General features: G+C 45.3%; 2 protein-coding genes across 2 annotated transcripts; both read right to left on the bottom strand.

Annotated features, from left to right (window-relative positions):
* Positions 1 to 53,788: 53,788 nt before the first annotated feature.
* On the bottom strand, positions 53,789 to 297,373 carry ACOX2 (acyl-CoA oxidase 2). The gene is made up of 14 exons (XM_085624741.1): positions 296,790 to 297,373; positions 244,274 to 244,436; positions 237,420 to 237,571; positions 232,063 to 232,170; positions 228,172 to 228,291; positions 219,546 to 219,661; positions 158,969 to 159,141; positions 155,231 to 155,393; positions 148,831 to 149,021; positions 122,533 to 122,694; positions 106,969 to 107,074; positions 99,326 to 99,543; positions 96,765 to 96,897; positions 53,789 to 54,265 (listed from the first exon to the last, which is right to left on the bottom strand). The coding sequence occupies exons 1-14, from the start codon at positions 296,947 to 296,949 to the stop codon at positions 54,203 to 54,205; spliced, it is 2,028 nt and encodes a 675-aa protein (XP_085480867.1). The 5' UTR covers positions 296,950 to 297,373; the 3' UTR covers positions 53,789 to 54,202.
* Positions 297,374 to 373,252: 75,879 nt separating this feature from the next.
* Positions 373,253 to 473,701, bottom strand: LOC146797629 (uncharacterized). Its single transcript, XM_085627578.1, has 5 exons — positions 473,606 to 473,701; positions 440,136 to 440,266; positions 424,251 to 424,319; positions 409,417 to 409,470; positions 373,253 to 373,485 (listed from the first exon to the last, which is right to left on the bottom strand). Exons 1-5 carry the CDS (start codon positions 473,670 to 473,672, stop codon positions 373,441 to 373,443), a joined length of 366 nt encoding a protein of 121 aa, XP_085483704.1. The 5' UTR covers positions 473,673 to 473,701; the 3' UTR covers positions 373,253 to 373,440.
* Positions 473,702 to 473,994: the final 293 nt, after the last annotated feature.

The raw sequence follows: 473,994 nt of genomic DNA, 5'->3' as shown, positions 1-473,994 counted from the left end.
ATAAATTTCGATATAGAATATGCTAAAAAAAAATACAATGTCAGCATGGTGCGAGCAAAAGTATCAACATGACTACAAATCACATTTCAGCATTACAAAATGTCTTATATTCCCAATATCCTAACACTATCCCACTACATGAATATCGTTTCACCTCCTTAAGGGCTAGTGTTATCTGAGGTTACAGAACAACATACATAACGAAAATGCAATATTGTGCGCGAGCAGGAAGAGCCTTGAACAGTGGCGTAGCTGGGGGGGGGGGGGGGGGGGGCGCTGGGGGCGGTCCGCCCCAGGCGGCACTATTTTGGGGGCGGACAAAGGAATTCAGATCAGGCTCGGCTTGCTTTCGTGGACGCTTGGGGACGGGCAGAGAAGGAATAGGACTCGGGCAATGTCCTCTTCTTTTTTGTGCTGTCAGCTGTCCCCCCCTCTCTTCCTATTATTCCCTCTCTTTCTGTCTTGCTCCTCATTTACTGAAAACCTTAACTTGAAGAAACGGTTCACAACCTCTTTCCTTCTTTCATTTAGTTGCTTCCCTGTGAAATGGATCCAAAAAAGAAAAACACTCTTGCGGGAAATGCCCTTTTTCTGACCTTTTTCTATTCCAAAGTGCAGCAGGATGGAGTGAAATAGAAGGTTTTAAATATTAAAAATAAATACATAACTAAATAAAGCAAGACAGAGTGGTTGCAAAGTGGCCAGATTGGTTTTATTCATATCCAAGCACATCAGCCTCACTTCACAGACTTTTCAGTGAAGCCTACTTTTGTTTTCTCATCTTTCTTTGAACAGCATTGTTGTCCCCAGGTGGGGCAAGTGCACCATTCCTGGAGGTACTGCAATACCTGGTTGATGGGTGGATTGGAAAACAAAATGCGTACCATGGCTTTGTTTATGGATGTGGTCTTTTTAAACCATACTGCTTACGTTTATTAAGGATATAAGCAATGGACATTGAAACGGTTCCCTTCAGGGCCCTGTAGTCATGTCCTTAACTTTTCAGGTAAAACCACTCGCTGATTTCTGAATAGTGAGTGAGAGATCGTTAAGGTAACCATGTTGTTTCTGCTTGCATTTCACATGCTTTACTTATTCTTGCATTCCCTATGAGTGTTTGCATTTACTTTTATTTTTAGGCAGCATATTACTCTTATCAAGTGCATAATTTGAATTGAGCCACATCCAAGTGTTTATAGCGGGCACAATTAGGTTGTAGCTGAAGGCAGTGAGAGTTTCCCTCTGTGGGGCAGTATGGTGTGGATCACTGACAAAATATCGAAACACAAATTATCGTCCTACAATTATATCGATACAAAATTATCGATTAACAACATTACTACATTAAGGGGCCGATTCCGATCCTGTAAAACCCGGGTACGAATGGGTTGTAAGGAGCGTTTTCTCCGTACCACTCGTACCCAGGAATTCCACCTTATAAACCAGCAAGTACGATTCGTACAGTAATACCAGTTCCGTACGAATCGTAAAAAACACCGTACGGGTAAAAAAATACATACAATTCTGATCCTGGACAGCGCGTACGTGACGTCCGGCAGCGTTTTATGGACCAGCAAGTACGATTCGTACCTACAGCACTCCGCACGGCTATATTTTTATGGGAGCCAAAAAGTGCCGGAAAAGGTAAGTACGCTGCGATGCACGACGAAAAGGGGGACCGGTACGCGACGTACACGCCATCACCCTCATCGTACGTGTCATCATGTACGGTGCGTACCCCAACATTGCACATGTACGGACCGTAACCCCCCGTACGTCCGCACCGTACCCCAGGCGTACCCCAATCCTCGCGTATGTACGGTCCGTACATAGGCGAGGATTGGGGTACGCCTGGGGTACGGTGCGGACATACGCGGTTGGGGGGGTACGCCTGGGGTACGGTCCGTACATACGGAGGGGGTGGGGGCTACGGTGCGGAGGGGTGGGAGGCTGGGGGGGCACAAGTGTACTCGGGGTAGGGGTCGTATAAAGTTCGCTCAGTACGGGGCCTTTTCCATGCGCTTGTGTTTTCGGACGGGCGGTACGGATCGTACATGCGCGCTCGGACTTCAGTTTTACGATTTGTATGTAAAACTGTCCGGGGACGTCTCGTAGACTTTTCCCGAGGCGATTAGTATGTGTTTTTCACGTACGAATCATACTTCGCCGTTTGTACGGGACTTGTACGATTCGTACGTAAAAAAATACGGATACGAGTCGTACGGGATAGAAAAACCAGGATCGGAATCGACCCCTAAACATTAATAATACTAAATATTACTTGAATAATTCAATTATATAATAGAAGCTATTTTATTATATATACACAATTATACACAACATACTACTAATTAGCGTTTTCCTTATTTGGAAACTAACTACCAAAACATTTTTTTTTCAAATACAAATTGACCAATAGAAACACTCCAAATTCAAACTAACCAATTAAACAGACATTACAACATCCAAAACACTATATAAACAGTTAAACTTCATTCCTATTCCACACCCAAAATATAGAGAAATAATGAAGGACAAACTCTACAGGAATTTAACTACAGATCTAAGAAGATCAGCATACACCCAATATTTTACTCTATCAAACGGAAGTAAACTAAATTAAACTCATTAATACTAAAAGCAAATTACTTGAAACAATAATATACATAAACCATAAATTAATCAATGTCTTCTTTCTATTTTATATTTCCACTACAGGAAACTCAAGAACAAACTAAGAAAATACAGAAAAGCACCAAAAAACATACAACTAACAAAGTATTTATCAACCCAACTTAAACTAATTAATTAAACATCCATCCTAAATCAAAACCAATGCCAAACCCCCTATCCACCTCCCATAAAAATATAGAAACAAATATTCAAAAAAATTTACTTTTTTTTTCCAGACAAAGAAAATACAGAAAGAACATTCCACAACTAAAGAGTTAAAGTCATTGGATTCAAATACATAAAGACCCACTTAGGTGCCGATTCCGATCCGTTAAAAATAATTTGCGTACGACCCGTATCCGTATTTGTCTTGCGTATGAGTCGTACAAGTACCGTGCAAACGGGCAAGTACGATTCGTACGTGAAAAATAACTATGAATAGCGTTGGGAAAAGTCTACGAGAGTGCGTCGGAAAGTTTTTACGTCCGAATATCGTCGGGAAAAGTGTACGAGAGTGAGCCGGACATTTTTACGTGCAAATCGTAATCACAAGTCCGAGCGCGCAAGTACGATCCCGACCGTCCGTCCGAATACACAATCGCACGTAAAATGGCCCGTACGGAGCCAACGCAGTAGCACACATGTACACGGGTAAACTTATGCCCGTGTACGAGCCGTACAGCCCCCTAACCCCAAATATGTCAGCACCGTACACCACCCTGTCCGCACTGTACCCCAGCCCCGCAACTGTACGCGCCGTACCCCCCATGTACGTGCCGTACCCCCATGTATGTGCCTTACCCCCCCTGTCCGCACTGTACCCCAGCCCCGCACCTGTACGTGCCATACCCCCCCATGTACGCGCCATACCCCCCCCATGTACGCGCCTCCCCCCCATGTACGCGCCTTAACCCGCATGTACGCGCCGTACCCCAGGGCCGCATGTGTACGCACCGTACCCCCACTGCATGTACGCGCCTTACTCCAGGCCCGCATGTGTACGCACCGTACCCCCACCGCATGTGCGCGCCTTACCCCTCCCCCCATGTACGTGCCGTACCTCTGCATGTACGCGCCGTACCCCAGGTCCGCACGTGTACGCACCGTACCCCCACCGCATGTACGCGCCGCACCAACACCGTACCCCAGCACCCTCACCCAGCATCGCGTATGTACGGATCGTACCTACGCGAAAAAGACTCTTACAGAACCAGGACACTGTAAAACAGCACAAGGAGGGTCAATTTGACTCGCACAACACCACAAAACATGTCTACATGACAAAATACATCTCAATGACTGACCTGGCACATCCAAACAGGCAAACAGAGGCCCCAAATCACAACCACCTCTTATAACACACCCACCAAAATTCAAACACAGCCACACCCAAAAATGGACCAATAAAAAGGGCCCACACACACAACCCATGAGCCTTTGCAACAGACCCACTGCTGCCAGACCCCACAGAGAAACAACTCCACATTACTCATACCTTCACTACACCTTCACTCACACACCTTCACACAACCTCCTCCACAAACATCCCCCTCTTCACATTCACACCGTCACATTCACACCCACAACCATCCACACCCACACCCACACCATGCCCACAGACAAGAATCCAAAGTTCACAACGGCGGAGCTGGACTTCCTTGTCAACGAAGTCATCAGAGTCGAGCCACAGCTGTTTGGAACATTGGTCAGACAGACCAGCATAGCTGAAAAATCTGCCATGTGGCAGAGGATTGTCGATAAGGTGAAAGCTGTTGCGCCCATCCGAAGGACCTGGCATGAATGCCAAGCCAGGTGGTACGATCTGCGCAGGGCGGTCAAGAGGAAAATGAACGAAGAATATGCCCAGAGTAACATCACTGGAGGTGGGCCGCCCCGCAGACCCGTACACTACCATCCCTGGGAGGAGAAGGTGATGGCCCTGCTACCGCCGGTGGGAGTACACGGAGTCGAAGGAGTCGCAGAGCCTGGTGAGTACACAAACAACTTGCGTAACATGGGGGCAATGGGGTCCACACCACATATACACCAAATGCACGTAACTTCCCCCAAGCACTCACCGCACACAACCACACTCAAAAACCACGCTCATGCCACTAACGTCTCCATGCACCCTTCACAAATCAAGGCAAGGCCATGTCCAAGGTTACAACAACCACAAACACAAGACTGGATGTCCGGGAGGCTGGGAGGGTGGGCCCCACACAACACATTGTGAAAATGAGACGCAGACACCAATGCCCTCAGCCCATATGGCATAGGTACATACCCATGCACAATGCACAGGGACTGGCAAAGTACTGACAAGGTAGCTGACACTTGGCCCTGCTGTATGCAGCACAAGGCCCTCCTGGGACCACTGTACACTCAAACACCAACTCCTCTAGCACAGGAACTCACACTCACTGTCATGCCAGCATGCACCATGAGGGGACAGACACATCACCTGGGAGACCCAATGACAACTCCCACTACACACAACAGCAGGCCCGGTCACAACCCCCACCCCCCTAACACAAGCACACACCCACGGGGCAGGCAACGGATTAACACACTCCCACAATGGACATGTGACACAACAAGACCAATCCATAGCCAAATAAGCATCATAGCCAACAATCTACAGGTCAAACACTCAGGAGAACATCCCAATCTGTCCCCCGCAACAGTGGACATTGAGAGGAATGCTAGGCACATCCAACTACCTGGAGGAACTGTGTCAACTTGAATATGTATGAAACATAGATGTCGCATGAAACACCATTAACATTGTCTCTCTCTCACACACAGGGCAACGTCGACGATCTCCCCACAACACTGGGGGGGAAGAATCACAGTCCCAGGCTCCGCGTGAAGATGATCCCACCGGCACCGATGACTCTCACCTCTCCTTGGATGACCCCGACCAACCTGGACCCTCTGGTGCCCAAGCCCATGCAGCACCTGCGTCAGGTACATCTGTGCCAACCACCCCCCCCATTCCTGCCACATCCCAGGACACACCTAGGAGCCCTGCTCGCTCTGAACAACAGAGCCAGTCTGACCAGGAGGGACAAGGTTCTCCGGGCACCCAGGAGGAGGCAGGCAACCCTGCAAATGCCATCCCTCAGGGGTCCCGTAGACCCGATGTGCCCACAAGGGCAGGCCAGGCTCAAGTGGGCAGGGGTGGTGGGAGTGGAGCCAGGCGGAGGCGCGAACCTGACCAGCCAGCTCAAGACACCGGTATGTCACACATACGCAACATCCTGGACTCATACCGGCGTGACACCAGAGGCATCAATCAGGTCGTATCGAGACTCTCAGAGATGCAGGGGACCCTCGATGAGATAAAGAACCTGCAGGTCGAGCATCGTGCCAGTCATCAACAACACCAAGGACGGATGGAGGCAAGACTGGCTGAGCTCCTGGCGGTGCACAGGGACATGAGCCAATCACTCTATCAGATCGCCCAAAGCATGGGCAACCCTCCCTGTGCCACCAGGCGTAGACCAGCACCAGACACAGGGAGGGAGGAGGAGGAGGAGGAGGATTCGTCTGACGGAGCGTCCCAAGCATCGTTAAGGCCTGCATCTGAGGGTCCCCGGAGGAAGGTGGGCCGTCCACGGAAAAGACCGTGAGTGTCAGCGGACCATCCACATCTCCCAGGTCACCTGGCCTGGCACCTGGCCCACTGGCGCAACAGCAGCACCTCATCCAATGACATTCTCTGCCACATGGACTTGCTGGTCACAGTCTGACCAACACTGTGCCCTGGACTCTGATGACTTCCAATGCCAAGGATACCATCTCCCCCTGTGAACTTTGGATTCTATTCCCCCGGTAGAGCACCTATTTTCATCTACCAATACACGTACCCCACCGCAAATAAATATATTACTTTGGTCATGAGACGTTCCTGTCATTTTGCATTATTCAACAACATATGTGTGTGGAAATGTCAAACTATGCCTGAGTGTTGAACTAACTCCAGCCATCCATACCCTGGGATCCGAGTCTGGTACAGGACACACATGGGTCTCAAGGTATCATTCAATGTAGGCATGGAGCACAACACTCACCTGTGATGGCCTCCGGCTGCTGAGGGGGGGCTTGCTAAACTGTGCGGCCAGACCTATTTGGGAGATTATCATCAAGGCGTAGAGGACATGGCTCATGTGGAGGTTCCCGGGGAGGGAGTCCCAGGTATGTGTGGCCAGGTGGGAGAACAATGTCCTGCATGCTGGAGTACGGTGGATGTGAAGAACGGTGGCCAGGGCAAGGTTGGATGCACGGAGATGGCCCAACGGGATCTAGGATGACAGACGTACAAGGTTGGTTTGGGGTCGGTGTTGTGGACTGCCTCCTGAGTGTGGGTGGGGAGTGTGGAGGTCATCCTGCAGCAGACAGTGATCCATTGCAGCTATCTATGGTGGACGGTGAGGTGGCTGGGGCGCAGGGTGTTGAAGCTGAGGTGTGCAGATGCACCCTGGATGTGGACAAGTTTCCTGGGAGTTTGGATGTACTTGCTCCATAGAGGGCAGGGCAGTATTTGACACGGATGTTGTCCTGGACCTGGGGGATGGTCTGTCTTTTCTTGGAGTGGATCATGTGAATAATGCAGAGGGCGTTGCAGCATGAGGAACAGATGCTGTGGACTAGCATGGCAAATGTGAGCGAGCCAAACATGATGCACACCATCTTGTGTGTGTGGGGCCACTGGGTGCTTGTGCAGGGCTCTTGAGGGTGGGACACAAGCACTTGACCCAGCTGGAAGGGGACAATCCTCAGATGATCACCTCAGTTTTGTACAAGTCCAGCCTCAGGTGGCTCGTGTTCAGCCATTCATCAATGGATCTCATGCATACTTGAATGATGGAACTGCCACTGTCTGTGTCTTTGTTGAGGGTGAGGAGCACCTGGCTGTCGATGGCATACGAGCTGATGATGAGGTGCTGTGCGCATGTGATGGTGGAGAGGGGGGTCCTGGACACTCTGTAGATTGACATGCTGAGAGATGATACCTGTGCCATGTCCCAGACGATGACACCATACTACATGCTGAAGCCTTGAGTCCCACTCCCATGCCCTTGCTGGGCTACGGAGCCGGTGGGAAGTATTATGAAGGTGACCTGGTTGGTGTGACAGGGCCTGGAAGGCGGGGCAGCGCAGTGTAGGCAGTTGGAGTTGCACACTCAGCATGCAAAGGTGTCGTGTGTGTGCCCAGGGTATGTCTGACAGCAGGCGTTAGATGTGCGGATGGACATAGCTCGGAGTGTGGCTGCTACATCAGACTGTAGTGTGATGTGGGTTATGCAAGGACAGGATGGTGGTGCAATGTGCACCTTGCATGTGCTGATGGTCCAGCCTTTGGCACTGCGTGGCGGCAACAGTGGCATAGACAAGCTGAGGACAGCCAAATGAATGGGTGGAGGGAGGAAGTGAGGAGCATCTTGTAGGCGTGTGTGTAGCCAAATATGGATACTCTGTGGGCCCTTGCTGCAGGGGCCACAGCAGCAGGCGGCATCTCCTTGCAAAATGCCAGAATTGGCACACAAAGACTAGGATGTCAGAAGGACAACTGCAACAGGCGCGTGTGTAAATTAAGGAGTGTCCAGTGTCACATGGCACACCCAGAGACAATGCATGCCAATCACCAGAGAAGCATGACACCGGATCAGGAAACTGAAGGCCGACCTGCGCACAGGAGACACACCCTCAGCAGCTGTTGATGGCCCATTGTATGGACCAATATGCCCAAAAATATACACGACCATGTACTTCATGCCCAACAGGGAGCCTAATCCATGAGCAACTGCATGCATGTTGCTAAACGACACATGGACTCCTATGCATAATCTTCTACAACTATGCCAGATATGCCGCATGCAAAGTGGCAAGAGACCTGCATTCACAGAGATGAGGCACCTTGGAGTGTGACGAACACCTTTTTTACTCAGCCTCACACTAAGGGAAATGCATCAATTGGAACAGACTCACAGGTCATTTGGCACAGATGTGGTAAATCCTATTGAGCTGGCACACAAGTGAAGGGGTTTAGCCTAACACCCCTTGCTGCACACGGAGAGTCTACAATTCCCCATTGAGCCTCATATGGGGATGTCCCACGCTATGTCCACCATTAGCATCCCGTATGTTCCTGAGGGACGTTATACACACACATTGATGCCTTCATCAGAATCCACAAACCATTACAGATGACGGTCAGGAAGGGTGACTATCAATTCATGGGAGTCATGCAACACGTCATGTGGCCTATGGTGAGTCGACATGTATGCATGGTAACACAACATGCACAGGAGCAGTCCCCACATACCACTAACACGTACCACCCACAAAATGCCTTGCTGCACTCCTTACCCCAAATGACTTTTCACCCTGTCTGTGCATGTGACTCTGATCCAGCACATGTTGCAATACTCATGAGGATTAGCAGGAGGGCAATGATGACATGAGCAGACGACAGCCGCAAGAACCTGGGGAGGACAGACACACAACAAGTCAGCGAAGAGCTAGTAATCCACAGACATGTACATGTACTCTACAGGAATGATGTTTTCTCCATGCCCTTAATAAATTTAGTGTCCCAGCTAAAATGTGTGGAATGACATCATCACTTGAATGACACACCTCCAAGTCACTTAGCACACAGTCAGCTTGACACACACATTGCAACACATGCCACACAAGGCTCAAAGCGTGCACACTCGGACACAGGGACTCGCCATCATGAGAAGAAGTTGCGGATAAGCTGACTCCGGATGTCCTCATCCTCACTTGCCCCGTGCCCGAGCCCTTCATCCTCCACGGGTGGATGATCCTGCTCATCCGGATCAAGGATGAGTGGCACGGCCTTCTCCACTGCCATGTTGTGCAGCATGCAGCACACAATGAAGATTTTGCAGACCTTCACCGGGGCATATGGGAGGGCGCCGCCGGTCTTGTGGAGGCACCGGAATCTGCTCTTCAGGAGTCCAAACGTCCTCTCAATCACGCGCCTCGTCTTTCCATGGGTGTCGTTGTACCGGTGTTCTGCGGCTGTTCTGGGGTTGCGGAGAGGCGTCATCAGCCATGGCATGTTGGGATAGCCAGAGTCCCCTACATGGAAACATCATGTGAAGAAGTGGGTCAGGAGATGTCGTAAGATACAAAGATAGCGCAAAACACAGGACTAACAGAGTATACCCACCAACAAGACATGCTCGTTCCGCGTGCAGCTGCAGCATCATTTCTGGCACCCTGCTATGCCTCATGATGTATGCATCGTGTGCGGACCCTGGAAAACAGGAACAGACATGGGAAATCAGCATGTTAGCAAGACACACCACAAGGGCATTAATGGAGTGGTAATGTTTTCTATTTCTATAGGCTACCTCCTGTTCCTGTGGTGGTACCAAAGCCACATGTGTCCCATCAATGGCCCCAATTACATGAGGCATAGAACTCACCCTTGACACCTGTCAACTGCTCACGAGTGGGAAAATGGATGAATAAATCCAGGTGCACCAACATGGCTTTTAAAACATCATGCAGGACACGGCTGAACATTGTCTGGGACAAGCCACCGACATCAGCTATGGTCAATTGAAACGTGCCGGTGGCAAAATAATGTAGGGCTGCCATCACCTTCATCTTGGGGGTCAGAGCTGTAGGATACCTGTGTTGTGGTTGGAGGTGTGGTGCAAGCCGGCGGGTCAAGTCCTCTATCAACTCTTGCGAGAAGCGGTATCTGCGTATGCAGTCATGTTCACGCATGGCATCCAGGTCTGGCATTCGTCTGGGGAGAGGCGGTGCCCTGCAGAGATTTGGAAGGAATAACGAAGAGTGAGTACATTACCACACCAATGTCACTGAGGTGAGCACATGTTCAACAGCTAATACACATCTGCTTAATACAGAGTCTGTGCTGTGCAATACATCCAGGACACGTAGGCCAGTCAGGTGATACTCCTACGAAGAGCCAGCCACAATAGTTGCATGGCAATGTTGACGTGACATGCCATTAAAATAGCTGTGGGCCAGTGTAAGTGACAAGCCAGACACATTACATGAGTGACAGACATCCACATATCAGCATTTGAAGGATGTCATCTCGTACAGACAGCTGGCGGGAGTCTAGACGCACAGGTCACATGTCATCTGAAAAAGGACAGATAACACACATTTCCATGAAGGGGTACATGTCAAAACTGATGACACAGACATTGAGAGAACACAGATATTGCCTCATGTCAGGAAGTCATCTTCGAACCATCATGACACATGTAACGTGTGAGTCCACATGTTGCATGGTGTGCGTATATGTGTGTCATGCACATATGCACACAGACACATGTTGGATGCTGCAACAGCAGATGGAGTTGACGGAACACCAACGGAAAGCTCATGGGAACACATGACACACACATGACAGTCACATCGTGGCACGCTGGTAGTCACATGTCAGGTATAATTATCCGTGTACCTGGCATCAGGGGACAGTTGCGGGTGTTGCTGACTGTGCCATACCAGTGATGCAGTGCTTGACACGTGTGTCGTACAAGCACACATGTGCAAAGTGTGAAGGGGAAGTGTGCCACGTAGTGCCCCATCACACATGACATGTGTAAACAGCTCATCACACATCTATTGTGCCACAACATGAGGAGACATGTGCCACATCACTGCCTGACACACCTAGGCCCTGCACATGAAGGACTGCACTGACAATGACTTGATGTACAGCCTTGTGCGAGTCTGACACCTCCATTCCTTTCGTGTGCGCCTCCTATCACCAGTGTAAGCTGTGAAACGCAGTGCACACGCTCTGAGGGCGTGTGTAGGGCCCGTACTCGCGCGTGTACGGCCCGTACACGCGTGAGTACGTGCCGATCACTATAGTTGTGTTACTGTAGGTCCGAGTGATACGGCACGTACTCACGCGTGTACGGCACGTACTTACGCGTGAGTACGAGACGTACACGCGTGATTACGTGCCGTATCACTAGGCCCTACGGTACCCCCAACTATAGTGATCGGCACGTACTCACGCGTGTACGGCCCGTACATGTGTGAGTACGTGCCATATCACTAGGCCCTACGGTACCCCCAACTATAGTGATAGGCACGTACTCACGCATGTACGGGCCGTACACGCGTGAGTACGTGCCGTATCACTAGGCCCTACGGTACCCCCAACTATAGTGATAGGCACGTACTCACGCGTGTACGGGCCGTATCACTAGGCCCTACGGTACCCCCAACTATAGTGATCGGCACGTACTCACGCGTGAGTACGGCCCGTATCACTATAGTGATGGTGCCCTAGAGGTATGTGTGAAACGCGCCGTACCTGTGTGGGGATTTAAGAATTACAATGGGGACACATGAGGGACAAGTATTAGGGCCTAAATGCATGCTGGTTGTCATGGATACCGAGTTTCAAGTTCAAAATTTAACATCATGTGGTCTGGAAAAAGCAGTTGGCCACATTATACATTGTTGCAAAGTGGTTGTTGACTTGACATGATGCTGCAAAATCGAAAGATGCGAAGGCTGTCACTGGTGTATGTTTAAAGGGATTGGAGGAAACGTAGGATGCAAATGAGTCTAACCAATCACTCTGTACTCCTGTAAATGAAATAGGCCAGCAAGGCAGATATAAGGCCGGCAGAACCCATGAGAGGGCACTTGCCTGCACAACATGTCAGTCGATACCACTGCTGCTGTATTGTCTCCCTCTGGCACCATGTCAAGGACTGTGGAGAGGGCCCAGCCTTTCACCCAGGAGGAGAACGAGGCCCTGCTGGATGTGATCCTCCCACGGTACCCCATGCTGTATGGTCGACCAGGGGAGCAGGTGAGTGCTGACTCCATTACCTTTGCCTGTGCACCTTTATTGTGTCTGTCACTTCTGGCATTGTGTCCAGGTGTGACAGACATGCAATGTTGGTTGGAGTGGGTCCCGGAGGCTTATGTCTCTCATGCAGGGCTTGATGTAGTTCATGGAGTGCACTCCTCACTTGCATTGTGCTTACTGTGACATTCACTGCATAGTGCATGGCACATTCAGCCTGCCTAATCCTCTTGGGCATTCTTGTTCTATTGTCCTGCGGTGATTCAGTGGTCACCCCGGTGTGACAGGTGACTGCACCCACAGATGTGTGTGAGAGTTGAGTGGAGCTGTGGTGAGAGTGTCCAAATGATGTGTACGCCCCCTGGACATTGATGTGTGTGAATGTTTCTTGTCATGTGGGTGAGTGTCTATGTGGAGTGTTGCACCACAGCTGCATGGAGGAGGCAACTGCTCAATCCATCTGATGTGTGAAGTAAGCCGTGCTGTGTGTCTGACTTGCTCAGCTAGCCCCACACCTGTGCACCTGTGACCCCCCCCCCCCCTGGCAAGTGGCACATGTGCAGAGTGAGGTTTGCATCCGCTGTTGCCAATGGCAGGTGATTGATGTGTTCCTGTGTGTGTCTGTGTACTCTGCTGAGGTTTTGTCAGTGGCCTGGGGCATGTGACTGCTTTGCGGTGCTGTCCATCAGCCTTGTGTTGCTTGGGATGCACAGTGTGTGCCATGATCAGGGATTGTTTCGCACCCCTCATGCCACCTGTGTACTTACTATGCCATGTAGTGCATTGTTGCGTCCCCAGTGGAAAAAGTCCCTATGACTAAGGTGCTCTTACTTGCCAGCATACTATGCCCTGTTCAACAAATCAAAGATGATCAAATGTGTGTCTCTGTGACATGGTGCAGGTGTAGTGATGTTGTCCCACTTTGTCATCCACACAGGTAACCGCCTACCACAAGGGGAAGATCTGGAAGGATGCCGTCAAGGCCGTGCAATCGGTGGTGGGTCGCAGTCGGCTCCTGCCACAAGTGAGGAAGAGATGGCAGGACATCCGGTGCTGGACCCGGAGGATCGCCCGGGTCATGCTGAAGGAGGAGGCTCCTCACAAGCATGGCGGGCGCCGGCGTCTGACCCACCAGATGAAGCGTGTCCTGGCGGTGGTCTTCCCTGACCTGGATAGGCGGATACAGGAGTTACAGCAGCAGGAAGGGGGTAGGTACATGTGTGTTTGTTGTGTGTCGCCAGCTTTTGTAGCTGCTCAGTCGCCTGGATACACTGCCAGGCTATATATGTGCAGTGCATAACCTGTTCCCCCAAGTCAACCTGTGCTGTTCTTCCTCCCTTCCCCTTCTTGACATGTGTTACCTGGTCTGTGTGTTATCACTATTGCACATGGTCATCTAGGCTGCCAGTTTATCAAGGTGCACACTGTTTTCAGCATCATGTGTGGGGGTGGTCTGCCTGTGCCCTATCCTGTTCAGTCATTTGGGGGTGCATAATTGTTGGCACTGATGCTGAGTCTCAACATAGGAGTGTGAGGGTTCAAATGAACAGACTTGCAGCATGCATTACCAATGTTGTGGCCTCAGACATGATGTGCATGAGTGGGATATATGCATAGTGCCGGGACGGTTGCTCCTGTAACAGTCAGCTCATTCCAGGACCATGGAGCAGTGTGCCCACTACAGTCCCCTGACACAGCCTGCCCTCCTACTCATGTGTGTCATCCAACACTGTGCACATTCACTGTGGGTTCAGCATGGCTCTGCCTCTGTGGCATTGTTCCCTGGCCTAGGTAGTATTTTTCACATGTGTGATACATTTGCCCACTGGACAGGGATACACCCGTTTGCTTGTGCATACTCACACTGGGCAGTGCCTGTGTGGCTATTCACAACAATCTGTTGATGTTTGTTTGTGACCAATATGTTTTGGCAGCCCTACAAGGTGATGTTGTGTTAATGAAGCTAGTTTTCAAGCACAGTTATTGTAACCCTGAATAAGAGGTGTCACTTCTTGATCGGTATCAGTCACATTGACTCAGGTATGGGTGGGTGTGTGCGGGAGGGGCGTACATGTTCAACCCTGATGTTTCATTGCCAGTTCTGACTTGTGTGTGATGATTCGCAGTACAGAAAGTCATCGTGCAGTGCCCCCGTGATGTTGGCCAGTGCTTAATGTTTGTGCTTCATTGCCTGTGTCAGTTTTTGACAATCATGTATCCTGCTTGTACATTTTTGGCACCTGTGTGTGGTTCAGATGCTACACAGTTGTGACTTTGTGTGCTGACATCTGTGGGTACATTCTGGCTTGCCATGAGGGGGAACCCACAGTACAGCTAGGCTTTTTTGCTAAACAATTGCCGGCCCATTAGCTTATGCATTGTCCTGGGTGTGGACATGTGTGCCACTCCAGATGACAGTCAGTAGGTCATATGTGTAGCCAACTGTGTGATGAGGTGACGGATAGCCATGTGACAAATGACATTATTCAAGTTGTTACTCAGAGAAAATGTCCATTGGCACTCACTACACCTGTCAACATGTCTCAATGTTTCATATGCTTGACCTTGTTGCTTTGTTGTGAAGGACAATGATGTGCCTGCATGACAGATGTCTCCCAAGGAAGTGCACAAGACACCACATTTACACTTTCCAGGGACACACAGGCACATTTTAAAGTAAGGCACAGTTTGAACAAAACTTGTTTGGAGCTCATACATATACATGTTCCCACAGTGTGGTAGCATTTGGGTTAGTCCTTGGTTGTTGCCGATACCAACTTAAGAGTGTCAAGTCATCCAGACCACCGTGGTGCCATGTATATGTACTTACTGATACGCAATTTCTGCCTAACAGTGGCTGATTTGAATGAGTCTGGCAGCTCAAACAATGACTGTGTGCATGTAGTTTGGTGTGCTCATCCTTGTGTGACTTATGCTATACAGACACATGTGTGTTATGTTCACAGAGTGCCACATTCACACATGCTAGACATGTCCATTGTGTAAAGGGTTGTGATTCTCCAGGAGTCACAATGTATTTCTTTGGGGTGTCAAAAGTACTCGCACGTCTCTGAGTGTGGGGACACCTTCTGCATTGGCATGTGGTATTTGGCCTTGGGTGCGACAATACTGTTTGGTTCACAGTGAACAAGAGGTGGCATGCCTTCATAGTCTTGCTGTGCTCAACTGATCCCAGACACTAGCTTCTCATGATCTTGTGATTTCAAGTTATTTGCTGTTGTGTCCTAATTTTCATTGTTTCCAAGTGGCATGGTGGGTCAACCAACTGGGGAGTGCAGGGCTTACATATGTGGGGAGTATCCTAGATGTTACTCATGATGCCTTTCCTGATATGCACTGTTGCCTATTTTGTTTGGACTCATGTGTCAGATGTATACAGGTGACTGATTTTTTCCTGTCTCTTCACCTTGCCCACAGCATCATCGGAGGACACCGAGGGAGACACCGGCACGGACGTGGAGGAGGGATCGAGCAGTGGTGCCACCACTGCTGAGGAGTCGGTGGAATCTAGTGGTACGGAGGGCAAGGGGAGTGAGGCGGAGGACCTGCCCAGTACCAACACTGACTACGAGGCAGACGGGTCCGAGGCTGAGCTCCCAGAGGGGGCGGAGGCTGCTCCCACAGCTGAAAGCAGCAGTACATCTCTTGCCGCCCCCTCCATTCCCATCACCGCCCTCCCACTTGCTCGGGTCCCTTCTGTCCGTGCTAGGCCACACCGTGTCTCCTTCGTGCCAGGCACCGCACCCCCTGCCCCTGTCCCCCCTGCTGCCCTCACTGCCGAGTCTGTGGACATTCAGCGGCAGTTGCAAGTTGGGCAGACATCGATCCTGACTGTCCTTCATGGCCACACCAGACTGCTGACCCAGATGGTGTTGTACATGGAGGGCATGTCATCAGCGATGTCTGACCAACGGATGTTGCTGAGGTCCCTGGACTCATCACTGACGGCAGTAGTGAGTCACCTGCAGCGCTGCCTCCCCCCCTACCCCTGCCCCATCCACAAGTCCCACACCCATGCCTGTCCCAAGCACACCAAGACATCCACACACACGCACCCCACCAGACACAAACAGCACACCACCTTGTAAGGGCAAGCGCACACCTCCTGACACGCACACTCAGGGGGAAGCAGCCACACCTACTGGGTCTGGGGCACACAGGCAGGCACGCAGACACAGTCCTCGTCCACATGACTCACTCCCCAGTCCCTCCGATGTCACTCCCCTTGGCTCCCCTGCCCCAGATTCAGAGAAGGAGGCCTACTTGGCTGGGCTGGGCCTCAGCCCCACTAGTTCACCTGGCCGGAAACGGTCAAGGCACTCCATGGTTAGGGGAGTTAAGTCACCCAGCCTGTCCACCACCTCCCCCAGTAGTGCTGCAACCCATCCCTCCGACCCCCCCCCCCCCCTCCTTGGTGCCTGTTGTTTCTCCGGGTGCAGGGGAGACGCTTGAAGAACTGGCAGAAGTGTGCAGCGCCGAGCTCACCTCCACCTTTGGCGCTGCCCCACCCCCTGTGGTGTAGTCGTCCGTCCCTGCACCCACCACACCTACCCTTCCCCCTCCTGTCCCTGCGGTGCCTGGTCCTTCCCCACATGATGCCCCCCCCCCCAGTCGCTGAACCAGAGGTTTAGTATGTGCAGGCAAGCTAGGGGAGACACGTGGCCATGTGTCCCCCCCAAGGACTTCATATCTGGACTGGCCATTGGCCTTTGTACATAGTGTTCTTTACTACATCTTATTTTTTCATGCTGAATAAAGCATTTTGTTTTCCGTTTTGAAAGTCTTGCATTTCATGTATTGATGTTGATGCTGAGGCTCCAGGAGTTGGGGTTGTGGGAATGTGTTATGTTTCATGGACATGTTGTAGTCTGCATCTCATGGGGTGGAACCTGGTATCTGCGTGCCCTCACAAGGTCTCTGCAAAGAATCTTTGGTCGTGTCTGCTCTTTGTGTTTGGAGACATTGTCTCTAGGAGTTTTCCTTCCTCTGTGGCACCTGACATCTCCCCTGCAGAGGGTTGCACAATTGTTGTGTTGCCCTGTGTCTACATTTCCTTTGTTGGTGATGGATCCCTTCAACTCTGGCCATGCCTGCTCAGCAATGTCTCCGGCTGCATCGTCTGTGCCATCCTTGGTACTCACTGTACTTGTGTATAGAGTATTTTGCCATGCCTTCATGGATAAATTGTCCCTTTTCCGCACAATGCATGTGTGTAATCCCAGCCTAGTACACATATGGTACTTGTTCTGCTGGGTATTTGAACACCTGACTCACAATTGTGGGCATTGTATCTGTGGGAACTCCACCCTATTCCTTCCATGACAGACAACATCTTGGTGGCTGGCCCAGCACCTGAACATTCCTATCAGTCCTGGGATGTGCGTGGCAGTGTGTGTTCTCTTTGGCTCTCTTAGTTTATTAGGCAGTGACATGACTATACAGTCTTGTGGCATGATCTCAGTGTGTGTATTGTGCTGCATCTGCCAGGGGTGGGTATGCATGTGTTATTTGTCCTCACACCCACATGTGGTATGTCATGCAGTGGGGGAAAGACATCCATCCTCCTGGGAGTGGGACACTGCTGTCAGTGATGTGTTGTTATGGCACTATCATCATTGTCCAAAGTTAGGGATACATACATACACCCATGGAGTTGTGGTCATCTGATAATGATGTACACCCCCCCCATGTCTCTGTCCACTGCTGGGAGTCCTCTGCACCCACTCATATATGTCTGTCCACTGCTGGGAGTCCTCTACACCCACCCCCATGTCTCTGTCCACTGCTGGGAGTCCTCTGCACCCACCCCCATGTCTCTGTCCACTACTGGAGTTGATATGCACCCACCCCCATGTCTCTGTTCGCTGCTGGGAGTCCTCTGCACCCACCCCCATGTCTCTGTCCACTGCTGGAGTTGATATGCACCCACCCCCATGTCTCTGTCCACTGCTGGGAGTCCTCTGCACCCACCCCCATGTCTCTGTCCACTGCTGGGAGTCCTCTGCACCCACCCCCATGTCTCTGTCCACTGCTGGAGTTGATATGCACCCACCCCCATGTCTCTGTCCACTGCTGGGAGTCCTCTGCACCCACCCCCATGTCTCTGTCCACTGCTGGAGTTTATATGCACCCACCTCCATGTCGCTCTCCACTGCTGGAGTTGATATGCACCCACCCCCATGTCTCTGTCCACTGCTGGGAGTCCTCTGCACCCACCCCTATGTCTCTGTCCACTGCTGGAGTTGATATGCACCCACCCCCATGTCTCGGTCCACTGCTGGGAGTCCTCTGCACCCACCCCCATGTCTCTGTCCACTGCTGGTATTCCTCTGCACCCACCCCCATGTATCTGTCCACTGCTGGGAGTCCTCTGCACCCACCCCCATGTCTCTGTCCACTGTTGGAGTTGATATGCACCCACCCCCATGTCTCTGTCCACTGCTGGGAGTCCTCTGCACCCACCCCCATGTCTCTGTCCACTGCTGGTATTCCTCTGCACCCACCCCCATGTCTCTGTCCACTGCTGGGAGTCCTCTGCACCAACCCCCATGTCTCTGTCCACTGTTGGGAGTGATGGGCACCCACCCCTCACATGTCCCTGTCCGCTGCTGGTATTCCTCTGCACCCACCCCCATGTCTCTGTCCACTGCTGGAGTTGATATGCACCCACCCCCATGTCTCTGTCCACTGCTGGGAGTCCTCTGCACCCACCCCCATGTCTCTGTCCACTGCTGGGAGTCCTCTGCACCCACCCCCATGCCTCTGTCCACTGCTGGGAGTGATGGGCACCCACCCCTCACATGTCCCTGTACACTGCTGGTATTCCTCTGCACCCACCCCCATGTCTCTGTCCACTGCTGGGAGTACTCTGCACCCACCCCCATGTCTCTGTCCACTGCTGGGAGTCCTCTGCACCCACCCCCATGTCTCTGTCCACTGCTGGGAATGATGGGCACCCACCCCTCACATGTCCCTGTCCACTGCTGGTATTCCTTTGCACCCACCCCCATGTCTCTGTCCACTGCTGGGAGTCCTCTGCACCCACCCCCATGTCTCTGTCCACTGCTGGGAGTCCTTTGCACCCACCCCCATGTCTCTGTCCACTGCTGGGAGTCCTCTGCACCCACCCCCATGTCTCTGTCCACTGCTGGGAGTCCTCTGCACCCACCCCCATGTCTCTGTCCACTGCTGGGAGTGATGGGCACCCACCCCTCACATGTCCCTGTCCACTGCTGGTATTCCTCTGCACCCACCCCCATGTCTCTGTCCACTGCTAGGAGTCCTCTGCACCCACCCCCATGTCTCTGTCCACTGCTGGGAGTCCTCTGCACCCACCCCCATGTCTCTGTCCACTGCTGGGAGTCCTCTGCACCCACCCCCATGTCTCTGTCCACCGCTGGGAGTCCTCTGCACCCACTCCCATGTCTCTGTCCACTGCTGGGAGTAATGGGCACCCACCCCTCACATGTCCCTGTCCACTGCTGGTATTCCTCTGCACCCACCCCCATGTCTCTGTCCACTGCTGGAGTTGATATGCACCCACCCCCATGTCTCTGTCCACTGCTGGGAGTCCTCTGCACCCACCCCCATGTCTCTGTCCACTGCTGGGAGTCCTCTGCACCCACCCCCATGCCTCTGTCCACTGCTGGGAGTGATGGGCACCCACCCCTCACATGTCCCTGTACACTGCTGGTATTCCTCTGCACCCACCCCCATGTCTCTGTCCACTGCTGGGAGTACTCTGCACCCACCCCCATGTCTCTGTCCACTGCTGGGAGTCCTCTGCACCCACCCCCATGCCTCTGTCCACTGCTGGGAATGATGGGCACCCACCCCTCACATGTCCCTGTCCACTGCTGGTATTCCTTTGCACCCACCCCCATGTCTCTGTCCACTGCTGGGAGTCCTCTGCACCCACCCCCATGTCTCTGTCCACTGCTGGGAGTCCTTTGCACCCACCCCCATGTCTCTGTCCACTGCTGGGAGTCCTCTGCACCCACCCCCATGTCTCTGTCCACTGCTGGGAGTGATGGGCACCCACCCCTCACATGTCCCTGTCCACTGCTGGTATTCCTCTGCACCCACCCCCATGTCTCTGTCCACTGCTAGGAGTCCTCTGCACCCACCCCCATGTCTCTGTCCACTGCTGGGAGTCCTCTGCACCCACCCCCATGTCTCTGTCCACTGCTGGGAGTCCTCTGCACCCACCCCCATGTCTCTGTCCACCGCTGGGAGTCCTCTGCACCCACTCCCATGTCTCTGTCCACTGCTGGGAGTAATGGGCACCCACCCCTCACATGTCCCTGTCCACTGCTGGTATTCCTCTGCACCCACCCATCCACTTGCGCTCTTGCTGTGGTACACTGCTATCCTGGGCATACACCACCCCCAATATACAGCTGATGTGCTGCACCAAGCCGTACACCTACATCCGTGGCGTGTGTACGCCTTGTATCCATCATGTAATTGGGCTGTAGGGGTACGCGTGGTACAGCCCGTACCCATGCTCTGGGGGCGTGGGTACGGGCCGTACCCCCATAGTGGCGGTGACATAGGGGTACGCGTGGTACGGCCCATAGCCACGCCCCCCAGAGTGTGGGTACGGGCCGTACCACCATTGCAGTGGTGATGTAGGGGTACGCGTGTACGGACCGTACCCACGCCTCCAGAGCGTGGGTACGGTCCATACACGCGTACCCCTACATCACCACTGCAATGGTGGTACGGCCTGTACCCACGCCCCCCAGATCGTGGGTACAGGCCGTACCACCATTGTGGTGGTGACGTAGGGGTACGCGTGGTACGGCCCATACCCACACTCTGGGGGGTGTGGGTACAGTCCGTACCACCATTGTAGTGGTGATGTAGGGATACGCGTGTACGGACCGTACCCACGCTCTGGGGACGTGGGTATGGTCCGTACACGCGTACCCCTACATCACCACTACAATGGTGGTACGGACCGTACCCATGCTCTGAGGGGCGTGGGTATGTCCCGTACCACCATTGTGGTGGTGACGGGTACGCATCCACGTCCACTTCCGTTGTGGCGGGACGTGGGATTGGTGGACACGCCCCCCGAAGTGACCAGACCATGGAGGTAATTAATGTGCAGGATATATTTGTTTTTTGTGGGGTGTGGGTTATGTTTCATGCCCCTTGCACCCCCCCCCCCTTTGCCCCTGGGGGTTGTTCTGACCTTCTGCAGCGTCTGCGGCGGTTTCTGAACATGCGGTTGTAGGCTATGAGGACCGGGATGACGCGTAGGTTGGGGTCCATCGCTGTCCGTCGCGTACCGGTGCTCCTTCTACGCGTCGTCCTCAATTTCCCAGCAGTTTTTGGCTCCCGTAAAAAAATGCTATGTGCGGAGTGACGTAGGCACGAATCGTACTTGCTGGTCCGTAAAACGCTGCCTGACTACGTCCGGACGTCGCGTATACGCCGTCCAGAATCAGATTTGTATGTATTTTTTTGCCGGTCGGTCTTTTGTACGACTCGTACGGAAATGGTATTTCTGTGCGAATCGTACTTGCGAGTTTGTAAGGTGTTTTTCCCGGGTACGAGTCGGACGGAGAAAACGCTCCGTACGACCATTTGTACCCGGGTTTTACAGATCGGAATCGGCACCTTAGTAAGTATATTGTAACTAAATATTTGTGTGTTTAAATTAAAATTCATAGAACAACATATTTAATAACTATAATATATATTTTTCATAGATTAACCTACATCAAAATGACTGAAGAAGCAGAATTTATAACAAGCCAGAAAGGAAAAATGTTACTCTGCTATATGGGATACACTTACACACAGGAAAAAATATTTGGAATAAAAGTTAACTGGAAATGCTGCAAATACTACTCTAATAAATGCTACGGGCGTGCTACAACAAGGGAAGCAACAGTACTGTATACTAGAGAACATAACCACCCGCCAAACATTACTGAAATAGAAGTCAGATCTGCATTGGAAACAATAAAAGAAGCTAGCACAAGTTCTCAAAAACCTACAAGTGTAATATTAAAAGAGCAGCTACCCAAAATTCTTAAAACAGCTACTACACAAATGCCATCTGTAGCTTCACTAAAGAGAACTATAGCACGTACATAAAAACAACAACTTCCACACCAATTCCTCAAACATATTGCGAAGTTGTTATAAGTCCTGAACATAGTATCACTTTAAACAAAGAACCATTTGTCATTTTTGATAATAAAAGCAATGGCAAAAGATTAATTATATTTGGAACTGCAACTAATCTCTTAAAACTACAAGAATGTCAAAACTGGATGATGGATGGGACTTTAACTACATGTCCCAAACCCTTTTTCCAACTCTACACAATACATGGCCTACATCACAATTGCAATATACCATTAATTTACACACTATTACCAAACAAACAAAACTCCACATACATGGAACTATTAAATACAATAAAACAAAAAACTAATAACTTTTCCCCACAAAAAATAATCCTAGATTTTGAACAGTCAATGATTAATACTATATTAAAAGCACACCCCCATACTTGCATCCAAGGCTGTTATTATCATTTTAATCAGTGCTTATGGAGACACATGCAAAAATCAGCACTAAGCATTGAATATGCAACTAATTCTTCTTTCGCATATCAAATTAAAAAATTAACAGCACTAGCTTATGTGCCTGACACAGACGTGGCAGAACATTACAACATTTTAATAGACAGCATCTTCTACAAAGAAAATGAATTAAAACTAAGTCCACTATTGGACTATTTTGAAAAAAGACTCCTTCCGAACGAATAACTTCTGAAAATAAAAACTGTCAAAACTAAAGAACATGCATTCCCACCCACATAAAACAACACAAACACCTACTAACAAAACTACTAGCTTTAAATTTCATACAAATATACACTAAACACCGTAATCCTAACTCTCGAAACAGGCCTACACAACGTTAACAATACGTAAAATCACCATACGTAACTATAACATGTAACATTTCCGAATATAACTAATAAATATCTAACTACACTACACAGTATGTAACTAGTTTCAAAATTAATTTAAAAATGATCTAAAACAAAGGAAACAAACCTTACCTTTAGCGACGTGAAGTTTCTCCCAACCGCGAGCTTCCCTTCAACCCAAATAACACAAAACAACATTACCTGGTTACAAAATAGAGAGCCCAAAACCTAATACAAAGTTTAACCATACTAAATTTAAGTCATTTTATACTGTAAAATGTTACTTCACATCGAAAAAATAACATATTTTGCTCAACTAATAGATTTTTTTCATGTAATAAAAAATTGTTACAAAATGTACCTTGTTAGACGGACCGGGAGGGTCGGCCGAGGACAAGGGGAGAGGTCTCCGGGGAGAGCCGTCTCCAGCGATCGTACAGATGAATAACTTCCCCCCCACAGATATACACCACACAAGGATAAGATTTAGCGTTCTTTATAGGTGATTTCTTAAGGTACGATGAAATGGTACAAGGAGGTCTGGACTCAGGGGTCCCCTCGATTCGAGTCTCTTGGTTTGGGGAAAGGGGGTAGCGGGACAGTCTGGTTACCAGTCTGGTAGCTGAGATGGTATGGTGGATAGCTCACAATCCTCGAGCTCGGTGTTCTAGCTTGGACGGGCCGCGGCAGCGCCAGCAGGTCCCGGTGAAGATGGTCGTTACACGGTCCGCGGCAGCGCCAGCAGGTCCCGGTGAAGATGGTCGTTACACGGTCCGCGGCAGCGCCAGCAGGTCCCGATGAAGGTGGTCGTTACAACGGTCCGCGGCAGCGCCAGCAGTTCCCGACGAGGATGGATGTTGCAGAAGGCCGCGGCAGCGCCAGCAGGCAGGACGATAGTTCACAAGGCAGGGCTACGGCAGCGCCAGTAGTCCGTCAAGGATGAGTTCTCTCGGTGTCTCTCGACTCCAGGATACAACTGCCTTCCTGCTCTGGAGCTGCCCTAGTTATAGGTCTGGCGCCCTTTGATGTCCGGACCCTCGCACTTGGAGGTCGGGGGGTCCGGGATGAGGGAGTCCAGACACCCAGCAGGGGGTGGAGCCAGCGCCTGGGGGAGCTGGAGGGTGATCGGCACCTGGCGGGGGAGAGCCCTCGACGCTTCTTTCTCCCATTGACCTGCCAAGTGGTCCGTTCACCTCCTGGGTGGATGGTGGTGCCGGGATGTCGGGGCCGGCCAGGCCCAGGGTTAGGGTCGGGCTGAGGCCGCGCGGCCTCGTGGCGCAGTGTCCAAGATGGCGGCTGATCCGGCCGGGGGAGCCGGTAGTGGTTCGGCCCCATGATACATGGATGTCCGGGGGCAGGAGTTCCGTTGGGAGACGGGGTGCGGGTTGCCCTTGGGGGTAACACCTGGGAGTCCAGGGTTTGGGCCCTGTCGTGCGGGGAGGGAGCAAGCCCTTCATGTGGCCTGTCCAACATGCGTCCCCCCCAGCTGAAGGCGGGGAGAGTCACCCATCCTCTTGGGGACTCTCCTCGTCGAGGCGGAAAAAGCGTGACAGGCCATCTGCGTTGGCGTGGTCTTGGCCCGGTCGATGTTCCACAGTGAAGTCCATTCCCTGCAGGGAGATGGACCAGCGCAATAGTTTTGGGTTTTCCCCCCGCATCTGCATTAGCCACTGCAGGGGTCGATGATCGGTTTGCACCCGGAAGTGGGTACCGAAGAGATAGGGCCGGAGCTTTTTGAGGGCCCACACCACTGCGAAGGCCTCCCTCTCGATTGTGCTCCAGCGCTGTTCTCGGGCCAGGAGGCGTCTGCTGATGAAGGCCACCGGCTGGTCAAGACCCTCGGGGTTCAGCTGGGAAAGAACCGCCCCGATGCCGTGGTCGGCGGCGTCCGTCTGTACAATGAATTCCCGACTGTAATCGGGGGCCTGGAGCACAGGGGCGGTGCACAGGGCGGCCTTCAGCTTCTCGAAGGCCGCTTGACAGTCGGGGGTCCAGTTAATCTTCTTCGGGTGGTTTTTGGACGTGAGACCCGTGAGGGGCCCCACAATGCTGCCATAGTCCCTCACGAACCGCCGGTAGTAGCCGGTGAGTCCCAAGAAGGCTCGGACCTCGGTCTGCGTGACGGGGGGTTGCCAGGACTGGATGGCAGCAATTTTGAGTTGCAGAGGGGCCACCAGACCTCTTCCCACCTGGTGTCCGAGGTAGGTCACGGACCCTTGACCAATTTGGCACTTGCCGGCCTTAATCGTGAGGCCGGCCCGCTGGAGGGCCTGCAGGACCTCTTGGAGGTGGTGGAGGTGGTCGGACCAGTGGCGGCTGTACACAGCGATATCGTCCAGGTAGGCGGCGCTGAACTCTTCGAGCCCCGCCAAGACCTGGTTCACTAGACGTTGAAAAGTAGCTGGGGCATTCTTCATGCCGAAGGGCATGACCTTGAAGTGGTAGTGGCCATCGGGGGTAGAAAAGGCGGACCGTTCCTGGGCCCGGGGTGTGAGACCGATCTGCCAGTAGCCCGCTGTCAGGTCGAAGATGCTGAGGTAGCGGGCGGCCCCCAGGCGGTCGATCAATTCATCCGCTCGGGGGATAGGATGAGCGTCGGTCCGGGTGACAGCGTTCAAGCCCCGATAGTCGACGCAGAATCGGAGTTCAGGAGTGGTGCCGGGGGCAGCGGCTTTGGGGACCAGCACGACCGGGCTGGCCCAGGAGCTGTCCGAGGGTTCGATGACCCCGAGCGTGAGCATCTTGGATACTTCCTCTTGGATGCAGGCCCGCACCCGATCTGGTACGCGGTAGGCCCGGTGCCGGATAGGGGGACTGTCCCCGGTGTCCACGTCGTGCAAGCACCAAGGGGTGATCCCTGGGGTGAGGGAAAACAGTGTAGCAAACTGCAGCAGGAGGTCCCGGCAGCCCTGGCGTTGCTCTGGGGTGAGGGCATCGGAGAGCCGGACCCCGTCCACGGAACCGTCGTTCTCCTGGGTCTTCAGGAGATCAGGGAGGGGCTCGGACTCTTCTTCCGCCCCACTGTCTGTAGCCATCAGGAGGCTGAGTTCCGAGCGCACAAAGTGGGGTTTGAGTCTGTTGGTGTGGAGGACCCGGAGGGGGTTCCGGGGGGACTCCATGTCGATGAGGTAGGTGACGGGGCTCTTGCGTTCGACCACTTTGAAGGGCCCCGTCCACTTATCTTGCAAGGCACATGGTTCGGTGGGGGACATCACCCACACTTGTTGACCAGGTTCGAATTCGACGGAGGAGGCATTCTGATCGTACCATTTTTTCATGTCCTCCTGACTGGCCTCGAGGTTCGCTTTTGCCATTTCCCTGAAGCGCCGGGTCTGATTGCGTAGTGCCAGGAGGTACTTGAAGACGTCTGGGGGGGTCTTTAGGGGGGCCATCTCCCAACCTTCTTTGACTAGGCTGAGGGGCCCTCGCACAGGGTGCCCGTACAGGAGTTCGAAAGGGCTAAAGCCGAGGGACTTCTGGGGAACTTCTCGATAGGCAAAGAGGAGGCACGGGAGTAGTACATCCCACTGGCGACGGAGGGGCTCTTCCAATCCCCCAATCATTCCCTTGAGTGTGCGGTTGAATCGCTCAACTAGTCCGTTCCCTTGAGGGTGATAGGGGGTCGTGAATCGGTAGGTGACCCCGCACTGTTGCCAGAGGGACTTCATATATTTCGAGATAAAGTTTGTGCCTCGGTCGCTGACGACTTCTCGGGGGAAGCCCACCCGGGAGAAGATCCCCATTAGGGCCCGGCCGACCACCGGAGCTGTTACAGTTCGCAGGGGCACCGCCTCGGGGTAGCGGGTGGCGTGGTCCACCAGTACCAGGATGAACCGATGTCCTTGTGCTGTGCGGGGGTCCAGGGGCCCCACAATGTCTATTCCTACCCTCTCGAACGGGGTGGTGACCACTGGGAAGGGTTGCAGAGGGGCTTTGAGCTTACGGCCGCTCTTCCCGCTGGCCTGGCACGTGGGGCAGGACCGGCAGTGGTTGAGGACGTCGTTCCGCATCTTCGGCCAGAAAAAGTGGGTCACCAGGCGACTGTAGGTTTTGTCCTGGCCCAGGTGTCCAGCCAGGGGAACATCGTGGGCCAAAGTTAGTAGGAAGTCTCTGAAACGGAGGGGCACCACCAGCACTCGACTGGCCCCTAACTCCGCGATTCTTTGTTCACTGTATAGCAGGTCGTTATCCCAATAGACCCAATGGGTTCCGGTGGAGTCCCCTGCGCTCTGGGCGCTGGCTTGCTGGCGGAGTCCCTCGAGGGAGGGGCAGGTCTTCTGTTCCTGGCGGAACTGTTCCTGGGTGGGCCCCCCTTCTTGACGCCACTGAGCCAGGCCGGGAAGGTCCTGGGGCTGGGCGACCCCTTCGGGCGTTGGCTCTGGGGGGTCGGTATAGCCGATGTCCTCTACTGGAGCGACCGGGGGAGGAGGTGCTGGCCATTCTGGTTCTTCTGGTCGGGGGACGGCACGGGCGGCCATGGACCGGGTGGTTACGCAGGCCCAGTCCGGGAGGCCCAGCATCCCCAGGTGCTCTCTTCTTTCGACGGCAGCCCACGGGGAACTCTCAAGGTCATTCCCCAGGAGACAGTCCACGGGGGCATCATCCCGGACCGTCACCTTCAACATGCCGGAGACCCCTCCCCATTCGAAGGGGACGCAGGCCATCCGACACAGACTTTCGGAATTGTCGGCTGAGCGGACGGGGCAGAGAATGTTCGGCAGGATCTGCTCTGGTTTCACCAGGTGACAGCGGACGGCCGTCACACTGGCCCCTGTGTCACGTAGGGCTTTGGCCCGGCGCCCATTAATGTTCACCCACTGGCCATATTTCCGGGTGTTGGCGGGTAGGGGAGCCCGCGGGACCATGTCTTTTCCCCCTAGGCACGCTAGAACCATGGCGGCCGGTTCCCACTCCTGTTGTGCCTGCTCATATTCTTCCTGTTCCTCGGAGATTTGTTCTCCCCCCAGGGCGGCGGCAGCTACCTGGCGGGGCTTTGGCGTTTGGTTCTGCGGGCAGCTCGGGTCATTGGCGTAGTGGCCGACTCGCTGGCATCGGTGACACGTGACGTTGGCTCGGAACCCCGGGCGCATCGGGGGGTTGCCCGGCCGGCCGGGGGCGGGGTGCTGGCCGCGGGAGTTGCCGGGATGGTGTCTCTCCCTCGCCCCTGGCCTCCTCCTCCTCCTCGGGGACGGTGCTGACCTTGGTGGTTTCGGTTTTGCTCGTGTGGCCCTCTCCGGCCCACTCGGGTGCTTTCCCACCGGTCAGCTTCGGCGGCGAGTTGCCGTGGGTCAGTCAATTTACTGTCGAGGAGGTGCTGCCTGAGCTCGACGAAGCAGTTGTTAGACAGGTGCTCCCACACCATAAGATTAAAGAGTTGCTCGTAGGTCGTTACGTGGCTTCCCTTGATCCAACCCTCGAAGGCTCGGCTGAAATAGTTGACGTATTCCACCCAAGTTGTACCCGGGATCCGGGTGCAGTCTCGGGACCTCTGGCGGTACATTTCGGGTGTGAGCCCATATCGGGTGAGGAGGGCAGCCTTCATGTGGTCATAGGATGACATCTGATGATCTGGGAGCTGTAGTAGGGCATCGCGGCCTTCGTTGACGAACCTCCCCCATAGGCCGGCTCCCCAGTCACTCCGATCGATCCGGTGGGAGGTCATGGCGATCTCGTAGGCTTTGAACCACTGTTGTATGTCGTCCTCTCGGACATACTCTCGGACAACATCCTTGGGGATGTGGACTTTCTTCTCGGTTGCTCCCGGGGTGTGCGGTCGCTCAGGCACCCCCGGTTCTTTATTCTGTTTCCGAAGTTCTATTTCCGCCAGTTTGCGCTCGTGTTCGAATGTTAGTCTTTTTTCTTCGAGCTCTCTCTGCCTCTGTTTTTCTTCCCGTTCTTCTCGGAGCCGCAGATGTTCTAGATTTAGTTTTTGCTCGGCTAACTTTAGTTCACCGTCCATCTTGAGTCGTGCCATTTCCAACTCATGTAATCTGGTTCTTTCTCTTTCTTGGATCTCTCCCTGCGAGAGGCCCGTTCCTCGCTCCTCGGGAGCTGTGGCGTTCCCCTCTGGTGCTACACCGTTTTGGTCGGGGGATCCGGCGACCCCGGTTTCCGCCCACGACTCAAGGGCGTGCTTCAAATCGTCTTTGGTACTCAGGCCGGTGGTAGCAATGCCTAGTTCCATGCAGAATTGTTTAAGTTCGCGATGGCTATACTCTTCCAATTTATCCATCTGGAATTTCTCGGTGGAACCGCTCTCTTTGGTTGACATCGTGGTTTTGTCGTGGGGTGAGCTACTCTCTGTACGATTACGCGTTGATTCGGATCGCGCCGCTGGCCACCAATGTTAGACGGACCGGGAGGGTCGGCCGAGGACAAGGGGAGAGGTCTCCGGGGAGAGCCGTCTCCAGCGATCGTACAGATGAATAACTTCCCCCCCACAGATATACACCACACAAGGATAAGATTTAGCGTTCTTTATAGGTGATTTCTTAAGGTACGATGAAATGGTACAAGGAGGTCTGGACTCAGGGGTCCCCTCGATTCGAGTCTCTTAGTTTGGGGAAAGGGGGTAGCGGGACAGTCTGGTTACCAGTCTGGTAGCTGAGATGGTATGGTGGATAGCTCACAATCCTCGAGCTCGGTGTTCTAGCTTGGACGGGCCGCGGCAGCGCCAGCAGGTCCCGGTGAAGATGGTCGTTACACGGTCCGCGGCAGCGCCAGCAGGTCCCGGTGAAGATGGTCGTTACACGGTCCGCGGCAGCGCCAGCAGGTCCCGATGAAGGTGGTCGTTACAACGGTCCGCGGCAGCGCCAGCAGGTCCCGACGAGGATGGATGTTGCAGAAGGCCGCGGCAGCGCCAGCAGGCAGGACGATAGTTCACAAGGCAGGGCTACGGCAGCGCCAGTAGTCCGTCAAGGATGAGTTCTCTCGGTGTCTCTCGACTCCAGGATACAACTGCCTTCCTGCTCTGGAGCTGCCCTAGTTATAGGTCTGGCGCCCTTTGATGTCCGGACCCTCGCACTTGGAGGTCGGGGGGTCCGGGATGAGGGAGTCCAGACACCCAGCAGGGGGTGGAGCCAGCGCCTGGGGGAGCTGGAGGGTGATCGGCACCTGGCGGGGGAGAGCCCTCGACGCTTCTTTCTCCCATTGACCTGCCAAGTGGTCCGTTCACCTCCTGGGTGGATGGTGGTGCCGGGATGTCGGGGCCGGCCAGGCCCAGGGTTAGGGTCGGGCTGAGGCCGCGCGGCCTCGTGGCGCAGTGTCCAAGATGGCGGCTGATCCGGCCGGGGGAGCCGGTAGTGGTTCGGCCCCATGATACATGGATGTCCGGGGGCAGGAGTTCCGTTGGGAGACGGGGTGCGGGTTGCCCTTGGGGGTAACACCTGGGAGTCCGGGGTTTGGGCCCTGTCGTGCAGGGAGGGAGCAAGCCCTTCATGTGGCCTGTCCAACATACCTAATTTGTAAAATTATACAAATAAATATTATAAAAAATATAATTTATTATAATTACAGATAAATAAATACAATAAAACAATGTATGAAAAATTGTTACAAATATATTTCATTGATTATACAAATATATTTCTGTTATTGTTTTAATTTGAAAAGATTGTAAAAACTATTAATATAAATATTTGTAATATTAATATTATTTAAATTTGTAACATGTTTGTAACAAAAATATAAAAATGTAAAAAATGTATATGATGTGAAAACAGTTGACACTTTCTTTGTATTAACATTTACAATACCTATTACTATATTGAATATTATTTGAAACACAAAATTCTACAATGTTGTAATTAATATGTACTAAGGTACATAATATATTTTCTTAACTATATGCAGTACTATGTTTCAATTGAATTATAATCTAATTAAATAATTTACTGTATAACCCTACTCAAATTAATAAACAATAAAAAATTACAACAACTACAATAAAATTGGTGTGCTTTTCTTATTATTTCTGGTTTTCTTATTATTTGTATTTAGCTTATATTATCAATATTTTACATATATTAAATATTTTTTTAAAAAACATTTAAATAAATAGTCAATTTATTAACTGTCATTACCCATTATTTAAATGCAAAATGATCTTATATTTTTTTCAACTAATAAAATGTAATATATTAATAAACATATTACATTAAAACTGTAATATTTTGTATTATCCTATACTATACAAAATTAACAAACTAGTACAATTCCAAGATATAATAATTAAATACAGTTGCTATACACTTACATATTTTTATTTACTATTCCTACAACAATATAATTTAATTTGAGCAAATAGTAGACAGTGAACACAATTAATTTACTATAACCACTCCATTCTAAAATAAATTGAAGTAGCTGCTGGACATTAAACAAATAATTTACTATTCCCACTCCAATATATACCAAATTGGGGTAGTTGCCAGACACTCACCATAAACAATTCACTATTCCCACTCCAATATACAATAAATTGAGGTAGGTGCTGGACAGTAAACATAAAAAATGTACTATTCCAACTCCAGTCTATAAAAACTTAGGCTAGATGCTGAACAGTAAACATAAATAATGTACTAATCCCACTCCACTCTATAATAAATTGGAGTAGGTGCTGGACAGTAAACATAAATACATTACTATTCCCACTCAAATCTATAAGAAATTAGGGTAGGTGCTGGACACTAAACATAAATAATTTACTATTCCCACTCCAATATATAACAAATTGAGGTAGTTGCTGGGCACTAAACATAAATAATTCACTATTCCCACTCCACTCTATAATAAATTGGAGTAGGTGCTGAACAGTAAACCTAAATAATTTACTATTCCCACTCCAGTCTATAATAAATTGAGGAAGGTGCTGGACACTAAACATAAATAAATTCAAATTCCCACTCCAGACTATAACAAATTGGGGTAGCTGCTGGACATTAAACATAATTAATATACTATTCCCACTCCATTCTATAATAAATTGAAGTATCTGCTGGACATTAAACATAAGTAATTTACTATTCCCACTCCAATCTATAATAAATTGGGGTAGGTGCTGGACACTAAACATTAATAATTTACTATTCCCACTCCAAGATATAACAAATTGGGGTAGTAGCCAGACACTAAACATAAAAAAATCACTATTCCCACTCCAATATACAATAAATTGAGGTAGGTGCTGGACAGTAAACATAAACAATTTACTATTCCAACTCCAGTCTATAAAAACTTAGGCTAGATGCTGGACAGTAAACATAAATAATGTACTAATCCCACTCCACTCTATAATAAGTTGGAGTGGGTGCTGGACAGTAAACATAAATACATTACTATTCCCACTCAAATCTATAAAAAATTAGGGTAGGTGCTGGACACTAAACATAAATAATATACTATTCCCACTCCAATATATTATAAATAGGGGTAATTGCTAAACACTAAACATAAATAATTTGCTATTTCCACTCCAATATAAATTTACATTAATTATGTACTAATCACTAAACATTATCAGTAACATCCCCCATTTATTTATAATAACTCCCCCAACCTTATCCCATATAAACCCAAAAACACACTCCTAATATTTTTATATAAATTCATTTACATTTTTTTGTTTATTTCTATTTATATATCACTTTTAAAATTAACATATTTGATAAGATTTGATAAGATATATATAAAAAATAAATAAAACTCCGCACCCTTATCCCCTCTAAACGCCAAATCACACTGCAAAAAATATTTTACAAATTTTAAATACCAAAATAATATATTCTAATTATAAATATATTCTTGTTTTTTCAACAGTTTGTATAATTTTTTTTAAAAAACATTATCATCATTCAAGCTTTATTGTGGTTTGGTTTACCATAAAAGCACATAAAAAAAGAATAAAACAATTCTATACAGCAAGTTAATCAGTCAATACGATTCATGCATATAATCACAGTGGTTATTAAACATATCCTTTAAGACTTAAAAAATGTAAATAATGTCTAGGACTCTAAAATTGTTAAAACAATGGTTATTGTGCTAAAAAAATACAATCTGTTCTCTCATTATCCAATAAACTTAGTGCAGATGTGTAGCAATGTTAGTTATCAAATTCCTTCGAATTGACCACATAGAAAGCAAATATTTGGCTACTGCAGACACAATCACTGCATTGGTATCAGTTTTTAGAATCCTAAAAAAACCAAATATTGCTTTACACCCAGATTTTTACACAACTGAATTATCCATTTCCTCCTGATGTTAACATATGCTGGACAGAAAAGGATAACGTGTACAGTGGTTTCTTCCTCAGTTCGGCAACCTGGGCAAGGGCGTGCCGGACCCCCTGTCCACCAATCAGTGTTAGAGTAGAAAGGCAAGGTGCCATATCTAAATTGCAAGTAGAGCTTCGTCGCCAAAGTGGGTTGTATTACGTCAATCTCCGGCTCAAAGCGATAAAAAGACTTAACATCCAAAAAGATGTCGGTTAGGCTTGAAGTTTTTACTGAGCGGAAGAGATTCCTTAGATTAAAGTCTTTTACAACACATGTCATGGTTTTCTTAGAAATGGCTGGGCAGGATACCTCGGGGTTTAACCAGAGATCCTCGAGCCCAGTCAATGTAAGTGATTGTCTTACAAATGTTAGCCAAGGGATCCTACCAGAACCTAATGAAGCCATGACTACTTTGAGCTCCTCCTTGTAATTCACCAGCTCAGGGGTTCTCCACAGCCGCCTCCAATAAAGTAGGGGCCGAGCAGCAATAGCGTCTGCGATTGGGCGAATATTCAAGTCCAATCTGAGCGGGCCCAAGAGAATACTTTTTGGCAAATCCAGTAGTTGCCTTATAAAATTATTTTCTGTTATAGATAGGTCACTTGCTGATATATGTCCCCAGAGTTCCGCCCCATAAAGGGATGATGCCCTGGCTTGAACTCTAAAGATTTCAAGGGGGGCGCTTATTATTTTGTGGGTACAATTCTGCTGCACTTTTAGGATACCCTCAGCTGCCTGGGTTAATCTTAAATTGGCCTTGGCCAATTGAGGACCCCACCCCATTTTGTCGTTCAAGGTTAAACCTAGGTAATCAAAAGTTGGAACCCTTTCGAGGGGTCTGCCTTCCATCATTGGATGGGGGCAATTAACGGTACTAGCATTAAAAACCATGTACTTGGTCTTATTTATGTTGACCACCAGGTTCCTTTTATTACAGAATTTGGCAAACTGATTCAACACCCGCTGCATCCCCATTGGGGATTTAGAAAGCAGCAGCATGTCATCCGCAAACATTAATGCGGGAAATCTTTGGGCGGCCAATTTGGGGGAGTCCATGTCGTTTATGGCAAGGAGATCTTCAATAAGCCCGTTGAGGAAGAGGGAAAACAGGGACGGGGCAAGCACACAGCCCTGTCTAACGCCTTTCTCAATCGGAAATGGTCCGGTTAACTGACCTTGCCTGCCAAAACGAACTCTGGCAAAAGTGCCTTCATGTAGGATCTTAAACTGATGACATAAATATGGCGGAACCCCCATTGATAATAAAATGGTCCATAACTGGTTCCGGTCCACCATGTCGAATGCGGACTTTAAGTCCACAAACGTAAGATATAGACTACCCCCTTCCAAGACCACATGCTTCCAGTGAAGGACCTGCAACCGGAATAATTGGTCTATTGTTGATGTTTTAGCCCTAAATCCCGCCTGAAGCGGGGTCAAGATGTTGTTATCGTTAGACCAAGCCTGTAAACGTTGTAACAGGAGCCTGGCATAAATTTTTTGGGTCACATCGATAAGGCTAATAGGCCTATAATTAGAGGGTTGGAGCGGAGAACCCTTCTTATGAATGGGACTTATCTCCGCCCCAGCCAAGTACTTGGAAGTGGTAACCCCTGCAATATCGCATTAAATAATACTTGAAGGTATGGGGCCCAAACTGTCGGTTCTTCTCTATATAAATCACCTGGGATCCTATCCAGTCCCGGTGCTTTGTTCGGCTGGATGCTTAAAATGGCCGACTGGACTTCGACCAACGTGAATGGCTGTATGACCACATGGGGTTCGGAGCCAATAGGCTCGGTGGGGGCTCATTTATAAGTGTAGAGGAAAGAGAATAAAGATCTTTAAAATAAGAGGACCATGCTTCTTCAGGGATGTTTGGAGCAATTGTAGTCCTGCCCTCTGATTTTCCAGTATGGACAAGATTCCAGAATGACCTTGGGTTCTTTGCCACGAGTGCAGATGTAATAGCAGACCAACGATCAGCCTCCCATTCTAATTTTGCGTTACTTATCATTTTCTTGAATGCCTGCCTGGCTTCTGTAACACAAAGTCTATTGCCTTGACTTAGGGCCAACAGTAGTGCCGCTTTCTTATCCCTACAGCGCCTATTAAACCATGGGTTCCCATCATTGCGAAGTTTAGGCTTAGCAAGACCTGTCTTATAGAAGGTGTCCTTTAATATTGAGACCATTTCCCTATGGATACCCGTAAGTACACCCATATCAATAACCAAGAAATTGGTAAGGGTAGGGTTTACCCTTTCAAGCAGGGGGATTACATCTCGATATATTTTTGCCATAGATTCAGTGGACAATTTCACGGCTGCCCATCGGATTCTTCTCCCACCTTGCACTATTCTTAAGTCACTACTTGGGGTAATCATCATAACACTATCCTCCCTGGTTAGTTGAAAGTCCATCTCAATTATCACGGCATTATGATCACTTTCAGTGCGAAAGGGAACACTAAGGTATATGATTTTAGGCCACAAAGCCAAGCTGGCCAAAAAATAATCTATTACAGATGCATGCCCCATGCCACTGTAAGTTTGCTGAGCTGGAGTGTCACTCTGGAATCGACAGTTACAGGCTCTAATAGAAAACGTATAGGTGAGGGAAGTCAGCTGAAGGACAAGAGCTGTCCAATTTTTTACAGGATAGGCGTTAGGGGGCGAAACTGACCAGATTTCGTCGTCTTCCATTGTGATCGAAGGGACCCCTTGTAATGGTTCAAAGTGACAGTTGAAGTCTCCTCCGATCAACAAGGCAACGTCACCCCCAAGCAAATGCAATAGGGTGGTTAATTTATCTAAAGTGTTGGATGTTCCCCCCGATCGCACTGGCCGTGAGTATATATTAATGAGTGCCAATTTTGGTGTTTCTTTGTGAGACATCAGGATACACGTGAGATCAGGACTATTTGTTTCTAGCCCTTTCAACGTGAATCCAAGATGGACACCCAACCACATAAAATCTTTGATTACAGTTTTTGTGACATGTTTAATAGAAAGCGATATTAATTGGGGTCGCAATTGATGAATCGTTGGTTTGGTGATTTTCCTCTGTGAATAGGACTACTCTGTCCTTTTTTATTGTGTCCCTAATTTCATGTTTTATGGTGTTCATTGAATTGCTATTGTAGATGTTTTCTATTATGTATTGATGTGTCCATATTGTTATCGCTTCCTAATTAGCCATATGACAATATATAGTAGTGTATTTTCAGATTTTTTAATGAAATTGTGAATAAATTTTCATGACATATTTTTTCTCTCAATTATTGTGATCACATTTGCGCTGTCCATCCTCACCCCGTTAGTATGAAAGGTATGTGGATTGTTATGTATTGATGACAAGGAGGCTCTGTTCTTTTGACTAAGGACACCCACCCATATACACAGCCCCCCTGACGGTCTGCCTCCGGGCCTTTTATTGCAGGTTCCGCAAAGGTTACATAACCCATTCTATGGGTAGGACCTACCGACCACGTTTGCTGGAATAAGCAGATCCAGTGTAAATCCACGAATGTACACCAATCCGGGATACCTAAGTTGGATGCGAGGCCCACTATATTCCAGGATAAAATTTTTAAGGTCCCCTTTGTCAATACCTGCCTGTTTCCCGGACTTCCCTCTTGGCCAAGCTTGGCAAGACCACGCACCCCAGGACCGACTAAATGCTGATCCAAGTGCGTGCGGACAATCTGATGTTGCGGCAAAGGGATAAGGTTACCAATCACAGGGGGAGGTGGACCATCCCCTAGCTCCCCTGAGGTTACATAAGATTTTCCCTTGGGGATCATTCTTGCTTCAGTAGAGGGTAAAGGGTTGATTACGGTGTTCGCCACCCCCAAATAATCCCTCCTGATAATCTTCAAACCTTCCTCCCTTTTAGTAACATCCATTTGATGGACCGATAGGGGGCTGGGGGGCATATGAAGTCAATCCACTTGATCCAGCAAACTATATCTATTGTTTACTGGAAAGCCCAACACTTCACCCCTAACCTGACCACCCCTACTTCTGTCTACATAGTGCCAGGAGTCCTCTTGCTGGGGCCATAGGTCGTAAATCCTATAGTTGGTGGCACGATGAGCATAATCTGTTTGATAAAAATGGTCTAGCCTCAGTTATTTAATAATTGTGTCAGGGCTTGTCTGGTACCTGCTACATACATAATCAACTGCCCTATAATCCTCAAAATTAATAATTACGCAGTCCCCATCCACATTTTTTGGATTGCAATCCAACCCACCCCACCCTTCTAACAAACAAGATTTTACTTTGGATGGATCTAGGCAAGGGTCTATGGGTGTTCAACCAATGCATCGTCTTATTCTTAAGTTCCTCGTACGATTCATGTCTAGCATTCGTCAATTTTGGAACCCCAGTAAGGACAACCACGTACGGAGCATAATCCGGAGGTAAGTTGATGCATGGTAGATCTAGAGGAACGTCTTTTCCCCAGGGTTGGTTTGAGGACTCTTTTCGTGGGGTTTCAATATTTACGGGGTTTACCGGTTGCAGGGGCTGTGCCTTTTTCACAGCTATGGGGCCATTTTTAAGGCCAGTTATGCTGGAACTCATGTTTGGTCCCTGTATGATGGTCGATATGGGTCGATCATTTAAAGTAATAGGTGTTGGCTTGTGTTGAGTCTGCGGGACATTCACTGAAGTGGCCAGAGCTTTGACTTGGGCTTGGATAGCTGATAAATCATTTTGAAGACCCATGTTTTCCAGAAGCAGTGCCTCCATTTTTCCCAGCCTTTCATCTAAAGAATTCAGTCTTTGCTCTACGGGCTGAATAACAGAAGATAAAACCATACTTAGTTTTCCCACCAATAAATCTAAGTCGAAGGAGCATGTAGATAAAGAGTCGGTGCCATTCCTAACAGGGCTATCTATAGAAACCACAGGAGCGCTAAACTCAGGTTGATCTACGATAAAGGGTTCCGGTTGGGTGTTGTGTTTAGACTGTTTAGGTTTTCTACCTCGAAGTGAGGCACCAGCCCTCTTCCTTTTCGGGAAAGCACCCTCTTTACATCTTATCTTGTCCAGAGTGTTTATACTCACTTCTGTTTGAGCAGGTATTGCGTTTATGGTCTGCCCACATAGTAGTTGGGTTAGCCCATCCGCCTGGTCTGGTAGATTGTTTCCGGTGGAGTATAAGTTAATAGGAATCTCTTCAATAGCTGGGAAGATCTCCTTAAGAAGACCGGGTCCTGGGACAGACGGCGTTCCGTCATTACAATTTCACGTTCCAATACCGATGATGCTCTCGTGATAAATTGATCTAGGGTCCCAGCTACAAGCCCTATTGGTGTCTGTTTCATACCCCTTCTGGCTGCCATAATAGTCAAATGTTAGAATTAGGAACGAATTATAGATGGTACTCACGGTTCCCACTGGATGTCAGGGGGTTGGCCCGGTCCGGTCTCCTTCGGTCTTTGAGGGGCAAGGACGGGCCCGCCCTTGGCCCGGGCTTTGCCCGGGCGCGTCCCACGCTGCGGGGCTGTAGCGGCGCTTATATGCGTCCCAGGCGCTGCCAGATGACTTCTGCGGCAGGCGCCTGTGGCAGAGGCTGCTGGGAGTTGTGGCTTTGCCCGGTGGCCGTTCCCTTCACAGCGGCGCTATAGGAGATAGGCAAGCTGCAAGTTGGTTTATGCCCCAAACGCTGGCCGTTTCCCTCACGGCAGGCTCACTAGAAAATAAAGAGTCACAGGACTGTGTGGCGCGTCCCGCGCTGCTTGGCTGTAGCGGCGCTTATATGCGTCCCAGGCGCTGCCAGATGACTTCTGCGTCAGGCGCCTGTGGCAGAGGCTGCTGGGAGTTGTGGTTTTGCCCGGTGGCCGTTCCCTTCACGGCGGCGCTATCAGAGATAGGCAAGCTGCAAGTTGGTTTATGCCCCAAACGCTGGCCGTTTCCCTCACGGCAGGCTCACTTCCCTCGTAAGCCTCACACTGTAGGCAGTGTTCCTAAACCTGCCTCCACGATGTCCCAAAAAACCAAGGCCAGCAGCATGTGAAAGGCTGTCATGCCAACGTGAGGATCGCAAAAGTCTCCACAACATTATATATTTTAAATACTCCCTAACCTAAGCCCTATAAACCCAATATCCCACTCCTAAATTTTATTTTTTAATTCGATTTCAATATAGAAATTTATTTTTGGCGATCAATTCAAATTTTTTTTAAAAAATTCTTTATATTTAATTTAACACATACATTTTTAAAACACTCCCCACCCTTACAAACCCACCATCCCACTCCTAAATTTAAATATCAAATTTAAATTTAAATAATATTTATTTAGTTTTTATTAAATTTTAATATAATAAAAAGGTGATTAATATTTAATAAAATATTTATATTTTCTAGACACTACCCACCCTTACCCCTATAAACACACCATCCCACCCCTACATTTCAATATCAAAATATACATTTTGAATGATTTTTTTAATTTTTAATAAATTTAAAAAATAATTGAAATTTGTTTAATATTTAATTTAAAATATATATTTTCTAAACACTACCCACCCTTATCACCTATAAACCCAACCTCCCACAACTCAAAATATTTCTCAAACTTAAAAATTTATTTTTTAATTTGTTTTAGAAATTTATTTGAATTTTTTTACAAATATATCTAAATATTTTAATTTAAAAATGTATTTTTCAAACACTCCCCAACCTTATCCCTTAGAAACCCAACATCCCGCTTCTAGAATTATTTTTCTATTTCTATTTTAAATATCACATTTTTTTAATAAAAATAAATTCTACATTAACAAATATTTCATATATGTCATTTAAAATATATATTTTTAAAACACTCCCCACCCTTGTCCCCTATATACCCAACATCCCGCTCCTAACATATATGGAATTAAAAACAAATAATATTTTATCAAATACTCCAAAAACATAACTTTATACACTCAAAATTACATTTTCAAACACTTATATACAATAAATTCTAATATATAAAAAATACACAGAATGCTATCCTTTTATCATTACGATATTATCACTTTCGATATTTTATACTTCGATATTTTACTACACATACCAATATCGATATTTTTAACTTCGATATACAAAACATAGATATTTTGGATCATCGATATTTCACATTCGATATTTTTGTATGTCGTTATTTTATTTTCGTTATTTTGTCTACTCACCGTATGGTGTTCAGTGGGGGAGAAATTGGTGGCACTATGGCCAGAATTTAGAACTGGGTTCAGCCTTCATGACCAGTCCACCAGACCACTCTACTGAGGGAGCATATTCCCATGCTAGACCTTACAAGGCCCCACTAGACCTTAGAAGGCTTGATGTCTTAGCACAAGCAGGTGTACCCTAGTGGGGTCAATTGTGAGTTAACCTTGAAGGCCTGTCCACCACACTCCATACTGAAGTTCATCTCCAGTCTTGCGGGCAGGCCCACGAAGCAGCACACCCTAGAGCAACAGCGATCCAGTCACTGTGACTCTGTCACTGAGGTCACATGAACCTTGAGCAGGTTAGGGTGGTGCGAACGGTGTGACCACACTGGGTACCTATTTCTGGTGGGTGCGTAGTGTTTGCAAGTATATTATGGTTTAAAAAAACTTGCTGCCTCCTTCCTGGCCTCCAGCAATTTTCAGAAACAATAAAAATGTCATGATAACTTCGGTGATTAATGTTCTTCCTAGAGAGAGATCCGAGTTTTGTCTAGTGGAAGGGTTGACTCCTGGAAAGGTAGCACAGAGGGTTAATGTGCCTGCTGCAAAGAACATGTACCATGCAGATAACAAAGTGCACTGCTTTAATGGGGGAACCATGATGAATGGTCATTTAATATCAGAAGTAAATGATGGATCCCTGAACAGTGTCATCTATGTGCATGTTTACATTGCGCTGAGGGGATTACCAGGTAATTGTTCACGCAGCTCTCTGATGGATGTCACATGCGGTTTTTCTGAGTCCCCAGATAGATCATGCAGTCTGTGTGTTCTCTTTTGTACTGCCAGTCACTGGTGTATTCAACTGTGTTGCCTTGGACCGTGTCATGTATGTGCATGTAACTTGCATGATCGAGGTAACTATTAGCGGCGATACTACACGTCTCTCGGTCCTCTTTCAAGTGCTTGCCGTCCTTTTTCCCCAGCAACCACCCCCTCCCCCCCTCCCCCAGGGGCGGCAATCTGAGGGATAGCCCCGGGCGCCACAAGCTCTAGCTACGCCTCTGGCCTTGAAAGTATCTAAAGGTCGCCTCCGGATAGCTTTGAGAAGGCCATGCGAAGTAAACAGTGCACATTATGCGGTGTCAATAAGAAATACAAACACCCGATGAATATTAAGGAGCCGCAACGTTTCAAAATTGAGTCGAGGGCTAGGTAGTCTAAGCCACGAAAACAACGTTCTAAACATCAAAGCTTTTTCATTTTAATTGCAAATGAGTATTGTTAATAGACACACATGATCCTAATCAGAAAAAAACTCCCACAATAGTTTGTTCCCAGTTGATGCTGCCACGTTTGAGAGGACACTACCACCCACTACTTTGCCTAACAGAAAAAAATAATAACGAACAAGATCCAGAGGATCAAATAAGGGAGCAGGTGTGTACTTCTGTTATCCAAGGCCAAAAATACGTGACGACACAGACATAGAAGCTTATAGTCCAACCAGAGTGATTTATTCATAATTCTTTCAGATATTGGAAAACAGCAAAGACACAGCTGGTGTTATGTAGTAATGTGTAATACTAGCAATTCTTTGTGCAGTACATTCTTTTAAATCCTTCCACTGTTTACTGGTGATATGTCACTCATGAATGCCCTCCAATAGACAATGCAGTTACTGTATATTTAACCTGCTCCAGTCTGTATAGGCACAAGTAGGCTAATGTTGGGTGGTAGGAATTTTGTAGATTCCTGCGGATTCTGGAAGCTTCTATCACAGGAAATGTAGGGAAAAGCATTGTTGTAGGCAAAGTTTGAGGTTTGCAGAGCATTGTGGGTGAGAAAACCTTGTGGGGTCCATGCAAGGCACACTACCCTGGACTCCCCTGGTTGTCTATGTTTAAAAAACATGTCTGTGCTTCGTAGGTTTGCATTGGTGGCGCCACAGCAAGGCCCCAAATACAGCAGCTACCTGTATTAAAGAACAAAACACACAAAGAGGGTTGAGGCAATAATCCCGCACCTGTCACTTCAAGAGGCTTAACAGTATGGTGATGGTGCTAGAAAACCAGGAAGTGCACCCCTCTCCACTTCCTACTGGGGTGATGCCCCAAAAACAATCCCAGAAAGGAATGGAATCAGCACACATCAATTATAAGTCTTATTTAAAGTTCATAGAACATCAAATGTCTACGATGATTTGAAGAAAATGCCAGGTCCAGATTTTTCTTATAATCTCAAAATCTTTCTTTATTGATAAATATGTGCAGTTGTTAAAATCCAATATTCAAAGATTTCATTTAGCCAACGCGTTTCGTCTCAAGAGAGACTTCCTCAGGGCTCAAAATTGTATAAAGGTTATATGTCCGTATTCCAATAACAAAGAAAAATTCAAAGACACAAATAAGTCTAGTGCCAAGGCAATCAACTTAGAACGATGATGATGGTGCAGACGTAAACATTGAGAGGCAAGGTGGCCAACAGCAATATTCTCAGCGTCCGTACGCGAAGTTTGCAAAAGCTACCTGTATTACTTATTTCTCAATATAACACTTTAAGGCCTTTTGTGTCCTGGCATCTTGGCCCACCCACACAAGTGGGATATCGTTTTATCGGAAGAGTTGTGGGAACTTAGGGTGGTTGGAAATCTGTGGCTCCCCAAAGATTCCAGAACTTCCTGTCACATAAATGTGAGGAAAATGTATTTCTTTCCAAAGTTTGATGTTTGCAAGGGCTTCTGGGTAATTAACTGACGAGAGCCACGTAAGTCACACACCCCTGCACTCCACTCCCCTGCTTGTCTAGTTTTAAAAAATGTTCAAATTTGCTGGGTTCCACGTGTTGCCGCCTGAGCTAGGGTCCAAAATCCACAGCTACCAACTTAGCAAAAAAAAAAAAGGGTCAGTTTGCAGTGGAAAAATGTGGCAAGTCCATGTTGTGTTTTGGGCCATTTCCTGTTGCAGGCACTAGGCCCACCCACACAAGTGAGGTATCATTTATATCGTAAAACATGTGGGATCATAGACTAATAGAACATTTATTTTTATTACCAATTAGATCTCATTGCATTTGTGCCTTTTAAATCATACCCTAGTACAGGTACCCACAAATTCAGATATGTACAAATAACCACTAAACTTCATATCTTGTGCCCATTTCAGAAATAGAAAGGTTTCTTTGATACCCATTTTTCACTCTACATAATTCACCATATGTCTTGGTATATACTCTGTATACAAAGAAAATCCATTGTATGGTGCAGCTCTGTTGTTCCTCTGGGTAGCTTTGGTTCTTGGAGAACCTACAAACCCTTCATATCCCCGCAACCAGAAGGGTCTACCGCATGTAATGGTATATTGCTTTTGTAAAACGGCCATCGTGACAAAAAGTACAGATAAAAATGTCACATATGACGTGCTTTTCCTACTCATTTTCAACGTTTCTTTATTTCAACAGTTGGTTTCTTTGGGAAAACCTTGAGGGATCTACACAAATGACCCCTTGCTGAATTCAGAATTTTGTCTACTGTTCAGAAATATGTAGCTTTCCTGACATGGGTTTCACACTGGTCTCCACCTCTAACTGGAAGTAGGTTGAAAGCACAGAAAATAGGAAAAATGAGGTTCAAGAGATATTTGATCGTCTCCCTCAAATTAGTCCTTTATATGGTGTTCAATGACAAGACTATGATGTTTTCACTGAAGCGATTGAGTGATAAATGAACAATGCATGCATGATCACGTGATAATGCACTGCTACTGCAAAACGATAGAAGAGCAGCTCCACAGACACAAAAATCCGACTTGGTCTGAAGTTAATGAAGTAACCAAAAGAATAGAAAGATCTACAAGATTCAGGAAATGTATGACAGAGGCCAAGAGTGAAGATATGTCTGATTCTAAGCCCTGTGAGCCACCTTATTGTGAAGTTTGTATTGATGGTTGTTGGGAAGAAAGTTTCCTTTCATGTTAACAGACGTGCACCATAGCCCACAGTGCCCCAGCTGCAATCAGATCTGGAACCCTGATTACAAAATAGGTCATGCAAGAATCATGCCTGCATGCTGTGACCTAGGCCTACCGTGATGGACTGCAGTCTACCATAGACTGGGAGGGGCAGCAAAAGCGATTCCCTTAGAATGGGTTGGGCTACTGCCCTCACCCACAGTTCCAGAATTCGAGCACGGTGGTGGCAGCATACCAGTTTAGTGAGCAGTGGAATAGCCAGGCTGTATCCTGTGTCATAAGAGTGAAGCCTTCACAGGGGGGATTGACAGCGGCTGCGAAACTGGGAGGAGGTGGGGGTCACCACTATTGGAGACCTCTATGAGGATGGTGTGCTTTTGCCTTACCAGGACCTCCTGGGGCGGTACGACCTGCCCCGACAGGACTTTCTCTTACATGCTGCCGTGACGGCAGCTATCCGGAAGCACTGGAGGAGGGGGATGGAGGAGCCTCCGACCTCTCTCCCCTGTCAATATGTAGTGTATGCAGCGGGGACGATTAAAGCGGTAACCTGCCTTTACAGGCGCCTTACTCAGGAGCTTAGGTCCCCCTTGGAGAAGCTGCAAACCAAATGGGAGGGTGACCTTGGGATGCCCATTGAGGAGAGACCGTGGGAGGATCTAATGGAGAGGGCGTGGAAATGCTCTAGAAATGCGAGATTTCAGCTGATACAGTTTTATGTCTTCCATAAGGCATACCTCACCCCGCACAAAATTAACACATTTTTTGGATCCCGCACCGCCTGCCCCCGCTGCAAATCAGAAAATGCTGAGTTTTTGCATATGTTTTGGGAGTGTCCGTCATTGCACGAGTATTGGGGGGAGGGAACGACTACATTGGGTGACACGACAGATAGAAACGTTGAACAGACCCCGGGGTTTTGCTTACTTCACTGGTTTCCCCACACTGCCCGTAACAAGGTGACTAGTAAATGTATTGACTTGGGACTAGTTCTAGCTAAATGAGAAATCACCAGTCACTGGAAAGCGACCACGGCGCCTAACACTGCGCGTTGGTTGCGAGAATTTACAAAGTGGGCTGACTGCGAGGGGACTCTCAGGCTCCAAATGGCACAGAGAGCTGATAATGATAAAATGCTGATTGCAGCCAGAGCGTGGGTGGCGTTGGTGGACCTGCTTAAGGCATCGGTTGCTGACCCGGACTGATCTCCTTCACGATTCCACTAGGGCACATGCATGGTTGATCGGCCCTCCCCGAGCGGGCGGCGGGGTTGGGGGCTAGAGGGTTTTGAGTGGCTACTTCTGTTCATTCGCCCCCTGGCAGCACGTTACCAGTGGACCAATCAGATGGGCTCATCAGTGATACTGGAAAATAGCGGAGGGAGTGACATGTCTGGCAGTGGGGGGGGGGGGGGGGGGGGAGTTGGAGGGGCTGGGGGTGGGCAGTGGGGGTTTAGTTAATTTGTTATTTAATGAGGAGGCTTGCAGCGAGGCCTAATAAGACACTGGTGACCCGGATGCTCTGGCTGGGATTGTAGGCCGTGCCTAACCTGACGCTGTCGCCGTAGGGGAGGGCTGGTGGAGCAGCAGGGGGGTATTGGATTAGGGGGAGGGGTGCTCCTCCCGGGGGCCTTGATATCACAGGGGCCGGACGGGATAGCAACATGGAGAGTTATAGGAAAGACCCTGTCTTATGGTGGAGATGGTAGAGGGAGGTTGATATACCGGAATTTGATCAGGGGGACTTGACAGGGGCCCTGGAGAGAGCGGTTTGTTCAGGTACGACCCATCCTGCAGTAATCATTGTAATGTATATTGTCTTGTCGTAGTAAACTTGCAATAAAGTTTGTTTAAAAAAAAAAAAAAAATAAGAGTGAAGCCTTCTGGCCCACTCGGTGGAAGTTCTGTGGCAGTAATCACAATTCGCTTGGCCTACATGAGAAGAATGTAGTGCCGTGAAGCATGCACGGGTTTGTGTACTAGATATTGCATTATGTGTCCCTATGGGAGTATGTAACGTGGAGGCTTGTGATTTCATTTTGGGATGCTCACAGCCTACAACATTCTAAGATGGAGGTGTGGATTGCTGACATTCTTGGGGCTGGGGAGAGAGCATCTCCTGTGTGCATCAAAAGCATATTTTGATTCCTGAAGTGTGCTGGGCAGGGAGGCCAAAGCACAGTCTTTATGGTAGATGTTGAGACTTATAAGGTACACACTGCAGTAACGCAGAATCTTAAAAGCTGGAAGGCTTAATCGTTTTGGTCCTTGAGGGGCATAGGTTGTTGTAGGCTGACAACTAGGTGTAAACTTTTGTTGCAGCTATGACCTTAGTTGTGGGTCCACCAGGTCTGGTTCCATCACTGCTGTATGAACAGGCACTTAGACAAAGAACAGGACCAAGGAGTGGGCTCTTCAAAGAGCCAGACACTTACAGCATAAATAGGACAGGCCGTAAACCACATTTGTGTCTGGAGAGGCTGTGTAAAAGTGGGAGCTGAATGCCCACTTGTTAAAAACTGTGACAAGATCACTAGAACTTGAAATATTGCGATCATGGTCTTCCAGCTGGACAGGGGGACAATACCCACGATCCCAAGGACACTTGTCTCGAGTCTGGAGCACTAGCCTTTCTTTTAAGAGCAGTGTGCCCTTTGAGGAGAGGGGCCTGGAAAAAATGAGGCCCAGTGGGGATCCACAGGCTATCCTGGTAAGCAAAGTGTGAAGATACATCAGTACCGGCTTTTCTGTGGGACCCCCGGAGTGCACCGAGGGCTGTTTGCCAGAGCGTTGTGGGCCATTAGCACCGATAGGGGACTGTCACCGTTGGACAACTGGCTCACCACCCAAGAGCTTTGTCAGGGCAGTTGCCCAAGGAACCAAGAAAACTCACGGGCCCCTGGTTTGGAAGGAGAGGGGGGCCTGCGCAACTTCGAGGCCACAGTTTTCAACCTTGTTTGTGCGCTACCACTCCGAGGAGACCGGGAGTTACCTGCCTGCTGTATACCTCTGGACATTCTTGCCGAGGATCCTGCAAGAACCGGAGGCTCCCGCCTACTCTCGACAAAGTGATCCTCCACTGCTAGAGAAGGTTTTCGCATTGCTGAGTGTACTCTGCCCAACACCAAACCCGCAGCAGTGCCATCCCAGTGCTGAAATCAGCAGAACGTGTGCCAGAGCATAGAAGAGGACTGTTGCAATGTTGCTGCTGCCTCGGTATGACACATCGAGCATGGGGTTAGTAAGACTTGTGGACTACGGCATGCTACACTGCATGTAAGAATTGTGTAAGAGACTTGCAGGCACTTGCTATGAACCTCATCAACTGTAGCAGTGGGGATTGCACCTATGGGAGAGTCACCTCACATACCACCTAGACACTTCAGAATTGAGGAGTCACCCGAAACTGGAGGGACTCTGGTGAATTTGCCCCAAGCGCTAGAAGTAACTCTGCAAGGGATTGTGTTGGTTATTTCACTGTGATAGAATTGAACTGTTGTGTGTAATAAATACTTGTTTTTTTTCAGTAACACTCAGGACTCCTATCAATCTGGATTCCGAGCTAACCACAGCACCAAGACAGCCCTGATTACAGCCACCAACGACATCAGGGCCCTCCTGGATTGCGGCGAAACAGTAGCCTTCATTCTCCTGGTGCTGTCAGCCATCTTCAACATCATCTCCCACCAGATCTTGATCAACAGACTCCACCAAATCGGAATCCAAGGAGATTCCCTCAAATGGATCACCCCATACCTCACTGGAAAACCCCAGAGAATCCGCCTCCCACCATTCACCTACCTCAGAACCCAAGAAGATCATCTACGACATCCCACAAGGATCGTTCCTCAGCCCAACCCTTTTCAACACATACATGACCTCCCTGGCCACCACCGTCAGATCGCACGGACTGAACATCATCTCCTATGCTGACACCCAGCTCATTCTTTTTCTTTCAGAAGACCTTCCACTACCAGAGCCAATTTCCCCAGGTGTTTGATGAAGGTCACCAACTGGATGAAGGACTACTGTCTCAAGCTCAACACAGACGAGACAGTAGTCCTCATCTTTAGAAACAACGCTTGCTCTCCTGCTGAACTCGGCCCTTCCCAATAAGACCACGCCCACAACCTCGGCATCATCTTGGACAGCAAGTTATCTATGCAGCAACAAGTAAACAGTCTCATCTGCCTGCTTCCACACCCTACGCATGCTCCATAAGATTTTCAGGTGGCTCCCAGTCAATACCAGAAGGAACGTCACTCAGGCCCTCTTCACCAGCAGACTAAACTACGAGAACACACTCTACATAGGAATCACAGCACGCCTCCTGAAGAGACTTTAGACAATACAAAACTCAGCAACAAGACTCATCATCACCCTCCCCAGACCAACTCACATCACTCCACACCTCAAGAAGCTACACTGACTCCCAATCCAGAAGAGATGCCAGTTCAGGATGTTGACCCACACATATAAAGCCCTGCACAACGAAGAATCAGCATACATAAAAAAACAAATGACCTTCCACCAACTGACTTGAAACTTGCGATCTGCCTCCCTCTTCCTCTCAGACACCCCCGGATCTGCCGAGACAATAATGGAGGACACTTCTGCTCTCACCTGGTGGCCAAAGCATGGAACGACCTTCCCCTGCACCTTAGGACTGCTTCATTGCGCCAGGAATTTAAGAAAGACAGTGAATTGAGCACAGCGAAGCAGCTAGCAACTCCAGCACCTTGAGACCCTCATGGGTGATTTGCAGCCCTTTATAAATCCTGATTGAGTTTTGGGCTGGATCTGATTATTGAGGTTGCTGGATGGCGTGCTGATTTGTGTGTTTATGCCTACACTGACACTATGCCATTACTTCCCCTCGAAAGCCTTAGATAACTGAACCTGTACTACTACTAAGAGTCAAGTGCGTAAGGGCCCAGTTACACCATAGTTCATAGTAGGCTGGATCCTAACAACCATGTTGGGGACCAGTAACCCTGGCCTATCCTGTGGCCCTCTTAAAGGGATTTTGACAATGGTGTTAAAACTGCTGTGTTGGGTGACTCTGGATCATCTTTTAACGTTGTTTCAGAGTCATTTTAAGAAAGAATCCAAATTTAAAAAACCCTATCGGGGAGAACTCTATTAAAGAAATACAGTTATTCAGTCCAATGTGTTTAAAAAACACAGGGATGAAGCGTCTTGATGTTATAGATCTATCCTTTTTTATTTCCATCCCAAAGGAGCCAATCCAGCCGACTAGTTTCATTCAAGCGAACTTCTTCAGGGAGTGTTTTTTCCAAAAAAGCCAGATCCTAGGAAAGCTGGCCGCTTTTGATTGTTACAACAGTTTTGTTCACAATACATCAAAGTCCATGCAATCATTAATAATGTAGGCAGTAAACGATACTCTGGGAAGCAAGCAATGGAGATTTAGAAAGAGGATGGCGCATAGATGCTCATCAAACTATAGAAGAAATGCACAATGCCCTGTAACAATAAAGGCTACTTGTCCAAGCAAAAGTCCTTTTTCGACTAATGTGCCAATTCGTGCCTATCCTCATTGGAGAGGATGAAATGAGGATTTGTCAGTAATTGAGATCAGCTTCTGGTAAATCTTTAAATCCTCAACTGTTTGTCTCAAAAACTAAGCAGGATGGTCAGAGCGTGCACCTTGAGCTACAGAGGTCTTTGAAAAGGGGTCTTTATTTAAGGCTTCGAAAATTCCAGCTGGTGGTGGATGTACAGCTTTCCTGCGAGCTATGTGTTCCCCTGATGTCCGTGTTGGTTGCCCGGACACCAGGAGTCTTTCTTCCATCAGTAGCATCTGATTTACCGCCTCACAACCTGCTGTACTGTGTTTGTCCCTGCTGCTTTGTGAATTGTTTTATATATGGAAAGAAAGAATCCACCAGAACAATGATATAAAGGCCAATGGATCTGGCACATCTTAAATTTAAATTGTAGGGTATTATGTGGCATTCATCACTTTTCTTTCAAGCACTATTCTTAGAAAGATTTATGGTGCAAGAAACTGGCAAGATGTTTGAGGTTGGTGGCATCGGGAAACCTCTAAATGGTGTCCAAACCTTTCTCAGATTTACCGATATATTGCAAGACAGTTGAAAAAGTTATTGAACACATCATAATGCAGTGTAAAAATGTTTTCACTACAAAATTAGGCAGGGTTCAAGGATTATCACACAATATAACACTGAAGGGGAATGCAGCTCCAACAAAACACAAATTAAGGAACTTACCCCGAAGTGCTGGCAAAGACCTATCAGCATTACTTAATGAATTACAAGATGCGGGGGTAGCCAGTGGATTCATCCGAGTGGTGTCGCTTGTAGTTTTAGTGTGCAAAATAGCAGGCTTGTTAAGACAAGTGAGCATGTTTGAGATTACTTACCAAACAAATATTGGTCATTTTCATCTCCAGCTCAAAATTCACTTAGATGGAGATGCAGATATCTAACCACATTTATAACCTCGAATGGCGTTCTCAGCTACAGTTGCATCAGCAATATCTATGTTGCTGAAACTAGTGCATGCTCTTTTTGGAAGCTTGTAAGTTGTTGCCTTCGAAAATGACATCCTTACCTTTTGCAAAAACTGTTGTGCCACGTAATTTTAAGTTAACTCAAGTGATTGAAATTCTTCAAGAAAGAGTTATGAAACTCAAAAACAGAATAAGTAGAGTACTTGGGACATTCCATTACTGAGGAAGGTATTTGACCCAAAAAATCATATCAAGTCCATTGATTCTATGAGAGCTCCCGCAGAAAACGATCTACTAAGATCCTATCTAGGTTTGTGTATTTTATTTCAGGTCTGTAGATAAAGCTGAACCGACTACCACAGCTCTTCTTCAAAAGAAGAACTAATGTATTTGGGAGAAAGAACAACAAATTCTATTTGAAGGATAATAATAATAATAATTAAATAAATCCCTAGTCAGTGATTCTCCCTTTTCACCATTAGTCAAATGGGTTACAATAAGGTATATGTGGATGCCATTGGAGGATGGGGAGCAGTATTGTTTCACAGTATAGGTGACTGCAAAAAAAACCTGCAGCTTTTGCGCCACTTAATGATTCTGAAAGAAGGTATTCCACCGTTAATCAAGAAGGTTTTTACTTATTTGTGGGTCATTGAGCACTTTAAGACATACTTGTAGGGTAAGAACTTCACTTTTAAGACGGATCATAAACCATTGATTTTCAGCTCAATAGTATGGGGCTTAGAAAGTTTCCACACGTCTCATTAGAATACTATTGAAATTCTAGGAGTATAATTTCAACGTTAATTATATTCCCGGTTCTTGCAACGTGGTTCCTGGACTGCTTGTTTCGATTACATTAGGAGTTAGGCAAGGGGCAAACATCCAACCTTAAAGAAGAGTGTGCGATAGCTTCTGTTAATGATTCTGTGGAGTTGTGTGATTTTAACATTTCAAATGAAAAACGGGAGGAAGCTTTAGTATAAGCCATCACGTTTTCAGTGGAAGGGTGGTCACATGAAAAAAAGCTATTGACTGAGGTGCATGTATATCGGAAGGTGAAGGATTGCGCTTCTTTTGACGTTTAATGTTGTGCTAAAGGATTGATGTATTATTCCTCCCAAAGCCATTGACAAGTGTATACTCTCTCTGTCCCATTCAAGACATCTAGGGGAATGCCTTACCAAGAGAAGAATACAAGAAGACTTTTGATGGCCTTACCTGGACACTCACATTTTTACTTTTACAAACATGTGTGGCAATTAAAATAATTAATGTACAATCGGAATTTCCCAAAAGACCCTGTGAGAAAATTGCTTTAAATTCACATGGACTATAAGGGTTAGGGCAGAATGAAAACGTTTCTTTAGTTTTAATTGACGACTTTAAAATGGGCATCATTTCAATGCATCAGTCAGTCCACTACTGATACTGTAATTGATTTTCTGGAGCTTTGTTTAATGAGAGAAAGTGTTCCATTTACTCCTGTCAAATTGACATTTAAATAATAAAAAAAATGTAATTCATACTTGATCTGCAAACTAGAGAATTTGGTAACACACAGGCTCAGATTTTGGAAACTCTCACGGACCGCAGCGCAGCCTCCAACCAGGCTGTGCTGCATGACAGGGGGAGGGCATCATATTCATACAGATATGGCACTCTCCTCCCCTCTCCCTAGTGCCAGCGCTGATGTCAGCTGCCAAGCGCCAGGCACACACCTTTACGCCATAATGTTAGGGTGTGTGCCTGACTCTAGCATAGAGTTTGGACAGGAGGGGTACCCTTCCTAGACAAAATACTATGCCTAGACATACTTCAAAGATTTTCCTACTTTGTATGTTTGCTGCACTGTGCAGAACGCATGTAAATGTGAAAAATAAAGGAGAAATGAAAACATTTCTCCTTTTAACGCCTGCTTTACATTGGCGTTAATTTTGGACACTGTACCCAGTCTACTAATGTTAGTAGATAGTGTTTAGCGTCAAAAAGCATAGATGGTTGAATGGGAATGCCCATATAACTGCACTTTCACACAAAGTAGCGTTTTGTGTTGCTTTCTGTTACCTTTCTATACAAACCAACGCTAATACCATTTAGTGTTGGTTTGTTAATCCCCCACAAGGTGTAGCTTTGGGTTAGCGTTACCAAAGTAACGCTAACCCGAAGCTAAACATTTGTGTATCTGGACAACAGTGTTTCTTCCAATATGACTTAAAAGATGTAGTAATTACCCATCTGTTGCATCTTATTTTAAAGGACTGGCTTTGAAATGTAGATTGCAGAAACACAGTGAAGATATATTTTAATTAGAATTGTACGTATCCTAGGTTTAATACCATCTTTCCAACACAATCATTAATCACCATACGTCATTAGTGAAAAAATTAATCTTTATTATCTACAAATTGAAATCTTGAAGTAGCAATGAGAATCGTTTCAAAGCATAAATATTTATATGCCATGGTACTGGACGGTTTGGAACAAGTGAATCAAGCTGTTGTATCATCCATAGACAGACAGACAGACACACTCTCTCTCTCCCGCTCTATATTTTATTTTCATAGCAGACTATTTGTGATATTCCAAACCTAAATTGCTTAGTTTACAGATTAAAGTAGCATTTACACTTGATTCAGTTGGTAATTCATTATTTCAGTATTCATATACATACTTATTTATTATATTGAACTGTTGGTATTAAGTGTTGCTTTTCTGTCACCACCATAGTGATATGTGCTCTTTTTGCACTCCAAGTACAGATTTCTCCGAAATCAAAATTGGCAACGTCATAGCTTTGATAGAGTACTTTGTAAGAGAGGTTTAAGGTAATTTTCATAGGCAGAGTTCACCTGCAAAAAGAAATGAAAGCACAGATTAAAAGTTGCAATAAGAATTCAGTTCCCGCTCAGAACAAGCCAGTCAACAGTTTTGTTTACATTTTTTCTAAATAAACATTATGCTTCTCCAGCCTAAAATCCTTTATGGTCATGTGAGTAGCATGTCTAATGCAATCGAAACGTTTAACAGCCTTTTTTTTATGTTAAAGGGCATCTTTCATTCGAAAGCCCTTGAAAAGGGCATCATGTTTAAGTCTGACTGAAGACTGCTTTAATTATAAACAAGCATTGGTAAAGTCAACATGTCTGGCCTATTTATTATACACAATTGCACACATGCAAAACACTTAAAAAAAAAAAAAAGGACAAAATGTTCTGAACACACATGTCCTTATCGCCCCATCTCTTACATATAAAACACTCCTACATTTAAAGGCATGCGCAATGCCCATACAAGAAAGTGTAATATGGGCAGATTAAGCCGACAAGTCAGTTTAGGCTCTTGCTCATGAACGAGGCTACCATGAGCTGGGCAATAAATGTTTCATTGTGAAATAAGCAAAATGAAAGAAGGGTAAGTCAGACATGGGAGGCTGGATGTAAAGCTGGCACACATACTTCAGATTTAATACAGCTGTGAAGTTCACAAACAATAAATAAAGATAAAAGTAAATTGAAACCGTAACACTGCAACAAACGGAGAACCTGGTTAAAAAAACCAAGCATTGGCATAGCCAATAGGTCTCGCCTTTGGGACCTTATAAGTGTTTAGCCATGCAACACTTGAGGTTGTTGCAACAAGGAGATTGTGCTGGATAACGTCAGCACAATATCCTTGGTGAAACAACATCAACTGTTGCATGGCTAAACACTTATAAGGTACAAGGTTTAGCCATGCAACAGGGATGTTGTTGCACCACGGATATTGTGCTGCAAAACTAAATACTTATAAGGTCCCAAAAGCGAGACCTATTGACTATGCCAATGCTTGTTGCTATCGTGCAAGTCACTCAGTGATAACTGCAGCATCCTCCCAACCAGCCTTTCCGAAAATGGATTCCAACTTACTCAATTGTGGATGTGTCCATAACAGGATCTCTAGGGCATAGGCTTCTTTCATGTTGGTCTGGAGCAAGCACTGCTTCCACCAATACCAAGTAATCCTCAGGAATGTGAGGTCAACCCATCTGCCATCGATCAGATACATTAACTCAGTTAACAGTCCCTTTCCACCTACCCTTGCCCCATATATTTGATCTCGTCTGACGGTGGTTACTCACCCACTTCTTCACCCACTGCAGTTTGGTAGCAGTGTAATAGTTTTTATAATTCATGTTGTTTACCTATGGCAGAGGTCTTCAATCTGTGGGGGGGCGACCCCCAGGGGGGCCGTGGAGTCACAGGAAGGGGGGCGCGCATTCCCCAGCCAAGCCCTGTGCCAGAGAGAGCCTTGCATTGGGAGCTTCTCTAAAGAGCAATCTGATTGTGAACACTTCTCACCAGCTGATGAAGGAGGATGGGTCTTGGCGACAACGACCATTAGGAGGCAGTCAGGCTCTGCAGGAGGCCAGTACTAGCTTAATTGACCTCGTGCTGGGCCTGTTCATGCACTGCGTCTACAAAGGAAGGTGCGATGGGGGCTGGAGCAGGCCGTTCTCAGGGAGGGGAACATGGGATGAAAATCAGAGGCCAGAACCACCCAACTTCGAACTTTCCTTACCTTCTTTCTGCTATTTCGAAATTTGTAATTTTTCCTTTTTTTTTTTTACATAGTTTACACAAATACTTTCGATTTTCGATTGTTTTATTCTGGCGCATAAAAAACCTGTACTGGAAAGGCATTTGTAGAATATTTATATTTCAAATACATGTTTGAAGATTATTTGTAAGATTTATTTCTATTAACTTTTAATTTTTTATTCTTTGCTCTCATTGAGGCATAATTCTGTCAAATGTTATATTTATACAGTGCAATCGCACGACCTTTCATGTATGAAGATGGTTTCCGCAGTGAAAGCACTCGCAAATATATTTAAATAGACGTTCCCCTACTTTCTGGAAAAAAGACAACCCACCTGGGACGGTTAATTCTAATAGTTAATATGCTTCAGCTGGAGTGTCATTCAAGGAGTGTCATGTGCTGTGAAACGGAAGCAAGCAGATAGTTAACTCGCAGGGTGCAGCAGGTTGACTGAAAGAAATACAAACGTGTGCTAGGTGCAAAGGTAAATAAAGGGTGCTTGAAGGCAGGTATTGGTTTTAATTGATCGAATCATTCAAAGCTTTGTGTTGACACAGATGCATTCTTTTTGAGTGGTAGTGCAAAGAGAACAATTGAGCTGTGAAGTGTGTGCTTTCAATTGTAATTGAATTTGTATAACGCTTACTACCCCAGGAGGTGTTGAAGGGGCAGTTTTGTAAAAAATATGTACAATCTGGGTATTACTAAAATGCAAGTTTTAAATAATGACTTGCATATTCACAGTGCTTTCTGTAACAAGCTGTAACCTTCTAGCACAGAAAATGCACACATCACTATTCTCCACTGCACCATTAAAGAATTAATTATGTGGGTCCCTGGTTACACATAGACCTCTGAAGTGCATTAAACCAATAAAGGTGTCATAATGTACTATTGTGCATTTCCCACTGAGTAACACCTTTTTAAATGTATTTTTCACTTAAACTACCAGTTATTTTATACGTAGCTACCTGCCAGTGAAAAACCTAAACATTTTTACAGAATACACTGTTTAATAATATTTCCCCACCGTAAAAATGATTTGCCCCAGGAATTAAGGGTGTTTATGGTTATTGATGGAGAGTAACAGGTTCTAGAATATTTTGTCAGGAGGGGGTCCTTACACCTAAAAATGTTTGAGGAGGGGGTCTCGGCATCAAAAAGTTTGAAGACCTCTGACCTATGTTAAGGTTACCAGCAGTGAAGTTACTGGTACATAACACACAATCCCACTCCACATAATTCCAGTACACTCAATACCACATAATTACTATCTACATAATTCCACAGCACGCCGTGCCACATAATTCAGCTACACAAATCCACTCCACGCCACACAATTACACAAAGAACTAATCCAGTCCAACCCACATATTTCCACTAAACACCACATACATACACTCCATAACACATAGGTAAAAGACATTGCCATTTACAATGCTAATAGCTCTAACTCAAACAAATGCTTGTTTTTCCTACTGTGGAGAAAGCCCTTCCACTGGACTCAAAAGCAAATGTGGGGATGATGTATTCCCCTTAAAAGGAGTTACTCAAAGCTGTTGGCTGGAACAACCTTCTGACATTTTCTTGTTGGAAAAAGGTTGGATTTTTATGTGTGTATGCCCACAAACATGAGACCTGCCAGGGTGCTACCGTGCCACCATCACATGGTATCGGCATTCTTCACACAGTCACCCAGGGAAGAGCCGGCATCACATAGTGTGCACCGGGTGAGCTAGAAACTGTTGCACATAGTGTGGTGATAACTTGGAGTTGTGGTTTTGCAACCTCTCTCGCACATAGGCAGTAGCGTCTCAATCTTTTGTTTATATTTTTGGGAGAAAATAGGAGGGTATCTTCATGCTATGGCGCAATGTAAGCTCCATGTCATTTCCTTGGCCCATCCAAGTGGATTTCAGATACTGCACCACGACAGGAAGGGCAGCGATGAGTTCAAAGATCACCATCTCACATGGTAAAAATTGTTTGAGTTGGCAGGTCTGATCCTATATGTTTTATGGCGTTCACAAACTTGCAAGACAAACCCCTACTGGCAGTGCGCCTTTTCCACCCTCTGCATGAGATCTACTGCTGCAGGTTTCTCTGTACTTGTGGCAGAGAAATGTACAGCAATGAATGCATTTAAACCTGCTAAGCAGACAACTTTCGAAGTTCTGACAGGCTTAAATAAGACATTTCGTCCTTAGAACTAGCGACTGGAAATACCTTTGTGAATAAGGTCCAATATGTTTTTTAAACATAGAACACGTTGCGTAAAACGAGAAATGTAGCAATAATAGAGAGCAAAACATATCACATGCATATTTAAATAGGAAGGAAAAACTAAGCAAATATTTGCCCGTAGAAATATCTCGAGTTGTTTGTTATAATCCACCACAACCTTTGAAAATGCAGTGCGTCATGCACTACTGAAGTGATCAGTTAAACATGTCCCTGTATTACCTTTGAACTCGGCCTGTTAGTTGCATGAGATGAAAGGGGCCCAGACAAACCAGACACCATCATTTTGGACTGCCTGATACAAGACTGCATCTCTCGACGAGAAACAAAGGAAGGTTTCACCGTAGGGACTGGGAGGTGCGATTATGGAAGCGAACAAGAAGCCATTCACGAGCCAGCGTGATATAGAAACTGAGCTAAGAAAGAGAGAGGAGTCTTGTCTTTAATATACACTTGCAACAGAGAGCACCACACATCAGTGGCTGCATTGGCAAGGAAACAAAGAGCACCGAAAAGGAGCAGTGTACACCTTCGAGGGCTCAGCCGCTGATAAACGTCATGGAAGAGCAGGGGCAGCTCTGGAGCCATGTATCAGCCTTCCAGGTGACCAGTTACAAGTGGTTTCTGTTGAGTCTATTTGTTGGACTTCAATTTTCTGGGCCATTTAATGCTTTGAAGAAAATTCTCTGTGACCGATTTCTATCAGTGCCTCTTGCTTTTTGTCTGCTTGGCATATGTGGTGCCCCTAATAGCACACACAACAAGCATAGGCAAAGCAATTGATCTGTTCACAGCAAGCTGGTGGGATGGTCATTTTTATTACTTTTTTTTACTGCAAGACACTAAAATAAGCACATGCTCGCACGCAGCAGGGGGGAGAGAGGAGGGGGCCTGCCCGATTCATTTGCGGGAGCGAGTGGCTGGCGCCACGATAATTGATAACATATGGCACCAGCCGCTCGCTCCCGCAAGTGAATCGCCACACGTGCACGCGTTGACATTGAAGGCAATGGAACGCGTGCACTTTTTTGGCAGCAAAGCTGTGCTGATGACTAAAGGTCTCTCCTATGCAACGCATGAGCGCTGCGTAGGCGAGACCTAAACACAAGGAGCACAAAACGGGAAAGTATGTGAAGAAACCCAGAATACCAAAAGATTACCACAAGATGCTAATAAAAAAACTATACGAAAAAGTCCACAAGTGTCTGCTGTCACCATGAAACCCGCTAAGCCAATGGCACAGTGCTACACATTGCAATAAAAGCACTCTTAATCGTCTCCTTAGTAACGTTTTATAAAAGTTCCTTTTATTACGCTTTAACTGGTACCAATGTGCTCCTGGCTCACAGAACTGTAGGAGTTTCCACAATTGCTGCAATGGAGACATGAGCAGAAATACCGAACTGGGAAATTATTTCAGAGCATTCACACCTCAAGAAATTCTATTTCTTTTGTGCATTCAGTTAACTTTATTTCAGAAAAAGGGTGTTTGTTTTTGTGCCCCTTTTTCCGTCTATTTCGTACTTGAGTAATCCAGATTAGGAACTTCAGCAGGTAAGTATGTCTTTATTCAAGTATTTCCAAAAAAGGAAGGGCCAACACGTCCAACTCCACGATATCCAGGAAGCAACTGGCATCCAACAGAATTTGTCTGTGCTCACTGTATTTACTGTCTTTTTTACGTGAAAAACATTCTGCACTATGCTATTGACATTCCATACAACAGCTGAAGTATTGAAAATAAACACAACACATCTTCCTTCTTACACAAAAACAAAAGTACAATAAAACTATGATAGCATTTAAAATCTGTGGTAAACATAGGAAAATAAGCAAAAATAAAACTTCTAATACATTCAGGTGATCTAATCTTGTAAGTATGCAGGTCGTCTAGTTTCTCCTCCAGTCCTGCTATTCAACTGAGCTTCACCTCCCGCAACACTACCACCAACATCTTCATCGTGCAGTGCATTCTCACTCATCTCACCATCCCAATGGACATCCTCACAATGGTAACCATTTGTTTGTTCACCACCGCACTCTACTCCACCATAAGTCTTCCACAACTCATCAAACCAGTTATGCTCATCTTTGTTAACTTTTCCATCTCCTCTTCTTTCTTGCTTTCACAAACTCTACTGTCACTTAACCTCGCTGAATTAGTAAAAAGTTCCTTAACCTTTATGGGCTTGGTAACCTGCTATCACCTTTCCTGACACTAAATGGTATCTTCACTCTCACCATATCTCCGGTCTTAATCTGACACTTGCTTCTTTTACCCTTTGTGATTTTCAAAATGTTATGCTTTACCTCAACTGGAGACCAATGCAACAACCTGGAATTCACTAACCATCCTTGATTATCCTTCATGAAAGGAATTTTACCCCTCATAATAGTAAATGGGCTACACCTAGTAAATGTCAGAATCTTGCAATACATCCACACAGTTCTGTTGACTCTCACCTTCCATCTCAACTTCTTGCCCCTAGCCATTTGCAACAATCCCTTTATCCCTCTATTAACATTCTCGACTTCTCCATTTCTGTTAGGATGATCGAGCTATGTTCAATTTTATTATGCAAAAGGGGGATATTGCTTTCAGTATGGGATTTTGGCCTACATTTCTACATACTTGCTGTACAATGGATGATGTTATGTTATAGGTGATTGAGACGTTCCCTGCTACCACTTGACTGTATTTAAAACTTTGTTAGGGACAGAATTAAGAGGTCCCGTTGTGAAGTGCAAGCCACCTGCAGTAGGTCCATCGCTAGTAGCCACTGATGGCTGCAGAGGAGCCTCATCTTGTGCCCGAGATTCGTTCTTGAGAATCAGATAGGTTTGTTGTGCTGCTGAAGTGTTTTTCGAAATATTCAAGCTAGACTATTTGGGTTTAACATTGTATATGTTTTTGTTTAGCATTCTCAGTTTTTTCAATCAACGCTTGCAGAAGTAAGGTTCGAATTATTCTCATTCTTGACAGCTTGATATGGACACAGTTTTCATCATTGATTGATAAGGCATCTGTTACTGGCGGCATTCTAAGTTGGGCCGAGTCGGATTCGTCAGTCGGTCCTCGAGCTTCCACCTGGTTGAGTGCGTTTGATTCTTGATGATGCTTACAGGACAGTGTATTTAAACCAATTTGACTAAATTGACAGTTTTGCGGAAAAAGCATTGTAGTCTGTGCCACCCGTCTGGGCGTTGCTGCATAAAATGCCATTACATTTAACTTTCAGCTTATGCATATTTTCATTGGAAGGAGCTGCGATAGGTTGATTATGTTATTCAGTTGTGTTAGTCTGGATGTGTTTTCCATTAGTGTTGTGATTTTTTTTACTCCCATCCCTACCAGGGAATTGTTTAGAAGGATCCATGTGGCTAAGGGCCTGATTATGACTACAACGGTCCAATGAATCGCTGTAGCCATTGTGGCGGTGCCACGGGACCACTGCTACCGTCAGGGATCTGCGATCCCTGGCAGTCTTGCAGCAGCCTGAGTCCCGCAATATGCTGGCGGTGCCACTGCAGCACCACCAAGAATATTACGAGTTTCCTCACCGCCACCGTTTTCATGGCTGTAAACCCGCCATGAAAACTGTGAGGGTGAGGAAACTAAGGGGGGGGGCTTAAAGGGCTCCTGGTGCCTCAGGGCGACGGGGATGCATGCAGGGGGCACATGGTGTCTGCATGCACACCCATTTACTGCACGGCATGAACTTAACAGACACGCTATGCAAGAACTTGCTTTGGAGTTTCCATTGCGGTGCCTTTCTAAGGCTCACTGCCTGGGACTGCCAAAGCACCACGCGAGACCAGGAGAAATCTCCCAATCTGGCGGGCGTTGTCCGTACAGCTTTGGTGGTGTGGCACGGTGGCGCTGGCGTGGCCCTAAATCTGAATGTATTGATTTTGGTAAAGCACCTATTCACTAATGAGGGATAATTGAACTTCCAGAGTATCAGTATTTTTTGTAAGTGTGGAGCTGATTGCGCTCATTTCAGAAAGTACTGGATATACTGGTGGAGTATCTCTGTCCTTGATCTGCAGATGGCCTTGATTAATTAGATTGAGAGATGTGTCCCTTTTTCCTCTGAGGGAAAAAATAAATATTGAATGGAATTTGTAATAATGCCATTCATATCGATCAGTAGATCTGTGTTGTACAGGGACCTCAGTATAAATGTTTGATAAGCCCTAGACCAAAAGCAAACAGTTAATGCATGAACATGACTAACACAAAGCCACTCTAGACCTCAGGATCACTACCTTTAAAGTACATTGGAGTAGTGACTATTAGCTTCAAAGACCAATTAGACACTTATTGCTAACCAAACTCTGTTGTGAATGAGTAACACCATTGAGAGTTTCCACTTGATACTAAGCCCTCTTACTCTCACGTGAATACTCTTTTATCAACCTTGCAGGGATAAAAAGTTGAAAATATCTGCTAGGATTCAGTGCTCTGACCATCAGTCAGGGAAACAGCATTGACAATAACATGCCTTTACAAGGACGCCTGAACAACGAATATGCATCTTTACAAAAACTTTGTTTTACCACAAACGACTATACAACGAAAATGTAAGCATTTCACCGGTAAGAGTATTATATTGGGGGTGTGTGCGTGTGTGAGAGTGTGTATTATATATATATATATATATATATATATATATTCACTGTAAAAACCATAGGTTTCAGGCACGTTATAGTTAGAAATTATCATTTAAAAAAACCTTTAAAATTCACTGAAAAAACCATAGGTTTCAGGGATGTTATAGTTAGTTGGACATTTGACTCATAAAACCAGAGAAATTCCCCTGCTATAGTTAGTTGAGCTAACTATAACTCGCGCCCCCGCAATGCACTGCTGATGACGTCACATATTACATCATTCATGACATGGTCAGTGACCTCACTGATGACATCTCAAATGACATCACTGATGACATCATCCAGTGAATGTGTGTTTCTATAACATGTATATACGTTTTATATATATATGCCAAGGTGTATTGAAGAATGAATGGGTGTATAAGAGTCGGGATGGATGATTAAGTAGGTGTGTGACTGACTGTATAAGTGAGTGATTAATTGTGTCTTGCTTAATTCATGTGTTAGCGACTGATGCAGACATTCACACAGTTTAGGTTGTCAGTTGGTGTGTAAGCAGTTCAATGGTTTGGTTAGCAACCAAATGAGGATCTATATGAGCTATTGATTGCTTGTCTCAGTACCTGTATGGGCGCCTGAGTGTCTGTGTAGGTGGGTGGGGGGTGTGACTCTGTGCATAGATGTGTGAGTGGATAATTCACTGGGTATATGTGTTCAAGTCTGTATCTGTGAAGGGCTGTATGGCTTGGTGAGTGTGTGTATGAGTGTCTTGGTGAGTAAATGGATGCCTCGGTGGTACATGTGTGAGTAACTCCATATGTGAAAGGCAGTATATATGAGTGTTGGACTGTATAAATGACTATATGTGAGAGTGAGTGATTGTGAGAGTGCCTGTATGGATCAGTGTGTGCTTGTATTAGTTATTGTATTAGTGTGTAAGTATGTGTTAGTATATGTTTAAATAAGTGACGTGGTATGTGTATAACTGTACAGGTGAGTAAATGAAAGTGTGATTATTTCCATTACTGACTAGGTGTGTGAATAACTCTATGAATGACAGGCGGTGTGTGAGTGTCTGTATAGATATGTGACTGGATATGATAATGCTGTATTGATGGCTGACTGTATGTATGAGTGACTGTATGGGTGAATGAATGGATGTGTGTGCAACTGGTATTGGTGTGTTCATGGTTTCGAATATTATAGTCTGTATTTTACAGTGGGTGTATCAAGTGTTATATTAGGGTCTGATAAGGTGCATCAGATTTTGACTTGGATGATGTCATTTGAGATGTCATCAGTGATGTCACTGACCATGTCATGAATGATGCAATATGTGACATCAGCAGTGCATTGCAGGGGCTCGAGTTATAGTTAGCTCAAATAACTATAACAGGAATTTCTCTGGTTTTATATGAGTCAAATGTCCAACTAACTATAACATCCCTGAAACCTATGGTTTTTTCAGTGAATTTCAAAGGTTTTTCAAATGCTAATTTCTAACTTTAACGTGCCTGAAAACTATGGTTTTTACTGTGAATTTCTAAGGCTTTTTAAATGCTAAATTCTAACTATAACGTGCCTGAAACCTATGGTTTTTTCTGTGAATTTCAAAGGTTTTTTAAATGCTAGTTTCTAATTATAATGTTCATTAAACCTATCTTTTTTTCTGTGTTTTTTAATTATCAACCCATTCTTAACTTGGTGAAAACTGCAAATCTCACCACTCGTCCATCGATACCTTACGCCAACATAATCGCCACTAACGAGAGCCACAACTAACGTTAATGAAATGCAAAGTAGGCGTTCCCATGCAAAAAAACCACGAAAACACCACTTCCCCATATTTTCAACGACCAGCCAAATCTGCAATGCAATCCAAAAATCAGGCGATAAGCCAAGTTAGCAGTAACAAATTAACATCAACTTTTAACTGGTGTAAGGAGGTCGACTATCTACTCCGTGAATTGGACCCAACTCACAGACACATCTAAAGACCAACACGTGATAGAGCTACTGATCATGCAGGTCCGACACGCAACAAGACCACAACACCCAGCGCCACCACCAACAGAACCTCCCCCCCGCATCCCCCCCACCTACCACCAAGGCAGCGCAAAACAGGACAACTGACTTTCCCAAAACACCATGCCCCTCAGCCACACAATAGCTGAATGTTGGGAGATGTGGCAACCAACTATATATGAAGGAGGCAAGTCACCCTTCAACAATAAAGCACACAATGCCAAGTGTAACGCTGATGTGCTGCACAGACCTCACTATGCAAAGCACAAACCTCTCCATGTGGAGATATACTGTTGATACTTGTAGTGTAGTGCACAGTGGACGCAACCATGTTACCTCAGACAGTGGGGAAGATCTCGGTCATGTAGCTGTGTTGTCCCCCCCTAGAAGCGGAAGCGGAGTGGGCTGCTCCAGCGTACGCCACTCCAGCGTAGCAGTATGAATTAATAGGCCAGGCCCTAGGCGTGGTTCACTTGAGGGAAGACCAACGAGTCTGTCACAGTGGCAGCCCTCACCCTGGCACGTGGCTGCCACCATAACCGCGGGCCTCCTCGACACAGGTCCCCTGTGAACCCAGCGGCACAGTACCGCAGACTTATGTCTGTACCGACTACTGCCTTCGATCTACACTGCGGACAGCAGTGCTCACAATTCCGATGCAGTGGTGCTTGCAGATGTCGCAGTCCGGTTCGCAAGACAATTTGCTTCCAGACCACGCATCATCGCACGGTGCGCACATGCTGTGTGCTTCAGGTGCTACTAACTCACTGCACCATAAATCATCGCCACGTAGCTGTGCGCCCATCCTGACCGCTGCCTCCGCCCTACACTGGGGTTACATGGTTCACAATTCAAGATTAGTAGCGCCACAAATTGTGTAAGACACTATAATGGGTTAAGAAGACCACATGCTCACAATCTGTGCAGCTCAAGTCAACTTCACCTGCCTGTGGGCCTTTGCTGAACGCTGCCTCCGGCCTACACTGTGGAAGACCGACGACACTTGGTGCCAACTAACCCTGTTCAACACAAGCCGATCCCACATGTGTAAGTGTGTCCTGAGTCCTAAATTGCAGCGACCAGAGCACCAGACTCCCTTCGATCAGTGAGGGGTATTTCCATATGGAAGGCCGGCGACACGTGGTGCCACTGAACCTGCACTATGCAGGCCGGTGGGGCCACCAACATATGCACGTGGCTGTGGGCCCTGGCTCACCGCTACCTCTGGCCTACACTGTGGAAGACCGGCGACAAATGGTGCCACTAACCGTCTTCAACACAAGCCGATCCCACATGTGGAAAACTGTGTCCTGAGTCCTGAATGGCAGTGACCCCAAGTCCGTGGCACCAAACACAGCACCGTACTCCCTTTGATCAGTGACGCATATTTCGATATGCAAGGCCAGCGACATGTAGTCCCACTAACCCGCTTTAACACAAGCCGATCCCACATGTGTAACTGTGTCCTGAGTCCTGAATGGCAGTGACCCCAACTTCGTGGCAGCGACCACAGCAACAGACTCCCTTCAGTCTTATTTGTTGTTCTTTTCTTTACATAATTTTTTTTATATGTAAATCTATACATGACCAAGATTCTTCTTTGTCCATCCGCACAGGGACACTTCCAGGCCCAAGAAGGTTGTTGGGGGTATGATGGTAATGTGGGAAGAGGGTGCATTACCTGCTGATGTGGGGAGAGGCAGCGTCAAAGGGGTATCTATCACAGAAAGAACTCCGATTTGTTTTCACAAATGCCTCGGACAAATGCCAGCTGACGGACTGAATCACAAGATGTTTTTTCTATGCTTATGTAGTGCGAGTTATAAACAGTTTGCACCCAGGCTCGCAGAGGGCCAGCTGCGGCCCGTCCGCTCGACTCACAGACGCAGTACTACGAGCCGTCCGCGTTATTGTAGCTATTCCTGCCCTGTTCCGTCGTACGCCACGCCACGCCACGCCACTGCGATTACGTTCCAACATTGGCCCCACATAGCTATCTGTCACAGGCGTACTCGCTGTTGGTGTGACCAGGTCAGTGGTCTAGTTCTCAACATCTCACAGCCACTCCCTCAGGGCAGGTTTGCACACACACCACACCCATCCGGCACATGCATCACAGGCCATGTGACCACGCAAATATAATAGATCGACAACGTCACATCCTTTATTGCCGGTGCGGACTAGATGGCGGACGCTCCACGTGTCTCAACCATAAAGAGTCTTTGGAAAGTTGCGCAGAAGGTTAGTCGCACCCTGATCTGTATAGCCATCAGGGGCCTACCACCCCCTTGGCACGGACTTCAGATGCACAGGGTTAGTGCCACCTGAAGCTCATATGGCCATCAGGGGCCTACCACCATGTGGCACGAACTTAACTTCCACAGGCTTAGCGGCACCAAAAGCTGATGTGGTCTCCGCCATTGATGACTCAGGACTCAGCGACATGTGTGAGATCTGCTGGGCCGTGGAGAAGATGATGTGGTCTCCGCCATTCATGACTCAGGACTCAGCGACATCTGTGCGATCCGCCAAGCCCCTGATGTGGTCTCCGCCATTCATTACTCAGGACTCAGAGACATATCTGGGATGACTTTTGACGGGCACGTGGAGTGCCCACTGCTGCACACTCTGGTGGCACCAGGTAATTATTTGCCCACAGATTCGCAGAGGCGGCAGTGTCTCTCTCTCTCTCTTCCTTCTTTTCCTTCTATCTCTCTCTCTTCCTTCTCCCTTTCTCACTCCCTTTCTTTCCCTCTCTTTTTCTCTCTGGCTTTTTTTTCTTTCTCTGTTTCTCTGTGCCTCTTTCCTTTGATATGCCCATTACACACGTCCTTATTTTCTGCTTTATTTTCCAGGCTCTGTCGTCGACATCCATGGTCCCCACAGGAGTGTTCTGCCTTGTTGTTTTCTATTATTTTTGTTCCACTTTGTTTATTAGCTTATCATTTATATATATGTTAATTAAAAAATTAATTTTGCAAATAGTTTTTCATTTATCGTTTACATATATATTTATAAAAAAATAAAGTACAAAAAAAATTAACATTTTTGGTTGTTCTCTTCACTGCTGTGTGACTCTTTCTTGCTCTTATTACTGTTATTTGATGGAGTCCACCATGGTGTTAAATTTTGGGGCACTTATCGTGGGAATACTGGTGATGTCTGCAGTTTACACCAACTTCTGAATAGTGTGTTAGATTTATCTCAACTTTACTTCCAGTAAAGTGCTGATAATTAAATGCAGACTAGCCGTTCCCGTATAAAAAGACACAAGGTGCACCTTTGCAATTTATTCTAAATACTAAAATCCTGTATTGAATTGCACTGAGGAAGTGGCTGCACTTACAGTGTACACACAATCAATTAAGAACTGTCATTGTTTTTATATTGATTGGGAATAATGTGTCAAGTGCTGGATCTTGACGAGATACACTGCTCAGTTCGTATATTGTTCTGCACATGAAAAAAACAAATCACATCACAACTTTCACACCAACTGCAATGCGAAATAAATTCCGGCGATAAGCCACGTTAGCACCAGGTATTTTACACCTGCTTTCTGCTGGTGTTAAGCAGGATGACTACCTGCACCATGAAACGGAACACAGCCAAGAGCCACACCAGAACACCCACAGGTGCCATAGAATCAATGAGCATGATGCAGAGATACCCAGGAGGGCCACAAGACTCATCGCAACAACTCCAGGACCGCCAACTGAGGTTCCGTGAAATCTGAATCTGCGCTATAAATATCATGGTTCCGTTACGATTTTTGTAACAGCGAACCGTAACTAGTGAGTTCGGCTAGTACGTGTGTTTCCGTCACATTACACCAATGGATTCACTGCGTATTTAGGGTTTTCGTTCCGAACCCTGGGTTCCATTTTGCGCATGGTAGCCATTTTGTGGTTGCCCTCACATAGGCCGATGACTTTGGCCAAACAAGCCTTTTTTGGTCAGGCGCACCTCAGCTCGAGTTCGTGCTGATTCCTACTTGACTTGAGTGAACTGACCTCGTTGCCCGAGGCCGACCCTGCCAAACCCGTTCCCGCCCGCTAGCTGATCTTGATTAAGGGTCAGAGCACGGGATCTCGTAAAGTTTTATTGCACACAAACATGCCCCATCTTACTTCTATCCGTTTCTGTTTCTTCTTTTATGGTCCATTTACGATATGGGTTGTGGTCTCTTTATTATGGGTCTGTCCGGCTTGTCTAAAGAAGAATGTTGGGATTGTTCGATGATCGATCATGGGCCGGACAACTGAAAAGTGGGTTTTACCGTCATGCGATACTTTTGGTGTGGTTACATGCGATTGGACAATTTGTAAAATAATGGGTGTTTGTCTGGAATGTGATGTTTTTGGCATAAAAAGGGATGACTTGCTTTGTAAATTTGAGCAGTCTCTGAGAACTCATACCGTGATGACTTCTAGGACTTTTGTTACTGGCTGCAGCCAATAAAAACGATCTCCGACGCCATCCAGAAGTATCTTGTGTCTCTGTATTCTAAGACAGGTGAACCCGAAGACTTTGGGCGCCGCTGGGTTCTAAAAGCCCGGTTCTTCAATTGGCGCCCAATGTGGGGCGACATCAAGTGGTACCGGTCCAAGCCCGAGGATCGAGAGGAACTTTGTGAGGAAACTCTGGAGGAGGGCCCCCACTTCAGCGACCCCTGCATGTCGAAAACGTGGACCGAAGGTCTTTTCCACGAGATTTCCCCCTTCTGACGGCTACGTAAGGACCGCTGCCCTGACTGTCGCCCTGTCTTGGACAACCCCCCCTTTTTGTGAGACTTCGTAAGGCGAGACGATCAACGGATCTTCTGGGTGGCGTAGCAGACAACTTGGTTAAGTATAAGTGGGTCGCTCCCACTAACTTGTTTGGTTCTTAGTTTTACTTGGTTCTTAGTGTGAGCGGTTCTTGGTTTTGCTTGGTTCTTAGTTTGGTTCTTAGTTTGTTTGGTCCTTAGTTTTGATTTGAAAATTGCAATTTCCAAAGCCAAGGGTCTCGTATATTTACAAGTGTATCGGTAGAGATAGTCCCTTGAAGTTTGAAGCTCGATTAGTGAGCGAAGATGCCTAATCGTAGCAAATTTGGTACTTGGTTTTGTTGTGGTTATAACAGGAAGTTCCGATTGGAGGACTCGTGTCCGATACCTCTAGTTGGAACTCCGACTTATGAGCTCTACTCTAAACACGGCGTGGGCCCCATTACGTTCAACGAAGTATGGGTCCGCTGCACTAGGAAAGATGGTGTCTTACGATGGCCCCAACATGGTAGTTTTGAAACAGAGGTTTTAGACAATTTGGAAGCGAAATTATTTAGGAAGAAAGCCCGGCCGGCAATGTTCGACTCCTTCCGCCTTTGGCGCAAAGAAGCCAGACAACGAGAGATAAAACAAGCTAAAAGAGATAAGAGAGAAAAGGGTGTATCGATCATGCAAGCTGCTAGGCAGTTTAAAGAAGATGAAGAGGATAAGGCGATTGAGGTGTCAAATAGGCAACATCATATGGCTATTGACAAATGTTATCCAGTTTTGTCACCCCCTCTTGTGAGTCCTGTTAAGGATCCCGAAAAGGATCCATTAATGTCTTATTTGTTAAAGTCACCTCCCCCTTACGTGCAAGGTGCTACTGCACCGATATTACCGCTTGTTGTACAACAGGCTGCTGGTCAGCCTGTAGTCCCTCCGCAAACCCCTTTTCCTGTTACACAGTTGGTTCAGGTTCCTCCGGCACCCCCTCTTCCTGGGTTGCCTACTTTACCTTTGCCTGCCTTGACTCAGACTGCTGTGCCTCTTGCTCCTGTCCCTTTGACTTCCTCCACTCCTGCGCCTTTTCCTTTGCCATCGCACGGTACCTTTTCTCCTGTTCTTATGACTGCTTCCCCTTCTGTTCGTCGGCGAGTAGCTGACACTGTTGCTAATTTCTTAACTCCTCTATTTGGGTCGCTAGTCACGACCCCCGTTTCTGATGACAGACAGAGACGTAGTCAGCTCCCTGGTTCTGTGGAGCGTGGAGTGTTGGATTCGTTGGCTCGTAGGTGGGTTACGAATGTTTCTAGGTATGATCCGGGAGCGGTCCTGAAAACGTTCCTACAGTGGAAAGAGCCGACGCAGCGGTATGTTTTTGATACAATGTTTACTTTGCTTAGGGAACAATGGGAAGATGATGAATTGGAGTTGGCTCCTGTTGGATTGCTTGATATTCAGAGTGAGTTCGCCAAAGGGACGATAGTGGGAGCTGGTGTCGAGGATGCGGTAGTGACACTTCTTACATATAGGTCTGCACTTCCTCCCCAGCCATTGTTTGAGCCTGATGCCTCAGTTAGAAAGGAGGTATGACAATATCCAATGAGAGAGGTTCCTCCAGTTTGGAGAGAGGGAGACGCAAACGCTAATCCACCTATTTTGGCTCCTTTCCAACGAGTTTGGATACATGTCCCTTGGAAGAGAGCTGAGGTCTTGGCTCTTAAGCAAACCTTACCCGACCCCCGTAAGAATCCCGCGGGGTATTATAAGGAATTGTCCCAGACAGTCGACGCATGCATTATGAATCTAGCTGATGTGGATATGTTATTGGGTAACGTAGTGCCTCAACCATTGTGGGCGAAGATTCGCCACGAGGGTCATGCGGTAGAATTAGGTGATACATGGGTGAATATTGCGGCCACAGATGCCAGACAGATAGGAGGAGCTAAACCTGAGCCTCTCATTGCGGATTTACCCGGTAGAATTATTAATATGATGAAAACGATGATGCCAGCGTTACGAGTGAATTGGGACAAGTTGACAGCATGTAAGCAGAAGAAGGACGAAAGTGTGTCTGATTTCTTCACCAGGTTCGAAGAGGCTTTTATAGATCATAGCAGTCAAGATATGAGTACAGAAGGTGGCCAGAGACTGTATGTAGACAAGTTTGTCTTTAATTTACTTCCCGAACTGTTTAATAAGTTGAAAGATTCTGAGAGTTCTTGGGCTGTCTCTTCGTCGGCCCAGATATTGGTGACTGCACAGTACTATGAGAATAGGGATAAGGGTGAGAAAGATAGATTAGAGAAAAAGACAAAAGACTTAAAAACGAAGGTTCTTCTGCAGCAGGCGTATCCGCCTCGCTCGAATCAGCAAGAATCACAGCAACGTCTACAGTTTCAGCAACCTCCATCGTTTCAGAGACTGTCACAGAAACCTGAGTATTTTCCTCCAAGACCACCTTTGGGTCTAAATCAGTGCGCGTATTGTAGAGAGGAAGGTCATTACAAGAATGAGTGCCCATTTTTACTACAACGTGCGAGCAGTATGTTGGCTCCAAGAGGTCGTGGTAGATTCCAGCAGATTTCTAGGGGTAGAGGACGCGGCGCGTTCCCTCAGAGCGAACGTTCTTTTCCCCCACAGGCGTCTATGAATTATTTTGATCATCAGAACGTACAACACGGCAGATCTCCGCAATATTATGTTGACGATCGCTATGTTGAGAGTGAGAGTACTGGCTATAATGATTGCTAGGACAGCCAAGGACAAAGAGAGGGAGTAGTGTCAGTTCCAGTAGACCAGGATGGACCTTATGTTGCAGTGGTTACACCGGGTGTGGTAGAGCCTTTTCTTTTGGATACTGGTGCAGCGAAGAGTTCTATCATGCACTCTAAACTCCCTGGCGCACCTTTGTCTGGCTTAATGAATATTTCAGTGGGATTTTCTCGCGCCCCGGTTCGTAATCCAGTTTCTAGTCCCTTGTCTCTTTCTATTGGGCCTTGTGAATTGGAAGCACCCCTTATCTTAATGACAGGTTGTGGTGAGAATTTGTTGGGTCTGGATTTGTTAAAGAGACTGCACGCGACATTGTATTGTTCTCCTTTGGGAGTACACCTTACATTGGGTAAGAGAGTGACCTCTCCGATGTATCTGTCTAGAGATCAGCTTCCACTGGAATTGCGTTGTCTCCCTGATACTCTTTGGGCTACTGGTCCTAATGATGTGGGTCTTTTGGGGATTCCACCATATGTTGTGACGCTCAAATCGAATGTTAGATTGCCACGTATTCCCCAATATCGGATTTCGAGTGACGGTGAAAGAGCGCTTCTAGCGATTATCTATGATTTAATTGAGAAAGGTGTGATCGAAGAGACGAGAGGTAACGTGTGTAACAGTCCTGTTCTGCCTGTCTTGAAGCGTACCGATTCTTCTCAGCAGCCTGAGTATCGGTTTGTGATTGACCTTCGGGAGGTTAATAAGATTGTTGTGCCCCAGTTTCCTGTTGTTCCGGACATTACTGCTTTGTTGACTTTGATTCCAGCTTCAGCTGCCTGGTTCTCCGTCATAGACTTGAAGAACGCTTTCTTTAGTATTGCAATCGCCGAAGAAAGTAGAGATATTTTTGGCTTCTCTTTGGGAGGACGAAGCTTCCGGTTTAAGCACGCTCCTCAAGGCTATTGCGAAAGTCCGTCCATCTATAGTCAGGCTTTGAAAACTCAGCTTGATGCTTTTGTGTTACCTGCGGGTGCTGCTCTTATTCAGTATGTTGACGATCTGTTAGTAGCTGCTGATGATAAGGAAACTTGTAAAGAAACTACTCTTTCGTTGTTACAACATTTGTCTGATTTGAATCATAAAGTGTCACCTTCAAAGTTACAGTACTGTCGCCAAGAAGTGACCTACTTAGGTCATCTCTTGTCGAAGGAGGGAAGAAGGTTGACCCCAGAACGAATCCAAGCGATTGCTCAAATGACTGTGCCTAGTACGCAGAGAGAGGTACGCGCTTTCTTGGGTATCACGTCGTACTGTAGACAGTGGATCCCGAATTTTTCCTTGTTGACAAAACCTTTGTTGGCTTTGACTTGTAAGGATACACCGAGTCCTCTTCCCTGGTCTGACGATTGTTATAAAAAAATTTCTGAATTGCGTGACGCGTTGTGTTCTGCTCCGGTGTTGGGTACTCCTGACTACAGTAAGCCTTTTACACTCTACGTTCATGAGAGAGAGGGTTGCACATTGTCAGTTTTGACGCAGCAGTTTGGTGAGAAGCAGCGTCCATGTGCGTATTTCTCGTCGACTTTGGATCAAGTAGCCAGAGCGTTGTCGAGTTGCTTGAGAGCTACAGCAGCAGCAGCTGTTTCTATCCGACAGTCTGCTGGGTTGGTGATGGATAATACGTTGGTGGTGATGGTTCCACATGCAGTGGATACTTTATTGAACAGAACAAAGACTCAGTATCTTACTAGTGCAAGGTTGTCGGGTTATGAGTTGACGCTTTTGGCCAGTCACGTGCACATTAAACGGTGTAACGTATTAAATCCAGCGACATTGTTGCCGATTTCTGTGGATAGGAATGGTCAAGAACAGCATGATTGCTTCCTTAGGACAGAAGAGGAAATGAAGGGTAGAGTTGATCTAAAAGATACTCCTCTTTCAAATCCAGATGGTACGCTATGGGTTGATGGGTCATGCTACAAGCTCCCGAATGGTGATACGACTGCGGCATATGCCGTGACGACATTGTGTACGATTGTTGAAACTGCACGAGTGAGCTTTAATTCAGCACAAGCAGCGGAATTGATCGCATTAACAAGAGCGTGTGTCTTGTCTGAAGGAAAGAGAGTGAATGTATATACTGATAGTCAGTATGCGTTTGGTGTAGCACACAGTTTTGGACGTGTGTGGCGAGAGAGAGGATTCCTCACGTCGCATGGGACTAAAATCCAACATGGACAGTTGGTGAATGAGCTTCTTGAGTCACTTACACTGCCGAAGCAAGTTGCGATTGTGAAGTGTAGTGCTCACCGAAAGGTTACGGATGATGTTGGCCGTGGTGACGCATTTGCGGACGAAGTTGCGAAAGAAACAGCGAAAAATGTGATGAGTCGAATGTATGTTGCGGAGCCTGCGAGATGGATTGGTGCGGCTGGAATGTGTGAGGATACGAATGAGAGTGTGAAATCGATTCAGGCCGAAGCTACGGAGAGTGAGAAAAACGTGTGGAGAGTAACTACAGGTAGATTGGATTCGACTGGTTGTTGGGTTGAGTTGTCGGAACACCAAAGATGGATGTTACCCGATGCATATGTGCTTGCGGTGGTTACGATGGCACATGGGATGTCTCACATCAGTGCGAAAGGGATTTGTAAGCTGTTGGCTCCAGTGTGGGAGAAGGGAGGAATTCCCAAGTGTGCGGAGAATGTGGTCAAAAATTGTATGGTGTGTCTGATGTATAATCCTGGTAAGGGAACTCCAACTCCAGCTGGTCACTTCGCGCCTCCGACGTATCCCTTCGAGGTTTTGCAATTGGATTTTATCCACATGGAAAGATGCAACAATTTGAAATACGTCCTTGTAGTTGTTTGTGTCTTTTCTAGATGGGTAGAGGCATATCCCCTAAAAGATAATACTGCCTTGTCCACAGCTAAAGTTTTGCTCAAAGAATATTTCCCTAGGTTCGGGTTGCCAAGGATGGTGTGGAGTGATAACTGAAGTGAGTTTGTGGGCAGGATCATGAAGAGAGTATGTGAGGGTTTGGGCATAAAGGCGAGTTCTGGTCTCCAATGGCCCGATGCCTTGCCATTGGCACTTTTGTCAACTAGAACTACAGTGCATTCCCGAATTGGACTTAGTCCGTATGAAATTGTGTTTGGTTGACCGGCAAATGTGTGGGGAGTGCTGAGACCAACAAAATTTAGTGACATTGATTATCCTGTGTTGGTGGACTATTTGTATGACCTGACGGCTAAATTGCGTGTCTTGCATCAACAGGTTCATGATAGCTTGCCACCAGCATCTGTGGACCCAGGTCATACTATCAATCCTGGTGATTGGAGGGTACCTTTACCACTGCCGTGCGACCAGTGGATCCGCGAAGGCATCGCAGACACTGAAACTGAGAGATTACCGAAAATCACACCGTTTATCGATGCTGAATTGGTATGGACAAGGTCTGAGAAAGGAGATGACGATGTCTTGCAAGCAGCTATGCCTTCACCTTTAAGCTTGGACACCACTGAACCTGAACTGTTGTTTCAAAGCCAGACAGAGCCTGGTAAAAGTCATTATAACCTGCGGTCTAGAGACAATGGACTAATAAAGAACAAATAATTCCTTTCAATTCGAGAACAGCACTCTCTCAGCCAAGGAACCATTTTTGATCCTTTTTTTCTTTTTTTTCGAACCACCATCCGGGTTCAGCTGTAAGGTCGCGGTGTAAAGACTTGGGATTGCAGTCGTGTAGACACAAGGTTGATGGTTCTGGTTGGTCCTAGGGCGTTCCCTGGACTGACAGACGCACTCCTTAGCAGAAGAAAACCAACCGCCGCGAACAGCACGGTGAGAGGATGGAATTGGATGTATGTTGTTACAACGCACACTTTTACAACGCATGCACTTACAACGCATTTTTTACAACGCAACATCCACTACAACGCATTCCATTACATAGCATGACACTACAACGCATTTTTAAAAACTACCTTTACAACGCATTCCATTACATCGCATACTACCTTTACAACGCATACCATTACAACGCATAATATTAAATTGCATTTAAGGTAAGTATTGGATAGTATAGGGGTAAAAATTACTATTCTAACTCCAGGGGGTGCAACAGTAGGGTAAGTGTTGGATAGTATAGGGGTAAAAATTACTATTCTAACTCCAGAGGGTGCAACAGTAGGGTAAGTGTTGGATAGTATAGGGGTAAAAATTACTATTCTAACTCCAGGGGGTGCAACAGTAGGGTAAGTGTTGGATAGTATAGGGGTAAAAATGACTATTCTAACTCCAGGGGGTGCAACAGTAGGGTAAGTGTTGGATAGTATAGTGGTAAAAATTACTATTCTAACTCCAGGGGGTGCAACAGTAGGGTAAGTGTTGGATAGTATAGGGGTAAAAATTACTATTCTAACTCCAGGGGGTGCATCAGTAGGGTAAGTGTTGGATAGTATAGGGGTAAAAATTACTATTCTAACTCCAGGGGGTGCAACAGTAGGGTAAGTGTTGGATAGTGTAGTGTAATATTATGCGTTGTAATGGTAGTATGCGATGTAATGGAATGCGTTGTAAAGGTAGTTTTTAAAAATGCGTTGTAGTGTCATGCTATGTAATGGAATGCGTTGTAGTGGATGTTGCGTTGTAAAAAATGCGTTGTAAGTGTAGTGCTTTGTAAAAGTTGCGTTGTAAAGGTTGTTCCCCATGGAATTTTTTTAGGTCAAGAGAGCTGTTGAGAAAACGAACTTTAAGACAAAACTATGCAGGATAATGCATCTCAAATGTTTTCCGATTATATGTATTATGATGTTTCTTAGCATGACGTTAGCTTTGGTGGGTTGGATTGTTTTTTCTACCCAATTGACTTCTGCACCCACTTCCCAACCTACGTCTTTTCCTATTACTACTTCTTTGCATTCTTTTCACATCTTACCGGAACACGAGCAGATTAGAAGGTCAGAATTTGTAAACAACTCATTTGTACAGCTTCTGCAACATCGGTTGGTAGTGAACATCACTAATTGTTGGGTGTGTGGTCTTATGCCACATACTACGGATAGAGGTATTCCCTATCTGGTTCTGCCGTTTAGTCAGAATGGGTCTTTATGGGCTTTCCAGACGATGTTCATTTATGCTATCGAAGTCTATCCCCTGCGTTCCATAAGAGATAACTCGAGTAATAAAGCCTTGGTGAAGGGAATTGTGAATATGAGTAGAGATATCGACACGTATAGGAATATTCCCAAGGACGAGTTACTAGCTTATGTTGGCTGGAATGCGACTGGATACAGTGTTAGCCTGAGTGAAAAGCAGAGACGAAAGAGGTCACCTCCGATTTGGATCGTACCCCACCGAGGTCATTTTTGTCTGCAAGGTATTGGCAGGAATCCGAAAGCTCTTCCCCGCCGTTTTTGGCAGCCAAGGGTACGTATTTTGTTTGCTACGACAGAGCATATACATGGTTGCCCCCTGATTTTTCGGGAACGTGTTATGTTGGATATTTGGTGCCTCCTACGTATACTGCTGCCGCAGATTACCACAAGACGAGAGTTGTTAGGGGTGTCTTTGATCAGGAAGATACCGCTGGACAAGAAGTGGGAGACTTCTTTAAGGGTTTCCTACCGTTTTGGAGACCTATGGTTAACAGTAGGAGCCTGAGGCAATTGACGAGAGTGGTTGAATCCACCATAAACTAAACTGCCGGTGCCCTTAGTAATTTGACAGCTGAGCTTCAAGCGGATCGCCTTATGACATTGCAGAATCGTATGGTTTTAGATGTCATACTTGCAGATCGAGGTGGAGTATGTAAAGTGATCCAATCGAGTTGCTGCGTTTTCATTCCAGATAATGCTCCAACAGTATACAAGGCCATCTCCAGGCTACATAAGATCTCCGAGTCAATACATACGGACGGAGGAGATTGGTCGTTAACTGGATGGTTTTGGGGACTGTTATCCGCTTGGGGATGGAGGATTCTGACGATCATTGGCGTGGCTTTAGCGATTCTTTTCTTGTGTTGTCTCTGTGTACAGTGTGGTCCGGTCATATGTGGCCTTTGTGCTACTACATGTGTTAGGAGACCGCCTGTCTTGAGAAAGGTACAGAGAGATAAGATGATGCTTCAACAGCACCTTGATGATCTGATGAATATAGACATCAATTCAGATGCAGACTGAGATTGCCTATGTAAGGGCAAAAGGAGGGTCTGAGGTTCCGTGAAATCTGAATCTGCGCTATAAATATCATGGTTCCGTTACGATTTTGGTAACTGCGTATTTAGGGTTTTCGGTCCGAACCCTGGGTTCCATTTTGCGCATGGTAGCCATTTTGTGGTTGCCCTCACATAGGCCGATGACTATGGCCAAACGAGCCTTTTTTGGTCAGGCGCACCTTAGCTCGAGTTCGTGCTGACTCCTACTTGACTTGAGTGAACTGACCTCGTTGCCCGAGGCCGACCCTGCCAAACCCGTTCCCACCCGCTAGCTGATCTTGATTAAGGGTCAGAGCACGGGATCTCGTAAAGTTCGAGATTGTTCGATGATCGATCATGGGCCGGACAACTGAAAAGTGGGTTTTACCGTCATGCGATACTTTTGGTGTGCTCACATGCGATTGGACAATTTGTAAAATAATGGGTGTTTGTCTGGAATGTGATGTTTTCGGCATAAAAAGGGATGACTTGCTTTGTAAATTTGAGCAGTCTCCTGATAACTCATACCGTGATGACTTCTAGGACTTCTGTTACTGGCTGCAGCCAATAAAAACGATCTCCGACGCCATCCAGAAGTATCTTGTGTCTCTATATTCTAAGACAGGTGAACCCGAAGACATTGGGCGTGCCCCTGGCGCCGCTGGGTTCTAAAAGCCCGGTTCTTCACAACGCCCCCTCAAACCCGCATCTGAGCAAGTGTATCCCTGTGGTCATTGTCTTAGGATGATAGGCATGAGCCCTGCAACATCACAGTGTGCTGTCACCTCAGTATTGGCAGTGAGCCTGGACATGTAGCTACGCACGCATCCTCCTGCATGCACAACCGGCATGTTCTGGTCTGGAGTACACAGCTCAGCGCAGGGGTGTGCCTATCCTGCAAGGGGAACAGGGTGTCTGACACTACTTGACAGATGTGGCACAGCGGCCAGAGCAACTGACTTCACAGAATATGACACACAGTTTGGACTCACGCTTTCATCCCCGACTCCGGCAGCACCTCAGCTTAGCACCATGAGACTCTAGACAATACCTCACATATTTTCCGTATCCCAGGACTTTCAAACCAGTAGGAGTCAGTAGTTAGTCCTAGTAGGTATAAACACATGCGGACACTACTTCCACAGGTGTGCTGCAGTGGCCAGGGCACATGACTTCACACCATAAGACACACAGTTTAGGCTCACGCTTTCATCCCCGACTCCCGCAGCAGCTCCCCTTAGCAGCATCAGACTACGCAATACCTCACTTAATTTCTGTCCCCGCACTTTCAGACCGGTAGGTATGAGTAGTTCACTTCACACCCCCTCTATAGCACACCCTAAACACCCAACAGAGGTCACAGTGCTCCTACCCTCCTCTTTCCCACATTTTTAGCCCTTTTTCCCCCCTTACTTGCTTCAACGGAATCACAAAATGGCGGCCAACACTTCCTAGTTGCAAACGCTCGCAGCGCTCGCAGCCAATCAGCAGCAAGCTCGTGCTCGTAACGCCTCAGCCGATCAGATGGCAGAATTCCCAAATATCGATATCTGTAAATTTCGATATTTCTCAAAAAGTACTGAACGGATTTACACCAAATAAACAAAAGCGTGCTTTCTAGACCAAGACCCTTCTCCTTGCCAAATTTGGGGCAATTCTGTTCACCCATTCGACCTGTAGCCTTGTCTAAAGTTTCCTATGGAAATTAACATTGATAAAACACGTTTTGGGACCCCCCTTTTTTCTCGGCCCCCCTTTGATGAATCACCCCCAAACTTTCAACATAGGAGCTGATCTTAACCAAGAATCGTTTTGAAAATTTCACGAAGATTCATTAATTGGCGCCAAAGTTATTGTGAATAGAATGTTGCCATTTTCCTATAGTAACTAGGTCCTAACTATAACTACCTACTGGCGACCGCCAGTAGAATATATATATATATATATAATGGGTTACTTGTAAAACACATTTTCATGGTACAGCCATGAGTGGTAATAATATCATAGATAAGTATTAATCATATATATATATATATATATATATATATATATATATATATATATATATATATATATATTCACTTAAAAAACCATAGGTTTCACACGTTATAGTTAGCTGTACATTTCACTCGTAAAAAACCAATGAAATTCCACGTTATAGTTAGATCAGGTAACTATAACTTGCGCGCCCACAATAAACTGCTGATGACGTCACATAGTACATCACTCATGACATGGTCAGTGACATCACTCATGACATCAATGATGACATCTGAAATTACACATTGTGGATTGCGGTCACGCAAGTTATAGTTACCTGATCTAACTATGACGTGGAATTTCATTGGTTTTTTACGAGTGAAATGTACAGCTAACTATAACATGTGTGAAACCTATGGTTTTTTAAGTGAATTTGCAAGGTTTTGTAAATGATAATTCCTAACTATAACGTGTGTGAAACCTATGGTCTTTCCAGTGAATTTGTACGGTTTTCTAAATGCCAAGTTATGTATTTATTTTTTTTCTGGTTTTTCACTATGCACACACCCTGCGACCGCCAGTAGATTATATATATATATATATATATATATATATATATATATATATATATATATATATATATATATATATGTATATATATATAATCTACTGGCGGTCGCCAGTAGATAGTTATAGTTTGGATCGTGTTTCCATAGGAAATCCGCAACATTCTATTTGGAATAACTTTGGCGCCGATTGGCGAATCCTCGCGAAATTTTCAAAATAGGTGGGGCGCTCCGCTCCTTCCCTGAAAGTCTTGGGGGGATTCGTCAAGCGGGGGCTGAGAAAAAGGGGGGGTCCCAAAACGCATTTTCCCCATGCATTTTTCCATAGGACCTTTAGTCCAAGCTACAGCCCGAACGGCTGAACAGAATTACTTGAAATTTGGCAGAGAGGTAGTCCTCAGGTCAGGGATGTGCCTTTTGCAGGTCTGGTGTAAATCTGTTCAGTATTTCCTGAGAAAATAGCATTTAAAAGCATATATATATCTATAAGCGTGCACCGTGTGCGTACGGTAAAACTTACCGTACGCGCACGCTGCCGTGCACGAGCGCGATTCTGATTGGTTGTTAGATCTTAGTAAACATTCGAATCGGTCGAAACCAGGAAGTGTCGGGCCGCCATTTTGTGTCTCGCAGTCTGAGGGGGTGAAAAACAAAGGTGGAGAACGTGAAAAGGGGGCAGGGTGGACAGTTCCTGACCCCCTAGCTTTTGTCAGGGGGTCCCAGAAGGGCAAAAGGGCTGCCACCGCGAAGCGGGTCCATGGAGGTGCTTACGCACTTCCACAGGAAGCAAGTTGCAGAAGTGAAAGGCACAAACAAAGCAGCATGCCACATTATGGACTGAAACGTCAACCCACTGGGGTTTTAATTTGTTTTATTTGATTGCAACGAAGCGGACTCACTCGAGTTTTCATTACTGGCACCACATGATCCAGAATGCCTCTGGCAACGCCCACTGGGGCAGGAACAGTGAAAATCAAGGTGTGCCAGCATTTCCGTTTCTTTACAGTCAACAGTTTGCCACTGAGGAAGAGATCAAGTCTCGAAACGCGTCTGGCTGGCTGAATACCGTGATGTTCTTTCCACCGTGTCTGATTGCTGCCTTTCACATAATAAAGCGGATCATTTAACTTGCAGTGCGGCTCTTCAGGGTAACTTTGTTTGTTGTATTATATGCGGCCGACCCGGCTGCAAAAGGGCTGCCACCGCGAAGCGGGTCCATGGAGGTGCTTACGCACTTCCACAGGAAGCAAGTTGCAGAAGTGAAAGGCACAAACAAAGCAGCATGCCACGTTATGGACTGAAACGTCAACCCACTGGGGTTTTAATTTGTTTTATTTGATTGCAACGAAGCGGACTCACTCGAGTTTTCATTACTGGCACCACATGATCCAGAATGCCTCTGGCAACGCCCACTGGGGCAGGAACAGTGAAAATCAAGGTGTGCCAGCATTTCCGTTTCTTTACAGTCAACAGTTTGCCACTGAGGAAGAGATCAAGTCTCGAAACGCGTCTGGCTGGCTGAATACCGTGATGTTCTTTCCACCGTGTCTGATTGCTGCCTTTCACGTAATAAAGCGGATCATTTAACTTGCAGTGCGGCTCTTCAGGGTAACTTTGTTTGTTGTATTATATGCGGCCGACCCGGCTGCAAAAGGGCTGCCACCGCGAAGCGGGTCCATGGAGGTGCTTACGCACTTCCACAGGAAGCAAGTTGCAGAAGTGAAAGGCACAAACAAAGCAGCATGCCACGTTATGGACTGAAACGTCAACCCACTGGGGTTTTAATTTGTTTTATTTGATTGAAACGAAGCGGACTCACTCGAGTTTTCATTACTGGCACCACATGATCCAGAATGCCTCTGGCAACGCCCACTGGGGCAGGAACAGTGAAAATCAAGGTGTGCCAGCATTTCTGTTTCTTTACAGTCAACGGTTTGCCACTGAGGAAGAGATCAAGTCTCGAAACGCGTCTGGCTGGCTGAATACCGTGATGTTCTTTCCACCGTGTCTGATTGCTGCCTTTCACGTAATAAAGCGGATCATTTAACTTGCAGTGCGGCTCTTCAGGGTAACTTTGTTTGTTGTATTATATGCGGCCGACCCGGCTGCAAAAGGGCTGCCACCACGAAGCGGGTCCATGGAGGTGCTTACGCACTTCCACAGGAAGCAAGTTGCAGAAGTGAAAGGCACAAACAAAGCAGCATGCCACGTTATGGACTGAAACGTCAACCCACTGGGGTTTTAATTTGTTTTATTTGATTGCAACGAAGCGGACTCACTCGAGTTTTCATTACTGGCACCACATGATCCAGAATGCCTCTGGCAACGCCCACTGGGGCAGGAACAGTGAAAATCAAGGTGTGCCAGCATTTCCGTTTCTTTACAGTCAACAGTTTGCCACTGAGGAAGAGATCAAGTCTCGAAACGCGTCTGGCTGGCTGAATACCGTGATGTTCTTTCCACCGTGTCTGATTGCTGCCTTTCACGTAATAAAGCGGATCATTTAACTTGCAGTGCGGCTCTTCAGGGTAACTTTGTTTGTTGTATATATATATATATATATATATATATATATATATATATATATATATATATATATATTTTAAATTATCTTTTAATCACATTGGGTTTGTATGCACGCTGCACTTTTACAGAAATAATATTTATATATTTTATTACTTCTGCTTTTAAATTATGTACCATGAGTCACGTACCAGAATACAAAGAAATGTTTGCACAGGTATATCATATATATATACCCTCATGAGCATAGGCAAATGATTTAAACCATGAACAGATTGACGGTATTTTACAGAGATTTTTCAAACAATGTTTAACTGAAAAGAAAAACAAACAGATATTTTAATTATCGTTAACATAGAAACCAAGTCCAATGTCTTGTATTAGATTGTACTCTGGTTAAGCTTTTCTTTAGGATCATTGATAAAGTTGCGCGCCATGCTTGTCACGTGATCATGATTACTGCTGCACTGTCACTTTAAAAGGGGAGTAATCTCTAAATGCCATTGTCATGTGATCAAGGCTCGGGCGAGCCGAAACGCGTTATGGAATAAAGAAGGAATAATTTTGCACACAATTTTGGGTTTGTGTCCATCCTTTGGGATAGTCGTTGAACGAAGGACAGCGGAGGAGTATTCGAGATATATATATATATTCTTTTTTAAAACCCTCCATTTTAACTTATTTTCCTTTGGAAAACTACCTCACTCAGCTCCAGGCTTATCCTGACTACTATTGCTCCGTCACTTCAAAATGCTTAGAGTATGGATTGTGAGCCACAGCTATATCTAATGCTAATGGGCTAAAGAGGCTGCAAAAAACATAAGTATTGACAGGGACTTGGGTTTGCCAAGTGTGCATATTACTTGGTCTGGCCAGAGAGGGTTAAAGTTTAATCAGTTGCTGGCTTTGGTTAAATCCATTGTGAATTCCCAAGCTCCTCACCTCATGATTGTGCACTGTGGTGTCAACGACCTAGGCACATTGACTGGCGAAGGGCTGGAAATCTTATTGAAAGAAACCTTTGCAGAACTGATGTCGCTTTTCACTCACACTGTCTTGGTGCCAAAGACAGAAATGGAAGTGGTCAAATCAATTCTGTCCATAGACTGACAACGCCAGAAAACATGTTAATAAAATTGTTTCTGCATTCCTCAGACACCATTGTATGGGCTGCATCTATAGCAATAGTCTGCGTTTTGACAATGGAATTTGTAGAAATAATGGCGTGCACTTTACAGATGCAACAGGGTGTTTCTAAGTAACCTGAAACTTTGCATCCAGTCATATACACACAACCAACACAACGGCTCTTGTCAGAGCCACCCTAGTACCCAAAATATTGTGAATTTTTTTCTAAAGGTTTTTTTTCCCTTTAGTTTTTGGGGATCTTTGCGACAACTTCAAGATCCCCGCGTATACATGTCGAAAACGGAAAACAAAAACAGACATTCAATGGCCACCAACACATCCAAAAATATGTTAAAAAAAATCCATTCTGAACATTGCCCTAGACACATTACTATACACATACTTCTTTCAAAGCATGTTTAAACTCATATTTTTGTACTAAGTTTCTTTAAAAACCATCTTTCAGACCTAATTTCCGTTTTCGTAGTTATTCGCGGTATCGCAAAGACATTGTTAACCGCGTCGATTGCACCTTTCCCATAAAATGAAAACACATATTTGCACACAAATTACAGTATTCTACACTCTAGAGGTTTATTACTAAACACTTCAAACTCATGCTTTTCTATGGTATTTCTAGAAACAACCATCTCTAAAACCTATTTTCCGTTTTTGCGGCGAGGCCGGATATCCCGATGACGTCTGTCATTGCGATCCCCGCGGGTAAGCAGCGAAAGCGGAAATCAAAAGCAGGAATTCAATAGCCACCACCACATACAAGAATTATAGCTATATAATTAATTCTAACCATCACAGTAGATAACTCACTATATAAATAACTCTATAAAAACATTTCTCAATATCTCTATAACAACACATAGATTCATTTATATATATTTTTTTAATATCTGTGACTACGTTGATAGTCATGGTACATGGCGAATATTGCGCGTGATTAAAAAAATACATTTTGGACATATAACTTGTCACTAACACCTCACTTTCTCAACCTTGGGGTCAGAGTATCTCCACCCTGACCCCTTTTGTGGGCTTTCGCATAGATTTTCAGCCCTGGGAACCTTTTCTGAGCAGTGAAATGGCAGCCGCAACTTTGTGTTCAGGTTACGTCCAGCAAATCAGAGCATTCCCATTGGCGCGTGCATCCGTGCTTTATCGTGAAACCATCGCGGCCAGAGATATCACTATAATTTTAGACTTAAATTTCTCAAAAACTACTTAACGGATTTACACCAAATAAGCAAAAGGCACTTCCTTGGACCGACATCTACCTCCCTGCCAAATTTGGTCTAAGTCTGTTCAGCTGTTCAGGATGCAGAGGTGGCTAAAGGTTCCTATGGGAATTAACATTACAAACGCAACCTTATTTCACGTCCCAAAGTCTCGGTCCCCACTACACGGATCACCCCCAAGCTTTCCCAATCAATAGTACCCACCGTAACACTTTTTTGACAAACTTTCATGCAGATTTGTCAAAGTCAAGCAATGCTTTTCCTATGGAAACTAGGTACTAACTATAACTACCTAATATATATATATATATATATATATATATATATATATATAGCGGTCGTGGTGAATGGGCAAATAAACTGAAAAATTAATGCACAAAGACTGGGTTCGCCTCCGTTTGTTCCCAAGGAGAAGGGAAGTGGCAGAGAATGGTGGAGAGAAATTATATATATATATATATATATATATATATATATATATATATATATATATATATATATAATCTACTGGCGGTCGCCAGTAGATAGTTATAGTTAGGACCATGTTTCCATAGGAAATCTCAAAATTCTATTTTGAGTAACTTTGGCGCCGGTTGATGAATCCTCGCTAAATTTTCAAAACTAATGGGGTGCTCCGCTCAGCTCCTACCCTGAAAGTCTCGGGGGGATTCGTCAAGCGGGGGCCGAGAAAAAAGGGGGGTCCCAAAACACGTTTTCCCCATGCATTTTCCCATAGGACCTTTAGTCGAAGGTACAGCCCGAACGGCTGAACAGAATTACTTGAAATTTGGCAAAGAGGTAGTCCTCAGGTCAGGCATGTGCCTTTTGTATATATGGAGTCAATCTGTTCAGTAGTTCCTGAGAAAATCGCAGTTAAAAGCACATACATATCTATAGCCGCGCACCGTACGCGCACGGTGCGCACACCCCAACGTGCGCAAGCGTAATTCTGATTGGTGGATTCATGTCAGTCAACATTCGAATCGGTCGAAATCAGGAAGTGTCGGCCGCCATTTTGTTTGTTTTCAGTGCGAGAGTGGAAAAGGAAGGTAGCGACCGTGAAAAGGGGTCAGGGTAGAGAGTTCCTGACCCCCTAGCCTTTGTCAGGGGGTCCCTAAAGGACCCCGAAGGCAGAAAAAAACATTAACTTTTTTTTTTTTTTTTAAATCGCGGGGGTGCGCGCACCGTGAAAAACCATTAAAAAAAATAAATAATTTTTATACGTAGTTTATTGAAAATGAATATATAAAAAAATAATAATACATACATAACTTAACATTTAAAAAACCGTACAAATTCACTGAAAAAACCATAGGTTTCACACATGTTATAGTTAGGTGGATATTTCACTCGTAAAAAACCAATGAAATTCCACCGTTATAGTTAGTTCAGATAACTATAACTCGCGCGACCGCCACTCTATCACAAGGATGATGTCATCAGTAATGTCAAGAGTGATGCCACTGACCATGTCATGAGTGATGTAATATGTGACGTCATGAGCAGAGGATTGCGGGTGCGCGAGTTATAGTTATCTTAACTAACTATAACGGTGGAATTTCATTGGTTTTTTACGAGTGAAATATCCACTTAACTATAACATGTGTGAAACCTATGGTTTTTTAAGTGACTATATATATATATATGTATATATATATATATATATATACACACACACACACACACACACACACACATACACACACTCTCATCATGCACTGCCTATGCCCTCACAAATTAAGTAACTTATCAATCAATTGTTAAGCGCATTACTCACCCGGGAGGGTCTCAAGGCACTGGGGGAGGGAGGGTGATGGTGAGCAGCTCCGGTCAGTCGAAGAGCCAGGTCTTGAGGGTCTTCCTGAAGATGTGCAGAGAGGGGGCACATCTGATTTCCACCGGGAGCTCATTCCAGGTCTTGGCTGTGATGTAGGAGAAGGATCTTCCACCCGTTCTGGCTCTGCGGATGCGCAGGGGTTGGGCAAGGTCGGCGGATCAGAGGTTTCTCTTGGGTATGTGGAAGAATATTCTTTTGTTGAGGTATTGGGGTAAGGTGTTGTGGAGGCATTTGTAGGTATTGGTGAGCATCTTGAAGGTTACTCTCTTCTTGAAGGAGAAGGTGTTGGGTGATGTGTTCTTGTCGAGAGATGCCAAGGACGAGTCTGGCTGTGGTGCTCTGTATGGTCTGAAGTTTGTGGAGCAGGGACTTGTTGATTCATCCAAGATCGAAATCCTGCTGCCGCATAGATAACCTCCTTCTATTGTAGGGGTACTGCCAGCTGCTACATCGGGAACTTTTTACCATGAGCCACCGTATCTAGCTTGAGACACGGCAGCTCATCTCTCCTTATTTCGCCTGTTATCATACTTATACGGCTGCAGCCTCTGCCGTGTCTGCTCACCCGATACCTCCAGCTCACTGATTGTGCTCCAGTCTCTCGTTAAGGCACATCCCACTGTTTCTGTCTAGCTGACTTTTGAGCCCTGAGGAAGGTGAAACCCACATTGGGGCCTAACACCGAAACGCGCGTCGGCGCTGGATTCCATACGTGGAATAGCTTTGACAGGGAAAAAAAAACCATTTGTTTTTTAAGAATGTTTAATAATTTATGAAAATGTTTGCATGCTTATTACTTTATTGTGTAATTGATTCCTATGATCTGACATGTTTTTTCTCTTCGAGGCACACCTGTATTCTCTGTAAGGCCTCACATGTAACCTCATATCCATTGGGGGGTTTCTATCTATGTACATATTGATTGTATTTGGATTGAATGTCTGATATTGATAGGCGTGTGAGAATGAGAGTTTATGAGAAGGTATGTCTGAGTGAATGTATTGTGGGGTGTGTTTTGGATATTTATGTATAAAAAATGTTATGCATCACAGTATTTAATTACAATAAAAGGCTTTTTGATAATTACCATTTTTCCATTGTTGTGTCACTATTAGTCTGCGACATGCACTGGTTATGTTTTTATAATCCGTGACTTTTTGCACATATTTAATTAAACAGGCTAGAGAACCTCTTGTTTTTGACTAAACTCTGCGCGTTTCCAGTCATGGGGATAGATTCCAGTTTCGAAGGGGGTGTTGATGGTGCATCGTAGTTCCGGTGCAATGGCAGCAGCGGCTCTGTGGAAGATGTGGGAAGGGCAGGGGTCTGTGGGTGCTCCTGAGTGGATGCCTTTCATGGTTGATTCAGTGTCTTCTGTGGTGGCGGAGGTCCAGGCGGAGATGGTGGGTTGATTGTCGTTGGTGGGGGAAGTGCGTGGTTTGGTCGTCCTGTGTCAGTTAGTTCAAGTTGTCATAGAGGGACTTGATTTTTAGATGGAAGTAGGCGCTGAGCTTGTTGCGGCGGTCCTGGGAGACGGTGATGTCCGTGGCTTCGCTGGGGGGGTTTAGTGAATTCTTGGATGATGCTGAAGAGTTCCTTCAAGTTGCTGGGGTTGGCGGTAATCTTGTTCTGGATGAAGGTCCTTTTGGTTGATCTGATGAGTTGGTGGTGTTCTGTCATGGCGTTCTTGTATGTGGTGCGATCTTCCGAAGATTTACTGTTCCTCCAGTTCTTCTCGAGACGTCTGCAGGTGTGTCTGGATTCATGGAGGTTGGCGGTGAACCAGTTGACCTTTCTGGGGTGCTGTCTGTCAGGGTTGCGAGTTCGTCTGTGCAGTTGGTGATCCATCTGTGTAGTTCTTTTGCGGCGAGGTTGGCGTCAGTCTGGGTGGGGGGGCATCGAGGTTGAGGGTGGAGTTGAGGTGCTCCTCGGTGACCTTGCTGCAGTTCCTTCGAGATGGGCGGGGTGTAGGTTTGGGAGCGGTGAATTTATTGACGTGGAAGTGAGCGCAGTGGTGGTCAGTCCAGAGGGGCTGCGAGGTGTGGCTGAAGTGGACGTTGATGCCTCCTGCGAAGATGCCATGTGGGTGGGTGAGTTGACGAGCTGTTGCCGTCCGAGGTTGGTGAGGTTCTCCAGGAGGGTGGAGGAGTTGGGGTCGTTGAGGTTGTAGAGGTGAAATTTGAGGTCTCCGATGAGTATGGGGGCGATGGCGTGGAGGGCAACAAGGTTGGCGATGGTAGTGGTGAACACTGTTCAAGGTCCGGGGAGCCTGTAGGCAAGGGTGCTGCTTAGGGTTGTTCTAGGGCTGGTTGAGATCTGGAAGTGGAGGTGTTCGATGTTGGTGGATGAGTCGTTCGTGGTGGAGGTGGAGAGACGGATGGGAGCTCTTGTGTGTGATGGCAAGTCCTCCTCCTGGAGGTTGGGGCAGTCCTTCCTCTGGATGTTGTATCCGTTGGGGATGTCAGTGGCGATGTCGGGGGCAGAGGAGGTGTTGGTCCAGGTTCCTGTGAAGAAGGCGACATCTGACGAGAAGTTGTCAAGAATGTTCCAGATCTCTATGGCGTGTCTGTGCACAGAGCGTACATTGGGGAGGATGCACTTCAGGGCTTCGTGGTGTTGGCGTCGGGTGTGGGGGCAGCGACTGTGGTGGTGCGGAGGGTGGTGAAGGTTCAGCAGCAGGAGAACTGGCCCTGGGTGGTGTTTGGCGTGGACAGCTGGCAGTTGTTATTCCTTTGGGGTTGAGTGCGAGGACGGCAGCAGAGTCGTAGCGGTGGGTGGTTGGAGAACCAGGATCCCTGGCGCTGGTCTGGTCACGGATGGGCGTTGACAGGCTTGCCGTTAAATAGGGAAGTGAAAGGGAGGCGCAGCTGCGAGGCGGGAGCAGGAAACCGGCGGGGGAGGGGCTGCAGGGGCAGCAGCTGTGGGAAAGTAGGGCACAACAGGAAAAACGGGGAGAAGGAAAACAGGCTAAGAGGCACAAAAAACAGAAGGCACAATAACAAGCACAGAGGCACAGATCTAAGGCACAATAACAGACACACAGGATAACAGTAATTAGAGAAATAACAGACATCAAAAAGCGGCACAATAACAGGGCACAGAATAAGACAAATTACAGAGCTTAACAGACAGCAAAAGATGGCAAAATAACAGGACACAGAATAATAGACAGTAGAACGTGCACCAGCAGAGACGCAGACAGAGGCCTCGAACCTACTGACAGGGGTGATGCTGGGGCAGCGGTGGTGGCACTACAGCGGGGCTGCTGGCCGGGAGGTGAGGGGTCTTGCTCGTGCGCCCTCGCAGTGGCCGCCATTAAATAGGGAAGGGGGAGGGAGGGCGCAGCTGGAGGTGGGAGCGGGTAACCGGTAGGGGCCACGGGGGTAGCAGCGACGGGAAAGTCGGTAACAACAGGAAAAACGGGGAGAAGGAAAACAGGCAAAGAGGCACAAAAAAATAGAAGGCAAAATCACAAATCAGAGGTACAATAACAGAGGCATAGGATAACAGTAATTAGAGAAATAACAGAAAGCAAAAAGTGGGACAATAACAGGGCACAGAATAAGAGAAATTACACAGCATAACAGACGGCACAATATCAGGGCACAGAATAACACAGTAGAATGGGCAGAAGATGGTATTTCAAACTTCAATATGATGTTCTAAAAGTTAATTTGGAGCTGGTTGCTGTGCAGACAATTAAGATATCCAAACACACCATTGCCCTGTATCATTCTCATGCATGAAGTGGTGCATGTGAGTAGCTGGGATCAGCACATTTAAAATGAATGGGATTCCACCTCCTCCTCCTCAGACTATCGGGAATACCCTCATCTTTCACTGCAAAATGCAACCCTAGTCATTCAATCATCTAGCCATCATCTAAAAGTTCATATTACATTGTGCATATTAATATACAAACAAAGGAAAAGCAAAATGAAGACTCTAAATTCCTGGTATAAGCATTAAAATGCAACAATAGGCATTGATGCCTGTAGATTATGTGCAACAAAACGATAACATCAGTTTATATTGAATACCAGTGTAGTGCACCATCATTGTTTTGTTGCGGATAAGGATCAAATAGCAATAGCAAAGTATTTCAGGACTTGAAACTGACCTATATTGCTTTTAGTGATGTTCATAAGAGCACTAACAATTTTCAGGCTCAAAAAAATCTAAATTCAGCAGCTTCATGTAAACAAAGTTTTATTTTAATACATAGAGAAAAGGTTAATGTGCATGAAAAATATTTGGATAAACACAAGTTATAAAGCTTTTCCTTTCAAATGTCTAGCCTTCTGGCTGATAGTGGGTTTTTCTGGTGAGCAAAGTGTGTTTAAATGCAGTGTGTTTAAGACCGCAGTACTGCCTCCTGCCTACAGGGGCAGAGTTGAGCAGAAATATAAACACACTTGATGAAACACAGGTCCCCACAAGGTAATTTTTTTTAAAGTTGTAAACATTGGCACAGATGTTGTTTAAGTCATTTATTTTTATAATTTGGAAGACCTTGCCTTGTGGGGACCTGGGTTCAAGTCCCCACAAGGATAGTAACTATAGCACACACACACTAACACATACACTAACACACACACACACTCAAACACACACACACACACAAACACACACACTCAAACACACACACACACACACACACTCAAACACACACACACACACACACACACAAGCACACACACACACAAACACACACATTATACTTCATTGTAAAATATTAAAAGTTGTTTTCAGGCATCGTCGTTCCGACGGTACACAGAATGTGGTTTGGTAATATTTCCAGTCACTCTAGAAGACCAAGCCATATTGCACGGACAGCAAATCTCATAAGTTGATGTGGTTGCCTCAGTGTGATTTTTATGATCCAATTTACTTGGACAAGGGCAGGTTGCTTGCATCTACCTCATGAAACAGACTTCTGCACCCTTAAGTAAATGCTATTTTTTCCCACTGCTACCCATTGAAGATAACAATGGAGGCTTGGTTTCTGAAAATGTAGTTTATCACTATCTGAACAACCATCCAGGAGATAAACTACCAATTTTACTGGTAACGAGTATTAGAATGACAGATTGAACTCACCTCCGGACATTCTTTTTTTAACCTTTTACCAGCTGAGAACGGTATTCAAAAGGATGCAAGCAAAAGTAATTGGTTTGCACTGAGTCCCAAAAACATTCAACACAAGAGCCTTTTCTTTAATTTCAAGCCGTGCCTGGAATTGAGAGCCGTGTACATTTGTTTTCCAACCCTGATAGAAATGCATGTCCATATAGATCTGAAAATGGTCCTAATCAACTGGGGTAAGCAGCACTTTGTGTCTAGATCAAACAGTTTCAAACAACCAGTTACTTTTACTATAACTTTACTACCTAGAATAAGACGGGTATAATCAGTAATGGATTCAGAACTTTATAGCAAGTTTTTCACTCCAAAAGTACTTACACATTTCCATATCGACTTGGCATTTGATCTGTTTGTCTTCTTCCCTAAATTCCAAATCTGTGGCTTGGAGGAGACACTCCTTGGGCATCAGAGCAGCAATGAAGTTATGCTTAAAAATGGGTTACTAAAATTCACCTCCCTATTTTCAATGTAAAGACATTAAGACCAAAGAATACATAAATTACTACTGGCTATAACAGCACTTAAAGGGAAAGGATGGTAACTTAACTTAAATTCTTGTTTTCATGGGCAGAAAAGGACGCTGGCTCGGTCGAGGTGTAATGGCATCATATTTCCTACTCACCAGGACTTATATTTCTATGAATGGGCAATCTGATACTCGCAGCCTTGCTTATAGGGTATTAGTGCTGTCTAATTAGGCTCAAGGCACCTGTACTGTATCCTTATATACAGATTCGTAGGGTAGCGATGTAACTTAGATTCCTGTTCTGGACTGCACTTGAAAAGAGATTCCAACCTGAGTGACTTTTGCTGTTAACAAACTTCTACAAACTAACCTGCTTCGGTCTCCTGCCTCGACATCACTACAACATCCACCCTTACTTTATGTAGATATTAATTGATAAAGGGCAAGCTAATTTGTATTTATTTCTTAAAAGAAGGCTTCTGTCCCTTCCAGGATCTGGCCATTAAACGTAAGCTCAGCATCCTAGTTCTTGTCCAAAATATGAGCACTGTTATTGTAAACTTTCAAATAACCAGACGGTGCAGGCTAGCTAAGCACAGACCTGTTCGTTGATTAGAGCCTACCAACAGGACCTCACTTTTGGCAATGCTCAATTTTAGTTTACTCTGGTCCCCACCATTATGAGGACCTGTACCTGCAGGGAAGAAATAACTCACAGAGCTACATCTGAGCCTGTGTGATGTGAAATGATTGTCCTCGAAAGAAGAACTTGCTGTATTTACTGGGCCCAGATGACCCTCAATTGGGGTGCGAGTGTGTGAGCAGGCTCTCACAGCATGACATTACACAATATTGAATGGGTGTGATACATTAGTGCAGTGCCACAACTATACCGCAGGCAATTTTCCTAAATAAGATTGAGGGACTTTATATCCAGGTTTCTCAGTCTATAGGAGTATTGATATACAACACACATATTATATTACTGCTTTTCATCCAACCAGGGAATCTATGAACTATAGCTGGAGGCAAGTATTATGTTACTAATTCATTAGTGTATACAAAAGGTATAGACTTGCAGTGGATCTAACACCTCTCCTGATGAATGCCATGGGCTCTATTCAGCAGAAACATGTTGAAACCATGGTGGGGTTGTGGTACTTGTACCCCGATAGCCCACACCCAATTTTTAATACCAAGTGGTACCCTATGAATTAAAAAACACCTTGGGCTCCTACATTGGTTTTTAACTTATTGCACGGATCCTAGGTCAGTAGAGGTGCCTTCCTGATCTCAGGATGTAGACCCGCTCTCCATCAAAACGAAGTATTTTGAGAGCGCGACATATCCTATGAAGAATGACACCTGGTAGGTGTGTGAGGGCACCCTGTCAAACTTTTTGTGTGTGTTCAGGTGCAGACTAGTAATGCTGAAATAATAACTTGTTGTAATATAATTCATCTCACTCGGGGGGGGGGGGTGGGGGATCTTTTGTTTTGCGAAAGAGTCTCACCCTTGAGGCCCTAAACCTCTGGTTCCCCACGAAAAATTTGAGTTACAATCAAGTCAAAGTCAATTCCTTATAGTCTGTGTCCCATACCAGATTTGACTCCCACAGTTTGTTTACTGCTCTCTATTAACAGTAAGGTGACATATATAGGGCAAGGGCATAGGCCATGTTATGTGCCTCCTATGCACAGATCATTGCCTGCAACCGTATTTTGCGAATATTTCAGAACAAGCTGTACAGTCCAATACAATGACCATCTTAAGTTCAATTTTTGTCTCCCTAATTTATTGCTCAACTTTGCTATTTTAGGGTATGTTTCGTAAACTGCTTGATGATTTTTCATCATAGTGGACAAAGCACACAGATGGCAGTGGTTTCTCTGAACAAGTAGTAATGTTGACCCGTCGGGTGTTATTTTTAAGCCTCAAATAAATGTTTCCTATGTTAAAATGAAACTTTATGGGATGCACTCACACACACATTCAGAGAAAAACTTCCCAAGATCACACTTGCATGCATATTTTCTTTTCTTAAGATTTGTGTAAAAAAAAAAAAAAACAGTTATAAATAATACTAAAATACTTTCCTAATAAATCCAAACATAATTGCAAGGTCTATGAAATTTGTGGTGCCTACTGTGATATCATGTCTGAGGTCATGAACAATGCTTGGGAGAGTTAATTCCATAGTTCACTATAACTGATGAACATATTTGGTGTGAAGGCTTTAGATTGTAATCATACCATCCATTCAACTAAAGTATTATAATTATTTTAATGTTTTCAAGGTGTGAGACGCTGATGTTAGAAGAAAAGCCCAAATACCGTAATCAAATGTTTCATTAGTGACATTTTTGAGGTTTTGTTAAGATGTACTTGTACAAGTATCTGGAATTTTTCTGCAGTACTGCCCTCAGTTTCCATTGGGGATAATCTGTGCCTTCAGCCTTGCCCAGAAGCCTCTGAGCACAAGGTGTATCCATCAACAATGTTGTGTAATCCAGGGCTGGCGGGGCTTAAGGGGCTCAATCCTTGTCCGGCCCCATCAGAGAGTAGAGTTAAGCCAGAACATACACTGCACCCAGTCTGCCTGCACTTAGAGACTGCAGAGCATGCCTTTAGCCATATCCAGCAGGCGTTGGAATCATGGCAATCAGTGTGAGGTGCAATGTACTTCTAGCCCTAAGGGAATTTCCTTAAGCCAGTCTTCACAGACCCCTGTGCCCAGTATCCAGAGCCCGCTTGACAAGACTTTGGCCATGCCTAGGGGGTGCATGATATGTTTTCGGCTGTGCCTTTACCACAATATGCATCTCCCTAGAGCAACCTCAGTACAGCCCTCAAAAGTGGCCATCAGGCTCTGCGGGAAAGTTGTATCCTTCGGGCAGATCTTGCCCTAGAGTCCTCAAACCGTAGCCCTTGGTCATGCACAGTAGGTTCTGAGGATTTTACCTGGTCTTTGGCGTACCATGTCACGCCTTTTGGCCACATCCTGTACTCAGCTTCCCCTTCCACCAGAGTCCACTGACTCTGCCTGGGCTCTGGGCACAGGTCTTTGCTTCTGACTATTCCACGAGTCTGATTAGCATATGGACTCGGTGTAGGACAATCAAAACAGCCTGTGTTGCCAATCACAGTAATTCCAAAACCACAATGTGACCATCATCCACCCCGTGAGACCCTTTAGATCATGTTCAAAGGCCCTTGACACCCTCCTGGAATCACTAATACTCACAACCTCTTTCGGCATCCCTGGGGACCTAAGCCTAAAACTAAACAAACACAAACAGCCAAACACACCCCTAGCCATCCCAACTGCTCTTACCTGAGTGTTTGCTGGTGCTTTCTGAGCCCATTCAAATAGACGTTGGTATACCTGTCCATCATAGCTTCCAAGAGCTGAGTTTAACTGCTCATCGGTGTAATCAAAAGCATCTGTTAATAAGACTGCTGTTTTCCTACAGGAAGAAATAGATACATTTCTTATATTAAAAATAAATAATTGTAGCTTTAGTTACAATTTACAAAGCACACACCATAATGTATTTAGTAAAAATGTAGTTCAGGGCTTTGGAGAACTATAGATTAGAGTTTGGCAGTCTGCTGAGTCACCAGTGAAAGGCAGAGTACCTAACTAAATCTCTATATGCATGAATCTGAAACTCTAATCCTGCACCAGTATTAAGGAAATGGTTGGGGCATTACTTAGGTTCACTCACTGTGTGGTGAGTTAACACTGGAGTAAATATCATAAATTCAGCCCATGCAAGACACAGATTATGAACTTTACCTAAGGTAATGATCTCTCAAATTCAATTTCTTGTCCAAATCTGGGACAGATTGCCCCTTATTCAACAGTTAAAAAAAACTGTTCTTCTTGATGCACAATATTTTGGTTCCCCAAACAAACATGTTATTTTGTCAGTTTTTAGAAATTAGAGTTCTTATGCAAATTCATCAAAATATCTTTTTCCCTTATCGAAAGAGGAACCTAAATGTATTTACCCCATCTTGCTGAATTACCGAGATGTAGTGTATTCTGGCCTTGCAAAAACAGCTGTAGCCAACTTATAGACTTCAGAGGTGGAAACACGCATCTTGATAACACTGGAGTCATGTGTCCTGCTCTTACCAGCTCTAGGATATCTCTGTTGGGTCTCTGAGGCCCACTGGATGGAATGTAAAATGTTATGCACTGCCTACAAGGCTCGCATTCATAGCTGCTCAGGACCCGGCCCCTTTGCAGCAAAGAACTACCACCAAAACAGAAACCAGGGTTGAGGACTATAATTGTTCTCCTCTGGGAGAATGGCAGCTCCCTATTAATGCTCACTTACAAGATAGGGTGAAGCCCAATATGCCACTTTCAAGCTTGGATGAGAGGGTGCATGGTACCCTCTCCATTCAGGTTTACCTTTCTCATCACCCGTCAATCTACAAGGTAAAAGCACTCTTCACTTATCCTATCATGTCGTAAGTTACGTAGATGCTAAAGCGCTTAGCTAGCTTTCACCCTTTATTTGCACTATCGCCAGGTTTGTAGGCACCCACGAGTTGATCTTACTAATAATCATGACATTTTGTTTTTTCCCTAAGTTTGAACTTTGTTATCCTGCTAGGTCACTGTAAAACTCAATACAGGGAGATGCACATACCCTGTATTTTGACTTGTTCCGATTCACACTGTTGAGAATACATGCCGTCCATAGAAATGTAATCCCCTCCCCAGTTCAGACTTTCCTCGCTCCATCAGCAACTTAATCCACATCACCCATAACTGAATTTTCAGTCCCAGTTTACATATCCTTGTACAATACCTATTGCCTTTCTCACTTTAGTTTTTCTATCGCTTTGTGTTTTTCCTGAATTCCTCTATTCCTCCCTATAAATTTTCACCTGCCATATTGATCTATTGCATTCAAACATGCAATCCTACTTCTCTCTTTCATTCAACTAACTTGATTTGGTTTTAGATTCCCTCAACAAAATCCATTCTTTTATCACCATGTGTGTCCATAGTTCATACCTTGCTCCAAATCGAATTTCAGGTACTAGGGTATAGGTGGGGGTAGTTGTAAAAGGATATAGGTAGGGATAGAGATGGTAGAGATACACAGCTGTAAAACAGTATAGGCAGAGAAAGTATAGAAGTACTAGGGGTTTGCAGAGGGTGAGGAACTAGACCGGTTTAGAGGTGCTCACCATAGGTATGAACGTTTAGGCAGGGTAGACCTATTAGAGTACAGGCAGTGATAGCAAAGCAAGGGTACAAGCAGGATTGGAGGTTCTAGGGTAATGGCAGAGGTACAAAAAGATAGGGAGTGGGTAGTGGACCTAGAGTACAGGTTGGAGTAGTTGTACAAAGTTATAGATAGAAGCAGAGATATAATGCCATACAGGACTACAGGATGGAGGAAAAAACATCAATGATGGAAAAGTTGGAAGTACTGGCCAAGATATAGGAAGAGCAATAAATAGAGAAAGAAAAAAAAGAGTAGACAAGAAGCAAAAGAAGAAGGATACATGGGGGTTTAAAGGAAGAACAATAGATATGTGGTCCATAACAAAAGAAATACTACAGGGATTTGTTCGACAAGATAAACATTCACCAGGATAGATGTGAATTACTTGGAATGCTATTCATTTATAAAATGAAACAGAAACAGCTTAGTGCAGAAAAGGTTTTCTTGTTACACTTTTTATCCAGAATTGCATGCAATCTTAATAACAACTGTTTTAACAGAAACTTCTATGAACATAATACATGACCTTTTAGATACTGGTTTATACCTCATTGTGGAAGAAACCTACATCACCACTACTTATAGGTCCATGTAAGCTGTGGGTGTGATGGCTAACTGTGGCCCAAACAATTCTCCAACCTACCTCACCGCAGCCAATAAGTCCAAGTAAGCTGCGGTCGCCATGTCCATCTGTGGCCCAGACAAATATCCATCATGCAGGAAGCCTCCAGAATTTGTGAAGATGCCATTCAATGCAAAGAGGTCACAGAGGGGTTTCACTGCTTTCTGTATTGAAGGCTCATTTCCAAGTGTCTTCATTGTGTCTACAAACACTTTCACAATGATGTAGTGGCTGTGAGCCTGGAAAACAATGATATCTGTGTCTATATATATAATCCTTTTCACAAAATAGCCAAATAAAATCAAAGAACGTCCAAATCTAATCTCTTGTGACATCCTAATGAATTGTGCCAATATTTTAATGAGATACTGTCTGGACAATAGTGTTTCATCTGAATGTGGATCAATTGCTAATCCACCAAAGTAGGTCAGTATTCTAAGAATAAAGTGATTTATAGTGCTTGCAAAATAAGCTTTGTTGCTTTGGGGCATGTAAAGGCCAGGCTACTATTACCTAATGTATTAGTACTCATTTTATCAACAATGGAAGAAAGAAGGTCTGAGCCAGCCTTAATGTGATTAAAACCTGTGACTTGCAGGTTATGTAACTGCACTTTTTAGTCTCCTGGGTCTGTTAGGCAGATTTTAGTTGCTGTGCATGTGTATAAGCCCCATAGCAGTTACCACATCTCAGTGGGAGTTGGCTCTCGGGCACTCCATGTGGAGCCCACACACTGATCTTGTGCCATTTTATAGATATTGCTATTGTTGGTTTACAGCTGGTAAGTCTGCCTATCTTGGAACTGTTTAGCTTTCCGGAATGGAAAGGGTTACATCCACACAGGACCTCTTATCAGGCTGGCTTGCCACTTGTAGGATTGACTGGATTTATGAGTGGACTTCGCTCTCAGCTCGCTAGCCTTGGTTGGGCTTGCGCTGGACCATTGGACGGTCATGGCTGACAACACCCTCTTACGGGTCACGTCTGGGGCGAGTTACTGATTAACCTTCACTATACGTGATGTCAAATAGCTTGATGGCGCTCACTCTGAACTTGCTTTGACCCAAGGACCTCTGTCTCTGAAATATTCTCTACCTCACCTCAGATGTGATGCAATCCTAATGCTGGCAAAGATGGCATCACCCCCAACCAAGCTTCAATGCTGCCTGTTAAACCAAGCTTGCGGCCTCAGGTAAACCCATGAAAATGCATTAGACCTAGGAAGGAGGCATCTGAAAAATGACAATAACAGTTTGAAAAGCCCTCTTCTAACGGCAATAACTAAAATAGTAGATTCCCAGTTAAATCCGATGTCTGATAAGCCTTAATTCTCAGGGGTTACAGTTGGACAGAAATTGGGTTACTTAATAAGCTGTCTTGAAGGAGAACTCCGCATTTTCTCAACTGCAAGTTCATCTCGATCGCGATCCAACAAAGGCCAGAAAGTGGTGTTTACATCCTAAACTGTTGGGATTGCCACAAAATATATATTTACATACAATGAATCAAGAGTTATCTTGAAAATGTGGAAAGGATCTGGCCATTCTAGGTCTACTTTGGAAGTTTCTTGTCTATGTGCTACCAACATATTACGTTCAGTTCAGTCCAGTGACTGACTTGTCATGATTTCCTAGTCTATCAAGATGGTGGCAGTCAAAAAATTGTTGGTGCAATTTGATTTTCACCACAACCAAACAGGACTATTTTATAAAAAATCTGGAGATTCCTGGGAATAGTAATCTTAGCTTTGATGGCTAATATTACACCTCCTGGTCTCTCCTAAGTGACAACACTGCAGGTTTAACGGAGTCTTTTTAATGTATATTGACTTGTGCAGTGTGAAGCTACTCAGGATTTCCCCTCTTACATGTTCTCCTCATTGAGAGAATAGAAGTCTAGGTATTAATTAACATTCATGTACACATGATACTCAGATTTAACTCGGCTTCTCGGGACCCGCGGACCAGTTTTCTAGTCTCAATGCGTGTCCTAAAAGATGTAGAGCTGGATAGTATTGAGTTGGCTTAAACTGCTTGAGAGCAGAGATGATTATCTTCATTGCGCCACAGTTGTAATGCACTCTAGATATTTTCAAAATTTGACTTCCTTTAGCAGAAAATGAATAGCTCAGAGATATAGGACAGGACACTGGCCTCTCTTTGAAATGTCGAAAGTAGTGATCATTGCTTCACAGTTGGTGATCAAATCTGTGTGCCATGCATCACACTTATGTCTCTAGTACTGGAGAATCATGGATCTCTTGCCTGCTGCTGCCTTGTTGTATTTCACTATTATGTGGGAATTACTTACTTATTCCGACATGTTTTTTTTATTTATTATGATACAATATTATCTTTATTTTGACTTCCCTTAAATGAGCTACTAGTTTTAGGTCTGAAGAGAAACCCTGAACATTGAGTGGTTCCTTATTCAGAAAAACAAAAATATTTTTTCATAATTCACACATCTTATTTCAACACAAGCCAACTGTACCGATATAATAAACTCACAAACTGGAACCGGAGAAAGATAGTAAAACAGGGAGGGAGGGTGACTAGGTTGTTCCAGATGGGATTCAGTAAAAATCATTCATATATTATGCCTTATCCACACCTATCAACAAAGGGAGAAAATAAAACTAGGGTCCATGGGTTTTTGTTTAAATGCCACATATACAATCACACAGAGAAGCCTTGGGACCTCAACATAGAAGTATGGAGATTACTACAAAACAAACAAATTAAGGGGGCTTCAATCTGCCTACCCACAAATATTTGTATTTCCAATGTCTTCATTTTGGACCTCTATTGAAAGCTGAGAAACATATCTCCCCCGTCCTCAAACTCCTTGTTCATGGCAAATTACAGGAATTCTGTCTTAGTTGGGTTGTGCTTTAGGTAGGTGCTGGACATCCAGATCTGGATGATGTGCAGGCAGTTTAGGAGGCATTAGACGTCTGAAGCGGAGGAGCCTTAAGTAGAGTTGTTTAATACAATTTGGCTTCAGGCTCATGAGTTATGTAGTCAACACCCAGATTTTAATTCCTGTAAATGATAACTCAATTGAGTCTTCTTACAGCTTTCAAGTGTGTGTCAGCTAATTGTGATCAGGTGGTTGGCAGACATTGCTCTAAAATTCAAGACCTACGTCCTGTTAGTACCCTGTCAGAACACTCCTTTGATGCTTCCTGAGGGAATTTGGTCAAGACAATTGAACCATGGTCTTATTCCAGTAGCCTCTGATTGTAATCTAAGGTTTAAGTTTGACTCTGACCTTTCTCTAGAGAGTCATTCTTCCACCTGCTTTCTGTTCATGAGACTTCTTTTCAAAATTCTTCACTTTCTTCCTCCAAAAACAAATTGTGTGGGGATGCAGGCTATGATTCTCAACTGTTGGGATTATTGTAATTTTTTGATTGTGGGATCTTCTTTGGGACTGATTAAATGTTTGCAAGATATTGGCCTCATTGGCCTCATTGTTCCTCTGCCTGGTTAGTTTTGAATACTTTGCACTGGCTGCGAGTTTCTCAAAGTGTCCCCTTTAAGGCCCTTTGCTTAGTGTTTCATGCCTTTCATAACTTTAATACTTACAGCAATGGTTTCTGTTATACCATCCTTCTCGCCAGCTGAGATCCTTCGATGCACATCTTTTAATGGTGCCTTGGGTCTGCTGCACTAGAACAGACAGGTATGTCTTCTCGGTTGTTGCAACTAGATCTTGCAACTCCCTGCCTTTCCACCTGTGAATCTGTGATCAGTTACTGTTTTTAGGAACACCTTGAAAACCCTTTTTACAGTATTGCTTTATTGGTTTTTTTTCTCTTTTTTATGCTAACCAGTGGATTTATTTAGGTCCAGGATGCCTCTCTGGCTGCACAGCGCTTTATTAATCTATTTTTTATAACATTACATTACATACAGTTAGAAAATTAATTTATCATATGCAAGTAGACAGAGTGAAAAGGTACTTACTTACCTCCCTGTGCCCCATCCTACCATTGTGCGTTGTGCCCACAAGGGACATCCACACGCTCACATGTCCATGTGACTGTTAATGTCTGAACTGGATTAAACATTCATTTTAAATTCTCCTATGTGTTGATGTTTATATGCATCTAAATTGAAAGGTATATATATTTTTTAGAAATCAGATTGGTGAGAATGTGTTCCTAATTCTGGTTATATTAGAGGTTAAACATCTTCAATCATTATTCTGTCACTCCAATAAACATTAACCTGACAGAGGAGGTGGCTCTAGAGCTCTATTTAATTGCTTCCTAACTGATTGGGAAGCTCCTGTCTGTAGTGTCATTCACAGGAAGTTTCATCAAAGTACTAAGGGGTTGTGATAGCAGTTCTAAGAGGGACCGAGCCTGCTGGATACAAGCCCAATGGGTAATGCCTTCTCTTACCACTGAGAGACAGAAGACCAAGCCACTGATGCTGCAATGCTCAACAACTTGAGCCATCTTGTAAGGGTAGAGAGTAGGGAAGTGTTATATGTAAACTAGGCAGTCCAAATTCTCACAGGATATGGGACATAGATTACTACTTAAGAACGGGGTGTAGGATATCTAAGAGAAAGGATAGGCCTCTTGCCTATTTGGCCTGAATAAGGCTTTGACCATTGCTCGAGAAAAATGATAAGCTAGGATTTATCATTCATTGCTTTGCCTGTCTTTGGATGTATTGTTATGTACTTTTTGTAATGTGTTAAAAAGTACACAAAGGGGTCATCTGAATTTAACAATGTGTCACAGTGCTCTTTTCCTGACTACTAAGAAAGCCAGAGAAGTGCTGATTGTACTCTGAATACCATGATTCCCATAGCTCAGAAACTTCCCTATGTAGATTGTATGATAAACCAAACACTACCTTTTTGATACCAGCGTAAGCTGCTCTGCTTTGAAAACTTCTGAATTCCCTTCATTACCTCTCTCTTGAGCTTGTCCATAGACACAGTTGTTATTTCAAATCAGCATGTTTTACACCACATTTCTGACCTTGTTTCTATCATCATAGGTTCCATTATGTGTTCTTTTTAAGCCCTACTTTACCAGACAATGTATTGGATTGGTATATCCTGTGAAAAAATTAACTATTTCTGTAGGGCTCTGCATCCATTATAGCAGGAAAAACTAGGTCCTTCTCCTGTTGTCTGAAACAGACTGTCAGCCTGTTACCCATATTCCAAAAATTGTCTAAGGAATTGTCAGCATTGCTTGTTCAGGTGCTCTCCACTTTATAGTCCACTGGGGCCAATGATATGGGGGTGCATTCTCTCTGTGGATCTTATGTAAATAAAAATAAATCAGATGAAACAATTACCCCGAAAGCCACAGTATCCTCTCAAGTCTGAAATACAAGCCGGAATTGGACCGGTCATCGCTGATCAGACAAGCAAGGTGTTTTGGTGCCAATTGTTAGTGGGTGCAATACCCCTAAACTTCTAATCCAGAAGGCAGGAAAGACCTCTGTGTATAATGTGCTTTACTGCTATTTTGCATTAAATGTGTTCTACTTCTATGAGCTTTCCCGAGTGTCTAATTTTTGGTCACCATACTTTCTAGTCAGTAGTATTAGAGGAGAAAATGAATCTAACTCTCATTGTCACTGAAAGTAGCACAGCTGTCCTATAAAGTAACAATGTTACCTCTGGACTGAGCCTGCAGACGAAATGAGGACAAACTACCTTCCTAATTTAAACTCAGCCACAGTGGTTCTCTGGCTGCCAGCTAGTGAAACTTTGCAACCCTTCTGTTGGAGCCCTTTGTGTTTGGAGTTTGATAGTAATAAAAAGGATAACTTCTTTTTAGGTCTCACTGTCTGATGGCAGAAGACCTACTGTATCCAATATAAACTTGGGCTATGGGTCTCTCCCTTGCTCATGACTGGATGGCATTCCTGTCTATCTGAGTTCCCTGCTCCTCCTTTAATACCTTTAATACCTTTACTCCCTATTCTTGTGTTTGTCCTCCCACAGGAGTATTTCATTTTCACTGTGGTGTAATTGGATGAGTTATATCCTTCCTCTGCAGATGTCATGAGAAACTATTTTCTCTACTTCTCCCTTGTTCTATTTACTCCCCTCTCTTCCCACCCCTTTCACTTTTTATTTAAAAATTAGGTCCACCCCGGTCCTATCTCACTCTGTTTACTGCCAGCGACTAATTTAGCAGTGGTTGCTCATCTTTAAATGATTTTTCAACCATTCAAACATTGATGTCATGCAAGTGCATGTCCACAAGCATGACAGCCATCTAGGGTAAAATCAATGGCAAAGCCAGTAGGTCTCCTAATGGCTTTGCAAATGCTTGTTCATATTGCCATTCATCCTACACATTTATTGTTCATAACGATAGTAAAAATAGATATGTTATACCCAGATTAATTGTGTTGAATTTACAGAGCCAAGGAGGATAGAAGGCTCAGTAGGCCTTGTTGGGATTCAGACAGATTCAGACCTGCAGATGACAGATGTTGGTGGCCAGCACTGACTTACTGAGCAATCATAACCAACAAGTATCTGCGAGATAAGGAGAACTTTGTGTCAGAAGGACAGCAGAGGTTTAGCGTTGAAACTCAGAACTTGTCTGCTCAGAGCACATGTGTATCCTGGTGTAAAAGGAGCAAGAAATATTAGGGCACACACGCTTAGTGTAATGTTGGCCTTGCTCATGATCAAGACATTTAGTGTGGCTAACACTCTACACTTTTACCTAGTTTACTTGACTCAAACAATGCAAAAACATGAAGTGCAAAATTTCATCTAAACGGAACCTATGCCAAAGAACTGATCAGACCCGAAAGTTAATAGGACTTTGATATCCACTACTGGTCCTTTGGCTTTCTCTGAGAAAATTCAATTCTGCACAAACACTTTACCAGGAGCGCCTTCAAGCACCCCCTGCTGCTGTGAGCATCTGTTTGGCTCAGCCAGCCCCCATGACCTTCTGAAGACCTGAGCTCAGTAATTGCTGTAGTCAAAAGAACCAGCCAATTGAAGACACTGATTGCATCAGATGACCTGAAGCCCAGGTTTGACTACTGATGAGCACCTTTCACTACATGGAGAGGTTATGGGTCCTTTAACTCTTTTCCCCACAATTGCCAGGTGAACTTTTGATGTCTTTGATATTTTGTCAGATTCAGCTCAGACATTATCAATTCTGGAATGGTTTGAGGTTCTTGAAAAACCTTAGCTGGTTATTGCTAATTTAATCATATGCCACAAATGTCCTGTTTGTTTGTGGGATGCTTTACCCACAAAATGCTAGTTGTTTATGAAAGTCTTTTTCCCCTAGTAAAATATTTTGCAAATAATTTCAGTAAACAATTATTTGCCTTTAATTCCAAATATAGTCAGGCAGACCTTTTCTCTTCCAACAGAACACAATGAAAGAAATCACAATTTTCACTATATTTGAAGATTTTACAATACATTTTCACAAAAATGAAAATAAGCATTGTCCGCAATATCAAACACCTCAAGTGAACACGTTACCGCTTATCTCTGTTAACAATAACCGCCTGCTGAAAATCCTCTCCATGAGCTGAAAGAAGAAATATTAGCTTGCTAGCACTCTGCATGAGTCAAATATTCTAACAGATAACATAAGTAAGTAAAGCAAAATGCAACAAAGTAAATTCTAAGCGGGCACTAACCATGGAAGCCTGAACAAGTTGAACTGAAGTTCTGTTCCAGGCATCATAATGTTCAGCTCCAGAGTTCACTAAAGCCTGCAGCTGACTTGCTGCATTTTGTATGAGTCTAGAAGAGAAAACAAAACAGGATTTAAAACTCTTGCAGTTTTAAGAAGAATGCAGAACTGCAATGATTTATCTAATTGGCACTCCAGTACCTATAACCGTTGGTGAATTTTAACTTATCTGGAACAGAGCCTTTCTTTTTAGCTTTGGATTTGTTGTCACTTAACATCAATTATGCCAAATCTATTACCAGTGAAGGAATGAGAATGAAATAGAATTTTTCTTTGGTTCACTGCATCTTGCTTCAAAAGTCTGCTGTGAAATTAAAGGTGTGCATACAACGAATAAACCTCATTGAACCATATACATATTCTTGTTAAAGACAACTATGTTCCCTTTTAACTAAAGTGGACTTTGTTGTATACATTCACGTACCATTTTTAGGTCTAGCCATACTTGGTGTTAGCCGTTTCCCAGATTTCATGCCAGCACACATACAACATAACATACAGACAGGAGCCTAAGTCAGCCATTACCTTGTTTAGATGACCTACCTTCTGGCATTGGATTGCAGGGCTATTCTTTATAGTTTGGGACCATCCTACGTTATTTCACAGGTGTTTCAATTTTGCCCAGATGCACTAGTGGCTATCACACAGTTGTTCTGTTGCCTTGATTCTAGCTGCTGCCACTCCATAAGACACTACTAGCAGCAGTAATGAATGACAAGGTTTATGTTTTTTATTTTGGCAAACACTAAGTTGTTTCAAAACTAAATTAACTTTCTGCTTCTCTGAAAGTCGGAGCATTTCATTTCTGCTCATGCCTAGTGGCTTGTGTCTGCTGCCCCTAATGGGGACTCCTCTGTCTGCTGCCCCCAATGGGGACTCCTCTCCTTCTCACGTCCAGAAACTCTTCAGGTGTTGTTGCTCATACGAGCACTCAAACTTTAAAGTGCCCCTCAGCTGCATGCCCGTCCCCTCCCCGCCGCTCCCACTAAACTGCTCCTTACTAATTTAGAGTGCCGGCAACATGGCTATGCAATGTGATGAGGAGAGTTTACTTCATGAATAGCACTGGCGTGGTCGTTTTCCTTGGTTCTTCGACATATCCACTCAGTCCACCAAGACTGCTTGCTCAGATAAAGCCTTTGCTAATGGCGTTAGAGCTGACACAGACTTGAAACAACCGGGACTATCGTGCCCAGCTCCGTGAAGGTAGTTCAGCATTTCTTGTGTTTTGTATTTCAATTTTTTTGTACTTGATCAATTATGCACACACTAGGCTAACATAAGGGCAGCAATAGCTTATCAAAGAGACAAGCCTGTTTCTAAACAGCCCATCATTCACATTTTTGTAAATACCATCACAACTTGATGCCTGCCAATCTCCTGGCTGTCTGTCACCTGAAAAGAATATGCTTAGGCTTTTACTATTTTAGGTTTAAACCTATAATAACTGATAAAAACCTCAGCATAAGCAAAATAGTACTCATAAGTCTAAACATAAATGTACACTGTTAAAACACCTGCAAGACTACAAACTAAAATCTTAGTCAGTGAAAATAGAGTGAAATTTTGGGAGCAACTCTTGGGGAGAGAGATCACAGACGCGGAGTGGAGGGAATTGTGGCGGGACATACCCAGACATAACATATCGGTGAGCTTGAGGGAGGCCCACTACAAAACCATATTTGATTGATATCTGTACCCAACGAAATTGGCCAGGATTTTCCCGGGGACCTCTGCACTCTGTTGGCGAGGATGCGGCCTGCTGGGGGATTTTAGACATATCTGGTGGGACTGCCCCAGCATACGACCTTTTTGGGAGGAAATCCTAACGCAGATTAAAGACATCTTAGGCTTCACAACCCCCGGGGGGATCGAACACATGGTACTAGGACTGCGGGGTGAGGCTTGGGACGGAGTGTCCAGGGAAGACAAGGCAATATGGTGGCTCTGCGTGGGGGCGGCTAAGCTTACAGTGGCGGCGGCGTGGAAAAAACAAGGCGCTCCAGCACTATCTCTTTGGCACACCCGCCTGTGGCGCCTGCTTTCGGTGGAGCGCCTGGCATCGTTTTTCCGAGACGATCCCTCTGCCTTTGAAGAGTCTTGGGGAGCCCTACTGTCTTACCTGTCAAGGGGTCTACCTGCGGCAGTGTATCCGCCCACCTTGAGAGCTTTACGTCTCTTCCAGACCTGACAGGGGACGGGGGATGGGAGGGGAAGGGCTGCGCCGCAAAAATGATTGGGATTCTGGGGGGTCCCACTTCACTCCAGACTGGCATTTACCTGTTCGGACGCTTTGCAGATGCCACGGGGGGAGGGTGGGTTGGGGGTTTGGGGGGAAGGGTGGGATATCGGAGGGATTGGGGGTGATTCCCAGTGGCTGGACAAGGAGCTTCTGCACCACCTATGGAGCATCTTACGGACGCCTAAGGCCGGGGACACCCTGCAGTTAATAGTTCTTGTATGGTTGTAACTGTGAACTGATAATGATGATGTAAAAAAGTCAATAAAAAACTATTTACACAAAAATAGAGTGAAAAAGAATGTGCTCTTTTTTATATCACTCTGAAGGGGGCAACACAATGTGACTTTGTTACAGAATGCAGCAGCAAGAAAGATAGGCCTAAGATTAGTCTTCTTTCATTTTGCAGTTTAGGGATGTCACTAAAATGTTTTACCTTTTATTTCTTCCAGTTTTGTGGGCTTGAAGTAATGGTGCAGAATATAGAAGCATGTATTCAGTTCTGATCGAATTATTTAAAACTCTGCGGAGAATCGACGGAATATTAAAAAAAATATGGTCTTATGGCATTGTTTAGTACGGTCACTGATTAATGAAATGTCTGGCTCATAACAATCTTTATCAATATCTAATATTACATTTTCCCATAGACAAGAACAGGTAAAATCCTTTGATACTTTAGGCCCCTTTGCTCACAATTGAGTATTTACAGCAGGTCAACTGTCAAACACCCAGGCCGTAAGCATTCAAATCATAGATTAGTAACAGGTACCTGTGAGAAATTATAGAAGGGGATAGGAGCACACTGCCATCACGTCTCAGCGTCATTACCTCCAGGCATCTTGGTCGATGCTGCCGCTTAATTTTCCGAGGCATGATTCCACTCAGGGCAAGCTGGCGCTCCCAAGCTCGTCAGCTCAGGCGGCTCGAGGGAGCCTTTTTAAATGGTAGAAGGGGATAGGAGCACACTGCCATCACGTCTCAGCGTCATTACCTCCAGGCATCTTGGTCGATGCTGCCGCTTAATTTTCCGAGGCATGATTCCACTCAGGGCAAGCTGGCGCTCCCAAGCTCGTCAGCTCAGGCGGCTCGAGGGAGCCTTTTTAAATGGTAGAAGGGGATAGGAGCACACTGCCATCACGTCTCAGCGTCATTACCTCCAGGCATCTTGGTCGATGTAGTTCAAAGTTTTTCGCTCAGTACAAAGTTCAGATAATAATTGGCTAATGCCATGTTTTTTGTTGTGTTTTCCTAGACACGTGTTTCTGGATTTCTCCGTCATCAGTAGGGAAAGAGTTCGTAGGTTGCTGAACATGCTGCCGCTTAATTTTCTCAGGCATAATTCCACTCAGGGCAAGCAGGCGCTCCCAAGCTCGTCAGCTCAGGCGGCTCGAGGGAGCCTTTTTAAATGGTAGAAGGGGATAGGAGCACACTGCCATCATTGAGATCATTGGAGTCACTTCTGGTAGGGGGGGGGGATGAAGGGAGAAGGTCTAGTCTTCCTTCTCAGACAGCAGGGCAAGCCTTCTTCTGTAGTATTGACAGGTCCAGACTGAACTGAAGAGTTGGTCTGAGGGTCCAATATTGATACCTAGTGCCATCTCCGAAGTAGGAGAAACATCTAGACTGTCCCCTATATCCGGCGGGAGTGTGGGGGGAGAGAGAGAGAGCGAGTTATTTGAGGCAGCTCCTTTGAACTGCAAGTGTGGTAGGTGAGAGCCCCATACCTCCCATGCGATCAGGATGTCCCATCCCACCAACACCCATTCCTCCTTTGTAATACTGTCTGGGGGCGGAATACATAAAGGTCATCTGCCAACTACAACTAGTCATGTAACCGAGGATAGAGAAACAAAATGTTTAGGGCAAGAAAATGGCAACTTTCTAAAAGTGGCATTTTCAGAAATGTGACTTAAAATCTGACTCTACCACTGAAGAAGGTTTGAAATTACAATTCATTTAAGTGCAAACATGACATATCTACCTGTTACCAATTAAAAATAATCACTTACTAAATGTAATAAGGCAACTCAATGTTATCCTATGGGAGAGTAGATCCTTGCAGTAGTGAAAAATGAATTTAGCTGTTTTTCACAAGCTAGACATGTAAACCTTAAAAGTACATGTCCATTTTTAGGTCTCGCTGAGTCAGCGCGCATGCGATGCTTGGAGAGACATTTTGTATGTGAGTTTTTCAAAGTGCTGCTTGCTGGCCTAGCGCTTGCGTGCACGTGAGCGTGCACGCGCGCAGCCGCCATGCGCTAGGCCAGCCAGCAGCACTCAGGAACGCCTTTCTGCCTTACATACTGTTTCATCTTCACACCCAGACAGGGCCACAGGCGTGCTTGCGTGACATCTATTACAATTCATTATTTCAGCTTGGGCCGAGACGTCGAATGTGTTCATATCGACTGTTGATCTTCCTGTGGCAACTTGTACTGACACTGCCCCCTCAGATCGCACCCACCAACTACCGGCCCTCTGTCAACATGTGCTGGCACTACCTACTTATCTTCTTGCGGCAACTTGTACTGACACTGCCCCCTCAGGTCGCACCCACCAACTACTTGTGCTGACACTACCTACTTATCCTCTTGCGGCAACTTGTACTGACACTGCCCCCTCAGGTCGCACCCACCAACTACTTGTGCTGATACTACCTACTTATCCTCTTGCGGAAACTTGTACTGACACTGCCCCCACAGGTTGCATCCACCACATACATGCACAGTGTCTACTTGTGCTGACACTGCCTCGCACCAGACGTGCCTTCAAGGACACAGACTCATCTGTCTCTCTTCTAGCCATGTCAGGTTGTGGCGGATGTGACACTACCCACCCCTTTACCCCAGTGACATCACAAATCTAACCATTTTCACGCACATAAGCCGACCAGTTGCTTTCTGAAGGGCATGCACCGGAAACCTCAGAATGCAAACAGAGATTTTAAAGCCCTGTTCACTATTTTTCATACAGCTTACTTCTTGACTGCAGAGTCCAGTGGCGTGCCAGGAGAGCTAAATGGCATGACAGGCTAGCATTTGTTACCTCTGGCTACCCCCGATTGACGTGGATGCAGATAACGACTAAGGCTTTCGTGATAATGTTTTGTATTTTTCAAACAGAAAAAAACATTTAGCATGCATTAACATTGCTTGAACTGCGGTTGTTGAGCCTGCCCAGTGATGCGCATTGTACACACGGAGTGCAGAGCGCTTCATTAATTCACTGTGCGTGCTCCCAGCAGTCACCGCCAAGCAGAGAGGATACACAGCCTGCACAGGGGCCATAGCATGCATCTGTGGGCACAAGGACCGCTTCTTCAATGCTTCTGCACACCGCACAGCAGAGCACCGTTCCTTGCCATGCACGGGACGGGAAGCAATGCATGCAGAACTCACCACCGTAGATAGAGTGCACCGCACAGCAGAGCACCATACCTTGCCATGCACAGGACGGGAAGCACTACATGCATAACTCTCCCCAATAGACAGAATGAACCACACAGCAGAACACCACACCTTGCCATACACGGGACAGGAAACACTACATGCATTACCCAGCACAACAGATACAGAGTGCTTAAAATAGATTTTTATTATAACTTTTCAACATGTTGCACAGCACCCACGCTGCTCTACAACATAGCTTAAAGACACTGACAAAGCCAATAGCTCTGCCTAAACACTTACAAAACCCCAAAGGCGAGACCTATTGGCTATGCCAATGCTTGTTTTTTAATGCACTGCACCCTTCCCTATGGGTTGTTTAGGCCCTACACAAGGGGTGAGTTGGATGTATTTAATAGGAATGTTTAGGCCTGGTAAAAGATTTATTTTGCCAAGTTGAAGAGGCTGCAAAGGGAAGGCCTTAGACAAAGTGAAAACACAACATAAGAAAAATCCCACACCAATTTAGAAAAATAAGAGCAAACTAATAAATAAATCAAGACCAAAACATCAAAGAGCACCATAAAGCCCAAAGCACCACTCGGTCGGATACAGTATCCCTGTATACGACCGCGATAGCACAACCAGATAGTCAGAGCAGCGCAAAGAGTCCCGTTCACGGTGGGTGGCACGGATGGTAGTCATCATAACACGCAAATCCTGTTGTCATTGTGAACGGTTGGGCTGGAGCTTCGCGGAGGCACTCCACGCAAGCGGACAATGATGTAGAGCGAAGAGTTGGGTTTACGGAACTTTGCGTTCGCGGGCAGTGTGAGCGACAAGGTTTTGGCATCAACTGGCCCATTTGCGTTCAATGCAGCTCCACTGAGGCCAAACCAAGGGTCCAGGACCTGAGGGCCACCACTTGGGGGTCAGGGGCTTGCTCCAGCTGGATCTAGGTGCTATTTTAGGTGATTAGGAGCCTGTTATGCCCCTGTGGCTCTGAACAGGAGGCCAGCAGACTAGCCCTTGGAGTCACTCTGGGGGTTTGGGGTTCAACTGCAGGTCCAATTCCTCTGTCTCAGGCAGGAGGGTAGTATGGCAGCAGTCCAACAGGGCAACAGACCAGCAGAGTGGCAGTCCTTTCAGCAGCATAGCAGTCTTTCTTCCAGGCAGAGTCTCCAATATTCATACCTAGTGCCTCCTTTGAAGTGGGAGAAGCTTCTAGAGCTTTCACTGCGAAGTGCAGAGGTTTCCTGCCCCCAGTTTAACTACAGGGAATATACAGCCCTTTGTGTAAAGGCAGGACACAGCCTATTCTAGTTTTAATAGGGCTGCGCCCAGCTCCACCCTTTCCACGTGCCAGTGATGGCCCATCCAGGCACACCTAAGCCCTCTCTTGTGTGTGGCTGTCGAGGAGGGTTTCACAAAGCACAGCTGGACCCAGTGACAGGCTGCAGGCACTAAATGGCTAGGACAGGAAAATGCCAACTTTTTAAAAGGTGGCATTTTCAAATTTGGAATTAAAAATCCAACTTTACTATAAGAGAGGCGTTTTCATTATGATCCTGAGGTTGGGCTGGTTATTGAACTTCACATTGTTATTACGAGAGATGTACTTCTTATATTTTTCTGACTGGCAGTTTAACGAATTCTGTATGTCTATTGCTAGATATTGCCAAGCCTAACGTAAGATGATTGTTTTCATAAAATAACAATAAAATTAGTTTTAAAAAAATGAGGATTTTTTATTACAATTCCAAAGACATCAAACATGAACTGGTACCCTGTTCCCATTTGTACATAACTGCGTATTAAATATAATAAGGTAAGTACAATGTTATCCTTTGGAAGAAGTAGGCCTTGCAGTGGCGAAAGATGAATTTAAGGGTTTTTCACTACCAGGACATGTAAAACTAAAAAGTACAAGTCTAACTTTTTAAATACACTGCACCCTGCCTCCAGGGCTGTCCAGTGCCAACCCTAGGAGTATTAAAAAGTAAGTTTTGAGGGGGTGGCACCCATGGCGGCAGTGCTCTCGCCGCCGGAGCCCAACAATGCTGAACTTCTCCAAGCTATCCAGTCCTCAAGTGAGGACCTGGAGAGAGAGAGATGAGAGAGGTGCGCTCTGAGGTGTCCCTCTGGCGCCAGGACCTTGAAATGTGGCAGAGAGGTTCACTTCAACGGTGAATAGAATATCTGAACTGGAGCACTCAATGCAGACCCTGAAAAAAGATGTGGCAGTGGCCCGGGCCACGAATAAAGAAGAGGTGTGATGGCTCGAAGTTGCCGGAAACCGGGCCAGATGGAACAACCTCAGCTTGTTGGATTACCTGAGGGGGTAGAGGGCACAGACATGCAGCGGTTCCTGGATGCTTGGCTAAGGAACATTCTGCCAACAGACAAACTCTCTCCCTGCTTTGTAATCGAACGGGCCGAGCCCAGTAATAGCCCGCTTTTTGAACTTCCGGGACAGAGATACAATCCTTACGGAGTTGTGCAAACTAGGGGAGGTAGGCCATGATAATTTCAAAATTATGATTTTTCCAGACTACACAAGGGAAGTACAGCACCAGAGGCGCACATTTGATTCAGTGAAAGTGAAACTGAGATCCATGCAACTACAATATATGTTACTCTTCCTAGCCAAACTGAAGATCATCTACCAAGGAAAATCACTCTTTTACCAAAGTCCTGAGAAGGCATGGGAACTACTGGAAGAGACCCCAGCTGAAGCGGAGTGAACCCCAGAAGAATCCAGACAGGGAACTGGGGAGGTACTGCTCGCCTGTGTGCTGCGCCTCGGATCCGGCGGAGAGGATAACGCTTCCGGCAGCGAACTGACACTAACCCCCTGGAGGCAAAGAGACATGAGGTGAGAAGAGGAAGAGGGGGTCTCCTCCGACTCAGTTGGTGGGGATGCAGCGGCTTCCGAGAAAAGTAGATAGGTGGGACAAGAGGAGGGCTCTTTACCTAGGCTCACAGGGAACGAACACGAAACTGAATCTGAGGCCCTCTCCTCTGGTGGTCGCCTTAACAAATTTGGGGAAAGACCCTGATGCGTTCCCTTCAGATGCTATGGCTTCTGATTTAACAGCATTGGTTTAGTCAAGGGTGATACGATGAAACCAGGGCCCTGATTCACGCCCCGCGGAGGACGACACAGCAGCAACAGACAGATTCACTGTTCTGCTTTATTTTATTTCCTGGGCCACTGCTACCAGGGGTAGTTGGCCCTGACTGTGTGAGGGTTTGGGACTTTAACTGGTGGGTGGGTGGGGGCTACAGACCTCTCAGATCATCTGTAGAGTAGTAGTTGTTGTGTTAGGGGGATCTGCACTCTCAGGGGCCTTTGGGGGTAGGGTTTCTAGTTTGTAGGGTTCAGGGTAAGTTAGGTCACGACATGATAACACAGACACATCAGTTCACTAGACACCTCAACAAAGATGATATGTGCTTGCCGCCCACCAATGTACTGGGATAGGCACTGCCCCGTTTTCCTGGCCTGCTCCTGATGTAGACTCCATGGAACGTGAATGGGCAAGGTGATAAGATTAAGAGAGGTGTGGTAACTCAATACATCAAGCGTCAGAACCCAGATGTGATACTTTCACAGAAAACCCATCTCAAAGGCACAAGGTGTAAATTCCTGAGGAGAGGGGCATACATGACACTCGCACATGCAGGATACACCTCTGGATCAAGAGGAGTAGCCATCCTGATCAGGAAAAACCAACCATTCCGTATTTTAAAACAATGGACAGACCAACTGGGGAGATACGTGGGAGTGGGAGGGTTTTGAGGCAGGAGTGGCATTACACTTATGCACCCCTTGTCTGCAGCCCCCCCACCATGAAAAAGTTAGTCAAAATACTACTGGTAGCGAACTCTCACTCCATATTTTGGGAGGTGACTTTAACAATGTCATGCAGACCGAGTGCGATAGATCAGGTTCCTGTGGAACAAATAAACGTCCCACCCCGATTGCCCTTTTCGCTGCCACCTTGGACCTTTTGGACCTGTGGCAGCGTGCCAATTCTTCAGAACAGAAATACTCACACTTTTCGGGGGCCCATAGGGCTTTTTCTCGAATAGACTATATTTTTGCTCCCGCAGGTGAAGTGGATGTGGTCCGGCGGGCAGAATACCTGGCCAGGGGCCTGTTGGATCACTCCCCTCTCTTGGTGAATTTGAGTCGTACCCGCAAGAGGGGGGACGGGCTGGAAGCAAAATGCGTGTAATTTGAGAGACAGAGAGGTGGCAGTGGGGATGAGGGTGGACTCTGAGCTATATTTTCAAGAAAACGAGCACTCTGTAACGTCCAAAACAACCCTCTGAGAGGCTTATAAAATGTTCCTCCGGGATAGCGCCCAGAACTGCATTGCATGTAAGAAGATTATACAGGTAGGAGCCTTGGAGGAAGTGGAGCGTAGGTTGTTGGAGGCAGAGGATAAGCTTGGCCCAGACCCTGAACCCTTAGAAAACTAACACTTCTGAGAGAGGAATACAAGTCCTTAGCACAGGAGGGAGCCAAGACCCATATGATGGCCTCCCTGCATCGCCTTTACAAAATCGGAGATAAAGCGGGTAAAACTTCTTGCCTGGCCTGGTAGAAGAGAGAAAGAACCTAGGTGGGTGCACCAAATTAGACTCCTGGGGGGGGGGGGGTGTTTGTTTGAGGGAAGGCTCTTGTGGATTCTGATAAAGCGATAGCAGAAACCTTTGCGCAATATTACGAGAACTTTTATGAGCCTCTGTGGCTCCAGGTCCGGTCCCATATTGACCAATATCTGCAGTCAATAACAATGCTGACCATTGATGCAGAGGAGAGAGGTGCTAAAAGCGGAGATTACCCTGGCAGATGTCCAATCAGACATTACTAAGCTTAAAGCAAATAGGACCTCCGGGTCCCAATGGGATTCCAGCTGAATTCTACATACGATTTTTGAGCCTTTTGGGACCCCATCTCCTAAATATGTTTCATGAAGCGGGAGACCGGGGCATTTTTCCTCCAGACCTGCGTCGGGCGATTATTGTGGTTATACCAAAAGGATGGACAGCCCAGGGAGTGGACTTCCCGATCTCTTTACTTAACATTGAGGTCAAAATCCTGGCCACTATTTTAGCAGCCAGACTGCTGAAAGTCATAACACCTTTGATTCACAGAGACCAGTCGGGATTCATGCCCGGGAAATCTATCCACTACAATCTCCGTAGAACCCACAATTGGCTAAATGATGTCTGGTCATGCCAGATCCCCCATTTATCCCTTGCATTAGATGGCAAAAAGGTGTTCGGTGTAGTACATTGGCCCTTCCTAGATAGTACTCCGGTTTAATTTGGGTTTGGTCCTCGCTACAGGAGATGGGTACAGCTACTATACCAGACACCTGTGGCAACAGTTCGGGTAAATGGAGTGGTTTCTATGGAATTTCCAATAGGTAGAGGCACACAGCAAGGTTGCCCATTGTCCCCCTCCTGTTTGCCCTAACAATAGAATCTTTAGCCAGTGTGGTTATGTCCCACCCTGACATTCATGGTTTCCAGCTCCCAGACGAGGTAGAGGTAGAGGAAATAATTTTGCTTTATGCGGGCGATATCCTCATGTATTTGACTGAGCCTGCCCGGTCTCTTCCCCTGACGTTACAAGTGTTTGTGGAATAAGGGAGGCATTCCAAATACTGTATCAACTGGGATAAGTCAGTGCTTTTTCCCCCCACATTTGGAGACCCAACGCTGATTAACCTACACTTCCCTCAGATTCAAATATCTGGGTATATTTATTACTCTAGACTGGGAAACATGCTGGGCTCGCAACCTTGGGAGTGTGAGCTGATCCTGTCGAGGAACAATGGAGCAAGCTGCCCCTCACACTCATGGGGAGAGCGGCTATGTTCAAAATGATGTCTTTACCCAAATTGCTTTACGTTCTGCACACATATTCAAAGCACAGAATGGCAGCAAGGTTTATTAACACTGCACTACCCAGTCTAGTCACTAATGTATTCTGGGGCAAAATAAAAATACATTTAAAAGAGAAAGGAAGGTTTGAGCCTGAGAGAAGCTTTATTTGGCAAATAAAAATAGCAGTGTAAAAACTGCAAATACAGCTGCAAGGGCAGGCCTAAAACATGTTTAAAGGGCTACTTAAGTGGGAGGCACAATCACTAAAATTAACTATGCCAATTGGGTGCAAGCCAATTCTACCATGTTTTAAGTAGATAGCACAAGCACTTAAGCACTGGTCCTAAAAGCCAACAAAAACTGGTTCAGAATACAGGAAGGTGGAGGCAAAATGTCTGGGGATGACCTTGCAGAAAGGGCCAAGTCCAACACATGGCACAAGACTTTCCACACACGAAAGTAGCTAAACAACAACAATTTATAGCTGCAAGGTGCTCCATTGTAATGCATGGCATGGTTAGCTGATCCTGGCTTTTTGTACTATAGCACTTTACTGCTGGGCTTAGTTAGCTCATATGTACATCCTTAACAGCAATATTTCAAGTCCAATGGGATGTGGGTAACAAAATCATGACTGAAAGTCTGACACTTGACAAGGGAACAATTGAAGGCTATGAGTGTCCACAAAACTATAGCAGCGCCACACGCTGAAAGCATCAGGCTTGAAGTGTTTTAGAATGCAGGGCTACAAATGAACCTGGTTAGTAAACATTTTTGCAAGTTCGCCAAGGTACTATGCTGTTGACACAGTAAATTACCATTTCAATGTAATAGTACTTAATAAAGAGTAGGTGAACAACCCTTCATCCAGCACTGTCCAGAATGTGTTCATTATCTCCTATTTTTCAAGGTAGACTCTCAGTTGCTGGCTTTCTTCTATAATCAGGCCCATATTTTCAGCCTCTGCTGTGGTCCTGCTCTACTTCTCATTTGATGCGATTTTAGATGCTTGATTCCAGTTCAGGGAAGACATTGCTTGGCAGTTCGGGCTGGACTGTTCCCATGAGGCACAGGGTCAAGACTGATTTGCATATGGCCATGTCTGAACTGGGGTGGCGTAGTGGGCAAAAGAACGATGGATTTAACCCAGATCTCTTGACTGGGGGAGAATGTCTGCATTGTCAGCATTCCGTCCATCATTTGTTTGTTGTAACGCTTTTCGCCCTAAGTGGGATGGGTATGCCCAGACGTGGGTCCCGTGCTCACTACGCCACTGGAGTCAAGCTATCCTGGCTGATGACAGCTGATAGCCAGAAACCGGTCCTAGGATGCTTGATTCCGGTCCAGGGAAGACATGGCTTGGCAGTTCGGGCTGGACTGTTCCCATGAGGCACAGGGTCAAGACTGATTTGCATATGGCCATGTCTGAACTGGGGTGGCGTAGTGGGCAAAAGAACGATGGATTTAACCCAGATCTCTTGACTGGGGGAGAATGTCTGCATTGTCAGCATTCCGTCCATCATTTGTTTGTTGTAACGCTTTTCGCCCTAAGTGGGATGGGTATGCCCAGACGTGGGTCCCGTGCTCACTACGCCACGGGAGTCAAGCTATCCTGGCTGATGACGGCTGATAGCCAGAAACCGGTCCTAGGATGCTTGATTCCGGTCCAGGGAAGACATGGCTTGGCAGTTCGGGCTGGACTGTTCCCATGAGGCACAGGGTCAAGACTGATTTGCATATGGCCATGTCTGAACTGGGGTGGCGTAGTGGGCAAAAGAACGATGGATTTAACCCAGATCTCTTGACTGGGGGAGAATGTCTCCATTGTCAGCATTCCGTCCATCATTTGTTTGTTGTAACGCTTTTCGCCCTAAGTGGGATGGGTATGCCCAGACGTGGGTCCCGTGCTCACTACGCCACTGGAGTCAAGCTATCCTGGCTGATGACAGCTGATAGCCAGAAACCGGTCCTAGGATGCTTGATTCCGGTCCAGGGAAGACATGGCTTGGCAGTTCGGGCTGGACTGTTCCCATGAGGCACAGGGTCAAGACTGATTTGCATATGGCCATGTCTGAACTGGGGTGGCGTAGTGGGCAAAAGAACGATGGATTTAACCCAGATCTCTTGACTGGGGGAGAATGTCTGCATTGTCAGCATTCCGTCCATCATTTGTTTGTTGTAACGCTTTTCGCCCTAAGTGGGATGGGTATGCCCAGACGTGGGTCCCGTGCTCACTACGCCACGGGAGTCAAGCTATCCTGGCTGATGACGGCTGATAGCCAGAAACCGGTCCTAGGATGCTTGATTCCGGTCCAGGGAAGACATGGCTTGGCAGTTCGGGCTGGACTGTTCCCATGAGGCACAGGGTCAAGACTGATTTGCATATGGCCATGTCTGAACTGGGGTGGCGTAGTGGGCAAAAGAACGATGGATTTAACCCAGATCTCTTGACTGGGGGAGAATGTCTGCATTGTCAGCATTCCGTCCATCATTTGTTTGTTGTAACGCTTTTCGCCCTAAGTGGGATGGGTATGCCCAGACGTGGGTCCCGTGCTCACTACGCCACTGGAGTCAAGCTATCCTGGCTGATGACAGCTGATAGCCAGAAACCGGTCCTAGGATGCTTGATTCCGGTCCAGGGAAGACATGGCTTGGCAGTTCGGGCTGGACTGTTCCCATGAGGCACAGGGTCAAGACTGATTTGCATATGGCCATGTCTGAACTGGGGTGGCGTAGTGGGCAAAAGAACGATGGATTTAACCCAGATCTCTTGACTGGGGGAGAATGTCTGCATTGTCAGCATTCCGTCCATCATTTGTTTGTTGTAACGCTTTTCGCCCTAAGTGGGATGGGTATGCCCAGACGTGGGTCCCGTGCTCACTACGCCACGGGAGTCAAGCTATCCTGGCTGATGACGGCTGATAGCCAGAAACCGGTCCTAGGATGCTTGATTCCGGTCCAGGGAAGACATGGCTTGGCAGTTCGGGCTGGACTGTTCCCATGAGGCACAGGGTCAAGACTGATTTACATATGGCCATGTCTGAACTGGGGTGGCGTAGTGGGCAAAAGAACGATGGATTTAACCCAGATCTCTTGACTGGGGGAGAATGTCTGCATTGTCAGCATTCCGTCCATCATTTGTTTGTGGTAACGTGTAGTGATTTTAGATGGAGCATCATTGGCACCATGAAATCTCTTACATGAAACCTACAGTGTGTTTGTGTGTGTATATATATACACACATATCAGTGCTTCTTTATTTCGAGTGGCATGGAACAATACATTTTTCAAGAAACTACAGAGCCAGAGTGTGCAGCATTGTTTTTGGACTGCTGGTGTGACATATATACATATATATATATATACATATATCTGGATTTAAGGCACAATGGTCACTTTGCAGGTCATCTGTGGGCCGATTTTGATGGACATTTGGACTCCATCCCATCGGGGAATAATGCAGGCTACATGGACACTACATATCCCAGCGTGCACAGGGAACTCATTTGAGTAGCCCATTGGAGGGCGGATATCCAATCCCAGCAGGCATGGGGAACTCATTTGAGTAGCCCATTGGAGGGCGGTTATTTAAATAAAGATGTATGTAGCATTGCAAATGAAAGCCTATGATTAAGGAATTGTTTCCAAAACGCGTCAGGCTGGTTTGGATGTCTGAAGTGACCGCTGATACCTGTGGATGATTTTTTGCCTCCCGAGTGCGCCCTGAGCACCTGTTTTTTGATTTTTTATATATATTTATTTTTTACATATATCAGCATACACATCACCATACAAGGTATGTCAAATACATTTTTAAAATAATGGAAAAAGACAACTGTGATACTGCAGCCTATTTTCAAATCTACAAAACAGTTCCAAGAAGTTGAATGGTAAGACAGAAACTTGTATAATTCTCCTCAACTTCATATGGAAACCCGGAAAAAGAACTATTAACATCATTGGATATAGCACTCACCTATAAGCTCTGTGTTCATAGGCTTCAACGTAAATTTCAGGATTTAGAAAATCCAGTTTATTCTTGGCCCGGCATTTCTTGGCTCTAGGAGAAGTGAAGTAGATCACAGACTGAGGAAGCGCCTGACCAGCCTGAGCCGCTGCACAACATTTGATCAAAAACCTGGGAAAAGATCAAACATGTTTATGTTATGTGGTGGCTTGCAGTCTCAGGGAACCTTCAGCAACAATGGAGAATTGTGGATTGACAGTAAAACAAATCTTTAGGAAGATTTGTTTTCAGAAATTGGAAGTAAACATCAACTTCACAGTGATGCATAAAAAGGTAGCTGGAAGAAAATACACAGACAGTGCCAAAGTGGATTATCTATCCCTGCTGGAAAGCTACAGTGTATCTAGTAAATAGCCTACTGTACTGTAGTTGTGCTTTCCCCATAATTAATTGTATTTTTAATAGCTCTTTAATGAATTTTCATAATTATAAAGGTGATATTTACATGTTCGATGCAAAATCATGCGCAACATGTTAACATATCCATTGATGCACACAATATTCAGTAAGGAGATATGGAACATTAATAGAAAGAAATACAGAAATGAACCGAGAAACTAGACCACATCACAACGTTTCAGTTAATAACCGCCACCAAAGAGATCTGTGAATCGATGATTAATCAAACCTATTTATATCCGCACAGACACCGACCTCTGTAGTTGCATCCAGCTCTATACTCTTGGGAAAACCAAAATATTTAATTAAGGCGCCCAAACTGTGCAGTCATCTTTATCTAGTCATACAAAGTCAGTGATACATGTAACAAGTATAGTATAAGGGGAGCGCCACGTATCATAGGGGCATCTCATCTGACTTAGCCTATATTGCCAGGAGTTTGGCATACCATTCCGTTATCATCGAACCCTCCTATCTTTGCTGTCGTAAGAGGGCCAATACTCTGATTTCAGGAGCTATCCATTTAAGTAGATCCCATAGCCATTTTTGATTTGTAGGGGCTGTCGAAGCCTTCCACTGTATTGCAATAGTGTGTTTACCAACCCTTGACCCTGCTAGGTAGGTCGCTCCCCCTCCACAATTCACCGTCTGTGTGTCCTTGCCCCAGCTGCTGAGGAAGTTTCGAGGCCCTTCTCCACCCGCAGGTTACCACCTGCGCCTCATCCCTGGTGGCCAGTGGTAGGCAGTAGGTTTGTATCACCATGTGTATCTTATTGTATTGCCTATTGTTATTAGGTGTCTGTGACTGCTGTTGTCTGTCTTCCCCTGGTGCCTGTACTTGGTCTGTGCGCTCTTTTCCTTCTGTTCCCCTCACTGTCCCCGTGTTTCTCTGCCCGTTTTTGCATTCTGTCCCCTTCGTTGCCCCCGTAATTCTGTGCCCTCTTTTCCTTCTGTTCCCCTCGCTGTCCCAGTGTTTCTCTGCCCGTTTTTGCATTCTGTTCCCTTGCTGCCCCTATAATTTGGTGCCCTTCTGCCTTCTGCTCCCTTTGTCGCCCCTCACCGCTCCCGCCGCTGCGTCCCCGCCCCCCTGACCGCCCATTCGCTGCCCCTGCCCTCCCTCCCACCTCCCCATATATGGCGGCCGCTGGCGCGCCGAAGGCACGCCTAAGGCGCGCCTAAGGCAAGCCCGTCTGCACCCAACCGCGCCCAGCGCCAGAACCCCTGGTCCCCGCGCCCACCATGACGACCGCTGCCGCTACAATGCCAGCACACTCCACGCTCTCAACTCCGGATGGACCCACACCTGCTTCAAAGCCGCACCGAAACGCACACAGGGTCCCTTCACCTGCCGGAACTGCAGCTACACCAGCCTCAGAGCCGCCGAACCACCCGCCAAGAAAGGCCACAATCACCTCCGATGCATCCTACTGAACACTCCGCACGCAAACATGCCGTCGAGCTCTGGGACCTGCTTGACATTTCGTCTTCCTGACAGACCTGGATGAACAACTCCTCCGCACCCGACATCGCCATTGCCATCCCAGACGGCTACAAGGTCACCCGCAGATACCACCCCAACGAAGTCGGAGGAGGAATCACCATCGTCCAAAAGAACAGCATCAGGGTCTCGACCAGCACCGAAGACACTCTCAGCACTGCCGAACAAATGCATTTCCAGATCCACACAGACCCCAACTCCACCCTCAGAGGCACCCTCGTCTACAGACCCCCCGGACCCCGACCCCAGTTCAGCGACTCCATCAGCACGCACGCCCTGATCTCCACCGACTACATCCTCCTCTGAGACCTGAACTTTCACCTTGAGAACAACAACGACAGCAACTCCACCACCCTGATCGATAACCTCGCCAACCTCGGACTGAGGCAACTCGTCACGCCGCCTACCCACTCCGCCAGCCACACGCTCGACCCAGTCTTCTCCTCAAGCTCCCACATCTCCTTCAGCCACACCACCGAACTCCCCAAGACTGATCACCGCTGCATCCACTTCACCTTCCAGAAACCCACCACACACCAACGCACCCAACAGATCCCCCGCCGCTGCTGGAGCAAAATCACCGAAGACCAACTACACGCAAACCTTGCTCTCAGCCCACCCACCGAACCCTCCAACACCGACGACGCTGCCCACAGCCTCAGACGCTGGATCGACGACTGCGCCAACACCCTCGCCCCGCTGAAGAAACTCTCCTACAGAGACACCAGCAAGAGGGCCAGCTGGTTCACCCCAGAACTCCTAGCCTCCAAGCAAGCCTGCCGGAAACTAAAGAAGAAATGGCACCGTGAGCAGACTCCGGACAGACACGCAGCCCACATCCGCAACAACCATCACCTCATCCGGACTGCCAAGAGGACCTCCTTCAAAGATCGCCTCGACAACAACGCACACAATAGCAAGGAGCTCTTCAACATCGTGAAGGAACTTTCCAACCCCAGCTCCAACACCAACGACATCCCGCCGTCGCAAGCCCTGTGCGACTCCCTCGCCATTTTTTCCACCGCAAGATAGCAGACATCCACGACATCTTCAACACCCAGACAGCCCCAACAGACATCAACACAAAAGACTCTCCGCACACCATCGACCACGACCCCCTGCTAGCCTGGGCAAACGTGAGCCTCTATGACACCATCAAGACCATGAGCACAATCCACTCCGGCACCCCGTCAGACCCATTCTCGCACCACATCTTCAACAAAGCCAGCAGCTCCATCGCAACCCATCTGCGCAACGTCATCAATCTCTCCCTCGAGACGGCGACCTTCCCAGAGAGCTGGAAACACGCCGAGATCAACGCCCTACTGAAAAAACCCAAGGCGGACCCAAGAGACCTCAAGAACTTCCGGTCCATCTCTCTGCTTCTGTTACCGGCCAAGGTCATCGAGAAGATCGTCAACAGACAGCTAACCTGATACCTTGAAGAAAACAGAATCCTGGACCCTTCCCAGTCAGGGTTCTGCAGCAACCACAGCACCGAGACTGCCCTCATCGCCGCCACCGACGACATCAGGACCCTGCTGGACAACAGTGAGACTGCGGCCCTCATCCTCCTGGACCTCTCTGCCGCCTTCGACACCGTCTGCCACCGCACACTACGCGCACACCTTCACGCTGTAGGAACCCGAGACAAGGCTCTGGAATGGACCACCTCCTTCCTCTCCGGAAGAACCCAGAGCCTCCACCTCCCCCCATTCCGATCTGAAGCCTCCAAGATTATCTGCGGCATACCCCAGGGTTCTTCCCTCAGCCAGACACTTTTCAACATTACATGGCCCCGCTCACACACATCGCCCGACAGCACGACCTCAACATAATCTCCTACGCCGACGACACTCAACTGATCCTCTCCCTCACCAAGGACCCCATCACCGCTGTTGGACTTGGCCCTTCTGGCAGGTTCGCCCCTGAACTTTGGTCTTAAGCTCTGACATATTGGTAGTGATTTTTGGCCTCTGCGCTCTTTAGCACTGTAGCCCAGTGTAAAGTGCGTGAGCTCTCTGAGTGCGTGTGGTGAGATAGGCCTGCCCTCCCATAGGAATGCATGGGGGATATGTGTGTCCATGGTAATTCCTGATGTGAGTGGAGTGCAGGGTCGAGTTTAGTATGTGCGAACTCGTGAGAATAAATGCTGCGCAATGGTGTGTGCAGATTTATGGTAACTAGTGGAGAAGTGCCACTTCTAGAAGTTGGCCTTTCTGTGTACTGTGTGTCTGCCTGCCTGATGTGGAGTGCATGTCTGGTTTGTGATTGACAGGAGCTGAGAGGGCTGGGGAATTCCAGGAGCCAGGGTGAGTCTGCCCGGTGGTGAATGGAGAGATCAGCATGTAGATGGGAGGGAGGAGTTGCACCTGGGACCTGAATAGGACTGTGCCTTCCCTCCACAATGCTGGCTCCGCCCCCTGTGGTGCGTCTGAGCACCTAGCCTGTCCTGTGAAAGGGAGAGAGGAGCTGAGCAAAACAAAGCGCTCAGGAGCTCCCCTGAACCAGTTGTATCTGGTTCTCCCATTGCCTACAGTTTTAGACAAAGGATTTAGCTGTATAAATAAGGGGCTGAGTCCCCAAGTAAATGTTCTTGTTCTGGACTTGAATCTACCAGGGGTGTACTGCTGCTGGGGCTCAGGGGAAGGCTTGCCTCCCTGGGTCCTGCCCTGCCCCTGGATGTCTGATGGACTTGTTGGACCAGTTGCTTTATTCTTGCTTTTGCCAAGGTTTTGATACTGCCTTAGAGCCTGGGGGCTGAGCAGCGTGGCGCTGCGGCCCTTGCCGAGGGATTCCCCCTCGTAGGGATTCCCCCCCTCCTTGTGGGCTTTTGCGGGTGCCCACTCCGCTTATTCCGCTTATTTTTGCTTTGATTTAGCAGGAGCCCACCCTGCTTTATGTTCTTACTTACGAGGGAGCCCACCCCTCATTTTGATGACATTGAGAAATTCACCGCCGCGGCCCTCGCGGAAAACAGGAAGTCAGGCCCGCGCCGCCTGACTGCGGGCGAGGCCTGGGGTGTTCGACTTCCGCTTCCCCATGCCGGGGGGAAGCCGTGCCACGCCGCGTAGATGGCTGATGGCAGCGTGGGGCTCCCAGAGGTGAAGGGAAGCCCTGCGCCACAGAAAAAGGCACCCGCCGCCAGCAAGGCTCTCGAGAGGGAGAGAGAGCCCCGCCCGTTGCCTCGATGAAACCCGCCGAGGCTCCCGTGAGCGATGGAGAGCCCCGGCAGACCGCGAAGAAGAGACCGCGTCCCCCGCCGCCTCTGCAGAGCAGCCTGGTGAGTAGAGCTGCCTGGAGGGAGGGAGGGCGCCAGATAGAGGCACCCAGTCAGAGCGGCCCCGTTCGTGCAGCAGGCCGCTCCAACATGGCGGTAACTGTTTAAAGGGCCCCCATGGGAGTCCAGAGGTCCCGTGGGCCCAGGCCCTCCAGTTCCCTTTGGGGGAGGCCGGGAAGATAGGCACACGGTGCCCATTTGGTGCGCGGGCTCGCAGTTGCAGGCCGCTCCGACAGCGGGGCATCTTTTGGTTTAAGAGCCCGCGTGGCCCTAGTGATGGGCAGATTGATCCTCAGAGCCGGATGGCTCCACCGTCCCTCAGTATTTGTTGTAGAGCCCAGATGGCTCCAACCAAGGGGACCCATAATTGTTTCCAGGGCCAGAAGAGCCCGTGTCCTTTTCCCCCAGTGCTTGGGGACATGTTTTCTTTCCAGAGCCTGATGGCTCCAACGTTGGGCACATCTATTTCCAGGGCCAGTAAGAGCCCCTGCCCACATCTTGATATTTACAGCTGTGCAGCAATTAGTGCCAGCTGCATCGTTTAGGCCCCCATGTTATGGTTCTCAGCTACCCAGCAAGTAGTGGGTAGCTGCAACGTTTAGGCCTGCGCAGATTGCGCACCCTTCACTTCAGCTGCTAGGCAGCAGCCCTGACATTCTGGACACAGGGTGTTTGAGCCCCCCTTTGGGATGGCCAGTTGGCCAGGAGGATTGTTAGGTTTATAGGGCGCCAGGCCCTACTGTGATTTTGGATGATAGGAAATGTGATGAATGTAGAATAATTTACGCACCCTGTGTTGATACCTCTAAATGTGTTTTATGATTATGAGGTTGGTTCGCATATTATGGTTTATACTAGTGAGATTTATTTCCTAATGTAGTTATACTTAGGGTCTAATGTGTTTTAGACTTATGAAAGAATTGCATAATGGGTTTATTCTGGTGAGGTTGGCGCAGAATGTAATTTGCGCCTGATGGGATGCTGTGCATAATGTAGTTTATGTTACAGGCCGATGCTAAGTACAGTGATTACCAGTAGTTACTGGTTGTGTTCTATGTTTATGATAAGTTCTACATTTACTAAGTTCACTTTGTGATGGTACTGACAGTGGTCCAGTTGGCCCTGTCAGGTGTAAATAATCCCTTGTAAATATTGCCCAGTGCCAGTTGGCACAGTGTATAATATGTGCTTACTATTCTAATGTGTTTTAATAATACAAAGGCTATTTTTTATATATAACCTTGTGTGGAGTTTATTTTGTGCCTGGGATTTTGTTGCTGTGTGCGTGCGCAAATGCTTTACACATTGCCTCCGGGATAAGCCTGACTGCTCGTGCCAAGCTACCAAGGGGGTGAGCAGGGGTTATCTTTGGTGTGTAACTCCCTTGCCCTAACTAGAGTGGTGGCTTCTGCCTGGCTTTGGCGCAAGCCTTAGCCAACCAGAAATCCCATTTCTAACAACCGCCAAATCCAACCTCCACGAAGGAATAAAGGCCGTCGCCGACTGGATGAAGATCAGCCGACTGAAGCTGAACACGGACAAGACGGAGGTCCTCATCCTCGGCTCCAACCCTTCAGCCTGGGATGACTCCTGGTGGCCGACGGCACTGGGGGCAGCCCCAACACCCACCGACACGCACGCAAACTGGGAATCATCCTCGACTCAACGCTCTCCATGACCAAACAAATCAACGCCGTCTCCTTCTCCTGCTTCAACACCCTCTGCATGCTTCGCAAGATCTACAGGTGGATCCCGATTGACACTAGAAGAACAGTCACCCAGGCCCTCGTCAGCAGTAGACTCGACTACGGAAACGCCCTCTATGCGGGAGCCCCGACCAAGCTCATCAAACGACTGCAACACATCCAAAACACTTCTGCATGACTGATCCTCAACGTACCACGCCACAGCCACATCACCCCTCCACCTGAGAAACCTGCACTGGCTCCCCGTCAAGAGGATATCCTTCAAGCTACCAGCCTACAGATGACTTTCCTTCTACATCCCCAACCGCCAACCTCACACTCGCCACCGTCCCTAGCATCCGAAGAACAACCACCGGTGGGAGATCCTTCTCCCACCTCGCCGCCGAAACCTGGAACACCCTCCCACAGAGCCTACGACAGACTCAAGACCTGCTGACCTTCAGGAAACTACTCAAGACCTGGCTGTTTGACCAGTAGCGCCCCCCCCCCCCCTCCTAGCGCCTTGAGACCCTTGCGGGTATGTAGTGCGCTCTACAAATGATTGATTGATTGACCATAAATGATTGATTGATTGATTGACCAATCAGTAAAGCCAAATCAACAAATCTGTGTACCGCCTTAGTTTGTTTGGGTCTAGTGAGAGGTCCCAAAAGACATTTTGCCATGTACATATCTAGACGTCGCTCTGTGAAGTCATGAATTGCAGGCTTCATTATCAAACAATCCCTGGCACACGCATCGTCCAAGGACCCGCACATATTCTTTTTATTTCGCCCACAAAGTTCCTCGTCCCGTATAGACCACTGGTACCTTACACCACAGTTGCTACTGGATGTACGGGACATTGAATATTTACCCCACAAGATATCAGACCAGATATCAAGGTCCTCCTTGTATTAAATTTCTCCTTACTCCCTAAACAGCGACCATTATGGAGGTTCCCCTCCTCTGCCCTCTTATATCCAGTGTTTCGTAGCGAGGTGGGTGACACCATTAGAGAATATTTTGAACTTAACGAAGGCACGTTCACAACTGACACTCTGGGATGCCTTCAAGGCAGTGGTATGCGGAGTCAGCATCTCCAAGCATGCTGGCGTACTCCGCTCTATTCGGGGTGAGCTAGGTAAAATAGAACAGAAACTAAAGGATACAGACGCGGCTGCCCTTACGGATCCCTCGCTGGCGTCTTTCCGTGCCCGCTCAGCTCTGATGGTGGAGATCAATGATGCAGACGCCAGGGAGGTCAAGTACCTTGGTAAATAACCTATGGCCCGGGTGTATGGGTAGGGTGAAAGGCCAGGTAGGACACTTGCCTGGCTCCTCCGACCACAATATCAATCGACATATATCACACATTTAGGAACAGACATGGGTGGGTCATTGATTACCAGCGCCGACATCTCGGAGGCTTTATTAGCCTACTATAAGCGACTGTATGAAACACGAGATCCTCCCGGAGGGCAAGCTCATAATGGAATATTTGCAGGAAATAGCCATGGTTTGGCTTGAGGATGAGCAGCATGATTTCCTGGCATCCCCGATTGATGCCGATGAGGTTAAGCAGGCTATAAAAGACCTAGCCAGCAGTCGAGCCCCCGACTCCGACGGTCTCACTGGAGATTCGTATAAAGCTTACCAAGATATACTCGCTCCACGGTTGATTGAGGTTTACGCTGAAGCCCTAGAATGTGGCTCCCTCTCTCGGACCATAGTCACATTGCTTCTTAAAGCGGTCAAACCACCCATTCAATGCCAGTCGTACAGATCATTGTCATTATTAAACCAGGACTACAAAATTCTCGCTAAAATTCTAGCCACCTGTCTTTCGTTATTAGTTGATACTATATTATGCTCGTTTCAAGCAGGTTTTGTTCCTGGCAGGTCCATGATGCTCAATCTGCGTGTGGTTTGCTCGGTGAGGAACCAGAGGGAGCCGAAACGCCCAGCGGCAGTTGTGCTGCTGGATGGCGAGAAGGCATTTGATTCTTTAGAATGCTCCTTTTTAGGTCGAGGACTACCGGTCTGCCGAAGGCAGAACCGGAAGTCGGAAGATTTAATGTTTCCTAGAGTGGCTATTTAGCCCGCCTCTCTTTTTGCTTCTCCTCCATTGGCTGGCTTCCTAAACGGAGGCCCGCCATTGGAGGAGAGAGCCGTCCCTCCAAATAGGCTCCGTCTTTTTCAGATTCGGGGGCGTGTTCCTTGCTGTTCTTTCCACTTTTTAGCCACGCCCTTTTAGAACGGCAGGAACACGCCCCCGAATCCGAAAAAGTTTCGAAGTTTCCATCCGCCATTTTTTTTGCTATCGTTTGGCCGGCCGTGAGGATCTTCTTGCTGTTGTGCGTCGAGGACATGAGGTAATGCCTTTTCTCCTTTCCTCTCCTCGCCGTTTAAAATGATTCTAGTTTTGTATTTCTTGATGGATATTAAGCGACAATGACGCATCCTGAGTTGCATAATAAACAATAAACGGAAATAAGACCGAGGTGCTTGTCGTAGGGGGAGACCGATCGGCGTGGACGTCGGCATGGTGGCCTCCATGCCTTGGCTCAACACCTATCCCATGCCTGAAAGCAAAGAACTTGGGCATTTGGTTCGACTCCGACCTGACCTTCGGCCCTCAGATCAACCGGGTGGTCGGATCATGCTTTGGGACCCTCAAAAGTCTCAGGAAGGCATTGAAGTTTTTACCTGTAAAGGCCCGTCAAACCCTTGTGCATGCACTAGTCACCTCAAAGATGGACTATGGCAACCTCCTCTATCTAGGGACTCCGAAGAAGAATCTGAGCCGTTTACAGGTCCTACAGAATGCCGCTGCCAGGCTAGTACTTAGACTACCCAGAAGAGCCGCATCCTCGGTGGCCCTTCGGTCCTTGCACTGGCTCCCGATCAGAAGTAGGGTTGATTTCAAAGTACTCTGCATGTGCCATCGGATCATCAACGGGAGGTCTCCTCTCCCTTTGAAAGGACTGTTGACGCCTTATGAACCGTCCCGCTCCCTCAGATCCTCTGGCTCGGGACGCCTTGTTGTCCCCAAGGTGTCCAGAGCACGGATGGGCGGAAGATCCTTTAGGTACCTTGCAGCCGTCAGATGGAACACATTACCCTTAATATTGCGTCTCGAACCATCTGAACAAATCTTTAGAGCCAAGCTCAAAACTACACTATTCGAACAGTAAAGTATTCCACTTCTGTAGGTTCCAGTTAGCAGCCGCTCCTTAGCGCGGGGACACGCCGCTGTGCGTCACCAAGCGCTTTACAAAACTCCCTAAATAGAAATAAATAGAAATAGAAATAAAGCATTGGGCCGCCTGAAAAGGGACATTCATTTTCCCGTGTAGCCCTCCCTCTTTCTTTGTCAAAAATGCTGGCATTATGCTTTTCGTACAAGACAAGGGTCATTGAACAAACTAAAGCAATGCGAGGGAATAATATTATTCATATAATCAAAGTTGATTGTAAAACATAATCCTCCGCCATAAAATGTAGTGCCACGAAAAGCGGCCCGGGAGCCTCGAAGCACGTGTATTCCTGTGGTCACGACTTTTTTTTGGCACAATGAGTCGGGTAGTAGTTGATGAAAAACAATACATTTTTAAATGATTCTCGAGAAAATGTCTACTTAAAGGATCAGAGAAGATAATATTTGGATAATGCAGGTACCCCCCCCCCCCCAACCAGCCACCGTTTTGCTTATAGGATGTGGCGCCGGAGGGGGTAGTCCTTCCTTTTGGGGTGCAGCCGCAGCACTTCCGCATGTTTTCTGTATTTACCACAAACGCCACCCTCTCTCGCAGTAGAATAGGAGTAACGGGATTGGAAAAAGCACCTTCACGTGTCGTCTGTCCGGCTTTGTTGAGCAGTGCACCCTTCACCCCCATGCTCATTACTAATTGAAGGAGCACGAGTGTTGGTCACAGCCTAGGTCGACCTAGGAAACTACACGCGCTGCACCCCCTGTTAGAGATGAAAACATCTCGGATGAGAGAACACAGAGGCCCGCCCGACTTTACCCAGGATTTAAATCTGAGGACCATTCTGGTGTTTATAGAACACAGGAATCGCACATGACATGCTATGACAGAGATTGCAAATATAGCCACTTGGACAGATTCTTTGGCGGGCAGACTGCCGGGTGGATGCAGGGATTGGCGGGGAGAGAAATAAAAAAATCGGTAGATTTGTAGTCTGATTCTTAGACGGTTAATATATTCATAGGTTCTTAAAAGTGACAGCTGAAAATAGTTGGTTGTATGGACAGAAATACATAGATTGGAGTGCATAAATACACGTAGAGAGGCATAACTAGAAAATAATACATAAATAGATAAATGGAGTAGATAGAGGTATTGTATTGCAACATTTATATAGCGCTTACTATCGCTATATGGGGCGCGAAGCGCTTGCTACATTATACTTACCTAGACAGGCATACATAGATAGTGCACATATAAATGTAGATAGTCCTAAGTAGTAAATAGATGGATACATAGTTGAATACATGGATAGATAGTCCTAAGTAGATGGGTATAATAGACAGACGAATAGAATGGAGTGCATTGATGCTTTTAGATAGTCAAAGTAGATAGGCATACACAATGGCTAAAGAGAGTGGGGTGCACAGAATCATGTATAGACAAACGTAGGTAGGCATACATGGATAGATAAATAAAGCGAAGTGCATAGATACATGCAGACACACGTGGAAAGGTATACATAGATGTATACATAGTTGAATAAATGGGTTGATAGTCGTAGGCAGATGGGTATAACTGACAGACGAATAGAATGGAGTGCATTGATGCTTTTAGGTAGTCATAAGTAGACAGGCATAAACAATGACTAAATAGAGTCGAGTGCACAGAATCATGTATAGCCAAACGTAAATGGGCATACATAGATAAATCGAGTGAAGTGCATAGATATATGTAGACACACGTAGATAAGTATACATGGATGGATAAATAGACTGGAGTGCACAGATATATATAGAAAGATATCGATATATGGACGAACAGATACACGTAGAAAGATCTAAACATATGGATAAATACAGTGGATTGTGCAGATTCTACACGTAGAATGATATAAAATATGTGGATGAATACAGTGGAGTGCATAGATGAAGACAGACATGTGGATAAGCATAAATGGATAAATAGATTGGAGTGCACAGATTCATTTAGATAGACAAATGTAAATAGGCATAAATAGATAGATAAATGGAGTGAAGTGCATAGATATATGTAGACATACGTGGATAGGTATGGATGGATACATTGAGTGGAATGCATAGATATATGTAGAAATATATAAATGTATGAAGACTAGAGAGATTGCATAGATGTAGATGGAAGTTTATGTATATGCATAAATAGATGAATAAATAGAGTGGAGTGCGCACGTAGACAGATATATATGGGTGAATAGAGCGGAGTGCATAGATGTAGATACACTTTTTGTGGATAGGCATAAATAGATGACAGACAGACCTCAATCACTCTCTATCTCTCTACCTCACTCTTTCTATCTCACTAACTCACTTTCACTCTCTCTTTCACTACCTCTCTCTATCTCACTACATCACAACATCACTCTATGCTTATATATCACTACCTCACAACATCCCTCTCCCTCACTACCTCACTCTTTCACTACCTCACTCTATCTCACTACCTCACTCTCTATCTACCTCACTCTCTCTCACTACCTCACTCTTTATTTCAATACCTCACTCTCTCTCTCTATCTCACAACCTCACTCTCTCTCTGCTAATGCAATAGGTATCACATATGCAAAAAAAAGCTAATGCCAATAGAAATGACAATGCCATTTATTTAGGGATACAAAAATGATAAAAAAAATAATGAGCAATACCAATAGCTCTACCTATAATATTGCCGAGACCATTGCATTGTAAATGCTTGTTATATGCTGTGATGCAAGAACTAGGTATACCCATGGGTTATTTGAATTTGGTCCGCCTTCTGTATTCCAATCCAACTGCCCATTGAAGGTGAACGGGATACTTACGAAAATTCCCTTTGTCACGAGGCACTAGACAGAGGTGCCCATTGTCCCCCCTTTTGTTCATTGTTGCTATGGATCCCCTTGCCCGCTACATACAGGAGCGTCATCTTCACAGGGGCTTGCAACTACATGCGGGCCCACTCACTGCTTCCTTTTACGCGGATGATGCTATTCGTTCAGCAACCGGCTGAGAACCTTCCCCCATTTCTGCGGAAAATAGTTCGCTTTGGGGTACACTCGGGATTGGTCATAAATTGGACAAAGTCAGAAATGTTTCTGTTAATCCCTGCAACTACCCAGGTAGATATAGAATTCTCCTTGCATTGGTGTACTGACCCCCCTAAGTATCTTGGAATCTATCTGCACTGTAACGCCGCAGAGGTCATTCGCCTTAGTTATGGGCCGGAGACTGATCAGCTTACAACACAGGTCGATAGATGAACTAAGCTCCCTCACCGGCTGGATTGCCATATTTTAAATGGTTGTTTTACCACGACTATTATATTTATTCTTAAGTATTCCAATTGCTTTGACTGCGTCGTCTTTTGATACCCTGCGTACCATGTTGACGCCACTAGTGTGGGTGGGCAAGCAACCACGAATAAGCTGGAATAAGCACTTTTCATGTCCAGATTGGACTATTGCAACGCCATGTTTCTGGGCACTGACAAATTTCAGGTCAGAAAGCTCCAATCCCTGCAGAATGCCGCGGTTCGGGTAATTCTCAACTTACCCAGGGGCTGCTCCACCTCAGCGGGAAGGAATTTCCTCCACTGGCTCCCGGTTCAACAAAGGATTGAAGTCAAAGCACTCTGCCTGGTGCATCGGGCTCGTTTTGGCGGGGGCGCGAATGATGGGACCGATAGGTTTCCACCGCACATTCCACCCCGTGCTTTGCGGTCGGCCAATCTTGGCCTTATCCGTATTCCCAGATACAAACTTGCTAGATGGGGCGGCAGCTCCTTCGCCATCTGTGCAGCCAGGCTGTGGAACCAACTGCCTGTGGAGTTGGGACTCCAACCTGGCTATGCTCTCTTCAGAAAAAAGCTCAAACATCGCCTATTCCAGGCCCAACTTTAATTCACTTTCCTGCATATCACTCACACCATAGCGCCAAGACACCATTTGGTATTCGAGCGCTTTATAAGCCTTTTTATACTTATACTTAATATGCTTACAATGCCATATGAGCGGGTGGTTTTGGAGTTCCGGATTTTTACCTATATTACCTGGTGGCGCAAGTTCATTTCACATACTATTGGTATCATCCAGATGCTCACATACAGTACCTCAGACCTGAGAGATCCCAGGTTTATCCAAACTCACTCCTGTCGATTCTACCGCAGGGTCTCCCACGTTGCCCCACTGAAATACAGATGCTGTCTACAACTTGCTGGGCGTTGAACAAATTACATCGATATTTGCAGTATGAGCTTCGATATTCTTCTTATACACCATTGATTGACAATGCGTGGATACCCCCTGCCACCGAAACTCTTACTAAAAAGATGGTAGAAAAATTAAGGCTTCGTACAGTGGGGGACCTGTTTAAAGACTCTCGTCCATGCAGTCACTGACTTGGCATCACGTGCAGCTACTACTTATATGGACAGGTTTCTCCTCCACAGAGTGCATGGCGCTTTGACTAGCACTTTACCCGATGCTGGAGTAGAACCAGAAGACTTTCCTCCTCTCACACTAGTAATTAACTCCTCAGATAATTCTCATCTCGTCTCCCGCCTGTATCACCTATCACAATCCATGCGCCCTTCAGTGGGCCTTAAGGCAAGGGTGACCTGGGATCAGGATCTAGGCGAAACATTAACAGACGCAATATGGTTATACTGCTGTGCACTGACACGATATGTCTCGAACAACTACATGAATAAATTATTGCATTTTAAATATCTCCATAGAGCATATATTACCCCAAAATTAGTATCCAGGATAAGGCCCACTGTCACTAGTTCGCGTGCCAGGTGTGCGGCGCTGGAGGCGGATTTTGCGCATCTCGCTTGGAACTGCACACCCATTAGGGCGTATTGGGAGTACGTATTTTATAACTTGTCCCTTATGGTCGAACATACTCTGCAGCCTTCACCACTGACTGCATTACTGGGGTATGTCAAACCCATTAAAAATGCATTAGGAGATTTTCGGCGATTGCTCTCCTTCTGGCAAAGCGCCAAGCCTCCGCACTGGGGCAGAGCACTAGCACTAACACCAACACTAAAAGACTGGCTTTGTGACCTTATTTTAATACAGCTAGTGACATTTATGCAACACTTCTACCTGTGGCCTCGTGCCCTTGTGATATTTGGCAACCACTCAAGGATTACCTGCAGAACCATTAGGGGGAACTGGGTAAGTTAAGTTGTGATACATTGGCCCAATGGGACTGCCCCGTCAGAGGATCAGAAATTTGCTGTGTGATTGTTACATATATTGGTATGAACCTCACTGATCCATTGATACTATTTGGATTGATGCGACTCAACAGATGCACTGTGATTCCTATTGCACAGCTGTTCTAAGATGCTCCAATGTTGTTGTAATTTTGGTTTATGACATCAGAGTGACATGTACTCCGGCAATATGTATCATGATTGTCCTGTCTTGTCTTTTTTGTGTGCACTCTCTTCTGTTTGTTTTTTGAAAAATGTAATCAAACAAATAAAAAAAAAGTCATGAATTGCATCAAGCAACAGCGACCAAAATGGCTGTATTTGGGCACAATGCAATTCCATATGGACGAAATCTGCATAAACAGTGGAGCATCTAGGGAACCTCGATGCTACCTCCGGGTATATCGTGGTAATGCGTGCTGGGGACAAGTAAGTATAGTGAAGGGAATTCAGCTGTAAGTACTTAAAACGGGGGGCCTCTATTGACAGCTTTAGTGCACTCCACGGTCTGTGCCCATTCATTATCTTGTATTTATACCACCAATTGTTGTTCCCATGTCATTCAAAGTGTGGCTAAATTGGGCTAAAAAGTGTGGGCTAGAGATCTAATAATGGAGTTCACCTCATTTTGCTGTATCCTATGAGCAAGTAATGTACCTAAAGCTTCAGATTTCAGAGGTTCATGTGTACCAGCTTACCATATCAAACGAATGGCCGCCACCACGGCATTATTTGTAAAGAGTTGAGCAACACTGAGGCCACAATTGTCTGCTAATCTCTGAAATGGTAAAAGTGTGCCATCTACATTATATTCCCCCAGAGGCTGAATATCATTATGTGTACAGTCTAGCATCTGGTTTTGCCAGGCTACCTTCGCTAAGTCATGGATTATCCATGAGGGACGATCTGGGAAGTACGGGACTTGCAAACTCAGCTGGTGACTGCATTTGTGCCAAAAGAATCGGATCATATATAAGGAGTGTGGGTAGCGGATATCCTCCCCAGTATACAACGCGCATAGTAAGTCATTATTGCCTTTCGTACGCCTGAGGTCCATTCGTTCGAGGTCCATTTCAACCGCCAGCCATCTCACATCCCAACCATTTGTGCAGCTAGTGTGATCGACCTCCATTATTAGGGACCCCCATTCTGGCTTCATGGATCGGGCGGATCACCTTTTCGCTAGAGATACGCCGCCTTTGATGAGTCCTAATCATCTCGGACGGGTCAACTTAAGGTCTCGAAAAAAGGTAATCCTGCTTGGTGTCCATTGATATCTGCCACTTTGTGGAAAAACCTTTATAGGTCTGACTGAGTGCCAGAGACTCTATATAACAGCCTAATCCAATGAAGTAGGCCGTCTGGCACCCCCACTTTCCTCAATAAGATACAGCCAAGTCAGGGTATCAAAAGCCTTTTGGATATCGAATGATGCTAAAATCTGTGAGCCCGATATAACCTGCATAAGCGACGTATGTTGACACGAGTGTTCCTCCCCAGTCCTCTAAGCAACGGGAGCAGTCTCTAAAAAAGTTTGGGGGGGTGGAGGTGACCTGTTTCTGTTTGGCGGCTCTTGGTCAGAACAGAACTGAAAGTGGGCAAATTCATCTGAAACGCATCAAGTTAGTCATGTTTTCAGTGCAGCAGCACAGCGTGGAATGCAGAATTGCTTCTGCATGACTATCGTATGTTTCAAGTGCACCACAACAGCCTAGCATGCACGTGTCTTGAAAAGTGCATTGCTTTTGTGTACATGACCTTTGCTTCCCACAGGTACGAATTAGCAATAGAGAGCTGGGGAGCGGTAATCTATTTTTTCTGCGTGTTCTGGACCATTCACATTCCAGTTCAACACACACTGACTGGCTTTCTTTGAGTTTTTTGCTTGAAAGCTGTAAATGTGAGGCAGATCTGAAGGACCTGTAGTTCTATCAAAAGTGCCGCCTGGCCTGTAGCAATTGCCTGGATAAAAATCTTTAGGCCTGGATTAACAATATAAAACTCTGGTAAATACCACATTTTTTCAGTCCTCACAAACGTTTATTTCAAAAAGTTGGACATTACCCTCTTAATTATTTTATTTAAGAGACATCGTTTCCCACATTTCTCCGTTTTACTGCAGTAAGTAGTTCAAGGTAAATAGTGTTGCTTTATTAGACCTGGTTTCTTTGGTGACCAGAAACATTTCACAAATTGCAAAAGTGCTTTAATCTAACTATGGGTGAGAGTGCGCATGATGGCTTTCTACTGTTCAAATGCAACTATAAGACAACCTAATGTCTCCAAGACTGTTGTGTTCGACTACCGACGGAGTTTAACACAGTAATTATTATTATTTTTTTAGTTTTATATAGCGCAAACTAGACCCGAAGGTATCAAAGCGCTTTACATGTGCACCAGTTGCATTACAGAAGGACACATTCATTTTTTTTGTACGGCGCGTGGAGATTAAGTGGTTTGCCCAGAATCACAGGATGTTGAGCATCCTTTCTGAGACTCGAACCCGGTTCCCCAGCTTCGGGGTCGACCGCCATAGCTGTTAGGCCACATTCTCTCCCAAGTGCTCTGGCAGTGGGTGAGGGTGGGTGTCCGGCCGGGGTTGTCTTTGTGCACTTTTATGGATCAAACTGAACTGGATGCCTCTCTCACACTCATTCATATATCACACTGCTAAGCACCTCATCCCATAACGAGATAACCCCACCTCAATGGTGCTCAAGCATGACACAAAAACACTTCCCACACAGGATCAAAACAAACATAACACACTTCCAGCCACATGCCCTACAAGGTGCAGCGTGCTAACCATATAGGAAAGACCTTTAATGCCACCCATAGGGGTAGTAAGCATATTATAAATGTTGCAATAGAATACTATCCTTCTGCATGAGAAAGGTGTCGTCGGTGACGCCAGGTCAAATTCTGTAAACAGATGCAGCATGCAAGTTTCATTTTCTCCACCATGTACACTGTATGGGTGGCATCTACTTTTAATTCCATACTCCCTTACTGGTGTTTAGCTTCAGAACCTAGCTCTGAATGGCAGGCGGCAGCAGAGGCTACAAGCAAAGTCCTTCTTCTCAGAGCAGTGGGATGTTCTCATTCCCAAATTCAGCCAAAATATTGGCAGGGCACCGTCTGTTGCATCTTCAACTGTAGCTGGCATGCCCTTGAGGACGAATTAATGCCATCTTTTATGCGCAGATTAGGGTGTGATAACATAAAGCAGAACATTGTTACCATTAGTTCAGGAGAACAGCGCAAGAAACAGTTTATTTGTATGAATTACGATTCTGTTGTCAGTCATATCAGGCATAGCCATTTTGGCTAACGTTTTAAATAGGACAATTTTAACTTTAAAATCAAGTGCAAAGTGTATCTGATATGTGCAGCTTGCACATGAACTGTTTTAATTAATTGATGTTACAGACGAGAGGTATAACTACATTGAACGTCTGTTCTTAGCAACATTGCTAAACCTAACTCATCCTGATCCCTTTATGCCAGTTTGGCACATGTGTATTTTTCATTGTGTAGCGATTGCAAGGTAATGTTGTGAGCTGCACTCCTTACCTGGAGTCCAGGTCTGAGGGCTCATCATGGAGAAGGAGCAATCATGGTGAGATAATCGTGAGGATATAGGTAAGGAGTGGGAGAAGTGGAAAGAGAGACTGATGGACGCATAAGGCAGATGCCTTGACAGAGAACCAAGTGGACAGCAAAAGATGAGAAAGGAGAGAAAGGTTGAGGATGGAGCTAGAAAAATAACTGTAAGGAAGTTTGGGACATCTGAGGAACACATAGGCGTGGTTGTACCTAGTCACTGGTTCAAGTAATTTCTTAGTTTTCCTTTGAATTTTGGAACTCGGGTTTTGTATTTAAAAAATAGAATATTGGAGTGCAAAGGAAACGGGACCGGATGAGCTACTTACTCCTCACATAGAGCAATTTTAAAATATTCAGCAAGAGACAGTGGGAAGGAGAGTGAAAAGGTTAGATAGAAAGGGAAGGACTTTGAAGGAAGAGGCAGCAAGAAGAAGAGGGGGAGAGTGATGGAGATAAAGCAGGACAAGGAGAATAAAGGAGGAATAAAGTGAGATGTAGAAAAAGAAGGAGAAACGAATTCATTGAGGGAAGGGAGACAAAAAAACAAAATGGGACTAGATAAGAGGAAATGTACAGAAGAATACAAGAGTTACAGCTGACATGGGATAACGTGGAATCTCTTAGGAAAGATGAAGGGAGGGATGAGCGAAGACATGTAAAGGACAAACATGAGGACTGGAAAAACTTCACTTGCCCCAAAGCATGCGAACTAGAAGAAAATCTCTCCCAGCCTCTCTGCGATAAAATTAGTGCCTTTTTCATACAGAAAATTGATGCCATCTCTAATAAATTTACCAAGACAGGTTGCGCCTCGACATTAGATGATACTCCTGCACCCCTCAGCACTGGGCCTAAAACACTGTTGGACTTTCCTCCCCTATCAAGAGAAGAGACTGCAGTGCTAATGTGCAAGGTTAAATCAGGTTCACCCCTGGATGTCCTTCCTGCTATAATCTCTGCTTCCCTTGCCAACCTGCTATCCGATCCAGTCTGTTCTCTATTAAATTCATCTTTGAAGGAAGGTCACTTACCTTCAACATGGAAAGTGGCTCAGATTATCCCGCTGCGGAAAAACACCAAAGCTCCCATGGAAGATCTTTCTAATCTACGCCCCATTTCCCTCCTACCCTACCTGAGCAAAGTCCTGGAAAAACATGTCAATAAACACCTCTCTGACCATATCGAATCGGCTGGCTACCTGGAGCCATCTCAGTCAGGCTTCCGCCCCAATTACAGTACAGAAACTGCATTGGTGGCCATTGCAGACAACATCCGGCTTGCACCAGATCAGGGCCAATCTACCTCTCTGCCGCAGCGCGAGGGTCAGTAAGCATGCTGGATGATTGTTACTGCTGTAGGTAAGAGCCATTTATTTAATTAAGCAAATAATAGAAGCAAAAAGGGGGGTGGGGTGCAGCCCCCCGCTTCTATTAGGAACCTGCCCATGCTCATGCTTTAGTCTGGAGTAAATAACTTGCCATTTCTAGGGTGTCAAGGGGTAGGTTAGTAGTTGGTGAATACCCTTAAACATGTAAGCTTGTAGGTGTGCACACACTTTCAGAATAATTCAGCCATAAATTACCACTTCACTTCACACCTACTTCCAGACCTTCTGAGTAAATTTGCTTACACGAAAATCTTCATGCGGTAAATCCTTTATAGGAGTGCAACACCAACTTTTGCACATGTAAATAGCTTTGAGAATCATCAGGGTCACACAATTTGGACTGTTACAAGACCTGCGGAGCTCATCTAGTTGTAAAATGTCAATGTCCAGTCACTGATATAGTTTGTGGTATATACTCTCAAATATGGCAAACAAGGTCACGGAGGCACACTGTGATAAAATTACTTGTCTAAGAATTACACAATATAGTCAGGAGAAGGTAATACTGTGAGCGGTCTCCATGATAAAGACTTGGCAGGCTAGACTCTGGATCGCAAGTACAATCTAGGTTTATTTACAGAAATTTTTTGTGAAATGGAGAAAATGTCTAAAAGTAAATTTGCCAGAGCAATACACAAGATGCTTCCTCAGAAACTAAAATAAGAGGGAGCAATGGTACAATTAGAACAATGATATAGCCTGAACTCTGATATTTATTTTATATTTTATTATTATCATCATTTCATATGATATAAACAGAACTTCAGCATTGTTAAAAGTACATACATATTAAGAGCTGTGACAATAGTTAGAAAGTGATCTAAAGAGAGCCTATTCATGAACAATGCCTCCCCAAAGGTAGAGCCTGTGATACAATCTGGCATATTCAGAAAGAGGTCATATTCAGATCCCTCCTACAATACACACCCAAGTAAAAATAATACGAGCCCTGCATAATTCGAGAAGCTACTAACAAAGCTCTGATATAATTAAAATCCTGTCTTAATTTCACACCTCACTGCATGGCACCAAACAAGACAGTTGGATTTTTTCCCCAGAAATGATACAAAGTCTAAACATAGGTGAATCATATTCTTATATACCTACATCCCAATGGTTTCCTCTCCACCCTCCCTTTCACCCACATCCTCCAGAGAGGAACATTTTCAGAACACAGGTCCATTGTCTAACCAGGAGCCATCATTTAATGTACCCTTTGAAAAAAATTAACAAGTCCCAAACTTTTTAAAGTTCTACGAAAGTCATTGTGGTCAGTCCTGCAGCTCTCAGCTCCTAAGGGAAGACTTCTAGGCACCAGGTCTCCCTCCAGCTAGATCGTCTGCAAGGTCCAGGTCTCAGTGGTCAGCTGGGCCTTCCTACAATCAGGAGTCCTTCTGCTTTTTGTGTCCTTGAAACACGAAAACATGAGGTCAGTCACTTGACCCTTGGAGAGTAGTTCCAATCGTTGGGTGCCAGCGGGAGTTACGAGTCCATTAGTCATTGTATGCGTCTTCCTCTAGCAGGAGTCATGAGTCAGGTGCCTTCTTCCAGCAGGGCTGCCATTTCAAATTAAGTTTACCAGGTCCATTAAATACTCTGAAGAGGTGGTGGTAAAGGTGCCAGATTTATACTGTGCACGAGCCAGTGATTGTAGAAATTGTATCACTCAATCCTGACTATTCTCACAGTCCTCCCACCTACTTTTCGCAATTTTCTCTCTGCCTTGCAGTAAAATTACCCTGTTTCAAGATTGCGAAACCCCGACGCTATCGGGAAGGCCTGGTTCAAGATTGCAAATACCAACTGCAGAGTGGTGCAATGACATAAGGATTTTGTCCCAAACTCTTACTGCACTTTTCCATTATGATGATTGCCACACCAGCCAATTTGCCACATTCCTGCATAAGAGTTTGTTTTACGTTCGGCTGAACACTTCATTACAACAGACAAAAAGGGACTCGGTAGGCGCGGACGTGTGTGGCAAAGGAAACTACAATTCCCATGTTCCTCACACACATAGTGACAATGTCACTTTGTGGATTTCCTGTCTTTAGCGGTTAGTGTCAGCGTCTTGCTGCCTCTTGCTGGAACCCTGTCAGATTGAAGCCCGGACCACTGTTCAGGTGAGCTTCTCAGTACTATTTGATTAATGCATTCTTCTTTTTTCCGTTCCTGGAAGACTATCTGGGATAATTCCACAGGGTGTCCATTCAGTCTGGCGCATAGTGGAATAGATTAGAGAGTCATGCAGTCTGGAAGATTGTTTGGGCACTAAGCTTTCTCCGTGTTTTTAGCGAGTCACCTTAGGGCCACTGTGACCATTAGACTCCGGCTACATGGGGACTTTGTTCTTTTCAACCCATGGCAGGGTAAAATTGACTGTCATGTGGGAATAGCTTGATGGTCTCGAGTTGAGACAGCCATATTCACGTTTTAGCCCGGAGCACAGTGAACATTCACATAAGTGATCCAGTGTAGTGCGTAATATTCAGGGCAGAGGTATATAATGTTATGAATGTGGGCAAATTATTCCATTGATTGTTTTCAATGAGATAACAACATGAGGGTGAGGTACACTGATTTGTGGTACACTGACTGTTTAGACCTCGCCTACGCAACACGCATGCGCTGCATAGGAGGACCTTTAGCCGTCGTTCAGCTGTTTTACGAAGCACATACTCGTGCTTGTGGCGACATACACCTTGCGGGAGTGCGCAGCAGCGGCGCACCACAAGCACGAGTATGTGCTTTGAAAAACAGAAGACTGCGCGCGCGCGCAAGCAGCACTCCCAGGAGCTCGATCTCGCTCTCTCTCTCTTTTTGATTCTTCTCTTTCTTTTTCACACCTGGAGGCATCCAATCAGCCTCTTCTGGTGCTTTATTCGAGAATGTTGTCCTTCATTCACCTTCTGAGGTGGGCTGCCGGCTCATTCGGCAATGGTGCTTGTACTCTCGTGGGTGGTCGGTGTTAACCTGTTTGAACACGAGGACTCGCGGACATAGTATGTGGGATATCTGGACTAGAATAGAGCGTGAAAGATTCAGAAGCCATGGATAGAATTAATAATGTGGCATTAATTACGTTTTCTTATGTGTGGTGGTTTTATTTCATAGCTAGAATGTGTGATGCTTCTCTGAATCCTCTGTTTCTGTGTGGAAATTAAATGGTTGTCACCTTGGTGCAGTTGTCGGAATGCCTCGTATAGATTGTGGTGGGTTCCACGTAATAGTGTAGAATAAGTATAAAATACAAACAAAAGTGATAAAGAATATTTCATATAAAAGAGTATAGTGCCTGTGCTGTCCTCGTGCTATTGATGTCCGGCATTTTTTGCGTAGCTCTACTGTCTTTAATTTTTATATACCTATTGAAGTTTACTTTTATCCAGTATAACGGTGCTCATTTTATCAACTGCGGAAGGATGGAGGGCTGTGTTGTCCTTGCTGGGATTTGAAATAACCAGTACTACTCCAATTTTATAATTTCACAGTAAAACGTATGAGACAATTAGCCGGCAGAAAGGCTGCAAGTTATTCTCACATTTCCGTTAGCAGAAGCTATTTAATGTTTTTTCCGCTTGAAAACCGGGTATCGAAGAAGGCTCTTTGCTGCTGAAAGCACATATTTGTAGCGCGTTCTTGACTTAGTTTGTTCCATGCGACCTATTTTTCTTTTTGAAATATCCAATCTGCTTAGGAGAGGGCACTGTGGCTCTGTGTTTGATGGTGTTTTCCATATAATTAGCTGTCTGCTTGAAACCACCTTGAATCCTCGAGGTAGCCTCAGTACATTGTCCATCAGCCTTCCAGATCAGGAGATTCCAAGAGCAAAAATCCTTCTGACTATGACAATGAGCATCTCTCAGCCTTCTCAATGCCCATGCATGGACTCCATTGAACTGATGAAATCACAACAGCATCCTAAAATTGAAGGCAATCTACTTGGCAGTGGTGATGTCTCTCTAATTAGAGATGAACTGAAGTATGCTGATCTGTGCTCTGTTACTGGCTCCCTCCCGCCATCCTTGTTGTAGCGTGCTCCCTCCCTTCCTTCTGTGGTCATGCTTGCCCTTTCGGCTCTCTTCTTGCTGTCGGTCACTTTGTGTTACCTCTACAGTTCCCACCCTTTCCCATGTTGCTTGCCCCACAGGGACCAACAAAAAAAAAATCACTGAAGAAGCCAAGCAGCTCTCGCATACCCAAGAGCTGTTGGCTTTGTCGCTGTCTTTTGTTGTGCAGTGTTGCTGCTGGACAACATGGCAAAGTAAAAAATAACAAACATAGGTACCCTTCGGCTGAGGAGAGGTAATCGAATGCATTTGACCAGGTAACCTCTAAAATATTTTTTTCAGACACCTGGGATTATTGCTGGTTGGGGATCTTTCTCCACTTTTCATTCTCTTTGTTGTTCTGAGATTATTTGTGCACATGCAGCTGGAAGAATTCTAGTTATGTTTTGTTTTTATTCTTTACAGATGAGACGACGTATTCCACAAATTTCGTGTATATGGATACCAATCTTTGATGGCCAGTATAAATGTCTGTTTCCTGTTTGCACATTAACATTATCTTTATGTTCTATATGCAGTGTGACTAATCGTATTTCTGGTCCTGACAAATGCCCATTGAACCCCGTTGGGGGTCGAATAGAGGGAAAAACACGTTGACCCAATAATAGGAGTACATTTGTTGTTAACCCCTAGTTTTTAATCCTGCCCCAGGACACCGCACAAAGTTATTTGGTTTCCTGGAGACAGTTTTAACACAGTTATTTTTTCATTTTTTGCACTCTGCCCCTCACTCACCGTGTTTTTTTACCCCCTCTATACAACAAACAAATAAAACACCTCAGCTCCTCTCCCATTCTTTTTGGAGAGTTAAAGCCCACACTGGGGACCTTGAGGCCCTAGTGTGAGGAGGGAACCCTATGATGAAGCATGTCACCTTCGGGCGAGTGAGGGTTCTCGTCCTTAAAAAAGGATCCCCACCCTATTCTGCACAACAACCTTGATCTTTTCCTTGACATGAGTTAATGCAACATATCTGTTGTTGTTTGGTAGAGACCATACCTAGTGTGAGTAATCATTTAGATAAGGAGTGGTACGCTCTCCTGTGCTCCTTTTTTGAGGGGCTCTCTCCTTTACGATCTTCAGTGTGGATAAATAGACTGCTATCATAGCCCCAGTGTAGAGTCCAAAAACCAACAGCATCAGTTAATAAAAAGAGGGGTTATCATGTGAAAAGAGGTATTTTCCTACAGATACATAATGAAACCTCAGTATGAAGTAGCGTATATAATAGTTAGACAATACAAAGATAATGAAACCTCTGTAAAAAGAAATATATAAAATTGTATGGTATTGAAAAGGCACAATGGAACGTCTGTCTAAATTGATAGGTAAAATAGTAAGCAATTAGAAACAGAATGAAACCTCAGTATAAAGTAAAATATAAAGCTACTATATGAGATAGTGAGTGAAAAGACTGTATAAAGCAATATGTAAATAGTAAGATACTAGAAACAGAACAAAACATCTATATAAAGCCATAAATACATTTGTAAGATATTAAACACAGGATCAATCCTCTGTGTAAAACAATACATAAAGTAGTAAGATATTAGAAACAGAATGAACAATTACTAGGGAGCAAAATATAAATAGTAAGATACAAAAAACAGAATGAAATGTCCGCATAGAGCAAAATATGAAATTTCTGCAAATTAGAAACGGAACAAAACCTCTTTATAAAACAACCTATAAAATAGTAAGAGTTTTGAAACAGAATGAAATCTAATTTAACTAAAGCGGTTTATAAATAGCATAAAATATCTAAATAGATTCTGTGAATTACCTCAAGTTTGAAGGAACAGCACAGGCTATATAAATAGTAAAACACAGGATAATAAATGATTGTAACAAATAAATCATTTGAAATACCTGGCAGTTTGAAGGAATAGGACAGTGTTTTCTCCTTCATAAGTGCAAGATGCTGCCAATTTTGTGTATAATGATGGAAGCCCGCTAAGCAATGAATAGCCGTGACCACCACATGCCTTCCGGCATACTTCTATTCCAGCAGTGCAGTACTCTGTGGCAAGAGCCTTCAGTCCTGCAGCAATGGCATGAAGCTGTGATAAAAAGAAATAGACACGTGAAAGCATTCAAACCATACCTATGGAACATCTCGATTGGGCAGACTCTACTAGTTGGAAACTGTCACCTAACCACTCTGCTGCAAGCTTTCAAATGGGCCAATTTAGACCCAAGATGAACTGCTATGATGACCCAGCCTGGATGTCCCACGTATCACTCCCATGACTGACCATACCACGTTGATACATTCTCAGTGGTCGTACACCCACTAGATCAGGCTTCTCCAAAGAGTAGCTCTTGAGCTAATGGTAGCTCTCCAACTACCTCCAAGTAGCTCTCCAGTGTGCCGTTCAAACTACTAAATTAGAAGCTTTTGCTTTGTTGAATTAATATATGTATCCCAACATTGAAAAGCCTGCATTTGATATGTGTATTTCCATAACTCATCATTTAATGGTTGGAGAAAAATGGTTGAACTTCCAAAACCTATTTAAAACTGATGTTTGAGTCATAAATCATGCAGCGTTGGAGAGCCTTAATACAAATATTTCCTTGGTGCCAGGGTCACTGCAGCTGTACTGTAGTAGCCATGTAGAGGCATTCCAAAGTTATAAAGCCATTTTATTATATTACTTCTGGCAACTACGCCCATGAGCATCAGTGCAGGTAACTTCGCATGGGGTGGCCACGGATGTAATCTTGTCTGATGTGCTCACTATTACAACATTAATAGTAGTAGTTAAGGAGGACTTGAATTTAAAATAAGTAGGTTTTATTACAGAAAATGTTGGGGTCCCTTGCACTAGACACTAAATAGGAGTGTACTGTTTTTCCCTCTTCTGTTCTCCACATATCATCAATATCCACTGTTTTTATTACCAAGTATTGTTTACCGTCTGCTATAGTCTCTGTGCAGCAGTTCTGTTTACAATACATAAATACAAAGAAACAAATACATTTATGCGCAACTTTGAATAAATCCCTAATTTCTATTGTCTTTAGACCTTAAAACATATTAAAAAAAAAAACATAACATCCAATGTCTAACTCAGTTAGACAGGAACCAGCTCGGCTACGTAACCTGGTTCTCTGCTAGTAACAATTCATTTTGAATTTTGAGGCGTTATGCAGTTTTATATAGTTAGCTGGATAACTGTCTCTTACCAGAGGGAAAAGATTCAATTAATGTTAACTTCACTTGGAAAGAAACAGTTTGTATCGAGAGCACCAGATCCATCTACCATTCCTGGACTCCGAATAAGAAGAGATTATTCCAATGAAGAAACATGAATCTGTGAAAATACAGTCCAAGGCCCACAGAACATTTCTGTTGACTCGGGCAGCTTCTGGTGTATGTTTTCACCTTCAGTCCACCAGATTGCTAAATTACCTAAACCCAGATCGGTGTTTCTGCCCTGAATTCCTGAGTGAGAGGCACGCTGTCCAATCTAAAAGCTATAATTCCATCCCAAATCTGCAACAGCAGGAGTACATTTGGAAGAACAGACTTTGGGTGGGATCATACAAAAGATATGTACACATGTCTAGATTATGGATATGGGGAGTAAGTATCAATAAAGTATTTCAGAGTTACAGTTACACTTTGCTAATTTGGACTCAGTTTTATACATATTATTTATAAAGTGGTTACCTACTTGATGCAGTTTCTAATGTACAAAAGTAATGATACACTAGATAAAATACCCCAAACTGCACATGTAAAGGAAACTGCAATCACTGAGGACCTCAGTGGCCAAATAAAGACTGACAGCCACTATAAGGTTAGCAAACTCCACAATGACTTGTAATATCATTTTTATAAACATGTGGGGGAATTTTCTTCCTCATAGCAAAGGGGGCCCAGCTTTTGTGTGGTAAAATGAATAAATTCACTATTATTGCATGACACACACTAAGAACTAAATTGCTGCCAATTTTAGTGATAAGTTTAGACAAATAGGCAAGCCAGGATTCAAATCCAGATCTCAAAGTGTGAAGCTAGCCACTAGGTCACATCTGTTTTTCAAAAGGTATGATGAAACCTCAAAGCCTTAGGTTACAGACATATCTATGCACCATTACATTTACAAGCTATCTACTGGAATACGAACTCAATATTAGATCACTTGATAATGATTTTCTCCTGTTTGAATTACTTCTTTTTATGTCCTTTAGTCTCCAGGAGTGGAAATGTCAGAGAAGCTGTCAGCCTTTAGGACTACATATTTTGTTTGCTTTTCAAACTTTTCACAAGGACGGGGAATCGCCCAGTTCCTGATAGACAAAAGCTGAAATGGAACAGCTTCCAGCATTGAGAGTACACTGCTATTTTCCAAACACTCTGGCCCTCATTTTAATGGTCTTGGCAATACCATGTGGTAAAACCACAACAGGAAAAAACTGTTACTGCACCTTACGGTTATTCCCTTGATTAATTCGACCACAAGTCTGCGTCTGAATGGGTGTTTTAGCATCAAAGGTCTGAACATTTTCTCTTGTTCTTATGCATGTTTAACCAAGCAAATTACTCCGGGATGTACTTTAATAATCTGGGTGAAAACCCCCCAGGGTGTGCTGTAATTTCACAAACATGGAATGTGAATTTATATACATAGCCCAACAGTTCTCAACTGCTAGGGGCACAGCACAGGCCATACAACCCCTGCAGTACAGAGGATCTGGCACAATTCAGGTCACCTCAGTCACTAGACTTCTATAACACACAGGAGTATCAGATGCTCCTCACCACCATTTGCAGGGAGTGCTCATCATTTTGTATTATGCCACCATCAGCGGAGGATGGTCTGCGTTACTCAAAATGAGGGCCTCCTGCCACAGAACTTTAAGGAATGGGTGAAGTGAGCGCTGGCCCATTAGGCCATGAGCCAGGACTCCAGATTTAGGTCATTGGTACCAATCGGGGCATGGGTTCCAACAGGTATGGATGCCTAGAGATGGAAAATACGTGATAGCAAGTCATCACTCTTTGCCTTTTGTCTGATATTATTGGATTAGCAACCATAGCTGGAAAAAAATTATGTTTTCATATTTTTGAGAAATACCAGACAAATTCATCATAATATGTGAAAAAATAAATCAAATTCCACTAGAATGATAAAATTCAATATATATTTTAAATAATTATGATTTTTAATTGTAATAATAACAATAGTCCTTAAAATAACAATAAAACTTCATTCTATTCCTCATATATTAATATAGATTATATGCATAATTTCCACTTACAATTTCAAATAATAATAGTTATTACATCTTACATACGCAATGTATGTCATGAGTGAACATAAACACAATTTTATCTAGGTTTCCTCTTCCATTAAGGATGAATTCTGATAGATAGTAATCTAAGGGGCTCATCAGACATCAGTCCGCCCGCCATCATAGCAGTGCTGGGACCACCCGCCAGATGTGCGGTGGTCCCACCAGTGCAATTAGGATGCGCGGGTGCATCCTGGCCTTTTAACATTGCAGACGGTGCTGCTGGCTGCAGCATCGTCTGCAATGTTAAAAGGCCATGCTGAGCATTTCCCTGCACTACGTGGCAGGCACCACGCGGTGCCTGCCACACAGTGCAGGGAAATGCAGGGGGTACCATGGGTACCCTCCCAGTGCACCCCACACACAGAGGGACCCTGCAACGGGCCCCGAAAGCCAGTCTCCACCTGTCTTTTTGTGGCGGGATATCCGCCGCAAAAAGACAGGCAGAAAGGGATACCGTAATCCCTACGGCGGTGCCTGCACTGCACCACTGCACTGTTGCCCTGGTTCCGGGTTCCGCAAGGCGGGCAGAAAAGGACCGCCTTGCGGAACCATGGCGAACAGACTTTCCATCTGCTGCGGAACCATTGGGATTCTCACCACCATCCTAATTTGGCGCTGGGAATTTTCTGTATGATGGCGGAAGGACTGCCACCCCCGGCCCGGCGGTGGCGGTCCTTCTGCCATCATAATGAGCCCCTAAGTTCTGTGCTGTGTATTTACGTGTAACCGTACCGTTACGTTGTATAATTCTCAATTTTCACAAAACACTCTGGTTTCCTTGATTTGTTAACAAGAAATGCAATGAGTTGTTTTATTCCTTACGTGGCTTAGGAATTTCCTCCCGTGTCTAACAATCTGGGAAGGTGAGATACTCTGTTAATGGTGCCCAGTTCTTCCCCTCTGATTGTCCTTTTGCTGTTCTTAATTGACGTCTCATTGTTCGTATTAAGCACAACATCGATTCTTTGACTCCTATTTCCTTCCCAAAAAGCTATGGACAAGACAGACACAGCCACCTTGTCAAAGTTTGATTTCTCTCCTTTTACTCTCTTAACGAGAACCATACCATCAATTAGAGTGGCAGAGTTTCCAGGAATTTCTTCAGTAATGGTAATGTTTTTCTGCAAGTGTATTGCTAAAACAGCTTTGTTTGTCTTTCGCAACTGACCTTCTGGAGTTGCTAAAGCCCATGGTAAAGATCCTAAGGGATGAGAGAGTACATCCACCGTTTGAAGGTTCGGATTCTGTGCTGTCACAATCATTCAACCAGATAGTACTTTGTCTGCTTTCATGATGATTGTCCTGTCATTGCTGTTCACTGCTTTCTTCTTAGACATGTTAGTGAAAGTTTTTAGTTTGCTAATTTTTTTATTGGGTCATGAAACTTCTTAATAGGTGGATTATTATCAAGTCGAGATGAAGTCTGTATAGCATTGTTCACCTATTTCATGAGGCTTCATTATGTCGGACACTATGTCTTAAGATGCCTTTTTTGACGTGAAGGGACTAATGAGATCATGGGGCCCAACAAATGGGTTTATCCAGCAATGAACCAGGAAAACAGCTCTCGTAACAGTATCTTCGTCTTTTTCAATTTGTGACACATCTAGGTCTGCGCGAGAACATGCTGATCTGTTGTAACAAACCATTTCCCTTATCTGACCCAAAAAGGCGCTTCTGTGTTCAGCCGTCATCTAATATTTTTTCACAGCACCAGCCTCAAGGTTGAACCTTGTTGTACCACCCAGAGTCGTGTGTCTTTGTTGACTGATACCTCTATCACTTGATTGAACGGAATTCGTCCAAACGGATTAACATCTGACACTTGAACTGAAAAGCATCCGTTGATGAATTTGTGGTGTGTCTCTGGATGTTTTGCTGCAAGTAATGTCATTTCGGTATAGTATACAGGAAGATATCTAGGGTAGTTTATCCTGCCATATACAAAACACCGTGGAATTATAGAGCGTATGGCGGTAAGATGTAAATGCCAATTTCCTTCTCGAGCAGCACACAGCAGCGCCAGCAAGATATTTTCAACAATATCCACATATGACATCTAAAATGCAGAGAGATCTCCATTGTCATGATGAAGATGTTCCAGGAATACATCCTGAAGCTGTTTTACTTTGGCAAGGGCAGCATTCTGCAAGAGGTCATCTAATCTCTGTGGGTATAGGTCTTTTACAAAGTCATTAACATCCTCAATGAATGAGTAGGCTGCCTGAATGTTCTCTTCATAATTCTCCTCCACCCAGGGGATAAATTCCAACCAAGCCAGTCTCAACATAGCCTCATTCACTCAGATGTAAGATGTAATTTGAAATATGTGATTTTAATAGAGGATGTAGAACGCTTTTTATTTTATATTTAATTCTATTTGTAATGTATGTGCTTTTGTTTCATGCTATTTGCAGCCCTGAGGAAAAGGGGATGCCCCTCGAAACATGCAGTGTCGGGATGTATCATTATTTTTTTAACTAAATAAACGTGTACTTACTGACATGAAACAAAGATTTCTGTGCATCGCTTTGGGACAACACATGAAATAAATAAATAACTTATTGAGTTGAAAACTCTTTCTTTAAAAAATTTTTACTATGAAGTGTGGCAGGAAATCTACTACCTCATTAGGATTTATTTCTTGTTAAAGTGCTTTGCTAGCACTATCCTAGGGATAGAGAGTATATTATTAATTAATAATACATCTTGTGAAATGTTTGTGACACTAATCGTGCAGTCTGTTGAGGCATAGTAAGGTAACTGCATATCATCAACTTTCACCGCTCTGCAGTGCTACCGACCCTTTCATAGTGCAACTCATACAACACCACAATTACATAGTAAATCACACATTTAAGGCGACACAGGGGTAAGGGTAAGTGATGACATGCAATACAAGAAATACTGTCAAAAATGAGCAAGTTAGATCTATAAAGATTTTGAATTCATAAGAAATTACCTCAGGCAATGACTCGAATTTACCCATTTTGATCTCGTCGTAGACTGCACTGTAAAAGTTTTGTAGGTATTCAGAAACAAAATGTGAAGCATATGCCACTGCTAACTGAGAGAGCACTTTTTGTTGTTGAGTCTGGTAGTCTAATATTTGTGCTTCAGGGGCGCTGAAGGAAAATAAAACACTGACATTAAGAGAAACATATACATAAAACAGTGCTGCTTGACCACACTTCTAACTATGTTCATCCATATAAGCAATAAAGGGAATCCAGAGTCTGAAAAACAGAGCCGACTACCAATTCTCAATATATATGGTCTCCATTTTACAAGATTACATTATTTGGTTCCCCTAGTGGACAAACAGCAGAGGAATAGTATCTAAGCTTTAGTCATACGGAAACAACCAAAAGTAACAGAAAGAAATAAGATCATTTACATTGAACACAATCTGCTTGACCAAGGTGAAGCATTACATCCAATTTTACTTCTTGTATTTGAAGATCTTTATTGGTATTTAGGCACAAAAGCAGCATCAATATTATACAATTAATTTCAGTAGTGGAAAAACGTAGCCTGAAAAACACCGGTTCACAATACCCAATATATCATAATGCGTCATTTAGCCAGAAGTATTCATAATGCCACTAATCTGCACTTCAAGTTTTTCTGTTTAGGTTTAGGATGAAGCTCCAAATGAGGGTGACTGTGTGGGGAAGTTATCACCCCCCCACACACACACAATTTTAAGGATCCTTTCTAATAATGTAACCCAAAATAGAACAGCCACTGGGCCATAGCAAATTATGTGCATGATGTCTGCTTGAGGATAGTCACAACTGGGGATGTTCCCTGGTCTATGCGGTCATATGTCATGTAGAATTGCAGGTGTAAAATAAACTCCATGGTAACATTGCAAAAGTGTGAATGTACTGTCACTTGTGCAGTCCCTAGTGTAGGTAAAAACACTATCCCACTGTCTATAAATCAAAGGCATCTCCTAGCTCTTCTCATCCCACAGACCCTGCATATGGAGATGTTCCATTTATCATTCTCCTCACAGAAACGATGTACCATGCAACATCCTGCGGCAAAATTTATTCTGCCCACAAATCAGATTTAGGAGGCCTTCCTGGGAAACCACTCTTCATCCTATGATGGTCAGCCATACACAGAATAGAGGTTAACCAGGAGAGGCCCCACATTTTACATTGGTCTTCTAAAATGACAAAAAATGTCCCCACTGTACACGCTGCCCATCAACAACTGTCACTTTCAATCTAACCCGCCCTCTCAGCCTCTTTTTACATCTTGTCTACCCCGGAAGCCCCCAAGGAGTGTAGCAGTTTGAAATGGGGTGGTTTTCATAACTCTAGCATGCCCATTCCCATATCTTGGACATGTGAATGCTCAAGTGCAGATTAAGTAGACAAACCCATCTATGAGACATGATTAAGTAATATTACTGCACATCCCCATGACATCCGGAGACCAGTCTTTGGTTAAAGAGTTTCCTGTGTCAATTAACTAAGAACTGCATCTGGGCAGCTAAATAATCACACTAGGCCAGGAAGTCACAGTACTCCTTTTTTTTTGTAAGGAAATGTAATGTGTCCAGATGTACCCTTGGTCTATTACCCGCTCAAATCAGGGAAACAAGCAAGCTATTCTACTCCTTAAAAATGTGTCCAACGTGAGTAACAAAAAGCTCATGGAATATATATAGACAGTGTGGCAAAATAGCCATCTTGGTCTTATAAAATCGAATATAGCCATGCAGAGCAATTATCACATATGCATGTCGTCCACCTCACTATGTTTGTAGCATGCACAGTAATTAGGTCTGCAACAATTCCACTTGTACAAATTAAAGCAAATGTAATATAACCAAAACAGAGTCTTACAGTTCTGTATTGTTAAATGGGGTAACCAAGATCTATGTGAATCAATCTAAAAAAAGCTAGGGTTGGGCGAGAAATTTGCCTGAACAAAAAGAAATTGGAAATCTGGACTTTTTAAAGCCTGCTGCAGAATTAAATCTGGTTTGAAATAGGTTATACATGGAAATCTAAGATTTAGCAATACATTTCCTGTGCGACCAGTAGTGGTGCAAGAAAATTAATGGCAAAAAACGACCCCATTATAGTCTCCTGCCCCAAAGGAAAGTGAAGTGGGGAAGCACAGCAGGGACTTCTTTCTTGTAATCACCATTGCCAGGTCTCTTGGCATAGGGCCCACACAATGGTATTTATAGGCCAGAAGACCACAATCCTAAAAAATCCCAAACAGCCCCCAGCCCCACATCAGCATATTTCTGTGTTATTTCAGTGGTGGGAGCCAGGTGCAAATCGTAATGAAAATGTGATTAGCATCCACCATCCCATAGATTGAATAAACATAATTTTGCATAGCACTAATAGAAGCCAGCATAACCATAATAGTGATGTTGGAAAAAATATAGGAGTATGTATTTAAAATAAGACTGTTAGAAATGACATATCTTGGGTAATGCAGTCAGTGGAAACAGCCAATCAAGACTAGGAACAGCATTTTCTATATCAAGGGTAAACTTCTGCTTAAAGATAGAATCTTGAATATGTTTCACAATAAAAAAAAAAAAAGCCAAGCGTGTAAGCCTGAATTCCAGTTGAAGTTCCCTGAATGGTTTTTGTTCCTGCCTGGAACATAAACGGGACAAATAATACCTGCTGATTTCCGTGGTGATCATTAAAGACTAGTACTGAAGTATCCCAAAAAGAGTATGTCCATTCAATTTTGGATTTCTACATCTGCAGGATATTTTACTCTATATCCTCAGAAATGTGCCAAGCACATTGAACTTGGTCTTCCTCCATGGATTACATTCGGTGGGGTTGAGGCACAAAGGAATGTAAGAGTACGTAAAAAAGTACCCATGAAGTGCTTTTTTATGTAGTATGACATATGTTGGTAAATAGGTCCCAAAACATCTAAAATGGGAATATTCTGGCCATATTCATATGCAATTAGTACAAACAGAAGGGTTTGCACCCTCTTTGCACTTTCACTCAAAGGGAGTTGGACCTTTTGTGGCCATTTCACAAAGGCATTTAAGAGAACATTAAAGAATATTCCTGGAGTACTACTGCCCATACAAATTATTTTGTGAAGCGGCACCTGTGTCTCTTTGTATTTAACCATTTCTATAGTTTCCACACATTTTAGTTTAAAAAATGCAAGGCACACCAAGGCATTTTATAATTCCATTCAAAATGTGACATAAGAGAATCGAATTGTTTAAGAAAATCATATTGCTATATAAGTGGTAATATAAGTGCAAGAAACAAAACAAAATTGAAAGAATTTTGGAAACAATCTTTAATATAGTAAATCAACCCATTAATGAAAAAGGCAGCCAATCCCATTTTTTTTATGATTGCACTTATGGTTAATATGAAATAACCGTTTTATGTCAACTGTGTTAACTTTGCATGAACCGCTTCTTTAACTCTAATGGGTATTTCTATATTGATCCCCTTTTTACTCAGAACTTGCTCTTTATTGGGGTCCAGTTGGAACCACCAAATAGAAAGACATTGCTGATGGTAAGTCAGCACTGTTCACACCTCTCTCAATTTCCTGACCCCAAAATCCCACATCCTTTTTCCAGCACTATGAGGGGCGTTAGGAGGGATGGACAGAGGCTCATTGTCATAGTTTTGTTCACTATTTTAAATTGCCTATATGCCTTCATGCTGCTTACCCGGGCTTCAACTCTGACTGATGACGGACAATGGAATATCGAATGGCAATGATGCACGCTTTGACAAGTGATGGGGTCACTTCATTAACAAGCATGCCAACTCGCACTATAATCATGGTGAAATAATTGATTTTTTCAGACCCCAGCTTCATATAACTGCCATCTGGTAAAACCTACAATGTTGGAAAAAAGCATCAATATTTGCATTAGTCAAGAATTCTCAACGATTCACTATTATAGTAAATGATTTACTAAAATGACAAAACTAACAACAATCAATACAACACAATAATTCAAAAACAACTTAGTCCTGTGGAAGAGCTGTAGTATTTTTCATGTCTTTTCAGTAACTATCTGTGAATATATGTCTTGAAAATGTCCTATAATTTTCACAACCATTATTGTAACACTTCAAATTGTACCCCAGCCTAACATTTGTTATGCAGAAGTATTGAATAGTGGATACACTTTCTTCTCTGTCATCGTATCCAGCTGACTTGCTGTTCTCCAGTGAAAAGCAATATTTGTGCTGAAGCTAAGGCAGCAAAATAATTATTTCACAAGCACTATCAAGTGTAGGCTGTTGTTTCTATTTGTTTTATTTAAGATGTCAGTTGTGGTCACTTTTAGAATTCCATTCTGTTCACCAAATACACCAGAGGGACACAGCTTCAATCACAGGAAAGACTTTCAAAATGGGTGGATAGTATTCCTAAAACGTCCTTGATTTATAAATAACTCCACCAGTGTATCCCCTCAAGAAATTAACCTCTGACTGAACTACAAAGGGAGACCAAAAGATCTGTATGCTGGCCAATGATTGGTGGGATACAAAGTGGACTAAAACTTATAAAACATCAAAAGTCACTCATTTTTATTTACTAATTGATTACTTTGAAAACAGTTAAATTACATAGGATTGCCGACACAGCTGATATTTTAGGTAGGTCATATAATAAAAAGAAAGGAGACTTGTGTCACGTGTTTTCTTGTGACAAAGCTTTTAGTTTCTGTAGCCGAATATAGTATAAAATGAATTAAATGCTCACATTGAATTTACCTCTCACGTTTCCAATGCACTTGGGGTTCTCTTTTGCACAATACTAACAATATTAATCAATAGAAATTATTGGATCTTTTTATTTCTATTTTTTTAGCTTTATCACCACATGTTGGAAAGACTTTTGTATGCCATCGGATTTATCCTTGTGGAATAGTACCTGTATAAATCATAGAATTGATCAAACACATGCTTTCTCAATAAAAGGGATATTCTTTGGTAAACATTTACACAGAAGTCTTTCTGTACTCACCCCATTTGTTCTCAAGATGAAGGTGTTGAACCTCCGTGAATTATGACATTGTATTCTTTTCACTTTTCTAACCACTTGTGTATATTTTATTTTCATTTCAATTATTTTCCACATATATAGTTTAATTGTTAAAATCTTAATATTTGATTTTGTTTTTTCTTTTCCTTTCCTGTCTTTCTCATTCTTCCAATTTATTTTGAGGAAATCTTTTGTTTTAATAGTAATAATTTCTTTAGTATGTATTTTTAATGTATTCGTTTATAAACACTTTGTTAATCCTTTCGATATGTTTGTTTATAAAATTGTTATTGATTTTTGATCACCACAATTTCTACCAGATATTTTTTCATATCACTATTATTACATATGGTAAAGGTCCATTCTGCTGCTATTTTATGTTTAAAACTATAGAGGAACATGTGCTAATGTGATGGAACGAGAGGTACATAACTAATTGAGACAGTGTTAGAAACAGATATTTACCAAGGTTCCACTTGGAGTTTACAGGTTGCTCCTGTGGTTTATATTGCGTATGATGAGACTTAAAACTTGCAAGTTTTTAGAACCAAATGCAAAGAACAAAAGAGCCTTAGGGGCACCAGTGTACGCTGATGAAGAGATCCAGAAAGTACTGGTTTCAGAATCATTGGAGTAAACTATTGCTGGAAGGAAGGCTAGATATGAATTTGTCAATGCTTTTGTCTTCTATATTTTGACCTCGATACTGTTGTAAAAGAATATATACCACACAATATTCCGTACACACTCCAGGAAGCACCACTCCAATATTCAGTGTGGAGGCATTGCCACATCAAAGATATAATACATAGGAAGGCGTACATGTTCACAAAACTGGGAAGGTGGGTCTCTCGGCCCATATAGAAGTGGTCCAAAGCAGGTGTTTCACGTCATCTTTGTTTAGGTTCATGCTCTGAATGACAGTTAGGAGTTTTAGTGCATTTTTCAATCTGATGTGAAAATATTGGGACTTTCCTGGTCAAAAATGGGGAACTCTGCAATCCTTCATGTCCTTCAGTCTAACTGGAGGTAGCAGAAACACTTATTTTATTTATAAAGTGAGATAAGGTTAGCCTCCCTCTGCAACTGATTGTTGTGTTATTACCAGATTAATACGTTTTTGGTTACTTGCAATTCTCAGACCTTTTTTTCCTTTATGGAAATATTGGGATTTTATTGGTACAATGGTTTAAGAGTCTTTATAGTGAAGGGTAATCCATTGTTTGGCTGTTGTGAAGCTACCTTGAACCCCTGTCCAGAATTTCTTTTCTTATTAATCTACTAATGGGCATCTGCTGTCATCCTATTGTGAGAAGGGCCAAAGCTTGGGAATTTAGGTACTCTCTCCCACTTGCAGAGAATGGGAAAGGTTTTTGACTTTGGAGTTCTAGAGGAGTTGTAATTGGTCACAGGCCATTGAGACTGTACAGTGTTTTGGGATTTGCTTTGGAGAATGTTTGGCAGTTAGTTATTATCTGTGGTGCCCATCACAAAATGTACTTCATCTGACTAGCCCTGAGTGACAGCTTCTTTCAGTAAAACAGGTTTCAATCCACAGACAGCTAGTGGAAGACCATCCTGACTAAGACCGCTATTGGTGAGTAGACTTTGGCAAGGTCAAGTTTGGCTGGACTGACTAAGCAGCATCTTCTGAGGCATCATCTTTCACCAAGAACCCCAAGTGTTATCTCCTGATTATCCCTCTCTCCATTGCTTGGAGTGTGGCTCTACCTTCAGGCCCAGGCCCCACACCCTGAACAGCTGCCACTTCACCAATAAAGAAGCGATTGGGTGTGCATTTCTCTGGCATCCCTGGACCTCCTTCATGTGGCTGCCTAACAGACCTGGCAGAAACAACACGCATTGGCATAGCCAATAGGTCTCACCTTTGGGACCTTATAAGTGTTTAGCCATGCAACAGTTGATGTTGTTGCACCAAGGATATTATGCTGCATAACTAAATACTTATAAGGTCCCAAAAGCAAAACCTACTGGCTATGCCAATGCTTGTTTATATCTTGTATCATTGTTTCACGGTCTCAAATTGACCACAGGGTAGTTTATCTATTTACATTGCATAGCTATAGCAGTCGGTCATTTCCACTGTATGTGAAGTAAAGTATTCGTCTCACAGCGAACTGATCTCCCTTACCATCCACCACTCTTCCAAGTTGCCAGAAGCCGCTGGATACTGTATTGTATCAATTGCTATATATATATATATATATATATATATATATATATATATATATATATATATATATATATATATTGCAGCAACTGGTGTGCACAAATATATACTATAATTGCTGTACTTGTTTCTGTCTATTTACTGCTTACCATAATGTCTCTGTAGTGTGAAACACATACTAACTAATAAAGCTCGATGTTTATGTGGCGGTACCTGTAGCTAGGCAGTCTGGCCTCCAGCAAGTGCGTCCAGAATGGTAGCTCCAAGAAATTGTGCTTTAGACTATGCATGTGCCTACATTTGAGCAAGAACTAGCGTTTTCTCAGCATTATCGTCAGTCACAAAAGTACGCATTTTACAAATCAAGAGAGCCAGAAGTGGGGGATGTCTTTTGCCTACCTCATGCCCAGGCTTTGGAACTCTATGCCATTCAGCCTCAGAATGGAGGTCAATTTTGTGAGGTTCAGAAAAAAACTTAAGTGAACTTTTCCCTTAATTCTGTCATATTCTTTTTAACTCACTCACTCCTCTCAAGCTGACAACGCTGGGAAGCCCTATTTTGGGCAGCCATGCGCTTTACAAGTTCTGGAGAAGAATAGAATAGTCATTATCAACAGCTTTCGTAAGATATCATGGTTTAGCAATGTCAAGAAGCTGCTAACTAACCTCTCTGGGACTGCAAGCTGCATGGAACACCACTCTCCCGGAACTTATCCTCCTGAAGGCACAACTGAAGAAATGTTACTGGGCATGGGTAGTGCAGACTGAGGCAGAATCCTCATCAAGAGGGTTCTTGACAAATATGTTCTTAGATTTTAAGTCTATTAGTGCACTTGAGCCATACTTGGATTTTATAAAGCGTCTTTGGACAGAAAATGGTAGATTCAGTTTAGACATGGCTCTCTTCTCCTAAAACCATTCTTGGCAAAATAGACGAATAGTGCTACATCCACTCTTTGCCCCGGTTGCAATTCTACACCTGAAACGGTAGCACATGTCTTATTTGCTTTTTCACGCATACTCTAGTCCTCGTTTAAGGTGGATGAAACCACGGGCTTTCAGACCCATCTACGTGCCAGTATTCGCTGATTTCTCTATAGGTCGGTCCACATTCACCAGCTATTCCCTGCAACGTCCTGCCCCCTGTGTGCTGCTCCCCATACAGTACTTCCAATGCACCCTAATACAGGCACGCATCATTCTTGGATACGTCAATTTCAGAACAAACTCGGCTATAGAGCAGCTCCTCAGCAGCTGAGCAATCCTAGAAGTGAGAGAGATCGGGCACAAGATGCAGGGAACATGTACTTGTTGCTGGGTCTTGTTCACACAACCCTTCCCTGCCATAGATTCTGCAATTCGGTCCTGGGATTCAGCACAACCTACTTTTCAATGATCTGTCACGACACATGAAGCCTCCCCTCTACCCTCCACAGCCACTACAAACTGAGACCACGTCACACTGCTCCGCCACTGAACCTCGACCGTGACTTGCGGCAACAAACGAACTTCTGCCGCTTGGGCCCACAATGTAGCGCCGATATTTTAAAAACACCAGAGTTACTTACTGGTGCTTTATTAGTTCTCTGAAGTCCGGAAAGTACCTTTAACAGTGGTCTACGCCTCAATCACCCAAGAACACTCCCTTTGATAGTCATAGAACATGAACAGAACTCTGAAAGCTGGTTTCAATCCTGTCATAGCAACAACCAATCCCGTTGGTGCTTTATTAGTTCTCTGAAGTCCGGAAAGTACCTTTAACAGTGGCCTACACCTCAATCACCCAAGGACACTCCCTTTGATAGTCATAGAACATGAACAGAACTCTGAAAGCTGGTTTCAATCCTGTCATAGCAACAACCAATCCTGTCACGCAGACGGGAAGCCAAATCGCCCTGTAATCGTAATCTGCACCACCATAGTGGCTGGCTCCGCCTCCACGCTGATGAAGCACGAATATCTGTCATGTATCCATTCGAGGTGAACATACACACAGCAGCATTACCCCAGCAACACGCACTCAGCAGTGACATCTCACAACACGTAATAAACAGGCAAGTACACACACACGGCCCAATCAAGCAAGTGAACACAGATATGTCTTCTCGCCACACACACACCTCTACACACAATATTGACATTCCACCACACACATGCAGGTACATACACAAACAGGCACACACACAGCAGAGACATCACGCCACACACCTAGCCACACTGTAGTGGCCTTCCACAGCACAAAGAAATCACATCTTGCCAGGCCACACACACTACACTAAAGATATTCCGCACACACAAGTAGGCAAATACACACACAAACCGACGCAGCACATAAACACCCTCCCGAAGTGGCACCTACACATACAGCACTGATATTCCACCGTACACTACATAGAATGTGCATACACATGGCCCACTAATAGCAGAAGACTCCTTAGTGCTTTAAATGGGCCGGTACTGTCCGGTACAGAGTACCGGCACTCTTATTTTGAGAGTACACATCACGGAGGCTCGTCGGAGACGCTTCTCAACAACTAAAGGATGTTATCACATGCTGGCCGCTTCTTGCATATCACACAGGCATCGAGCACACGTACACCATTTCTATGTGGAATAGATCACATGACACATGCTAGAATATACCGTTTGATTCCCGGCACAGCAGTGGGGGCGGGGGGTGGGTTCTCAGGAAAAGGCGTTCCACGCCAGGTAATCTCTCAGCTATAGCACACTATGACTGCCTTCTGCACAACATCAACTGCGAGCACTACAGTCAGTTTGGGGGGGATCAATGCACCTGGGGTCCCCCAAGGCCACGAAGGGGCAGCCCCCTGCTGTGCAAGGGAGGAGGCGGGGCCGTGAAAGCACCAACGCCTGCCCTGAAGCAATCTATTTCCATCCCTGAAACGAAGGTAAGAAAAGTACCGAGCTGCGCTGCTCAAAGAAGCCATCTGATGCGGCTATTTTTAGCCTTATCAAACAGACACAACTGCTGCTAAGTCTGCAGAGAGCCTGCCACCAACTGAACAAACATCCACAGGGGCATCTCCTTCCTTACAACAAGCAGCAAACAAACAAATGAGACACTGAAGGCATGTCCAGCGCTTACCTTGCAGGAGCGAGCGCGATAATTGCTAACAGATGGCGCCACTGCTTGCTCCCTCAAGGTAAACGCCACACATGCACGAGGTCTCATTGGGAACAGTGCAAAAGATGCACGAGTTCCCAATAAAGCCCAGAACGATTCCAAGAGGTCAATCCAACAGCAGCACTTGCGCGCTGCATAGGCAAGACCTAAAAAGGTGATCAGAGGAATGCTTGAATTACCCTCAGCTTTTGGTAATTGCTCTAGGCACAATTTCATTTTTCTGTTCCCAGTGCCACTCTGGAGAGAGAGCAACTGTATGTAAATCTGCCTTGCTACGGCTCCAATAACAACAGTCTAATAGGATCAGTGTAGCTCAAAATGGTGGGTAGATCTGTTGCAGTTAGGTTATCGCACCAAGAGAAAGAAAAAGTTGAAATTGTTTTATTAAGATTTCAGAAGTAAACAGACCCAGCACACAGTGAGGTTCCCAAATACAGACAGTGGTTTTGCAACATGCATTTACAGCAGCAACGTAAAAAATATTAATCTGTGTATTCCACAGCAGACTTGGAAGGATTAATACAGATCACAATGTTTCTGTTAGTATACCATGGGCATCATTATTCCATGTTTATATCGCAGGTATAAACTACTCAGAGCAACATGTCAACTTGTGCAATGAGGATGTTTGAAGGAAGGGAGAAATTATCGCCTCTTGGCCAGTGACAACATCATTACTGTGAGCTTGTATCCTTAACATATCCTAATCAGACCAAAAGGTCGTTTTTTAGGTCTCGCCTAGGCAGTGCGCATGCGCTGCTCTAGGAGGGCCTTTAGCCATTGGTCTTCACTTTTCAAGCACTGCACTCGTGCTTGTGGTGGCATCCACCTTGCGGGAGAGAGCAGCGGTGCAACACAAGCACGAGTGCAGTGCTTGAAAAGTTAAGTGTGCTCTCCCAAGCGCGCGCGCACCACTCGCTGGCTCACCTCCTGCTCCCTACCTCATCTCTCTCTCTCTCGTCGCCCACACGTCCCGGCCACTCACTCGCTCCGCCCTCTCCGTCTCCTTTTTGCTCAAAACAAATATTTGCTCACCTCCTGCTCCGTACCTCATCTCCCTCTCTCTCCTCACCCACATGTCCCGGCCACTCACTCGCTCCACCCTCTCAGTCTCCTTTTTGCTCAAAACAAATGTTTATCTCTGCTTCAGGAACTGCCAGTGTGCACTTTACGGTTTTCAAGTAAAAGAGACAGTTCTGAACCTTGTTCGGCCTGTGGCTACAAAAGATGGCGTCCCATCTCTAAAATTAGGGAGGGGGTGGGTGTGGGGGCGGGATGACTCCGTCCATCTCTAACTTGTGCCCTGCTCGTACTTAAAACAACTGCTTGCTTGCATGTTTGTGTGCCCAGAAGGGGGGGGGCACGGCCATGAATCGCAGCCATGGAATCAATGTGCCACGCCTTTCTGCATTCCTCCCAGTCACCCGAGAGCCCACTGTATGGTATGGGCTTTGCCCCGGGTCGCCTGTACACCCCAAACCCCGAGGCGCCACCAGTGGACTTGCATACCTTTGACCAAGGGGTGTCCTTGAACACTTGTGCGTGTTCTCTGAGATTTCCTCTGCAGTGTAATTCCTGTGCCCCTTGCATCCTCATCTATTTTCCTGAGTGCATGTTCTGTTGTGGATTGAGGAATGATCTGTCGCAACAGAAACAGGAGCTCTTTCAGACTAAACGGCTCCCATGCCGGTTGCTTTTAGTTTTGAACTTTGTGGGGGCTTCCAAAACGAGGAACTGTACGTTTTGTCGAAAACCACAGACCACAAGTGGGGCACAAGCAGCGCAACGCCTCCTCCACCCGGTACACTGAACAAGATCATCGGCAGTGTGTGTAAGGCACGGAGTCCTACACCGAAATTGAGGCAGCTGACTGCTGTACATCTTAAGCCTTGTGCCAGGTATTTGTAATTAATTACGGCTTTGTGTGGGCACAGTGCTCATCTCTGTAAGCTATATTTAGAATCCATCTGGAGACCCTCCACCACACTGAAGTGAACGGCGCTCATCTGGGCGTTGTACTATTGTGGGGACAGTAGAAAGAAACTGTCCCAGTGGTTTTCTATCCCAATACTAGACTCAGTCTGTGTATGGGCACGTTTTCACCGAAGAGAACTTGACTTGTCCTGGTTATCGATTCTAACTAATAGCTCCTAATGCTCTATATGTGGTGTAATGCAACACCATTTTCAATATGTTTGTTACCCAAAGAATTATCTTAGATGTTCCGTACTCTCAAATCTGTTTTACTACGTACCTTAACCTAATCCTAAAGGATGTAGGACAAGTAGTTGTAAAGCAGGAGACCTTGTAGTGCCTGTATGCCAGTACTAAGTATGGTGTGCTTGATGGAGCTGTATTTGGTGTCCGATTCTATATATATATTTCTATTGAGCCCAGCCATCTGCCTCTTGCTTATATTTTCCATCAAATACAAAGTCTAGTATACCACCCGTCCTGTGTCATGGCACTCCATCATACTAAGGCCACCCGGCGCTGTCAGCTTTGTATCAGCCGTCATATGCCCTACTATAGAGCTCCTAGCTCGCATACAGCCAGCAACCACACCAATATCAAATAGCTCTATCAAACCCCAGTGATGGTACTGAACAGTGCAAGCCACCGTGCCCTCTGCCATAGAGCTCCATCAGAAGGTGTTTGCACGAAGCTCCCACTGCTCTAGCAGCCAATACAGCAGGTTATGTTATTAAGTTTTGTGTAGCGCTCAATTACACAAAAGTGTCTTGGCAATATGTTTTCAAAGCTTTCCTGAATTGAAAAAGATGTTGTGAATTTTTTTTAGATGCAACGGAAAAGAATACCACAGTACCTATCACAAAACTTTTTCCACCCCAACACACCTTTCTGAATTTTAGTTGTCATCAAACCACCCACATTGATATTACTGAACAATGCCAGGCCCAAGCCTTGTGTAATGACTACATCCGCTGGGCAGTACTTGTTACTATGTGCTCGACTGTCAATAGAGCTCCATCATTCGTTGATTACACTGAGCTCATGTACACTCTGCTGTCCCATTGTGCAGCAGTGATATTAAGCATTTCCTGACCCTACCCCATAGAGTCTACAGAACGAGGTTGCCTAGCTGCGCACACCCCCATGTGTACTGACACAGAGCTCCCATAAAACCAGGGTGATGGCACTAATTATTGAGAGTACTGCTGCCCTCCCATCTTGGAACCCTGAGGCAGTGCCAGCCCAGTACCAAGCTTCTCATTTTCCTAGGGCAAAGCCAGCCTAATGCCATCATCTAAGATGTTGTGGATATGACCAGTTCCCATGTGTATCCAAACCCAAGTCTCCATGTTGGGCAACTCAAATCCCCACGTCAGTGCCAGTCTCCTTGGCCTACTTCTCAGAGATCCCAAGCCATTACCGGTCCCCATGCCATGCAGCTACAGATCGAATGCTGTTTCGTGTAGACTAGTTCCAGCTGTCATCGTGGCTATGAATCTACCTGTTGTTTTTACCCGCAGAGAGTCGTAAGCTGAGGGTTAATGGCTATCACATTTAATCACATTGTTTCCTTATATACACTGCATCGGTCTCCACCCAGAAAGGAGTGGTTGGTGACACTTGCATAATGTGTACTTTGGCTTAGTCAGACTTTGACAATGTGCGCAGTCGAGCCTGTGTGTTTCCGTCAGTTTCATTGTACATTAAGTTGTGTCTGTAAGATACTTGCCATTATCCGCTGTGTGTGTGTGTGTGTGAATGCTATTTGTGAGTTAGAGAATTAGAGTGTCTGTCGTATGTGCAGTTTTGTGTCTGCCAGTGGGAGTTCGGCATATATTTTGTGTGACTGTCAGCCAGCAAACAGGTGTGTTTTAATGTAAATGCAGATTTGTCCGGTTGCGAAACACAGAGTAATAGGGCTGACGACAACCCCATTAGGCCCACTTTGTCTACCCAGCATCTGCCTGTGTTTTTAATAATAGACTGAACAAGGGCTCTCTTTGCTCCTCACAAGTTTCTGTACTGGGATCGTTTTGCATCATTTACTGTTTTTGTTGCCACAAAGTTCGCTGTGAGGTTTTTACTGCTGCCTCCACCTTCCTTATATTCAGATTACCCACATATTTATTTTATGTGGCTTTTTTGCATGGTGTACTTATCAACTTGCAGTATTTGTGGAACACGTTGGGTTAAGGATATAAAGGTGGGAGAATACATGGCAAATAAATGTGAAAGGAGACGAATTTGACATTCGGACAGTGGAAAGGGGGAAATCTGCTAGTGCACCCTCACCCGTTTATTTTCCCACAAAATTAAATAATTCTTAAAGCACCAACAATGTCAAAGAATGTAAAATACATGGCTCCACTTATGTATCGGGCTGGCTTGACAGAAGAGAATCGATTCAGTTGCCGATTTGGGCTACACATAAAAGACAATACAAACCCACGAAGAGGTCAGTTTGTAGCGATCTCCTGAATTTGAAAGAATTTTTTTCCAGTCCAAGTTGTAATGGTAGGGAGCTCCACAGGGAGAAGCTCTGTACCTAAAGGAATTTACCTCCAAATGTCTTGTGTTTACTAGGTTGAGTAATCATTAGAATCGATTGGTGAACCTTAGTCTAATGGCAGATCTGTTTTTTAGGTCGAGCCTAGTGCAGCGCGCATGCGATGCTCTAGGAAAATGACCTCTTGGAATCACTCTGGACTTTTTTTTCTGCATTATTTCAATTGGTCTTTGCGTGTGTCTTTCTAACAAGACAGCACTCAATTGGGCAAAGGCGGCTGCATGTCTCACCTTTCCCTGTAAATGTATCCGCCAACGGCCTACAGTTACGAGCAGGGGCTTCATCTGTTCGGGTCATGTCACCATCTGTTTTTAATTAGTGCGTTCACCGCGCTGCCGTGCTCACTCCCTTTTCTCTCTCGCGCCATTCTTTTTAATCAACTTTCCCTTCACATGCACACGCACAGCCCTGCCAATGCTCTGTTTGCAATGAGAAACTTGTGCATTCGCTGTCATGCTAGGCCCATTGCTGTTGACTTGTAAAAGGAGGAAGGCAGCAGAATCGTGTTTTGACAGGGGCGGCCGAGGCAGCGAGGCCTCTGCTTACACACACCGCATTATATAATGCAATCTTAACTTTAAGGCAAGCACCCTATTAATCATATGTTTGACCCCACAACCGCAGGTTCAAACCCCAGCGTGTCTGCTCAGCCTTTCTTCCTACTGGAGGCCGACGGACTAATTAACATTAATTTAGTTGGAAATAAACATCATTTGGTTGGAAATAAACATCTGTTACTCTGCACCAAGATGCAGCATACTCCTGCAGCATGTATGACGTTACAACGTGTACATTTACAACGCATGCCCTTACAACGCAGTTTTTACATCGCAACATCCTTCACAACACATTCTTTCACATCGGATGCCATTACATCGTATTTTTAGAAACCACCTTTACAAGGCATTCCATTATATCGCATTATACCATTACAACGCATACCATTCCACAACATTTAAGGTAAGTGTTGGATAGTGTAGGGGTAATAATGACCATTTCTGACTCCAGTGAGTGCAACAGTAGGGTAAGTGTTGGATAGTGTAGGGGTAAAAATTACTATTCTAACTCCAGTGAGTGCAACAGTAGGGTAAGTGTTGGATAGTGTAGAGGCAAAAATCACTATTCTAACTACAGTGAGTGCAACAGTAGGGTAAGTGTCGGATAGTGTAAGAGTACTATGCATTGTAATGGTATACGTTGTAATGACCTGCAATGTAATGCCTGCGTTGTAGTGACATGCGTTGTAGTGACATGCGTTGTAGTGACATGTGATGTAATGGCTGCATTGTAATGACATGCGATGTAAAAGATGTTGCGATGTAATGACTGCATGTAAAGGTAGTGCGATGTAATGACTGCGTTGTAAAGGTTGTTTCCCACTCCAGTCCCGCCTTCACATGCACACTGAGACAACTCACTTTCGCCTCCTTTAAATTTGGCTCCTGATTTTCTCTACAGTGCTCGCTTTCTGATTTGGTACTGGCATTATATAATGCAATCTTAACTTTAAGGCAAGCACCCTATTAATCTTATGTTTGACCTTACAACCGTAGATTCGAACCCCAGCGCGTCTGCTCAGCCTTTCATCCTACTAGAGGCCGACGGACTAGTTAACATTAATTTAGTTGGAAATAAACATCTGTTACTCGGCATCAAGATGCAGCATACTCCAGCCCCGCCTTCACTTGCACACTGGGATAGCTCACTTTTGCCTCCTTTCAATTTGGCTCCTGATTTTCTATACTGTGCTCGCTTTCTGATTTGGTACTGGCAATATATAATAGGAGCCAGCGGTGGCGTGCACGCTGCCATCTATTTTGGGTCAGGTTTCATTTCCAGACCTTGTCGCTTTCATTAGAAGGCGCGTCCCCTTCACCCCACCTCCACAAGAGTGTGCTTTCATTTTCTCTAAAACACAAAGGAACAGAAACGAAATCAATTACGGTAACATCTTACTTTTCACCGGAATCGTCAGCACAGTCTAATGAGCGGGCCTTGGCCAACAAGCCTACCCTGGATGGCAACAAGCAGCTGCTACAGTAGTTAAAGCTCCTTAAAGACCACTCATGTCTTGGGGAGGAAGTGAACGATCCTTGTGGGGTTTCAGTAAATAGCAACATTGTGATGCTTAACCATTTGTTGACCGGATGATCATGCCTCTGGTTAAACAAAACAGAAGAACGTTAGCAATCCGCATTTTACCCTAACTGTTGTTGAGAAAAACCAAACATCTACAGCAGGTAGGCACAGCGTAACTTTACAGAGTGCATCTTTTCGCTCCCCCACCTCAAAAATCTGCAAGCACTTCTCCTTTCATTCCTTTTTATTTTTTGCATTACGTAGCGCGAATGTAGGTATCGAAGCACTTTACATAATTACTAGTTCCATTACAGAAATCTGCCTGGTGGGTGATAATGTGCTGCATGGCTAAACACTTATAAGGTCCCAAAGGCGAGACCTATTGGCTATGCCAATGCTTGTTTAACTTGCACCTTTGGCACCGTTTGATGAATCGTCACAAATGTTCCCAATAAGATCCCCGGGTATTCTAGTTGTGCATGGAAAGTTTCGGCGTGATCCTTCAAGAGGGGGCTGAGAAAAAAATGAGGTCCAAAAAAAGTGTGTTTCCCACGTTGATTCCCTTAGGGATTCTGAACAGCTCTACAGCCTGAATCACTGGATGGAATTATATCAAATTTGGCAGAAAGATAGCTCTTTGTCTAGAAAGAGTGTTTTTTCGTTATTTGGTGTTAATCCGTTCAGTAGTTTGAGATATTTAAAGAAAACCATATTTGTATATCTAGGGACGCAAATGCAGAGATCCGATTGGCTGAAAACACTTCAGCCACAGGAAGTGTTGGCAGCCATCTTGGGACTTGGCTTTAGCAGAGTACCTGAAAAACGTTTTTAAAAAAAAGAAGAAAAGGGGGCAGGTAGGAATACCCCAATTCCTTAGCTCTGGTCCAGGTTCTGGGGAAAATCCCCCTTTGATTTATGGCCAGGCCCCAGGGCCAGCTCCTGCTATTTGCTGGGATGCCCACCCCAGGGCCACAGTGGTTTGCTTTTGCTTGGTGGGAGCTGACAGCTCCCACCAAGTGAGAGCAAACATAACTCTGCTCCCAGAAAGCAGGAGCTGTCAAAAAGCTCCCGCTTGCTGGAAGTGGACATGCGGCCAGGACAAAAAAGCTTTTTTCAAAAAAAGAAAACATTACTGAAAATCAGAGTAGATCCATGACTCCAGCAAGAAAAAAAAAATCAAGCCTGGGCGCCAACGCTTGTTTTGAAAAGAGCCTCCAGGTGGACCACATCCCAGGGGCATTTGTTAGAAAAAAGAGGGGGCGCACGTGGCCCCCCTCCTAAGACTCTAAGACTCTTGCTATGTTCCGGTCTTGAGTGATGTAATATGTGATCTCATAAACAGTACATTGCGGGGGCGCAAGTTATAGTCAGCTCAGCTAACTATAACTGCTGAATTTCTCTGGTTTTGTACGAGTGAAATGCCAGCCTAACTATAACAGCCCTGTAACCCTTAGAGTTTTCAGTGAATATACACACATATATATACATACACACACACACACACGTACACACCTACACACACACACATATATATATATATATATATTCACTGTAAAAAACATAGGTCTCAGGGACGTTATAGTTAGTTAGACATTTCACTCATACAAAACCATAGAAATTCCGCCGTTATAGTTAGTTGAGCTAACTATAACTCGCGCCCCTGCAATGCACTGCTGATGACGTCACATATTACATCGTTCATGACATGGTCAGTGACATCACTGATGACATCACTGATGTCATCAGTGATGTCATTTGAGATGTCATCATCCAGTGAATGTGTTTTTTTTAAAGACTAATTTGTAACTATAACGTACCTGAAACCTATGGTTTTTTCAGTGAATTTCAAAGGTTTTTTAAATGCTAATTTCCAATTATTTTCTTCTTTAAACCTATAGTTTTTTCTGTGATTTTAAATGATCACTTCATTGTCAACCTAGTGAAAACAGCCAATATCCCCAGTTTTCCAGCAATAGCTTCCACAAAAAAAAAAAATTAATCACAAATGAGAACAACAACTAACGGTAATAATTTACAGAGTAGACTTCCCAGTGTAAAAATTAACACAAAAGCACCAGTTCCCGATATTTTCACCATTTAAGAATGTTAGCAGTACATCATTCCGAAATGCGAAAGTTAGTTAGAAGATTATACTAGGTAAAAAGTCCTGCATTATGTCTAAATGAAATGAATACAGCTCTTTTGCATGGTTCAGTGTTGGATGTAAAAAAAAATTGTGATGATATAGAGTTAAGTTTCTTTGCTGGTCAAGAGGAGTGTAGAGAAAGTGAGAGTTTGACAAGTGTAGGTGTTGAAGAAGAGTTGGAAGATACTACTGATGTGAAGTTTGAAAAAGAAATAAAGTTTAAAAGTAGTTTCTGGTGAAAATCCCAACTATGTTTGTATTTGTTGCCGACGTACTTACTATGAAATTTAAACTAGGAATGTAGATGTATATAAAAAGTGAAAAGGAAAACAATGATAAATGGAGAGAATTTGCTGCTTATCTGTTTGTGGAAGGTCGTTTTGATTTAGGTACTGTACAATGTATTTGTAAATATTGTTACAATAAATTAGAAGAGAACAAAATGCCAGCTAGAGCTTTCCATAATGACTTAGAATTCGTTGCTATACCTCCTAAACTTACAGATTTAAATACATATAAGGCCATCCTTATACAATCTGTGCACCCTTTTCAGGCTATAATTCGTATGCAGCCTAAAACAGGTAAGCTGCCTTCAACAGATCTATAAAGAGGTTTAAAAGGAAGAGTTGTGTATTTACCTTTAGATTTTAAGAAAAATGTTGAAACTGTTAGTGTAGAAAGAGACGATACTGAACCTGTAGTCATTCTTGTTAATGGTGTACCCACAAAGAGTCGGAAAATATGGCAAGAGTTAGTACATGTCACGAAAGTCCAAAAGGCTACATTATATCTGGTGCAAAACAATATTTACTATAAAATTGTAAATGTAGGAGAAGAAATGACTTTAGAAGATGAAACATATTTCAAGTGGACTATTCAAGAAAAGAAGAAATTTATAAACATTATACTATACATTCAAAAGAACTGATAGGACATACTATTGAATTGTTCCAGATGAAAAAAGCAAAACGAACTTCCATGAGTGTGTGGGAAACAAGTTTGGAAGCTTGTTATTTTCCACAGCTCTTCCTTACTGAAAAAGGTAGACGATATGATGAACGACCAGTTCAGATTCTAGCTTCAGAATACCGTACTTTACAACTGTACTCAGAACAACAAGATTTCCTCAGTGTATTCCATAAATGTTTCATCTTTTGTTCCATACACCTACACTGCCGTCAGCAGAGCTCACAATTTAAATCGAAACAGGATTTATTTATTTTGTACTCTATGTCCTCGAACTTTGTCAAGAGGAAGTGACTAAAAACATTCCTCGATGTATATGCTGACTGCTGCCTTCGATGTACACTAGCGATAGCAGGGCTCACAATTCACATGGAGTTGCGATTCTGAGGCTCGCCCTCACCACGCATCATCGCTGGCTGCGCAGACGCTGAATGCTTCTGGTGCCCCTATCTCACTGCAGCACAACTCATGCACCCTTTCTGATACAATATTCTGAGTATAATTTCACATATGCTGTCCTACCTCAGTGTATCACAAGTCATGAACCCTTTATGATAGAATCTTTTCTGTATGATTTCATATCTGGTACCCATACCTTAGTGCAGCACAAATCATTGACCCTCTATGATTGAATCTCTGTGTCTGATCCAGAAATTACTGTTGTACTTGTTGCCAGCACCAACGATTCCTGGAGGGTTGGCTTACAATCACCCCACACGCATCCACCACAGACGTCACTGGACATGTGACCCTGGTAATAAAAAGGAGTCAAGCACACGTGCCCGTACCCAATTCCACTATGTATCTGTGTCCGTGTTTTCAATATGTATGCAACAGGCTGCCCCTAGGCCCTACCACATTACATAGTGCTCTGGACAGCGTATGCAACCATCTTACCTTTGACAGTGGGGGAAAACTTTAGTTATGTAACTTTGTCTCGGTCATTGTACAAGTACGTACGTAGAGACTGCATCATTAGAGTACTGCAAGCAGAGAGTATAGTGAATTTATAAGTGCGTGAGGATCGTCGCAGTGATTGTGTAAGTACATATGTTGGCGCAGACTAACTCCGACAACGAGCTTGTCTCTAATTGGCTGCCCTCCATGTGCGAAAAACAGAAACTTCAACTTTCCATGGCCCTGTATTGCTACAGCTGCAACACTCCACTGAATGTGAAATAAACAATCATATCCACACAGATGTCTCATGTCCACCATCTTTCTTGTGTAGAACTATGGATGAATATAGGGCCAGTAATTCCCCGTACCTTTCCATGTTGGCCATATTGTTGGACTTGGCTCACAGAATGACACTTTGACTTTTGCAACCCGGGTGATGGTAGCACTCCAACACGGACACCCATTGCCACAGCCACTCCCTCACGGCTGGTATACACCCACACCACACCCATCCAGCACAGGTATCACAGGACAGGTGACCCTACTAATAAAAAAGACCGGGCGCACATGCTCTACGCCATTTTAGAGTTGCTCGCAACGCATGCACTGTGGCCGGCACAATCACACCGCCACGGTGATGGCCCGTCCAGGTGGTCCGGACACTTGATGTTTTTTGTGCTCTGCTGCACCGCAGTGTAGGTCTGAGCCCAACAGCGAGGGCCTACCGCCACGTGCGTGGCCTCACTTCTCACTGAGTTAGTAGCACCGCAAACAGTGAGGGGGTGTACAACCTGCGATGATGATAGGTGCACTAGTATGTCTTCTGCCATGGCGATATCAAGGCTCAATTCCAAATGTGAGACCTATTAGCTTGCAGAACTGAGCTGCATGGTGTGGAGGGTGCCGTGACCGCGAAAAGGTGAGCAGTGAGGCCTTGGTGCGCAGCGTCGGGCAGATACGTCTGGGCGGCGGGAGTGGATGGGGTACAGCAGCCTGAATGCAGAAAGACGGCATATCGATTTAGGCATACGCACTCGTATATATACTCTGCCACGGCGTCGGATTGGTAACGCGGGCACTGGCGCAATGCCCGAGGAGCCAGTGCCGAGTTCCAACTGTGGGGTGCTTTTTGGAGCAGTCTGGGGGGCAGATTTGGGCGGTGTCACTGTTGTTTGGATACAGCCAGCAGCCCAGTGTTTGTCTGAATGGCCTTTCTAGAGGCTGATGGGTGTCATTACCTCACGTTTAGCAACAGGCAAAGGCGTCACTTTCTTTCTCTCGCAGGGCCGCCCATTAATGTATGCATACCTAGCATGACAGGGGGCCTGAGCAGAAGTTGCCTCACTTGTTTTTAAGTCACCAGTGTTAACGAATCCCCGCTTTTTTTGTATCTCCCCTCCTCTTTTTAGCATGCCCGGGCCGATTTTGAATCCTAATCCAACGCTGCTCTGCCATTACTAATTCTGTACTATCTTTCAGATGTGGGAACTTGAGAGTTCCACTAGGTCGCGGCACGTGGTTGGAGACAGAGCAGTGGCATAAAGGTAAGCTGTGACAGTTTTGTACACAGTGAGGGCACTCACTGTCCCTCTTCATCTCTTCCTTTTTCTCCTTCACACTCTTTCTCTGTCTCTTCCTCTCACACTGTTTCTCTCTTTCTTACACTCTTTCTCTCTCTCACTGTTTCTCTCTCTCTTCGCCTCTCTCTCTTTGTCTTTCTGTCTTCCTCTCACTCGCTTTCCTTTTCTCTCTCTCTTCCTCTCGCTCTTTCTTTCTCTCTCTCTTTCTCTCTCCTATGATGGACGCATGATGCACAATCTTATCTTGCTTTTTGTCTAGCAGGCCTGCGATGATGCGTGGCCATCCTGCAATCAACACTCAAACTGAATTGTGAGCTCTGCTGCGCCGCGTGTACACAATGGGTGAGGAGGTTTCTTCGGACTCTCTTCGACACATGCCGGTGGCAGAAAGGTGAGCTCTGAGGATTTTCTCCACAGTGTCAACACTCCCTCTCCCTCTCTTCCTTTCTCTCTCACACTCTTTCTCTGCCTTTTCCTCTCTCTCTCATTCTTTCTCTCTCTCTCTTCCTCTGTCTCACTCTTTCTCTCTCGCTTCCTCTCTCACACTGTTTCTCTTTCTCTCTCTCTTCCTTGTATCTCACTTTCTCTCTTTCTTCCTCTCTCTCACTCTTTCTCTGTCTTCCTCTCTCTCTCCTCTCTCTTTCTTTCTCTCTTCCTCTCTCTCACTCTTTCTTTCTCTCTCTTCCTCTCTCTCTCTCTCTCTCTCTCCTTTGCTGGACGCATGACGCACCATCTTATCTTTCTTTTTGTCTTGCAGGCTGTGATTCACAAATTGTGCACTTGTATGTACTTATCCATTACTGATTCCATACTATGTTTCAGATGACAAAGCTTGAGGGCTGCCCTATATCCCGGCATGTGTTGGAGACACACCGGTGGCACAAAGGTGAGCTGCTAAGATTTTCTCCAGTGTCAACACTCCCTCTCCATCTCTTCCTTTCTCTCTCTCACACTTTCTCTCTTTCTCTGTCTCTCTCTCTTTCTCTCTCACTCTTTCTTTCTCTCTCCCTCTCGCTTTCTCTTTCTCTCTCTCCCTCTTGCTTTCTCTCTCTTTCTCGGTCTTCCTCTCTCTCACACTGTTTCTCTCTTCCTTGTAGCTCACTCTTTCTCTCTTCCTCTCTCTCACTCTTTCTCTCTTCCTCTCACTCTCACTCTCTCGGTCTTCCTCTCTTTCACACTGTTTCTCTTTCTCTCTTCCTTGTATCTTACTCTTTCTCTCTTTCTCTCTCTTACTCTCCCTTTCTCTCCCTTTCTCTCTCTCTCTCACTTTCTCTGTCTGTCTTTCTCTCTCACTCTCTTCCTCTCACTTTCTCTCTCTCTCTTCCTCTCTCTCACACAGTTTCTCTCTTTCTCCCTTCCTTGAAACAGAGAATTACGTGTGTGCAGCTGTATGTACTCTGCAATAACTAAATCTATACTATCTTTCAGATCACTAAACTTGTGGGTGCACTATGTCCCGGCACGTGGTTGGAGACACACCGGTGACACAAAGGTGAGCTGCAAAGATTTTCTCCAGTGTCAACACTCCCTCTCCATCTCTTCCCTTCTCTCTCTCTTTCTCGGTTTCTTCCTCTCTCTCTCATTCTTTCTCTCTTCCTCTCTCTCCCTCTCTCTTTATCTCTCTCTTCCTCTCTCACACTGTTTCTCTCTTTATCTCTCTCTCTCTCTCTTCCTTGCTCTCACACTGTTTCTCTCATTGTCTTCCTCTCTGTCTCACTCTTTCTCTCTTTGTCTGGCTTCCTCCATCTCACTCTTCCTTTCTCACTCTTTCTCTCTCTTCCTCTCTCTCTCTCTTCCTCTCTCTTGCACTGATTCTCTCTTCCTCGTATCTCACTCTCCCTCTTTCTCGGTCTTCCTCTCTCTCACACTTTCTCTTTCTCTCTTCCTTGTATCTTACTCTTTCTCTCTCTTACTCTATCTCTCTTTCTCTGTCTTCCTCTCACTCTCTCTCTCTGTCTTCCTCTCTCTCTCACTCTTTTGCTCTTCCTCTCTCTCTCTTCCTCTCTCTCACTCTTTCTCTCTCTCTCTATCTCCTTTGCTGGATGCATGATGCACCATCTTCTCTTTCTTTTTGTCTTGCAGGCTGTGAATCACAAATGGACCAGCGATGACACACCATGGCTGTACAAAGTTTTATTTGTTGTTGTTTTGTTTTAATAAAATGTTTTTTATGTAAATCTATACATGACTAAGATTCTTATTTCTCCAACCTCACAAGCATCTTTTTATTAATAGTTCGTAGAGGGACACTTCCGGGCCCAAGAAGGTTGTTGGGGGTATGCTGGTGATGTGGGAAGAGGGTGCGTTACCTGCTAATGTGGGGAGATGCAGCGTGAAAGGGGTATCTCTCACAGAAAGAGCTCCGATATGTTTTCAGAAATGCCTCGGACGGATGCCAGCTGACGGACTGAATCACAAAATGGCTTTTCAATGCTCATATAGTGTGACTTATGAACAGTTCATACCCAGGCTCGCAGAGGGACAACTGTGGCCCCTCTGCTCGACTCACAGAGGTAGAACTACGAGCCGCCCCCTCCCAAAGAAACAGCAGCATAGAAGCTCGCAGAGGTAGAGGCACGGCAGCTTACTAGCTCACAAAGGTAGACAGCTGCGAGCCGACGGACTGGCTTCTAAAGGCAAAGCTGCGAAGTGGTGATGTTGGGCACAGGGTGCGTGAAAGGGTTATCTTCCTACTGGTGTCCTGGAGTGGAAGTCATGCTGCCTGGCGCTCACCTGTTTCTCCTTTATTGTTAATAAATCTTTAACCTTGTGTAGTAATGACAAATTGTTCTTGTTTCTTCAAGAACAACTTGTCTTCCCCGTGTGCCTGTCCTCGGGCGCTGTTTCTGTTCAATCACCACTCCCCATTCTGGCGTTCTCGTCTGCTCTGCTTAAATTGTTTACTTTGGCAGTTACGACGACAGCACTAGAATGAACGGTTGTGGGTTGTTCCTTCTCCCACGCATTTTCTACAAATAAACACTTTTAAAAGTGCAGCGATTTCCGGATCTTCAGTTCTACACCTTCACTGCGTCCAAATCATCATTACACAGAGCTCCGCTATATTAAATTGCCCCCGGAACCTTTCTTTTATATTTTCACTCGATGCGAGGCACAAGATGGCTGCTAACAGTTCCTGGTTTGAAGTGTTAGCAGCCAATCAGAGGACTCTTCCTGCTTTGAAGTGTTAGCAGCCAATCAGAGGCAAGCTCCTGCACGGGAGTTAGGCACCGACCAGGTATATATTTTTTTCCTTTAATAGCTCAAAACCTTTACACCATTTCTACAAAACCGCGCTTTCTGGACCAAGACCTTTCTCCCTGCCAAATTTGGCGTAATTCTGTTCAGCAGTTTGACCTGTAGCCTTGTCTAAAGTTTCCTATGGAAAATCCATTGAGAAAATACGTTTTGACATCCCCCTTTTTTCTTAGCCCCCCCCCCCCTGACCAATCACCCCTAAACTTTCAAGATAGGAGCTGATCAAAAAAAGAGAAACTTTTTGGAAAATTTCGTAAAGAATCGTCAATTTCTAGGACAAAGTATTGGCAGAGTGTCAGCGCCTTGTTATTCCAGTGACCCACTGGGGTAATAAAAAGCACGAATCTGAATGACGGCGGCACCCACTTGGGAGTGAGATATGGTGACCTGCAAGTACCATGTAGCAACAGTGCTTACGCCCATTGGGGTGGGACATATAAGAACATGCAGGTGTTTCATCAGTCTGCTGCCGTTACTTTCAATGCTGTTAGTGCCTGTGAACAAGGGCAGTGTGAATGCCCGAAACAGTCCCCAAAATTAAAAGGTATTAACTCACCATGGAGGAGTCTTCATTTGTGGGGCAATTCTTTGGTGGATATATATATATATATATATATATATATATATATATATATATATCCCATGTTTGCAGTCTCCAAACAATCCGTGTCCACGGAAAACAGAAACCACGCAGATCCAAAGTCAGGCACAATAGTTGTTAATTTATTTTAAATCCGAGTCTTCACAAATATCTGACGCGTTTCGGGCATCCGCCCTTGCTCACACAGACAATCAGTTCAATAAAATGAGCCCATTTTATACAACAAGACTTTCAATTGGCTGCATTTTTTTCACCGTTTTTTTGTTCACCGTTTTTTTGCACCATGTGACATTTAGAAAGTGAAGACACACTACTCCAACCTCGAAAGTCTGTTTTCCAAACAATACATTTTGGACCACATTGAATATGCTGTGCAATTGAGTAACAGGTTAAAATCCAAACAAACTCAGGATCATTATTTAGTATGAAATACATAAAACTCCATATTCATTGATTCAGTAACATCCAAACTTGATTGACTGTGCAAATTACGCAATAAAGTGCAAATATTCTCGATTAAAATTCAATATATATGCAAATAATGTGCAAATTACGCAATAATGTAAACACAAAAAATTGTGCAAATAATGCAAAAATTGTCAATGATTAAATTTGTTTTGTGGATACAAGTACCAAACCATGGAGATAAAAATACAAAAAATATCTAAGCGCATATAATGCAATTAGCATAATCAAAATGATGATCATATTGTATTGTTAAGCACCCGAGAGTTGAGATATGATAAGATGTTGTAAAGCATTGCAAGTGAATTCACTATTATTAATAGTATGGTCCAAACAGACATGTCTAGGAGTCTATGTCTGATTAATGAAGTGAAAAAATATACATTTATCTATTCCTAAATCATGTAGTTAAACACATTAGGAAAAATAGAATTGTAAGTGTAAAAAGAAAATGGGATCAAAAAAACTGGAAATTCATAATCTATATGCGCGGAAGCAGGCAGGGCAATACACTCCATAGAGATTTAACCTAATACAGTACAGAATGCAAAGTTAAAGAAATACATGTAGATCCTCAGTTGCATTAAGCCCATTAGGGAATCTGCTGTCTAGTTTTAAAATGTATTCAGATTCTAATCTTCTCAGCATTTTATCACGGTCACCCCCTCTCTTGATTTTTGGAACTGAGGCAATAACAAAGTAATTAAGGCATTGTAGATTGTTATTATGACAAGCCCTAAAATGCCTCGCCACCGGATACGCTGCATCATTGTTTACAATGGCACGTAAATGCTGAAGAATCCTAACGTGTACTGGTTGCCGGGTACTCCCGACATATCTAAGATCACAGGTACACGTTAGTACATAGACAGCAAATTCAGTTTTGCATGTAAAAGATCCACGTATATTAAATGGATCTGGGCTGAAAGGTGTGCAATATTGGTTGGTGTTTTTACCAAATTTGCACGCTCTACATGTAGAGCAGCGCTTAAATCCCGGCCGGGATTTCAACCACTCTTCTTGTTTTCTGAGCTCGGGAAACTCATGGCAAACTTGAGTCCTTAAAGAGGGTCCCCTCATGTATGTAATTGTAGGCCCATCAAATAACCTGGGTTTTAAGACCAAATCAGTTTTTAATATCGGCCATCGTTCTTGAACAATGGACCTGATTTGTCTCGCCTGTTTGCTATAGGCTATGATGAGCCTGGGGGTCTGGCTACTGTTAGTAGAGTCACTGTCAACAGAAGAGTTAGATGTTGTTAAAAATAATGACTCACGGGTTCTAGCTTCCATTTTGAGAACTGCATCCCTCAAAATGGACTCCCTATAGCCTCTTTGCCTGAATCTTTCCAGAGCTTCAGTTGTACATATTTTAAGATCATCCGCTTCACTACAAATCCGTTTGAGCCTCAACAATTCTCCAAACGGAATATTATCGATAACATGTTTAGGATGCGCACTGCTGGCATGGAGAGTGTTATTTCCAGCAGTGCTTTTTCGATAAAGTTTAGTGGCCAAATGATTCTGATGTACAAATACTTTAACATCCAAAAAAACAGCTTCACACTTGCTGATAGAAGAGGTGAATCTAAGATTTTGCTGATTGGTATTAAGTTTAGTGACAAAATTTGTCGCACTGGCAACATCACCACACCATAAGATAAAAACATCATCAATAAATCGCACCCAAAGTGCCACATGTTCTTTGTAAATATCATGGTGTGTTAGTCTGAGGACATGCTCCTCCCACCAGCCCATGCATAGCTGGGAGAGAAGCATGCCCCCATCGCCACACCACGCTTCTGAATGTAAATGTCATTTCCAAACAGAAAGAAGTTGTTATTAAGACACCAACTGGTAAGTTCCATCAATAATTTGTTGTGGTTGTAACAATTAATCGGCCTTTTGCCCAGGAAAAATTCCAGGGCCTTTAGCCCAGATGCATGGTCAATGCTTGTGTAAAGCGATTCGATATCTAAGGTGATAAATAGCATATCGTCGCTCCAACCAGCATCTTTGATCTTACCAATGAAATCCCCAGTGTCTCTGATATAAGTGGGAAGACCCTTAACCAAGTCCTGCAGGAAGTAGTCGATATATTCAGTCACATGTTCCGCTACTCCCGCAATGGCAGAGATAATAGGTCTCCCAGGCACTGGAACAACTTGTTTGTGGACCTTGGGTAAAAGATATAATTTTGGTAGTAAAGGATGCTCAACATGAAGAAACTCAAATTCCTGTTTAGAAATCATGCCTTCTCTTTTCCATTTCATCAAAAGTTTTTTTAGGACTTCTCTATATATATATCACATCGCCAATCCTACTTCCCCAAAGAAGAGGCACGCACGCCGGTCTGTGAGTATGGGTCTGATTTAATGGTTTTTCAGGTCGCCCTCGACCCCACAAGAAAGAGAGACGCGTTTCGCCTGCGCAGCAGGCTTTATCAATCTAAGTGACACCAACATTTCCACGATATATATAGAGCGCCCTCCCACTCCTTCAAACATGTGTAAACATGGTAGAAAGACTAGATGCAATCGGTCACTGGCATATCCCAGCTCTGTTTCACTTGGTGCCAAACATTCAAATATCCGCTAAAGTACAAAAATCTCGGCATAATGTCACAATAATATACTTTGCTGAATAATTGTGAACAGATTATAGTTCTACAGTGTAATGACACAGAAAATAGAAATTGCATCTGTTCGTTTCAGGTGGAGGCATATAATGTACAAAGGTGGTGCCACTTCTCTCATTGCGTTTCACCCTGTTGTTACTTTATCTCAAATAAAAACTGCCTAAATGCAGTGCATAAAATCGGGCTGCTGTGAGGGTGCTCAGTGATTACCAACACTTGCTGTGCCTAAAATAGCAAACACAAAAAAAGACACAGCCATCCAGTTGTAATTAACTTGTCCCGTGAAAAATGGAGCATAACTAAATTGCAACACGCACATGCACTCCTTGCAGGCATAATATTAAGAGGTGGTCCAATGTCCATGGCGCTTTAATTTTGCTATCCCACGGAACTACAGGACCCATAATACCCTTTACTGGCCCTGGAATACCAAAGTCCGTTGGTGTATGCCTGCAGTAAAGCTCGAATTTGCAAATGTTCCTTGAATTGCTCTATTTGCACCGGGTACTTTAAATTCAGTCCACAGTCAAAATTGGAGATTTTTAGAATAGTGTCACGCAACCTGAATGTAACAGCAGACCGAAATAAGATTCCATGATGGGCATGTCGTGGGGGTCGGGGGAGACTGATACCCTTCAAATTAGACAAGCCAGGACAGACCTCACCGTTTATATATATATATATATATTCACTGTAAAAACCACAGTTTTCAGGGAAGTTATAGTTAGTTGGATATTTCACTTGTACAAAACCAGAGAAATTCGGCCGTTATAGTTAGTATAGCTAACTATAACTCGTGCCCCCACAATGCACTGCTGATGACGTCACATATTACATCACTCATGACATGGTCAGTGACATCACTGATGACATCACTGATGACATCGCAAATGACATCACTGATGACATCATCCAGTGAATGTGTGTTTCTGTAAAGTTTAAATATGTTTTATATATATATATTTGCCAAGGTGTATTGAAGAATGAGTGGGTGTATAAGTGTCTGAATGGATGATTTAGTAGGTGCATGACTGATTGTATAAGTTACTGATTAAGCATATCTTACTGAATGCATGGGTTAGTGAGTAAACTGTGTAAATGTCTGTATTAGTCTGTCAGTTAGTGTATAAGCGGTTACATGGGTTGGTGAGTAGCTACATGACTGTCTATATGGGTTATTGATTGGTTGTCTGAGTATCTGTATGGGTGCCTTAGTGTCTGTGTGAGTGGGTGACTCTGTACATAGATATATGAGTGGGTGATTCACTGGGTGTATGGGTTCAAGAGTGCATTTGTGAAGGGCTGCATGGGTGGGTGAGTGTGTGTATGGGTATGTTGGTGAGTGAATGGATGTCTCAGTGGTATATGTATGAGTAACTACATATGTGACAGGCCGTATATGTGAGTGTTGGAGTATATAAATGAGCATACGTGAGAGTGAGTGATTGTGAGAGGGGCTGTATGGATGAGTGTGTGCTTGTATCAGTGATTGTATAAGAGAGTGAGTATGTGTTAGTCAATCAATCAATCAGGTGTTGGTAAACTGCGCTACTCACCCATGAGAGTCTCAAGGCGCTGGGGGGGTGCATCTCTGGTTCAGTCGAAGAGCCAGGCCTTGAAGTTCTTCCTGAAGGTGTGCAGGGTCTGGGAGCGTCTGATGTTAACTGGGAGTTTGTTCCAAGTCTTGGCTGCAATGTAGAAGAAAGCTCTTTCGCCTGCTCTGTTTTTGTGGATACGGGGGATCTCCGCCAGAGCGAGGTCGGCGGAGTGGAGGTTCCTTTTGGGTATGTGGAAGGAGACTCTCTCATTGAGGTATTTGGGTCCGATGTTGTGGAGGGATTTGTATTTGTATAAATAAGTGAGGTGGTCTGTGTATAACTGTATAGGTAAGTAAATGGGTATGATTGATTCTTTGCATGACTGAGTAGGTGTGTGTGTGTAAGTCTGTGGATGAGTGGCGGTGTGTAAGTGTATGTATAGGTGTATGAGTGCATACGATAGTGCTGTATTGATGAGTGACTGAATGTATGAGTTAATATTTGGGTGAATGAGTGGATGTGTGTGTGTAGACCTAGGAATCACTGAGCGGGTATGTACTAACTGCTATTGGTCTGTCTATGGTTTCGATATTGGTAGTCTGTATTTTAGAGTGGGTGTATAAAAGGTTTTATCAGGGTGTGAGGAGGTACATCAGATTATCACTAGGCCTGGGCGGTAAATTCTGTTCCGCTCATGGAATTTGCAAAATTTGGGCAATTTAGTGTTCCGCGGAGAACGGGGAATTGCCAAAAATTCCACGATCCACAGCTTCACGGAAATTTTTGCTTGTACGCGCTTTCAAAATGTGTCTTGAGATATTTCCCCCAGAGCACGCAAACACTGTTCGCGAACAGGAAAAAAGCATCGCGAACGGGCGGAACAAGCAATTCCGCGTGTTCACGGAACCCTAAGTGCTCGCAGAGATTTTTTACCATGTCGCAGTGTTTTGCTTAGCGCGACGTCGCAAATTCTGCCCACCCCTAATTAACACATGGATGATGTCATCAGTGATGTCATTTGAGATTGAGATGTCATCAGTGATGTCATCAGTGATGTCACTGACCATGTCATGAGTGATGTAATATGTGATGTCATCAGCAGTGCATTGCTGGGGCGTGAGTTATAGTTAGCTCTACTAACTATAACGGCGAATTTCTCGGGTTTTGTACGAGTTAAATGTCTAACTAACTATAAAGTCCCTGAAACCATCGTTTTTTCAGTGAATTTCTAAGTTTTTTTAAATGCTAATTTCTAACGATAAAGTGCCTGAAACGTATGGTTTTTTCAGTGAATTTCAAAGGTTTTTTTAATGCTAATTTCTAACTTTAACGTCCCTGAAACCTATGGTTTTTTCAGTGAATTTCAAAGGTTTTTAAAATGAGAATTTCTAACTATAATGTCCCTAAAACCTATGTTTTTTTCTGTGAATTTCTAAGGTTTTTTAAATGCTAATTTCTAACTTTAACATCCCTATTAAGTCCCTTTGAATCCTGAGGGTCCCTGGGGACCAACTAGCCCACATCTCGTCGTAGGCCCCGTCCCCTCCCTGCACCACTTTGCAAATGCACCCCGTGGCGCGTTGTAAGTTGGGGAATTAATTCCCCTTGAATACTGAGGATCCCTGGGAGCCAACTAGCCCACCAGGTACCTCCAGTAAGCGCCACAGAGCTGTGTTGCACAGAGGTGGTCCAAGGCCACACCCCTGGTTTCCCTGCTCTCTCTTCAATGAAACAAAGCAGTTTGCAATGACAGGTCATTGCAAGCAGCAATGTCCTGGGGTGGGCACCCTGGGACCCTGCAGGAGCTGGCCCTGGGGGGTGGCGGTCCCCAGGACCATCAAGGGCTCCAGGAGATGGTGGTCCCTGGAGCTGCGGGGCCCCCTGCGGGCCCCTGCAATGTTATTATGGGATTTCCCCCGGGACCTGGCCCACCCAGGTGCTTAACAATAACGAAGCGCGTTTAAAAAAAAAAAAATATCCGCCGGATTCGCGACCCCAGCGCGAATTCGGCCGATAAAACAAAAACATACTTTTGTCAGGCCTAAGGGGTCAGGGTGTTTCTACCCTGCCCCCTTTTCTTCTTTTTTAATCTCTTTTTCACTGTTTTCTTGTGACTCGGGTCTACCGAGTCACAAGATTGCTGCCAACACTTCCTGATTTGGAGTGTTGGCAACCAATCAGAATTGAGCCCGTGGTCAGGAGGGGTCGCAACTCCTCCTCGGTGCTCAGATATCGATATATTTTTGGGGGAATTTCTTGGGAACCACTGAATGGCTTTACACCATTTAACAACAAGCATTGGCATAGCCAATAGGTCTCGCTTTTGGGACCTTCTAAGTATTTAGTTATGCAGCACAATATCCTTGGTGCAACCACATCAACTGTTGCGTGGCTAAACACTTATAAGGTCCCAAAGGCGAGACCTATTGGCTATGCCAATGCTTGGTGTGGTTGTGTGTGGTTGTGTGTGTGTGTGTGGTTGGTTGTGTGGTTGGTTGTTTGGTTGTGTCTGTGTGTGTGGTTGTGTGTAAGTGTGTGGTTGTGTGTGTGGTTGTGTGTGTGGTTGTGTGTGTGGTTGTGTGTGTGTGTGTGGTTGTGTGTGTGGGTGTGGGTGCGATTGTGGGTGTGTGTGTGGATGTGTGGTTGTGTGTGTGTGGTTGTGTGTGTGTGGTTGTGTGTGTGTGGTTGTGTGTGTGTGTGTTTGTGGTTGTGTGTGGTTGTGTGTGTGTGGTGTGTGTGGTTGTGTGCTTGTGTGTGTGGTTGTGTGGGTGCTTGTGTGTGTGGTTGTGTGTGTGTGTGGTTGTGTGTGTGTGTGGTTGTGTGTGTGTGTGGTTGTGGTTGTGTGTGTGTGTGGTTGAGTGTGTGGTTGTGTGTGTGTGGTTGTATGTGTGTTTGTGTGTGTGGTTGTGTGTGTGGTTGTGTGTGTGTGTGGTTGTGTGTGTGTGTGGTGTGTGTGTGGTTGAGTGTGTGTGTGGTTGTGTGTGTGTGGTTGAGTGTGTGTGTGTGGTTGTAGGTGTGGTTGTGTGTGTTTGTGTGTGTGGTTGTGTGAATGGTTGTGTGTGTGGCTGTGTGTGTGTGGTTGTGTGTGTGGTTGTGTGTGGTTGTGTGTGGTTGTGTGTGTGCTTGTGGTTATATGGTTGTGGTTGTCTGTGTGTGTGGTTGTGTGTGTGTGTGGTTGTGTGTGTGTTTGTGTATGTGGTTGTGTTTGTATGGTTGTGTGTGTGTGTGTGGTTGTGTGTGTGTGGTTGTGTGTGTGGTTGTGTGTGTGGTTGTGTGTGTGGTTGTGTGTGCGGTTGTGGTTATGTGGTTGTGGTTGTGTGTGTGTATGTGTGGTTGTGTGTGTGTGTTTGTGTGTGTGGTTGTGTGAGTGGTTGTGTGTGTGGTTGTGTGTGTGTGTGGTTGTGTGTGTGTGTGGTTATGTGTGTGTGGTTATGTGTGTGTGTGGTTGTGTGTGTGGTTGTGTGTGTGTGGTTGTGTGTGTGGTTGTGTGTGGTTGTGTGTGTGTGTGTGGTTATGTGTGTGGTTGTGTGTCTGGTTGTGTGTGTGTGTGGTTATGTGTGTGGTTGTGTGTCTGGTTGTGTGTGTGTGTGGTTGTGGTGGAGTGTGTGTGAGTGGTTGTAGGTGTGGTTGTGTGTATGTGGGTGTGGTTGTGGGTGTAGTTGTGTGTGTGTGGTTGTTTGTGTCGTTGTGGTTGTGGTTGTGTGTGTGGTTGTGTGTATGTGTGTGGTTGTGTGCGTTTGTGTGTGTGGTTGTATGTGGGGGTGTGTGTGGTTGTGGTTGTATGTGTGGTTGTGTGGTTGTGTGTGGTTGTGTGTGTGTGGTTGTGTGTGTGTGGTTGTGTGTGTGGTTCTGTGTGTGATTGTGGGTGTGGTTGTACGTGTGGTTGTGTGTGTGTGGTTGTGTGTATGGTTGTGGTCGTGTGTGTGTGTATTTGTGGTTGTGTGTGGGGTTGTGTGTGGTTGTGTGTGTGTGGTTGTGTGGTTGTTGTGTGTGTGTGGTTGTGGTTGTGTGTGTGTGTGTGGTTATGCGTATGTGTTTGTGTGTGTGGTTGTATGTGTGGTTGTGTGTGTGGTTGTGGTTGTGTGTGGTTGTTTGTGTGGTTGTACGTGTGGTTGTGTGTGTGTGGTTGTGTGTATGGTTGTGGTCGTGTGTGTGTGTATTTGTGGTTGTGTGTGGGGTTGTGTGTGGTTGTGTGTGTGTGGTTGTGTGGTTGTTGTGTGTGTGTGGTTGTGGTTGTGTGTGTGTGTGTGGTTATGCGTATGTGTTTGTGTGTGTGGTTGTATGTGTGGTTGTGTGTGTGGTTGTGGTTGTGTGTGGTTGTTTGTGTGGTTGTGTGTGTGGTTGTGGTTGTGTGTGTGGTTGTGGTTGCGTGTGTGGTTGTGGTTGTGTGTTGGACAGTAATACTAAAAGCATCTCAAAATAAGTTTGTGGAAAGAGAAAGCACGTTGTAAGTCAAACGGGTGCAGCACAGTATTAACAAAACAAACAAGATCACTTAGTGAAGACTGAGTGCTGATAATGGATACACACAGACCATCATCTTAAGAGTTCGATTGCAGAAATGTGCACTCAAACCTGCCCCCTCCTTGTGAGTTGCACCCCATATTTCATGAGTTGTAACTGCTGCACCCACCATAGCGCTTTGAGATCTAAAGCGCTACATAGGTCTAATCGATTAACCAGTCGCCAACATGCTGTGCTTTTAAAGAGAATGTGCCAAAAGTTTCCAGCTTCCTCATCATGTCCTCATGAAACCGCCAACGAAAGGACTCCCTGAATGGTGCAACGGACATGAAGCAGCTGCTGCGATCAGAAATAAACACTGTGAACGTTGTTCAGTTTCACAGTAACATTTCCTTAATGTTCTTTAAGTCACAAAACAAACAGTAATACTAAAAGCATCTCAAAATAAAGGAACACAAACATCGAGTTTGTGGAAAGAGAAAGCACATTGTAAGTCAAACGGGTGCAGCAAAGCATTAACACAACATGTTCTTTGATGTTTGATGTTCTTTGAACGAGAACATCAAAGGGGCGCCTCAAAAGTGATTGCGGGTGAAAGTGATTGCGGGCGCTTAATGAGCATGACGAGGTTTGCCAGCCTCTGCTCCTAAGCGCGCGCCCACACATATGCACTGTAGCTCTAGGCTGGCCATGGTAGCATTTTTTTGAGCCCTCACAAAAAGTCTCACCAGACCAGCGCATGCGCTGGGTCAGGCGATACCTAAAAAGGGCTCTTTCTGAACCAAGCCCTACCTTATTGCCATATTTGGTGTAATTCCGTTCAGCAGTTCGGATTGTAGCTTTATCTAAAGTTTCCTATGGAAAATGACATGAGGAAAACGCGTTTTGGGACCCCCGCATGACAAATCACCCCAAAACTTTCAAGGCAGGAGCTGACCGGAGCACCCCACTAGTTTTGAACATTTTGGGAAGATTTGTCAAACGACACCAAAGTTATTGTGAAAACAAAAAATGCTTTTTGAATAGAAACGAGGTCCTAACTACAACTACCTACTGGCAGTTGCCAGTTGGTATGTAGGTAGTGATAGTTAGGATCATGTTTCCATAGGAAGATCGTTTTTTGCTTTGCCTATATCTTTGGTGCCAGTTGAGGGATCTTCACAAAATGTTCCTAATAAAGTGTGCCCATAATTCCGGTTGTGCATGGAAAGGTTTGGGGCAATCCGTCAAGCGGGGGCTGAGAAAAAGGAAATGTAAAAAAAAGAGCATTTCCCATGTTAATTCCGGTAGGGGCTTTGAACACGACTACAGCCCGAACTGCTGGACAGAATTACACCTAATTTGACAGAAAGGTAGCTTTTGGTTCACGGATTGCGCTTTCAGTTACTTAGTGTAAATCCGTCAAGTCGTTTGCGAGAAATTAAAAGAAATCAAAACTTATTTATCTACGACCGCAAAGCCTTCACAAATAATGACGAGCTTGTCCAGAGATCTGCAGAGCTCTGATTGGCTGCCAACACTTCTACCAGGACGTGTTGGTAGCCATCTTGGGACTCGGCTTCAGCCGAGTCCCAAATAAAAAATTCAAAAAAAAGAAAAGGGGCAAGGTATGAATACCCTAACCCAGTAGACTTGGTCCTGGGGTCCCAGAGGGACCACAGCAGGGCAAAGAAAAATTACATTTTTTAATTCATGGTGAAATTTGAAAATATCGCCATGAATAAAAGTTTTTTAAAAAAACAAGCACGGTCTCCTGAACTTGCTTTTAATATTGCCCCCGGGTGAACCAGGTCCCAGGGGCATGCTGACTTTAATGACTAGGGAAGGGGGCGCATGGGCCCCCCCCTCTTAGGGCTTATTTATGCCCCGGGACCACCACCTTCCAGGGGCTCATGACAATGTTAATGGGGGGGGGGGTGCCTGAACCCCTCTGAGCCCCGGGGACCACCACCTACCAGGGGCTATAAATAAAAAATTGAATAGGGGGGCAGCATGGATCCCCCAGATCCTGGGGACCACTCCCTCCCTGGGGCAACAATAAACATTAAAGAGGTGGTCCATGCAGAACCCCAGTCCCGGCGACCACCACTTCCCCGGGGCAAATACTTTTTAACTGGCCATAACTGGGGCCAGCTCATGAACAGGAAAGTCGGCCCCCTTCCAGAGACAATTATGGTCCTAGGGACCGCCACCACCCAGGGCCGGCTCCTGCTATGTCCCAGGTATCCATCCCCGGGGCATAGCTGTTTGCTTTTGCTTGGCGGGAGCTGACAGCTCCCAGCAAGCAAAAGCAAACACGCTGCTGCCAGCAAGCGGTAGCTGTCAAACCGCTCCCACTTGCTGGAAGCGGGGTTTTTATCTCTTTCCCTGCCTGCAAACATGCAGGGAGGGAAAGAGATCATTGACAGAACCACTCACACCCATACATAACCTATCATACACCCATTGACCTACCCCTTCAACATGGCCTTCAACCGTGCACGGCGGGAGGTTGGCTGCAGGTCCAGGCCCTGTGGCTAATCCCCAAAAGGAGTCAACATGGGTGGGGGAATGGAGTCCCCTTCCCCAGGCTAATTTTGCCCCGGGTAGCCCATCCCCCAGGACTCATCACTTAAATTATCAGGGAAGGAGGCATGCAGTACCCCCTTCCCAGGCCGTTTTCGTCCAGTAAATAGTGGGTGCCCTGGAACCCAGCCAGGGTACTCACTTCATTATTTTATTCCCAGGGACCCGATCTTCCTGAGCCTGGCCAGTATGTAAAGGGGGAGGGGCTGTCAGACCCTCTCCTGGCCAACATTGGACCTGGGACTCCATCACCCAGGGTGTGTTCAGTATGTAAAGGGGGCCCTCAGCCCCCATCCCCGGGCCCAAATTGACCCCGGGGACCCCATCCCATGGCATTGCCAGTATGTAAAGGGGGTTGGGCATGCAGGCCTACTCCCCAGGCCAAAATTAACCCCATTGACCCATTCCCCCAGGGTCTGGCAAGTAAATTGTGGCCGCTGCAGGTAAGAGCGGAGGGGCTTCAGGCCAGGTGAGGGGGGATTTCGAGAGACGGCCACGAAGGAAAATGAATTACTTATAAGATGTTCCCTCGTGATCGTCTATTGAAAACCTCCCTCACTGGCCCTACCACCCCACCTCTCTTACCTGCAGTGGCTGCGGCTGGGTATAGGGTAGTAAGGGTATTTTTAAGGTTTAGTGGTGGGTGGGGGCATGGGGTGACATGAGTATGTTTAGAGTTTAGAGGAGAGTAGGGGTATAGGACAGTAAGGGTGTTTTTAGTTTTTAGGGGTGGGTGAGGGTACTGGGTGGTAAGGGTGTTTTAGGGATTTTGGGCAGGTAGGGGCATAGGGTGGTAAAGGAATTTGTTAGGGATTTGGAGTGGGTAGGGGCATAGACTGGCAAGGGTGATGAGGTTTGGGGAGTTTTCACCAATATTTATTATTAAATGTATTTTTTTTTAAAAAAGAGTGGGGGAATTTAGGGGGTACTCCCCCTAAAAAAGCAATAATAAAAAAAATATAGTATATATATATTCACTGAAAAAAACATAGGTTTCAGGGGTGATATAGTTAGCTGGACTTTTCACTCGTACAAAACCATAGAAATTCCCCCGTTATAGTTAGTTCAGCTAACTATAACTCGCGCGCCCGCAATGCACTGCTGATGACGTCACATATTACATCACTCATGACATGGTCAGTGACATCACTCATGACATCTCAAATGACATCACTGCTGACATCATCCAGTGAATGTGTGTTTTTCTGAAAATTATATATGTTTTATATATGTATATCTCAAGGTCGATGGAAGAATAAATGGGTATATAAATGTCTAAATGGATGATTTGTTTTTTGAAAAATTGATTGTATTACTGACTGATTAAGTGTATCTTAGTGAGTAATGTTTAAATATGTAAATATCTGTATCAGTCTCTCACTTTGTGTATAAGTGGCTGCATGGGTTGGTGAGTAGCTACATGAGTGTCTATATAGGTTATTAGTTGATTTTTTGAGTATCAGTATGAGTGTCTGATGTCTGTATGGTTCGGTGGGGGGGTATTACGTAGTGCATAGGTGCATGAATGAGTGACTCACTGTTTGTATGTGTTGAAGACAGCATGTGTGCAGGACTGTATGGGTGGATGAGTGTGTGCATGGGTGTGTTAGTGAGTGAATGACTGTCTCAATAGTGTCTCTATGAGTAACTACGTATGTTTTAAACTAGTATATGTGACTATTGGTTTATATAAGTGAGTATATGTGAGAGTGAGAGATTGAAAGAGTTCCTGTATGAATAAGTATGTGTTTCTATAAGTGATTGTTAAAAAGACTAAGTATGTGTAAGTTTCTGTAGAAGTAAGTGTGGTGGTGTGTGTATAACCGTATATGCAGGTAAACGGATATTTGATTCTTTATTAGCATGAGTGACTATGTGTGTGAGTAACTTTATGGATGAGTGCCGTTGTGTAACAGGATGTATAGGTGTATGAATACATATGATGAGTGAGTGCATGTATGAGTGACTGTATAGGACTGTTGGTGAATGAGTGGATGTGTATGTGGATCTTACAATTACTGAATAGGTTGTTGTAACTGGTATTGGTATGTCCAATGTTTTGAAAATTTTAATTTCTATTTTTGAATGTGTGTATGACAGGTTATATTCGGGGGAGAGGAGGTCTGCCACTCTATCACAAGGATGATGTCATCAGTGATGTCATGAGTGATGTCACTGACCATGTCATGAGTGATGTAATATGTGACGTCATCAGCAGTGCATTGCGGGCACATGAGTTATAGTTAGCTGAACTAACTATAACGGGGGAATTTCTATGGTTTTGTACGAGTGAAAAGTCCAGCTAACTATATCGCCCCTGAAACCTATGGTTTTTTCAGTGAATTTCTAAGGTTTTTTAAATGCTAATTCCTAGCTATAACGTGCCTGAAACCTATGGTTTTTTCAGTGAATTTCAAAGGTTTTTTAAATGCTAATTTCTAACTATGCCTACAGAGATAGGACATGTGAAGAAAGAAGGAAAAACGCACAGAAAGAAAAAAAAGAAATGCAGAAAGAAGCAACAGAAGTCCTCAAAGACGAAGAAAAGTGCAGGAAGAAATATAACGTGCAGAAAGAACAAACAGAAGAGCAGAAAGAAGCCTTGTTGCAAAATCATCCTGTACCCTCAACTTTTTTACACGGATACTGGTGGTAACTGAGTCTGCCAAAGCAGTCCTAGAGCCAGTGCTATGTTAAAAGGCACTCAGAATACAGTGAAAACACCTACATACACTAGGGCACACTATGCGTTGGGGTCCCCCTGTGATTAGCATGACCTCCTCTGTAAGCCCCTAGTATATAATAGGGCAGGGGATTAAAACTACCTCTTAACCCCTTCGATGCGGCGCCGATTCCCGCTCAGCGCTGACCGTTTCTTGCGCGGGCGTGGTCATAACGGAACGGTTCCGTCATGAGCACAGCTCAACCGACGCTCATGACGGAACCGTTCAGTCATGAGCGCCGAAGGGGTTAAAACGCACCACAGGGCGTGTTTGAACACATCACCTCATGCTCCGTCCCCTCCCTTCCCCACTGTGTAAACACACCCTGTAGCCATTTTAAGTTGGGAGATTAAGTCCCCTTGAATCCTGAGGGTCCCTAGGGTTCAACTAGACCACTAGGTACCTCCAGTAAGCGCCACAGAGCTGCGTTGCAGAGAGGTGTAAAAAGTGGCACGGCCTGCACCACCTCTCTGCAACGCAGAGCAGTGGTGCTTACTGGAAGCACCTGGTGGGCTAGTTGGACCCCAGGGTCCCTCAGGATTGAAAGGGAATTATTTCCCCAACTTAAAAACGTGCCACAGGGCGTGTTTGCACACGTCACCTCAGGCCCCGTCCCCTCCCTTCACCACTGTGTAAACGTGCCCTGTGGCCGTTCTGAGTTGAGAGATTAAGTCCCCTTGAATCCTAAGGGTCCCTAGGGTCAAACTAGCCCACTAGGTACCTCCAGTAAGCGCCACAGAGCTGCGTTGCATGGAGGTGTAAAAAGTGGCGTGGCCTCAGAACACCTGTCTGCAACGCAGCTCCCTGGCGCATACAGGAGATACCTGTTGGGCTAGTTGGCCCTCAGGGACCCTCAGTATTGAAGGGGAATTAATTCCTCAACTTACAACTGGCCAGGGGGCGCGTTTGCAGAGTGCTGCAAGAAGGGGGCATGGCCTCCGGCGCGATGCCGGTCTTTTATTTATTTATTTTTATGAAGGAGGGCTGTGTGGCCCCCTTTCTTTTTCTAATTTATTAGCCCTGGGGACCCCATCCCCCAGGGCCTGCACCCTAATTTTTTTTGTTGAAAAAAATTAATTTGGCCCTCCCAAGGCCTTAATCGTCCCCGGGGACCCCAACCCCCGGGTCATGGCCTTTTTTTTTTTTTTTCTTTATTCTTTAGGAGGGGGGCTGTGTTGCTGGACAAACCGTATGTACCTATCACCATGACGATTTGCGTGATATTCATTAAAAGGCGACTATGCATACAATGAATCCACGTAGAATGTATTCACACCGCTAGTGAAGCTCTGACATGTCGGACACCCTACCGTGCCTAATCCCGGTGCCCCCGCTGGTGGGTACTCTCCAAGTAGACACCCTTGTCGTTTATTTATACAAACTTGGGTAGCTATTGACGGGCACATTTAATACACATGCACACCAAGCCATTCAAAGGGGATTCGACAAAAATTCGACCAAACTATGCAAGAAACCCCCTCACGGTTAATAAAACACACATCCACCGCCGGATGTGTAATACTTTTTATTTTACTCTCTGGAAAGGAGACAAACCTCACTTGAGAGTCACAGCGTGCTCCTGGCTGAGCCCAATGCTGTGTTACACCCACCATTGCCTGCCGAATGCCACACACCTCTGTGTTGTATTCCACCATCTAGTGCTTATGCTATGACACTCTCTAGCCCATGCGCACTGTAACACCACCCCGTGAATATGTCATGCCACACTTGCCTTCGCACGGGTTATATTGCCCCATCTAACGTGCCTTCCTCGATGCCTATGTTATAAAGCACAGCGCTATGCCATACTTATTACAATCTGGGATCCATATCTTTGTCACAGTGCATATGCAATGTTACACTACCCAGCACATATTTTATATTACAACTTTAGAGACTACTTAGGTTACACAACACTGCCCTGTGCATATTACACTCCAAGGCGCATATCACATAGCAAGCGGTAGTGCCTGTGCTATCTCGCGCTCTCCAATGAATCTGTCATTGCGCACAATGTATTGCATATTATATTTGGCGCCCCGGTTCATCTTACATCACACTTTTTGGTGCATAGTTTATACCATATACTATATCTAGTTTTCATTTTCAATCGTGCTCTCAGGACTATGTTCTATATAACACTGCGTCCACCTACCATTTTCACGGGCATTACATTTTGCGAAGGTCAGGGGATGTTTCTGCCAAGTAAGCCCGGAGTCACAGTCCCAAACGTCCTCTTCTTCCTGAATAAAAGTGAGATTATGCTGCATATTTGTTCATATTTTAAGTAGTTCGCACAGACACACATTTTAAAAACAATAACGTTCCTAATACCCACCTTCTATGAACAGTTAGCTTGCTGCCCCATCCACCTCCTCCCTATCCTCTGTTGTCTGAATCCATGGACTAGCCTCCTCCCTCCTGCCATGCATGGTCTGATGTGCTGCCACTGCCCTCCATTTAGCATGATGTACCAGTCCACTCCTCCTGCCCTCCATTGCCCAATTCTATGGGCAATCATTGACCTCCTGCTTAGCCTCTGTGCTTAGTTTGCTACCCCTATTCTCCCTCCCCCTGCCCTCCGATGTCTTTGTGCATGCCCCTGCTCCATCCTTTTTGACCACCATGTTCCATGGACCTGCCACTCCTATCTACTCTGAGTGTTCTGTTGAGCTGCCACTCCCCTCCCACCTGCCTAGCATTGTCAGATGACTGTAACCTGTCCCTGCCACGTCCACCCTGCCTGTCCACATGCCATGCCCCTATCCCCTTCCTCCTGTCCTTCATGGTCCATTTTACTGCCACACCCTTCTGCCCTCCCTGGTCTGTTGTGCTGCAACTGCTCCTCCTGCCTGCCCCGCGCGGTCTGTTGTGAGGCCCCTTCCCCTGAACTCTCTTGGCTGTGGCCAGGTCCTGGCCCTCCCTTCTATCCTCCATGGTCCTTTGTGGATGCCCCTGCACCCTCCTTCTTGCCCATCATAGCCATTGTGCTGCCACTAACCCTCCCGCTTGCCATGCATGGTTTTCTGTGCTGCCATGGCCCTTCCCACCTTCCCTGTGTGGTCAGCTAGCTGCTCCTGACCCCCTCCCACCTTCCCTCCATGGTCTGTGTATATGCCATCAGTCTCACTGTTGCTCTCCATGGTGTGTCTTGTTTCTAGTGCCCATCCTGCCTGACCTCCATGGCCATCTTGCTGCTCCTGCCCTGCCCCCTTGCCCCCAGCCCTCTGTTTCCATGTGCAGACCTCTATTCCCTCCTTCCTGGCTTGTCGGTTCCATTGTAATGCCCCTGATCCGACCCTCCTGTCCTTTATGGTCTGTTATGCTGCAGCTTTCTCTCCTGTCTGTCCATTATGGTCAGCTAGCTACCATTGCCTCTTTCCCCTCGGTTGTCTGTTGTCCATGTGCATGGTCCTGTCCCCTCCCTATTGCTTTCTATGGATTGTTGTGCTGCACTCCCGTCCCGCATGCCCTGTGTGGTGTATTGTGCTGCTGCAAACCCTGATGCCTGCCCTGTAGGGTCAGTTTGGTGCACCTCTCAATGTCCCTCCTGTCCTCTGTTATCCGATTCCATGTCCCTACCCCAATTCCTCCTGCCTACCATGATCCAATGTACCATACTTGCGAACATTTTGAACTTGGTAAGAGGGAGATCTTGAAATAAATCTGGGGTATTGATTTTCCCCTTTGAGTTAAGAGAAGATTGTAGACAGGAACCAGATCAAGTAAAGCCCATTTGAGCTTAAAAACATTGGACGTTTCCTGGCTGAAACGGGTCTGTGGGCATGTATGGTTGTATGACCACTGCCTCTTCCTTCTGCCCACAATGGTCTATTACATCACCACAGCCTCTCTTGCCAGTCCTGTATTGTTGGTTTGTAGCCCCTGCCCCCCTTTCCACTGCCCTCCATAGTCTGTTGTGCTGCCACTGCCCATCCTGCCTGCCTAGTGTGGTCAAATTGTTGCCTCTGCACTCTCCTACCTGCCTTCAATTTTCAGAGTCTGTGCCCCTGGCCTCTGCCTCTCAACAGTATCCCAATGAACAACTAGATTGCTAACATTCTATATTTATTACAAAAGTGTGGAACGCCTGACGTCATCTTGATGTAATCAAAACTGTAATGCCTAGAGCATTTCCTTTAGAAATTACATTTATGAGATGGTCTTATTTGCATCAAAATTATTGGTAGTGCTCTAAAAAACTAAAATGAGGACATATTTTCTGAGTTTTCAAATAGCGACAAAGAACTTTTAAATTATTTGTAATCTTAGTTTTTTTATCCAGTTGACCACTTGATTAAATGTTGCATCCAAGGGGAGAGGGTGTGGTGTTACTTCCAGAGCTGCAGACTTTGCAACTGGGGAACCAGGTTGGAGTTTCTGCCTCAGCACAACATTCTGTGATTCTGGTCAAATCACTTAATCTCCCCATGTCTACAACCAAAATGAATTTGATCTTGTGTGATGTAACCAATGCTCATGTAAAGCACTCCAATACCTGACAAGTCTGCACTATATAAAACTCCAAATACACAAAAAATAAGTGTTTTGCACACTTCTGTCATTGGACTACATTTGGGCTACATTTGGGTGATATTTGGGCTACATTTGGGCTACATTTGGGCTCTTTTGTCTCTGGTGGCCATTTTAGGAGATTTATTTGTTATGAAGTTTCCTAATTTCCTCATTTACTGCAGTCTCCTCAGTAGGAAATGCTTTCAGTTTTTTACTTTGATTCCATCAAGAAGGTATTCAGATATGTCACACATTTGCCATAAATTCTGAATGTTAGCACTCTAGTTGCTCATTAGATCACTGTAGTAAAGCTACTGCTCACCACGGAAGTCTGCTGCTAGTATTAGAAGTGCATGTTTCAGTCTGCATATCAGAATTTTTTAATGAAATAGAAGAGGATTTGAGAAGTCACTCAAAATATGCCCTAATTTTTCTTTCTTCAGCACTAATCATAATTTCTGTGGCAAAATGAACCCCCTCATTGTGTTCCTTTTTAAATTAAATGTTTTAAGTGTTACCAGTTTATTCCAATCAAGATGGCTTCAGGTATGCCATACTTTTGTCATACGTAAGACAGTAAGCGCTCTAGTTGATCTTAAGAACACTCTGGGACGTTCTGTCATTGGGCTACATTTGGGCTACATCTGGGTGATATTTGGGCTACATTTGGGCTCTTTTGTCTCTGGTGGCCATCTTGGGAGATTTATTTGTTATGAAGTTTCCTAATTTCCTCATTTACTGCAGTCTCCTCAGTAGGAAATACTTTCAGTTTTTTACTTTGATTCCATCAAGAAGGCATTCAGATGTGTCACACATGTTCCATAAATTCTGAATGTTAGCACTCTAGTTGCTCATTAGATCACTGTAGTAAAGCTACTGATCACCAGGCAAATCTGCTGCTGGTATTGAAAGTGCATGTTTCAGTCTGCATGTCAGAATTGTTTTATGAAATAAAAGAGGATTTCAGAAGTCAAAATGTGTTTTTCTTTCTGCAGCACTAATCATAATTTATATGGCAAAATGAACCCCCTCATTTTGTTCCTTTGTAAATTAAATGTTTTAAGTGTTACCACTTTATTCCAATCAAGATGGCTTCAGGTGTGCCATACTTTTGTCATAAGTAAGACTGTTAGCGCTCTAGTTGTTCTTTAGAACACTCTGGGAAGCTGCAGTAGAACACAAAGGAATCAACTGACAGTCTCTGCCCTTGTTGGATGTACATGTTTTACTGAGAATGTCAGACTTCATTATCACATGACTGAGAAAGATAATGTGAATTTACGGAAAATATGCTCTCAGTTTAGCTTATAGATCACCTTCCAAACCTCTGTGGGAAAAGCATGAGAAAATAGTTTTCTCTAAAACATGGCTCATGATATCACAGCAGAAGGCTTTTTCACATGGTAAAATCACCTTAGAACACACCACAATTCCTTAAATGAGTATGGTACCATCAACAAATGATTTATAATGTAACTAAAGTCTTAAAACCTTCTTTTAACTGCAATGCTTTTTAATGAGGTGCTATCATATATATTGATCCCAAGATGGCTGCCAACACTTCTTGGATGAAGTGCTGACAGCCAATCAGATCTCAGGATGAGATGTGTGGTTAGGCTCCGCCCAGATATATATATGATTTTACTTTTGATTTTCTCAGGAACTACTGAACAGATTGACTCCATATATGCAAAAGGCACATCCCTGAGCTGAGGACTACGTCTTTGCAAAATTTCAAGTAATTCTGTTCAGCCGTTCGGGCTGTACCTTGGACTAAAGGTCCCTATGGAAAATTGCATGGGGAAAACATGTTTTGGGACCCCCCTTTTTTTCTCAGCCCCCACTTGGCGAATCCCCACGAGACTTTCAGGGTAGGAGCATGCATCAACATTAGCATTTGCGATTCCTTATTAGCGAAAAATAAGGAATCGCTAATAAGGAATAGCAAAAGGCTATGCATGTAGGAATCGCTATTCAAATAGCGATTCCTTAACATTCCTTATTACCGAATCGGTAATACCGAATCGGTAATAAGGAATACCTACCCATTCATTCCTATGGGCTTGGAGGCCCATAGGAATGAATGTAAAGCCATTCTGTATTAGCGATTCGGTATTACCGAATCGCTAATAGCGGGAGCACTTTCAAGGGTGCCAGGGTGTCAAAAGGACACCCTGTTGCACCCCTGAAAATGATATGTGCACATATGTTGCACACACACATGCTCTAAGGGCATGTGTGTGCGCAACATGAATCTTTGAAAAATGCACAAAAGTGCATTTTTCAAAGTTTTTGCAAATTACCATGCAGTTCATCTTCATGGTAATTTGCTCCCCTTATTAGCGAAATCGCTAATTTTTTAACTTTGATGCATTGCATTTAAGGAATCTCACTTTGGGATTCCTTAAATGCAATCGCTATTTAAGGAATCGGTATTTAAGGAATCCCTATTTAAAGAATCGCTATTTAAGGATTCCTTAAATACCGATTTCTGCTTTTGGGTTGATGCATTGGGATTGGGTATTTTTTACTTAATACCGGGAGCTAATAAGGAATCGGTATTTTACCGACTGGATTTTGGCTTGATGCATAAGGGTGTATGTTATGTATTAATTTTTTTTTTCAGGTTTGTCACCGGGCGCGCACCATGAATTATTATTATTTTTTTTAAATCGCGAGGTGCGCGCACCGTGCACCCACGGTTCGCAGTGCGTGCCGTGCGCGCGCGGTGCGCGCACCTAGCGATTTTTCAAAAAAAAAAAGTTTTATTCTCCCTTGGGGGTCCTTCTGTGACCCCCTGACCAAGGCTAGGGGGTCAGCAACTGTCCAATCTGCCCCCTTTTCACGTTCTCCTCCTTTTTTTTTTTAACCCCCTCAGACTGCGAGAGACAAAATGGCGGCCGACACTTCCTGGTTTCGACCGATTCGGATGTTTACCGACATCTAACAACCAATCAGAATTGCCCTCGCGCACGGCAGGGTGCGCGCACAGTGCGCGCATGGTGCGCGCGTATAGATATTGATATGCTTTTAAATGCTATTTTCTCAGGAAATACTGAACAGATTTACACCTGCAAAAGGCACTTCCTTGACCTTATGGCTACCTCTCTGCCAAATTTCACGTAATTCTGTTCAGCCGTTCGGGCTGTAGCTTTGTCTAAAGGTCCTATGGAAAAATGCATGGGGAAAATGCGTTTTGGGAGCCCCCCTTTTTCTCGGCCCCCGCTTGCCGAATCACCCCGAGACTTTCAGGGTAGGAGCTGAGCGGAGCGCCCCATTAGTTTTGAAAATTTTGCGAGGATTCGTCAACCGGCGCCAAAGTTATTCAAAATAGAATTTTGAGATTTCCTTTGGAAACTAGGTTGTAACTATAACTATCTACTGGCAACCGCCAATATATATATATATATATATATATATATATATATATATATATATATATATATATATATATATTCCACTTGCCTTCTCAGACTACTGCACCACATCAAGGAGTACAAACATAATGGCAGCCATTTTGGAGTGGTGACTATAGATATAATATGTACATAATTCATTAAACCACAGAATTGTATGGGCTGATATGCACGTTCTTCACATGCATTTTAAACAATTTCAAATGCATATAAATATAAAATTATAAATCCTTTTCATTTGGTTAATTTTTTCGTGCCATTCTGATTTACAAAATTCATTTTGACAATTTAGCCCAAGTGGGCGTATCAGTCCCAAGTCTTTTAGGTTTTGAAAATAAATGTTTCCAATATACATAGTCCATTGACTCCTCATAATAATGCAAGTTTAATCCAATCTATATATATATATATATATATATATATTTATTAACTACTGTGGCCAGTAGGTATTTCTAGTTAGGACTATGTTTCCATAGGAATAGCGGTTTTTGTTTTGCTAATAACTTTGTTGCCATTTGATGAAGCCTCTGGAAATTTTTCAAACTAATCTGCCAGTCATTTGACCTGCCATCTTAAACGTTTCAGGGTGATTCGGCAAGTGGGTCCGAGAAAAAGAGGGGGTCCAAAAAACACATTTTCCCCATGTTAATTTCCAAAGGGTTAACACGACTACATCCCGAACCACTGAACGAATTACACTAAATTTGGCAGAAAGCTAGATGTTGGTCCAGAGTAGTGCCTTTTGGAAGTTTAGTGCAAATTCATTCAATAGTTTTAAAGATATTAACTGATATCCATTTGTATATCTAGGTGCATGGATCCTCCGCAGATGCGACAGTCATCTGATTTGCTGCCAACACCTCAACCATGAAGTTTTTTTCAGCCATCAAAAAAATAAATTAAAATATAGAAAAGGTAGGAATACCATGATCCCCTAGATATGGTGGTTCCAAAGGGACCCCGCAGGGGGTTAAAAAAACATTTTGTCCCAATTTTGCCACAAAAATCGCAGGTTGATCTGCAAATTCGAGGCAAAATTGGGGAACAAAAACCAAACACAGTGCAGGGGACAACTCAATCTGTGATTTTCTTAGTAAGTAACGGGTACTCTTCAGATGAGAAGCATCATATATGACAGAATTGGCAGACTCTAAATAAGAGTGAACGACAAACCACATAGCTAATAGGTTAAATAAAATGATGCAGTTATTAGAATGTAGTGCACCCTATGATTGCAAAACGCTTGGGCAGGAGAGCAGCTCGTACGCCCTGCACATATAAACAAAGAGCTCTTCGTTCTGCAACTGTCATCAGTGTCTTGATTGATTCATCAGTGGCACCACGATTGACAGTTGATTTCAATGTCTGAGTGAGCACGTGGCGTCCGATTCAAAGCACAGTGTGCATGCAGCAGGGGCTCTTTTCAATGTTTTCCCACCCGATCTGTCTTTATCGACATTTGCCGATTCATTACCAGCCCACCTACTTCCCTCAGTGAGCAATATATGAGATGTATGCATGGTCTACCACTCGGCTCCCAAGCACACAAATGGGATTTATAATATGCAATCTTTAATAAGACACACTAACACAGCCTTGTAATTAAATAAATGTAGTTTTCATATAGCGTGAACACGAACTGAAGGTATTGGAGTGCTTCACATGAACACCACTTGCATTATAAACGTACACATTCATTTTTTAGGCACAGAGAGATGGGCCATATGCATCAAAAAAGAGTTTTGTGATTCTCAAATTCCGATTTTTAGCAAATTGCAATTAGAGAATCGCAAAATGCAATGTATGGAGGACTTGCAAAAAAATTTGCAAATCCTACATATTCCTTTTTAGCGAATCTCAAATTGAGATTCGCAAATAAGGAATACCTTCCCATTCATTCCTATGGGCTAGGAGGCCCATAGGAATGAATGGGAAGACATTCTCAATTTGTGATTACCAATTAGAGAATCGCAAATTGAGAATGCAATTTCAAGGTTGCAAGGGTGCCAAAAGGACACCCTGTTGCACCCCTGAAATATGCATGTGTGCACATTTTGCGCACATACATGCCCTAAGGGCATGTATGTGCGACATATGGCACTTTACGAAAAAATCTAAAAGTGCTTTTTTTTTAAAGAAAATCGCAAATTACCACCAACTTGAAGTTGGCGGTATTTGCAGTTCCTTAAGTCCAAATGGCAAATTTCTGGTGCTTCCAGAATTGCATTTAAGGAATCGCAATTTGCAATTCCTTAATTGCATTCGCAAAATAGAGAATCGCAAATTTGGCAATTCTTTTTTTTTGATGGCCTTTTGGGATGATACATCCCAAAAGTTTTTTTCAATTCGCAAACGATTCTGAGAAACGGCCTGTTTGCAAACAGGAAAAAGGCTTGATACATATGGCCCCAAGTGATTTGCTTAGAATCAGAGGATGTTAAGCCTCCCGCCGAGACTGGAACCCAGTTCTCCAGCTTCAAAGGCGGACGGTCTAGGCATTATGCCACATACTCTCCCTAATTAACCAGCTGAACATGGTTTGCAGGGGAGGAGCACCTATGAGTCGTAAAATGTACATATGTATCTTTTGGACAGGGTCTGATCCTCCTGAACCTCAAGCTTGTCAGGATGGGGGGATGAGGGTTCTCGTGTATCTAATTCTGAAAAAGGAAAAATAATGGGGAAAGCCTAGTTAGTGGCCTCACACTATCTGGAAAAAAGTTAGGCAGACCATGGTCGAGACCGCCGTATGCCCGGTTATCCCTCTGCCTGTAAAGGAAAGGACTTACTTGACGGGCGATCTCCTCATCCCCCCCAAGACCATGGGGCACAATTTTGCTTACATACAAGTATGTGATTACGTTCTCAGTACATACTGGAGTGTGTCATGTATGTTTTTTAAGTCACATGGTTTATGTTTTTATTAAGGTCACTCACCAGCGCCACTTGAACAAACAGCATTGTGTTTTTCTTTCTAAACAGGCACGGCGCAACACCGAGTACTGCTAAGATTCACGCACCATAGAGGAGCATTATGTGTGTGATGACAATATTACATTGGTTTTACCCACCAATTCCTATTGGGGGGGTGTTTGTCCCCATAATTATGTCTCTCTTTATCCCGCAGATACTACGTGACAATGGTTGATCGTATGTATTAATGCATGCTTATTAGTTGCAGCGTATTTTCTTTTCTTTTGATTACCTGATTGTAGGTCATTTAAGAATGGCGTATACAGGGCTGGACCCTGTGTAGTCCTGACGAAGAGCACTGGGGAATGCTCGAAACCTGTTGACGTATACTAGGGATTTCTAATCCATTACAGCTAGGTCTTTCCAGTATCTTACCCCGTTTTTTAGACATACCAACTAGGAGCAAGAATAAAATTATTTCGCCCACTAGTTAGGTATTTTTTAACTCCCCTCTGTCTACTCCACTACACCACTGCACCACACATAGTCTTCACGACAGTGCTCCTACGTAATTCCGCAAGTCGCAGCACACCGCAGTTCGCAGCGGACTGAGATGGCCCCTATGATGAAGCATGTCACCAAGGGGAAACCCTGGTGAGTGAGGGGACTCAAGAAATTAAGTTTTCTTTCCTGCTGATTTTCTGGCTCATATTGAGCGAAAATCCCACCCTTTCTGCTAGGTTCTTTACCCGATATTTCAGGTTTTTCAGGTCTATATGTAGTTCAAACATTGACAGCAATCAACATTGTCACTGCAGCAGTGAAAAAGCTGCCTGTCAGCAAGCATGGTGGGTGCCGTGGGGCACCTTGGCTGTGCGCTGTTAATGAGATGCCTACTATATCAACAAGCTCCAGGGGGCCCCCTCGGCACTGCACTCTGGCCAGAGAGCTCCTGATTGAGCCTGGAGGGGGGTCCCCTCTTCGTACTGTGCAGGGAGGCCCCCTCAATTTTCGTTACGCCAGTGCCGGACGCAAGGACACAGGAACACGGCAGAAGCCGGAGGAAACATAGGCGGGATTTACAAGGCATCCCAAGGTACTTTAAAGCACAATTAGCATTAAGGGCCCTCGGGTCCTCTGTCCATACCTCTCAGCCCCCACCCCAGACTAAAACGAGTGTCCGGGTGTCAAGCACCCTTCCCTGCAGCAGGACCAGTGTGCAACTGCGCTGGCCCCTCCGGTGGAGCCTTGAGTAGCTAGGCGTGCAGCAGTGTGCTCATGCGCCTGCAAGGGTGGTGGGGGCTCTAAGCTTGGAACCGGCGACTATCTGGGGAGAGGACAACCTAGAAACCCAACAAGATCATAAATAAGGAAACTTGCAAGACTGATGAGTGGCGGTGGCAGCACAGCTCTTCAGATCTTGCCAGCTACTGTAAAGGCACAGCAGAGGTAACTGGTTTAAATGCAAATTAATCTATAGGGAAATGTATGATATATAAAAGGAGTATAAAAGGAAGTCCCAATTGATGAACTGTTGCGACAGACTGTTCGTTAACAGTGGTGCAGTGGCTTATAAGGTTGAAGGGGAGCTTTTCCATGAGGTGCGCAAAGCAGTCAGGCTGTAAATAAGCATTGGAAGAGTGTTGTGGGGGAGCAAAAGATCAAAGAAGGGTTAATAAGGTAAACTAAAGTCCACTATATCAGTCAGCAAGAAATAGCTCCAGGAAAAAGAAAATTACAAAAAGGGTGAAATGGGCACTTACAGATGGATCTTAAGGCCTCAATAGAAATTGGGACACTAGAAAAAAGCGTGGGAAACTCTAAAGAAGGAGAGAAAAGGCCACTGAGGAGAAAAGCAAAGAAGAGACCCGTATCTGAAAGCCCACAGCATGGAGAGATGGGTGGGGGGGGGGGGGGGGGGGGGGGACGTCTGTTTCCAAATCAATCAAGGACTTTGAGGGTAAACATTTTAAGAGGAAACCATCCCCTTTAGAAACATTGGAAACTGGAGAGGAGCAGCTAATAGAGAATATAAATGCAAGCGAATATGATCTAGAGTTAGACTCATTCATCATATACTTTCAAAACATTTTAAGCCAAGAGGAGTCTACCATGGAACCCTGACTGTCCTCATCACCGAGGCTCTTTACCCCTCAAGATAAAGAAGTGAAGCAGCAGGTGGAGCATAGTACTGTCGGAAAGAGCAGGGGCCTTGATATAGCTCCAAGGACTGAGCAAGAAAAGAATATGGGGCTGTCGGGAAGTCGAGGGATTGAGAATACAGATGGGTCAGCACAAAACACTACGCTTAGATTAGATATCTCGGCAACACAATCAGCCTCAATGCTGGACATAATACTGATGTTGCAAAAAACTTTGCAAGGTTTACTAGAAGTAACTATGATGAATAATGATATTTAAAAAACCCAAAAAGTTCAACTACAGACCATTGTGGGAGAATTAAAAGCTATTTGGAGCCATGTGCCGACTTTAGTAAGACCAGTCCTCGTAAAACTGTGATTATGGGAAGTGTTGGAGAAGCCCTACAGTCGGCAGAGTTTGAGAGTGTGTATATTTCCAGATGCCCTATGTTGATAAAAAAATGGGGGGGAATCATTAAGGTATAGACAACATATTCCGTGGTTAAAATAGGGAGGAAGGCCCGGCAACAAGGGAAGAGGAAGGAAACGAAATGGCAGAAAGGGAAAGATGGAGTAAATCTCCAACAAGTGAATAAACAAAAGGGTGGACCCTCTGGAAGGGATTTAAAGAAATGGGTAAAGAAGGGGACCTCTGGGGAAAAGGGGATGGAAGCTCAAGTGGAGAAAAGGAACGATCAGTTAAAACTGCAACGGAACAATAAAAAGGAGGGAGAAATGGATAATATGTGGTTGGTTGTAAAAAATAAGAAAGCTTCAACCCTTAAATCGGTCCCAGCTCATATTTGCTTTTTCCAAATGCGCAAGTCTAAAGGAAATAGGAACCAAGGATCTTAGACAAGTGGGCTTTATCCAGAATAGTAAAGGAAACAAAGTCACAAAGGTTTTGATGTACTCGGGGCTAGTAAAGGCGGCTATTGAAAAAGCAGAGAAAGAGGTCCTGAAGGAATGGATAAGATTAATCACAGAAGCAGAATTGGATGGGATGGATACCAAAGCACAGCGTTTATGAAGTACAGTGCATTGATAGATCCAGAGTGTGAGGAAAAAGCAAATATCAAAATTACTGTTGGCACCCTAGGGATCAGTATTCATTGGGGTAATTGGAGCCTCGAAAACAGCTTGATAGGCCCTACCTCACCAGCCCTGGAGAAGGTGGCCTGCTTAAGTAAAGTTGATTAGGATACTGGGTCACTGCACAGTCTTGGAATTTTAACATGGAACATAAATGGGCTTGGAAAAATGTCAAAACTAGAAAGCCTTAAAAAGTTAGCCAATAGTTCGGAGATTATGTGTTTGCAAGAAACATGGCTGAGCAACGTAACCCATATAATCGAAGGGTTTGTTCAACTAAACAGGCCGGTGAAAATAAACTGCAGGGACGTCCTGCGGGGGGATTATGACCCTAACATCTTCCAAGACTGCAAAAAAGGTGACACCTATAGCTCTAAAATGTGAATGGTTACTGGCTTGCAGAGTATGCCTTTTGCACCCTGATATCAAGTATGATAATATGGTAATTATGAATGTATACATGCAGTGGGGAAGCCCTGAAGAGTACAGGATTGAGTTTGGGAATTTTAAGGAAGATGTGGACTCTTTGTGTGAAAACTGTGACAACAATATGCTTATCTTGATGGGAGACTTTAACCCTGGTTTAAAGAAATATTACTCTCATATAATATAAGTATGGCTAGTTTCCCTCAAAGTACACCATCCAGATGAGATATTGCATTAGGGAAGTACCTGGGCACAAAGGGTTTGTTGGTCTGAATGGCGGGATAGATACTGACTGCCCTGTTAAGCAAACATTCAAGGTAGGCACACAACTCTGCCCAATTGATTACATCTTCCTACACACCTGGATTGCCCAAAACCAATAACAACTAGATCAACAGAGGAATGCTTAGCCAAACTGGCTAACTTCCAACAAACTTTAGGCCTGAAGAATGTCAGGTTGAATGGTATGAAGAAATGATTAGACAACTGGTGCAATGTTTTAGGGTAAAATTAAAATACGAAAAATCAAGGGCTAAGAAGATTCGAGCGAATGATAGAAATAAAAGGAATTGGTTCAGTGAGGAATGTAGGAAATTAAAGAGGTTGCTAAGGAAAGTGGAGAGAAACCTCAGAGTTAGATGTGATATGGGGAGTTACATCACTTTAGTTAAAACGAGGAAAGTGTATAAAACGTTAGTCCGAAATCAGAACAGGAAACAGAGGACTGCTGGTGGAATCTGCTGGAAGCAATAGAATCTAAAAATACACAAACATTTTGGAATTTAATACAGGAAGGTTCAGGTATGATACAAGGGGCTACGAGTTGTGTGGTGGATGAAGCTGCATGGGAAGAGTATTTGGAAGACCTGTATGGCAAGCGAACAGAGCCCACAGAAAGAGATCCAATACACTGGTTAGGGGTGGATGAAGATCTAAAAGCACATTTCTCAGTTGATAATGTAAAACGTACTATAGCAAAATTAAACTTATCTCGTGCAGCTGGCTCTGATAATCTCTACGCAATTATAATAAAGACACGCTCTGAGTGGTGGGCCGAAGTGCTATCTCATATGTTTTTGATTATATTAGATACAGGTCAAATCCCTAATAGCTGGAGAGGTGCCATAATTCGACCGTTTCATAAGAAAGGAGATATGAAGGCCCCAAAAAATTATAGGCTGACCAATCTCTTGGATGTGGGAAAAAAGTATTTCCGAAAATAATCCTGGTTATGTTAAACGAATGGGTGGAACAGTGGTCAATTGTGCCTGTGGAGCAAGGTGGCTTTAAGGAGGGCCATTCCACAATTGATCATTGTTTTTCCCTCTGGTAAATCGCTCGGAAATTAGTCAAACAGAGAGGGAAGTTGCTCTGCTGTTTTGTAGATTTCCTGCAGCCTTCAATCTCGTAGACCGGAAGTGCCTATTGGGAACACTCTGATAAAATATGACATTCCTAAGTTGTTACTGACCATAATACAGGAGTTGCACACACAAAATTGGGAACAGGTCATTAAGGTCACTGACGGGACATTGACTCGGAAAATATCAGTCACAAATGGTTTGAGACAGGGGTGTGTGCGTGCCCCTCAACTCTTTGTCATTTTCCTAGCTGACCTTCCTACTGCCCTTAAGGTGGATAGAAGTGAAAGTCCCAGAATGAACGGTAAACCGATATCATGTTTGCTGTATGCAGACAACTTGGTAATTTTAGATCACAGAGATAGGTCTCCAATGGAAACTGGATGCGTTCAGTAAATATTATAGGTCTAAACATCTAACTGTAAATATGATATGGATAAAACCAAGGTGTTATGCTTTGGGAAAAGAGTAGAGGAGTTTAAATTGTATCTGGGCCCCACGAAACTAGAAACAGTAAATAAATATAAATACCTAGGGGTCTGGTGTAAAAGGTCCCTGAAATGGCATACAAATATGGAGGCCCTAAAAGCTAGGGCCCTTACATCGGTGAGTGGTTTGAAAAAATGTAATTGTGATTATGGAGAGATGTCCCACTGGCCTATGTTGAAAGCTTTTAGTACCATGATACCACCACAATTACAATATGGTGCAAAATTACTCTGTATTAGTGGTAAAAGTGGGTGGGATATAGAGGAAGGGAAATGTTAAAGAATCCATTGTCCCTTCCAGGCTCATCCATGATACAAGCAATAAGAATGGAGACGGGCATGACCTCATGGACTATACAGGTCCAAATGGCATTAATAAGATTCTGGAAAAGATTGGGCTTGAGTAAGGAACAGTAAGTGTTCCAATGGTGTAAGAACGAGATCCAGCAAAGTGTTTTGAAATGGGCTAAAGGAGTTAGGAAGCAACTGAAATCAGTATGTGGGAATTTGAATGTGAGAGTATGCCAACAGGCGTTACAAGTAGAAGTTGCCAAGGGGGAATTAAGAATTCTAGGGAAGGAATAATCCCGGGAAAAGGATTTGCGGTACTTGAGAGAGAGAGAGAGAGAGAAAAAAAAAAAAAGAAAAAACGGTGCAATTTATGTAAAGCTCCTGGCAGAAAAAAATCTGGTTCCCATACTTGGATATATTACCAAATCGCTGGTTTAGGTGCGAATTACTGAGGATAAGAATTAGTATTAATCCATGGGTAACAAATGAGAGAATAAAAAGGGAAATGAACCACCCTGATGGGAAATGCACATGCACATTCGATACAAAATGTGATACTCTGCATATATTAATGGACTGTTTAAAAGTGCTACCCTTGCGGAAAATGATCCTACGCCCCATCTTTTTAAAATACGGAATTAAGAACCGTGCACAAGCCATAGAACTGCTTGTTCATATGTGTAATATGGACATTGCAATAACTATTGGAAGGTACATGACCGCAGTAAAACATTTTTGCTTGGAGAAATAAAACGTATCATGTACTGGGGTAACTAACAATTGCTCCGTACCCCACAAGCGAGGGCCGGAGATTTGGTAGCGCGATACAGGTGGAACAACATACGTATGGTAGGTGTCATAGAGTCCGCCAACATAGAAAACAAGGAGCGGTTTGTAGAAAGCATACTTGTGAACATGATGGGCAGGGATACGTCTTCAGAAATCTTTGTGGTCGAGCGTGCCCACTGCGCCCTAGCACAGAGATCGGTCCCAGGGGCTAACCCTCGCCCAATAATTGCAAAATCTTTAAACTACAGGGACCAAGAAGTGGCTCTAAAAAAGACTAGGAAACTACAGGTGTTGCGCTTCGAGGGTGTAGAGTTATCTATCTACTTGACTTCACACAACAGGTCCAGGAGTCTCGTTGTCAATCTGTACCAGTGAAGTGAAAACTGAAAGAGCTTAAAATAGAATACAGCATGATGTATCCTGCAAAGCTGCGAGTCAGGTTAGAGGGGAAGGCAAACTTTTTCACGGACCCCAAGACGGTACTTCAGTTTATCAAAAGAAGAGTGGGAACAGGTGGTAAGAGGAGTCCCAACAATGAAGAAGACACACCGGATATTGAGGAACAATGAAGCGTTGGGCGTGACCTGGGATGCAACAGAGCTCTGCTGCTACCACCTTGGATGGTGAATGTTATGCAGAAAGTGACATGGATCGAGATATATGCGGCTCTTGTGGACTGTGCCCCCCCCAACCGAGGTGCGACCACACTGGAGACATACTTGAAAAGATGAGGGTCATTGGCCTTCTGTTTAACCCCGGACTTGGATTGTTGGTAAGACTGCATCAAATTGCATTCGGATTTCCCCCTGGCACATGTGCTGGTAGTGGAGCTGGGGTGGGGTGAAGACTATCTCTCGTGGGGAGCACTTGCCAGACGCATATCGGCCCCTACCAAATATCTTAAGTGGGGAAAACCGGCCTCTACAAGAGAACTATACCGAATTAATACATTGAAGTTTGACAATAACTGTGCAATAGCGTCTCGAAAAGATGGTTGAAATGCCAGAAACCGGTCCTAGGAAGCTTGTTTCCGGTCCAGGGAAGGCATGGCTTGGCAGTTCGGGCTGGACTGTTCCCATGAGGCACAGGGTCAGACTGATTTGCATATGGCCATGTCTGAACTGGGGTGGCAGAGTGGGCTAAAGAACGGTGATGGATCAACCCCAGATCTGTTGACTGGGTGTGAGTGTTTGATTGGTTCTGATGCTCCGTCCATCACCACCCCCTTTTGTACCGCTTTGTTCGCCATAAGTTGGCAGGGTATGCTCAGACGTGAGTCCCTTGCTCACTTTGCCACTGGATTCAAGCAAGCCTGGCTGAAGACGGCTGAAATGCCAGAAACCGGTCCTAGGAAGTTTGTTTCCGGTCCAGGGAAGGCATGGCTTGGCAGTTCGGGCTGGACTGTTCCCATGAGGCACAGGGTCAGACTGATTTGCATATGGCCATGTCTGAACTGGGGTGGCAGAGTGGGCTAAAGAACGGTGATGGATCAACCCCAGATCTGTTGACTGGGTGTGAGTGTTTGATTGGTTCTGATGCTCCGTCCATCACCACCCCCTTTTGTACCCATTGTGGACAGCACCGATACTTCCAGAGGGCACTTGGTCAGCTTATCATTGGTTGGTCTTCTTGTCAATATCATGTGCTTGCTTCTTACTCAATGGTGTTCCTTCCTCTTCTTGTGTTGGTCTCTCCCCTGCAGCATCTTTATTATCCTGTTGAATGGATGGCTTATATGCTAGCACTGCTTACGTCCAGGAGACTACTTGTTTTGTGCTGCTTCTAGCACTCCTTGGGAGTGTATGCGTTTTCTTTCTCCCTTCCACTCTCCTCTGTGTGCTGTTTCCTCCTTCAGACTCCTGCCACATGTGCCATCCGTGGAGCTCTCTCACACCCCAACTCATCCCTTGCTTAACACCACATCCCCACTTGCTTGGCGTCTTCTTTGATAATCCTCCTCCAACTCATTGCTCGCTTGCCCCTGCCTGCTCATTCAGTGTTGATTACTTGAAGCCTCCACTTCCCACTGCTCCCTTTTGCTCTCTTGTTACTTCTGACAACATCCCATTAACTGCAATTTAATTCAATTTACTGCTCCAAGATGGGTGTCCCCCATTTTGGAATGGTAAATTAAAAAAATGAAAAGATAGTCAAGTGCTGATGCATACATGTTTAAACATCACCATGTGGGGCCAGATAGCATTATGATGCAAATATGCACATGTATGGTGATGAATGTGCGCATAGACACTGATTTTTCTACCCATGCGGACCACAGTTTATTTTTTGCCAATACTGAAAAGGTTTTGCCAAAGCACTAGAAAAGACAAAAGGCGAGACCTTAGGGCTTTGCCAATGTTTGTTTCTTGTTGCTAATTTTAATGGGGGCAGAGTTTGTCAAAAATAATTGCCTAGGCTGTCTGTCTTTATAACACCACCCACTCCGCCCCCTTTATGCTGTACCTAATTTATACAATCCTCGAGTGAACTATTTCAATTTCTGTCACAGTCTATAACTTTTCAATATTGTGAAACAAAGTCCTTGAGAATTAAATTTAGGAAAAAGTTATGTAATTTAGGTGTGGTTATTTATTGCATTCCAATATGTTACCATAGGCAGGTTTGGGCATGCGATGAGGCTTTATAGGTAGCTCTTCAGAGGGTACTATACAGCTTCCAAAGTCAAAGGTAACTTCTGGATCTTATTCACTCCCCTTCATAGAGTAACCTTACCTGAACCCTTCTCTAGTGCCAAGAGGCTCCATGGTATGCAAGTAGAAGTGAGTATCCCATTTCCTCTCATATCAGAACAAATATTGAATATATTTACATACACATTTAAAAAATGCTGCAGGTTGGTGCTCCGTGTGGTTGAGGAAAAGTGAGGTGTGCCATTGAAAGAAAACAGGCACACAGCTCCCTTCTGCATCAAAGTACTATTGGCTATTTACATCATGACAAGGTGCCTGATCCTCTGAGCACCAGTTTTACTGTCATCAGCTGCTATCTTCTTGGAATATCAAAACAACATACTTTTCTCTGCAAGTAGGGTGAAGGTACATAGTTCAAACAGGCAGAGAGACAGCATGCCTGATTCCAAATGGAAGATCGGTCTGCCGCTATCATAAGGACTTTCACCTTCTAGTCAGACTGGTAGATGTTCTATCTATCCCTTGGTGCACAGGAAAACCTGCAAGGCCGGACTAGCCGTAACAGGCATTAAGACTTTTCTCTGGGAGGCTGGAAGGTTGTAGGAGTCCCTTTTGTTACTGGAGGCTGGTTTTGTAGCAGTGTAGCAGTTTAAAAAGCACTGCAGAGTTCCTTGCATATCCTACAGTTTTCAGGCAACAATAAAAGTGCCAAGATAACTCTGGTGACTAACCAGGTGGAGAGAGATCAGAGTTTTGTCTAGTGGCATGTTTTGCTCATCCAAAGTAGTGCAGATGGTCAATATGCCTGCTGCAAAGAGCAGATAACAGAATAGTCCCTTATGTGCATAGTTTAGTGGGTTACTGCTTTTGTCACAGAGATCTTTTTGTTACTGTGCAGTTCATAAGTTACAATCGTAATCTAGGTTAGTAAGTACAGTTTTTTGTCCCATTCTTTCATCATTCTAATTTCACTAAAAAGGGTTTGTTTGGGTAAAGTAAATTTGTATTAGTAAACTCAACCCTAACCACTGTGTTATGTTCTGAATCCCGAGTTTGTGCTTCCCCAGACCACACATTCTTAAAAATGCCTACCAGAATGTATGAAATGTGAATCCTACACCTTGTAGTCCCCTTTGGCTTATATAATATTTTCTATACACTCATTTACACATGTATGATTCATCGTCTCTATATGTGATGTACACTCTCTGACACCCTACACTTGAATGAGAGGCACTACAAAAATTAATGAAATGCATGTGAGAGAGAGGCTATGGAGAGATGAGAGGCACTGAAGGAGGGTGATAGTGAGGGAATCATTGAAGAGCCCCCAATAAAGTTTGCCTTATCCTGGTGCACTGTAAGGTCATCATTTACTATGCTTTCACAAACTAATACAATTCAATATATAATCAAAAATGTGTTGCAGAATGCACTATTTTTGCCATTTCCCCCCATATTTTCTTGGGAGAGAACCCCCCCAAACCTCCTAGTAGTGGTCAGACTAGCTATGCACCCATCGTATGGGGGCTGGTCTGTCAAAATTTGCCAGGGCTGCTTTTGGTTCCCAGTCCGGCCCTGATAATCTGCCACATACATGAGAGCAGTTCAGGTACCTGAAGATAGTTGATACTATCTGCAGGCCTTATTTAGAGGTCTGTGGATGCAGAACATCCACCAATTAGCAGAAGTCCCACATCCCTATTGAGAGTTCATAAAAGTCCCGTAGACTCTAAATAGAATGGATGCGGTATACACTACTATTGGTAGGATGTCCCGAATCCACAAAACTCGTAATAAGGCACTATGGGCCTTATTTTAGCAGATGGGTTGCTTGACACAAACGTGAAGCATATCTGGTCCATCTAATTACAAGTGCCGTAGGATATAATCTACTTGTAGTAAGGTGGACAGGATATACGTCATGTTTGCGATGAGTAACTAGGCCGCCAAACCTTCAACTTAAACCCTACCCTAAGACATCTTGCATGAATCGCCTTCATACATTTAGACCAACAGATACACATCACATCAGAGAATCAAAACCCAAACCTGGAAGTTACCATGTAGTATCGGACATCTACAGAATAGCGCCTGACTAACTACACCATTTCTACACAACACTGTCTCTCAGTCACATTCTCTTAGCTTCCAAGAGCAACTTACCTCCATCATCTACGGATACCATGACCTGGAGAACTGAAAGGAACTGGAGATTAACACTCACCCGGATTTAAGTTTAAAACAGTTTCACATAAATGGTAAACATGGCACCTTAAAGTTATCAAGATGCTCAGGTTTTTGTTCTACTCTTATTTTTTTTTATTTTTTTAAAGGAGATGGAACTGGGCATAAATCAAATGAATTCAATACAGTAGACGAATAAAGTAATGCAAAACAGTTTGGGGGTTCAAATGACACAAAACAATTAAGCAAGAATCTGCAAAGCAAATAGACATTAATTGGCCTTAAGGTAAACTAACTGGGATGCTAGCTGTCCCAAAAAAATATTGGTAAGAAGTAGCGATAGAGGAGAACACTTAACAATGTTACAGGTTTATGCAGTAGTTCTATCAGATAAAGAACTGAGTGGGGCACCACAGCACTGGAGGGCTGATCTTAATTAATTAATTTATTGTATGATGTATGGGTTAATATTTATCAAAAATAAACAAAATGGCTGAGAGGACACAACTTGAGGAGTCACTTAGGCGCAAGGAGTAATCTGGTTAAGTGTTGTGGGTATTTCCACTGCTGAACTTGGCAAGGTTCAAACTTGGTCACTACAGTAAATCAAGGAAGAGCAAAGTGAATGAAAGGATAAGAGAGAGGTTTGTAAAGGGTATATGCACCAACGCCATTTTAGCATCCGCTTGGGCAGTGGATGTGTTGACGATACAAAATGAAAGAGCGGGAGGCACTCATTTTTTGCCTGCACGCCATTATTTTATTTTTTTTTACTGAAACAAACTCCCCAACTGGGAGTTTATTTCAATTAAAAAAAATATCAGTGGCCCTGGTATGCGGTGAATTTTCTCACTCCACCCTAAACTCACAGATTTCACCAAGCCCCGTGTAATTTCAGTCATCCTCTGCATTTGCATTATGATTCACAAGAATCGAGATTACATTCTCACTGCAAGCACAGGAGGAAAGAAAACAGTGGAGCTGGATAACACTCATCTTTGGGGTTTTTTGAACAACACTGCTGAAATTGTGGCATTTCTACATGGAATACAAAATAATGTTTTTACTGAACCCTAAATAACAGTTTAGGTTTGCCTGGGCAGTTTATATCTTCCACTTTATGAGGGCACCATGTTTGTCTGTCTTTTATAGCAGATGGCACAAAAATAAATACCTGAGAATATCTGCTTAGCATGTTTTCTTTAGGAACATGGACATCTCGCAGGATGAGGTAACCATTATCAATGTGTTCAAATGACATTTTAGGACCAATGTCACCAACCACGATTCCTGAAAAAAAGGAAATATGGAACCAGTTAATTTATTCTCATTAAAAAAATATACATATGAAAACTTCTGTAACCACACCATGGGGCTCCATTGTTTTTAATAGCGTAATATACTTCTGATCAATGACAAATGTTATCAAAGTTACAAACACTGGACAAGATTACAATAGTGATTAGCTCATCCAAAATTTTCATTAGGGACCATCGCAGTGCAATAAGCAGGAATACTAACTGTAATGCCATATAAAGCTTTAGCACTATGAAATATCGCTTTATGAGTAAAGATATAACAGTATTAGCAGGGGACTTGGTGTACTATGACCAAGTACAAAGAAAGCTGGGTCCTAGAAAGGTCTTTCTTTGGCAGATCTATTTGTAGGAGGTAATGTATTATGTACTGAGGCAGGCAGTGATTCCCTTTGTGGGCTCACTATACCCTTGCGAGACCTATCAGGTGAGCGACCCCAAAGCTTAACCACTGGTTCTATGCATTTGGACAATTGTGTCTGGCATGCTAATGTATTGTTTTACCACATGCAGATGGACACCGTGAGATCGCGTCATGCATAATCCTTATTTTATCGCTGCACACAGAAACGCACACAACTTATTCTTCCCCAGTATGTTGTTGAGGTAAGAGTATTGCAAATTTCTGTATTCTTTAAAATGAGGCTTTGGACCCTTCTTGCATTTTCATTCACTGCACCATTATAAAAGAATTAATACAGTGCATTTCCAAGATAGCATTGTTTCTAACTTTCAATCAATTTAAGATTCAAATATCATGACGAACAACACTCGTATTTATTAAAGCAATACTCTCCTGATGACCAACACGCTTTGAGTGCGTGACAGAGGCTGCAGATAGTACTGCTCTACAGTAACTACAACTCTACAGTGTCTTAGTAGTGGGTCCATGTCATAATGTAATCAGTGTTTTTTCAGATTTGAGGCCTGTCTCATCATTTTAATATGCTCAATACATAGGATGGATAAGGCAGTAGATAACATGGAAACAACGCATCCCAGAAATGAGAAGCTCACACATCTGCAAGCCTCTCTGCAATCTTGCTCCCCCTAGGAAATGACAAGATTTAAGTGATGAGGTAGGGCGAACCTTACAATTTAGTCCACTGACCATTTTTTCAATGAACCACAAATGTTCTCAGGATCAAAACCTTTATGAAGAGAAATTGAACTTTAGCTACCAGATGAAGGAGAAACAACTGTAAAGAAGTGACAATTTTAACCAGCATCTGCAAATATGCATGGTGATTAATAACCAATATTGCCTCAACTATCTTAATACTGGATAATTTATATGGTATATAATCCTTAGCACTCAGGGCATCCTGCAGGCTCCAGTTAGCCCTCGTTCCCCACATCTAATTAAAAGAGGGGAAGGCTGAACCAGTAGAAAGAGTGCAAGGTGTGGGAACTGTCTAGGTTTGTCTAGGCATACAGCTGGAAAGGTATGCTGCCAGTACAAATATAATGCTAGATAAAGCATACTCACCTCTCCACTATGGTGAAAGGTTGTGCATTGTGCATGACAGCCTTGTTAACGTGCCAGAGGAGGTGATGACAGCAGCAGCAGAAGGCCAATGTTATGTTAGGAGATAAGTGTGCTGTACAAATTAACACAACCTTACCTGTGAGAATACCCAGCCACTTTGCAGGTGTGTAGAACATGAGGTTGAACATAGGTGCCTGGTGGACTTGTGAAAGTGGATGCGGCTGTTCAGATATGCTGGTTGTGAGAAGTTGGCCTGGTATATGATGTTCACTAGTTAAAGTGACCACCTTGTACCATGCCAAGCAACCCTTATGGTGTGGTTGTAAGTCAACCTTTTCGGACTAGCTGCCCTAGTGGTAGCGTAGGCTAAGCAGTCTTTGAGGCTAAACTCGTTAAAGCGTGTTAAGCAAGGTGTTTTACCACATGTAACCCCCCTTTATACCAATGAAAGGACACCACACAGGTATATATTCAAAATATATATGTATTTATTACTCAAAGTATCCCCTAGACTCTTTATGAGCACAGGAGCACAAATCGTTAAACAAGTAAGTATTACAATATACAGAAGTTGCACTTTATATGGATGGGCCCTGGTGGCCACTCAAACCATATACTAAAATAGTGGTATAAGTACCACGAACAGGAAAGGGAAAAGGCCTAGGGCCTCTAGAATCGCTGGGCCTACAAGGAGCTAACGTTAGTTAGTGACCAGGAGGTCCACGGGTCACGTGTGCAGTGAGGAAAGTTACACGCGGGCTCCCATAGGTTTTCAATGGGTGCGTAAAAGTTCAAAAGTTACTGCAAAAAGGGTCTTCTGGGTGAGCTACGAACTTAAGACTTAAAACACAGACACTAGAGATGTTTCTTTACACTTGGGCACCGGAGTGCCAGCTTTACCTCACCCACAGGAAGCGGGTGCATAGGTCTCGAAGTGCGTCGGGTTTCGTCTATCTGTTCAATGGAGCCTGATGACAAAGATGCTGCAGGCGGCCGGTCCAGAAGAGATGCGGTGGATCCAAGAGTGGATCGGAGCTGTAGGAGACCTGAAAGCAGAGGGGACAGTGTTCAGTCACTAGCCAGTGACCGGCGTGGCACCAGGTAGGTACCAGGCGATGTCGGGTGCAAACAGGTGAGGAAGGGTAACTTGTCTCCGCAGCCACGTGGTCCCTGAAGGTCGACGACGTCCAGGAGTCGGTTCACGAGATGTCCCACGCAGGCTCTCGCTATCGGCGGTGTCGGCGACTCGAAAGAAGAAAACAAGCCTTGGCAAAGGCAGAAGTCGTGAAGAATGGAGAAAGCGGATTGTTCTGACCAGCAAGGTCAGAGGGGCTGCTCTTTTGGAGAGCAGCTGGGGCCAGTCTGGAGCAACCAGACCAGCGTCGTAGATTTCAAGGTTCGTCGCCAAAATGGCCACTAGCCAACGGGCCAGGGACCGGGCAGGCGCGTCGAGATGCAAAGTGCAGAGGGGCCCCACGCAGATCGTGGAGATGTTGGAGGGCTCACCTTTGGTGCAGATGCTGCTCGTATGTTGGGCTTCTCAGGACACAAAGCACAACTTGGAGGAAGCCTCTGTTGTCGCGCTTGCAGCTTGTCGTGGGTCTTTCAAGATGGCTGGCTCCACGTGTCTTGGTGCCTCCACGGGTTCCTTCTTTTCAGGGACTGTGGATCGGGCGGTGAGAGGTCTGGAGGTCCAGGTCTTGTCGGGCTCTGGGCTCGGGCTCTGGCGGCGGCAAAGCAGACGTCGAGTAGCTGGTTGGTGCTTGCGTTAGCAAGATGGTCACTCCCTGACCATAGGGGAGATTTCCTTCTGTCCTCTGTGCAGCAGAGCGTCGAAGTTCCCGTCTTCTTCTTGTAGTTAAGTTGATTCCAGGATGTCTGAAGTCTTCGGACACAGCTCCTACCTTTAAGCGGATTTTAGGGGCCGGACTACCTGCTAGGTCCCTCCCTAAGGGTGGGACCCGGAAGGGGGGTGGTTACACCCCCAATCCTTTGTCCAGCTCGCCCCAGGTCCGGGGCTGGTGTGCCCCAGGACCGGTTTGAACTGGCATATGCACCGAGGCTCCTTGTGAGCCTCAGGCATGTCTGATTCCATTCAAGCCCTACCTGACCAATACACAAAATCCTGTCTGGGGTGGTGCACGCACCTCCCCTGGCAGGAAACCCTTTGTCCACGTCTCCCAAGCTGGAAGGACTCCCAGCAGCAGGAGGGCAGACTTGTGTCTGTGGTGGCAGCATCCATTTTGTGGAGCTGAGGCTATGTCTGATTTTACCCGGGTTTCAGGTACTGTACATGTTGTGTCCCTCTAGAAGGGTGGAATGCTAACCCCGTTGCCAGAATTGGCGAGGGGTTAGTATTCCAATTCGTATGACACCTTACTCGACATGTTTTGATAAAGCCAAACCAAAGATAGCATTTAACCGCGAGGTTCATAATGCACTTAAGAGTATATGGTATGACGATATCTGGAAACGGTAGAAGGAAGTTGTTCCGACCACTGCAGACAGGCTCAGCTCATGCCAGAGCACCATCTCACATGGAACCAAGCACTCTGCCTTCAGGATTGTTAAGGCCTGCCATAGGAGTGACTTATAGGTTAACATGTGTCCCATTTAAGGTTAGGTATAGGTATACTACACCTAAGTAAGAGGTGGTTACACCAACTTACCCCAGCTGAGTGATCAGCCAGTTGTGTCAAATTGCTAGGCCAGGCCAGGCCAGGCCAGGGGTGGCATAATACATGCTTTAGCCCCTGGTAGGCCTTAGATACACCAATGCCCTGGGTACCTAGTGTACACTGGTACAGGGGCTCACAGGGTGATCCAACCAATTGGGTATGTACCTAGTGTACATGGAGTCCATTTTAAAGAGAGAACAGCTAGGCTGAGATCCTGAATGGCAGGATCTCAGGCCAACTAAGTCGAAAAACCAGCTAGACACTAGGCAAAAAATTGGGGGTAACCATAGTCAGATATCCACCTTCCTACACTGGTCCAGTGTTGTGCAAAGCCTTGTATGTGTGGATTTGTGAACTGGGAGAAAATAGAGTTCTCGGAGGTGGGGTGAAATGGGGGTGCGTCATGGGAGGTGGAGTGCTACGTTGGCGTTCTGAAGTTTGTGTAGTAGCTACTTGGAGATTCCGGCATAAAGTGTGTTGCCATAGTTGAGTCTACTTATGATGAGTGAATGTATGATGGTTCGTCTGGTGTGGTAGCCATTTGAGGATCTTTTGTAGCATACGAAGGATGTGGAAGCAGACAGCGCTCACTACTCGGACTTGTGCGTTATGTCAAGCTTGTCGTCCAGGATGATCCGCACATTTCTGGTGTGGTCGTGGGTGTTGGTCCTAGCTCTGTCAGCCACCAAGTGGCGTTCCATGGGGAGGTCTTGTATCCAAAGTCCAGTACTTCTGTCTTGTCGGAGCTGGGCTTAAAGCAGTTGGTACTCACCCACTTTGCTACCATGGTCATGCAGTTGGTGAAGCTGGTTCTGGTGGTGGTGGAGGTGGTTAGTAGATATGGGTCAATGCTATATTTTACCCCGTGAATGACACTGCACAATTCTTTTACTTACTTGCTCTGCATAGTGTGAAAATGAGTAAATTAGGGCCTGCATATTTTAAGCTAAACATTTCATACTCCCATGGAAAGGATACAATGTGCATAGGAAGGGTATCTAAATTGAATTGCATATATTATTACAATATATTGTGACTTAATAATGCAGTTGAAATTTGTTTTGCCCATTTGGCTGGTTTTATGCCTATAAGAAAGCATTCTGATTATTTGTTGATTATTTAACTTGAGCCACAGTATAGGATTAAACTTAAATGTGGGTAATTCATACTAATGTAGACATTTTTTTTTCTTCAGTTTAGATTTCTATTGTGGTAGACGCAAGAGGTGATTCAGAAATGTTTTTCAAAACACCTGATCCTGTGGTCATCGAACTTAGTTGAAAGTCTACCATGCTTTATTAATCCCAACACACATGTAAGAAAATAGGTTATTTGAAGTGGGTGACTGTGCATCTCAAGGAACAATAACACTTCTGTCAGGGTAATCTTTCAAAGTCACTAAATTAACCTGAGCTCAAAGCCCTGGTAGCTATGGCACTGAGCAGACAGGTTTAACTTGGGGCAAAGTGTAAAGTATTCATGCAGTACCCAATAATTAATGAAGTCAAAAGACTAAGCAATAAAAATCCCAAACCAAAATAGAAAAGAGTAAAATGTAATTAATAAAATGACAACAAAATGACAATAATCCAACAAGGGGAACTGGAAATATGAGTTTTTTAGCTTTCAAGTGAGAACACCACCAAAAAGCGCTGAGCACAAATGATGCCTGCAATCGCGATAGGCGGGGAGCTAGGCGCAATTTCAGACCGACCACAATAGAGGGCCAGGTCCGATACACCAATCAGGTACATCCCAGTCAAAACTTTTACCTTCTGGCTCAATTTTAGGTCCTAGTTTTTCAGGGTTTCCGGAGCAGCTCCTCTCTGTCACTTGTAAGGCTTCCAGGAGTTCAGGGGCAGCACTTTGTGGCTAGGATTCACTCCAGTACTGGCCACCAGCTATTCTACTATAGGTCTAGTTGCTATTGGTCTGCTTAAAACAAGTATTTTCTTCAGCTTTTCTTTAGCTTTTAGCCAATTTCTTTTTTTTTTTTAGATTAACAAGAACCTGGCAACTTCCCCCACAAGAATGATTTGTAAATATAGTTTCAAACCCAAGTGTCGGACTGCCAATGCCAGACCTATTGGCTTTGCCAATGCAGAAGAAATGATGCAGAGGAGACTTAAGCAAAACACCTAGTTGATGAATGGAATTGGCTTGACTTAATCCCAGCCAATGGCAATAGCTTGGGACAGCATCACAATCCATTGTTTTTCGCCCACCATGTCACCTCAGTTTGGACCCAGCTATATGCAAATCAGTCTTTACCCTGCTCCTCATGGGAACAGTGCAGCCCGAACTGCCACGCCCGTCCTCCCAGAACTGGAAGACTAGCAACCCAGGACCGGTCTCATCTTTATTAGGGCTCTTCAGCCAGGTAAAGCATGATTTCAGTGGCACAGTGAGCCCGGGTGCATGTCTGGATATACCCTGCACACTTGAAGCGTCAAATGCAAAAACAACAAGGTGATGAATCAAATGTTTCAATTAATCTCAGCCACTAGCAATCGATCGGACAACATCCCAATCAATCGTATTTTTTGTCCACAATGTCACCTCAGTTTTGCCCTTATTTGGGCTCTTCAACCAGGTATAGCTTGGCATTACCTGGCTGATGAGCCCTTATCAGAGCGAAACCAATGCTAGGTTGCTGGTATTCCGGTGCAGGGAGGAACCTGGCTTGTCAGTTTGTGATGGATTGCTCCCAAGCAGGGAAAAGGCTGATTTGCATATGGCTGGGTCCAAACTGAAGTAGTGTGGTGGGCAATAAACAATGGATTGGGATATGGCCTAGAGCGACTGTCAGTGGCAGAAAATAATTCAAGCATTACTTCCATAACCTTGTTGTTGTTGCAGCAGAGGAGACTTGAGCACAAACTAGAAACTTTGAATGCAAGTATCTTACAACTATTATTGCTTTTATAACTTTTGAAAAAGAAATTCGACCTTATTTCTGTAAGTTCATTTGCTTAATAGGAATACAATATCAATAGCTGGGGAAAAACACTTGTTTCCAGTACACAACACTTAAACTAGATTCGTTTGGTAACTGCGCACCCTTCTTTCAGTCTGTGCACATTTAACAGCAGCAGAAACGGCAAACAGGTAACTTCAAAGTACATCCCCTTTTATTAGTTAGCCATTGCAAACAGGTGAGTATCCTGCTGGAATTCTGGGACTTGAAGTTCAATAAACCCCCAGTGGGTCGCCGCCATCTCTGCTACTGAAATGTTTTTGAGGAACTAAAACCATCGCGCTCCTGTGCGCCTGCATTACACACGACCTGCCACCTGCTCACGCCATGCCTTCACTGTGAACAGCTGCGGACCCCTAGGATCTCGGGGTGGTGCAGCTCATGACCTGGGCATAGGGCAACAAAGGGACTCACCTGTCCAGAGCTCAGGTGGGGAGTGGCCTTAACTTTGTATCTGGTTTCGCGAGGGTGGTACAAGTTCTGGTTCTCTCTCACTTGTATTTAATATAAATATTACTGATGATCCATTAGAACAGAGGTCCTTAGCATTTTGGCTTCTGTGGACCCCCACTTAATCGAAACTGAAATTCAGGGGGTACCATTATTGGAATCCGGTGACTCCCTACTGAGTCATTAATGTAATGCAGGGACCCCAGCTTGAGCAATTTCGATCATTTACATGTCAAAACAATCCAGAAAAATGAAGAAACAAACCTTCATCAAACAAATACACAAATGCTAATATATTTTACTTAATTCAAAAACATTTAAAAAATATCTAAATTATAATTTGTATGGCAGGGTGAGGCTTTTCTAAATTCATCTAAGGCCCCCCCCATCATCCATACTATATTCGGTTTACTGCATTTGCACTACCCCCACAAATCAATCAGAGGGCAGCAACTTAATTTTTAGCCTCAAGATTCAAATCCCTTAAACATTTAAGGAAAGTTTAAAAATTATGATTTATCACTTTGCTACTTTATTTATACACACGTTATTACTCTGTTAATATTAAATTTTCTAAGCAGTCATGGATCCCTTTAGTAAGCATCATAGACGCGGGCTCCAAGGGTTCCCCGGACACAGTTAAAAACCACTTCTCTAGTATCTTAATCACTTTCACTGGGAGGTGTCATTTCTGTGTGCCATGCTTTTCTCTCCTGGCAAAGCAGCAAAGATCTATGGTCAGGAAGCCTCTTAAAGCCTCCATTTAACAGACATCATTAATTTATTTAATTTATGTATTTCGTTAACGTGGAGCTCATATCAATGCACTTTACAAAAACACAGGCACCAGCATGATACATATAGCATGAACAAGGGCTATGTATTCTTACCCGGTAAGGGAGAATGATCCTTCAGGCTTCGAATTGGTACAATAAATGCATGCATGCCATACGCCTTGTCCTTAATACGCAGCTGAGCGAGTACAACAGCATGGGAAGCCGACCTGCCCACTAAGGGGAAAAAGAGAGGAAAGTAGAAGGATTCAAAAACAACAGCAGTAAGTGTTGTCAGTAGAGGGTGCTTCATGTGTTCACGCTGAAGTAATTATGGTGGTACAGCCTGAGGTCTAAGCAAGGCGCTGGGTGGACCAGCTCTGACTAAGACCATTGTTATCCAGAAGTCTCAACACAGCACCAAATTATTTCAAAGTCTCAAACAACTGCTAGAGAAGTAACTGGTTTGTAGACACATCTGCAGTTTCAATAATCATGTAATTTGACTGTGAAACAGTTGCTACACTAGATCGAAAAATGAGGACTTCGAGCACAATCTGCTTCAGGTTACTCAGCAACAAGAAGATCCAAATTTAGCATTACGTATCAGCGACCAGGTATTGACCATCGAGACACAAGTATCTGGGACCTCCGAGGTCAGTAATGATGTTAGTACATCAATATGCCAGCTTTGCACACAAATCCCTTCTCCAATGCTCATGAACTCAAACACAAAATTACAGATGCTAGAACATATTACATAATTCATGATATCACATCCATCACTTTGTCAAATTTGATAATATCTCTTGACCGGCTACGAGGACAGAAGAGCAGGGTCTATGGCTTTTCTCAAAGGCCGGGTCCTGCATTCAGAGTCTACCCAGCATATTGAAGGGCTAACACAGTGGGCTCTTGGGGGAAGGGATTCTGAACACAAGATTATGTCGAAGGTCAAGTAGGGCCTGTAATTAAACCACACTGCACAAGGCTGAAGCTTGTGACCAGTGGACTAGGTCTGGAGGCTGCTCCCATAGCCCTCTAGGCACAGCTAAAGAGAGTAGGCACTCTACAGCGTAGGGCCCATCCTAAGACCAGACATGCTCAACATGGCTGAAGACCATGTACAGTGAGATATGGGAGTATGGAATCACAGCCACAGGGTCTGGTCAGATGGATACATAGGGTCCCTGGGCGGAACACAGGCGCATTTCTGAGAGTTAGAAAATGCCCAAATTGAACAGTGCAATATGCTGATGCCCGCGGACTTTATTTTTTGTCATTCTGATTGCATAGAGAAAGGGAAGGACTTTTTTTCCTCATGATACCCCAGATTTATTTTCACCACTGCAGCAACTAATCAATGTGTGTTTGTTGACAGTTCGAAGACTTTTGAAAGTAGGAATAACAATTCCATACGAAAACCACCAAAGTTCCCTAAAATAGATTCGTAAAAGGATGCTTTGGTTAGATTTACCCTTACTTTGACACTTTCTCGGAAGGAACTCTACTTGTCAGGTCCTGTAAGTCGAACGGGATGCGTATATATATATATATATATATATATATATATATATATATATATACACACACACACACACACTGGCCAATAGTAAGTTGTGACCCCATCATAGGATCATCATGCATCAAGCTCCCCCAATTGACTTTTAGGAGGGCTACATCCATGAAAAATGAACTAGTTTGTAATGCTCCTGTACAAACCAAGGGCACTGGCTGGTTAAAGTGTCAAAATGGATTCTTCAAATGCACGAAGTGCAAAGCTTGTAAGCATGGAGTCAACACCAGTTCAATCTCCACTCCCTTACGGAAAACCCCATTGGAGATCAGGGAGCATTATACTTGCAAAACAGAATTTGCAGTATATGTGCTACGTTGTACCTGTAACAAAATGTATGTGGGTAGTACCATTCACCCCGTGCATATCAGAATTCTACAACACCTCAGGGTCGTTAACAATAATGATCCAGCTTACCCTGTGGCCCGTCACATCAACAACATACATGGTGGTAAAGCAGAAGATTTGACATACTTTGTTGTTGACAGTGTTAAGAAGAACATTAGGGGTGGGAACAGACAACTGGCACTCAGGAGACTTGAGTCAAGATATATTATCTTGTTGGACTGCAAGATTCCAAATGGCCTTAATGCTGATGAAGCATTAAATGTCCATCTTTAAGATAGTAACTGCCTCTTCAAAAATTCTAGGATCAATCCTATAAGTGCTGACCTTGTTGGTTATTCTTCTTTTTTTGTGTTTCAAGACACATGATTTAGGGGAACATCATATAAATTTATGTTGTAGCACAGGCACTTGGATTAAGTATAAATTCTTCAGATTTAGCACCACCATTCGTACATAAATCGGGTCATAAAAAAGCAGAATACAGGACAAGTATGCCCACTGGGGCTTTATTTTCGTTCTAAACACTCATCCTTTTATTTATTACATGTTTTCTCAAAACGAATAATGAGAAATTATTCCTGATGTATTCTGATCATGACAAGCATTGTGTTATTAATTATGAAGGTGTCAATGAGTTGTATTGTTTTATTTTGCGAGGTTGTATATATATTGCTATTTGGAAGAAAGACTTCTCTTCCGTTGAGATTTCCTCTATGTCAATCAATGTTTTCACCGTTTCTAAGCAAACACTTAATTAATGTCATGTGTAGAGACTGTATAAATTACTTACGACAACTGGGTCGGGCACAGTGAGCAAGGCGGACTCGCTCCGCCGAAACGCGTCTGGGCCACATTGTTTTGAAATAAATCTTTTTCCTTGAAAACCCACAGTGTCAGCGCCTGTTTCAGACCACAGGAAAACAGGATTGGATCCAATATATATATATATATATATATATATATATATATATATATATATTTATGCAAAGAGGGTTGATCCAATATATATATATATATATATATATATATATATATATATATATATATATATATATATTATGCAAAGAGGGTTGCCCCACCGATGAGCTGCACTCGCTGGCGGCAAATAGTCGTAGAGTCAAGCGCTTGGGGGCACAACACAGGTTCCAAACTTGCCTACGCGTTTCGGGCTTGGCGCCCTTCTTCCTGGGCAAAACAGCAGCAGAAACGGCAAACAGGTAACTTCAAAGTACATTCCCTTTTATTAGTTAGCCATTGCAAACAGGTGAGTATCCTGCTGGAATTCTGGGACTTGAAGTTCAATAAACCCCCAGTGGGTCGCCGCCATCTCTGCTACTGAAATGTTTTTGAGGAACTAAAACCATCGCGCTCCTGTGCGCCTGCATTACACACGACCTGCCACCTGCTCACGCCATGCCTTCACTGTGAACAGCTGCGGACCCCTAGGATCTCGGGGTGGTGCAGCTTGTGACCTGGGTATATATATATATATATATATATATATATATATATATATATATATATATATATATATATATATATTAAAACCTGTGAAATGTAATAGGGACTGGATCACTGGCTTGGATTACCTAAGGGTTCTTGCACACGTTTTTGAGACAGAAATCAGTGACTTTGCCATTAAATCTGCTGGTGCTGAGCACTGGTATGACCTGCACCACTGAAAACCCTGAATCCCGGCCTGGACATACATTCTGGTGAATTCTGGCCTTTCCCCAGCAGACTTGAGGCTTGAGTGCTGCTTTTATAACCGATTGGACTGTCATGATCCAACCCAGAAAGCTCTCAGGCTCTAAGAAGATTGCCCATCATTGTGGCCTTCCATTAGCTCACACATCAAAGCAGCGCAAGTCTACAGGTAGCGTGTCCTTTCAAACCTGGAAAAGCAAGCGATCCATGAAACTGAGTGCATGAGCACAGAACGCGTCATGCAAAGGTGACTTGAGGGGGAAGCTGGAAGAATGGGGGGCTCCTCCGAAAATTACAGACCAACAACAAATAGGTGTTTAGTGAGAAAATGAAACAATACTTAAACAAGAAGGAATCACTTCTGTGATGAAACTTACAGTCTCCAGGCCACCACTTTGTCGCTGATATTTTTGGAGTATTTAGTACAAATTCTTGGCTGTCAATGTTGAAAGTTGCTGTTGTTTCCAATCCTCTAAGATACGTCCCTTAATAAAGAAAAACATAAATATTTTATAAATCTTTCTGTTCATTTAGTAAAAAAAGCCTCTTGTCGAATCAATGTAAAAAGAGAACATGCAGTAAGAATCCGGATAATATGGTTTTCCAGAACTTAGCAGTCTGGAAATCACAGGGCATCATTAACGTTCAAAGGTGAACAAAATAAAGTGTAATTAAAAAAACAAATAGGTCTTACACCATCCCCCAAACCCTAGGACTAGTGGTCACCTGATATTTAATTGAAGGGTCTACAGGTTATAGCTGTCGTGTGTAAGAAAATACTGCATCCCAGCGGACACTAACAGGCAGGCAAAAGTCCCTGAAATTAGAAAATGATGCTCCTTGCTTTAATTGCTTTATACAGACAATATTTCCAACATGAATCGGTATCATTCTTCTCTATGTGTACTACGTTTCTCTTCACAGAACAATCATTTCCTACGTTTTTTTTTTTTAATTGTATACGCTCTGTGCATTTTCAGGGGATTTATGTAATGAGTCAATGGTTATAAACCTTATTACTTATATCAATGTAGTTCTCATTTTCCAAGTTTTAGAGAGCCTTTCGGTATGGAGATGAGAGAGCAACGTATCCCTTAACTGAAGTATACACCAGTCAAAAAGTGGGAAGGGTTTGTTGAACAACTTTTTGGCACTTTTGTTAAGCAGATTCATTTTAGCCTGTATTCTGTAATTTGACAAAAAAATGACTAACTTTTATGCTTTTTTTTTTTTTTAAATGAAAGTTAATCAAATGGTCTCTGAAAAGGAGTGTCTTTATATAGTAAAGGGGCAGTAGCATCGTGAATTTCCACTATGCAAAAAGCGCCATTACTTTCTTTCTTTTTTTTTTAAAGTATTTGTAACAGATTTAAATTTTTTCAGCTTTTACAGTTTTCGCCATGTCAATGAAATTTACAGGTGAACTTAGAAAGTTGTACACTTCCAAAAATAAAAACGCACACAATTCCAGGTCTCGCGCAGGAGTAATTTGTGATGGACAGACAACATTCTTCTCTACAATTATTTGAATGTAATATGTAATACACAGATGGTCGGTTGCCTATCTTGTCTGGTAAAATTATAGGCTGTAACAGTATGAACCGGGCATCCATTAATTAACTAGTGCGTGTTAAATTTCCTTCGTTTGGCGTGAGGAAATAACGTTATTAGGATTTTGGTGTTAAGGAAAAGTCACTCGCTCACTTCCCAAGTACTGGCATTACCTATAACAAATGCCACTTTGTAGCTGTTCTGGGGACATTTAATTTTTGTAAAATTCACACACAATACTGCACCTAAACCATCTACATCTCATACCATCATGTAATTACACAACTCTCTCTATCAAAACGACTCTTATGTGAAAAGAAGCAGAGCTCATAGGGCAAAAAAACATGCAGACGAGCAGCATCTGTCCATTTTCCATAAATCCGACCAACATTAAATATATTTGAAAACTAGACAATAAAAACTATACATCCCTGGCTATCGCCCTAGACGGTTGCATAGTGCACACCCTCCTGGTGTGTCATCTTTTATTAGGTCCGGTGTTAGCCAAAACCTACTATGACAATGTGAGCTTTTGAATTAAAAAAAATTATTTGGATTTTAACTAATGCCTTTCATATTTTTTGTTTACTTTGGTGAGTGCAGCATCTTCCCCAACCTGGGTACCCTGCAATAACTACGCCACACACGAAGCTTCATCTTTATTCTTGTGCGTGTAACTGCGAACCCAACATTCTAAATCAACCTTCATTGCATTCCGTTCTAACTTACGACAGTGAAGTCTTCACTGGAATGAAAACTATAGACTCAAGCGCCAATATCCTACTTCGGGGTCCTGTACACTGCCACATCTTATACAAAAGGCATATTTTTGTTTTATTATTTTGTCATTGGTTGGCCCATTTCCATGGAACCATGTTGCATCTACTATATCTCTACCTCTCTTTTAAAAGTATAGGTTTTAAGAACCATTGTATGACTGCTGGCCACCAGATAAAATTATGTGGCTTGCTTTTTACTTCCATTAGCCTGGTCCGTTGGTAGCAACCTCACCAACACCGTGGTGACTGCTGACTCCACATAGCTGACTCAGCAGAGTGGTCCCTGCTGTCTTTGCTCACTAGAATTGAGCTGAGCAAGACACCGCCTCCGTTTGACCTTTCTGCCAGTGCTGCCCCTTAAGTGTTTGGAGCCTCCAGTGAGCTCTCTTCTGGGAAACTGAAAGCCCACCACTTACGAGGAAACTAAATATGAAGTTGAATCTACCGGCTGAATTTTCACCATAATAATATCCCTAAAGTGGAAGAAATTCAGTTGCTGGGTTCAACTCTCTATTTGGTTTCCTCCAAAAAGTAGAGGACTTTTGTGCTCTCTAAATGAGGTTCTAAGTCTTCCTATCTGGTGATTATGGCGTGACAAGTATTCCCAAGACCAGAAGTACACATTATCCACCAGGAAATTCTAAACCAGAGGCAGCACGCCTGCCCAAGGCCTGACATCTGTCCTTCCAACAATACTCCACAAATAATACAGGTATGAATGTGTGGACTATGTGTAAGTGCTGAACAGTAAAACATGTATTCTGTTAAGTTATCCTCTACTCCTCTTCCATTTTGTCTACCAGCCCCCATTTTTGTGTTTTTGCGGGGACTTCCATAAAGGCAGAAGTTACATGTTCACTGGAAAGCTGGTTGTACTGATAATACTTGCATGCCACAGTAAAGAGTCCTGTCTTGCCGAAGGGCCAAAGTGCACAGATGTCTAATCTGTTAGGCAAGGGAGGTTACAGGCGTTGGTAGGCCATCTACAAAGATGGCGTGGGTAGGGGTTTATCAGGATTCAGCAGTTTAGCATGTACGCATTATGTAACAAGCATTGGCATAGTCAATAGGTCTCGCTTTTGGGACCTTCTAAGTATTTAGTTATGCAACACAATATCCTTGGTGCTACAACATCAACTGTTGCGTTGCTAAACACTTATAAGGTCCCAAAGGCGAGACCTATTGGCTATGCCAATGCTTGTTATTTTTTGTTCTTGGGGGAAACCGGGCTAGTGCCATGGGGGTGAAGGGTGAGTGCCAGAGAGGTGAGGAGTGAGTGCCAGGGAGAGGAGACGGAACAGTCAGGAGGGTCAAGGATGAGTGCCAGGGAGGGGAAGGGTGAGTGCCGAGAAGGGGAAGTATGAGTGCCCAGGGTGAGGGGTAGCTGCCAGGCCAGGGGGGTGAAGGGCTAGTGCCACGGAGGTGAAGGTTGAGTGCCAGGTCAGGGGGATGAAGGGCGAGTGCCAGGGAGATGAAGGTTGAGTGCCATGGAGGTGAGATGTAAGAGTCAGGAGGGTCAAAGGTGAGTGCCAGGGAGGGGGAAGGGTGAGTGCAAGGGGTGAAGGGTAGCTGCCAGGCCAGGGGGATGAAGGGCTAGTGCCATGGAGGTGAAGGGTGAGTGCCAAGGGGGCGAGTAGTGAATGCCAGGAGGGACATGGGTGAGTGTCAGGGAGGTGAAGGATATGTGCCAGGGAGGGGAAGTATGAGTACCAGGAGGGTCGAAGGTGAGTGTCAGGGAGGTGAAGGATATGTGCCAGGGAGGGGAAGTATGAGTACCAGGAGGGTCGAGGGTGAGTGTCAGGGAGGTGACAGTTGAGTGTCACGGAGAGTCAAAGCTGAGTGCCAGAGAGGGAGAAGGGTGAGTGCCAGGTGCGAGGAGTGACTGCCAGGCCTGAGGGGTGAAGGGTGAGTGCCAGGGAGGTGAGGGGTGAGTGACAGACTGCAAACAGTAGTGAGCTGGGGTCTAGAAGGAGGTGCGGAGATCATCACCCAGTGTGTGCCAGGCAGGGACGCACCAGTGCCAGGCCAGACTTGGGTGGATGCAAGAACCTCTGAAAGGTGGGTGCAAAGTCACTCGTAACCTTAGTACAGGAGTGGGGTCCGCAGGAGAGAGTAACATCTACAAACAAGAAACTATTAAAAATCCTGAAAACACCACTTTATGGTCTTGCAACCTTATGTGGAAAATAATTAGCAAATGAATGGGCTTCCGTAGCGGACTTGCAGCATGTTACAGCAACTTATTGAGATAAAGTTTGCATTGCAAATAAGCCAAAGCTAACACAATTTGAATTAGTAATGGTAAGATTCGCAATGAACTAGCAACAAGTTGAAAAAGAACCCCAGAATTGAACAGAGGATACAGAATAATAAAAATGGGGGCAATAGTGGTCTCCTTTTCACAGCTGAAAGCCAAAAAAACAGGGTGTTGGAGGACTCGGAATCTAGTGGAAACCGAATTTTTAAAAGAGTCAATTTATCATAAAACTACTTTATCATCTTCCACACCTCCCCAAACTTGCAACCTTTGGGGATTCCAATTTGCTGTTGATATCCTGCTAGAAATCACCTTGATGAAGATATGCAGACGATAGGAGCAGCGAGCATTTGTCTCCTTATTCAACACAAAGAAGCATGGAATGGGATTCCACATTATTGGACAGGCTGCCTCCACTTCTCCAAATCAAGCCTGAGAAGCTAATAGTTTTATTGTTGTAGAAGATTTGTTTAATTGCTAGGGCTCTGTAGGTGTGCACTTTAAAACATTTATAGTCTGTGTGATCCAGAACAGATTAAACCTGCAAACGTTAAAGTGTTGAAGATAATATACAGTGAATATGTGGACCTGGAAAGGCAGCGAATGTATAAACGTGGCACCTTAAGTTAAAGTGTGACACTGCACAAGCATATCTTAAGCTTTTAGATCTACTTGGACTCGCTACGGTCCTTTCTCGGTAAGGTGATATTTATGAAGTTTAGTTTTGGCATCTTGCTTCTAAAGAGGTTTATTGCAAACTAGTCCAACTGCTCCGGGCTTTTTTATTTTGTAAATTTGTAATATGTGCTCTTATTGTTCTATGCAAGGTTTTATTATTATTTGTGTTTTATGGGTATTTTACTGCAATAAACAGTAAATGATGATGAAATAGTCTTTCCAGATATGGGGTTACCCTTGAAGTATTTGGTATCACAGCTATGCAAATATGCAATTTGAGGGAAATCATGTTTTCCTAAAGTTGCTCCATTCCCCTTACTTTAGAATACGCTTCAAAGTTCGGTTTCACAGGTTCCTATCCCATAAACATTCATTTATTTAACTGCAATGCTTGCTGGTTGGTCCTTCACACAGTTTGGAAATGTGCATCTTTTGGAAAAAGAATAAAATTAGTTCAGGGTTTGCTTACCATGCCCCAGTTCTGTCTGAGCATAGGTTCCAATGATATGTAAGTTTTTAGCTAATGGAATCCACTTAGCAATCTGCTCATCAGTACCAAGACCCAAGATGCTGTTTATGAAGACATTATGAACATTAAAAGCCACTTCTCCTCCAAATATCCTGCAAAAAAGATGAATGATAGTTGATAAATGCCACTGGGTCGACAATTCGTAATGTAAACAGGTGCTTTCTGTATACAACAAACCCCTTACAAAATACACCAATAATATCATGACACACCTCGCCAGAAATTATAATCATCAAGTTGGTACAGACAACTGATACTATTAAAAATCCAAATTAAAACACTTTAATCATCATGCAAAATTAACACATGTAGTTTCCTCTCAATTTATGAACAAAATATATATAAGATTTATCAATGTGGTATAGATGAAAAACAACAGTGAGTAGACTTATATGTATGAGGATTTTTATAATGAGCGTAGTGAGTTAAGTTTGCAGGGATCTGGTCTCTGCTAAACTTCTTTGATTGCAGCTCTTTTAAAGCTTTCTTAATAATTTCTCCTTTTAAAATTTGAATGCTAGTTTACCCGCTCGAGACACAGCATGAGTCTCCCCTTTTTATACTGCTTACCAATTGTATTGAATTCGAATGTGAAGATCATTTTTAAAATCGCACTGCATCTTCACAAAAGGCACTTTATTGTTACTAAATAGTAATTAAGCGCCGATCAAGCTGAACAAGCGCTTTGCCTACCTGCCGCCCACTTTGGGTCAGATGCCCCGGTGATGGTCTCCCCCGCCTCCCAGAGAACTGAGGAGGGTGAGAAGCATTCGGGCGGCCATCTTTACTCCTCTTGCAGTCTAGTTGTTGGCGGTGCACAAGGTATATAATGTGCACGCCACCGCGGACACGCAGCCAACGCTCACAGCGGGGGTGCCAAAGGCAAGCCCGTTGGCGTCTGGAACACAGCCAGCACCAGAAATGCTGCCCGTTTTGATTAAGGTCACTACTATTCAAGAGGCGCGATCCTGGCGCTCAATACTCATGTATGTAAATGCCTCATCCACATACAAATAGATAAACTGAACGGCCCAGTAACATGTAGGGAGTGCAGATATGAACTAAGCTCACCACCTGACTAGGTCTCTAGACCAGACCCTAACCTAAGGCAACTACTAGGGGGCCTGGTCAATGTTAGGTCCCTATGCAAAAATGCACAACACATTTAGGACTTGATTTCGAGCCAAAATTTAGACTGTCTTTTCATTACGGAAACCTGGCTGAAAGATTGGTGTAACCCAAATATCACACAAGCCCTCCCTTCAGGATACCTTATATCCAGACAAGATAGACCTGTCCAAAGAGGGGGTGGCCTGGCAACAATAGATCGCAACACGCTAAAATGCTCCACATTTGACCTCACAGATCTTAAAGGGGCAGAAAGTCTTGGTTTCTGCTTCCAACTTGAAAGCTCGGTCACCTTCGCGGGATCCCTGATTTTTCGGCATCCAGGCGCCAGTCTTAACTTTTTAGACACCCTTGGAGATAATCTGAGCACTCTGGTGGTTAAATACTCCAATTTTATTCTACTGGGAGATTTTAACCTACGCCTAGAATCATCAGATACCCAGAGTGCAAAAGATTTCAGAGAGACTGTAGGGACGCTTAGACTTGAGCAATGGATTGCTGGCCCGACACACTGTGCAGGGCACACCCTGGATGGAATTTGTACAAACTCCACCAGACTCAAAGTAGACCCCCCCGGTTAATATAACCTGGTATGACCATAAATTCATCCCCTTTAGGATCGGGCGCCTTAATACAAATTCCATGAAAGACTCTGGACAAACAAGCCACAAAACTAGGGGAAAATGGAACAAAATGCTAACAAATTCAAATCTGCACGCGGTGTCAGAACAAGGTAGACCTACCCTAACAGGGGACTCCTCATTAGATACACACGCCTTCAATGACCGGATGGCCTCACTTCGCAACATCTTTGCACCATCTGCCCCGCCAAATAGAAACATCACAAATAAAGCCTCTGCCCCCTGGTTTACTCCACAGCTAAAAGAATTACAAGGTCATTGCAGATAATTGGAAATAGATGGAGGAAAAGCTACAAACCGGAAGAGCTCACTCTTAAAGCGGCTCTCAAAAACTACCGTCAGCAAATTAAATCAGGAAAGAAAGCCCACCAGGCAAATTCAATCAGTCAGGCAGCATCAGAAAACAATTTTTTAAATTGTTAAATCTTTTACACACCCTAAAATGCTCGAACATGAGATTCCACCTTCACAAATCTCCTGTGATCAGATTGAGGATTACTTTGATAAAAAAAAGTCCAATACTTAAAAAAAGGCTTTAAGTCAACAACCACTGAGACTAAGGAAAGATCTGACCATGATAACAGACCTAAGCTTAACTCCTTTAAGGAGATTAGTTTGGAACAGTCACGCCAAGCTATCCTCTCCTGTAAATTGGGCTCCCCTCTTGACCCCTGCCCGCCAAAAATACTGCATGCAATCATTGATATAATCAATCCAATTATCAACAAAATAATAAACTCCTCTTTCAAGCAAGCAACAGTACCAGCCATATTGGAAAATCACAGCAGTCAAACCCCTCCAAAAAAAGCAACTACCTGATCCCACAACTTTCTTGAACCTCAGGCCTATCTCCCTGTTACCCTGCATAAGCAAAATAACAGAAAAACTAGTAAATACTCAACTGACAGCTTTTTTGCAGGAAGCCAATATTTTACATTCAAGTCAATAAGGTTTCAGCCCTGGACACTCAACAGAGTCAGCACTGCTACACACCATGGAAATGTTACAATTCGCCCTGGATCAAGGGAAGAATTCAGTGCTGATTCTGTTGGATCTATCGGCCGCATTTGACACAGTCTCCCATGACATCTTGGGTGACCGACTAACATCATGTGGCATTTCACACAGGGCCCATTTCTAGAGAACAGGAAACAAATAGTAACCCTCGGCCATTACCAATCGACGGAGAAACCCTTAATCTCTGGTGTCCCTCAGGGCTCGGCCCGAGATCAACACTCTTTAATATATATATATATATTTAACGTCGAGACTATCTTGTATGCTGATGATACTCAGCTAATCGTAACGTTAGACAAAGATTCTACTGTGGCAGAGAAAAACTTTCAGCACTGCCTCTCAGTCGTCATCCACTGGATGCAATCAAACTATGTCAAATGCAATAGCCAAAAAAAGGAGATCATGCTGATCGGGAAATCTAACACCTTTATGCCCATACAGTATTGGCCGATTAACACCCCACCCCCACCAAACACAGTGGATGTTGTGAGGAACTTGGGGATAAAATTTGACACCTCACTGTCCTTCCATCAGCAAGCTCTCTCTAGCCGGCATTTGCTTCCATATGATACGTTTTTGATCTGCTACCAGTCACAGCTAGAAAGACAGTTGCAGTTACCCTACTCCTGTCTCATCTAGATTACTGCAACAGCTTGTACGCAGGAGCCAAGAAGGCAGTCCTGAAAAAATTACAGATCGTCCAAAACGCAGCAGCCCGCATGATACTAAAATTGCCCGAGGGTCCTCGGCATCAGCAGCGCTGAAGGTCCTACACTGGCTGCCCGTACATAATATGATTCTCTTTAAGATCTTAGTAATCACCTTAAGAACTTTTAGGTCAACAGGGCGTAAATACCTTGGGACCAGAATCAAACCACATGCATCTCAACGCCTACAGAGATAATCATCCAAAAACTTTCTAGCACCTCCCAGCTTTCATTTGATGTCCAGAGGGGTCAAATCGATGGCAGCCCTAGGGACTAAAGCATGGAATAGCTTACCCACCTATCTCAGACTCCCTCAGCCAGAATCCATTTTCAAGAAACTTCTGAAAACCAGGATCTTTGTAGCCCCAGACATTCTAGAGTTTTCACTCATCTGATTAGTTTTCGACTGCTCGGCTGCTCTCCTATCTGGGATATCTCCGCATTAGCGCCATGATTCTCCTCGGTGTGAAATATGCGCTCTATAAATGATATCATTCATTCTCCCATGACTTTAAAGGTAACATATGAGGCACTTTTTCCAATCTCAAAAATAAATTAAGGCTACTTCTGATGCAGAGTGCTACCTTCTGCTGCCTTGCTGTGGCATATAGACAAGGTTTACTACATTTTCCCACAATAAAAGTACTCACATGTCATTGGCAGGCAGGAACACGCCCACTGCAGAAGGTGTGTCCTCCATTATGGATGGTGTGAAGTGAAGTGCATATGGCTACTTAATGACCTCTTTGTGCCTCGCCTGCCACCTCGCAAGAATTATTTCTTCCTTCTGACCAAACACTATGGGGCCGATTACGATGGATATCATCGGTTTCAATTTCGACCGGCTGATTATGTATCAGCTGCTTGGAATTGAAACCGGCTGGTCATTCTGCCAGTCGGAACCAGCTCGTAATCAAGGGGCCCCATTGTGTGCGCGGCCTCCGGTTGGGGGTTGAGGTGACATCTATGGGGCCCCCCGTTGATCCTCGCAACACGTGGCAAGGGGTGCAGGGATGAACCGCACATCCCATTTCCCTATAGGAGCATGTATTAGAGCCGGTGTACGGCCGTAATACATGCTTCCATAGGGAAATGTAGGAAGGCGACTGAACAGTGTTTAGTTGCATCCTAATGAGGAGGTTGGGACTGCCGACCAGAGGTCGGTCTGTCCCAGGACCGAGACGGTGTCAGGAAAACCTAAGAGCGCCCGACATCGCAATTGGGCCCTATATGTGTGGAGAACCAATTCATTTTCAAAGATGGGGTGTTCAAAATGCACCAAAGCATGTTTAGACTGTGTGGTGAAGTGTAGATTTAAAGACTAAAGCCTTCGCTGTGAATGGATTCAATTTGTCTTGTATTAGCCTAATTATCATCTTTTCCTGAAGGGGAATAACTAGGTACTTTTCTTTCTGGTCAGTCGGAGACTTAAGAAATATATTGTCCATTTGTAAAAGATGCACAGGACTTAATATAAGCTCAAATTGCTGCAATTCATATTGGTACTGATAATGCTTTTGTTTTGTGGATCTCAAAAGTTGATCGTGTACATCATACATAAAGGATTCCAAGTAATTAATTTCACAGATACACTTTTGTGAGCTCAGGTAAGTTTGTTTCTGTTGAATAACAGGCTCATTTTAAGGAGGAGTTAAAATTGTATTCCCAGATGACCAAACTCATTTACAGAACTGAGGAAAATAGAAAATGCTTTTTAAAGTGTTTTCTTCAAGGGCACCTTACTACATAAGTGCAAAACTAGTGCTGCTACGACCTTATGCTTTTTGGGGTTTAAGCTTATTTTAACTTCCCAATTTTCCCTACCAGGAAATAAGTTTTTTTTTTCTACATAATAGCTCTGCCTTCACATTGAGGTAATGGTCTCTTATTTATAGGGTCATGCTATGAGTTTTGAACCTACTAACATTACTTACATGCACTTTGTGTGTTACAATGTGCAATCCTTGGAAAATCTAGTTACGGAAGTAATTTGTTTTCCGAACGGAGAGACATAGCATTTGTGGCTCTGAGACAATAGTGGTAAGCTACAGTATTTACCACAAATACTGCCAATAACAACTGACTCCCCCAGGACCTAATGTAGGCCTCACAATGAACCACCGCTATCAAAACAGCAAACATTGAATTTTAGTCCAATTAAAACAATTTGATGTTAATATTCAAATCAAATGGAAATAGGTAACTGGTCCATTTCGTTTAACTGAAATCCATTCTCACAGTAGGACACACAATTATCAATACATCTCTTAGTCTTAGCATCCACTTTATTCAGACATTGGGTCCTCATGTACAAAATACATACATTGTCACAAAAGTTACATGTTGCAAAAACACAGGTTTTGTATCTTCAAAAATGTGTTTCGCTATGCATAAACAACTTTGCGAGCCAGAAAAGTCATTCAGACTTGCAAAACGGTTTTACGGCACCCTCTGAATCCCAAATAGGATCAGTGTAAAAGGGGTGTCTCTGTCCAATTTGTGAGTCGCAATCGGATAGATCAATGGTTTGTAAATGCCACTGTGGCTGTAAACCACTGATCAGTTTCCCCACCCTGAGTTAATACATCAAAGCACAATTTGAGTATGAAAACGTACGTGCAGATGTGGTTGTCGAATAAAAGAAAATATACACTCGAGGCGGTAAAAAGGAAGATTATAATGGTGGCAGGACACTACTTTGTAACAACAAAATGAAGGTATATTTGGGTAGGTCTTGAAAGAACTGGGGCCAAAAAGAAACACTAATACAAGAGTACACACTCACAAACTAACTTGCAACCCATTGAAAGGAGTTGAATTTAGCCAAAGGGCATAGTTTGAGGGCAGAAGAAGACAACACATTAAAGTAGATAGTAAAATAGACAAAAATGTTTTAGAAAAAACATTAAGGGTGATGGTGCATTGTGCTTAGCCAGCATTAATAACAATCAAGAGAGAATGGATCATGTGTCTGGTAATACCAGGGTCTTTAAGTTGTAAAAAAAAAAAAACTCATTCACTCTACCTGTTAGAGTGAATGAGGGTCTTTTTACAACTTAAAGACCCTGGTATTACCAGCCATGTGATCCATTCTCTCATGATTGTTGTCATTACCCATGGAAGCCGAATGGATCCAAGCTTTTATCTCCCTCTAGATGATATACGAGTAGCCTGCATTAACACCACTTACACTTACAAGGAAGACAAGTAAGATTGCTGCACAAACTTGAGTAGACTTTAAGATAATTTCTGGTGCTGTATAACTTCAAACATTCTGAAGCTAAATTGTAAAATTAATCACCTGTATTTAAATGTCTGTTCAGGTCCATTTTCTTGCCAACCCATCTGCTCCATTTTCTTCCGGAAGTTTATGGTCCTCTTAATAGTTCCTTCATATCTTTCTTTTAGGGTCTGAAAGTAGATGTCCTCTCTACTGAAAACAGGATCATTGTGAACTGCAGCTTCTAAAAACAAATAAATACACAATTTGCACAATATCATATATCAATAAAAAAATATGCAGATTTCCAAATGTGTCAGCAAGGTAAATGCTAGTACAGATTTGAGGTTTATATTTTGCATTCAGCCATCTAGATTATTGTACAATTTTTAAAGAGTTTTTTTTTTAACATTTATAGTAAAAACAAAATATGAAACCAAAGTACCAACAAATATTTGTTAAAAGGTGGGGATTAGAAGGTAGCTGCTTCTCATCAATTAGCATATACATATTGCAAAAAATATTTTTGAAGAAGTTACCAATATATGAAGCTTTAGAAAAACTGTAGATAGTCATTACTATCTCAACTCCTTCATAGTGGGTATGTGGTTATTTTTATCTAAACCTTTCAGTTATGGAAGTGTATTTTTCGTTACTGTTAACAGCCTGTTTTGTTACGGACGTATGGGTTTTAAAGGAGAAAAACTGCAAATGTAAAGAATCACTTGGGTTTGCTCATATTAGACAGATTTCTAAAAACATGTGTCTTGGAGTCAGTCAGTCAGAAATGTTTATTTCAGAAGTTTAATTCCATAAAACATACAGTACAAAATACAATTTAGTAAGTTAATAAAAAATCTTAAAACATTTTAAAAGATACCATTAAAATACAATCTGTATTCGTCAAATGTAAATGGTAAGTCATGAAAGCCTGAAATTTCACAGTTTTGTGGCCCACAACGTAAATAACATGGGGCCAGTGCAAACCATGATACATATGTTTAGGACGACTAGTAGCAAGCATGGTATGGTGACAAAAGATCTAAAAATGTAGGGTTGAGTAGCAGCATTGGAGTCATTATTAGGTGAGCTAAAATGTAAATACGAGGTAGGGTTTGATCATTAAGAACACTTAAGAAAATAAAACAAGTGGTGGGACAAAAGATCAGTAGGGCATAGCTAGACTAAACTCCCCCCCCCCCCCTTTTTTTGTCTTCCCTTTTCATTTCTTCCTAGAACTTTAGATCTTTGTGCTTTCTCAATAGCCCTACTGTAGATATTTACTCAAGGAAACCACAGTATCAGTTGATATTTCCTCCTTCAAAACCTTCAATACTTCTTGGTAGCGTCTGATGACTCGCGTCACCCTTCAAAACCCTCTTGGGTCTACATATCATATTTACATGTCTAATGATTTCCTTAGAGGATGAGTGCCACATTAGGCATATATCAGTTGACTTTGTTGGCATTCCTGTAAGCCAAGGGACCTATTTCTAGGGTACTATAACGAAACTTCAAGTACAAGCTTTTTACCAGCTGGTTTGCGCTATATCCAAAAGAGGATCATAGTGTGGGGCATCCTTGATCGAACAAAACGCCAGAAAGTACTTTTTAACTGCTTTTTAAAGTTTTGGTGCTGTCCAGAAGCTTTCAAGACCCAGCCTTGCAAACCATTGTTGGATGTGCCTAAAGCACGGGAAAGGGAAAGCTTTGTCTAAAGCTAGAAGTTCCTTCACTGAATCTCTATATGGCAACAACTCCTCTATTGTCCAAAGCCTCACCCGGTATAAAAGAGGTCTTAGCCAGGCAGCACAACCCACCCATTTGAGTGCAACATCTAAGAAGATTGGAACAAGGGGGGTACTCTTGGGGAGGTGCAAGAGGAGTAAAACAAACTTATTCTCGCACAGGGTCAGTAGCTCGGAGTTCGCATGCCCCCATATTTCAGCACCATGAAGTGCTGCAGGTTGGGCCTTTAACTTGTACACTTCCATGGTGGGAAGTATAGCTCTTGTAAAAAATGCCTGGTGCCTTTTGAGAACGACCGAAACTTGATGCTGGAGCACCGCCCTCCTCTTTTTAATGTGTGGGGACCACGACATTCTACTATCTAACATGATGCCTAGAGATTTGAATCTAAACACACACTCCAGCTTCCCCTTATCCAATGATAGTGCATCCCTAAAGGACTTGTGGGGCCTAATAACCATGAATTTTGTTTTTGACACTTTAATGTCCAGTCCCTTAGATACGCAAAAACCTTTGAAGTTATTCAGTTGATGCTGTAGGCCCATGGGGGACTGGGAAATTAGCAGGGTGTCATCTGTGAAAAATATAGCTGGGACGTAGGTCCCTCGTAGCTTGGGAGCATTTATGCTACGATTTTTTAAAACCCCTATAACATCGTTTATGAAGAGGGAGAAGAGCATGGTGGCTAGTACGCACCTCTGTCTCATCCCTCTGTGGATCGGGATGCGGTCGGTCTGCAGCTCCTGTGAAGTCCAGCGGACTTGAGCATAGCTATCCCGATGGAGTCTTATTAACTGAGTAAGCAGAGCGTCAGGGACCACTAGACTCTTAAGAGAGGCCCTTAGCAACCCCTGGGGATCAGGTTGTAGGCGGCCCTAAGATCTTCAAAGGCTAAATATCGGTGGCTATTTCTCAGTGTCAGGGTTAGATACTTAACCTTCTAAGAACTTGCACAGGAACAGAGACGCTAGTTCCCAACTCCCTCTCCAAGATAATCCGGAGGTCCAGTGAATTGTACCTAGACTCCAATATTACCTTCAAGGGGGAAGGGGGAGTGGATAAAATAACAAATCTAGAAGAGACTGGTCCTAAAACTCTGGTCCTCTTTTACTCGTCTACTTCGTCTTCTATTCTGCAGACTTTTTATTTTCTTCTAAGAGAACCTCCAACAAATAAACACATAAATATTAATGCCTACTCTACTCTTAATTCGATACTCTCTAATATTTCTACTATCTTACCTACCCTAAGTTTCAAGTGGTGTGCCTCTCCTCTGTATGTATTTCTAAGAAGATACTATTTCTCTTCTGATCATGTAACCGTTTCCCAATGTCTTCACCTATAAGACAAATCTTTTAGTCACTAACTACTGCCAAGTCGACCTTTAGATTCATGTATATTGTGCCCCTTCTCGTCACTTACTTCTTTGTGGGAGCTTCTGTCTTCTGTATATCTTCACTCTAGCATTTTCTTGAACTCTAATATTTCGTATCTAAATGTTTTTTGAGAAGCCTTTATCTAAATTAACTTATTTGTGTTCTTGTTTCTTTCATTTTAGTTATTATTTCTACTTCTGCTCTTCGGTAAGTATTGCTTAGTCTCTCACCTTTTTATGCTAATAAAATTCTACGCTATAATAACCTTTTAAATAACCTTGTACTCTCTTTTGTCTCTACAGGTTCCGTCTTATCTCAACTCAGGTGAGTTGTATTTATATTATTAACTATTTACACATTCTATAATTCATTCACTTTCTTCTTGACATTTCACTAAATAATTACACTTAGCTCTGGTCTTCTATTTTTTTGTCCTTAGGTGGCGGTGAAGTATCACATAACTGCAAATGAAGCAGCTGTCAGGATGAGAAGGCGAGAGGTGAGAGGCGACGCAGAAAACCGTTTTCTTCAAATTCGACGATTCTTTTGACTAAATAATCAACCCAGGAAACGTGCCTCACTCTGGACTAGCTCCCTACGGAAGCAAGACGAAATTCCGGACGAAAACCCGACGCAGGTAACTTGACTAACTCTGGAGCTCTAACTCTATGTGCGCATTCGGAATTTACTTCAGTGAAGTGCGCGCTCTTCACGGAGCACGTGCTTCACCTAGGTTCTGGACACCTGTAAAGAAAAAGACTAGACCACCGCTGTGTTTTCAGAAGCGGCGGCCATCTTGGAATTTCGTTGCCGATTCAACTCGGTCCAAAGATTCCTCTTAAGCGGTCTTTACGTTTTTGGGCAATAAGCATTAGTCAGTGTTGTCCCCACAGTTGTCACATCATCCTCCAGAGGCCTGACAGTACCACTCAACAAAGGAGGCCCTCTCATTCTCGGTTTCGGAGAGAATCGTTGCTGAAACTACTTCACTAATCTGGGTGCATGAACATCTGACTTCAATTCCCAAGATCGCTCCTCTGGTCCATAACCTTTCCAATCTACTAAGTAGTACAGTTTTCCCTTAACTACCTTCGAGTCTAGAATTTCTTTTACTTCAAATTCGACTCCGGACTCCAAGTGGATGGGTCTTGGTGCCAAATTTTTTCACAGCTCTGGTGATGCCTTTTTTAACAAGGAAACGTGAAAGACAGGGTGAATTTTCAACTTAGTAGGTAACCTCAATCGATAATTAACTGGAGTAGTTTTTTCTTCTATCAGGTATGGTCCTATAAACCTGGGCTGGAATTTTCGGTTCCCCTTTAATACAAGGTTCTTTGTGCTCAACCAGACACTATCCCCTATCTTTAGGGAAGGGCCCTCTCGCCTCTTTTTATCTGCATAAGTCTTATATTTCTTTTTGGCTTGTTCTAAATTCTGTATAGCAGTTCGATGGACTTGTTCTAGATGAGACACCAAATCTTTAACTGCTGGAACTGAAATATCTGTTTGTCTGATGGTGGAATTTGGATGCCTACCGTAGTTCAGATAAAATGGGGGAATAGCCTGTAGAGGCGTTTCTGGCGTTATTGTGTGCAAATTCTGCAGCCCATAGATATTCTGACCATTCACCTTCTTGTTTCAAAAGGAACAACCTTAAGTATTGCTCCAATTCCTGGTTCACCCTCTCTGTCTGCCCATCTGTCTCGGGATGGTAACTAGTCGAATATCTAGCCTCTATTCCTAGACCTTCCACAAAGGCCTTCCAAAAATGAGACACAAACTGTGTCCCCCTGTCCGAAATAACAACCTTGGGAACTCCATGAATCTTCACTATTTGTGTACTAAAGTGGTTAGCTAGCTGCTTAGCAGTGGGAACTCCTTTTAAGGCCATAAAATGTGCCATCTTCGAAAATGAATCTACAAACACTAGAATGGTGTTGTAACCTTGACTTTGAGGTAAGTCCACTATGAGATCTAGCGTAACTGTGTGCCATGGATAAGGTGGTGTGGGTAAAGGTTGTAACAGCCCTTTAGGTGCTTGTCATTCCGATTTTCCCTGAGCGCAGATTTCACAGGTCTTAACATACTTTTCTATGTCTCTGGTCATATGAGGCCACCAGTAATGCTTTTTGATTAACTCTTCAGTTTTTGCTTCTCCTTTATGTCCTGCCAAGAGGTTATCGTGACACTCTGCCATCGCTTGATCTTGTAACTCTTTAGTAGGCAAGTATAAAGCCCACTAATAATAAGGTAGCTGATGTTGAATTTCTGGCTCTGCTTCTTCTTTAATCGAATCCTGCATTTGTTCTGGGCCCATGATTTTGATTATTTGTTCTTTAAGGTCAGAAGTCATCGTAGCTCCAATTATTTTTGAACTCGGAATTATAGTTTGATTTTCTGTTTGGTTCTTTTGGTCATTAGTTCCTAATCTAGATAGAGCGTCAGCCTTCCCATTTTGGGAGCCGGGTCGATAAGTAATCACAAAGTCATAGTCCGCAAAATACAGTGACCATCGAAGATGTCTTGGAGTTAGGGTCCTGGCTGATTTCAGGAATTTTAAGTTTCTATGATCTGTGAATACAGTTACTTGATGCTGAGCTCCCATGAGATAATGCCGCCACTCTTTGAATGCATCTTTAATAGCCAGTAACTCTTTTTCCGTTATGGTATAATTCACCTCTGCTGGCGTCAGTTTTTGTGATCTGTAGGCGACTGGATGTAATTGGCCCGTTACCTTGTGTCGTTGGGATAACACTCTTCCTATTGCTAGAAATGAGGCATCTGTCTCAACGTAGAAAGGCTCTGTAGGGTCTGCATGTAAGATAATTGGAGCGGTGGTAAAGTCCTTTTTTAAAGATTTAAAGGCTCATTCTGATTCTTCGGTCCATTCGAAGCGAACACCTTTTCTAAGTAAACGTGTCAAAGGAAGTATCTTTCGTGAAAACTCACTTATAAACCTTCTGTAAAAATTCGCAAATCCGATAAAGCTCTGAATTTCCTTGACACATTCGGGGGATTTCCAATCATCCACAGCCTTGATTTTCCGCTCATCCATGTTTATTCCTGTTGGAGATAGGACGAAACCTAAAAACTCCACTTGTGAAACACTGAACACACATTTCTCTAGTTTTACAAACAACTTGTTTTCTCTGAGCTTTTGTAAGACTCCTCTTACTGGTCCTTGATGTTAGCTCGTGTCAGACGAATAGATCAGAATATCGTCAATGTATACTATCACACATTGATCGATATATTCGCTGAGAACATCATTGATGAAGTGCTGGAAGGCAGCCGGGGCATTGCACAAGCCATATGGCATAACTTGGTATTCAAATAGCCCAAATCTTGTCCTGAAGGCTGGCTTCCACTCATCCCCCTCGCACATCCTCACGAGATGGTAGGCTCCTCTGAGATCTAATTTAGTATATATCTGCGCTCCTTTCACCTGATCCAGTAGGACAGAAATAAGAGGAAGTGGGTATTCCGGTTTTCTTGGTGATCTTATTGATTGCACGATAGTCGATACAGCTCCTAAGATCTCCCTCCTTCTTAGGCACAAAGAAAAGGGGAGAAGATACTGGAGATTGGGATGGGCGGATAAACCCATTTGCCAGGTATTTGTCCAAGTATTCTTTCAAATGATGATGTTCTTTTTCGGTTGGAGCATAGACTTGACTGCAAGGCAGATTAGAACCTGGTTCCAGATCTATCTTACAATCGTACACCCGATGGGGTGGCAATTGCTCTGCCTCCGTTTCATTAAAAACATCAGCAAAATCTTCATACTCCGATGGTATCTCCTGCAAATCTATGACACACACAGATACTCCGGTCATACACAAGGCATGAGCAGGGTTGCACTCTCTGGTCTTCTCCTTTGCCCCAAAACAATTCTTTCTACAGTACTCTGAATACATCACAATGGTCCTAGAACTCCAATTGACCGTTGGGTTGTGTTCTGTGAGCCATGGGAGACCTAAAATAAGCTGAAATTGGGGTGCATCAATTAAATTGAATGACTTCTTCGTGACCATCGCTGGAAATTAATTTCATCTGTTCTGTGTGGCTTACTATGGGCCCGGACGATAGGTTCGTCCCATCGACTGCTCGGACCGGTTCACTTTTTGGCTTCAGTATAGCTCGTAACCCCACCTTGGCGGCAAACTTTAAATCATAAAAATTTCCAGTGGCTCCGGAATCTATCATCACCGAAACTTCTGTCAATGTTACTTGCCGAAACTTAAGTACCATAGATAAGATTAAATGTGGGGAAGACGACTGCAGGGTGTTTGCCACTTGATGTTCTTCTGGAGTTGATTTTTGATTAGCATCCACCGGTCCAACTCCCGCTACTGGTGGTGCTGCGAGTTTTCCTTCGGCCTTAAAGAAGTTTTTGGTTTCTTTGGGCACCCTCTAACGAAATGTCCACTGGAACCACAGTACATGCATAGATTACCTGTCCTTCTTTTCTCTTTTTCTTCCTTTGTCAAGGGACCTCTTATAGTTCCTATCTGCATGGGTTCCGAACTCATCTGTCCTTCAGCAATTCTGGTTCCTTCTGATCGGGCCTGGTCAAATCTTGGAACTATCGGTTTTAAATCTCTTCTTTTTTCTCCTCTTCTCTCTCCTTGACGGAATTCTATTTCTAAGACCAGGTCTACTATCTCTGAGATTTCCGTGGGTCGATTTGGAATTTGTGCCAGAACATCCTTGAGTTCATCTCTTAGTCCTCTATAAAATACCGCAGCTCTTTTGCTCTCCGGCCAGTCAGTCTCAACTACTAGTTTGTTAAACTGTGCTAAATATGCCACTAGATCTCGGTTTCCTTGCCTTAAGTCGAGCAATTCATTATCTACCGCTTGGGAGATTCTTCGTCTGTCAAATATTCGAAGAAATTATTGCTTGAAAGTTTCATAATTTTGCAGTAGAGGATCGTCACGGGAAACCAGAGGCATGGACCAGGACGCTGCATCACCACTCAAGTACGATAAAACAAAGGCCACCTTTGACTGCGCATCTGGGAAAATGGAAGGGCAACACATGAAGTGTAAAGAACACTGAGTGATGAATATCTGTGCCTTTAGTGGATCCCCACTAAATCGCTCTGGAGGAGCCAATGGAATAACTGGGGACAAGGAATGGATTACTTGTGTGGTTACCCTATTTGGTTCTTCAGCAGACGGATTTAAAGTGTCTCTTCCAGACCCCAATGGCTGTCTTAATCTTAGAGCTAATTCTGCAGTCTCCTTTCTTGAGTTTAACACTTCCTGTAAAGGTTTTGGTTTTCCTCTCTCACAGCCACTAACTCCTTCTGAATGGTCTCTAAAACCGTTCCCAAGGTCTGTAAGTGGATTCCTTCAGACATTTCTGTCCGGGTGCAAGTATACCACTTGGGCACTTCACTCGGTCAGGGTTAAATACTTAACCTTCTAAGAACTTGCACAGGAACAGAGACGCTTGTTCCCAGCTCCCTCTCCAAGGTAATCCGGAGGTCCAGTGAATTGTACCTAGACTCCAATATTACCTTCAAGGGGGAAGGGGGAGTGGATAAAATAACAAATCTAGAAGAGACTGGTCCTGAAACTCTCGTCTTCTTTTACTCGTCTACTTCGTCTTCTATTCTGCAGACTTTTTATTTTCTTCTAAGAGAACCTTCAACAAATAAACACATAAATATTAATGCCTACTCCACTCTTAATTCGATATTCTCTAATATTTCTACTATCTTACCTACCCTAAGTTTCAAGTGCTGTGCCTCTACTCTGTATGTATTTCTAAGAAGATACTATTCTTCTTCTGATCATGTAACCGTCTCCCAATGTCTTCACCTATAAGACAAATCTTTTAGTCACTAACTACTGCCAAGTCGACCTTTAGATTCATGTATATTGTGTGTACTGCCCCTTCTGTTCACTTACTTCTTTGTGGGAGCTTCTGTATATCTTCAATCGAGCATTTTCTTGTACTTTAATATTTCTTATCTAAATGTTTTTTGAGAAGCCTTTATCTAAATTAACTTATTTGTGTTCTTGTTTCTTTCATTCTAGTTATTATTTCTACTTCTGCTCTCCGGTAAGTATTGCTTAGTCTCTCACCTTTTTATGCTAATAAAATTCTACGCTATAATAACCTTTTAAATAACCTTGTACTCTATTTTGTCTCTACAGGTTCTGTCTTATCTCAACTCAGGTAAGTTGTATTTATATTATTAACTATTTACACATTTTATAATTCATTTGCTTTCTTCTCGACATTTCACTAAATAATTATACTTAGCTCTGGTCTTCTATTTTTTTGTCCTTAGGTGGCACTGAAGTATCACATAACTTCAAATGAAGCAGCTGTCAGGATGAGAAGACTGTTCTAGGTGAGAGGCGACGCAGAAAATCGTTTTCTTCAAAGTCTACGATTCTTTTTACTAAATAATCAACCCAGGAAACGTGCCCCACTCTGTACTAGCTCCCGACGGAAGCGAGACGAAATTCCGGACGAAAACCCGACGTAGGTAACTTGACTAACTCTGGAGCTCGAACTCTATGTGCGCATTCGGAATTTACTTAAGTGAAGTGCGCGCTCTTCACGGAGCGCGTGCTTCACCTAGGTTCTGGACACCTGTAAAGAAAAAGACTAGACCACCGCTGTGTTTTCAGAAGCGGCGGCCATCTTGGAATTTCGTTGCTGATTCAACTCGGTACAAAGATTCCTCTTAAGCGGTCTTTTCGTTTTTGGACAATAAGCATTAGTTAGTGTTGTTCCCACAGTTGTCACATCATCCTCCAGAGGCCTGACACTCAGTTTAGTGCATTTCCAAATGATTAATAGAAGCCTTAAGACTCAGTCTAGTGATTACTTTTTCTCTAAACCCTGCCTGGTATGGAGTCAGAATCTCTGAGTTGTTAATCCAGTCACAAAGTTTATTAAGTATTTGTCTTGCAAAAACCTTTTGCAGGGTGTCTAGGAGGCCTAATGTTCTATTATTGACTGGGTTTCGTATGATAATTCTTATATATGGGGATTATCTCCATGCCCTTCCAAGTGTCACAGATCAGAGCGCCGTGCCTATAGCGTCACAGAGACAGTCGACATAGGGGGACTACACTGATAGATTATGAGACAGCAATTCACCCAGTATTTTGTCTAACCCGGGTGCCTTTACCAGTTTTACTGCAACTATAGTGACCTTGGTCTCCACAAGGGTGAATTGTAAGTCTCCAGGGATATGGTCTGGGAACAAGGGATCATACGGATCGCTAGGCATCGTTGCATACAATTTAGTGAAGCTCTCCTCCGATTCTGCCTGGTTTAGGTAACTGTTTAGGGGTGCCAGCTTTTCCTGCGTCATACGCTTGTATAGGCACGTGACCACTTTATATTTCCCCGCAGCAGTCATAATATATTGACAACCAAGAGAAGCCCTAGGTTCAGTCTGGCCCTCCTACCAGTGTGCATGAATAGCCACAGTAAGCGCTGCGTGGAGCAAGAAGTCACCCCCTCTTAAATCAAACCGCTCCTGCAAATCGTTGACGGGCAGCATGTTCCCATCTTCATACAGGTCTCCTATAGTAGTCAATCCCTTCTCATCCCAGTCTATCAGATCCCGCCAGGAGCCTCCATGGGGGAGCGCCTCGCACATGGAGAGCGGAATATCATGGGCATATGGCACTGCCATACCGGCTCGTTTTAAACTCCGCCTCCAACACTGGCTTGCTGTCCTAAGGTTCTCCGGAAGGGCACTAATCCGAATAGGGAGGTCCAATACGATTTGAGACAGCAGTCTTAAGTCTGGAGCTCTTTCCCTTTCCTCCGCTGGACCACGCAGTCATGTTGCCACTTTTTTGCGCAAGCCATTGCAGCTGCGCAGCTAAATAGTAGGTTTCAAAATCAGGAACTGCCCACACTCCCTCTGATCTTGGACGCATTAATACAGTCAAGGCCACCCGCCGTCTCCCAGTACCCCATAAAAAGCCTGTAATCATGGACGTGAGTTGCTTAAAACTCCGTGCCGGGATCCAGACCAGCAGGGTCCCAAAGTAATATAACAGTCGGGGGAGGGCCACCATTTTAAGTAAGGCCACTCGCCCAGTAACTGACAATGGAAGAGATCCCCAAAATTCAAAACTGCTCGTCAGTCCTCTCACCGCTCTGCCGATATTGCCCTCCAACATATCCGCCCGTGTGATAGATCTTGACCCCTAAATACGGGAGGCACCTGTATTCCCACTGCACTGCTGCTATGCCCTGTGGCCCATCCCTATCTCCATCTGTTGGGAACAACCATGACTTAGCCCAGTTTACTCTAAGGCCAGAAACCTCTCCTAATTCGTGTAGTAACGCCTTTGCCCCCAGTAATGCTTGCCCCGTGTCTTCCAAGAACATGAGCAGGTCGTCCTTGATAAAAGTAACTCACTTATAGAATAACAATTCCTGCAGGGGAGCTTTGGACCTAGGATCCTTATGCTCTAGAATTTCTAAGTGGCTGGATGTGCCCTGCTTAATGACTACGTACAGACTCTGCATGAGAAGGAAAAGGGCAGTTGGGCTGATCACACGGATGGGAATCGTAAGAGAGAAGAGAATAACATATCCTCACTCATGATGCAGTAAGAAGCCCTAAATACCACTGCAGAGTAAGGCCTTAAAGATACCTCATGTAAATAGATACTTCTAGTAGTTAACAAAAAACAACAATGTAAGAAGGTACCAAATAGCTGGAAGAGCTGCGCTACACAGAATCAATACATATAATACATATATGCACACTAGTCTTGTATGTTAACAAGTAAAGAGCTTACTCCAATGAATTTAGTTACTGTTTACAGTCCCATAATCCCACCAGACAGACTGTAGAGTTAAAAGATCAGTTAAAGCATGTTGGTGTACTTGGTGTTTATATTAGATGGAGTACTTATAAAAGGTGGTATTGCAAAGGACTAGTGAGGATGTGTTTACAGTACTCACAGGATCAGGTCTTTTCACCAGATGAAGACCCAGGCCACTCAGTTCAGCTGGAAAGGCCCGCACGCCACAGAAATATCTTTGAGAAATGGTCCTAAACAACAGAGGGATGGTGGTGGTAGGTTAGGGTTGTGAGAGCAAGGTGCAGTATCAACCCCTGACTGCCAGTGTGTCTGAACACTTCAGTACCAGAAGTTTTCTCCAGTATTTGTACAGACCTTGTGCAAACACTGGAGGAGAACTTTCCTTACCATCTGTGGCTTGTGCCCATGAGTCTACCTGCATGTCATAAGGCTTGACTAGAAAGGTGGTGCTCTAGTGAAAGATTACCTCCTCCTACACTCTTCATGGTCAACCGTGCTTCAAAAAATGCACCTCAGCTGGAGGCGCTAGAAGGCATTACAAGCTTAGGCGACAAAATGTGATGAAGTGAAGCTGTCAAGATGGAGTTTCACTCGCCTTCCAAGTTCCATGCACCAAGGGTTAAACTAAAGCTTTTCTGTGTTTGTCCCTGCAAGACTGCACTAAAATGCAGCATAAATAGAGCTCCTCTTTGCCTTCCACATTGCTCATGGCAATCACTGTGGTGTTGGATGTTTACTACCAGCACAAGCGATCAGTCAATGCTGCAATGATCCACATGCCCAGGCAAAGTCTGGAGCCGTGAAAAGAGGAGGTTGTCAAGGACACGCCAGTGACCTGCTTTTATTATGAGGTGGGGGGATGCCCAAGCCCCCTCACCTCTTTCTGCACACTGATTGGGTAATCCAGTGCCAGGCAGGAAGGATATCTGTGTTTGCTTTAAATCATAGATCCCAACCATGGCTTAACAACATTGTGCTCTGTGAAGATGAATGGAGCTATCGCATCCAACACTCCCTCTGGAGAGGGTCGAACATACTATGGTGTGTGTAAAAGAAACTACACAAAAGAGGGTTAACCTGTGTTACTGTGATCTCTTCTGATCTACATCATTGATGTTTTAGGTCATCACACCCATGAAACATCTCACTGTTTTTATCTCTGACAAAGAACCTTTATATTGAAAGGAGCTAGGATCGGAAGGCAATTTTAATTCACTGATAATTCCTCATTCTTAATATAAGAGCTCCGCTTACAAACTGATTTGAGCCAACCCACTCACACCAGGTGTAGTGGGTGAGGCTCCAATGATGAAGCATGCCACAGGTGATACCTGTGGGTGAGGATCCTACAAAAATATCCAAGAGATGCCAGGATCGCACTAATTTACCTGGGTGCGGATCTTTCACTTTGGGATCCTACAACTGATCTCTTGGGCCGAAGGGATCACAATAACATAGGTTAACCCTCTTTTGTGTAGTTACTTGTAATAGGATGGGAGGCTGAGGGTTGCACCTTACATAGCTTCTCACTCCCCTTTCTGGTCATATACAGGTGTAAAAGAAGGCCTGAAGGATGTCAAAAGGTTAAGTACAACAAAACTTGTCAAGAATAAAAGTAACCAAAACTTGAGTATGAAAGAGAAGTAAAAAAGAGGGAACACATTTTATCACATAAAGAGTGCCCTGCAGTTGAACAAGTATGTAAAACCTGTGGAAAAAAGATAACTTTGCTAACTACTGCAGTGGGAGATGTTTTAAAGATTTAAAGAAATATTAAATGGTTTTACAAATAAAAGGTGAAGGTCTTGACAATACCCATCACATTGAGATGGTGAATGGAGACACTCTAGAAATATTTTTAATCATGTTCTAGACTGCCATTTTGTGAAACATCTGTGAAAGTGAGGAAGTTGAAAATGTTTGACGTAAATTAAGATCATGACAATGTAGAAACGTGTCTCAACATTAACGTAGAAAATGCGTGTCAATATAGAGGTTAGGTTTTATTAAACGTGCAAAGAGAAAATGCTGCGCATTTCTGCAGAAAGCGCTCATTTCTGTTGTTCTTTCACTGTTAGACCTCAATATTTTCTTTTATTCTTTCCTTTCCCTTTAATAAAAATGAACGCCTTTTTTTATAAATGCGTATTTAACGTTAGAACTGAACTGCAGAAATGGACATCTTCATGAAATTTGATTTTTGCAGCAAAATGTATTTCTTTCTTCCTCACACCATATCATTTCATCATATTTTAGATAGTTTCATTTGCCACATGCTTACTATGAAGTATATTGATAAAAAGAAAATGATTGCTATAGACTTGAGTTTTATGATCTATCCAGGACATGTTAGATATTAATGTTTCATTTCATTGAGCAGTCTATTGTTACACAATGGGACACAGAACAGCTAACAGAGTAGGCTTGCAAAGGTTGTCATGAGAAACATCCTAGATGCATCTTTTTGTAATACGTTTTAGCAACATTCAAATAACATTTCTTGTGATGATCCAACATTCGGAGTTTGCAACATGTTTTTATGCTTTTCTATCCAGTACATGTTCCTAGTTAGAGAGCATGCACTCTATGCACATTGCCCCTGCTATGCCCTTTAGCACTGGACTGTGCTACTCTTGCCTGAATTTGCTGCGAGCAGCTGCTAACAGTGATTTTTTTGTTTTCAGGATACCTTTTAGGGGACTTATTCCATCCTGATCATACCTAGAGCTGTGATTATTTCCTTTAGCCTGCTTTAATGGTTGCCATTGAAGCTGTTAGGAAACTCGGCTGAGTTTCCCGAACTACTCTTCATGGGGAGTTAGTGCTACCTTTCATAGCCACTAGATTTTTGCTCCAAATTCTCTTACTCTTTTGCAAAAAGAACTCTTTCTGGATTCTTGCTAGGAAAGGTTAGGTCCTTTATATGAAGATATGGACTAATTAATTTATAGGACACACTGTTATTTTGTATGGTAATTCTAACCAAAATGTTCTCTATGTTTATGTAAACTGACTTATCTGACTAACCTGAAATAGAAAGACAAAAATACAACCCAATCTCGTAATGAGAAAATAAAAGATTTGGAACGTAACCAAACCTCTCATTATTGACTGAACATTAAAACGCTGCAAGTTAATGAATGATTTAAAAATGTATTTGGGTTCTACTCAATTCTAACAGGGTGTTAAAGATTTATCGCCCTGAAGAAGAAATTTGAATGAACATCGGAGAACTCTTAGTAAGTTTCAAAGTGGACTGTTCATAAAAATGTGAAGAGATTTATATAAACCTTCATCATAAAAGTTATATGACTAGAAGGCTTTGGTGGTGCACCAATAAAGATGACAGGCTTCTTTGATGCTTCTAGTGAATTTAGAGGGAGGTTGATGATAGAAAAAATATTTATCCTATTAAAGGACGGCAACATTTTGGATTGGCCACATCTGATATGGTTGGCGATAAAACTGTGATCCAATGAAGTCTGAGAACAGTGTTAAGATTTCAAGTCACAATTCCCTCACGGAACGAAACTTGACGTGTCTTAGGTATTACATGCATAAAAACAAATTGAAGAAAGATTCTAATCAGTTGTGAGAAAAATATAGAATATTCCTGTTAGTGTAAAGGCAGCAGTTGACGAAGAGAAAACTTGTTTGAAGCAAAGGTAAATAAATGAGCCAGCTAAAGCTATGAAATGGTAGGTCCAGTAGTAATCGCCAAGCAGCCTGAGCACAAGTCAGTTAACACCACCCTTGTAAAAATAGTTGATATAACATTGAAAGTCCCAGTTTGAAATAATTTATGATCCAACTACTTTAGACCCCTTGAAGCAATAACATTGTACACATAATGCTGCAAAAGTCCGTGGTAGGTGTATTTGGAATCTTAACAGAGTTTCATTATTCAGTCCAGACAAAGAAGTCAATGGAAAAGTTGTTGTACAATGAAAATAAATGCATGACTTAAATAGTACTCTAGAGCATTCAAATTCTGAAAATGCAGTGGCTTGCAAGCGGTTGATATATACACCTGCATGTCAGTGATTAAGTACTTAATTAGCTTCCAGTATTTTCCTGTGCCTTGTTTTTTTTACTTTCCATTTGTCTAACCTTACTTTTGTGGGTATGTGTTGGTCATCATAATATATTTATAGTGTATGTTAACATACTGCAACGTGAATTTTTTTTACCATGTACATTATGTGCATATTTCATATTCTTAATTATTTATTGTATAGCATTTCATTATTTCTTGTTGTTTAAGAAAGGGAGATGTGTTTGGAGGTTTCAGGGTGGGATTCAGTTGTAAACAGGATTTGGTTGATGATGAATGGGACTCTGTTGTAAAGCTATAAACTAGATTTTGACGTGTAAGAGGTACACCACCACAGGCCTGGATCTCCTCTCTGGCAACTTTTAATATTCCCCTTCAACCTGCAGGAAAAAGCTAAAAGAAATCTTGGCTTTACTGCTGATGCAACCTAGGAACCGCTTGTCAGAGCAGGAATTAGTGTCATCTTCAAAAATTTGAATCTGATTTTCTCTGCGCTATTCTTAAAGACTCAAGGAACAACAGGAGGTTCTTTTAATACCGCTAGAGTTCTATAGTGTATTATATTAAGTCTCTCTACCCGTCATAGGCCATAGCAAAAGGTAAAACATGCCTAGGACATGGAGAGCCTTGCATTGGCTTACAGAGGTTGACAGCATCCATTTTAAGGTAGTGTATCTTACTTTGAAATGCTTTAATCATTAGGAATAGAACACTTTAGCTCTAGGTTGCGAACTTATAGTCCAAGCCTCACTTCAAGAACCAATAATAAAGTCCAAAAGTTCTTGTTGTCGCCCACTTCTTCACCGGAGGTGACAGAGATTCCTCAGTACAAGCTCCCTCCTTGTCGAACTCACCCCCCACCCTCTCATCATTAGGCGCACACCCTCCCTTGCCGTATTCAGGAAAAAGCTGAAGCCTGTTGCTTTGGTTAAGTATATGTAACAAGACCGGCTCCAATAGGCCCAGTGTTCACCATATATTGCAGTTTGCTGATTTTACAGATGGAGAAAGATTAGTGGTGAGAGGTTAAGAAAAAAAGGAGGAAAGTTTTGAAAAAGACAGGCAATGGGGAAGGCGAGATAAAAGGGAGGTGATAATTTCAAAGACAAACAGATGAGAAACAGTTCAGTGAGTAAGGAAAGCTTCAGTAGAGGAGAGAGACAGAAAGAAGAAGGGTGAGATAGGAGGAGTAAGGGATGAATCCTTTGATGTCACTCGTAAGGCACAAATTCTCAGGTCATTTGATCATGTTAACTCCCTCTTTGAAGTTCACAGCAGCTTGGAAGTACCAAAGGTTCAATCTAGGGCTCCTAGACTTCGTGGTTACATGTGATCTGTTGCGGTCTTGCCCTTAACAGTGGAAGGAACTGTTGCTTGCAATCATCTTTAGGCAGATGGAAATCCGTTTGACCGGTCGTGCTTTGAGATATTCACTGGATGGGTGTGACAAATACCCAGTTGATAAGGAGCCTGGAAAACAGTATGGCTCAAGCACACCTAAAATAACCTAGACCAATCCTTGTTGTCCATTGTATGTCTAGCTCACTTGTTAAAGGTGGAACTAAACATCACAAGCTAAACATCTGTATAGGGCGTTTACTTAAAAATGCAATGATTTAACTGAGAAATGTGCATTTATGTTTTACGGATCTTACAGATGCCCGCACTGGGCAGCCATCTCGAGGAGGTGGGGGGTGGGGGGGGGAGAAGGGTCTAATTTAATTCAAATATAGTACTCTCTTTACTGCAATACAGCAGAACGTTTCACTTGAAGGCTGTTTAGTAGTTTTTCATAAGACTCAAAGTACGATTATGTGCAACACAGTTTGTGTTGAGGGGTATTTCACACCCTTTGACACAGATGCTGCTTTATGTACACTAGATGTTGGTGTGACTATCAGTCTTATTTCTCCGTCTATGATTGGTAAGTAGGAGTAAATTTGCAGGACAGAGTTACGATTGCCACATTCTGCGCTGAAGTCAGGTTGGTAAATTCTGTCTTGCAGAAGACCATTTTGCACAGAGAACCGGTGGGGAGGATGCGGTCAGTGGCATAACAAAGGTTGAGCCCCCCACCCCAATCAAGACATTGGGCCCCCTGCCATTTTCCCACCCTTTCCTATAGCGACCACTAACCAGCTGACATCTTAGGGCCAAATTTAGATTGCCAGATGGATTGCTCATCCACAAACATAGTACTTATCCCGTCAGCCTTGCTACAAGTGAATTATATCTTATGGCACTTGTAATATGGCAGACAGGATTTCCATCAAGATTGTGAAGCAGTAACCATTCCTCTAAACTCTACATCAGGCGCTTCGCATCTGGCATCCTCTGTCTGCTCCATATCTGGGTCAATCATTGCTCTCAGGCCACAGCACCACCAGAGGAGTGCTACATACAGCATTACAGAAGACTTGTGTATTGACTGTCACCTAACCCCAGCAAATCAGTAGCGTTCTTCATGCCCACCTCCAAGTGCCTCGTACGGTGCAGACTTCCTCAGCAAAGTGCAAAGCCAATGGCATCAGATGAACTAGTCATCATCCACAAGTCATCCTGACCCTGCACCCTCAATGTTCAACCAACACCGAGATCTTTCAAGCACCTCACCTGCCACTTCACCTGTCAGGATCTAACACAGTCCCCTTCAACCTGATCTATAGATACCTAGGAGAAACAATGAAAGCATTCTCAGTGACGAATTGTTAGAGCTCATGATCTAATCCTCCAACCCTACCCTTTCAGGTGAATTCAGCCAACTTGGCGACTTAAGCATCGAAGTAATGAAGAAATCTTACACACTCCTCAATGCCCTGACATCAAACAGCTTGTCTCCACATCCACCTACTCCAAAAGCCACATCTTTAACTTCATCCTGTCAGGATCCCCTGCAATACACTACATGAACCCAATACTCTTGAACTAGATGGATCACTTTACCATTCCTTTTTTCATCCTTCACACCACTGCTCTAGACAGAGGATAACCAAATAAATAAAATCCAACTTTCTGCACTGTCAAGGTTCTCCCATGCACTCCCTCCAAGAAGACCTCATCAACCTATTGAAAACCATCTAGACCACATCAGATGTCTACACCCAACATCTGCACTACAATGAAAAACCAATTGCAATGCATCCTCAAAAACACTGCCCTTTAAACTTCGGCACCATGGTACACCCAAGAACTCTCCAACTGCAACCACACCATTTGCAAATGGAGGTGATCAAGGATCAGGTGACCTCACCCAATTTATCAAACGTAAGGTATGACTATGCACTCCTTTATAAACCAAAAGGGTTATCCACAACTTGTCAATCTTCTTGTGTGCAAAAGTGTATCACCTCCTGATCGTGGGTATAAATCAATACAAATTGTAGCACTCTCCCATGCAGGGATCAGCATCCCCTTGGCACACCACTGGTTTTCCCAAGTGGGATTTTTGCTTAAGTTAAACCACTGTTCATTGGGTTAAATATAATCAATCCAATTAATATTGATTCTTGGGTAGTGTGGTAATAAGACTCATGAAATGAAGTTTGAGTTATCAGTAGTTTTAATTTCTCATGATTATTCATTCAATTCCATTGACAAATAAATTATAATTATACAACCCAATCTATTTCGGGCGATGCCCTTCTTCGGGGGAAACAGTTTCTAAGGAACCCAAAAAAATTCAACACACTAGATAAGATACATTACAAATCAAGTGCAGGATCAAAATCAGAACAATATTTTATACAGTAATAATAACGACGGCGGAAAATATTTTCACATATTGATTAGATCACATTGGTTTTAAAAAACAGAACGTAAATGTGCAGGACTTCAGCATTGAAAAGCAAGTATGAATGACCTTACTGATCCGCTATATCTGCTCTTATGTAACACAAATTGGTCTCCAGCAGTTCATGACAGTTTACCATTAAGCCCATTAGGAAAAATGCATAGGTGTTGCCTTGTGCCTAGGCAAGTGTCTACACAGTAGCCCAGTCTGTGACAATTTAGCAGTCTCTGTAACCCAGGCAAGTCAACAAAACGATACCATTTGTGAGCGTGCTCGAATATGAAAAAGAAAAACATAAAAAAAAATTCAAAGATGCCGCAGTCTTTTGCCAATTATAAATAACATGCAAGATAATAAGGAACAAAAACGGTGTAAACGGGTGATGAAGCCTGCCGTGTGCTCACTCACCCAAAATATCAGTTTTCTCACGTGTAGCTTGAATCTGGCAGTGTTCATAGTTGCCGCCATGTTAGTTTCTTTTATATACCCTCATTATACTCATTATAGAAGCCATAGAAATGGGACTAGTCTCACCGAGGTGCTCATGTGCATTAGAGTACTGATCGCCATGTTTATAGGGCCATTACATGCCCAAAGAGTATAAGGAATTAGAGTGATGGTGTTGGTTAAGCTATTTCTGAAGTCTGCCTCTAAAGCAACATGATTCATATCAGTAGCAATCAAATATGAAATCAAATTTGAACAATTCATATCAGTGGTAGTCAAACGTGAAACAGCCTAATCGTACGTTACACAAAAAGTGGCCCAAAATGTCATCTCTGCATACGTGCTTCCTGAGTGACGTAAACGTAAGAAATGTGAAACAAAAAAGAATACAAACGAATATAGGTGAATAAATTAAGCTTTAACCATGGTCCCCCTTCAGTGAAGGAAACCGTGGTACGGTAAGTCCTACTGCGTCGTGATGTTGCCCACCCAATTTATAGCACTCAGCTCTGCATGCAAAGCCAGGAACAACTCATTTAAAGACACCTTCTACAAACCTAAACTCAGCAAACTAACTAGCAGAAGTAATGCTCTATTTAAAGCTGTTAAACATTGTATTAGTCCTCTTCCAGTTCATCCAGTCCCTCAGTCAGCTGACAAGTATAATGCTATCAATCAATCCTTCACCAACAACATCCCTCATCAGCAATACAAGAACAATCCCTAATCTATCTACTTCCTGTCCCCCATTGCTCCAACACCAAATGGGCAGCCTTCAACTTCTCTCTTTTACAAAACTCACCAACGTCCTGAACTCACTGAAGACTACCTCACATGAAAGAAACACCCTGCCATCCTCCAACATCAATTTCTTTGAAGAATATGCCTTCACTGCCATCGTCAACATTGTCAATGCCTGCTGAAGCCAAATAACCTTTCCAAATACCGTCAAGACAGGACATATCCTCCCACTGCTAAATAAGCGGACTTTGGACCCAGACGATCTGGTCTACTCCTGCCATATTACCCAACTACATTTCTTGGGAAAGATCATCACAAAAGAAGCTTCATACCTACAACTGGAACAAATCAACAAGAACAGTTTTCAAGAGGACTACCTATCCGTCTTCAGACCACAATGTGGCATGGAAGCAGCTACTATTAAAGTAGTTGATCATGGCCTCCTCACCAACAAAACACATTAAAATTATCCCTGCCTCCTGATCCTGCTCAACCTCTCCACAGTCTTAAAAAGTGCTACCATCTTGCACTGAGTCAAACCCTGGAAGTGGTTCAACTCCTACCCTACCCCAAACTGTCATATAGCTATGATCCATCTTACGTGGACTACCTCAAGGAACCATTCTCTCACCCATCATCTTCAACTTTTACATGGACCTACTTGGGTCACTAGTCACTGATAGCAACATCAAGATCCATCAATACACTGACAACATCCACCTCCATCTTAACAACTCCTCAGCATATGACATTCAGCATTACAGATTCTGCCTCAAACTATTAAACAACTGTATGGCAGGCACCTACTGAAAGTTCAACCCAATAAACAGAGTTCCTCCTATTACTCAATAATTCCAAACATCCACAGAAGCAACTTGTGACTCACTGACATAAGCCTAATTTAAATCCCCTCAGTTCACTGCCAGTGCAAAATCACATAGAACTCTCCCTCAAAGAACATATCACTAAGACAAGAAAGACAGCCTAGTACCAACCTTTTCTCCTGTAAGAAATAACACCCTTTTTTCCTGAAACAGACTACATAGCAACAGTGCCATCTTGAGCTCTTACATTTAGGCCAAAGAAATTCTCTTCTCTACACCCTACACCACACAACTCTGACATCCCTTAAAAGGATCCTAGACACTAGACTACATCTCCTCAATAGTCTTTGAAGTATGACAGCATCACCCCAACTGCCAAGGTAATTCTCTTCTCCCAGCTAACACCACAGGTGCTCCAACTCTCTTGAAATGCAGAAAGAAGCTGAAGACTTACCTCTTGAAGTCATCTTACCCATGGGAGGGCGTGGCTAACCGCCTAAAATGGCGGACATAGGTTACAGAGGCTCCGGATCCCGGGGTGAATAATCCTGTAATATCACCGGGAAGGGTGCTGCATCGAGCCTCTACTTGTAGCACTACTGCCGCTGTACACCTGGGAAGAAAGCTTGGCCGATTTCCCCGCCTGAAAAGCCGATGCTTGATGTGGGAATCGACCGTGACAGGATCGGCAGGCGCAGCGGCCTAGCTGCCATGAATATACTAGCGCTGGCGGGACGCGCTCCCTGACTGCCCCCGGAGATACAGTTTACCTGCTGCCTGGATTGGTATCTGTGGCCGACCCCGCCTGGCTGCTGGTGCTTGGCTGAGCCCGGTGTGGTGGAATGCGGATGTGATCGCACACCGGAACGGGCACTCTACGGCCTACGGGAACAATTGAAGTTGATCCCCAGTGAGTGCGTGCACCTCGTGCCAACTGCTGGCCCTTAAGAATATTCACCCTCTCCTTGGAAGGAGTATACTGTGCAGAATGGCTGGGTGCCTTGGTCCCTCATGGATTTGATCCCCGACTGGCCCTGTGGGATAGTGCTGTAGGCTACTGCCTTGCGGGACGAACCAACCCGGCGTGTGGGGTTGGGGGCCCACCAGCGACGTGAGGGGGCATGAGTACGACTGGCGCTACAGCTCGGCTGGGCCCGGCCTACTGAACACACCTTATCTGCGAGCTGGGGCTCCTGGGGCGGATGCTGCTAATTGCTGCTTGCTGAGAATCGGCTCCTCACAGGGCGGCGGTAGCTGCGACAGTGCCATACTGCGTCCTGTTTCTGGACTGCCCGTGCTTGGGTGCACCATCTATGCAGGACGGTGAAGTCTGGAGGTTGTGCGAGGTGTGGTGGCCACCGGAGCGGTGTGATACCCTGGGTGCGCGAACACTGCAAATCGCCCTGGAGCGTGTCACTACCGTGGCTCCTGCCGGACTGTGTGCACTGCGGAGACCACTCTCTAGTGGAAAGTAGAGGGTAGAACCGAGAGCCTAGGCTACACCTTGATGCTTCTCTCTCCCCCTGCTGCATGGCCTTCATTGAGGGATACAAGACGGAGCTATATTCCCGGGTGGAGAGTGCAGACAGGTCACTGTACATGAACCGCCCCTGGCGCCATCCACACGCTGACTGGCCGGCTCGCCGGATTTCCACCCCCCTCCATGTTCTGCTGTATTGCTTGCGTGGACACCCGGCTGAGGAGTGAATGAGGCCCAGTTGCCACGAGTTAAGCACGCGTCCCTGCAATGACCTCTGGGCCCTGACTGAACCCTGAGAGGAGTGCTGACAACATAGAACCACTAGGAAAATACATACACCTTTCTGCGACTCGTCCCAACTCGGGCTGCACGGTGGAATTTAAGCTAGCGCTGGCACCCTGGCTACACATTATACCGAATTGGCAGCACCAGCCTCTAACTCTGTCGGGCTGTGTGCATGTACACCAGAGAGCACGCCTGACCCACCTGCAACGCAGTAGCTGCACCCATTTGGAGTCCCAAACTCCGCTACTTACCCGTCGCTAAGAAGGAGAGCAGCCACGTACAATGGGGCGGGTTAAAGGTAAAACCCTGGACGCAACCCTTACTACTAGCCACTCTGCGGAGCACCCAGATAATACCACCAGACCACCATCGCCAGGCTTCAATCCCCCAACTCATTGGAGTCACCTCCAGACAAGCTGGACCTGATTCTGCAGGAGGTCAGAGACTCCCGAAAGGCAATCGAACAGCAGATCGGTTCGCTTACAACTGACTTCACGCTACTTCATGCCGACCACGCCAAACTTGCTGACACAGTGCACTCGCACGAGAAAACCCTGAGTGTAATTGAACCTCAAGTCAAAGAGCACGCAACACACATACAGCAGCTGCAACAACCAGTCAATGGCTTGCAGGACAGAATTGAGAACCGCCGGAACAACATGCGGGTCAATGGGCTCGCGGAACGCAGTGAGGGTCCCCAAGCCACCGACTTCATGGAACCCTGGTTTCGGGAACATGTGGCCCCGGGGGGCCTTTTGCCCTTTTTCTACGTGGAGAGAGCCCACCGGATCCCTACTGGAACACAAAAAGCCGGAATGCCACCGTGACCCTTTATTGTTAAAATACTGAACTACAGAGATCGGGACGTGTTGCTACAAAAAGCGCAGGGACGGACCCAGATTCACTTTGAAAATCATCGGATATCTCTTTATCCCGATTATACAGTGATGGTAGAGTGCCAGAGGTCCTCCTTTCAAGCAGTGAAGAAGAAACTGCGTGCCTTACACCTCAAATATGCATTGCTATTCCTGGACCATTTAAAAGTAATTCAAGAGCAAAAAACTTATTTTATATTCAACAGCCAGGAAGATGCGGAGGAGTGAATTGAAGTGATGGATCCGGTTTCGAGCTCTGGCGCTTCGTACCGCAAAATACCCGACAGTCTCACACAAACTCAAGGTCGCAGATCACGTCGCAACACTTAAGGACTACAAAAACCACCCACCGCCGGCCCCACATGTGAGCAAGCTTTGATCAGCAAGAAAGAGGCACTGACAGTAGCAAACTCCTTCAGGACTGATAACCTTCAGATCGCAACCAACTCGTCAGAAGACAGTGCCATACAGTCAGACTCTAAGCGCAGCATCACCCTGTTTCCCTCAGTGACATCTCAACAGCGGACGATTTGCTGGGGTGAATAGAACGGCTTGGATTGCAGTCTTGAACACCAGGCCTCAGGGGCAGAGGGCGCCCCGCTGAACGATCCGTGTGATTGAATGTATCATTTTATTTTACGCACTATTCTCACGATGGTAACTGGAAACACAAGGGCCATACAGGGACTACTGACTCGTATGTGTACTTCCAGAGCTGATCATTATTAATACATAATGTGCCCGATGTTCAAAGTGCATGACATACTAATGAATGATATTCACTATACGAATATATGGCACGACAATGCATTCTTCCCTTTATAGTATGTAGCACCCAGGGTGATTAGCTCTAATAGAGAAATGAGATTCCCCCCAGGTTCCGTTGAGCTTATAAAAGGTATTGTTTGTATGTAAACAGCATAACAGACGGTTGCGACCACCCCCCAAAAAAGCGTACGCACCATATCACATTACTTGTATGTTTTTTTTCTCTGTTTGGCCCAGCACAGTTCAATGGCTGAGCCGTGTATTACTAGTTCAAAGGGAATCTGGGACATCTGGCCCGCAACAGGAAATTGGCTCCAAGTTAGGGGGAGCAATGCTTACATTACTGATATTTGCACTACAACTCCACTACATTAGGGTCCTATAATTTAATCTCCTGGAACGTGCGGGGGCTGGGGCAGTACACAAAAGGCATAGGGTGCATGCGCAACTCATTAGGCGCAAATCGTTTTCATGCAAGAATCGCACCTCACTGACTCAGAAGATGGGAAAGTCCCCAGGAAACGGAGAGGACATATATTCTCTACTATTATTCGCGTCCATTGCAGGAGGGGCGACCATTTGGATTAGGCACAGGGTCCCATTTACTGAATTGGAACGATGCACTGACGTCCAGGGTAGATATATATTGCTGCGCAGAACGCTGGACAGCCAGCCAGTGGTTTTAGGTAGCATTTACGCCCCAAACTTTGATCAGGACAATTTTGTTCACAAATTAAGTACAGTACTGACTGGATGGAATACATATCCATGGCTACTAGGGGGGGGGGGGGGGGACTGCAACTCCGTGATGGATATTGTGCTAGACAGGTCACACCCTCCCCTGAATGGAGCTGGTGCAATAAAACAAGCTGAGGCCTTGTGTAGCTGGGCGATTGGATGGGCATTGGGGGATGTATGAAGAATGCTGAACCCAGTACCCAGAGAATACTCCTTTTTCTCACCAGTCATCCAGCTCAATACAAGGACAGATTCTTCTGCTCCCTTAATATCGCAACCCAAATCACCCACGCTACATCCCTAGCCAAGACTTTCTCCGACCATAACCCTCTGGAGATTCGTCTTACATAGGGCAGAGTACCTACCCTGGTTTCCACTTGGAAGCTTTGGCTCCAGATGCTTGAGGATGCTCCCTTCCGCACTACATTATCCACAGCCATCGCAAATTATTTTCAAATGAACTGGAACACTGCCTCTTCAAACTTAATTGAATGGGATGCACTTAAGGTTGTGGTGTGAGGCACTGCGATTGGCGCTACTGTAGGTGCCAGACAGGAAATACAAAAAAATCTCATTAAAGTAGAAAATTAAATGACCGAATTGGAGCAGGCAGCAGCGAGTGATCTGAATAAACAGAAACCACTCCGAGATGCGCGTAAACAACATGCCAAATTACTAGAAACTCTCCAGGTAATAGACCACAAAGCGAATACACAATTGAAGCACACGGAGGCTGAGAAATCTGGGACACTACTGGCTAGGATACTGTGGGACGACCCAACACCTCCTATTATCCACCACATTAATGTTCCAGGAGGGGGCACAGTCCACTCACAGCGAGATATAAATGATGAGTTCCGCAACTATTATAGCGCATTATACAGCGAACCAGCACACATGGACGACTCACTGGTCGACAACTTCCTAGAAGGTCCACCATACCCACAACTCACAGAAGACACCCTGAAAGGCCTCTCGGGCCCCATCACAAAAATGGAAATACGTGCAGCCATCAGAGGACTCTCCCGCAACAAAGCACCTGGTCTAGACGGCCTGCCAATAGAATTGTTTGACTCTTACTCGGAAGCCCTCATCCCTCAACTGGAAGAATTATACAATAAAGCACTGGACATAGGACACCTCCCGGGTTCCTCCGTGCAGGCGTTGGTAATATCACTCCCAAAACCGGGACGGCATGACACACACTTTTCAAGTTACTGACCATTGTCACTCTTAGCATCGGAGTACAAGATCCTAAGCAAGATCTTGGCTAACCAGCTCCTGCCCCATTTAAACAAATTGATACACAGGGATCAATGTGGCTTTCTACCGGCGCACAGCACGTCTCTAAATATCAGACGCCTGCACTACATTATAGCTACTGCCCCTGCGGAGTATGTTAAAGCAGGCTGCATAGCACTGGATCTGCGTCAGGCTTTTGATACCTTCACATGGGGATATATGTTCACAGCCCTGAGGAGGTTTGGGCTCCCCACTGACTACCTCCAATGGGTTTGTTTGCTGTATACAGTCCCTACTGCGAGAGCACGCACTGGCAGCCACATATTTCAAGAATACACTTTACACAGAGGCACGAGGCAGGGCTGCCCCCTCTCCCCCATACTATTTGTCCTTGCCATAGAGGCACTGGCGCTTGCACTGTGACTGACGGCTGACCACCTGGGGATACCAATAGGTGATACAACCCACCTGATATCAATCTATGCGGATGACATTATAGTGTACCTACGGGACCTCACAAACCGGTTCCAGCCCCTTCCTACCATTTTCTCTAATTTTGAACGTGTCTCTGGTCACGCCATTAACGAGGGGCAGTCGAACCCCTTCTACCTCCTTGAAGGCCCCCACCCAGATGTACTTAGTTTTGGCATATACAAGACCCTGGTGGCGCATACTACATTCAAATACCTAGGTATCAATATATAGTGGTCCCATGCGATCAACTCGACGGCAATTTCATGAAAGCAATTGGCGCAGTGCGATCTAGAGTGACATTCTGCTCCTCCCTACCCTATTGGTGATGGGCCGGGTCACTATTTCCAAAATGGTGGTACTCCCCATCGCTTATATTATTTCGCAAATTTGCAAATACTAGTTCCACTGTCCACATTCCGCGCCCTAGACACACTATTAGATCTTGTGAGGGTGACCGGTCGCCGAAGGGTGAGCCTTAAAAAATTGCAACTAGAACGGCACAGAGGAGGGCTAGGGGTGCCTGAGTTGAGGGCTTACTGCTATGCCTGCCAGCTACAATGGTTGTCCTACTGGACGGCGGGTAGAAACTTGCAAGAAATAGGCTATACAACTCCGGACATAGATCAAGATTCATTACACACACTATTGTTGCCAAAGAGCAAAGCTCCCCCACTTGGACCACCACTACTCAAGACAGCGCTCCAGTGTTGGGAAAAAAGCGCTGCCCTACACACCATGCGCTATTCCCTACACTGGAAACTGCCCACTACTGAGGATACCAATCCCTGGTGGCAGACTCACAAAGGATAGACTACAGGCCTGGTCGGAAGTTGGTGCGGACACAATAGGGGCCTTGTTTAGCGAAAACACCCTTCTTGACCATGACAATTTTGTGTAAGCCACAGAAGCGCCAGGACATCTTTACTTAACACATGCCACGGTATCACATTACATTAAAAAGAATTGGGCTCCCCAGCGACAAGAGCCTCCACCGCATGAACTAGTTAGTACACTATACCATATGGGCAGGGGCGCCACCTCATTAAATGGCTGTACATTGGTATCTGGTCGCAGGCGTCTGTCTCGCTCACCGACTTGAGAACAAAATGGTTGGAGACTGCAGATTGTGTACTATCCGACAAAGCGTGGGCTAATATACTGGAACATCCGAAGCGAGTGTCCCGCAACGCCAAATTCAAATTTATACAAAGTATGGTCCTGCACAGATCCTATTTAACCCCGCCACGACTAGACTGCATGTTCCCAGACACCCAACACTGCTGCCCCCGTTGCAAATCCGAGGACGCAGGCTTCGTACACATGCTATGGGCTTGCCCTCACCTAAGTGACTATTGGGAGGGGGTGGGAGGATACGCACTTACAGATTGAAGACAATATGATTGAATGCTTGCTGGGACTCCGCAAACGCACAAGCGCCCAGAAAGTTAAACTCCGTTTCCTAGATCTTTCTTTTATATTAGCTATAAGCGCTATTACTATGCGGTGGAAGTCCACAAGACCCTCTGTGCTATCCACATGGTATGATGAAGTGGTGCGCTGGAGCAGCGCAGAGAGTGCGGCAATCCGGCGAGAAGAGACGCGAGGGTTGCGCAAACGCCCAATCTCAATGGAATGGGACACCACTCTGGAGGGCTTTAAAGCGCTGGACCTCTTTCCACGTCACGCTACCCCAACCCCACAGTAGATGTCATTTTGTACTACACTAGGCAGAGTAACTGCAGAGCAAAAAGAAGGCACATAAACCCGCACAACACTAAAGGAATTGAAGTGTGATATTTACACGAGCAGTTAGCAGGACAGACGAACTGTCCTGGCAGGCAAGAACGTGGTGCTTTGTTGTTCAGTGTTCTGTTGCTTCCCAATTAGGGTTGCATTATATAAATAACAATGTGTAGTGTTCCTTCTCAGAATGTATTCTTGTTGTCATGTTACTTAGATTAGAATGTGGAATGGAACTTGTGTAAGAATATAAGCAACTTGTCAGTGGGCAGTTGCAGGTCTTGGATGCTGGATGGGGTTGTTTATCCTGTAACCTGCAACATGAATAAAGCTGTACTTTTCCTCACGTTACGCTACGAGTTCCTTCTTTTACACAATACACAAGACAATGTAACATTATATATACCATAACATTCTGAAAATGAAGAGAGTAGTGCCTAACAAATTGTCAGTGAATTTGCTACTAAGGGGATTCAATATAAAGCTTGAAATTGAGGTGCATTGTAAGAGCACTGTTTCAGTGTCTGCAGTAGGGTAGGTATGCAGTCACAGTGGTGGTTTGAACAGAGCTATATTGTGAGAGATGTCTGACAAGTATTTTCACAGAGATGTCCAAGTGATGCACAAGCCAAATCAGGGGGTATTACAAGAGCTCTGTGCGCATGTCAGTACTGGGATAAAAGAACATGGTGCAGGTTAGAAAAGAGAAGTCTTGCGGGAGCATGATGGATCCCGGATTACAGGGACAGCAGTACATGGATTAGATCAGGATAGAGATGCAATGTGAGACACGTGCGGATATCTCAGTACTAGGATAGTGGTACATTGTGCTTTGCAGGCTAGAGATTCATTGTGGGAGTTGGCTGTTGTCTCAGCACTGACCTAGCAGTGCAGGATGCAGATCAGCATAGAGGTGAATTGTGAGAGCTTCGATGCAGTCTCAGCACTGGTATAACAGTGCAGGGTGCAGGTCAGGGTAAAGATGCACTGTGAGAGCTCTCTGCTCTACTACCCATGTTCACCCTTCTATGGCTCGTCTGACAATTTTACCTGTTCTACATGGTCTCAGGAAATGGGGTAAAGGTCTCCAGTATGTGGCAGATGACTGGTAGTGGTCTCTGCTTAAACGTGGCTTCCAGTAGCATCAGGTGAGAGTACCGCAATGTACAGCTCAGGAAGCATGTGCTCTGTTGTAACTCCCTGCAATTGCGTGGCGGAATGCATCAGGCATGTGTGGTATGCACAGGGCCCAACCATGGTGACTCAAAATCATTCAGAAAGGGAGGGGTCTGGGTGGAAGCACTTCTTCAGGAAGAGGAATCACTTTAGAATCACTGATAATTTCTACTTTCAGCCCTATCACTTTTCACCGGCCCATGCGTGATGTGGTGCCCCAGTCCAGCTTTTTTTCCTTTGAATTCTGGGCTTGTGATATTGTTTAATTTTATTAATATAAAACAAGACTACAACTCCAAGAACTCAAAGAAAAAGCCTGGACTGGACCAGCACATCATGCAAGACCTGACAAACATGGCTGCTGTGAGGTACTTTTGTTTACTGAAGCCTGCCAGGTGTCAGGCCCACAGGACATTCATTGCCAGATTGCTTAGTGGCCGTAATTGACATGGAGGTCCGCCCCCCCCCCCCCACCCCCAACCCATTGCACCACAGGGCCTGCTCCTCTTTCCCTCAAAGATGAGCAGTGCTCTGTGAAGGTCACTCTCTCTGAGGGGGACCACGTCCACTCTCCAAATGAGCCTTGAAGGCTCTGCCTGAAAGAGAAACAAATTAGCTATTTTGTTTCTCTTCAGTCCGGAGACTCACTAGTCCGCTCAGAGCATGCTGCTCACAGCAGATACTTTAGAAAGACACAGGCATCCTGCATAGACTAGGTTTCATATGTATTGGAATACGTGGTATTTCTCTGGATGTGATCAGTGCGCACTGAACTATATATGATATATCAGTTTGATCTGATTGATATTATATTGTCAGGACCACTGGAATTATGTGGCAGGAGAGGACTAAATTATGCAGCAGGGTTGACTAAATTATGCGTCAAGAAAGGCAAATTATGCAGCATAAGGCGGTATATTGTTTGATAATATTACGTCATTAGTTTGTCATGTTCACACCGGTTAACACTGTCTGGGCATAAGTTTCACCTTATTAGCACTAGTTTAAAACACAAATGTAGCAATAAGAAACAGAAAGATGAACAGAACTTTTGCCAAGGGCCTTCCTTCGTCCCTGGCGATTTCACTCAGAGAACGTTTTGTTTGCCATCACACTGTACTGTGTGTGATGGCCCCTCCTCATTTTTGGTTTTCATTCTTCAGCTAGTTTCATTTTGGTAGTGGCTCCGGGTTTGTCTTAATGCCGGTGTGCTTCATTTAGGGGCACATGCATCAAGAAATGCATTTGCGAGTCCTTAATTGAGATTATTAAGGATTAGCAATTAGGGACTCCTGTGTTTTACATTGATTGTAAAGATGTTGCTCATAAAATAAAATGAATAATGGCAAATCACGGTCTCACATGTTATGGAACTGCCCCCCCCCCTTCAGACAACAACCTGGAACTTCATTTTTGCAAACTCCTGAACACATGGCTGTTTGACTCCTATCGCTATTACCTTGGTCAGCTAGATGCGTACTTAGCGCTGTGACGCCTACGTGCCGCGCGCTCTAGAAGTGCTTCGAAGATAAGATAAGATAAGATAAGATAAGGCACGCCTGCTTCGAGCAGCAGTTGAGCAGGTCAGTTACCCCTCTCTGCTCTCTTTCCTTCACCCCCACTGCAGTAACTGCCCACCCACTATGACTAGAGCCACCTGTTATGTATTCGAATGTTAAAGTACAGCAGCACACAGATGCAAGCTTGCACGTCCATTTTCCACACAGTAAATCTTATCTAGGCAAATATTAGTAAGTGCGGTGTTAAAAGTAACACGAACTCAGCTGACCCCATTTTACAAACATCCCCTTTGCTGCCTGTTGGCTCCCACTGTGGGTCACTAGAGTTCCGATCAAGATGCTCTTCTGGTTGTGACCCAGCATGAGTATATACCACCAAGCGATAAACAGCCCCGATATCTATGGATTGAAGTTTCTGGGTGTCAGTGTTTAGGTTGCCCTCATGTCCATATGCATCACTGTGGCTCTCCGTCTATGCTATAGCACACGACAATAGGGATATTTCACTGGACAGCTGAACGCTCTTCGTCCGGCACCGCACAGGGTCAAGGTGTATACACAAATACCGCATTCTTCCTTTGCTGTTCGATTAAGAGGACCACAGTCATTGCTAACACTGCAACTTTTTTTTATTTTTTGCATATTTATACAGCGCGAACTCGACCCGAAGGTATTGGAGCGCTTTACATAGCACCGTATTTACATTACACATTCAGGCACGGGGAGATTAAGTGATTTGCCCAGAATCACATGATGTGGACGCGACCTCGAGGCTCGAACCCTGGTTTCCTGCACCAGAGGCGGCAGCGCAGCCGACGGACCACATTTGGCTGGACACGCGTCATATCACGTTTTTGTGCTCCGCTAACTCGGCGTTCAGAGATGTATAGACAAATATTGCAGAAAATGATTTCCAGTTCAAAACATTTGCTCTTTTCTCTGCCTACTCTGCTGCAGCACACTTACTTAATCTTTCACTTTTCTCTGTTCATCTCCCATCTCGTACTGCTTTGGGTAACAAACCGACTTTTTAGGTCTCGCCTGACCCAGCGCATGCGCTGGTCTGGCGAGACTTATTGAGAGGGCTCCAAAAAGTACTACCAGGCCAGCCTAGAGCTACAGTGCATGTGCGCGGGCGCGCGCCGCGCTTTACCGCGATTACTTTCGCGGCCGCACGGCCGCTTTGATGTTTGATCGTGATCGCGATCATTTTCACTTGCGCGGCCGCTTTGCATAGCCAATAGGTCTCGCTTTTGGGACCTTATAAGTATTTAGTTATGCAACTGTTGCATGGCTAAACACTTATAAGGTCCCAAAGGCGAGACCTATTGGCTATGCCAATGCTTGTTATTATTGTGTCTTTGTTGCTTTAAGACACGAATGTTCATTGCCCCTCCCCCTCAATGGGCATTACAATATACAAAATCTTTCTTTCATCCAGTCTTCATTCTCTGCAATAAAAACACATTTGACCTAAAATAGCTCAGACCTAAAAGCTTCGGCATTGCTTTTGTATTGCTTTGTGTATTTTTCAGGGAACTTAGGTCATCGTATTACAGGACAATACCTGTTAAAATAAACTCTCTACGATGCCTCCTTTAAAATGCATAGACACACTCACTCAACAGCGGTGGGACACAACCTACGACTGATCCGTCATCAGGTGCCACTGTGTTGCTTTACTCTCATCTCTGCTTCTTGGCTTACTTAAAGAGGTTGACTTCACCGGACATAAGTCAAATGAAAAATCCTCCTTCTTCTGTGATGCACTAAACAATGCTAAAAATCACCCCAAAGAACTCTTTAATCTCATCAGACAGCCAACATCTAACCCCCCCACCTGCTTTCTGCCACGTGTGCCCTGTGATTTCCTTCCTTTCCTGTTAAGCACTCCTCCTTGCTAGCTCCTTGTCTATTGTGTATAGTTCTACCCCCTTGCTGTTACTGCCGAGCGTGTTCCTGTTTCATCGCAAGGACACATGGGCTCAGCTGACTACCTAGATGGTGTTTCTTGTTCACTGTGAGCTGCCTCCCTATAACACGCCGCGTGCACATAACCTGCTCTTAGTTCAACCAAGTGGACTTTCCCATGCCATGGTCAGGGAAATACAATGCAGATAACGGGAATAACCCAAAATTGACCCTTGGTGGGTCGTTCTAAACATTTTTCCGTGTCTTTCAACCTCTTATTTCACAATGCTAACGTCTTTACTGTGAAGTTTCGACCTAAAATGTACAGGCAGAGGTGTTGGTAGTAAGCCTGGGGGAGAGTGCTTGACATCCTTTTCAAATCACAGATGGTATAAAATTAAGAAACTGAGAAATGATCTGTTTTGCTAAAGAAACAAAAAGTCATTAAAGAGAAAGAAGTGAAATTGCACTTATTTTTACATGTGAATTCCATGCATGGGCACAGTTGATTTACAACATTCGTAAATTAAGCATATGTAATTTATTTAGGTCTGTTCTTCAAGTAGAACACCAAGAACCAGAGCCCAGGTTGGTAGTGCATTTCACAGCATGTTATAGTATATAGCAAAGAATAAACGTATAAATGCAGGTCACATTGATTAAAAGGGAGTATAGTGACATCGATGGAGCTCAGAATACCGGGTACGACGTTTAGGAAATCGTGTTTAAGCTCCATTTTTGTACCGCTTCTATATATTTTTATTGTTTTCTCAACTTCATCTCAATAACAACCGATAAAGAGCATTAATATAAACACCCGTGAAATAGCAATGGATTGCAGCAAATAAACTTATGAGTCGAGTGGGTGCAAGTCAACTGACAATATATAAATACACTAGAGAATGTTGGCCTTGGCCTTCCAGTATAACTCGTCTGCAGTTGTCTCCTAATTCTTTCCCCATGACAGTGCTTAATTTGTGCCGGTGCTTTCCGGTGCTCAGCACCGGCACTTAATTGCCAGCACCGGGGCTTATGACTGTCTGCCACATGGTAGTGGTGTCTGCCAATTTAGGTACGAGCACAACAACTTCTGTTTATTATTTCAACGTATATTTCCAATTATTAGTATTTGCCTCCAAATCCATTCTTATAGCTTTGGGGGCTTGTTATAGTATGAATGTCGCACTTTTAAGAGTGTGATGATAAGAAGTGTGTTGGTGGTGTCATTGGCAGTCCTGCCAGGGGCAACAGATGGTGGACGCTCTACAACCTCCTGTCGAGGGCCCTGGCACTAAGTTTTTACAAATTAAGCACTGCCCCATGATATAAGATGTGGCTAAATTACAACTGTGGTTGTAGGAGTGTTACAAAGCTGGTGGGTAAACCCACCATTGCTACCGCTTCTGTTCCTGATTAATGCAGACTTTGTTTCAAATTGAATCACACATACCTCACGCAGGAGATGCATGTGATCCCTCTCAAAGAAGGGACCTCATGCAAGATCATACCCCATAAACGGATCATTGAGTTTGTAAATCGTCTTTTTGAACTCCAGGTCCATGTTTCAGAATAAGATAAGTAGTAGCAAATTACAATAATATGTGAGTGTACACCACACAGGTTGTAATTTGCGACTGTTCTTGTTAATAAGGGCCCCGGTGTATCGTTGATATTTTAGTTTGCACACCAACTTTTGTTGTGCAGTTACTCTTCTGTTTCTAGGAGATCATGTAGCCCAAGGTGAGCGGTCCGTGTAGGCTGTTTTGGAGTCATAGTCCCTGCAGCCACGTACCTTGTGGCACAGCACCCTCCGAAACAGAAGTGAACTGCTGCATTGTGGGGTTTATCTAATTAAAGTGATGCCTCCTACATGGGAGAAGCATGTTCTTCAGAAGTGTAAAGTTAGATGGTCAGTCATGTAATGGGGATCTACTCGGCTAAAGTCAATAGCAGTAAGACACAGGGTATTTTTTTCTTGTGCAAAGGTGCCATTGGTGAATTTCCCTGCCAGAGTTCATCATAACTCACACGGGGCATGGGTGGGGAAAATCTTCATCAAGAGGGCTCTTTAAATATGATGGGCCTTCTAATGTAGCTTAGGCAGCGGCCTTGTGGCAGATGGACTGTCATCAAGAATTGACTGCCGGCAGAGGCTCCAACATTGCTATCGGCAGTTTTCCAAGTTTTAACTGGGCTGGAGAACCACAGTTTTGGCACAGCTAGAACCCTTCTGATCTGATGTACATCTCTTGCTCCCCAAATCCTGAACTGCCTACCTCTCAGTCAATACTCTTTTACCTAGATGAAGACCCGTCTCATGGGTTTGCTGTAATGCTTGGCCTCTAGTGTCACAATTCACTCCCTGTGCTCTCGTGCCCACCACCAGGGGGCCGAATTGTGGTGCTTTCCAGTGTTCTAATATGCCTCCAGACACTCCCCTGTATGCATATCCTGACTTCCAGGCATTTGGACATCATTTAGGAATTGACATCCATTCCCAATCCATGCTGGGTTTTGTGAAAGCCAGCCTGCTGATACTTGAAGCCAGCCTGCTCATGTTTGGAACTCCATTACCTAGAATTCCCTGCTTCGTCTCCACCTCTGCAGGCCACGGATGGGTGGAGGAATTCAGCTTACCTGTGGCTGGCTGCTGCTAGCCTGCTCACACCTGCTGCATGCGATTGTGAGGTCTTTTAAACCCCAGCTCCCTTCCGGCCAAGGTTGGTCATTGTAGCTGTATACCAGTGAGACCAATCCTTGTTTCCTGTGTTTCCTGAGCCTTTGATATCCTTGTTTCCAGTGATTCCTGAGATTTAGTTATTCCTTGATCCTGAGCTCCTGCTGTTTTCCTTATTCCTGAATTAGCACTACCTGCAGTGCTAGCTTGACTCCTGAGCCAAAGCATTCCTTGTTCCTGAACTGCAGCAGTTTTCCTCCTCCTGAACTAGCACAGCCTGCAGTGCTAGCTTGACTCCTGAGCCAAAGCATTCCTTGTTCCTGAACTGCAGCAGTTTCCCACCTCCTGAATTAGCACTGCCTGCAGTGCTACCTTGTTTCACGAGTTCCTGAGCTATAGCTATTCCTTGTACCTGAATTAGCACTGCCTGCAGTGCTCTTGTTTCCTGAGTTCCTGAGCTATAGTTATTCTTTGTTCCTGTTCCTGGGCTTCAGCTATTTCTTGTTCCTGATTTGCACTGCTTGCAGTGCTCTCTTGACTCCTTGTTTCCTGATCTGTAGCTATTTCTTGTTTCTTTGAACCAGCACTGTCTGCAGTGCTTCCTTGACTCCTGAGCCTTAGCTCAATTCTTGTTCCTGCCCCAGCACTGCCTTCTATGCTACTTTGTTTTCTTGATTCCTGAACCTGCCCTATTCTAGTATACCCTTGTAGCCTTCCCTTCTGTATACCCTTTTCCAGTCCCTGCCTTTCTTCCCATTTCCTTGGTTCCAGTTCCTGTTCTGCTGTCTTGCTTCTGTTGCCTTGTATGTTTGTCACCTGCTTTCTGCCACGTGTGCCCTGTGATTTCCTTCCTTTCCTGTTAAGCACTTCTCCTTGCTAGCTCCTTGTCTATTGTGTTTAGTTCTACCCCCTTACTGTTACTGCCTAGCGTGTTCCTGTTTCATCGCAAGGACACATGGGCTCAGCTGACTACCTAGGTGGTGTTTCTTGTTCACTGTGAGTATTGTCTTTGAGTTACATTTATAACATCACCATAGGTATATGCTCCACCGACCCTGCCTTTGCATGCATATCCTACAAGTGGGTATTTGCAGTCAGTATCTGTAACAGCAATTGTGGGCGAGAAACTTACTGAGCTTCAGTCTTACCGTGTGGAGCTCCTGAGTACTTTACCCCACACTCCCCTTTATTGTTAATGTTGTTTCATATATATATCTTGCACATTCGTCCTGGGTGTAGTTTTTCTGAATGCTAAATTGCCTCGTGAGTGCCCTTCCTTTCAGAGTCTTAGCCATCTTGTTCCTTCGTGCAGGCTTCCCCTTTGGATCCTTTTTCTCCTCTGACTTCTTGTATTATCCTGGGCAGCGCTGTACTCCTTTTTCTGTGTACGTTTTCCACCCAGTCCCCAGTCCTATCCAAGTCCCTGACTGTGTTCCCAACACAGTCCCGGACAGTCCCTGATATCTAGGTTATAAAAGACTGTGTGAATTTATTGGCATAGAGTTTACACATGAACGGCAGCAGCACAGCAATACAAGCTGGCAGATAGATCACAAGATATTTTGGAAAGTATTGATCCCTAACAGCAGAGTCTTTCTACATAATCAGCATTCAGATCAATGTTTGAGTCTTGGCATTGCCTGCAAGCATTGAACAATTGATAAAAATGGTATTGCGTTCTCCTAGAGACTAATTCAGTTCTGCAGGTCAACACAGACCTACAAACATACCATATTGCTAATACAGTTATTCATAATAACTGTTAATCATTGGCTCTTTTTCTACTTGCCAAACTGAAGCAGGGTTCGTGGCCTTGTTTTCACTCGGTTTATTTATTTATTATTTATTTAAGTGTTTTATATAGCGCTGGCCAGACCCGAAGGTATCGGAGCGCTTTACAACATTTGTCAAGTAACAATCGAGTACGTGGAATGACAGTCGTAAACATATTGATGCGTGAAGGATCTTGATCCGGGGGTAAGGGAGTGAGTCAGGAGGTAGATGCTTAATAAGTTATTCTTATCATAGTGTCTGTATGCTCCGATTGGCGCGATTCCGCCTCGTGGATCCTTTCTTACTTCGTAAGAGCTCGATTGAGAAAGAGGGCTTTGAGTTGGCTTTTGAATTTTTCGAAGGAAAGGTTCGTCCTGATGTGTACTGGGATGGCGTTCCAAATTTTGTGAGCATTTCCTGAGAAGGAGCGTGATAAGGTTTTTTGTTTGCGAGTTTTTGGAGGGATGAGAAGTAGTGTTAGTGCTCCTGAGATTTCTTGTCTGCCCTGCTTTGTTGAGTTTGGAGGCCAGATAGGCCGGTTTACCAGTGTGTAGAGCTTTGTGAGTGAGGCAGGCAGTTCTGAAGTTTGCACGTGTTTCTATTGGGAGCCAGTTTAGCTCTCTGAGAGCAGGGGAGATGTTTGAATTTCTTTACTCCTGTCACCATTCTGGCTGCTGCATTTAGGGTGGTTCTGAGAGGAGCATGGTGTGATTTTGCCGAGCCTGTGAGGGTGGTGTTTCCGTAGTCCAATCTGGATAGCACCAGGGATTGCGTGGCTTACTTAAGGTCTCTTGTAGGGACGAAGGGTTTGATTTTGTTGAGTAGTTTAAGGTTGACGAAGGCACTCTTTGCGGTGTTTTTGATGTGTTTGACCATGTCTAGGTTAGGGTCCAGAGTTATTCCCAGTGATTTCACTGAGTTGGCCGGGATGAGGGTGCAGTTGAGAGCATCAATAGATTTTAGCCATTCTGTGATTTGGTGGGTTTGCTTTTTGTTGGCTATGAGGAGAGTTTCAGTCTTGTCCTAGTTGAGTTTTAGGTGATTTTGGGATAGCCATTTTTGGACTTCTATTAGGGTGCCATGAAGTCTTTTCATGTCCGCCATGGAGGAGGTTTCTAGGTAGATCTGGGTGTTGTCCACATATAGGTGGAAGGGTATGTTGGCTTTTCCGAGTATGGTGGTGAGGGGCTCCATGTAGATGTTGAACAGTACGGGTGATAGAACTGATCCTTGGGGAGCGCCCCTGCTTACAGGGTGTAGGTCAGACCGAAGTTTCTGATTTTTTATTCTTTGTGAGCGGTTCTGCAGGAAGGAGGAGAACCACTGTAGGACCACCTCTTCTGCTCCTACCCTTTTGTTGAAGTGCATTGATGAGCAGTTTGTGGTCAATCGTGTCGAAGGCCGCCGATAGGTCTAGGAGTACGAGTACACAGCAGCGGTCCTCGTCGAGTGATTTGTAGACGTCGTCGATGACATTCAGGATAGCTGTCTACCTTTTCTGAAGCCTGATTGATGAGGGTCTAGAAATTTGTTGTAGTCCATGTGATGGGTGAGTTGTCGGAGAACACATTTTTCAAGTAATTTGGCTAGGAATGGGAGATTGGAGACGGGTCTGAAGTTATTAAGATGGTTTGTGTCAGAGCTTGGCTTTTTGAGTAATGGAGTGATTTGACCAATTTTGAGGCATTCTGGCATGATTCCTGTTTTCAGGGAGCTATTTATAATCTTTGTCCAGAGCGGTGCTAGTGAGAGTTTGAGTTTTTTTTTGGCCAGTTGTGTAGGGAGCGGGTCTTCAATGTGCGACGATGGCTTTGTTCCGGTAGTCACTTCCAAAATTTCTGTTTCTGACATGGGTTTGAATGAAAACCAGCTATTTGGGGGTTGTCTAGGCGGGTTGTTGACTTCTTTGCAGGGGGGCGGGCTTTTGTCGGGTGGTCGGTGATGGACCTCCAGTGAGAGCTCATTCTGAGAGATTTTTTCGTCAAAGAAGTTGGCAAATTTGTTGCATAGGTCTTTGGAGGCCGGCATTTCGACCATGGCATGGGAAAGTCCACTTGGTTGAACTAAGAGCAGGTTATGTGCACGCGGCGTGTTATAGGGAGGCAGCTCAATACTAGACCGTCAGAAGTCTGCCTCTGGCTATGGGAAAGGGGAACCAAAGCAGAGCAATCTTAGTCACTGTTCCTTTCCCTCGATATTGCAGTTTTTTTTAGACAAAAACTTCTACACGCAGGTAATGTGCACATGCAAATGAAGTCTAGAAGGGTTCTATTCTAGTCTAATTTTTATCAGGAGTTTAAAAACATTACATGTACATGAGTCTGTCTGCAGGCGAAGTGCACTTCGAAACAGTCGAACTGAAGGCCTGTAACAAGAGGTCGTACTCTGTGGGATGTGCGAGACCTTTTTGTTTTGCTTTTTATGTAATTACCTACGTTAACATTTTGAGGCGCACTTTCACCTTTCTCTTTTTTAGATCAAACGAAGCCAACAATATTAGAGTGGACTGCCTTCATTAAACTTTGATTTTTTTTTTTTACAACGACTTCTTTTAGAAAAAATATTTAACATATATGGTTCTCCTATTTAACCATAAAATGTCAAAGCACTGTACTTTGGGGTTAAGAGGGAGAGAGAAGGTGGGAACCATGTAGTGGCTAAATTGCACAATGTATAGCCAGGAAGCCTGGGCTCGAAACCTAACCTGCCTCACATGACCAAACTGTGAGATCATAGGTAATCCCTTTACATCACTGTGCATCACTGTAGATTACAAATTACGTTTATTAAGAATATGGTCCAGTAAACAAGATGCATTGAAACACAAGTAATAAACCACAGTACAAATATAAAAAGAATACACTAAGAATAAAAACATATGGGAATAAATTAAAACAATATGATATAATTTAGACCTAACCCTTTATACTTAGTAAAAATGTACCTCCAGCACATGACATCTACAAAAGCACATCTCTGTTAAAAGGACTTTGCCTGCCAAATCTGACCGGATGCTATATTTTAAAAGAACCGGTTTTAAATATTTGCTTCTTTGTTTAAATAAAAATATGGAAACAAGCAAAATATAGACATTTGTACATTTCCCTCCCACTGGCCACCTACATTAGCCTTCATAAATTGCAGAATCTTAGCAAAATCTGGTGCATCGTACGTAGGACTTGGCCCTTTTTCAAAATATCTGGATTTCGTGTCCCTACACTCTGTCTGGATGTTTCTCGATATAAAGAAAAACAACTTCATCGTACAAGGAACTCAGAAATCGGCTCACCAGACGTTTGACTTAAATACTGCAGGTTTTGTTCCCGAGCTGCGTTATGTGTCACAAACTTCCACTGTTGTTTTGAAAGATTCAAGGTGGACCTCATCTTCCACGGCGACCTCATCTTCCACCCTGACGACTCCAATGATTTCAACTCTACCTACCTCCTGGAAAGCATAAGCAACATTGGCCTCATCCAGCTGGTCAGCAGTCCCACACACTGTACAGGAGACACATTGGACCCGATCTTCACAGCCAGCAACAGAGTCAAGTACAGCCATATCACCAAGCTCACCTTGACCAACCATGCCATTGTCCACTTGTTCATCACAGGGTCCACGGATACCACCACTAAGCCCCCCTACCTCCTCCCACCACAACTGGAATAAAGTGACAGAGACTCAATGGACAGACGCCCTTAACCCCAACAGGCCAAACACCACAACCAACCTGGAACAGGCCGTCCAGAACCTCTCTGCCTGGATCTCCAACTGCACCAACAGAGTTGCCCCATCAAGCCTGCCAATACCAGCAGATCCACAAAACATGCCAGCTGGTACACACCAGAACTCTGGACCATCAAATGAATGCAAGCAACTAGAAAGACGATGGCACTCAAACAGGAACTCCACACACCACGTTGCCTTCAAATTAGCTCTCAACAAATACCACCAACGCCTCAAGGCCACAAAGGAGACATGAGATGCCCTGACAGAACGCATCGAGGCAAGCATCAACAAGACCAAGGAACTCTTCAGCATTGTCAGAGTTTTCATGCCCATCAGCCACTGAGAACATGGTCTGCCCTTCTCAAGAGCTCTGCGACACTCTAGCTAACTACTTTCACAACAAAATATCCACCATCTACAGCAACTTTGAATCCCCAACTCACCAACATCGACAACCTCATCACACAAATGGACACCACCCATAGCCCACCACTCATCGACTGGAATCTACTCACCACGCAGGACACCACAGCCATTATGACCTGCATCTACTCAAGAGCACCCATGGACTCCTGCCCCAACCACATCTTCAAACTTGGACACAGAAATCAGCATTCCACTCACCTCCATTATCAAAGAATCCATCACCACGACTGCCTTGCCTGACGCATGGAAACACGCAGGGATCAGACCCCAAGGCTGGACTGGCAGTAGCGGGAGTTTCCCCAGGAGGCTGTAAGAGTGAAGGCTAGTTCTGCACCAGTGGGGGCTGGTTTGGTTACTGGGGACCAGTTTGCAGCGGTGCTGCAATATCAGACCACAGTAACAAAAACAGCAGCACTTCACACTTGCACCAAGAGACGACAAAATTGCCAGGGCTGCTTTGGGTTCCCAGTCTGGCCCTGTCCGACATCTTCTGAAAAAACCCTCAGCCGACCCCAGCAAACTCAAAAACTACTGCTACATCTTGCTGCTTCTATTCCCCGCCAAAGATCTCGAGAAGGCCATCCTCCACCAGCTCACCGAACACCTAGAAAGAAGCAACCTACTCAATGCCAAATCCTGCTTCCGCACCAACCACAGCACCAAATCCGCCCTGATCGCCACCACTGATGACATCAAAATCTTCCTCGACTGGGTTGAAACGGTGTTCCTGATCCTCCTCAACCTCTCAGCGGCATTCGACACCGTATCCCACCACACCCTCATCAGAAGACTCCACCACATCAAAGTCCAGGGAGACGCTCTCAAATGGATCTCATCCTTCCTCACAAGACAAACCCAGAGAATTGCGATTCTCCTATTACCATGACCAGAGAATCTGGATTTCATTAAAGACATGGAGGCTGACATTATGCATTATCTTTTAATGCAACTTCAAGTACAGCCGCCACTAGTAGTTACATCACAAAGAAGAAACATCTAGAACAAAAGTGTATCCAGGCAACGGCAGCACAAGGATCAGCCTCTTTTAAATGCAATGAAAAACAAGAAATAAGAAGAAAAACTTTCTCCGTGGCAACAAAGTCCAAAAGTTGGTGACATCCAAAAGATCAATCCATGGAACAGAGTAGGCGGGTAACTGCAGTCCAATCAAGACGAATTATCTGAAAAGGTAAATAAAATTAGGAAAGGTTCTTATCACCCTATGAAGGGGAGAGAAAACAACGGATGTTAAAGATAGCATAAACCACATTCAAAATTGCAATCAAGATTAAAGATAGCAAAACCACAAAGGCAATAGTAGTCAAAATTGGAAAATGAAAGAGTAATGTAATAAAACAAAGCATTATAAAATGCGAATAAACAAGAGGCTAAAATCCACTCTGGGAAGGGAGGGGTGGGATAATGTCAGCCTCCGTGTCTTTAATGAAATCCAGATTCTCTGGTCATGGTAATAAGAGAATCGCAATTTCATTACAAGACCGGAGGCTGCCATTATGCATGTTGGTAGTCAGAGAGAATTACATCTGACATGTGTTCGACAGGTTTGCAATAATGTCTTGCAAAGGTAAAGGAGCTTGACCAATCAGCTGCTTTAAGGATGTCGTCTAATTTGGCTCCTTTCCAAAAGGACTGACTAGCCATAGCTCCCCTTAAGGAATGAGCTTGAAATCTAGATAGATCGATGCCTGCTAATTGCATAGCTAATTTAACCCATCTAGCTATTGTAGAAGAAGAAACAGGTTTAAAGGGTCTGACGAAAGAAAGTAGGAGTTGGGTCACGCCAGAAGAGCGAAGAGGGGTAGTTCTTAGGTCATATTCTCTCATGCAGTCGACTACACATAACTTCTTACAAGAGTCAAATCTAGGGTAAAAAATCATATCAGACATTATTTTAGTTCTTCTAAGAATATCGAATCTGACGCCGAAGACATCATAGGATCTGTTGGATACCTCTAAGGCTTTAACATCCGAGACCCTACGGCAGGAAATAAGGCAAAGGAGGGAAGCTAGTTTGATCGAGAGAAATTTGTTGCTTAACAGACTATTATCCGGCCAATTACAAAAAAGGTCAAGAAGTAGTCTTGCGTCCCAAAGCGAGTCATATTTAGGTTTAGGAGGTCTCTTAAGTCTGATACTTTTCATTACTCTACAAATGATTGGGTTTTTGCCAATGGATCGACCATTAAGGAGGGAATGACCAGCGGAAATGGCCGACCTATAACAGTTAATGGATCTGTAGGAAAGACCTCTGTCAAATTGTTCTACCAGGAAATTGGTTACATGCACAATAGGGGCCTCCACGGAATCCAGGTTCCTTTCCATGCACCAACGAACCCATCTTTTCCAGATTCCGTTGTACCTAGAATGGGTACCGGGTGCCCAGGAGTCCTGGAGGAGAGAAGAAGCTTGCGCCGAAAGTCCAGTGATTTCGTTGGCTCGCCTGACACTTTTCAGGCAAGAAGGTTCAAAGTCCCATTGAGAACAAGGGGATGATCGAAATCGTTTCTGTCCTTTAGGAGGTCTGGAGCAGCTGGGAGTAGAAAGGGTTTTTCGTAAGCTAATTCCAATGTTGACGGGAACCAAGCTTGGGACGGCCAAAACGGCGTTATCAGGACTATTGATGAGCGTTCTGTCCTCAACTTCTGGAGGACACGCTGGATCAATGCAAAGGGGGGAAAGGCATATCCCCGAAGGTCCTTCCAGAGATGGAGAAAGGCATTCACTGCTAGGGCCCCCGGGTCTGGGAGCCAGCTGAAATAATTTGGGAGTTGTGGTGTGAGTCTGCTTGCGAAGAGGTCTATTTCTAGAGGACCCCAAATAAGGTTTAGATTGTTGAATATTATTGGATTTAATTTCCAATCGGTATGATCTACGAGGAACCTTGAATTCCAATCCGCACAGACATTTTTTAGGCCGGGTAGGTATTCTGCTTTTAGGGAAATTTGGTGTTTTAAACAAAACATCCATAATTCCTTTGCCAGGTTGGAGAGGTCCGGAGACCTTGTTCCCCCTAGGCGATTTATATAAGCAACGGCCGATATGTTGTCCATTTTGAGGAGGACTGATTTCCCTTGAAGGGATTCCCTGAAGCTCATTAGGGCATAAAGACCAGCGGTAAGTTCCAGGAAGTTTATATGGAGGCAGCTCTCCGAATAAGACCATGAACCCCCGGTGCTTTGGTTCTGAAAACAGGCACCCCAGCCATGAAGGCTTGCATCCGATTCCAGAATCAGGTCCGGAGAAGTCCCAAAAATGGCCTTCCCGTTCCATGCGTCCAAATTCTCCAGCCACCAAGAGAGTTCCTCCTTGGCCTCTGGGACCAGATGAAGTTGGTCTCCGTACCAAAGTCCGGAACGTAGGGCATTCCCTTTGAGTCTCTGGAGAGCTCGGTAATAAAGAGGGCCAGGGAAGATGGCTTGGATAGATGATGAAAGGAGGCCCAGAAGTCTGGCTAGTTCCCGCAAGGTTAGGAGGTTTGACTTTAGGACGTGGCGTATTTCCTTGCGAATCTTCGACATCTTTTTCCGAGGGAGTAAAAGCATGGACTTCACGGTGTCTACCGTGAAGCCAAGGAATTCTAGAGATCTGGAGGGAGTCATGATGGACTTCTCCCTGTTTATAATAAACCCTGTGCTTTCTATCAAATCCACGGTAGATTTTAAGTCCTTCAGGATCTGTGAGTTGTCTTGGGACATGATTAGAATGTCGTCTAGATAGATTATGAGGCGGACGCCTCTTTCCCGAAGGAACGTGGTAATAGCCTTCATGAGCTTCGTGAAACACCACGGAGCTGAAGATAGGCCGAAGGGAAGGGCTTGGAACTGATATAGATGTTTGTTCCAAACAAATTGAAGAAAAGGCTGGGATTCCTCTGCCATAGGAATAGTGAAGTAGGCGTCCTTCAGAACTAGTTTGACTAGCCAGTCCCCTTCTAAAAGCATGTCCTTGAGGAGATGGATACCTTCCATCTTGAAATGATTGTAAGTGACAAATCTGTTCAAGTTCCCTAGGTTTATTACAGGTCTCCACCCTTTGTCCTTCTTTTCCACGAGGAAGATATTGCTTACGAAGTTTAAGGAAGCCCAAGGAACTTCTCGAATCGCACCTTTCGTTAACATAGAAGTTACTTCCTCCTCGACAATAGAATGTTGTTCCCGAGTCAAGCTTAATGTTAGAGGAGTTGAGGTCTGGAAGGGTTCCTCCGTGAAATCTATTCTGAAACCTTGTACAGTCTCTAAAACCCAAGGGTCGTGTGTAATTTGCTCCCAAACGTGGAAGAAAAACTTTAGGCGACCCCCTATTTGCAGAGTTAAAGAAGAAGAGAGGAGAGAAGGAGTACTCACTTGTTGGATTTTGATTGGAGATGCCTCTCGACCTGAAGTTTCTTGAACGGAAGGAACGACCTCATTGAGGGAAGAAAGAGGAGTTGTGTTGGTAACCTCGTCCGAAACCTCTTGATCTTGAAAAGGGTCTTTGAAAGAAGCGGCCAGCAGAACGACCCCTTCTGCCGGCCCTTGCAAAAACATTAGGATTAAACACTCTGCGCATGTTGGTTTGCGCTCTATCCAGAGCAGTAAAGGTAGCTACGTACTTCCCCAGGTCTTTGATCATATCCTCGCCAAATAACAAACCATTTGGATTAGAGGAGGACTCTTTCTCCGCCATATCGCAGAGTTTAGGGTCAATCTTAGAGAGGACTATTTTCTTCCTTTCTGTATTGAGGGATGCGTTGGCATTACGCAATAGAATAAGTGCCCTCTGACTCCATCCCCGTAGGAGGTCAATATTAGGTTGAGTCCCTTTGATATAGCTTTCTGCGATAAGATCAATCATACGGCCTAAGGGGCCGAGCATGTCAAGCATGCGATCTTGGCAAGTTTTGAGGGAGCGTTCAAACCCTTTCCTAGGGTCTCTGCCCAATTTAAATAAGAATTTAATTAGCTCTGGGTCTAGGTTGGGGGTAAGGCAAAATTTGTCCTCAATGACAGGGCGTGGGCATTCGGCCCTAAGAATATTTCTTGCCTCTCTTTCTAAAGGGTGTTTGACCCAAGTCTTAATAAATTTGGCTACATGATTTTGGGGCCACCACTGAGAGCTTCTAGGGTGTTGAATGTTGTTGGGGGAAAACATTTCTCCACCGAGGGGATCAAGAATAACTTTTTTAGAGGAGCAGGGGAGTTCTTCTTCAGAGAAATCGGGGTCAAAATCATCCTCATTTTGATCAAGATCCAGTATATACTCGTCAAGTGACTCGTTAGAGGGTACGCTAGGCAAGAGAGGGGTAGCATTGCCATTAGGGTATTGTGAGCCGCTTAGGGCATCCCAGTGAGGTGTGTCGTTATAGGCACATCGTTTCTTTGGGGCGCTTAGGCCACCCGTAGCATTTGAGGAGCTTAGTCCTCCTTCAGGTTTTGAGGCGCGTGGTCCTCCCAATATAAATGAGGTGCTTTGACCTCCCATACTTCCCTCATTATTTAAATTGTTGCATTTTTTGGTTCTTTTACCCCCAACATTAGGTGGTTCGTTGCATTGCGCTCCGAGGAGTGCGGGGGGTCTCTTACCTGCAACAATCTTGTCAATAGTCTCCCTCATGCAGGAATGAATCTCCTTATGGATCATTTTTTTGATAAGATCCTCTTTGTTAGAAGGAGCGGGTGTAATAATTTGAGGGTCATCAGAGTCGGACATATCAGACATTTTTCCCTCTATCCTTTTTTTTTTTTTTTTTTTTAAGTCACTTGGAGTGTTTAATTTAGTAAAGTAAATTAGTTTCTGATAATAATCTCTTGAAAAAAGGGGGGAGTAGTAGTATTGTTGTAGGATGAGGCAGAAAGCAGTCAAAACGAAGTTCCCAACTGTCGATTAGCAGCTGTTGTAGGGAGTTGCTATGAAACGGCATTGTGAGGGGGGTCGTTGCTAACGATTTTCCTCTAACGAGGGAGCAGCGAGACGAACGCGTTGTCTCTCGTCTCTATATCCATTTTTTTTTTTTTTTTTTTAATCTTTTAAATTATTGAGGCCAAGCAGTAAATGGGGAGTGTAAGAAGAAAAAGAAATACGTCCTGCAGCATAGACGTTGTAGCTGCGGGAGTGGTTTAGATCGCGATGCTAGGAAGACAATGGCTGCAGCGGGTGATGTACGGAGCCGGCTGCGGTAGGCGAGAAGCGGAACCAGGATCGGGTTATGAAGAGAGGCGAGGTAAGCGTAACTCAGAGAGCGCTCCTAGCTGGAAGAAAAACGCACACAGCTTAGCAAGGGGTACGAGGAGAGACTCGCAACACTAGTGGACAAAGATGAGACAGCATGCAAGTTACGATGGTGGTAGCGTAAATGGCAGTAATGACATATACGCTCCTAACTCGAAGTAAAGGCACACAGCTTAGCAACGGGTACGAGGAGAGACTCGCAACACTAGTGGACAAAGATGATGCAGCATACAAGTTACGACGATGGTAGCGTAAATAGCAGTAAAGACATATAAACACATGCTCAATAAAGTTATAGTACACCTTATAAGAAGGAATAGACAAGTAAACCAATAGAAGCAATACTAGTATAACCAGATAGTAAACTATAGTATAAGAAGACAAAAAAGGTTAGGAGATAGAAGAAAGCCAACTTATCTGACTTGAAGCCGCATTTAAAAGAGGCTGATCCTTGTGCTGCCGTTGCCTGGATACACTTTTGTTCTAGATGTTTCTTCTTTGGGATGTAACTACTAGTGGCGGCTGTACTTGAAGTTGCATTAAAAGATAATGCATAATGGCAGCCTCCGGTCTTGTAATGAAATCCACCTACCACCCTTCACCTCCGAGCCCAAGTGCATCCTCGGTGGTGTCCCTCAAGGCTCATCTCTCAGTCCCACCCCGTTCAACACCTACATGACACCACTGGCCGACATCATCAGATCCCATGAACTCAACATCATATCCTACGCAGACGACACCCAGCTCTCTTGCTCACGGAAGACCCCGCCACCACCAGAACCAACTTCTGCAATGCCATGACAAGCGTTGTCGACCAGATGAGGATCAACTGCCTGAAGTTCAACATGGACAAAATAGAGGTGCTGATCTTCGAGAAAAACACCTCCCCATGGGACGACGCTGGGTGGCCCTCGAACTCAGATCTACACCCGCTCCAATTTACCACGCCCGCAACCGTGGCATCGTCCTGGACCAAACTCCCCATGAAGCACCAGGTCAATGCAGTCTCCTCTGCCTGCTTCTATACCCTCCGCATGCTCCAGAAAATCTTTAGATGGATCCCCTTCAGCACCAGGATAACTGTCACGCAAGTCCTCATCACCAGCCGATTGGACTACTGAAATGCACTCTACGCTGGAACCAACACAACTCTTCAAAAGATTTCAGACCATACAGAATGCAGAGCCCAGACTCATCCTCAACCTCCCCAAACAGACCCACATCACCCCCCTCAGGAAACTCCACCTGCTCCCCATCTCAAAGATACGTCAGTTCAAGATGCTGAGAAGCGCCTACAAGGCATTCCACAACCAGGGTCCAACATACATCAGCCACCGCCTGAACTTCCACCAACCTGCCAGACAACTGCGCTCTGCCTCACTCACCCATGCAAACATTCCGCGCATCCACCGAAGATACAGCAGAGGTCGTTCCTTCATCTACCTCACTGCCAAGTCCTGGAACGATCTACCTCTTCCTCTGCGAACATCTCTCCCACTCGCGGGATTCAGAAAGGGACTCAAGACCTGGCTTTTCAACTGAGACCAGCAAGACTCAGCGTCTTGATACCCTCAGGGCTGAATAGCCGTGCTATATAAGTACCGACGCCGCGCTCTACAAATACCGGCTGATTAATGGATGGATTCTTAGTTCTGGGATTCCCAACTGGCCTGAGTCAAATTGGTCTTTTTACATTATCCTTAGTTGTGTTTCCTGTTGTTTAGATGTGAATCAAACGAGTTATCAGCTGCAGGGTTGGAGTGGACTTATGTAAGGTTTAGTGATAGAAAATGATGGGTAGTATCTTGCTAGGTTATGGATTTGTGTGGAGTGTTATGTGCATGGCTACTTGTGCCAAGGGGCATTCCCCGGCCTTGGGTGGTTAGCAGGGAGTCGGTGGGGGGTTGCCACCTGTACCACTAAGGTGGCCAAAATTTAGCAAACGTGATGACTTGAAGCCATGTTGTGCGCATGCCGGTGCCAGATGTTGTGTCTAATGAGTTCTGATGGAGCATATGTTAGTGTTGAGTGCTCATGAGGCCCCATTACAATCAGTAAAGTCATAGCTGAGCTGTGTTGGTGTGTTTGTTATGTCGTGTTTTAAAAGTGCTGTTGACTATCCATCTTAGCATGTCACCATACAGAAGTGGGATTTCATGTATGAATGAATGGCTGAATGAGTAAGTGTTGTGTGTCTGTGGGGATGCTCTAGCGAGAACAAAAATTAGGCACAAGTGCCTGAGTAACAGAACATAGTAAAAAGTACCACTTTTTCACTGTGTCCCTATTCACTAAATCCGAAGACTAGCATGCGATCCAGTGTGTATCTATCTCCGTGAAGACCGAGAAACCAGTCATTTACACTTCAGAGCCCAGAATAATGTCGACCGTGTACACAGTGCAGATAACAAACTGAGTTGTTTCTTTGTTCCCTAATATCATCCACATCAGAGTATGCTTGGAATTTCCATAAACGTTTACCTTTAGAAGTATGACATTTAATACATGTCACACAGTTTGCTGGTTTGCCCACCTCTTGTAACAGATGCATAAATGCCCTACAGAGCATACACAATGTTCACCTGTATTTACACCTATATTACTATGCGATTGATATGTAAATGATACATGGGTACATTACGAATTGTTTCTCACATGACGTAGACTTAAAGCTGAAAGGCTTTACTGAATCAGCCCCTTCAGACACTGAGCGTCGACCTTGGGGAACCGGGTTCGAGCCTGTGATTCTGGGCAAGTCACTCATTCTCACCGTGCCTAACGAAAAAATGAATGTGCCCGTCTGTAATACAACTGTAGCTCGTGTAAAGCGCTCTCATACCTTCGGGTCTAGATCGCGCTATATAAAACTCCCCCTCCAAAAGGTTGAGTTTTCATGAGTAAATGCTAAACGGAAAAGATGAGATTTGCGCGTTTTCTGTTATAATCATCCATACACTCCTCACTGGGCAATTCAAATACTATCCAGGGGAACAATTCTATTACCACCCTCAACATGTCGTCGTTCTACACGCCTCCATGAATTTTATTGAGTCTTCCTGATTAATTTACATTCTTATAGATGCTGATTTTGTGCATGGTATCAATATAAAGTATAAAATGAGAGCAAAAATCCCTGAAAATTATTAACATGTCACTGCGTTAATTAAAAATAATGACAATGAAAAGGGGTTTAGGACATGAAAAGGTTACATAAAGGGGTTACTGTTAATAAAAAAAAATTGATAAAATCTTCGGGAATTGTAGCTTCAAAACTTGGGCTGCCTCAACAGGTAATTTGTTTGGTTAACTTTAGGTACCACGCTTATATTTAAAACTAATAAAAAGTAAGTGGCGGCGTGGGTGACCCCCTATTCTCATTTTTTCCCGATTTTACACCCCCCCCCCCCCCAGCCATCTGAACAGGACGTTGCTATTTGGGGTTCCACTATCGTGTTCGAGGACATCTCACACTTTAAAGGGGATTCTCCCTCCTTCCTAGACCACGTTTGTATATTTTATGATTTGCGTTCGGTCACTCTTTTGAAGGAAATGCATTTCTTCCCAAGTACGTCAATGTGAGATTAAGAAATGTTGTCTACGTTGCTTCAATTTTCCCAGTTATATGCATTTGTTATAAAGGACAACTTATATACATTAAACCTCAAACTCTGCAGTGTTTAAGGTTGGCAATGTGTCACCTTTTCCCTGATGAATGTGACAGGGACAGTGAAAGGTGACAGGTGTTCAGAACTCACCTACTGTCCTCCGCAACCGAGTGTTCTCAGCTCCACCGTCCAAAATATTGGTAAGTCTCTCCAAGGAGAAAGGGGGTGCTTCCCGCTCCTTGGCAAGGTCCGGATTCACGTCTCTAGAGATCGCATTCCTGAAGCCCCTCTCCACCTGCCACCAGGCCATGACAACAGACCGACTACTGCGGGCTCAGTACTGGACCACAAGAGGCAGGTGACCCCTCGCCGCTGGACTGACCCTTGCAACCCTCAACAGAGTAACTGGGGCGCCCAGAAAACTTTTTGGCACCTCGCAGAGGAAAGTTGGTTGCAGTGGCTCAGAGCACTGGGACGTTTAAAGCGTGGGCAGGATCGAGCGATCTAACTACAAGTCAATATACATGGAAAACCTGTCAGCTGATGACTCCTCCCTGCAGGGCAGAGAGCACTCTGAGCAAAGGTAGCAGGATCGCGTTTCAGTTACACGGTATCTCTCGACGTCAATCATTTGCACATTTTAAACACTTATGACTTTACATAATGAGCCTCTAGTAACCTCTTTTGAGTTTGCAAATCCAGGCAATTCTTTCAGACACACCTCCGGAAGAGACAAAAAGACAAACACGATCTAGCAATCGTGGGAGGGGTTAAATTGTCGGCCATCTTGGATGTGTGTTTTTACGGGAAAGATCTAGTGACAGTGCAAACATAATGGAACATTTCTGCTTAATACTCACTGTTGATAAATGAACGCTTTCTAACACAGGTGAAATAAAGGGTAACAGTTACATTTCATGAATTCAGCGCTACAGATCATGATTTCCGAGGCTCAACTGCAGGGCTTTAAGTGGGATGAAAAAACTGTGGGGGGTGTGTGGGGGGGAGGTGTCTCTCAAAGGGGCGTGACCGATGTAATTAGGGGCGTGGTTGAAAAACACCTAAGCTAAAAATCTGTGTTTAGCATAATGTGTCGCCCGACTTGTATTTCTGTCGTTGCATACAGATATATGATAAGTAACATCAGACCTACAAGTCAGGACTATTGGCTTTGTCAATGGTTGTTAGATTCATGAGAGAAATAAGCTTCCACTTAACGCCCTGGTGACACCACAACAGAAGGGAAATCCAGAGAGAAAATTACTCTCTTTAAAGGATTTCCCTTCCCCTACAACGCTCGCCTGGCATGACTTCATGTCGTGACTTCACTAGTGAGAAGTGAGCAGTGTGAGCACACGCACATTGGTGTGCCTGCTTTCACTGCAGTCCAGAACAAGCAGTGGCATAGCCAATAGGTCTAGCATTTTGGACCGTATAAGTGTTTAGCCATGCAACAGTTGGTGTTGTTGCACCAAGGATATTCTGCTGCATAACTAAATACTTATATGGGCCAAAAAGCGAGACCTATTGGATATGCCAATGCTTGTTTGTTTTTTGTTGCTGTTTTGTTTAAGTTGCCAGATCTACAATAGCTGGACATGGTTTATGTTAACAGTTCTTTGCATCAAATGAACTTGTTTTCATAGCTCTGAATGTTGTTTCCATTCTGGTTGTAGGAAGCAGTCATTCCCGGGGTGTGGGGGCTGCTTAGCTGTGCGCATGAGCCGAACTTTGCAAATGAGAAAATGCCTGGTGGAAGCATGCATGGACGGCTGGTGGTGTGTATGCCTGGTAGAAGCGTGCACTGACGGCTGGTGGTGTGTGTGCCTGGTGGAAGCGTGCACTGACGGCTGGTGGTGTGTGTGCCTGGTGGAAGTGTGCACTGATGGCTGGTGGTGTGTGTGCCTGGTGGAAGCGTGCACTGATGGCTGGTGGTGCGTATGCCTGGTGGAAGCGTGCACTAACGGCCGGTGGTGTGTGTGCCTGGTGGAAGTGTGCACTGACGGCTGGTGGTGTGTATGCCTGGTGGAAGCATGCACTGACGGCTGGTGGTGTGTGTGCCTGGTGGAAGCATGCACTGATGGCTGGTGGTGTGTGTGCCTGGTGGAATCGTGTACTGATGGCTGGTGGTGTGTGTGCCTGGTGGAAGCGTGCACTGACGGCTGGTGGTGTGTGTGCGCCTGGTGGAAGCGTGCACTGACGGCTGGTGGTGTGTATGCCTGCTGGAAGCGTGCACTGACGGCTGGTGGTGTGTGTGTGCCTGATGGAAGCGTGCACGGATGGCTGGTGGTGTGTATGCCAGGTGGAAGCGTCCACTGACGGCTGGTTGTGTGTGTGCCTGGTGGAAACGTGCACTGACGGCTGGTGGTGTGTGTGCCTGGTGGAAGCGTTCACTGACAGCTGGAGGTGTGTGTGCCTGGTGGAAGCATGCACTGATGGCTGGTGGTGTGTGTGCCTGGTGAAAGCGTGCACTGATGGCTGGTGGTGTGTGTGCCTGGTGAAAGCGTGCACTGATGGCTGGTGGTGCGTGTGCCTGGTGGAAGCGTGCACTGATGGCTGGTGGTGTGTGTGCCTGGTGAAAGTGTGCACTGACGGCTGGTGGTGTGTGTGCCTGGTGAAAGCGTGCACTGACGGCTGGTGGTGTGTGTGTGTCTGGTGAAAGCGTGCACTGACGGCCGGTGGTGTGTGCCTGGTGGAAGCGTGCACTGACGGCTGGTGGGGTGTGTGCCCGGTGAAAGCGTGCACTGACGGCTGGTGGTGTGTGTGCCTGGTGGAAGTGTGCACTGATGGCTGGTGGTGTGTGTGCCTGGTGAAAGCGTGCACTGACGGCTGGTGGTGTGTGTGTGCCCAGTGGAAACATGCACTGACGGCTGGTGGTGTGTGTGCCCGGTGAAAGCGTGCACTGACGACTGATGGTGTGTGTGCCTAGTAAAAGCATGCACTGACGGCTGGTGGTGTGTGTGCCTGGTGGAAGCGTGCACTGATGGCTGGTGGTGTGTGTGCCTGGTGGAATCATGCACTGATGGCTGGTGGTTTGTGTGCCTGGTGGAAGCATGCATGGACGGCTGGTGGTGTGTATGCCTGGTAGAAGTGTGCACTGATGGCTGGTGGTGTGTGTGTGCCTGGTGGAAGCGTGCACTGATGGCTGGTGGCGTGTATGCCTGGTGGAAGCGTGCACTGATGGCTGGTGGTGTGTGTGCCTGGTGGAAGCGTGCACTGATGGCTGGCTGGTGGTGTGTGTGTCTGGTGGAAGCATGCACTGATGGGTGGTGGTGTTTATGCCTGGTGGAAGCGTGCACTGATGGCTGGTGGTATGTGTGCCTGGTGGAAGCGTGCACTGACGGCTTGTGGTGTGTGTGCCTGGTGAAAGCGTGCACTGACGGCAGGTGGTGTGTGCCTGGTGAAAGCGTGCACTCATGGCTGCTGGTGTGTGTGCCTGGTGGAATCATGCACTGACGGCTGGTGGTGTGTGTGCCTGGTGGAATCGTGCACTGACGGCTGGTGGTGTGTGTGCCTGGTGGTAATCGTGCACTCTTGGCTGGTGGTGTGTGTGCCTGGTGGAAGCGTGCACTGATGGCTGGTGGTGTGTGCCTGGTGAAAGCGTGCACTGAGGGCTGGTGGTGTGTGCCTGGTGGAAGCGTGCACTGACGGCTGGTGGTGTGTGTGCCTGGTGGAATCGTGCACTGACGGCTGGTGGTGTGTGTGCCTGGTGGAAGCGTGCACTGACGGCTGGTGGTGTGTGTGCCTGGTGGAAGCGTGCACTGAATGACTTCTAATCTTTTATGACTTCTAGCTATGATCCAATGATTGGATTTAATGTGTAAGGTTTGCGTTTTTTTACTAAAGTAGTTCACATGTAAAAAAATGTGTGTATGTAAGTACAGGTTTGACATGCTAAATGAGCGCACTCTATTTCTTTACGAATAAGAAAACGGAACACTTTAATCACAAAAGCATTATTAATTATAAGACGAGGACGTCATGGGACTGCAATCAGCACATGATTTTAAAATGCAAAATGCGCGCACTCTATTTATTTAAAAATTAAGAAAACAAAACTCTTTAAGCACAAAAGCATGAAGGAAAATGAAGCTGACTAAGAGGGAGTGAGAGCAGAGGAGGGGCATGGTTCTGGCGCTGTAAGGCTTAATGAGCCATTACAAAAGCCAGATGGCCTGTGCGAGTTCACGCGCACGTGCACGCAAGGTTGAGGCCAGCAAATGCCTCTCTGTTAGCACTTTAAAAACCCGCTTACTAAAGATCTCGCTTGAACTAGAGCATGCTATAGCTCAGGCGAGACCTAAAAAACGGACCGCCGGTGCCAGGGCACAAAACAGAGCCCGATAGAGACCCTTTTCAAAGCCCCCTTTAAAAACCTGCCGGTGCTCAGACCTGGTGAGACCCGGCCCACTTAAAGCCCTGCTCAAGTGACAAAACTACAGATGCCATATTAGAGCTTAAAAAGATTTACATAGACGTTTAACGTTTTAATTAAAGTCTCAGACATTTACCGGCAATCATTTGTATTTTTTTTTTTTTTAATTTTCTGTTGTGCAACACTTCCCATTATTATTTTCTCAATTTCACATCATCACACTTAAGCAAAAACAACACAGAACGAAATTGTGTTGAGCTAGAGGCGAGATTTCTAGCAATCTTGAGCAAACATTTTCAGATGTATTAAAGACATTGAAGGGAGGCTTATGCTTTCTCCTTGCATTATTACAACAAAGCTCTATAAAGTTTTATCAAAACAGTAAACGTTAAACTATAGGAACTATAACAGCCATGGTTTTTGGAGAAAAAACAGTTTGAGTCCCTATATACCAAGAGCAGCCCATATAAACTTATAAACACCCCTGTCTCGTGAGGGACTGCATCTTATTGCTGCAAGAGTGGTACCAAATCTTAAGGTTCTGGTCTTGCTTCTGATCTGTAACCACGTAAAAGAACAATCTCTCATCCCATTTTAAACAGGTCTATCCATAAAACATCAGGTGGGACAGCGCAAAATGCATTTACGTGATAGTAAGAAATAAGACATTCATAATTAATCTTCAATATTGTCATTTACACGGTAAATAACAAGGATAGGATAATGTAGATTTTCCCCAACCTTGATGGTCAGAAAATCAGGATTTTATTAAAGACACGGAGGCTAATATTATTGCAATCTTCTTTAATTAGCTAACTGCAGCCACTTTAAAAAACTTTAGAATGTTGCAAAACAAAACATTCCAACCCAATAAAGGCTAGAACATACATAACTCTTCCTTCTTTTTTTGGCTGCTGCAGTCAAGATAAGTATTTTCTTAACCTCTGCTATGTTTATTATTTTTCTGAATATTTTTTTTTTTGTTTAAATATCTTTTTTGGTATTTTACATATTTATCATGACTGACAATTCGAATCTATACAGGAAAAAAAAGAACTAATGGTTATGTTCTGCTGCGAATAATATAAATGCGAATCTCAGGTGCCAAATAGCATTGACTATCACAACAGTTTAGATATAACACATATATGCTATTCCTGAATGCTGACATGCAGATCATATTTGAGCATACGCAGGAGTACCTCTGTGTGCTATCGCCCACAATCGAGCTACATCATAGAATGCCAATTAATATCATTGTTGTCTACTGCATCCTCCAAAAACACATCATAGCAATACAGTCTTAAAAGGAGCTTACATGCGTGCACCAGGTACATCCAGTGCGTAACCGGTTGGATCGCACCGGCAAGTCACTTTTTAATAGGAAGAAGACCTTAAATGATTATAAAACACACATATCGGTCACTAGTGATTTTCAACAAAGCATATTTTTATTATTTTTCTGAATATTATATTATATTGTCACAGGGATGTAAGCTTTTATACCATATAGTATTATTCATTCTTTATATCTTTAATATATTTGCTTGTTCGCTTTGATTTTTATGTATTAAGTACTGTTTATTCCCTTTTGTGTACTTGCTTAAGTTGGTATTTATTAACTTTCCTGTTTTTTATGCCCTTCGTACAGTTGCTTAAATCAGCTTAAATCATTAAGTATTGACTTCCCTGTTGCTCATTCACTTATAACCTTTTCAATTGTTTTGTTTTAAATGCTTACCGCCTTTCCGCTCGAGAACGGCGAACCGCGCAGCATGGCAACTTCCCTGGTTACCGACTACGCAACTCGGCTGCGTTGCTAGAAACTTCAATAATGCTACGAACGTGGCCGAGTGATCACTGACTTCTCTGCTCCCCGGCGGGCATGTATCCACTCTGGGCTCGACTTGTGTCTCAGGCATTTTAAAGCCGAACACACTCTTAAGCCCGGACACTGCTTCTGCGTTGCGCCCTGCGTGGCACACCATTTTTCTTTTCAATTCCTCTTCCGTTGTCCGTTTTCCTAGTCGATTGCCATTTTAAGGCTTTGGGATGCCTTTCATTGAACAAAATGTTTTTAACGTCGTTTTAACCTTTTAAACTTTGATAGTTATTCCTGTCAGAAGTACAGCTGTTTTGTCAGTTGACCTTCCACTACGTTGTTTTCTATATCCATGTACTCTTGCCCGGTACTCTTAAATCAATTGATTTGCTCATTTTTATCTCTGGTCTGGCTTTTTACATCAAATACCTCAGAACCCTTTTTGATGAGGTTAGATGCCTCTTCAGAAAGTCCCGGCACTTCCCATAGATTCCTGAAGCTCTCCAAGCCATCATTCTCAATTCACCTTGCAGAACTAGATCGTGCAGCTCTCCTGAAGGACCCAGTAGAATTTCCGTGAATACCGGTAGTAAAATTGGATACTATTCCAGCATTTCCAACAACATTGGGTACCATACTTGAGACTTCCATTTGCGAACCATCGAAGCTACTCGAGTAATCATTGAAAAGGGAGGAAAGGCATATCCTTTCAGAATCCTCCAATCTTGTCTGAAAGCATCCACTCCTGCAGCCTCCGGATCCAGATGCCAACTTAAAAAAATCTCTAGTTGGTTATTGAGTCTGTCTGCAAACAGATCTACCTGACAAGCACCCCAAATGTCCATCAGATTTAGGAAAATTTCCCTGTTCAGACACCAATTGCTTAAATCCCTATGATTCATCGAAAACCAATCTGCCTGCACATGTTCAAGCCAGGAATGTGTTCCGCTTGAACTACAATATTCTGTTTCAGACAATATTCCCAAAATACTTTGGCCAGATCCGCTAAATCTTTTGATTTTGGTCCTCCTAGCATGTTGACATATATTTTACTGCTGAGACAGTATCCATTCTCAAGAGAATCGAACATTGCACAGAGTCTTTCGTAAAGCTTTTTATTGCGAAAGAGCCTGCCAGGAGCTCCAAACAGTTTATATCTAAACTCTTTTCTTCTTCTGTCCAAACACCACCTGTAGAAACTGAACCACAGTTCGCTCCCCATCCTGGAAAGCTTGCATCCGATTCTATTACCAGGTCTGGGAGGGATCCAAAAATTGCTCTCCCATTCCATGCTTCCATATTTTGTAACCACCACTCTATTTCTTCCCTCGCTTCCTGAGAAAAGGTTACTTCCTCTGAATAACTCAAGCCATCTCTTACGTGTTTGCTCTTCAAACGGTGGAGCGGCCGATAATTGAAGGGACCAGGAAAAATGGCTTGAATCGTAGGGGATAACGAACCTATTACCCTTGATAACATTCGAAGAATTCCCCAGAATTAGGAAGTTCCTTAGCTCCTTTTTTATGTGTTTCAATTTTTCTCTTGGGAGTTTCAGTTGACCTTGCACAGTGTCTATCATAAAACCTAGGAATTGAGTAAACTGGTTTGGGATTAGGCAAGACTTCTGTCTGTTTACTAAAAAACCTAGATCCTCTAAAAGGATTATTACCAAGGTAGTGTGTTTGTTGTACCTGTGGTAAATAAAATTCCTTTACCTGGACTTAATTTGATACAGAAACATAATAAAACAGCTCAGTAAAATGAGAGGCAGAATCCGTGGTATTAGAGGTTCGGAATGGGCTTTATTCCAATGAACGATTATAATCGGTTGCTCCAAGTTCCATCACCACGGAGGTTCAGGAAGTGAAGTACATACATTATTGACATGAAATGACTTTTATAGATCATACATTACAATGAGGCGAATGCAGTAGGCGTAACAATTGATAAGGAAAATGACGATTTATCTGCGTAACCAAAAATGGGTGTAATAAGGAGTAAAAAAAGGAACGTAATTGGTTATGATGTCACATATAGGTGGATCCATAAGATAATACTTGGCATAGATGCGCGCGCAGCAGCATGACGTGTAATTGACGTGTAACTAGGGGGTGAAGGGGACTTGACATTTAGCTCTACATGTGGAGACAAGAAGTCTGGGGGGTCAAGTCAACCTAATCCCAAATCATATCTAACATCCTATGTTTAAAGAACTATGTTATCCATAAAGAAGGACTCTCGAACAGAATCTATTCTATACTGACTGTGCGTGCGTGTACAAGCGTCTAAGTGTCTACACTAAATGCGAGGGCAGGAATATTCCATAGTAACAGGACTATGAATTACTTGCATAAGGGCAGAGAAGCCGGGCCTTTTGCTCAGTGGCTGGAAGAATGTTTACTTAAACTACTAGGCAGGAATGCATCGGCTGAGGGGGAAGCAGATAACTCGAAGGTGAAATACAGTTCTTGGCAGAGAATAGGCTGATGTCAGGCTTCGTGAGCCGCGCAGAGAATGAGACAAAGTTCATGGTCACAGATGCAGGCTCAGACTGGAGCTTTCAGAGGCAGAAGGCAAGAAGAGTTTGATGACAGAATCAGGGCCTACTTGCCTGGACTGTAAAATGGCATAAGTGAACCATATAAAGCCGGTGGCCTTTCATACTTAGGAATGGAATATCCGGCCTATTCATGGCGGATCTGACAGAGGACATGTTGACGGTGGACGCACATGTATTTGCGTCTTCATAACTGGAACTGGAGGGAACATACATGTACTTGTGACATGCACATAGAACCGTTGGGGTCCAAGATAGGGGACATAACTGACCAGAAAATCCATATTTCCACATTCCCTCCTTGTCCCCTACTTGCCCGTTAAGAGATATCAATCTTCATTAATCCATTGATCTGTTCATATAGCATCATTTGTTCTTCTTTCTTCTTCCGTGACGAATGAAATCTTGGTGTTGGAATACACGATGTGGTACACAGACCACAAATCGCTGGTCCACATTGCAGACATAGACAGCAACTGAATAGTATGAGAAGGCCAATACCTAGGAAAGATAGAACTCTCCATCCCCAGGCTGATATCACACTCCAAAACCAACTGGACCAAGTCCAAGTGCCTGGGTTCTGGTGTATCTGGTTTACAATCTTATGAAGGCGAGTGATGGCTTTATATACAGATGGCGAATTTTCTGGTATGAATACGCAGCAGCTTGATCCGATGACCCTACAAGCTCCGCCCCTATCAGCCAGGATGACGTCAAGGACAAGACGATTTTGAAGCACAACAATCCGCATAGCAGACTGCTCTTCTGTTAAATTGCCTAAGGCGGAAATAGTTTCATTCACTACTGCTTCAAGGGTTCTAGTTAATCTACGTATTAGTTTACTATTAGTAACAGTACCTATATAGGGAAAGATGCCTTTATTGAAATCTGTGTATTTTTCCCATGCTGTTTCAGTGTAATCAACAATTGGGAGATCTCTCCGCTCTCTGTTGTGTACTAAATGAATATTTCTATAATAATCAGGAGGAGCTAGGAAAACAGGTGGCAAAAGGAATGCAATGTAGCAGGTACCATCCCAATCTAGAGGTAGACGCATATATGCAGTCTGACCACATATAAAGTAGGAGTGGCGATAAGCTCTAAATGAAGATTTGCCTTGATCACTGAATTCTACTGTAGTAGTGCATTTACTATGGCCCATATGTATGGAACCAACCTTTCTTACACACAATTCACCCTTCGCTGGGAATACTGACATGGTGGGTAAGACTAGTTCAACTTCGGATACGACATTTAGAATCATGAGATTAGGTGTAAAATTACCTAATCCATATACTTCATTTTCTAGATCAGTTCCTGTTCTCTTGGGGCGACCCTCCTTGTCAGGGTAGCAGACCTTGAGTAAAACTAGGTTCAGGTTTCCCCATACCCAATGATCTTGGTAAACTGCTGTGTCTGAGTCTATGGAATTGATTAAACTAAACCATGCTCCACAGGAGCCATTATGTGTAAACGGATGTGGAAAGAAAGGCAGGACTCCTTCATAATTCTGATAGGGAGGGAGTCGGCCACACACCCAACAATTAGTGGCATTACTAGTCTGATGGGAATGATGTAACATACTAATGAAAGTGTTATTGCGCAGCGCAAGTCTATAAGACAATTCATGCGGCGGTAGGTCACTAAAAGAATGTTCAGCAGTAACATTGTAAACATTTCTGGCAATAGGGTAATATATGTGCAACAATATACTTGCAGTAATTATTAAAAGACTTAAGAAAAGCAAGATTAATAATGTCACTATACAGTGGCTACGCAGTGATTTACAATACGCCTGTCGTTTCATCATTTTTCGCGACTGTCCATGATTCAGGTCTAGAGGATACATGTCAGAGACAGATTCAACCGCTTCACCTAGGAGAGGACTTAAACAATCAAATCGTCTGACGTTCTAGGCCTCAATTTAACTTTATAGAGTTCGGTTTCAGTCTTTTCAACCAAAGGAAGTTTTGAATCAGTCTGTGAGGGAGTGCAGGGCACAATGTCTATATCCGAGGATTGTCCATGAAGTTTCTTGATATGACTTGAATGAATCCAGCCCTTGCGGCCCTCGATCTTCACGGCTGTTCTTGTGGTCAGCAGAACCAACTTGGGTGTCTTCCACCTGGGCTCCAGCTGAGTCTTTCGGTCGAAATTTTTCACAAACACGAAATCACCCGGAACTACGTCATGGGGTTTCACCTCAGTGTTGTCGGGAAATGCTGCAGCAACCTGTGAACGACAAGATTGTAGTGCAGACATCAAGGAAGCCAAGTAATCTGTCAGCATATTACAGTCAATATCAGTTATTTTGCGTGGTATGGGCGTCCCCCACATATTTGGTGGTCTGCCGAAGATCACCTCATACGGGGATAGCCCTGTTCGAGAGTGTGCTACCATTCTCATGTAAAAGAGTGCAACTGGTAATGCTACTATCCAGTCGACACCTTTCTCTCTGCATATTTTGGACAGTCTGATTTTCAGTATCTGATTATGTCTTTCTACGAGACCTGCTGCCTCGGGGTGTCGAACACAGTGGAATTTCCACTGATATCCTAGCAGAAGTGAAACATGTTTCATTAATTCGGATGAGAACGGCTGGCCGTTATCTGAGTAGACAACACGTGGTAAACCGTATCGTGGGAAGAATTCTCGAACCAACTGTTTGGCAGTAGTCGGGGCAGTGTAATCTGAAACCGGGTATGCCTCCGTCCAACGGGACAGAGCGCAGACAACTACGAGAACATATTTGAATCCTCGACATCGTTCCATCTGGATATAATCCATCTGGAGGGCTTCAAAAGGGTGATCAGGAGGATGAAATCCACCCTGTTCTACGGGAACGCTTTTTCCTGGGTTGAACTGGCAACAGATCATACAGGTACGGACTTTTTGTTTGGCTGCTGCTCGTAAATGTTTATTGAACCAAATGTGTTGAATGCTGTCTAGCATAGCTTTTTCTCCTAGATGCGCTGGACTATGTATAGTGTTAATTATAACTTGGACCATTGAATCAGGAAGGAACCATACAGACTTTTCCTTCATCATCCATCCTTGGTCCGTCTGGATCCCTCCTAATTCAGTCCATTTCTTTATTTCGTCTGGTGTAGCATGTGTCTGTTTTGAATCAGTCTGTGAGGGAGTGCAGGGCACAATGTCTATATCCGAGGATTGTCCATGAAGTTTCTTGATATGACTTGAATGAATCCAGCCCTTGCGGCCCTCGATCTTCACGGCTGTTCTTGTGGTCAGCAGAACCAACTTGGGTGTCTTCCACCTGGGCTCCAGCTGAGTCTTTCGGTCGTGTTAATTATAACTTGGACCATTGAATCAGGAAGGAACCATACAGACTTTTCCTTCATCATCCATCCTTGGTCCGTCTGGATCCCTCCTAATTCAGTCCATTTCTTTATTTCGTCTGGTGTAGCATGTGTCTGTATGTCAATTACGTCAAGAGTAGGATCTTTAACTGTCATACACTGTGTCGGTGTCGGGACTATTGTCTTTGTCATGTCGGGGGTTTGAGTTTGAGCAGTCTGTTTAGCTGTTCTGTCGGCTAGATCATTGCCTTGGGAAATGATATCAGTAACCTTCGTATGAGCCTTACATTTCATAATTGATATTGCAGTGGGTAGATGTATTGCATCTAATAAGGCATGAATGAGGGGTCCGTGCTGAATGTGGGCACCGTGGGAAGTTAAATAACCTCTCTCTCGCCACAGCACGCCGAAGTCATGTACAACTCCGAATGCATAACGTGAATCAGTGTATATGTTGACTTTTTTATTTGTGGCTTGAATACAGGCTTGTGTCAGAGCGATGAGCTCTGCGGCTTGAGCTGACAAAGTATTTATACGATTAGTTTCAATGACTTCAGTATCTGTTGTGACTGCGTAAGCAGCCACTAACTCTCCTGTACTTGTTCTCATACATGAACCATCTACATACAACGTCAGGTCTGGATCTGACAATGGGACATCTGTCAAGTCTTGTCTGGGTTTTGTCGTTATAGTAATAACTTCAATACAGTCATGAGCTAGTGGGTCTGTTCCGGTTACTGGCAAAAGTGTGGCAGGATTCAATGTGTTACAGCGTCTGATTTCTATGTGTGGCTGAAACAATGTAAGCTCGTATCCTGTAAGTCGCGCTATAGTCAAGTGTTGTGTTTGTGTTCTGTTTACAAGAACCTCTACTGCGTGTGGTACTTGAACTGTCAATGGATGTCCTAACACTATGGCATCGCTTTGTCTGATTGCTAAAGCTGTCGCTGCCACTGATTTCAGGCATGCAGGCAAAGCCTGAGCTACTGGATCTAATGTACTAGAAAAATAAGCACATGGTTTGTGTGCTCCTGCTTGTTCCTGTGTGAGTACTGACAAAGCAGTACCTTCGCGTTCTGTAACAAAGAGTGTAAACTGTTTTCTGTAACATGGCGTTGCTAAAACAGGTGCTTGACATAAAGCTTTCTTTAGGCTTTCAAAAGCTTGTGTATGTTCTTGAGTCCAAGGGAGAACAGTCGATGTGGCTGCCTCCTGTGTGGTTAACTGAATGAGTGGTTTTGCTAGAAATGCGTACTGAGGGATCCACTGCCTGCAATATGAAGTGAGACCTATGAAAGCCCGCACCTCCTTTTGTGTCTTGGGTGTTGGCATGTTAGCTATTAACTGAATGCGGTCCGGTGTAAGCTGCCTTCCCTCCTTGGACAGCGAGTGTCCAAGATAAATAACTCGCTGGACACAGAATTGCAGCTTAGAAGGGGACACCTTGTGCCCCTTTTCGGCTAGAAATTGTAAAACTGTCAGTGATGCTTTTTCACATTCCGGTTCGCTTCTCGCGGTGATCAGCAGATCATCGACATATTGAAGCAGAGCAGTGTTAACTGGCATGTGGATGCTATCGAGTTCTCGTTTCAGTGCTTGGCTATAGATGCTGGGGCTTTCTGTAAATCCTTGAGGTGCGCGTGAGAATTTAAAGTTACGTCCATTTAAACTAAATCCGAACAAATATTGGCTTTCCGGATCTATTGGGACGCTGAAAAAGGCATTCTTGAGATCAATTACAGTAAAGAACGTTGCTTCGGAATCAATAGCTGTCAGTAATGACGAGATATCTGGGACCACAGGAAATTGTGGCACAATGCACTTGTTTAATTCGCGCAGATCAATAACCAATCGATATACTGGCGGGGCCTTTGGATCTGTTCGTTTAAGAATCGGAATTATCGGTGAATTACATACATTGGAGTCTGTTTCTACAACTACTCCTTGGGTAATGAGCTCGTCAATTATTTGTAGTAAAGCCACTACAGCATCTGGTGGTAACTTGTATTGTCGCATTCGTGGTAGCACCACTCCTGCCTTTAATGTGACTCGATATGGTGTAATATTCATGCAACCAACATCAGTAGGGCCTTGTGCCCATAGACGTGTAGGTAAAGTCTGCAGTCGGGGATCCATGTCTCTAGATACATAGTGACCTTTAAAATCACGTAAAAACAATCTTACTCCTTCCGGAGAACAACATATTATAGCTCCTAGAGCTTTTAATGTTTTTATTCCTAACAGGTTTTCTGGACATGATTTAGTAAGCAATAAATCTGTAGTTCGGGTCAGAGGTCCTATCGTAAGTGGCAGAGGTTGTGACACTTCATTAACAATAGGTTTTCCTGAAAAACCAAGGGAAATATTTTGTGAGCCTGAGAGGGGTGCCCCTGGAACTTCACTACGTTTTATAGTTGTTCGACTTGCCCCTGTATCGAGTAAAAATTTTCTATCTTGGCCTAATAATTCACTGTGTACATAAGGTCCTTCTTGATCTACAGGTATCTCGATAAGGGGTAAGTCAACTTCCCTCTCTAGGCTAGTTCATGCGTAACGCTGATACTCAGGATATTCATACTGTGCGGTCTGATACATTTGTCGTGTTGTTGTCTGTGTGGCAGCAACAGGCAACGGTGGTGCAGCTGGCACAAACTGTATTGGCTGTTGTGCGGCTGGCATGGCCTGGGCATGCTGCAGAGCTCCTTGTTCATTCTGCTCTTGTCTAAATGGCCGTGGTCTTTCTTGTGTTTTACCTATGGCGATATTATGTTTTAAAACTGGACAATCGTGTACATAATGACCTGGCTTTTTACAATAATTGCATGTCCCTTTTACAGGTCCTGCTGAATCGGAATGTGTCATACCCTTTTTATGTCCTTCAGCTGGAACTGTCTGGGAAACTAACATTTTCATTTTCGTGTCTTTCATGCGTCTGTGTTCATGTTCTTGTTCCTCTCTAATTCTATTATGATGGTACTGTAACATTTGTAACATTTGTGATGGAGTGTTACCTTGCCAGGTACTCTCGAATTTTAATACTCTATTCTTTACTGGTGGCAGGGCATTTTCTACTAATTTTGTTACAAACAGATGTGGGTATGATTCGCTACTTGCTTTTATGCCACTATTTATACCAAAACATTTTTCAAATCGGGCATAGTAATCACTAGTGTCTTCATCTTGCTTCTGTTTACAGGCTGAAATTGTACCCCAATCTTCCTTTTTCGTAGTTAATAAACGTGGCAGTACCTGTACTAATAAACCTGGCAGTGCTTTAGTTTTATCCCCAAGTCCTGCTCCTGCAGTTCGGGCCTTTTCTTCCGCTTCTAACACTGACCATTCTATCTTTTGGTCTCCTACCTCCCACTCTTTTTCCTTGAGTTTCTCATAAATACCAGCAGGCATCAATACCTTTAATATTGTCATAATGTCGGGATAGGTATACTCTCCCATGAGTAACATGTCTTTAATTTCTCGGTGAAAACCCGCTGGATCTTTGTCATGACTGGGTACCCCTTTCTTCATTTGTAACAATTCTATTTTCGATATGGGCGTATATACAAATACGCGCTTGAACTCGTTGTCCTCGCCTTTTATTGGGTGCACTTCTCGTAAGGGATTCTGTCTATCCATGTGATACGTGGTTCTTTCCTTGACGGGCAATGAGACATGCTCTGCGCATACAAAAGAATATACTGCTTTCTTGATTCTAGAATTTCTTTAATTAATTTAGTACCTGCACCTCTCCATTTATTCATAAGCAATTCAGTCAGTATGTCAGGTAAGGGACCAGGGTCCGAACGCTGACTCCGATATAGTATAATGAGTTGTTGAATCATATAAATCCCAGCTAACCTCTGTTCATCTGGGGTAAGATTCAAAAATGTGCGTACTACTGTATCATCACTATATTTTCCGGGACTGTCCACCCAATGGACAGCTGCCCTGGCTAAATCTTGTTCATCCATAGAATCGAGAAAATGATAACCCCTTCGTTCTCGGAGTAGTTTGTCGGCAGTTTGGAACGAATGCTCGTTAGACCTTATATTAATTATAGGTATTTGGAAATTCCTGTTATTATACAGGACAGACAGAGTGTACCCACCAACAACACGTGCTCGTTCGTTGCGCAGCTGCGTCATCATTTCAGGCACCCTGCTACGCCTCATGATGTAGGCATCGTGTGCTGATCCTGGAAAACGAGCACAGACATGTGAAATCACCATGTTGGACAGACACACCACAAAGGCATTGATGGAGTGGTAGTGCTTGCGATTCCTGTACGCTACCTCCTGTGCCTGTGGTGGTACCAAAGCCACATGTGTCCCATCTATGGACCCAATGACATGGGGCATCCCTCCCAGGGCATAGAATCCACGCTTGACACCTGTCAACTGTTCAGGAGTTGGGAAATGGATAAACTCATCCAGGTGAAGCAACATGGCCTCTAAAAAATCATGCAGCACACGGCTGAACATGGTCTGGGACATGCCACCAACATGTGCTATGGTATATTGAAAGGTACCCGTGGCAAGAAAATGTAGGGCTGCCATTACCTTCAGCTTGGGTGTCAGTGCCGTAGGATACCTGTGCAGCGGTTGCAGGTGTGGTGCCAGTCTTGCCGTCAACTCCTCAATCAACGTGACACACGCCTGTACGCTCACTATCACTATGGATACACATACGCGAGCAAACCCATAGTGATAGTGAGCGTACAGGCGTGTGTACGGTCCGTATCACTATGGGTGTGCTCGCGTATGTGTATCCATAGTGATAGTGAGCGTACAGGCGTGTGTACGGTCCGTATCACTATGGGTGTGCTCGCGTATGCGTACCCATAGTGATAGTGAGCGTACAGGCATGTGTACGGTCCGTATCACTATGGGTACGCATACGCGAGCACACCCATAGTGATATGGACCGTACACACGCCTGTACGCTCACTATCACTATGGGTACGCATACGCGAGCACACCCATAGTGATACGGACCGTACACACGCCTGTACGGGCCGTTGCTATGCATTTGGGGTGCCCTAGGGCCCCGGTACGCACCGTACCTGTGTGTGAAACTCCAAATTACATAGGGGACACATGAGGGACAAGTATAAAGGCCTACATGCATGCTGGTTGTCATGGAGACCAAGTTTAAAGTTTGAATTTTTTCCGGAAGGTGCACAGCAGAAGTCAGTTTGAATGAATCTACTTTGTTGCAATGTGGTTCTGGAGTTGACATCATGCTCAAGAAAAAAAACAATAAAAACCCACTGACTGTGCTAGGTTTGAAGGGATTGGAGGAAACATAGGATGCAAATGTGAGTGACCAATCACTCTGTACTGCTGTGCATGAAACAGGCCAGCAAGGCAGATATAAGGCAGCCAGGTCCCATGAGGGAGCACTTGCCTGCACATCTTTGGATTCTACGACCCAGCTGCTGCTCCTGATTCCCTGGAACCATGTCAAGGTCTGTGGAGAGGGCACAGCCTTTCACCCTGGAGGAGAACCTGGCATTGCTGGATGTGATCCTCCCACAGTACCCCCTGCTGTATGGGTGACCAGGGTATCAGGTGAGTGCAGAGTCTAATAGCACAGACTGTGTCCCTTTTTTGTGACTGTGACTTCTGGCATTGTGTCCAGGTGTGACACACATGCTATGTACTGTAGGAGGGGTCCCAGGGGGGGGCATGCCTGATGTCTCCCAGCCAGAGCATGCTGTGGTGCATGTCTGCCATCCTCACTTGCATTGTGTTTACTGTGACAATCACTGCATGGTGCATGCCACATTCTGCCTGTCTTGACCTCCTGGGAATGTAGCCTCTACAGTCCTCATTTGATTATGTGGTCAGCCCAGTGTGACAGGTGACTGTACCCACAGATGTGTGTTAGTTCTGTGTACCTGTGCTGAGAGTGTCCACATGATGTGTTCGTACCCTGGACATGGGTGTGTGTGTAAGTCCCCTGTCATGTGGGTGGGTGCATATGTGGAGTGTAGCACCCGGGCTGCATGAGGGATGGATATACCCTGCCCATCTGATGTGAGCAGGGAGCAGTGCTGTGTGTCTGACGTGCAGAGCCAGCCCCACACCTGTGAGACCCCCGTCTAGTGGCACATGTGCAGAGTGAGGTTTGTCGCTGCATTTGGCAATGGCAGGTGAATGTCCTGTGCCTGTGTGTGTCTGTGTACTCTGCTGAGGTAGCGTCAGTGGCCTGTGGCATGTGACTGCTTAGAGGTGCTGCACATAATCCTGGTGTAGCTTGTGATGCACAGTGTGAGCCTGGATCATTGATTGTGTCGTTGCCCTCATTCCACCTGTGTACTTTCAATGGCACGTACTGCTTTTGCCCTTCCCCAGAGGATCATGTCCCTATGACAAAGGTGCAATGCGTTGGATGCATACTATGCCTTGTTGTAAACAGCAAATTTGTTCTAATATGTGTCTCTGTGACATGTGCCAGGTGTATTGATGTAGTGTCACTTGTTCATCCTCACAGGTAGGCGCCTCTTCCAAGAAGCAGATCTGGATGAACGCCGTCAGTGCCGTAAGGAGGACGGAGGGTCGCAAGCGGCGCCTGGCCCAGGTGAGAAAACGCTGGCAGGATATCCAGTGCTGGACGCGGAGGATCGCACGGGTCCTGCTGGGGGACTCACCTGAGACCCATAAGAACCGCGGACGCCGCCGTCTGACCCACATCCACAAGCGTGTGCTGGCGGTGGTCTTTCCAGACTTGGACAGGCGCTTACAGGAGAAGCAGCAGCAGGAAGGGGGTAGGTACATGTGTGTTTGTTGTGTGTCACCAGCATTTGTAAGTGCACAGTTGCATGGATACACTGCCAGGGTTTAAAGGTGCTGTGCAGATCCTGTTACCCACAGTATAGCGGTGCTCTCCTGCCTCCCTTCCCCTCCTTGCAATGTGTTCCCTGGTCTGTGTGTAGTCACTCCTTCACAAGGTTATCTAGGCTGGCAGTTTATCCACGTGAACAATGCCTGTAGCATCATGTGTGGGGGTGGTGTGTAACAGGTTTTGGGACCTTGCCTGTACCCTGTCCAGTTCATAACTTGTGGGTTCCATGTCAGTTGGCACTGATGCAGAGTCCAGACATGGGAGTTAGTCTCTCAAGTGTCATGCCTTACAGCACGCATGTCCTATGTTGTGGCCTGTGACATGATGTGCATGAGTGTGCGATACGCATGGTGCAAGGATGGTGGCGTGTGTTGCAGTCATTCCCATTCAGGACCATGGAGTTGTGTGGCCACTACTGTCCCCTGGGGCATATATTCATAGGTGTCATGTGTGTCATCACAAAATGTGGACACTCTCAGTGTCCACAGCATAGGTTGTGCTCTGTGCCATTGTCCCCTGGCACCATGTATACTGACGTAAAATGTAGTACAAGTGTCCACTGTACAGCCTGACCTGTTTTCCTTGTTCATACTCACGGTGGCCAGTGCCTGTGTGTCTTGTTACAATCATCTGATGATGACCATCTGTACATGATTATTTGGACAGGCGCACCTTGGGTATTTGGTGTACAATCTTGCATTTATGCAGCCCATGTGTATTTCACCCGGACTAAGAGATGTAAGTGCTTCCTGTGTCTCAACTAATTGTCTCATGTAGGGGGTGGTTGGTGCGGGCAAAGCCTACATGTCAAAACCTGATATCTCCTTGCTAGGTCTGGCCAGTGTGTGATGTTTGTCTGGACATACACTCAAGGTGCAGTGAGCCAGTCATGGTGGGCATGTTTTCAGTATTACCTATGCAGCATGTGCCTCAAGTTCATGGATATGGTCCCTGCTCATCCCTATTTTCGGCGACGCTGTGTGGTGCAGATGCAGTGCTGGATTGTCCCCAGGGCCTGGCTCCTCTGTCAAAATCCATTTCATGTCATCTGCTATTGTGTCATGCTCTCCATAGTTTTTCAGTGGCACGGTGGGTCAACCAACTGTGTGTTGCATGCCCTATATATGTACCTTGTTTTGTAGATGTTACTCATCTTTCTTTTCAGGCTATGCACTGTAACCTATGTAGATTGGACTCATGTGACATATGTATACAGGTGTATGATTAATTGCTGTCTCTTCACCTTGCCCACAGCATCGTCGGGGGACACGGAGGGAGACATCAGCACAGACGGAGCGGAGGGACCGAGCACCAGTGCCAGCGGTGACATCGTGCCTGGCACATCGAGTGGAACTGAGGCGGAGGAGATTGAGGCCGAGGACCTGTCCAGTGCCACCACAGATTATGAAGCTGACGGGTCCGAGGATGATCTCTCCGAGTGGGCGGAGGCTGCACCAGCAGCTGACAGCGGCACAACATCTCTCCCCGCCCCCTCCATTGCCATCAGCCGCCTCCCACTTGCTCGTGTCCCTTCCCAGCGTGCCCAGTCACCGCATGTCTCCTTCCTGCCAGGCACCGCACCCCCTGCCCCTGTCTCCACTGCTGCCGCCAATGCCGAGTCTGTGGACATCCAGCGGCAGTTGCAGGTTGGTCAGGCTGCGATGCTTAATGTCCTCCATGGCCACAGCCAAGTGCTAACCAACATGGAGGCATACTTGGAGGGCATTTTCTCATCGCAGGCTGACCAACGCAACTTGCTGAGGTCCATTGCATTGACTCGACACTGACTGCAGCAGTGGGTCTCCTGCAGCGCTTCGTCTAACCCCCTACCCCTGACCCATCCACACTTCCCACTCCCATGCCTGTCCCACATACACCCAGACGTCAGCATGCACCCACCACAACAGACACAGGCACCACACCAGCAGGGAAGGTCCAACGCACACCTCCTGGCACGCACACACAGGGTGAAGTAGGCACACCCACTGGGTCGGGGGGCAAACGTAAGACACGCAGCCAGAGTGGGAGTCCGCATTCCACCAAATCCACTCCCTCCAAATCCCCTCCCCTCAGCTCTCCTGGCCACATATCCGGCAAAGACTCCTTCAGGCCGCTCTGTCCCTGAGCCCCACAGTGACACCACCCCGCAAGCGGTCAAAGGAGTCCCCGGTCAGGGTGGTTGAGTCCCTCCCCCTGTCCACACCCCCCCCCAGTGGCGCTGCGACCCATCCCTCTGACCCCCCCCCCCCTTGGGGCCTGTGGTTCCTTCGGGTGCAGGGGAGTCGCTGGAGGACCTTGCTAAGGTGTGCAGCGCCATCCTGGCCTCCGCCTTTGGCCCTGCCCCACCCCCTGTGGTGGAGTCCTCCATCCCTGCACCCACGACGCCTACCCTTCGCCCTCATGTCCCTGCGGTGCCTGGTCCTTCCCCCCCACATGATGCCCTCCCCCCTCTGGAAGACGATGGAGTCTGACTGTGCAGGCAAGCTAGGGGACATGCGTCCCACTGTGTCCTCCACCTGGATTAGAAATTTTAATTGCCCTATGGGCATTGTACATTTTGAACTTTCAAGGGACAAACACATTTTTGGATGCTGAATAAAACAATTTCTTTTTCCTTAGTACACTACTGTCTGTCTGGTATTGCTGTTGGTGGACCTGCCCCATTATTTTGGGTGGTGATAATGTGTTGGGTGTGTGGGAATTGTAGTCTTGTGCTGGTCATAGGGTGGATCCTGGTATCTGTGTGCCATCACAAGCTGTTGGCTACATAACTTTGTTCATGTAAGCAGTTACTGCATGGTGACAACGTCCCAAGGTGTGTTCCTTCCTCTGTGTAACCTGATATCTTCCCTGCAGGGTCTTTCCAATATGTGGTGCTGAGCTGTGTCTACATTGGCTGGGTGTGTGACGGACTTGTTAGACTTGGGCCATGCATGCTGAGCGATGTCTCCACCTGCATCATTCGTGGCGTCCTTGGTGGTCACTGTACTTGTGTATGTAGACTGTTGTCATGACTTCATGTGGACATGTTTTCTTTTCGGCGCTATGCATGTGTATACTCCCAGCCTCGCACACATGTGGTACATGTACTGCAGGATCTTTGTGCACCTGACTGACATTTGTGGGCATTGGATCTGTGGGTACTCCACCCTTTTCTTTGCAGGGGCACTGCTGTGAGTGTTAGGCACCCACCCCTCCTGTGTCTGGGCACTGCTGGGAGGCCTCTGCACACACCCCTCCTGTGTCTGGGCACTGCTAGGAGGACTCTGCACCCACCCCTCCTGTGTCTGGGCACTGCTGGGAGGACTCTGCACCCACCCCTCCTGTGTCTGGGCACTGCTGGGAGTGATAGGCACCCACCCCTCCTGTGTCTGGGCACTGCTGGGAGGACTCTGCACCCACCCCTCCTGTGTCTGGGCACTGCTGGGAGGACTCTGCACACACCCCTCCTGTGTCTGGGCACTGCTGGGAGTGTTAGGCACCCACCCCTCCTGTGTCTGGGCACTGCTGGGGGGACTCTGCACACACCCCTCTTATGACTGGGCACTGCTGGGAGGACTCTGCACCCAACCCTCCTATTTCAGCATCTGTACGCTTAGAACATACACGGGTATGGGTTCGCTCCATGCATACGGGGTGGGGGTATGGGTCGTACATACACGGTTGGGGTGGGGGACGCTCCATGCATACGGGGTGGGGGTACGGGTCATACATACACTGTTGGGGTGGGGGTACGCTCCATGCATATGGGGTGGGGGTACGGGTCGTACATACACTGTTGGGGTGGGGGTACGCTCCATACATACGCGGGTGAGGGTACGGGTCGTACATACACGGTTGGGGTGGGGGTACGCTCCATGCATACGGGGTGGGGGTACGGGTCGTACATACACTGTTGGGGTGGGGGTACGCTCCATACATACGTGGGTGAGGGTACGGGTCGTACATACACGGTTGGGGTGGGGGTATGCTCCATGCATATGGGGTGGGGGTACGGGTTGTACATACACAGTTGGGGTGGGGGTACGCTCCATGCATACGGGGTGGGGGTACGGGTCGTACATACACTGTTGGGGTGGGGGTACGCTCCATGCATACGGGGTGGGGGTACGGGTCGTACATACACGGTTGGTGTGGGGGTACGCTCCATGCATACGGGGTGGGGGTATGGTCCGTACATACACTGTTGGGATGGGGGTACGCTCCATGCATACGGGGGTGGGGATACGGTCCGTACATATCCGTACCCACGCTGTGGAATGCGTGTGCGGGCCGTACCCAGGCCTTTGCCACGTGGGTACAGCCATCCCGCCATTGTTGGGGTGACGTAGGTGTGGGCGTGGTACGACTCGTACCCACGCTCTTAAGGCGTGGGTACGGGACGTACCTGTATTGTTGTGTTGCCGGTTCGCATCGTCAACCACTTCCGTTGTGGCGGACGCTGGCTTCGCTGGACACCCCCCCACCCCCTCGTAGTGACCAGGACCTGGGGGTCAGGGATGTCCAGGGCATGTGTGCTGTGTGACTTTGGTGGGGGTTTTGTGGCCTGCCCCTGCTCCTGCCCCCCCCCCTTTCCCCCCTCCCTTTGTTGTTCTGACCTTCTGCGGCGTCTGCATCGTAACCTGTAGAGGAGGTCGACTGCTATGAGGGCTGGGATGACACGTAGGTTCAGGTCCATGTCTGTCCGTCGCGTACAGGTACTCCTTGTTCGCGTCGTCCTGATTTCCCGGCTGCCGGAAAATATTCTCCGTGCGGGATGACGTCGGTGCGAATCGTACTTCCTGGTTCGTGAATGGCAGGCTGCGTACGTCCCGACGTCACGTCGGCGCTTTCCCGGATCACATTTGTATGTTTATTTTCGTCGGTCGGGGTTTTGTACGATTCGTACGGAAATTGTATTTCCGTGCGAATCGTACTTCCATGTTTGCATATTGTTACGACCGGGTACGTGTTGGACGGAGAATATGCTCCGTCCGACGGTTCGTACCCGGTTTTTACAGGATCGTAATCGGCACCAGAATGTTAAAATATAGTTACCTAAAATATCGAATTTTTTAAATGTATTAAAAATAATATAAAAGTAATTAAATATTAAAAACAATTAAATAAAACATACATAATATAATATAAATGTAAACATAATAAAAGTAATGTAAAAAAAGTAGAGCTTTTGTTGGATAGTGAGAGCGTAAAAATTACTATTCCCACTCCAGTGAGTGCAACAGTAGGGAAAACGTTGGATAGCGTAGGGGTAAAAATTACTATTTCCACTCCAGTGAGTGCAACAGTAGGGAAAGCGTTGGATAGCGTAGGGGTAAAAATTACTATTTCCACTCCAGAGAGTGCAACAGTAGGGAAAGCGTTGGATAGCGGGAGGGTACAAATTACTATTCCCACTCCAGAGAGTGCAACAGTAGGGAAAGCGTTGGATATCAGGAATGGAAAAATTACTATTCCCACTCCAGTGAGTGCAACAGTAGGGAAAGCGTTGGATAGCGTAGGGGTAAAAATTACTATTCCCACTCCAGTGAGTGCAACAGTAGGGAAAACGTTGGATAGCGTAGGGGTAAAAATTACTATTCCCACTCCAAAGAGTGCAACAGTAGGGAAAGCGTTGGATAGCGGGAGGATAAAATGTACTATTACCACTCCAGAGAGTGCAACAGTAGGGAAAGCGTTGGATAGCGTAGAGGTACAAATTACTATTCCCACTCCAGTGAATGCAACAGTAGGGAAAACGCTGGATAGTGTAGTGGTAAAAATTACTATTCCCACTCCAAAGAGTGTAACAGTAGGGAAAGCGTTGGATAGCAGGAGGGTAAAAATTACTATTCCCACTCCAGTGAGTGCAACAGTAGGAAAAGAGTTGGATAGCGGGAGGGTAAAAAATACTATTCCCACTCCTGAGAGTGCAAAAGTAGGGAAAGTAATGATTTAATTTAAAAATAAGATTACATTAATTATCAATACCAATAAAAAGTTAAATAATTACCAATTAATAACAATTAATTACCATTGAAAAATATTAATTAGCAATTAATAAAAATTAATTACCAATTAATACAAATTAATTACCATTTAATAATTATTTATCAATTATCAATACACATAAATAAAAAAAATAATATTTACTTTATTACAATTAATTTACTTCCCACCCAATTCCCCTATAAACCCACAACCCACCCCCAATAATAAAAAATACAATTAACATTATTATCAATTAATCAATTAATAAAAATAATTTTGCAATTAATAAAAATTAATTAGCAATTCATACAAAATATTTTCCCATTAATACAAATTAATTACCAATTAATAATTAATTATCAATTAATTATCAATACACATAAATAAAAAAATAATTATTTACTTTATTACAATGAAATTACTTCCCACCCAATTCCCCTACAAACCCACAACCCGCTCCTAATAATAAAAAATACAATTAACATAATTATCAATTAATCAATTAATATAAATTAATTACCAATTAATACAAATCAATTACCAATTAATAATTAATTATCAATCAATTAATTATCAAAACATATACATATAATTAATATTTAATTAACCATAATTAAATTACTTCCCACCCTATTCCCCCATAAACCCACAACCCACTACGGAATTAAATTACGCAAAAATTAAATTACATAACATTCATTAGTTTAAATAAATTAAACACACATTACAAAAATAATACATCATTTTAACACATATACTACCATACATAACACAAAAAAAAAAATTATATTATATATATCTATATTTTTAAAATCGATATTATGGTAATCTATATTTTAAAATTCGATATTATGGAATTCTATATTTTTAAATTCTATATTATGGAAATCGATATTTCGTACCCCAATTTCGATATTCTGACCTATCTATATTTTGATAATTCGATATTCTGTCCACTCTATATTTTAACTTCGATATTCTGGGCAGTCGATATTTCGGGATCGATATTTAGGGTGTTCACCGTTTTTCGCTACTGTGAGGCCTACTCCTCTCATAGGTTAACATTGGGAATTTCTTAATACACTTTTACGCTATCATTCCTGGTAATGATAAATCCTATTTACTGGTAAAGTTGTATTTAACATTACTACTTTTAGAAAGTGGACACTTCTCTGCTTTTACAGCTCTGTGTGCCTGCAGCCTGTCTCAAATACACGTATAGGGTGGGTGACAGCTACACTTTATGCATTTCTTCTAGACAGCTGCACACACAGGAAGGTTAGGTGTGTCTGAGCACTCATCTGCATTCTGCTGGCTCTTCCTGGGTAGGAAGGGAGGGTGGGGCTGATACTTATACCTGTACCCCACACAAAGGGCTGATTACCCCTCTACTGATAGTCTGGAGCCACGGCTCATAAGAAAGGTCCTTTGTGCACTTCAAGTCATCCCCACTTCAAAGGCACAACTGGTTATAAGTACTGGGCCTCTGACCCCACCAAATCAGACACTTCTGGACCTACAACTGGACTCCGTCAGAAGAACTGCTGTGCTGAATCTAGGACTGACATTCTGCTGGATTGCTGACCTAGAAGGCTTGTTTTTCTGCTTTGCTGCCCTGCTGCTTGTTGCTCTCTGACCCTGCTGAGGAGAGCTGAACTCTGCCTTGCAACTGAAGTGATCTCTAAGGGCTTCTTTCACTTGCCTTCTGTTGCTTGGGAATCAGGGCTATCAAAGTCTCTACTCCTGCTCCTGTGCCTGGTTCACTGGAAGTGGAACCAGATACCTGCACCAGAGAAATCGATGCATCTCCAGTCTGCATGTAGCAGAACCGGCGCATCGACCCTGTTGTGGGAGTAGAATTGGCACAGCACACTTGTGGCATTGCGTGCGGAACCACGGCTTCGGGAACAAAAGCATCGCTGCCACTGTTTGGACAAGATTGTTGCATTACCCCTCCAGTGAAGATTAACTCAGTGCATTGTCTTCAGAACTGCTGCACTCGGAACCGGTGCTTCGCTCAATGGACCCAATGCATTGCTTCCACTGCGAGAAGAAAATCGACACATCTTCTTGAATGTGGGCCTGAAATCAACGCATCACTTGTCTGGAACTTGCATCTCGCTGTTGAGACAAGATCAAGGTACTCTGTTCCCCGAACCTAAGTGGCTCTTGTCCTCGGCCTGCGCTCTATCGCGGTCAGCTTGAACTGTTGACTTTGTCCAGGTCCAGCGCAACCAGATAGCCCCCATTGGCGCTTATTGCTTCTAAGTGCTAGAACACTTTTTATTCTTTACAAAATCATATCTCGACTTCTACTTATTGGATTTTTGTCAGTTTGGTCTTGATTTATTTATACAATTAGCCTCTATCTTTCTAAACATGTGCAGAGTCTTTTTATGGTATTTTCATTGTGTTGTTGTGTGTGTTGCACAACTACTTTACATATTGCCTCTTTAGATAAGCCTGACTGATCTATGCCAAGCAACCAGAGCGTGAGCACAGTTTTTGTTTTAGTGTGTATCTAGCTTACCCTGACTAGAGTGGTGATCCCTACTTGGACAGAGTGCATACCTCTGCCAACTAGAGACCCAATTTCACCACCGTGGGCTTCCTAACGCATTTAAATTGGATTATGGCCCTGTATTCACCAGCAAGGAATTAAAAGACTTTCTGGTGCACCTCGACATCGAGCAGCAAAGGATCACACTGCTGTGATCCCAGACCAGTGGTGTGGTTGAACATTTCATGGGCACTTTGAAGAGAACATCCCAGAAGGCCAACGCGGAAGGAATCATCAAGCCTTGTGTCAAGTTCTACGAGCCTACCGAACCATCCCACATTTGACCACCGGGGAGGGTCCTGCCACCCTCATGTACAAATACATGAGTAATAGAGTAAAATTCAATACATTATTTGAGACCAAAATGAAAAATCTAACCAGTAGAACCAGTATTGTGCAATTTTAAAGTTTTCAGAGAAGGGGCTTAGAAGCACAAAGTGCCAACTTTGGGTATCTTGTTGCAATGGACCAGGCCAAAGTCATAAGTTCAGGCTGACCACAATGGAGCACGGACCTGGTCCAGGGACTAGGTTAGACCCACTGAGCAAAGTACCTTAATTACGGGTTGTGGAGCATTGCGAGGTCCCATGCAGTGGATGTGTTGTGCAGCAGCGGTTTCAATGGGCTGCGGTCCTGTGATGCTAGGTCCTGTGTTGAGGGCCTTCGCACAGAAGCAGTTCCGATGGGTGTGATACAAGGTCCTGTATTGAGATGTGTTGCGCAGCAGCAGTTCAGAGGAGCTGCAGGGCTGTGAGGTGAGGTCCTGCATCGAGATGCATATCTCAGACGGGGTTCTGACGGGTTGCAAGGCCATGCATCATGCTGTGTCGGTTCTGCTAGGACCACAGCTGGGCTATCAGAGCACCTTCAGGCCCAATTGCAAGGGTCCAGGACTGGAGTGGCACCACTTGGAAGGCAAGACTCACAGTGGGAAAAGTCCAGGTGCTGGGTTCAAGATGGCGGGAGCCTTTTCTATTTTTGAGACTCTGATCAGGAGGCCAGCCAACTAGCCATTGGAGTCACTCTGGTCAGCCTGGGTTCAAGGTGCAGGCCCAGTCCTTCTCACTCAGTCCTTTTTGCAGAACAGCACAGCAGTCCTTCTGAGACTTCCATAGATCCAGAGGTATACTGAAGAGTTGGATCTGAGGGTCTAATATTTATCTCAGGTACCTACTTTGAAGTATGAGACGTTTCTAGAGGCTTCCACCCCAGAGGTGCTTGGAATTCCCTGCCTCCTTGCCCTGGACTCAGTTTGCCTGGGCACACAAAAGACTAGGGTCAATACCTTCCTGAAAGTGATCAGGCAGTGGCTTTGTGATGTGCTAGTGTGGTAGGTGACAGCTCCGCCCCATCCAATCAGAGATAGTCCATCTGCCAATACCTATTCCCCCTGTATGTCACTTTCTGGGAACACTACACAGAGACCAACTGCTAGCTACACCTAGTCATGTGACCCAGGCTACGGACTGCAGGGAGTATAAGGTTAGGACAAGAAAATGACAACTTTCTAAAAGTGGCATTTTCAGAATTGTGATTTAAAATCCGTCTTTACCGAGGGTTTTAAATTACAATTTCATAGACACCAAACTTGACATTCCTATCTGCTCCCAATTGAAAGTTACCACTTAATAAATGTAATAAGGGAGCCCAATGTTATCCTATGGGAAAGGTAAGCCTCATAGTAGTGAAAAACGAATGTAACATTTTTTCACTACTAGGACACGTAAAACTTTATTTTAAGATGTATTTCTTATTTTGCAATATACAATGTAAAGTCACTACATTTGTGACCATGAAATATCAGAGACATAGCAGTTACAGCGTGACACGATTGCAAGTACTTAGGACAGTAGATTCAAGTCTCTAGGCTACACAACTATCAACGGGGAAGTCATCATAGTAATCACATTACAGCATGTTTATGGGAAAGTCAATGATACTAAAGAGAGATCCAAGATAGGCGGGCTCAGCAATGACAGCCTTCATCTTTCAGCACCTTCATCTTTCAGCAGACATAAAAGGGTACAGTAGCAGTCAAATATGTAGCGAAGGAGGCACACATCATGAGCCTTAGACCGCAGGCTGAAGTTGCAAATAGGAATGTAAAGGTTGCCAAATGTCTCTAGGGCGTGAGGAGGGGGGCAAGAGTTCTGCATATAATGTCAATTGTTAATGGCAGCATACAAGATCACTGAGCCCGTCCTTAAATTTAGGAGCACGCTCTCTACCCCAACAATAAGCTATACGCCTCTTAGCGTGCAGTAGGGTAAAAAGCAATATATTTCCAAGTAGGCTTAGGGAAATCTTGAACATATCCCAAAAGGGTGATCAAGGGTGTCAACAGCACAATCCTGCCATCCGTCATGCTAGAGAAAGTCTTCTGTGCCTCCATACTGTAGGAGTGCACCAGTCCACATTCCCATGCTAAGTGCAGAAAGTTGGCGTCATCCAAACCACACCTCGCACATCAGGTGCATGACCGAAGCTCAAACTGATGTAACAGGACAGGATTATAGTAAGACCTCTGTAGGAATTTGAAATTAATAATTCGGAGTCTGCTACTAGCAGGTATCAATCCAGTCTGGAAGCAGCAGTATCGCCATTGTTCATTAGAAAGGGTCATATCTAACTCCCATTTCCAGCACTCCTGGGCTCTGCTCCGGGGGCACAGGAGTTCGGCCTGTCAACATGATAGAGAAGGGAGACCAGGTGTTTGGGGCTGGAAATCTGAAGTATGCAATGAAATTTGGCAAAGGTAGGAGGCTCCCTAGGAAAATGTAGTGTGGAAATTTAGCTTGTAAACTGAACATTATCTGCGCCATCTTGCCTCTCCTCAGCGCCACGCACAGCGAACGCACGGCCGCCATTTTAGGCACCCCACTCTCTCCCCCGCTCATTGTCGATCGCCAGCGCGTTCCCCTGGAGCTGCAAGCATCCCCCCGCGCGCCGGCCACCCCCGCTCTCTCATACACGGGCCATAAACCCTCTCCTTCTGCGCGACCCTGTCATGGAACCACATCCCACGCCTGACCGACATCCCATACATGGTCATGCCTCTCTTTGATAACCCCCTTCCTCTGCGCCCCATTGTCCGAACCGATCCCAGGCCATCACCTAGCCCTGCGGATGCAGTTTATTGCCCCTACTGTAAGGGAAACACCCCACATCAAAGGGATTACGGTGGATCAAAGCCCCTACCCCCTGAGACCCGGCCGGTTGCACACACCCCCGGGAATTGGCGGAATATCCAGCTGCGTGATAGCCATCTCCTACTGTGGGTGGGGTGGGGACTTCCACTGTAGATATGTGTGGGAACAAGTTCGAAGTGGGGATTCCGAAGACATTCTTTTATACATCAAAGTAATCTCAAGAATGTGCCATGTACAATAAACCTGCAATAAAGTCATAAACCTGTGTATAAGAGGCCAGGCCTCAGAGATGCAGTTAGAGCACCTCGTGACGATACCATGCTGTCTGATCTGATGTGTTCTGCTCCGACGGAAGAAAACTTTGTTTCCTGCCTTCCAGTCTCCGGCGCCTGCCTCTTTCATTGGTAAATTATCGAGTGGTATGAGAGGCGATTACCGCCGGGCAATACTTGAAAGGTTATCGACTGAAACTGCCGCTACCATTTAACAATTGGCGTCCCAAGCGTGGGGCCCATCAGCGACACGTGGATCCAGTGGGAGAGGTCCCGACGACAGAGTGAACGACTGCAACGATCGGGAGAGCTCCTGCCCAATAGACCCTTGTCTGGCAGCCGATCATCCGAACTTCACTGGTTCCGAGCAGACCTCTCTCGAGTGATCTACGGTCCTGACTGGGAACCATCAGGAGTGCCGCGGCAAATACGGAGAGTAGAGGACCATCGGGCGCTGGAGGCGGAAGACGAGAAACTGTCCACGCGGTCCGGGTAAGGTCGTGATACACGACAAATTGCGAAATAATTGATTGATTGTTTGAAGTTTTGAAATACTAGTATTGCTCATTGATTGTTCTCTTTGAGATATTCGCTGTCTACAAAAGGGGAGGAGTAGAAATACTCTTGCAGATAGTGAAGGGTAGGTAACGCAGACTTTTGTCCCCGTTGTAACCCGTCGTGCCTATCTTTATCTCCCCACTGATTGATTGTCCGAACATTGATTGTTTTGAAGAATAGTGCTCTTTGAGATATTCTCTGTTTGCAAATAACGTAGAATAGAAATATTCTGTCTAGTCTTTGCAAATAGTGAAGGGTAGGTAACGCAGACTTTTGTCCCCGTTGTAACCCGTCGTGCCTATCTTTATCTCCCCATTGATTGATTGATTGATTGTCCGAACACTAGTTGTTCGATATTGGTTCTTTGGAGGTATTCTCTGCTTACAAATAACGAGGAATAGAGATATTCTGTCTAGTCTTTGCAAGCAGTGAAAAGATAGGTAGTGCTGACTTTTGTCCCCGTTGAAACCCGTCATGCCTATCTTCTCCCCACTGATTGGTAGTTGGTTCTGCCCGGACCGCTTATTAGAGGTGAACCATCCGGCTCCACTGGAGGGCACCCCTAATAAGGACATGTTCACTAAATATGGACTAGTCGCCGTAGCTTATAGCAAGCTGTGGCATAAATATACCAAGAAGGACCCCGAGAGTCAGTGGCCACTGATGGGATCCTTCGACGACCATAAGATAGAAGTGCTAGAAATGGCTCTGCGTAGCAATAAGACGACGCCTACTATGCTTGACAGTATCGGCATGTGGCGCAAAGAAGCAACGCAACGGAAAAAGAGGGAAGAAGTAAAAGCAGAAAAGGAATTACGAAAGGCAGCTCACCTTGCCGCTAGAAAGTTAGAAGAAGAAATAAAAGAGAGAAGGGAAACTAAACTAAGACAGGAGCCCGAAACCTCAGGCCAGTACGCTGTTAGGACCCCCTCTATGCTCTACCCTGAGTTGTCCTCTAAGCAACGAACGAATGACGAATTACTATTAGGTCCCCCAATCATTTACATGCCCCCTCCATACGCACCCTCCCAATCGGTAGTGCAACACCCACAACCTCCAAACACGAGCGAAAGCAGTACAGGGGCCTCGGTCCTCACGGCCTCCGCACCGACCGAGCCTCTTGTACTGAACACAACGTCGGCAATGACGTTGGATGACCCTGAGATAAGAAAGAAAGATTCCACCAGAATGAATCGACTAACGAAGGATGAACGAGCAGGAATCGACAAAATAGTAAAGGCACTGGTGGGATCCTTTTTGACCTTACAAAACTAAAGTAGCGCTAGAAGATAGCCCTTTGAGGGATATATGAAACCAAGGGAAGGAGCCAAGCTCACGGACGAGACGGCCACGAGGTAGCCCGACTCCATTACTCTCGCTACCTAAACATGTCTGCCCTACTGCCCACCCTGCCCAATAAGCATGACAAAATCCTGCACAAACGGAAGCCTGCTGACACCCACAATCGACGTCACCAAACTAGGGCTAGATCGCGCTCAATTGGGCTATGTTATTTTTCCAATTACACAGTAACATCCTTGTGCTCGTTGCCAGATTGCAAATATGTACAAACACTCCAACGAAGTAGTATAGTTATAACATTTTAATAACTTATAAGATATAACAAACACACCAACAGGGTAAACAGGTTAAAACACGTTTTAAAACAACTATTTACATGACAGTCTGCTGCAACCTCCATCCCAAAGCCTTAACGTCCACGTGACACCGTCCTCGCCTCTCCTTCCTCGAAATTGCAACATTGGCCTGTTTTGGGCGGTCCTTTTAGTCAGCTCTGGGCTATAAAAACCATGCCAAATCCATCGACTTCAGTGGCGGACGGTTGTGCGAATAGGCCGGAGGCTATACGAAGCGCCAAAACTCTAACAGCGCCAAGATGGAGTCTGCCACGCTGGGCGGATCTTCCCATTCTTTTCTTCTTTCTTCAATAACGGAGGGGTGCCCTGGCCGGGGGAAGCGCCGCGGACAGGCCTCCCCCACCTCCCCAGGTGGAGGCTCGACAGCAGATGAGGGCACCCCAACCGTCTTTGACTCGCCGGCCAGCTAAGCTGCACCCAACCGTCTTTGACTCGCCGGCCAGCTAAGCTGCACCCAACCGTCTTTGACTCACCGGCCAGCTGAGCTGCACCCTGCCGCTGCACGCGACCACCGGACAACCGTCCAAGCACGGGTTCACCAGGATCGCCACTAGCGCCCGACGCGAGGAGTGGGCCCCCGCAGCCAAGTAATCGGGGACCCACCCCGGTGGCGATACCATCCAAACTGCTGTCGTTGCTGCTACTGGAATCATCCCGGTGGCGATACTATCCGAACTTCTGCTGTCGCTGCTACTGGACCCACCCGGTGGCTGTACCGAAGAGCTGCTACTGCTGCTGCCTTTTGACTCCGGCGGTCGGCTCCTCCGGATCCAGGCCTAAGCCCACCGTGAGACAATTCTGGACTCGAAAGCTTGTCTGCTTGGGCGTGGGCCCCACCCTTGACAAAATGCTCCCCTCAGCTTTGCAGAATCGGCTGGAGTCATTTGACACTCGACTCCCACGGACTTCCGGTAAGGACAAACCGCCGCCATTGCTCTTTGCCCCGGACGGCAGCCACCTTGCCTCCGCTTGGTGCAGTGAGAAAGACTGGTTCGAAGCGTCGGCGGAAGAACCCGCCTGCTGCCCCGCCCCAAGAACGAACCATGGCATTTCTACGGGGTCGCAGTGACGCCATGCTGACGCAAAGTTGACGCTAACGAAAGTTCTCGAACTACCGAAAGGAATTCTGGTCCAACAGCTAATTCATGGAAAGACTTGGACTGTACTCTGGCCCGACCTCGCCCCAAGATGGCGCCGATGTAGGAGAGGCCTACAAACCCTTGTGGCGTTCCAGTCACGTGACATTTGTGTTAAAAAGATATATATATATACATATATATATATATATATGCGATGCTTCCACACATGATGGTCGGGGAGGGGCGGGGAGGGAACCGATTTTATGCCGTAGTAGTGTTGCTCATGACACTCGACGCCTCTCACGCCGTGGCCGGCCTGAACGGTTGTAGGCCCGTATCTTGTATACTGACATTGTTTTAAATAAAGGGCCTCTTGAAAGAATTACGGAATCAGTGTCATGACTAATCACATAGGTTGATAAAGATTTCTTCTTTTGAATAAATGATTGTTACTCCCAAGCAATAGAAAACAGATAATGCAGTCCCCATTTGCCTGAATCTTTTTGATTAACGGAATTTGTACCCATCACACCTATCTTTTTCCAAGAGTTGTTAAACAATGGTCAACCATAGCTCAGGGTATATGCCGAACGCAAGGTATGGTATCTTGCACCTTAATACACGACCGATTGAGAAATGCATGTATGACAAGGGAACCCGAATTTAGGAAATGAATAAATTAGAGCATCTTTGTCTCGGACAAAAAGAATAATAGGTCTGTGGTATTACCCATTCCTGCGACTAGCCTGGTACGTGGTAAGTAGAACTTTTTCGTGTCTGCGCGCGCTAGGGTACTTTTGAATACTGCACATCCCCTCCCCTCTTTTTTCCCCTCTATAGGTCACGACGAAGTTCCGACTGAAGAGTGGAGTGGACAATGACCGCACCAAGTTCAATATCAGGGAAAACATAGACAAGCGTTGTGGGGTAGTGCGTAAAGTGCAGACCACCATTGGGAACATGAAAAACTGTATGATATGACTGTGCGTGTGTGCTACAATTATACGGTATGACTGTGTATGCATTTCATGCTTGGGTCACTTGAAGAGAGCGTCACCGTATGATTGAAGTGCTCGTCCATCGACCAAAAAGGGAGGAGAGTAAAAAGGTCCAACACCCCCCCCAAGATAAACTACAAAAATACTGAATATACGCAGCATGCTTAGGAAAGAGGACAGGAAAGGAGAGGTCCCCATACTCAGCGTAGCCCTGAGTCTCCGTCTTAAGTTTCTGTGCTTGATGCATGTGCTGTTGCACCCTATCCGGTATTTGTGTGTACGTGATCACCGAATTTATGTCTTTCCCCCGCTTGTGTTTCCTTACATAGAACAGACCCATGCTACTCCATGTTGTGTGTGCACCAAGTGGCCTATTTTTGTACCCATGTCTCTCTCTCTCTCTCTCGTTTTGTGTCGTACATATGCCAAATAGCCTACTTGATGCACACGGCTCTCTCTCTCTCTCTCTCTCTCTCTCTCTCTCTCTCTCTCTCTCTTTCTCTCTCTCTCTCTCTCTCTCTCTCTCTCTCTCACTCCCTCCCTCACTAAAAAGCCTTCTTACCCTCTTTCTTTTTGAATAAATTAACGACACATACCTCCTCGGTAAGTGTATAATTGGCCTGGAGCACGGTGGTGTTCGAACAAATTGACTTAAACAAAACGACCGTACTTTGCCACGTTACTACCTCTCCTTTCTACAAATATTGAGCTTAATTGGCTGAGAAAAGAAAGGACAGGTAAGACGACTGATGTCTCCCAATTTGGCCCTCATCACGGGGACTATATGTCAGTGGTTTCCGTTTTTTCAGAGCTTTAACAACACCATCTCCACCGCCCAGAATTACCCCCGCCCAATTACCCCGAAATAGAATGTCTAAAGCACCCCGTTCCCCCAAAATAACCCCAGCCCTATACTAGCCGCCTCAGAGTATTTCGAACGAAACAGCTGATGACCTTATTCTCTAATAATACATCGCCTAAACTGATAAAGGGTTACCTATTGTCGCCAGCAAAAATAATGCTTAGCTTATCTTCCTCCCCGAAATGGATACTCGTGAACCCGTGACAGTAGCACCTCGCACTTTCTTTTCATAAACTTAGCAGTCCTCGGAAGGAAATATGTATTAACAAAACTTGTGTTGAGACGAACGAGTCTCTGCCGGAGAAGCCGGTTCGAATTTTTAATAGACTAGAAGGTTGACAGATGTCAAGCTTCCTGCAACCAGTATCGGGCGCAGGAATCGGCACCTAGAGGGCCAGACGATGGACAGGGACACCCACAGAAACTTGCACCACAGCAATGATTAATAGATTAGTAACGCACACACTAACATCAGAGTTAATAGACACCAATCATACAGCAACCGATAAAAGCATGTCCGCAACTACTCGGTGGTTGGGAGAGAGGATGAAGTATGTAAATGTCTTCCCTGCCAACTCTCTAAGATTTTTGTTTCTTGTACCCATTCAAAGATAACCTGCGGCCATCGGAAGAGAGGGGTCGGACGTGACGCACAGCCTGGCTGCGGACCATGGAACATCTATGGCATCGACCAAGGGGGAAGCATCGAAGCAAAAAGGGCGTGAGACGAGGCACCAATATCAGGATGATAAGTGATAGAACGAAGGGCTATATCAAGGCCCCCTGCTCACTGACCAGCGTGCCTGAAGTCCCAACCCATCGGGCCCGATTGATGGGCCCAGTGCTGGAAGATTCTGCACTCCTTGGTCCGCATTTTGATCCGATCCCACTCCACCCCCTCTTCCCTCGGCATCCCGAAGCACGTCACACCCTTCTCTCTCCCTCTCCCCCTTTTATATGGATTATGAATTTGACTTTACTACAGAAGAACAAAAAGCAGGTACCCTGTCTCAAAGTACCTATGATGAACTGTGTTAAGGAACAGGACTGTGATCAGAGAACAGCGAATGGTCACACCCTGCCACGTGAGAGATTGGATTTGAGCTGGACCTTAGCTCCACCGCCGGTGCTCAACAGTGCCAACGAAAGAAAAACAACAATAAGAGCTTACCAGTGATGGCTCTTCATAATAGGACACTGGAAAGAAGAACCCATGTTAAAGTTGAAAAATCCTCTCCCAACCACCATTAACTATCTTCCTATCGAGTTTTCATGATGTTGCATCAGTCACTTCCGACTGCACACTGAGAAGTTTAGAAAATCTAACTTTGTATAATGACATTCATACAACACCAGCCATGCACACGACTATACTGACTATCTTTTTGATCCACACGAAGTCTGGGCCTTAAGTAATGTACGAAATATCCCTTGTTTTGCCAGAAACATTTTTGCTTTACAGTATCCTATTTGTGCTCCAACGAGCTCCCTTCCTCCTATCCCTGGGCCTGACATGCGGCGCAGCTGAAATGATTTTGTATGTACTACCTCCTCGCCTACGTTATCAACTGTATGTAACTATGTAAAAAATGTGTCAGATTACTCCTGCCTGCCCTAAAAACTCTGTATCTCTAAGGAATGTATGGAAAACATTAACGATATTATAGCTGGAGGGTTAAAGAAGGTGGAATGTCGGCCAGGCATGCTGGCGAGATATGTTAAAAGGGAGGACTGTGGAAATTTAGCTTGTAAACTGAACATTATCTGCGCCATCTTGCCTCTCCTCAGCGCCACGCACAGCGAACACACGGCCGCCATTTTAGGCACCCCACTCTCTGCCCCGCTCATTGTCGATCGCCAGCGCGTTCCCCTGGCGCTGCAAGCATCCCCCCGCGCGCCGGCCACCCCCGCTCTCTCATACACGGGCCATAAACCCTCTCCTTCTGCGCGACCCTGTCATGGAACCACATCCCACGCCTGACCGACATCCCATACATGGTCATGCCTCTCTTTGATAACCCCCTTCCTCTGCGCCCCATTGTCCGAACCGATCCCAGGCCATCACCTAGCCCTGCGGATGCAGTTTATTGCCCCTACTGTAAGGGAAACACCCCACATCAAAGGGATTACGGTGGATCAAAGCCCCTACCCCCTGAGACCCGGCCGGTTGCACACACCCCCGGGAATTGGCGGAATATCCAGCTGCGTGATAGCCATCTCCTACTGTGGGTGGGGTGGGGACTTCCACTGTAGATATGTGTGGGAACAAGTTCGAAGTGGGGATTCCGAAGTGTTAGACGGACCGGGAGGGTCGGCCGAGGACAAGGGGAGAGGTCTCCGGGGAGAGCCGTCTCCAGCGATCGTACAGACCAATAACTTCCCCCCCACAGACAGATACCACACCAGGAGATGAGTTAGCGTTCTTTATAAGCACTTCTTAAGGTACGATGAAAAGGTACAAGGAGGTCTGGACTCAGGGGTCCCCTCGATTCAAGTCTCTCAGGATGGGAAAAGGGGGTAGCGGGATAGTCTGGTTACCAGTCTGGTAAGTGAGGTGGTATGGTGGGTAGCTCACAATCCTCGAGCTTGGTGGTCTAGCTGGTACGGGCCGCGGCAGCGCCAGCAGGTCCCAGTGAAGATGGTCGGTACACGGTCCGCGGCAGCGCCAGCAGGTCCCGGTGAAGATGGTCGAGGTACGGTCCGCGGCAGCGCCAGCAGGTCCCGGTGAAGATGGTCGTTACAACGGGCCGCGGCAGCGCCAGCAGGTCCCGACGAGGATGGATGTTGCAGAAGGCCGCAGCAGCGCCAGCAGGCAGGTCGATAGTTCACCAGATAGGGCTACGGCAGCGCCAGTAGTCCGTCAAGGCTGAGTTCTCTCGGTGTCTCTCGACTCCAGGATACAACTGCCTTCCTGCTCCGGAGCTGCTCCAGTTATAGGGCAGGTGCCCTTTGATGTCCGGACCCTCGCACTTGGAGGTCGGAGGGTCCGGGATGAAGGTGTCCAGACACCCAGCGGGGGGTGGAGCCGGTGCCTGGGGGAGCTGGAGGCGATCGTCACCTGGCGGGGGAGAGTCCTTGGCGCTTCGTTCTCCCATTGACCTGCCAAGTGGTCCGCTCACCTCCTGGGTGGATGGTGGTGCCGGGATGTCGGGGCCGGCCAGGCCCAGGGTTAGGGTCGGGGGGAGGCCATGCGGCCTCGTGGCGCAGGGCCCAAGATGGCGGCTCGACCCGGCCGAGGGAGCCGGTGGTGGCTTGGGCCCGTGATACATGGAGGTCCGAGGGCAGGAGTTCCGTCGGGAGACGGGGTGCGGGTGATTCTCGTGGGTCGCGCCTGGGGGGCCGGGGCTTGGGCCCTGTCATGCGGGGAGGGAGCAAGCCCTTCGTGTGGCCTGTCCAACATGCGTCCCCCCCAGCTGAAGGCGGGGAGAGTCACCCATCTCCTTGGGGACTCTCCTCGTCGAGGCGGAAGAAGCGGGACAGGCCATCTGCGTTGGCGTGGTCTTGGCCCGGTCGGTGCTCCACGGTGAAGTCCATTCCCTGCAGGGAGATGGACCAGCGCAATAGTTTTGGGTTTTCCCCCCGCATCTGCATCAGCCACTGCAGGGGTCTATGGTCGGTTTGTACCCGGAAGTGGGTACCGAAGAGATAGGGCCGGAGCTTTTTGAGGGCCCACACCACTGCGAAGGCCTCCCTCTCGATGGTGCTCCAGCGCTGTTCTCGGGCCAGGAGACGTCGGCTGATGAAGGCCACCGGCTGGTCATGACCCTCGGGGTTCACTTGGGAAAGAACCGCTCCGATGCCGTGGTCGGAGGCGTCGGTCTGTACTACGAATTCCCGACTGTAATCGGGGGCCTGGAGCACAGGGGCGGTGCACAGGGCGGCCTTCAGCTTTTCGAAGGCCGCTTGACAATCGGGGGTCCAGTTAATCCGCTTCGGTTGGTTCTTGGACGTGAGACCCGTGAGGGGCCCCACAATGCTGCCGTAGTCCCTCACGAACCGCCGGTAGTAGCCGGTGAGCCCCAAGAAGGCTCAGACTTCGGTCTGGGTGACGGGGGGCTGCCAGGACTGGATGGCAGCAATCTTAAGTTGCAGCGGGGCCACCAGCCCGCTCCCCACCTGGTGCCCCAGGTAGGTCACGGACCCTTGACCAATTTGGCATTTGCCGGCCTTAATCGTGAGGCCGGCCCGCTGGAGGGCCTGTAGGACCTCCTGGAGGTGGAGGAGGTGGTCGGACCAGTGGCGGCTGTATGCAGCGATATCGTCCAGGTAGGCAGCGCTGAACTCTTCGAGCCCCGCCAAGACCTGGTTCACAAGACGTTGAAATGTAGCGGGGGCGTTCTTCATGCCAAAGGGCATGACCTTGAAGTGGTAGTGGCCATCGGGGGTGGAGAAGGCGGATCGTTCTTGAGCCCGGGGCGTGAGACCGATCTGCCAGTAGCCCGCTGTTAGGTCGAAGATACTGAGGTAGCGGGCGGCCCCCAGCCGGTCGATCAATTCATCCGCTCTGGGGATAGGATGAGCGTCGGTTCGGGTGACAGCGTTCAAGCCCCGGTAGTCGACGCAGAATCTCAGTTCAGGTGTGGTGCCGGGGGCAGCGGCTTTGGGGACCAATACAACCGGGCTGGCCCAGGGACTGTCCGAGGGCTCGATGACCCCGATCGTGAGCATTTTGGCCACTTCCTCTTGTATACAGGCCCGTACCCGATCTGGTACGCGGTAGGCCCGGTGTCGGATAGGGGGACTGTCCCCGGTGTCCACGTCGTGCAAGCACCAAGGGGTGACCCCGGGAGTGAGGGAGAACAGTGAAGCGAACCGCAGCAGGAGGTCCCGGCAGCCCTGGCGTTGCTCTGGGGTGAGGGCATCGGAGAGCCGGACCCCGTCCACGGAACCGTCGTTCTCCTGAGTCTTCAGGAGATCCGGGAGGGGTTCGGAGTCCTCCTCTGCTCCACTGTCTGTAGCCATCAGGAGGCTGAGTTCTGAGCGCACAAAGTGTGGTTTGAGTCTGTTGGCGTGGAGGACCCGAAGGGGGTTCTGGGGGGTCCCCATGTCGATGAGGTAAGTGACGGGGCTTTTGCGCTCGACCACCTTGAAGGGCCCCGTCCACTTATCTTGCAAGGCACATGGTTCGGTGGGGGACATCACCCACACTTGTTGTCCAGGTTCGAACTCGACGGAGGAGGCATTGTGATCATACCATCTCTTCATGTCTTCCTGGCTGGCCTCGAGGTTCGCCTTGGCCATCTCCCTGAAGCGCCGGGTCTGATTACGTAGGGCCAGGAGGTACTTGAAGACGTCTGGAGGGGTCTTTAGGGGGGCCATCTCCCAACCTTCTTTGACTAGGCTGAGGGGCCCTCGCACAGGGTGCCCGTACAGGAGTTCGAAAGGGCTAAAACCGAGGGACTTCTGGGGAACTTCTCGGTAGGCGAAGAGGAGGCACGGGAGTAGTACATCCCACTGGCGACGGAGGGGCTCTTCCAATCCCCCAATCATCCCCTTGAGAGTGCGGTTGAATCGCTCCACTAGTCCGTTCCCTTGGGGTTGATAGGGGGTCGTGAATCGGTAGGTGACCCCGCACTGTTGCCAGAGGGACTTCATGTATTTGGAGATGAAGTTCGTGCCTCGGTCGCTGACGACTTCTCGGGGGAAGCCCACCCGGGAGAAGATCCCCATTAGGGCCCGGCCAACCACCGGAGCTGTTACAGTTCGTAGAGGCACCGCCTCGGGGTAGCGGGTGGCGTGATCCACCAGTACCAGGATGAACCTATGTCCTTGTGCCGTGCGGGGGTCCAGGGGCCCCACAATGTCTATTCCTACCCTCTCGAACGGGGTGGTGACCACCGGGAAGGGTTGTAGAGGGGCCTTCAGCTTACGGCCACTCTTCCCGCTGGCCTGGCACGTGGGGCAGGACCGGCAGTGGTTCAGGACGTCGTTCCGCATCTTCGGCCAGAAAAAGTGGGTCACTAGGCGACTGTAAGTTTTGTCTTGGCCCAGGTGTCCAGCCAGGGGGACATCGTGGGCCAGGTTGAGCAGGAAGTCTCTGAAGCGGAGAGGTACCACCAGTACTCGACCGGCCCCTAGCTCTGCGATTCTCTGTTCGCTGTATAGCAGGTCGTTCTCCCAGTAGACCCAGTGAGTTCCGGTGGAGTCCCCTGCGCTCTGGGCGCTGGCTTGTTGGCGGAGTCCCTCGAGGGAGGGGCAGGTCTTTTGCTCCTGGCGGAACTGTTCTTGGGTGGGCCCCCCTTCTTGACGCCACTGAGCCAGGCCGGGGACGTCCTGGGGTTGCGCGTCCCCTTCGGTCGTTGGCTCCGGGGGGTTGGCCTCGTCGTTGTCTTCTACTGGGGCGACCGGGGGCGGAGGTGCTGGCCATTCCGGTTCTTCTGGTCGGGGAACGGCACGGGCGGCCATGGACCGGGTGGTTACGCAGGCCCAGTCTGGAAGGCCCAGCATCCCCAGGTGCTCTCTTCTCTCGACGGTGGCCCACGGGGAACTCTCAAGGTCATTCCCCAGGAGGCAGTCCACGGGGGCATCATCCCGGACCGTCACTTTCAACAGGCCGGAGACCCCTCCCCATTCGAAGGGGACGCAGGCCATTTGACACAGACTTTCGGAATTGTCGGCTGAGCGGACGGGGCAGAGAATGTTCGGCAGGATCTGCTCGGGTTTCACCAGGTGACAGCGGACGGCCGTCACACTGGCGCCCGTGTCACGTAAGGCCTCGGCCCGATGCCCATTAATGGTCACCCACTGACCGTATTTCCTGGTGTTGGCGGGTAGGGGAGCCCGCGGGACTATGTCTTTTCCCCCTAGGCACGCTAGAACCATGGCGGCCGGTTCCCACTCTTGCTGGGCCGGCTCATACTCTTCCTGTTCCTCTGATAGTCGTTCTTCCCCCAGGGCGGCGGCAGCTACCTGGCGGGGCTTGGGTGTTTGGTTCTGCGGGCAGCTCGGGTCATTGGCGTAATGGCCGACTCGCTGGCATCGGTGGCACGTGACATTGGCTCGGAACCCTGGACGCATCGGGGGGTTTCCCCGGCCGGCCGGGGGCGGGGTGCTGGCCACGGGTGTTGCCGGGAGGGTGTCTCTCCCTCGCCCCTGGCCTCCTCCTCCTCCCCGGGGACGGTGCTGGCCTTGGTTGTTTCGGTGCTGCTCGTGCGGTCCTCTCCGGCCCACTCGGGTGCTCTCCCATCGGTCAGCTTCAGCGGCGAGCTGCCGGGGGTCGGTCAATTTACTGTCGAGGAGGTGCTGCCTGAGCTCGACGAAGCAGTTGTTCGACAGGTGTTCCCATACCATAAGGTTAAAGAGTTGTTCGTAGGTCGTTACATGGCTCCCCTTGATCTAACCCTCGAAGGCTCGGCTGAAATAGTTTACGTACTCCACCCAAGTTGTACCCGGGATCCGGGTGCAATCTCTGAACCTCTGGCGGTACATCTCGGGTGTGAGGCCGTAGCGGGTGAGGAGGGCAGCCTTCATGTGGTCGTAGGACGACATCTGGTGATCTGGGAGCTGCAATAGGGCATCGCGACCTTCGTTGACGAACCTCCCCCATAGTCCAGCTCCCCAATCACTCCGGTCGATCCGGTGGGAGGTCATGGCGATCTCGTAGGCTTTGAACCACTGCTGTATGTCGTCTTCTCGGACATACTCTCGGACAACATCCTTGGGGATGTGGACTTTTTTCTCGGTTGCCCCTGGGGTGTGCGGTCGCTCAGGCACCCCCAGTTCTTTATTCTGTTTCCGAAGTTCTATTTCCGCCAGTTTGCGCTCGTGTTCGAGTGTTATTCTTTTTTCCTCAAGCTCTCTCTGTCTCTGTTTTTCTTCTCGCTCCTCTCGGAGCCGCAGATGCTCTAGATTTAGTTTCTGCTCGGCTAACTTTAGTTCACCGTCCATCTTGAGTCGTGCCATTTCCAACTCGTGTAATCTGGTCCTTTCTCTTTCCTGGATCTCCTCCTGCGAGAGGCCCGTTCCCCGCTCCTCGGGAGCCGTGGCGTTCCCCTCTGGTGCGACACTGTTTTGGTCGGAGGATCCGGTGATCCCAGTTTCTGCCCACGACTCAAGGGCGCGCTTCAAATCATCTTTGGTACTCAGGCCGGTGGTAGCAATGCCTAGTTCCATGCAAAATTGTTTAAGTTCGCGGAGGCTATATTCTTCCAACTTATCCATTTGGAACTTTTCATTGGAACCGCTATCTTTGGCTGACATCGTGGTTTTGTCGTGGGGTGAGCTACTCTCTGTACGATTACGCGTTGATTCGGATCGCGCCGCTGGCCACCAATGTTAGACGGACCGGGAGGGTCGGCCGAGGACAAGGGGAGAGGTCTCCGGGGAGAGCCGTCTCCAGCGATTGTACAGACCAATAACTTCCCCCCCACAGACAGATACCACACCAGGAGATGAGTTAGCGTTCTTTATAAGCACTTCTTAAGGTACGATGAAAAGGTACAAGGAGGTCTGGACTCAGGGGTCCCCTCGATTCAAGTCTCTCAGGATGGGAAAAGGGGGTAGCGGGATAGTCTGGTTACCAGTCTGGTAAGTGAGGTGGTATGGTGGGTAGCTCACAATCCTCGAGCTTGGTGGTCTAGCTGGTACGGGCCGCGGCAGCGCCAGCAGGTCCCAGTGAAGATGGTCGGTACACGGTCCGCGGCAGCGCCAGCAGGTCCCGGTGAAGATGGTCGAGGTACGGTCCGCGGCAGCGCCAGCAGGTCCCGGTGAAGATGGGCGTTACAACGGGCCGCGGCAGCGCCAGCAGGTCCCGACGAGGATGGATGTTGCAGAAGGCCGCGGCAGCGCCAGCAGGCAGGTCGATAGTTCACCAGATAGGGCTACGGCAGCGCCAGTAGTCCGTCAAGGCTGAGTTCTCTCGGTGTCTCTCGACTCCAGGATACAACTGCCTTCCAGCGGGGGGTGGAGCCGGTGCCTGGGGAGCTGGAGGCGATCGTCACCTGGCGGGGGAGAGTCCTTGGCGCTTCGTTCTCCCATTGACCTGCCAAGTGGTCCGCTCACCTCCTGGGTGGATGGTGGTGCCGGGATGTCGGGGCCGGCCAGGCCCAGGGTTAGGGTCGGGGGGAGGCCATGCGGCCTCGTGGCGCAGGGCCCAAGATGGCGGCTCGACCCGGCCGAGGGAGCCGGTGGTGGCTTGGGCCCGTGATACATGGAGGTCCGAGGGCAGGAGTTCCGTCGGGAGACGGGGTGCGGGTGATTCTCGTGGGTCGCGCCTGGGGGGCCGGGGCTTGGGCCCTGTCATGCGGGGAGGGAGCAAGCCCTTCGTGTGGCCTGTCCAACACGAAGACATTCTTTTATACATCAAAGTAATCTCAAGAATGTGCCATGTACAATAAACCTGCAATAAAGTCATAAACCTGTGTATAAGAGGCCAGGCCTCAGAGATGCAGTTAGAGCACCTCGTGACGATACCTTGCTGTCTGATCTGATGTGTTCTGCTCCGACGGAATAAAACTTTGTTTCCTGCCTTCCAGTCTCCGGCGCCTGCCTCTTTCATTGGTAAATTATCGAGTGGTATGAGAGGCGATTACCGCCGGGCAATACTTGAAAGGTTATCGACTGAAACTGCCGCTACCATTTAACAGTAGAGTAGCCACTTTCAAGCTGATGTAGGTAAAAATATCTAGGGGTCTCCCCAGTGCATGAGGCTTTTGTTTTTTAGTTGACAGTGGCCTAAAGCCTCATGAGTGACCGACAGCAAGGGGTGGTGGTCCAGAGGGAGCAGGAGAGAGTAGAGTCTTACCTGCCCTATGGCACAACCTTCACCACGACACGGCAGTGCATGCAAAAGTGTTGCAGGACACTGGGGATCCAGTTGCCGGGATGCTAATGCATGAGGATGAAGGAATGGTGGCTATATAACCCTGTTCAACTGCCAGATGAGGAATGTAAGGGATCGCAGTGAATGGCATGGTGAGCCTGAGCACATAAATAGTAAAGCTCCATATCAGGCACCTCAAAACCGCCCTCCTGAAAAGGTAATGTTACAGTATCCCATTGGACACAAGGTTGGCCTCACCCCCACGCAAGCAGTATCAACTGATTGCGGAGCATGCGAAAAAAGGAGTGTGGCAAATGGACAGGGATATTTAAGAACAAATATAAGAATTTGGGGAGGATTACCATTTTCATTAAAGATATACATCCGGCCAGTGATAAAGGAAGGGAAATCCAGCATTTGATTTGATCCATGATGGTATTTAATGCCCTGCCATAATTGGAACGGAGCACTGTCTCCCTATGGCGTGAAATCCATATCCAGAGATATTTGATTTCCGTGGAGCACCATTGGAGCGGAAAGTCAGGGGTGAAGGATGGCACATTGAGTGTAGGTGGAAACAGGAACAATTTCTCCCAGTTAATATGAATGCCGGACAGCCCTCAGAGGACATGTAAAACTTAAAAGTACATGTCCAACTTTTAAAATACACTGCATCCTGACCTCTGAGCTGTGTAGGGCTTGCCCATGGGTTGACTTATATGTATTCAGAAGGGAGGTTTGGGCCTGGCAAGAGGTTTATCTTGCCAGGTTGAAATGGCAGTTTAAACTGCACATACAGATTGAAATGGCATGCCTGAGACAGTTTTAAAGAGCTACTTAAGTGGGTGGCACACTAGTAGCAGTTAATTTACAGGCCTAATACCTCTGTCCTAGGGACATACAATTCATTTAAACATGCCAATTGAGTGTACCAATGTTACCATATTTTGGGGAGTGAGCACATGCACGTTAGCACTGGTTAGTAGTAGTAAACTACACAGAGTCCTAAGGCCAACAAAAACGAGATCAGCACAAATACAGGAGTAAGGAAACGTGTTTAGCGAACACCACCCTAAGGCTGATAGGTCTAACACATGTGTTCTACAGGTATGTCACCCACCAAAATGGTGGAACAATAGGAATTGTCCAATCTGCAGGACAGATCTTCACATACCAAAAGAGATAGAAAATTAACCACAAAGGTGATATCCACTCCCACTGGATCAAGATCCCATTCCACGAACCTGCATGACCATCTTTTCCGTGCTGTTCAATATTGTCGGTAAGTATAGACCAACCTAGCTCTGCAGATGAAGAACAGAGTCTCATTAGAATGTCCTGGCACTTGCAAGTGACTCTGGAAAGATCCCAATACCCAAGCATAGGTGGTCCTGAAGGATCACTTGGTGCAGTTGTCCTGCTGGATCCATGAGAAGTGTTGGGAAGAAAGGAGAAGAGGGGGACGACAAGACAGCTCCAATTGGGAACTGTGACTTCATCCCACACAATAGAGCTATCTAAATCAATTCTAGCTTCCGTGTCCAGATTTGAAAGGTGGATCAAGGAATCATTGAAAAGGGAGGCAAAGCATAGTTGGATTCTTTTCACAAGTGCAGGAAGGCATCCATTACTATTACTAAGGTGTATAGTCTCCAGCGGTAGAATTATGAAATCTGAAAAGTCAACCAGGATGCAAAAGTATCTTGCAGTGACTCAATTTCGCCATCAATTTCACAAATAATGAGGAATGGAGTTTCTACTCACTGAAGTCTTTGAGGAACCAAGAGTTCTAATCTTCCACAAAGTTGCCCTTGCTTGGGAGGTGAACTGCCAGGACTGAAATGTTGTGGTTGAGGCAGAATTGCCAGAATTCCCTAGCTCTGTCTGCTAGAATGTGAGACCTTTGCTCCCCTAGGTAGTTGATGTACAGTTCTGGCAATAAGATGGTCTATGCTGAAGAGCATGCAACATTGGGACTTTTGCCTTGCTAGGACACAGATTGCAAACACTTCCTCAGTTTTAGAGACTTGGGGGCCGATTCCGATCCTGTAAAACCCGGGTACGAACCGTCGGACGGAGCGTTTTCTCCGTCCAACTCGTACCCGGGAAAAACACCTTACAAACCCGCAAGTACGATTCGTACCGAAACACCATTTCCGTACGAATCGTAAAAAACACCGACCGGCTAAAACATACCCACAATTCCGATCCGGGACACCGCGTATGCGACATTCGCCCGGAGTCAGGCAGGGTTTTACGGACCAGCAAGTACGATTCGTACCCACAGCACTTCGCACGGCAATATTTTTACGGGACCCAAAAAGTGCCGGCAAAGCTAAGTACGCCACGATGCACGGCGAAAAGGGGGCCCGGTACGCACCGTACCCCCATCCCTACATGTCCGCGCCGTACCCCAGCACCCCCCCATGTCTGTGCCATACCCCAGCACCCCCCCCATGTCCACACCGTACCCCCACCCCCGTAGGTACGGAGCGTACCCACACCCCACCCCCGTAGGTACGGAGCGTACCCCCACCCCACCCCCGTAGGTACGGAGCGTACCCCCACCCCATAGGTACGGAGCGTACCCCCACCCCACCCCCGTAGGTATGGAGCATACCCCCACCCCCGTAGGTACGAAGCGCACACACACACTGGTAGGTACGGAGCATACCCCCACCCCCGTAGGTACGGAGTGTACCCACACCCCCATAGGTATGGAGCGTACCCCCACCCCCATAGGTACGCTGCGTACCCCCACCCCGTAGGTAGGGAGCGTACCCCCACCCCTGTAGGTACGGAGCGTACCAATACCCCCGTAGGTATGGAGCGTACCCCCACCCCCGTAGGTAAGGAGCGTACCCACACCCCCATAGATACGGAGCGTACCCCCACCCCCATAGGTACGGAGCATACCCACACCCCCATAGGTACGGAGCATACCCCTACCCCCACCCCCGTAGGTACGGAGCGTACCCACACCCCCGTAGGTACAGAGCGTACCCCCACCCCCGTAGGTACAGAGCGTACCCACACCCCCGTAGGTACGGAGCATACCCCCACCCCCGTAGGTACGGAGCGTACCCCCACCCCCATAGGTACGGAGCGTACCCACACCCCACCCCCATAGGTACAGAGCGTACCCCCACCCCACCCCCGTAGGTACGGAGCGTACCCCCACCCCGTAGGTACGGAGCGTACCCCCACCCCACCCCGGTAGGTACGGAGCGTACCCCCACCCCCGTAGGTACGGTGGGGGTCCACACCGTACCTACGGGGGTGGGGGTACGCTCCGTACCTACGGGGGTGTGGGTACGCTCCTTACCTATGGGGTGGGGGTACGCTCAGTACCTACGGGGGTGGGGGTACGCTCCGTACCTACGGGGGTGGGGGTACGCTCCATACCTACAGGGGTGGGGGTATGCTCCGTACCTACGGGGGTGGGGTGGGTGTCCGCACCGTACCTACGGGGGTGGGGGTACACTCCATACCTACAGGGGTGGGGGTGCGGCGCGGACATGGGGGGGCGCTGGGGTACGGCACGGACATGGGGGGTGCTGGGGTACGGCGCGGACATGGGGGGTGCTGGGGTATGGCGCGTACATGGGGGCGTGGGCTGGGGGGGTGTTCGGCGCGTATGCGGGCGTATGTTTGGACGTCTCCATGGTTGCCATGGGAGTTCGCTCCGTACGGTGTTTTTTCCATACGGTTGTGCATTCAGACGGATGGGACGGATCGTACTTGCGCGCTCGGACTTCAGTTTACCGATTCGTACGTGAAACTGTCCGGGGACGTGTCAGACACTGTTTCCGACCCGAGGACGTGTCGGGGAATTTTCCCAGTGCGATTCGTATGGATTTTTTCACATACGAATCGTACTTGCCAGTTTGTACGGGACTTGTACGATTCGTACGGAAACAAATCCGGATACGATTCGTACGGGGAATATTTTTAACAGATCGGAATCGGCCCCTAGATGTGCAAATGAAACTTCTCCTGGGAGGGTCTGCCCAGTTGGATACCTCCCAGATCTTTTTCCACAATTGAGTGGCTGGCATCTGATTGAGTTACCACATCAGGGACTAGTGAGAAAATGGTTTGCCTGTTCCAAGATTCCATGTGGGCTAGCCACCAATGGAGCTCTTGCTGCACCTCTGTAGAAAGTAGAATTACCTGGGCATGTGTAAGACCCTTGCATAGGTGAAAAAGGTTTAGTCACTGGAGAGCTCTGTAGAGCAAGGGGCACGGAAAAATGGCTTGCATAGTAGTAGACCTGGTGCTGGTGATTTTCACTGGCTGCATCAGAGATGAGTTAGGCCAATCAATTGATCTATATGAATTTTATTTATACAAATTTCAATTTCATAAATTGTTTACTTCTTTAGAGCCTCTCTGAACTTTTGGATTTAAATTTACTGGCTAGCAAAAACCGGTTATTGACACCTGGACGTTAAGTTGGCAATAGAAGCGGGCGGGCATGCTCATGACCCCACCCTGGTTCTGTTTTTGTTTCTGCTTCTACTCATGCACATTACATGTCGTGCATTGAGGGCTCTATTCCCTGTACTGTGAACTGTCAATTGTTTGCTCTCTGCTCTGTTGGATGCCTTAGTTGTTGTTTGTGTTGTCCTCCAGGGTGTTGCTCATTCTCAGGACTGGTCCTCAATGCCACCAACAGGGTTTGGTACTGCCATATACCAGTGAAATCCTTTGTCTCCTCTTGTGTGCCTATGGGGAATACGTGCGTGGTAGTAGATCTAAACGGCTCAAACCGAGTTAATAAGGCGAGCAGAGAAAGAGGCTTTGGGTTCTCACCAGTTTAGGAGACTTTTCAGCATTCTCGCCGGCTGCAGTGGAGTAGTGGCAAAATAACCTGCGATATTCAGTGGTGGGAAGGTGCTGCTTGGTGCTGTTTGTGGCTTAATCTGGACTGAGGGTCTAATTATGGATCGTAGGATTGAAGACTGAAAGCCCTCGGAACAATAGACTTATAGGTTTATAGATAGTAATTTCCCCCCTCTCGCTCCACCGTGTTGCTCTGACATTTCAGCGCATCTGTACCTGTGGTGCAGTAATAAGGTACAGCAATGAACACATCTGGCCAGCTTTCATTCTGATATTGATCTTCACTACCAATCAAATTATTAGTTCCTATCAACATTGTTATGGCAGTACGCAAGCTTCATGCAAAAGAGCAAGCACAATGATGATCATAAATGGTATGTAATAGATTACCATCATCTATGACAAAAAATGCTAGATACAATAGGAAGCTAGTCACTGTAAAAGTGCATCAATTACCACAATCAACAGCCACTGCAGCAGGAGGTCAGCAACAATATTTCTAGCACACTATGCTCTAAGCTTAAGTTTATAACTTATTTTTTATCAATCAACCAGGGAACGACCACTGACGGTTTTTAACAAAGTGATAGACCCTAGAACTGAGCCAAGAATGGTTTACAATGTAGAGTCAAACCTTGTTCTGTTATTTTAATTCCTGAAACCACTGGCCAACTTTTACAATACGGCTGTGGAGTATCAATGCTCAAAAATTCACATGATCTACAGACCAGAACCAGAGGAAGTTCATTCTCCTACCTCGCCGCCAAGACCTGGAACTCCCTGTCCTTCCACCTCAGGCAATCTGCGTCGCTGACCCAATTCAAGAAGGACCTCAAGACCTGGCTCTTCGAATGCTCCTCTGGGACCAGCAGCCATCTCCCCAGCGCCTTGAGACACTCACGGTGAGTAGTTGTGCTTTATAAACCCTGATTGATTGATTGATTGATTGATTGATTGATTGAAGGAGAGAAAGCAAGTTGTAGATGCACAAAGCAAAATTTATACTAACATCATCAAATTCTTATACCTCACCCTACAGCAAAATATCTGCAATTAATGTGCACCTCCAGCACAGATCAATTGTAGTATACAATTTAGTGCAGTCAAGAAAGACATCTTAATTGAAAACACTAATGAAGAAGGGGCCAACAAACAAGCAGCAGCCATTAACTGGTTAAATAAAGCAGAAGCAACTGAAGGAACTAGTATTAGTCCCAAATGGAAAAAAGGCCAAAAGAAGAGGAAAGAAATGTACCACATACTCTTTGAAAAACATATTTTCTGAATCACAAATATCTAGCCGACAGTGCAAAAAGGGGCCAGTGGCAAGTGATCCAGCATTACAGGAGGAAGAGGAGCAGACAGCTACAACCCAAGTTGACCAAATCTTCACAAAGAGGAGAAAAGGCTCCCAAAATGCCAGTAAAGTCATTACTACTAACAGTGAAGTAGAAAAAATATCAAACTAAATAAAGAAAGTAAAAAAAAAGTCTACATACATCGGCAATGCCAATAGGTCCAATTTATGAATGAAAGTGCCTTTTGTTCCACTGATCGGTTTTGTCACACAATAAGTCATACATGCACTCTGTCACTCGGCTTCACACTCATGCATCCATTCATCCATCTACTGACACACACAAATTCAGCAACTTGTGCAAGATGAATTAAAAGAATGCAAATAGAAACAAGAAAACATGTTGCCGTCAAAATAAGACTGGCATATGCTTGCAATACTTAAGCTAAACATAGCAACGGTTTTCTGTCTTATGGAGGTATTGGCAAATAGTATGTAATCGTTTTCAAACTCCAACATGGCAAACATGGTTAGAACCAATGTGTTCCCCATCACAGAATGGTAAAAAAACAATGCACTATGGACAACAGCTAGGTAAAAAGAAATGACCATGTGGGATGTGGTACAGTGCAGACTTAATGGGCAGCAAGTAAACGACCCGTTAACACTGCCTGGAGAGCGGCAATATCCTCTTAAGGAAAACAAAAAAAAACAAGAGGACAACCAAAGAACTGAAAGGGAACCTATAAAAAGGAGAAAATTGAAAACTAAAGGACTGCTTCACCAGCCCTGATAATGAAGCATATTAATTTGCATGTGGATGGACACACGTGATCAGAAAATGCTGTCATTCACAGAGCAAGTGAACCAGTGACTGGTGGACTTAAGCATTACCCCATTCAGTTCGCTGTCATGGATGGAAGCAGAGTGTAATGACAGTAAGCCAGACCAATGGCAGAAGAGATCTGACCGAAAGGTCCTCCATGCAGGGCCTGACTGGGAACAGAAACGGGCCCTGGCACACTGCTCGGCCGGGCCAATATGGGGGGCGGGGGGGGGAAGAGTGCAGCCAAGCAGGTTGCAAGGGGAGGTTTCGGCTGATTTTGTTACAGGGGACCGATATTGCCGACCCCCGGTAACAAAAACGGCACCCAGGGCCCAATACTGGCCCCCACCCTGGCGGCCCACCGGGGAAACGCCCGGTGCCCGCTACGCCCAGTCCGGCCCTGCCTCCATGTATCTATAAGAATATTTTTGGAAATGTACCACTTCTGGAGGGTGACCCTGAAATATTTGTCTTTTCACTGAACCCTTTCTTTTTTTGGCCAGAAAATCCTAGGCACTTTACCCCTGCTAACCAGTGTAAAGTGCTTGCGCTCCTTTTTTCAGCATGGTGAAATTGGTATACAGCTGATTGTTTTATTTATTTTGCCTTTAAGTTCATGGTTGATTGTACCAAGTGGACCCAGGGCCTGTACATTGAATGCTACGAGTGGACCACAGCACTCATTGTGAGATCCACTGCAGTGGCCCTGTAAAGCATGAGTCCAGGCTTACCATTGTGGTCTGGCTGTGCAGTTGTATAATGCAAACTTGACCTGTCATTATTACCCCCTTTGACATGCCGACCTCCCTTTTAAATATTTATGAGACCCCCCCTAAGTAGGCCTTCTTGCCCAAAAGGCCTGCTGCATGATATTTAAAAGTATGACATGGAACAGGTACTGTTTCACATGTCCTTACAGGGAAAAAGGCCCAAAAACTCATTTTACTGCAGCAAGGCTGGCTGCTCTATTGGAAAAGACTGTATTACATCAAATAATGCTAATTTCAGTTTGGAAGAAGAAAGAAAAATACTTCAAGGACTTTTTAATAGTTATTCAAAATCAAATTTAATGGCAAAATCAATTTTATTTTTAACTTTTAAGGAAAAGGTCGTTTTTGAAAGTTACCCTTTCTTTGCCTGAGGTCACTGGAAGCTAATCTGCATTTTGCATACCCACATCTGTCAGCCAGTAATTAGCATTTAAATAGGTATGAACTTGCTCCCAGGACAGGGAAAGAAGGTCTTGGGTGTGGGGAGGTGTTGTGCCCTTGACAGGATGGTCTGTGGGCTGAGCCCAGTAACTTGATAAACTTCAAAGAAACCTACCCGGTCTCAAGCAGATGTAGCTTACACCCAGGCCCACCTCCTTCTTTTGTCCCCCTAGTCAGACCATCCCCAATCACAGTAGGCCTCTAGTTGACATCGCAGTTTCAAATCTTGCTGCAGTGTCAAGATTGCTGGGGTTTTATACATCACATTTGGGATACACTTCAAAGTGTGAGAGCAGGATGCCAAAACAATTTTTGTGTATCCACTGTCTGGTTGCTAATGAACGCTGCTTCATTCTACCAGATGCCTGTTTATGGGTATATTGTGGATACAGGAACTGCCTCAAACTGGATTTTGGTGTTGGATGTGGAAGAAAGCTAGTATTACCATAGTACACTTCACAGACCCTGATAGACCAAGATTTGAGTGGCTGAAGACTGCTGCCGCCTTAAAATTGTCCAAAGTGGGTAGGGTTAGCCCTGGGAACCTTCTCCCCCCCCTTGATTAGGGCATGCCCAGGAACATTCCCACCCACTAGCTAGTGCCAGGCATAAATGTGGAATCTCCAGACACCCACTTCTGAACACCTCTAGGCCTGTGGATGATCATAAGAGGATTGAACTGCCGCCTTAAACCTGAATAAAGCCCTGGAGGACTGGACCTTCTCTCTCTCTTGCACCAAGGACATAGAAGTGGACTCCAAGCTTCATAAGGCTTACCTCCTATCCAAGCTACAGGAATATAACAACATACAAGATACCTTTTCTGCTAACACACCTTAACAAGGATTGTGATTATTATTTGAGGTGGATACATACCCTCCTCAACTAATAATAACATTTCTTACATATGTATATTATATAGATGCATCTATATTTTATGTAACGATTGTGTACTACAATATTCTAGCAGACAGCCAAGAAGAGATTCTAGCAAGTAATATTAAAGGTCAAATCTTCTCCCCTAGGGTTTGTCAAAGGTGGTAACCGATAACAAAATCCTTCCATACAAAGGTAATCTGTTGCATTCCATGTAACAAAATACCCATCTGTAGGCATAAATACATAGGATTAACAATTTAACATTAAATTCTTATTGACTTTAACAAAAGACTTTCACAATCAACTTGTTAGTCCTACTGCATTTATCATAACAGGTCGGATCAATGGCATTAGAAATATTTTTTCCTAGTGAACCAATTAGGCCTCTAGCAGCTATCATTGACTTGTCACATAACCTACAGAGGCATCCTGCACTGAGCATAAGCTTTTCTACAAGGCAACCATCAGGCATACAGTCACAAAATTATATGGTATGCAAAATTACAGTTAGCAAAGGGTGTCACCTATCCAATTGAATCCTTACATTTCTGTACCTTGAATTGCCTTGGTGTCCTAAATGTTGAAATAATTTTGTTTCACTTTGTTCCGTCGCACCCACCACCACCGCTGTATATACCACGTCATATTTCTACTACAGTGTAGATAATTTTAAATCATTTTATTTATATTGCATAAACTGCAAAAGTAAAAATGTCATCTACCTAATGATCTGCCCATGTAATTTGGGCTATGTAGGGGAGACAGCTCGGGCGTTTAATATTCGCTACACTGAACATCGTCAGCGATACACACATCCAAAATAAATGCCCCCTTAGTCAAACATTGTATCGAATACAAACATACATCTAACGACTTCAAGTGGTTCATTATTGAAAAATAGACAGTACTGACAGGACTAGATCTTAGGAAATACGTAAAAAACGAGAGGTATACTGGATTTTTACCCTTGATACGTTCAAAAACTGAATGAATAGCGAAATCCCATGGGAGAACGCTATCCGCTACAACTATCATTAAATCCCTTAACCATTTTCTCTGTTTCCATTAAAGCTGTTTCTGATATGTACCACACCCCTTCAGATTTGGAACCATTCTCACTCCTTTTTTTATCCATATTGATATCCATTTTCACTGATTTATTTTCATTCACATATTCCCCCATTTTTGTTCCACCCTTATATTTGCCATTGCATATTCTTCCATCCTTCTAGCGCGCTTAATTAGTGTTCATTGTTTTTTTTTTTTTTTTTTTTTTTTTTAAAAGGTTTTTATTGAACAGAAAAAAGAATACAAGCATGGGCCTACAACCACCAGGGCCGGCCGCTAGAATCAAAAAGGATCACACAGTGTTAAAGTCATCAACCGACCCATGGTCCCCAGCCCATTACAGAAGCTCCGGATACTCCTAAGGGAATCAGGATACATACGTTTACCATAAATAACAACTAAAAACAAAAGGCGAGGCGTAGTGACATGAAGTGGGCGTCAGACTACAGCAGGGGGACCCTACATCCGACCACCAGATGGCGGTCAAGGGAAAGGAGGACTAAGAGGTCAGGGGGGGTCACGGGAGAGCCAGGTCTACACTCGCATATTCCAAATACGCAAGGAACCATCAAGGGTCAGGGGGACAAGGCAACCTCGGAAGTGTCCACCAGGGGGGGAGCACAGATATTTCCCCGATACTGATTCCATTGCCCCCAGATTCTACCCCATGCCCCCGGTTTACCACGAGCCACATACACAGTCTTCTCCCTGAACATGCACCAGTCCATGTTCTCCTTCCATACAGACACGGTGGGCGGCCGCTGGGAACCCCAAAGCTGCGCTATATCTCTCTTGGCAATCATGTTCCCCAGGGCCGCCCACCGAGTCTGGGCCGCGTTATAATCATTGGGCTCCCACACATTCAGAACACAGCGACGCACCTCCGGCAACAGAGCGACCCCGGTGACTTGTCCCATTACCACATGCACCCGGCGCCAGTATTCCGCCACCTCGCGGCACTCCCAAAGGATGTGGAGAAAGGTGGCACTAAGCCCACAGCCCCGCTTACAGAGCCCGTCGTCAGAAAATCCCATCGAAACCAAACGGGGACCCGTCACGTAAACCCGGTGGAGAATCTTAAGCTGGACCAGACGGAGACGGGCCGGGATGGCCACCTCCTTAGGGGACGACAGTGCGGACTGCCAGTCCTCGTCGTCCAGCTCCACCCCATCTCCCGTCCATGCCTCCCGAAGACGCACCAAGAGGTCAGCCCGATTATTAATAAGTTTTTTATAAATTAGAGAGATAGTGCTGTCAGGCACGTGACCATCGAGTATGCGGTCCTCGAGGGGCGAAGAAGCCGGGACCTTGGTCCCTACCCCAAAGACCGAGAGCAGGGCATGCCGAACCTGGGCGTAACGGAAGAACTCCCTTTCAGTAAGCTCGTATTCACTCTGGAGCGCCTCGAAGGTTTTAACCGCGCCCTTAATCCATAGGTCTCCCACTCTGCTAATACCGATCGTGTCCCAACGCTCAAAGCCTTTCGTTTTCCAGAGGCTTCCCAGTCGGTCGGAGGCAAATAAAGGAGTGGCACAAGTTAAGCGCTCACTCCAGCCCATGGCTACATTAGCCGCCTTCCAGATCCTTACCGCAATCTTGGTAGGGCCCGTAAGGGTCCTTCCAGCCGAGCGGGAGTAAAGCGCCCTATTATAGTTACCGCCGGGAAGCAGGAATTTATCCATCTCATACGCCGGGTTCAAGCCCGGCGCATACGTGGCATGGTTAATGGCCGATAGCTGTGAGGCCCAATAGTACCTTCTAATGTCGGGAAGCGCGATGCCCCCGTCGTACCAGGGGAGAGTAAGCTTTGCCAGAGCGATACGCGCCCGCCCGTCCCATACCAGTCTCCTCTGCAGGCTCTCCACCTCCCGAAAGTAGGCCACCGGAATGACGTCGAAGGAGTTCTGAAGTGCATAAAGGAATCTGGGAAGGGACATCATTTTAAACAGCGCTGCGCGACCAAGCGGGGACAAGGGCAGCTTACACCACCGAGCCGTATCCTCCCTCAAACGCCGAAGTGGAAGCAGGAGGTTCTGCTCGTAGCGAACCGCCGGGTCCAACGAGACGTACACCCCCAGGTATTTAAAGCCGGACTGAGATAGTTGGATCGGAAGCCGAGGCGGCAAGAGAGGAGGGCCACCAGAGATAGGATAGACACAGGATTTAGACCAGTTAATCGTCAAACCCGAATTTCTCCCAAAGGAAGTAAGAACATCAAAGAGAACATTAAGCGACTGTCGCGGCGAGGTGAGATACAAAAGAATATCATCCGCGTACAACGAGACCCGATCCTCGAAGCCCGGGGCCCACCGGATCCCTCTAATCGAGGGCTCCCAGCGGAGCCAGGCAGCGAGCGGTTCCAAGGCGAGAGCAAAGAGCAGAGGGGACAACGGGCACCCCTGCCTCGTACCCCTACCGAGAGCGAAAGGCCGAGAGACCCGCCCATTGACAACCACCTGAGCCATTGGTCCAGTGTAAAGAAGCTTCACCCAGCCAAGAAATCCCTCCCCAAAGCCGAATTTGGTCAAGACAGCCCAGAGGAATGGCCACTCGATGGTATCAAAGGCCATCGTGGCATCCAGAGAAACCAGTACGGCTGGTTCGGAGAGGTACTCCGCCCTAGCGAGGGCGCCGTGGAGACGCCGCAGGTTAAGAGCGGTGTTACGATGAGGGATGAAGCCGCATTGATCAGGATGGATCAGATCACAGATAACGCTCAGCAAACGATTGGCGGGGACTTTAGCCAGTATCTTAGGCTCGGCGTTTAATAGAGAAATAGGCCTGTAGGAGGCACAGCGGTCTCGTGGCTTACCTTCCTTGGGGATCACGACTATAGTAGCCAGACGCTGGTCGGCGGGAAGGGAACACGTCTCGAGGGACTCCTGGAACATACGACGGAGGAAAGGCGCGATTTTATCCGGGCGCAACTTATACAACTCAATAGGCAGGCCGTTGGGACCCATAGCCTTGCCAGAGCAAAGGGACCGAATCGCAGTGGCAATCTCGTCAACAGACAAGGGGGTGTCCAGCTGTTCACGGTCCTCGACGGACAGGCCGGGCAAAGCAATATCCCGCAGCAGAAGGCGAGAGTCTTCCTCATCCCTATCCGTCACCGGGGAGTACACGGCCCGGAGGTGGTCAGCGAAACACTCCACAATCTCACCAGGCTCAGTCACACACGCTCCATCCGAGGCCCGAAGCTCCGGGACCACACGATTCACTCTCTCCTTCTTGTCCAGCCAAGCAATCAATTTACCCGCCTTGTCCCCGGCGTCGTACAATCTACCCTGCTGCTCCCTATACATAGTCTTGGCAGCATCAGTAACAAGAGACCTGTATTCAAACTGCTTCAAGCTGAGGGCATGGAGCCCGTCCGGAGTGACACCCGCCTCCAAGGCCGACTCCAGCCCCGAGATGTCAGTCTCCAGCTTCACCACTGCCTCACTCTTGATCTTCTTAGCCACCACTATCTGGGCGAGGGCGTGTCCGCGGAGCACGGTTTTAAAGGCTTCCCACAGGGACATTGCGGACGACACCGACCCCTCGTTTTCAAGGAAGTATTGGTCAATCGACTTGACCAGGCTGTCGCGAGTCGTAGGGTCTCGCAGGTACCAAGGGTTAATGGGAGCGATCCGCCCTGCAGACCGCGACCCGGTGTCAAAGAGCAGCCACAGCGGGGAATGATCAGAGATACCCCGCGCCAGGTGCCTAACCTCTCGAATTCGAGCAGTCTGGGCCGCGGGCATAAGGAAATAGTCTAATCTGGAAAGACTCCCATGCGCCCGAGAGTGAAAGGTGTACTGACATTGTGTCGGATGCATCAATCTCCAACTATCTACCAGACCGAAGGTCTCCAATAGTCCGCCGAGCCATGCCTGGGCAGCGGGGAGGGCCCTGGGCGGGTGACGATCCAGGTCACCCGAAAGCACCGAATTGAAGTCCCCGCCCATAAGCAAAAGACTGTCGGGAAGTTCAAGCAGCATTCGACACAAGTCCGAAAAGGTGGAGTTCTGGAGGCCCGGGGGGACGTAAACTGAGACCAAGGAAAGGGACTGCCCCTCCCACCTCCCAGTCAGACCCACATAGCGCCCTCTATCATCCGAGACTACCCTGGTGATCTCTAACGGAAGTGAGGATCGCAGGAGAATGCCCACCCCTCTAGAACCTGTGGTGAAACCAGAATGGGCCACGAGGCGGTATCCCCCCCTGTTCATTGCATGACAAACATTACCAACCAGATGCGTCTCCTGTAAAAACACCACATCAGGAGCCAGACGACGCAAATACTGCAGCACAACACCCCGCTTGATACGGTCACCCAACCCATTGACGTTCCATGACATCAACCTCAACCCATCCCCCCCCCATCCCCTCCAGTAGATCAAAGGTCCCCCAGCCAGTAGCACAGCCCCCGAAACTGGACAAAAATCAATACCTCGCCCTGAAAATAAAAAACACACATCAAAACAACTCCTCCCACCCCCCAACCCCCCCCCACATCCAACTCCCCCCACCCTGCACCCAATTAGTGTTCATTGTTATATATATTTTCACTTTGCGCCAAATATACATGTTTTTCCATTATTAGTGAAGGTATTGCCTCTGCCCCCACTTTTTATATAAAAACATTTTTTGTATCAGCCCTTCCGTTACAAGTTCAGTTCCCCAACCTTTCTCGCGTACAGATCGCCTTTTATTACTATCAGGTCAGCGTTCTAGTTTTCGTATCATCCTCCACGATACGCAGACTGCACTGTGTATTTCCTGTATACGCTGAGCGCGTCTCACGTTATGCTCACGTGAGCTTCACACCACCACGCCATTGGCTGTCTCCACTTTCAAATACACTCTGTTCCTCTTCGTCATTTCCATGCCGGGTAGCATCACAGACAGGCTTTTACCACGCCCAAACCTTACCATTTGATGCATATAAGCACCCCAAGGGTATGCCCTGAACAGCCCAGAGGGCAGGGTGCAATGTATTTAAAAAGCAGGACTTTTAAATTTTACATGTCCTGGTAGTGAAAAACCTTTAAAGTTGTTTTTCACTACTGCAAGACCTATGTCTCCCACAGGATAACATTGGGATTACCTTATTACATTGGTGAAATTTCCAAATGGAAAGATATAACTGGTTCAAGTTTGGTGACTCTAGAAATCGAAATTAAAAAACCTACTGTATGGTAATGTTGTGTTTTAAACTACAATTCTGAAAATGCAACATTTAGAAAGCTGGCTTTTTCCTCCAAAGCTTGGGTCTTATTTTTGCTCATATTGTGAAAGGGTTTCTTTTCTTTCATCCTTTCAATGTCGTTGTATACTGCCTGTTCAAAGGCTGTTATCTCAACTGCAATCGTGTGTGGTGGTGGTAAGAAGGTGGATTTATTTCGCAGACCTGTGCCTTCTTGGGTCTGGGTCACCTGAGTCTCAGTTTCTTTTTCAAAGTAGGCTTTAAGCTTTAGTTTCTTGGAAAAGCTTGCCAATTCGCAATGGAGACCAAATTTATCAACTCTGGCTGTCGGAACAAATCCCAATCCTATGTTAAGTGTTTTCTCCTCTATTTCTGTGAGTACTCTGGAGGAAAGGTTGGTCACTAGTTTATGCTGTTGCTCGTCCCTGGCTGCGGTGTCTGTGTTTTGCTCCTTGTGTAATTGCCCGCATTGTCCTGCTCCTCCCAGTGTACATGATTGTTTTGATTGTTTCCTTTGCGTCTGCCCCTTCCTCTTCACAAAACGCATCACTGCATGAGTGCATGAACAGCCTGTCACAGACATATGACATGTAGAGTGTTGTGAAATTGAAATTCTTCACTATTGAACTATGGAGAGTCTTTACATGTTGAATGGAGCAAAAATACTCACAGTGAAGAATGTATATAACGGTGCTATATATGTTCTGCTCTATTTTCTTTCAGATAAATCTTTTTTACTTACACAGAAGGCTGTATGGGTGCCGAACCGTAAGTAGACGGTCTGGCAATCTGTTGAATCTGGGAAGGGTGCACCTTAGCGTGCGCAGACCTCCCGGTTCACACACTTGATCCTGACGAAAACCTTGCACTGTCAATTCTTAAGGTTGAAACTTGTTGACCATATCTTCACGAAATCACTGATACTTCTTGGTCAATTTAGCCAATACAAGTATCTCACCAGGTTTTAAATTGTGTCTTGTGACTCCAAATAAAAAATGTTTAGGGAGTAATACAAAGACAATTTTAAATCACTCACTTACATCACCCTTTTCAAAAAAACCAGCTCCGCTGTAGTTACAGGCGTCGAAGCACACCTAAGTGGCACTGGGTCACTTGGGTGGACCCCGATGATGAAGCATGTCACCAACCAGGTTGGTGAGTGAGGGGTTTCTTAAATAAAGAAATAATCCTTTCTTTACCATATCTCTCTCCATTTCTACAGCACATTAGGACGTTGAGTCCTGGGGACACTCCCTCTTTGTTTTTTGATTTTCTTGCCTTAGCCACTTGGTGCCTGCAGGATGTCTCTGGTCACATGACTGGTTGTAATTGGCAGTTGGGGTTTATGTATTCCCCCTAGTCAGCCTGACACAATGGGAGCTTAGGTGTGAATGAGTGGGCCATCACTGGCTTGATGGGAGGGAAAAGCTGTGCCCAGCCTCACTTACTCCTGAATAGGCCTTGTCTGGTCCCCACACAAAGGACTGTATGGCCCCTGTAGTTAGTCTGAAGCCAGGACAGGGAAGGCAGGGCCTCTGTGCACTTCAAAGGCTTGCATCTAGAAGCATCTCCCACTTCAAAGGCACTACTGTGTACACTTTTGGACCTGTGAATACTCTGTCAGAAAGGACTGCTGTGCTTCTGAAGGACTGGCACTCTTGTTGGACTCCAGCTTTGCTGTGCTGATCTGCTGCCTGCTGGTCTCTTGCCTGCCTGCATCTCTTGAATCCAGAGTGCTCCAAAGGCAAGTTGGGTGGCCTCCTGATCTGAAGCCTCAGGGACAAAACAGTCTTCCAACCTCTTGCTCCTGGACTCTGCCATCTATGAGTCTGCCCTGCCAAGTAGTGTCACCCCAGTCCTGGACCCTAGGGAGTGGGCTTAAGGTGCTTGCCCACAGAATCGGTTCATCTTCTCTGCTGAGCGACGCATCCCTGAGAAGAACCGCTGAATCTCCTCGCCTGAGTGGCGCATCCCCAGGCAGAAACAACACAACACCGCTGTTGAATGAATTGGATCCGCTGCAAAAGACTTGCAGCGCAGCCCCATAAGTCCTCAGAACCAATGCACAGCAGACAGTGCAACGCATCAACAGCCCATGTACCCCATCTCTCTTCGATGACAGCCTCGAAGCCGCACTTCGTGGTATTATGATTTATCAGCGGCGATAAATAACGCCTCAACTCGTAATACGGCCCTATCTCTGCTAAGAGAGCCTTACAAAGACTATGGTAATCCATATATTCAAACCTCATGGTTTGTTCAGGTGTATCAACAGCACCGAAACCTTGGCTGCTATAGTAATCTGTGAAATTCAGTGTAAAAAAATACGTGCCTCCAGGCTTTTGCACAGAAATTACAATCTACACTTAAAAACCTATTGTCTTTAACAGCTGCTTTACACATTAAGCAGGTCAGGCCTACAAGTTTCATATTTAGCAGAGCAAATCAATGAAATCTGGCATGACGTTTCTCAATCAACATATGAAGTGGTACCCTTTACCAGTGGCTTTACACCTTACCCAATATTGGCCTATTCAAGTGCACATAAATTAGCAACCAACCTGCATACTGTTATAAAATTACGAATACACAGAAAAATAGAGCTTGCAAAGCAATTTACAAACCCTCTCAACTTGGTCTAGTAAGACTTATCACAGTGGAAAAGCCAACTGGGTTTGCACAGTCGGTGGCCAATGCAAAAACCCTTGCCTACTAATGTAATCTGTAATATTACATGTAACAAAATAACTGTTTTTAGTCATAACACAATATGATAACACCCAACAGTTAAAGACTAACTTGCTTAAGTAAATGCTTTTCACAATTTATAAGCTAGACCAACTTCCCTTGTTATAACGTTTCATAATAAGCAGACCAGACCTATGGCATTGAACATAACATTTTCCAGGGCACCAATCTGGCCTATAACTTTTCACCATAAGCAACTCAAGCCTACTGTTTAGAACGAAAGCTTTTAAACAAGGCAGCCATCAGACACATAGTCATAATATTAGAAGGTATACAAAATTACAAGTTATCTCTGCAAAAAGTGGACCTGACAATTATTCTCATACTTTAAATCTTCTATACCTAAGGTTTTTTGCATGGGATAACCAACACCAGAACCATTTTCTACAATGGGAATCTGTGAGATTCCATAAAAAAAATAACATATAGCAAAGTAATAAAAATTCACACTTAAATTCCTACTGACTTTAACATATGGTTTTCACTATAAATATGGTTGGCTTAATACCTTTATCATAACATTTCATAATAAACAGATCAGGCCTATAGCCAAGATCATTGACTTGCCACCATAACCAACTTAGCCCTTCTAAATCGTGCATACCCTCTGCCACACGCCACAAGTGCAACACAGGAAGTCTTTTTAGTTGAAACACACAAATTTGGCCTAATCAAATCCTGTATACAGGGAATCCCACATGTGAGTCAGCCTAACCCCCCCAGTTGCACACGCAAAGCTCCTTTTTTCTTGATCACATAAAGTCAGGCAATAATTGCAATGTTAGCCCAGACCTAAAACTCAATTTAGATGAGTTTAACGCTGAGCATTCCATACTGCTCTCAAACACAAAACTGCACTCTGAACTCTAAAGTTATTAACTGAAGGGGAGGGCGCTTGGATTACATTACCTTCCTTATGACTGCCCTCTTCCTTTATGTGCTGCTAGAGAAAAAACAAAGTAAATTATCTATCTATCTAAGACACTTTAACATCATAGACTACAAAACATCCAGGATGGTTTTGGAATCAGCCATCTTTTAATTGTTTGTATACTTCAAATCTACTGCACTCTGCAAATATAATAACCGATCTGTTGGTATATCTCACATCCGCAGCATTACAAGGGTTACCTTTAAGTGATATGTCAATCGAAATTACCTTTTATTCAACAGGAAATTAGAATATGTTATTGTGCTTTTAGTACTATTTTACCAATTTTCTAGTTTTTTTGGAAGATACCAAATGTTGTGGGCCATGAAGTGTTGTTACATTTCGTATCACTTGTTTTCAAAGGTTAACACTTATAAATATACAATTTGACATGGTCTTATCTTGGCTAGATGAAGAGAGTATTTGCCTGCCTGATTTCATTAATTTTTCTTTTTCGAATATCTCTTTGTGTGTGGATACTAAAAATAATGTCTGAAATATTGTAATAATACCTTACACCCCCTACGTTTCAAGCATTGCCTTACGGTGTTACACTAACTGAAATTATTTTTTTATTCATGAGGAAATAATAATATGTTTATGTACATGTTTTACTATTCCACACACTTTCACATCCTGTTTTTAAGGTAGATACCAAATAAAAGGGCCCAAGTAGCGCTTTGATATTTGGTATCCTCTAGTTTTCAAGGTTTCATACTTACAGATGTGCAATTTGAGACGGTCTTGTATTGCCTAGGGTAATATAGTATTTTCTGCCTAACTTCACCCTTCCTTTTTTTCACAATATCATTTTGTATGAGGATGCCAAATATAATGACTCATATCCCCTACCTTTCAAAGGTTATCTTTTTGGTGATGCACTAGCTGAAAAGCCATTTATTTGTTAGGAGACTGCAATATGTTTCTGTACTTTGTTTTATTATTTGACAAACATTCACATTTTGTTCTAGAGGCGGGAAATGAAAACGATTGACTCTAATTATGATATCATATTTGAGTTCCTGGTTTACAAGGGTTAACTTTGAATGATATGGTATTTGGCATAGTCTAATATCGTCTAAGTAAATAGAGTATGTTTTTGCCTAATTTCACCTTTAATTGTGTTTCTTTTTATATTTTTAAGAGGGAATACCAAAATAATATTGCTTTTATATTTCTATCATATATTGTATACCCTACTTTTCAAGGCTTACCGTTTATTGATAAACCAACTGAGATTGCCTTTTAATCAATAGCAGATTACAATATGCCTAGCTGACTTTCTGTTGCAATTCCACAGGCTTTCACTTCCTATTATTTTGGGGGTACCAATTATGACCTCCCCCACTCCCCTAAAGTACTATTTTATTTGGTATCTACTAGTTTTCAAGGGTTGATATTTAGCTATATAAAATATGAGATTTTCTTATATATGCTATTTGAATAGAGACCTTTCATGCCCTTCCTTGTGTTTTTCAAGATATCTTTGTATGACGATACCAAATATAAAATGTATATATTGTTATGATATCTCGTATCCCCTACTTTTCAAGTGTTACCTTTTAGTGATGCACCAAACAAAATTGCCTTTCATTTGATAGATTACAATATGTTTTTCTATTTTTGTTCTGCTATTCCACAAGCTTTAACATCTTGCTTTTTGAGACGAGATACTAAATATAATTGGTTCATACAGTGTTGTAATATTTTGCATCCTCTAGTTTTCGTAGGTTAATACTTACTGGTATATAACTTGATATAATATTTTATTGCTAGGGGAAGAAAGAGTGGTCTACCTAACTTCAACCTTCCTTGTGTTTCCCATTTGTTTTGGTGTTGCAATACAACATATAATGGCTGATTATTGCTATAATATCTCATATCCCTTATTGTGTTATTGTGGGGGATCCTAAATAATGTAACCCTCATAGAATGAGTTGAATGAAGGTGATGCAGCTGGTCTTGAGAATGGTATAGTCATCAGGCTGGGGGTGATGTTGAATTTCTACTGGTCCAGGAGAATGGGACTCTTGTTTGGTAAGTGATATCCACCCAAAGTGCCAAATCACGAAAAATGCCCCAAATCCTCTAATTTCTTAGGCTGACATGCAGAAAGATTTTGAGCAGTCTGTGGAACCCGGTTTCACTCTGCAGCCCAATTCCAAATGCCAAGAACATGAGTTTTAGAATTGTTGATGGCTGGAGGTCACTCTGGTTTGTGCATCGATTTATTAAGACCTTCTGACGCTTATGTAATGCCACTAACTTCGAATAGAGGTGAGATAGCAGTGTCTGTTGTGATGTCTTTTTATTCTGTTTCGGTTGCATTTCATGTTGTATGATCAGTTTTCTGTGCATGTCTAAGCCACAGTTTGCCATAGAGTAGTGTTAGGAGGAAGGCCAGCCTGCAGGGTTGGATACTCTTACAGCTGTCAGTCTGCTTACACTCACTACATCGGGTCAGCACAAGCACTACATACCTGGTGATTCTGTAACATTTTGCACTGTTTTTCTCCAAACACGGTGCAGGAGCCTGGGCCTGCTCTGAGTAGCTGGTGTATTGTACAATCCTGCAACTGTCACTCAACAGTGCTGCAGTCGACCCCTCCTGCATGCATCAAGGTGTCCAACTAAAAGAATACAAACTCCTGCATCGGTTTTTATCAGTAAACAAACTGTCTATGGATCTTTTCACGGCTTCACAAACGTGTATCATTTGGGAGAATATAAACAATATTTAACTTAGTTGAATCTGATTGGATGCCGTCCAGCAAGTTTCAGCGAGTAAAGCTGAGAAATATAACAAACCAGAACTAGTTAGAAAGTATCAATGGGGCATATTATCAAGAAACGGCTTTAAAATTATCGCCGCTGCAGCGGCAGAAAACTGCCGCTAAGGCGGCGATAATTTTAACGCCCTGCTTGATAACATGCGTGCTTGATAATATGCCCCAATGTGTCCAATTCTAAACTTCAAACAAACCCGATCTAATTCTATGGCATACGTCTTAGAATGTTGAGGTGAGTCCAGTCATAAACTCCCCACTGGCTCCCGCTAACGAGTCCAAGGTGAAGCGTTTGCTCCTGTCCAGCCCATAGTGGACACATTTGGACACACACAAGGCTGAGGTAGAGGCGGAGAAACATGTGTATCCGATGTTGGCTATCTCAGTTCATTCCAAAGTCCAGGGCTCACGGCCACAGCTACAGAGTTGCTGGTACCAGGGTGGGGGCACTTTCCTTGCCTGGCCGGGAAACGACGGCAGACTGCTGAGACTTGGAATGTGAGAGACAGAAATATTATCTGTTACATTGCATACTTTTAACCCCCAGATACACACGCTGCTGTTCGATTAATAACAATTTTTGCTCTATTTGGATGGAGTGCATGACAGGGTTCATGGGTTCATCCCAGGTTCAAAGTCAAATATTTCTGCCCTTTGAAATCACGTATGTTGCAATCGAGAAACGGAATCTTGTAAAACTCTCATTATCTATTATGGCCGTTGGAGCAGGGTCATTTTGATCCCATCTTAAGATAAAGTAGGAGTGCATCATAACTATGAGCAGTCAGCACTCAAAAACTATTTCGTGTGATTAACGTTACTAAAAAGAAGATGGGGTACAGCACATATGAAGTGCTTCATGTGTAACAGATACAGTTTATGAAACATGTGTTTAAAATGTGACCAATGAAGAAGATTAATGTGTTGAGTATTTAATACAGTAGAGGAAACTTACATACATGGTATGTTTTATCATTAAGACTAATGAAACGAGATGTGCAAACTAATGTATAATGTATGTACAACACGACTTATATTCACTTGAGTGTATTTTATTCATATTTCATAATAGTCTTTTGCATTATTCATGTGTTAAGAGATTTCATTTGTGATGCATTTACATTTGTCACAAGACATAAAAGTCGGGGGATTGATTCAATAAGGATTTCAGAGGCCAGAATCAGTACATTAACCTTATAAACACACATATGCCTCTGACACCATTAATCACAGTATTTCTTTTCTCTACAGTCCTTTTTATTGACTGTGAGTTTCAGTTTGATTTTTTCTTTTTTAAGGATTATTTTTGAAAGAGAAGACACTTCATCATATAGACTTTCTCCTATCCTTTACATAAAACACACAAATATCTTAGAGCACATGGCGCTGACGTCCGCCTGGTTTTATTGGTCTGGCAGTAGATTCACTTGATAGGCTCCTCACTGGTGTTATGGCTTTGTTGTACATCGGACCCTGACTATGAGAGGTGTTCTCCTCTGCAAGTGTTCAGCTCTTCCCTGTATTCCTGGTAGTTCGGTTGGTCTCCGAGTGGTTGGTCGGTGCCCCTTGGCCTTCGCTACTCAATCTTCATGTGCCACCTCTCCTTTTGTTACTGGATCACTGAGGCTTGTTATGATCTTAACTTCTTTTTTTCACCTTAAGTCCTTTGCAAGGGGGTTAGTGAAGTGCTAGGAACTGTAACATATAAAAAATATATTGTAATTTAGAAATTCCATGCACCAGGGTCCAATGAAGAGCTTTGCGGGTGGGTGTGCATGGCCCGGTTTTCTGAGATTGGACTTCATTTTGGCTGCCATGTTCTGTATCCTCTGGAACTTCCGAAAGGGCTTATTAGAAAAACAGTTTATATGGGCTCGCTGTAATGTATACGAAGAAAGGTTAGGACCCTACCAATGCCCCGTACGGTGATTTTAGATAATAAAGGGACTTTTAAAATAATTCAGTTAAAAGCTGCTGCTTTTTTTAACTAAATTGACTTGAATATCAGAAGGAGAGGTATTCTATGTATTCAATGTGCGATGGCATCTGGGGTGCTAGCCAAAGTCAAGTGAACAGCCTCTGGACAGAAGTTCAGACAGTCAGTGTTAAAACTAACACATAGCGTGTATTCGTTGCGCAGAAATCTCAAGTAGTAGATGGACTAGAAGTCTTCAAAAGTTGACTGAACTTTTTAGGTATAAAATAAACTTCTGTAGCAAGAATGAATCTTTGAGTCATGAATGAAAACTGTAAAAAAGGTCTTAGAGGAATTACTCCTGAGTTTTAGACTGATGACAGTGCCATCACCCACCAGCGGCAGGCGGTGGTTGGCAGTGGTAGTGAGAGAGGATGTGGCTTTTGCAATTAATGATGTAGCTCTTACTCTTACCAGCAACTGGATCATGGATATTATGCGCATCACTGGATCCATATGGCTGAGTTGTAAATCACTGGCAGTGCTGGTCCGTGTGTTCTGTAGGATTTCATTATAATGTTTTGCCAATGGTTTTTAGTGTTTTCGATGGTACTTTTTTCATCTTTCATTTGGGTATCCTATGAAATGGGCCTCTAGTTGTCATTTATTTAGCTAGTTGTGGGGGTTATGAGTAATGGTAGTTGGGTGGAAGACTTCTTTTAATTTAAGTAAATGTTGAAATTGAGTTGTTGTGTAGAACATTTAACATGATTCAAATTACGCTTTAAGAGTTAGCTGGAGGCTGTAAAATGAAAGAGCGCTATTATTTTAAACAGTGAGGATGTTGTAATAGTCTCCACAATGGAGTGTTGGTAAGCTGTTTAAGAAGGTAAGATTTCATTTTAATGACCTTGAGGTCCAGGATGGCTGGTTTCATTAGGTAACAACCCAATGCTGTTTACCTATTGTCTTATGTCCCAACTCCTGAGCTGGCCTAGTTTTGTGACACTCGCATCACCATCTTAGACTACTTGCTAATTATGTAATTATTATTTTGTTTTTAGAGAGATTTATCTCTCTCTAACATGCACATTCCCTTAGTTGTCTACTTTATTCTCTACCCTACTAGGCTCTCCATACTCAAAGATCTCTATGATGCTAATGTCAACATGCTCTTGCTTCTGCTGTGTAATGAGCTGCACGGTTTGCCAAATTTTGCCTTAATTGTTCCGTGCACCTGTATATCTGCACTGATCTGTTTGCGACCTAAATTAGCTGGTATGCTGCTTTTCCAACCGACCTGTTTCTCTTACCTAGTACTGTATGTGTCCACTGCAGCAAGCATCCTCTCATTATCAAATGCACCAAGGTAAAGAGGCCAACAGCGGTGCAACTATATCCTGCTGGCCTGTTTGGATATCAGACTGCACAGTGCTTTGAAACCTGCTTGGGTGAAGTCTGCACTATAGAATACCATACATGAATAACAAACGTTTGCAATGCAAAAGGTCTCTCATTTACGAGAGTTTGACCTATTGGCATTGTAAATAACAATGCCTTTTATTTATCTGATGATTTTTAAAACAAAATAAAAGGCATTGTCATATACAATGCCAGTAGCCTAAACTCTCGCAAATGCGAGACCTAATGCATTGCAAATGCTTGTTTGATTGATACTTATTTGGTTTGTGAAAAGATGTGTTGTTATTCAGTGTGTGCACTGATGTGGTAAGCTTCAGCTCCACTCTTCTTTGGTGAAGCTCCATTTTAAAATGGCTAGAAACACAAAATCAATTTTTAAGATGGACAGCAAACATTTGCTGTATGACCAACCCCTTTTCTAGCAGGTGTCTAATGCATTACACTCCTCCGGCTTGCCCTTGCTGTTGGATACTTGCCTTGTGTTTTACTCCACTCCTGACAGCTTGGCTCTAGTTCCACATACTCCAGCTGTGCTCTACCCTTACCAGGTCTTCCCCACTACTGTCAGCTCATTTCCAGTCCTGCCAATTGGTACACAGTTTCTGCTCCTGCTCTGCTGTAGTTCTGCCAGTCCAAGCTCTGCCCCATTTCTGCTTGTTTTGCTCCAGTTCTGGCAGCTTCAATCTGTTCCAACCCTAGGCTTCAGCCTTGTAAGGACTGTCCTATAATTGGTACACAGCACCTTGAAGGTTTCTTGTGCCTTTGGGTGTATTCCTCCTTGCGCTGTTACACTTTAGTTTCAAGAGGGCAACTTCTCTGTTACTCCTGTTGCACTCAGGATTGACTGAGTGGTTTCAAGAATAAGACATTCTTTCCTGAGAGCCTCTACAAAAGAAGCGAAGGACCAATTTCTTAAGCCAGGCCGTGACAAGTGAAAACATTGTGATTTTGTAATGGTTTGTTTTAAGGCCTCCTCATACACAAGAGGTTACACAGGTATCACCATTCCTGTACACTTTCCTTTTCACTTCCTTTCCACTTCCCATTAAGTCTGCCTGATATCGGAGGGGCAATGGGGGAGGGATGCTAAAGAGTCCACAGCAAGATGGCCGTACATTAGTGCAGCTTTGCCGTCCATGAGTTCAAATCCTCCCAGAATCCTGCCACCCAACAATACTGACTCCTAAATGTTGGTGGCCGTGCATAGGGGGAGTGGAGGAGACTAACATGCCCTGAAAATCGAGCCCTGGGGCTGTACCTGGTGCAAGAAGCAGCCCGCAACAGGTTTGCCACTACTAAACTATTGTGACCGGGATGGTGCTCAGGCTGGCGCACAACAGGAAGGATCTCGTATACCAGGTTAACCACATAGCCTTTTTCCAGATGTCATAGCGACGGTGCAGGTGACCCACAATGAATTTCTACCAGTCAAGAAGATACTGCAAAAAGCTGAAATAACCATGCTATGCTATACCCAGTGCATCTACGTATAGACCATTGTGGAACCCCAGGGTAGCAATGGGGTTTCTTAAAATCATCACCGCGATGCCATCAGTCCGCATATGATATTGAGGATGACGGCAAGTGACTTTGTCCAGACTGTTGGGACATTTCCCCTACCGGCTCCTCTCTGCTCACACTGAGTAGGTCTTAAGTAGGGCCGAAATGGGCCCTGCCCAAGCAGTGAGCCCTGCCCTTGACTATCAGATCGACCACACTAGCCAGTATATTGCTGTCCTTCCCGGCCACCTCCGGACATCTGGAGGGGAACTGGGACTCTGGTGGCCCCATCAGGAAACAGCCGTATGTTCTTGATTTATAGTAAAATGATGATGTTGTCCCTAAATTGACCTACTTATTCAATGCAATCCCCTTAACATTCCCTGGAAAAACTATAACCAAGATACAGGGTAAAATAGGTAGTTTTATATGGGGTCATAAAAATGCCAGAATGTCATGGAAAAAGCTTAGGAGGAAGCTCCTTAAGGGAGGACTAGCCTTACCTGACATAAACTGGTATCTGATGGCCTTTAACTTTAAAGGTATAAGAATGCTATTATCTCACCCCGAAGGAACATCCTGGGGGAGAGTACTAGGAGAAATGGTTACGGCTGAAGGTGCCAACAGTCAAGACGGGTTTTTGTACAACTTTGGTACTCCAAGGTTTTTTAAAAAGGTTCGGCTAAAGGTATTGAAATCAGCATTACAAACATTGTATAATTTAAGGAGGATATGGGGAATTGGATATTTCTTGGATTTTGCTCCAATATGGGACTCGCCTGGGACACCGCCCCTTATGTGTGATAGTCTGCCGATTCCGATTAAAAATTCAGGTATGGAGCGATGGCTAGATCTGGTGGATTCAGAGGGCATTCTCCCGTGGGCAGTACTATCAGCCAAAATAGGCCCTATCTTTTCAAGGTTTAAATATCTTTAACTAAATAGCTGGTATGAGTCTGAAAAAGGGGATATAGGAGGAAATGGGGAATTAGAACAACTATTTCAAGATCCGTCCCCAAAGAAGAAAGAAATAGCCTTATGGTATGCCAAATTCAAGACGCTGAGAAAGCCAAGATCCCCTCCCCTATTTCAGTTTGGAATGACTCACCACTGGCCGCCCAAATTGAGGAACTACTCTATCCATCATTAAAGACACTGTATAAATACATAAAGCCTGCTTCCTTGAAGAAAAATCATTTTTATGTAATAAACAGGCTATACTATACTCCGGCTAAAATAGCCAAATTTGCTCCTACCCCGCCTCCAAGGTGCCCAAGATGTAGTCTCACAAATACAAACGACATACATATTCTTTTTCAGTGTCCGGTGTTAACCACATTTTGGAAAGGAGTGGCGGAAGTGTTGACATCTATTCTGGAGGTGGACATAGTAGTAGATCTCTCTTTGGTGTTCTTTGGTAAAAATGATTCTACTGGTGGTGTACCTTCACAGAAACATATGGCCTTAATATTATATTTAATCATCTTGGCAAGGAGAGAAATATGTATCAAGTGGAAGGACAAAACTCCCCCTGGTAATGAAGATTGGCTCAGAGCCGCCTTTAAATCGGCACGATTAGATCAAGACACCGGAGTAGACAACCAACCCAGTACTTGGCAACCATTGATACGTTGGGCACAACAGAGGTATTTGATCTGATGGATTAATGCAATATCCCCAAAAATGTTCCATTCCCCCATGGTCCTATGATTACACCAGTCCTCTAACACGGGAGGAAGGCCATGGGGCCTAGACAGAAACAGTGAGCCAAAGAGGCCCTCAGGAATCGAGAACAAAACCTGGCTTGTTAAATCTGTGGAAGTGTTTGGTAAGATGAGGACAAAAAAAAAAAAAAAAAATGATTGTTGAGATGCATAATTTTATGTTTTTGTTCATGATTTCTTTTCTTTTAGGATGTGGAACCGCCCTTGGCATGGTTGGGATGCTGAAGTGGGTGGAGGGGAGGGTTAATTGTTTATTGCTTATGTTGCCATCAATCTGCTTCTCAATGCTATGCTGATTCTGTGAAATGTACATCACTCGACCTGACCTTCAATGCAGTCATTATTCATAAGTTGTCAATATTGCCCCGACCCGAGGATACATAGGTCTTCTGACATTGAATACACAGTGGCTTAATAACCCCCGTAAAACTTGGCAGGTACTCTCATACTCAGACAGGCACAATATACAGGTTGCGTTCCTGCAAAACACGCCAAACAGAGCTTGCTGTAGGTGCCTGTTGGGCAGCTTATAGGTTAGCCTCTACCTACTCCTCCTACTCCAAAAGTGTCATGATTTTGATAAAAAAAGAAATACCATTTACAGTCACTCATTATGAAGTGAATGAGCAAGGCTGATATGTGAAAGCACAGGGTAGTTTATGCAGCACCCCTGTAACCCTGGTAAATACATATGGGTCTATCATAGATAACCCCAACTTTTACATGACACTTTGGTGCCAAATAGTATACAGACTTTTCCACCAACTGCCATCATACGTATTTGGATCCCATGCTTGACCGATCGGCCTTGATGGACTGGTATGGCAAGCCAAAATTATACGGGATGGAATGGAAGAATATGGGATTGTGGCACTATGGAGACTACATAAACCTTCCTGACAGGCGGGCCCATTCACCTCATTTGTACATGGGTTATAGTCACGTCTAGATTATTGGTTAAAAACCCAGGAAGATTGTGCTTGGACGACTGATGTCACACACTTGCCCAGAACTCTGTCTGACAATGCGCCTGTGAAATTTATGATTTTAATTCCCACTCAAGCCCCCACACAAATCACATGGAGATTCCAGGTGTCCTGGACCCATGTTCCGAGAGGGGCTACGCTCAGGTATTATCGAGCACTTTGATAAGTATGTTGGCTCTGTGGATGGGATAGATATGTTGTGGGAAGAATTCAGGTTTACAATCAGGGGCATTAGCATTAGCACACACACAAGTGTCTTTATAGGCAATACACACACAATTGCAAAATATAGAAAATACACTAAGGTCCTTAGAGCATGATTATAAAACCAATCCTCGCCCACCACCCTTGCGGCAATTTAGGAGCAAATTACAAATTTGAATGATATGGCATCCAAGGAACTACGATATTTATACACACATTGTGAAGATAACCACCCCTGAGGGTACAGACCACTACGACACCCCCGCCATACTGACTAGTTTCATGGACTTCTACACACGCCTATACAATACTTGGCACTCCGCTTCGGTCGAACATGTAGCGGAATACCTGGAGGATGTGGCCCTGGCGTGGTTATCCCTTGGCCAGCAAAGAGTATTTGGTAGAGCTTATTACGATTGACAAGATTAAAGACACCATACACTCTCTCTCCAACGTTAAAGCTGCAGGTATGGATGGTCTGATCGGCGAATTCTACAAGGAATTTGTTCATATTCTGATACCACACCTCTCCGTGTTATATGAAAAAGCATACACTAAACAGACCTTACCCCCTCTTCAAGGGAAGCCTTAATTATTGCACTATTGAAACCTGACAAAGCGCCAGAGTACTGCGAGTCCTACCGGCCATTGTCTTTAATTAATATTGATGCAAAGATCCTAGCGAACAGGATGCAGCCACTAATTCCAAGTCTAGTGTTGACATATGAATCAGGCGTCATACCAGCTTGCTTTTCCACGCATAATCTGTGCACCCTTTTTGCATTATTATCCTTGCTAAAGCCACCGGCAGTTCTACTGGTCGCTTCCTGCACAAAAACAATCCTGGCTGTAATGCAGGCATCCTTGCACCTTACTGCAGGGGTGCCTGCGTTGGTGCGCAACAGTCACAAGTGCGCCAATCGCAAAGGGAGAGCAGAAATGCACCATATCTTAGTATATATGGCACAACTCTGGCCTCTCCATTCGACGCAGCGCAGCCCAGCAAGTTCTCTTGCTTCATTTCACCTAATCTGACTCCCCCTCCGCTCCACCCTCCTCAACACCCGATTCATCCAGATAGGCGAAAATGCAAGCTGATGTCTTTAAATGCAGTGTTTCCATCATCGTGGCCATATCTGCAGTATGCCCCACTCCTATCAAAAGCATGTGATCAGAACTAAATAATATTAATCAGTTTTTGCCAAACACAACATGTCAACTATTTTATATAATGTACATTTTGAGTAGTTTATGTGTAAAAATGCATTTCAGATATTTTTACAATCATATGCTCAGCTTCTTGACAGTCGTGGAAGCTGTGTTCAGTGTTAGTAGCCATGAAAGGTAAGAGTTTTCTTTGCACTTTATTGGTTAAAGTAAGTACCAGTAATACAGTGTCACACTATGCTTTGAGATCTGTTCTACTTTTCTACAATGGAAAGGCTTTGTTCAGGTAGATCCTTTCAGAGCTGAAACCTCTCATCTCTAGTTTGATGTTCTGTCTGGAGGAAGAGAGGTCAGCAACGGCTCCTGCAGAATTGGGAAAGAAAATTAAAGTGAAATAACTATTTTTGTTGTTAATGCACACTCTATCACAGTCTTAAAATGTAAGCACATTTTACATACTACATTATATGAATCGGCGAATTATTAGTCAGCATCTTTCTGGTAGAGGGTTTGCATAAATATCCTATGCTTTCAGTAATTACTTTTACATAGTTTACTTTTTAATGTAAAATTTCAATTTATAGACATTAATTGCATCCTCAACTTCAGCAGTACCAAAAACGGATTAAAGTGTAATATTGTATGTCTATAGTGCTCTTTCCAATTCACTCTGACACAGAGGCCCTGAAATGATGTTATTTAGTGTTTTTTATTTTCCTCTTTTTCACAAACTTGTAAGATAGAAAGGAAAAATAAATATCTGGTAATTTTTGACAAAGAAGCGGTAAAAAGTATGCAATTGGGGCATAACAGAAACAAGGTTGCCCTTTAACTAGAGAATAAATGAGGAAGGAGAATAGAACATTCAGTAACGTTGAAATGACTATGCAAAGTAACACTGAAATATAGATTAAATTAAACGTGATTACCAACCAGGATAGATCAAAAAGGAGTATGGAGTGATCACCCGTGTTACCATCTGCAAGCAGTTATAAGGGGATAATTTAGAATGTTGTCAAGCCACTTAAGAGTTACTTGGAGCGAGAAGCAACTGTGGGGTGAATGCGCTTACACATATAACTAGCACTGGCAAAGCCAATAGGCCCATATGTCGCTACAGAGCTATTAGCTTTGCCAATGCCTATTTCCTTTGCTATTGGGCGATGTAACTTTCCAAGATGGCTGACACATTTGTAAACAATGTGTCAGCCACCTTAAAAGGGTAAAGAATAACCGCATGTGTAAAGGCACCGGAAACCATCTTGAAAAAGTTTTTCGTCGACTTTACGCAAAAGCATTCAAAGATGGCAGGTGATGCATGCGCACCCGATCATACTCATAGGCTGCCATATCAAAATGCCTTTTGTCAAAGTCAATCTCAGCACGTCTATTCAGCATTTCATCTTTCTGAGGTCAATAAAATGAGTTGGATATCAACAAATACCGATTATTCGGTGTCAAGATGCCACAAGCAGTGAACATTTGATTTTTCATTTTATTAATTGAATTTTGCAATATTTGAAATCAACAGCACAGAATGTAGTTCAAGACAAATATAATACATGTCTCATATCAGTAGTCATCATTGCATGAACATGCAATAGTGGAAAGACAGAAAGACAAGAATGGAAGAGAAAGGGGAGAAGGAAGAGGGAAAGGAAAAACAACCAGTAACAATGCCACTCAGTCCTCCCCCACGTAGCATTAGGGAGAAGCACTACAGCACCAGTCAGTCAAGTCAGAAGGCAATGCATCAGTGAGAGGAGAAAATGGTGATCAGACGTGCAACTATGAGGGATCCCCAGAGTTGCTCCTGCTCTAAGTCAGTTCCTCATGTAGCCGAAGGTAAGCAGTCAAGGGAGCCCATATGTCCTTGGGGCGAGAGCGAGCAGGCATCAATTCCCGAAACGCATCTAGCATCTCCTGGCAAAGCACTGCATCGTGCAACCAGGCACTTCTGATAGGGGCTCTTCATCTGTCCCAGTGTATTGCCACCCTACACTTCGCTAACAATAGGTGCATTGCAGTCAGTGGATGGGCCACGTAGGGAACCTCCTTATCATAACCCAGCTAGGCTACAAGGGGTGTGTGATCAGGAGAGGGGCAAGTCATTTTGGCAATGCTTCTAAGCACTCCTGCGCAAAAGATGAGACTCTCGGGACAATTCCATGCCAGGTGAAGAAAGTCAGCACATGGAGCAGTGTGGGCAGTGTGAATCTTCTGTAAGGCCCATTCGTTGCAATTGTGCAGGTGTGTGATAAATTCTATGTAGGAACTAGAAATGGATCTAGCGACCGAAACGTGGGTGGGCACTGTGTTCAGCATCTCCTCGAACACCAGGAGCAAGGAGGTGGGGGTGGGAAATGTAGAATGGAGGCCGCGCATGGACTCTCAGAGTTGGTGATAAATCATGGCATCCAGAAGGGATGCCAAGGACTCCTGGAAAACCTGTTGGTAGGTTACAAAGCTGCCATCCGGGTATGCTGCCCCAAAGGAGGTGAGCTGCAGCCTGCAAAGCTGCGATCACACTCCGGCCTCCGAGGCCATAGGAAGAAGTTGGTGACCCTAGATTGGAACAGACAAAGCAAAGATAAAGCGAGTCGAGAGAGTCAAAGGTCTTGGAGGCATCGAGAAACACGTCCGCCGCCAATAGTTGCCGATCAATTGCATGGAGGAGAGCAAAAAATGTGTGGAGTTTGTGGGCCGTAAAACTTCCTGGCACAAACTCCACACTGATCTGGGTGGATCATCTGGGGTTAAATGGGAAGAAGACGCGAGGCAATGAGTTTTGCCAGAAGTATATTGTCTACTTTTATCATAGAAAGTGGTCTGTAAAGCTCATAGTGCTTGGGGTCTCTATAAGGTTTCAGGATAGTTATAATGAGTGCTTTGCTCAGGGAAGGGGGAAAGGAGGTAGGGAGCCAAGGGGGGAAGTCACAAATTCCTTGTAAAAGAAGCCCTCACCGGGCAGACCTGCAATAACCTGAGTAATCTCCTCCACTGTGAAAGGTTAGTTTAAGAAGAGACAATGGCACTCATCAAGCCAGAGGAGCTGTACGGAATCCAAGTAGGAGGCTAAATCCAGGGGGGTATTTCATGCTGGGAGGAGGAGTAAAAAGAGAGACATAGAAATCAGCCATAGTGCGCTGTACTCCAATAGTACCAGTCTGTATGTTCTGGTGGTCGTCTAGCAGTTCCACCACATAGTCACTTACCCAAGGTTTCTGTAAGAACCCACCTAAGGTTTTACCGGCTCTCTCGTTTTCTCCGTAGGACCCAGCTCATGCTTCTCTACCCAGATTTCTTGGAGTGATTCCTCCTCGTATTCCAACAGTTTACTATGGATAGATGCCAGCAGGTCCGTCTCGCCAGACTAAAAGAAACGCAGATCCAATGCACGGATCACCTCCTCTAGATGCGAAAGGCATGCCTGGATCACCCTGAGGGCTCCAGCCTGTTTGGCAATAGAGACCCTACGGATGACCACCTCTAAAGCCTCCCACAAGGTGTCCGGGGAGTCCACCGATTGGGAATTAAGGGTTAAAAATTCAATGATAGCCTCCTGTACGTCATGTCTGAACATCTGATCTCTCAGCACACCAGGTGGGAACTGCCAGGTAAATGCATGAGGAACTGCACCAGGCAATTGTATTTCTAGGAGCATGGGGGCGTGGTCGAATAGCATTCGCGAGAGATGCTGTACAGCGAGGCTCTAAGAGGCCACATCTCTAGTGGCGAGTCAGAGGTCGATTCAGGACCAGGTGTTGTGGGTGGAGGTATCGCATGTGCCTTCAGTGCTATGTTGGTGATATGCACGACAAAGATCTGTGAGGGCAATGTCAGTCATGATGGCATGTAAGTGCGCAGCTGATTGTGGATGCGGGTGGCGCGATGCCCTGGATCCATCTGTGTGGGCATGAAATATCATGTTAAAGTCTCCACCCCAAAGGTTCGCCATGGGGCCCATAGTTCCTATTAGACGCCAGACCTCAGCAAAAAAGGCGAGATTATCTGTATTAGGGCCATATACCGACACCAGAATCATGGGGCGGCCCTTCAGAATCCCAGCCAAGATGAGACACCATCCCGTGGGTTGCAAAGCGCTGAGCATGTGCGCCAATGTAGGCCTTTGCGGAGCACCACAGCCACACCTCTTGCATTATAACAGTAATGTGCAGTGTGCGCCCCGCCAGTCCAACTTGCCCTCGGTCGTGTCAGTGTGGTGGCCATCAGATGTAATTCCTGTAATAGGCACATGTCTCTGTTATTTCGGTATGAGGAAATCTGTTGTATATCTCTAATGTACCAGGTTAGGCACTTGACTGATGTCATCAGGGGGGTGTAAAAGGTACGGAGTCATCTACATAAGGTCAAGTGCTGTTGATGTGGAAAAGGACGTTTAGTAAGACTGAGTGGCCGAACAGAGGAATTGCCAAACCAAAAAAAGGCAATAACAATACAATGTCACAACACCCACCTTGGCCCTCTAACCGGGCCAAAAAAGATCAACCCTCCCTCCCAACATCACCCCAAAAGAAATCCAAAAAGGCACAGTGGGACTCATCTCAGTGAGGCGAGATGTCTGTCTGGCACTGTCCCAGCAACAGAAGCACTGGGTGGCCAGAAAGGCAGACAGGAGTGGTCAGGGTTGAGCGCGCGACAATCAGATAATATCTTCACCCCAGCTTGTAGTGAGCCGTTGGGGTCAAGACTTCACCAGGCGAGCTGAAGGCAGGGAAGGGGTTGCCTGGGTCAGGGCGGCAGTAAGGGTCCTTCAAACGGAGTCGCTCAGTAATTCTCATAGAACAGTCCGCGCCCAGAGTACACAGGTAAAGACTGCGGGGGACGTCCGGTAGCAGGTAGCCCCCTGGAGAACTTAGCAGCAGCCTCCGGGTCAGAAAAAAATGAGGTTTGCCGAAGTGGTGAATACAGAGTTTGGTAGGATAGATTAAAGAGTATTTGGCATCCATCTTTTGGAGGGTCCACTTCACCAGAATGAAAGCACGCCTGGCGGCCTGGACAGCCATAGTGAAATCTGGGAAGAACGAGAGCTCGTTGCCCTGAAACTGAGCGGACGTTGCTCACTGGCGAGGCAGAGATTAGTGTCTCTGTCGTGAAAATTTAGGACCCTCGTGATTATCGGGCAGGCCAGGGCTCTCGGTGGGGGCTGCTGTCCCATCGACCTATGCACTCTCTCAACAATCAACATGGGCTAGAGGGCCCCACCAAAATGGGAGCGCAGCATGAAGTAATGTGACATTAGGACTGGCCTAACATGAAAAATAAAACTTGACAGGCACTGAAATATTTTAAATTATGGGCTAGCATGTTGTCAGTTAGCTTTAAAAGTTCATGAAGCCTGCCAAGTTGTGAATGTTGTTATTGGACCATAAAATTGAATGTAGCTTTTTCTCAAAGTCTTGAAATATATCTCTCTGGCTTTGCAAATCACTTTGGACTAACTGCCAGGATTAACTTCAGCCTCATTCTTCCTAACAATACAAAATGATGTTACATACTTGTCTCAGGACTTGTGGTAGTGGATGAGAATATAGATCAAGAATCAGAATTTGAATTATTATTTTTGTAACACAATTTTGAAGAATTGAACTGCAAAATGTATTTCTATGCAAACATAACAAATCCAATAGCTTATGCTATTGGCCTAGGTGAGATTTGCTGGTAGGATCGATTCCGTTTTAAGCAGTGGTTACAGGGACTGAATCCTATCAAAAAATCTCCAGTTCAGACCGTAAGACTAAAAAGCAAAAGGAAAGTAGAATCTTTATTAGGGCGAAAGTAATTATCTATAGATGTTACAATAGGTTTAATTATAGATTTTGCATCCTGTTTAATATACCTTGTTGTGATTCCAAGGGACTCGACAGCCAAAGTTGTTTTCCTTGTGCAGGCTCTTGGTTCGAAATAAAACTAACTTTTCCCAATTTTCATTGTTTTGGTTCAGAATTTGTTTGGACTTACAGGGTAGGTTTGTTACTTTTTACTGAAAACTGTTGTTTGTAAATAATAGTCTGATTACATCACCCAAGACACAATGAAGTAAAGCATTTTACCCATCAGAGTGAAGATAAGTAAAATGCTTGATTGACTTATTTAACTAACCAGACTATCCATAAAGATGTTTCATCCAAATCACATAACAAGGGGTTGTTGTATAGTATGTGCAATTAAATCACTTTTAGATATATGATGCACGAGTCGTGTAAGAGAAACGTATAAGAGTGTGGCAAGTTTGAAGTATAGTGGTCACACCACATGTTTTCAGAGGTGGAAAAACTGCATCTCGTTTTTGTGTTCTTACAGGTGTATCTTTAAGTTGGTTAATGTTTCTATCACTGGACTGAACAAAACATATGTTAAATTAAATAATTTAGCTTTTAATTGCCTTAAAGTATTCTATGATATTACTGTATGTGCAGTGATTGAGTAATAATGATAAGAGAGTGGTAGGGGAGCATTTCTATCTGGGTGGATTGTGTAAGCTGCATTTTTTTGTCTTTAGGCTTCACACGCCTAAAGACATCACGGTCTGTTCCTTCATCCCCAAGCAAATATAATAAAGTTATGCTTTGCGACTTAAGATATAGCTAGTGCTGCTATTGGTCTCTCAATGACTTCTACTGCACTGAAGCACCCCCCTACCACAGTCATTAATATAAATGAAATATACAATGAATACCAACACACAGTGACTAAATTATGTGTTTATCGCACACCCCAGGGGTTTCTTCTAAATAGTCAATGAATGTTGGTGCATTACAAGAGTCAGCTGCAATATTTCTTGCGACCAAGAGGCAAATTTGAATTGTTTATATTGGAAATCACAATAAGGAATTAATTCACTTCATTTGAAGGCGTGACTCAATAGATGTGACAATGAAGAACCTATCTATGGAACAAACTTATACAAATGGACTTGCTTTTAATGAAGCGGCGTTGATGACCTATTCATATGTTGAGTGCATTTCTAAGTGTAAAAACAGATATAAACAAATGTTGGTGTCACAGTGGCGCATGTGGATGTGGACATGGTATGAGACTTGAAACAGCCGTATCCTACCTGAACTACGATGGCATTCAAATACATCCTTGATTTGTTATAGCATTCATGACTATATTTGGGCTACCCCTTTTATAACAGAGGGCATCCATGACATATTATAGGCATTCAGGACACCCTTTTGGCTATCTTAGAAAAAATGGTTGGCCATCATTGATATATTATAGGCCTTCATAGAGGGTATACTACCAGAATATCGAGTTTTAGATATTGTGGTACAAAAGTATCAAAACCAAACTATTGACTACTTGCAGCACAATATGTCTGTATTTGATATTTTGACATAAACCTTCATGGCAACATTTTGTCTACCCCTCAGGAAAGAGTGTCCCATCCACGCCATCTGGGACATACAGGATGACATTCTGGCTTACAGGATGCCATTCTGGTTGTCCCAGGCTTGCCAGTTGCTCATCCACGTCATATTGTGGCTCTTCAGAGAGAATTTCTGGAGGTCCCTGATTATCAGTGCCTCCTCATTCGTGACATGTTGAGATTGATGGAAATCACATGCTGAAGTTTGGGTACCAAACATGTATTTGCAAGTCCTCCCCTCTCCCAAAGTATGACATTTCATGCCACAATTACTGTTCATTCACGGAAATGACAGGATTCCATGTAAGTTTCATTTCATGTTCATAAATCCTTATTTTCAGAAACTGGTAAGATTATGTTTTTGGGCACAATTGCTACATTTTTAAAGTATATGTCAAGCTAACCTTACAGGGAAAATTAGTGCTGGAGTCAGGAGACATTCCCCTGCTTCTGGCTCTTTGTGCCCTGGGGCACTTATTGCTATCACTGTTATTTCATGACTTGTTTGGAGGCATTTAATAATTTAAATAGATGATGGTTTGAATGACATAATCACTATCGATGACTGAGGCCTTAGCACGTAATATTTGTGTGACCGCCCAATTTCCTTCGTGTGTCTCTGACAACCGTAGAAAATTCAGCAATTACAATTTGACAAATTAAAGGGACCACCATTAGGCTTCCAACAATAAGTGAAAGAGCTTCACATTTGTATCTATAAGAAATGTGATATGCATACAACTAATACAAAACCATATATCCACTGTGTGCTTTTCACTTCCAAGAACTGAAGAAAGCCCATGAATTGTCCGTCTTTTGCAAGGAGCCAAATACCTGGTTATTTTAGGTCCTATATAGTCTAGCCTTCATAGAGGATACACTACCAGAATATTGAGTTTTAGATATTGTGTTACAAAAATATCATAACCAAAAAATTGACTATTTGAAGGACAATATTTTTGTGCTTGATATTTTGACATAAACCTTCATGGCAACATTCTGGCCACCCCTCAAGGAATAAGCGTCCCATCCACGCCATCTGGGACACACAGAATGACATTCTGGCTGTCCCAGGCTTACCAGTGGCTCATCCACGACATATCGTGGCTCTTCAGAGAGAATTTCTGGAGGTCCCAGGATTATAAGAGTCTCCTCATCCTTGACATATTGAGATTGATGGAAATCACATGCTGAAGTTTGAGTACCCAACATATATTTGCAAGCCCTCCCCCCCCCCCCAAAGTATGAATTTCCATGCCACAATTGCTGTTCATTCATGGAAATGACAAGATTCCATGCATGTTGTATTTCATGTTCTAAAAACCTGGTTATTTTTGGTCACGTTCAAGGCCGTTGAACCTTTTGAACCTGTACCTAAGCGCTGGGAAACCCTATAGGTAGCTATACGCTATACAAGAACTCATTAATAATAAATAATAATAATTGCAACTATAATAATATTCAAGACCATAGTAAGCCTTGTCTCAATTAAATAAATGTCTTCAATCCAAGACATTAAAAACTGCACATGTATCAGCTTAATCACTAATGTGCTGAACCTCCTAACATTTTAACATGAATGCTATTCAGATGTCCACATGTACTTTATATGTACATGTATAAAGTATATTTCCTGTTATATGATAGAAAGCAACTTTGAACTATCAGATGGAGGACACATCCAAGGGCTTGTTTTAGGAGCAGGATGGGTCACCTTTCTTGTTCTTAAAAAGTAAGACCTTGAATGCAAACAGCAGTCTCCCACAGCATCTGTGGTCTCCAAAACTAGGTCCTGTCATGGCAGTAGCAAGATTAGTCCCTGAACCGAAAGAGTGCTCGCTTTTATTCTTATTCATTTAAAAATTAACTTGGCCATCCTGAGCCCCACAATCCCTTTCCAAAGAATTGTTCATTCACTTTAAAAGCATCTCTGCTGCAACACAAGAGGAAAATTCAGAGACAAGCCATTTTAAAATGTAACTGATGGACAATAGTTCAAAGCCAACAAGTAGAACCCCATAGTTAGATCTACATGCCTGTACAAAAAATATTTTCTTCAATTCAGAACATTCGTATTCAAATACCTAATGGTAAACGGTAGCGCTTTACAATCCCCAAAGTTACGTGAAACACCTGTACAAAATGTTTTTGCATCATTATAGAACCTTCTCTCTAGAGCAATTCTCGAGAACTGCTAAAAAAATGCGCAATGTATTAATTACCTCTCAAATAAGGTGAGCCCACTTCTCTGGAACTACACATAAGGCCCAGCATTTACTCAATAAAACTTATCTTATTGGATGCACACGGCTTTGTAATATATAGCATGTAGAAACCTGGCAGGACTGTAGGAAGGACCAAACACAATTCCCTAAATGTGTTCTAAACCTGCACCTTTGTGCACAGAGAACCTTTCATGCATACTCTTAAAACACAAAAAGACCCAGTGACATCATTGTTCCACCCTCTTGATACATTGCTTCAAGGAAAATACGAAAATTATACAGAAGTAGTAAATAAATTAAATACTATTTTACAGTAAATAAAAAGGAATTGATGGCTTAATTCAACTCTATTTGTAAAATAAGGTGTAGGTACCACATGAAACGCATGAAGGTAACACCAGCACTTAAGCTTTAGGTATTTCTGTACAAGGTGAATGTTGAACACAATTCCGTTGTAAAATATCGATTTTGTGAAGAACTATGGGGCAGATTTGCAAACCTCTTGCAACACTGTTGCGCCGCCATTGCGTCCAATTTACAACGTGACGCATCTCCTTAGATGTAAAGCCCTGCGTCAGATAATACCTCCGTCAGGTATAATGAATGCAGGGTGGGCGTTCCCACGCAGTTAAGCCTCGTAAAAGTGATGCCGTGAAATCTACAAGATTTCCTTACGTCACTACTAGGACGCCACTGCGTCAAAACCTTACGCCTGCTTAAAGCAGGAGTAAGGAGTAACGCAGTGCAGTGGGAATAAGCCTCAAAATGCATTGCTGGAGTTGCGTTGTGCTTGCGACACGACTCCAGCAATGCGTGCTTTTGCCCCAGCAGATGCGTCAGAATTTCTGACGCATCTGTCAATCCTTGCACAATGGTATTGTAAATACACCGCATCCATGGTGGTGCAAGGGTTTCTCAGGGTGGCGCAGGGAAAGTGATGCATCTTTACAGAATATATATTGTATATGTAAACGTATCAATTCATGTATATGTAAACAAATCAATTGGGTGTTTATTTTTGAAAGCAGCTCAGAAACTTCGTTGAACCAAATAACAAAGTGTTGTGAACATGAAGTTATAACTTTTGATGGATATTAATTAAAAGGCTAGCGGCTTAAGAAAAAAAGAGAACAGTTGAAACAAAAAATTACTTAAACATCCTCTTCCTTAGAGACTGTGTCTATTCCCTATCACCCCTTTTCAACAATCTGTCAATCATTCTTCACGGAGCCCTCTGTGTGGTTGGCAGTGCTGTCCTTGTGTAACATTTAAAGTCAAAACTAAAGTATGACCCAATCTTGCACTTTACTGCATCAGATGACATCAAAACTCCTGTGTGCACAAGCGTACTGCTGCCCTGTGACAAGAGGAAGATCTTGCACGTGTTGTTCAATGAAATTACCACAAGCATGATTTCCCTATAGATAAGAGTATGTGAGTAAAGTCATGCTGATGTAAACTGCCTTCAAATACTTCTTTTATAAACACATGAGCAATCTGGCTGTGCTGTTTAAATAATTGAGATAAGAGTTAATGACACATTTTACTTCGTTGTTCCATTATTCCAAATCCATTCCTACCTCGCACCAAATTTGAGAGCAGTCATATTGATATTACCATGTCAGACAGGAGCAGGAACAAAATAATACAAACTGAAATAGCAAAGAATCAAAAATGTGCTTTTTCTGAGAGTGCCGTTCAGGATCTCCCTGCCCGTTGGTATTCTGCCATTGATATCCGCCATCAGCTGTCATTCATTTTAATAGATAAGAGGGATCCATAAAAAACAGATGAATAAAAAAAATGCTCCAAAACTGTGGCAATGGTATATGGGACTGATGTATATGGCAGGGTAAAGATCTTTTTTTAGGAGTTATTACAACACAAGCATCTCAAGCATGGTTTCCAGTTCTGATGGAACTGTCCTAGGCTTCTTCAATTCGTTTAGCTCTGTTTCCGACTTTCCTCCGAGATCCCTCTGGCAATCCCCATCATCTATTCCTGGAGGGTTCTCTGGGGCTTATGGCATGGAGGATTACCGGGGATGATGGCATGTCCCTGGGCTTACGTGCCAGGCTGCAGACCTCCTCTCTAAAGAAAGGGCAAACAATGCAACCAAAAGATATAGAACCGCATGGTCCAGATCGTTGGGTTGGTGTGGTCAACGACACTTGGATCCTGTGGGGGGTTCCATTATCCATGTCCAGAATTTCCTGGATTCTCTGGCATCCGAGGACTTGGCATACTGAAATATCAACACTTTCCGTTCTGCCATTTCTGTGGATCCTCCTCCCATTGATGGACTTACTGTAGGTAAGCACTCGCTAACACAAACGTTTCATAGGGGAGTGCACCTTTCTATCACCCCGGAACCGAAATAGTCTTCTCAATCTGTTCCGCTCTTGGCCAAAAGACAAATACCTTTCTAGGAAGCAGTTATCGGCTAAACTCGCATCCCTCCTTTGCCTGCTCTCTTGTAGGCGGGTTTCTGATGTCAGAGCCTTGGACTTCACTGGTAGGGTCTTTACTCCAGAGGGAGTGACTTTTCATGTTTCAAGAAGTACTAAGGGGGTCCGACTGCCCTATATGTTGTCTCAGGGCCAGGGGGCACATGCAGGGGGGCACATGGTGTGCCCCCCTATATGCATACACCGCAGTTCCACCACGGCATGGACTCCATTGTCCATGCCATACTGGAAAGCGATGTGGCAGTCCCACGGTGCTGCCTTTCTAAAGCTCACATATGAACCTTTGAAATGTACCCCCCAGAGGGTTTGCCGGTCTTGCACGATGCGCTGGAGTGGCGGCCTGCTGAGAGACTGCCAAAGTCGTAATTAGGCCCTAAGATTAATTCTAGGGTGATCTCATACCCCGCTTTTCCACATTCTCCCAAATTATGCGTAGTCAAATGTATTAAAGCTTATGAAGCTATGACGGAGGACCTCCATCCCCATGGAGAGCGGCAACTTCTCATCGCCCTTACAAAGACACATAACGCAGTCTCCTCCCCTACCATTGCTTGATGGGTCAGATTGGCCATGCAGGAGGCAGGCATCAACACCCAGACATATGGAGCACACTCAACCAGAGGAGCTATGGCATCTAAGGCCTTCTCCTTGGGAGCTCGATTAGAGGATATCATGAATGTGGCAGACTAGTCCTCAGAATCTGTTTTCAAAAGTTTTTATTTTAAGCCACTCCATAGCAAGGCATCCCTAGTAGTGGATAAGCTTTGAACTAGCACAGTCCTTGCCTCCGGTCCTTACATTGAATATAACATTTTCTAGCTTTCGTAGGAAGATTTCAATTCTACTAACAACACGGAGGCGAGATTTACCCCCCACCCCACCCCCTCCGGGGTTGTGTATCGACCAGTGTATATAGGGCAGGAAAGTTTAAGTGCTGGCCCATCCCATGGAGAAACTGACCTTCAAGTCTGTCACCTTCTCATTGGTTCACATGAGACTTACAGCTCATATACTTTTATAACTGGGCAGTAAACGCCCAGCGGCTTAATGAAGAGGCTTTCTTCACATATCCATATGACCCACTTTGTGAATTAGCTGGCTCTTTGTAACCTCAGGCTAATCTACCTAGTGGGTTATTAAATAAGGGGCATGCTACAATGCTGAGTCAAGCAGCGCATTCATCCGCACTGCTTCTGGTCTTTGTTGACTTCCCAGGCCTGCTTTCTTTCAGGTCTGGTATCTCAACTAATGCTATTTGCGCTCCTGGGACTGTTGCAAGGGAGTTAAGCCCCGACTCGCCACCCTACCAGATAATGAATCCACAATGGCTTGTTTTGTGTGATGTTTTGGTCATTTCATTTCACAGGAAAGTATATTTTGTCAGTGAACCTTCTTTTGTGTATTTCATCACAAAGGCGAGTTTGATAATTTGTGTTAGGTTTTGAAATTGAAACCTTTTTGTGATATGCATTTTTTTTTGTTTTTTAATCTTAGTATTGGCTGTAAATGTTTTTGTTTTAAACCCTTGTGTTATGTTTATTGTGCCTGCTGAAAGACTAAGGTAGGCATTTAGACCGACATCTTAGTGACAGATATGCCTGCAAAGTTGCTAAGATCTATCACTTTGAGCCTTCTTGAATTCCTTCACTTAGGCTTGCAGTGGCAGGACTGTTCCTGTCCTTGGGCCAAGGCTGTGGAATAGACTTCTGCTTGGGATTTTTTGTTAATGTGGATCAAGCAGAGAGTGCTTTAGACCTTTTTTTTTGCTAAGTATGTGCTCTTCTCCCTGTAGTTTTCTCTTGTGTGATTTTGTCCTTGCATCTTATGTGAGTGACATGATGTCTACAGATGACAGTGTGTTTTATAAATAAAAAAATGGAAAACATTCTGTTATCTTCTTAGCAAATTTTGCGCTTAACCAAAAAATACAAAGTATTGCCAAAGCCACTCGGCCTGGGTTCTCCCAAGCAACCCTTTCTGAATTCATCTCTCATGTATCCCTAACCTCGTTTTACTACTATGACTTCCCTAATTCCTTTCTAGAGATTTGTCCTTCCTCCATCTCACCTTTTACTCATCTGGAGCCTCATCTTACTACTATTATCTCCCACATAACACTTTCCTCTTCTATCCCACCATTATCCTATTTAATCCAACTAACAGACTCACATATCAACACTCAAATTGACACATATTTCTCCACACTAATCCTCTTTGTGTTCCAGAGCACTTTGATGCATCATCAGCCGTCTTACTATTATGATCTCCGAAATAACACCTTCTAGACTCTTCCCTCTTCTATCCCTCCATTATGCTATTCAAACCAACTTACACACCCACATGTCTACCGCTTAAATTAACATATATTTCCCTACACTAACCCACCAGTAATCATTTTTGGGTCCCGGAGTAGCATGCTACTTGGCGAAAAGCACTTTGCTGCCTCGTCAGGGGTAGTAAGCGCTATATAAATATAACTACAATATTAAGTCAGGAACATTCACCAAAGGGCAACAAAGCACTTTATAAAACCTTCTAAATAAATGAATATTTGGATGAATAACTGTATTGAGAATCATGAATAAAACTCAGAAAGTTTGGTTTCAACATAGATTGATATTTGAATACTATAGTGTATCCCTTGCTTTTAACAGAAATGGAAGCAACCTTTTAAGCCGAAATAGCAAACTGAAGAGTGAATATCTTGTTAAGCTTGTGAAATGTTATAGAAATGCCAATGTCCAGGACGCCTGACCTACTTATTGTGCAAAGCATATAATAAAGACAACAGCCTTTTAATGGTGCATTGTTATTACACTGCGCTAAAGCCTATAGGCAGGTATTTTGTTACATGGAATTTAACAAATTACCAAACTAGATAAGGGCTTGGTGTAGAAGATTCACCCAAACAAATCATGCGGATAGAAGATATGCACTACAATAATCCATTTAGGCTCTCTTTAGAGAGATTGTACTTTGCTATGCCAATTGTAATTGTGTGTACATGTGTACTTTTATGACTATTTGCCAGATGGTTGCCTTGTAGAGGATTTACATTTAGGAAGTAGGCTTGCTAACATGCCAATGATAATGGCTATGGACATGATTGTTTATTATGAAAGTTTATTATAAAGGCACTATGCCTTGCATATTGATTGTGGAAAGTCTGTTGAAGTCAATGGGTATTTAAGGGTGGATTATTATTTCTCAGTAGTAAATACTACAGATAGGTGTTTCGTTAAATAAAATGTCACAGATTACCTTTGTAGGATAGGATTTTGGTGTTGATTACCACCTTTGACAACCCCTAAAAAGAGAAGATTTGCATTGTAATCATTCTTGCTAGAATATCATCTTAGCTTTCTGCCAGGATCTTGTAACAAATAAAATTATTAAGTAAGACAAATGTCTACATATATAAATATATATCCATATAGGTACATAGAGGGCCTTTAGATCAGCTCTGTTCTGCCTTTGTTCTGTCTGCATGTTATTTATACTCTATTTCCACCCATGACAGAATACTGCATGGTGTAATGGTTCAGTCCACATTGGTCATTGGCTGTTTTGCACTGTAAATGACAGCATTTTTTGATCACGTGTACATCCACCTGAACATGAGAGTCCTAAGAATATATACGTATATTTCACTCAGAATTGGGCATAGAATATCTCGCTGATTATATTAGATTAAGCCGATTTACATATGTCTAGCCAAAGTAAGATAAATTGAATGAGCAATTAAATGGAGAAAACGTTTGAGTTGGGTTTCTATTGATCAAGCACAATTTATGCACTCTTAGCAATAATAATGCAATTAAATGTTATTGATAGAATGATTTGAGTTTTTATATATTTTAGCACCATTTGCACTTTGCTGTGGGAAAAACTCTGTGAATTTTGTCTATGTTTTACATCAGTATGTCAATCGTAATCAAGAGTTTACATTACATGGCGCACCAACTGAGTTGGGTTACCACTGAGAATATATATGAATTTGACTAGGATCTATATTTGTGAGGTAACATAAAGTTCTACGGAGTGTTAATTAATGACAATGACAATGGTGTTTGGGCTGGGCAATTACTGCTAACATTTGATTCCTTGCACTTTAGTATAACAGCACAAAATAATGTTTATAATAGAGAGATTTGTGCCTCTCTGAATTTTAGCACTATTTGCTCTTTAATATGGGAAACTTTTATAAGAGTAACGTGCTGTTTTATTTAAGTGGCTTTTAAAAAAAAAAATGTGATTGTGGTTATATTAAGTAGAACTTTTATGGCATGCATGTGGCCGAATCACGTTTCTTTTCACTTTAAGTGTCCCTCAGTGCCAGAGCTGGCTGGCCCATCCTTTAACTTTCTATTTTCTCCATTAATACTTCTCCTTTAATTTCTTTTCTTCTCCTCTTTTTATTTTAATATTTCTTAAGACACAACTACAGCTCTCCAGGCTTGCTTGCCTCTCATTTCATCTGCAGTATGCCCTCGAGGCCACTTCATCTAAACAAGGAGACCATGATGGAATACAGTTGTCCATAGTGTATCAAAGTTTTAGCAATCCAAGATGGCCAACACCTTGGTTCGAAATGCTGTTAGAATATTTACAATACCTCTGCAAGGAAGACACCCTCTGCTATGTTTACTTTCATTATTGAAAGCATATGCCCGCCGTTTTTAGACAGCAGAAGGTTTTCTTTTGTCTACTTGTATTCTTTTCATTTATTGTGTATATTTTGTTGAATGTATGTGTGTTTTATTGCAATTGTGTCAGAGGGTGAATGCAAGATTGAGTCAATAGATGGATGAATGCGTGCATCAGTGCGAAGCTAGTGATAGTATATGTATAATTAAATATTGAGTGACAAAACCCATCAGTGACACAAGAAGCACTTTCATTCACAAGCTAGACCTATTGACATTGCAAGTGCTTTTTTGATTCCGATATGAATATATTTTGGGTATTCTGGTGCACTTGTTTTTAAATAAGGGGCCTTGAATTTCGTTTATTGCTTTGCACAGTTTTAGTGTGGGGCTCGTTAACTTTAATTGTGCTCCTCTGCCTTCTTTTTGTGCCTTTGCCTGTTTTTACTTTGGTCTCCTTCACCAAGTTTTCTATCCTTGGTAGCTGTAAGAAGGAGGAGTGTCAGACAGGTCTGTCTCCATCCTGCTCTCTAACTGTAGATTTCCTAAACCCATGCCATATTGCAAATAGTCTGAGGTCAGCCTTCTCAAGATTCATATGCATCCACTATGATCTGTATTTAATGAGATCCGTGGCATTGCTGCACTGGTGCTGCATCAAAGGCAAGCATGTCTGCACCCTTCCACATCCTGGTAGTGTCCCAGCATGAACCATGCTGCCCCAAAACCTTCCCATCTGTGTTAATGTGGAGAGGAGTTCCTAAGTTCCTTGAAGCTTCTCTTGTAGGAGATAACTCTATTTTACCTGGTGTCAAAATACAATCTCCTGCTGTTACTCTCAAGTCACACTCAAAACCAGATTTCAAGCTTGCTTATTCCTGAATGTACCATATCTTCCTTGCCATGCTGCTGAAATTGCATTCGTGTTTGACTCTCAAACAATATCTAATTCATTACAGACACTTGGGTGAGAGGATGTGGCGTTAATGCCAGAGTTTGGAACAGGGGAACCAGGTTGGTCCGGGCATCGGCTCAACAGACTGTGACTCAGGGTAAATCCCTTATGGTCTGATTACAAGGTCTGATTGTCAGTGTGGGCCGGCACACCATCGCCCTGCTCCCACACTACTAAACTCGTCCGTACACTGCCCACCACAGTACAAATTATTTTGTGGTATGGTGGGCGCTGCTTTGGTGGTCCCTCAGCAGTTAGAAAGGCACTACAATGAGAGCACCAAAGCATGTTCCTGCACGGCACGGACTGTGAAGTCCATGCCATGCAGGAACCAGGGGTGCATGCAGACAGTGGGTCACACCTTGTGCCCCCCTGCATGCATCCCCTGGCCCAGAAGCAACAGGGGGAGGTCCCGCACCGCTACAGGTTTTATGGCTGGCTCACCGTCATGAAAACTATGGCGGTGTTGAAACTCATAATATGCTTGGTGGTGCCGTAGCAGATCCACCAGCATATTGCTGGGCCAGACTGCCACCTCACACCATAGGGATAATGGGTTCCCAGTGGTTGCGGTGGTCCAGTGGGGGTGGGACTGCCGCAGTAGTAATGTGGCGGTAGGACCACAAGTGCAGCGGTTCCCGCCACACCACTACAGGTTCGGCGGTACGATGGACTGCCAAACTCATAATCAGGCCCTTAATCTCCCCGTGTCTAAAAGAAAATCTGACCTTATGCAATGTAACTGGTGCTCATGTAAAGGGCTCCTATACCCTTCGATGAATGCATAAAAAAAACACTTAGCTTCTAAACCCCTCTGATCCTGGTTTAGCATTGGCCACAAAAGGTGGCTACGAGATTATCAGGCAGGAGTGCACTGATGTTGTATGTGGGGGATTTGATGTTACTTTCTTTTCAATGCTGACTGTCCATTTCGACGGGTCTACCATTTGCGAAGGCTGAAACGTTGTTTTTTAATATCAAGAGATCACATATATATTCAGCTGCAGGCCTCCTTCTCTACCGTCTTCCTGGTACCACCTACAATTACGGGGTAGCTCTGATGGAATCTATATCTCTACTGGCAATTAAACACCATGTTTGGATATTCCCAACTGGTTCCATCCTCCATGCATAAACGGAGTCACATTTTGGAACCTAGTTTTGCAATAGACAAGCTTATAACTGCTGTTTCTCCTGGAGGAGACACCATTATGGGACACCTTTTCTTTTCTGTGCCATCTCTTTGCCTAAACCTGAACACCAGAAGGTCACAACTAGTCCCTCACAGTATTGGTCCTAAATTATGCCTGAGAATATTGGCGCTGCTCTTAAACCCGTTCCTGCTCTCACAGTTTTGAACTTGGATGTTAGACTCAATGCAAAACACTTTAATGATTGGGTCAAATTTTTGCCCAGTGTCATCTTTCCTGCTAACCATCAAACAGAAACAGTCTGAAATCATCATGGATAGGATTTTCTCCAAAATATTCACTTAAACAGGAAAAAGAGCGATAGAATGATAACTCTTTAACTCACTAGGGTCAGCAGTAGGCTTTTAAGGTCTGGCGTTAGCCAAGAACCTTTGAGTGTACTAAAATTATAATATGCTGATTTACAGGGTTTTTTAGCTAGTCCTCTTCATCCATTGGTCTGTTATTGTCATTCAAAGTTTAGTTTTTTTCTATTTATTACAGTATACAGCATGTGGCAATGGGTCAGTCCACTTCAGCCATTTGACAGAATTTTTTCACTTCACTAGGAGAACATCCACACACAAAGTAGTTGCTTCAGTGCCAAAATCTACTACGTCTATGTGTGTTTTTTGAGACCATATCAATATTTTAGCTTTTTGCCAATGTTTTTTTTCAGATTGATGAAGGTCCAGCGGCACCCTCAGCACTAAGGATTTTACAAAATCTATGGCAAAACAAGCACTTTCAAAGCCAAAAGGCTGTTAGCTACCAATGCTTCTTTACTTTACTATAGCTTGCTACAGGAATGCCAGAATCTAGCCGGTAGCCACAAAGATGTTAAAGTTATGGCAGAGGTTAGGTGCCACAATAGAGGAGAGATTACTCGGGTGATTGTAGGGCAAGTGCACCTAGGGTGACAGAATGGAATATAGTAACAACTTCAGGTGCAAGAGGAATGTAGTGACGAAGAGCTGGGCCAGTAAATGGTGGACAAGGCAATGAAACAGGGACAAAAGTATTTGGTTCACAAATGGACTGAATCTTACCATGAAAGAGAGAGTGACATAGAGAAATAATTTCTTTCACATGACATATCTGAGGTACAATTGCAAAATCAAGTGTTTAATTTGGAAAAAGAATACATGCTGGGGCCCAAAGGTTGCTCATAACCCTGTGGCCGGCACTATTGAATGTCAGATTTGCTGAATACCATGGCTATTAGTCTTGATTTCAGATTATGCAACCACCAAACACTCCCTGCCCTTTTATCTGTCTCTACCAGGTTCCTTTTCATCCCTGCTTCCTTGAGTTGTCACTGTTTTTCCATCTTTCTCTTCCTTCTTCTTTCTCATTTATGTGTTTTTCTCTCTCTTGCTCTGGGTTAAAGTCTGATGAGGAAAAATATGTGCTGGTCACAAAATATGAGTGCCGATGGGCTCCACCTCAAACCACCAGCTCAAATTCAGCAATGGCAAAAGCAAGTGCACTGAAACACACATAGACTGTGCTTGTGACTCCCACGAATAAAACAAATTTGGAAAAGTGTGGAGACAACAGTGAAGAATGTGATCCTACTTAATTGTTTCACCCTTGGGATAAACTGCATCTTGGCTGCCTGTTTTCACAGCTTTAGCCTCATGTTGGATTGTATTTCTGTTTTAGGATTAAGCGATTAACACAATCCCTTGAGGTGAACCACATTTCTTTGAAAGGGACACAATCCCCTTTTAATTGAATTGTCATATGCCCTGTTCCTACAATATATGCAATAACTGCATTACAATGCTAATGAAGAATCATGTTGAAGTTGCTATATTTGTATATGGATGGACTACCTATTAACACAATAGGATAAATGCATGGTTGTCCACCCTCATCCAAAATTCAATTCTAGTCCCCTTTATATTTAAGAGTGCATGCTGGCTCGTTCCCTTCCCTTTAACAGAGGTTCCTTATTCCCCCACACATTGCTTCCTTTTTCCCATGCCTTGTATTTTTTTCCTTCCTCGCCTGTCCTTTCTCCATCTTTGCACATGCTTGAGCTGGCCCTGGAATGAGGCGTCTTCAGCAGCCACAAGTGATTAGTTTGAGTTGGTGGTTGCCAGTAGGGGCCACTGGCACTTATTTTTTTCCACATCAGATAATTGCAGACAGCAAGAAAGAGAAAAACACACAACTCAGAAAGACGGAGGAACAGTCACAATGGGAGAAAGCAGGAACCTGCAAGAGTTGGATAAACGGGTAGAGAGTGGATGGTGGTGGATTTAAAACTACCATCCTTGGTATTCGGTGCACCATGGACTTCTGAGCAGAGCTTTGTGCACTAGCACTCTTTTTTTAAACTAATCTAAACACTGGCAGCAGCACAAGTTCTTCATTTGACCCTCTGCATTGGTTTTACGTGTACTTCTTCCAAATGATCTCCCAGTTCCTTGGATGCTGATGCTGTCCGTAAGGAGGAGTTGCCGCTTGCAGGCGCCAGCCCGCTCACTGCTCACTCTCTGCATCGCATCACAGAGCTCAGCGCATTTTACGCGTCCCATGTTCCGCAGACCTCTAGACTGTCAGCCTTCCCAGGGTCGGGGGAGAATCTCTAAGCAGTGGCACTGGAACAACAGGAGTAACCTCCACATCGCTCCACCCGCTGCAGCTTGCTATATTCTATACCCCTTTGAAATGAGGAGGGGGAGAAGACTGTGTGGTGTTCAGCATGTTGTCAGGGTGTGGTAGCAGTGATAGCGCTGTGACCAGAGGGTCAAACTGGAGGGGCGTAGAAGCAGTCGGGCTAGATTACCGTTGTGGCTTGCCCCCCTCTATGTGCTCCCTCGCACCCGGGGGGTACGTGTCACATTGCCATTATCAAGTGACTGGTGCCTGGAGGATATGTGTCAAGGGAAGTCTGCTTGCCGAGGCCATTGTGGCTGTTAACGGCTTGTTAACAGAGTTGAGCAGGGTGCGGAGCAGAGCGTGGAGCATATAGCTTGGGGTCAGCATGGAAAATGTGGAAGGAGGGCAGGTACATGAGCAGGTAGGAGCTGTGCCCGAATGCTCAACCCTGAACCCTTCCCCATGAATCCCAAGTACACCGACTCCAGGCGACTGGTGCTACGTAAGGAGTAGTGGGGCTGTAACAGTGGTGTGCAACATGACAGCAGTGCATAGAGTATCCATGGTCTGCAGAGGTCTGTGACCACTCCAACTCCTTGCCCAAATCACCCTCCGAGGTCACCCTCCGAAGACATAAATGGATAGGAAACAAACGCTGGGACTGCTTGATGCTGGGATCTTTTCTAGCTGGTGAAAGTGTTCTGAACGCTAAAGAGTAAACAAGTAAGTAAGTGGGCCACAGACAAGGAGTCAGAGGAGCTGCCATGCAGGAAGAAGCAGGAAGGAGCAGCAAGCTGATTAAATCTGCAGGCAAACTAACTAGAAGGCGGTAAATTGATAGTATAAGTATCAGATGGAGTACCTGTTCTTCCTGCAGTAGACTTGTGAGTTCTAACCCCAGCATATAGGACTATAACAAGAAGTGGTCACGTGACCCAGCAGAGTTTGGGCCAATCCATCATTAGGAATCAAGCGAAGGAGACTTTTCACTCTGACAGGTGGCCAAAGCATTCATAATACACAAACCAATTATAAAAAAATAAATCAATCCAAAGGATAGCATGTCAATCCTAAGCTCAGCCAAGATATTTACCTTCTTTTCAATCACTGCCATCCCAAACATCCTTGGTGGGAAGGGAAATAGGTGAAGGTGACCAATTTTAGGATGCAGATGTCCGAGCTCTAGGATTTTCAACAGCCAGCGTGAGTAGAATAATAAATGAGAGTGCTCACTCCGGCATTTTAGCCCAAAGGGTTTTTGAAAACTGTCCATCTCCCCTCTCCATATGACTGGCTAACCTTGGGAGTAAATCTGGACTGTGCTACCAAAGGACTCAAGCAGCGGATTTGATTTAATTTATAATTTTATACAGCGCTTGAATGCCCTGAGGTGTCTTTGTGCTGCTGCTTTCTCATAGACGAACAAGGTAAATATAAAACCAGAACACCTGCTCCAATGGCCAAAGAGCCAAGTCTTCAAACACTGACGGAAAGACAGAAGGTCTGGCAGTATCTTAAATTTGTGGGGAGGGAGTTCCATAGTTTTGCAGTCCTCAAAACAAGACTCCTACCTTCCCATTATGCTCGTTTGACCTTTGGTAGTATAAGTAATTGGCTTTCGAGGAGCTGAGTTTCTAGGATGGAATACACCAGACAAATCTCTCATGCAGCTATTGTGGACCTATTCCATGCAATGCCTTGAAGGCTATACAGAGAGCCTTGAATTCAATCCTTTTTGCCACTGTAAGCCAGTGAAATTTAATTAAGGCTGGCGAAGCTGACTGATACTTGAATGAATGAATTTATATTTGTATAGTGCATGGCTACCCTGAGGCCTCCTAGCGCTGAGGACAGACGCAGATGGACACAAGGCAGAGAGTTAGAGCAAGTCCTTGAAGAGGCAGGTTTTCAGGAGTTTTCAAAACGCTAACAGGTTTGGCTCCTTCTGCAGATTTAAAGGAAGGGTGTTCCAAAGGTTAGAGGCGTTGAAAGAAAAAGAGCGCCCGCCCCATCTAGTTCTTTGTATTTTTTTTGGGGCGGCAAGATAAGAGGAGCTGGAGCGGAGATTTCTGGGAGGATGGTAGGGGGTAATGAAGGAATGGGTAATGACCGGGCCATTCTTCCAGAAGGCCTTATGAGCCAGGCACATGGCCTTAAATTGTATCCTTGCCGTAATAGGGAGCCAGTGAAGGCTCCTCAATGCTGGTTTCATTGATTGCCTACGGGGAATCTGAAGGAGCAGGCGAGCAGCACAGTTTTGGATCATCTGGAGTTTATGAATAGTAGATTGGGGAGATCCCAAATAGAGGGCGTTCCCTTGAACCATGATCCTTATCGCCTGGAAGGGAAGAAGGGAGAGGATCTTATGCAACATCCTCATCAGGCCGTAGCAGGTAGCTGAGAGCTTGTTGGCCTGATGGTTACAGCTAAGAGAACAATCAAGCCACATACCAAGGCTCTTGATCTGGACTTTTGGGTCTGGGGCAGGGCCAAGACAGTCCGCCCAGAGGAGGGCAGGGTTGAAGGAGGGTGAGTTGCCGAGGAGCATGAGCTCGGTCTTATCCCCGTTTAGCTTTAGGCAAGAGAGTGCCATCCACTCGGCCAACACCTCTAGGCAAGGACCTAGGGAGCTAGATGACCTCTCGGGGTGGTTTAATGTCACCACGAGCTGCATGTCATCTGCATAGGTGATGATCTTTATGCTAAAAGGATGGACAATCTCCGCCAAGGGTCTCATATAGATATTAAATAGCGTGTGGCTCAGGGAGGAGCCCTGGGGGATTCCTGAGAGAAGCCAAGCTGAGGCGTTCTGTAGCATCTGAAGTTTAAGGAGGGATTTTTTCCGGATGCCCTTAAATAGGGTGTTCCCATAATCCCATTTAGCTAGGACTAAGGTGGTAACCAACAGTTTTTGATTTTCAGAGGGAATAAAGGGACATATCTTTCTGATTTTTCTTAAGTTAAGGAATACTGATGAGGCTAAAGCGTTGACCTGATCTTCTAAATTAATTTTATCATCAAAGAGAAACCCCAGATTCTTCACTTTCTGCACTGGTGAAGGAGCTATCCCCCATATCTTGGGGCCACCAACGTAGAGTTGTCTTTGCCGAGAAGGAGGACCTCTGTCTTCCCAGAATTAAGCTTTAAAAATTTGGCCTCATCCAATGATCTACTTGGGTCATAAACGGGTTGAAATTATGAGCAGTCTCCTCAGAATTACTTGATATAGGACACCACTGAAAATCCAAATGATTTAATCAGTCTTGCCAGTGGGATGAGATAAAGAATAAAAAGAGTAGGACTCAATGAAGAGCCCTGAGGCTCCCCACAAGGCAGATAAAACTGATCAGAGATTAAATCGCCCATTGCAACATGGTTCATTCTGCCTTAGAACAAAGGTTATCAGCTTGAGCCCAAAACCGCTTATTCCTAACTCAGTGAGTCGGTCAATCAAGATTTTATGGTTGACCGTGTTGAAGGCCTCTAAGAAATCTAATAATATCAATGCGACTCGACCTCTTGTAGCTACAATAAGCCTCAGTTCCTCTGATGCGGCTATCAGCGCTGTCTCTGTGCTATGGGCCTTTCTAAATCTATATTGTGCGGAGTCCAAGAGACTATTATTATCAATGAATGACATGAGCTCTATATTCAGGACATTCTCTAATAATTTGGCTGGAAAGGGTAGCCTGTAGATGAGCCTGTAACTGCTCGGCTCTTGAGAATCCAGATTTTTTTTTTTCAACAAAGGTAGAATGGAGGTTTTCTTTCACTCAGAAGGATAGTATCCAGTGTTGATAATTTCATTAAAAATCATGGTCAGTTTGGTGCCTAAAATCTCTGGGACAAGATGAGCAATTTTTGGGGAACACAGATCTAATGGTGATCCAGATTTAATGGATCCATTTGACTTTAGAACTTGCTTTACACTAAGCGAGGATAACTTATCAAAGGTGACAGGAGACGATTTTGCTCTATTTGTTTGAGATACGGCTAATGTCTGATCATTAGAAATGAAAGTATCGAATAAATGTTTTACTTTTTTGTGAAAAACAAATGCAAGAGTATTGAAGAACATTTGACTACAACTATTGTTACTAGGCACCGACATCGTTGCTAGATTGTTTACAGTGTTAAAGAGTTAGTTTACGAAATTGTCGGATTGGAAAAATATTTATTTTTTTCCTCTACTATTAACATTTTGTATTTTGCAATTGATTGTTTATAAATCTGCCTATCTTGGGGGTATCATATTTAGATTTCCAAACTTGCTCCATTCTTCTACAAAACTGTTTCTGGGTTCTTAAGCTCTCCGAGAACCAAGGTTCTGAGGGTGTTTTTCGATAGTTGATGAAGACTTTTTCAGGTGCAAGAGTGTCAACTGCTGTTCTAATCCAGGCAGAGTAATTCTGTACGGTCATGTCATGATTTGGTAAAAGACTGGAATTGGTTTCAGATAAAGATCCTGATAGAACTGAACCGAGGTCTGAAGAACTGATTTTCTGTCATGGTCTGCATTGGAAAAAATAACATCCAGCGTGTGTCCTGCTGAATGTGTAGAAGATTTGACTAACTGATTTGACGCAAGGCTACTCATTGTATCTGTCAAAAAGATCTTTGTCCTTAATTTTCCAAGATGAAAGTTGAAATCCCCCAACACTGAAAAATGTGTTGATTTCATACTTGATTCTATCAGTTAACCTAGATTTGGTACAAAGGGTGCTCTCGGACCTGAGGGGTGATAAAGTAATATTCCTCTGAAAGAATAATGTTTTGTATGTTCTATTTGAAATGAGATGTTTTTGCAAATCAGACGACTTGTACCTGGAAGATGGCGTATGGTACAGTGATTGCGAGTAACAAAGGCCGACCCCTCTCCCTCTCTTACTGAGCCTGCTGGCTTTGGCGATCGTATAGCTGGCGGTTTTGCCTGAACCTGATCAGGACCGGACGTCTTGTATGCCCAAGTTTCAGTAATAAAAATGATTCTACCTTATGTGTGCCCACAAATTCTGTGAACTCAATTTTATGTTTGATTAGGTACCATGTGTTAAGTAATGAGCATTTAAAAACTTTGTGTGAAGTAGCTTGAGAGGCTAAATTAGAACTCCTACTTTGTAAGTTTTGAATTGTTTTGTTAGTAAGAGTCAAGTTACAGTTCAGGCATTTCTCCTGATGTAAAACTGAACCCAGTTCAAAATTAATACAAGGCGCAATTTTACCTTCTAAAATCAAAGCTAGAAAGTCTTCCCTAGAATACCGTAGAATGGGCACCTTTCCAGAGGCAAAAGGACCAGGGGTTCCAGCCTTCGGCATGAACTGGGTGCAGACGGGCTTGCCTTAAGTGCGCCTTTGGCTTACCAGCGGCGCTTGCGCTGCGTTGTTGTGTCATCCTGCACATTTATAGTACCTCCCACCGACAAACATCTGTGTGGCAACAAAGATGGCGGAGCAGGCAGGTACAGTCAGAGATTTATTATAAAGTGCAAAAAAAGCTTTCCTATTAAAAGCCTGAAACGAACTTTAAAAACAGTAATATGCAGCGTTTTAACATCAACTTTCTCCCCTCATTCGGTAAGCAGTGCTGCGCGGTTGTGTCAGCCTGCACTTTTATTGTCCCTCCCACTGAGAAACCCAAGGTTGGGATGGTGGCAGCCAGTGTTGGTACAAGCGATGGTGTCTTCTAAATGATCCTACAGTCTGACATCCCAACAGCTGCCACATGAGATGTGATGGAGCAAGGTTTTGTGTATAAAGAAACTTGCTTGTATGCAATTCTCTCGAATAACCTGTAACATTATAATCAACATGTTTGTGAGTACTAATTTTGCATTACACTTTACATATTGTATCTAGGGGAAGCTTTTCTATGTATTCTACTAATCAGTAACCCGAGTATCCTTAAAATGGCTGCCAAAAACGCAGGAACTCTTCTGCGCATGTGTCAACTACATCTACGTAGTATGATGTCTCCTGTCGCTTGGTGGGAAATCTTTGCAGCTGCGCAATAGCTTTTAACATGGGTACTCGGAACCCTTGCATTTACACACATGCCATGCTGAAACTAACATATGCAAGTTTTACTAAGCCATTAATGCAAAGAATATATTAAGTAAATGGGGTTAGAGTAGAAGTAAGTGGTATATAGTGAATTCATGTAATTTCGTATTCTAACATGTTTTTCTCTGACTCTATTAATAGCTCGCATTTGGGCCCTGGAGGGTGACCGATGTCCCTATCCTTTGCAACAACTACGTATGCGTCCTACAATCTTGCTCTGAGACCAATGAAGTCATTGAATGGCTGCCAACCCATGTGCCCAGCAAGGACATGGAAAGATCAACTTCTGACCCTATGAGAGGAAGAAGCCGAAACATTGTATTACAGATTTATCGATCAACATATGAAATGCTTGTGGGAATAAAGCTTGTGGGTATTAAAATTAAGGGGCGGGGAATTAGACAATAGAACTATGTCCTCACCCCACTGCCTGGCCCAATCAAATTGGAGGGTGTACATAGAATTGAAACATTGGGGGGTGGATCATACACTTGAAATGGTATAACAGAGGTAAGTTCTAGTTAGTTAGACACACTTGACCCACTTGATGCTGATGCTGCCCGAATTTGCTGCAATCTGATTGAAGAATCCAACACTAGGGAAAATCACGGAAGAATCGAGGAGGCACATCTAGGAAGGGGTCCGGACGAGCCCGAGCCGGAGAGAGTAGCACCAGAGAGGGGTGTATCGCTGGCGTTACACTAGAAGAGATCACCTTCCCGGTCCTGAACCTGTCCTGTATCCTTGATATTCCGATATCTTGGTCCTCACACCATTCTAGGTAAATATAGCTCTGTGGGGTTGTGCTTCGTGTTTGCTGTGTTCTTTTCTCTCCTCAGGTACTGTCATCATAAATATTCTAGCTAATAATGATCTTAAGCTAACTGTATATTCTTGCCTGTTGGAGAATTTGGAGTATCTACTTGTATTCTGACTTGACTCACAAAAAATATTAATTTAGATAAACCTTTAAAACTCCTACTGAGTTTGTGGTTCTTTTTTTTTTTGTAAAACTTTTTATTGATAAACAGAAATCAGCATTACAATCAAATTTCGAAGGAAGTAGTACATCAGGCTACATGGGAACAGTGGGTAATATACATTGTACAAAACATACTTTGGAAGGTCTAGGGTGAAGGGGGGTCATCATTACTGTGGACAAGGGGAGGCTGACACATATCTCCTCAGTAGGAATTCCACGATCCCCAAACTCGGGTCCATTTCTTGAGACATCCACGGGCCACATATACTGTTTTTTCCCGAAACATTGCCCAATCCAAATCTCTTTCCCAATCGTCCCCCCGCAGGAGGAAGCTGCGCTCCCCATCGCTGGGCAATGTTTCCCTTAGCGAACATTAGTCCCAAAGTGACCCATTGTGTCAAACAAACGTTCAAATCTGTTGGCTCCCAGATATTCAATAAACACCTGCGGGCCTCCATACGGAGGTGTGTGGATAGAACAGTGTTAATAATATCGTGAATGTTACACCAGTATGATTGGATCAGTGAGCATTCCCAAACTACATGAATAAAGGTACCCAATTGGCCACATCCTCGTCTACAATCTCCCCCGTCAGCCCTCCCCATCCGCACCAATTGAGGCCCCGTCACGTATACCCTGTGTAGGAGTTTTAGTTTGACAAGTCGGAGACGAGCTGGTATTGCCACTACCTTGGGCGAGGAGATAGCCTCCTGTCATTCCTCATTGTCCATCTCAATGCCGTCCCTAGACCATTTCTCACGAAGGGCCCGGAGGGGATCTGGCAGATTGTTAACCAGTTTTTTGTATACCAGTGAAATGGTGCTGTCTGGGATATGGCCGTCCAATACTCTATCCTCTAACGGTGAGGATTCAGGTGGCGTGGCCCCTGGTTGCAGGTGCGTGCGGAGTGCATGTCTGACTTGTGTATAACGGAAGAGCTCCGAATCAGCCAACTTGAATTGTTGCTGCAACTCGGCGAATGTCTTAATGTTTGATCTTCCCCACAGGTCCCCAATACGAGAAATGCCTATGAGATCCCATTTGTCGAATCCCTTACTCCTCCACAAGTTACCCAACTGTTCAGAGTCTCATAATGGTGTAGCGAGTGTAAGCCTCCGCCCCCAAATATGCCCAGATGTTTACAGTATGTTTGGTGGGGCCTGTAAGTGTAGAGCGCCGGGGCTTAGAGTAGAGGGCTCTGTTGAAGTTCCCCCCAGAGAGGAGCCATCTATCCATACTGTAACCCGGGTTTCCTGGTAGGCCGTAAGTGCAATGGTTGACGGAGGAGAGGTGGGCCGCCCAGTAGTACAGTTTGATATTAGGAAGGCTAATGCCTCCGTCATACCAGTTCAGGGAAAGCTTACCGAGAGCGATTTGCGACTTGCCGTTCCATAGTAGATCTCGCAGGAGGCCCTCCACTTCTCTAAAATAGGATGCAGGTATCGGGTCTAAAGAATTTTGCAGGGCATACAAAAACCTGGGAAGAGACATCATTTTAAAAAGGGCCGCCTTCCCTAACAGGGAAAGGAGGATCGATTTCCATCTGTCGATATCTTTATGTAGCCTGAGCAAGGGGGGGTACAGGTTATGGGCATAGCGGAGGGAGGAGTCCAGGGAGAGATAGATTCCCAGATATGTAAATCCATCTTTGCATATTTGTATAGGACAGTCCCGCGGTGGGACCGGCGGCTCCCCTGCCACTACAAACAAGAGGGACTTGCTCCAGTTTATGGAGTAACTGGAGTATCTACCAAAGATTGTGAGGATATCTAAGACCACAATCAGGGATCGCCTCGGGTAGATTAAATAAAGGAGGATATCGTCAGCAGAAAGGGAGATACGGTCCTCCCATTCCGATGACCAGCGCATGCCCCGAATCATCGGGTCTTTGCGTACCCAAGCCGCCAAGGGTTCCAGTGCCAAGGCAAACAAAAGAGGGGATAGGGGGCATCCCTGCCGGGTCCCTCTTCCCAGCACAAAGGTGGCCGATTTTTTATTGTTGACCACAACCTGGGCCAGGGGTTTAGAATATAATAGCTGCACCCATTGTATATATTTCGGGCCAAATCCCATTTTCTCCAACACCGCCCACAAATATGTCCATTCAACGGTGTCAAAGGCCATTGCTGCATCTAAGGAGAATATGAATGTCGGCTCCAGGAGAGAGGCCGCTCTGCTCAATACACCGTGCACCCTGCGCAAGTTAAGTGCAGTATTGCGATGCGGGATAAAACCGGACTGATCCGGATGAACTAGGGTCTCAACCACCATTAAAAGCCGGTTGGCCAAGAGTTTGGCCAGAATCTTGTGTTCCACGTTTAATAGGGAAATCGGTCTATATGATTTGCAATCAGTTTTGGGTTTCCCCTCCTTATGGATAGTCACAATAGTGGCCGTCCTTTGGTCTAGAGGTAGGAACCCCGTGTCTCTAGAGTCCTCATATATAGCATTTAGGTGCGGGCCAATCTGTCTGGTTTTAAGTTTGTAAAGTTTGATCGGCAACCCATTAGGGCTAGAGGCCTTGCCCGATGTAAGGGACCTGATCGCTGCTGCTATTTCATCGTTAGACAAGTTACTCTCCATGAACTCCTGGTCGTCCACTGACAATCTGGGCAGTACTATGTCCGCCAGCATTTGATGGGAATCTTCTTTAGAATAAGGAGCGACCGAAGAGTAGATTGTATCAAAATGGGTGGCAAACAAATCAACTATGTCTTGCGGGTCCGTAATGGATCTACCGCCTTGCTCGTGGAGTTCCAGCACTAGTCTGCCTGCCCAATCCTTTTTATCCAGCCACGCTAGTAGTTTCCCTGCTTTATCACCCACCTCATACAGCCGCCCCTGCACCGCTCTCCCCACGGCCTTAGCCTGGTCAGTCGCCAGTGCTCAATAGTCCTGCTGCTTGAGTTTAAGAAGGTGGGGTTTCTCGGATGTGACATCTGATTCTAGGTCTAGTTTTAACTGCATGACTTCCACCTCAATGGCCTCCATCTCCCTCCGGCGCTCTTTCTTTTTCCCAGAAATCAAAGACAGGGCCTGGCCCCGAATTACCGTCTTGAAGGCCTCCCATAGCGTCTGTGGAGATTCCACAGTGTTCTCATTCTCAATGAAGTAGTTGTCCATAGCTACCAGGAGTTCCCTACGGATGTGAGGATCCCGAAGATATCACGGGTTAATGGGGGCTACCCGTCACACCTGTTTGTAGTCAAAAGCCACATGTAGCCAGACCGGCGAATGATCAGAGATGCCCCTGGCAAGATGTTTGATTTCCCGAACATGGGCAATTTGAGATGCGGTAATCAAAAAATAGTCGATCTGTGAAAGACTCCCGTGTGCCCTGGAATGGAAGGTGTACTGTAGAGTGTCAGAGCTAATGGCCCGCCAACCGTCTGCCAGGCCCATAGCCTCAAGGAAATCGGGTAGCCAACTAGATGAGCAAGCAATTTCACGCGAAGGGTGACGATCTAATGTGCCTGAAACCACTGAGTTTAAGTCTCCCCCCAACAGCAACAGACCCTTCAGTATGTTCAGTAGTAATGTTCCGAGGTCCCTGAACGTGACGGCTTGGAGGCCCGGAGGCATGTAAACTGATAGAAGTGTAATTGGATGCCCCTCCCAGATGCCCGAGATCCCAGCATAACGCCACCTGTCGTCTGTCCAGGTTTCCTGCACTACAAGGGGGAAGGACTTCTTCATCAGTATGCCTACCCCTCGGGAGCTTGTGGTGAATCCTGCGTGGGTCAACAGCACGTAACCCCCCCCCGTGGAGTGCTTTACAAGTATTACCAATCAGATGAGTTTCCTGAAGAAGGATAACGTCGGGGGCCTGGCGCTTTATGAATTGAAGGACCACACTATGTTTTATCTTGTCCCCCAACCCATTGACATTCCAATTTAACAATTTAATCCCTCAGTCCCAACATGTTTCCATAATAAGTTATGAAAATCTCCATACCAGGTGCGGACCTTGCAGTGCCTGTGTCTACTTCCCCCTCTAATGTTGCAATAGAAGTTGCTGATGTGATAAATGCCACATGAAATACAACAAAACTCCCCCTCCCAACAACCCCCCACCCTGCTGCCCTGCACTCTGGGCCTAGAACTGCCCATCGAAAACTTGCAGAGTGCCTGTCGCCCCAGAAAAGGTTCAAGAGGGAAAAAAGAAGAGAAAAAGAGGGGGGATGAAAGCACTCCGTTTGCCGACCCCAAAAAGGTCAATTATACACCCAAATGAAAGCAAATACCACAGGTCCAATTGAGTCCACGAACCACAGCAACACAAAACTAGAAACCCCCCTCCCAGGCCCACCCCCTCACAGGCCCCAGTTACTCAGTCCGAAGTCCGCTGCCAAGCTGGTCCCTGCGTCAGGCCGGTCGACCGTCCACACTGCCACCGCCGTCATGGTCGACTGGACTCCTCACTTTGCGGCGTTCGAGCCATTCTGCCGCAGCATCTGGATGTTCGAAAAACCACGCTCTCCCCTCCGCCTCAATCCGAAGGCGTGCCAGGAACAACATGGAATATTTCAAGCCCCGCTCTCTGAGGTCATGTTTGACCGATAGGAATGACCTTCGCTGCCGTTGTACCCTCTGCGTGAAATCGGGAAAAACGGAAATGACTGCATTTTCATACCTGAGGGGTGCACCCGCCCTAGAATTTTGAAGGATAACGTCTCTGTCACAATAGTTCAAAACCCTAGCCAGCATGGGCCGCGGGGGAGCGCCCGACTTGGGATGGCCGCCCGGGACCCTGTGGGCGCGTTCAATAACAAAAAACTTACTGAGGCCTTTGGGCTGTAAATGCTTCAAAATAAGGTCTTCGACAAAGAGATCAGGGGATTGCCCCTCTGATTTTTCTGGAACCCCAAGGATGCGGAGATTGTTGCGTTGCAGGGGTCCCTCGTAATCGTCCAGCTTAAGGTCAGTGAGCTTGCGGATGTCCTGAAGGTCTCGGACCTCCCCCTGAAGCTGGGCAACATCGCCTACCAGACCAGCAGTGGTAAGTTCTACTTGCCTGACCTTCTCATTCAGTTTTGCCATGTCAGCCCTGATGAGATTAACGTCGATCGCCACTGACTCCAGGGAGGTCTTAACACCAGTGATAGCGTCCATTATGTCCTTCAATGAGATTTCCTGTTCCTCATCGTTCCAGCCCCCTGAGTTTGCATCTCTGGACAACCGGGGCTGTTGAGCATCTTTAGGGACAGTGTACTGGTCCAGTTTATTGGATTGCGTAGTCTTCAGCCCACGGGTCCCTGCAACCTTACTGTGCTCCATTACGTCACTGGTGTGTCCACTGCTAGCCTGTCCGAGGACACCCAAGCCGGGCAACCCCCCCGTCAAAGATGGCTGAGAACTGGCTGGATGGTTAGACTGCTGACGTGCCCCCGCGACTGTTCAGTGGGCCCCCTCTAGGTCTGTTTACCGCTGGTGAAAGTGCCGTCCCCGCACTGGTTGCGAAGGCGGTGGGGGCACCAGGGGCTGCCCCTACCCCCACAAGTCCCTTATATCAGCAATAGTTCTGTGTCGGGGTGAGGGCCTTCTCACCCCCGTCGCAGTCGGCCCTTCCACTCCACTGATAGCGCCTCGGGGTTTCTGCTGCCCCGCCTCCACCCCCTCAAAAATCTTGGGGCACAGCAGGGCACTATGCTGGAGCAGACGGAAGTCCCTAGGAGGCTACGGTAAGCGATTGCAGCCGCTGATGACCGCCTGCAGCGAGGGGGGGAGAGCAGGGAACAACGAGGCTGGAGGACGCAATGGCGTCTGCTGATTACCTTCAGCTGCCAAACAAACACCAGTCACCGATCTCCTCACTCCGTCCGGGGCCTCATTGTGCTGTCGGTACTCACAGCCGGGCTGGGTGAGCCTCAATTCACCTTTGCTCGTACACACCTCCACTCTAGGCGGCGGCGCACCCAGGCGCGGCGCCACCGTGGGAACACGCCAGAGCGTCTGGCACTCGTCCCCGGCCCCACGCTTCACTGTGGGACCTGGCGTGAGTGCTGAGGGAAGGCCTCGCTATTACAGCGGTTGTAGCGTCGGTCTCCGGGGTCGGAGACGGACCGGAGTTGGCAGGGTTCGTGTCCGCAAGCGGTCCGATACACCGGACAGCTGTCTGACGGGTCGGATTTTAGTCCAGGATGGACGAAAGAACGGGGCCGGTTGCTGAGCTACGCTCTACGCGGCCATCTTGCCTCGATGCCTGGCCATGCCCCCGAGTCTGTGGTTCTTTGAATAAAGGTTAAATGTATTAGTATTTCATCCCTAATCTAAAATACTACTAGATCTTTCGACAAAGTACATTTACTTAGGAGACAGAGATGGTAAGAATACTGGTGTAAAGGTTCTCTGAGGTAAATCAAAATTGATGACCAGCAGATATTTGCTATCTCATTGAATGTATGAATGTATATGGGCCTAAATGAGTGTTGTGTGTATGTATGTATAGAGCTAGTAAACTCCGCTGCATCAGATGCACTGGAGAAATCACCCACATTCAAAGAGAAAATTGATCCCCCCAGTTTCTGCTTGCCAAACACAGAAGAAGGACATCCATCAGAGATCCCCCGGTGGCTGGGAACAAGTAACTCTATCGATGGAAAGATGATTCCTCCGACCACCTCCTTTGAAGAATGCCATGAGAAGATGGATAAATGGTTTGGAAATCTCTTGGCCTTGGGTCGTTCTGCCCAAACATGCCTGAAACATACGGCCTGCCATCAACACAAGGAGGAGACTCAGAATCAGTCCAGACCTCTGCAAGCTCTACGTGGCAAGCCCTCCTGAATATGATGCAGGCAGTTGCAGTGGCAATGAACCATCAATCAGATAAAATGGATATCCAAGTTAACCTGCTTAACACCTTGGCGGTCTTTGTTGTGGGAATAGACAATAAGTTGAAACACCTAACTAGCTCATAGTACGAGCTCAGGCCACAATCAATCTAGTAGAAACAATCTTCTGCTCCTGTTTCCCAGTCTTAGACAAGCTGACCACATTACCCACAATAATATTCAGCGTCATCGAGGAAGTTAAACTGACTAGTCTCAAATTGGACTCAAGTAGGGTTCATGACCGGTTGTGACCCCACAGTGAACCAGAAAGAAGTATGCATGGGTGTGAAAAGTTGCAATAAAACATGTATCACTGCTGAGGTTTTTAAATCAGAGAACAAAGAAGACTTCCAAACTGTCAGCAATCATCCAGCAAGCACAGTGCTCTTTACTCAGATTGAATCTCCATATAAAGAAGAAGCTAGAAAGTCTTACTCCCCTTCAGCACAAAAATCACACACCAGGAAACAGTAGTGACTAGGGTATCATCTGCCTCAGGCAGCCCACCCCCAGAGACCACCCCAATTGAGTATGTGGGAGAGAAAGTGACTGTGCAAGGACAGAAATAAACTTGTGATTCCAGCTCTGGCACAGAACACAAGGAGTCTATATCCAATCTTTGCAAAAGAGAACATAAAGGAGCCCAACCCCAGAAATGAGGAGAAGCAGGTTCACACCAAAGACTTTAATTTGGAAAATGTAATTGATATTTGCAAGCTGAATGCGCAACAGGAGACGGATCCTCATTCAATTAAACATGGGGCTTAAGCGAATCCTCACCAGTGGTGCCGCGGCCACAGCAAGTGAAATATCAAAACGTGGGCTTAAGTGAGCCTCACACTTTCGAATGAAACATCTGGCCACGCTTGAAAGAAGATTACTCACCTTCATTTTGAACATTGTGCTACCCAAAAAGTTAAAGCACTCACCTGAGACATCATTCTAGACTCAGAAGCGGAATCCATCATTTTACTATATTGTGCCTGAAAAAAAAGAAGAGGAAAATATATATTGTGATGAGAAATAAGGAATCAGATGTGACGGATTAAAGTTTGTCAACATTGCTTATGATTCAGATATTTTCATGTGATGTTACCCTCCTTCTCTATAATCCCACACCAGCAGAGGGGGGATTAATAACGATGCACACTCAACAGATCACCATTTTCTGGAAGTAAATTTTTGTACTCATTACCTCAACTCTTCTTCAAAAACAAATAAATAAATATGGTTCTTCTGCCAGAGAAATCAAATCAAATCCCAGGCAGAAAAGGATCCATATAAAAATTACATGGCTATATACAGGGCAATGAGCTGCATCATCTACCATTTTACCCACTCTATGGAGTGAAGGTATGTCCTCTCCTACCTGCTATGCCAGCACCCAGTACAAGAGGCATTTATGTGTTTGAGATTGATAGTTGCCAGTCTGATCCATACATCTGAAACCTGACTGATCGATTGTTATGAACTCTTCAAATTGGCTGTTTTGTACAAAAAATGTTGTCCTTTCTAAATTACCAGAAGGCTGTTATTATTTTACAAAACAGCTTGACTCAAGTGAGGATAGAGTTAAACAGTGACCACTGTGTAAAAATTACATAAGTCGGGGGAACCAAAAGTTTTTTTAGGAGCTTGCTGCTGATGCTACCACTTGCCAAGGCTGCCTAGTCTTGATTCCACCGAATACCTATTAATTTCACACCATACAATTTACTGTCTTTTTATCTCTGGTTCTTTATTATCCCTTTTTTTTCTCCCTTTGCACCTCTTTCCTACAAATATCTTCCTCAGTCCTTCTCCTTTTTCTGTATTTCCCTCTCTAGCTCCTGGTCAAAGTCTGATGATGAAAAATAAGTCGCAGTCCTCAAATTGGATGCAAGACCCGGGAACAATCTGCACTGGCGAGAGGAAGCCCGGTGCGGGGGAAAGCGGAGACACTGCCAGTCTTGCAGCACCGGCTGCACCTGAACCTGTGCATCCATGTACTAGCAAAGGAGCAGTGTCCCGTAGGGCCCCTTGGGGTCCACAGCAACCTGAGGGGGAACTGTGTAAGTTCTGGTCCCCCCCCTCCCTGTGTGGGTATCTCATTAGAGGCATTTGGACCTATGTTCTGCATTCAGCCGTGCGGGAAGGAATCCTTGACGGAGATCACGCTGGCCCTTCTCTTCACCTCATGGCCGGGCTCGGTGTAATAGACAAGCAGGCATGCCGATAGCATATGGGGCCAACGAAGTCCAGGGATGCTGTGCTTGAGGCCCACTGGGGAAGGAGCATAGATATTTGGCCACCCCTGTACTGTCCCTAAAGGCAACATATTGTTTAACTGCTTGCAGTAGGCATGCAGGGGTTCCTACAGCCTACGTTCCGGGCCTGATTTAAAGGGGGTGATCTAGGTTAGACCTCCAACCTAACTACTGCATTTTCTTTATGCTCTAATGTTGTGCTTCACTTGTGATACTAAGTGTTTGTGGTCAGATGTGCTTTATGTATGATACAAAGAACTAAGGTGCAAGTTATTAGTATTTACTTCAGTGTACTAAACGCGGGGTTTGGCAACTGCCTGGTTAGCAAAGTGATTTATAACCTGTTATGCCTATGTTCATTGCCTAGTGTCAAAGTAATTTATGTGATTGCGGTCTAATGTGTTTTACCTATAATACAAAGGATATTTTTATATAACCTTGTGCGGAGTCTCTTTTTGTTGGGTGCCTAGTGTGTCAACTGGAGTGTGTGTGTTGTGCAAACACTTTAGACATTGCCTCTGTGTTAGACGGACCGGGAGGGTCGGCCGAGGACAAGGGGAGAGGTCTCCGGGGAGAGCCGTCTCCAGCGATCGTACAGATGAATAACTTCCCCCCCACAGATATACACCACACAAGGATAAGATTTAGCGTTCTTTATAGGTGATTTCTTTAAGGTACGATGAAATGGTACAAGGAGGTCTGGACTCAGGGGTCCCCTCGATTCGAGTCTCTTGGTTTGGGGAAAGGGGGTAGCGGGACAGTCTGGTTACCAGTCTGGTAGCTGAGATGGTATGGTGGATAGCTCACAATCCTCGAGCTCGGTGTTCTAGCTTGGACGGGCCGCGGCAGCGCCAGCAGGTCCCGGTGAAGATGGTCGTTACACGGTCCGCGGCAGCGCCAGCAGGTCCCGGTGAAGATGGTCGTTACACGGTCCGCGGCAGCGCCAGCAGGTCCCAATGAAGGTGGTCGTTACAACGGTCCGCGGCAGCGCCAGCAGGTCCCGACGAGGATGGATGTTGCAGAAGGCCGCGGCAGCGCCAGCAGGCAGGACGATAGTTCACAAGGCAGGGCTACGGCAGCGCCAGTAGTCCGTCAAGGATGAGTTCTCTCGGTGTCTCTCGACTCCAGGATACAACTGCCTTCCTGCTCTGGAGCTGCCCTAGTTATAGGTCTGGCGCCCTTTGATGTCCGGACCCTCGCACTTGGAGGTCGGGGGGTCCGGGATGAGGGAGTCCAGACACCCAGCAGGGGGTGGAGCCAGCGCCTGGGGGAGCTGGAGGGTGATCGGCACCTGGCGGGGGAGAGCCCTCGACGCTTCTTTCTCCCATTGACCTGCCAAGTGGTCCGTTCACCTCCTGGGTGGATGGTGGTGCCGGGATGTCGGGGCCGGCCAGGCCCAGGGTTAGGGTCGGGCTGAGGCCGCGCGGCCTCGTGGCGCAGTGTCCAAGATGGCGGCTGATCCGGCCGGGGGAGCCGGTAGTGGTTCGGCCCCATGATACATGGATATCCGGGGGCAGGAGTTCCGTTGGGAGACGGGGTGCGGGATGCCCTTGGGGGTAACACCTGGGAGTCCGGGGTTTGGGCCCTGTCGTGCGGGGAGGGAGCAAGCCCTTCATGTGGCCTGTCCAACATGCGTCCCCCCCAGCTGAAGGCGGGAAGAGTCACCCATCCTCTTGGGGACTCTCCTCGTCGAGGCGGAAAAAGCGTGACAGGCCATCTGCGTTGGCGTGGTCTTGGCCCGGTCGATGTTCCACAGTGAAGTCCATTCCCTGCAGGGAGATGGACCAGCGCAATAGTTTTGGGTTTTCCCCCCGCATCTGCATTAGCCACTGCAGGGGTCGATGATCGGTTTGCACCCGGAAGTGGGTACCGAAGAGATAGGGCCGGAGCTTTTTGAGGGCCCACACCACTGCGAAGGCCTCCCTCTCGATTGTGCTCCAGCGCTGTTCTCGGGCCAGGAGGCGTCTGCTGATGAAGGCCACCGGCTGGTCAAGACCCTCGGGGTTCAGCTGGGAAAGAACCGCCCCGATGCCGTGGTCGGAGGCGTCCGTTTGTACAATGAATTCCCGACTGTAATCGGGGGCCTGGAGCACAGGGGCGGTGCACAGGGCGGCCTTCAGCTTCTCGAAGGCCGCTTGACAGTCGGGGGTCCAGTTAATCTTCTTCGGGTGTTTTTTGGACGTGAGACCCGTGAGGGGCCCTACAATGCTGCCATAGTCCCTCACGAACCGCTGGTAGTAGCCGGTGAGTCCCAAGAAGGCCCAGACCTCGGTCTGCGTGACGGGGGGTTGCCAGGACTGGATGGCAGCAATTTTGAGTTGCAGAGGGGCCACCAGACCACTTCCCACCTGGTGTCCGAGGTAGGTCACGGACCCTTGACCAATTTGGCACTTGCCGGCCTTAATCGTGAGGCCGGCCCGCTGGAGGGCCTGCAGGACCTCTTGGAGGTGGTGGAGGTGGTCCTACCAGTGGCGGCTGTACACAGCGATATCGTCCAGGTAGGCGGCGCTGAACTCTTCGAGCCCCGCCAAGACCTGGTTCACTAGACGTTGAAAAGTAGCTGGGGCATTCTTCATGCCGAAGGGCATGACCTTGAAGTGGTAGTGGCCATCGGGGGTAGAAAAGGCGGACCGTTCCTGGGCCCGGGGTGTGAGACCGATCTGCCAGTAGCCCGCTGTCAGGTCGAAGATGCTGAGGTAGCGGGCGGCCCCCAGGCGGTCGATCAATTCATCCGCTCGGGGGATAGGATGAGCGTCGGTCCGGGTGACAGCGTTCAAGCCCCGATAGTCGACGCAGAATCGGAGTTCAGGAGTGGTGCCGGGGGCAGCGGCTTTGGGGACCAGCACGACCGGGCTGGCCCAGGGGCTGTCCGAGGGTTCGATGACCCCGAGCGTGAGCATCTTGGATACTTCCTCTTGGAGGCAGGCCCGCACCCGATCTGGTACGCGGTAGGCCCGGTGCCGGATAGGGGGACTGTCCCCGGTGTCCACGTCGTGCAAGCACCAAGGGGTGATCCCTGGGGTGAGGGAAAACAGTGTAGCAAACTGCAGCAGGAGGTCCCGGCAGCCCTGGCGTTGCTCTGGGGTGAGGGCATCAGAGAGCCGGACCCCGTCCACGGAACCGTCTTTCTCCTGGGTCTTCAGGAGATCAGGGAGGGGCTCGGAGTCTTCTTCCGCCCCACTGTCTGTAGCCATCAGGAGGCTGAGTTCCGAGCGCACAAAGTGGGGTTTGAGTCTGTTGGTGTGGAGGACCCGGAGGGGGTTCCGGGGGGACTCCATGTCGATGAGGTAGGTGACGGGGCTCTTGCGTTTGACCACTTTGAAGGGCCCCGTCCACTTATCTTGAAAGGCACATGGTTCGGTGGGGGACATCACCCACACTTGTTGACCAGGTTCGAATTCGACGGAGGAGGCATTCTGATCGTACCATTTTTTCATGTCCTCCTGACTGGCCTCGAGGTTCGCTTTTGCCATTTCCCTGAAGCGCCGGGTCTGATTGCGTAGTGCCAGGAGGTACTTGAAGACGTCTGGGGGGGTCTTTAGGGGGGCCATCTCCCAACCTTCTTTGACTAGGCTGAGGGGCCCTCGCACAGGGTGCCCGTACAGGAGTTCGAAAGGGCTAAAGCCGAGGGACTTCTGGGGAACTTCTCGATAGGCGAAGAGGAGGCACGGGAGTAGTACATCCCACTGGCGACGGAGGGGCTCTTCCAATCCCCCAATCATTCCCTTGAGTGTGCGGTTGAATCGCTCAACTAGTCCGTTCCCTTGAGGGTGATAGGGGGTCGTGAATCGGTAGGTGACCCCGCACTGTTGCCAGAGGGACTTCATATATTTCGAGATAAAGTTTGTGCCTCGGTCGCTGACGACTTCTCGGGGGAAGCCCACCCGGGAGAAGATCCCCATTAGGGCCCGGCCGACCACCGGAGCTGTTACAGTTCGCAGGGGCACAGCCTCGGGGTAGCGGGTGGCGTGGTCCACCAGTACTAGGATGAACCGATGTCCTTGTGCTGTGCGGGGGTCCAGGGGCCCCACAATGTCTATTCCTACCCTCTCGAACGGGGTGGTGACCACTGGGAAGGGTTGCAGAGGGGCTTTGAGCTTACGGCCGCTCTTCCCGCTGGCCTGGCACGTGGGGCAGGACCGGCAGTGGTTGAGGACGTCGTTCCGCATCTTCGGCCAGAAAAAGTGGGTCACCAGGCGACTGTAGGTTTTGTCCTGGCCCAGGTGTCCAGCCAGGGGAACATCGTGGGCCAAAGTTAGTAGGAAGTCTCTGAAACGGAGGGGCACCACCAGCACTCGACTGGCCCCTAACTCCGCGATTCTTTGTTCACTGTATAGCAGGTCGTTATCCCAATAGACCCAATGGGTTCCGGTGGAGTCCCCTGCGCTCTGGGCGCTGGCTTGCTGGCGGAGTCCCTCGAGGGAGGGGCAGGTCTTCTGTTCCTGGCGGAACTGTTCCTGGGTGGGCCCCCCTTCTTGACGCCATTGAGCCAGGCCGGGAAGGTCCTGGGGCTGGGTGACCCCTTCGGGCGTTGGCTCTGGGGGGTCGGTATAGCCGTTGTCCTCTACTGGAGCGACCCGGGGAGGAGGTGCTGGCCATTCTGGTTCTTCTGGTCGGGGGACGGCACGGGCGGCCATGGACCGGGTGGTTACGCAGGCCCAGTCCGGGAGGCCCAGCATCCCCAGGTGCTCTCTTCTTTCGACGGCAGCCCACGGGGAACTCTCAAGGTCATTCCCCAGGAGACAGTCCACGGGGGCATCATCCCGGACCGTCACCTTCAACATGCCGGAGACCCCTCCCCATTCGAAGGGGACGCAGGCCATCCGACACAGACTTTCGGAATTGTCGGCTGAGCGGACGGGGCAGAGAATGTTCGGCAGGATCTGCTCTGGTTTCACCAGGTGACAGCGGACGGCCGTCACACTGGCCCCTGTGTCACGTAGGGCTTCGGCCCGGCGCCCATTAATGTTCACCCACTGGCCATATTTCCGGGTGTTGGCGGGTAGGGGAGCCAGCGGGACCATGTCTTTTCCCCCTAGGCACGCTAGAACCATGGCGGCCGGTTCCCACTCTTGTTGTGCCTGCTCATATTCTTCCTGTTCCTCGGAGATTTGTTCTCCCCCCAGGGCGGCGGCAGCTACCTGGCGGGGCTTTGGCGTTTGGTTCTGCGGGCAGCTCGGGTCATTGGCGTAGTGGCCGACTCGCTGGCATCGGTGACACGTGACGTTGGCTCAGAACCCCGGGCGCATCGGGGGGTTGCCCCGGCCGGCCGGGGGCGGGGTGCTGGCCGCGGGAGTGGCCGGGATGGTGTCTCTCCCTCGCCCCTGGCCTCCTCCTCCTCCTCGGGGACGGTGCTGACCTTGGTGGTTTTGGTTTTGCTCGTGTGGCCCTCTCCGGCCCACTCGGGTGCTTTCCCACCGGTCAGCTTCGGCGGCGAGTTGCCGTGGGTCAGTCAATTTACTGTCGAGGAGGTGCTGCCTGAGCTCGACGAAGCAGTTGTTAGACAGGTGCTCCCACACCATAAGATTAAAGAGTTGCTCGTAGGTCGTTACGTGGCTTCCCTTGATCCAACCCTCGAAGGCTCGGCTGAAATAGTTGACGTATTCCACCCAAGTTGTACCCGGGATCCGGGTGCAGTCTCGGAACCTCTGGCGGTACATTTCGGGTGTGAGCCCATATCGGGTGAGGAGGGCAGCCTTCATGTGGTCATAGGATGACATCTGATGATCTGGGAGCTGTAGTAGGGCATCGCGGCCTTCGTTGACGAACCTCCCCCATAGGCCGGCTCCCCAGTCACTCCGATCGATCCGGTGGGAGGTCATGGCGATCTCGTAGGCTTTGAACCACTGTTGTATGTCGTCCTCTCGGACATACTCTCGGACAACATCCTTGGGGATGTGGACTTTCTTCTCGGTTGCTCCCGGGGTGTGCGGTCGCTCAGGCACCCCCGGTTCTTTATTCTGTTTCCGAAGTTCTATTTCCGCCAGTTTGCGCTCGTGTTCGAATGTTAGTCTTTTTTCTTCGAGCTCTCTCTGCCTCTGTTTTTCTTCCCGTTCTTCTCGGAGCCGCAGATGTTCTAGATTTAGTTTTTGCTCGGCTAACTTTAGTTCACCGTCCATCTTGAGTCGTGCCATTTCCAACTCATGTAATCTGGTTCTTTCTCTTTCTTGGATCTCTCCCTGCGAGAGGCCCGTTCCTCGCTCCTCGGGAGCTGTGGCGTTCCCCTCTGGTGCTACACCGTTTTGGTCGGGGGATCCAGCGACCCCGGTTTCCGCCCACGACTCAAGGGCGTGCTTCAAATCGTCTTTGGTACTCAGGCCGGTGGTAGCAATGCCTAGTTCCATGCAGAATTGTTTAAGTTCGCGATGGCTATACTCTTCCAATTTATCCATCTGGAATTTCTCGGTGGAACCGCTCTCTTTGGTTGACATCGTGGTTTTGTCATGGGGTGAGCTACTCTCTGTACGATTACGCGTTGATTCGGATCGCGCCGCTGGCCACCAATGTTAGACGGACCGGGAGGGTCGGCCGAGGACAAGGGGAGAGGTCTCCGGGGAGAGCCGTCTCCAGCGATCGTACAGATGAATAACTTCCCCCCCACAGATATACACCACACAAGGATAAGATTTAGCGTTCTTTATAGGTGATTTCTTTAAGGTACGATGAAATGGTACAAGGAGGTCTGGACTCAGGGGTCCCCTCGATTCGAGTCTCTTGGTTTGGGGAAAGGGGGTAGCGGGACAGTCTGGTTACCAGTCTGGTAGCTGAGATGGTATGGTGGATAGCTCACAATCCTCGAGCTCGGTGTTCTAGCTTGGACGGGCCGCGGCAGCGCCAGCAGGTCCCGGTGAAGATGGTCGTTACACGGTCCGCGGCAGCGCCAGCAGGTCCCGGTGAAGATGGTCGTTACACGGTCCGCGGCAGCGCCAGCAGGTCCCGATGAAGGTGGTCGTTACAACGGTCCGCGGCAGCGCCAGCAGGTCCCGACGAGGATGGATGTTGCAGAAGGCCGCGGCAGCGCCAGCAGGCAGGACGATAGTTCACAAGGCAGGGCTACGGCAGCGCCAGTAGTCCGTCAAGGATGAGTTCTCTCGGTGTCTCTCGACTCCAGGATACAACTGCCTTCCTGCTCTGGAGCTGCCCTAGTTATAGGTCTGGCGCCCTTTGATGTCCGGAGCCTCGCACTTGGAGGTCGGGGGGTCCGGGATGAGGGAGTCCAGACACCCAGCAGGGGGTGGAGCCAGCGCCTGGGGGAGCTGGAGGGTGATCGGCACCTGGCGGGGGAGAGCCCTCGACGCTTCTTTCTCCCATTGACCTGCCAAGTGGTCCGTTCACCTCCTGGGTGGATGGTGGTGCCGGGATGTCGGGGCCGGCCAGGCCCAGGGTTAGGGTCGGGCTGAGGCCGCGCGGCCTCGTGGCGCAGTGTCCAAGATGGCGGCTGATCCGGCCGGGGGAGCCGGTAGTGGTTCGGGCCCATGATACATGGATGTCCGGGGGCAGGAGTTCCGTTGGGAGACGGGGTGCGGGTTGCCCTTGGGGGTAACACCTGGGAGTCCGGGGTTTGGGCCCTGTCGTGCGGGGAGGGAGCAAGCCCTTCATGTGGCCTGTCCAACACTCTGGGATAAGCCTGACTGCTGTGCCAAGCTACCAAGGGGGTGAGCAGGGGTTATCGTGTGTGTGTAACTCCGTTACCCTGGCAGGAGTGGTGGGTTCTGCCTGGCTTAGGTGCTTACCCTAGCCAACCAGAAACCCCATTTCTAATACCAACCTTTAGGGATTACATGCCGGTTCCGACTGGCCAACGGGTTCCTTGAGCCCGTCGGAAGCCAGACGGAATGACCGTCTGGTTTCAATTCCAACTGCCGTATTCTGTGACATCAACATCATAGAATATATAGCAAGACTCCAGAAAAAAATGAATGCTGAGGAATTTCTGATGTATATAAAAAAATCATGATAAAAAAGCTTTCCTAGAAACATTAGTTACTAATGATGTTAACGTCTTGGGCTACAAAGCATTTAATAGCATTTGTAAGACACGTTAATCATGTAGAACAAGTGGCATTTTATTACTTGTTGTAAAAAAAATCTCTGGTAAATATAAACAAAATAGATATAAAATCATCTGTGTGTATAGTGATTAAACTATTTCCAGAAAAAGAAAGAATAGTTGACAACCCATGAAGAATATAATAGTAAAAGCTATTTTTGAAAAATGGCATGCCATACCAGTAACATAAGGGTAAACTAATTGGGACAAACATAATTATGAAAAATTGGGGAAGCTTGATCTGTTGGGTGGGGAATCGTAACGCCAATATTGATCTTCCCCCAATAAGGATTTCTGGGAAGTGGAAAAGGATATCAGATAGATCATACCGATTCTACGCACTTGCAATCTTGGAAAAATAACAACAGCTCATTTTATATAACTGGACATAAAGAATCTAGATGAAAGGTTCAAAAAGCACCACCCAGCAAATACAAGGGTTCATGGAAGTCACCTTAATTTATATTCAGGGAATAGTTCCTCTTTTATTAATCTGTTTAAGTCATTAAAGGTAAGGAAGTGACCAATATCCCCCCGAATAATGTTTTCCACTTTAAAAAGGTAACTGATGATCATGATAGAAAAAACAGTGAGTCGAAATGAGTGATGAATCTGAACATATTCAAAAATATGATTACAAATAAACATTTAGGAGTAAGAATAAATGATTTGCAGCATGAATTGGAGAGCCATGGACATAATTTGAAAACGTTTACCAACTTACTTAAAAACTACAAAATACATATATATTTGGCTTGCCAGGCAAAATAAATAATTCCAATAGTTTGTTCAAATTCAAAGTAATATAGAAGGGGAGAGATTATGGAGCAAGAATATAGGGCACCATACTCTGGTCAAAAATAATAGAAGTGATCAGAATCAGCAAGCAAATCCTAAAAAATGTATCAGAAATAAAAAAAGAACTGAGCAAATCAAAAAGTGGTGATATTACTTAATGCAATTGATAACCATGAAACGTTCTGGAAATTAGTGTAAAGAGAGCTTGCTGAAACATCAATTGATATAAATGAGAGTTTTGTACCATTTACAGAACCAATGTGGGCCAATTACACCGCAGACCTTTAGAAATACCAAGGAGATGATCAGGGTAATGAATTGAATTATAATGAAGCACTGGGTATGCACATCACAGAGGCAGAAAGCTATGCTATCATAAGGAATTCAAATGCCATGGACCCTGAGGGATTTTCGAGTACTCATGTAAAAGCAGCTCCAACCCGGTGGGCACATTTACTATTGATCGCATTCAAAAGTGTACTAAAAATTAGAAAGATTCCTGACCACTGTAAGAGCCAACTGTGACAGGAATATAACCTTTCAACTTTGTCAATGCTTATTTTGCTTTGTCACTGTTTTTGCAAAGCTTTATTGTTGGAGAAGCTGTGAACCCTCATCAAACAAAAAAAATCACTAGCTGAAAGCAAAACATGTTTTTGTCTCAAACACCATACATTGTCCTAGTAGTCTTTGACACTTAAGGCAACTATAATGTGTGCAGATGTGCTCCTTGTGAAAGGGTAAAATACAGTCACTCATAGTAAAGTCAGTCAATGGCTGCTGTTGGCTGACCCCTTGCCCCATGCTGTATGGTGTAGTGGGGGAGGGAGAAAAATGTGAATGATACAATAACAGACCAATGGATGAAGAGGGCTGGCTGAAAGGCCCTATAAGTTTGTATATTATACATATAAGTTTAGTAAAATGAAAAGGTATTGGCTAACATGACTTAAACAAGACAATGATAAAATACGAACAAATATTTACCACTATTAATATTATATCTTATGGGGAAAATATTTCCATGTATGCTGCTGATTGAACTCTTAGAATGATCTAATAACAACAATGTTGTCTCATCCTTTCAAACAGGATTTAAGGATGCTAATTTCACAACACACAGCGGTATGTTGTTAGCATTGTTATTCAGCCAAGTGCTCATTCTAGAAATGATCCCTCTACACCGTGGCTCTATAGACTTTTCTAAGGCATTTGACCTCGTTTCCGGCCTACATTAAGGTCAAGATTTGTCATTATGGGCGCATCAAAGAGTCAGTATACCTTGTAGCTGACACTTTGGCAGTTATTACATTAATGTGAGCCAGAGAGAATATAAAAAAATATAACGCCAGACCGAGTAAGAGAAGGCTGCGTGCTATCACTGTATTTATTTCATATTTTTATAAGTGCTTTCGTTACAACATTGAACTCTGCATTATCAAATGCTCTACATCTAGGAAAGTTTGAAGTTCAGGCAATATTTTATGCAGCTGATGTTCTCATTATGGACCACTCTGCAGTTGGGCTACAACAATCATTGCCACGCTTTGAGGATTACGCTGGAAAAAAAGGCACCCAGCAGTCAATGCTAAAATAAGTAAAGTTTAACCTTTGTGAAATTTAAAAGGTCATGGAATATCAATGATCAAAAATTGAGAAGCTTAAAGAAATACGTGTTCTTAATTTTGATAACTGGTTAACATAGACAGCACTACTTAAGAAAAGTCCAATAGCAATGTAGCCAATGGCCTGAAGATATTCGCTTGAAAATATGGCGAAGGAACATTCACACCACTGACTGATTGCACAGGTAACCACATTATCATTATATGGGACCCCAATTTCTTTCCCACAGCCTTAAAAATGATAGACAAGGCAGAAGCCGTTTTGTGGCATAAGATCTTGAGCTCATAAATAGATTTACTGATGATAGTAATATATCTGGATATTAAAATATGTCAATTTAAAGTAGAATTATTTAATTAGTCATATATGGGTATGTCAACCTATTACGTTCAGTCACCCATTCAATTTCATTACTGGACGAAATAACAAACAAACACATCAGTGGAATATAGTTAGTATAATGGGGAATGTAAACTGTGGATTGGTAAGTTTTGTCATCGAGGCACACTAGCAGACAAAATAATATCAACCAATGTCATAAAAGTATTCATCAAGAAACCGGTGATACAGAGTATTTAAGTCTGAAGACACTCAAAACTGCAAGTCTAACACAAGGGATTAATGATAACTTCAAGTAAACTAAGCAACACAAGACTTTGATGCTGGCACGATTTGATCAATTCCCAACATTTGAGGTGAAGAATAGATGGCTGAGAATTGCTAGAGAAAGAATAAGCTGCTGATTGTGCAAGGCTAATATAAAAAAAAAAATGCACATTATGCTTTACGCCCTGATTACGAGTCTGGTGGGCAGTGGGGGCACGGCGGTGGTGGCCTATTAGGGCTTTGGCCGTTGGACCACCATTGCACCGATGGTGGTCCGGCGGCGGTCCTGGAGGGGGGAGGTGGCAAGCCGCCCACTCCTGGACTGCCAAAACTCATAATCACACCCTTAGTGTAAATGAATGACAGTGGTACATGATCAATACCTTAGACCAAGCTCATCAGATTATGATAAAAAGAATGAAAATGTATTGGCCGGACCGCCATCAGTGCAGTGGTGGTCCAACGGCGGTCTTGGAGAGGCGAGGTGGCAAGCCGCCCACTCCAGGACTGTCAAAACTCATAATCACAACCTTAGTGTAAAGGAATGACAGTGGTACATGATCAATACCTTAGACCAAGCTCATCTGATTATGATAAAAAGAATGAAAATGAAAATGAAATGATGGATTTTTTTTATGAATGTGCATGTACATCTTTAGCATTTTGCTCCATTAATTTATTTCAAGTTTATAAGGTCTGTGTTAAACTGAAATATTCTTATTAATAAAACAAAACAAAGGAACACCCTGAGCAGTTGAACACTGATGACAGGTGGCAAGTGTCTCATAAAAGTGACTCAGTTAGGTGGAAAAAGCCACAGGGGTAAACAAGAAAACCTCCTTGGTAATCTGACACCAATGGAAATACTTGATTGGATATGGAGATCTATGTTGCAGGATAAATACACCAACTCCTTCTGGCCTCAGGAAGAGAGAAGAACCAGGCCAAGGCATTAGTTATCTCTGCAAAGTTCTTAATACATTAACAATAAAAGTTTCTAAATTCAAGGAAACTTTAAATCTATTTGACATTAGTAGTTGAAGGCCATTCCAAAATAGCCAAAATCATCTTTGGATCTATGAAAAGACCAGCAGCATTTAATATGAATCCAACATTCTCATGTTGGCAATAAACTAACTTATCCTTGGTCTCCATTTTCAAGATTAAGACATCAAAGCTCTCCCAGCGCCAATAGCTACAGATGCCCATTGACGAAAATGAGTCACATAAGTCAGAACACCCATTCCACTTTTCTGACTATCACACAAAGCTTCTTCAGGTCGAAATCAGGATGCTCAAACATCTTCGAGAACACAAGCAAAAAGGTATCATATATTTCCAAACAAGCATCTGAATTTGTTACTAGAGGTATAGCCCAATTCAGACAAAGTTCATTAAGATTTCCAATAAGGTATCCCACATTTATTCTAACTTGATTAAACTTCACAGGATCCCCAGAGAAATGACGGTGCTGCAAGGTTCTTACAGGATGACATAGAAATAAAAAAACAAGTTTTGTTTTAACAAAATAATTCCCAAGGTGTTATTGGTATAAATCTTCTGCTAGGAGGGATGAGAGGGATCTACAGTGTGAGCAAAACCTATGGAGTCGTGGGCATCAGAGTCTGTCATGGACTGAATAAGGGGAAGGTCTGTTCACTTTCCTTCCTGATTGTCAGGGAAAATGGTGACTCCTCTCAGTAGCCACGGTGTCACCCTGCACAGTATAACACACAAGAAAAGGGTAGGGCATAATCTAAAGAAAGTCTCTGTTAGCAGGAAAAAGCTAGAAAGGTAAAGGATATCCTTGACTAACTGATTGTAATTGACTAGAGACGAAGATTTATGTTGTATTAGACAAGCCAGACACGAAGCCCCCCTGACATCAGAAAAAGTGAACAGGCAGGCCAAGGGAAATCCATAAAATAAATCCAAATATAAGCAAAATGCAAAAATCAAGTACAAAATTAGAGAACAAGTGAGAGATGAATGCAATGAAAAATAGGGATCAAATGCATTGCGGTGCATCTTCCGCTCATGATTGCCTTCTTTATATGTGATTCAATCAGGAACTGATATCACAGGAAGAGTATAACTTCATCTTGGATTGGAAACATCTAGTTGAGTTCTCTGGATAAACCATGTCTTGGGATTGGCAGTACATAGGCATGACCACGCCTCTTCCTTCTGGTTGATGGAGTTGGCTAAACATGTGAAGACGACCGAGTTTGATATCTTTTGGCTGCCGCATTAACATTACATGCCATAGCATACCATGAAATTCCATAACATTGCATAACATAATATAAAGAATACATATTCAATATCTTAGCATACACATAACTATAAACAATAACTTAGGATAATATAACCATGGAAAGAACTGTCATTGTCTCAAGAGTTTACTCATAAAGGTATAGCTCTATCGAAAGAGTACCTGGTGTTTTCCGGGGAGGTTCATGCGTTGTAACAGGGTCCTAAAAAGGTAAAAATGCAAGAGCTCTTCCTTTGAAAGCAAAAAGAAAGGAAATGTTAGCTTATCTTTTTTTAAAATGCATTAGGAAATTAAGTATCGACACCAGTGATAAAATCAACCTCACATAACTAGATTTATGTTTCACATTGTAGGAATCCACATTAAAAAACGGAAAATTAACAGTAAGAAAGGGCCTCAGCCTTTGTTATGAATAAATATATTTTAAAGACATATTCAAAATAGTTTCTTACATTGAGAAAACGGAGATTTAGGTTGTGTACACCTTTGGATGCTAAGAAGGTATCCTTTCAACGACAATACTCCACCAATATTTTCATCAGTAAATCACCAAATGCTTGTACTGTACCGTGACTAAACGTATAAATGTGAACATGCTGTCCTTTCAGTGACTGCTGTACTATCATGTTGTCTTTGGGGTCACCATGCCTGGTAGGAGTCTATCTTTACTAATCCTCCACAGGCCATCGTGGTTATCTTTTCATGCTAAGATGATAACATTACCCAACCCAAACTGCCACACCCATTGTTCAATCAGCTCCTAAACATTCTGATATGTGGAAATCTCCCAACATCTGCTGTCGTCCTGTCATCTAGTTTACCACCACAAAAAGCAATGCTCCCATTGAAATGCATTGCATGCTCCTACAAGTCAGTGATAGTTGCTCAGAGAATGCGGCATCATTAGGAGGACAAAGTTCCTATGGGCAAGTGCAAAAAGTCACCACGCCCTTAAAAAAAGAAAAGAAAACAGAGTGTGAAAAAATTCCTAGATTGGAAACCCACTCAGGAGACTGGAAGACCACTCTTTGTCCTCTGTTGCCCTCACACACCCTGAGGGGTGTCATGCTTCATCATCGGGCGGTTGCTCCTCGTAGGGCCGGCGCTGCAATTCCCTACGGGCCCCCCGAAGGGTCACTTTGACGGAGATCTTTTAAGGACCGCCGGATGGTGCATGTGGGTGTGTGGGGAGTGGGTTATTGATGGAGGGTAATTCAAGTGCGTGCTAGTTGGTGAAAAAAATATATATAAAAAAGGGTCATCATGCAGCGAGATTTATTAGATGTACCCTTAGCAGGCTTTGGACTGCTAAAAAGTTATAACCCTAGATGAAAAATTAGCTCCAGGTCAATATCCATTACAGGCAGTCGCATGGATGGGGCAGGTACACTGGTGTGACCATCTGGGCTGAAATCCCATTAACGTACGGGTGGTCCATGCGCCTAGCCGATGGAGTATTTGTGTCCGACCAGTTAGATATTGACCTGGAGCTAATTTTTCATCATTGATCTGTGACCACACTGAGGAGCACAGTTTGTTGCCCAGATTGATATTAAGGATATTGACCTGGAGCTAATTTTTCATCATTGATATGTGACCACACTGAGGAGCACAGTTTGTTGCCCAGATTGATATTAAGGGTATTTTATTATGTTTCACCAACTCTCACGTGCACTTAATTTTAACAATTTGGTCCTGATGAAGCGCCACCGACCTCTTATAGGCGAAAGAGGCGCGAAACATGTTGACCTATGACCCATGACCCCTGGGCATAGCGTGCCTCTAGGGTTATAACTTTTTAGTAGTCCAAAGCCTGCTAAGGGTACATCTAATAAATCTCGCTGCATGATGACCCTTTTTTATATATATTTTTTTCACCAACTAACACGCACTTGAATTACCCTCCATCAATAACCCACTCCCCACACACCCACATGCACCATCCGGCGGTCCTTAAAAGATCTCCGTCAAAGTGACCCTTCGGGGGGCCCGTAGGGAATTGCAGCGCCGGCCCTACGAGGAGCAACCGCCCGATTATGAAGCATGACACCCCTCGGGGTGTGTGAGGGCAACAGAGGACAAAGAGTGGTCTTCCAGTCTCCTGAGTGGGTTTCCAATCTAGGAATTCTTTCACACTCTGTTTTCTTTTCTTTTTTTAAGGGGGTGGTGACTTTTTGCACCTGCCCATAGGAACTTTGTCCTCCTGATGCTAGATATCGAATTTAGGGAGCATGGACACTGGACCTTTATAGCTCCCATATCCCCCCTCTTTTTTGTGATATATAATGCGCCATCATTCCCAGGCCGACTCCAATCGAGGTGCAGTCAGTTGATGTGATGATTGTTCTCTGACCCAAATACTGCTATGCCTTCAGCTACAGCAAGGATCAAAGGGTCAAATTACTAAAAGACTGGTCACAAAAAAGAGGTTGCACATTGTGCAGAGTTTTTACAGTCTTTCATTTTGCGATGCCACATATGTACTAAAAGGTCACACTGAAAAATCTCCTGTTGTAGGACATCCCTGAGTGACCGCCCTAATGAATATTAATTAGGCAGGCCACTATGTGAGACTCCATGTCATTGGCTACCAAGACAGGGGGAGTGGTCTGTAAGAAGCAGCAGAGCATGACTCCTGTGTTTGTATTCCCAAGTGGAAAGTTTTGTTATAGGAACCGATGGTGTTTAAAAAACACATAAATGTTTCCCAGTTGGAAACACACTGCGGGGAGCAGGCGGTGGCCCTCTTGACCTCTGCTTGCTCCCCCAGAGGTTGCCTGACATGATTCCCAAAAGAGAAGCTTTTGAAAGGGAAAACTTCCCCTAAGTCAATGAGTTACCACCTCCTTGGAAGAGTTTGCTACTGTTCAATGGTTTGCGACTGCGACAACTGGTAAATACCAAAATAAATTGCAATTAGGAGGGAACACCCTTTTCACATCCTTTGCTGCTTGCAACTCAGTATGGGGGCAATAAACCCACTTTGCAAGACTGAAATGCTGTTTTGACTTGCAAAATGGGTGTAGTAATATTAAAAAGCCATTTTGTGGTTGCAAACTCTGTAATTGTACACATAGGCGGCTCCCCTGACACTCACAGGGAGCTTAGCCGGGCACCACACGGCACCACAGAGCCGAAATTGCTTTTAAAAACGTTACTTTTGATGTTGGTTTGGAAAATTTGTTTTAATTTTTAAATTTACTCCTTGTCACACCGCCTGGTCATATTAGCTGGTGGGGGCATTTTCGAGCCGTTTCTGGGCTCTGAATGACCTCCGGTAACCTAAGTCTAAACCGGAAGGTCCCGCCATCTTGGATTGGGAAGAGGGTGAACACAGGACCTCGTGCTATAAATTAAGGCAAGAGCCTCGGGCGCAGCCTGTACACATAGGCGGCTCCCCTGACACTCACAGGGAGCTTAGCCGGGCACCACACGGCACCACAGAGCCGAAATTGCTTTTAAAAACGTTATTTTTGATGTTGGTTTGGAAAATTTGTTTTAATTTTTAAATTTACTCCTTGTCACACCGCCTGGTCATATTAGCTGGTGGGGGCATTTTCGAGCCGTTTCTGGGCTCTGAATGACCTCCGGTAACCTAAGTCTAAACCGGAAGGTCCCGCCATCTTGGATTGGGAAGAGGGCTTTTTGCGCTCTAGTGTGAGGGCGAACACAGGACCTCGCGCCTCATAAATGGCCGCACTCACTCGTCCGCGCAGCGGGCGGGCGCAGCGGGCGCGCCGATGGCGCGCCGGAGGCGCGCCAGAGGCAAGCCCGTCTGGGCCCGTCCGGGCCCGTACGGACCTAGGGCCAGACATGCTGCCCAAAACAAAGCGAGGGCCTCTCACATACTCGCAAGAACAACTTATGTCTCTCTGCCCCAAAGCCTCCTGCCTCTGTCCGAGGGGATTGAGGTTGGATGTGCTCTTCAAAGCCTGTGCTCTATGTACTACGGAAAGTAAAGAGGCCCAGAATGCTCCCCCCCCTAGGGAACCACTTCGACTAGCCCTCCTGAACTGTAGATCTTTACCTAGGCACTCCTTACACATCCACCATCTGATTTTGGATCACAAGCTTGATGTGCTATTTTTGTCGGAAACGTGGACATCTGACAGTTCGGATTTTGACATGGCGAACGCTCTTCCCCCCGGATTTTGTATCTTTTGCTTGCACAGACCGCGAGGCAGAGGGGGCGGGCTGGCCATTATATATAGAGATATTTTGACATGTAGGGCCGCTGAAGGGTCTATCCTGGATGCGGAAAGTTGTAGCTTTAAGATTCAATTGTCCCCCAACGACTCACTGTCGGGGTTGCTGATTTACCGGCCTCCGGGCAACATCAAGCAGTTCGCGAACTCTCTGCTTGAAGAGGCCCCATTGCTAATAGCGTCGGCACCCAACTTTCTCCTGCTTGGAGATTTAAACCTACATTTCGATTCAGCGGAGGATAAAGCTGCAAACGACCTTAGATCTGAACTTGGGCTGGGGAACATCACCCTCCATAATCAGGAGCCCACCCACGTCAAGGGCCATTTATTGGATACGGTGTTTTCTAATCTTCCCCGTCTTTCCATGTCACCGTCCTTGCCTCTCCCTTGGACGGATCACTTCCTGATCCCCTTTCAACTGGGTTTTGTTACAGCTCCCCCATCTCTCCCGGCAGCCACAGCACAAGTACCAGTAAGGGCATGGTCGAAACTCCCGGTCGGCGATCTTACACGCAAGCTGACACATACCATCCCGGTGCTTAATAGGGATCCTATAGAGGCAGATGAGGCTTTCTGCGAATGGCTCAGCACAGCTTTAGACGCGGTACTTCCCCTGAAAATAGCCAACAGGAAGACGGGGGGCCCCAAATCCTTATGGTTCACCCCAGAGCTGGGTCTTCTGAGAAAAATTTGTAAAAAGAAAGAACGTGACTGGCGGAAAAACTGGGCAGGAAACTCCAAAGAAGAGTACAGGGCAGCCATGAGAACTTATAAAGTGGCGCGCAATGCCACCAAAGCGGCCTACCTTGAAAATAGGATAAAATCATCAACCAATTCTTCAAGGGAAACCTATAAAATTCTCAAAGAGCTGCTCAAAGTTCCAGTATCTCCAGAACCCTCAGAGGGGAGTACGGACCGCTGTAACCTTCTGGCCCAGTACTTTGACCAGAAAATTCAAAACATCATAGCCGGCCTCCCCGTGTCCCGTCAGAGCCTGCCCTTGGGGGAGAGCCGTCTGGCCACTGATAGAGCCGTGCTGGACAAGTTTGCCCCGATCACCAGGGAAGCTTTCTGTAAAGAGTTGGCCGCGCAAAAAAGTGGCTCTCCGACGGATCCCATGCCTATGTACATCCTAAAGCAGTTTATGGATGTCATAGCGGGACCGGCAGTAGATCTACTCAATGCTTCCTTTGCCGCCGCCAAGGTCCCCCCCAGTTGGAAGCAGGCTATAGTAAAAGCCCTGCTAAAAAAAGTGGGGCTTGATCCCACCGATTTGTCCAACTTTCGGCCAATCTCCTTACTGCCAGGGATGGGAAAGATTGCTGAGAAATGGGTTAACCGGCAACTCTCGTCCTTTTTGGAATCTAACGAGTTGTTACGGCACACCCAGACTGGCTTTCGGCCCGGTCAAGGCACTGACTCGGCGCTGATCACCATGGTAGAAGAGGGCAGGTGCATCTTAGATTCAGGAGGATCAGCAGCCCTGGTCCTCCTGGATCTGAGCGCGGCATTTGATACGGTGGATCATAAGATCTTGATCCACCGGTTGGAGGAGCTGGGAGTAAGAGGCCTGGCGCTCACCTGGCTAATGTCATTCTTGAGTGATCGAACATATCAAGTGTGCGAGGGCAACTATAGATCAGTGCCCACCCCCCTTCAGTGTGGTGTCCCGCAGGGCTCTTCACTGAGCCCTACGCTTTTTAACGTCTACATGGCCCCACTGGAGGGGGAGGTCGCACCCTTTGGAGTGAAACTCGCAACGTACGCGGATGACACCCAATTGATTGTTTCGCTCTCGCTCGCAGAAAGCCATGGTGAGAAGTTTGCCGCCTGCCTTACCAACATCATGGCATGGATGGCCGACTCAAGACTCAAGCTTAATGCCTCCAAAACCGAGGTGATGTTGCTGGGAAATCTCTGCACCTCCCTCCCCAAATGTATGTGGCCGACTTGTTTAGGAGATCCTCCGACCCCGAAGGGATCCATAAAAAGTCTCGGCGTCTGGCTTGAACCGGAGCTGTCGATGCACACTCAGGCGAAAATAACTGCAGGGTGTTGCTATGGGCTGCTCCGCTCAATACGGAAAGTTATGCCCTTACTCCCATTAGACTCTAGGAAATTGCTGGTACAGGGCCTTATTCTGTCAAGACTGGATTATAACAACGCCCTTTTCCTGGCTGCACCGGAATACACCTTGAACGTGCTCCAGAGGGCACAGAATGCAGCTGCAAGACTGCTGACGAACACACCTAGAAGAACGTCAGCAAAACCGGCCTTGAAAGCGCTCCATTGGCTGCCCATAAGAGCGAGAGTGAAATTCAAAGCGCTCTGTACAGTGTTCAGAGTCCTCCAAGGCACAGGCCCTCCGATCCTCAGAGATCTGATCCGCCCTTACAAATCAGTACGAACGCTCCGCTCTGGCGAGGAAAACCTGGTAGCTATCCCGAGAGCAAAAAGAACAAGGACCGGAGGACGCCGCTTTTCAATAAACGCGGGTCAGCTATGGAACTCCCTCCCAACATCAATGAGGAAAGAACCTAGCTTGACCAGATTCCGAAAATCCCTTAAAACGTTCCTTTTCCCCCAGAATGACTAACATCTCTGGATGCGGCTCAGAGGAGGTCTGTCTGTGTGTACACGTAGCGCTGGGACGCTCAAGGGCAGCCATGCGCTTTAGAAATTCTTTTTCATTTCATTTCATTTTTCATTTCATTTCATTTCATTTCATTCAATTGTGTGAATGATAGGGTTTGTGACCACAGGTTCTTTGATAGAGGCATGCATTTCTAAATCACACGTGCCTCTACCATGCAGCCTAAAGCATGAATGTGTCTTAACCACGCCTTCCTTTACCACATCATTTCGTGGTAAAGGCATGAATTGTAAAGAGGTATGCATGGCTAAGGTCGCGACCCCCCTCCTTCGCCCCAAGCTACAAACTCCCTACCTACCCTCCACCCTGAGGTTCAAATACCCCAACCCCTCCCAACCACCACACTGTCACTAACCCTTAACAAACACTACCCTACCCCCCTCCCACCCCCTTTCCGCTGTCCCTGAAACTACCCCAAACCAAACTCCTTCCACTGCCCTTAGGCCTAAAACCCAAACCCTAATTTTAAACAAGCATTTGCAATGCAATAGGTCTCGCAGTTACACAAGCTTAAGCTATTGGCATTGTAACTGACCATGCCTTTTATTTATGTTTTAAAAACGAAAACAAAAATAAAAGGCATTGTTATTTGCAATGTCAATAGCTCAAACTCGCGTAAATGCGAGACCTATTGCATTGCAAATGCTTGTTAGTTTATCTACAGGTCTAGGGGTGCTGCGGTACCCGCTGGACCCATTGTTCAAATGCCACTGCTGTATACCACAGTGAGATCCCCATGTGAAGTGTGTTCCAAAAGCTAGTCACCTGCAACTCACACCTCTACTTTTGTCACAATGCACAGGAACAGCAGCTGACCTTGTCTGAAGACATAGGGAACATAAATGGTCCTTTTTGGCTGCTGTATTCCAGAGCAAAGTTTTGGTGCACTTTGAAGTTCTTCACCCGCTGCACTTGTGTGTAATGTCCTTAGTTCAGGTACTGCACTTTGAAAGTCGCCAGTGTTGACTTTGCAAAAGGTGTGCTACTTAGCTGAAATATTGCTGTATCTTGAGACCCTCTGCCCTGCGGAAGCTAGCGCCCCTGTTGAAGAGTAGTCCAGGTTGTGGCACACCCAAAAGCTAGATGCTGAGCATCTCTGGTCCTCACGGCAGGTAGGGAAATGGGCACTTATCTGTTCTCTTGCCCTGAACTGAAAACGTTTTCACCCCTGCTAATGTGCAGGTGAAAACCGCTGCGTCGTGTGAAGCTCTGAAAACACAGCTTCACTCCAACATGGCAAAGGGATGATTTTATTTAAAACCTTGGATATAGAATATAATTTTCTTGCTCTGCCACTTGCTGCACAGAACGGTTTTGCTGTCCAGTTTGGTTGCCATATGCATTTAGCTGAAGGAAGTGCAAATTAATTTCAGCCTGTATTGTGGCTGCTAGGGAATTGTAAGAGCTGTGTAGCAAAGTGGGCTTAACAATGGCAGTAAAGCCAATTGCTGCTGTATTTTTATCTCCTGTCTGTAGCGCCTCTGGACCAGAATTGTAGGGAAGGTTTAGATGCCGCTTGTAAAGTAGCATCCATTTATTAGAAATGTGGCATTTCCTAGTGTCCTAAAATGGCTCTCCCAATAATAGTGATTCACTGTAGGTACTTTACTGCCGCTGCAAAATTATGTATTTTGTATTTTCGAACATAGATTGAATGGGTGGCGAAGTTGCATGAGGTGAGAAAGAGAAGTGTGACTCGTGTACGTTGGTTGGAGATGGGTGCAGTTAGAGGGTTAGGATGTGTGCGCAGTGAAGCCTGGTAGTTAAGGACTTCTGCATCGGAGCAGAGAAAATTGTGCTCCCTCTCACTTGAACTCCTGTGTAAGGAAGGAAGACAAGCGTTGGCCGCGCGTGAGCGGCCGGAGACGCAAAATGTGGTGGGGGAGGGGGAGAAGCGGGAGTTGTGTGTGCGCGTGCGTCATCGCGATCGCTCTGAAAGCGAAAGTGATCGCGATGACGCATACGAGTTTTCAAAGTGCTGCTGGCGGCCGGCTGTGCGTGCACGATCGTGTGAACGCAAGCGTTAGGCCAGCCAGCAGCACTTTGAAAACCCCACATACAAAATGTCTCTTCGAGCCAGCGCAAGCGCTGGGGCTCAGCGAGACCAAAAAACAACCCCGGCCCCCCCTTTCAAGCCCTAAAAACGACCCTACCCTCCACTAAGCCTTAAAAAGTACTCTGGCTACCCATTTTCCCCCCTGCCCTGAGACCTAAAACCCTGTCTCTTAACATATACTATCCTGACCCCCTCCCACCCCAGTGCTGTCCCTAAAGCTACCCCAACCCCTTCCAATACTCTTAGGCCTATACCCTTACCCCTAATTTAAAAAAAAACTACTCTGACCCTCCCCCAGCCCTGTAAAGTACCCTGACCCCCATTCCTGAAAACTACCCCAAACCCCCAGCCTGGAAAATACCTGACCCCTCCACCTTGAAAACCACCCCGACCTCCCAAGCCCTGAAAACTACCCTCAAACCCCCCTGCCCATAAAACTACCCTGACCCCCCAGCCCAGAAAACTAGCCCAACAAACCCATCCCAGAAAACTACCAGACCCCCAGCTCAGAAAACTGCCCCAACCCTCAATGCCCAGAATACTACCCCTGACCCCAAGCCCAGAAAACAACCCCAACCCCCTTCAACCCAGAAAACTACCCAGCACAGTCCCACTTACCTCACCGGGACTCTCTTCTTGATGAGGTCTTCCTGCTTCCGTCCCTGCAGCAGCCAGGAGCTAGACCGCGCACTGCCTTAACCACGCCTATCCGTGGTTAAAGCATATGCATGGTTAAGGCAAGCATGGTTACGCTTGCGATGTCGGAACACTCATGGCTGAGGCCGCAGTCTTAAGACTGTTTCCCTAGACCACACAATGACTGGCTCCAAATCCGATAATACTGGGAGAGTGGTTGGGAAAGAGGTGTGAAAAAAGACTTGAGAGTATTTTGTCTCTTACATGGGAGGTGGGGTTGAGTCTGACTGAGTCCACTTTGCATAACCAAGAAAATGGTGCTGGTCAGGGAGAGATATGGAACGTCACAGGGTCAAGGCAAGTATGGTTATGTCCCAATAGAGGAACGGGTAAACTGCAGACATGGGTGCATTGCGCAATATTGCTTAACCCTGCCCTATGTTGCAGCCAGTCAGGTGTCACAAGGTTTTCAGGAGTAGCTTGAGGAGTTTCTTGGACATATAAAAATATATGCAATACATGCAAAAAGGTTCAAATGTAGGAGAGGTGGTAGCTGACATGTTTTGCTATCTTGGCCAAACAGATCACAGAACTGCACGTAGGACAAAACCGACTTTAATTGACTGAGAAAGGAAACAGGTGTGCTCTATACTGGCCGTCAATGTAGACATAGGTAACACCTAGCAACAGGTAATTAAAATGCTATATCGACACTGATTGGCTCATTGATCCATGACTTCCATAATAGAACATCAGGGGTCCTATTACTGAAAGGGCACACTTTTTCTGTTTGCACAACCGTGCTCCTTTACGTAATTGCGCCGTGCGCAATCAGGGAAAGTGCACCCAATTTTGTTGAATGTGCTACCCTCAGGGCAGCTGCGAACTTGTGCTGCCCCGGGGACAGGACATTCAAATAAAATAGGGAGCTGCTTCTCAAAGCCGCTCTGTGTTTCTCTGTGTAGGCGGCAACTCGCCTGCACTTTGCAGAGAGATTAAAGATCCCCTCTCAGGTGGGTGCAGTGAGTGACTGCATCCGCCTGCAAGGGAATGTCTAGGGGGGTCTGTACCATCCCTTGCCCCCTTCTAGGGGTTGCCATCAGTGGGCGCACTGACAGTGTGCCACCTTTTTGTGGTGCACTAAGTGGGCGCACTGACAGTGTGCCACCTTTTTGTGGCGCACTTTTTCACATGCCTCCTGACAGCTTCTTTGCCTTTGTGCCCATGTCAATAATATGGCGCGGGCGCAGAGGTAAAGTGATTACCCCATTTGCATGAGGCATTGTACCCATGTACATAAGGGAATACCCTCTTGAGATAGTGCTGGTGCTATAGGTGCGCCAGTGTTATCTGTATTAGAGAAGGGGCTGCACAAGCGTCTGCAGTAGTAAAGTGCCCCGGGGCTCACAAAGCGGGCACACATGCCAATTGCACCCCAGGACGCTTACTATAATAGGGCCCCAGATGTTCCCCACAGGACTTAGCACGTGAAGTATTGTTTTTTTTCCCGAAATCTAAAGATTGGGTGAGTAATATATGCAGTCTGTGTGTCATGTGACATGCTTGCTCATTCCTAGAAAGGAACCTAACGATGTGTGCCTCTTGGAAATCATGATTCATGCTCCTCGCTAGCTTTGGAAAGAAATAGTCAAATCTTTTATAGCAGCTGAGATCTTCTCATATTGAGGTATGGTAGAATTTGTAGGTTTGGCATTAGCCAAGAAAGAATTTTAGTAAAAGTATATAGATAATAAACTAACTTAGTAGGGCTTATATCCAGCTTTTTTCAACCGGTGGTGATTCAAGTTTTCTTCCAGCCACTACAGCATTAAGCACGGGGCAGTGGGTCAGCCCACTTCAGCCATTGGCTGACTTCACTGTGCGTGATGGCATCCTGCCCTTGCACAATGTGCACCTCCATAACAAAGTAGAGACTACTACCCCAATGAGTGCCATTTCATTAAATAGAAATGGGCAAGACAGTATGATGAAAAAAATGTTTTTGTAATAAGGTTTTATGAAAACAATTATAAAACAACATATTATTAGCAAAACCAAGGGGTTGGCAGTGGGTCGATATGCATCAAACACTGCTACAAACAATTAAATTGATGGTTCATTGATCCCAACCTTTCCCAGTGATTCGTTCTTGTAACGTGTGAATAAAATAGGTGATCTCATACTAGGGTGACCAACTGACATGGGTGCAAATTCAGGACGGTGAGTGTAAAAATTCACGACAAAGGGTCAAAATTCAGGACAAAAATTCAGGACAGGAGGTCAATATTCAGGACAAAACTTCGGGACAAAAGGTACATTTTACAGACACATCAGAGGAGGTCGCGCAATAGAATATAATTAAGCCCATCCATATCCAAACATATCTAATCATTTGCAAACCTATCCATCATGTATCCTTCTATCCATCATTTCACTCATCCATCCCTCCATCCACCCTTTCACTCATCCATCCATTTTCCATCCATCCATCCTTTCACCCTATCCATCAGTACACTCATCCATCCACTCTTCCACCCATCCATTCACTAATCCATCCAGCCTTTTATCTTTTCACCCATCCAGCCATCCTTTCACTCACTCATCCATCCATCCAGTCACTCATCCTTCCACCCATTCACCCTTTGTTATCAATCCATCCTTCCTTTCTCTCTCCATCGAACCTTTCACTTAGCCATCCTTCCTTCTACCCATCCATCTACTCATCCACTCATGAATCCATCCATTGACCCTATCAGTCATCCATCCACCCTTTCACTCATCTATCCATCCATTTGTCCATCTACCCTCCCTTTCACTCCCTCATCCATCCTTACATCCACCCGCTCACTCATCTGTCCAGCCATTCACCCTTTTACTTATCAATTTATCAATCAATCCATCATTTCACTCATTGATCCACCCATTAACTCATCCATCACCCACCCGTTCACTCATCCATCAATCCATCCTTTCACTCTTCCATCCACTTTTACCCATCTATCTACCCTTCCACCCATACATACATCTTTTTACTGTTTCTCTCATCCATCCTTCAACTCACTCATCCATACATCCTTTCTCTCATTATCCATCCATTCACCCTTTCACTAATCTATCCAGCCATCCACCTATCCCTTCATTTACTCACTCTCCCATCCTTTTCATATTAATAATGATCTGAGCCTGTGTCTGCAGAATTGCAGACAGAAGAGGCCCATCAAGAATTTCCCCCTTGCTGTAGTTCCTAAGGCAATGGGTGGGGGTAGGGTTCCCTATGCCCCGGCACATAGGAAATCTGAAAACATGAAATTCATGGGTCATGCATGATGGACAGTGCCAGGCCCTGAGGTGAATTTGACATGGTGTTGTTTCCAGGGCTTTAAGTGGGATGAAAATACCGGGGGGTCTAACCAAAGGGGGTGTTCGATGTAATTAAGGGCGTGGCTTAAAACACGTAAGCTAAAAATCTGTGCTTAGTATAGTGTGCTGCCTGACTGGTATTTTGCCTCTTCTGTCATTGTATCCAGATATATAACAACAAGTAATGTTACACCTGCAACAAGCCAGAACTATTGGCTTTGTCAATGGTTGTTAGTTGCATAAAATAAAAAAGTAGCAATCATGGCTTCCTTGAATATATTATTGAAAATGCATAAGTTCTAAAATGACGAGACTGTGAAAGAACTCTAGCCACTTCTTTTTAACTTCTTTCACCAGCACCTTTTGTGGTGCTGGATTCTCATGTAGCAACATTGGGGTTTTTGCACATTTCTTCTGTCTGACAGAATGCCCTGCCCTGGACAGAGCCTGGGGGAGGCCCACCACATGCTTTACCAGCCTAGACTGGACCATTGTCATTCTGTATGTGGCAATCAGCCAGCATACAGAATGACAATGGTCAGGTGGGGCTGCTCTTGTGCTCCGAGGAGGAGTGCAAGGCAGCCCCATCAGTGAGTTGAGGCTTCATGCAGGGAACAGTGCTGTTCCCTGCAATGCCCAAAATTACGGACATAAGGCGTCCCGTAAAAGGGATCCTCACGGACAACGGACGTGAGGTCCAAATTACGGACAGACTGTGAAATTTATGGATGGTTAGTCACCCTACATCATACATAATCACATAAAGATGCACCCTCACATGCACACACAGACCATCATGCACACATGCCACCTCATATGCACAGAGTAGGAACTCACATAAATCCAATGACATCACAAGTTGCTAAAATAACACAAACACGCATACCTCTCACCGTCGCAAACCATAAATTAAAATCATATATGCTTATAACATGTGAAAATGGGCAAATGTTTGGAAACCCTTTGTTATTGACGCCTATATTTGTAGAGTCAGCATTTTACAGTGGCAGAAGAGCAGGCATCCCACCTAGTCTAAAAAAATAAAATAAGACACCTTCCCCGCTCTGGGTGTGGTGTACACTTCGGCGAAAGTCCCTAATAAAATGAAGGCAAAAAACTTTGGACAATGGAGCACTTTTGCAGCATCGGGAAAGGACTATGGTGAATAATGAAAAACTGACCCCAGATTCTAAGTTTCTTAAATGTACTTGATAACACTCATCCACAGGCTCAACTACCTCAGTGGTATTAGACCAGAGCCAGTTCTATCAAAGCTGTGTTTTGAGTAATTTTATTGCAGGCTGCACAACTTGTTATGAACGGAGAGGAATCCTGTCCCTTGTGCGAGAGATGAGACACCAGCATCATTCAGACGCTCAGGAACACTTAAATCAGTTTGGGTAAACTGACCCTGGCATATGCATTTGTTGAATTTACCACACTGTTCACAAATATAATGTTTGTTATACCAATTTGTTTTTTTTTTCATTTGTATATTTCTGGACCCTTCCAGGTTTTTTCAGTGTACCTACTGGTGTGACATAGTACAAGTATCTTCTGATAAGTATCAGACGTCTTTGGACGCCTTCATTTATCACTAGTTTCTGAACAGAATCAGAATGCCATGAGCACCTATTACATTACACAAGGTCACATTAGTTTGTAGGCACCGGAGATTAAGAGATTTGCCAGAATAACACAATGTTTAATCCTGAATTTACTTTTTATGTCATTGTGTGTGGGTTACTTTTTTGCCTTCCTAACTGCATATGAAATAAAGTCCTTACAGAATAGTTTGTTCTTCTCAGCAACCTCTTTGACCCTGCACGAATTCGAATTGTATATTTTACACTTCAAGTCTGTAAATGAAAACCACCTGGAATTACGCCAATAAAGAAGGCCACACTTCCAGGCCGTCTTCATTTACACTTCTCTGCTAAGGCATTTGCACCCCCCCCCAGCCCCCCCCACTCCCAATACAGTCACAGACCCCCAGGGGGGCCCTCCCCACAGTATGGAGACCTCTGGCAGGAGGAGGCCCAGCAAATGCCGTATCTGTACAGAGTGGCCCATCTTCACTCTGTGTTTAACAATCAGAATGATAATGGCGGATAGCAATCTGTGCCACGAGGGGCTGCTGCAGGCCTTTCAGTTCACAGCAGTGCGAGCTGGCCCCCTGCAGTGAGAGTTAGAGAACTCTCAGGTTGCTTGCAGGGGGGACAGCTTGCACCAATGCCCAGAATTACGGACAAAAGGCGTTCGTGAAAGATTTTCTGACGGACAACGGACAAGAGGCCCAAATAACGGACTGTCCGTCAAATTTACGGACGGTTGGTCACCCTATCTCATACCGACCCAGACGAGTGTTCTACCTGCAAAACTGGTTTGTTCAGAAAATGAACAGGCATGTAGCAGAGGAGTTTCCTCTCATCCTACTGGTATAGGAGAATCTTCATTCCTCAGCTTTCAAGAAACATGGCAGTCCCTTACCATGGATACTTGGACTGCTGGCAAAAACACATGATGTCATTTCTGAGACTTCCAATGGTTCCAGCGTTTGCCTCCCCGCCCCTCTGGATGGCACTCACAAATTTCACCTCAAGATGTCCACCTTTGTGATTTGTTAGTATCAATAGGGGGCGGCCACCTCCAGAACAGTCTACCAGGGATACAGATCTAAGCAGGTAATGCTTGATGTAGTGATGAGGAAGGGGGAAGCTGGAGTTAAGACAGTCAGATGGGGTACACCACAGCACCAGCCACCTCTGCAAAGACACCTCAGCACCCTGCCACATTTTTTTTTTTTTTTTAATTTTTTTTTTTGGTCCTCATTAGCCTGCCCCACAATCTCCATGAGAAACGCCACTCCCCTTAGATGTCGTCTGGAACTAGATACCATTCCATCCCAAACCCTGACATCAAACGAGTATAGACCGGCGAGAGACGTTCTCGAGGATGATGTTGTAGGAGGAAAGGGAGAAATATGTGAAGGCTCACAACCCCTTAGAACTCCATCTTAAACCCTGCCACATTTTGTCTGTGTTCTCAAACGTTTTTAAGTGCACTTTTAATTGATTTGTATTTCACTCCGTTGGAAATTGGGCTCTTATAGGCATGTTGTATATTATTTTACTAACCCCAAAAGCTCTATCATCGAAGACATCGCCATCGTCCTCAAGGGCACACTTTCCTCCCGTGCAGGAGCGGTCGTCACGCCTCTTGCGTATTTTCCTCAGGGAATCCGAAGAATCCGACTTATCCATGACAGCTGAGAAAGAGAGGGAAAGCGTCAGGAACACGCCCACTGCGTTGTACTATGGCACAGTGTTTATCAATGGGAAATATTAGTTTCATCGGTGAAATAAAGAGCAATTTGAATGTAGTAATCGATAGGCGTTGTGGAGGTCACTTTTGTATGGCATTACTAGAACTGACCAGTGTTTCTACTGTGCCACAGAGGCCAGTATGACATTCCATGGGAAGCACCTATCTGCAGTCCTTGGAATTGCACCTACAAACCAGCTTGAAAGGGTTCGACAAGCTACTGATCAGTTAATGATTTATAATAGTAATTAGGTATGCATTAAAATGGTCATTTATCTCAACTTATTTACACAAATATTGAGTACATGTCTAATCCACATTCGCAGAACAGTTATGACCAGGGTGTTGCCTTCTTGGGAGAGAGGAGAACCCTCTCACTTTGTACACAGACGGCCATCCTTTCAACTCTTCAAATAACACCATCATAAAAATAAAGCAGCTCAGGAGGTATTTCACCTGCAACCACTGGAACAGTACAAACAACCATTGACAAATCGGAATTGGTTACACGTACAGGCATATATCCCTTTGAAGACGTAGTCTCACTCAAGAGGTGTTTCACAATTCAGGTTCTGCTTATTTATTTATAAAGTATTATATAGCGTAACCATGACCCGTGAGGGTATCAGAGTGCTTTACAGGGGGGAGAAGTGAATACACTGTAAAGACGCAGTAATAAAACACAGATACAACAAAAATACCCTCATACAAGAATAACAAACTACAGGACGTGACCTCCCTCCGAGATTAGAAGGAAGTAATCATGATCAACAAAATAAGAATACACCAGGTAAGATCAATCAATGTAGAATTCTGCTTACCATTAGAATTCAGTAGCCAAATATTACTCTACATGTCTATGGCCAAACTTCAATACCAAAATAGCGTAAATCAGTCGCTGCTTGACGTTCCAGCATCCATCCAATGCAACATACTGCCGCTCAACTTTACAGCCAATTGAACGTCAAATCTCAGAAGAAACTCAAAGCATATTTTGTGTGCCCAATCCTACCAGTTCTAACTGGTTATTTTTAAGCTAAGTGCATTAACTGTTCCTTGTATTACATATTTATACCTTTTGGTCCTGGCCCGTTTCTCCCTCCACGGTTCAATGAACGAAGGTCTGAAATTTGTTTGCCAGGTCTTATAAACATCGAATACATTAATAAATAAAGTAATAAATAACTATTTGTCTCTGTTTTAAAAAAAGGCATAATGCATGCTGCATTTGTCTTCAGATGGAACTGTCGCACCTGGCGGAGGTAAGCAGACCACTATATGTTGCAGTAAATGGCAGGGTCTCTAACCTTTACTGCAATACGAGCTTCTTATGTTCAATAAAAATCATCTGAGCTGCTAACATTGTCAGTGATGTAATAGTGACCACGTCACACAATATTACATTAGTGGCCACCATAGGCAAGATTACCAGCATTGATCACCTCAGTCCATCAGGAATGGTTGCCAGCAGTGATTGCCTCTACATGGGTAATTCGTAACAGACATAGCGGCAATAAGAATGGAACCAAGGAAATAACATTAGTAATGTTTCCCCACTGTTGCATGATTTATCGCTGCAATATCAGCTCTAAACATATTTTAGGAATTCAACAATTTTTCTTCAAAAAACTGCGTGGGAGTTCTACAAATGCACACTTACACAGTTGTTGGGTACATGAGTCACAGGGACTCTAAAATTCCAATATACATGATAACTAGGGATTGACCAAACAAAACACAAACGGCAATGATAAAAGTAGGCGATTTCCTCGACCTGGGGGTTATATCAGCCCTCAATTGTTCTCCTGGCTCTAATAGCAGCTTTTAAGAACGAGCATACACTAAAGCAAATGCTCAGAGTGTTCAGTAATTGAAGGTGATATAAGGCCTCTCTACACCTACGGTGACCAAGGGATTTTAGCAATGGTTTGAGAAAGTGCTTACATGCATAGTTACAATAAGTACAAAAGAACATAAAATGTAACAAAGACTGTTCCGAAAAGCCATCGCAGGGACAAGGTGGAGCAGTGCTCCCCCTTATGGCATAAGATCATGCAAAACACAAAAGCCGCCAAACAGTACAGAATCTAAAACAAAATAGCAATAATCTCTCCCAGTGCGTTAATTCAAGTGAGTGACATGCTTTTCCATTTGGTATACATGTATTATTTAAAACAAGCACAAGCTTCTAATTTTGTGGGATGGGCTAAACACAGGAGGGCTACTAGAAGGTGTCCAGGGCTTTCCCAGTAGTTACTTGTTGGAAAGGTCTGATCTATTGTTTATTATCTGTTCTTTTGCAGTGATGTATTCTCTTTTTTCCTAGCTACAATATTGATGCTTTATAGATCATGCTGTGGTATCATTCACATAAAGGAAGCATTAATTTAATAAGATGTTAGGTAGAGGAGCTCAGCTGTCTACTGGGGATACATGACTGGAGGACTGCCATCTTTCTGAGAGAAAATAAATCAGCCATTTTTCCTTGTTTTGAGATCCTGGAATTGCCTGATGTGTGTGACTCCTAAATATCAAGTACGGAATATATATATTTTTTTTGAAAGCTTTATTGAAATTGACACAACGTTACAAACAGTAACCAACAACACAATCCAGCAATATTGCATCCTGATTACATCTGTGGTACATGCCAATGCAGTCATTTATATACATCCATAGCTTTGGGTGCTCCTGACATCATGTTCGACCATCACGGTAAGAACCCATCCACGCAGGGCCTGTTCAGACCCGCCAATTCACCCATCCAGTAGTACACATTATCGGGCCCGGACCCCTCCATGCCCAACTGGCGACCGCTAATCAGAATAACCGCCCAGAGTGCCTCCCCTCTCTCCCCGGCAAACCACCCCTTCCCCCTACCACGCCCACGGGGCCCACCTCGGATCTCCCACACTCATTCATCCAGTGCAGCCTCTTTCTCACGTTGCTCCTGAGCCCATCTCACGAATGGTTCCCAGATGTCTCGCGGGCGTGAGGTGGATGGCATCAAGTCCCAGAATACGCTCAGCTGCTCATGACCATAAGTTACGTCTGCCAGCCATCCCTTCACCGAGGGCACCCGGCTCCTACCCCAGTGGATCGCCACCTGTCGTTTAGCAAATAGTAGAAGCATGGCATGCAGTTTACGGTCTTTAGGCGGCGTGTTCTTGACATATCCCAGTATCCCCACCTCGGGGGAAGGAGCATCAGTGCGTCCCAATATCTGGTTTGCTATCACAAACACCCGGGACCAAAATGCCCGAAGCCTGGGGCAGGACCACGCCATATGCAAAAACGAGGCCGGTTCACCTCCGCATCTCCAGCAACCCACCCCCTCCCTCAAGCCCATTCTATTTAAGGCAATCGGTGTTCTGTAGAATCTATGAAAATATTTGAAATGTATGAGCCTCAGTTTATAGTTTGGGGAGAGCTCAGCTAACTGTCCACAGCAGAAGGTCCACTGCTCCTCCGACAAGGGAGAGTCCAGCTCCTCGTTCCATTGCTGGAAGGACTGAGGTTGCACCACTGGCGCCTCTGTCTGCATGGATCTATAGAGTCTGGTGACTAATCTCCGAGGGGACGGGGAACCCACCACACCCTCCAGCGCCTGGAACACCGGGGGGGCCTCCGGAAAGTCCACGCTCAACGTCCGGCAGGTCTCCCGCAGTTTGTGGTAGAGAAACAACTCAGAAAAATGCACCGCCTGCCCCTCCGCTGCCACCGCGGCTGCATGAAGGTATGATCCGGGAATAGATCCGCAAATGTATGGAGGTGCATCCTACGCAGTAGCGGCGGGCTAATTCCGTCTCCAATACAAGGCAAGAGCGGGTTACGCTCCAGGGACAATGACGGGGCATACAGGAGTGGTACACCCGCTCTGCGTCTAAGTTCCACCCAGACCCAGCGCAGCATCTCCGCAGTGTCTACGTCTCCTCGAGGGCGGCGCGCCTTCGCACAAATTGCCACTCTCAGCGGGATCGGAGCAACAGTGTCCTGCTCCAAAGCCACATGCGGCTGGAAGGGCGTCGGATGCACCCAATAGTGCAGGAACTGCGCCTGTGCGCACAGGGCATATAAGCGCATATCTGGCGCTCCCAGCCCACCCTGCACCAACGGTAAAGTCAGCACGTCCCAGGACGCGCGCGCCTGGCCACCAGCCCACACCAGTTCGATCAAGTGCGACCGGAGTGTGACGAAAAACTCCGACGTCAAAGGGATTGGTATATTCGCAAATAAGTACAAAAATTTAGGCAAAACCACCATTTTGACCAGAGCTATCCTGCCTGTTAGTGACAGGGGCAGTCTCATCCATATCTTTATCCTTTCCTCCAGCCACGCGACCGCCCGCCAAAAATTAAGAGTCCAAATGTCCTGAGGCACTCGACTTACCAAGATGCCTAGATACTTAACCGCATCCATCTCCCACCGTAGGGGGTATTCCGACTGCACCCTCGGGGTACTCTCCGTCAAGGGGAAGACCACCGATTTGGACCAATTGATCATTATACCGGCCAGCCCTCCAAATCGGATGAATTCACGCAGCACTACGTCCAGGTTTACCTCGGGCTTAGTGAGATAGAGTGTTACGTCGTCCGCATAAAGCGATATCAACAGGCTGTGCGCGCTGAGCCCAATTCCACGTGCCGTGTGGTGTTGCCGAATGCGAGCTGCTAGCGGCTCCATCGCAATGGCGAAGAGGAGCGGGGATAGCGGGCATCCCTGGCGTGTACCGCGCGAAATCGGAAACGGGTCTGAAATCATACCATTCACCCTAACTCTGGCACAAGGCATAGTGTAAAGTAGGCGGATTTTGCTGATTAGGAGCAGACTAAAACCTATACGAGTCAGTATTGTGAACAGATATGGCCATTCCAGAGTATCGAAAGCTTTGGTGGCATCCAAGAATACCACCGCAGCGTGCACATCTGGATGCAAGTAATGCAGAATGGAAAAAATCGTACGGAGATTATGAGACGTGGACCGCCCTGGGATAAACCCCGATTGGTCCAGCAAGGCTATCAGGGGTAGCATTGGTTGTATTCTAGTAGCAAGTAATTTGGCCAGTATTTTTACATCCACATTAAGGATAGAGGTCTGTAAGAGTCCATCTCGTCTTTTGGTTTGTCCGGTTTTAACAGGGTAATAATTGACGCTTCGCGCATCGTTTGGGGGAGCATGCCCACCTGTAACGCCTCCTCATATACCGCCAACAGCCGGGGAGCCATTTCCTCCGCGTATGCCTTGTAAAAGGCCGTAGTCAGGCCGTCAGGGCCAGGGGCCTTGTCAAGGGGCAAGCTCTTGATCACCTGGGCCACATCTGCGGCGGTTATCGGGAGATCCATATATTCTCTATGTTTATTATTAAACCAGACCAGTGCTATGGATTCAAGGAACGAGTCTAGTCCTTCCGGGCATCCCCCCTGAGTGGTAGTGTACAAGTCAGTGTAAAAGCCCAAGAAGGCGTGTAGTATGTCCTCTTGGCCTCTGATCGTGTCTCCGGTTTTTGAGCGAAGTTCATGGATAAATGTCACAGCCCTGGACGGCTTTATCATATTCGCCAGGGTGCGCCCCGGCCTATCTCCCTCCCCGTATCTCCTGGCCTCTGCATGTTTACCCAAAAACTTAACCTCCCGCTGTGCCTCCGCATCATACTCTAATAACTTAGCCTTCAGTAAACCCAGGATGTCTGGGGTGCTCGCAGCGTAGAAGCGGCTCTCCAGATCTTTAATGTCCGCTTCCAGCGATGCGAGCGTACCCCTTATAGCTTTCAGTACCCCGGCCTGACGCGCAAGACACTTTCCGCGAATCACCACTTTAAAGGCCTCCCATAGGGATGCCTCCGTGTCCACCGACCCCGCATTTAGCGCAAAGTAGTCTAGAATGTCCTCCCGTATCTCCGCCTTAAACACCTCGTCTAGCAGTGCATGTCGCGGCAAACGCCATGAAAAGCCCCGTGGGGGCCGGCCGGGCAGCGACAACCGCAACAGGCAGGGCGCATGGTCTGAGAGTGAGCGCATCATATGTTCGGCCTCCACTGTCCACAGAGCCGCGTCCCTGGACAGTAGCCAATAGTCCAAGCAGGACCAGGCGCACCGGTGGTAAGTGATGCATGTACCCTCTCTCAGCTCACCATGTCTAGCTCTCCACACATCCACCAGGCCCTCCTGCTCAACTATCGCCCCCAGGGCAGCACTCGCCGCAGGGTGCAGGCTGCGGACGGCACCCCGTCTATCCAGATCATCATTTAATACTGCATTAAAATCTCCCCCCCAAAGAACGGTTGTGCATCCAGCCGCCCTCACCCTCGCCCATACATCCTGAAAGAATCCAGGGGAGTCTACATTCGGGCCGTATACGGCCACAATGGACACCAGTAGGCCACATAAGAGACCCCGGACTAAGACATATCTGCCCTCAGGGTCACAGTGCGCAAGTTCTTCCCGCCAATCCAACCCACGACGAACTAGAATGGCCACCCCTCGGGCATAAGTGGAGTACGTAGCAGAGTATACATGGCCCCAGCGGGCATGTCGTAGTCGGGGAGACAAGGGGGACCCCAGATGCGTCTCCTGGAGAAGGCAGATGTCTACATTGTGACGGACCAAAAAGGCATGCACTAACCTGGCCTTTCTACAGTCATTCAGACCCCGCACATTCCACGTCACACAACTTAAGACGTCAGGTAACTTTTGGGTCATGTCGGTAGCCTAACGATACACCCAGTATTATTCACAAGTCTATGCACTCTAGCGACCACAGAACAAATTACATGTATGCTGGAACCAGATATTAAACAAAAACATCCCAACATCCTCCCCCACCCACTCCAACCCCCCAAACAGGTCGTGTATTGCCCACCCTAGAGTCAAGAACCTCCAACATAATCGGGAACCTTCCCATGGGGACGTGTCTAAGCCAGCTTCTCACCCCGGTGATAACAGGGCGGCCAGAAGATCTGCAGGCAACCCGGCCCGCTCGAGATCATAGTGACAAGATAAGGGTGCATGGTAGCGCGGCGGGAATTTATAGGATAGGGAGCAGATGGTCACAAATCATCGGTAGAACTGTTACCAAACGGCAGCGGCAGTTAAAGTACTTCTCATCAATACGATACCCATATCAGTCATTGTCACTCAGGTTTCCAGCCTCAGCCTCCGCTCCCCCCGTCTGCCGTTTCGGCTTCTTTCGGCCCACATGTTTGGCAAACTTCATCGCCTCCTTAGCCTCCGCAAAGAAGTGTGTGGTGCCTTCAAACGACACCTTGAGCTTCGCCGGGTACAGCAACGAATACGGGATCTGCGCCTGAAGGAGGAGTCTCTTGGCTGGGGCGAACTCCCTTCGCGCCGCTTGTACTGCTGTAGTAAAGTCTGGGTAAAATGATATCGCATTTCCCTGGTGCGTGATCTTTCCTCTCTCCCTCGCAAGTCTAAGGATAGTGTCTCTGTCCTGGTAGTTAAGGAGTTTAGCAATAATGGGCCTCGGAGGTGCCCCAACCGGCGGCTTTTGGCCCAGCGACCTATGTGCCCTCTCCACTACAAAGACCGCTGATAAGTGTGGGTCAAACAGCTCGTGTAGCAGGTCGGTGATGTACGTCTCCATTTTGGAGATGGCGGTCGTCTCCGGGATCCCCGTGACGCGGAGGTTGCTTCGGCGCGAGCGGGCCTCCAAATCATCGTTCTTTGCCCTTATGACGCTCAGCAGCCTATCCATGTGTAAGAGCTATTCCTTGGTCTCGACCTGAAACTCATGGAAGTCTGCAGCTCGTCCATCCAATGAGTCCAGACGCGTTTCGTGGGTGCTAACTTGCGTCTTGACCGACTCGAGCTGTGATGTCAGGGTGTCCAGCTTAGTATCGATGTTGCGGAGGCTGGATCTCATCTCCAGCATTAGGGTCCTCAGATCCTCCCCTTGGTCTTCCACCACCTGGCCGGGCCTGCTCTCCGCCGGCACCTCAGCTCCCGCGTCCACCTGCCGCGTCGGCCGCTTGCTGTCAAAGGTTATCTTCGACTGCTTGGCGTCGTGTTTCCCCATGGCAGCCGCCGAGGAGACCGCGCTTGGTCCACCAGATGGGGCGCGGCCCTCCCAGCCAAAGTGCAAGGCCCTGCGCTTCCCGCAGCAAACTCACAAGTAGGTGCCGGTCAGTTTCAGAACCGAAGCCGGCGTGGGCAACGTCCGGCCGTGCCCCGGGGTCAGAGCCACAGCTCCCTCTCATACGCCGGTAGTCCGCGGGCTGCCCACCACTGCTGCCTCCCTCTCTCCGCAGCTCGGTTATGGCTTCTAAGGTCTAGCAGCGTCGCCCTCAGGCAGGTGTCTTCACAATGCCCCCGGCCACACGACTCTCCACTCGCCCGCGGAGCACAGCTCACCTCCGCACAACGTCACGAGCGCCTCGGTGCAGGCCCTCGGCTCAGCCTCACATGTCCACTTCACCTTCGCACGTCAACAGCTCGCCAAGGCCATCCGCCAGTGATCGCGTCCCCCAGATATTGCTCCTCAATAGTTGCGGCCGCTCGCCATGCCAGCCCGTCAGTTTGCGGGCGCACGCGGATGGCAGCCCCTCGGCTAGACTCACCCGGGTAGTAGGGAGAGAGCGATCACGGTCCCCTCCTCCACAGTGCCGCTGTTCAGCCACGGTTTCTGCTCATCTCCCCCCCTCGGAGCGCATACCGTCTCGGGCGCCGATCAATGGTCTCCGTAGGTCGTCCACTCCGCACCGCAGCTTGATCGGGCATCTGCGGCATCTGCTGCCTCCCATCCGTAGCCGCAGTCCGGCGTCAGGCCTCGATCTAGCTGCCCGTCAGAGACGCCGGGCCTTCCGCCACGTGGGCGCCTCGGCCTCGATTTATGTATCGCCGCCTCCGGGTCACGGCAGCGGCAGCCTCCCACACCGGCGCGGCCGTCGCAGGGCCGTAGCTCCACCTTCAAAGCCTCCCGGCCTCCAGGATTTCACCTGCTGGTGCCTCGCTCCATGCGCTGCCGTCTCCGCAGATCTCGGCGGTCTCGGCGCGCCCGAAAGTTCAGGATTAGTTTCAGCATTAGATTCCGGCCGGCGGAGCTCGCTTAGGTCGCGGCCATTCCGCAACTCGGCAAGCCACGCCCCCAGTACGGAATATTTTGGGACTTTAATATCATAGACAGAATGTCGAGGGCTAAAATATTGAAAGGTAAGTGGGTATAAATTTCTATACCTAACTCCACATATATGTACCTTGAAAATATATTACAGAGATAGAAATTCTTCTGATATTTGACTGTTAATATCTTTGTACTCGTTTGAAGAATCTTAACAAAACCTTGGAGACCTATTCCATTTTCTACATTGGCAGAGTATGCACAGGTTAACGTTGATTGGCCAAAGGGGTCAAAGAAAAAGGGAAGTCTCCAAACAGATTTGGGCACCAATGAATTTTCCATAGACTTTGTACTCATGCAAAATGCCTACACGGTTTCTAATGAAATTTGGGAGGAACATAATTAGGGTGTGTAGATGATCCTTTTTGGTATTTGAAGTGTATTGCTTTTGAAGTAGTTAGGCTAAAAGGCAGGAAAACTTTGTGATATCTGATGCCCCAATAGTACCACAGTACTACTGTGTAAGTACAACACGGTATTATTGAACAATACTCAGCACTCCAAGCCCATTCACCAGTACCAAATATTCAACACATAATGTGAATCCATTGTCCATTTTTCCATGTAATAACATGAAGATCCTGGATTTGAATTCTATTTGATTCGTTGTTAAACATTTTCTCATAAAATGACATTGATTGTAGCTGTAGCCAACGTGTTTCGTCCTCAGACTTTTTCAGGCTACAACAATATCTATATAAATGTTATCTATAATTTGCTCCTAAATGATGAGCATTGTATATTGACACGACACTAAAACAACCTAATTTCATCATTTCATCATTCTGATATTCAATGAGCTATTTGATCAGTATTCTGCATGTTGGGTTAGATTTTGGGCCAGATGTATTAAACAGTTTTACCCATTCTGTGTCTTTTTTTTGTAGTCCTGAAGCAGTCCCAAGAGGGAGGGGGGGGGGCGGAATCGCATTGGCTATAGCTAAAATCAATGTAATTCTATGAGAAGATGTTTAATAAAGAATACAATAGAAATCAAATCCAGGATCTTTGTGATATCACATTGTAACATGGACAATTGATTCACATTATGTGCTGAGCATGTGGTACTGATGACTGGACTTGGAGTGCTAAGTAATATTTCAATAATTTAAGTTGCAAGGTGATTTCCTACTAGAGTATTGACTGGTGGCTGGTCCCTCAGACTTGTGCACCCAAATTTTCTTTTCCTTGTGGAATTAATCCAACACATTTAAGTCATAAGTGCGGGTCCGGCTCCCGCCCACCATCTTTTGTAAGACAAAACACAATATGATTGGTTAATCAAAGCCCTTCCAAAATGAAAAGGCAGCCATTTTGATTACAGCACCATGTAAATTGTGTTGGGTATTAACATAGGAAATAAAACAGATAAATGATGGTGGACAGGCAGCAATAAGTAAGCCACTGTAACAAACTGAGTTGTGGTAGGTGAAATGTGTTTTATAGGTTTATACCCTTTAAAAAATGTGTACAGAGTACCATGGTACTACTGTAGTAGTATCTAGAAAGTACTGCGGTACCTGTAATATAAATTCAAATAAATTCCCAACTCAAAATGTAACTATGCAATAAAGCCTTAGGTTGTTTGGAAAACTAAATATTGTTAGATATGTTGCACAAACCAACATTTCAGATTTGAAAGGAAGATATGGTTTCCATAGGTAATAGGAGGTACACCATTTGGATGATTTAGTGCTGCTTATCAATAGTTGATATTCAAATGACAAATAGAGGGAATTCTATGCAGACACTGTCTTGTTAACATGTTGCAAGCCTTTTCTAACTTAGCAACATTTAAAGTATTATGTCACTCCAGTCGACGCACTCTACTGTATGCCCCCCACTCTATGTCACTCCACTCTATGCTATTTCACTGTAGGCAACTCCACTATATGCCACTCAACTCTACGCTATTCCACTATACGTCACTACACTGCACCTCACTCACCTCTATGCCTCTTCATTATATGCCACTCCACTCTACGCCACTCTACTGTACGCTATTCCACTATACACCACACCACTGTATGTCACTCCACTCTCCACCACTCTAATGTACACCACTCCACCCTATGCCACTGTACTATGCCCTATTCCACTGTATGACAGTCCAATATACACCAACCAATCTACTCCACTTTACTGTATGCCACTCCACTCTATGCTGCTCCACTCTATGCTATTTCACTGAATGCCACTACACTGTATTTCACTCCTCTCTACACCATTCCACTCTACACCTCTACCCATTACACCACTCTACTGTACGCTATTCCACTCTATGCCAATCCACTGTATTCCACTCCACTCTACCCCACACGACTATACACTATTCCATTGAACGCCACTCCACTCTACACTACCACACTCCAGTCTACACCACACTACTGTATGCTATTCCACTCTACACCAGTCCACTGTACACCACTCCATTGTAAACTATTTCACTATACACCACTCCACTGCACGCCATTCCACTCTACGTCACTCCACTCTCCCCCACTCCACTCAATGTGACTCCACTCTACGCTATTCCACTCTACTGTTTGCCACTCCAATATATTTCACTCCACTGTATACCACTCCACTCTATTCTGTAACACTGTATCCCACTACACTGTACCTCATTCCACTCTACCCTACTACACTCTATGCCACTCTACTGTATGCTGTTCCACTCTATGCCACTCCAATCTATACCACTCCACTCTACCCCACTCCAATCTACTCTACGCTATTACACTGTATGCCACTACACTCTACCACACTCCACTATATGCTATTCCACTCTACACCACTCCACTGTACGTCAGTCTATGCCACTCAACTGCATGCCACTACACTCTATGCCACTACACTCTACGCTATTCCACTGTACCCAACTCCACTCCACTCAAGTATTCCACTGTATGCTATTCCACTCTACAACACTCCACTGTATGTCACTCCACTCTACACTATTCCATTATACGCCACTCCACTCTGTGTCATTCCGCTCTATGCCACTCCACTCTACCCCACTCCACTCTACACACTCCACTCTACAACACTCCACTGTACGCTATTCCACTCTACACCACTCCACTCTATGCTACTCCAGTCTACACCACTCTACTTTACGCCACTCCACTTTACGCTATTCCACTATGCACAACTCCACTGTACACCACTCCACTCTACACTCTTCAACTCTATGCCATTCCACTCTATACCACTCCACTGTACATTATTTCACTATACGCCACTCCATTCTATGGCATTCTGCTCTTTGCACCACTCCACTCTACGGTACTCCACTTTATGCTTTTTCACTCTATGATATTCCACTCGGTGCTACTCCACCCTATGCCACTCCACTGTACGTTACTCCACTGTACGCCACTCCACTTTATGCTATTCCACTGTATGCTACCATACTGTACCTCACTCCACTGTATGCCCCTCCACTCTACCCCATTTCACTCTACACCACTCCACTCTATGCTATTCCACTGTTTGCCACTCCACTCCACTCTATTATACTCCGCTCAAGGAAACTGTAATCCACTCAACAGCAGTCTACACTCCTCACCTCTACCACACTATACTCTATTCTATACAGCACTTTACTGTACAACAGTGTACTCCTGCCAATGCACTCTACTTTCCCCTTTGCTACTCTAAGCCACTCTACTCTATTCACCAACTCTCTACGAATTCCCTCTACGCCGCTCCACCCAACTTTACATGGCACACTACTGCACTTTATTCCACTGTACTTAACTACTGCACTCTACACCACTCTACTGTACGCTTCTCTATGGCACTCAATTCTATGACCTTCTATGCCACTCCACTCTACCATAATGTACTGCACTCTACTCTAATCCATGCCGCTCCACTGTACAGCAATTCACTATGTCACACACCACTCTACTCCACTCTGCAACACCTGCTGGCACTCTACAACACGCCAGTCCACTCCACTACACAACACCCCACTCCACTTTACAAGACTTTACTGCATTGTACGCTTCACTGTTCCACTCTACCCCACTCCACGCCACTCTAATCTAGAACATGTAACTCCAGTCCATGCTGCAACACTATACTGGACTGCACTCCACTGTACTCCACTGCACAACGGTTTACTCCACTCCATACTACTATATAATACCCTGTTCTACATCCCTTCATTCTACAACACTGTACTCCACTCTATGGCCCTACACTACACCACACAACTCTGTACTCCACTCTATACCCCTTCACCCTACTGTACAATATTCTACTCTACAACACTTTCCAACACTGTACGACACACACTCCAGTGTACTGTACAAGATGCTGCTCCAATTTATGACAGTTTACTTGAGTCTACGATATGCCTTTCTACTGTGCTGCACTCCACTCCACGCCATGTACTGTACAACACTATACGCTATGCCACTCCACTCTGCTGCACTCCAGTCTTCTCCACTCTGTGACACTACAACCTACTGTACTACACTGTATGACACTCTTCTCCACTGATCCGTATGACACTACACTTAATGACACTCCACTCAATGACACCGGACTCTAGGATCTGAAACACATTTTGAATTACAAAAAAAAAAGGAATTTTACTGATAGAATAAATAGTTTTCCTTTGGTTTTTTATATGTCCCTTGATATTTTTCCATTTTCTCTATGATATTATGATACCACAATATTGATATTGATAGTCTCAATTTCCTGTTGTACAATTATCCTGAGGCTGGTACTTGAATAACATTGTTTTTTAAATCCTTTGGATTCTTTTTATTATAATTACTATGTCTCTTTTTTGCTATTCATTTATAAATACTTTAGACAACTCCTGAATAGACTTCAAGTTACTACTTATATTTGCCATTTTAAATTTACATTTCAAAGAGGGAAATACTAATCATTGCTGATTTCTCTATTTTTTTAGCAGTCATGACACAAAAAATACCAGCTGTGTCGGTAAAATATTGGCCAGGTTGCAATCCTCAATGCCCTCCATTTTAGTTGCACCTTTCTTATTTTTCATGTTTAGTTGTGTTGTAATTAAACCCATTTTGTTTTGAATGCAAACACAATTTTTGACTTCATATCTACTTCAGTGAATATCTGTATGTATGGTTGTTGAAGGCCTGCACCAGTATTTGTTTTTTTTTTATATGTGAAACTTTCAAAATAAAGTTGTTAAAAACACATAAATGCCGATATGTAATTGAAGAAAACGTTGGAATGCTACCCTGAGTGATTGCCAGTGACTAGACAAATTGCAAGCATTCCTCCCATCACCTTTTGTGTGTTTGATGCCCTAAGTGGCAAAAGTATGCTCAGATGTGGGTCCAGTGCTCACTGTGCCACTGAAACCAAGCTACAACCGACTGAAGAGCCCCAATCAGTGCAAAGCCCTTCCTGGATTGCTTGTGTTTCAGTTCAGGGGAGGCCTAGTCTGGACGTTTGGGCTGGACTGTGGCTATTAGAGCAGGGTCACAACTGATTTGCATGTGGCTAAGCACGGTGAGCAAAATAATGATGGATTGGAATGCTACTCCAAGTCATTACCAGTGGTTAACAAATTGCAAGCATTTCCTCCGTCCTCTTTTGTGTGATATGTAGTTGAATCTAACTTTCTGTATCTGTCAGACAGCACTGGTGGAAAATGCCTTGCATTGCCGTGTATAATGCAGTGACAAACAAACGTCATATAGACTGCATGAGCAACTTAATTTCTGAATAGAATTCTATAGATCCATTTGGTTACTCATTTGTATTTGACTTGGACACCTTTCAACACAGCTGAATTTGCATTTACCATAGCAGGGTTAATGTAGACTCTCCTTGGATTGAAACCGCAAAGAACATGTGTCAGTGTGGAGTTCGGTATGAAAAACTTACCTTAACGAGACTGATGCAGGATTGGATGGCATGTTTGTACAAGCATAGATGTATGTACGTATGTACGTATGTATGTATGTATGTATGTATGTATGTATGTATGTATGTATGTATGTATGTATGTATGTATGTATATTTGAAAGTATGTTTGTATCAGAGTGTATTTATTAAATGTAGTGACCTAGGAACTAATATTCTCCTGCTAGAGAACAGGTCACTTGTGTTTCTTAATCCAACGTCTCAACCAAGAAGTGGCTAAAACCCCAGTGGGGTGGTGGAGTTAATAGCTTCCATGAAACTTCAACTTAGACTTTCACGAAGTTCTATATCACGGCTTTTTTCATGAATTATTTGACTCAGTAGTGGAGAAGAAACCTGCCCCGAAACCGTCTGCCACAGTTCTAACAAGCTAATTTTGGCCTTGGGGAACATCCTCACATTTGATCAGTGTCTAATTTGCAAAGCAAAGAGTGCGGTGCCCGCAGTTCTCCTTTGAAGCACACGACCTATGCGAAATACCAAGGCTTGTAGTCTTAAACCACCTCATGCCTCTTTAATTCACTACCAGACACTCCCTGTGGCTTTATCTCGATTGTGTAGGTTGATGCTCTCCTCATTTGTGACGGTTTTTGCGTCTTTCTCTTCCCCCGTCTTTCCGATTTGTGTGCTTTTCCCTCTCTTGCTCTCAGTAAATATCTAATGCAGAAAGATAAGTGGTGGTCCCTCAAAATAAATGCTGATGGCCTCAAATTAAGCAGTGATTTTGATGGTCTGAAAAATGTGTAAGAGAAGAGATGCCATTTGACGTAAACCTTCAGAAGGTCTCATTAATTCCTCAGGAATTCAGAAGTGAGGGATAAATTACAGGTTTCACTCCTCTCATGGGAACCATCTAGTTCCAGGCAATGAAAGCCAACACATACTGTTAATTAAAAATTATCACCCGGGATACTGAGTTTTGGAGGGGACCAGCGGGCTGTTATTGCACCTTCCTCTTTGCACCTCTACTGATGATGGTTTATGTTGCTTAATATAACATGCTGTTAAACACATATGTAGGCCACATTATGAAGTGTAGTATTCCACCCAGAGCGGTAACTCCAAGTGGAATTAAGCAGCTCAGATTTACATGTCTTTTTCAGGTCCAGAATTATCAGGTCTGCAAACTCCATACATGAAAAGTCTGGGCCTAAAAACACCAGACCTAACTTTGGTGCTGCAGGGACATGGGCTGTGGTCATCAGCACAGCCCAGTACCTGTCTGACAGCTGCAGCAGCACAAGGGAGGAGACAAAGCTTATTCAGGCCCATGGCAGACAGAAAGCCTACGCAAACTTCCCAGTTCCCTCTACCCCCAACCCGTGGCTGCAGGCTGATACTTTTTGACTCCTCAGGGCAGGAGGAAAATGTCAGCAGAGGCTTTTCCTCTCAATCGTGGAATACTGCCAGGAAAAGGACACAGTATATTTAAGTCTGGGAAGTTAGTCCCCATTCCAGGAAAAAAGAGTCATACATGCTGGAATTTGGTGCTTGGATACTGACCACAGTTATGGATTCCAGGCCTCAAGTATCCCTGCGCCAAATCGCTCAAATCACCCTGGCCTCCACCCTACCGATCCACAAGACCAGAACCGGAGGAAGATCTTTCTCCTACCTCGCCTCCAAGACCTTGAACACCCTGCCCCTCCACCTCAGGCAATCCGCGTCGTTCACCCAATTCAGGAAGGACCTCAAGACCTGACTCTTCGACTGAACCTCCACACCCAGAAGGATCAGCAGCCCCTCCCCAGCGCCTTCGGACCCTCACAGGTGAGTAGCCACGCTATACAAACTCCTGATTGATTGAAATGCCAGGCTACTCATAACGAGGACTAAAGCAAGCACTGCATCTCATGAGAACAGTACACATCTTTTTCATAATATTCCCAGTTCGATGCAGTGTTGTGAGTAGAGCTTGAAGCCAGGTATGGGATACCACTGTGCCAATGGGAAGTGTGAGAAAATATTACCGCATTCATTGCCGCAAAAAATATTCCCATGTCCTTATTGGCAGTGTCTGTATGCAGCTAGAGTGAGTTTGTCAGACCCATAGTGATTTTAAGAATTGGAGCAGAAGACTGACTCAGTGACTTTCTTTTACTCCTGGTTTAGTGCATTTGTGGGGGTATCTCCTAAGACAGACCCAGGGTCATGCTAGGGCCTCCTGGCAGCCTGAGGTAGCTTGGGCAGTTAGAATCTGGAGAGCCTCTGATCGTGGCTACAGACCCCCCAGAATATAGCAGCATGAATTAGCAAATTTAGCGGCACGAATATGGAAATTTAGCGGCACAAATATGGAAATTTAGCAGCAATTTTGCGGCATTTTAGTTTGCAGTTTTTCCTACAACAAACACAGATATCTTAGTTTTTAAAAGTATTTAACAAGCTGAAGCTATGTATATTTGGTTTATTTACAATGTAGACACTTTGTTTGGCTTCAAGGCTACATATATGTGTTTAAAAATAAATTATGCCCCTGAGGCCCTGCCGCGTGCCCCGTGTGCGGCGGGCCCAAAAAGAAGGCCACCTGGGCCCGCCGCACACCGGGCATGAGGCGGGCCCAACATTTGTTTAAAAAAAAAAATGATGCTCCCCAGGGCCTGCCGCATGCCCCGTGTGCGGCGGGCCCAAAAAGAATGACCCCCCGGGCCCTCCGCACATCGGGCACACGGCGGACCCACAACCATTTTAAGAAAAAAACAATGCCAGGAGGGGCCTGCCGTGTGCCCAGTGTGCGAAGGGTCGCAAAACATTATGCCCCTGGGCCCACCGCACACTGGGCACGTGGCGGGCCCACAACCCAAAAAAGAAAAAAAAAATGCCAGAAGGGGCCCGCTGCGTGCCCAGTGTGCGGCGGGCCCCAAAAACATTATGCCTCTGGGGCATGCGGCGGGCCCCTCCTGGCATTTATTTTTTTTAAATGGTTGTGGGCCCGCCGCGCGCCCAGTGTTCAGCGGGCCTCAGAGGCATAATGTTTTTGGGGCCCACAACCATTAAAAAAAAAAAATGCCAGGAGGTGCCCGCCTCCTTCTATTGTGACAGGTGTAGATCTAGGAGATGCTGCCTACATTCTCATACATACAAATAATATTGCAGACTGTCACACTTACCTTGCTATAATTGTCTGTATGCCTCATACAGATGACTCAAGGAGTGAATTAAGAACATAAAAGTCTTAATGTTTTTAGTTAGAATACCTTGATTGCAATCATCTTTTTGAAATTGACTTTCCAATGTACAGCATACTGGTAAAGTCTTGTATTCAACAGAGATAAGAAGTGGGCTTCATATTGGCTTTGCAGAGCCCACCTAGAACAACTCAAGAGGTTCCATCTTTGTTTAATAAAAATGTAATTCCATTCTCTACATAACCAACACAAACTCCCCCTGCAGGCGTTCTGAATGGAGTCTCATTCTGTTGTCTGCACCTGGTTGCTATGTGACCTGCTGTGGGCTCATGGACCACCAGGGAGACACTCCAGTGAACTACTGTAGGAGGGCACTTTTGTAAAAATCGCGCATCTTTTTACAAAAGTGCCGATTTCGCGGGCACTTTAGTAAAAATCGCGGCATTTTTGCAAAAGTGCCGATTTCACGGATTGCCGCGAAATCGCGAAAAAAAAAGGAATTTTACTGATAGAATAAATAGTTTTCCTTTGGTTTTTTATATGTCCCTTGATATTTTTCCATTTTCTCTATGATATCATGATACCACAATATTGATATTGATAGTCTCAATTTCCTGTTGTACAATTATCCTGAGGCTGGTACTTGAATAACATTGTTTTTTAAATTCTTTGGATTCTTTTTATTATAATTAATATGTCTCTTTTTTGCTATTCATTTATAAATACTTTAGACAACTCCTGAATAGACTTCAAGTTACTACGTATATTTGCTATTTTAAATTTACATTTCAAAGAGGGAAATACTAATCATTGCTGATTTCTCTATTTTTTTAGCAGTCATGACACAAAAAATACCAGCTGTGTCGGTAAAATATTGGCCAGGTTGCAATCCTCAATGCCTTCCATTTTAGTTGCACCTTTCTTATTTTTCATGTTTAGTTGTGTTGTAATTAAACCCATTTTGTTTTGAATGCAAACACAATTTTTGACTTCATATCTACTTCAGTGAATATCTGTATGTATGGTTGTTGAAGGCCTGCACCAGTATTTGTTTTTTTTTTATATGTGAAACTTTCAAAATAAAGTTGTTAAAAACACATAAATGCCGATATGTAATTGAAGAAAACGTTGGAATGCTACCCTGAGTGATTGCCAGTGATTAGACAAATTGCAAGCATTCCTCCCATCACCTTTTGTGTGTTTGATGCCCTAAGTCAGTGGTTCCCAAACTTTTGACTCCTGAGAACCCCACTGAGTCACCACTGGAAGTCGGGGACCCCCAAGCAATTTGTATGATTTACATTTCAAACGTTAAAACTGTAATTCGTAAAAAATAAACACATGTGTGCCCACAAAACAAATACTCGAATTACTAAGGATTTTAGAGGCATATTTACAAACCCCTACCACCATGGAAACATCACTTTTTGCAACGTTCGCGTGTCGATAGGGGCTTCGCCTTATTTACAAGGCAGCGGTAAGCCACTTAACATGGCTTAACGCTGTCTTTTAAATAAGGCCCCCTTTCGCGCAATGCTTAGCGTGAAAGGGGTGGGTAGTGGGTTTTGCAGTGGGTGTTTCTCCGCAAAATCCATTGATTTTGATGCTGCCCCCTATTCACAGGGGCAGCGTAAATAGAAGGCAGCGCCAAAATTAACACCAGGGAAAACCAGGTCTTAACTTGGCGAAACGAGGAGAAATGCTTTATATCTCCTCATTTTTGCTTTTTCCATGTGTGCTGCCTTGTGCAGCACACATGGAAAAATCAAAACGCCTTGCATTGTTTATGTTCAGGAAGGTGACCCTTCCTGCACATAAATTATCATTAAAAAAATTGCATTTTGTAACTTCCATATGTGCTGCATTAAGCAGCACGCATACAAGTGACAAAACCCCATTTCAAGATTGTTTATGTGCAGGAAGGGGGACCTTCCTTTACATAAACAATCTTCCCCTGCACGCAGACACCCTTGCACTGTGTTGCAAGGGTGCCTGCATTGGTGCTACACTGCTAAGTGTAGCACCAGCACAGGGCGAAATGTAGGGCTGCACTAAATTCTTGTAAATATGGTGCAGCCCTGCGTTTCTGAAGTGGCGGCGCGTGTCGTTAAGCCACAGAGGCTAACAACACGCTCCACCACTACTTTTGTAAATATCCCCCTTAGTATTTTATATTGAAAGAATTTGCAAAAAACTGAAATTTTAATGGGAAGGTTGGTGCTGCATCTCTATGACTAACTTTTAAATGGTTGGTTTTATTTCGCAGTACGAGGCTCCTACACCTGCCAGGGCCAGACTGGAAACCCAAAGCAGCCCTGGCAAATGTTTTCAGACCAGTCCCCATACGGTGCACACCAAGTGCATTGAGTGTGAATGACCACTACAAAGGGGGCTTTGAGAGTCTCTACCCCCAAAGAAATTTAGAAAACAATGGTGCAGTCTACAACACGTTTATCACTTTACATCACACACATATAGAGACAATTAATCATAAGTGTAAATCAGTGTATAGAAAATGTTACATAAGGCAAAGGGGACTACAAGGTGTAGGATTCACATGTCATTTATACTGGTAGGCATTTGTAAAGAGTGCTTGGTCTGGAGAAGCACAAAAAACTCGAAATTCAGAACATAAGACAGTGGTTAGCATTGACTTTAACAATAAAAATGTTTTTCCACCCTGATAAACCTTTTTAGCAGCATCGGGATAATGAAAGACCGGGAAAAAACATAAGTTACTAACTTGTACCATGCAGTTTGCAAGCAGCTCTTTGATGACAGTTTATAGGTCACTGTGCTAGATTACGGTTGTCACTTATGTACTGCACAGTAACAAAGTAATCTTTGTGACAAAAGCAGTAACCCACTCACCTATGCACATAAAATACTGTTATTTAAAATGCATGGTACACGTTCTTTGCAATAGGCATATTAACCCTCTGTGCTACATTAGATAACTCAAAGCTGCCACAGGACAAAACTCTAATCTCTCTCCAGCAGGTACATTAATCACTGTGTTATCTTGACACTTTTATTGTTGCTGGAAAACTGCTAATTATACAAGTGCAGTGCTTTTTAAACCGCTGCCTGCGGACCCCCTGGGAAAGTGTCAGGGACCCCTGGGGTCCCCGGACCACAGTTTGGGAAACACTGCCCTAAGTGGCAAAAGTATGCTCAGATGTGGGTCCAGTGCTCACTTTGCCACTGAAACCAAGCTACAACCGACTGAAGAGCCCCAATCAGTGCAAAGCCCTTCCTGGATTGTTTGTGTTTCAGTTCAGGGGAGGCCTAGTCTGGACGTTTGGGCTGGACTGTGGCTATCAGAGCAGGGTCAAAACTGATTTGCATGTGGCTAAGTCAAAACGGAGGTGGCACGGTGAGCAAAATAATGATGGATTGGAATGCTACTCCAAGTCATTACCAGTGGTTAACAAACTGCAAGCATTTCCTCCGTCCTCTTTTGTGTGATATGTAGTTGAATCTAACTTTCTGTATCTGTCAGACAGCACTGGTGGAAAATGCCTTGCATTGCCGTGTATAATGCAGTGACAAACAAACGTCATATAGACTGCATGAGCAACTTAAATTCTGAATAGAATTCTATAGATCCATTTGGTTACTCATTTGTATTTGACTTGGACACCTTTCAACACAGCTGAATTTGCATTTACCATAGCAGGGTTAATGTAGACTCTCCTTGGATTGAAACCGCAAAGAACATGTGTCAGTGTGGAGTTCGGTATGAAAAACTTACCTTAACGAGACTGATGCAGGATTGGATGGCATGTTTGTACAAGCATAGATGTATGTACGTATGTACGTATGTACGTATGTATGTATGTATGTATGTATGTATGTATGTATGTATGTATGTATGTATGTATATTTGAAAGTATGTTTGTATCAGAGTGTATTTATTAAATGTAGTGACCTAGGAACTAATATTCTCCTGCTAGAGAACAGGTCACTTGTGTTTCTTAATCCAACGTCTCAACCAAGAAGTGGCTAAAACCCCAGTGGGGTGGTGGAGTTAATAGCTTCCATGAAACTTCAACTTAGACTTTCACGAAGTTCTATATCACGGCTTTTTTCATGAATTATTTGACTCAGTAGTGGAGAAGAAACCTGCCCCGAAACCGTCTGCCACAGTTCTAACAAGCTAATTTTGGCCTTGGGGAACATCCTCACATTTGATCAGTGTCTAATTTGCAAAGCAAAGAGTGCGGTGCCCGCAGTTCTCCTTTGAAGCACACGACCTATGCGAAATACCAAGGCTTGTAGTCTTAAACCACCTCATGCCTCTTTAATTCACTACCAGACACTCCCTGTGGCTTTATCTCGATTGTGTAGGTTGATGCTCTCCTCATTTGTGACGGTTTTTGCGTCTTTCTCTTCCCCCGTCTTTCCGATTTGTGTGCTTTTCCCTCTCTTGCTCTCAGTAAATATCTAATGCAGAAAGATAAGTGGTGGTCCCTCAAAATAAATGCTGATGGCCTCAAATTAAGCAGTGATTTTGATGGTCTGAAAAATGTGTAAGAGAAGAGATGCCATTTGACGTAAACCTTCAGAAGGTCTCATTAATTCCTCAGGAATTCAGAAGTGAGGGATAAATTACAGGTTTCACTCCTCTCATGGGAACCATCTAGTTCCAGGCAATGAAAGCCAACACATACTGTTAATTAAAAATTATCACCCGGGATACTGAGTTTTGGAGGGGACCAGCGGGCTGTTATTGCACCTTCCTCTTTGCACCTCTACTGATGATGGTTTATGTTGCTTAATATAACATGCTGTTAAACACATATGTAGGCCACATTATGAAGTGTAGTATTCCACCCAGAGCGGTAACTCCAAGTGGAATTAAGCAGCTCAGATTTACATGTCTTTTTCAGGTCCAGAATTATCAGGTCTGCAAACTCCATACATGAAAAGTCTGGGCCTAAAAACACCAGACCTAACTTTGGTGCTGCAGGGACATGGGCTGTGGTCATCAGCACAGCCCAGTACCTGTCTGACAGCTGCAGCAGCACAAGGGAGGAGACAAAGCTTATTCAGGCCCATGGCAGACAGAAAGCCTACGCAAACTTCCCAGTTCCCTCTACCCCCAACCCGTGGCTGCAGGCTGATACTTTTTGACTCCTCAGGGCAGGAGGAAAATGTCAGCAGAGGCTTTTCCTCTCAATCGTGGAATACTGCCAGGAAAAGGACACAGTATATTTAAGTCTGGGAAGTTAGTCCCCATTCCAGGAAAAAAGAGTCATACATGCTGGAATTTGGTGCTTGGATACTGACCACAGTTATGGATTCCAGGCCTCAAGTATCCCTGCGCCAAATCGCTCAAATCACCCTGGCCTCCACCCTACCGATCCACAAGACCAGAACCGGAGGAAGATCTTTCTCCTACCTCGCCTCCAAGACCTTGAACACCCTGCCCCTCCACCTCAGGCAATCCGCGTCGTTCACCCAATTCAGGAAGGACCTCAAGACCTGACTCTTCGACTGAACCTCCACACCCAGAAGGATCAGCAGCCCCTCCCCAGCGCCTTCGGACCCTCACAGGTGAGTAGCCACGCTATACAAACTCCTGATTGATTGAAATGCCAGGCTACTCATAACGAGGACTAAAGCAAGCACTGCATCTCATGAGAACAGTACACATCTTTTTCATAATATTCCCAGTTCGATGCAGTGTTGTGAGTAGAGCTTGAAGCCAGGTATGGGATACCACTGTGCCAATGGGAAGTGTGAGAAAATATTACCGCATTCATTGCCGCAAAAAATATTCCCATGTCCTTATTGGCAGTGTCTGTATGCAGCTAGAGTGAGTTTGTCAGACCCATAGTGATTTTAAGAATTGGAGCAGAAGACTGACTCAGTGACTTTCTTTTACTCCTGGTTTAGTGCATTTGTGGGGGTATCTCCTAAGACAGACCCAGGGTCATGCTAGGGCCTCCTGGCAGCCTGAGGTAGCTTGGGCAGTTAGAATCTGGAGAGCCTCTGATCGTGGCTACAGACCCCCCAGAATATAGCAGCATGAATTAGCAAATTTAGCGGCACGAATATGGAAATTTAGCGGCACAAATATGGAAATTTAGCAGCAATTTTGCGGCATTTTAGTTTGCAGTTTTTCCTACAACAAACACAGATATCTTAGTTTTTAAAAGTATTTAACAAGCTGAAGCTATGTATATTTGGTTTATTTACAATGTAGACACTTTGTTTGGCTTCAAGGCTACATATATGTGTTTAAAAATAAATTATGCCCCTGAGGCCCTGCCGCGTGCCCCGTGTGCGGCGGGCCCAAAAAGAAGGCCACCTGGGCCCGCCGCACACCGGGCATGAGGCGGGCCCAACATTTGTTTAAAAAAAAAAATGATGCTCCCCAGGGCCTGCCGCATGCCCCGTGTGCGGCGGGCCCAAAAAGAATGACCCCCCGGGCCCTCCGCACATCGGGCACACGGCGGACCCACAACCATTTTAAGAAAAAAACAATGCCAGGAGGGGCCTGCCGTGTGCCCAGTGTGCGAAGGGTCGCAAAACATTATGCCCCTGGGCCCACCGCACACTGGGCACGTGGCGGGCCCACAACCCAAAAAAGAAAAAAAAAATGCCAGAAGGGGCCCGCTGCGTGCCCAGTGTGCGGCGGGCCCCAAAAACATTATGCCTCTGGGGCATGCGGCGGGCCCCTCCTGGCATTTATTTTTTTTAAATGGTTGTGGGCCCGCCGCGCGCCCAGTGTTCAGCGGGCCTCAGAGGCATAATGTTTTTGGGGCCCACAACCATTAAAAAAAAAAAATGCCATGAGGTGCCCGCCTCCTTCTATTGTGACAGGTGTAGATCTAGGAGATGCTGCCTACATTCTCATACATACAAATAATATTGCAGACTGTCACACTTACCTTGCTATAATTGTCTGTATGCCTCATACAGATGACTCAAGGAGTGAATTAAGAACATAAAAGTCTTAATGTTTTTAGTTAGAATACCTTGATTGCAATCATCTTTTTGAAATTGACTTTCCAATGTACAGCATACTGGTAAAGTCTTGTATTCAACAGAGATAAGAAGTGGGCTTCATATTGGCTTTGCAGAGCCCACCTAGAACAACTCAAGAGGTTCCATCTTTGTTTAATAAAAATGTAATTCCATTCTCTACATAACCAACACAAACTCCCCCTGCAGGCGTTCTGAATGGAGTCTCATTCTGTTGTCTGCACCTGGTTGCTATGTGACCTGCTGTGGGCTCATGGACCACCAGGGAGACACTCCAGTGAACTACTGTAGGAGGGCACTTTTGTAAAAATCGCGCATCTTTTTACAAAAGTGCCGATTTCGCGGGCACTTTAGTAAAAATCGCGGCATTTTTGCAAAAGTGCCGATTTCACGGATTGCCGCGAAATCGCGAAAAAAAAAGGAATTTTACTGATAGAATAAATAGTTTTCCTTTGGTTTTTTATATGTCCCTTGATATTTTTCCATTTTCTCTATGATATCATGATACCACAATATTGATATTGATAGTCTCAATTTCCTGTTGTACAATTATCCTGAGGCTGGTACTTGAATAACATTGTTTTTTAAATTCTTTGGATTCTTTTTATTATAATTAATATGTCTCTTTTTTGCTATTCATTTATAAATACTTTAGACAACTCCTGAATAGACTTCAAGTTACTACGTATATTTGCTATTTTAAATTTACATTTCAAAGAGGGAAATACTAATCATTGCTGATTTCTCTATTTTTTTAGCAGTCATGACACAAAAAATACCAGCTGTGTCGGTAAAATATTGGCCAGGTTGCAATCCTCAATGCCTTCCATTTTAGTTGCACCTTTCTTATTTTTCATGTTTAGTTGTGTTGTAATTAAACCCATTTTGTTTTGAATGCAAACACAATTTTTGACTTCATATCTACTTCAGTGAATATCTGTATGTATGGTTGTTGAAGGCCTGCACCAGTATTTGTTTTTTTTTTATATGTGAAACTTTCAAAATAAAGTTGTTAAAAACACATAAATGCCGATATGTAATTGAAGAAAACGTTGGAATGCTACCCTGAGTGATTGCCAGTGATTAGACAAATTGCAAGCATTCCTCCCATCACCTTTTGTGTGTTTGATGCCCTAAGTCAGTGGTTCCCAAACTTTTGACTCCTGAGAACCCCACTGAGTCACCACTGGAAGTCGGGGACCCCCAAGCAATTTGTATGATTTACATTTCAAACGTTAAAACTGTAATTCGAAAAAAATAAACACATGTGTGCCCACAAAACAAATACTCAAATTACTAAGGATTTTAGAGGCATATTTACAAACCCCTACCACCATGGAAACATCACTTTTTGCAACGTTCGCGTGTCGATAGGGGCTTCGCCTTATTTACAAGGCAGCGGTAAGCCACTTAACATGGCTTAACGCTGTCTTTTAAATAAGGCCCCCTTTCGCGCAATGCTTAGCGTGAAAGGGGTGGGTAGTGGGTTTTGCAGTGGGTGTTTCTCCGCAAAATCCATTGATTTTGATGCTGCCCCCTATTCACAGGGGCAGCATAAATAGAAGGCAGCGCCAAAATTAACACCAGGGAAAACCAGGTCTTAACTTGGCGAAACGAGGAGAAATGCTTTATATCTCCTCATTTTTGCTTTTTCCATGTGTGCTGCCTTGTGCAGCACACATGGAAAAATCAAAACGCCTTGCATTGTTTATGTTCAGGAAGGTGACCCTTCCTGCACATAAATTATCATTAAAAAAATTGCATTTTGTAACTTCCATATGTGCTGCATTAAGCAGCACGCATACAAGTGACAAAACCCCATTTCAAGATTGTTTATGTGCAGGAAGGGGGACCTTCCTTTACATAAACAATCTTCCCCTGCACGCAGACACCCTTGCACTGTGTTGCAAGGGTGCCTGCATTGGTGCTACACTGCTAAGTGTAGCACCAGCACAGGGCGAAATGTAGGGCTGCACTAAATTCTTGTAAATATGGTGCAGCCCTGCGTTTCTGAAGTGGCGGCGCGTGTCGTTAAGCCACAGAGGCTAACAACACGCTCCACCACTACTTTTGTAAATATCCCCCTTAGTATTTTATATTGAAAGAATTTGCAAAAAACTGAAATTTTAATGGGAAGGTTGGTGCTGCATCTCTATGACTAACTTTTAAATGGTTGGTTTTATTTCGCAGTACGAGGCTCCTACACCTGCCAGGGCCAGACTGGAAACCCAAAGCAGCCCTGGCAAATGTTTTCAGACCAGTCCCCATACGGTGCACACCAAGTGCATTGAGTGTGAATGACCACTACAAAGGGGGCTTTGAGAGTCTCTACCCCCAAAGAAATTTAGAAAACAATGGTGCAGTCTACAACACGTTTATCACTTTACATCACACACATATAGAGACAATTAATCATAAGTGTAAATCAGTGTATAGAAAATGTTACATAAGGCAAAGGGGACTACAAGGTGTAGGATTCACATGTCATTTATACTGGTAGGCATTTGTAAAGAGTGCTTGGTCTGGAGAAGCACAAAAAACTCGAAATTCAGAACATAAGACAGTGGTTAGCATTGACTTTAACAATAAAAATGTTTTTCCACCCTGATAAACCTTTTTAGCAGCATCGGGATAATGAAAGACCGGGAAAAAACATAAGTTACTAACTTGTACCATGCAGTTTGCAAGCAGCTCTTTGATGACAGTTTATAGGTCACTGTGCTAGATTACGGTTGTCACTTATGTACTGCACAGTAACAAAGTAATCTTTGTGACAAAAGCAGTAACCCACTCACCTATGCACATAAAATACTGTTATTTAAAATGCATGGTACACGTTCTTTGCAATAGGCATATTAACCCTCTGTGCTACATTAGATAACTCAAAGCTGCCACAGGACAAAACTCTAATCTCTCTCCAGCAGGTACATTAATCACTGTGTTATCTTGACACTTTTATTGTTGCTGGAAAACTGCTAATTATACAAGTGCAGTGCTTTTTAAACCGCTGCCTGCGGACCCCCTGGGAAAGTGTCAGGGACCCCTGGGGTCCCCGGACCACAGTTTGGGAAACACTGCCCTAAGTGGCAAAGTATGCTCAGATGTGGGTCCAGTGCTCACTTTGCCACTGAAACCAAGCTACAACCGACTGAAGAGCCCCAATCAGTGCAAAGCCCTTCCTGGATTGTTTGTGTTTCAGTTCAGGGGAGGCCTAGTCTGGACGTTTGGGCTGGACTGTGGCTATCAGAGCAGGGTCAAAACTGATTTGCATGTGGCTAAGTCAAAACGGAGGTGGCACGGTGAGCAAAATAATGATGGATTGGAATGCTACTCCAAGTCATTACCAGTGGTTAACAAACTGCAAGCATTTCCTCCGTCCTCTTTTGTGTGATATGTAGTTGAATCTAACTTTCTGTATCTGTCAGACAGCACTGGTGGAAAATGCCTTGCATTGCCGTGTATAATGCAGTGACAAACAAACGTCATATAGACTGCATGAGCAACTTAAATTCTGAATAGAATTCTATAGATCCATTTGGTTACTCATTTGTATTTGACTTGGACACCTTTCAACACAGCTGAATTTGCATTTACCATAGCAGGGTTAATGTAGACTCTCCTTGGATTGAAACCGCAAAGAACATGTGTCAGTGTGGAGTTCGGTATGAAAAACTTACCTTAACGAGACTGATGCAGGATTGGATGGCATGTTTGTACAAGCATAGATGTATGTACGTATGTACGTATGTACGTATGTATGTATGTATGTATGTATGTATGTATGTATGTATGTATGTATGTATATTTGAAAGTATGTTTGTATCAGAGTGTATTTATTAAATGTAGTGACCTAGGAACTAATATTCTCCTGCTAGAGAACAGGTCACTTGTGTTTCTTAATCCAACGTCTCAACCAAGAAGTGGCTAAAACCCCAGTGGGGTGGTGGAGTTAATAGCTTCCATGAAACTTCAACTTAGACTTTCACGAAGTTCTATATCACGGCTTTTTTCATGAATTACTTGACTCAGTAGTGGAGAAGAAACCTGCCCCGAAACCGTCTGCCACAGTTCTAACAAGCTAATTTTGGCCTTGGGGAACATCCTCACATTTGATCAGTGTCTAATTTGCAAAGCAAAGAGTGCGGTGCCCGCAGTTCTCCTTTGAAGCACACGACCTATGCGAAATACCAAGGCTTGTAGTCTTAAACCACCTCATGCCTCTTTAATTCACTACCAGACACTCCCTGTGGCTTTATCTCGATTGTGTAGGTTGATGCTTTCCTCCTTTGTGACGGTTTTTGCGTCTTTCTCTTCCCCCGTCTTTCCGATTTGTGTGCTTTTCCCTCTCTTGCTCTCAGTAAATATCTAATGCAGAAAGATAAGTGGTGGTCCCTCAAAATAAATGCTGATGGCCTCAAATTAAGCAGTGATTTTGATGGTCTGAAAAATGTGTAAGAGAAGAGATGCCATTTGACTAAAGCTCAGAAGGTCTCATTCATTCCTCAGGAATTCAGAAGTGAGGGATAAATTACAGGTTTCACTCCTCTCATGGGAACCATCTAGTTCCAGGCAATGAAAGCCAACACATACTGTTAATTAAAAATGATCACCCGGGATACTGAGTTTTGGAGGGGACCAGCGGGCTGTTATTGCACCTTCCTCTTTGCACCTCTACTGAAGATGGTTTATGTTGCTTAATATAACATGCTGTTAAACACATATGTAGGCCACATTATGAAGTGTAGTATTCCACCCAGAGCGGTAACTCCAAGTGGAATTAAGCAGCTCAGATTTACATGTCTTTTTCAGGTCCAGAATTATCAGGTCTGCAAACTCCATACATGAAAAGTCTGGGCCTAAAAACACCAGACCTAACTTTGGTGCTGCAGGGACATGGGCTGTGGTCATCAGCACAGCCCAGTACCTGTCTGACAGCTGCAGCAGCACAAGGGAGGAGACAAAGCTTATTCAGGCCCATGGCAGACAGAAAGCCTACGCAAACTTCCCAGTTCCCTCTCCCCCCAACCCGTGGCTGCAGGCTGATACTTTTTGACTCCTCAGGGCAGGAGGAAAATGTCAGCAGAGGCTTTTCCTCTCAATCATGGAATACTGCCAGGAAAAGGACACAGTATATTTAAGTCTGGGAAGTTAGTCCCCATTCCAGGAACAAAAGAGTCATACATGCTGGAATTTGGTGCTTGGATACTGACCACAGTCATGGATTCCAGGCCTCAAGTTTCTCTGTGCCAAATTGCTCAACTTGCCCTGGCCTCCATCCTACCGATCCACAAGACCAGAACCGGAGGAAGATCTTTCTCTTACCTCGCCGCCAAGACCTTGAACACCCTGCCCCTCCACCTCAGGCAATCCTCGTCGTTCGACTGAACCTCCACACCCAGAAGGATCAGCAGCCCCCCAGCGCCTTGGGACCCTCACGGGTGAGTAGCTACTCTATACAAACTCCTGATTGATTGAAATGCCAGGCGACTCATAACGAGGACTAAAGCAAGCACTGCATCTCATGAGAACAGTACACATCTTTTTCATAATATTCCCAGTTTGATGCAGTGTTGTGAGTGGAGCTTGAAGCCAGGTATGGGATACCACTGTGCCAATGGGAAGTGTGAGAAAATATTACCGCATTCATTGCCGCAAAAAATATTCCCATGTCCTTATTGGCAGTGTCTGTATGCAGCTAGAGTGAGTTTGTCAGACCCATAGTGATTTTGAGAATTGGAGCAGAAGACTGACTCAGTGACTTTTTTTGACTCCTGGTTTATTGCATTTGTGGGGGTATCTCCTAGGACAGACCCAGGGTCATGCTAGGGCCTCCTGGCAGCCTGAGGTTGCTTGGACAGTTAGAATCTGGAGAGCCTCTGAACCTGGCTAGTAGGCGAAGTAGGACGCATAGGCCAGTGTACAGGGCACAGTCAGAACGGGGTATGTTGGGAGCTATAACGTCTTGTTAATTCACATTAATCAACAAGCATTGGCACTGAAAACCTTTAACTTGTCTTTTCCATGAGGAGAGCGAGGCACACACTGTCATCATACTATGACAGTAGAGAGTGACATTTAGATTGTGTTAAATGTTGTATTATTTGTGCTTTGTCATGCTATGCCACTACAACACCAATTCCCTAAGGAAAGTAACAGAGATAGTACGAAAATGTGGATAATGTGGACAAACATTGTGTTTACTAATATTAACGACAATTCTGGAGTCTTAAACTCACATGGCCAAGTTACTATTTTTGGAAGCCGCTGGTACTAAGACGAGGTATTTTGACCCACTGAAAAGTAAATTCCATTTATTTTTTAGAATGACCTAAAATTCGTATTCTCTATAAAACAAAGTAGCCACATATGCCTGTCCACTGCCATATTCATTTTAGAAATCCTGAAAAGCTAGAGTGTAAACTGTACTCCGTGTCATCACCAACACTGCTCCCAGTCCTGAGTTGTTAACTGGCATATCATAGCCATCATATAGTCTGATTAGCAAAATGCAGGCAAACAACTACAGCACCCAGAATGCATTAGGATAGCAACAGGATTTTAACTATTGTCCATGCTGACATGCAGTGTTGGTCACCCTATAAAAACGTGATTGTATTTCTATTAGTTGTGTTGATTGAGCGCAGTGCTAACTAGTTTCACAAACGAAAGCACGTTATGTGTGTGTGTTTCTGGGTTGTGTGTGTGCGGGTGTGGGTGTGTGTGTGTGTGTGTGTAGCTGTGTGATTTATGCCTACCTGCAGAGTACCACGATGCTGTATACAAACGGGATTTACAGAAAGGATATGGTGTGAGAAAGGATGCAGGTGTGGACAAGAGAAGCACACATGGGTGGGCATCCAGTTTTTACAATATGTCCAGGGCCCACCGGAGTGACAACGATTGGGAGATGGCAGGATGGACGTCAGGAAAGAGAAAGAGGTGCAAGGCGCACAAGTTGCAGTCATGGAGAAGGGGTTATGGTTACAGTGGAGGATGCGTGGAAATGGCTTGGTTAAGTCCTGAGATAGGAGGAGATGAGCCTGTGACCACAAGACAGCTGGCTCAGAAAGAGGGACTCATGATTACAATCAAAATCCTGATTGCACTGTGTGCAGAGCAACATAATGACACAAAAAATAACAGGGCACATTGCAACAGACAGTCAAACTAGAACACAACTCAACAATCTCAGTACAACACATCAAACTCGCATTGCATTAATACAGCATAAAAATATAAGCTGCATAAAAAACAAGAGACAATATTACCTTCACAAGATGCCACACAACAAATATGTACAAACATACTTGCCACACTTTGCCACCTTCTCAGGCCTTTTTTGATTGGTGATAGGTGTTTGTACCAGGCACTGCCTTAACTTACCATCAAAGACATGAAGTAGTGTCAGTTACAGATGTTTGTTATCCGCGATAGTGAGCCCATACCTTATTACACGTCTGACTTTATTTGACGGTATTTTAATGGCTGATGACTGCCTGCTTGCATTCTTCTTGGGAACTGTATTCATGGAGATTTAAATGTGTTGATACTGTCTAATTCGCATGGTTAATTGCAATAGATTAGTAAAAAGATGGTGAGGTCTGGCAATTGTGTGGTATTGCAAGTGTATTTATATAGCGTTTACTACCAGCGAAGAGGCGTTTTGAGGTCCTTTGTATTTGAACAGGCAAAAAACTTTTATGTGACTCGAGCTAAAAATGTATGATGAATATGAACGCTGACAATTCACCTTACTAATTTGACTAAACACAATTTCATAACTAAATGCTTTAAAACGGTTTTCACACAGATAGGTCTACCATATATTCCCAGCGTGATGGCAGACGGATAAAACTAGAACAGAAATTTTAAAAAAAGATGGCCAAGGCGACCTAAACCTACCCCCTGACGCTCCTACTTTGCTCTCATTCACCCAGGGCACGGATTTTGAATATTGTGAAAGGTAGGGGTGCAACCTGGGTTACTCCAATCAATGCTAAATACATTTTAAATTCCTCTCGCACTTGAGATGAGAAGGATCTCCGGAATTCCTATCCGTCCCACTCCCCTATACCACGGTTATTCTAAACTCTTACCTGAATCCGTTTGACCAAAAAGCATTGAAAGAACTGCAAACAAAGATATGGCCAACATGGGCTTCATTGCTGCTTCCACTCTGTCTAGAGCACTCATCCCTACTTTCCGCAGGGCCCTTTTAATACCCCTGCTCCGGACACGCCTCTAGCAAAGCCCACTTTCTGCATGAGGATCCTAGATCTGGCGTATTGCCATGGATGGCGGCCATGTCATGTTTCAATATGGTTATTAAAATGGCCGCCAGGTTATAAGTATGTTCTGTTGAAGGATGGTGGCATTTAATAAGATTTCATGTATCCAGTGACTCCTGCTATCAGATGGAGACAGCTCATGGTCTTATGGCACCCGAGAGCTATCAGATGAACACAAACTCTACCTGGCGGAGAAT

Source organism: Triturus cristatus, chromosome 9 (assembly GCF_964204655.1).
Source record: "Triturus cristatus chromosome 9, aTriCri1.1, whole genome shotgun sequence".
Taxonomy (NCBI): domain Eukaryota; kingdom Metazoa; phylum Chordata; class Amphibia; order Caudata; family Salamandridae; genus Triturus; species Triturus cristatus.
The sequence above is the reverse complement of the archived record's forward strand: the minus strand, read 5'-3'. Positions and strand labels throughout refer to the sequence as shown.

Bases quoted from the DNA above. Each gene is read 5' to 3' on its own strand.
- ACOX2 (XM_085624741.1), bottom strand. From the start codon at position 296,949: ATGGCCTGGTGGCAGGTGGAGAGGGGCTTCAGGAATGCGATCTCTAGA. The intron at 232,171-237,419 runs GTAAGCAAACCC...TTCTTTATTAAG, and splicing joins TCAGACAGAACTGGGGCATG to GGACGTATCTTAGAGGATTG. The intron at 228,292-232,062 runs GTAAGTTTCATC...TTTTCCCCTTAG, and splicing joins AAAGTGGTGGCCTGGAGACT to TGGGCAGGTCGGCTTCCCAT.
- LOC146797629 (XM_085627578.1), bottom strand. From the start codon at position 473,672: ATGAAGCCCATGTTGGCCATATCTTTGTTTGCAGTTCTTTCAATGCTT. The intron at 440,267-473,605 runs GTAAGAGTTTAG...TCTCTTTCTCAG, and splicing joins TTTTGGTCAAACGGATTCAG to CTGTCATGGATAAGTCGGAT. The intron at 373,486-409,416 runs GTGAGTGCTTTA...CCAATTCTGCAG, and splicing joins AGTCTAGAATGATGTCTCAG to GAGCCGTTGCTGACCTCTCT.